This window comes from Hyla sarda, chromosome 4, assembly GCF_029499605.1.
Source record: "Hyla sarda isolate aHylSar1 chromosome 4, aHylSar1.hap1, whole genome shotgun sequence".
NCBI lineage: Eukaryota > Metazoa > Chordata > Amphibia > Anura > Hylidae > Hyla > Hyla sarda.
The window spans coordinates 174,205,593-174,660,703 of record NC_079192.1 but is presented as its reverse complement, the minus strand read 5'-3'; the positions used below and the strand labels follow the sequence as shown (position 1 = coordinate 174,660,703).

At 43.1% G+C, this 455,111-nt stretch overlaps 4 protein-coding genes and 1 long non-coding RNA gene across 12 annotated transcripts; 3 read left to right on the top strand and 2 right to left on the bottom strand.

The window, feature by feature from the left end:
• The first annotated feature begins 35,572 nt into the window (after positions 1-35,572).
• Positions 35,573-41,130, top strand: SENP8 (SUMO peptidase family member, NEDD8 specific). 4 transcript variants are annotated; one of them, XM_056569300.1, is made up of 2 exons: positions 35,573-35,717; positions 40,108-41,123. In XM_056569300.1, exon 2 carries the CDS (start codon positions 40,109-40,111, stop codon positions 40,751-40,753), a length of 645 nt encoding a protein of 214 aa, XP_056425275.1. In that variant the 5' UTR covers positions 35,573-35,717; position 40,108; the 3' UTR covers positions 40,754-41,123. The 4 variants fall into 4 exon arrangements, with proteins under 4 accessions (XP_056425275.1, XP_056425274.1, XP_056425276.1 ...); XM_056569299.1 differs by having other exon boundaries at positions 35,717-35,843; positions 40,108-41,122; XM_056569301.1 differs by lacking the exon at positions 35,573-35,717 and adding an exon at positions 35,719-35,847 and having other exon boundaries at positions 40,108-41,130.
• Positions 41,131-63,032: 21,902 nt separating this feature from the next.
• PKM (pyruvate kinase M1/2) lies at positions 63,033-95,073 on the bottom strand. 2 transcript variants are annotated; one of them, XM_056572790.1, is made up of 11 exons: positions 94,846-95,073; positions 83,213-83,375; positions 83,002-83,093; positions 82,457-82,588; positions 81,622-81,808; positions 80,195-80,465; positions 79,502-79,652; positions 79,261-79,413; positions 74,386-74,552; positions 70,074-70,255; positions 63,033-63,555 (listed from the first exon to the last, which is right to left on the bottom strand). In XM_056572790.1, exons 2-11 carry the CDS (start codon positions 83,367-83,369, stop codon positions 63,449-63,451), a joined length of 1,599 nt encoding a protein of 532 aa, XP_056428765.1. In that variant the 5' UTR covers positions 83,370-83,375; positions 94,846-95,073; the 3' UTR covers positions 63,033-63,448. The 2 variants fall into 2 exon arrangements, with proteins under 2 accessions (XP_056428765.1, XP_056428764.1); XM_056572789.1 differs by lacking the exon at positions 74,386-74,552 and adding an exon at positions 73,943-74,109 and having other exon boundaries at positions 94,846-95,056.
• On the top strand, positions 94,504-253,168 carry PARP6 (poly(ADP-ribose) polymerase family member 6). 4 transcript variants are annotated; one of them, XM_056572786.1, is made up of 24 exons: positions 94,543-94,653; positions 135,784-135,891; positions 164,171-164,300; positions 174,370-174,447; positions 192,648-192,742; positions 194,553-194,613; positions 194,774-194,864; positions 206,549-206,615; positions 206,845-206,994; positions 207,402-207,582; positions 209,104-209,157; positions 209,325-209,420; positions 209,528-209,620; positions 211,133-211,258; positions 227,941-228,006; positions 228,089-228,156; positions 228,247-228,295; positions 229,821-229,933; positions 232,947-233,019; positions 235,380-235,449; positions 238,393-238,472; positions 244,693-244,756; positions 251,180-251,264; positions 252,702-253,168. In XM_056572786.1, exons 3-24 carry the CDS (start codon positions 164,298-164,300, stop codon positions 252,802-252,804), a joined length of 1,866 nt encoding a protein of 621 aa, XP_056428761.1. In that variant the 5' UTR covers positions 94,543-94,653; positions 135,784-135,891; positions 164,171-164,297; the 3' UTR covers positions 252,805-253,168. The 4 variants fall into 4 exon arrangements, with proteins under 4 accessions (XP_056428760.1, XP_056428761.1, XP_056428759.1 ...); XM_056572785.1 differs by lacking the exon at positions 135,784-135,891 and having other exon boundaries at positions 94,504-94,653; XM_056572784.1 differs by lacking the exons at positions 94,543-94,653; positions 135,784-135,891 and adding an exon at positions 161,990-162,878.
• LOC130368719 (uncharacterized) lies at positions 175,387-335,959 on the bottom strand. Its single transcript, XR_008892547.1, has 3 exons — positions 335,849-335,959; positions 254,999-255,141; positions 175,387-175,901 (listed from the first exon to the last, which is right to left on the bottom strand). It is a non-coding gene; the product is annotated as an uncharacterized LOC130368719 (long non-coding RNA).
• A 59-nt stretch (positions 335,960-336,018) lies between these two features.
• On the top strand, positions 336,019-425,994 carry ARIH1 (ariadne RBR E3 ubiquitin protein ligase 1). Its single transcript, XM_056572791.1, has 14 exons — positions 336,019-337,188; positions 359,855-359,922; positions 367,705-367,849; positions 372,346-372,438; positions 373,265-373,320; positions 375,402-375,468; positions 381,024-381,130; positions 388,902-388,944; positions 389,082-389,153; positions 393,002-393,132; positions 396,447-396,504; positions 402,459-402,719; positions 408,697-408,809; positions 424,103-425,994. The coding sequence occupies exons 1-14, from the start codon at positions 336,898-336,900 to the stop codon at positions 424,185-424,187; spliced, it is 1,590 nt and encodes a 529-aa protein (XP_056428766.1). The 5' UTR covers positions 336,019-336,897; the 3' UTR covers positions 424,188-425,994.
• The last annotated feature ends 29,117 nt before the right edge of the window (positions 425,995-455,111 follow it).

Below are 455,111 nucleotides of genomic sequence, written 5' to 3'. Positions count from 1 at the left end.
AGTCGCATGGGCGGGGGTTCACAGTAGTTTCTCGCTGGCAGTTTGAGCTGCGGCAGAAATTTTGCCGCACCTCAAACTTGCAGCCGGATACTTACTGTAATCCTCCGCCCATGTGAGTGTACCCTGTACATTCACATTGGGGGGGGGGGGACATACAGCTGTTGCAAAACTACAACTCCCAGCATGTACGGTCTATCAGTGCATGCTGGGAGTTGTAGTTTTGCAACAGCTGGAGGCACACTGGTTGTGAAACACAGAGTTTGGTAACAAACTCAGTGTTTTGCAACCAGTGTGCCTTCAGCTGTTGCAAAAGCTACAACCCCCAGCATGTACGGACAGCGGAAGGGCATGCTGGGTCTTGTAGTTATGCAACAGCTGGAGGCATACTACTTTGGCTGGGGATGCTGGGGATTGTAGTTATGCAACAGCTGGAGACACACTGGTTTGCTACTTAACTCGGTGTGCCTTCAGCTGTTGCAAAACTACAACTCTCAGCAGTCACCGACAGCCAACGGGCATGCTGGGAGTTGTAGTTATGCAACCACCAGATGCACCACTACAACTCCCAGCATGCACTTTAGCTGATTGTGCAAGCTGGGAGTTGTAGTTACACAACAGCTGAAGGTACACTTTTCCATAGAAAGAATGTGACTCCAGCTGTTGCAAAACTACAAGTCCCAGCATGCCCATAAGGGAATGCTGGGAGTTGTGGTGGTCTGCCTCCTGCTGTTGCATAACTACAGCTCCCAGCATGCCCTTTTTGCATGCTGGGAGCTGTTGCTAAGCAACAGCAGGAGGCTGTCACTCACCTCCATCGATCCTCGCCGCACAGGTCAGTCCCTCGTCGTCTCCGCCGCCGCCGCTGCTCCTGGGGCCCCGATCCCAACAGGGGCGCCGGGGATCGGGGTCCCCAGCACCCGGGGTGCACGTCCCGCACCCGCTCACGTCCTCCGGAAGAGGGGCGGAGCGGGTTGCGGCAGTGACACCCGCAGCAGGCGCCCTGATTGGTCTTCCGGTAATCCGGCCGACGAATCAGGGCGATCGTGAGGTGGCACCAGTGCCACCTCACCCCTGCTGGCTCTGGCTGTTCAGCCAATAATTCCGATCAGCCAATAATTCCGGGTCACTGGAGACCCGATTGACCCGGAATCCGCCGCAGATCGCTGGACTGAATTGTCCAGCGATCTGCGGCCATCGCCGACATGGGGGGACATAATGATTCCCCTGGGCGATATGCCCCGATGCCTGATGAACGATTTCAGCAGGCATCGGGCACCGGCTCCGCTCCAGATGGTTGCGGGGGGCCGGTAAAACACATGACGTTCTCATACGTCATGTGTCCTTAAGGACTCGGAAATGGAGACGTATGAGAACGTCATGTGTCCTTAAGGGGTTACATTTTATATCAAGACTGGAGGCCTCCCATTATATGCAAGTTTAAAGCTCTAAATGTATATAATATATACATATATATATATATATATATATATATATATATATATATATATATATAACAATGACAATATAAAACAATTATAGAAGAGACATGGATACATGAAGGTCCGGTCTGAAATATAAAGATTTAAACATAGATTCTGAAGACCAATTTGCGGCTTTAAGTAAATTTGAAAGAGAACCTACCTCCTGATTGAATGAGTTTGGTAGAGACAGCACCTCTAGTTGAGTGTGTGCCAAATAAAGAGACATCTATGTTCGCTAAGGACATGGATTGTCTAATCCATCTAGCTAAAGTGGCGGAAGATACCGGAAGATGAGGTTTACAATATGAAATCAGAAGTTGGGGGAAGGTAGGATGGCATAAAGATTCAGTTCTGGATTCATAGGATTGAAGACAACGGACTACACAAAGTTTCTCGTTATGAGGAAAAGTGGGATAAAAGACTTGTTAATTAGTTTTGGTGTGTCTGTTAATAAAGAATAGAACTCCTTGAGGAGAATATTGTCTATGAGATATGTCTAGAGCTTTGACATCAGATACTCGTTTGATAGAAATAATGCAAAGAAGAGAAGTAAGTTTAAAGAATAAGAGTTTGAGAGATAAAGAATCATTATCTTCCCAAGAAGTGAAAAGATTAAGGAGAAGATTAACATCCCATGTGGAAATATACTTAGGTGAAGGGGGGCATCGGAAATGAATGCCTTTTAGTAGTTTACAAATAATAGGGTGTTTACCTACAGGAATGGAGTTTATAGGAGAATGATAAAACAAGATGGCAGAATGGTATAGATTCAGGGTGCGGTAAGCTTTTCCCGAATCAAAAGATGCCGATAAGCAATTTAAGATGTGAAAAATAGATGCATGAACGGGATCCAGATTCCGTTGACTGCACCAATCAGCCCAAAGTTTCCGGGCTGATCTGGAAGCCGTAAATTTCTCTTTCAAAAGAGTTTGACCTGAAATTAACCAAGCAACCAGTGGAAGTTGATGGGAAAGAATCAGAGGGTGAGGATTCCCTAAGGGGTCTAGTAATAAATTTGGATGATGAGTGAGGATCCTGGGATAGTCTATCAGTTTTCTGAGAATGTGAGGGAACCACAATTGGGATTGCTTTCCAGATGGATACTTGTAGAAGGACTCTGAGAATTAGAGCAAATGGGGGAAAAGCATGTAGGATTTGTGTTGGCCAATCTTGATGGAAAGCATCCACTCCCAGAGCATTCAAGATTGGGTCTCCAACTGAAAAATCGTGGAAGTTGGTGATTGAGACGGGAAGCAAAGAGGTCTAAATAGAGGGGTCCCCAAAGAAGATTTCTTTCTTGAAATATAAAGGGATCTAGTTTCCAGTTGCTGGAATCTGAGATATCTGGAATTCCAGTCCACTACTGTATTGGAGAGGACTGGGAGATATTCCGCTCTTAAAGTAATATTTCTGTGTAGACAAAAATGCCAAAGATTTTTGGCAATGTTGGCAAGAGCCTCTGATTTTGTTCCTCCTAAACGATTTATGTATTGGACAGCAGAAATGTTGTCCAGACGAAGAAGAATACAGCAATTTGGTGAATCTTTCGCAAAACTCTGGAGAGCAAAGAAACCTGCCAGGAGTTCTAGACAATTGATATGTAAGAGAGACTCCAAAGGGGACCATTTGCCTACTGTAGAAAGGGAACTGCATCGAGCACCCCAACTGTTCAAACTTTGCATCCGATTCCATAACCAAGTCTGGATTGGAATGAAAGATTGTTTTGCCATTCCACTCCTGAATAAGGTGAAGCCACCAAAGAAGTTATTCTTTGGCTTCTGAAGAAAGCTACATTTCGTCTGAATATAGTAATCCTTCTCTCAGATGTTGAATTTTTAAGCGTTGAAGGGCCCTGTAATGTAATGGGGCCGGAAATATCGCTTGTACAGAAGATGAGAGGCGGAATATACAAGCTATGGACTGTAAGGAAATAAAATTCTTGTTGAAGATAGAACGAATTTCTTTCCGTATGGTTTTCAGTTTTTTGGGGGGAAGGCTTAGAAGGGTTGTATGGGTATTGATGAGAAAACCCAGAAATTCCAATTCTTTGGATGGGACAAGAATGGATTTGTCGTAATTGATTAAAAAGCCCAAATGGGATATGAAGATATGCTATTTGTGGAGAACTGGCCATGATGAGGATATTGTCCAGATAAATGATCAGGCAAACTCCTCGAGAATGAAGAACAGCCACTACTGGTTTCATCAATTTGGTGAAGCACCAGGGTGCTGATGAAAGACCGAATGGAAGGCAATTGAACTGCCATTTCTTGTTGTTCCACAGGAATTGAATGAACGGTTGGTGAGAAGGATGGATGGGGACTGTTAAATAGGCATCTTTTAAATCTATTTTTACCAGCCAATCGTAAGGTATTTGAGATATAGCATTTTTTGAAGAGAATTCTGTGATCTCTTGGTTCACAAGAATCTGATCTTCCTTGGAGAAATGTATGGGATGAGGAAGATATTCTTGATAAGGAAGAGAAAGGAATTCTATTTGATAACCTTTCACTGTGTTCAGGATTCAATGATTGGACGATATTGACTCCCAATTTAGGGAAAAATGAAGGAGCCGACAGCCTACTGGAAGAAGGGAAGAATGTAGAGAAGACAGACTTACCTGTTGGTCTGGAACGAGTGAAGCCTCTTTGTCCTCTCACTCTCCAAGGATGTCCACGGTATGGAAAGAAAGGAGGGGCCTGGGCGGTGGGTGCAGGATATGAGGGTCTATCTTGGTGATAGGATCTTCTTTGTTGAGGTCTGTATTGAGGGCCTCGGCCAGGAAAACGGCCCGACTTTTTCCGGCCCTAGTGAAAACCTTACTGGAAAAAAACTTTTTTAACGATGACTGGGCTTTATCCAGAGAAGAGAAAAACCCTACATATTTAGAGATCTCTTTTATAAATTGATCTCCAAAAAGGAGAGCTTCAGTAGGTGATGGTGGTTCCGAGGAGGCTAAATGGGCTAGTTGGGGATCTAATTTCATTAGAACTACCCTTTTCCTTTCCATGCAAAAGGCGTGATTAATATTGCCAAAGGTGCACATGGTTCGTTGGGCCCAACCTCTGAAGGTGGGAACATCAATGGGATTACCAGAATTATAGGCCTCCTCAGAAAAAGCCAATATTTTTGCAATGGGTCCTAACAGGTCTAAAAATTTGTCTTGACACAGTTTGAAACTGTGGTCAATGCCCTTTTTAGGGTTTTTACCCAATTTTTTAAGATATTTTATTAATATTGGGTCCAGTTCAGGTGACTGAGCGGCATTCAGGGAAATAGTGGGTCTCGGGCATTCAGGCTTTAAATTATTACGAGTCTTGTTATCTAGACCCTTTTTAATCCAATGGTTTATGAATCTTTCTACCAAAGGAATGGGTGCCCATTCACCCGATCTGGGATGTGTAATTTGTGTGAATGAGTTAGTATATGAATACAATACTGTGGCTAGTGAGGATGAATAAAAGAAGGCAGAGGAGGGGTTAACTGTAGAGACAATAATTCGAATTTAATATAAGATATGGGATAATACACAGAGAGCAACTACTTATCTGCAGAGCAGTAAAGAAAAAGGAATTTAACCTGTTCTGCATCACCTTTATTACCTTGGGTGTTATCTGATTGGTTAATGTGTGTCAGCACCTTAGGGTGTACCTATGTCCATACAAACTTTTTTCTTCATGTGTGATAAATACTTTAACTAGTTTACTGCTATGATTTTGCAGTAAAGAAAGAATTGCATATAATGCGAAGCCTCCTGTCTTGATATAAAATCTGATTATTACTAACGGATTTTGGGTAGCACTGTACAACCCAGTGTCAGAAAGCTGGGTTTGCATCCGAGATCTTGGGTCTTCCTGTAGGACAATTACTCCAAACATACGTCAAAAAGCACCCAGAAATGGATGGCAACAAAGTGCTGGAGAGTTCTGAAGTGGCCAGCAATGAGTCCAGATGTAAATCCCATTGAACACCCGTGGAGAGATCTTAAAATTGCTGTTGGGAAAAGGAGCCCTTCCAATAAGAGAGACCTGGAGCAGTTTGCAAAGGAAGAGTGGTCCAACATTCCCGGCTGAGAGGTGTAAGAAGCTTATTGGTGGTTATAGGAAGCCACTGATTTCAGTTATTTTTTCCAAAGGGTGTGCAACCAAATATTAAGTTAAAGGTGCCAATATTTTTTAGTTTAGTTACTGCAATCCTTTTCTGTGAGAAATACTTCAGGGGTGCTAACATTTACGGCCATGACTGTATTTAACCCCTTATCGGTCTCCTGTTCACCCACACTATAACCCAGTGTATTGGGTTTAGTGTGGGTGAACAGATGACAGTTTTCCTTTAACCCTTTAAGGACACAGGGTGTATCCATACGCCCCCGTTTCCAAGTCCTTAAGGACACAGGGCGTATGGATACGCCCTGCGCATTTCCGGCCCCAGCCGCTAGCTGGAGCGGAGCCGGTGCCGGATGCCTGCTGAAATCGTTCAGCAGGCATCCCGGCATATCGCCCAGGGGGGTCATTATGTCCCTCCATGTCGGCGATTGCCACAGATCGCTGGACAATTCAGTCCAGCGATCTGCGGCGGATTCTGGGCCAATCGGGTCTCCAGTGACCCGATGACCCGGAATTACTGGCTGATCGGGGCCGTCAGAGATGGCCCCGAACAGCCATTGCCAGCAGGGGTGAGGTGGCACTGGTGCCACCTCATGATCGCCCTGATTCGTCGGCCGGTTTCCCGGCCAACCAATCGGCGCCTGCTGCGGGTGTCACTCCCGCAACCCGCTCCGCCCCTCTTCCGGAGGACGTGAGCGGGTGCAGGCAGAAGACCCCGGGTGCTGGGGACCCCGATCCCCAGCGTCCCTGTTGTGATCGGGGCCCCAGGAGCGACGGCGGCGGCATCGTGGAGCAGCAGCAGGAGGTGAGTGACAGCCTCCTGCTGTTGCTTAGCAACAGCTCCCAGCATGCAAAAAGGGCATGCTGGGAGCTGTAGTTATGCAACAGCAGGAGGCAGACCACCACAACTCCCAGCATGCCCTTATGGGCATGCTGGGACTTATAGTTTTGCAACAGCTGGAGGCACATTTTTCTATGGAAAAGTGTACCTTCAGCTGTTGTATAACTACAACTCCCAGCTTGCACAATCAGCTAAAGTGCATGCTGGGAGTTGTAGTGGTGCATCTGGTGGTTGCATAACTACAACTCCCAGCATGCCCGTTGGCTGTCGGTGACTGCTGAGAGTTGTAGTTTTGCAACAGCTGAAGGCACACTGAGTTAAGTAGCAAACCAGTGTGTCTCCAGCTGTTGCATAACTACAATCCCCAGCCAAAGTAGTATGCCTCCGGCTGTTGCATAACTACAAGACCCAGCATGCCCTTCCGCTGTCCGTACATGCTGGGGGTTGTAGCTTTTGCAACAGCTGAAGGCACACTGGTTGCAAAACACTGAGTTTGTAACCAAACTCGGTGTTTCACAACCTGTGTGCCTCCAGCTGTTGCAAAACTACAACTCCCAGCATGCACTGATAGACCGTACATGCTGGGAGTTGTAGTTTTGCAACAGCTGGATGTTTCTCCCCCCCCCCCCCAATGTGAACGTACAGGGTACACTCACATGGGCGGAGGATTACAGTAAGTATCCGGCTGCAAGTTTGAGCTGCGGCAAATTTTCTGCCGCAGCTCAAACTGCCAGCGAGAAACTACTGTGAACCCCGCCCATGCGACTGTACCCTAAAAACACTACACTACACTAACCCAAAATAAAATAAAAAGTAAAAAACACTACATATGCACATACCCCTACATAGCCCCCCTCCCCAATAAAAATGAAAAACGTCTGGTACGTCACTGTTTCCAAAACGGAGCCTCCAGCGGTTGCAAAACTACAACTCCCAGCATGCACTGATAGACCGTACATGCTGGGAGTTGTAGTTTTGCAACAGCTGGATGTCCCCCCCCCCAATGTGAACGTACAGGGTACACTCACATGGGCGGAGGATTACAGTAAGTATCCGGCTGCAAGTTTGAGCTGCGGCAAATTTTCTGCCGCAGCTCAAACTGCGAACCCCCGCCCATGTGACTGTACCCTAAAAACACTACACTACCACAAAATAAAATAAAAAGTAAAAAACACTACATATACACATACCCCTACACAGCCCCCCTCCCCTCCCCAATAAAAATGAAAAATGTCTGGTACGCCACTGTTTCCAGAACGGAGCCTCCAGCTGTTGCAAAACAACTACTCCCAGTATTGCCAGATAGCCACTGACTGTCTAGGCATGCTGGGAGTTTTACAACAGCTGGAGGCACCCTGTTTGGGAATCACTGGCGTAGAATACCCCTATGTCCACCCCTATGCAAGTCCCTAATTTAGGCCTCAAATGCGCATGGCGCTCTCCCTTTGGAGCCCTGTCGTATTTCAAGGCAACAGTTTAGGGTCACATATGGGGTATCGCCATACTCGGGAGAAATTGTGTTACAAATTTTGGGGGGTATTTTCTGTTATTACCCTTTTTAAAAATGTAAAATTTTTGGGAAAACAAGCATTTTAGGTAAAAAAAATTTTTTTTTTTTACATATACAAAAGTCATGAAACACCTGTGGGGTATAAAGGTTCATTTAACCCCTTGTTACGTTCCCCGAGGGGTCTAGTTTCCAAAATGGTATGCCATGTGTTTTTTTTTTGCTGTCCTGGCACCATAGGGGCTTCCTAAATGCGGCATGTCCCCAGAGCAAAATTTGCTTTCAAAAAGCCAAATGTGACTCCTTCTCTTCTGAGACCTGTAGTGCGCCAGCAGAACACTTTTCACCCCCATATGGGGTGTTTTCTGAATCGGGAGAAATTGGGCTTCAAATTTTGGGGGGTATTTTCTGCTATTACCCTTTTAAAAAATTTAAAAATTTTGGGAAACCAAGCATTTTAGGTAAAAAAAAATTTTTTTTTTTTACATATGCAAAAGTCGTGAAACACCTGTAGGGTATTAAGGTTCACATTACCCCTTGTTACTTTCCTCGAGGGGTCTAGTTTCCAAAATGGTATGACATGTGTTTTTTTTTGCTGTTCTGGCACCATAGGGCCTTCCTAAAGGTGACATGCCCCCCAAAAACCATTTGTCGCTCCTTCCCTTCTGAGCCCTCTACTGCGCCCGCCGAACAATTAACATAGACATATGGGTATGTCCTTACTCGAGAGAAATTGGGTTTCAAATACAAGTAAAAATTTTCTCCTTTTTACCCCTTGCAAAAATTCTAAAATTGGGTCTACAAGAACATGCGAGTGTAAAAAATGAAGATTTTGAATTTTCTCCTTCACTTTGCTGCTATTCCTGTGAAACACCTAAAGGGTTAATACACTTACTGAATGTCATTTTGAATACTTTGGGGGGTGTAGTTTTTATAATGGGGTCTTTTATGGGGTATTTCTAATATGAAGACCCTTCAAATCCACTTCAAAACTGAACTGGTCCCTGAAAAATAGGGAGTTTGAAAATTTTGTGAAAAATTTCAAAATTGCTGCTGCCAGCCCTCTGGTGTCTTCCAAAAGTAAAAACTCATAAATGTTATGATGCAAACATAAAGTAGACATATTGTATATGTGAACCCCAAAAAAAAATTATTTTGAATATCCATTTTCCTTACAAGCAGAGAGCTTCAAAGTTAGAAAAATGCTAAATTTGTGGATTTTTCACCAAGAAAGGATGCACGTTACCATAAAATTTTACCACTAAGTTAAAGTAGAATATGTCACGAAAAAACAATCTCGGAATCAGAATGATAACTAAAAGCATTCCAGAGTTATTAATGTTTAAAGTGACAGTGGTCAGATGTTCAAAAAACGCTCTGGTCCTTAAGGTGTAAAATGGCCTGGTCCTTAAGGGGTTAAGTATGCATGGGATAGTCATAAAGCTATCCTTTATATAAGATAGAGATTGGGATAAGTCTATCCTTCATATAAGATAGGGACAAGGCTATTCATAGTATTGAGAATATTGGGCAGACTAGATAAGCCAAATGGTTCTTATCTGCCAACACATTTTATGTTTCTGCTTCCATCAGTTTCCCTATTCAGTCATTGGTAACTAGTGTTGCTCGCGAATATTCGCAATTCGAATATTCTTTGCGAATATCGCATATTCGCGATTTCGCGAATATAGCGTTATATATTCGTAATTATGAATATTCGGTTTTTTTTTTGTTTTGTTCTTCACAGTACACATCACAGTGATCACCCCTCTCTGCTTCCAGCTTGTGTGGCGTAAAGAAGGCTGTAATACTACTGTGTGAGACTGGCGTGCGAAAATTCGCATATGCGAACATTCGCATATGCGAATTTTCACATGTTACTTTTTGCATACGCGAATTTTCGCATATGCGAAAATAAAACGAGAATATAACGAATATGCGAATATTCGCGAATATATGACGAATATTCGTCCATATATTCGCGAATATTCGCAAATTCGAATATGGCCTATGCCGCTCAACACTATTGGTAACCTGCCCAACATGGTCATATATTAAAGGGGTTATCCAGTAATAGAAAAACAGATTTCTTTCACAAATACTTCCTGTCTGTCTCCAGGTTGGGTGTGGTTCTGCAGCTCAGTTCCACTGAAGTGAATGGAGTCAAGTTGTAATACCACACACAACCTAGGGACAGATTTGGAGCTGTTTTTGAAAGAAATTAGCTCTTTTTTCTATTCCTGGATAACCCCTTTAAATGGGAACTGTCACCAACTTTATTTTTTGATATGTTGTAGTACTTATGTAGTACAACATATCTCTAATATACTTTTATTTTTTTTTTTCATTAAAATGGTTTAATTTACATTTAAAAACCGGCCACTAGGGGTCACCCTCCTAGTGGCTGGCTGCAGCCTGGCGTGACGTCACGCCTGAAAAAGGACTGATTTTGGAGTGGCAATCTGTCCTTTTTCATTTAGGCTGCTCTTGCTCCCTGCTTGTCAATCAGACATGCGGGAGCGAGCGCATTGGCTCCCCAGCCACTGGCTGGGAGGCCACTCCTCCTGCACCTCCCGCTGCCCCTGCACGCCCGCTGCCAGACTCTGCAGTATCTCTGAAGTATAACAGAGGGAACGGGGTATGCGGGCGGGGGGGTTTGTGATGGAGGGAACGGGGTATGCGGGCGGGCGGGGGGTTTGACAGAGGGAACGGCCTAGCGCCGCAGTGCCGCATGGCACTAACTTATAGTTTATCTACACAGGGTGCCTCCAGCTGTTTCACTACTACAACTCCCAGCATGCCCTGACAGCCAATAGATGTCAGGGCAAGCTGGGAGTTGTAGTGGTGAACAGTTGGAGGCACCCTGTGTAGATAAACTAAGGGCGGAAGTGTTGTCCCCAGCAGGCATCAGTAACGTGGTGCCTGCTGGGGAAGTCTGCCTGGTAGCGAGCACACTACCAGGCAGACAAAAAGTTATTTTTAATATAGTAAAAAGAATAATTAAAAGCAGGGAGGGGGTTAGGGATAGATTGGCAATAGGCAGGGACATAAAGTGTAGCTCCCACCATCCTATTTTTTTTTAAGGGTATGTTCACATGTACGCAGATTTGATGCGCAGGATATGATGCACAGTATTTTCTGCTGCAGATTTCAATGTAAACTAAATGACTGAGCACAGCTTCTAATCTGCAGTTACAAATCCTGCGCATCAAATCTGTGGGGAGGGGAGGCTTTTGATCACTGGACTCAAGTGTAGAAAGAGCAAGGACTATAGTCATCCTATCAGAACCTCTCAAAAGAGATTTATCAAAACCTGGGTAGAGGAAGAGTGATGCAGTTGTCCAAAGCAACCAATCTGAGTTTTTTTTGAAAGGCCTCTAAAAAATGAAAGAAGCTGTCTGATTGCTATCGGCAACTACCCCACTTTTCCTCTGCGCAGGTTTTGATAAATCTCACCCATCCACCTTAGGAATGCATGTGTTATTTATTAAATCATAGGTGATATCTGCCAAAGATGAACCTGCCATATGATAGAGGGAGAGAAGCTCTGATATATAGGTGTACATGGTTTGGAGCAGGATTTCTAAGTAAATCCTGACAGGAATCAGTGATTGACAGCCCTTCTGTACATTCACTGATGAGGGTAGAGACAGCAGGACTCTCCCTGTCTCTCCTAGGAGTCCAGTCAGGATTTTCTGCTGTCCTGAGAGCAGTATATAATAGAGGGAGAGAAGCTGAGCTATGTGGAGCAGGATTTCTAAGTAAATCCTGACAGGAATCAGTGATTGACAGCCCTTCTGTACATTCGCTGATGAGGGTAGAGGCAGCAGGACTCTCCCTGTCTTTCCTAGGAGTCCAGTCAGGATTTTCTGCTGTCCTGACAGCAGTATATAATAGAGGGAGAGAAGCTGAGCTATGTGGAGCAGGATTTCTAAGTAAATCCTGACTGGACAGTGAGAGTCCTGCTGCCTTTGCCCTTATCAGTGATTGGCAGCTTTCTCTGTATCTGTGTATGTATAGTAAGGCACTGATAAGGGCAGAGGCAGCAGGAGTCTCACTGTCTCTGCTAGGAGTCCGGTCAGGATTTACTCAGAAACTCTGCTCCCCAGCGCCCAGCTTCTATCCCTCTATCATATTCTGCTTTCAGGGCAACTAAAATCACCTGGCAGGTTCACATAACAATTTGGTGATCATAGGTTTTCCCTGCAGCTGCAAATAAATCAGCAAGTAAATACAGGAATTGTACAGGCTTTCTGCCAGTGTGCCAAGCCTGTATGATCAGCCTGTGACCTCTCCAGACCTGTCTGTGTTAGTAAATACTTGTATTCCCCATGAAATTACTATTCTAGAACAAATAGCTCGGTGGTGTACTGTTCATCAGTTATCTTTATTAGAAATTAGACTAAATAGCCAACTAGGTGTTACCAGCTAGGGGTGTGTCCCTACATTGTCTGGCACTGTGAGCTGTGATTGGACAGCAGAGGGACATGCCTTCAGCTGGTAACACCCAGTTGGCTATATAGTCATACATTTCTAATAACAATAACAGAGGAACGACACAACACAGAGCTGTAAGTAAAGTTGGTCCAGAATCAGGGACGTGCACAGGTTGACTAGAAAGGGGGCTTGAACCCCTGCCCTTTTGATGTTACTCCTAAAAGTGCCCTTGGCAGTCTGGCATCATTATGTGAACATTTATTTACATAATTCTGGGAAGTGCTCTTTAGTTACTCCTGCTCTGTAGCAAGCTACCTACTGAAGGGGTTACATGTTCAATATGACAGGTCTGTCTCTGTGGAAAACAGAAGCTTGAATAGACATTTGAACAAACTTTGCACAGATTGGGGGACATGTATCATTAGGTGTCTTTTGTAGACACAGATCTACCCCTTTACACTGCTGTCTAATTTACACTCTTGCTCAAGATTTACTAAAGTTGTGCATTTCCTTTGATAAATTTTGTGCAAATATAGAAATGCCCCCCCACCTCGCTCTACCGTGCACTCCTTCTCTACCTCACACGGTACACTGCTCACTGCTCATGGCTAAAAGTGATGGAGCAGCAGTGTGCGCCGAACAAAACTCTGCACAATAGTAAAATCATAAATCTGTATAAAGTACACAGAGGGGGAGATTCTCAAAGAATTTGGAGCCAAAAAATAAAATAAAAAATCTATTTTTGCGCGAAAAGTATCACAAGAGCTTTGTGCCGCAGTTTACACTGTTCAGGTCAGTTTTGTAAAAGTGGGCGTGTCCACGTAAATTTTCTGCAATGAGAAAGTTCAAATGGATGATTGGATCGCCCACAGCGCTGCCGCGGCGATCCAATCATCTGTAATGGTGGACGGAGGTCCCCTCACCTGCCTCTGTCCGTCTCCCGGCGTCTCCTGCTCTGGTCTGAGATCGAGCAGACCAGAGCAGAAGATCACCGATAACACCGATCAGTTCTATGCCCTATGCATAGCACTGAACAGTATTAATAATCAAATGATTGCTACAGATAGTCCCATATGGGGACATAAAAATTATAAAAAAAAGTTTAAAAATAAAAAGTAAAAAATAAGTGAAAAATCCCCTCCCTCAATAAAAATGAAAATTGTCAGTTTTTCGCATTTTACTCTCCCCCCCCCCCTATCTAAAAGTTTTATATATGCAAATGTGGTATCGATGAAAAGTACAGATGACAGCGCAAAAAATGAGCCCTCATACCACCCAATATACGGAAAAATGAAAAGGTTATAGGTGACAAAATAGGGCGATTTTAGATTACTGATTCTGTACAAAAAGTTTTAGATTTTTTTTAAGCAGTACAAAAATATAAAAGTATCTAGCCATGGGTATAATTTTAATCATATTGACCCACAGAATAAAGAACACGTCATGTTTACCATAAATTGTACAGTGTGAAAACAAAACCCTCCAAAATGTGCAAAATTGTGGTTTTCATTTACATTTCCACCCTAAAATTTTTTTGGGGGGGGTTCGCCGTACATTTTATGGTAAAATGAGAGGTTTCATTACAAAGTACAATTGGTCTCACAAAAAACAAGCCCTTATATGGATCTGTAGATGGAAATATAAAAGAGTTATGGATTTTAGAAGACGAGAAGGAAAAAAACGAAAACGCAAAAATAAAATTGGCCTGGTCCTTAAGGTGAAAATGGGCTTGGTCCTTAAGGGGTTAAAGGAGCAGGATAGGGGATAAGGGTCTGACCGCTGGGACCCACCGTGATCTTCCATACGGGGCCCCGGAACTGTCGTGGCTCTGTGCGGTTAATGTTTGAGTCGTCGACCTCATTAAGTGTATCATGATGCGGCCAACACGTCTCCTGTACGGGGAGAGCCGCTGCAGAGCCTGGGCTCCGTACTGGAGATTGCGGGGGGTCCCAGCGTTCGGACCCCCCCATAATAAGCAGCCTTGCATAAGGCTGCAGTACTCCTTTAATGTACAGTATGCCTTCTGTATGCTTCTGAGCTCCTCCTAGTGGCTTTCATCAGGCAGCCAGAATTCAATAATTTTCCTGATGGCAGAGCACAATGTACTTAAAGGGCAACTCCACTGGCCAGCGGTCAGAACATTTAGCTCCGAACAATGTGTGAGCGCTGTGGGGGTTGCAAGTCTATGGGAGGGAGCGTGGTTGAACTAAATGTTCTGAACGCTGGCCAGTGGAGTACCCCTTTAAGTCACATTTCATTATTAAAGTGGTATAACCATTTCATTAAGTGAAACAAGCGGTCACAGAGTTCATTCAGTGCAATGGCCCAGTCACTGTTTTTTCCTGGACATTGTCGACATCATTATCGCTTCCAGCCATCCTGTTGTTTAGGAAACTTTAAGGGTATGTTCACACTGAGGAATTGGGGCGGAAATCAAGCAGAAATTTTCTGCCTCAAAATATTGTTACTTTTCCACAAGAACTCACAGAGATTTCGTACGGAATTTCGCGCGGAATTGTCGCAGAGATCGCGTGGAATTCTGCGCGGAAATGCAGATTTCATGCGGAGGAGGAGTATCAAGTATTTCTATTCATAAGGCTAGGTTCAGACTACGGAATTTCCGACAGAAATTCAGTCGTAAAATTTCCGGCCGAAATTTCGCTTGCTAAAATATCTAGTGTAGTGAATGGGTTTCCGTTCACAAATTCACACTTCGGAATTTGTGAAGCGGAAAATCCGCTTAGAAAATCCGCTTAGAAATTTCCGCCTGAAGAAAGGCGGTGCTCTTTCTTCAGACGGAAATCCACGCGGAACACATTGCAGTCTATTGGAGACTGCAGTGTCCGCACGGTCCTAGCGCCGACTGATTCAGCCGGCGTTGGCCGCACTCGGAATCTCCGGGCAGAAATTTTCTGCCTGGAGATTTCGTAGTCTGAACCTAGCCTTAAAATTATTTTTTTTTTTTTCATGCGGAAATTCGGTGCCAATTCCACGTGGAAATGCTTCTGACTCAAAAAAAAAAAAAAAAAAATAACATTGATCTCTATGGGAGAATGACGCTGATTCCGCCTGAAAGAAAGAACATGTTCTTTCTTCAAGCGGAACAGACTTCCTCGTCAGAATTCTGCTTGAGGAAATTCCTCAATGTGAACTGAGGGGCAGAAATTCTGTACAACTCTATGGGGGTTTTCACTGCTGAATGATTTGGAGAGGAAAAAGCGAGCAGAATTACTCGTGGAAATTCCTCTCCAATTCCTCAGTGTGAACATACCCTAAGGGTTTATTCAGGAATAGAAAAACATTGCTAATTTATTTAAAAAAATTAAAATAGCACCACATCTCTCGGGTTGTGTGTGATATTACAACTTGGCTCTATTCACTTCAATAGAACAGAGCTGCAATACCACACACGACAGGTGTGGTGCTGTTTGTTTTAAAGAAATCAGCTCTGGTTTTCAAATCCTAAATAATCCGTTCAAGGGGAGGACCTGTTGTCACTCTGAAAAAGGTTAAGCTTAGTGCAACCTTTACATAGCTTGAGGGCTGATCACATACCTTTTTATAGCATGTCAATCATTCCCCTCCCCCATGCCTGAGAATAAGAGGGGCGGGAGCCATGATTGTATTGTGGTCTGTATTTAGTGCAGTGACTGTATCGTGTGGGGATGGGGGGGTCATGCATATTTAATATCCGAGGTCTGTGTTATCTGTGCTGGCCATGCTTTCACAAGATCCTGTCCTGTATAAATGCCCCAAACCCCTCTGATGGATTTCCTCAATCGTCAGGGACACTACAAAGCTCTATTTCTCAGAAACGGGGATCAACATGCTATGTGAGTAGCCCCCTCTAAGCTATGTAAAGATTACCAGCCACTTGTTTTTCTCAGACGTACCACTGTTCCCCTTTAAGCTGTCCCCAGTCATGTGAAAGGTGGGTAACCCTATGCAGAGAAACCAGGTGTATTATTGCTATCGCACACCAATATAGTAGTTGGTGCTCTGTGGAAGGACTGCTTCATGTATGGGTATAATATCCACTGCACGCTTCAGGTTTGATGCGATAAAGGTAGTATTTTATGTTACACTAAGTTTACATTGAGTAGTGTAGTATACAGTCATTCCAATCAAATCATTGAGCAATATTTAATGTAGAATATCCAGTAGTTCCGTACAACAGTTCAGTCTGACCTGGACCTTCAGCAAGCAGACTCTAGATGGAGCATTGCAAGAAGTTTGGGGGGTGGGGGGGTGGGGTGGATTGGCTCAGAGTCTATTTGATAAAGGTCCACACCAAAACATCATACAGAACTACTGGATATTCTGAATTAAAGAGTACCTGTCACCAAAGTATACTTTTAATATAGTGTTCCTTATGTAATTATAAGACACTTTGCTATTTACTTGCTGTTAAAATTCTTGCTGTAAAAATAATCTGATTGAAAAAACGGCCACTAGGTGGCTCTGTTCTTTTCTCTTCTGCAAGTCAAACAGTTAGTTTGGTCTCCTCCTGGCCTGGCAGTAGACCAAACTCAGGAAGTGCGTGCGGGGCATGGTGAGGCTCAGCTCTCGCAGGCTTCAGTAACGTTGCGCCTGCTGGGGAATGCCCACTTTCCTGTGCCAGGAGCTCACACATTGTGAGCAAGGGGAAAGGTATGATACAGAGATTTTTAAAACTCTGAATTTTTTTTTTAAGGGCAGGAGGGGTGTTAGGAGTAGTTAGTTTAGAAAATATGGTTTGATGACAGGTGCTCTTTAAAGATTTATTATTGATTTGATTGGGATGGACTGTATGTATGTTGTGCAGTGAAAAACTCTTCATTCTCTGTGTCAGTGGGTGTTCAAGAGGTCAGAACCTCATATTCCTAAGGATATGACATCACTTTAAGAGATGGTAATACCCCATAAATAAATATCTATCTAATGTGTACTTATAAGTTTATTACAGGACATCTGTATTGTTCACTAAAGTCATATTTATTCTAAATGAGCAAAAACCAATTGTCTGCATTGTCTGATAAAAATATGGAACTAAACAATGAACCAAGGAGGTTATTTTTTTCTTGCATTGCTATGGACTTTTATAAACTAGTAGTGTGGGGCTAAGATGGAAAAAAAAATAGCTTGCAGTTCACAAGTTGATGTAATGTGAAAGTAGTATATATCTGAGTATCACTGTTTTTATTAGTTCTAGCAAAAAGCTTGATGTGTGATGCATAACTCAACACCTACATTTTCTGGCTGCAATACTTCTGCTTGATACCGATCTTGGGCTTTTGCTATATTTTTTTGTTTCTCTTTCTTTACTTTATCTTCAATAAAAAGTATAAAATAAGAAAAATCAAAAAGGAAAAAAAAGCAAAAAACAAACAAACCATATTTCATATATCCTAAAATTCCTTCATAGAATCAATATTTTAACTCCCCCCCCAACCCCCCCTTTTACATATAAAAATAATTTATTTTCTCTCTCTCTTTTTTTTTTACTTAGGGCCTGCAGCCCTCCCCTGCCCCCCCCCCCCCCCTCTCCTCTCATCTCCAACAATCTCCTTCCCCCTATTATATTTATACCGTATTTCCTACCCTCTCCCTCCTTCAATAAGGACCATAAAGGGCAGGTCACAACTAGAGTAGGAAGAAGGAGGCTTTTGCTACATATTTTCTGTTTGCTTTGTCATGAATTCGGATATGGATTAGCTACATTCAATTGGACCAGTCCACATTTGACATCCCAATGCAGTATCCGTGTTTAAGGCTAGGTTCACGCTACGGAATTTCCGCCTGCAATTCCACTTTGAAATTGCAGGCAGAAATTCTGCTTGCTAAAATGTATAGTGTAGTGAATGGTTTTCCATTCACAAATTCACACTTCGGAATTTGTGAACGGAAAATCCGCTTGGAAATTTCCACGTGAAGAATGGCGTTGCTGTTCTTCAGGCGGAAATAATCGTGGAACACATTGCAGTCTATTGGAGATTGCAGTGTTGCGCGGTCCTAGCGTTGACTGATTCAGTCGGTGCTGGATGCACTCGGAATCTCTGGGCGTAAATTTTCTGCCTGGAGATTCCGTAGTCTGAACCTAGCCTAAAAGTGGCCTGCACTTTTCTGCAACACAGATTTCAAGTCAACATAGGAAAAAAAAAACAATAAGTCAAGGGTTTTACATGGATTCTGCATAAGGAATCAACATTACACATTTTCCTTGTGAACATAGCCTAAAGGATGCTTTCCAGTTCAATCCATCTCTGTTGACTTGGTTAAAATTACATAACAGGTACATCCAGATGCCCCATTGACTTCCCATTAACATTATCGGAAGGTAACAGAAATGTTAAAGAAAAACAACAGTGCGCAAATAACCAAATAAAATGGTGATAACAGTGTATAAATAAAAAACCAAATAAAATGGTGATAACAGTGTATAAATAAATAACAAAATAAAATGGTAATAACAGTGTATAAATAAATAACAAAATAAAATGGTAATAACAGTGTATAAACAAACAATAAATAACCAAATAGAACAGTAATAACAGTGTATAAATAATAAATTACCAAATAAAATGGTAATAACAGTGCATATATAGCCATAAAAATGGTAATAACATGGCCTGTTGTCTGTACACCCCCACCTTGTTCCTTCTGTTCACCTCCCTGTGTTGTACCCTAAGGAAACAAAATAAAGTTACGTTTGCAAGATACCTCAGGATTGGGTGTGTGCTCCGATCTCATTATCTTCTACGATATTTAGGATACCTATAGAAAATATAGGAATCCAGAGGACAGCAGATTGTTTTGTTTTTGTTTCAAACATTTCAATTTTATTGACTAGAAAACCATAACAGCTGCACTTCATGTGCATACATAGCCAATAGTAAAGAAATAATTAAAAAAAAAAAAAAAAAAAACAATAAACAGGTCATGAATCCAACAGTACTAGAAATTGATATAAACATAAGTGTATATAGGTATAAAAACTGTGGGGACATTTATAAAAGCATTTACTCAATTTTTTTTTCTTATATTTGTCTCTCAAATGTCGCATATGCGACTACACATTTTTGCAACTTTTTGCCTTCTGAGCGAGAAGAGCAAGATTTTTCATTTTAGCTTATGTAAGCAAGTTTTAAAAATTGAATTGCAGTGGTCAGAGGTTTATAACGTGCAAAAAAGTTACACACCATGAAAAAATGCCATACATTTACTCCAGCTCAACCCCGGCTTACAGATTTTTGCTTACATGAGCAAAATCTCAAAATGGAAAACAGAATGGAGGAAAAAAAAGCTGATTTGCTTACGTGTGACAAATTTATAAAGGCCGTGTCACTTGTTAATAAATTTATTGCACGTAAGCAAAACATTAAGCAAAATAAAACAACTAAAAAAAAAACATACATAAGCAACCTTTTATAAATGTCCCACATTGTGTTTTTAAAAATGTATAAATAACTCTTAGATGATAAAAGTATCATATTATTCTTTATTATATCTTATTACTGGAATAGTCTTTTATCTTTTGAAGATATTTTAGGCGCATAAATAATAATAATAACAACAACATAAAAAAAATCTCGTCACTTAATATGATGGTTGAAATGTTAGTGAGTCACAGGTAAAATGTAAAGCAATCTAGTTTAATAGATGGCATTAGCATTTACTGAATCAGCATGTGCTGTGTGTTGTGCTCATGTAAACCTCGCCGATTTCCTAATAGCTGTTTACATCTATTATTCAGCCACTAGAGAGGTAATGTGTGTGCCCAGCTCTCTGATGTTTGACTCATCATTCCTCCTCTTCTATCTTCTTCTGTGGAGATAACTTTACTATAATTATTTGCTATTACTAAGTAAACTGGAAACTACTATTAAAACTATAAATTTCTACAAAGAAATATTTTGCTGTAAAAGTAATACTCTGCCTTTGGTTCTGCATAAAATCAATATATAAAAGGACGTATAAAGCATAACTCCCTAACAGAATAATTATTGCTATTACAAATGTTCTTCTCCCTCTGGATACATTCAGATAATTTTTATATCCCGACAGTTTTCTCAGCATATACATTCTCTTGTCTAGAGTCTATTGAACGTGTTGCATGGTGACTGCAAAGTCTCGCCAAACAAGGCCTATCTTTGGCCACTGTATGCTGTTTACATGTTCTCTGCATGTTTTTTACCCATTCTCTCGGATTTCCTTCCACACACCAAAAATATACAGTACTGTCAGGCTATTTTCCCTAGTATGTGTCAGAGATCAGGTATATACTGTATATCATGCGACCCATTAGGGACAGGGACTTATCCCACAAAGCTGTGCAGAAATGGTCAAATCTTGATATGGCGATCCTGTGTATGCAACAAGAAATACATGTTTCCTATTAGTTATTCAGGATGCTTTCAGAAACAGCTCCACTGTTGTCCTCAGTTTGTGAGTGATATTGCAGCTCAGCTCTATTGAAGTGAATGGAGTTAAGATGTTATACCGCACACAACCTGACAACAGATGTGGTACTGTTTTAGGAAGAATGTGGTTATTTATGTATAATCCTAGCTAAAACCTTCAAAGAGAACCTGGCAGAGCTATTAATGGAAACCTTACTAAAGCATAGGATTGTGGAGCATCTAAAATCCCATAGATTGCAAGATGAAAAAGAACAGGACATCATGTCAAACTAATCTTATAGATGATTGGGTGACTAAAATAATAGATGGCGGAGGGCCAGTAGACATTGCATATCTAGATTTTAGTAAGGCTTTTGACACTGTCCCACATAGAAGACTTTTTAATAAAATGCACTCTTTAACCTGTTAAGGACGCAGGGCGTACAGATACGCCCTGGTACTTAAGGACTTTACCTGTACACCCGGAGTCCCGTAACCGGGGGTTAAACCGCTCTCACGAGCGGAGAATGCTTCAAACCCTGTTGGGTCCCGACTACTATCAGCTGCCAGGACCCAGGGTTAATGCCGGGCACCACCGATCAACTTTAGTTGATCGCGGCGTCTAAAATTTAAGGGAAACTATCCTGGATGCTCAGCGGAGCTGATCGGGACTATCGCGATGAAATCGTGATGTCCCGATCAGCTTACTGGATGACGGGAGGGTGCTCAACTGCCTCATCGTCGTCCGATCGGCGATCTACTGCTTCAAGCCTGCTCAGCAGGCTGGAGCAGCAGAGCGCCGATAACACTGATCAATGCTATGCTATAGCGTATTCCTCCCCTCCCTCCACCTTGACCTTTTTCCCGCTCCGTAATGAAGAGAGAGAGGCGGAGCGAGGGGAGGAATATTGATGAGCTGGCCGGTGCCGCAGACGAGCATCGCTGACATCAGAGTACCAGTAACCCCGCCTGTGCCAGTTAGCACCTAATTAGCATATACAGAAAAACGAAGATTTTTGGCCGAACGGCGGAACGGATCCGGGCACGGTAAGCATCAAACTGATCTGCTGCTGGTTAGTGCGGGGGGAGCAAGCTGACAGTTTTCCTTTAATATCTTTATTACTGATATTGCAGAAGGTCTCAATGGTAAGATATTGGTCTTTTTGCTGATGACACAAATTTGTAACAGGGTTGATGTTCCTGGAGGGATATGCTAAGTGGAAAAGGATTTAGGTAAACAAGAGGAATGGTCAGAACTCTGGCAACTAAAATGTAATGTGGATAAGTGCAAGATAATACACCTTAGGCATAAAAACCCTAGGGCAAAGTATAGACTATGTGATTTAGTCCTAACCTCAGTATCTGAGGAGAGGGATTTAGCAGTCATTATTTCAGAAGACTTAAAGGTAGGCAATGTCATAGAGCAGGAAATGCTAGCAGAATGCTTGGGTGTATAGGGGGAGGTATTAGCAGTAGAAAGTGGGAAGCGCTCATGCCACTGTACAGAGCACTGGTGAGACCTCACTTGCAGTACAGTGGACCCCGACATATTATGGCCCGACATACTATCATTTCAACATACGATGGCCTCTCAGAGGCCATCGTATGTTGAAGGCAGCATTAACATACGATGCTTCTGTGTGTTGGGGCCATCACAATAATGGCCAATCCGGCAGCACTGGATAGCCATTTAATGTGCTCCAAGTGCCCTGCTGAATGACACTTACATGTCCGACCTGTCATTTCGCCGCTACCCTGCTGCCGCTGCCCTGAGCCGTTACTCTCCGTCGCCGCTCATGTCGCCCCTTCGTCCAATAGAGGTGGTGTGACTGGCGACATGATGAGAGCGATGGAGAGCGACGGCGCAGGGCAGCGGCGACGTAGTGATACAGCAGCAGAGGAGTGTTGAACTGATGGGCCGGAGCATGCGGGAACATGAGTATGATCCATGGTACGAATCCCTCAACATACAATGGTTTCAACAAACGATGGTCCACCTGGAACCAATTACCATTGTATGTTGAGGGACCACTGTATTGTGTGCAGTACTGGAGACCGTATTTCCAAAAGGATAAAGATACTTTGGAAAGAGATCAGAGAAGAGCTACCAAACTAGTACATGGATTGCAGGATAAAATTTACCAGGAAAGGTTAAAGGACCTTAACATGTTTAGCTTGGAAGAAAGAGGAGACAGAGGGGATATGATCAAAACATTTAAATACAGGAAGGGAATACACACGGTAAAGGAGGAGAGCATATTTAAAAGAAGAAAAACTACCACAAGAGGACATCGTTTTATATTAGAGGGGCAAAGGTTTCTGCAGTATTATCAGGAAGTATTACTTTAGTGAGAGAGTAGTGGATGCATGGAATAGCCTTCCTGCAGAAGTGGTCGCTGCAAATACAGTGAAGGAGTTTAAACATGCATGGGATAAGCATAAGGCTTTCCTTCATATAAGATAGGGCCAGGGACTATTGATAGGATTCAGAATATTGGGCAGACTATATGGGCCATTATTTGCTGACACATTCTATGTTTCTATATGGTACAAAAAATGTTGCCATTTACTACTGCCATAATACCTTCATATTGTGTACACCAATAAAATACCTAGATAACGCCACCATACATTAAAATAATACATCATACATAGCTCAATAATGCACACATTTCCCAGAAAGTCCAATATGTTGGCGAGATAAAACAATACCCACATAGCACTTACAGAACTGCTTCTGAAACTTGATCTAAACAGATTTGGCACCTAAAATGGAATCCTCTGACAATTTATATGACTATGTAGACATGTTAACAATTGTATCTCTTGTTAGAGACAAGTAGGATCCTCTTCTTGCCTTCCAGAAGGAACACATGCACATGGTAACAGATCATGATACCATTAAAGGGATTCGCTAAGAGCTGCAGACACCATTGGATAGCTGTTAGGGTAAAAACCTTACCTGGAGCTGATAGTGGGTACCAATCTTATAAAATTGTCTCAGCTAAGTGTCAGGGAAACAGTGTTGTGCTGCTCAAGTACAACATCCTAGCATGCCTCCTTTCTCACTATTACCTCCTAGCCCCTCCTTTATTAACGTATAGAGCCCTTTACGTCAGTCAAGGAGTGGCTAAGAGGTGAAGACAAGTGAGCAGGCATCCCAGACTGTGGCACTTAAGCAGCTCCCTCCTGCCTACTTGACACTTGGGTGAAAAATAAGTGATTTTATAAGTTTGGCAACCACCTTCATCTCCAGGTACAGTGTACTTTCAGACTCTAACAGCTATTCAACAGTGTCGGCAGATATTAGAGCAGACAGATTCCCTTTAGAAATGTATTTGAAGCACACAAACAGATTCAGAAACATTTTCTGGATAAGAATTTTCAACTTACATTTTCCTTTCAACATAGATTTTCCCAATATATCTCAGTGGGGTTCTGAAGACCCATCCACTGCTGAAGATTATTAGTGTTGAATCCACATAAGAAATCCCCAACTTAATTAGACCTCAGTTTAAATTATATTCTAGTATCGTTAAATTGTTTTTAAATAAGACTATTTCCTCAAGATATATAATTTACTAATATTCAGGGACATTTACCAAGGTATTTAGAGCCTTTCTTTTGCTTAGTACGGGCGCACAAAAAGTCGCACGTGCACCTAAGCAATTTTTATGTGACTTTTGCGGGCAAGCCAAAAGTTGCAAACAGTCTTACCTAAGAAATTTTCAGTTGTTAACTTTGTGGTGGTTGGGAATTTATGATGTGCAAAAAAAAGTCGCAAACCTCTTAAAAAGTCTACTCCAGGTCTGACCTGGAGTGCAAAACTGCCTGTCATAAGCCTTTTTAAAAAGTCACAAAAAAGTCTCAACTGAGACTTTTATGTTTTGCTTATGTGCTCCAAATTTATCATCCCACTGTGTTAGCATGATAAACATGTAGCACATAAGCAATACTAAAGCAACAAAAAAAATACCTTCAGAACTCGCTTAATAAAGACAGCAATTGCTTAGTGTTATCACAAATTGTTCTGGTTTCAGCATGTTTTAGCTTTAGGAACCCCTGACAGGAAGTTGTGTAGTCTTCTTATTGCCATTGTGGTGTATTCTCAGCAGCTCCCTGGCTCCTCCCTCTCTCCAGAAATGATGTATCATCCTCTGCTGTCTCAGGAGTTGTGGCTGGATCTTGTCTCTGAGCTCTAGCCCTGCCCCTGAGTGATTTCATCACCTCTGCTGTGACCTGCCCCTACAGGTTAGGCCTCTTTCACACTATGAAATAGTTCTGTTTAGGAACTTCCGTCACAAGTTCCGTCACTATATCGGCAAAACCCGGCCGTTACAAAACCCCTGACGGCCGTGACTAAATCGCATTGCAGCCTATGGGGTTTTGTAACTGCCCGTTTGCACCCGTATATGCCTGTAATTCATTACGGGCGTTATACAGTGATGGGACATCGTGGCAGAAAAATTACTGCATGCAGTAATTTTTCTGCCACGATGTCCTGTCACTGTATAACGCCCGTAATGAATTACGGGCATTTACAGGTGCAAACGGGCAGTTACAAAACCCCATAGGCTGCAATGCGATTTAGTCACGGCCGTCAGGGGTTTTGTAATGGCCGGGTTTCGCCATTATGGTGACGGAACTTGTGACGGAAGTTCCTAGACGGAACTATTTCATAGTGAGAAAGAGGCCTTACATCATCATCTCACTGGGTGGGAAACTGGCAGGAGTGCTGTGAGAGAGAAGTAGGCAGAGTGGAAGGGTAGTAATGGAGAAGGAAACAATGCATTCTAGGATTTGTACTGCTCAAGCAGGATGTAGTCAGAGGACATGGTATCAGAGAGGATTACAGATGCACACAACAAATGGATTTATGGTGGTTTTACAACTGCAGAAAGCAGATAAGCAAAGCTATATGCTTCTGCAACATTTTTTTTTTTTACCTGGCATCAGAGTTCCCCTTTAGGGTCTATTCACATGTATAGTATCCTACACATATTGGATGCACAGGATTTGGAGCTACAGATTTAATGCTGCAGAGTTTAAAGGGGTATTCTGGCCAAAGACATCTTATCCCCTATCCTATTTTTTTGCATATGATACAGCAGGTAAAATAAATAAGATTTGTAATTTACTCCCTGTAAAAAAAAAAATATTTTTATCACTGTCACTTTCATGGCCTTATAAATCTGGCCACTAGGGGTCTCCCTTCTGGTCCAGACTGCATTCCATCTGCTCAAAAGCACAGACTTTGGTCTCCTGCTCGACTGTCAGAAGACCAAACTCAGGAGGTGCTGTCTGGCCATAGGCAGTAAATAGCACTTGCTCTCTGCCTGTATATAAAACAGGAAGAGGGAGTGCTGCCTATGGCCAGACAGCACTTGCTGGGGGAGATTTATCAAACCCTGAAAAAAGTTCCCCATAGCAACCAACTTGCTTCTTTCATTTGAAAGAGACCTCTGAAAAATGAAAGAAGCAATCCGATTGGTTGCTATGGGCAACTGGGCAATTTTTCCTCTGCACAGTTTTTGATAAATCTCGCTGAGTTTGATCTCCTGCCAGTCCAACAGTCCAAAGTATGTGCTTTTGAGCAGACAGAATGCAGTCTGGACCAAAAGGGAGACCCCTAGTGGCCAGATTGATAAGGCCATGAAAGTGACATAAAAATAAAAATTATTACACAGGTAGTAAATTACAAATCTTATTTATTTTACCTGCTGTATTATATGCAAAAAAATTATTTTAAAGGGGTAGTCCAGTGGTGAAATACGTGTCCCCTATCCTAAGGATAGGGGATAAGTTTGAGATTGAGATTTTTTATAGCATAGCATATGGCCATGTTATGGCATAACATTGAACAGTGAATGCAATCGAAAGATTGCATGAAAAAGTCCCATGGGGACTAAAAAATAGTGAAAATAATTTAATAAATGTAAATAAGCCCCCCTCCTCTCCAACAAAAGTTTAACTATGCCCCTTTTCTCATTTTCAAATAAAATAATGTAAATAAATAGAATCATATGTGATACTGCTGCATATGGAAATGTCAGAACTATTAAAATATTGTGTTAGATAAAATCGCACAGTGAATGGGGCATACATAAAAAAAATATCAAAGTCCAGAATTGCTCATTTTTGATTATTTCATATTTTAGAAAAAATTAATAAAAAGCAATCAAAAAGTTCCATCTAAACAAAAATGGTACCAATAAAAACTACACAGCACAAAAAATTGGCCTTTAAAGAGCCCCGTACGTGAAAAAATAAAGGTTATAGGGGTCAGTAGAGGACAATTAAAAGCTCACTCATTTTCTTACAAAAAGTTCAAAATTTTTAAGGTAGTAAAATAAAACAAAGCCAATATAAATTGGGTATCGTTGTGATTGAATGGACCTACAGAGTAAAGATAACACATCATTTTAACCATTAAGTGCACTCCCCCAAAAGTTGCAAAATACCTTTTCCCCCACATTTACCACCCAAATTTATTTTTGACCTCAACTTAGATTTTGTGGGAAAATAAATGATGATGTCATTACAAAGTACTATTGGTCCTGCATAAAACAAGTAAGAGTCATGGATTTTAAAAGGCGAAGAGGAAAAAACAAAACTCAAAAACAAAAATGTCCCAATCAAAAATGCCAAAACAACTCTACGACATTAGGGGTCAGTGTCTGGGAGTGGCGTTTTAGCAGTTAATGGCCACTGCTAATAGACAAGATCACTGGAAGCTGATCCGTTGTCACAGCTAGACCTCTGTGGCTGCTGGGACTCCAGGGATTTATTCTGATGCCATATTTGGAGTCGGGAAAGAATTTCTACCCATAGTATGAGTTTTTTTTTTGCCTTCCTCTGGATCAACTCAGTAGGGACTCATTAGGGTTATAGGATGAACTTGATGGACTCTGTTTTTTTTTTCCAACCTTATGAACTATTGTGGCAGGCTGTATCAGTAAAGCACCGATCTAAGGAATCAATGCAGTACATCTTCCAAATATAAAAAATGAACATATTTGGTATCACAGTGTTCAAAATTGTCCATATTATTAAAATATAATGTTTTGATGCTGCATGGTGAATGGCGTTAACGAAAAAGGCTAAAAAAAAAAATCCAAACCTACTAGATTTCATCGTGACCACATTCACTCATTAGATACAATTTTAACAGCACAACATTTCTATCTTAATGTCACGTAATGAGTTGTTCTGTAGCTCTAGCCTTACTATCAGCAAATTTTCCCCTCCTTTTATAGAACATTCAGGGGTATAACCAAGTCTATAGGAACATTTACTATTGTCTTTTCTGCAGTAAAAATAACTGTGATGTGAGCTGATAATACTCTAGATGCAGCATGATATCATCATATCCACAGTATTTGAAGATTACTTGACATGTGTATTCTCTACTGCTGAGCAGTAATCGTGTTTTTTATTTTTTACCAGAAATGTTTACGTAAAAGCTTAAAAGAAATATTTTAAGTATTTTGATCAACCATTTTTAGCAGTGGAAAAGTTTTCCATAAATATTGTACTCAGATGACCAAAAAGCATCAGTATTATTACTAGGTGTCAGACTGTGAAGATGTTTCTGCATATTTATAGCAACAGGCCAGTGACATTTTAACCAAGCTTCATTTTTAATTTGTCTTTTTTTTTTTGCCAAGGTTGTTAAGGAACAAAATTGCACATAGATATTTTTGCATGGTTATTTAAATACTGTTGGGGAATTCTTAGGATACACAACAGTTTCTGAATGAACCAATTATTTACAATGGTGATGTTTATGGTCATCTGAAAAATTCCAGGTTACTGGTATTAAATGGTCAGTGTCATTTCAAACAACTTCCCTTCATTTGATAACCAGTGTAATTCCCAACATATTTAAGAATTCCTTTATTACCCAAAAATTATTCTTTACGCCAGTAAAATGAAAGTCCTAATTTCTTGGCCACAAGGTGTTTCCCTTTTTTGCAATGTGCTGACACTGCATGTTGTCAAGGGTTTTCTGGCCATGTGTGTGTACACACTTGGCTAGAAGAAGCGTCCGTTGCTGACGCAAAACTAGTAGCCATTCAGTGGCGTGCCCCCGCATCTTGAGAATGGCTGCTCTCACTCCCTGGGGACGAAACCTATATTTCTTTGTTTGCTGCACTATACAAGCATGAAGCAAAGTTTCTTTCGGTGGATCTTCAGTCTGGTGAATACAATTTCTGCTGTTTCCTCTACAACTTATATAAATTACAAATCTGTTTAACCTTCTGGTACCAGTTGATTTAAAAACGTATTTTTTCCTCCGGAGTAAATTGGTGCCCTCCCAGTTAGGGAAGCCCTGCAAGACAGTTTGCTAAAGATCACTTGGACAAGCCAGAAGGCTACTGGAACAATGCTTTGTGGATGGTGACACCAAAATGGAGCTAATGTGTTTGAATGAGATGCATTATGTTTGGAAAAATGAAAAGGCTGTATTCCTGCATAAATACCTCATACCATCTCTGGAAAAGGGTGTGGTAATATTATGGTTTAGGCCTTTTTTTATGCATCTGGGTGAGCACAGCATGTCATCAATGTTAAAACAACAAATTCTGAATTATACCTACAATGGAAAATGTCAGGACATCAGTCCATGAACTAAATCCAATGAAAATGTGGGTCCAGCAGCAAAACAACAACCCCAAACACACAAGGTGTGCTAACAAAGAAGTTTTAGTTTTGGGATGGCCAAAGTCAAAGTTCTGACCTTCATTTAATAAAATGTTGTGAAACGACCTGAAACGAGCAGTTCATGGGGGGAAACCCACCGACGTAACAGAGTTGAAGTTGTTTTGTAGGCAGGAATGGGTTAACATTTCCTCCAAGCTGATGTGCAGAACTCATCAACAATTTGAAGAAAGTTTTGATGCAGTAATTGCTGCACAAGGGGGTCATACCAAACACTGAAAGCAAAGGTTCACATACTTCACCCAATCACAGATATGTGATATTGGATCTTTTTCCTCAATAAATATATAGCCAAGTGTAATAGCCTTGATTCAGTTGTTTGACTTGGTTCTGTTTTATCTTCTTTCAAGACTTGTGTGATAATGTGATGTGGTTTTAGGTCAAATTTATGCAAAAATATAGAATATTCTGAACCCACCGTGTGTATATTTTGACATTTCTGTGGGTCACTTTAGTCTGAGCATTTCCTAAGAGGTTGAGGAGAGGTGAGAATGTTCACATACTGGAGTGTCAGCTGTCATGCTTTGACTCATTTACAACACTGCCATAACCACTAATCATGCAAAACCAGGTCGTAATCCACCAAAATACTTCTGTCAGCCATCAAACCAGTCTCTTCATCAGTATTGTTTTTGTGTGTTTCAGTTTACACAGTGACTTTTATAGTGGGAACTATCACAAACTAGTAGAGAGAAGTTAGGTCATCTCAAGTAGAGAGAAGTTAGGTCATCTCTGGCAGATAGAAGTTAGGTCATCTCTGGTAGATAGAAGTTAGGTCATCTCTGAAGCTAGATTTTTCTGAAATAAAACAAATCCAAGTGGTCTAGTTTAATTTAACCCTTAAAAGATGCCTTCATCTGGACCCTCTCAGCTTTTTTATTGGATCCCTTATCTTTTTAATATTACAATACAACTTAGGGTATGGTCTACTAGATATTTTCCATTTGCTTAACCGACATATATCATTAGTTCACGCAAGTGACACTACTAGAGATGAGCGAATTTACAGTAAATTCGATTCGTCACGAACTTGTCAGCTCGGCAGTTGAAGATTTTTCTGCATAAATTAGTTCAGCTTTCAGGTGCTCCAGTGGGCTGGAAAAGGTGGATACAGTCCTAGGAGACTCTTTCCTAGGAATGTATCCACCTTTTCCAGCCCACCGGAGCACCTGAAGGCTGAACTAATTTACGCAGGATAAGTCATCAACTGCCGAGCCGAGAAGTTCGTGACGAATCGAATTTACTGTAAGTTCGCTCATCTCTAGACACTACTACTAAAAGTGGTTCCATTGTAAATAATGAAACCACCTACATGTCTAAGATGACCAAGAATATGATCTTTGAGCAAATTCATTTAGAAAATTATTTTAAGATGTTGTACTATTTTTTCTGTTTTTATTAACATAAAGTTGACAAAAATTACATTACACTAACTGCTAGGATTTATAGCCCTTTAAACCTCAGATAAAGCCTCCAAATGTATTTTGGTTGATTTTACTATAAGCTGTAATTGGATCATTACACACTTGGGAACATCTGTTCAACATCCAGACCAATATTTCTCAATAGTTCTAAAAGCAACCGCTTTGGTATTCAAATGTAATGTAGTATGAGAAAGATTGTCACACAGTGGTTAATAAAGTCTTTTGGTGTCAGTCAAACACTGCAGTTTCTCAGTTGAAGAGATGTATAGCATCTTCTACATGTCTGCCGTGGGTGGATCTCATTCATTTTGTCAGATGCTGTCCCAAAGCCTCGAACATAGTAAGAAAAGCATGTGAGGAATGTACTTTATTTTAAATTAGTACAGATTGTGGTCTATTTCAGATGAAGTATTGAAGCAGCTTTCAAGAAGAGAGGATGGGCAGAAAAACATTGCTTACTGGGATAAAAAAAAACCTGAAATAAACATAATAGTGCAGTATTTACTAATATTGTCTAATCCTTAAAGTAACATACATACATTTTTATACATCTTTAGACACTTTTGTGTAACTGTATACTACCAGTGGTTGTGTGAAGCTGCACACACCCCCTTGTCGGACAAGCAAAGCTCTGTGCAGTGAGGCTCTGTTACACACCCCTGGCTCACACAGCAGGCTGATTAACAAGCCAGAAGTCTGCACAGAGCCTTGCTTGTTCCATCAAAGTCACACAGGGAATAGCTGCAGGGACAAGACAGCCTTTTTTCATCCAAAAATATACACATTTTTTAACCAATGTATGTTACAAATATATATATATATATATATATATATATATATATATATATATATATTTATTTATTTTTTTTCCACATTATATAAAAAGTTTGTGCAAATGACAGGGCCCACTGAAGCAATTTACAATTAATGTGGGTGAAGTATACTGCACCTAATGTGGGGGAGCTATACTGCACCTAATGTGGGGAACTATACTGCACCTAATGTGGGGAACTATACTGCACCTAATGTGGGGAACTATACTGCACCTAATGTGGGGGAGCTATACTGCACCTAATGTGGGGAACTATACTGCACCTAATGTGGGGAACTATACTGCACCTAATGTGGGGAACTATACTGCACGTAATGTGGGGAACTATACTGCCAACCTAATGTGGGGAACTATACTGCACCTAATGTGGGAGAACTATACTTCCAACCTAAAGTGGGAGAACTATACTGCCAACCTAATGTGGGGAACTATACTGCACCTAATGTGGGGAACTATACTGCACCTAATGTGGGGAACTATACTGCACCTAATGTGGGGGAACTATACTGCACCTAATGTGGGGGAACTATACTGCACCTAATGTGGGGAACTATACTGCACCTAATGTGGGGGAACTATACTGCACCTAATGTGGGGGAACTATGCTGCACCTAATGTGGGGAACTATACTGCACCTAATGTGGGGAACTATACTGCCAACCTCATGTGGGGAACTATACTGCACCTATACTGCACCTAATGTGGAGAACTATACTGCACCTAATGTGGGGGAACTATACTGCACCTAATGTGGAGAACTATACAGCACCTAATGTGGGTGAACTACACTGCACCTAATGTGGGGGGGCTATACTGCACCTAATGTGGGGAACTATACTGCACCTAATGTGGGGAACTATACTGCACCTAATGTGGGGAACTATACTGCACCTAATGTGGGAGAACTATACTGCCAACCTAATGTGGGGAACTATACTGCACCTAATGTGGGGAACTATACTGCACCTAATGTGGGGGAACTATACTGCACCTAATGTGGGGATCTATACTGCACCTAATGTGGGGAACTATACTGCACCTAATGTGGGGAACTATACTGCACCTAATGTGGGGGAACTATACTGCACTTAATGTGGGGAACTATACTGCACCTAATGTGGGGAACTATACTGCACCTAATGTGGGGAGCTATACTGCACCTAATGTGGGGAACTATACTGCACCTAATGTGGAGAACTATACTGCACCTAATGTGGGAGAACTATACTTCCAACCTAAAGTGGCACCAAATAAAAACTCCTCCAAAAGACAGCAAGGTGAAATCAGGCGCTGAGACCAGGATAAAAGTTCAGGGTGTTTAATCACCCACAATGCAACGCGTTTCGCAGAAGATCCGCTTCTTCAGGCATCTGAAGAAGCGGATCTTCTGCAAAACGCAGAAGCTATACTGGAAACCTAATGTGGGGGGATAGTATACTACGGTTTTAGGTCCGGTCACAAAACTGGATACGGATCAAAAATGAGCCGACCGGAGTCACCATTTGACTCTGGTCGGCTCATTAAAGTAAATGGAGTTCAGCGCTGGTCCGGCTGGGGTACGGGGGAGCCCGGTTTGCCCCTCCCCCAGCCGGATCCGGCACCCGTAGTGTAAAACTGAGATGTGAATGCAGCCTAAGGGCGATCCCCAGCATAAAATGCATACAATGAGGGATGCCTGCAGCAAGACCACAAGTGCCACAATGGCATCCTACACCAGATAAACAGTGTGGATGTGTAACATATAGAATAATACATAAATTTAGGTGCACTACTGTGGTAGATGTAGACAGTAATATATGACTAACCCTCAAAACTGATGTTAAAATTGAGACTTTAGCCAGTATATCCTTATATACCAGGGGCCAATGGGCAATTACAGCAGCATTAGGTCCAACTCACACACTTTTTAGTAGTCAACAGCAGACTTCATTTGGTCCCTTGAAATGAACGGGCACAGCCCGGGAATGCCATGGTAGATGTGGGCATAACGTTCTGGCAGTATCCCCTGAATGTAGATGCAATGGCGTCGCTAGGGGGGGCCAGAGGGGGCCATGGCCCCCCCTAGATCAGGCCGTGCCCCCCCCTTGGGCCCCCCCCAATTTAAAAAAAATAGGGATGTCCCGATGCATTGATGGCTCCGCCCCAGCACAGGAGAGGACAGGCCGAGAGCTGACAGGTCACACAGCAGAGCGGCCACTTCATGTGAGGTGAATGATGTCCCGTGTCCTCCCTCTCTCCCCCCTGATCAGCAGTATAACCCGGGGCTGAGTAATGTGTATGATAGCAGTCCAGAGGGGTCATTTTCCCTCCTCCAGTGTCCACAGGTCACCAACAGGCCACATTATCACAACTATTTTTGGGAAAAATTGCTGCAAAAATTGTGCGCTTTTACAGCGATTTTTCGTAAATCGCGGTAAAACAGTGCAATTTTTCCATAAATTTTTCTGGTTATGTGTCCTATTGGAGACCTGTGGACACTGGAGGAGGGAAAGTGACCCCTCTGGAAGGACAACATGTGAACACATTAACCCCTCATTAACCCCTCAAGGGTACATTCACATGTACAGGATCTGCTGCATATTTTGTGCAGCTGATTTTGCAACCCATTAGCTTCAATAGGTAGCAAAATCAGCTGCAGAAAATATACAGCAGATCCTGTACGTGTGAACGTACCCTAAGGGCTCATTCAGGGGTGGATCCCCCGACAATGGACCCTACAGTGCTGCCTCCATCTGTGCCTGCTCATAACGGCAATCCGCCACTACGAGCAGACACGCTTTTGATGTGTATACTCGCCCACATCATGGCCGCTCCTCCTGCTCTCTGAGCTAGGCCGAGAGCAGCCGCGATGTGTGCGAGTATACACATGAAAGCGTGTCTGCTCGTAGCGGAGGATTGCCGGTATGAGCAGCACAGATGGAGGCAGCACTGTAGGGTCCATTGTCGGGGGATTTGCAGCGTAAAATATGCTGAGGATCCATCCGTGTAAATGAGACCTAAGGACACAAGGCGTATGTGTACGCACAGTGCCTGCTCCTACTGTGTTGTATAAATCATTAGCTAGAACCCTCGGCTAATGCCAGACATCACCAATCAGGCTGATGTCCGACATTAACCCTTTAAAGTTGATGGTAGTGTCCAAAAGTTTTAACGCCTTAAGGACCGAGCGTTTTTCCGTTTTTTCACTTTTGTTTTTTCCTCCTCACCTTTTAAAAATCATAACCCTTTCAATTTTGCACCTAAAAATCCATATGATTGCTTATTTTTTGCGCCACCAATTCTACTTTATAATGACATCAGTAATTTTACTCAAAAATCTACGGCAAAAAAATCATTGTGTGTGTATAATATATAGATATATATATATATATATATGTGTGTGTATATATATATATATATATATATATATACACATACACGCACACACGTTTTAAAATTGCCCCCCCCCCCCCACTTTTGTCACTGGCCCCCCCAAATATGAATGCTGGAGACGCCACTGTGTAGATGTAGCCTTACCACCAGAGAAATAACACTATCCTATACACAACAATCTATTACTATTCTGTGTCCATGTGGACAAGACACACAACACTCAATGCTGCCTGCAACTACATGGCCATATTTTACACGTTATTATTTCCGTGTTTTTCCCAAGTCAGAAATAACAATTTGTACCAAAAAGGAAAATAATAAACAACATAGAATGAAATAAAAAAAGAATATGACTTTTTATCTCCGACGCTCTAACCCTTAGAAGACGTCACAGCTTTCCCTACAACAAAATAAACTTTATCAAGCGCAACAATGCATTGTGGGCTTCGAAAAAATGGCAGCCAGAAACGAACGTTCTCTAGGGTCAGGAGCCGTGCGTCAGTGACGTCATCACCAGGCGACTCCTGTCTGAGCGGAAGTGACTGGTCCTTTTCGACCGTTAACCCTGTCAGTGCCGGGCGCCCTGTCTGCAGTGTAGCATGCGTGTGTGGTTTCACTGTGAGTAGCGCCTGCGAGTGTAGTGCGCAGTACTGAGCTGTTATGTGTGGCTCGTGTTACCGGTGGTGTCTACAGTTAGAGCGACTTATTTATCCATTGAAGTTGGTGAAAACATAGAATTTCTTTGTAGGTAGAGGACCTCCAGTGCAGTACTAAGGCACTCTTCTTCCTAACAGGTGGCTCTCCAGCTGCTTCAAAACTACAACATCCATAATGCGTTGACAATGGGAGTTGTAGTTTTACAGCATCTAGAGAGCCACTCATTGCTCTTTTTTACCAACCAGGGTGTCTCCAGCTGTTGCAAAACTACAACTCCCAGCATGTCCGGCTGTCCGAACATGCTGAGAGTTGTAGTTTTGCAACAGCTGGAGGCACACTGGTTGTGTAATACTGCTCTAATATACCTGACATCAGGTTAACCTATACTAAACTGCTGGTGGAGCTGAACACAACCTTGTGTTATAATCTTCCATTGCGCCATTTTTTACAAAACTTTGAGATATATATATTCTATATAAGTGAGCACCCTTGGTGCACTGGGGGGGGGGGCTTTACTTAGGTTCCGATGCACCGTTATTCCTGCCCTCCACCTTCTGTAACAAGGCCGATTCATTAAAGTGTACCTTTCATTAACAAAAACTTTTGCTATAATGTAGATAATACCATTATATGTCTATTTGTAATATTGATTACATTTTTTTAATATATTTTTGGAAGAAAAAATGCTGTCCCTGCAGCTGTTGCTATATACAAATACGGTATATAGCATAGCATTGAGCAGTGTATGCAATCCAAGGATTGCATGTAACAGTCTCCTATGGGGAGTGTAAAAACAAAAGTTAATAAATGTGAATTAACCCCTTCCCTAATAAGTTTGAATCACCCCCCCCTTTTCCCCATAAAAATAGAAACAAATTAAACATATGTGGTGTCACCGCGTGTAAATGTCTGAACTATAAAAATGTAATTTTCCTTTAACTGCATGGTCAATGGTGTATATGTAAAAAGAAAAATACCAAAGTCCAGAATTGCGTATTTTTGGTCCCTTTGTATACCCTAAAAGTATAAAAAGTGATCAAAAAGTTCCATCAAAATAAAAATTGTACCGATAAAAACTACAGATCACGGTTAAAAAAAAAAAAAAGAGCCCTCATACATCACCGGATACATAAAAATCTGAAAGTTATAGGGCTCAAAAGAGGACAATTTTAAACATGCTAATTTTTGTGCAATAAGTTATAAGTTTTTAAAAAGTCAAAATCAAACCTATATAAGTTGAATATCATTTTAATCATATGAACCTATAAAATAAATATCATTTTTACCGAAAAGTACACTGTGTAGAGTTGAAAGCCCCCAAAAATTACAAAATGGTGTTTTTTTTTTCAATTTTGCCCCCCTAAAAAAAAAAAATTATATATATAAATTATAAAAAAAAAAAAAAATTATATATATATATATATAATTTTTTTTTTTTTTTTTTTTGTTTGTTTGTTTGTTTTTGCCATTGATTTTGTGGTGAAATTATTAGAGATGAGCGAACTTACAGTAAATTCGATTCGTCACGAACTGCTCAGCTCGGCGGTCGCTGACTTTTCCTGCATAAATTAGTTTAGCTTTCCGATGCTCCGGTTGGCTGGAAAAGGTGGATGCAGTCCTAGGAAAGAGTCTTCTAGGAATGTATCCACCTTTTCCAGCCCACGGGAGCACCGGAAAGCTGAACTAATTTATGCAGGAAAAGTCAGCAACTGCAGAGCTGAGAAGTTCGTGACGAATCGAATTTACTGTAAGTTCGCTCATCTCTAGAAATTATGTCACTACAAAACAAGTCCTCATATGGGTCTGTAGGTGGGAAATTGAAAGCGTTATGATTTTTAGAAGGGGAGGAGAAAACGAAAGTGCAAAAATGAAAAATGGCCCGGTCCTCAAGAGGTTAAACTGCCTTTTGCATCCCTAAGCAATCGCCGAAAACATAGATCAATGTAATGCAGTAGCATCAGATTGATCTTTGTAAGCCATCTAATGATGACTTATGAAAGGCCCCTAGAGGAGCCAAAAAAAAGTGTTTAAAAATAAAAATAAAAAATGATATAATTGGAATTTTACTGACCCATGGAACAAAGAGAGCATGTCAGATTTACCGTATTGTGAACCCTGAAAACATGATTGCCTCTCAAAATTGCGCAATTCCATATTTTTTTAAATTTGGCCTTAAATATATATACTGGCTCCGTAATACATTATATAATTGAGTGCGCCAATTAAAAGTACAACTTGTCCCACAAAAAAAAAGAAGCCCTAATACAACTTTTGTCAGTGGAAAAATAAAAAAGTTATGGGTCTTAGAGTGAGTAGCAAAATAAAAACGCTGGCTGGATTTAAATATTCATAAGCGCTGGTCACGTGAGCGATCGTGCCTACTGAGCGCTCACGTGACCGGTGCTTATGAATATTTAAATCCAGCGGGCGGGCCCGCCTCAAAGCGCAAGTCAGCACTGGAAGAGGGGAACTTTGGAGGATCGGGGCTCCGGACTGCAGGTGGGTATAGCAGTCCGAGGCCCCGCATTGGTCTCCTCCACCCTGTGTATCGGGTTATAGTGCGGGTAAACGGGTGACCATTTTCCTTTTAAGGGTTCTTTACTCCAGTGACAGCCTGTGGGATTTTTTAAAGGAAACTTTTATGTACCGTAAATTCTTTTTTATGTAATTTTGTGCATTCCCCACTTTAACATAGTCTTCCTAGGTATCTACAGTCAGGGGTGTGGATAATTAAAAACAAAAAAACTACTTGTCCAAGGGACTAAAACGGAGCACAATCTACTTGTCCTTCATGACAATCCACTCGTCCTGGTGCACAAAATAATTTTAACCCAAAATAGGATGTAAAAAATGTCTATTAGTTTATTTAGTTTAGCATTTTTTTTTTTTTTCTCCTCTCCTTATATCAGCCATAACTCATATTTTTCCATCTACAGACCCATATGGGGGCTTGTTTTTTTTTTTGTGGGACCAATTGGACACCTTGCTTTTTTCATAACAAAAAAAAAAAGATTACCGTATTTGTGAAGTGAAATTGAAAAGAAAAATGCAATTTTGTAAATGTGGGATTTTTTTTTCCCGGCATTTACCTGGTGGTCAAACTGAGGGTGGGTCCACACTACGTTTTGTCCCATACGGGAGCGCATACGGCAGGAGGGAGCTAAAAGCTCGCGCTCCCGTATGTGACCGTATGCGCTCCCGTATGCCATTCACTTCAATGAGCCGACCGGAGTGAAACGTTCGGTCCGGTCGGCTCATTTTTGCGCCGTATGCGCTTTTACAACCGGACCTCAAACCGTGGTTGACCACAGTTTTAGGTCCGGTTGTAAAAGCGCATACGGCGCAAAAATGAGCCGACCGGACCGAACGTTTCACTCCGGTCGGCTCATTGAAGTGAATGACATACGGGAGCGCATACGGTCACATACGGGAGCGCGAGCTTTTAGCTCCCCCCTGCCGTATGCGCTCCCGTATGGGACAAAACGTAGTGTGGACCCAGCCTGACATGTTATTTTGATACTTTCTGTCAGCCTCTGATTACAGCAATACCACATTTCTTCACTTCTTTACTTTCTGTCATGTTTTACTAATAAAAAAAAATGTCTAAACCTTTTTAGATTTTTTTTTTTCAGTTGCCATTTTCTGATCCCTATGACATGATGGCTCATTTTTTGTGCCGTGATCTGTAGTTTCTTTCGGTACCATTTTGGTATTGCAAAAGAAACAGGAATGTCCAGCGCAGAACCCGGGAACGATGAATTTATTCACAAGACATAATGCAGACTCCGATACAGGTGACGCGTTTTGGCCTCACAAGAAGGCCTTAGTCATTTTGGTATTGATCAGACTTTTTTGATCACTTTGTAACTTTGGGGTATGATGTTATAAAAATGCCATTGACCCTGCAAGATATATAATGTTATGTTTTAATAGGTCAGACAATTACGCACGCGCCAGTGACAAATACTTTTATTTTTATTATGTTTACGTGTTTTTTTTATATGCAAAATAGGACAAGAAGGGTGATGTGAACTTTTAATATTAAAGGGGTTAATGTGTGTTGTTAAACTTTAGCAGATGCACGGCAGCCATGTGATGAGAGGTAAGCCCTCAGGCTACCACCACAGTGGATCGCCCTCTCATCCACAATACCACCCCCCCCAAAGGCTCTACTTGCCCGAAGCAGGGCTAAATGCATGAAAAATTCACCTGCCCAGTGCCCGGAACTGCATGTCCCGGGCAACGGGCGATAGGATTTCCACATCCCTGCACAGTGTTAGACATAGATACCATACTTATGATTAGTGTCCAAAATGTTGTTAATGCATGTACCCTTATTATGTTTCTTCAGAATGGACCAGGTGGTGCTCAGTTATGGAGATTCTCTTCTGCGCATTTCAGATGTTGCCCTTCTCGATGCCCCTCACTGGTTGAATGACAACATCATTGGCTTTATTTTTGAATTCCTGTCATCCACCTTAGCGCCATCAACAGCTGAAAGGGTTGCCCTCCTGGGTCCTGACGTGAGCCAGTTTATAAAATGTTGTGGGAACGATGCTGCAGAGTTTCTACAGCCGCTGGAGATACCCAGAAAAGACCTGGTTTTGCTGCCTGTTAATGATAATGCTGGCACTGAAGCAGGCGGTACACATTGGAGCCTTCTTGCCTATCTCCGTAGTGCCCGTCAGTTTCTTCATTATGACTCTGCGCCAGGGACTAATGCCCCACATGCCCGACTTATGGCTAGAAACCTAAGCAGTCTGCTGGCTGGAAATCCACGATACCAGGAAGAAGATGCCCCAGCGCAGCACAACAGCTACGATTGTGGCATGTATGTGGTATGTGTGGCACAAGCTCTGTGTGAACAGTATTTTCGGGGGTGCAACAATTTAAATCTGGAAAACATCACACCTCAGTATGTTACACAGAAGCGTGCCGAGTGGAAAGAAATCATCAGGGAACTTGGTAGCCATTCCAAAGCTACTTCTGGACATTGAAGAGATCCATATTTATAGAACATCCGCTTCTCAGGTCACACAGTGCAGTGAAACATTGCTTTCATATTTTCTGATCACAACTTATTTTAATATAATATTTGAGGTTGGTTTTGACTGGCAGATCTGGATTACTGATTTACCCTGGTTATGCAGTAAATGATTCCATTCTGGTATCTTCTTTATATAAAAAGTCATGCTATGTTAACATTAGAAACTCAAAGTTTTTGGGATCCATTGGGTAACCTCATGGGCCCGATCCAGCAATTAATTATTTAACTGTTCCTCCTTCAGGTGGAACAGGAAAAAAAGAAAGCTTAAAGGGGTATTCCAGGCCAAGACTTTTTTTTTTATATATCAACTGGCTCCGGAAAGTTAAACAGATTTGTAAATTACTTCTATTAAAAAATCTTAATCCTTCCAATAGTTATTAGGTTCTGAAGTTGAGTTGTTTTTTTCTGTCTAACTGCTCTCTGATGACTCACGTCCTGGGAGCTGTGCAGTTCTTATGGGGATATTCTCCCATCATGCAGAAGCTAATAACTATTGGAAGGATTAAGATTTTTTAATAGAAGTAATTTACAAATCTGTTTAACTTTCCGGAGCCAGTTGATATAATATATATATATATATATATATATATATCTATCTATATATATATATATATATCTCCAAGTTCACACAACTGTTAAAGGGGTATTCCAGGCAAAACCATATATATATATATATATATATATATATATATATATATATATATATATGGTTTTGCCTGGAATACCCCTTTAACAGTTGTGTGAACTTGGCCTTACCAAGTTAGGTAAGGCCATTTATAAATAATACAAGTGAATTTTTGACATAGCTCTATTAAATATTTACACATGTATGGCAATTGTTTTAATGACTCTTTATTTAGTAGTTGTAGTTAAAGGGGTACTCCACTGGCCAGCGTTTGGAACATTTAGTTCCGACTGCTGTGTGCGGGCTGCTGGAGTCTGCCACGCCCACTCATGGCATCACATCACGCCACGCCCCCTCAATGCAAGTCTATAGGAGGGGGCGTGGCATCTGCCACGCCCCCTCCCATAGACTTGCATTGAGGGGTCGTGGCGTGATGCCATGAGTGGGCGTGGCAGAACACCGCAGCCCGCGCGCAGCATTCAAAACTAAATGTTCCAAATGCTGGCCAGTGGAGTACCCCTTTAAGGTATTTTATAATAAAAAGACAATCTCCTCTGAAACTGAAAATCTACAGAAAACTTCAGCGCATTGTAAGTAACTGTGTGTTGTAAACCCCATTCACAATCCAGGAGAAAACTATACATGGATTTTAAAAGCCTACTCTCTTCTGCTTTGAAACGCTTGTAGAGTTCCCCCTTGCCATTACTAAGGATGGCATAGTTATGTATCTATGTGATGAAAAAAACCACAGGTATTGCTGCAATACTTTCTATTTAACTTATTCTATGAATTTGCCCTTTTGGGCGCATCATGGTTCTGGTAAAGGAATGTTGTTCCCTCAATTGAGGTGAAGGAACAAAGTAGTTCCTTGTGAGGAAACGTGAGCTTAGCTGTACTGTACTGCCTTATTGCAGTGGGAAGTTGTCATTTTGGGTCCCATGGTGGAGAACGAGCTGGCCCAGAAACTGCAGCACTGCTTGATGTAGAAGACAACCACCACCAGCAGCAAAGTGTCAGTTTAGACCAGTGTTTCTCAATCAGTGTGCCTCAGCTGTTACAACTTAGTTTTGCAACAGCTGGAGGCACGTTGGATAGGAAACACTGGTCTGTGGAAGAAAAGAAAGTCCCTACCAATGCCAGTGCCAAGCTAAACTTAAGGAAGGACCTCAATCGTGGCAATGTGGTGCAGACCAGCTGGGACCAGGTTTTCAATCTGTGCAGTCTTCCAAAAGCATATTATGATAGGCATCCCATGTCCTGCCAGCTGGGGGTACCCAGGGATTGGGGCATTAGGTGTAGATGAGCGAACTTACAGTAAATTCGATTCGTCACGAACTTCTCGGCTCGGCAGTTGATGACTTTTCCTGCATAAATTAGTTCAGCCTTCAGGTGCTCCGGTGGGCTGGAAAAGGTGGATACAGTCCTAGGAAAGAGTCTCCTAGGATTGTATCCACCTTTTCCAGCCAACGGAGCACCTGAAAGCTGAACTAATTTATGCAGGAAAAGTCATCAACTGCCGAGCCGAGAAGTTTGTGACGAATCGAATTTACTGTAAGTTTGCTCATCTCTAATTAGGTTCTAGATTCATTTGGGCGGGTGTATAATTAAGGCTATACATTATAGTCTTTCTGGCACACTACGTGTTTTGAAAAGAGGGCAACAGTAATATAGTTGGCAGTTCTATATGTCGGTCATGTGCCCCAGGCTTTCAGGCTGAGACCTCTGTGACAACCTGCACTACCAATGCCACTTTTACCCATAAAAGTCAATAAAAATGTAACTAATCATTTCCATCGACTTTTATTCAATGCAAGTGTTGGTATAGCCAAAAGTTGTAGCCAGCACTACATGTGGTGGCCTGAGTTATAACTGCATAAGATGATATAGGCTCATCAAAGACAGTTTCATGAGTGGCACATATGCCACGGCTAGTTAAAGGGGTACTGCCGGCGAATTATTTTTTTTTAATCAATTGGTGCCAGAAAGTTAAACAGATTTGTAAATTACTTCTATTTAAAAATCTTAATCTTTCCAGTACTTATCAGCTGCTGTATACTACAGAGGAATTTCTTTTCTGTCTGACCGTAGTGCTCTCTGCTGACACCTCTGTCCATGTCAGGAACTGTCCAGAGCAGGATAGGTTTTCTATGGAGGTTTGCTCCTACTCTGGACAGTTCCTGACACAGACAGAGGTGTCAGCAGAGAGCACTGTGGTCAGACTGGAAAGAGCTACACAACTTCCTCTGTTGTATACAGCAGCTGATAAGTACTGGAAGGATTAAGATTTATTAATAGAAGTAATTTACAAATCTGTTTAACTTTCTGGCACCAGTTGATTTAATTTTTTTTTTTTCCATGGACAGATCTAATAAGGTGCAAGGAAAAACTGGTCCAATCTCATAGCACCATTTATATTCTAAATGGATGGTCTGATGATACACAGTAGAGCCCTGCACGAGACTGGTTTTTCATTCCCGCTCCCAATGATTTATTTGACCAATCGCTCCTGCTAAAATGTTTGTCCAATCCCGCCCGCTTCCGCTAACATAGGAATGTACAGACACTAGGGTGCAATGCTCTGCACATACTCCTCATGTTAATTTATTTGTGGGTTGAAACTGAAATAAAAAATGCCATTTTGTAACTTTATTTTGGGGGCTTCCGTTTCTACATAGTGCACTTTATGTAGGTTTTATTTTACTTCTTAGTTATAACTACATGCACCAAAATTAGTATGCTTAAAGTGGTCCTCTTCTGACACCTATAACTTTATTTTTCCGTATACGGGGATGTATGAGGGCTAATTTTTTTGCGCCGTGGTCTGTAGTTTTTATTGGTACCATTTTTGTTTTGATGGGACTATTTTATTGCTTTTTATATTTTTTTTTATTGCATATAAAAATGTGCAATTTTGGACTTTAGTATTTTCATACGTGTACACCATCGACCGTGCAATTTAACATTATTTTTTAATAGTTCAGACATTTTACACACGCGGCGGTACCACATATGTTTAATTATTTTATTTAAAAAATGGGAAAGGATGGGGGGGGGGGTAGATTCAAGAGGTTAATGGGAAGGGGTTAATTTTATTTACACTTTTTTTTTTTTGTTATAGCTCCCATAGGGTATGCGCAGACTGCAGAGCATTGCACTCTAGGGTCTGTAGAAGACCCTAGGGTGCAATACTCTGCTGCACATACCCCCCATGTGTATAGCAGTGTGTGTGTGTATGTACATTCCTATACAGGTGGGGGTATGTGCAGAGCATTGCACCCTTGTCTGTAGTACAGCTATGGGAGAACAAAGAGGATGAAGTTAAAAAAATAAAATAAAAACAGACAGAAACAACTCTAGCCTGGAGAACCTCTCTATGCCTGCTTTAGCGCACACAGGAGTGATGTGAAAATATTAACAGCCAGCCAGGTAGAGTCTCACTGAGAATGTATTTAGACCCTAGAGGACTGTCCTGTCAGATAACAAATGCATTCTTCCTGTACAGACAAGTTACCAGTATCAATAGGGGCTAGTGTGTACACCAGTGGTTCCCAACCAGGGTGCCTCCAGGTGTTGCAAAACTACAACTCCCAGCATGCCTGGACAGCCAAAGGCTGTCCAGGCATGCTGGGAGTTGTAGTTTTGCAACATCTGGAGGCACCCTGGTTTGGAAACACTGCTGTACACAAAGGAGCCATAGATCCCTAATGAACTGAAGGTGCTGGTTTATTGGCTAATCTTTGTGCAAAGGTTCGGTTCACATTCATCAGTTTCTGTCATAAGTGCAAACCACAATGCTTTGCAGTACTAAAACCAGCTGTGACTGATGGACTCTATTGACTCGTGGTTTGCCATGCACTGCTATGGTGCCAGACATTCTGACAAGTAGAATAACACTGCATGTTGTTATATTCTTCCCATTAAATATGACAGAAGGTATGATGGAAACACACCAACACAGGTGGGCTCAGCACTAAATGCCACGGGGTGCAACCAAGTGCATCTATAATCAACATATAAACACATAAAAGAAAAAGAGGGCACACTATTTGATGCACACCCAAATAGATAAATCACATAATTGTATTTAATCATTAAACCTGAAAAAAGGACACAAAAAATTAAACTAAAAAAGGCCCACTGGCCAACACACAACAGGCTGGGACCACTCAAGGCCCCACCCAGGACACCTCCGATTGCACAGATATAATTGCACTATACCACTGGCCTAATACATATCACAGTACTAAAAATTCCTAGTAACGCATCCCTAACAATATTTTGCATACAACCTGATCCCAGGATCTATTATACAGAGAGAGCGCGCAGGAACAGTGGTACAAGATAGGTGATAATCAGGCAGGTGTCCCCCTAGACCCCACGCGTTCCGTCGCCAACTTCCTCAGGAAGAACACAATTAACAATTTTAATAAGAAAATGCATCAAAAGTGCACATAGTGTGAACTGATCCCCAACCTTGCCCCAAGCCAGAGGTGGTGTGGGAAATATAGGCAGCATTAGAAAATAATCTCAGTAGGGAAATATAAATCAAGGAATACACAAGAACATCTACATAATTATCTAATAGCTTATGCTACACTATAGAAGTTGAAAATAATAAAAAAAAATCATGCAGTGCTTCTTTAAGGCTATGTTCACGCAGACGTAAAATGTGCACATAGACGGCAATGCATTTCCTTGTGGACTACACAGAAAGAATAGACATGTCAATTTTTCTGCAGACGCTCAGATCAAAATTTATGTGGCAGAATCATCTGCTGTGGAAATTCTGCCTTGTGAACAGTGCAGCAGAATCAATGGGACTCTGCTGCATCGGAACGTCTGTGCGGACATTCTGCACAAGTTCCACCTGTAAAAATTATATATCCTAACTGTGCCATTGACATGGTACTGGAAGAATACTGTCATTGCAATCCATAGAGTACCCACAAGGTGGCGATGTGATATAGTGACAAAATGTCAAAGTAGTCCATTAGGAGCTGTTTATTTTAGGACAAAAAGTTGTTATACATGGAATGTTTGGAACTTGTAGCCTGAAAACATTTATTCTAAAACATCACATTTTGTGATTAATATGTGTCCTGGATTGCACTAAAAATAAAGTCAAACAAGCAACCAAAACAAGTCCTGAATTATTTGGAGAGCAATTTTTCCATGCTTGTGATCACTAATACATTCATACGTTCACAAATCGCCTTTTGTGCTGAAAAAGTGGACCAAATGCAAGCAGCTGAAAAATGGCTGAAAATAAGGCCCAAAAAGTCTGAACATAGCCCAAATGTGTAAAAGAATATTGAAGTGTAATACTACTAGTGGTTAGAAGGGTGGAGGAGTGTTTAAATTAGGGACTGTGGGGGAGGGAGCCTACAACATAGAGGGGGAAGATAGTGTAGATAGAGAGAGGGAGGACTTATTAATGTAGCTGGGGGTGGAGCGGAGGGAGGGGTTAGAATAGTTAATAGGGATAGGCTTCAAAGGAAGAAAAAACATATACCATTGAATTGCAGGTTGACTAATGCCAGAAGTCTGTCCAATTAAACAGAGGAACTGGAGTGGTTGATGTCTGAAGAAAATGATGACATAGTGGGTATAACAGAGACTTGGTTGGACGATAGCGGTGACTGGGCAGTCAACATACAGGGTTATATTCTATTCAGGAAGGATCGGACAAAACGGAAAGGGGAGGAGTTTGTCTTTATGTAAAGTCCAGTCTGAAGGCCGCACTGCGGGAGGATATACGGGAGGGAAACGATAATGTGGAGTCATTATGGGTAGAAATATATGGAGATTAAAAAAAAAATTCTGATAGGGGTTTTGCTATAAGCCACCAAACATAATGGAAGAGGCAGAAGATCAATTACTGAGGCAAATAAACAAAGCAGCAAATCAGAATGATGTGATAATAATGGGGGACTTTAACTATCCTGATATAAACTGGGAGACTGAGACCTGTGAATCTTATAAAGGAAACAAGTTATCTGTCCCAAATGGTGCAGGGCCCGACCAGAGTGGGCGCCCTACTAGACTTAATATTAACCATCAGACCTGACAGAGTAATTAATGTGCAGGTAAAAGGACACCTAGGAAATAGTGATCATAATATAATACATTATAGCTTGTTCTTCAATAAGGGAATTTCTCGAGGGACATGAACTTTAGGAAGGCAAAGTTTGACCAACTCAGAGAAGCCCTTAACAATATAAAATGGGATAATGTCCTCAAAAACAAGAATACTGACACTAAATGGGAGAGTTTAAAAAATATCTTAAACTCTCACTGTAAGATGTATATACCTTATGGGAATAAAAGGGTCTGGAATAAAAGAAAACCAATATGGATGAATAAACAAATTGAGGGGGCAATAAGTGACAAAATTAAAGCATTTAAACTACTAAAAGAGGACAGCGGTGAGGAAGCATTAAAAAGCTATAGAGAAAAATGTAAAATATGTAAAAAATAAATAAAAATAAATATAAAAAAAAAAGATAAAAGCCGCAAAAATGGAGAATGAAATTGCCAAAGAGAGTAAAACTAACCCCAAAATGTTCTTTAACTTTATAAATAGCAAAAAGATAAAAAATGATAGTGTGGGTGTTACGCCGAGCGCTCCGGGTCCCCGCACCTCCCCGGAGCGCTCGCAGCATCCTCGCATTTGCAGCGCCCCGGTCAGACCTGCTGACCGGGTGCGCTGCAATATCCCTCTCAGCCGGGATGCGATTCGCGATGCGGGAGGCGCCCGCTCGCGATGCGCATCCCGGCTCCCGTACCTGACTCGTTCCCCGTCTGTCTTGTCCCGGCGCGCGCGGCCCCGCTCCTTAGGGGGCGCGCGCGCGCCGGGTCTCTGCAATTTAAAGGGCCACTGCGCCACTGATTGGCGCAGCAGGCTTAATCAGTGTGTTCACATGTGCACTCCCTACTTATACCTCACTTCCCCTGCACTCCCTTGCCGGATCTTGTTGCCATTGTGCCAGTGAAAGCGTTTCCTTGTGTGTTCCTAGCCTGTGTTCCAGACCTCCTGCCGTTGCTCCTGACTATGATCCTTGCTGCCTGCCCTGACCTTCTGCTACGTCCGACCTTGCTCTTGTCTACTCCCTTGTACCGCGCCTATCTTCAGCAGTCAGAGAGGTTGAGCCGTTGCTGGTGGATACGACCTGGTTGCTACCGCCGCTGCAAGACCATCCCGCTTTGCGGCGGGCTCTGGTGAATACCAGTAGCAACTTAGAACCGGTCCACCAACACGGTCCACGCCAATCCCTCTCTGGCACAGAGGATCCACCTCCAGCCAGCCAAACCGTGACAGTAGATCCGGCCATGGATCCCGCTGAAGTCCCACTGCCAGTTGTCGCCGACCTCACCACGGTGGTCGCCCAGCAGTCGCAACAGATAGCGCAACAAGGCCACCAGCTGTCTCAACTGACCGTGATGCTACAGCAGCTATTACCTCAGCTCCAGCAACCATCTCCTCCGCCAGCTCCTGCACCTCCTCCGCAGCGAGTGGCCGCTTCCGGCCTACGATTATCCTTGCCGGATAAATTTGATGGGGACTCTAAGTTTTGCCGTGGTTTTCTTTCGCAATGTTCCCTGCACTTGGAGATGATGTTGGACCAGTTTCCTACTGAAAGGTCTAAGGTGGGTTTCATAGTCAGCCTTCTGTCTGGGAAAGCTCTGTCATGGGCCACACCGCTCTGGGACCGCAATGACTCTGTCACTGCCTCTGTACACTCCTTCTTCACGGAGATCCGAAGTGTCTTTGAGGAACCTGCCCGAGCCTCTTCTGCTGAGACTGCCCTGCTGAACCTGGTCCAGGGTAATTCTTCTGTTGGCGAGTACGCCATCCAATTCCGTACTCTTGCCTCCGAATTATCCTGGAATAATGAGGCCCTCTGCGCGACCTTTAAAAGAGGCCTATCCAGCAACATTAAAGATGTGCTGGCCGCACAAGAAATTCCTGCTAACCTACATGAACTTATTCATCTTGCCACCCGCATTGACATGCGTTTTTCCGAAAGGCGTCAGGAGCTCCGCCAGGATATGGACTTTGTTCGCACGAGGCGGTTTCTCTCCTCGGCTCCTCTCTCCTCTGGTCCTCTGCAATCCGTTCCTGTGCCTCCCGCCGTGGAGGCTATGCAAGTTGACCGGTCTCGCTTGACACTTCAAGAGAGGACACGACGCCGCATGGAGAATCTATGCCTGTACTGTGCCGGTACCGAACATTTCTTGAAAGATTGTCCTATCCGTCCTCCCCGCCTGGAAAGACGTATGCTGACTCCGCACAAAGGTGAGACAGTTCTTGATGTCAACTCTGCTTCTCCACACCTTACTGTGCCAGTGCGGATATCTTCCTCTACCTTCTCCTTCTCTGCTATGGCCTTCTTGGATTCCGGATCTGCAGGAAATTTTATTTTGGCCTCTCTCATCAAAAGGTTCAACATTCCGGTGACCAGTCTCGCCAGACCCCTCTACATCAATTCTGTTAACAACGAAAGATTGGACTGTACCGTGCGTTACCGCACGGAACCTCTCCTAATGTGCATCGGACCTCATCACGAAAAAATTGAATTTTTGGTCCTCTCCAACTGCACTTCTGAAATTCTTCTTGGATTACCGTGGCTTCAACGCCATTCCCCAACCCTTGATTGGTCCACAGGAGAAATCAAGAACTGGGGTACTTCTTGTCACAAGGACTGTCTTAAACCGGTTCCCAGTACTCCTTGCCGTGACCCTGTGGTTCCCCCTGTATCCGGTCTTCCTAAGGCTTATATGGACTATGCTGACGTTTTTTGCAAAAAGCAAGCTGAGACTTTACCTCCTCACAGGCCTTATGACTGTCCTATTGACCTCCTCCCGGGTACTACTCCACCCCGGGGCAGAATCTATCCTCTGTCTGCTCCAGAGACTCTTGCCATGTCGGAGTACATCCAGGAGAATTTAAAAAAGGGGTTTATCCGCAAGTCCTCCTCCCCTGCCGGAGCTGGATTTTTTTTTGTGTCCAAAAAAGATGGCTCCCTACGTCCTTGCATTGATTACCGCGGACTTAATAAAATCACGGTAAAAAAAACGCTACCCCTTACCTCTTATCTCGGAACTCTTTGATCGCCTACAAGGCGCCCACATCTTTACCAAATTGGACTTAAGAGGTGCTTATAATCTCATCCGCATCAGGGAGGGGGACGAATGGAAGACTGCATTTAACACCAGAGATGGACACTTTGAGTATCTGGTCATGCCCTTTGGCCTTTGCAACGCCCCTGCCGTCTTCCAAGACTTTGTTAATGAAATTTTTCGTGATCTCCTATATTCCTGTGTTGTGGTTTATCTGGACGATATTCTGATTTTTTCTGACAACTTAGAAGAACACCGCCAGCATGTCCGCATGGTTCTTCAGAGACTTCGGGACAATCAACTTTATGCCAAAATGGAGAAATGTCTCTTTGAATGTCAATCTCTTCCTTTCCTAGGATACTTGGTCTCTGGCCAGGGACTACAAATGGACCCAGATAAACTCTCTGCCGTCTTAGATTGGCCACGCCCCTCCGGACTCCGTGCTATCCAACGTTTTTTGGGGTTCGCCAATTATTACAGACAGTTTATTCCACACTTTTCCACTATTGTGGCTCCTATCGTGGCTTTAACCAAGCAAAATGCCAATCCTAAGTCCTGGTCTCCCCAAGCGGAAGACGCATTTAAACATCTCAAGTCTGCCTTTTCTTCTGCTCCCGTGCTCTCCAGACCTAACCCAGCTAAACCCTTCCTATTGGAGGTAGATGCCTCCTCAGTGGGAGCTGGAGCTGTCCTTCTACAAAAAAATTCTTCCGGGCATGCTGTGACTTGTGGTTTTTTTTCTAGGACCTTCTCCCCGGCGGAGAGAAATTACTCCATCGGGGATCGAGAACTACTGGCCATTAAATTGGCGCTTGAGGAATGGAGGCACCTGCTGGAGGGATCAAAATTTCCAGTTATCATATACACTGATCACAAGAATCTCTCCTATCTCCAGTCTGCCCAACGACTGAACCCTCGCCAGGCCAGGTGGTCGTTATTCTTTGCCCGTTTTGACTTTGAAATTCATTTTCGCCCTGCTGACAAGAACATTAGGGCCGATGCCCTCTCTCGTTCTTCTCATGCCTCTGAAGTAGAGGTCTCTCCGCAACACATCATTCCTCCTGACTGTCTGATCTCCACTTCTCCAGCCTCCATCAGGCAAACTCCTCCAGGGAAGACCTTCGTTTCTCCACGCCAGCGTCTCGGGATTCTCAAATGGGGACACTCCTCCCACCTCGCAGGCCATGCGGGCATCAAAAAATCCTTGCAACTCATCTCTCGTTTTTATTGGTGGCCGACTCTGGAGACTGATGTTGTTGATTTTGTGCGGGCCTGTACTGTCTGTGCCCGGGATAAGACTCCTCGCCAGAAGCCTGCTGGCCTCCTTCATCCTCTGCCTGTCCCCGAACAGCCTTGGTCACAGATTGGTATGGACTTTATTACGGACTTACCCTCATCCCGTGGCAACACAGTTGTTTGGGTGGTCGTTGATCGATTTTCCAAGATGGCACATTTTATTCCTCTTCCTGGTCTTCCTTCAGCGCCTCAGTTGGCAAAGCAATTTTTTGTACACATTTTTCGCCTTCACGGTTTGCCCACGCATATCGTCTCGGATAGAGGCGTCCAATTCGTGTCTAAATTCTGGAGGGCCCTCTGTAAACAGCTCAAGATCAAATTAAACTTCTCTTCTTCTTATCATCCCCAATCCAATGGGCAAGTAGAAAGAATTAATCAGGTCCTGGGTGACTATTTACGGCATTTTGTTTCCTCCCGCCAGGATGACTGGGCAGATCTTCTACCATGGGCCGAATTCTCATACAACTTCAGAGTCTCTGAATCTTCTGCTAAATCCCCATTTTTCGTGGTGTACGGCCGTCACCCTCTTCCCCCCCCTCCCTACTCCCTTGCCCTCTGGTTTGCCCGCTGTGGATGAAGTGACTCATGATCTTTCCACCATATGGAAAGAGACCCAAAATTCTCTTTTACAGGCTTCATCCCGGATGAAAAGATTTGCCGATAAGAAAAGAACTCCCCCCATTTTTGCTCCCGGAGACAAGGTATGGCTCTCCGCTAAATATGTCCGCTTTCGTGTCCCCAGTTACAAACTGGGACCACGCTATCTTGGCCCTTTCAAAGTCTTGTGCCAGATTAACCCTGTCTCTTACAAACTCCTTCTTCCTCCTTCTCTTCGTATTCCCAATGCCTTCCATGTCTCTCTCCTTAAACCACTCGTCATTAACCGCTTCTCTCCCAAACTTGTTTCCCCCACTCCTGTTTCCGGTTCTTCTGACGTCTTCTCCGTGAAGGAGATTCTGGCCTCCAAGACTGTCAGAAAGAAAACATTTTTTTGGGTGGATTGGGAAGGCTGTGGCCCAGAAGAGAGATCCTGGGAACCTGAGGACAACATTCTAGACAAAAGTCTTATCCTCAGGTTCTCAGGCTCCAAGAAGAGGGGGAGACCCAAGGGGGGGGGGTACTGTTACGCCGAGCGCTCCGGGTCCCCGCTCCTCCCCGGAGCACTCGCAGCATCCTCGCATTTGCAGCGCCCCGGTCAGACCTGCTGACCGGGTGCGCTGCAATATCCCTCTCAGCCGGGATGCGATTCGCGATGCGGGAGGCGCCCGCTCGCGATGCGCATCCCGGCTCCCGTACCTGACTCGTTCCCCGTCTGTCTTGTCCCGGCGCGCGCGGCCCCGCTCCTTAGGGCGCGCGCGCGCCGGGTCTCTGCAATTTAAAGGACCACTGCGCCACTGATTGGCGCAGCAGGCTTAATCAGTGTGTTCACCTGTGCACTCCCTACTTATACCTCACTTCCCCTGCACTCTTGTTGCCATTGTGCCAGTGAAAGCGTTTCCTTGTGTGTTCCTAGCCTGTGTTCCAGACCTCCTGCCGTTGCCCCTGCCTACGATCCTTGCTGCCTGCCCTGACCTTCTGCTACGTCCGACCTTGCTCTTGTCTACTCCCTTGTACCGCACCTATCTTCAGCAGTCAGAGAGGTTGAGCCGTTGCTGGTGGATACGACCTGGTTGCTACCGCCGCTGCAAGACCATCCCGCTTTGCGGCGGGCTCTGGTGAATACCAGTAGCAACTTAGAACCGGTCCACCAACACGGTCCACGCCAATCCCTCTCTGGCACAGAGGATCCACCTCCAGCCAGCCGAACCGTGACAGTGGGCCCTTTAAAAAATGATAAAGACATTATAAATGGGGATCAGGAAAAAGCAAATATATTATTTTGGAATATCTTGATAAAAATAAATGTATGACTCCATATCAGCATGGCTTTTATGAGGGATTGGTCCTGTCAAACTAACCTGATCAGCTTTTATGAGGAGGTGAGCTCCAGACTGGACCAGGGGGAATCGCTGGATGTCGTATATCTGGATTTTTCAAAAGCATTTGAAACGGTGCCACATAAAAGATTGGTGCATAAAATGAGAAGGATTGGGCTGGGGGAGAATGTGTGTAAGTGGGTAAGTAACTGGCTCAGTGATAGGAAACAGAGGTTAGTTATTAATGGTACTTATTCTGATTGGGTGACTGTTACTAGTGGAGTACCACAGGGGTCCTTCTTGGGTCCTGTCCTATTTAATATATTCATTAATGACCGTGTAGAGGGGTTGAATAGTAAAGTAGCAATCTTTGAGATACTAAACTCTGTAAAGCAGTAAACACAATAGAGGACAGTGCACTGTTACAAATGGATCTGGATAGGTTGGAGGTTTGAGCTGGGAACTGGCAGATGAGGTTCAACACTGATAAATGTAAGGTAATGCACATGGGGAGGAAAAATCAAGGCTGAGATTATGTATTAAATGGGAGAACACTTGGGACGACTGATGTGGAAAAGGACTTGGGAGTCTTAGTTAACAGTAAATTTAGCTGTAGTGACCAGTGTTGGGCAGCTGCTGCCAAGGCAAATAAAATAATGAGGTGCATCAATAGGGGCATAGATGCCCACGACAAGGAAATAATTCTACCACTGTACAAATCACTAGTCAGACCACACATAGAATACTGTGTACAGTACTGGGCACTAGTGTTGAGCAGCATAGGCCATATTCGAATTCGCGATATTTCGCGAATATATGGACGAATATTCGTCATATATTCGCTAAATTAGCATATTCGTAATATTCACATTATATTTTTGCATATGTGAAAATTAGCATAAACGGAAATTTGCATGTGTGAAAATTACCATATGTGAAAAATTTGCATAAATTCCCATATGCGAAAATTCGTACACCAGTCTCACACAGTAGTATTAGAGCCTTCTTTAGACCACACAAGCTGGAAGCAGAGAGGGGTGATCACTGTGATGTGTACTGTGGAAAAAAAAAAAAAAAAAACAATATTCGTAATTTCGAATATATAGTGCTATATTGGCGAATATGCGATATTCGCGAATATTATTCGCATTGCGAATATTTGCGAGCAACACTACTGGGCACCAGTGTACAAGAAAGATATAGTGGAGCTGGAGAGGGTTCAAAGACGGGCAACCAGAGTAATACGGGGAATGGGAGGACTACAGTACCCAGAAAGATTATTAGAATTGGGGTTATTTAGTTTAGAAAAAAGAAGGCTTAGGGGCGACCTAATAACTATGTATAAATATATCAGGGGGCCATACAGAGATCTCTCCCATGATCTATTTATACCCAGGACTGTATCTATAACAAGGGGGCATCCTCTACGTTTAGAGGAAAGAAGGTTTTTACACCAGCACAGACGGGGGTTCTTTACTGTAAGAGCAGTGAGAATGTGGAATTCTCTGCCTGAGGAGGTGGTCATGGTGAACTCTGTAAAAGAATTTAAAAGGGGTCTGGATGCATTTTTGGAGAATAATAACATCGCTGGTTATGTATATTAGATTTATAGGGATAGAACGTTGATCCAGGGATTTATTCTGCCATATTTGGAGTCGGGAAGGAATTTTTACCTCTAGTATGAGGGTTTTTTGCCTTTCTCTGGATCAACTCAGTAGGGACTCATTAGGGTTATAGATTGGACTCTGGTCTTTTTTCAACCTTATGAACTATGTTACTTCAATTCCCATTTACATCTGGTAGTCCCACTTCTTTTTGTCAATGACAAAGCAATGGCATTTTGGCCATAGCGACCATATGTTAGAATTGTGACTGGTGGGGGTCTGGCGGCTGAGACCCAAACTGATCGCTAGCCTGAAGGGACAGAAGCACTCCCCTGAGTGCTGTGTCTCTCAGTTTTTGAATGCCAAGTGCACAGTGTGCGGGTACTGTGAAAGTCTTTTGTGCAATCGGCTTTCCCAATAAAGCAGAGCAAAACTTTTGATAGACTGCAATATAAACCACTGCCTCCTTGTTTAGATGCTAACACAGTAATTAAAAAACCCAAACCTGTAGCTAAGGTCACTAGGAAATGATCTTTGCAGTTTGAGTCTTCTTACAAGGCCTCTGCTTATAACAACTACTGTGAATATGAGCACATGGGTGATTCTTTGGAAACTTTGGTTAGGTCACTATGGGGAACCATATGGGTACTTTCACATGTTAATCTTCTGCAGTAAAAATGTATGCATTTTTTTGTTTTTTTAAAGCGTTATAATAATGATAATAAAAAAAATTTCTGATCTGTTAGGGACTCCATGCTGAAGCCCCTTAGAAACATTAAAGGAAACCTGTCAGTGTCACCTGCACTAACCTGTCGGTACAGACAGGTAGTGCAGGTGAAACTGATGACAACAATACTTACCTGGTCCCATTCCTGTGGTTCTCTGGCTACTCTCTTTGGTATCTTCAGTTCAGCTCTAGGTATGACTTGGAGCATGGGTGGAGCTTAGAGACATCACCGCTGCTGTTTGCTAGCAGCAGGACCCAGCAGAGAATAGCAGCGGTGACATCACTAAGCTCCTCCCATGCTCCAACTTGGGCCCAGAACAGAAGATACCAAAGAGGATAGCCGGAGAACCACATGGAATGGGACCAGGTAAGTATCATCATCACCTGCACTACCTGACTGTACAGATAGGTTAGTGCAGGTGACACTGATGACAGATTTCCTTTAGATATAGCCGAATATGGCATTCTTCACTCCCACAACTCGGCGCTAAGGCTGGGTTCACACCACGGCTGGGAGGAGGGGTGGGCGTGGCTTAATCGCGGCGCCCGCACTCAGCCGTATAGGGGAACCGTATTTAATGCATGTCTATGAGCTGCCCGGAGTGAACCGCAGCCTCCGGTCGGCTGCGTTTTCGGCCGTATGCGGTTTCCCGACCGCAGGCAAAAACGTGGTTGACCTCTCTATATCTAATGGTCAGAGGGGGTCCTAGACCAGAGACCCAGGCCGATCAATACTTTTGACATTTGCCTTTCAGTATATACTAAATTTCTGATACTAATCTGTTCCCCATGTAAGATTCATATTACATGGAGGAAAACATGTTTCTTCTTAGTTTTGTTTCATGGTTTATATAATAATAATAATAAAAAACAAACGGCTGTACATCTTCCCATGTAAAAGCAGTAAAGGGCCAATTAAATGATCCAGCGATTGTTCTTGCAGCCGTTCAAAAACCATAGGCAAGCTTTGTAATAGGCTTCGTAAACAAGTGCCGATCTGCACAATGTGAAGATCAGCAAATGTCAAGCCATCTCATAGGACTAAGTAGTAATACGCATGTTTTCTAGCAATTAGGAAAATGTAGTTTCCTTTCCTCCACTGCTCCATGTTCCAGATCTGATGCGCACATTCCAATTGTAGACACTTTTAGCTGTGGCTGGGTCAGCAGGAGTACTCAGACCAGTCTGTGGCGTCTCAGTCCTATACACAGAAAGGTGTCAAAATACACACCGCATGCCATCATAGCTAGCTGTAAGTTTATCAATTTGTGCTTAGTAGTAGTTCCATGACCCGGTCTTCTTCCGTGGACCACTTTTGGTAGTTAATAACCACTGCAGACCAGGAACCCACAAGACCTCCCATTTGGAGATGCCCTTCACAGTCATGTAAATATTGGCTCCATGGGGGAATTTATCTTTAGTGGTGGAAGCTTTTTCTTTTCTATATGTAGCACAAATTTTTGTGCAGTGAGTTATTTTGCGTCTTTTTTGATACAGCAAAAAGCAAGTAGTGTAGTTTTTTTGTGTATTGTGGTATGCATTTTGCAGTGGATACTAATTAATCATGTGCGGTTTTTTGTTCAGACGCATTATTTTTTTTGCGCAAAAAAAATGCAAGCTCAGAAGGTGGAGACCAGAAAACCACTGGAAAAAGAAAAAGACAGAAACCGACTCGAGAGAGGCCTGATTTCTAAAGATCAATGACCTGAACATCTGCAGACCCAAAACCCCTGTCCCAGGGGCCCGCCGCGAGCACCCGGGAGGCAAAATTAGCTCAACTGGTGTAATCTGGATGATCAGACCACCCTCCATCTCGGGAGGACATGGACTCCGAAGGAGGAGACTGAATGTAATAACTGCCAAAAAAAAAAAAAAGGGAGCAGAACGCCCTGAAAAGGGGGCATCCCAGAACACCGGAGTGTATATACAGTCATCTACAGACAGCTGTAAATACAGGATAGCGCACAAAGACTTAACCCAAGCTGCTGCTGAGCAGTTCTGGGTTAACTCTTTCCTTGCTGGGCTCCTGTATAGGATACATGGGTACAGTATGCACCCCTGTATACTATACAGCCGGCAGAGGTAAGTAGTGATGCTCTGCACCTGTATATACTGTACATCACTCCTTACTAGGGATCGACCGATTATCGGTTTGGCCGATATTCATGATTTTGGACGTTATCAGCAATTACCTTGCCGATAATGCCCAAACACCCGCCTTAAAAATGTATTCGTACAGGTGTTTATTTGGCATTTTAACTATCCCCTGTGATTTTAAGCATGTGACTCAAGGATTTCCATTGAAGATTTGGGAGGAAAAAAGCATTAAAATACAGGCAGTGATTCATTTTTGCCACTAGAACCGTCTGACACGGTTTGCTGCCCGTCACTTGGCTTTGTTTGCAGTGTCATTATATTTTTGAAGGTTGGGCAAGTAACGCACACAGATTAGGCTATGTTTACCTACAATACAGACCATGAAGTTGCATGTATTTTGTACTCCGTAACTTTCTGCTGACTGTTTGGCTTAGTTCACACAGCAGAAAATGTGCGGAATGTCCGCATCGACACACGTGCAGACACGTTGCATATTTGAATAATCCAGCGGGCGCTAGGACCACTGGGAAATGTGCAGTCTCAGGCAGCATCGCATTTACTAGCAGAATTCGCAGAAAGAATAGACATGTCTATTCTTTCTGTGGATGCTGGAATCTGAATTTCCGCGGCAGAAACATTTGGCACGGAAATTCTGCTGTGTGAACAGTGCAACAGAATCCCTTTGAAATCAATGGGACTCTGCTGCAGCGGAATCTCCATGCGGCCATTCCCCACAAATTCCACCATGTGAACATAGCCTTAGGATACGGTCTCATTGCAATGCATGTGTACGAATCCAAGCCTATTGGCTGTGGTTAATTAACGCTGGATTTTTCAGGTTAAGGGTACGTTCACACGCGCAGATTTTTTTGTGGGTTTTCCGCTGCGTATTTTAAAGTGGGCGGGCTCTTATCGGCGGTCCGCAGCCGATTTTCCGCGGCGGAATGTACACTGCGGAAAATTCGCCACAAGCCCCAATTGAAGTCAGTAGAGACTGTGGCGGATTTTCCGCAGCGTAAATTCCGCCGCAGAAAATCTGCTGCGGACAGCCAAGAAGAGCCCGCTCACTTTAAAATACGCAGCGGAAAACCCGCTAAAAAATCTGCGCGTGTGAACGTACCCTAAACAGCAATTTTGTTGTCAAGATTGTACAGCTATTGGTCACCACATGCTTGTGTTTTGTCCACATACGCTATCTGCATCCTAAGACCATCACTCACACACAGTTTAGGCATATTTGAGCCATAAACTGCTGAAAAAACACTGTAGAAAAAAAAAAGGTAAAAAAATAAAAAATGATGTGTGAACATAGCCTTATAGTCTGACTTCTCTTTCAATTGATTCCCTTAAAGGGGTATTCCCATCTGCAAGATTACAATCTAAGTTTTAAGTCCATGTACAGTTATACCCTTTTTCCCCTCATTTTCCCGTTCTGGACTTACCTTTCTTTCACTTGTTTACAGGTGGTATTCTTGGTTACCGACCATCATGGCATGAGAGGTGGGTGGCAGGAGTGAATTGGCTCTCCTGTCCAGCCACCTTTTCTGGTTGTAAACATAATCACTGACAGCTCCAGGCACAGTACAAGCTCTCTGTAAGTGCACATAGCTCTGACATGATACTATGGGGGATAGCAAGTGACAGGGGAATAGCAGAGACAAGTATGTTTGGGGCAGGAGAAGGTAAAAGCAGTTTAGGCCAGCAGTGATGCCTGCATAAACTACCAATCTAATTTAAATTGGCACTGTCAGAGTCAAAAACTTTTTATATATGTTCTACATCTTGGCAAAACATTAACCTTTATAATATACTTCATAAGAAAATGTTATTTCCGTTTCATAGAAATCCTGGCGTTGTCCAAGCTGAAGCACAGGCATGGACAAAGTCCAGTAAGTGGGCTAGCACTCCTCTGTGCTCTCTCCTGTCCTATAAGACATGTGCTCTCCACCTGTCTGACAGCACTCCTCTGTACTAGCCCACCATCAGACAGGACTCCTCTGTGCTCTCTCCTGTCTGATGGTGGGCTAGCACAGAGGAGTGCTAGCCCACTAACTGGACTTTGTCCATGCCTATGCTTCAGCTTTGACAAAGCCATTATTTCTATAAAAAAGGAAACATTTTCTTATGAAGAAGTATATTAGAAAGGTTAAAAAGAGGTATTCCAGGAAAAAAAAAAAAAAAAGTTACAGATTTGTAAATTACTTCTATTAAAAAAAATAAATAAAAAAAAATCTTAATCCTTCCCATAGTTATCAGCTGCTGAAGTTGAGTTGTTCTTTTCTGTCTGACAGTGCTCTCTGCTGACACCTCGGCTTGTCTCAGGAAATTTACAGAGTAGGAGCAAATCCCCATAGCAAACCTCTAATGCTTCGGACAGTTCCTGAGACAAGCAGAGGTGTCAGTAAAAAAAAAAAAAAAAAAACTTTCCGGAACCAATTGATATTTTTCCCTGGAATACCCCTTTAACCCCTTAAGGACCAAGCCCATTTTAACCTTAAAGGGGTTCTCCGGTGCTTAGACATCTTATCCCCTATCCAAAGGATAGGGGATAAGATGCCCGATCGTGGGAGTCCCGCCGCTGGGGACCCCCGTGATCCTGCACGCGGCACCCTGATTGTTATCAGTCCCCGGAGAGTGTTCGCTCCGGGTCTGATTACCGCCCCGTGTGACGTCACGCCTCCACAGCCTTTAAGGACCAAGCCAATTTTATTTTTGCTTTTTCGTTTTTTCCTTCTAAAATCCATAACTCTTATATTTCCATCTACAGACCTATATAAGGGCTTGTTTTTTGCGTGACCAATTGTACTTTGTAATGAAACCTCTCATTTTACCATAAAATGTACGGCGAACCAAAAATATTTTTTTTTAGGGAGGAAATTTTTATGAAAACCACAATTTTGCACATTTTGGAGGGTTTAGTTTTTACACCGTACAATTTACAGTAAAAAGGACACTTGTTCCTTATTCTTTGGGTCAATACAATTAAAAGGATACCTACGGCAAGATACTTTTATATTTTTGAACCGCTTAAAAACAAAACAAAATATAAAACCTTTTTGTACAAAATCAGTAATCTAAAATTGCTCTATTTTGACCACCTATAACTTTTTCATTTTTCGGTATATAGGGAGGTATGAGGGCTCACTTTTTGCACCGTCATCTGTACTTTTTATCGATACCACATTTGCATATATAAAACTTTTAGATCATTTTTTATAACTTTTTTTGGAATAAAAGCAGCGTTTTTTGACTTTGTTAAATTTAAGTTTACGCTATTCACCATACGGGATCATTAACATTATATTTTGACAGTTCGGACATCTACGCACGTGGCGATACCACTTAAGTTTCTAAAAAAAAATGTTACGCTTTTTGGGGGTAAAATGGTAAAAAAACTGACAATTTTCATTTTTATTGGGGGAGGGGATTTTTTTTACTTTTTATGTCCCCTTAGGGGATTATCTAGAGCAATCATTTGATTGCTAATACTGTTCAGTGCTATGCATAGGGCTTAGCACTAATCAGTATTATCTGTCATCTTCTGCTCTGGTCTGCTCGATCTCAGACCAGAGCAGAAGACACCGGGAGATGGACGGAGGCAGGTGAGGTGAACTCCGTCCGCCATTACAGATGATCGGATCGCCCTGGCAGCGCTGCGGGCGATATGATCATCTATTTTAACATGCGCACTGCCGCAGATGCTGTGATCTGTACTGATCACAGCATCTGAGGGGTTAATGGCAGACATCCGCGAGATCGCGGATGTCTGCCATTACCGGCGGGTCCCCCGCTGCTGATAGTCGGAACCTGCAGTGTACGACGCGAACACCGCTCCGATGCTCAGTCATACACAAGATGTAAATGTACGTCCTGGTGCGCTAAGTACCGCCAAACCAGGACATACATGTATAAAATGTATAAAAAGTATAAAGTTTTTGTATCTGACAGTTCCTAGTTTTGGAGGTGGGGGAGACATTTAAATGGGCAGAGAGCTAATAGCACTGCTCTATCCTGCTCTAACAGCCAGGTGGGAAAACCTCTTTAATTTCACCAGTCCTAAAGCAAGCACACCTTGCTGTACTATTTATACCAGTGTCTCCCCAAAACGACATCTTGGCATGCTGGGAATTGAAGTTTAGCCACAGGTGGAGGCACACTGGTTGGGAAACACTGAATTATATACAGAAAAAAAAGAAAAAAAAAAAAAAAAAAAAAAAAAGAAGGAAGGGTGTACCTCCAATATGGCAACCCCCAAAAAGTAAAAAAAAAATGCAAACTAATTGGTTACATTTTAAATAACACTAACTCCCCTCTAAACACATTAATACAACTAAAATTAAATATAATAAATTTGTATTTAAGTGTTGTGCAGCTCACAGGGTCGGGAATGCGAGGTTAACTGAAGGTTCTCACCCTAAGAGAACAGAAAATATTTAATAAATAAAGAATATATGGATTCAGTCCTCAACACACCCCTATAAAAAAAAAAAAAAGAATTATAGTGTCTGGATGGGTGTCTGTGTTCTCCCAATGAAAAAGGCAAGTTTGTATGGTAAAATATAGTTTTAATCCTACAATAGCATATACTTAAATTTAAAAATAAAAAAAACACAAAAAAAGGGCGTTTCCCGCAGGGCCCTGCGGTAGCGCAATATGTTATAAAATATTTAAATGTGGAGGCGCCAATTCACAAAATACTACAGAGCGGTATTGCAGTGTTCCTGCTAGAACCATACATGTGGCTAATAGTGAACATCTAAATTCGTTTGGAGCATAAATAAATACACTTAGTAATAAATCCTATGTGACACACTTAGGACACCATGAATAAAACAAAGCAGACGTACTCAATAGCATGGTTTTATTTAACACTAAACGCAGCACATTGCTGGCAAGTTGTTGATAAGATGGGATAGAACCATTCCCATTACCACACCACAAGCTACACAGTGGCCCAAAGACGACACAAAAGGACACTTACAGCACACTGGGATATGGGACACTAGGAGAGAGAAGTGTGAGCACAAGCAGCGCTAAATCTTTTCCCTTGGAGTGCAGCACTTCTTAGAATCGACTATTACTAAAGGGAGTGTATTGAGCAGCAGAACGGTGCTATGCGCACACACACACACAGTAGTGCCTCTGTCCTATACAAAGAAATGGGCTAACTGGCTGCCAATGTGTACTTTTGTAATGGGAAAAAAAGAACATTCTAAGTGCATAAACATGAGGGGCGAGAGCTGCTGGAATATTGTAACATTTAGGAAACTGGAACCACCCTCATGGTGTTGGTGAAGCCAGAACCTGGCTGCCAGCCAGTAAGCACGATGACAGAGTCTCCGGTCTTGAAGAAACCACGGGCTTTACCTATTAAGAAAAATGATTAAACATTAAAAATAATCTTACATTGTGAGAAGTAGGTAGACTGCATTTTGCTGTTCTTGGACATCTCAATACATATATTAAGCTCTATGCACATTCCTGACATTTTTAAGACAACATGTAGCTAGATTGCATTTCCATTTTAAGCAATCTTTCTCTTAAAGTGTACCTGTCCTTTGCAAAAACTTTTTATTTAATGTAGATAATATATGTATGTATATATTTGTAATATACATGGCAATTATTTTTTTTAAATAGTTTTATATTTTTGGGTGGAAAATGCTGTCCCTGCAGCAATTACCTGTGTGTGTCTGTGAGGAGACCAAATACAGTGTGGGCGAGACAAGCAGGGTTGTCAATCAGCCTGCTCTGTGAGCCGGGGTGTGTTACAGAGCATTAGTGCACAGAGCCCTGCTTATCCGCCAACACTTCCTGCAGAGACACAGGCAACAGCTGCGGTGTCTAAAAATATACTCTTTTTGTAACCAATGTTGTGCAAATGACCAGTTAAAGGGAATCTGTCAGCTGCAATTCCCATTTCAAACTGCTGACACTAAGATAGCTGTTATCTGAAAGGTACCATGTGTTTCTGCCATATCTGTCTGTGCTTCCATGATTTACAAAAATGCTTTTATTCTCTGGTGCCAAGAGTCAATGAGGCTTTCCTGAAGGGGTTATCCAGGAAAATGGGGAAAAATGCTCAGATCAACATAGGAAATTAAAGGGGGATTACAGGGAAAAAAAATAAAAAAATAATTATTATTTTTTTTTTTTAATATACATCAACTGGCTCCAGAAAGTTAGACAGATTTGTACATTACTTCTATTAAAAAATATTAATCCTTTCAGCACTTATGAGCTTCTGAAGTTAAGGTTGTTCTTTTCTGTCCAAGTGCTCTCTGATGACACTTGTCTCGGGAAACGCCCAGTTTAGAAGCAAATCCCCATAGCAAACCTCTTCTAAACTGGGCATTTCCAGACACAGAGAGTATTTAGACAGAAAACAACAACCTTAACTTCAGAAGCTCATAAGTACTGAAAGGATTAAGATTTTTTAATAGAAGTAATTTACAAATCTGTCTAACTTTCTGGAGCCAGTTGATATATATATAAAAAAAAGTTTTCCTGGATAACCCCTTTAACCTTGCATCTATTATTCTACTGTGACCTTTTACATCTCCTGTTAGTGGCTCTAATACACCTCTTTGCCATATTTGTAAATCCATATATACTGCTTTTTTTCCTTCTTTTTATGAGATCAAGCTCAATGGTATAGCACACAGAGGACAATTCTATTCCTTCCAGCAGACCCCCACAACATTTTTCCCCAACAGAGGCCAAAATGACACACTTTTGACCTCAGTCAGGTATATGGGCATTATGCAAATGTTCAGCTTGGGCCCCTTCTCCTTGGATAACTTCTTGCCCCCTACAACAATACTGCCACAAATGGTGCCTCTAAATAGAATGCTGGCACATACTGTGCCATGAATATAATACTGCCATATACTATGCACTTGAAAATTATACCGCCACATTTTGTGCCCGATCAAAATACCGTAACTTGCGGTGCCCCGGATTTCCATGCCAACATATACTATGCTGCTGAATATAATACTGTAAAAACACTGTGCCCAAATACAATACCACCACATGTTTGAAAATGCCTGAAAAAACATGTCCTAGAGTATGCTCTATTTTAAAAAAACACAACAAACAAATGCTGAAAAAAGCACCAGCTTTGCGCAGTGGCTGCTTCAGGTTTTTTTCAGGGATATAATGGGTAGTTTTATTTTTGGACTGTCCATGATGTCTTGGTTTAGTGCCACAATAACTGAAAAAAAATGTGGCAAAATGCTTTTATCACAGCAAAACCAATGCATTGTACCATGGTTTGGAGTAGTCGTAGTAATAAGCAGGGACATCACTGTTACATCTGAATATTCTCTTAGGGGGACATCATTGTATATACACCGTTTTCGTTGTCCATTTTGCATTTTTGTTTTTTGCGTGTTTTTTTTTCACAATTTCTGATAGAGCATAACATGTGGAATTCTATGTCACTGTGTACAGTAGAGGTGATTATGCAGTGTATATCGATTAACTGCATCTTTATGTTTACATGCACAAACTTTGCAGGTCCCAATTTTATTGCGCAATTACACACCATCAAGGAGGACACGTAAAAATTAAAGGTTAGAGATTGAGTGCATGGTAAAGCAAGGGGGGGGTGTTTCTACTGGTGCGCACAATTTATCAAGGGAGTTTGCGCAAGGGTATAAATTAGAGAAGCAGTGAAAAGGGGTAGATCTGTGTCTACAATATACATATAATGATAAATGTCCCCCTTAGGGTACATTCACACAGGCAGATTTACAGAGAGTTTCAGAAAATTCACAGCAGATAACAAACGCTCAATAGGAAACTCGCTGTAAATATACCCTAAGGGCTCATTCACACAAGTGTTTTTCCTTTTGAACTCGCAGCGTGTTTCCCACTCTCCAAATCTCCGTTGTGGAAAGTTTGCCACAGACCCCATTGTAGTCAATAGGGTCTGTGATGGATTTTCAGCAGTGGAGATTCTGCTGTCGAAAATTTGCTGCGGATTACCTGCCCCTTTCAAATTTGCAGCGGGAAACATGCTGCAAGTATCAAAAGGGAATATGCTAAAGATTTTCTGTTGCAGATTCTGAGGTCAACTAGTAGCAAAATCTGCACCAAAAGACACATGTGTGAAAGGCTTTGTTCACAGTTTGTGACACCATGGTGTTTTTGCCATATTGGTACAGAGATTGTACCACAACAAAAATGCAACATGTGAACAAGGCCTAATACAGAAAAGTGAAAACAAAAGAAAGACAGCGCTCCGATGCCTGATGAAGCAGTCCTACTGTGAAACGCGTTGCATCATGGGTGAATAAACGTCAGATCCCTTTACTTGTGTGTCCAGCTCCTTGAATCCCGTCGACACGTTGGAGGTCAAGTTCTTTTGTTAATACAGAAAAGGGCTGTGTGACAGGGACAGTCTCAGTGCTACTTAGTAACATATGACTCGGACATTAAAGTGAAGGGGGTTGTAGAATAGCAGTGAGTCCTGTGATTAGACGTGTGTAGGGGGTGGGGGGGGGGGGGGTCAGCTCATATGGTCTCCATTCCCTTTATGCTCATGCATCTTCAGCAACAGGTGAATTAACCCTTACACTGCAGAGATTAGTTATATTAAGTGCAAAGAAGCAGTGAGAGGGTTAATTCTACTAGACTGCAAAGAACAATGCATCAGCATAAGAGAAAAGAAGAAAAATTAATCCCCACACATCCCTGCCAGGCCTCACTGTCTGCAGTCATGCTGCTTTGGACAACTCTCCCCCCCCCCCAGGATTTGCCTTTTCCTACGTTCCCCCTCATCAGGTGAGGGTTAAAAATAAAACAGCAGCTCCTTACTTCCCTGGATCCTCAGTGCTTGTCAGGGGAGGTGGTGCTTCCTTCAGTGAAGCTGTCTCTCTCTCTCTCTCTCCCCCTCTCACTCCTGCTTCATCATCTACTACTGCCATGAAGAGACCAAACCCCCTCCCATGCCCCTCTAGCAGTACAGAGAAGAGGGAGAAGCGATGTTGGTCTTCCTCCCTCTCTATCAGCGTCTCTTCCTAGTGGCCCTGTGAGAGATGCTAGGCAGGAGAGCTCTCTCCTTTGCAGAAAGAAAGTCCCATGGTCTCCCTCTCTTAAGGTTAGTCACATGGTCTCAGTCTCTGCAGTTGAGTCATGTGGTCTCTGGCTGAGGGAGGAGGGACAGCATCCAAAGGGAGATGCCACAACAGTCAGGCAGAACAAGGTTTTCATGAAATTTCACCATAGTAGGAATGGTGAAAAGTAATTTTTAAATTGGTTAATTGAATAATAATTAAAAAAAAAACACTAGGAGGGAAGGGACTAATAGAATAAAATTATTAACTGGAATACCCCTCTAATCCTACTTGATGAGCATTCATCTGAAAGCTGAGCCGTTTCCAAGTGTTGTTCCTGCGCTGTGCATACAAATTGTGTTCAGGTGTATTTAGAAACAGGGCTTGGCTTCTAGCTGACTGCCAATCAAGCAAGGACAGGGGTGAAAGGGAAAGCAGGGAGGCGTTCCAGCCCTTGGCACTTCAGCGGCTTGGGAACGACTGACACGAGAGAAACATTTTTCTATTCTAAGGAAGCACAGATATACCAAATACCATGTGTCGCTAACCATGTCATTTTTTTTTTTTTTTTTTTTTTACATGAACTGCAGCTGACAAATTCTTTTTAATTAAGCCCAGGATTGGGAGCCATTTATGGCTTTATATTTTGGAGCCTTTTATAATGTTCTCTCCCAGCAGTCCATTTGAATAAGACTAGATTACATGTAGGGGGAATTTATCAATACTGTACACCACTTTTTTGGCAAACAATAGTAGCAAATTTTAGCACAAGTCATGGTTTTGCACAAGCGTTTGCAACTTACAACACTAAGGATGTGGGAAGATGCATAATCCTCAACTTCCTCAAGTGAGCGATGCTCTGGACCCAGTCTTCTGGCAGAACGCGGGGGTGCTTACTTTGGGGCATGTTTATCGTGACAATGTGCTCTGTTCATTTGATCAGTTGCAATCCAGTCATGCTCTTCCCAGAAACAGTTTTTTTAAATACCTCCAGCTCCGACACGCCCTGAATGCCCAGTTCCCAATGGGGAGCCCATTGATATCAGCGTTTCCCCTCATTGGGGTTCTGAAGTCACAGGGTCCCAGGGGGCTGGTGTCCATCCTGTACACGCACCTTATTCAGGCCAAGAACTCCCGCACTCCAGTACCGGCGGTCCGGCATTGGGAATCCCATATCCCTAATTTGACTAAAGATGAATGGGAGGGCATTTTTTCCTTCCACATGTTAGTGTCCCCGGCAGCGAATAATAAACTGATCCAATTGAACATTATACACTATAGTTATATCACTCCTTTAAGGCTCCATAGAATGGGTCGTTCAAACTCCGATGCTTGTCATCGCTGTAGCGCTGCCAGGGCAGACTTTTGGCATTTGATATGGGCCTGCCCCTATATCGCAGCTTTCTGGCATGCAGTGCTCACTTTTTTAGCTACTCTGGCTCAACCTTCCCTATCTCTTGATCCTTTGATCTGCCTTTTTGGTATCTTCGATGAAGAGATATGGACACATCACGTACGTACGTTTTTGCGGGGAACTTTGTTCTTGGCCAGGAAGGCTATTGCTCTTAAATGGATGGGCCCCGGCTCTCCTACCCTGACTCAATGGAAGGCTATGGTAAATGCTACATTGCCTTTCTCACACAGTGTACAAAAATAGGAAGTGCCCGGGTAAATTTTAGTCTGTGTGGGGTGGTTGGTGTTCCTCTCCCTTGACTCAATGCTCGTACTCTGTGACCTCCTCTGGGACAATGTAAGATACATTGATGCTATGCTTGCTGTCTATTGTCTCTACTAACCTTTGTCTCTTTCCGTGTACATTTGTCGATTCTTTTTCTCTTGCATTGATGGGTTGCCTTTCGGGGTTATTTATCATGGGTTATTTGATGGTACCACTAACTAGTGATAGTATTGGTGCTCCTCGCGGGATGGTATACGATTGCTAATTTTGGCGAATGTTCGCCTTCTTGTTCTATTTTGTTTTCAGTTTACCTACCTCAGTTGGGTAGTGTTTTATGACTTCGATGTATACCATGTGATGTAACCTGGAGTATCCTGTCGCTTGCATTCTGTATCTTGATGTATGGTCTCATGACCCTTTTCTATGTACTGTAGATATGCTTCGTGTTCACTTTAATGGGCCTGTGGTCTAAAGTTATTTACTTTTCAATAAAACGAATTAAAAAAAAAAAAAAAAAAAAAAAGGATGTGGGAAGATACGCCTACCTCTCCTCACATTTACCATAGCTTATGCTTAAAACTGACAGTCCGAAATCTACTCCAGCTTACAACTGCAATAGATGCACAAAATTTGTCTTTAGCCCCTGAAAGAGGTTTTATGGGAAATTATTATTTTACAGCCTATTTTTCACTTAAAACTGGTGAATGAGACACTAGTCTTAATAAATTCCCCTCATAGTATTTGGTCTGTATTTTTAACCAAAACCTAGGAACAGGTTTAAAAACAGAGAAATTAAATTAAAAAAATACATTACAGAACGTAAATCATTGTATAGACAGATGCAGACAGCAGTCAGGAATATGACTACAATAATGTTTCAAATGCATAAAAAAAAAAAAAAAAAATATATATATTATATATATATATATATATATATATATATATATATATATATATATATATATATATATATATATATATATATATATTATAATAATATTATATATCACAATAATATTATATATCACAAACAGCTGGGGCCTGGTGCTGTTCAATATTATTATATCATTATTTTAATTATTATTATTATTAATATCCATAATATCTGCATGCACTGATCCCTTATTCACAACAACCAGTCTTACCAATGTCCATAGCAAAGTTGACTCTACGATCCACATCTTCTGCCCAGGCCTGATTTACTGGCTCCTTGTATAGTACAGGGAAGATACCACGGTACAGATGTGCTTGCCGTGCTGTTTGTCCATTACGGGTCACAGCTATAATTGGAGCACGTGGACGATACCGAGCGACCAGGTGTGCAGACCTGTAAACATATACGGGGACATTTATCATCGTTGCCTTGGTAACAGTTCTGTAGGCATTTTTTTGCTGTAGTTTTGCTTATATATGACACATTATATTATCACAGGGGGTTGATAAATTTGGCTCACATAAGCAAAAACCATTAAATCACTTTTGAATACCAATTTTTTTGATGGGGGTCGTGTTTTTTGAAAAAAAAAAATTCTTCTTTTTAAACGTGTTGTGTTTTTATTTACTTAGTATTGGAAGCCGTCTAATAGCCAGAGTCCATTGCTAAGCTGGGCTTCGCGTTGGCCATAAAAAAAATAAAATAAAATTTTTTTTAAAAAAAAGTGCCAATCCCCAATTATTACCCCCAGGACCCACTTCCACAGGGATGCCAGGAAGAGCCAGTACCAACAGGCTGGCACTCCTGTGCCTAGGCGGTAACAGGCTAGTGTTAATTAGGCTGGGGAGGGCCAGTAACAATGGTCCTCACCCACCTTGGTAACGTCAGGCTGTTGTTGCTTGGTTGGTATTTGGCTGAGAATAAAAATAGGGGGAACTCTTTTTTGCATGAATAATAAAAATAAAAAATGCATAGGGTTCCCCCGATTTTTATTTTCAGCCAAATACCAACCAAGCAGCAACAGCCTGACATTATCAGGGTGGGCAAGCACCATTCTTACTGGCCCTCCCCAGCCTAAATAACGCCAGCCTGTTACCGGCTAGGCGCGCCATTTTTGAAGCTCCAGGCCTGTTGGTACCCACTCTTTCCGGTACCCCTGTGGGTTAGCGCTAGCTGTTTTCGGGCTAATGCTAAGCACAGACTTAATAATGGACTATTTGACAGCTTCCACTACTAAGCCTGTCAATTAATATAAAATATTAACATTAAACTGGGAGGACTGGGAGTTGTAGTCATGTGATGCGGAAGCTGTGCAGGCAACTGACAAGCTTGTCACCTACCCCCCGCTGCATGACTGCAACTCCCAGCGCAGGTTGTGATGAATCTCCCCCAATGTCTTACAAAGGTGTTAGGACATTAAAGCCTCTAAAAAAGGTGGATAAGAAACTTAACTCACCTGTCCAATCTCGCACAGAAGCTCCTGTGGACACCAAAATCTCTTACATGACATTGCACCCAGTGTCCTGAGCAGTCATATGCTGTACTACCGGCATCATGGCTCCCATCAGTTAGCGGTTTTGCCAGTAGTACTGCATGTGACCGCTGAGGTCACTGATTGGCTGTAGCAGTCACATGTAGCTTGAAAGTAGACATAAATAAGGGTGCCCACCAAAGCTTCTGTGCTGGTGAGTAATGTTATTTTTTTAATGTAATTATATGAAATTCAAAAATGTGATTGTTCACATATTAACCCCTTAACGACCAAGGACGTATATTTACGTCCTTGCCGGCTCCCGCGATATAACGTGGGGTCATGCGGTGACCCCACGTCATATCGGGTCGGTCCCGGCATGTATCTGATGCCGGGACCCGGGGCTAATAGCGCGCGGCAGTGAACACGGTGCTGCGCGCTATTAACCCTTTAGATGCAGCGTTCAAAGTTGAACGCCGTGTCTAAACCGAAAGTGAAAGCTGCCCGGCTGCTCAGCGGGGCTGATCGGGACCACCGCAATGAAAATGTGGTGTCCCAATCAGCTGGGACACGAGCGGAGTTCCTCTTACCTGCCTCCGGCGTGTCCCCTCGGCGATTGATTGCTCAAGCCTGAATCTCAGGCTTGGAGCAATCGACTGCCGCTAACCCTGATCACTGCAAAGCTATGGCTTTGCAGTGAACAGGGTATAAGATCAGTGTGTGCAGTGTTATAGGTCCCTATGGGACCTATAACACTGCAAAAAAAAAAAAAGTAAACAAAAAGTTAATAAATGTGATTTAACACTTTCCTTAATAAAAGTTCAAATCACCCCCCTTTTCCCATATAAAAAAAAAAAAAAAAAACCCATGTAAATAAAAATAAATATAAACTGTGGTATCGCTGCGTGTGTAAATGTCCGAACTATAAAAGTATATCATTAAACCGCACGGTCAATGGCGTATGCGCAAAAAAAGTCCAAAATAACGTATTTTTGGTCGCTTTATATCATGAAAAAATGAATAAAAAGCGATCAAAAAGTCTGATCAATACAAAAATGGTACCGCTAAAAACTTCAGATCGCGGCGCAAAAAAATGAGCCCTCATACGCGGAAAAATAAAAAAGTTATAGGGGTCAGAAGGGGACATTTTTAAACGTATACATTTTTCTGCATGTAGTTATGATTTTTTACATAAGTACGACAAAATCCAACCTATATAAGTAGGGTATCATTTTAACCGTATGGACCTACAGAAGATTAGGTGTCATTTTTAACGAAAAATTTACTGCGTAGAAACGGACGCCCCCAAAAGTTACAAAATGGCGTTTCTTCAATTTCGTCGCACAATGTTTTTTTGTTTCGCTGTAGATTTTTGGCTAAAATGACTGATGTCACTGCAAAGTAGAATTGGTGGCACAAAAAATAAGCCATAATATGGATTTTTAGGTGCAAAATTGAAAGGGTTATGATTTTTAAAAGGTGAGGAGGAAAAAAACAAAGTGCAAAAATGGAAAACCATGTGGTCGTTAAGGGGTTAAGCCAGGTACAGATAAAGCTGTGTTTTTTTCCCTTTTACATAGAAGTTGGAAAAGTCCAGTGGGTGCTCTAAACGCAATGATTGGCATTGTTCCCTGTAAAAGCATGCATACAGACATAGCAGTCAATCACTGAAGAGTCACTGGATTCTATCCCTGAATGAACATAGATTTAAATTCATAAAAATTTCATGTTATCCCGATTTTTCCCCCCCACAAACCTGTTTATTAGAGCATTTGTCTTTTCTAGGAAGAACTCTATCCTAATTTGAATGGAATATAGCTATAGGGAGCTCATAACAGCAATAAACTGCACTAACTACCATTTCTATCATTAAATGTTCCTTAAATCTCATATGGATAATAAGCAATGCCCGTACACGAAGAAATGCCCGTTTCTATGACCCTGCTCTAGAAAGTCAAGTGCTATAAATAACCTGTAAAGAAAGGTCACAGAGTGAAGGAACCATGTAAGAAAATGTCACCTGAAATTGGAGTAGCAACTTCAGCTGTCTGAACTACTAAAAAGAAAATATCAAACCTGTCTTCTGCTCTACACTGTGGAATCTATATGTCACTCATTGTTCTTCTTTATCCCTTGTTATAAGCCTATTTGACCAATACCAATTATCTTGTTATTTTGCTTCAAATCCATTTAATATACATATAATTATTAGTATGGCCATTTGAAGGTGTTACAGGTACATATAACATGTGAGTGTCATTTTATTTTGATTGATTTTAAAGTTTTTTAAAGAATCAAAATAAATAAATGGAATTCTGTTTTGTTTTGAAAATGTAAAATGTCAGAAATCAAGTTATGTTGTACAGCCACTAGGGGCACTGTTACAAGGAAATATCCAGGTCTTACTATATTCAAGAATTATTATACAGGAAAATCCTCATGCCTATTTTATTTTGAATCCTTTAACTTCCATATATGTTCATAACAAAGTAGCAAGTAATATTACCACATTAACACTGCAGCAGTTTTTCAGTCCTTTAGCAAACTTACCTCTAGGACCTTGACCACAAAGGGAATAGTTTACAACTGTAAGTGTCCCCAACTCCTACCTGCCGGATTTGGTAAGGACGATGATTGCTCCACTACTGCACTTGAATGATGCCTCCACTGCTCCAACAGCAGTCGCTTCTGTTGGATCCTGGGTCAACGGGGATACACGTCTCAGCTCTTCAAACAGCTGTCTGTGGTAAATGGCTGCCTCCGCCTCGCGAGCGATCTAACCGCAATTGGATGGGGAAGCCGCGATTGCCAAGTGCAGGCAATAAGGGGATGGGGTTGTCATTGAATGAGTAAAAAGGAGGAAGAACAGGATGGAAGGGGAGACATTCACATCAGTCAGACTTGAATATTTTTTTTCCAGTATAAGTACCTACTTCACCTGAACTCATTCACACAACAACCACACTATTGACCTGCCTCATCTGTGGATTGGAATAGCGCAAGAAGTCGCAGCGTTAACAGCAATAAGGATAGTGCTGCAGGTGAGCCTCACCTGCCAGACTCTGTCAGAACTATCAGCGCACTTGCTAAACATTTAAAAGATGCCCCCACTGCGCCTACAGCCATCGCTTCTGCAGGGTGCCTGGAGCTAACGGTGAGACGGGAAATTTCCTCGAAGAGTTGGCGGTGGAAAACGGCAGCCTCGGCCTCCAGAGCAATCTGTGAGCCGGAGGGGAGGGAAGAAGGAAAAGGAAAGGAGAGAAAAAAGGGATACAAACCAAAAGAAAGAAAATAAAGCAGAGTGATTCTCTGCACTTTAAAACTAGAGTCAAAAGTCACAAGGTTAGAGTGGAAGAAGGAAACCCTAGGGTTAAAGAAAGAAAACTAAGAAAGTCGGAATCAGAGAAGGGACAGAACAATGGTAATAAAGATCAATCATCAGGCTGTTGTACCCAGTACAATGCAGGATATCAAGCACTACATGGAGATGCAAATGTTGACACCTGCAAATATGAAAACTTCAAATTTGACTCCAGCCTGGTGACTATAGAAAGAGTCAGCAGTAAACTTTAATACAGACAGAAGATGTAAAGCATACAGCTATGCCACTTATATAGATGCCGTCACAACATTTTCATATACGTGAAGCTACTACAGGCAAAATAGGACTGGCATATTTAAAGCATGGGAATGTAACTGAGGATATATCATTGACGATATGTATATTATACTTCTTACAAATTTTTTATGGAATTCCTAAGACTGGAAAAAAAAAAATTATAATGTCTTAATCTTTTAGTGTTACTGTCTTTGAAGACATACACAAATACTCCTGAGGACTGTGTTTTCCTGTTATTCATGCAATCAGGTAAAAATAAAATCGGACATAGAACAAAGTGAACTTATAAACAGCTCTGCACCACACTAGTGCACAGGAAACCCTTCTGTGTTTTTTCATGCATGTAATGGAGTTTTTGTAAATCATCTATACAAAGAAGGTTATTTTATAACATTTATAGGAGCCCAAACAAAAAAAAAAAAAAAAGTATTTTTTTCTTTTTTACAGACAGCTTCAAAAACACCCATGTCCCATTACACAGCCACAAAGATAAATTTTACAATTGGCCTGACTACCCCTCACTGGTGTAATATTAAAATAGTAGATTTACAGTATAGTTAACAAGATTGGCATTTATACTGTAAGGGAGTAAAAAAATTTGGAAGAAATATAATACATTCATTGGCTATTTTATCATGTCTGGGATCCTATCCATTTCTAAAACTATTACTTAATGCATGATATTACAATTTGTGCAATTAACAGACCATTACTTCTGTTCACACAGTGGCATTAAGTTTTTTCTGCATATTTCCCAAAAATAATATTTTGCAAAGTTATTAAAAAAAAATTATATATATTAGGTAGAAAGAAGTAGTAGGCTATTGTGAGACTTAAACAGATTATGTCTCCCATGCAGCACACTGCCACACTTCACCACAGCAAAAATAATCAGGAGATGTAGAATAACTGAACGCAACTGTACGTGGTATAACAAAAACTACAGTGCATTTCATATAAACCAGTAAGTGCATGCAGAGAAGTTGATGAGGTCAAAGATATATATATATATATATATATATATATATATATATATATATATATATATATATATATATATATATATATATATATATATATATATATATATATATATATATATATATATATATATATATATATATATATATATATATATATATATATATATATAATAAAAAAAAAATAAAATAAAGTGTAATCCGCTGCTCAGCGATTGGAACAAACTGTTCCGAATCCTGGAGCCAGGAGCTGGTGACTGTCACGCCCCTTCCCATAGACTTACATTGAGGGGGCAGGAGATGACGTCATGAGGAGGTGGGGCTACGACGTCACCAGCTCCCAGCGCCAGTGTTCAGAAAAGTTTGTTCCAAACACTGGGCAGCGGAGTACCCCTTTAGATATTTATTGCACAGCACTCCTGGCAGTTTAGACCATTGATGCAGCCACCTAAGGTTTACTAATGGTAGAAAGGTTTCTTTTTTTTTTGCCTATATAATGCACACTCACCCCAACCACGGCTGCAGTGTTAGGTTTCATCTAGCCATTTCATGACTGCAGCTTTGTCATGTGGCCACCACTGAAACCACCAATAAACATAGCTATATGTGTAACAGGAAGTGGTGTGTCCCGTGTCAGTTGACCATCTGTGAACTACATATCACCACCCATCAAATCTCTCCGCACCCAGTTCTGCTATATATAAGAAACCAGGATATACAGAAGGAAAGTCCATACACTGCAGAGTTACAGTTCTACATCTCATCAAATCAAAATGTCTGCCTCTATTATGAGTAGTTCCTGTAGTGTCTCCTGAGTGACAGAGTCTGGATTTGCTCTCATGTGTGTAAGAGCTACAGTAACAGGGAGGAAAGGAGACATATTGCAGCTGTATCTTCTACAGTGTAATGCTGGTGAGGGGACAGAAGCCATGTCATTGATCTATTAAAGTGCAACAATGAGACTCTGCAAAGCCAGAGACATCATGGCAAGATCTAGGCAGCATTAAGAATCTATCAGTGGGGAAAAAAAGGAACCAAGATGGCAGACAACACATGCATACCACATAGGCTATGCTGAATATATGCAAATAAATAAAATAAATAAAAACAACATTTCCTGGATTGCCTCTTCAAGCCATGCCAGAAGTACAGCCTAATAGTTTGCCTAACATTTTATACTGACAGGTAAAAATGCTTTGGAATACTACTTATCAAAAGGTTCACATCTTTTAGCTCCCTATTGGGGGGGGGGGGGGGGGGGGAACACAAAAAAGTTATGTTAATAGCATGAAATATTTGTTTATACCATACAGTTTACAGCCTTTAAAAAATGATCCAGTAGATCTGCTATTTATCAATACACAATAGTCATTGATTTGATTCCTAATTGCTTCATAATCCAATTGAAGGATATAGAAATAAAAGTACCGTATTTTTTAACCCAGGAAAATGTTCTTAAAAGTCGAGGGTTGTGTTCTACACCGGGTGTCGTCTTATAGGGCAAGTGCTGCAGTTGACCGGGATGCCAAGGGTATGGGTGGAGATAGAGCGGGGCGCCCGGGGTGTGGATAGAGAGAGGGACTCTATCCACACCCCGGGCACCCCGCTCTCTCCATCCATACCCTGGGCACCCCGGACGACTGCAGCACCCGCCCGTACATAGACATACAGCCTCCAGCCATACACTGTATATGGCTGAAGGCTATATGTCTGTGGGGGAACTATACTGCCAGCCTAATGTGGGGGGGAACTATGCTGACAACCTAGTGTGGTAGGGGAACTATGCTGCGTACTTAAGAGTACTCCAAATTTTGTTCCGAACTCTGGGTGCGGGCATTGTGACGTCGCAGAGACGCCCCTTGTGACATCACACCACGCCCCCCTCAATGCAAGTCTATGGGAGGGGGAATGTCGACCACTGCACGATACTCTGATAGTGCCCCTCCCCAGACTAGGCTCTGGATCCACCCCGAAGAGAGATCGGCGTTGTGCCCAGACAAAGAGGCATCTTTCAACTGTCAGCCCCGCCTTCGTATGTATCCTATTACTGTAACTTTCTCTGCCTCTCAGATCTCGCTCCAGTGCAGTGAAGCGGCGCTGGCACGCATGTGCGTGGTCTGAGGCAGGGTAGGCGTGAATGTGCAAGCTCTGAGAGGCGGCACAGGTGCGCATGTGCGAAATCTGACAGGCGGCGCTGGTGCGCATTTGCAAGATCAGATGGCGAAGAAGGAGGTACAGTAATGGGATACAAGGGTGGCGCATGGGGGAGATCTGAGAGGCAGAGAAGGAGGTACGGTAATAGGATACAAGGGCGGGCCAGACAGGTGAAAGATGCATGTACCGCTCTGATAGTCTTGGAGACAGGGAGGGCTGGGCAGGCAGGGAGAGCTGACCAATCCAAGCAGGCTTTGTATACAACAACCAGCCAATCATTGGTAAGGTACCGTACATCGCGGTAGAGGGGTAGTCTTATACGGCAAGTATAACCCAAACTATATTTTAACTGTAAAAGTTGGGGGTCGTCTTATACGCCAGAAAATACGGTATATAAAACTGGAAGAAATATTTTTAAAGAACTGGTGCCTCAGTATTAAGTGTAACAACCTTGATAAAACCAGTACACCAAGCTCTGTCAGCAAGCCTTCTGCCAGTGTATTTGGAACAAAAGGTTCTTTATATCAACATGTATACCTAAGAGAGGCAAAGTGGTAGAAAGAGTGCATAACTGCTTGCACACAATGATGCATTGTAATGTAATTGGTTGCCTCTGTCAGCACTTTCCCACAGTGGCTATAAAAACATGCCCGAACAGCCACCTCAGTACCAGGCACAACCAGGACAGTCCTAACCAGCAACAAGAATGCAGGGGTGGGAGGAGGAGGGGAACATCCCAGTCGGTCTGAACGAATAGATGACAGTACTGAGGTTTAAAGCTTCTGATGCATCAGCATGAAGTTATAGGTCATAGAAGAAAGATATTGTGAGAAGAGATGAAAGGGAAAAAGAGAGGTTGAACTTGCCAGCGCTCGCTTTGAGCTAGCTAAATACTAACTGCGCAAAGGTGTTAAGCAAGCAGAGTAGAGCAGCGCATGCCAAACCAACCACATCTAAGACACATACATACTTATTTCAACATACAAAACATTTATATAGCATAAATATAAACATAACATATACAGTATTGGTATCTATTATGTACACAAATAGTATATACATACATTTGTACATTAATAAAGGTTAACTATTGTAAAACGTGTGTGTTACTTCACTAGTTTGGCTAAGAAAAGTGTAGATTTACTATGTGTTCAGTCCAACAGAATAAACTTACAGCGTGCTGCATGCGTACTGCCTCCAGTGGGTAGTCTCCCTTAGCAGTTTCCCCTGAAAGCATGATACAGTCTGCCCCATCCAAGACTGCGTTGGCGACATCGCTGCCTTCAGCACGAGTTGGGCGTGGCTTTTTGATCATGCTCTCCAGCATCTGCAAAGAACATTACCAAACTTTGTAAGAGCTGTCTTATTAGCAAGGGTAACTTACAGTCAGATGACTTAACAGATTTACAATATACCTGTGTGGCACAGATCACGGGTTTACCAGCACGATTGCAGCGACCAATCATCATCTTCTGAGCAAGGAACACTTTTTCTGCTGGAATCTCAATACCTAGATCTCCACGGGCAACCATGATGCCATCACTAGCTTCTAATATTTCATCAAATCTAAAAAAGGTAGAATCTCAAATTAGCAAACAAAAAAAAAAAAATAATAATAATAATAATAATAAACAACCCTGTTCCAACCACTTTAAATGTATATTCTCATGGAAGGATGGAAATAAATGGTACACCTATATGTTTTCTTTCAGTATACATTGAAATGAAGTTTGATCACAGAGCTTAGGAAGCATATTTGAAATTAGGTCCATTACTTCACTCAAGTAAGGACCCTTTAAAATGGGCCACAAAAAACAACCACATGAGAGATATATATTATATATATGATCAACCTTCATTTAAAGAGCTTTTACATTCAATTGTGCGGCCCTACGGATTTATTATTTGCCGCACATCACCTGTTTACACAGAGTGAGTTGTGGCCAATAGCGTTTACTTCACTGGCTGCACAAAAGATTGCTCATTCACCAGCTGATAGCTGGGCCATTTTACATGGGCCAGTTGTCCTAGGAATGCTTATTTACCCAATAATCAGCCTGGGTAAAAGGGTTTTAAGTGGATATGACAAATAGAAAGATCTAGATTACCTTCGTACTCCCTCATGGTTCTCTATCTTGCTTATAATTTGGATGTTCTTTCCTTTCTCCCCCAAAACTTCTCGAACAGCCTGTACATCAGCTGCCTTGCGGATAAAGGATGCAAAGACCATATCTACTCCTTGTTCAAGTCCAAACTTAAGATCCTCGATATCCTTGGAGGAAACAGCTGGCAAGTCTACTGCAGCTCCAGGTAGGTTGACTCCCTTTTTGCTGCCAAGAGACCCTCCATTCTCTACCTCCGTCAAAACATAGTCAGAGCCTAGAAAGAAGTTAAAACGAAGTATGACTTTCAACAAACAATCACACCATTGCTCCCCATCTTCCATCATTTATACTTATTACAGCAGGTGATAAGATATTTTTTTTTCTAGATTTTATTCCCAAAAGTTTCACAAATTGCTACATACCACATTTAAAAATAAAAAAATTATTCAATTTAATATTTAGACATAGCCTTGTCTTTTTTTCACATTGTTACATTTTAAAATTTAGCATTATTATAAAGAAGCTATATTAAAAACAGCTTCACAAATAAACCTGGCTGTTTGCATTAAATAGCTGTCCAAATGTCTGCCAACAAAAATAAGACCAACAAAAATACAAACAAGGCTATGTTCACACTTCACACGGCAGAATTTCTAATATTCCCCTTGGAAATTCCTATGCAGCATCCCAATGATTTGAATGGGATTCTGCTACACTGTGCACATGGCAGAAACATTTGCCGCAGAAATCCAGAGCCCAACATTAAACAGGTTCAATGTTTCTGCAGATACCACTCGGAAATGCATTGCAGTCTATGGAGATGGCGCATTTCCGAGCAGTCCTATTGCCAAAGCATCAAGTAAATGCGTGGAGTGTCTGCCGTATTTCCCAGCGGACACCCCACAAATATTTCGGCCGTGTGAACATTGCCTAATAAGCTGATAAGAGATCATTGACTGCTATGGTAGAGTATTTTAGGCATGCTCTGTGACCTGTGCAGAGATGAAGAGGAAAAATCTGTTGTGACCATCACCTATTGTGAATTGCCTGATCCTGTCTTAGCTATACACTGGTGTCACATCTTACTATAATCCTGCCTGTATTAAGGAGGAGAATACTCTTCAAAAAACAGCGCCACACCTGTCCTCAGGTTGTGTGGTATTAGAACTCATTTCCATTAAAGTGAAGAGAGCCAAGTTGTACTACCACACAACCTGAGGACTGGTGTGGTGCTGTTTTTGGATGCAAGTAGCTGTTTTTCTAATCTAGATAACCCCTTTAAAAGTAGATGTGAATAAGCCATTGTGAACACAAGGAATTGCAGTATTTCTGGACATTATTTGACATATCTGCCATTTTCACTTGTTTTCCCCTCTGCTGGCTTCATCTGTAATTACATTTACAGAATACACAAATGACCATCCACTGACCAATCTCTTTAACAAGCAGGGAAATAAGTCCATCGTCTACATAAATCTTGCTGCCAGGCTGCACCACTTTGGTAATATTCTTGTAATCAACCCATAGAACTTTTTCATCACATTTTTCCTGGTAGGCATCGTCAAGGGTCACTTTAAGGGTTGCCCCCTTCTTTAGTTCAACTTCTGCAGTTCCACTCTACAGAAACATAACTCCAGTTAGTTAACATTCTTTTACTTTCTTCACTATCTTAAATTTTTTTGGGTTATTTGTATCATCATCAATATCATCATCATCATCATCGTCGTCATCTTAGAATGGATTGTCTCTTTCCCAGCAACATTGTAATAAGAGAACAATTGAAGGCATGGCAGCTTGTGCCCGAATTACAGAAACTGTGTCAAAGGGACATAAGCACTAAATATACACTGATCAGTAGGTGGATTTGTAGCCAATTTCTATGCATAAAATCAGTAGCAGCAAAATTAATGACATTTCCAAAGTTTCAACCACACACACTGCAAAAGAATTCTAAGCAGAAATTTACTTGCAGTGTTGTCAGATTCGCAGCAGATTTATTGTGGATTATCCCCACTGACTTCATTGGTATAGTGGAAATACATAATAAATCCATGAGTTTTGCCTCAGGAATTAAAACTGCACTGACTATTATTTTTAAATATTATTTCCTTAAATCCACAGCAAATTCTCAATATTTGGTGCAGATTTTCTGGGAAAAATTAACAGCATTTCCGTAGCATGTGGCTGAATCTTGAAACCACCTGCCTAATATTGTGTAGATCCTGTATACCCTTTTTCTGCAACAGGGGAAGTAAGAATACGTACTCCTTTGATCAGCCCGGTGCGAATTTCTGGTCCCTTAGTGTCTAATGCAACAGCCACTGGTCTGTACAGGATCGGGTTAGAAGCAAAGCTCTCTGTGGCTTCACGTACATTTGCGATTGTTCCTGCATGGTACTGTGAAAGACATTATAAATTAATAGGAGATCATTAATAAGTCATTTGGTAGATGTACAGAAATAATAAAGCAACAGGGAACCGGGTGCTGGGTAGTTATGAACAGAAAGATTTTGTGTACAAAATACTGGAATTTGATAAAGAGGACTAAAGCACACCCCAAGACACAAATGAGCTTCGCAGGTTAAGGCTGCCAGCTGGCCTTTTGCACACTGTCAAGAATGTGATTAGTTTTTTGAAATATTATGGAACACCAGTACCAACCACAACCTTCTACCCTGCTCCCCCCCCCCCCCCCACCCAAAGAAAAAAAATGTCTATTTTTATAGCAAACAGCTGCAGAGACCAGATTGAATTTCTTTAGTGACCTTCTACTGTACTGGCTGTAATATATTGATATATACAAGCCTAACCTCATGTGTCCCATGGGAAAAGTTGAGACGGGCGACGTTCATTCCAGATTTTATCATCTCTTTTAGTATTTCCACTGAGCGGGATGCTGGGCCTGAATGTTAAATAAATAAAAAAATTAAAAAAAAAGTCAAGCTGTGTGGTTTCATATTGTAAGATAAAAATTCCCACGTGACAGCTATTTTATCTTGCACAACTGATATCAAAACTTACCAATGGTGCAGATGATGCCGGTGTTACGTGCTACAATGGGCTCAGAGTCAATGTCCAGGCGGCACATGTGCTCCAAGAAGGTGTCTGCCATTGCGGCATGCAGCTGCTGAGTCTGGATAAAGGCACTACCGGCCTCTGATGCATGGGGTTTAGACATGTTGACCTGCACAGAGAGAATACCAGTATTTATCGGCGTATAACACGCACCCCCATTTTAACAGTGAAATTTAAGTTAAAAAAATTTTTTATGTAAAATAAATGACTGACTAAATGCCACATCATCCTCCCCAACTTAGTTTTCTTCTGCACCTCAGTTTGGTCCCATCTCCTCCAGTGCCAGATCATTCCTTCCCTTTTATCAGTCCCTGTGCCACATTTACCCCTCTCATTGCCACGCCCCATGTCTCATCATTTCCCCCGTCATAGACCACCACTAGCCATACAGACATTAAGCCTTTAGTGCCTCCCCCCACCATAATTTCCCTGTCTCATCATGCCCCCCCCCCCCCCCCCATCATTCCCATCCCTCATCATCCCCCCCCCCCAATCATGTTCGTCCTATGCTATTCTTCCCCTCCCTCATCATTCCCCCCCTTTCCCTGCTTTTCATAGTTTCTTTTTAACTTTCCTTACTTGGCTGCGCTTCGGCAGGCCAGGTCAGGCGGCGGGTCTTGCGGGCTGCGGTCAGTGAAGCAGATGAATGACGTCCTCTCTGTGCGGCATCAGGGACGTCACTCTTCATTTCCTGCAGAGGCCGCAAGTCAGAGTTCAGAGTGCGGCGACTGCAGGAAGTGACGTCACTGATGCCGCGCAGAGAAGCTGGGAGTGGACGTCATTCATCCGCTTCACTGACAGCAGCCCGCAAGACTTGAAAAAAAAACTATGAAAAACTATGAAAAGCAGGGAAAGGGGGGAGGTAAGGAAATTTTAAAGCAGAGCGGGGAGGAGACGCCGCTGGCCACTGATTTAAAGTGGCCGCGGCCATGCTGGTAATACTTAACAAGCAGGCGCTTTAAATCAGTGACCAGAAGATTTATCGGCCTATAACACGCAGGCAGGCTTTTTGCCTTAAATTTAAGTTTTAAAAGTGCGTGTTATACGCCAAAAAATACGGTAGTTGTTTCACTGTCAATAGAAGATCAGCATTTACTTAAATATGCAAAAACAGCCACACAAAACACATGTTGGGTAGATGGCAAGCAAACATTACATTTATTTGACACCTTTTCGCTATCCTATGTTCTTTAGGGGCTACAGTGTTTTAGGGTTTCCCCCTCTATCTCTACTTTTATTTGTAAAATCCCCAGTACAAACATGCATGGATAATGCAATATTTTTTTAATGCTTCAATAAGTTTTATGGAGAGAATGAGGCCATCAATGGCATCTACTGTAGTATGTGACATATCTGTGAATGTTCTAAAGAAAAAACTAGGCCAGATATTGTTTAGAGCCTTGCTTGAAAATGGAGCATGACTGTGCCATCATTGTTGTGTAATTTGGCGTAATTTAAGCCAATCGTTGGTCCAAGCCTAGACTAAAGAGTCTAAGATGAGTGCCAGATTTACTAACACGTTCCACTGTGATGTACACTTCACTAGCTGTTCAATTGTAAAACAGATGTGTTTGGGTCCAGTGGTGTTACACACCCTCTGTGGCATTTTTTTGCTGAACAGTGAAAAAATATTCTGAATTATTCTTTGGAGTACGTTTTTTTCTTTGGGGGGTAAGGCTAGTTTTCCCTTTGTCATTCCAATGCTTTCTTCCATATTACCACAGTCTCCGTTGTCCGCTTGAGACCACAAGACACCTTACCATCGCAATCATTTAGAAGACAAGCAACTCCTAAAGATAGATGCTCAGTGTCAGTGTTTTGATGAACGTCAACTGTTGTGTCACAAAGAATTATGGTTATAAGCAGCAAGATTGGTAAATGTAAATTCTGCCCCACCCCTGTATTTTCAGAAAGACCAGATAATGGGCACAGATATGATCATTTATTGATAGTATGACTAAAGGGGGCCCATCCAATGGGCACACCAACTGATCACAATAATAAAAAGCTGCCACTTCAGTCAGTATCAGTGCAGCAGACATAGTAACCTAGTAAAGAAATTGTGGGCTCTGGAGAAAAAATAAATAAATTCAAATGGTTCATTAGTTTTTCCTTGTGGAGAACGTGACAGATTTCTTTCTACCAGCTGGTTATCCGCAACCGCAGTCAAAAGTCTAGGTTAAAGCTAGTCTAATGTATTGATATAGGTTGTGACAGGTTCATGACTGCATCTACCATCTTTGATTAATCTGTCATTACATACATCATACAACAGTACAGTGATCCCTGAAGTTACAACATTAATCGGTTCCAGGACAAACACTATGTTGAAACCATAACTACAGAAACCTGGTAATTGGTTCTGAAGCCACCAAAATGCCATCCAAGAATAGGAAAAAGTGAGGATTAAAGAATAAGTAGATAACTAATACAGATAAAGCAAGTCCTTACATATAAAAATAAGAAAGATCTGCTGGGAGCTGTAAATCACTGTCTATGTAGAGGACAGGAGCTTCTTCAGGGTCCTGTGCAGTACACGCAATGTCCTAAAAAAGTAACATGAGCCGCCCTATCCTGGTGTCCAAAGGAGCAACTAACTGTGGCACAGGTAAAGAGTACAGAACATGTACAGGGATGTGGAATTCCTATCGCCCGACGCCCGAGACAAGCAGTTCCGGGCGCCGGGCAGATGAATTTGTCCTGCTCTTAGCCCGGCTTCGGGCAAGCAGGGCCGGACCTGACAAGTCGCCCGGACCTCTGCAGTCTGTATGGAGCGGGCTGCCGACTCCTGCCCGCTCCATACTCTGCAGCCCCCGGCTGTAAAACCTGTGTCCTCCGAAGCAGAGCAGGGGAGATGAGAAGCTGTGTATTTGTCTACTCTCCCCTGCTCTGCAGACGTGCGGGGGGAGATGAGGGGGCGTGGCTTCTTGCTCCCCGTGCAGACCTGCGTCCTCTGCCTTCACTCCCCCCAGCTGTAGCTTCGGAGAGCTGAGTAGAGAAGGCACGTCTGCACGGGGAGATGCATGCAGCGCTCTGCAGTATGTATAGAGTGGGCTTGGAATTCCTGCCCGCTCCATACTCTGCAGCCCCCGGCTGTTCTAAGTAGCCAGGGGCCGCCGCTAATAGCCAGCATGCGGGGATCGCCGCGGCTGGCTATTAACCCTTTAGATCGCCGCTGTCAATACCTCCCTGTACTGTAGGAGACGCTACCAGACAGGAATTCAGTGCATGTACTTCAGTAATACAGGGGTTTTACCAGTGAATGCCCATTCTGATTGGTCAGTTCTTCCAGCCATTGACACGTTTCGCAGATCTAGACTGTCTGTAGCATTGTATGTTGAGTCTGGTTTCAAGTTAGAATGGTCCAAAAGAGACCATTGTATATTGAAACTATTGTATGTTGAGGCCATTGTAAGTTGAGGGATCACTGTATAATATAAAGCTTATCCCCTAGCCACGTAATAGGACATAGGCATCTGGTCACAGGGGTCCGACTGCTGGGACCCCCATAATCTCCTAAACGGGACCTTGACTCTCTAAGAGAAGCACATGCTGCAGATGACACATGCTCCATTCATTTCAATGGGAGCAACGGAGATGCTCGAGTACAGAAAGCTGTCTCTTTGGCACTCCCATATAGAATTAATGGATCATGTGCTGTCTGCATCACACGCTCCTCTAAGAGCTGTGGTCCAGTTCAGGAGATTGTGGTGGGTGCCAGCAGTCTGACCACCCCGCCACCCCCACAATCAGACACATACTCTATCATGTGAATAGGGGATAAGTTGTATCTCACTGGATCACCTCTTTAACCCTCCTAGAATAGAGCACTTTCTGTGCCAGGATCTGTGTGGAGTAGAGTTGGATTTTTTTCATGAATGTGCCCAAATTCTAGCCTAGCTACAAGCTACACCCACTCTTCACTCCTCTTACTAACTGGTGTGAGTGACATAATGAGTTAACACATATACAGCACCTATCACCCTGAAGGTTAGAAGTGAGGAGGCAGGGGTGCCACCTCCTCCAATCCCCTACCACTGGTTGGTCGCAACCAACCAATAGCAGATGTTGGAAGGGGGTTTGAAAGGTTAGTTCCCCCGCTCTGCCCACCCATAGTAATCCAGGCAGAGTGGGGGGAACCAGTACAGGAGTGGCGAGCAGTGGTGTGAGTGACTAGCGGCAGAAGGCGGCGATGAGGTCAGGCAGCTATCAGCGGTGCAGGAGCACACTGTGGCCTTTCTGATGCTACAAAATTACAACTCCCAGCATGCCCAGGCATCTGTTGGCTGTCTGGGCATGCTGAGAGTTGTAGTTTTGCAGCATCTGGAGGGCCACAGTTTACTGACCCCTATGCAGTGGCCACACCTATTTTCCAACGTGTTTTAAAAAGTGGCGCAAAAAAAAATGATATATGTATTTTCAAAGGAAGACTAGCCAATTCAAGATGAGAAAGAAAAAATTTGAATACGTAATCGTTTAGCACAACGTACAGATACAGCAGTTTTTGAGAACCTCCCCAATGTGCCAAAAAACAGGTTCCAATACATAGATAAATGTGGACCATTGTCTTTAAAAACGAAGTTATGTCGGGAAATGCAGCTAAATGTGGATAGTGAGGGCAGAAGAGTCATTTTGACATGGGCATTCCTAGGCCCTTTACACATAGGCATAAAGGGACTTCCCATCATATACTGTATGTTTAATGGTTCCCTCCAACAAATGCCACATAGACTCTCTTAGAAAGAATGGAGTATGTTCTACAGGATGCAGAATAATGAAAGATACATATACCATGCAAAGTCTTTCAGTGCAGAAAACTTTGCCATCCCTTTACCACCAAGTTAACAAGTTTCTAAAATGAAAAATGTGCACAAAGATGCCTTTATACAGGGTACACTGCTCCCAAGTCATATGGCAGAAGGGAAATGCAGACTCTCTGAGATGACTACACGGCAGTGTTACCAAAGGAGTCATCTCATTGAAAATGACTGACGTCGTCTGAAAATGAATGTTCTAGCAGTCACAGACTAGTCACGCCAGATTGATCAGATTCTGGTGCTAGAAGATGCTCTGGTAAGTCCAGGCCTCCATTCATTAAGTAAGAAACTCCATGTTGGGCTAGAAACATTCAATAGACTTCATTCTCAACTAACAGACAGAAAGAAAGATTGCAGGCTGACGCAGCAGACCGAATGGTTTCCGGATACTAGCAGAAATGTGAAGGTACCTGATGCACGGCTTGCTGGTCCTCTTCTCAGGGACTGACAGTGACTCACTCGGCCCCAGCCTCTCTACGCAGCTTTATCACTCCCCTCTTGTAGGGCACGCCATCATGTAACGCCTCCCCCCTGCCTGGAAGCCCCAGATTGTACGTGCAGCTGCACACGACCACGTCACATGGACACAATGACACAGAACCCCACCGTTCTAGAGTTACCCTTTATACATGACAATGATACAGAGGTAAAGCCATAGCACGAGCTCTGACATACAGACAATACTGAGTCTACATCAGTGTTTCCCAACCAGGGTGCCTCCAGCTGTTGCAAAACTACAATTCCCAGCATGCCCGGACAGCCTTTGGCTGTCCGGGCATGCTGGGAGTTGTAGTTTTGCAACAGCTGGAGGCACCCTGGTAGGGAAACACCAGTCTACATGGTCCTCTCTCATGGATGCTCGAGCTCTTGCATACAAATTTACAATACAGACACCTACATTGTCACCTCTCTGATTCCCCTACCCCAAAACAGTTCATGAGGAATTAAAGGGGTACTCCGGTGGAAAACATTTATTTATTTTTTAAATCAACTGGTGCCAGAAAGTTAAACAGATTTGTAAATGACTTCTATTAAAAAAATCTTTACCCATCCAGTACCTTTTAGCAGCTGTATGCTACAGAGGAAATTATTTTCTTTTTTTGTCTTGTCCACAGTGCTCTCTGCTGACACCTCTGTCTGTGTCAGGAACTGTCCAGAGCAGCATAGGTTTGCTATGGGGATTTTCTCCTGCTCTGGACAGTTTATGAAACAGGCATCAGGTGTCAGCAGAGAGCACTGTGGACAAGATTTAAAAAAAAAAGAAATTAAAAAAAAGAAAAGAATTTCCTCTGTAGCATACAGCTGCTAAAAAGTACTGGAAGGGTAAAGATTTTTTAATAGAAGTCATTTACAAATCTGTTTAACTTTCTGGCACCAGTTGATTTAAGAAATAAATAAATAAATGTTTTCCACCAGAGTACCCCTTTAATTCCTCATGAACTGTTTTGGGGTAGGGGAATCAGAGAGGTGACAATAAAGGAGTCTTGTAATGTAAGACTGGACCATGTAGACCGGTGTTTCCCAACCAGGGTGCCTCCAGCTGTAGCAAAACTACAACTCCCAGCATGCCCGGACAGCCAAAGGCTGTCCAGGCATGCTGGGAATTGTAGTTTTGCAACAGCTGGAGGCACCCTGGTTGGGAAACACTGATGTAGACTCATTATTGTCTGTACGTAAGAGCACGTGCTATGGCTTTACCTCTGTATCATTGCAAGCTTACAATAGGATGAAAACAGAATACAGAAAACCTAAAGGGGGGTAATGTCCCAAAAAGAGCCTATCCACAATCCAGTGCCCTGCTGTTTCCATCAGCCCCATAGACATTAACTGGAGATGCATAGATAATAAAATTCTTATGCGACCCAGTTCAAAGTAATATTTAGTACCATTATGGTCTATTATAATGGTATATTGTCTTCTTATAATACCATTATAATGAGTCAAGTATGTAGTACAACACATACTAAAACCTACACAAACAGAATATAAACGGAAAGACAGTATCTGGTAAATTCCCATCAATGTCAGTCATTCCAGCACAAGTGGCACACTGCAGGGGGGGGGGGGGGCCCTAAAATGGCGTTTCTGAAGGATATTACTCAGCTATTCCGTTTTTTTTGCCACACACAGGAAGTATCTGACTAAGCAACGAGGATGTAAAGAATGTAGATAGAAAGTTATTACCACATAAGATACAGTGACTAATTTACAGACGGGAGATGTGGACCTATTGGTCAATTAACCCCATAGTAACGGAATCATATCACAGTAGGACATAATATAAAATATGCTTATCAGAATAGGGCATCTTTTCCTAAGGTCAGATAGAAGAGCGCACAGACCTTCAGCTGCCAAACCTTTTAACTAGAGATGAGCGAACTTACAGTAAATTCGATTCGTCACAAACTTCTCGGCTCGGCAGTTGATGTCTTTTCCTGCATAAATTAGCTCAGCTTTCAGGTGCTCCGGTCTGGAGACTCTTTCCTAGGACTGTATCCACCTTTTCCTGCCCACCAGAGCACCTGAAAGCTGAACTAATTTATGCAGGATAAGTCATCAACTGCCGAGCCGAGAAGTTTGTGACGAATTGAATTTACTGTAAGTTCGCTCATCTCTACTTTTAACCATGAAAACCTCTCAGATCCTAACACAGCATAACTACATAGAACAAATATAGCCATACATATAAAAAAAAGAGAATATACTATGGCGAGGCAAAATCATTTAAAGGATCCTGAACTAAACCCAATATACAGGTTTATAGTGCCAGTGAACCGAACAACAGCTTACCAGGATCTGTGGTCCGGTTCCAGGGATACCCATTGTATGAGCCGGCTTTGAACAATTGAGGCCAGACTCAGCATACCCATGATGGGTCCCGTCCCCATTGCACAAAGCCTGGTATTAGCAATGGAGGCTATTACAACGGGCATCTCTGGAACTGGATTGTGGAACAGGGTAAATGATACCTTGTTGTAATGCGGTTCACGCGCACTATAACCCCAGGTCAGTTGCCCTTCAATTAATCCATGTTTGCTCAATTCCCCTCTCCTTTTCTGCACTCGTATTGGAAACTGCCGCAAGAAAAAAAAATAAAATAAAACATATGCCTATACATGCAGCTTTGCCATCCTGGAGGACCAAATTTACGCTTAGGGTCTGTTCACATGTACAGTATTCTGCACAGATTTGATGCGCAGGATTTCAAGCTGTGTTCAGTCAGTTTACATTGAAATCTGCAGCAATAAATCCTGCGCATCAAATCTGCGCAGAATACTGTACATGTGAATAACCGTTAAAAGGGAACCAGGGTGTAAATCAAGGAGGTGTGAGAGGAAGGAGGAGGGGGTGACAAGAGGCCAACAAATATAATGGGGTATATATATCTCAACAGGCTCCAGAAAGTTAAACAGATTTGTAAATGACTTCCATTAAAAAAAATCTTAATCCTTTCAGTACTTATCCGGCTGCTGAAGTGGAGTTGTTCTTTTCTGTCTAAGTGCTCTCTGATGACACGTGTCTCGGGAACCGCCCAGTTTAGAAGCAAATCCCCATAGCAAACATCTTCTACTCTGTGCAGTTCCCGAGACAAGCAGAGATTTCAGCAGAGAGCACTGTTGCCAGACAGAAAAACAACTCAACTTCAGCAGCTGATTATTGAAAGGATTAAGATTTTTTTAATAGAAGTAATTTACAAAATCTGTTTAACTTTCTGGAGCCAGTTGATATAAAAAATAAAATTAAAAGTTTTTCCCTGGAATAACCCTTTAAGGGCAGTGATTCTGGGAATCTGATTCCGTTTCTAGGGTCAAAACCAGAAGTGGATTCCAAAAGGAATCGGGAATAAAAATTAAGGGCTTCCACCACTCCTTACTGCTTGACCCAATTCTGGTTTTGAAAATGAATAAAAAACACTGCCACGAAAACTGCAGTGGTGCATTTCTAAAAAAATAAAATAAATAAAAATAAAACCACAGCATGTGTGACCCCACTAGAGATGAGCGAACTTACAGTAAATTCGATTCGTCACGAACTTATCGGCTCGGCAGTTGATGACTTATCCTGCGTAAATTAGTTCAGCTTTCAGGTGCTCCCGTGGGCTGGAAAAGGTGGATACAGTCCTAAGAGAGTCTTTCCTAGGAATGTATCCACCTTTTCCAGCCCACCGGAGCACCTGAAAGCTGAACTAATTTACGCAGGATAAGTCATCAACTGCCGAGCCGAGAAGTTTGTGACGAATCGAATTTACTGTAAGTTTGCTCATCTCTAGACACCACCCTAAAGCTGCTCTCTTGTCCACTCTACCTTTTATATATCATTCCTTCTGGGAAAGTTTATGCCATTTTTACAGTCTCCATGATATGACACCGTTGCCAAATCCCCCACAGCGAACCACGCTTCATATGTAGTCTTTGGAAGACGGGGTTCTACAGACTGCACATAAGGGCACCAGAGGGTTTTGTACAGAAAGAAACCATCATCATGCCCATGCTATTATAAATACATCTTCTATGGCAGCAGTGATGGTGCCAAAGTCTTCTTGGCTCTGGATCCATTGCCATTATGATAATCTATTGATCCACCAGACACTGGCCTGGGCGGAAGCCATCAGCTATTCACTGCATGAATGACCTTCACAAGTTCACAGTGCATCTCCCTGAAGGATGCTTTATTTAGACATGCCAAAAAAAAAAAAAAAAATCCCCCTGAAATACCACTGCCGCCTCCTCGCAGCTGAGCGCTAGTGGATTGGGGATGGCCAGAAACATTACCAGAATGCGTTGTACTCTTACGTAATGTGAAGAGAGATGCAGAGGAACTTCCTTATCAGCCTCTCCCCATAGTAGACTATGGTGTTTAAGAAAACTGTTCTTTACCTTCTATTTATAAACAAAAAACTAAAACAGTATCCAATACAACAGGCATAGGCAACTGTCGGCACTGCAGATGTTTTGGACTACATCTCCCATGATGCTCTTACAGCCAAAATGCTACAAAAGCATCATGGGAGATGTAGTCCAAAACATCTGCAGTGTCAAAGGTTGCCTATGCCTGCAATACAAAAGGGGAGAATCTGATACAATAGGCATTATGCACCTGCTGCTGTGGCTCCCAACCTGTGTGCGGCCAGCTGTTGCAAAACTACAGCTCCCAGCATGCCCGGACAGCCTTCGGCTGTCCGGGCATGCTGGGAATTGTAGTTTTGCAACAGCTGGCGAGACACAGGTTGGAAAACACGAAGGCTAAATTCACACAGCTGTTGGTTCCCGTCCCGATATTCACCCGTTCAAGTAAATTAACAGAACATTAAAAAAAAAAAAAAAAAAAAAAAAAAAAACGGGTTACCAACGGATTGCAAACTGGTCTAGTAACTCCTATATTATATCCGTTTTCCACCCGTTTTAATCCGTTGATTCCTGGTTCATGCCACCTCTTCTGAGCATGCTCAGAAGAAAATAGAGGTGAAAAACGGATTGAACTTAACAGGTACAAACGGGTACATTAAAGGGTAACCCGTTTCCCATAGACTTCAATGTTAAATTTAAAAGACCCGTTTTATTGTGCATGGAACGTCTTTTGGCCGTCAAAATTAGTGGGTTAGAAACATAACTGGTGCAAACGGGTGATAAATGACTTTAAAAAAAAAAAAATCCCATTGAGATCAATGAGATCCGTTTACAGCCCTTTACAACCCGTTTGCAAAATTAGCAAACGGGTTGCATAACGGGCATTTTTTGACGGGAGCAGGCGGCTGTGTGGCTGAGCCCTAAGCCAGTGATCTTCAACCTGCGGACGTCCAGATGTTGCAAAACTACAACTTCCAGCATGCCTGGACAGCCAATGGCTGTCCGGGCATGCTGGGAGTCGTAGTTTTGCAACATCTGGAGGTCCGCAGGCTGGAGACCACTGCACTAGGCTATTGCATCATTCCCCTCCTCCTCTTTAGATTGTACGCTTTTTTTTCTCGTCTTTTTGCTTCTCTAGCTAAGACATTATCAAGATTCTAGGGAGTCCATGGTGTATTCTATCGAAACATTCCATTCCGCCCCGTCATTCTCATCATGCCAGGTAGTATAATAAAGGGGTGTGCCTGCCAACGTGCACCAAGCGGATCAGACTGTACACAGCGGGGGCCCTTATCCATGAACGACATAAAAGGGGACAGACGCAATAGACAAGCACCTGCACGTCTCCGATACCTGTTAATTACACGTTACCTGTTATAGCAAAGCATTAAAAAGGAATAAAAAAAAGGCAAGGAACAACAAGAAAGGGACATCAAGGGCAGTTACGTAATACGCACCCTGTTACATCCTGTCTATGGACCTTACTACATAAGGAACCTAAATGTATCCAGCCTGCACAGATCGGCCAATCAGAGTCCACCTTTCATCTAGGTCTTCAGGTTTAAAGATTTAAGGCGCATTCTGATTGGCTGGCAGGGCTCCTTGCATAACAAACCCCACACTAAAGGGCCACACCTCCTGCATCTCCATGGCGACCACTGATGCAGCACTCTGGAAAGGAAAGCAGCCATCTTTACAAGCCCATAACCACCCACTGTGTGAGGTAATGCAGCACTATAGACTGATGGAGATGTCGTGAAGGCGTTGACATACACATGGCAAGCACACGGTTAAAAGTATTCACACTGTAGTAGGCCAGTCACTCTTACCATGTCTGACAGAACCCTATAACGTCACGTGACTAGTGGCTAACTAAGCATTGTAGCTGCAGGCGCATAGCGGTGAGGCGTGTTACCTGTGTAGCTGGGTGTGTCGGCAATATGACTACTCGCTCCGCTCTGCTCTCTCTCCGCCGTCCGTCTGACAGTAGCCGGCAGCTTCCCAGAAGCAAGGTGATCCCTGCAGAGCCGAAGCGCGGTCCACACCTGCCGCACAGATCCTTGCGCCTCGCTCAACCCTCCTAATATCCACCCCGTTTACCCCACAGATTAATCTCAGCCGTCCAATCTTCCTATTCGTTCTATGATTAATAATCTTCTCTACGATAATTAGCAGGAACTAAACGATAAACGACGTGGAACTACTTTTCTGGGCGGAAAGATAATTGTAAGACAGCTGCAAAGAGATGACGCATTTTCTTTGCTAACCAATGAGAATACAGTAAGGTAGCATCTGCTAAGTGCGTGCTCAGAGAAGCGAAGTGCGCATGCGAAAGGCCCTTGGCTGCAGCATCCAGTTTTGTAGAGCACAGATTAGTAGGGCACGTAGGGCGCACATGATCAGGCGGTGTATAGCGGAGTGATACTGGAGAAGCTCAGCCATCAGAACCGGCAGTAATAAATCATAAATAAGGAGATTTATCATTCTGTTCAAATGTATGGCTTTTATATTTGTTTTTAACTTACTTTTGCTTACATGCAACCTATTTATCAAATAGTCACATGACTTTGATAAATAAATCACACTTAAGCAAAACCTGGCAAACCCGCTTACAAAAGCATTTTTTAAAGCAGAAAAGTTTTACCTTATGTTAATTTCCGAAGGTCTTTATCTACCCTTTATTACCAGTAGCGTTGCTAGAGAGTGACGGGAGGGGGGGGGCGTACGGCATTGGGTGACACCCTGACTGTCCTGCCTGGCACTAAATAGCTGCACTCCAACTATCCCACAACAACCCATCCACTCTCTTTCTTCAGAAATAAAAAATATTAAAATCATACTATGCCGCACCATGAGTATCCGTACTCTGGAGGCTTTTTAATGTTGAGCCTGCATTTTGTGACGTTGGTGGGCGGAGTCTTGCTGCGCTAAGGTCGGAGTTTATGTCAGGAAGGAAGACAGCGCAGCACCAACAGGCACATAAACAATAGTGAAGCCACAAAAAATGGCTCGGAACGTTACCAACCCCAAAATGTGCATGAAGCTGTATTACTATAGATGGTTTTTTTTTTTGTTTTTTTTAAGGAAAATTTTTGGTGCCACATATGGGTTATTTACGTAGTCTGTAAAAATTCTTACATAATTATTGTGTGCCTTATTCTATTTTAACACAACATTATGTGTATTTTCAACCTTAAAATTAAAGGAGTAGTCCAGTGGTGAACCCAGTGGTGAACAACTTATCCCCTATCCTAAGGATAGGGGATAAGTTTGAGATTGCGGGGGGTCTGAACCCTGGGGCCCCCTGCGATCTCCTGTGCGGAGCCCCGACAGCCCCAGCGGGAAGGGGCCGTGTCGACCTCCGCACGAAGCGGCGGCCGCTGCCTTCGGCAATCTCCGGCTCTGCCATAGAGATGTATTGAGGGGGCGTGTTGGCCGCCGCTTCGTGCGGAGGTCGACACCCGCTATCTGACCGGAGAGCCTGGCCCCCGTACAGAGAGATTGTAGGGGGCCCCAGCGGTTGGACCCCCCGCGATCTCAAACTTATCCCCTATCCTTAGTATAGGGGATACGTTTTTCACGACTGGACTACCCCTTTAATAGTTATTAGTTATATAATTATAATTTATAATTTACATTAACATGTAGTATCTTTGTTTCATGATGCAGAACAAGAACAGTTGTTAAAGTGGGTGTTAATGTCCTTTTCTGCAGACGTATGCACTTTCTATAAGCCAGGTTGGACCTGGAGTACATATGCGACTTTTAAATGGAAATGCGACTTTTTTTCTTCATAAATTGGGCCTATCGCATTTGATAAATACATGACCACCGCAAAGTAAAAAAAAATTACTACATGAGCAGATTTCAGAAATGTGCTTTGGAATAAGCAAAAATCAAAAAGTCGCAGCATGTATGGAAAAATCGCACATGCGCAAGTACATGCGGCTTTTTTACACAAAAAAAATCTACTATGGAGCTTGATAAATCTTCTTCAAGATAACTACACTATGAGGAAGATTTATCAAATCCTGTGTAGAGGAAGAGTGGTGCAGTCCCATGGCAACCAGTTTGCTTCTTTCATTTTTAAAGAAACCTGTAAAAAATTAAAGAAGTACAGTGGTCCCCCGACATATGATGGCCCCGACATAAGATCGTTTTAACATACGATGGCCTCTTAGAGGCCATCGTATGTTAAATACAGCATCAACATACGATGCTTCTTTGTGTCGGGGCTATCGAAAAAACGGCTATCCGGCGGCGCTGACTGCTTCAGCTGCCGCTGGATAGCCATTTAATATGCCCCATGTGCCCTGCTCAATGATACTCACATGTCCCCGCCGCTCCCGCCCGTCAGTTTGCCGCTTCTCTGCTTATGCATCACTATGTCGCCGCTGCCCTGTGCTGTCGCTCTCCGTCGCCGTCATCATGTCGCTGCTCACGCCACCCTGTCGTCCAATAGGGGCGGCGTGAGTGGCGCCATGATGACGGCGCAGGGCAGCGGCAACGTAGTGATACTTACATGTCCCCGGAGCTGCGGGGACATGTGAGTATCATTGAGAATCTATCTGTATGTGCCTCCATGTATAGTTACAGTGGGGATCAAAAGTTTAAGCACCCCAGGTAAAAAATTTTATTAATGTGCATAAAGAAGCCAAGGAAAGATGCAAAAATCTCTAAAAGGCATCAAATTACAGATTAGACATTCTTATAAAATGTCAACAAAAGTTAAATTTTATTTCCATAATTTACACTTTCAAAATAACAGAAAACAAAAAAATGGCATCTGCAAAAGTTTGGGCACCCTGCAGAATTTATAGCATGCACTGCCCCCTTTGCAAAACTGAGACCTGCCAGTGTCATGTATTGTTCTCAATCATCATCTGGGAACACCAGGTGATGTCAATCTCAAAGGTTTTAAATGCCCAGACTCATCTGACCTTGCCCCAACAATCAGCACCATGGGTTCTTCTAAGAAGTTGTCTAGAAACCTGAAACTGAAAATAGTTGACGCTCACAAAGCTGGAGAAGGCTATAAGTAGATAGCAAAACATTTTCAGATGTCAATATCCTCTGTTCGGAATGTAATTAAGAAATGGCAGTCATCAGGAACAGTGGAAGTTAAAGCAAGATCTGGAAGACCAAGAAAAATATCAGACAGAACAGCTCGCAGGATTGTGAAAAAAACAATTCAAAACCCATGTTTGACTGCACAATCCCTCCAGAAAGATCTGGCAGACACTGGAATTGTACACTATTCCACTATAAAGAGATACTTGTACAAATATAGTCTTCATGGAAGATTCATCAGAAGAAAACCTCTTCTACGTCCTCACCTCAAAAATCAGCGTTTGAACTTTGCAAATGAACATATAGACAAGCCTGATGCATTTTGGAAACAAGTTCTGTGGACCGATGAGGTTAAAATTGAACTTTTTGACCAGAATGAGCATGTTCCAGAAGGAACAGAATTTATTGAAAAGAACCTCTGTCCAACTTTTAAGCATGGGGGTGGATCAATCATGCTTTGGGGTTGTATTGCAGCCAGTGGCACAGGGAACATCTCACAAGTAGAAGGAAAAATGGATTCAATAACATTTCAGAAAATTTTGGATGCTAACTTGATGCCATCTGTGAAAAAGCTGAAGTTAAAGAGAGGATGGCTTCTACAAATGGATAATGATCCTAAACACACCTCGAAATCCACGGGGGATTACATCAAGAGGCGTAAACTGAAGGTTTTGCCATGGCCTTCACAATCTCCTGACCTCAACTTAATTGAAAATCTATGGATAGACCTTAAAAGAGCAGTGCGTGACAGACAGCCCAGAAATCTCAAAGAACTGGAAAACTTTTGTAAGGAAGAATGGGCAAAGATACCTCAAACAAGAATTGAAAGACTCTTGGCTGGCTACAAAAAGCGTTTACAAGCTGTGATACTTGCCAAAGGGGGCAGTACAAAATATTAACTCTGCAGGGTGCCCAAACTTTTGCAGATGCCATTTTTTTGTTTTCTGTTATTTTGAAAGTGTAAATGATGGAAATAAAATCTAACTTTTGTTGACATATTATAAGAATGTCTAATCTGTAATTTGATGCCTTTTGGAGATTTTTCCATCTTTCCTTGGCTTCTTTATGCACATTAATACAAATATTTACCTGGGGTGCCCAAACTTTTGATCCCCACTGTATACAAGTGGTCCCTCAACATACAATGGTTTCAACATACAATAGTCCACCTGGAACCAATTACCATCGTATGTCGAGGGACCACTGCAACATTTTTTCTCTACACAGATTTTGATAAACCTCCCCCATTATCCATATAGGGCACATAAGTAAAATATTTTGATGAACCGTTGCTGCACAATTTATGGGTCCCAGGATCTTCACAAAGTGTATCATCCTCACAAAACACATGCTGTGAGTGAAAGCGGTTATCATATTGTGGACCAAATCTTTGGAAAAATGTTGTTGCCTATTATTACTATACTGTCACGATGCCGGCTGGCAGGTAGTGGATCCTCTGTGCCAGAGAGGGATTGGCGTGGACCGTGCTAGTGGACCGGTTCTAAGCCACTACTGGTTTTCACCAGAGCCCGCCGCAAAGCGGGATGGTCTTGCTGCGGCGGTAGTGACCAGGTCGTATCCACTAGCAACGGCTCACCTCTCTGGCTGCTGAAGATAGGCGCGGTACAAGGGAGTAGGCAGAAGCAAGGTCGGACGTAGCAGAAGGTCGGGGCAGGCAGCAAGGATCGTAGTCAGGGGCAACGGCAGAAGGTCTGGAACACAGGCTAGGAACACACAAGGAACGCTTTCACTGGCACAATGGCAACAAGATCCGGCAAGGAAGTGCAGGGGAAGTGAGGTGATATAGGGAAGTGCACAGGTGAACACACTAATTGGAACCACTGCGCCAATCAGCGGCGCAGTGGCCCTTTAAATCGCAGAGACCCGGCGCGCGCGCGCCCTAGGGAGCGGGGCCGCGCGCGCCGGGACAGGACAGACGGAGAGCGAGTCAGGTACGGGAGCCGGGGTGCGCATCGCGAGCGGGCGCTACCCGCATCGCGAATCGCATCCCGGCTGGCAGCGGAATCGCAGCGCCCCGGGTCAGAGGATGTGACCGGAGCGCTGCACCGGGGAGAGTGAAGCGAGCGCTCCGGGGAGGAGCGGGGACCCGGAGCGCTCGGCGTAACAGTACCCCCCCCCTTGGGTCTCCCCCTCTTCTTAGAGCCTGAGAACCTGAGGAGCAGACTTTTGTCTAGGATGTTGTCCTCAGGTTCCCAGGATCTCTCTTCAGGACCACAACCCTCCCAGTCCACTAAAAAAAAAGTTTTCCCTCTGACCTTTTTGGAAGCTAAGATTTCTTTGACAGAGAAGATGTCCGAGGAGCCGGAAACAGGAGTGGGAGGAACAGATTTGGGAGAAAAACGGTTGAGGATGAGTGGTTTGAGAAGAGAGACGTGAAAGGCATTAGGGATACGAAGAGAAGGAGGAAGAAGAAGTTTATAAGAGACAGGATTAATTTGACACAAAATTTTGAAAGGACCAAGATAGCGTGGTCCCAACTTGTAGCTAGGGACACGGAAGCGGACATATTTAGCGGAGAGCCATACCTTGTCTCCAGGGGAAAAAACGGGAGGAGCTCTTCTTTTCTTATCCGCGAACTTCTTCATGCGTGATGAAGCCTGTAAGAGAGAATTTTGGGTCTCTCTCCATATGATGGAAAGGTCACGAGAAATTTCATCCACAGCGGGCAGACCAGAGGGCAAGGGAGTAGGGAGGGGGGGAAGAGGGTGACGGCCGTACACCACGAAAAATGGGGATTTGGAGGAAGATTCAGAGACCCTGAAGTTATACGAGAATTCGGCCCATGGGAGGAGATCTGCCCAGTCATCCTGGCGGGAGGAAACAAAATGTCGCAAATAATCACCCAAGATCTGGTTAATTCTTTCTACTTGTCCATTGGACTGGGGATGATATGCAGAAGAAAAATTTAATTTAATCTTGAGTTGTTTACAGAGAGCCCTCCAGAATTTAGACACGAATTGGACGCCTCTATCCGAGACAATCTGCGTAGGCAACCCGTGAAGACGAAAAATGTGTACAAAAAATTGTTTAGCCAACTGAGGCGCAGAAGGAAGACCAGGAAGAGGGATGAAATGTGCCATTTTGGAGAATCGATCAACGACCACCCAAATAACAGTGTTGCCACGGGAAGGGGGTAAATCAGTAATAAAATCCATACCAATCAGAGACCAAGGCTGTTCGGGGACAGGCAGAGGATGAAGAAAACCAGCGGGCTTCTGGCGAGGAGTCTTATCCCGGGCACAGATAGTGCAGGCTCGCACAAAGTCCACAACATCCGTCTCCAGAGTCGGCCACCAATAGAAGCGGGAGATGAGTTGCACAGATTTCTTGATGCCCGCATGACCTGCGAGATGGGAGGAGTGACCCCATTTGAGGATTCCGAGGCGTTGGCGTGGAGAAACAAAGGTCTTTCCTGGAGGAGTCTGCCTGATGGAGGCAGGAGAAGTGGAGATCAGGCAGTCAGGTGGAATGATGTGTTGCGGAGAGAGTTCAACTTCTGAGGCATCCGAGGAACGAGAGAGAGCATCGGCCCTAATGTTCTTATCGGCAGGACGAAAGTGAATCTCAAAATTAAATCGGGCAAAGAACAGAGACCACCGGGCCTGGCGAGGATTCAGCCGTTGGGCAGACTGGAGGTAGGAGAGGTTCTTGTGGTCGGTGTAGATAATAACAGGAAAACTTGATCCCTCCAGCAGATGCCTCCATTCCTCAAGTGCTAATTTAATGGCTAGAAGCTCTCGATCCCCGATGGAGTAGTTCCTCTCCGCTGGAGAGAAGGTCCTAGAGAAAAAACCACAAGTGACAGCATGCCCGGAAGAATTTTTTTGTAGAAGAACAGCTCCAGCTCCCACTGAGGAGGCATCAACCTCCAATAGGAAGGGTTTGGAAGGGTCAGGTCTGGAGAGGACGGGAGCCGAAGAAAAGGCAGACTTGAGTCGTTTAAAGGCGTCTTCTGCTTGAGGAGGCCAGGACTTGGGATCAGCATTTTTTTTGGTTAAAGCCACGATAGGAGCCACAATGGTAGAAAAATGTGGAATAAATTGCCTGTAATAATTGGCGAACCCCAAAAAGCGTTGGATAGCACGGAGTCCGGAGGGGCGTGGCCAATCTAAGACGGCAGAGAGTTTGTCTGGGTCCATCTGTAGTCCCTGGCCAGAGACCAAATATCCTAGAAAAGGAAGAGATTGGCATTCAAACAGACATTTCTCAATTTTGGCATAGAGTTGATTGTCACGAAGTCTCTGAAGAACCATACGGACATGCTGGCGGTGTTCTTCTAGATTGGCAGAAAAAATTAGGATATCGTCCAGATATACAACGACACAGGAGTATAACAGATCACGAAAAATTTCATTGACAAAGTCTTGGAAGACGGCAGGGGCGTTGCACAGGCCAAAGGGCATGACCAGATACTCAAAGTGTCCATCTCTGGTGTTAAATGCCGTTTTCCACTCATCCCCCTCTCTGATGCGGATGAGGTTATAGGCGCCTCTTAAGTCCAATTTAGTAAAGATGTGGGCACCTTGGAGGCGATCAAAGAGTTCAGAGATGAGGGGTAAGGGGTAGCGGTTCTTAACCGTGATTTTATTAAGACCGCGGTAGTCAATGCAAGGACGTAGGGAGCCATCTTTTTTGGACACAAAGAAAAATCCGGCTCCGGCAGGAGAGGAGGATTTACGGATAAAGCCCTTTTTTAGATTCTCCTGGACGTATTCAGACATGGCAAGAGTCTCTGGGGCAGAGAGAGGATAAATTCTGCCCCGGGGTGGAGTAGTGCCCGGGAGGAGGTCGATAGGACAATCATAAGGCCTGTGAGGAGGTAGAGTCTCAGCTTGTTTTTTGCAGAAAACATCCGCGAAGTCCATATAGGCCTTAGGGAGACCGGTTACTGGAGGAACCACAGAGTTACGGCAAGGGTTACTGGGAACCGGTTTTAGACAGTTCTTGGAACAAGAGGACCCCCAACTCTTGATCTCCCCAGTGGACCAATCCAGGGTTGGGGAATGAAGTTGAAGCCAGGGAAGTCCAAGGAGAATTTCCGAGGTGCAATTGGGGAGGACCAAAAGTTCAATCCTCTCGTGATGAGATCCGATGCTCATAAGAAGGGGCTCCGTGCGGAAACGTATGGTACAGTCCAATCTTTCATTATTTACACAATTGATGTAGAGGGGTCTGGCGAGACTGGTCACCGGGATGTTGAACCTGTTGACGAGAGAGGCCAAAATAAAATTTCCTGCAGATCCAGAGTCCAAGAAGGCCACAGTAGAGAAGGAGAAGGCAGAGGCAGACATCCGCACAGGCACAGTAAGACGTGGAGAAGCAGAGTAGACATCAAGGACTGTCTCACTTTTGTGCGGAGTCAGCGTACGTCTTTCCAGGCGGGGAGGACGGATAGGACAATCCCTCAGGAAGTGTTCGGTACTAGCACAGTACAGGCAGAGGTTCTCCATACGGCGTCGTGTCCTCTCTTGAGGTGTCAGGCGAGACCGGTCGACCTGCATAGCCTCCACGGCGGGAGGCACAGGAACAGATTGCAGGGGACCAGAGGAGAGAGGAGCCGAGGAGAAGAAACGCCTCGTGCGAACAGAGTCCATATCTTGGCGGAGTTCCTGACGCCTTTCGGAAAAACGCATGTCAATGCGAGTGGCTAGGTGAATAAGTTCATGTAGATTCGCAGGAATTTCTCGTGCGGCCAGAACATCTTTAACCCCTTAAGGACACATGACGTACTGGAACGTCATGTGTCCACTCCCGATCTATAACGCGGGGCCACGGCGTGGCCCCGCGTCATAGCGGGTCGGGCCCGGCCTCTAACAACGGCCGGGACCCGTGGCTAATAGCGCGCGGCATTGATCGCTGTGCCGCGCGCTATTAACCCTTTAGACGCGGCGTTCAAAGTTGAACGCCGCGTCTAAAGTGAAACCGAAAGCATCCCGGCTAGCTCAGTGGGCTGTTCGGGATAGCCGCGGTGAAATCGCGGCATCCCGAACAGCTGACAGGACAGCGGGAGGGCCCCTTCCTGCCTCCTCGCTGTCCGATCGCCGAATGACTGCTCAGTGCCTGAGATCCAGGCATGAGCAGTCATGCGGCAGAATCGTTGATCACTGGTTTCTTATGAGAAACCAGTGATCAACATAGAAGATCAGTGTGTGCAGTGTTATAGGTCCCTATGGGACCTATAACACTGCAAAAAAAAAGTGAAAAAAAAAAGTGAATAAAGATCATTTAACTCCTCCCCTATTAAAAGTTTGAATCACCCCCCTTTTCCAATAAAAAAAAAAACACAGTGTAAATAAAAATAAAAATAAACATATGTGGTATCACCGCGTGCGGAAATGTCCGAATTATAAAAATATATCATTAATTAAACCGCTCGGTCAATGGCGTGCGCGCCAAAAAATTCCAAAGTCCAAAATAGTGCATTTTTGGTCACTTTTTATATCATTTAAAAATGAATAAAAAGTGATCAATAAGTCCTATCAATGCAAAAATGGTACCGTTAAAAACTTCAGATCACGGCGCAAAAAATGAGCCCTCATACCGCCCCATACACGGAAAAATAAAAAAGTTATAGGGGTCAGAAGATGACAATTTTAAACGTATTAATTTTCCTGCATGTAGTTATGATTTTTTTCAGAAGTCCGACAAAATCAAACCTATATAAGTAGGGTATCATTTTAATCGTATGGACCTACAGAATACATATCAGGTGTCATTTTTACCGAAAAATGTACTACGTAGAAACGGAAGCCCCCAAAAGTTACAAAACAGCGTTTTTTTTTTCAATTTTGTCGCACAATGATTTTTTTTCCCGCTTCACCATAGATTTTTGGGCAAAATGACTGACGTCATTACAAAGTAGAATTGGTGGCGCAAAAAATAAGCCATCATATGGATTTTTAGGTGTAAATTTGAAAGAGTTATGATTTTTTAAAGGCAAGGAGCAAAAAACGAAAATGCAAAAACGGAAAAACCTCCGGTCCTTAAGGGGTTAATGTTGCTGGATAGGCCTTTTTTGAAGGTCGCGCAGAGGGCCTCATTATTCCAGGACAATTCTGAAGCAAGAGTACGGAATTGTACGGCATACTCGCCAACGGAAGAATTACCCTGGACCAGGTTCAACAGGGCAGTCTCAGCAGAAGAGGCTCGGGCAGGTTCCTCAAAGACACTTCGGATTTCCGAGAAGAAGGAGTGTACAGAGGCAGTGACGGGGTCATTGCGGTCCCAGAGCGGTGTGGCCCATGACAGGGCTTTTCCGGACAGAAGGCTGACTACGAAAGCCACCTTAGACCTTTCAGTGGGAAACAGGTCCGACATCATCTCCAGATGCAGGGAACATTGGGAAAGAAAGCCACGGCAAAACTTAGAGTCCCCATCAAATTTATCCGGCAAGGATAGGCGTAGCCCAGGAGCGGCCACTCGCTGCGGAGGAGGTGCAGGAGCTGGCGGAGGAGATGACTGCTGAAGCTGTGGTAGTAACTGTTGTAGCATAACGGTCAGTTGAGACAGCTGTTGGCCTTGTTGCGCTATCTGTTGTGACTGCTGGGCGACCACCGTGGTGAGGTCAGCGACAACTGGCAGAGGAACTTCAGCGGGATCCATGGCCGGATCTACTGTCACGATGCCGGCTGGCAGGTAGTGGATCCTCTGTGCCAGAGAGGGATTGGCGTGGACCGTGCTAGTGGACCGGTTCTAAGCCACTACTGGTTTTCACCAGAGCCCGCCGCAAAGCGGGATGGTCTTGCTGCGGCGGTAGTGACCAGGTCGTATCCACTAGCAACGGCTCACCTCTCTGGCTGCTGAAGATAGGCGCGGTACAAGGGAGTAGGCAGAAGCAAGGTCGGACGTAGCAGAAGGTCGGGGCAGGCAGCAAGGATCGTAGTCAGGGGCAACGGCAGAAGGTCTGGAACACAGGCTAGGAACACACAAGGAACGCTTTCACTGGCACAATGGCAACAAGATCCGGCAAGGAAGTGCAGGGGAAGTGAGGTGATATAGGGAAGTGCACAGGTGAACACACTAATTGGAACCACTGCGCCAATCAGCGGCGCAGTGGCCCTTTAAATCGCAGAGACCCGGCGCGCGCGCGCCCTAGGGAGCGGGGCCGCGCGCGCCGGGACAGGACAGACGGAGAGCGAGTCAGGTACGGGAGGCGGGGTGCGCATCGCGAGCGGGCGCTACCCGCATCGCGAATCGCATCCCGGCTGGCAGCGGAATCGCAGCGCCCCGGGTCAGAGGATGTGACCGGAGCGCTGCAGCGGGGAGAGTGAAGCGAGCGCTCCGGGGAGGAGCGGGGACCCGGAGCGCTCGGCGTAACATATACCATGCTTATGTAGCATTAGGTCATGTTCAGATGGCATATTTTTTGCGGAATGTCCATTTCCAGCAGACATTCTGCAGACAATGGGCCCCCGTAGAATATGCAGTAAGACTGCTTAAAAAAGGAACTGTCTCCATAGACGGCAATGCATTTCCTAACAGATTCCGTAGAAAGAATTGACATGTCAATTCTTTCTGCTGCAGATTTTTCTGTTTCCAAAATTCTGCAGTGTGCACAGTGCAAAAGAATACCTTTGAAAACAACAGAATTTCTATGCAGAATTTTTCTGCCAGATTCCCACCTGAAATTCCTGGAGTTTGAACAAGGCCTCAGGGTCAAATAAATTGTAGAAAAACCATCATAACCTCTTGCTATGAGAAATGCATAGGTGCCTTAGCCAGATAAGGCAAATGGCACCCAAACAACACTCAATGGGAGAGATTTATCAAAACCTGTGCAGAAGCAAAGTTGCCTAGTTGCCCATAGCAACCAATCAGCTTATTTCTTACATTCTTAACAAGGCCTCTGAAAAATGAAAGAAGCGATCTGATTGGTTGCTATGGTCAACTTGGCAACTTTGCTTCTGCACATGTTTTGATAAATCTCCCCCAATGTGCCTGACAGGCTGCTCCAGCCCTTTGGGTTATCTGACTGGTCAGTAGAATCAGATCTGCAGAATCAGAAGACTAAGGGAAAACAAATTAACTTACTAAATTCAATCTTCCCTAGCGTCCCTCAGCAGCACAAAATGGGGATTTAGCAAGAATAACCCCTAGGGAGGGCTCTCTTGCCTTGCAGAATTCAAAGCAGTCTTTGCGAAACAGGTTTCGCTAGACAAGAAAGAATCTACCCTATAGTGTTTGAGGAAAGTCAAAGGAGAACTCCAAGTCGCTGACTGACAGATAAGTTCCAATGGTACAGAATTCCGTTCAGCCCAAGAGGTAGAGATAGACCTAGTGGAGTGTGCTCTAGTGAACTCTGGCGCGACTAAGCCTCCAGAGGAATAGCATAATCGTATGCATTCGCAGATTCATCTGGAAATGGAAGGTTTAGATCCCTTAGCACCTTTCCTTGACCCTTGATACAATACAAGAAGATTTTCAGCTCTTCTGAAGGATCTAGTTCTATCTAGATACATTTTTAGACATCTCACCATATCTAGGGAAGTAAGGTCCTTCTGAGATGATACCGGCTCAGGAGAAAATTCTGGAAGAGAAATCACTTGATTAATATTTGCAAAGGAAGCGACTTTTGGTAAAAAAAAAGAAGGAAGAAATCTCAGAAGAACCTTCCCCGGTAAGAAACAGGTGTATGGTTCGGTAGACGCTAAGGCCTGAAGTTCACTGACCCTTTTTGCAGTAGTGACCGCCAGTAGTAAGGTTACTTTTAGAGTGAGGAACCTAAGTTCCACCTGCTCCAAGGGTTCAAAGGGTTGAGCACAGAGTTGTTGCAAGACCAATGCCAGATCCCATGAAGCGACAGGTTTCACAGTCCTAGGACGAATTCTAGTGATGGCTTTAATAAAAGCTTTTACTACTGGTTCTTGAATAAGACGCCTTTGAAGAGCTGCCGAGAGAACAGCTAGCTGGTATAGAGGGAGAAGAGGAATCAATCTTCTTTTCATCACACCATGTAAGGAAGATTCTTCTAATTCTGGCGTAGGTCTTGTTTGTCGCCTCACTCCTAGAGTGAGATAGTGTGTCAAGTATACGGTTCGAAAACCCTCTGGTTCTCAATAAGGACCTATCAACCTCCATGCAGTCAGGCTGAGTGTTGGGAGGTTGTGGCAGAGATGAGTGCCCCAAGACACTAGATTCTACTTGAGGGGAAGTCTCCAATAATCCCCTTTGCTCATCTGAATGAGTTGGGAGAACCAGGATCTTTTGGGCCAAAAGGAAATGATGGCTATTACCGAGGCCTGATCCTGTCTGATCTTTATTAATACCCTGGGTATCATGGAAGTTGGTGGGAAGATGTAGGCCAGTCTGAAATTCCAGGGGATCGTCATTGCATCTATCCAAGACGGTTTGTCTGCCGTATACAGGGAACAGAATCGGTCGAATCGTGTGGCCATTAAGTCGACTTCTGGAAGACCCCAGCGGTCTATGAGTTGAAGAAAAATTTTCTAATTCAGGGCCCATTCTCCGGTTATCGTTAAATCTCTGCTTAGACGATCCGCAAGGGTGCTGTGAACCCCTCTTAAATGGACTGCGGATAATCTGAGAATCCGAGCCTCTGCCCACTGAAAGATCTTTGCTACTTCTTGAAGTAATAGAGTAGATCTTGTTCCTCCTTGCTTGTTTATATAATAAACAGCCGACATGTTGTCTGATCTCACCTTGACAGCTTTCCCCTGCAGAAGGGGGTCAAAGTGCAGAAGTGCGTAGTATATTGCCCTCAACTCCTTGATGATGAATGAGAGAGGTAGTTCTTCTAGATTCCATCTGCCAGCTACTTTACTTCCCAGTAGGTGGGCTCCCCAGCCTGACCCTGAGGCGTCTGTTGTCAACAGTAACCACGGAGGTTCTATAAGAGACATTCCGTCTTGGGGAACAGCCCACCAATGTAGGGATCTGCAAGCTGTCGGAGAAATAGTGAGAAGAGTATCCAGGGAGGAAATTCTTCTGTCCCAGGCTTGAAGAATCTCTGCTTGGAGTGTTCTCATGTGCCATAGAGCCCATGGGACAGCTTCCGCTGAGGAGGATAGGAGACCTAAAAATCTTATAAGAGTCCTCAGGGATACTTTGCGATGTGTTCGAAGGAACTGATATCCCCTGGATATCCTGTCCTTTCTTGCTGGTGACAAGTAGATTGTCATGTTGTGAGAGTCCACCTGAAAACCTAAAAAGGTTAACACCCTGGAGGGTATTAGATGGGACTTCTGGAAATTTATCAGCCATCCTAAATTCTGGAGTAATGATGCTGTATAGGATTGTCTAAGAGTGACCTCCATACGGCGATCCATTGGATCCTTTAGACTTGATCCGTCATCTGACGGAATAACGGTCCTCTTGGAGATTTTAGCTATCGCAAAATCAACTTTAGGTGGATTTATCCAATCTCTGGACTTGGATTGTTAAAGAGGATATAAAGTCTTAAATCTTTTATTGAGAACAGGTGCCTACTAAGGATTAACCCATTCACTCTTCATGAGTTCTGATACTGACTCACTGACAGGAAAAAACTCTGGGTCCCTTAGATGTGGATGGGACCTCACCTTCATCAGCTGCTGCACTCTCAGATTGCCCTAATGCACCTAGGAAATTTATCTGCAGGAAAATACGTCTTTCCCTGCAGTTCTTCTTCCTCAGAAGTGGATGATCTGGTCTTATCCAGGACTCTGAATTCCTCGTCGGAATGGACAAGGATCGGGGTATCACCTTTCCTAGGTTTTTTACTGGTAGGCGGGGCAACAGTTAGGGAGTCCTTCAATTCCTTAATGGAATAAAAAAACGAAATCCTTCACCCACACAAACATATCCTGCATAGATGGTTCTTGATTTGGTGGAAGTCTGGGACGGCAGGAAGTGCAGATAGGGTAGTCATACCCATCAGGAAGCGGAACTGCACTCAAGATGTTTACGCTTGTGTGAGGATTTTCCATGGGGCTCTCTACGACCTCCAGATCTTCCGGACTCCATAGAGGACATCTAGGAAATATAAATAATGTATCTATATATAAAAAATCTATAGAAAGTATAGGAAAAAATGGACCCATAGGAAGCTTAACCTACGTTTTAGGAAAGCAATATACTCTTAGAAAGCAGTATACAGATACAGCATACACTATGCATACAGCAACAGCACACAGTACTACCACACTTATGGCTCCAAGAGAATGAGCCAAAGGAATAGGGGGAGTTAAATATCCGCAAAATTGTGCCAAAAATTAAACCATGCCCACTACCGGGTCATGGCCCAAAAACTTCTAGAGTAATCTGAGGATTATAATCCTCCTCCCGACTTATCCCTATGCTCCAGCAGAAATCCTATCTAAACTAAGAGAAAAAAAACACTCCCCAGCTTTATCACACAAATAAAGCTTAGAACGCTACAAATTTAACGCTTCCGGGGTGGCCAGAAGTGACGTGGCGCCACCCTTTGACACAAGAGAAAAAACTACAAGAAAATGGCGCCCGCAGCCCGGAGCCGCGATCCAGCCAGCAACCCCTAGAAACCGGAAGTAGGGCTACAACACGTTGGCTGGCTACAGCAAGATGGCGCCTCGCACCGGAGAAGCCGCACAGCCAAAGCAGCGTCCGAGGACTCGGTAAGTTGCGCACCTACTAGAAAAATAATGTAAGGGGAAAATATCAGAATGAAATAAAAAAACGGGGAACTACTGAAGCGACTGTGCTCACATCAGGACAGAAAAAAACTCACTGTCTTGGTGTGAGCAGGGCAGTTATATAGCCCTTAAGGGAGGTCCTTATGTTTTTTTATTTTAATTCATTAAAAAATCCCAAATCCTATTGGCTCACAGGGGTGGAGACACCCCCATATTGTGCTGCTGAGGAACGCTAGGGAAGCACACATTACCACCAAGTGACTAATACCTCCATACTCCAGTATTACTAAGTAAAAACCACTGCACATAGACCAATAACCCCCATAGAGTGCCCATTTAGTGATAGATACCATCTCTACAGGTGCCCTGCAGACCAAGTTGTTACAGTACAGTTACATGCAAATTACGTTTTCTCCGATTGGAGTCATTCATTTTCCTTTTCTTTCTCACCTGGCCACACAGGCAAATTAGGCTCCTTATTTTTGCAGGACCCTTCTCACCTCTATACAGACTTTCTATTTATACTGCCCCAAACAGCAATGATGCACGCCTTGGTATACCAGACAGTAAAAGTGAATAGGTCCCCCAGTATGTAGGTAGGTCCCTGCAGTAAGTAGTTAGCCCCCCCTCCCGTACGTCCCCCATTAGGCAGAAAGGTTCCCCATTAAAAAGTTACATCTTCCACAGCAGACAGGTAGTTCCACCATTAGGTAGGTATGTCACCTAAAGTAGGTAGGTTATTCCCCTATTAAGTAGATACATTCCCCATAGTAGTTAGGTAGTTCCCCCATTATTCAGGTGCTTCGCCCCTATGGGTAGGACCCCTCAAGTAGGTAGGTAGGCCACCCATTAGGTAGGTATGTTCTCCACCATAGTCTTAGGTTGCCCCCAAATTATATAGCTAGGGTCCCCAAGTAGGTAGAGGTTCTGCCATTGTACATTCCCCAAAGTGTCCTTCCAGGCAGTAGCCCAGATTGCCCTCATTATAATGGCAAGGACAGGGATCACCTCAACTTGTACCTTGAGAAGGTCTAGCAATACTTTTTTTTATATACAAGTGCTTATTAACCCCTTTTTACCCCCAGATTTAAATTTTAAGCTTACATATTCTTCTTCCTTGCCTTAAAAGACCTGAAACTTTTCTTTCCCACCGACATAATCATATGGGGGCTTATTTTTCCAAATAAAATATACCATACTTTTAATGGCACCTTTCATTTTACCATATAATATATTATGAAGCCAGAAAAATTTTTATTTGTGGGACAAAACTGAAAAAGAAAATGCAACTTTGCAATTTTTGGGCCAATAATTTTTCGGAGTTTTTTTCTACTGGTCAGTATGATTCCAAATGTACCAAATTTGTGTACTTTTTGTTTAAAAAAATAAATAAAAAAATATATATATATATATATAAAAAAAAAAATCTATGCATCATCTATGCAATCTTACCCCCATTACTTTTTGCTTTTCCATCTATGGAGCTGTGTGATGGCTCATTTTTGTGCTATGATCTGTAGTTTTTATCATAACCACTTTTGTACTGCTTTTTGATAACTTTTTTTCTAGTTTGTGATGTGACTTGTATTTCACTTTTTTTCCCTTATTTTCCTTTATGTTATGGTATGTCATGCGTCAAAGGGGTTAAAAGGGAACATGGCACATCTATTGAACAATATAATATTTTAGCCTCCAAATATAAACATTAACCCCTTAAGGACACATGAAGTTCTCATACGTCTCCATTTCCGAGTCCTTAAGGACACATGACGTATGAGAACGTCATGTGTTTTACCGCCCCCCCGCAACCATCTGGAGCGGAGCCGGTGCCCGATGCCTGCTGAAATCGTTCAGCAGGCATCGGGGCATATCGCCCAGGGGGGTCATGATGACCCCCCATGTCGGCGATGGCCGCAGATCGCTGGACAATTCAGTCCAGCGATCTGCGGCGGATTCCGGGTCAATCGGGTCTCCAGTGACCCGGTGACCCCGAATTATTGGCTGATCGGGGCCGTCAGAGACGGCCCCGAACAGCCAGAGCCAGCAGGGGTGAGGTGGCACTGGTGCCACCTCACGATCGCCCTGATTCGTCGGCCGGATTACCGGCCGACCAATCAGGGCGCCTGCTGCGGGTGTCACTCCCGCAACCCGCTCCGCCCCTCTTCCGGAGGACGTGAGCGGGTGCGGGACGTGCACCCCGGGAGCTGGGGACCCCGATCCCCGGCGCCCCTGTTGGGATCGGGGCCCCAGGAGCAGCGGCGGCGGCGACGACGAGGGACTGACCTGTGCGGCGAGGATCGTTGGAGGTGAGTGACAGCCTCCTGCTGTTGCTTAGCAACAGCTCCCAGCATGCAAAAAGGGCATGCTGGGATCTGTAGTTATGCAACAGCAGGAGGCAGACCACCACAACTCCCAGCATTCCCTTATGGGCATGCTGGGACTTGTAGTTTTGCAACAGCTGGAGGCACATTCTTTCTATGGAAAAGTGTACCTTCAGCTGTTGTGTAACTACAACTCCCAGCTTGCACAATCAGCTAAAGTGCATGCTGGGAGTTGTAGTGGTGCATCTGGTGGTTGCATAACTACAACTCCCAGCATGCCCGTTGGCTGTCGGTGACTGCTGAGAGTTGTAGTTTTGCAACAGCTGAAGGCACACTGAGTTAAGTAGCAAACCAGTGTGTGTCTCCAGCTGTTGCATAACTACAATCCCCAGCATCCCCAGCCAAAGTAGTATGCCTCCGGCTGTTGCATAACTACAAGACCCAGCATGCCCTTCCGCTGTCCGTACATGCTGGGGGTTGTAGCTTTTGCAACAGCTGAAGGCACACTGGTTGCAAAACACTGAGTTTGTTACCAAACTCGGTGTTTCACAACCAGTGTGCCTCCAGCTGTTGCAAAACTACAACTCCCAGCATGCACTGATAGACCGTACATGCTGGGAGTTGTAGTTTTGCAACAGCTGGATGCCCCCCCCCCCCCAATGTGAATGTACAGGGTACACTCACATGGGCGGAGGATTACAGTAAGTATCCGGCTGCAAGTTTGAGGTGCGGCAAAATTTCTGCCGCAGCTCAAACTGCCAGCGAGAAACTACTGTGAACCCCCGCCCGTGTGACTGTACCCTAAAAACACTACACTACACTAACAAACAATAAAATAAAAAGTAAAAAACACTACATATACACATACCCCTACACAGCCCCCCTCCCCAATAAAAATGAAAAACGTCTGGTACGCCACTGTTTCCAAAACGGAGCCTCCAGCGGTTGCAAAACTACAACTCCCAGCATGCACTGATAGACCGTACATGCTGGGAGTTGTAGTTTTGCAACAGCTGGATGTCCCCCCCCCCCCCAATGTGAACGTACAGGGTACACTCACATGGGCGGAGGATTACAGTAAGTATCCGGCTGCAAGTTTGAGCTGCGTCAAATTTTCTGCCGCAGCTCAAACTGCCAGCGAGAAACTACTGTGAACCCCCGCCCGTGTGACTGTACCCTAAAAACACTACACTATACTAACACAAAATAAAATAAAAAGTAAAAAACACTACATGTACACATACCCCTATACAGCCCCCCTCCCCTCCCCAATAAAAATGAAAAATGTCTGGTACGCCACTGTTTCCAAAACGGAGCCTCCAGCTGTTGCAAAACAACTACTCCCAGTATTGCCAGATAGTCTAGGCATGCTGGGAGTTTTACAACAGCTGGAGGCACCCTGTTTGGGAATCACTGGCGTAGAATACCCCTATGTCCACCCCTATGCAAGTCCCTAATTTAGGCCTCAAATGCGCATGGCGCTCTCACTTTGGAGCCCTGTCGTATTTCAAGGCAACAGTTTAGGTTCACATATGGGGTATCGCCGTACTCGGGAGAAATTGCCTAACAAATTTTGGGGGGTATTTTCTGCTATTACCCTTTTTAAAAATGTTAAATTTTTGGGAAAACAAGCATTTTAGGTAAAAAAAATATATATTTTTTTACATATGCAAAAGCCGTGAAACACCTGTAGAGTATTAAGGTTCAAACTACCCCTTGTTACGTTCCCCGAGGGGTCTAGTTTCCAAAATGGTATGCCATGTGTTTTTTTTTTGCTGTCCTGGCACCATAGGGGCTTCCTAAATGCGGCATGCCCCAGAGCAAAATTCGCTTTCAAAAAGCCAAATGTGACTCCTTCTCTTCTGAGACCTGTAGTGCGCCAGCAGAGCACTTTTCACCCCCATATGGGGTGTTTTCTGAATCGGGAGAAATTGAGCTTCAAATTTTGGGGGGTATTTTCCGCTATTACCCTTTTTAAAAATGTAAACATTTGGGGAAAACAAGCATTTTATGTAAAAAAAAATAATTTTTTTTACATATGCAAAAATCGTGAAACACCTGTAGGGCATTAAGGTTCACATTACCCCTTGTTACGTTCCCTGAGGGGTCTAGTTTCCAAAATGGTATGCCATGTGTTTTTTTTTGCTGTCCTGGCACCATAGGGGCTTCCTAAATGCGGCATGCCCCCCAAAAACCATTTGTCGCTCCTTCCCTTCTGAGCCCTCTACTGCGCCCGCTGAAAAATTAACATAGACATATGAGGTATGTGCTTACTCGAGAGAAATTGGGTTTCAAATACAAGTAGAAATTTTCTCCTTTTTACCCCTCGCAAAAATGCAAAAATTGGGTTTACAAGAACATGCGAGTGTAAAAAATGAAGATTTTGAATTTTCTCCTTCACTTTGCTGCTATTCCTGTGAAACACCTAAAGGGTTAATATACTTACTGAATGTCATTTTGAATACTTTGGGGGGTGTAGTTTTTATAATGGGGTCTTTTATGGGGTATTTCTAATATGAAGACCCTTCAAATCCACTTGAAAACTGAACTGGTCCCTGAAAAATAGTGAGTTTGAAAATTTTGTGAAAAATTTCAAAATTGCTGCTGAACTTGGAAGCCCTCTGGTGTCTTCCAAAAGTAAAAACTCATAAATTTTATGATGCAAACATAAAGTAGATATATTGTATATGTGAACCAAAAAAAAATATATCTTGAATATCCATTTTCCTTACAAGCAGAGAGCTTCAAAGTTAGAAAAATGCAAAATTTTCATTTTTTTCATCAAATTTTGGGATTTTTCACCAAGAAAGGATGCAAGTTACCATAAAATTTTACCACTAAGTTAAAGTAGAATATGTCACGAAAAAACAATCTCGGAATCAGAATGATAACTAAAAGCATCCCAGAGTTATTAATGTTTAAAGTGACAGTGGTCAGAATTGCAAAAAACGCTCCGGTCCTTAAGGTGTAAAATGGCCTGGTCCTTAAGGGGTTAAAGGGGTACTCCGGTGGAAAACTTTTTTTTTAAATGAACTGGTGCCAGAAAGTTAAACAGATTTGTAAATTACTTCTATTAAAAAATATTTATCCTTCCAGTACTTATTAGCAGCTGTATGCTACAGAGTAAAGGTACTGGAAGGATAAAGATTTTTTAATAGAAGTCATTTACAAATCTAAGTAAGTAGAGGTAGAAAAAATGGGTGGGCACTGCTAGAGAACCACTATGCAGGTGCAGCAATCAATGTGTTCGGGTGTATGGCTGGTATATGCTGCTGGACAATCACAGAGACAGTCTTTCATATATAGTAGAACGAAGATAGAAAAATGTCCGCACTCACCATGCCATATCAAATGATTCGCTTTATTGGATTCTTCAGATTTCCATAAAAAAGCATAAGACAGAAACACCCGAGTGCAGGGAGGGGGAGCAGCTCCGGGCAAGGAGACTAGGAGCGGCTGTCAGGAACAACAGCACCGTTTCTCACGCACGTTATTCACGCATCTTCCGGTTCCTGGTTCTCTGGGATACCTCACAGGTATATATTGGAGAGGGGGAGGGGAATAGTGCACCCGTCACCAATATACTAAAATCCTATAAAAGTGAAGATAATCTACTTAAGGTAAAAACAGAGATGACAGCATTGTATCTTGTGTACAAAAAATACCTATAGTTTAAAGATATTAATTAATTTTATAAAAATGAAGTCAAGTCATTTCGGTCATTTAAACCCATTGGCCCTAGAGCTTTTAATTTGATTATCCACCTAGCTTCACTTTGAATGAGTTTTAGGTGTCTATCTACACCCTGCGGTTGTATAGGAATGTGTTCTATGCCCGCAAATTTCATGCATTCTGATTTGCCTTCGTGTGCCTCTTCTATATGTGTAATTAGACGTGTTGCTCCTATTTTAGATTAAAGTGAATAGATATGTTCCCTGAATCTTGTATTTAAATTTTTTAGGTGTAGATAGACACCTAAAACTCATTCAAAGTGAAGCTAGGTATATAATCAAATTAAAAGCTCTAGGGCCAATGGGTTTAAATAACCGAAATGACTTGAGTTCATTTTTATAAAATTAATTAATATCTTTAAACTATAGGTATTTTTTGTACACAAGATACAATGCTGTCATCTCTGTTTTTACCTTAAGTAGATTATCTTCACTTTTATAGGATTTTAGTATATTGGTGACGGGTGCACTATTCCCCTCCCCCTCTCCAATATATACCTGTGAGGTATCCCAGAGAACCAGGAACCGGAAGATGCGTGAATAACGCGAAACGGTGCTGTTGTTCCTGACAGCCGCTCCTAGTCTCCTTGCCCGGAGCTGCTCCCCCTCCCTGCACTCGGGTGTTTCTGTCTTATGCTTTTTTATGGAAATCTAAAGAATCCAATAAAGCGAATCATTTGATATGGCATGGTGAGTGCAGATATTTTTCTATCTTCGTTCTACTATATCATTTACAAATCTGTTTAACTTCCTGGCACCAATTGATAAAAAAAAAAAAAAAAAATTCTACCGGAGTACCCCTTTAATACTTCTGTTTAACTGATCTTTAAAATCCTGTACTTCATTAACCAGTGTTTTAATCGGTTGCTGTCTAAGGACGAGCCGGCTAGTCCTGAGACTGCAATCGTTGTATGGCGCGGGCTCCCGACTCGAGCTACAGGGGGGCGATCCAGCCCATTGGACCACCAGGGATGGTTTAAATGTCCCTTTAGACGCCGCTGTCAACTTTGACATCAGCGATCTAAAGGGTTAATAGCTGGCCGCATGTCGGCTATTAGCAAGGGCCCCCAGCTACAGGAATCAGCTAGGGGTCGGCTGGTATGGTGCAGGCTCGAGTCGGGAGCCCGCGCTATACAACGGTGGCCGTCTCGGGATGAGCCGGCTCGTCCTTAAACAGCAACCGGTTAAACACTGGATGAGTATAAGATCCACTGCTGAGGTTGCCGGAGGGCTTACCTCACGTCCTGTGCTGGCTGCTGTGCTGTGAATTATAAAACCTGGCAGGACCAGGCTGTATCAATCAAGCGCAGAGCACACAGATCAATGTGGATCTGTGAAACCACATTGATCTGTATGAGGAATCTAATGATTCGTCCTAAAAGTCTCCTGAGGGGACTAAAAGTGTAAAAAAAAAGTTGAATAAAAAGTAAAAAAAAAAACACCCATTAACCCCTTCCTTATTAAAAGTTAAAATCAACCCCCTTTTCCCAAATTCCATATAAGAAATATGTATCCATAATAAAAATAAACATATATGGTATCGCCGCGTGCAAAAAATGTCCAAACTATAAAAATATATCATTAATTAAACTGCGTGGTCAATGGTGTATGCGCAAAAAAATTCCAAAGTCCAAAATAGCTTATTTTTGGTCACTTTTTATACCATGAAAAAAATTTATAAAAAGAGATCAAAAAGGTCAATCAATACAAAACTGGTACCAATAAAAACTTCAGATCACGGCACAAAAAATGAGCCTCATACCGCCCCGTACACTGAAAAATAAAAAAAAGTTATAGGGGTCAGAAGATGAAAATTTTAAACATATACATTTTCCTGCATGTAGTTATCATTTTTTTCTAGAAGTAAGACAAAATCAAACCTATGTAAGTAGGGCATCATTTTAATTGTATGGACCTACAGAATAAAGAGGTGTCATTTTTACTGAAAAATTTACTGCGTAGAAATGAAAGTCCCCAAAATTTACTAAATGGTGTTTTTTCTTCAATTTTGTCGCACACTGATTTTTTTGGGGTGTTTTGCCGTAGATTTTTGAGTAAAATGACTGATGTAATTACAAAGTAGAATTGGTTGCGCAAAAAATAAGCCCTTATATGTTTTTTTAGGTGGAATATTGAAAGAGTTATGATTTTTAAAAGGTAAGGCAGAAAAAAAGAAAGTGCAAAAACGAAAACACGCTTGGTCCTTAAGGGGTTAAAGTGTACTTGTTCTTTCAAAAAACCTGCATGGTTTTGTTAAATAAACCTGCTGAAAATGGGATCTTTTATGAAAATGAGCTGAACTGTGGTTCCGGAGCAGCATTCTCTTCCCAGCAAGTGCGAGCGTGGATCCCCTTCCTGGCCTGCACCTCACTCATGGCGCCACAAAGGGAGGGGGAGGCTGTGTGCACACGCACACTCAATGCATACACAGACTTCCCTTCCCCCATGCGGCGCTATGAGTCATAGGTGTGCAGGCCGGGGCGGCAAATTAAAAAAAAAAATATTTTCTTTTGTTGGCACCAGGCGTCTTTCCCTTTTTGCCAGCACCCTGCCTACAGCAGTGCGGGATATTGGGGAATTTGCAGGACCTGCAGGCATAGCGCCTGATCGCCAGCTCCCGCACGTTTTGGGGTGGGTCCCGCGGGATCCCAATCAGAATGCAGAATGTAGTACAGAGCAGCTGATAAGTACTGAAGGGATTAAGATTTTGAAATAGAGGTAATTTACAAATCTGTTTAACTTTCTGGCACCAGTTGATTTAAAAAAAAAAATTCTAGCAGGGTACCCTTTAACCCCTTAACGACGCAGGACGTATATTTACGTCCTGCGCCGGCTCCCGCGATATGAAGCGGGATCGCGCCGCGATCCCGCATCATATCGCGTCGGTCCCGGCGCTAATCAACGGCCGGGACCCGCGGCTAATACCACACATCGCTGATCGCGGAGATGTGCGGTATTAACCCTTTAGAAGCGGCGGTCAAAGCTGACCGCCGCTTCTAAAGTGAAAGTGAAAGTGACCCGGCTGCTCAGTCGGGCTGTTCGGGACCGCCGCGGTGAAATCGCGGCGTCCCGAACAGATGATCGGACACCGGGAGGGCTCTTACCTGCCTCCCCGGTGTCCGATCGACGAATGACTGCTCCGTGCCTGAGATCCAGGCAGGAGCAGTCAAGCGCCGATAATGCTGATCACAGGCGTGTTAATGCACGCCAGTGATCAGCATTAGAGATCAGTGTGTGCAGTGTTATAGGTCTCTATGGGACCTATAACACTGCAAAAAAAATGTAAAAAAAAAGTGTTAATAAAGGTCATTTAACCCCTTCCCTAATAAAAGTTTGAATCACCCCCCTTTTCCCATAAAAAAAATAAAACAGTGTAAAAAAAATAAAAAATAAACATATGTGGTATCGCCGCGTGCGTAAATGTCCGAACTATAAAAATATATCATTAATTAAGCCGTACAGTCAATGGCGTACGCGCAAAAAAATTCCAAAGTCCAAAAAAGCGTATTTTGGTCACTTTTTATATCATTAAAAAAATGAATAAAAAGTGATCAAAAAGTCCGATCAAAACAAAAATCATACCGATAAAAACTTCAGATCACGGCGCAAAAAATGAGTCCTCATACCACCCCATACGTGGAAAAATAAAAAAGTTATAGGGGTCGGAAGATGACATTTTTAAACATATAAATTTTCCTGCATGTAGTTATGATTTTTTCCAGAAGTGCGACAAAATCAAACCTATATAAGTAGGGTATCATTTTAACCGTATGGACCTACAGAATAAAGATAAGGTGTAATTTTTACCGAAATATGCACTGCGTAGAAACGAAAGCCCCCAAAAGTTACAAAATGGCGTTTTTTTTTTTATTTTGTCGCACAATGATTTTTTTTTCCGTTTCGCCGTGCATTTTTGGGTAAAATGACTAATGTCACTGCAAAGTAGAATTGGCGACGCAAAAAATAAGCCATAATATGGATTTTTAGGTGGAAAATTGAAAGGGTTATGATTTTTAAAAGGTAAGGAGTAAAAAACGAAAGTGCAAAAACGGAAAAACCCTGAGTCCTTAAGGGGTTAAATGTTGTTTTACAAGTTTTTTTTTTGCTGTCATTTTTACACAGATATTTTTTAAATGTGCATTTTTCAGGCATTTAAAACACAAACAAACAAACAAACATGAAAATGTAAAAAGTGCTAAATGTGACACCAGCCTGAAAGTTCTTTTTAGGACTAACTTTTCTCCCAACTCATATAAGAAGAAACTATTATACAATTTTGGGATATGGTTGGGATGTGATCCTAATAAACCAACAAATCTGATGCAGATCACTAATATGACTCACTGCTTAATGGGAGACCCTCTACATAGGCAGGCAAATGCTCTGTTTCTCACAGCACAACTAATTGATTAACTTAGTTTTTAATACACTGCTTTTTACAGAGTCGCAGATATTTGTCAACTCACAATTAGTGTCCCCTCATCTCCCCCTGTGTCACAGTCACTCATGTCCCCTCATCTATTTCTGAGTGTCACAGTCCTTCGTGACCCCTCATCTCCCTCATTCGTGTTCATTCATCGCCCACCTGTGTGTCACAATCATTATTGCCCCCTCATTTCCTTTGGGAATCATAGTCATCAGTGCCCACACATCTCCTCTTTGTGGTCACAGTAATTACTGTTGTCCCCCCCCATGTGTCACAGTTATTACTGTACCTTTATCTCCCCTCTTTGTGCCAGTCTATAGTGTCCCCTCATCTCCCCAGCCCGTGTGTCAGTTAATATTGTCCCCTCATTTACCCCCCACTGTGTGTCACATTCCTAAGTGTCTCAACTGTTAAAAAAATAACAAACTGTTTGTGCCTGCCTCCACCTCCATTTTCATGCTGATCCTTCTTGTGCCATGCTGGATACCGGGTGTCTTCGGTCAGTGATTGGCTGTGGCGGTCACATAACATCCACTAATCCTGCAAGGCTAGGTTCTCACACAAGTTTTTTCTGATGTTTTTTGGAAAAATGCCACTGCAGTTTTTGAGCCAAATCCAGAAGTGGTTTAAAAAGAAATGGAAAATATAATGGAATGACATACTTCTGTGGTACCCAGGTGGTGTAGTGCAGGTAGTGGTAGGAGCAGGGGGTAATAGCCCAGAGACTGATGGTAGTATAATCCCTTGTAGTGTTCGTGACGCCAGGATGTGGTTGTTTGGTGTAGGGCACCGCCGACAACCAAGCCAGAAAAGGCATATATTAAATGAGAGTCCAAAGCTGGTTTTGATGCAACTGGAACTTTACTGAAGAAGGCAGTATAACATTTCTTACAGATAGCCAAATTCCACACAGGTGACCGGGACACAGGGAACCTTTCAGGCTTGCTTGGATTTGTAGTGGTAATAATAATGATGCAGGCCATTGTGCTACTGTTATGACTTTGGTAGGGACAGTAGAGACTTGACTTATAAACATAGAAGACTTACAGATTAGAAGTGGCTGTAGACTTGTAGGCTTTGGCCTAGCTGTACTGGACTGATGTTGTACAGGACTGGTGCTTGCTTTACTGTCCAGTAAGTGAAGGGAGAAGAGAGCTAGTGTGGAGACTACAGCCCTTTATATATCAGAGGGCTGGACTAAAGCCCATTGGTAGCTGGTTGCCTGTGGTTACCTGTGCCTTAGGAAGGTCCTATACAGTTTAAACATCCCAATACTGTTTTACATAGCTTATATTCACTGTACAATACCAATAATAAACATACATAATTAACCCCGTAAAGGGGTTTTCCAGGAAAAAACTTTTTTTTATATATATCAACTGGCACCAGAAAGTTAAACAGATTTGTAAATTACTTCTATTAAAAAATCTTAATCCTTTCAGTAATTATGAGCTGCTGAAGTTGAGTTATACTTTTCTTTAGAAGCAAATTCCCATAGCAAACCTCTTCTACTCTGTAAAGTTCCCGAGACAAGCAGAGATGTCAGCAGAGAGCACTGTTGCCAGACAGAAAACAACAACTCAACTTCAGCAGCTGATAAATATTGAAAGGATGAAGATTTTTTAATAGAAGTAATTTACAAATCTGTTTAACTTTCTGGAGCCAGTTGATATAAAAAAAAAAAGTTTTTTTCCTGGAATACCCCTTTAACCCCTTAAGGACCCAGCCATTTTACACCTTAGGACCAGAGCATTTTTTGCACATCTGACCACTGTGACTTTAAACATTAATAACTCTGGAATGCTTTTATCTATCATTCTGATTCCGAGATTGTTTTTTCGTGACATATTTTACTTTAACATAGTGGTAAAATTTTGTGGTAACTTGCATCCTTTCTTGGTGAAAAATCCCCAAATTTGATGAAAAATTTGAAAATGTTGCATTTTTCTAACTTTGAAGCTCTCTGTTTGTAAGGGAAATGGATATTCCAAATAATTTTTTTTTTAATTCACATATACAATATGTCTACTTTATGTTTGCATCATAAAGTTGATATGTTTTTACTTTTGGAAGACACCAGAGGGCTTCAAAGTTCAGTAGCAATTTTCCAATTTTTCACAACATTTTCAAACTCACTATTTTTCAGGGACCAGTTCAGGTTTGAAGCAGATTTTAAGGGTCTTCATCTTAGAAATACCCCACAAATGACCCCATTATAAAAACTGCACCCCTCAAAGTATTCAAAATGACATTCAGTCAGCGTTTTACCCCCTTAGGTGTTTCACAGGAATTGCAGCAAAGTAAAGGAGAAAATTCACAATCTTCATTTTTTACACTCGCATGTTCTTGTAGACCCAATTTTTGAATTTTTACAAGGGGTAAAAGGAGAAAATTTATACTTATATTTGTAGCCCAATTTCTCTCGCGTAAGCACATACCTCATATGTCTATGTAAATTGTTCGGCAGGCGCAGTAGAGGGCTCAGAAGCGAAGGAGCGACAAGGGGATTTTGGAGAGTACGTTTTTCTGAAATGGTTTTTGGGGGGCATGTTGCATTTAGGAAGCCCCTATGGTGCCAGAACAGCAAAAGCCCCCACATGGCATACCATTTTGTAAACTAGACCCCTTGAGGAACGTAACAAGTAATTAAGTGAGCCTTAATACCCCACAGGTGTTTCACGACTTTTGCATACCGTATATACTCGAGTATAAGCCGACCCGAGTATAAGCCGAGACCCCTAATTTCAACCCAAAATCCCAGGAAAAGTTATTGACTCGAGTATAAGCTTAGGGTGGGAAATACATCATCCCCCCCTGTCATCATCCAGACCCGTCATTAACATCCTCATCATCATCACTGCCTGTCATCATGCAGACCCTCATCATCATCACCTGTCATCATCCCCTTGTCATCATCCCACACCCCCCCCCTTCATCATCCCCTTGTCATCATCCCCACCCCCTTCATCATCCCCTTGTAATCATCCCACACCCCCCCCCTTCATCATCCCCTTGTCATCATCCCCACCCCCCTTCATCATCCCACACCCCCCCTCATCATGCTCTTGTCATCATCCCACACCCCCCCTTCATCATCCTCTTGTCATCATCCCCACCCCCCCTTCATCATCCTCTTGTCATCATCCGCCTTCAGTGGTCTTCAACCTGCGGACCTCCAGAGGTTTCAAAAGTACAACTCCCAGCAAGCCCGGGCAGCCATCGGCTGTCCGGGCTTGCTGGGAGTTGTAGTTTTGAAACCTCCGGAGGTCCGCAGGTTGAAGACCACTGCGGCCTTCAACATCATCCAGCCCCCTCTCACCCCCTTTAGTTCTGTACATTACTCGCCTCCGCTCGGCGCTGGTCCGGTGCTGCAGGGCTGTCCGGTGAGTAGGTCGTCCGGTGGGATAGTGGTTCCGGGCTGCTATCTTCACTGGGGGCGCCTCTTCTACGCGCTTCGGGCCCAGAATAGAGGTGTTGCCTTGACGATGACGCAGAAGTACATTGGCAATGAACGTACCTCTGCATCGTTGTCAAGGCAACGTGACTATTCTGGGGCCGGGCCCGAAGCGCTTAGAAGAGGCCTCCCCGGTGAAAACCGGACGACCTCCTCTCTGGTCAGTCCTGCAGGACCGGACCAGCGCCGAGCGGAGGCGAGTACTGTACAGAACTAAAGGGGGTGAGAGGGGGTTGGATGATGTCGAAGGCCGCAGTGGTCTTCAACCTGCGGACCTCCGGAGGTTTCAAAACTACAACTCCCAGCAAGCCCGGACAGCCGATGGCTGCCCGGGCTTGCTGGGAGTTGTAGTTTTGAAACCTCTGGAGGTCCGCAGGTTGAAGACCACTGCGGTGGAGAGTTCACTCGAGTATAAGCCGAGGGGGGTGTTTTCAGCACGAAAAATCGTGCTGAAAAACTCGGCTTATACTCGAGTATATACGGTATGTAAAAATGTGTGTTTCCCCCCAAATTTCACATTTTTGCATGGGTAAATAGCAGAAAATACCCCCCAAAATTTGTAACCCCATCTCTTCTGAGTATGGAGGTACCCCATAAGTTGATCTGAAGTGCACTACGGGCGAACTACAATGCTCAGAAGAGAAGGAGTCATATTTGGCTTTATGAGAGCAAATTTTGCTCGGAAGCATGTCGCATTTAGGAAGCCCCTATGGTGCCAGGACAGCAAAAAATAACCTACATGGCATGCCATTTTGGAAACTAGAGCCCTTTAGGAAAGTAACAAGGAATAAAGTGAGCCTTAATACCCCACAGGGGTTTCACGACTTTTGCATATGTAAATTTTTTTTTATTTTTTTCATTAAAATGTGTGTTTCCCCCCAAATTTCACATTTTTGCAAGGGTTAATAGCAGAAAATACCCCCCAAAATTTGTAACCCCATCTCTTCTGAGTATGTAGGTACCCCATAAATTGACCTGAAGTGCACTACAGGCAAACTACAATGCTCAGAAGAGAAGGAGTAATATTTGGCTTTTTGAGAGCAAATTTTGCTCGGGGGGGGCATGTCGCATTTAGGAAGCCCCTATGGTGCCAGGACAGCAAAAAAAAAAAACACATGGCATACCATTTTGGAAACTAGAATCCTTGAGGAACATAACAAGGAATAAAGTGAGCCTTAATACCCCACAGGGGTTTCACGACTTTTGCATATGTAAAAAATGCTTTATTTTTTTTCACTAAAATGTGTTTCCCCCCAAATTTCACATTTTTGCAAGGGTTAATAGCAGAAAAGACCCCCCAAAATTTGTAACCCCATCTCTTCTGAGTATGAAGGTACCCCATAAGTGGACCTGAAGTGCACTACGGGCGAAGTACAATGCTCAGAAGAGAAGGAGTCACATTTGGCTTTTGGAGAGCAAATTTTGCTCGGGGGGCATGTCGCATTTAGGAAGCCCCTATGGTGCCAGGACAGCAAAATAACCCCCACATGGCATACCCTTTTAGACCCCTTGAGGAACATAACAAGGGGTACAGTGAGCATTTACCCCCCCCCACTGGTGTCTGTCAGATCTTTGGTACAGCGGGCTGTACAAAATTTTTAATTTGCACAGCCCACTGTTCCAAAGATCTGTCAGACACCAGTGGGGTGTAAATTCTCACTGCACCCCTCATTACATTCCGTGAGGGGTGTAGTTTCCGAAATGGGGTCACATGTAGGGTTTTTTTTTTTTTGCGTTTGTCAAAACCGCTGTAACAATCAGCCACCCCTGTGCAAATCACCTCAAATGTACATGGTGCACTCTCCCTTCTGGGCCTTGTTGTGCGCCCCCAGAGCGAATGTACAATAGAAATCATAATAATGACCTAGGGGATCCTGCAGGAGAGCCCTGTGGACTTGAGGGACTCTACCTGAGGGGACTTTAGGGACTGTACAGAACCACGTTTTGTACCGGGACACAACACTTCTCCTTCCTACTGGATCCACTTCTGACTTTGGCTCACAAACTGCATTGGCAGTTTTCCCCCCAAAAAAAAAAAAACGCCAGGAAAAACCTGTGTGGAAACCTAGCCTAACACCAGAACACCAACCGTAGGCAGAATGAGGGATCAGAAATGATAAAGCTTAGTGGCTGAGGCGACCTGGCCCCTGGGATTTGTCTAGTCCTGCTTTAACCCTTTTGCTGCTGTGGGTTGTACACGTTACACCTCTGAATTATAAAAAGAAAAAATCTGATTATAACCCCATCCACATACACTTTATGAAAGCAGATGCCTAAAGCAGCACTACCCAGCACTTTACAATCATGACAACCTTTTCTAAAAAAATAATCACTAAAGAGTGTATTAGAGAAAAAACAACTTCAAAATCATGACAGGCAAGTACACAACCTAAAGAACAACTCTAAAATCCTACCTAGTACTTTACAATCATAGCCATTCCTGTAACATTGTAACAGTGATTTACAGTGATTTACTGTTCCAGCGGCTGACTAATAAGATGACTCACACAGACTTTATTAGCCACAAGAGAAATGTGAAAAAATGTAACCAACAACATGCTCATCTCTATACGAAAAACACCAACATAGAAAAAATTGGAAGTAACAACTTCAACATATATTAAATAACTCAAAAAGTGAACATAACTTAAACATATTGGGGGAGATTTATCAAGACATGTGCAGAGGAAAAGTTGCCCAGTTGCCCCTAGCAACCAATCAGATCGCTTCTTTCATTTTGCAGAGGCCTTGTTAAAAATGAAAGAAGCGATCTGATTGGTTGCTATGGGCAACTCAGCAACTTTTCCTCTGGACAGGGTATGATAAATCTCCCCCATTAATTATATTTTTTCAAACAATAGTAGCCTGTGTTTGTGCTCTAGCTGAGAAGTGGGTTTTAAATTTTAACAACCACTTCCCTGTTTGACGAGACAGATGCCCATGGCGTAACATGTTACCGAAAATTATTTACACTATAACAATGAAATATATGAATTGCCAAGTCAGCTTAATGCACTATATGAAGGAGATTTATCAAGCTCCGAAGTAGATTTTTTTTGCGTAAAAAAAGTTGCACATACTTGCGCACGTGCGATTTTTCTATACATGCTGCGACTTTTAGATTTTTGCTCATTTCAAAGCACATTTCAGAAATCTGCTCACGTAGTAATTATTTTCTTTTTTACTTTGCAGTGGTCATGTATTTATCAAATGTGATAGTCGCTATTTATGAAGAAAAAAAGTCGCATCTCCATTTAAAAGTTGCATATGTACTCCAGGTCCAACCTGGCTTACAGAAAGTGCATACGTCTGCAGAAAAGGACATTAACACCCACTTTAACAACTGTTCTTGTTCTACATCATGAAACAAAGCTACTACATTAATGTTAATTATAGAAAAATGAATTATATAACTAATAACTCTATTAATTTTAAGGCAAAAAAAATATACACACTGCACACCTTGTCAATTTTAAGACATGTACATGCTGGCGTACTCACTAAATTTTAAAACTAATGTTGTGTTAAAATAGAATAAAGCACACAATAATTGTGTAAGAATTTTTACAGACTACGTAAATAACCCATATGTGGCACTAACATTTTTCCTTAAAAAAAACACAAACATCCATAGTAATACAGCTTCATGCACATTTTGGGGTGGGTAACGTACCTTCTGTTTTTTGTGGCTTCACTATTGTTTATGTGCCTGTTGGTGTTGCGCTGTCTTCCTTCCTGACGTAAACTCCGGCCTCAGCGCAGCGACGCAAGACTCCGCCCACCAACGTCACAAAATGCAGGCTCAAAATTAAACAAAAAAGCCTTTGGAGTACGGATATTCATAGTGTGGCATAGTATGTTTTTAATATTTTTTATTATATATTTCTGAGCAGGGTGGATGGATTGTTGTGGGATAGTTGGAGTGCAGCTATTTAGTGCCAGGCAGGCCAGACAGGGTGTCACCCGATGCGGTACGCGCCCTCCCCATCACTCTCTAGCAACTCTACTGGTAATAAAGGGTAGATAAAGAACTTCGGCTATTAACATAAGGGAAACATTTTCTGCTTTAAAAAATACTTTTGTAAGCGGGTTTCCTGGGTTTTGCTTAGGTGTGATTTATTTATCAAGGTCGTGCGACTATTTGATAAATAGGTCGCATATAAGCAAAAGTAAATTAAAAAATTGTCATATAAAAGCCATACGTTTGAAAAAAATGATAAATCTCCTTCTATAAGTTTATATGTTTTTACCATGTAAAGCTACAGCTGGCAATATGACCTCCACAATGGTATAGATATACTAGGAGTTGTTTCACCCATCATCGTATTAGATCTTACTAGTGCACACAATATTTATTTTATTATTTTGCATAGTATCAACATATTCCTCAGCACTGTACATCAGGCCTGTCCCCATTGTAGCTCACATGTTCAGTTAGAATAGATAATAACATTCAGTGACTCAGAGGCGACGCCCTTCCATTTTTTCTCCATCTGGTCTAGACTGCTATGACTTTGCACACCTATGTTTCGCCTTTCAAGAGATTCCACTGAAACATCTTTGGCTCCTCACTTTTGCAACAGATCCTCATCCTCTATACCAGTGGTCTCCAACCTGCGGACGTCCAGATGTTGCAAAACTACAACTCCCAGCATGCCCGGACAGCCGTTGTCTGTCTGGGCATGCTGGGAGTTGTAGTTTTGCAACATCTGGAGGTCCGCAGGTTGAAGACCACTGCTCTATATTAATACAAGCTGAATGATGAATTTAGATGTGCTGAATGTGCTTGCTTGATAGTCCGGCAGTAAGAGCAGGAACCAAGAGAGAGAATTTACAGACTACAGCCCTTTATATAATAGGGGGCTGTACTAAGCTCATTGGCCAGCAAACCTGTAGGTCCTGAACCCAGTGAACTCTGGGTACATCACATGACCCAGGAAGGTCCTTACCCCTTAAGGACCAGGGGTTTTTCCGTTGTTGCAGTTTTGTTTTTTCCTCCTTACCTTTAAAAAATCATAACTCTTTTAATTTTGCACCTAAAAATCTATATGATGGCTTATTTTTTGCGCCACCAATTCTACTTTGTAATGACATCAGTCATTTTACCCAAAAATTTACGGCGAAACGGAAAAAAAATCATTGTGAGACAAAATGTAAAAAAAAAAAAACACCATTTTTTTAATTTTGGGGGCTTCTGTTTCTACACCGTACAATTTTCGGTAAAAATGACACCTTCTCTTTATTCTGTAGGTTTATACGATTAAAATGATACCCTACTTTTATAGGTTTGATTTTGTCATACTTCTGAAAATCATAACTACAGGCAGGAAAATGTATACATTTAAAATTGTCATCTTCTGACCCCTATAACTTTAACATTTTTCCGCGTATGGGGTGGTATGAGGGTCATTTTTTGCGCTGTGATCTGCAGTTTTTAGCGGTACCATTTTTGTATTGATCAGACTTTTTGATCGCGTTTTATTCATTTTGTCATGATATATAAAGTGACCAAAAATACGCTATCTTGGACTTTGAAATTTTTTTTGCGCATACGCCATTGACTGTGCAGTTTAATTAACAATATATTTTTATAATTCGACCATTTCTGCACTCGGCGATACCACATATGTTTATTTTTATGTACACTTTTTTTTTTTTTTATGGGAAAAGGGGGGTGATTCAAACTTTTATTAGGGAAGGGGTTAAATGATCTTTATTCACTTTTTCCCCACTTTTTTTTGCAGTGTTATAGCTCCCATAGGAGGCTATAACACTGCACACACTGATCTTTTACATTGTTCACTGGTTTCTCATAGGAAACCATTGATCAATGATTCTGCCGCTTGACTGCTCATGCTTGGATCTCAGGCAATGAGCAGTCATTCGGCGATCGGACACCAGGAGGCAAGGTAAGGGACCCTCCTGCTGTGTCTCAGCTGTTCGGGATGCCGCGGACATTCCGAACAGCGCGGCAACGTTTTAGTTTCACTTTAGATATGGCGTTCAACTTTGCACACCGCATCTAAAGGGTTAATAGCTATTAGCCACGGGTCCCGACCCGCTACCTCTTAAGGACCAAGGACGTATTGGTACGTCCTGAGTCATCTCCCGTTCTAAAACGCAGGGCCACGGCGTGGCCCGCGTTATAGAACGGGAGAGGACTAAGGACATACCGGTACGTCCTTGGTCCTTAAGAGGTTAAACTATAGATCACATGACCTGGGAAGGTCCCATACATTTTTTTCACCTATACATTAAATAATAGACATGTAAATAAAATGATATGAGGCGACCAAGGGGCAAGCCCTGCAGTAGAGCCCTGTGGAGATGGAGAAGCTCTAGCTGAGGGGACTTAACACAAGGGACAGGACGAGGTCCTGTACCGGGACACCACACATGCGCGCAACAGACATGAGAGGCTGATTCTGTTTGTAGCAGCCTCCCATTGATCTCAATAGAAGGCTGCTGCTCAGTTCACACATTAGAAATTCTGTAGCAGAGAGCTAAACAAGTAATTTGATTCTGCTGTAAGAAGAAAATGGTTTTTAAATTAATCAGCCAGAAAAGCTCATTAGTCAATTTCTGATGCTTATTTCCACGGTAAAATTCTAGATTCGGTGTGAATTCCGGGTAACCTGGATTTTGCAATGTGCATGGGCTCTTATAATCAGTTTTGGATAACTAGCCAAATACCACCCCTGAACCACTAGTTTTGGTGGGACCAGCTAAACATCTAATGTGTATGGAAGCCCTCTCCCTGGCAGGTGATGTTGGGGTAGAGAAAGTTTGGGTATGCTGAATTTTACTTGCCTTATCCTTTTGTTCTCAGGGAGATAGACCCCTTTGACCAAGTGTATGGCTACCTTAAAGGTGTGATCCAGGAATTCAAAATCAGATCTAATTTCCTTCAAAGACCCTCCCTGTCTGTTTCCAGGTTGGGTGTGGTATTACAACTTGGCTCCATTCACTTCAATGGAACTGAGCTGCAGAACCACACCCAACCTGGAGACAGACAGGGAGCAGTCTTTCAAAGTAATTATCCCTGTTTTTCGATTCCTGGATAACCCCTTTAAGGCTAGGTTTCCACACAGGTTGTTTCTAGCATGTTTTTGGAATACTGCCACTGCAGTTTTTGAGCCAAAGTCAGAAGTGGATCCAGTAAGAAGTAGAAGTTTAAATCCTTCCTTTATATTTCCCATTCCTTTTGCATACACTTAGTCTATCACTGAAAATGTACTTTGTAGACCAATAATGAAAAGTTTGCATATACTATACTTTTCGACTTCTAAAAGAGCTTGTGCTTTCTAAAAAAAAACCAAAAAAAACTATGCAACATTTGACCTTTGTATGCAACTTTGATAAATATTTAATGCAGCCACCAAATAGCTAGGGTATAATGTAATCGATAATAGTACAACACCATAACATATATGCAAAACCATCTTCATGCTAAACCAGATTCATGGTGTGGAATCCAAGCGGAAATTCTGCAGAAATGTGAATGGGAGTGTGGACTCCTGTAGAAGTGTATTGGGCTTTCATTTAAGGAGGAATTCCTCAAGCGCAATTCCGTTTGAGGAAATTCTGACGTGTGAAATAGACCCTTAGGCTAGGTTCACACTATGGAATTTTCGCCTGCAATTCTTCTTTGACATCGCAGGCAGAAATTCTGCTTACTAAAATGTATAGTATAGTGAATGGGTTTCCGTTCACAAATTCATACTTCAGAATTTGTGAAACGGAATTTGTGAACGGAAAATCTGCTTGAAAATCTGCTCATTCTTCAGGCGGAAATACTCGCGGAACACATTGCAGTCTATTGGAGACTGCATTGTCCGCGCGGTCCTAGCGCCCACTGATTCAGATAGCGCTGGCTGCACTTGGAATCTCCGGGCGGAAATCTTCTGCCTGGAGATTCCGTAGTGTGAACCTGGCCTTAGGGTACATTCACACGTACAGGATCTGCGGCATATTTTGTGCAGCTGATTTTGCTACCCATTAACTTTGATGGGTAGCATAATCAGCTGCAGAAAATATGCAGCACAAATATGCGTCAGTTCCTGTACATGTGAATGTACCCTGAGGGTATGTTCACATGGGGGGGATTACCTGCGGAATTTCCGCAGCGTATTTGCTGCAGAAAATCCGCAGCTGATTTTGCTACCATTGACTTCAATGGGTTCGAAGGAAAATCTGCAAATCTACCTCTATTGCAGATTGTCTGCTGACCCATTGAAGTCAATGGTAGCAAAATCTGCTGGAAATTCCGCAGGTAATCCGCCCAGTATACTGTACGTGTGAATACACCCTTAGGCTAAGTTTCCACTTTTTTTTCTGGCAGTTTTTGAAAAAAATAAATAAATGCCAGAAAAAAAAAAACAAGTGTAAACTTAGCCTTAGGGTACATTCACACACACAGGAGATTTGATGCACAGGATTTGTAACTGCCAATGAGAAGCTGTGCTCAGTCATTTAGTTTACATTGAAATCTGCAGCAGAAAATCCTGTGCATCAAATCTGCGCATCAAATCTGCATACGTGTGAACCTACCCTTTGGCTAAGTTTCCACTTGGTTTTTTTTCTGGCAGTTTTTGGAAAACTGTCACTGCAGTTTTTGAGCCAAAGTCAGAAGTGGATCCATAAGGGAGGAGAAGTGTAAGTCCTTCCTTTATATGTCCTATTCCTTTTGAATACATTTCTGGCTTTGGCTCAAAAACTGCTAACGGTACGTTCACATGGGCGGATTTATTTGCAGGTTGCATATTTGAAAGGGGGCGGACTCTTCTCTGCTGTCCGCAGCAGATTTTTCGCGGTGGAATTTACGCTGGGGAAAATCCGCCGCAAGCCCCATTGAAGTCAGTAGGGTCTGTGGCAGATTTTCAGAAGTGGAAATTCCGCCGCAGACAATCTGCTGCGGACAGCCGAGAAGAGCCCGCCTCCTTTCAAGTATGCAGCGGGAAACCTGCAAATAAGTCCGCCTGTGTGATCGTACCCTTAGAGTTGAAATTTGCTATTAGCACATAGCTCCTTAAATAAAGGCAACATGTGGGAGATTTATGAAAGCTTGTGTAGAGGAGTTGCCCACAGCAAAAAATAGGATTGCTTCTCTCGTTTTTAGAGGCTTTTTTAAAATTGAAAGCTGAAATCTAAGTGGTTGATTGTGGGAACTGCTCCACTGTTTCTGTGGACAAGCTTTATTAAATCTCCCCCAATATATATGGAACACACACACACACACACACACACACACACACATATATATATATATATATATATATATATATATATGTAATGTCCCAGTACAGGACATGGTCCTGTACTACCTTTAGGCCCTGTCAAGTTGAGACCCTCAGTGACCTATAGGCTCCCCGGCATTGTCTCCCCCTGTTGTTTCCAGAATGTTGTGTATACTGCTTTAATGTATAGACAGGATCCTAATGTATAGATAGTGCGGATAAAAGGAGAAAAAAGAGAGGGAGAGGATAGTGCCTCGCGTAATTCTGTGGGACAATCCCAAGCCACGAACCCCAATGTTATTAACACTCGCCTGGGGTATATCTTGGTATGTGCATATCACCCCTCCGTTTGGGGTCAGTTAATCTCGGGCTGCAGCCTGCAGGATCCAGCCGGGTGCTCAGTTTGAGGTCGGCAAGATCTTGGAATAGGTGAAAAAAATGAAGGGATGTGTGACAAATTTGAACAAAGGGGATATCCCAGACGATTGTTGAACAAACATAAGAATAAACTTGCGGCCACCCCCCGGGTCAACCTTCTCACTAAGAAAGTAAAATCAAAGGAAGACAAAATACCTTTTGTCTCCACATACACAACTATGAGTGGAGAGATATCAAAGATTGTCAAGAAAAATTGGGACATTATTTCACGTACAACTGACATTAAAGCCTCCCCAGTCATGGCCTATAGAAAAAATCGCAGCCTGAAAGATTGTTTGGTGAGCTCGGACGTTGGTAGTTTTAGAAAGAAGGGGGAACGCACGTGGTTGGGCCCTAGGAAAGGGAATTTCCCATGCATGGAATGTAGTCACTGCAACAGTATGATCAAGGGTGATACATTTTGTCACCCTCTGACTGGACGTACATTTAAAATTAAGGACAGATATACCTGTAGATCATCATTTGTAGTTTATATGTTACAATGTCCATGTGGTTTATACTACATTGGAGAAACCATAAATGAGTGCAGGATCAAATTAAATGGACATAAATCATCGATTAGGACGGGCAGGGTTGACTTGCCCATACCGAAACACTTTAAGGAGTTTGGTCATAATATTAGCCAATTGCGTTTCCGGATTATAGATCATGTCCCTATACTATGTAGAGGAGGAGACCGGGAAAAGCTATTAAAACAAAAAGAGCTAAAATGGATTCATCTATTAAACACATTACAACCTTGTGGTCTGAACATTGATTTTAGTCTAAAGCCTTACATGTGAATAAATTTTCCTTTTCCTTTTTTTCCCTTTTTTTTCTCTTTTTTTCCTTTTCCTTTGCTTCCCTCCTATTTTTCCCTTTTTGTTTTCTTTCTTCCTCCTTCCTTCCCCCCCCCTCTTTTTTCTCCCCTTTTTTCCCCCTTCTTTTCCCATATCAACCCCCCCCTCCTTTTTTCCCCCCTCTCTTTTTTCCCCCCTCCCCTTTCTTCCCCCCTTTTCCCCCCTTCTTTCCCCCCCCCCTTCCTCCCCCCCCCCTTTCCTTCCTTTTCCTCTTTTCCTCTTTTTTCCCCCTATCTCTCTTCCTTTTTTTCCCTTTTTTTTTCCTTTTTTTTCCTTTTTTCCTTTTTCATTTTTCTTTATTCTTTTCAAAATTTTTTTTTTTTTCCCTTCTTTTCTTCCCCCCCCCTCCCCCTTTTTTCTCATTTTTTTCCTCTTTTTTTTCTTTTCCTTTTCTCTTTCTTTCTTTTTTCCTTTTCTCCTTTTTTTCCCCCTTTTTTTCCTCTTTTTGCTTCTTTTCCCCTTTTTTCTTTTTTTTCTTTTTTCTTTTGTCTTTTATCTTTCTTCCCCCCTTTTTCTTTTCTCCCCTTTTTTCTCTCCCTTTTCTTCCCTTTTCCCTTCTCTTTTTTTCTTTCCCCCCCTTTTTTTCAAATTTTTTTTTTCAATTTATTCACCTCTTGAACCGTGTAGTTCTTATTATATACATTAAATATGTGCTAGGAATGGCCATGAGTGTTTTTAACCTTCTCTTTCTTTACCTTTTATATTTTAGATCACTTATAGGATGTCACGTTGACACTATGTAAGAACAGGAGGGAGTGATTTACATGGCATCAATCAAATCGAGACAACTTTTCTTATATACTCCATGACTATTAATGTAATTTTATTATTATTACCCGCCAGCATTTTTGTATTGCATCTTTTGTATCTTTTGTACTTTTATATTGATACACACGCTGCTATGTTATTTATTTATAGATTACTACTCCCCGTACTTCACTAGGTTTAATCAGTGTTGGTAACCTGGAGCCCTATGCGCTGCGCCTTGATTTGACGCATGTGCATTGGGTTGGGGACACACGACCCGGTATTGTACCAAAAGATGAGCGTATCCCTCTGCGGCTCTTGCGCAGCCGCATTAGCAAGCGTCTGTGGTAACCATAGTGTCCGTATTACATGGGTTCACGCATGCGCATAGTAACAGTGGAACTTGCGATATGAGAGCCGCGGCAGGCGCGATCTCGCGCAGCCGCAATACATTTGTTTACAAACTTAGACACATGGAGGGACGGAACGATCGTAAGTACTGATATGACAGCTATTGATAATCAATAGAGCTAGTCTTGACTCTGATGCCATGTACACTCCCCCCTATTCATTTATTAACTATTGTATAGTCACTAGAGTGAGAATATGCACTTTATTGTAGCAGTCATTGTTTGTTGTGATGATGTCACACAAGGAGAACCAATTACCTTTAGAGGGTTGGATGGAATCATTAATCACAATGTATCACAGCTGTTTGTAAACCTATCAGAAAGCACCTTGATGTATTTAAGTTTTTCATTTTGTATGATTTGTATGCTTGACAAAGGCAGTTTGCCGAAACGTTGCACCGCTATCACATTTATGGTGTGAATAAACTTGGAAGCCTTTCCACTTGATCCTGGACCTCTGATTATTTGTGCTGTGGTGGAGATTGCATATTTATGGACTGCTGACTTGCCAGTTGGCTGACCACGTGCACTTACAGAGGGGGTCTTTGCTGGCTCTTTCGTTTGGAGTGATTACTATATATATATATATATATATGTAATGTCCCAGTACAGGACATGGTCCTGTACTACCTTTAGGCCCTGTCAAGTTGAGACCCTCAGTGACCTATAGGCTCCCCGGCATTGTCTCCCCCTGTTGTTTCCAGAATGTTGTGTATACTGCTTTAATGTATAGACAGGATCCTAATGTATAGATAGTGCGGATAAAAGGAGAAAAAAGAGAGGGAGAGGATAGTGCCTCGCGTAATTCTGTGGGACAATCCCAAGCCACGAACCCCAATGTTATTAACACTCGCCTGGGGTATATCTTGGTATGTGCATATCACCCCTCCGTTTGGGGTCAGTTAATCTCGGGCTGCAGCCTGCAGGATCCAGCCGGGTGCTCAGTTTGAGGTCGGCAAGATCTTGGAATAGGTGAAAAAAATGAAAAGGAGGTCTGCTGTTGCACTGCCTCTTAGAGATCGAGATGCAGATTCAGTCTTTTATGGTAAAAACTCTCATTTATTGGTACATACATTGAGATAACAGACATGCAAGACACGTTTCGGGGGTAAGTTCCCCCTTTTTCAATTGCAATCATAAGGTACATACAGTAGGACGCCATATAAATAGTAAAAAGGGCGCTAAGACCAGTCCAAGTACATCCCACAGGGGGGGCGTGACAAGTGAACTTATGTAACTAGTTAAAAAGATGCATATCAGGATCTCATAAAATATGATAAAATAACATACAATCAAATATAGTATAAGATTCGTTAAAGTGTCTGAAGTGTATAGGTTTATATAGTCTTTTTTTTCAATTCAAAAGAGATTTTATTGAAAACACAATAAAAACAGTACATAAAGTAGTGCAATAGGTAACTATGAGACACACAAAGGTCCAGGAGCCAGGGAAGGCCCAGAGGGACTAAAAGCTCAACAACAAAGTCATCAAAATAGGTAGTATTTCAAGCGTATATTGCGTTTCATATAGAGGAGTGAAGAAAGTAGCGAAACAAGGAGAGGAGTAGCAAGGCAAAGAAATAGGGCACCTAGGGGCACCTACAATGGGATGCAGGATTGCAAAGAAGAACAAGTCAAGAGGAAGGGCAGGGTACTAGATCACACCACTTCTATTACAAGAAAAGCGAGCAAACGCAATACCAAGGAGAGGAATACACAAGAAGGGACAAACAATAGAAGAGCGACAAGGGAAAGGAGAAGAACAAAGAGAGGAAACAGAGAAAAGGCACAAGAGGAAATCACAAGGAAGGGAAGGTCAGACCACAAACAAAGAGGAGGTGAGAACCGGCTGAGCGCACGCCAATCCATCACCCTAGCTTCCAGAAGCTATCTCAGTGTTCTTTACCTATCAGAGGAGCAAAACAGAGACCAGGGGAGCCAGACGGCTTCCACACGAGCCGCATCAGAAGGAAGGGTAGCAAACCATTCTTCAATGGTGGGGGGGTCTGGGGATTTCCATTTCCGGGGGATGATAGTCTTGGCTGCCTGAAGTAGGTGACATGCTAGGGATCGCTCATAGCTAGACTGCGCCATCTGGAACATAAACAGCAAGACGGCTTCTGGAGTATGAGGGGTAGAGACATCCAACACTTCAGAAATAACTTGGAGAACCATTCGCCAGAAGGGGGCCAGCGTGGAGCAATCCCACCATATATGCGTCATCGTTCCCACTGCAGTTCTGCATCTCCAGCAAGTCTCAGGAACTGATGCGTACCAGCGATGAAGCAGCGCTGGGACATGGTACCAATGGGACATAATTTTAAAGCAGGTTTCTTGAACCTTGGTGGCGATTACAGCCTTATGAGTCAGAAAGAAACACCTGGCCCATTCCTCTGAAGAGAATGATTTACCCAACTCTGCTTCCCAGGCGAGGCAATAAGCTGGGAAAGAGATCTGTGGGAGAGTAATAGATCATAGAGAATGGAAATGCAATTCATGGTGCAACGCAAAATGAGCAGGGAGCGAGGAGTAAAAGTGGCACAGTTGAAGATAGGCAAAAGGGGCGCCCGTTGGGAGGACGGCCTCTCCAGAAGCAGGTCATCCAGTGGTTTATACTGACGTTCAGCTGGCACATGACAAAAGCGGAGAGGAGCAGCTAAGGAGGCACCAAAAAATGCCCCCTCTGAGGAGGCTTCAGACGGGAAGTCAGGGTGATCCGTAATTGGTAGGAGGGTACCCTGGCGATCAATGAGGCCACTACCCGCCCTCGCAGAATACAGAGAGGCAAGAGTGTGGCCTGTGGAATAAGAAGTCGGGTAGGGGGCATGTTGGGCAGAGGACCAGATCCAAGGCAAGGTGGCCTGGGCTTTGGGGCAGACATCTTGGGCCAGGCGGACTCGCAGGTTAGAAGGGGAGTTGTGCGACCAGTCAAGGACACGGGCATGCACACACGCAAGAAAGTATAAACGACAATCAGGCAGACCCGCTCCTCCAGATCATTTAGATCTGGAAAGCAGGAAACGAATCAGGCGAGGCCGTGTCGAAGACCAGACGTACAACCTAAAACATTGCTGTAGGAGGCGCCAAAAAGAGACAGGGAGATGAATAGGGATGGTCTGCAGGAGATAAAGCAAACGAGGAATGAGGTTCATTTTAATGATGGCCATCCGACCAAACCAAGAGAACTCCCTCCTATTCCAGGTAGCAAGATCAGCATGAAATTGTGCCAATAGGGGAGAGAAATTGAGGGAGAACAGTTGAAAAAGGTCGGACGGCATCTTTGTCCCTAGATAAGTAATACTGCGTGGGGGCCAGGTCAGAGGGAAACTCGAACGGAGAGAAGCTTCTGTATGAGCCGGCAAGGAAACGTTGAGTGCCTCCGATTTGGAGAAGTTAATTTTAAAATTAGACCATAGGCCAAACTCCCGGAAGCGAGCCATGAGATTGGGCAACGACACAACGGGGTCTGTGAGGTAGACAAGAAGATCATCCGCAAAAGTGGAACATTTATATTCGTTGGCGCCAACGACAACCCAGTGAATATCGGGGTCCGCTCTGATGTTTGCAAGGAGGTGTTCCATCACCAGCACATACGGAAGAGGAGAGAGGGGCAGCCCTGGCGCGTGCCATTATAGATAGGGAAAGGGTTGGAGAGAGAGCCATTAATCTTCAAGCGGGCCGTCAGGGAGCAGTAAAGTGCTGTGAATTGAGGACCAAACCCAACATGTTGCAGGGTTTGTGACAGGGAGGACCAGGATATGCGATCAAATGCCTTTTCCACGTCGAGGGAAAGGACCACCATAGGGAGAGCATTAGACCTGGCGAAATGAAAAAGATCGACAGTCTTGATAGTATTGTCCCTGGCCTCCCTCCCTGGCACAAAACCCACTTGGTCTAGATGTATTAAGGAGGGAAGAATAGAATTAAGGCGAACCTCTAATAATTTGGAATAGATTTTCAAGTCAACATTCAGGAGGGAGATGGGACGGTAACTCCCGCAGGATTGGGGGTCTTTACCTGGCTTGGGGATAAGCACTACATGGGCCACCATAGAAGAAGCAGGAATGGGATTAGAAGGAGAGATTGAATTAAAGGCCCACAGCATAAAAGGGGAAAGGGAATACAGAAGGGTTTTGTAAAATTTGGCTGTGAACCCATCAGGGCCGGCACTTTTCCCACCTGGTAGGTCCTTGACCACCAGGGCCAGTTCCTCTGGGGAGAAAGGGGTCTCCAGCACCTCCATGGCCTCAGAGGAGGGGGGAGGGAATGGGGACGGCATGGGCGGTGGAGGGGTAGGAGGGTGGGGGATGCTATACAGGTCAGAAAAAAAGGCATGAAAAGCAGAAGTAATGTCCGGGGTAGAATGCACCACTGAACCCTCCTGGCCATGTATACAAGGGATATGAACTTGAGCCACCCTAGTGCGAAGCGCCCTAGCCAGCATGCGACCACTTTTATTTCCATATTCGTAAAACCGGCTCCTGCCCATCTGGAGCCAACGACCCCAGGATTCCTCTAATAAACGTTTAACCTCAAGTCTGGCTAGCTGCAATTCCCTGAGGATGGAAGGGGAAAGTGAGCGCTTGTGGGATAACTCCAGAGAAAAACCAGGTGGAGAGCATTACGAAGGGCCTGGGCCCTGGCCCGTTTAAGTCGGGAGCCATGTTTAACAAGGACACCCCGGAGAACACACTTGAGCGCCTCCCATTGGTAAAACGGAGCCGTGGTGTCAGAGGCATGATCGTCCCCAAAGGCAGAAACAGTCACGGTCAGGTCAGCCATACAGAGAGGGTCGAGAAGCAGGGATTCATTCAGCCGCCACGACCAGGCCAACCTAGTCAGGGAGGTGGAGAGCACAAAAAACTGGGGCATGATCTGACCACAGAATGTTGCCAATGGAGGAGGATCCAACCCAGGGTAAAGCAGAATGCTGGTTCAGAATATAATTCAGCCGACTGTAGGACCTGTGCGGGGAAGAGAAAAAACTGTAGTCCCTGTCTGAAGGGTGGTACAACCGCCACACATCAGTCAAGTTTAAGAGCGCAAGGGCACGCTTTACGCGTTTAATGGCAGTGTAAGACAGACTGGCCTGCCCCATAGAGTTATCTAACGTAGGGTCCAGAGTTAAATTCAGATCCCCGCAGAGGACCACAGTACCTGAGACTACAGGTAGAACCTAGTCAACCAGGTTGACTAGAAAGTCCACCTGACCCTGATTGGGCGCATAAGCATTAATAACCGTAAGAGTGGTCCCCCCTAGGGAAAGGCGTAAGATGACAAATCTTGCCAGGGGGTCCAGGGTAACATCAAGGATTTGATGAACCAGAGATTTATGGAGAGCTATAGCCACCCCCTTAGCACGCCACCGAATTATTGGCACAGAACCAAACCGGGTAGTACCTATTCTTGAGGGCAGGGGCATGACCTGACATAAAATTAGTTTCTTGGAAGCAAGCAATGTGTACCTTACGCTTGTGGAGATGATGCAGAATCTGCGTCCGTTTTGCCAGAGCATTAAGTCCCTGCTCATTAAAGGAGGCAACGTTGAGTTCCGCCGCCGAGGACATCGGAGCAGAAAGCGCACACCCAGCTGGCACCTAAGAAAAGGAGAGGGCTAAAGACAAGACACAGACACACACGGGGGGAGAAAGGGGGAAAGAAAAAGCGGGAGAGTGAGCAGAGACAAGAGAAAGAAACTACAAAAACCGCAGTAGCTCCACTACCGCAACTCAAGCTAAGAGAGATGTGGTCCAAGACCAGGGAGACGTACGTCGGGAAAGAAGCCCGGCAGTGTCTCCCCCCTACAGGGGGGAAGTAGGAAACCAGCAAGCAAGAAGGGAGCCCAAGCCCAGCACCCCTAACTGAGCCAAACAGAGCAGCCAGAATGAAGAAGAGCCGGAGCAGCAGGAGAGACATGGAAAAAAAGTAGAGACCAGAGAACCCTGGAGAGTAAGACAGAAAAACAAAAGCAGGAAGGAAGGGCATGAAGAAAAGGGGTAGGAAAAGAGAGGGGCCAAGAAAAAGGGAAGAGAGGGTAGGAGAGGACAAGAGAAAAGTCACAAGAGAACTCTCCAGGAATCAACGTGAACCTGCAAAACAAAACATCGTAAAAAGGCAGTAATAAACAACAACATTTAATAACATTAAGTGGCAGAGGGGGGCCCTGCACGGGATGGAGTAGGGACAGATTCCCAGCGGGTAACTAGCCGTGGATGGCGGGAACCTCTAGGTGGAAGTCCAGCACAGGGTTGTTTGGGGGACTTTTGAGGGGACTGCTGAATTGGCCTCTTGGGAGCTAGCGAAGTCGGGGACGGCCACTCTGGCAGGGAGAGGGAGGGAATGTCCAAGTCCTGGAGAAAACCAGTAAGGTCATCTGGAGAGCGTAGGGTGAAAATCCTGCCATCCTTCCGGACCGTAAGAGCGAACGGGAACCTCCAGCGGTAATTCAGACCCCGTTCACGCAGCACTTCCAGAAGTGGTCTGAGGACAGCACGCTGAGCCAAAGTATGGCGGGACAAGTCCGGGAAGAGCTGTACCTCGATGTCCTTGTAGAGAATTCGGCACCGAGAGCGGGCTACTCGCAGGATATCTTCTTTAATAGCATAGAAGTGTACTCGACATATGACATCCTGGGGGCGTTTGTCATCAGAATGAGGAGGGCGAAGGGCCCTGTGCGCCCTATCCAGCTCAATATGGGCATCCGCTGGCCTATCCAACAAGTCATTGAAAATCGTCAACAAAGCAGGATGCAGTTCCTCAGGGCCAACAGCTTCGGGTAAACCGTGAATGTGGATAGTGTTGCGTCTATTACGTTTGCAATGTCGTCCAAGTGTTGTTGCAAGACGAAGAGCTGGTCACCGTGTTTCTGCACTGTTTCCTGAAGAGCTTGAAGCGAGACAGCGGAAGAGTCCTGAGCAATGACAACCGTGTCCACCCTAGATGATAAGGTGGACACCTCAGAGCGTAGTTGAGCAAATTCCTGCTTGCATTCCTGCACCATTTGTTTAGCCATGAAGGAGAAGTCCTCTCTAGTAGGTAATGAAGATATTAAAGACTGAAGATCCGCCAATGTGACCGGGCGGTCGGGTGTAGTAGCAGAAGCGGGAACAACAGTAGATGCCATCCCCAGCACAGGAGAAGCAGGAGAGGACGGGTATGGAGAAGTGCGGAAAACAGGTGGTGTGACCCTCAAACTCAGTGAGGGGTCCCCAGGCATAGGGACAGCCAACTCCGGAGGGTGCAGAGGTTGGCAGCTATCTGGGGGAGGACACAGGCCTCCATCTTTAGGGGGAGATGAGGGGCATTGGGGAGGAGGATCCCAGGAGGAGCCAGATGACCACTGTGGGAAGGGGGTGCCATGGCCAGCTTAGGAGCTGAACCAGGGTACGGCACAGCATAGAAAGCTTAGAAATCTTTCAACCAGTTCTATACTCCCTGCACCATCCCCCAGATCGGATCAGACGACATTGAAGACAACCTACTCGCCTCAAACCATAAACTATTAGCGGAGTCTTTTTTTAGGGTTACTCACGGCTCTACATCCAACCCCGGAGCCACCACCATAAACAACGGTAATAGTACATCGAGCAGCACCAATCCACCCTAAAAAAGACTCAGAACGAAAAGAAAGAGAGGGAGAAGAGGTGGACGAAAAAAAGAAAAGAAACGGCATTCAACCCACTAATATAATAGACGAAAAATACAGCACTATGAAAACCCCCACTTCATCTCCACTCTGAATCAAAATCCTTGCAATGTCCATTTTACCCATGCACACTGTGACAACAATGCCGGATTCCTCGATGTTGTAATTTTGCATGATACTCAGGGTCACATCAAGACAAAAACCTTTTTAAAAGCTGTGGACGGGAACAGTTATTTATATTTCAAGAACTGCCATTTGGACAAATGGACCAAGAATATCCCTTTTGGACAATATAAGAGAATCCGCCGGAACTGCACTATGAACAAGGACTTTGAGGAACAGAGCAAAATCTTGGGCAACAGGTTCAGGGAAAAGGGGTATTCTCGATCCCTGATTAAGTACAGCAAGATAAAAGCAAGCCGCCTCAATCAGAAAACCTGCCTCCAACCCAAACTCATCAACCCAACCCATACAGCTGAAGTTAACACATACTCATACAACTTCCTAACTTTTTATTCTACTGATCACAAAAATATTAAACAGATACTCCAATCACACTGGAATATACTACTGCTGGATCAGTTTCTAAAAGACATTTTACCAACACGTCCGCAAATAACCTTTCGAAAAAAATGGTTATTAAAAAATATATTAGCACCAAGCAAACTGAATTTTTTAAAAAAAAATCCACTATATCAACCAATGCAATTACAGGCTCTTTTCAATGTTGCACCTCCAATCGCAAAGTTCAAAACACTAATGACATGTAAAACCGAATATGTCATATATTTACTGGAATGTACCTGCGGCACCCAATATGTCGGGAGAACCACACAGATGCTAAGCACGAGACTCAACAAACATCGATCAAATGTGAGAAATGGATACCAACAACACAGTGTCTCCCATCATGCCGCATTACAACATGAATGCAATTTTTCTGACTTCTCCGCACTGCCCATTGAACATATCCCTGCCGCAAGCCACCGCCGCTACACCCAGCTATGTAGAAGGGAGAATTTGGGGATTTTTAAACTTAAAACACTGAATCCGCTAGGTCTGAACGAATATATTGAGCATACAGTAAAATATTATTCATAAAGGTTGCAGATTTTCTGCCAAACGTCCACCGAATTTATAATCTATATTAGCACCTTCACATGTACAAGAAAATAATTCTAACAACACTTGGCTTAATGTCAAGGGCTGTTTCAGATGTAGCGGTAATCGTTACGGTTGTTGTGCGTTTATGAAACAAACTAAAGAATTTAATGAAACCATTGCGGGTACATCATATACCATTTCATCTTTTTGTTCCTGTGTTACCCTGCCTATTGCCGCCTGACTTCCGCCTGTGAACCTGAGCCTCCTGCCCTGACCATTTGCTACGTCTGACTACGCCTTTGCCTGATCCTCTTGTACCTTGCCTTATCTCAGCAGCCAGAGAGGTTGAGTCGCTACTGGGTGGAACAACCTGGGGGTTACTTGCCGCAGCAAGTCCATCCCGCTTTGCGGCGGGCTCTGGTGAAAACCAGTAACTCCTTAGACTCCGTTCCCCTGGTACAGCCCACGTCATCACCTCTCTGGCACAGCGGATCCACCACCAGCCTCCACTACCAGCTACCAGCCCGGATCCGGCCATGGATCCCGCTGAGGTACCTGATCCTGGGGACCTTGCAGCCTTGCTCACCGAGCAAGCATGTCAGCTACACCTGCTCCAGCAACTCCAGTCAGCTCAGCAGCAATCGCCACCACAGCCTGCTGTCGCTTCCCACTCCTGTTTCCACCTTTCCTTGCCGGACAAGTATGATGGAGACTCCAAGCTGTGCCGTGGGTTCCTGACACAATGCTCCTTGCATCTCGAGTTGATGGCAGACTTGTTCCCCTCAGAACGTGCCAAAGTGGCGTTCATAGTCAGCCTACTCTCCGGAAGACTCTGGCCTGGGCTACGCCGCTATGGGACCGCAACGATCCTGCCACTGCCAATGTTCACTCCTTCCTACGGGAATTCCGGACTGTTTTTTTTTTTCAATAAAACTTTATTTGGTTTTCATAATACAACAATGATTCCGAGAAGATCCCAGAGAGGATATATAAGTGCTGTAGGAAATAACACATACATCATATCAGCCAAAATACCGCTAACAAGGTACAGCAGAGATTACATGTTTAGCCATGACATCCCGAGTCCCTCCCACCCTCACCCTCCCCCTCCCCTTATAACATCCAACTCAACCCCAATAAACACAACAAAGCCAATGTGGGTCTCCTATTACCGACTGTCAGCTATTACCCCCGAGGGAGGAATGTCGATTAGTACAGATAATGAAAATACAAGTAAAAAATGAGTGATACATTGAGACAATATAACAATGTCATAGAGTCATAATAGTTATGGGACTGCGATCCCCAATAATCCCAGTGGCCGCCAGCTACTCAGGTCGACCCCTATCTTCCTATCCAATATCCGGACTGTTTTTGAGGAACCTGCCCGGGTTGCCTCTGCAGAGACTGCTTTATTAAACTTGTCCCAAGGAAGTTCTTCTGTGGGTGATTACGTTTCCATACGTTTCTGTACTCTGGCCTCGGAACTTTCTTGGAATAATGAGGCGCTCTGTGCTATTTTTATGAAGGGCCTGTCAAGCAACATAAAGGATGTTCTAGCCGCACGTGAGATGCCGTCCTCTCTGGGTGACCTCCATCCATTTGGCCACCAGGATTGATTTGCGTTTTGCCGAGAGACGAGAGGAACTCCGTCAGGAGAAAGGAAATGTTTGTATGAGACGCTATCCTCGTGCTGAAGGATCACCTCCTTCAGGTTGCTGATACCAAAAGGCACTTTACTAAACAATCCTTCTTTCAGAACAGGGAGAGTGCAGGTCATCTCTTGGCCACTATAATCCAGGCTCAGTCGGGACCTGCGTACATTACAGAGCTGGTGGACGGGACGGGGACCTCCATGACTGACGACAGTGACATTTTAACTTGCCTTCACTCCTATTCCAGAAACCTGTACAATAGTAGACTCTCCTCTGTCTCTTCTACTGACCTTGACGATTCTCTTGCTGCTGTCTCCCTACCCACCCTCACATCAGACCAGACTGATTTTCTGAACGCGCCCCTCACGGTTGAGGATCTGGAGCGCTCCAGTCCTTGGCTAATGAGAAGGGACCGGGGGGGGGGGGGGGGATGGCTTGCCCGGGGAGTTTTTTAAATTGCATGGGGAGGTTTTGCTCCCCCAGCTGCTGAAGGTATTTGAGAGTGCATTGGAGTCTGGGGAACTGCCCCCCTCAATGAGGGAGGCGATCATAGTTGTGCTGCCCAAACTGGGTAAGGATGCTAGGTACCCTGATTCCTATCGCCCGATATCCTTGCTGACGGCTGATGTTAAGTTGCTGGCCCATGCACTGGCAAATAGACTGACCGAGGTTGTTTCAGGTTTGATCCATCCAGATCAGTTTGGGTTTATGCCCCATAGGTCTACTTCCCATAATCTACGTAGATTACATCTCAATCTCCAGGCTGGAAGGGGGGGGGAACGCGGGAGCGGCGGTCATTTCACTCGACGCTGCGAGGGCTTTCGACAGCGTCGAGTGGGAGTTTCTTTGGGCCGTCATGCGCAGAATGGGATTTGGTTCCCAGTTTATGCGCTGGGTACAATTACTGTATTCGGGTCCTAGGGCCAGAGTGAGGGCTAATGGTCGTCTTTCGGGTTCCTTCAGCCTCGGTCGGGGGACGAGACAGGGATTCCCACTGTCTCCCTTACTCTTCGAAATAGCGATAGAGCCCTTGGCGTCCCTGTTGCGGTCCTCGGCGGATATTGAGGGTTTCCCGCGGAGTGATGGTGAGGAACGTGTCTCACTATACGCTGATGATTTATTGCTTTATACTACGAATTATGCTTCCTCCATAGATTCCATTATGTCTATCATTGCTACTTTTGGCGGATATTCAGGGTTGTCTATCAACTGGGACAAGTCTGTGGTTCTATTTCTGTCCTCCCACCTCCGGCAGTTTTGATACCTCCCACCCCACTTCAAGTGGTTTCCCGATTTAAAGACCTTGGAATTCAGGTTACGGCGCGCATTCACGATTATATCACCGACAATCTATTGCCTCTCCTTCTTCGGTTCCAGAAGAAGGTTGACGCATGGTCCCGTCTGCTTGGTACAGACATGGTCCTTGTCGGTTGTTGGGCGCTGTAACCTGATCAAGATGATACTGATGCCCCAGTTGCTTTATGTCCTTCATAATTCGCCTGTATGGATACCCGCAGAATATTTTAAACGTATTAATAGAATTTTTCGGGCTTTCATTTGGAAGAGGGGTTGTGCTGGTATTAAACTTGAGACTCTTCAGCGCAGCAAATTGGACGGGGGATTGGCTGTACCTAACCAGTATATTTACTTTTTGGCAGCATTTTAAGGGGTGGGTGGTTGCTGATGGCTGTGGTATCTCTGGTAAATTGGTGGAGTGGATTACTGGGTTCTCTCCTCCCCTAGGGGCTCTTGAGGCGGGCACGGTATGGGAAGCTGTTAAGTCGCTATTGCAGGTTCAGGGATTTACCCCATTTACTCCCCTCTGGAGGAATCCACGCCTTCCGGAAATTTTTCGGTTGGAGGGATTTACCCTGTGGAGAGCGGCTGGTGTTCAAACTCTGTTTGATGGGATGGGTGACGACTCTATTCTATCTTTTCTGGATCTGCAGACTAGGTTTGCTCTCCCACACAGGACTTTTTATCAATACTTACAATTGCGCCATGCTATAGATCAACAGAAGAGGGTGACGCCTTTGACCTTGTCTTCACATAGCCTGCTGCAGGATATGGGGAGGGTGGGTGCCCAGAGGGGTGCTATCTCTATGGCATACCGCACGCTACTTGACAAACATCTTGACGCCTTTCCTCTTAAGGTCAGGGATCATTGGGTGGGGGAGGTTGGACCCATTTCTGATGAGCAGTGGAGTGAGTTGCTGGAAACTGTACCCCTCCTATCCTTGAGTGAGCCGCTTCGTCTTTCTCAACTGTTCCTTATACATAGGGTCTACCGGACGCCAGCCTTTCTCTTTAAAATAGGTTGATCTCCTTCATATGTTCTGGGTGTGCAGAGAGTTGTAGGAGTTTTGGAGGGGCGTAGTGGCAATCATACTTAGGGCCTACTCAGTGACTATCCCCTTGACTCCTGCTGCTTGTGTGTTGGGGTGCATAGCTAGCTCTCAGGAGGATGGCAGTTCCCTCTTGGGTGTGCAGCATATCTTGTACCAGGCAAGCAAACTGATTGCATCACACTGGACGCACTCAACCCCTCCAACACAGCAGGAGTTCCTGACTAGGATGAATGCCATTATTAGACTTGAATGGGGGGTATATCTGAAGAGGAATGCCATGGCTAAGTTTGAGCGGATCCTGGGCCGTGGCTGGATACTGCGGGATTACCCTCCCAGCTCCTTCTGCGGTTATGTAGGGGCCCCATGCAGGTCTTCTCCGCCGTTGGTAACAGTTAATCTCCTTTAGGCCAGGGTTGCTCCTTTCCCATGGTCTATTATTTGGGGTCTGCTCATACATTGGTGTACCTGAGGCTCTGGATGTGCATCTGCCTCCCTCTCCTCTGTGTGGAGTAAGTCTCTCCCTTTTTCCTCCTGGTCTCTCTTTTTATTTCTCTTTTTATAGTTTGGCTTCATGGGCTTGTCTCCTTATCTGTACTGTGTATCCCGAAATGTGTTGCTATTTCTAAACTGACTGGTACCTCTGGACACTGTCCTTATTGACACCTATCTGTTGTTCCATACAATGCTTTTCTAGCTACTTATCTTGGTCGACTGGCCGGGCGGCACATCAAGAGACTGTGCCCTGCTGTTTCTGACTGCACTATTTAAGGGGATATATTCCTCTTTTTGTTTGGTTTCTGCGCATATATATTTTTTTACTCCCCCCCTTTTTTGTTTTCTTCCCTTCTTAATTCCCCCCCCTTTTTTTTTCCTTTCCTTTTTTTTTTTTATCCTCTTTTCCTTTTTCTGTGGGTCAAGTGTGCAGAAATTGATACCACTATGATATGTATAATGCTAATGTATTCTTGGGATGACTCCTTTCGCTATTGCAATTTCTTCACCTGGATGGGACGCTCTGCCGATTGTGCGTCTTCTGTAGACTGTGACTCACATGGTTGGTTTTTGTGTTGTGCTCTTGTTTGAAATGTAAATGAAATGATCTGATTTAAAAAAAAAAAGAAAGACAGCTCTCTGCGACCCTGCATCGAATATCTTGGTCTAAACAAAATCACCATTAAGAACCGATATCCCCTTCCACTCATTTCAGAGCTCTTCGATCAACTTCGAGGTGCCAAGATCTTCACCAAATTGGATCTGAGAGGTGCCTATAATTTGGTCTGAATTCGAGAGGGAGACGAGTGGAAGACTGCCTTTAACACACGGGATGGTCACTTTAAGTATTTAGTCATGCCTTTTGGCCTATGTAATGCCCCGGCCGTCTTTCAAGAATTTGTTAACCCCTTAAGGACCAGGCCATTTTACACCTTAGGACCAGAGCGTTTTTTGCACATCTGACCACTGTCACTTTAAACATTAATAACTCTGGAATGCTTTTAGTTATCAATCTGATTCCGAGATTGTTTTTTCGTGACATATTCTACTTTAACATAGTGGTAAAATTTTGTGGTAACTTGCATCCTTTCTTGGTGAAAAATCCCAAAATTTGATGAAAATTTTGAAAATTTAGCATTTTTCTAACTTTGAAGCTTTCTGCTTGTAAGGAAAATGGATATTCAAAATATTTTTTTTTTATTCACATTTCCAATATGTCTACTTTATGTTTACATCATAAAATTGCGTGTTTTTACTTTTGGAAGACACCAGAGGGCTTCAAAGTTCAGCAGCACTTTTCCAATTTTTCACAAAATTTTGAACCTCGCTTTTTTTCAGAGACCAGTTCAGATTTGAAGTGGATTTGAAGGGTCTTCCCATTAGAAATACCCCACAAATGACCCCATTATAAAAACGACACCCCCCACAGTATTCAAAATGACAATCAGTAAGTGTTTTAACCCTTTAGGTGTTTCACAGGAATAGCAGCAAAGTGAAGGAGAAAATTCACAATCTTTATTTTTTAAACTCGCATTTTCTTGTAGACCCAATTTTTGAATTTTTACAAGGGGTAAAAGGAGAAAATGTATACTTATATTTGTAGCCCAATTTCTCTCGAGTAAGCACATACCTCATATGTCTATGTAAAGTGTTCGGCGGGCGCAGTAGAGGGCTCAGAAGCGAAGGAGCGACAAGGGGATTTTGGAGAGTACGTTTTTCTGAAATGGTTTTTGGGGGGCATGTTGCATTTAGGAAGCCCCTATGGTGCCAGAACAGCAAAAATAACCCACATGGCATACCATTTTGGAAACTAGACCCCTTGGGGAACGTAACAAGGAATAAAGTGAGCCTTAATACCCCACAGGTGTTTCACGACTTTTGCATATGTAAAAAAGAAATTTAAAAAAATTTCACTAAAATGTGTGTTTCCCCCCAAATTTCACATTTTTGCAAGGGTTAATAGCAGAAAATACCCCCCAAAATTTGTAACCCCATCTCTTCTGAGTATGGAGGCACCCCATAAGTTGGAATGAAGCGCATTACGGGCGAACTACAATGCTCCGAAGAGAAGGAGTGATATTTGACTTTTTGAGAGCAAATTTTGCTCGGGGGGCATGTCGCATTTAGGAAGCCCCTATGGTGCCAGAACAGCAAAAAAAAAACACATGGCATACCATTTTGGAAACTAGACCCCTTGAGGGACGTAACAAGGAATAAAGTGAGCCTTAATACCCCACACGGGTTTCACGACTTTTGCATATGTTAAAAAAAATATTTTTTTTTCCACTAAAATGTGTGTTTCCCCTCAAATTTCACATTTTTGCAAGGGTTAATAGCAGAAAATACCCCCCAAAATTTGTAACCCCATCTCTTCTGAGTATGGAGGTACCCCATAAGTGGACCTGAAGTGCACTACGGGCGAACTACAATGCTCAGAAGAGGAGGAGCACCATTGAGCTTTTGGAAAGAGAATTCGTTTGGAATGGTAGTCAGGGGCCATGTGCATTTACAAAGCCACAAAAAGAACCCCTGGGTGGGTTAGGGATCCCACCAATATATATCACACAAACCCGGGGCCTAAGCCCAGGGCACAAATCCCTTTAAGGTGAACCCCCCAAAATAAAATATAACTTTTATTGTATTATTATATAAAATGATGACAAGTGATTAAAACCACAAATTTCACAGTTCCAGATAAGTAATGAATTCTGGGATTAACCCAGTAATTTCCTGTCTTATGGGTCTGCAGTACCCAAACAAATGGAATCTGTGAAATTGATTAAAATCTGAAATTTCAGCTTTTTAGGGATTTGTGCCCTGGGCTTAGGCCCCGGGTTTGTGTGATAGATACATTTACAAAGCCCCCCCGTGGTGCCAGAACAGTGGACCCCCCCCCACATGTGACCCCATTTTGGAAACTACACCCCTCACAGAATTTAATAAGTGGTGCAGTGAGCATTTACACCCCACTGGCGTTTGACAGATCTTTGGAACAGTGGGCTGTGCAAATGGAAAATAAAATTTTTCATTTTCACGGATCACTGTTCCAAAAATCTGTCAGACACCTGTGGGGCGTAAATGCTCACTGTACCCCTTATTACATTACATGAGGGGTGTAGTTTCCAAAATGGGGTCACATATGGGGGGGGGGGTCCATTGTTCTGGTACCATGGGGGCTTTGTAAACACAAGTGGCCTTCAATTCCGGACAAATTTTCTCTTCAAAATCCCAATGGCGCTCCTTCTCTTCTGAGCATTGTAGTGCACCCATAGAGCACTTTACATCCACATATGGGGTATGCTCTTACTCAGAAGAAATTGGGTTACAAATTTTGGGGGTCTTTTTTTTATTTTCCCTTGTGAAAATGAAAAATTTAGGGTGACACCAGCATTTTAGTGAAAATTTTTTTTTTTCATTTTCCCATCCAACTTTAATGAAAATGTGTCAAACACCTGTGGGGTGTTCAGGCTCACTATACCCCTTGTAACGTTCCGTGAGGGGTGTCATTTCCAAAATGGGGTCACATGTGGGTATTTATTTTTTGGGGTTTATGTCAGAACCGCTGTAAAATCAGCCACCCCTGTGCAAATCACCAATTTAGGCCTCAAATGTACATGGTGCGCTCACTCCTGAGCCTTGTTGTGCGTCCGCAGAGCATTTTACGCCCACATATGGGGTATCTCCGTACTCAGGAGAAATTGCGTTACAAATTTTTGGGGTCTTTTTTTCCTTTTACCTCATGTGAAAATAAAAAGTAAAGGACAACACCAGCATGTTAGTGTAAAAAAAAAATTTTTTTTTTACACTAACAGGCTGGTGTAGACCCCAACTTTTCTTTTTCATAAGGGGTAAAAGGAAAAAAAAGCCCCCAAAATTAGTAGTGCAATTTCTCCCGAGTATGGAGATACCCCATATGTGGCACTAAACTGTTTCCTTGAAATACGACAGGGCTCTGAAGTGAGAGAGCGCCATGCGCATTTGAGGACTAAATTAGGGATTGCACAGGGGTGGACATAGGGGTATTCTACGCCAGTGATTCCCAAACAGGGTGCCTCCAGCTGTTGCTAAACTCCCAGCATGCCTGGACAGTTAGTGGCTGTCCGGAAATGCTGGGAGTTGTTGTTTTGCAACAGCTGGAGGCTCTGTTTTGGAAACACTGCCGTACAATACATTTTTATTTTTTATTAGGGGGACAGTGTAAGGGGGTGTAAATGTAGTGTTTTACTTTTTATTATGTGTAAGTGTAGTGTTTTTAGGGTACGTTCACACTGGCGGGTTTACAGTGAATTTACCGCTAGGAGTTTGCGCTGCGGTGAAAAATTTGCCACAGCTCATACTTGAAGCAGAAAACTTACTGTAAACCCGCCAGTGTGAATGTACCCTGTACGTTCACATGGGGGGCAAACCTCCAGCTGTTTCAAAACTACAACTCCCAGCATGTACTGACAGACCGTGCATGCTGGGAGTTGTACTTTTGCAACAGCTGGAGGCACACTGGTTGGAAAACCTTCAGTTAGGTTCTCTTACCTAACTCAGTATTTTCCAACCAGTGTGCCTCCAGCTGTTGCAAAACTTCAACTCCCAGCATGTACTGATCGCCGAAAGGCATGCTGGGAGATGTAGTTATGCAACAGCTGGAGGGATCGCAACTACAACTCCCAGCATGCAGAGACAGCTGTTTGCTGTTTAGGCATGCTGGGAGTTGCAGTTTTGCAACATCTGGAGAGCTATAGTTTAGAGACCACTGCACAGTGGTCTCCAAACTGTGGAACTCCAGATGTTGCAAAACTACAACTCCCAGCATGCCCAGACAGCAAACTGCTGTCTGGGCATGCTGGGAGTTGTAGTTTTGCAAGATCTGGAGGTGCACAGTATAGAGATCACTTTGCAGTGGTCTCAAACTGTAGACCTCCAGCTGTTGCAAAGCTGCAACTCCCAGCAAGCCTAAACAGCTCTCTGGGCATGCTGGGAGTTGTAGTTTTGCAACATCTGGAGGGTTACAGTTTAGAGACCACTATAGTGGTCTCAGACTGTAGCCCTCCAGATGTTGCTAAATAACTCACCGGCTTCCGTTGGATCCAGGGAGCTGCGTCGCGGTCCTCTTCTTCCGCCGATCGTCGCCCGCTGCCGCCGGTGATCGTCGCCCGCTGCCGTCGCTGATGGGTAAGTGGATCTTCGGCGTCGTTCCCTGTCGGTTTCCCCGTCCTGCCCCACCTATTGTGGGTGGGCAGGACGGGGAAACCGAAAGTAAACCCCTCCGCCCCCGATCTGCTATTGGTGGTCGCGTCTAGACCACCAATAGCAGAGATAGGAGGGGTGGCAACCTCACTCCTATCGCTACAGGGGGATCGTGGGTGTCTAGGACACCCGCGATCCCCCTTCTATTCCGGGTCACCGGGTCACCATAGACCTGTATGACCCGGAATCGGCACAAATCACAAGTGTGAATTCACTTGCGATTTGCGCCGATCGCCGACATCTAATGACCCCCCTGGGCATTTGCGCGGGGTGCCTGCTGATAGATATCAGCAGTCACCCCGGTCCGATCCCTGCCCGGCGCGCGGCGGGGACCGAAATTCCCACGGGCGTACAGGTACGCCCTTGGTCCTTAAGTACCGGGGAGCAAAGGCGTACCTGTACGCCCTTGGTCCTTAAGGGGTTAATGACATTTTCAGAGACCTTCTCTACACTTGTGTGGTGGTGTATCTGGACGATATCCTCATTTATTCTCCAAACCTTGAGCAACACCGTACTCATGTTCGTCTAGTTCTGTCTCGTCTGAGAAGAAATGACCTTTATGCCAAGTTTGAGAATTGTCTCTTTGAACGATCTAGCCTGCCTTTTCTTGGTTACATCATCTCCGCACAAGGCCTACAGATGGACCCTTCTAAACTCTCAGCAGTTCTGGATTGGCCTCGTCCCACAGGTCTACGGGCCATACAGAGGTTCCTGGGTTTTGCCAATTATTACCGGCAATTTATTCCACATTACTCCACCCTGGTGGCTCCATTCGTGGCCCTGACTAAGAAAGGGGCTAATCCTAAGTCATGGACTCCTCAGGCCGAAGAGGCTTTCCGCACCCTGAAGTCCGCCTTTGCTTCTGCACCTGTCCTCGCCAGACCGGATTCCTCGAAGCCCTTCTTCTTAGAGGTGGATGCCTCCTCTGTTGGAGCCGGAGCCGTACTAACCCAGAAGTCCTTGAAGGGGAAATCCGTCACCTGTGGGTTTTTCTCCAAAACCTTCTCGCCTGCTGAGAGAAACTACTCAATCGGAGACAGAGAACTTCTTGCCATCAAGTTGGCGCTGGAAGAATGGAGACATCTCCTAGAGGGGTCTGTTTACCCTGTGAACATATTTACGGACCACAAGAATCTGTCCTATCTTCAGTCTGCTCAAAGACTTAATCCCCGCCAAGCCCGCTGGTCTCTGTTTTTCGCATCTGGTCTCTGTTTAATTTTCTTATTCATTTCAGACCGGCTGCCAAAAACATCCAGCCTGACACTCTCTCTCGCACCTCAGATGTCACCAGAGAAGAAGTGTCACCTCAGCATATCATTCCTCCCGAGCGATTGAATGTTTCTGCTCCTGCGGATTTACGTCTTCTTCCTCCGGGCAAGACCTTCGTGCCACCTCGTCTTCGTCTTAGGGTACTCAAGTGGGGACATTCTTCACTGGTGGCTGGCCATCCAGGTCTTCGGAAAACCCTACAACTGATCTCCAGAAGGTACTGGTGGCCATCTTTGGAGAGGGACGTTAAGGATTTCGTCCAGGCCTGTGCTGTGTGCTCCCGGGACAAGACACCCCGCCAGAGACCGGCAGGCCTGCTTCAGCCACTGCCAGTTCCAGAGACTCCATGGTCCACCATCGCCATGGACTTTGTCACCGATCTCCCACCTTCTCATGGCAAAACAGTTATTTGGGTGGTTGTGGACCGTTCTCCGGCACTTTGTCTCCTCTTGTCAGGATGATTGGGTAGACTTGCTCCCATGAGCTGAGTTCTCCTACAATCACAAAGAGACCTCCGCTTCTAACAAGTCTCCTTTTTTCATGGTGTATGGACGTCAACCTTTGCCGCCTCTTCCGTTGCCCACCTCCTCGGAAGTACCCGCTGTCGATAATCTCTTCTTACAGCCACTTCTCGCATGAAGACACAGGCCGATAAGAAACTTCGGGTTCCTCCAGTTTTTGTCCCAGGGGATAAAGTGTAGCTGTCTTCCAAGTACATCCGATTTAGGGTCCCAAGTTACAAATTAGGTCCCCGTTACTTGGGTCCCTACAGAATCAAGAAGAAAATGAATCCCGTGGTCTTCCTCCCTCAGAATACCTCATTCTTTTCATGTCTCCCTTCTGAAACCAGCAATCTTCAACCGTTTTTCCCCCCCAAGGACATTTCTCCCACTCCTGTGTCTGGAACTTCAGATGTGTTCTCCGTCAAGGAGATTTTGGCATCCAAAGTGGTTAGAGGGAGAAAATTCTTTCTGGTCGACTGGGAGGGCTGCGGTCCTGAAGAGAGATCTTGGGAGCCGGAGGAGAACATCCTAGACCGCGGCCTCATCCTCAAGTTCTTGTGTACCAGAAAGAGGGGGAGACCAAAGGGGGGGGGTACTGTTACGCAGAGCGCTCCGGGCCCCCTGCTGGCATCGGAGCGCTCACAGCGTGCGTCCCCAGGCAGCGCTCCGGCGTCACAGCATCTGCATCCCCGCTCTCTAGGGCGCGCATGCACCGGGATCTAAAGGACCAGTGCACAGGTGATTGGTGCCTGGTCGAAAGTGATTTATTAAGAGTTAAGCTTTGTGAGAGGGAGTGCTGTTTGGACTTAATTAGGCCTCACCTGTGCACTGCCTATAAGTACCGTCTCCTCCCACAGCCTCCTGCCGGATCTTTGTTGCCTTTGTGCCTGAGAGAAAGCATTCCTTGTTCCTGTGTTACCCTGCCTGTAGCCATTCCCGTCGCTACTAACTTCCGCCTGTGAACCTGAGTCGCCTGCCCTGACCATTTGCTACGTCTGACTATGCCTTTGCCTGATCCTCTTGTACCTTGCCTTATCTCAGCAGCCAGAGAGGTTGAGTCGCTACTGGGTGGAACGACCTGGGGGTTACTTGCCGCAGCAAGTCCATCCCGCTTTGCGGCGGGCTCTGGTGAAAACCAGTAACTCCTTAGACTCCGTTCCCCTGGTACGGCCCACGTCATCACCTCACTGGCACAGCGGATCCACCACAAGCCTCCGCTACCAGCTACCAGCCCGGATCCTGACAATGAGTCACTTATCAGCTTTAAGGGGAGACTCAGCTTCCGGCAATACATCCCAACCAAGCGAGCACGGTATGGGGTGAAGATGTATAAACTTTGTGAGAGTACCTCAGGGTACACTTGCAAGTTTATAGTGTGTGAAGGAAGAGATTCCCGTTTTTGAACCCCCAGAATGTCCCCCCACTCTGGGTGTTAGCAGGAAAATCGTTTGGGGCCTTTTGCACCCATTGCTAGATAAAGGTTACCACAGGTGGATAACTTTTACACTAGTATCCCTCTCTTCACATCCCTCGCCACCAGATCCACAGTCGCTTGTGGGACAGTCCGGAAGTATCAAAGAGGCCTTCCTTCTTATCCCCTGCAGACTCCTATCCCCCGGAGTCCCGTGCCCTTAACCATGAAAACCTGTTGCTGGTCCGGTATAAGGACAAGAGGGATATCCTTATGCTGTCCACAATTCATGGGAACGGCAGCTCATCTGTCCCTGTGCGAGGTACCGTGGGACTGGTCCTTAAGCCTGATTGTATTCTGGACTACAATCGGTATATGTGGGGGAGTTGATCTTTCTGATCAAGTCCTCAAGCCATATAATGCCATGCGCAAAACAGGGGCATGGTACAAAAAAGTCTACATGGTACAGGTTGCCATGTACAACTCTTTTGTACTGTCCCAGCAAGCTGGCAACACAGAGACATTCCTGGAGTTCCAAGAGAAAGTTCTAAAGGCCCTCATCTTTGGTGACCGCCGAAGAGCAGGTCAGAGCACTTTTGGAAGTTCGGTTCCCCGGATCGTCCCTGGCCTACACTTTCCAGGTGAGGTCCCCCACACTGAAAAGAAGGGACGATCCTGGAAAAAATACAGAGTGTGTCACAAGAGGGGAATTTGGAAGGACACCACCACTAGATGCGACACTTGCTCCAATCTTCCGGGTCTATGCATTAAGGATTGCTTCAGGGAGTATCACGCTTCCATGGAGCACTAAATTTTAATCCTTTTCCCTGATTTGAATTCCCCAGTATTGGGGGTTTGCAGTTGCCTCAAATGCGCAGCGCTCTCTTCCCAGAATGATGACTCAGAGCACAGGGTTTGGGGCAGGCATCATTTTTACTTTCGGCTATACTTTGGGTCATCATTCTGGGAATATAATTGGCATATCAGTACTAAAATAACAATTTTCATTTTCCCCATAGTACACTTCATCCATTCCTGGAAAATAAATTTAAGGAACACCCGTCTGTTCCAAATCTCCACTTCACCCCTATACACCTTCCCTATGGGGTGTACTGTTTGTAATAGACTCACATGTGGGTGTTTATTTCTTGTATTTTCCTCTGAATGTATGTAACTGTTAGGTCCGTAACAAACATCGGCCTCAAATGCGAAGAGTTCTCGGTCATGAGCTCTGTCGTATTTCCAGGCGACAATTCGGAGTCACATGTTAGTTGTTCCGAGAAAGATGAAGCAGAGCATAGGTTGAAAATTGCAATTTTAAAAAGTTACCCATCATCCATTCTTGGAAAATAAATGTAGGAAACACCTGTGCGTTCAAAATGTCCTCTTTACCCCTATACCCATTCCTCAGGGTGGGTACTTTCTGTAATGGTGTCACATGTGGGTGTTTCATTTTTGTATTTTCCTCTGAATGTATGTAACCGTCAGCTACTGATATGCCATAGGCCACAAAGGCAAACAGAGCTCTATGACTTCTGAGCCTTGTTGTGCGCCCGCCCAGCATGTTACCCCATATGTGGATGTATTTCCGTAGCCAGAAGAAAAAGCCCTCTAAACTTTGTAACCAAATTTCTCCCATTTCCCCTTGTGAAAATGTTAAAAATTAAGTAACCCCAGCATTTTCGTGCGAAAAATCTAACTTTTCACTGTTCTGAGACCTGTAGTGCGCCAGCAGAGCACTTAACGTCCACATATGGGGTGTTTTCTTAATTGTGATATATTGGGCTTCAAATCTTGGGGTCCATTTTCTCCTATTACCCCTTGTGAAAAAGAAAAATTTGGGGTAACACCATAATTTTAGTGTTAAAAATCAAATTTTTCATTTTCACGACCAACTTCAACGCAAAGTCGTCAACACCTTTGGTGTTAAGGCTCACTATACCCCTTGTTACTGTCCTTGAGGGGTGTAGTTTCCAAAATAGTATGCCATGTGTTTTTTTTTTTTGCTGTTTGGGCACCATGGGGGCTTCCTAAATGCAACATGCCCCCCCAAAAACCATTTCTGCAAAATTCTCTTTCAAAAAGCCAAATTTTGCTCCTTCTCTTCTGAGCATTGCAGTGTGCCAGCAGAGCACTTAATGTCCACATATGGGGCTTTTTCTTAATCGGGTGAAATTAGGCTTCACATTTTGGGGTCCATTTTATCCTATTACACCATGTGAAAATGAAAAATTTGGAGTAACACCATCATTTTTGTGTTAGAAATAAAAAAAATTCACTTTTACGACCCACTGTTCAAAAAACATGTGAGGTGTTAAGGCTCACTATACAACTTGTTACGTTCCTTGACGGGTGTAGTTGCCAAAATAGTATGCCATGTGTTTTTTTTGTTTAAATTTTTTTGCTGTTCTGGCACCATGGGGGCTTCCTAAATGCAACATGCCCCCCCAAAAACCCTTTCAGCAAAATTCTCTTTCAAAAAGCCAAATTTTGCTCCTGATCTTCTGAGCATTGTAGTGCGCCACCAGAGCACTTAACGTCCACATATGGGGCATTTTCTTAATGGGGAGAAATTGGGCTTTAAATTTTGTGGTCCGTTTTCTCCTATTACCCCTTGTGAAAAAGAAAGATTTGGGGTAACACCATCATTTTAGTGTTAAAAATAAAATTTTGGGGGGCTTTCTCTTCTTATACCCCTTTTAAAAATGAAAAAAAATGGGGCTACAAGAACATGTTAGTGTAAAAAATGCTAAATTTCTATGGATTTTTCACCAAGAAAGGATGCAAGTAATGACATAAATTTACCACTATGTTAAAGCAGAATATGTCACGAAAAAAAATATCGGAATCAGAATAAAAGTAAAAGCATCTCAGAGTTATTAATGCTTAAAGTGACAGTGGTCAGATGTGCAAAAATGGGCTGAGTCCCTAAGGGATTAAAGGAGAACTCCAGTACTAAACTTCTTATCCCCTATCCACAAGATAGGGTAAAAGTGTCTGATGGCAGCGGGTCTGACCGCTGGGAAAATTGAGAGGATAAGCTAAAAGTTTTTAAGTGTGGGCTGTTGCATTTCATATCTAGACTCCTTCGCTTTTGCCCCCAATATTCCCCAGAACTTCATCCCTTCATGCAACCCCCATACTCCATGTACTCCTATGCATGTAATATCTATGAATTGACAGATAATGATGGGAGATTGGGTAATGCTGCTTTATGTTTGGTACCCAACTTAGTGTTAAGCATGGCTGAACCACTGTATGCAGGATCTTTTTGTCCTCCAGTTTGACATAATAACTGGTCTGTGTCTGATTTTGTGTATACATGAATCCTTTGAAGTTTAAAGTGCTGAACAATATGTTGTTGCTATATAAAGATTATTATTATTATTATTATTAATAAAAATAAGCCCTAAGTGTAACTGCACTACTAACACTTAGTATGCAGACCAAACCTTTTCACATCACATTGGAATAAACAGAGAGGAAAAGATGCTAGAACATCACCATATAAAGAGTTTGCAGCAATACAGAGGGAACAAAAATGTTATTTAAAGGGGTACTCCGCCCCTAGATATCTTATCCCCCATTCCTTTGGATAGGGAATAAGATGTCTAGGGGCGGAGTACCCCTTTAAATAAGAATTCACGTGTTACTATTCACTAATATTGCACATCTTGTCACTGTGGTAAAATGTTTGTGTGTGCATGGGGGGGGGGGGGGGGGGGATCAATAACTTCAACATATCCTATGCGAATGTGACCCTGCCATCATAATTATTTATTTATGTTAAACAATTGATTATGATAGAGGGAAAAACATAAAATGCCAGTGAGACCTAGTTATATAGTGTATTTCTATCATGATATTGAGTTGATTTGCACTGTAATGCTGCTTTGTTTTGCTGTATTTGGAAGCTTGCAAAGGATTGCAAAAGACATTACATAATTTTATATTTATATTCTCCCTGTCAGGAATAGGCATGCTATATATATATATATATATATATATATATATATATATATATATATATATATATCTGTACCATTATTCCCTGCTGTACAGAAGCAGTCATGTGACTTGCACAGGATAATCTGCACATGCGTACACAGCTCTCAGCTGCCATCAGCACAGGAATAACAAAGGCAGGAGCAGCTGTGCCCGTGACAGCCAGAGACAACCATCATCTGAGAGAGTCAGCTATGTATTTCCAGGAACAGTAGCCCTGTGAAAGAGACCATCTTCACCTGGAAAACACACGACAAAAAAAGCTGCTCCTAAAGAAGCATCCATCCATCCATCAGAAGAGAGACATCCAGAGGCATTCTTTTGACAGCTGCCACCTGAGACAGAATTCCTGAGACGGCCATCAGCTGATAGCGACAGCTTGAGACATCCAAATATAGCCGCCACTTACGACAATTCATTTTGCTAAGACAATCATCTCTAATCCACAGCACCTGCCTGCCCTTCCCAAGCTCTGTCCCTGTCTCCCACACACCGTGACAGCAGCATCTTAAGTCCCTCAGTCATTCCCCCACCCTCAAACCTCCTATCCCCCACCCTCATTCCTCCTGTTCCCCATATCTGCTCATTCTCAATCACCCTCCTCCCCTATTTTTGTTTGTGATTGGACCTGCTCCTTTTGTCTGACAACCCGTTCTATATTTGTCTGCAACCAGTCATCACAACAACCTGCATTTACATATAATCAAGAAGGATATCTATATCTATCTATCTATTTATCTATCTATCTGTCTATATCTATCATCACTCCATTGCTTTATACTAGGCTGTTATGCTATCTGTTACATACATGTTATTATTTTCATTAATATCATCATAGATACACATATACTTATATGCACACCGTATAGTAGTGATCCAAAGACACTCATATACTTTGCATCAAACATCACTCACATACATTTAGGCCATTATTTCTGTCTCATTGTGACAGTCTGCATTGCACACAGCCAGAAGATGTAAGTATACAAAAGATCCAGTTTTTTCTGATATTTGTGCCTGGGTGTTGTATATACTGTATATGCTTGCCTTTCTCTGTTCCATGTACATATTGCAAAATGTTTACGTTAGGAAGTTAAAAGCAATACTTTATTAAGTGCATAACAACACTTTCTGTGCGATCTGTGACAATTGCCCTCATTTATCACTATTTGTTTTTTCTTTTTCATTTCCAAATAAAATTGCGAGTTTTTTTCTCTCTCATATTCTTGAATGTGATTTTTGAATATTGTGAACTTTTGGCACATCGGACACCTCTCACTTAGCAGTGAAAGATCACAGGGGAAAGAGATGCCAAAAACAGGACAGAAAATAAATTAAATGGCTCAGATTGGGAAAAAGTAGAAAGCCACGCCTACATTTTCGATAAATATCTAAAGGGGCAAGTAAAAGGGGCCATTTTGGCGCACCGAAATGCATTTTCCTATATTTTTTCAGCACTATTTATATGGAAACCCAATAGTAAATGAGGGACAATGTATCCAGTGCATGAATTCATCCATCGCATGCACCATTCTGTTTTTTCATTGTATGGGCTAGCTTTAGGCTGCGTTCACACCTGATTATTGCCTCCAATGCACAGATACGATTTCTAAAGCTCAAATCAGCTGCAATCATATCTGTGCATGGACAGGCACAGGAAAGGCACGGACGCATTCACTTCCATGACTGGCACCGACCCGATTGTAGTCAGCTAGTGACTACTATTATGTCATTTTCAGAGCGCTTTCAACTCTTATAACATGCCACGATTTTCAGTCAAAATTAAGAGTGGAATGTGTTCGGAAAATTACCCAATTGTAATCACTAGCGGGCTACGATCGGGTCTATGCCAGGCTTGTATGCCTGTGTGCAGGGGCGTAGCTATAGATCTAGCAGAGGTTGCAGTCGCACCAGGGCCCTGGTGCCTAAGGGGGCCCCAAAGCACATCTGCCCCATAAGAGACCAGTATTATAATTGCCATATAGGGGCCCTGTTGCAGATTTTGCATCGGGGCCCAGAAGCTACAAGCTACACCTCTGCCTGTGTGTATTACAGTATATAGTTGGATACAAAGTGTGTTATTCCTATTTGATTCATTTATATACCATTTTCATCATGTGGCATTCCATTATGCCTATTGCCTTTTCTTATTTGTTCTGTTGTTGCTTTTTTCTCCCTTTATTCGAGACTTGTCTCCTATTTTATGTGCACTTTCCTATTTCTGCTTGTTTAGATGTTTCCTCTAAAAGTATTTGCATTTTCTTTACAGGGAGGATTAAACATCTTACTGTGCCATCCCAGCATGCCAGTGCATGTGATGACAGCTCTGCTGCTATCGGGGGCATTGGGCCCCCAACCCTGAGGCAGTGGCTAGGTGATATACCTCCTCAACACAAATGGTAAGAATAGTAACAATGTAGGGCATTGTAGATGAAATTGCCTTGTGTTTAATCACAAGCATTCTCACCATTTTGTAGAAAACAGATTACATTTTTTTGAAGTATAAATATTGAGTTGTTTGCAGAGAAATAACCTGTAGCTCCTGAGCCCCCAGACAGTGCAAACTTGTTACAGGACCCCCAGAGTATTTAGTATCATTCACAGTAATGGTTTCCCTATCTCAAGGCCCAACGTTTATGGTTTACCCCAAGGCCAGGTTTTGACCTCAGCCTCTGAACCCCATTTAGTTATGACCCTGGTTAATTATGATTAGATTGTGATAATTAGGTAACTATGATTAGGTTCCAGCTCTGCCTGGTTGTAGAAATGTCCCTAAATACCGGAATAGTAATATGCTTATCAAGGAAAATAGATTTGAGTTAGTCACAACAGGTAGGTGGCATAACCCCAAAGAACTCCTACCTTGACAGAGACAAGGATATCAAGTAGGTAAAGAAAGAGGAGCAAAAAAAGAAAGAGGGGTTAAAGAGGGGTTAATTTGGGATGGGTAAGGAAAAAGAAAAGTGAACAAGATGGGGTTTCCAAGTCACTGAAGACTATCATTTTGAAAAAGCCTGATAATTGTAAATAAAAATACTCAGCTCATTATTGTGTTTCTCAACGAACTTGCACTTACAGTTGGGGGCTAGTTACTTTACTTATATAAAATTATATATATATATATATATATATATATATTATGTAAATACACACTTAAAAAGAGAGCAATGGTGCAACTTTCAAATGGGTTTTGTATTGGTAATATTCAGGTTTTTATTAATTCTTTAATATGCTTTTAAATGGCTGCTTGCTCTTTTGGAATGTTTGTCAATTGGGTGAGTCTTGACCATCACCCTGTGTTATCTCTATACTAGTTCCACCTTTCACTGTATATTCCTGCCTGTGATGGTAGTAAGAAGAGTGCTAAAAAGTTATCGCTATAGAACAAGAAGTGGCAGCATATTTTAAGGCCAGAGTGAATTGTCAAATTGATCTAAAATATCTTTAATATAAATACTTGATACCATTGATTATTTTTTTAATTTCACATTCTATAAATTCAAACAGTGGTCGGTGTTCTGACTGCATAGGAGCTCTTCCTTCTTCTTTTACTCCTATGTAAGAAAAGGAACATGATAATTCCTAGGACTACCACACGATAGTGTTAGTATTTACTATTTGTTTCCAAGAAAATTTATTTTTGGTGGAAGGACCTTGTATAAAGCTGAGCAGAGAAAATAATTATGCACAGTCTTCATCTATGCGATTGAAGATCTTGAAGATCCAAGATATAATTTGCATAGAAAAGTTTATTTACTTTGTAGATATTTTATTATACTTGCAATTTAATAGACAACCCCCAAGGCCACGTTCAGTCAAGTCTTGAAATGGAGAGATGAAAATATAGCATTACACGAATCAAAATCTTTTAAATACTGTACAGTGAAATGATGGGTCTGCCTTGTACTTTAAGAGGATGTGGCTATAACAGGGTTATGACAAATTTCTGCAATAAGCTTTCTATTTAGATTTTTTAGATTCATATGTCATTCCTTTTATGTAATTACTGTGTTTTGTAGAATGCAGTTCAGTAGATCTAGCTAGAACAGCAAGACATTCTGGGAGATTTAGGCACTGTAAAGATATGAATTTGCAAAGTTAATAAATAATCATTGTTAAATAAAAATGATAACATACAGTTTAATAATTTAAAGTGGTCCTGTCAGCAGGTTTTTAGAGTATAAAGTAAGAGTGTGGCTGTATAGGTCTTTTGACCTTGAATCAGTGCATCCCGGTAATTAGTTAACTGACCTCTTCAGCGCCAAGATATCAGAATTAAAAATCAAAATGCAAATAAGGCTTTTGAGTCCACTGGGCATTCCTCTTGGTAGCTAGATCCCAGCACATTTCACCCTTTAGTCACTCCCTCTGTGCGCTGGTCACCTCCTCTACCCCCTGAGTGACACCCACTAGGCTGTTCTCTAATCCCCACCCACCCCTGTAATCTAGCAGTTCAGAGGAATGCTCAATGGGCTCAAAAGCCTAATTTACATATCTTTTTAAACTCTGGAGGGGTCAATTAAAGGGGTATTCCAGGCAAAACCTTTTTTTTTATATATATCAACTGGCTCCAGAAAGTTAAACAGATTTGTAAATTATTTCTATTAAAAAATCTTAATCCTTCCAATAGCACATTCGGTTAACTTATACCAAACACAGCTTATTTCGTGCTATGTTCACACAGTGTATATTCAATCATATCTGTAGCCATAAAAAGTATGTATGTTATTCTAAATAAGTAAAGTTGTTGAATTTGCTGCATGTTAGTTCATGTTTTTTTTGTTTTTTTTTTGTCTTATGGTTAGAGTCTATTATTCTGGCTGCTATTTCTTAATTACTGCTAACTAATGAACATGCTTATTATTTTAAAAGCCTTTAGAAATTACAAATGTCTGTACAGATGGACAGTTTTCCATAGACTTTTGTACCACACATTATTTTGCAAAAATACATCTGTAATTTTAACAAAATTTTTATTTAAAAAAAAAAAAAGGTCTTGATTTACTCTGTGTGAACATTGCCTTAATGGAAAACTGTCACCCGTTCACCCACACTAAACCCAATCCACCAGGTTATAGTGTGGATGAACAGGAGACGGTGCAGGGTTTCTGACCTATACACGTACCTGAAGTCCGGCGCCTGGTCCCTCTAAAGTCTGGCTTCTTCCAGCGCTGAATTGGGCGCTGGAGGCGGTCCCGCCAGCTTGATTTGAATATTCATCAGTGCTGGTCACGTGAGTGCTCAGTAGGCACAAGCACTGACATGACCAGAGCCGATAAATATTCAAATCCAGCCGGTGAGCCAGCCTCCAGTGTGCAATTCAGTGCTGGAAGAAGCCAGACTTTAGAGGGACCAGGTGCCGGATTTCTGGTACATATATATAGGTCAGAAACCCTGCACCGGTCTCCTGTTCACCCACACTATAACCCGTTGTATCTGGTTTAGTGTGGGTGAACGGATGACAGTTTTCCTTTAAACTGGCCACCACATTCTGAAGACCAGTGATTTTATACAGCACTTATTCAACTGCATAGAAAAATGGGTGACTTTAAGGTATAAATGCAACAGAAAGCCCATTTATTTTTATATGCTTCTTAATTGCTGTACTAGGACCCCAAAGGACAAAGGGCTCCCATGGGCTAATCCATACTTTGACAGGACCCCAAAGGGCAAACAACGGTACAGAAAAATAACCTTATGAGCAAATGTTTAGCCATGAAATTGTATTGGCATGTCATGCAAAATTACTCTGTTTTTCTGCATATACAGTGATCCCTCAAGTTACAATGGCCTCAAGTTACAATAGTTTTAAACATACAATGGTCTTTCCTGAACCATTGTAACTTGAAACCGTGCTCAACATACAATACTACATGCAGTTCAGCAGGGCCGCTATCAGGGGGGTAGAACTCCTGGGGGGGGGGGGTTTATGTCTTGTGAGTCAGTGAATGAGTGTCACTCACTGACCACTGACCAACCGTACTATGTACTGTCAGTCAGTCAAACTGTCCCACTGTGCTTCATCACATACCTCCGGTAGACTACCTTGTTACATCTGCTATGCCTGATGAAGCTGCCATTGCATGACATTGCATTGCATGATGGTCCAATAAAGCTACTCCTTCAACTTACATGGTAGTTTTGATCAGCGCCGGTGAATTCCTGCCCATACCTATGAAGTGTAACGCACTCTGCTATAAAGGAATTAGAAATAAATAATAACAAATTAAAATTGGTTTGGGGGTGGGCCCTGGGGGAAGTCTCGGGCAAGCCACCGGTGGTGGAGGGGGCCCAGGCCTTGAGCTGAGTAAGGGGCCCTGAAATTTCTGATGGTAGCCTTGCAGTTCAGATCCATGGGACGTATGTGAGTGGGTATTTTACTGTTAAAACACTGAGTGCATGCATTGATTTACTAACTAATAGCATTTCTCTATAATGCAGTGCAGTACTACATGTCCTATTTTGCCCTTGTGCCAGGTTAAGAAAATCCCTTGTACACCAAATGAGGGCAGCTCTATTTTTTTTTGTCTCTGGTTCACTGCCCTCTATGTATAAAAATATTTGTAGCTTCTGGCGGCTATTTCTCACTCTTATCTAAAGAACATGCATTACCTGTATTAAATGTCTGCCTAAAAATGGTTAATCTTAATTTTTTTCTTAATATGGCACATATTTTGGGGGCGGGCTCCGAACCAATTAATAGTTTTCCATAGAGTTTTGGTTGCAAGATACAATAGTTTCAACTTACTATGGTCATTCTAGAACCAATTAATATTGTAACCTAAGCATCCACTATAAATACAGAGCTGGTGTGAATTGAGCCTTATTCACCACAAAAATAAAAAAAATACTAAACTATTGCAAAACAAGCATTATCCAATCATCTCACTCCAGGTTTCTTTAAAAAAAAAGTTACCCAGGCTATCCTCAGGATGGGCCATTAGTATCAGCTTTCTGGGGGTCAAACTCTTAGCATACCTACCAATCAGCTGTTTAACTAGCCTGTGGCACTCTGGCACATGCTGTTGCCTCTACTGCTTGCATCTGGTCTTACTGTGCTTCTACCAGGGCACACTGTACATTTTGCCACACCTGTGCTAGGTATTGCAGCTATGCCCAAGTGTGCCAGAGCACCATGGCCATTTCAATTAGCCAATTGGCTGGACCTCCTATAGTCAGTCATCTTATAATTGGCTATCAATTAGTAATTCCTTTAAGCAATTAAGAAAAATAGGAAAAAAATAACATGGGCAATGGCCATCTTACCGTACTCTGTAACATGGTCAAATGTGTTTTCTCCTTGGTAGTCTCTCTAACTCTATCATGCCTGGGCAGATTGCTTATATCCAGTAAATAGGACTAAAACTGACATGTTCTCAGGATTAGTGAGGTCCCAGTGGTCAGACCCCCATCAAGTAATGTTTTTAAACATCTTTTTTCATATGTCATTAAACTTAATTGTAAGAATACAACTTTATTTATCCAGTTTGAAATATTTCTCATTTGGTTGATTTTATGTCAAGTAAAGTGAAAATGAGAAAATTAAGCAATAATTACCAATAGTTACCAAAAGCAGGTAGCTACAAAGTGGTATTGTGTTCTGAAAAAGAAAATCAAACTATTTTTATTACCTTTCTTGTTTTTCATGGAATGGCATAATCTGTAGTTATATGTACATGTATGTATTCAACAGACACCCTTCACCCAGGGCCCCCTACAGACGCAGGCCTACTGTGCCTATAGGTAAATGTTGCCCAAGGCACACACAAGGTGGCCATAAAATTTCTGCCACTGTTTCCAATGTCCAAACCGAGTAAAGATAGCACCAGGCCCTGAGTCATAGTTTTTAATTTTATCACTTTCGCAACAGAAACATGTGGGGAGTACAGCGGGATTAATGTGGTTACTGTCCAGTGGATCTATTGTGGTGTTGCTGGGTTATCCCCCACTAATAGGACAAATCCCCTTCTAGATAAAACCCTTGAGAGAGCTATCACCTATAAATGATCTCAACAGTTGTACGGCTGATTTTTTCCTTTTATTTTGTATGATATCTTGACAGTCAAAACAATAGACCCACAGGTTTATACTATATATTTATACACTTTGGGGGAGATTTATCAAAACCTGTCCAGAGGAAAAGTTGCTGAGTTGTCCATAGCAACCAACCAGATCGCTTCTTTCATTTTTGAAAAGGCCTCTGAAAAATGAAAGACGCGATCTGATTGGTTGCTATGGGCAACTCAGCAACTTTACCTTTGGACAGGTTTTAATAAATATCCACCTTTGAGCTGATATATATTTAACTTTAACCAATTAAATGTTTATGCATGTCCTACTATTTGTGCTGTACATAAATTACACATTATTCTAGGGGATTGGTTCTTAACCAGGGGTTCGGTGAGTCAGTCCCGGGGGTTCGGCAGGGGAGGTCGCAACAGGACAGGCAATCCAAGAAATTGCTTGCGGCCCCGAGCAGAGCCGGTGTTTGCCTGTCCTGTAGCGACGGGGCAATTCCCCCCATCACTATTAACTCCCTGCGGCCCCGTGTTAAGTTTAAAAACGCAGGGCTGCCGGGACATAGCGCACGCCAGGACGTCACTGACTGTCTGCCTGCCTAATGTGGGGGGAACTGTCTGCCTGCCTAATGTGGGGGGGACTGTCTGCCTGCCTAATGTGGGGGGAACTGTCTGCCTGCTAATGTGGGGGAACACTGCCATTGTTGTGAAAATGACATGAGAGTGGCACTTGCCAAGGTAAAGCCGCGCATTTCTGAACTGGTCTCTGAAAGACAACAGCAGAAGTCACACTGATTTGCAGTAAATATTCAGTATGTTTTAGTTTTTGTGTGAAAATCATGTTTTCATGGTTTTGTTCTTTGTTCTTAATGGTGTTGTTCATTTTGTGCACCTATGCATAAATATATACTTAAATATATACCTCCTATGTTTTGAATTTGAAAAAATCATATTTTATTTTTCCGATTAAGAGGGGTTCGGTGAATGGGCATATGAAACTGGTGGGGTTCAGTACCTCCAACAAGGTTAAGAACCACTGTTCTAGTGCAATTAGTTGAAAAAACACTTTTAATTTTTTTGCACTGTCCTCATTTCATGCTAAATAACTTTTAAGCGAACTATTAGCTATAGTCTTTTTGTTTCTATGTAATATAAACTAGTACATGTTTAGTACATTTCAGAGGGACCTATTGACCATGTATGCAGTATTTTGGCATCAAAAAGTCGCACATTTTTTGCAAACTCCCACTGCTCGCAAACATTTGTGACTTTTTAGAACTTAATGCCGTGCTTGCCAAGTAGGCAAGGCTTTGTGGAAAGTGATCGGGGCCTTCTGCAAACTCCAGATTTAAAGGGGTATTTCAGGCAAAAACATTTTATCCCCTATACAAAGGATAAGGGATAAGATGTCTGATCGCGGGACCCCCCGCAATCTCCCTGCAGCACCCGCACTCTATGCGGGTGCTGAATCTCCATTTCCGGAAACCTCCGGGTTTCCGGGACTGGGGACGTGACATCACGCCCCCTCCCATAGACATGAATGGAGGGGGCGTGGCATGACGTCACATCCCCAGTCCCGGAAACCCGGAGGTTTCCGAAACTGGAGATTCAGCACCCGCATAGAATGCGGGTGCTGCAGGGAGATCGCGGGGGGTCTCAGCAGCGGGCCCCCCGCGATCAGACATCTTATCCCCTATCCTTTGGATAGGGGATAAAATGTTTTTGCCCGGAATACCCCTTTAAGAAAACTTACAACAGTGGGCTTAGTGTGCAACCCTGGTGTCCTTTCCAGGTGAACATAGCTAAAACCTACCCCATTCCTCCTCCCATTGCCTGTGCTCTCTTCGTTCACTCTATCTCTCTCTCTATTGCAAAGATGTAACTTAAAGCTGGGTCCTAATGTAAAATCTGTAACAGGGCACCCACCTGTTCTATATATATAATAGTGATCTTTTCTTAAGCGGCAGAGGGACCTTTGTGTCCTTCCACCTGTGCTCTATTGAAATCAGAAGCTACTGCTCTAATATGTGAAATGTGAACTGTGTGGACTAAGAGAACAGGAAGTTTCATAAGCATCATAAGCTTTATTATTTAGGTAGAGAAATGATGTAACCTTTACTCAGGATTTTATAGTAGAAGAGGAGACATGAGAATTCCTAAAGCAAATACTACTTAAAGGGGTATTCCAGGAATTTTTTTTTATTTGACTATGCTACAGGGACTGTAAAGTTAGTGTAGTTCATAATATAGTGTCTGTGCCTGTGTGTGACAATTTTCTCAAAATTCTTCTGTGATTTTCACCCCAATATTTATTTTTACCAGCAAACAAATAGACTGTTGTCCCGGATTTTTCCCGGCTTGCAATGCGGCCGAGACCTGACTTACTAGTCAGCTGATGACAGGGAGCCTGTCTGCTTCAATGGGTGGAGGGATCAATCTGCAACTAATGCAACAGCTGTAGGAACCCTGATTGAAAACCACAGGTCTTTTGTTTCAATGGGTGGGGTGGCTGATGTGTGAGAGGGAGGAAAATGGAATTGTGGGATTTGTAGTAAAAAAAAGTCAAACAGGAAATACAAGTTCACAAAAAGCTAGCCACAGTGTTATGGTAATCTCATGACATAGCCATTTAGCCCCAAGACAAGCGCAGATCCTTCCTAAGCAAATCCATTACTGTCTGCCAGGTACGTACTAAAATCACCTTATGGTGGATAACCCCTTTAATTTATGGACAACACTTATTAGAGGATTTAAAAAAAAGGAAATTGAAGATATTAGTTATGGCTAAATTTAATCCACTGTTTATGCCTATGGTTATACAGTAACTCACATAGATAAGTCCACCTCTCACATTTTTTAAAATATTTTATTGTATCTTTTAATGTGACCACACTATGGAAATGATGCTCAGCTACAATGTAAAGCAGTGAGTGTACAACTTGTATAACATTAATCTTATAATAATAACAATAATGATGCTGTTCCTTCAAAATAACTCAACACACAGCCATTAATGTCTAAATCTTGTCAACAAAAGTAAGTACACCCTTAAATAGAAATGTCCAAATTAGGCCCAATAAACCTTTTTCCCTTTTCGGTGTCATGTGACTCGTTAGTGTTACAAGGTGTGAATGGTAGCAGAACTTGAATTTGGTGTTATTAATATGGCACCTCATGGCAAAGAATTCTCTGAGGATCTAACTGTTGCTCTACATAAAGATGGCCTATGCTATAGGAAGAGTGCCAAGACCCTGAAACTGAGCTCCAGCATGGTGGGCAAGACCATACAGAAGTTTCACAGAACAAGTTCCACTCAGAACAGGCCTCGCCATGGTTGACCAAAGATATTCAGTGCTCATGCTCAGTGTCACATCCAGAGGTAGTTTTTGGGAAATAGATGTATGAGTGCTGCCAACATTGCTGCAGAGGTTGAAGAGGTGGGGGGAAGGTCAGCCTCTCAGTACTCAGACCATACCCCACACTCTGCATCAAATTGGTCAGCATGGATGTCGTCCCAAAATGAAGCCTTCTCTAAAGACAATGCACAAGGAAGCCTGCAAACAGTTTGCTGGAAACATGCAGACTACGGACATGGTTTTCTGGAAGCATGTCCTGTGGTCCCATGAGACCAAGATAAACTTTCCTAGTTCAGAGAAGGTCAAGTGTGTGTAGCAGCAACCAGGTGAGGAGTACAAAGACACGTGTGTATTGCCTACAATCAAGTATGGTGGTGGGGTGTCATGTTCTGGGGCTGCATGAGTGCTGCTGGCACTGGGGAGTTACAGTTCAGTGAGGGAACCATAAAATGTTAATATGTACTGTAACATAGTGAAGCAGAGAATGATCTCCTTCTTTTTGGAAATGCAGGGCAATATTCTAACATGATATCAACCTCAAACACCCCACAAAGATGACCCCTGCCTTGCTAAGGAAGCTGATTGTAAAGGTGGTGGACTGGCCAAGCACATTTCCAGACCAAACCCTATTGAGCATCTGTGGGCATCCTCAATCAGAAGGTTGGGGGAGTGCAAGGTCTTTAACATCCACCAGCTCTGTGGTTCCATCATAGAGGAGTGGAAGAAGACTCCAGTGGTAACCTGTGAAGTTCTGGTGAAGATGCTAAGGGCGGTGCTGAAAAAATAATGGTGGCCACACAAAATATTGACACCTTGGGCCCCATTTGGACATTTCCACTTCGGGGTGCACTAGCAGAGTATTGTTATATGAAAAGATATATTCAAATATTTAGAAAAATATGAGGTGGTTATTCAATTATGTCAGTATACTATGTTAGATACTGTAAAAGGTTTGTCTGTTTGTAAAACATGGCTGTGCATAGATGTTCATATAGTAGTGTTATAAATGCAGTTGCATTTGAAATTGATGGCTGTATTTGACTGCCCATGCCACTCTCCTGCATGACCAAAGCTTCTTTCTGTTATTTCCACAGGACATCAAGGGACACAACTGGGGTGAAGAGGAATCAGATGGGGAAAATGAATGTGGGGAATTCCTATATGGAGTTCAGGTAAGAGAACAATAACAGAATTTCAATATATATATATATATATATACATATATTTTTTATTTTTTTTTGTAGTATGAACAGTAAGAGCAAAGTAAAATTCCAAAAATTAATTATTAAATAGAGCTTGTTAATAGATGTATGCTGCCCTAACTAGTCAGCATGAAACACTTAGTTAGGGCTTATTCTCACTGAGAAAATTCAGCCATTCAGAATGATGCAGAATTAGCAAATATGTCCACTGCATTTTGCCGCAGACATAAGTGCTGTCTTGCACGGAAGTCCTACCCTATGTGAACAGTGACGTTGTATAATAGTGCCGGACCCACCTGTCTACGATATTATTATAAGTACTGTCCCATTGACATTAAGTGCAGTTTCGGGACTTCTCTGGCCTACTGTGCTGGAAGATGAAACACATGTAAACTTCCACCACAATCATATTCCTCAACATGTAAATTGAGCAGTAGAATTACCATTGAAATCAATAGGGTGCTGCTACAAGGCGGAAGTAAAAAAAATATCCTAGTGGATATTCCACACAGGACTCTTAGTAGTGTGAATGGGGCCTAACAAACTTCCTATAATTCTCTTTGAACGGTTGTGCCATTTCAGACTAATAATATTTTGTTACTTCGGCCATGAACGGGGCTCAGAGTTATTGTTATTGTGCAGTCTCTGACCCTGATTTACAGATCTCTCCCTATTTGCATAAAGACAGAGATCTGTCACTCAGGGCTGTGGACCCCCCTTATGACTTGTTGTGATAGGGATGCCTGTTAGTGATTCATGTCGCCTGTGGATGATGCAGCATGAAACTAGTGACAGTTTCTCTTTTTAAAGAATAAGCAAAAAAGTGTACAACCATTCTTGATACAGGTGTCCTCAGCTTATACAAGAGGCACAAAAATATTGTAATATAAATTACTTTATCTCCTTTAATATGCCCTTATTACATCATTCTTGCTGTATATAATTATAAAATTATAACTGCACATTTATTTTAATAATCTGAATATATAGGGCAGTTATAAAGTATTGCCATCTGTAAGAAAATAAAGCGACACGTTTCATAGCACCTGTGCTAGCATCAGTGGAATTGACAGCTTTCTTCTGCAGACTCCAGAAAAGCAAATTCGCTGTTATATGGTGAAACATCCATACTGCTGCAGAAGAGACTCAGGGGTCTGGGAAAATTCATTGTCAGTCCCTATGACAGTTGTAACTGCTGCCATAATAGCTTTTTCCAGAAATGGGTAAACGGCATTTTTAAACAACTTTTCACAAGATGACATTCATATGAAATAGTTGTTGACCGAACAGCTATCTCTCCCAAACTGGATTATCGATCACGTTTATTTCAGTAGGAAGAGGGAGATATGCCACTGCCATACTCATCTGATGTCACTGAAATTGGCGGCTTTACAGGTGACTGAGGGGCCCAAATGCTTCTCTGTCTGATAAGAGAGAAACATATTAATAAAGGGAAATGGCAAAGGTGTGGTGATGTTTCATGATAATTATAAATAATTTGGTAACACTATACTACTTAACAATAACTACTACTTAACTACTTAAAGTTCACTTTTAAGATATATATATATATATATATATATATCTTTGCTTTGTGTATACATGTATATTCGTTTTATTTATATATAAATACTGTATATGAACACTTAGCATACCTAAATAAAATTGCATGCATTCTACAAACTCTTTAGAAGATACATGTTGAACATAAAAAATTCCACTTTAGTGGTCTGTGCTTTTATGTATATATGTAGCGGTCAGAGGAGTAGGGGACCGCAGTGCAGGATTCAAGTACGGTACAACAGACAATGAGACTGAAGCAAAAAACGGTTTTATTAACCAACAGAGTATAATGACCGGAGAATGATGTTAACAGAAATAACAGTTTACATAGGTTTACAGCAAAGTTAACTGTACCGTGATACATAAAATGGCGCTCCCACAGAAGCACACACAGAAATAAAAGGCTACTCTGCTATATGATCCTATCTGATTCCCGCTAACCGGGACATGTTTCTACAACGTACTGTCTAAGGGAACCTGCTCTATGCCCTACCACAGGTCAGCACCGGTGCACACACACAGTTCTGTAGGCCACATGTTCTTTATCTCAGTCTCTGTGATGGTGGTTGCAGTCAGGTCTCTGGGTCTCTCCCTTGCTGTCTACAGCTGCAGTCTCTTATGCACTGGTCTGGGTTTCTTTACAGGTTGCTTATCTTTTTCTGTCACTTGGAGGTCACTGCAGCCTGGTCCCTTGCTCTGTAACTTGCTTGAGGTGTTCTCTGGTTCTCAGCTGCAGTCTGTAGCATCACAGTTCAACTCTGTCTCCTCTGGCAGGATCCTGTTGCTCAGTCCCTGGATCACACAGTCTATCTGCCCTTTCAAGGCCACTTTATCCAGACTCTTCCCTCAGCTCTGCACAGCCATAGAGAGCCGAACACCACACAGTCCCAGGGACTTCCTGCTCCTCCTCCTCTCCAGAAAGATCTCTTCTCTTAAAGCAACAACAACTGTGTCTTATTCTCACTTACAACAACAGTGACATCTTGTGGCTGAAAGATGCATGACAGCCTGTGGGACTTTCTCAATAGAAGTACAGTGTAATGGAGTTTAGTCATTCAAGGGGCTGACCCCTACATGCCTCCCCACTAAACGATGGTCGTCCTCGGCCATCCTATATAGTCCATGGGAAAGAAAGTGATTATTACAACCTCTAACAGCAGCACAACATTGTCCACAACACATACAGGTGGACCAAACAAACTGTTCAGCATTGTACCTGTTTGGTGGAACCCCTGCAGTAGACCTATTGGATCTCCGGAGGTCTTGGCTATCTGTAAGGGATTGACTCTCCACATTGGGAGCTGCCAACCTGGGCTCCTCCGCATTGCGAGCCAGTAATGATTCTGTAGCATAAGCTTCATCCCCTGTGGCCTGGGGACCTTCCACAGTGTCAGGAACAGTCCACCAGTCTTCATCATTGTTCTCTTTGGAGATTATATGTTCTGAGGACAGGAAGTGTTGTCTCCTCAGTAGGTTTGGGATCTTAAGACCGACATGGCCGTAGCATATTCCTATGTAAGATCCTTGAGGCACACTCCTCATTTTCAACCCGTACCTCGTAGACCGGGCCATTGGGATACACTCTCCTGATCACTTTGTAAGGTTGTACCTCCCAACGCTCACTCAACTTGCCTCTGGGACGTTTCTCCTGCACCAGTACCTGGTCTCCAGGTTGCAGTGGAACCTCCTGGAGATGAGTACGGTCAGTATGAGTTCTCTCTTGCAAACGCTGGCCTGCTAACTGGCGGGTGGCCTGTATGGGCTGCATGGGTGCCCTCTGTTCGGTGCTTTTGGTGAATTCACACATTCGACACTGCCGGCAGATTTCCTCAACCGTGGCCTCCAGTCGTGGACAATATACATAGCGTTGCAGCCACTGGAAGGTCTTAACTGGCCTGAAGTGAGCTCCAAATTCATGAGCCTCCTTGGCTACCTCTCGTGCCATGCTTCTGGGTATTACTACCTGCCACCTTGCCTCTATATCAGCAGGCTGCTGCCACTTGCGGTACAAAACAGCTCCATGAACTTCCAGTCTATCCCATTGGTGTAGAATGGACTTCATCTCTGCATCAAGCTCAGTCCTTTCTTCTCTGTCAGGTTTTCTTCGCTGGGACACCCAACCTTTCATCTGCCGCAGTCTGACATCTTCATCCTGTATTCGGCCCCATTCTTCATTGGTTCTTCCTAATGCCTTGGGTAGCACTCGGCCTCCCCACTTGTCTGTGCTGCAACTGCTGGAGGTGTGAACCTGTGGAAGCCTGGAGTTTCCTCCTCTTCTTTTTGTTCATCCAGATCTCCTGGTTGGATGATCACCTCCCTACCTTCAAGGTTGCGGAAGGTTCCCACAGGCAGCGTCAGTATAGTCTCCCGACCAGGGGGAAGAGTGAGGGTAGCCTTTCCCGGCACTTGGATTGTTCCCCCGGACTGGTGTACTGGGACACTCTTCTGTGTCCCACAGAACTGGTTCAACTGTTGGAAAGCTTTTTGCGTGGGTTTGTGTGGGGTGGCTTGCTTCCAATAGCCTGGTCCCCGTTTAGTGAACATGATCTGGTCCAACTCTCGTAGAATATTCATGCCCATTATCACCGGTACATCCTCCTTGAACGTCTCGGGGACCAGCAGAATGCCTTTTCTTCCCACTTCCTGTCCACTCAGCCGTACGTTCATCCACATGACTCCCGTGACCGGGATTTGCTGATGGGTCGTAGCTGTAACTTGGACCAATGTCTCTCGTTCTGGCTTAGCCAGTGCTTGGAAGTAACGATTAAAGTATGACTCAGGCATGGTCGTCACCTGTGATCCGGTATCTAACAAGCAGTTGACTGGGATTCCTTCAAATTCAGCTTGTATGACGAAACACCCTGCGACCAGGTGTTCAGAGCTGTGCTGGGTGTCTTGACTCTCCACCTCCCCCGCAGTGCGCCCCACTACTGCGGGGGGCGGGTAGTTTAACGCCAGCTCTGAGCGTTCTGATAGATCACTCTGACACTCTCTAGCGAAGTGTCCTTCTGCTCCGTACCGCCAGCACTGTGTCCCTGGACGGTAGTCTCCTCGCCTGCATGCGAGAGGCGCCCTGGCTGGCCTTGTTGGAAGATATTGAGGCACTTGGTGTGACGGTGAACTTGGGTAAGGATGCTGTGGTGTAGGAACCAGTGGGGCCATCTGATAGGGTGGTTGTTGGGCCGGATAGGCAGCCCCAGGGGAATAGCTTGACTCCATCCACCTTTCCATTAGCGTCAATTTTTCTTGTATAGCACTCAGGGAGCTTTGCAGTTCTTGTACCACTTTAACTAGGACCTCTTCCTTCCCCACAACCCCAAAGGGTGTGGCGATCTGGGTCCATATCACTCCGGAGGCATAACTTTCTTCTCTACTGCGTGCCACAGCCTCCGCCAATATTTGCCTAAAGTTCAGAGTAGGGTCCACCCTAACTCGCTCCCGCAGGACCTGTCTCAAGGGAAAGCTGAAGAGCCCCAGAATAAACTGTTCCTGCAATATCCGGTCTGCAGATCCCATGCCAGATACTCCGTCTGCCTCCTTTTTCTGTACCTCGGCCAATACTTCTTGAAGAGCCATCGCATATTGTGAGACCCCTTCATTTTCTTGCTGAACCCGGTAAAAGAATTTCACCCGGAGGTGGCCTGCACTAGCTGTTTCACCGTATATTTCTTCCAGAAATCGCACGATCTCTTGCAGAGTGCTGCATGTGGCTTCTGATTGTAGAAACACATTCTTTCGGGCCTCACCCTCCAGGGCAGCCAAAGCAATTTCTACCTGTAGCTCTGGGCTGACATTGTAAATTCTTGCAGCGCACTGTAATCTTGTCACCCAGTCTGACAGTGACATGTTCTTGCCATAAAATTTTGGCAAATTTTTCGGTCCCTATATCCTTAGTCAGCTGATATAGTCAAAATGTACAGGTTTGGACAACATTTAATCATCCACACTTTTAGCTAAAGCTGCAAGTCATTTATAGTGGCCCACATTTATCATTGTAGCAAGAAAGAAAAGGTAACACGTAGCGACTCACCACTTCTGTAGATTCTTGTTTAATAGTGCTGGTGAACATACAGCTAGCACAAAAACAACAGGAACGGGTGTGCAGGGAGGGTAAGACGTAGCGGGGGGAGCTCGAGACAATGGATCCTATTTCGCGTCCAGTGACGCTTCTTCCGGTCCTAGTGAGCCCAGGTGAGTCCATTTCTTATGCATCCTGCCCCTCTCGGGGGTGGAGCTAATGGATGCGAACAGACAATGTGAACATAAACATATACGTGAATGTAACACCTATAATGTGATCACCCAGTTAAAAAATATACATCAACCAGACCTGTCACAGGTAAGGGGACAGATCATGTCGATCATTCAGACCCAATGCGCCTAAAGCGTTGAGTCGGCTGATCCAATCAATTTCTTTTCTCATGAGAATTTTATTGCGATCTATCCCCTGTCCCTGTATTAATACCCTTTCTATGCCTGCAAACTTAATTGTATTAAGGTCATTTTTATGGACGTCTCTCATGTGTAGAATGAATTTGGGGGCTCCTTTTCCAGTTTTTAAACTATATAGATGTTCTCTGATTCGTTGGTTCAGTTGTCTTTTAGTTTTTCCTATATAGTAAAAGCCGCAGGTACACATGAGGCAATAAACCACATGTGTACTGCGGCATGAAATAAACTGTTGTACGGTAATGTGGACTCCTCCTAGTGAAAATTCTTGTTGTCCTAGATTGTATTTACAGAAGCTACAATTTTTACATAGGAAATTACCATTAGGGGCTGTTTTATGGAGCCATGTAGTGGCATCCTGTTTATTTTGCCTAGCGGACAATTTTTTGATGTATCCTCCTTGTCACGATTCGGCTTCCAGGTAGTGGATCCTCTGTGTCAGCGAGGGATTGGCGTGGACCGTGCTAGTGGACCGGTTCTAAGAGGCTACTGGTTTTCACCAGAGCCCGCCGCAAAGCGGGATGGTCTTGCTGCGGCAGTAGCAACCAGGTCGTATCCACTAGCAACGGCTCAACCTCTCTGACTGCTGAGAAGGCGTGGGACAGAAGGACTAGGCAGAGGCAAGGTCAGACGTAGCAGAAGGTCGGGGGCAGGCGGCAAGGTTCGTAGTCAGGATGGGTAGCAGAAGTTCAGGTACACAGGCTTTGGACACACTAAACGCTTTCACTGGCACAAGGCAACAAGATCCGGCAAGGGAGTGCATGGGAGGAGGTCAGATAAAGGCAGGGAGCAGGTGGAAGCCAATTAGGCTAATTGGGCCAGGCACCAATCATTGGTGCACTGGCCCTTTAAGTCTCAGAGAGCTGGCGCGCGCGCGCCCTAGAGAGCGGAGCCGCGCGCGCCAGCACATGACAGCAGGGGACCGGGACGGGTAAGTGACCTGGGATGCGATTCGCGAGCGGGCGCGTCCCGCTGTGCGAATCGCATCCCCAACGGCCAAGACAGTGCAGCGCTCCCGGTCAGCGGGACTGACCGGGGCGCTGCAGGGAGAAAGACGCCGTGAGCGCTCCGGGGAGGAGCGGGGACCCGGAGCGCTAGGCGTAACAGTACCCCCCCCTTAGGTCTCCCCTTCTCTTTGTCCGGTAACTGCCTCCCCTGGGATGAGGACACCGGGAAAGAATGGAGGGTTTCCTCAACGGCAGGCAGTACAGCAGGAGTGGGAATGGGGAGGGAGGGCAGAGGGCGAGGCCTGGCACGGGGCAGTGTGACACCAGGACGGGGGCCATGGGGAGGCACAGAGGCTTGCCTGACGGGACTGGGAGGGGGGGAGAGGCACTTCCTGTGGCAGGCAGAGTCCCAGTTCCTGATCTCCCCGGTGGTCCAATCAATGGTGGGGGAATGAAGCCGGAGCCAAGGCAGACCGAGGAGGACCTCAGAGGTACAGTTGGGGAGAATGAAGAACTCAATCCTCTCGAGGTGGGGTCCAATAGACATGAGGAGGGGTTCTGTGCGGTAACGCACGGTGCAGTCCAATCTGGCTCCGTTGACCGCGGAAATGTAGAGCGGCTTGACGAGACGGGTCACCGGGATGCTGAATTTATTAACAAACGCCTCCAAAATAAAATTTCCAGAGGCACCGGAGTCCAAGCAGGCCACGGCTGAGAGGGAGGAGTTGGCTGAAGAAGAAATCCGCACGGGCACCGTGAGACGTGGAGGAGCAGACTTGGAACCAAGAGACGCCACACCCACGTGAGCTGGGTGCGTGCGTGCGTTTCCCAGGCGTGGAGGACGGATAGGGCAATCCACCAAGAAATGCTCGGTACTGGCACAGTAAAGACAGAGATTTTCTTCTCTACGGCGATTCCTCTCTTCCTGGGTCAGGCGAGACTTATCCACTTGCATGGCCTCCTCGGCGGGAGGCCCAGGCGTAGATTGCAACGGATACTGTGGGAGAGGTGCCCAGAGATCTAAGTCTTTTTCCTGGCGGAGCTCTTGGTGTCGCTCAGAAAAACGCATGTCAATGCGGGTAGCTAGATGGATGAGTTCTTGCAGGTTGGCAGGAATCTCTCGTGCGGCCAGCACATCCTTGATGCGACTGGATAGGCCTTTTTTAAAGGTCGCGCAGAGAGCCTCATTATTCCAGGATAGTTCAGAAGCAAAAGTACGGAATTGTATGGCGTACTCGCCAACGGAAGAATTACCCTGGACCAGGTTCAACAGGGCAGTCTCGGCAGAAGAAGCTCGGGCTGGCTCCTCGAAGACACTCCGGAGTTCAGCGAAGAAGGCCTGGACTGTGGCTGTGGCAGGATCATTGCGGTCCCAGAGCGGTGTGGCCCAAGACAAGGCCTTTCCTGAAAGAAGGCTTACTACGAACGCCACCTTAGACCGTTCTGAAGGAAACAAGTCCGACAACATCTCCATATGCAGGGAACACTGAGACAAAAATCCACGGCAGAGTTTAGAGTCCCCATCAAATTTGTCCGGCAGGGACAAGCGGAGGTTAGGAGCGGCCACTCGCTGCGGAGGAGGTGCAGGAGCTGGCGGAGGAGATGGTTGCTGCTGTAGCAGAGGCAGAAGTTGCTGTAACATGGCGGTCAACTGCGACAGCTGCTGTCCTTGTTGGGCAATCTGCTGCGATTGCTGAGCGACCACCGTGGGAAGATCAGCGAGACTTGGCAGCGGCACCTCAGCGGGATCCATGGCCGGATCTACTGTCACGATTCGGCTTCCAGGTAGTGGATCCTCTGTGTCAGCGAGGGATTGGCGTGGACCGTGCTAGTGGACCGGTTCTAAGAGGCTACTGGTTTTCACCAGAGCCCGCCGCAAAGCGGGATGGTCTTGCTGCGGCAGTAGCAACCAGGTCGTATCCACTAGCAACGGCTCAACCTCTCTGACTGCTGAGAAGGCGTGGGACAGAAGGACTAGGCAGAGGCAAGGTCAGACGTAGCAGAAGGTCGGGGGCAGGCGGCAAGGTTCGTAGTCAGGATGGGTAGCAGAAGTTCAGGTACACAGGCTTTGGACACACTAAACGCTTTCACTGGCACAAGGCAACAAGATCCGGCAAGGGAGTGCATGGGAGGAGGTCAGATAAAGGCAGGGAGCAGGTGGAAGCCAATTAGGCTAATTGGGCCAGGCACCAATCATTGGTGCACTGGCCCTTTAAGTCTCAGAGAGCTGGCGCGCGCGCGCCCTAGAGAGCGGAGCCGCGCGCGCCAGCACATGACAGCAGGGGACCGGGACGGGTAAGTGACCTGGGATGCGATTCGCGAGCGGGCGCGTCCCGCTCTGCGAATCGCATCCCCAACGGCCAAGACAGTGCAGCGCTCCCGGTCAGCGGGACTGACCGGGGCGCTGCAGGGAGAAAGACGCCGTGAGCGCTCCGGGGAGGAGCGGGGACCCGGAGCGCTAGGCGTAACACTCCTATTGTGATATTACGTTTATAGGTTACTATAGGATGATTTTTAGCTATTTTTTCTAGGTCGGGATCAGCTTCGAGTATATACCAGTTTCTTTTAATGGCTTGGCTGATAAGACTATTCATGGGTGAGTTATGGAATGTGAAGACAAACCGCTGCGTCTTATTTTTTTTTGTGTTTTTTTCCTCCTAATTTCCTGTCTATTCTTACTCTCTACCTTTTCATAAGCCCTCTCTATGGTTTTTTCCGGATAGTTGCGTTCGATTAACCTTTGTTTTAACTCTTTTGCTTGTAATTGGTATCCTGTATCTTCTGAATTAATTCTCTTAAGTCGCATAAACTGACTGTATGGAATGCTGTTATGGACGTGTTTGGGGTGAGAACTGTTATAATGTAGTAATGAATTCTGCATAATATCTTTCCGATATCCTGTGGTTTTCATTCGGTTGTCTTCTATCCAAATTTTAACATCTAGGAAATCTAATGATTTGCCTCCAAACTGATATGTGAAGTACATATTTTGTTGATTTTGTTCGTTCATATATTTAACAAAATCTTGGAAGATTATTTCATCTCCGTCCCATATTATGAAGATATCATCCACGTAGCGGAGATATTTTTTAATTCTGGAAATATATGGATTGGACGTGGAAAAAATCATTTTATTTTCTAATATAGCCAAATAAATGTTAGCGTACGTGCAAGATACCGGGGTACCCATTGCGGTACCCCGGTTCTGCACGTACCAAGTGCCGTCTTGCATGAACGTATTCTGAGTCAGAACTAAATCCATACCTTTGCAGACGAAGTCTTTGAACAGGTCGGACTTATCAGAGCCGTTCAAAAAAGTCTGGAGAGCCCATATACCCGCATTGTGTGGTATGCGGGTATATAGGCTCTCCACATCAATAGATGCCAAGCGATAAGTAGATTCACAGCTGAAATCTTGCAAGATGTCCAACAGCTCATCTGTATTTTTAAGATAGGCTGGGATGCTGGGTAATAGGGGGGACAGGAGCCATTCTAAGTACGACGACAGGGCCTCGGTCGTCGACCCAATCCCCGAGACGATAGGTCGTCCCGGGGGTTGGGTCAACGACTTATGGACCTTAGGGACAATATACCATCGGGCTGGTCGTGGTATCTTGGGGATCAGGCGTTCTGCCATTTTTTCACCTATTAGTCCCTGTCGTGTGAAGCTAGTTAAGAAACCCCTAAGTTTGTTCATAATTTTGCCTGTGGGGTTCTCTTTCAATTTGGTGTATACTTCTTTATCGGATAGCTGTCTAACCACCTCTTTGTCGTGTTGGTCTTTGCTCCATATTACTATGGAGCCTCCCTTGTCGGCTTTTGACACCTTTAGATGTGTCTGTTTTGCTAACCATGTGAGTGCCTTTTTCTCTTTGGCAGTAATATTGTGTTGTTTCTCTGGATAGATCAATGCCTTGACATCTTTCATTACGGCCTTTTCAAACAGATCGATTGACCCTCCGGGGGCAACAGGGGGGTTAAATGTGGAGGGATTACCTCCTTTGAAATATTGGGGCTCATTAGAATCTATAACCTCCTTTTCATGTTGCCCACAGAGGAAGTCAAGGATCTCAGTTTCTTGTTGTGTGAACTCTGATATGGCACTATATTGGAAGCTATTCACATTACATGGGATTTCTCCCTCTTTTAATATTTCTTGATGCGTTTTTATGCTGCTGAAAAATTTGTGAATATTTATTTTTCTCAGTGCCTTATAGAGCTCAATTTCAAAATGATGGAACCTGAAGTCCTCGGTAAGTCCAAAGTTAAGTCCTTTTGACAAAGCTGATAAACAGGAGTCCGTTAATTCGGTATGTGTAAGGTTAATGACATTTTTAAACGATTTTATTTCATCCAGGAAACTGTCTTGCGTTTTTTGTTCTTGTTCCTTTGGTAAGTTCCGCTTCTTGCGTTTTCCTCTCCTGGTCGGTCTCCTAAAGGGAGGGCTGGTGATTTTTGTGGAGGTCTGGAAACATCATTCTTTTTAGTTTCGTCAGATGAGCTGCTCTCCGTCTCTGTTGTTAGGTAGTCTGTCTTGCGTTTGTTTTTATTTTTATTGCTAGCCCGTCTATATCGACTATGGGCCGGTTGTGATCTCATCCATGAGAATATCTTCCCTTCCTCAAAATCGCGTTTATCCCGGATATATTTGTCGCGTTTTTGGGCTTTAATTTCCACTTGGAGTGTAGACAATTTTTTTTCCAAATTTTTATTGAATTGGTTAAATTTTTCTTCTGTGGTCCGGGTCCTCATTTCTAACTTGGCTTTACATAGGGCTGTGGTTAGTGTTTCATAGTCTCTATTATTTTTCTCCAACACCAAGCGTTGGATATTCATAGAGTGCTTAAGGTGTTCATCTTCCCATTGTTTGATAAAGACAGGGTCGTCTAGAAATTGCGAAGGATTTTTGAACACACGTAGTCCTCTTGGGACCCGACTCGCCTCTATGTATGCTGTGAGTGACTGTATTGTCCAAAAAGTCCTTAGTTCTTTTTCAGCTAGGTTATGGATTTTACTTTCCAAGGCTTTTAAGCTGATGAGTTGTATATCATCACGGGTATTACAGGTCTGGAAAAACTCCCCCGCGTCTGCTCTCCCTGCTGTCAGGTCACACTCCATCTCCACTTCTTCAAACAGTGGGTCCACCTGATTAGTAGGTGTGGAGCCTGTCGGCGTGCTCATGGTATAACAAGGTTCGTACAAAGTCTGTAACAAGTAAATGGATAGACCTGGCACAGCTGACTGACGGCTCTCGGTACCGTGGCAAGGTGATGAGACCTATCCGTTCCTGACTGGTAGAGTGTGGTGCTAAACGTGTATAAGAAGCAAGCGTATACGTTTGTAGCAAGAAAGAAAAGGTAACACGTAGCGACTCACCACTTCTGTAGATTCTTGTTTAATAGTGCTGGTGAACATACAGCTAGCACAAAAACAACAGGAACGGGTGTGCAGGGAGGGTAAGACGTAGCGGGGGGAGCTCGAGACAATGGATCCTATTTCGCGTCCAGTGACGCTTCTTCCGGTCCTAGTGAGCCCAGGTGAGTCCATTTCTTATGCATCCTGCCCCTCTCGGGGGTGGAGCTAATGGATGCGAACAGACAATGTGAACATGAACATATACGTGAATGTAACACCTATAATGTGATCACCCAGTTAAAAAATATACATCAACCAGACCTGTCACAGGTAAGGGGACAGATCATGTCGATCATTCAGACCCAATGCGCCTAAAGCGTTGAGTCGGCTGATCCAATCAATTTCTTTTCTCATGAGAATTTTATTGCGATCTATCCCCTGTCCCTGTATTAATACCCTTTCTATGCCTGCAAACTTAATTGTATTAAGGTCATTTTTATGGACGTCTCTCATGTGTAGAATGAATTTGGGGGCTCCTTTTCCAGTTTTTAAACTATATAGATGTTCTCTGATTCGTTGGTTCAGTTGTCTTTTAGTTTTTCCTATATAGTAAAAGCCGCAGGTACACATGAGGCAATAAACCACATGTGTACTGCGGCATGAAATAAACTGTTGTACGGTAATGTGGACTCCTCCTAGTGAAAATTCTTGTTGTCCTAGATTGTATTTACAGAAGCTACAATTTTTACATAGGAAATTACCATTAGGGGCTGTTTTATGGAGCCATGTAGTGGCATCCTGTTTATTTTGCCTAGCGGACAATTTTTTGATGTATCCTCCTATTGTGATATTACGTTTATAGGTTACTATAGGATGATTTTTAGCTATTTTTTCTAGGTCGGGATCAGCTTCGAGTATATACCAGTTTCTTTTAATGGCTTGGCTGATAAGACTATTCATGGGTGAGTTATGGAATGTGAAGACAAACCGCTGCGTCTTATTTTTTTGCGTTTTTTTCCTCCTAATTTCCTGTCTATTCTTACTCTCTACCTTTTCATAAGCCCTCTCTATGGTTTTTTCCGGATAGTTGCGTTCGATTAACCTTTGTTTTAACTCTTTTGCTTGTAATTGGTATCCTGTATCTTCTGAATTAATTCTCTTAAGTCGCATAAACTGACTGTATGGAATGCTGTTATGGACGTGTTTGGGGTGAGAACTGTTATAATGTAGTAATGAATTCTGCATAATATCTTTCCGATATCCTGTGGTTTTCATTCGGTTGTCTTCTATCCAAATTTTAACATCTAGGAAATCTAATGATTTGCCTCCAAACTGATATGTGAAGTACATATTTTGTTGATTTTGTTCGTTCATATATTTAACAAAATCTTGGAAGATTATTTCATCTCCGTCCCATATTATGAAGATATCATCCACGTAGCGGAGATATTTTTTAATTCTGGAAATATATGGATTGGACGTGGAAAAAATCATTTTATTTTCTAATATAGCCAAATAAATGTTAGCGTACGTGCAAGATACCGGGGTACCCATTGCGGTACCCCGGTTCTGCACGTACCAAGTGCCGTCTTGCATGAACGTATTCTGAGTCAGAACTAAATCCATACCTTTGCAGACGAAGTCTTTGAACAGGTCGGACTTATCAGAGCCGTTCAAAAAAGTCTGGAGAGCCCATATACCCGCCAGGAGAGGAAAACGCAAGAAGCGGAACTTACCAAAGGAACAAGAACAAAAAACGCAAGACAGTTTCCTGGATGAAATAAAATCGTATAAAAATGTCATTAACCTTACACATACCGAATTAACGGACTCCTGTTTATCACCTTTGTCAAAAGGACTTAACTTTGGACTTACCGAGGACTTCAGGTTCCATCATTTTGAAATTGAGCTCTATAAGGCACTGAGAAAAATAAATATTCACAAATTTTTCAGCAGCATAAAAACGCATCAAGAAATATTAAAAGAGGGAGAAATCCCATGTAATGTGAATAGCTTCCAATATAGTGCCATATCAGAGTTCACACAACAAGAAACTGAGATCCTTGACTTCCTCTGTGGGCAACATGAAAAGGAGGTTATAGATTCTAATGAGCCCCAATATTTCAAAGGAGGTAATCCCTCCACATTTAACCCCCCTGTTGCCCCCGGAGGGTCAATCGATCTGTTTGAAAAGGCCGTAATGAAAGATGTCAAGGCATTGATCTATCCAGAGAAACAACACAATATTACTGCCAAAGAGAAAAAGGCACTCACATGGTTAGCAAAACAGACACATCTAAAGGTGTCAAAAGCCGACAAGGGAGGCTCCATAGTAATATGGAGCAAAGACCAACACGACAAAGAGGTGGTTAGACAGCTATCCGATAAAGAAGTATACACCAAATTGAAAGAGAACCCCACAGGCAAAATTATGAACAAACTTAGGGGTTTCTTAACTAGCTTCACACGACAGGGACTAATAGGTGAAAAAATGGCAGAACGCCTGATCCCCAAGATACCACGACCAGCCCGATGGTATATTGTCCCTAAGGTCCATAAGTCGTTGACCCAACCCCCGGGACGACCTATCGTCTCGGGGATTGGGTCGACGACCGAGGCCCTGTCGTCGTACTTAGAATGGCTCCTGTCCCCCCTATTACCCAGCATCCCAGCCTATCTTAAAAATACAGATGAGCTGTTGGACATCTTGCAAGATTTCAGCTGTGAATCTACTTATCGCTTGGCATCTATTGATGTGGAGAGCCTATATACCCGCATACCACACAATGCGGGTATATGGGCTCTCCAGACTTTTTTGAACGGCTCTGATAAGTCCGACCTGTTCAAAGACTTCGTCTGCAAAGGTATGGATTTAGTTCTGACTCAGAATACGTTCATGCAAGACGGCACTTGGTACGTGCAGAACCGGGGTACCGCAATGGGTACCCCGGTATCTTGCACGTACGCTAACATTTATTTGGCTATATTAGAAAATAAAATGATTTTTTCCACGTCCAATCCATATATTTCTAGAATAAAAAAATATCTCCGCTACGTGGATGATATCTTCATAATATGGGACGGAGATGAAATAATCTTCCAAGATTTTGTTAAATATATGAACGAACAAAATCAACAAAATATGTACTTCACATATCAGTTTGGAGGCAAATCATTAGATTTCCTAGATGTTAAAATTTGGATAGAAGACAACCGAATGAAAACCACAGGATATCGGAAAGATATTATGCAGAATTCATTACTACATTATAACAGTTCTCACCCCAAACACGTCCATAACAGCATTCCATACAGTCAGTTTATGCGACTTAAGAGAATTAATTCAGAAGATACAGGATACCAATTACAAGCAAAAGAGTTAAAACAAAGGTTAATCGAACGCAACTATCCGGAAAAAACCATAGAGAGGGCTTATGAAAAGGTAGAGAGTAAGAATAGACAGGAAATTAGGAGGAAAAAAACGCAAAAAAATAAGACGCAGCGGTTTGTCTTCACATTCCATAACTCACCCATGAATAGTCTTATCAGCCAAGCCATTAAAAGAAACTGGTATATACTCGAAGCTGATCCCGACCTAGAAAAAATAGCTAAAAATCATCCTATAGTAACCTATAAACGTAATATCACAATAGGAGGATACATCAAAAAATTGTCCGCTAGGCAAAATAAACAGGATGCCACTACATGGCTCCATAAAACAGCCCCTAATGGTAATTTCCTATGTAAAAATTGTAGCTTCTGTAAATACAATCTAGGACAACAAGAATTTTCACTAGGAGGAGTCCACATTACCGTACAACAGTTTATTTCATGCCGCAGTACACATGTGGTTTATTGCCTCATGTGTACCTGCGGCTTTTACTATATAGGAAAAACTAAAAGACAACTGAACCAACGAATCAGAGAACATCTATATAGTTTAAAAACTGGAAAAGGAGCCCCCAAATTCATTCTACACATGAGAGACGTCCATAAAAATGACCTTAATACAATTAAGTTTGCAGGCATAGAAAGGGTATTAATACAGGGACAGGGGATAGATCGCAATAAAATTCTCATGAGAAAAGAAATTGATTGGATCAGCCGACTCAACGCTTTAGGCGCATTGGGTCTGAATGATCGACATGATCTGTCCCCTTACCTGTGACAGGTCTGGTTGATGTATATTTTTTAACTGGGTGATCACATTATAGGTGTTACATTCACGTATATGTTTATGTTCACATTGTCTGTTCGCATCCATTAGCTCCACCCCCGAGAGGGGCAGGATGCATAAGAAATGGACTCACCTGGGCTCACTAGGACCGGAAGAAGCGTCACTGGACGCGAAATAGGATCCATTGTCTCGAGCTCCCCCCGCTACGTCTTACCCTCCCTGCACACCCGTTCCTGTTGTTTTTGTGCTAGCTGTATGTTCACCAGCACTATTAAACAAGAATCTACAGAAGTGGTGAGTCGCTACGTGTTACCTTTTCTTTCTTGCTACAAACGTATACGCTTGCTTCTTATACACGTTTAGCACCACACTCTACCAGTCAGGAACGGATAGGTCTCATCACCTTGCCACGGTACCGAGAGCCGTCAGTCAGCTGTGCCAGGTCTATCCATTTACTTGTTACAGACCACATTTATCATTGTAGGTGTAGGAGCACCAAATTTATTAAATGGTCAAAGAGCATTTGATACATTTTGTTCAGGTCACATTTTCTGAAATTTCTTTCTTCACATACACCAAAAAGCTAAGCTAAGTCTGGGCTGGTGTAGTTTTAAGGTGCGTTCACATGCTAGTAACTAGCAGCGGATTTTCCGCTGTGGGAAATCCGCTGCGAGTTACGCTACCATTGATTTAAATGAGTCCACAGACAGTCCGCAATAGTGTCAGATTTGCGGACTGTACGTGGACCCATTCAAATGAATGGTAGCGTAACACGCAGCGGATTTCCCACAGCGGAAAATCCGCTGCTAGTTACTAGCGTGTGAACGCACCCTATGAGACTTTTCAGTGGCTTTTTTTGCTCCTTTTCACAAAAAGGTGCAGTTCATAAAACCCATCCATATCATGTCTATTGCCAAAATCAGTGGATTGAAACTCAAAATCAGCAGAAATGTGTAAACCAAAAGGTGCAAAAAACCCTGCTTGCACCTTTTTTGCCCCTTTTTAGACACAAAAAACTGTCTAAAGACAATGATAAATGTGGGCCAGTATGTTTATAGCAGTATTAGTCTACTTGTCAATAAGTGTAGATCCCCTTTAACAGTTTATCTATTGTAAAGCTGTATAGGAAGGACAAGCCAAATGGGACTATATGACCTATAGATGCAACTTTCATTTGCAAATGGCATTAATGCAAGTATGTGGTCATTCTTGTCTGTTGGCTAAAATAAAGTAAATGTCCAGTTTTGCTGATATTCAGACATATTATTAATATTGATTTCTGTTAATAGGAAATGTGGGGGATTTCTGCTCAGATACCACATCTGTTACCCAGAGTTTAGCCATAAAAAAGTGCCACGTCCTCTGGAGGACCTGTCCTCTTTTACAAAGATGTGAATGTGCGCTATGTAATGCTTAATTGTCCCTGTGGTGGCACTGCAGGGAAATTTAACACTTGCTGCCAGGTTTCCTCACACATTACAGCTTATCCATGGAGGTCATTTTGTGATAAGCTTATTGTCAAAGGACCCTTTTTTTTTTGGAAAGGGAATGTCCAGAGTAGAAACCCCTTTTTTTATACAGTTGTACCCAGTGAGCAGGTAAAAGAGCTTCTTTTGGTTTTCTTTTTAGCCTACTTTTCAATTTTTTTACATTAAAAACAATTGTTTCCTTTTTGACAGGGCACATGCTGTGCTGATCTGTACAGACATCCACAGCTTGATGCAGACATAGAGGCGGTTAAAGAAATATATAGCGAAAGTGCTGTATCTGTAAGGTGAGCATATTTTTACCAATATGTTACATTATGCAAGATAATAAAGGATACAAACATATTATTCATGTAAATAATGGTGAGAAGGGCACAGGGCATCAGCTGGAGAGCAAGGAGTTTAGCTTAGAGGGTTCCAACCGAGGTCAGTTGTTTTTAAGACTCAAGGTATTTCAAAGGCATTTTCTGAACACAGTTTTGAAGGACACTTGCAAGATCTTGTGGTGATTTCTGCTCTCAAGGCTTCACTATTAATTCCTAATATAATTGACAAGGGTCTGACTACTCAAGTGTTTTACAATAGTTTGCTCTTTGCTACATGTAGACCAAAGGAATTCCATGTGCAGACATATGAGGGGAGATTTATCAAAACCTGTCCAGAGGAAAAATTGTTGAGTTGCCCATAGCAACCAATCAGATTGCTTCTTTCATTTTTGAAAAGACCTCTGAAAAGTGAAAAAAGCAATCTGATTGGTCGCTATGGGCAACTTTTCCTCTGGATAGGTTTTGATAATTCTACCACAAAGTGTAAAAGCAATGCTTCTAGGGAAGAAAATATTGTTAATACCAGTGACCCCCTTTATTTTTGCGACTTTTGCCAGCGTATATGGCTTTATGTACTGGTGAATCCAGTGGGCGTTTTGTGAGCATGGTTTTTTTAGGTGCACAGTTTACACACTGATTTTTGATGTACAATTTTTGCGAAAGTCGCACAGAGTTGTGCAATGGCCACTTTAGCCATGACCAGATCCAGGCAGCCGCATCGAGCTAACTGATAAGTGCACTCCGCATTAGCTCCATCAAAATAAGCCAGTATTTGTCAAAAGGCTAATCAAAAAGGAATTAACAAAGACCCCGCTCACACACACCAGCTTTATTAAAAGGTGCATGCACGCATCTGTATAGTCAGTATAAATAGTCATTACAACTTACACCTGCTTGAAGGCATAAATTAAACATAATTTGGCAAAGTTGGAGCCATGACCCCTGCCTGCCTACTTGCTGAACATAGCAAAAACCCTTGAAAAAGTATACATTTTTTGCCAGGTTTGCCAGAATTTTTATATTTTAACAATTAATCTGCTTGTTCTGAAGCCCCTTGTGTGGGAAAAGTTAAAGGGGTACTCTGGGAAACTAAAACCATAGCCCATTCTTTCTCTCTCACTAACCTATTTATTTGTCTAAATATAATTCGTTAGCTATATACAGCAGTTTCCACCTTTCAGCTGTCACAAGCAGGGAGTGAGAGAAATACGTCATTATCAGATCCACCTTGTCTTTGTGCAAAGCCCTCATTGAGACTAGCCCCCATCCTCCTGGAAGGCAAACAACATATGATTTCTGGCTTCACAGCCACACTTCTCCTCCCTGTGTGAGGACCTTGTCAGGAGAAAAACAGCCCAGTGTCTCCTCAGCACATAACGCTGCTCTTTTCCTGCTGTAGATCTAATCACTGACTGCTGTCATTCAGAGAATGTCATGATTTATTGCTGGGGGAAGGATAGTTTGAATGAAAAAACTTGTACAGTGTGTGCTGTTCACTGTTCTTACAACAACACAGCATGCACACAGATAGTAAACGGAATTACAAAGAGCTGCACTGACTGCTGGGAGTTGTAGTCTGGGCTGTAAGCAAAGAAAAAGAATATTCAGGAGACAACAGGGGCCATAGGATCTGGCAAAATCACATGGATAACTACAGGGCACAAAGAACAGGTATTGTGGTGGCTTTGAGGCATTTTTATTTTTATTCCACGGAGCACCCCTTTAATGTCGCTTTTGCATTTCTAGTCATGTACCACTTTTTATTTTACAGAGAATATGGGACCATAGATGATGCTGATATTGACTTGCACATAAACATTGGATTCCTGGATGTAAGTCCCTTCACTCTCTTGTTCTTGTACCTATCTAGCATTCTGAGGAAAAAATGAGAATGGCACTAAATGTGGAAAAAAGTTGTCACTTCTCATGCGCCATCACATTTATAGTATTTTTTAACCTCTTTTTACCTCCTTTCTTTGCACTCCCCTGCAGGAAGAGGTAGCCACTGCCTGGAAAGTAATCCGCACAGAGCCCATAGTCCTACGCTTGCGCTTTTCGCTCTCACAGTATCTGGATGGCCCTGGTGAGTGATTCCATATCCTTTAATGTATTGTAGTTCTTTTATTACATTTAGATTTTTGTTAATTGAGCCTACATTTGACATTTCGATAAGCATAATGTTGTACCTCTTAGAACATAAAGGCTTCCACATAATATTAGCCAAACATCAGTGTATTGGATTACTCAGAAATGTATACACTGGAGGTTATAAGAGACAGCAATAAAATATCACTTCATTTGCTAAAGTTGTCTTTATATTATTGCAATTCACTGGAGCCCAGATTCACTATGTTACTATGTCAACAGTAAATCACACAAAGTTACTTCATTAAGGGCATGACAGATGGACATAATCACCTAATATCTAGTTCTAAACAAGTTCAAAGCGTGTTGCCATGGAGATCTTCCCAATTCATGTTTTTATTTTATCATATCATTGTACATTGATTGTTCCTAGCTATTAGTTTGAAGAAATAAAACCATTTTGTACTGTTAACTGATGAGTTTTAAAGGATTCATTTTTTTTTTATTTTTTTTTTATCTCCAGTAAATTTTAAATCAAAGTTTGGAATAATGAATTCATAAGGGCTGCTCATGTTTATACTGGAAGGCAGTTTATTCCATAAAGCATCAATAATAACAGAATGCTTTGTGTTGTTTACCTATTTTTCACGGCTTCAGAATTTAGCAGCAGACCGGAAGTGAACAAAAAAAGGGGTTGTCCACCTTTATTGTTTTTCTTTATTACGAGTAGAATAAGAAATCATACACTTTTCTAAAATATAGTATATGTATTTAAAATTCAGCTTACAAACCTTTTATTTTACCATTGCAGCAACCCATAAAAAATTAAAAAAAAAAATTGTACAGCCGACAGATTAGTCCATAGTAATTCATCCCATGGACAGTCATGTGACCAACCATGGGCAGTTATGTAACCCACATATATCATATGACCCCCAATATTCAGATAACACTCACCACTTATCTAAGATGTGAAATCATAGCTTATTAATGAGCAGTACTTATAAAGTATGAGAACTAGTGTTGCTCGCGAATATTCGCAATTCAAACTTTATTTGCGAATATCGCATATTCGCGAATTCGTGAATATTCGCGAATATAGCGCTATATATTCGTAATTACGAATATTGGTTTTTTTATTTTTTTATTTTTTTCACAGTACACATCACAGTGATCATCCCTCTCTGCTTCCAGCTTATGTGGTGTAAGAAGACTCTAATACTACTGTGTGAGACTGGTGCGCGAATTTTCGCATATGCTAATTTTGGTATATGCAAATTTTCGCATATGTTAATTTTCGCACGCACGAATATTCGTATATGCAAAAATAAAACGAGAATATTACGGATATGCGAATATGCCGAATATTCATCCATATATTCGCGAATATTCGCGAATTCGAATATGGCCTATGCCGCTCAACACTAATGAGAACCTACTACTGCAGCTCAGCATCATGTCTGTCAGTGTCTCTTATATTCTTCTATTTCTCTTTCATTCATCTTTTATTGTTCTGTCTCCTCTGTGTGATTTATTCTCTTAACAATCAATTTTATTGACAACATGACAACAACACCTAGAAACAGTTGTGTATGTTAAAGGGGTACTCCACTGGAAAACATTTTCTTTTAAATCAACCGGTGCCAGAAAGTTAAACAGATTTGTAAATTATTTCTATTAAAAAATCCAAATCTTTTCAGTACTTATCAGCTGCGATATACTACAGAGGAAGTTCTTTTCTTTTTGAGTTTCCTTTCTGTCTGACAACATTTTCTCTGCTGACACCTCTGTCCATTTTAGGAGTTGTCCAGAGTAGGAGCAAATCCCCATAGCAAACCTCTCTTGCTCTGGACAGTTCCTGACATGGACAGAGGGGTCAGCAGAGAGCATGTTGTCAGACAAAAAGGAAATTCTAAAAGAAAAGAACTTCCTCTGTAGTATACATCATCGCGCGGATGTCCGCTATTAACCCCTCAGATGCCGTGATCAATGCCGGGATGCCGGCGATCCCATCATCCAGCATGGCGGCCAGAGGTCCCTTCACCTGGCTCCCGCCGTCTCCTGGGGTCTTCTGCTCTGGTCTGAGATTGGAACCCCACTGAACAAGAGAACCCCTGAGGTCTCCGAGTTGGTCCCTGCTAACTCCATGATCTCTGCTGCTCCATTTACCATCAGTGAGAGTGACAGAAATAGCCAAGTACACTACACAATCCCATTCACATATCATGGCCTTTGGAACCAATTAAGATGTTTCTAGTTTGGGCTTAACATATAATGGTTTCAACTTATTAATATTGTATGCTGATAGACCACTGATGGACCACGGTGTAAGAAACCATCTCTGGACCCGTCCTGTGCAGCCAACTATCAACCCGTCTCAAATCTCCCCTTTATCTCCAAACTCCCGCCTTATCCGCTATCTCTCCGAGAACTCTCTTCTTGACCCCTTACAGTCTGGTTTCCGCTCTCTTCACTCCACAGAAACGGCCCTAACCAAAGTCACTAACGATCTTCTGAGGGCCAAATCAAATGGCAATTTCTCTTTACTGATTCTCTTGGACCTGTCTGCGGCTTTTGACACTGTGGATCACCAATTCCTCCTCAGTAGTCTCCGCTCCATCGGTCACAAGGACTCTGCTATCGCCTGGTTTTCCTCCTATCTCTCTGGCTGCTCCTTTAGCGTCTCGTTTTCTGGCTCTACTTCTTCTCCTCTTCCCCTTGCTGTCGTGGTTCCCCAGGGATCAATCCTGGGTCCTCTACTCTTTTCACTCTACACATCCCCTATTGGAAAAACAATCAGTAGATTTGGTTTCCAGTACCATCTCTATGCTGATGACACCCAACTCTATACCTCTTCCTCCAACATCACCCCTGCACTCCTACAGAATACCAGTGACTGTCTCTCTGCCGTCTCAGACATCATGTCCTCTTTATATCTGAAACTAAATCTTTCTAAAACAGAACTTCTTGTTTTTTCTCCATCAACTGATACTGTGCCTAACCCTGACATTTCCATCTCGGTATGTGGTACTACCATAACTTCCGGGCAGCAGGCTCGCTGTCTTGAAGTTATACTTGACTCTAATCTGTCTTTCACTCCCCATATTCAGTCCCTTTCACGTTCTTGTCACCTGCATCTCAAAAACATTTCCAGAATCCGCCCGTTTCTCACTACTGAAACTGCTAAAACTCTCATTATTGCTTTGATTCACTCCCGCCTCGACTACTCTAACTCTTTACTAACAGGCCTTCCTTTCTCCAAACTCTCTCCTCTCCAGTCCATCCTTAATGCCGCAGCCAGACTCATCTTCCTCTCCAGCCGCTACACCGATGCCTCCTCCCTGTGCCAGTCACTACACTACATTATTCAGTTCAGAATACAGTCCAAAATCCTCAGTCTCACACACAAAGCTCTCCACAATGCTGCACCTCCCTACATCTCCTCTCTCATCTCTGTCTACCATCCTACACGTTCTCTCCGATCTGCTAATTATCTCTCACACTAACATCTTCTATAATCCAAACTTCTCACTCCCATCTCCAAGACTTCACTCGTGCTGCATCGGTTCTCTGGAATGCTATCCCTCAATCTCTCAGACTCAACAACAACATCCATAATTTCAAACGTAGCCTAAAAACACATCTCTTCAGACAGTGTCATATACCATGGCAAAATATGTATTCATGTTGCATTGTGATTGCTTGTCATTCATTACTGGAGGAACATGGTCTGCCAAATTTCATCGGTATGCACACTTTTAATTCCATTACACACCTATCTGCATTACTTAACATTTCAAAGAACCCCTTCTGTTTGGTCTAACTGTCAGGAACACGACAATCTGAGCGATAGCTTCCAGTGGCCAGTGGGGGGCAATTAATTCTGTTTTGATCAGGGCACCATGGAGCCTACATGTCTATCCAGCCTGGGTATAGGTGTGACTAATCCTAGCAGGGGGTTCATTAACACAGCTGCTCTATGACAGGAAAGGTAACACCATTTTAGCCAGCAAGGCACCAGCCTGGGTGTCAATAGATGAAAGAGATGTATGAAGTTGACCCAATTGGAAAATCCTATATTTTTCAATATTAAATATGGGGGTTAGGGAAGTGCGTCCCTATTATATACGGTTAGATTCTCCATGATACTACCTTTAAAATGAGTCCTCACATGATCCTTGTGTATTGATCCCTGCCCGAACTGTATGCGCTGGGTAAATCATACACAATAAGGGGGTCATGTCAGGTACCCCTAGAAAGAGGATTTGATGGAGAACCCAAATATAACAAAATGATGTGGGTGCCTGACCCATGATAACAGTTAGGGGTAATTTCCTATTCTTTGGGCATAAGGTTATCAGGAGGAAGGGGGCAGAATCTATCTCTCCTCCTTGTCCTGCCCAGGGGCTGAACATAGAGGTGTCACCTGTCCATAGCAGGATATAAAACTGCAGACCTGGGGGGGACTAGGGGCGCTTGCATGGGGGACGAGATCTAATTTTGGATGCCAGACGCCATTTCCTACCAGACCCCCATGGGATAGAACTCTAACTTTTGTAAGTAAGGACTCTATGTTTTTTCCCTTTTATTTTATTTTCTGTATGGTGAAACTTTGTCTTGTTAACATCTATTTTTATATGTACTGTGAATATTTTTCTTTCATAATAAATCATTCATTTATTAAGTATCGCCTTATGTCTGGTAAAACGGACGTACATTGTCCTTGAATAGATTAAAGTTATAGTCTTAAATTTACTTCAGCTACATTATAGATTTGGATTAATCTTTTCCCTATTTTTATATACTACTGGGGATAGTAGATTATATTTGGGAATTGTAGCATATCCAGATTGGATTGATAGCTTCCTGTCGGCTTGAAATTGACAGGTGGTGGCAGCGATATCGTTAAATTGGGGTGGTGTAAGAGGGATTATTTATCCTTATTTTCGGTCTAGTGCAGACAAATAGGGATTTTATAAATAACCCTTCCACCTGCACGTCTCGCTTCGTGACACTACACGTTCTCTCCGATCTGCTAATGATCTCACACTAACATCTTCTATAATCCGAACTTCTCACTCCCGTCTACAAGACTTCACTCGTGCTGCACCGGTTCTCTGGAATGCTATCCCTCAATCCCTCAGACTCAACAACAACATCCATAATTTCAAATGTTGCCTAAAAACACATCTCTTCAGACATGCCTATAACATTCTCTAATTGGCCTTAACCACTTAAGGACCTAGGGCGTATGGATACGCCTTGACGTCCTGGTACTTAAGGACCCAGGGCGTATCCATACGCCCGTGGGAATTTCGGTCCCCGCCGCGCGCCGGGCGGGGACCGGGCCGGGGTGACTGCTGATATCAATCAGCAGGCACCCCGTGCAAATGCCCAGGGGGGTCATCAGACCCCCCCCCCGTCGGCGATCGGCGCAAATCGCAAGTGAATTCACACTTGCGATTTGCGCCGATTCCGGGTCATACGGGTCTATTGTGACCCGGTGACCCGGAATAGAAGGGGGATCGCGGTTGTCTAAGACACCCACGATCCCCCTGTAGGCATAGGAGTGAGGTGGCAGGGTTGCCACCCCTCCTATCCCTGCTATTGGTCTGCTATTGATCGTCAGAGGCGACGACCAATAGCAGACCGGGGGCGGGGGGGTTAACTTTCGTTTTCCCCGTCCTGCCCTCCCACAATAGGCGGGGCACAACGGGGAACCGAAGGGGACCGGGCGCCGACGTCCACTTACCCGTCCGGAGGCTGCGGCGACGTTGATCGGCGGGCGACGTCACGTGCGTCTGAAGAGGACGGCTGCCGGGATCCTACGGAAGCCGGTAAGTAGATCTGGAGGGTTACAGTCTGAGACCGTGGTCTCTAACTGTAGCCCTCCAGATGTTGCAAAACTACAACTCCCAGCATGCCCAGACAGCTGTTTGGGCATGCTGGAATATGTAGTTTTGCAACAGCTGGAGGGATACAGTTTGAGACCATTATACAGTGGTCTCTAAACTATATCCCTCCAGATGTTGCAAAACTACAACTCCTAGCATGCCCACATAGCTGTTTGTTGTCTGGACATGCTGGGAGTTGTAGTTTTGCAACATCTGGAGGTCCACAGTTTGGAGATCACTGTGCTGTGGTCTAAAAACTGTAGCTCTCCAGATGTTGCAAAACTGCAATTCCCAGCATGCCCAGAAAGCAAACAGCTGTCTCGGCATGCAGGGAGTTGTAGTTGGGTACCTCCAGCTATTGCATAACTACATCTCCCAGCATGCCCTTCGGTGATTAGTACATGCTGGGAGTTGTAGTTTTGCAACAGCTGGAGGCACACTGGTTGGAAAATATTGAGTTAGGTAACAGAACCTAACTGAAGGTTTTCCAACCAGTGTGCCTCCAGCTGTTGCAAAACTACAACTCCCAGCATGCACGGTCTGTCAGTACATGCTGGGAGTTGTAGTTTTGAAACAGCTGGAGGTTTGCCCCCCCTTGTGAACGTACAGGGTACATTCACATAGGCGGGTTTACAGTAAATTTCCTGCTTCAAGTTTGGGCTGCGGCAAATTCTTTGCCGCAGTGCAAACTCCTAGCGGGAAATTCACCGTAACCTGCCAGTGTGAATGTACCCTAAAAACACTACACTACACTAACACCTAATAAAGGGTAAAACACTACATATACAGCCCTTACACTGCCCCCCCCCCCCCCCAATAAACAATTTAAAACGTCTTGTACGGCAGGGTTTCCAAAACGGAGCCTCCAGCTGTTGCAAAACAACAACTCCCAGCATTTCTGGACAGCCACTGACTGTCCAGGCATGCTGGGAGTTTAGCAACAGCTGGAGGCACCCTGTTTGGGAATCACTGGCGTAGAATACCCCTATGTCCACCCCTATGCAATCCCTAATTTAGTCCTCAAATGCGCATGGTGCTCTCTTACTTCGGAGCCCTGTCGTATTTCAAGGCAACAGTTTAGGGCCACATATGGGGTATTTCCGTACTCGGGAGAAATTACACTACAAATTTTGGGGGGCTTTTTTTCCTTTTACCGCTTGTGAAAAGGAAAAGTTGGGGGCTACACCAGCCTGTAAGTGTAAATTTTTTTTATTTTTTTACACTAACATGCTGGTGTTGCCCCATACTTTTTATTTCCACAAGCGGTAAAAGGAAAAAAAAACCCAAAATTTGTAACGCAATTTCTCCTGAGTACAGAAATACCCCAGATGTGGGCGTAAAATGCTCTGCGGGCACACAACAAGGCTCAGGAGTGAGAGTGCACCATGTACATTTGAGGCCTAAATTGGTGATTTGCACAGGGGTGGCTGATTTTACAGCGGTTCTGACAAACGCAAAAAAAAAAAAATACCCACATGTGACCCCATTTTGGAAACTACACCCCTCACCGAACGTGACAAGGGGTATAGTGAGCCTGAACACCCCACAGGTGTTTGACGAATTTTCATTAAAGTTGGATGGGAAAATGAAAAAAATTATATTTTTTCACTAAAATGCTGGTGTTACCCTAAATTTTTCATTTTCACATCCTGAAATAGGAAAAAAGCCCCCCCAAATTTGTAAACCCATCTCTTCTGAGTAAGAACATACCCCATATGTAAATTTAAAGTGCTCTGCGGGCGAACTACAATGCTCAGAAGAGAAGGAGCGCCATTGGGATTTTGTAGAGAAAATTTGTCCGGAATTGAAGGCCACATGTGTTTACAAAGCCCCCATAGTGCCAGAACAATGGACCCCCGACACATGTGACCCCATTTTGGAAACTACACCCCTCACGTAATGTAATAAGGGGTACATTGAGAATTTACGCCCCACAGATGTCTGACAGATTTTTGGAACAGTGGTCCGTAAAAATGAAAAATAAACTTTTTCATTTGCACAGCCCACTGTTCCAAAGTTCTGTGGGGTGTAAATACTCACTGCACCCCTTATTAAATTCTGTGAGGGGTGTAGTTTCCAAAATGGGGTCACATGTGGGGGGTTCCACTGTTCTGGCACCACGGGGGGCTTTGTAAACGCACATGGCCCCTGACTACCATTCCAAACTAATTCTCTTTCCAAAAGCTCAATGGCGCTCCTCCTCTTCTGAGCTTGTAGTTCGCCAGCAGAGCATTTTACGTCCTAACATGGGGTATTTCCATACTCAGAAGAAATGGGGTTACACATTTTGGGGGTCATTTTCTCCTATTACCCCTTGTAAAAATGTAAAATTTTGGGGAAAAACTGCATTTTAGTAAAAAAAAAAAAAATTTTCATTTACACATCCAACTTTAACGAAAAGTCGTCAAAAACCTGTGGGGTGTTAAGGCTCAGCGGACCCCTTGTTACGTTCCTTGAGGGGTGTAGTTTCCAAAATAGTATGCCATGTGGGTATTTTTTGCTGTTCTGGCACCACAGGGGCTTCCTAAATGCGACATGCCCCCAAAAAACCATTTCAGCAAAAGTTGCTTTCAAAAAGCCAAATGTGACTCCTTCTCTTCTGAGCATTGTAGTTTGCCCGCAAAGCATTTTACATCCTAACATGGGGTATTTCCATACTCAGAAGAGATGGGGTTACAAATTTGGGGGGGCATTTTCTCCCATTACCCTTTGTAAAAATGGTAAATTTGGGGGAAAAACTGCACTTTAGTGAAATTTGTAAACCCATCTCTTCTGAGTAAGAACATACCCCATATGTAAATTTAAAGTGCTCTGCGGGCGAACTACAATGCTCAGAAGAGAAGGAGCGCCATTGGGATTTTGTAGAGAAAATTTGTCCGGAATTGAAGGCCACATGTGTTTACAAAGCCCCCATAGTGCCAGAACAATGGACCCCCGACACATGTGACCCCATTTTGGAAACTACACCCCTCACGTAATGTAATAAGGGGTACATTGAGAATTTACGCCCCACAGATGTCTGACAGATTTTTGGAACAGTGGTCCGTAAAAATGAAAAATAAACTTTTTCATTTGCACAGCCCACTGTTCCAAAGTTCTGTGGGGTGTAAATACTCACTGCACCCCTTATTAAATTCTGTGAGGGGTGTAGTTTCCAAAATGGGGTCACATGTGGGGGGTTCCACTGTTCTGGCACCACGGGGGGCTTTGTAAACGCACATGGCCCCTGACTACCATTCCAAACTAATTCTCTTTCCAAAAGCTCAATGGCGCTCCTCCTCTTCTGAGCTTGTAGTTCGCCAGCAGAGCATTTTACGTCCTAACATGGGGTATTTCCATACTCAGAAGAAATGGGGTTACACATTTTGGGGGTCATTTTCTCCTATTACCCCTTGTAAAAATGTAAAATTTTGGGGAAAAACTGCATTTTAGTAAAAAAAAAAAAAATTTTCATTTACACATCCAACTTTAACGAAAAGTCGTCAAAAACCTGTGGGGTGTTAAGGCTCAGCGGACCCCTTGTTACGTTCCTTGAGGGGTGTAGTTTCCAAAATAGTATGCCATGTGGGTATTTTTTGCTGTTCTGGCACCACAGGGGCTTCCTAAATGCGACATGCCCCCAAAAAACCATTTCAGCAAAAGTTGCTTTCAAAAAGCCAAATGTGACTCCTTCTCTTCTGAGCATTGTAGTTTGCCCGCAAAGCATTTTACATCCTAACATGGGGTATTTCCATACTCAGAAGAGATGGGGTTACAAATTTGGGGGGGCATTTTCTCCCATTACCCTTTGTAAAAATGGTAAATTTGGGGGAAAAACTGCACTTTAGTGAAAAAAATTTTTTTTTCATTTACACATCCGACTTTAACGAAAAGTCGTCAAACACCTGTGGGGTGTTAAGGCTCACTGGACCCCTTGTTACGTGCCTTGAGGGGTCTAGTTTCCAAAATGGTATGCCATGTTGGGGTTTTCTGCTGTTCTGGCACCATAGGGGCTTCCTAAATGTGACATGCCCCCCAAAAACCATTTCAGCAAAATTCCCTCTCCAAAATCCTATTGTCGCTCCTTCCCTTCTGAGCCCTCTAGTGCACCCGCCGAACACTTGACATACACATATGAGGTATTTCCTTACTCGAGAGAAATTGGGTTACACATTTTGGGGGGATTTTTCATCTATTACCCCTTGTAAAAATTCAAAAACTGGGTCTACAAGAACATGCGAGTGTAAAAAATGAAGATTTTGAATTTTCTCCTTCACTTTGCTGCTATTCCTGTGAAACACCTAAAGGGTTAACACACTTACTGAATGTCATTTTGAATACTTTGAGGGGTGCAGTTTTTATAATGGGGTCATTTGTGGGGTATTTCTAATATGAAGGCCCTTCAAATCCACTTCAAAACTGAACTGGTCCCTGAAAAATTCCGATTTTGAAAATTTTGTGAAAAATTGGAAAATTGCTGCTGAACTTTGAAGCCCTCTGATGTCTTCCAAAAGTAAAAACACGTCAATTTTATGATGCAAACATAAAGTAGACATATTGTATATGTGAATCAATGTATAATTTATTTGGAATATCCATTTTCCTTACAAGCAGAGAGCTTCAAAGTTAAAAAAAATGCAAAATTTTCATTTTTTTCATCAAATTTTGGAATTTTTCACCAAGAAATGATGCAAGTATCGACAAAATTTTACCACTAACATAAAGTAGAATATGTCACGAAAAAACAATCTCGGAATCAGAATGAAAGGTAAAAGCATCCCAGAGTTATTAATGTTTAAAGTGACAGTGGTCAGATGTTCAAAAAATGGCCGGGTCCTTAAGGTATATTTGGGCTGGGTCCTTAAGGGGTTAACTTATCCTCAACATATCCCCACACCTCTTGTTTGAATAGTTATTGTGTAATATTATGTCTGATACTTGTCTTTCTTTGTACCCCATAATTGTAAGCGCTGCGGAATCTGTAGGCACTATATAAATAAATTAAATTAAATAAATAAATAAAAATAAGAAAAGCTGACACATTTATTTGACCAAAGAGAGTGATTTTTATGCCAAAATCTGTATATACTGTAAGGCATAAAAAACAAGGACATGACATCAGATCAGACAGGTTGCTTTTCACACAGATCGCCAGACATTTGAATAGGAACATTCATGCTGCATTCATTTGATGGATATAGCTTTGTGCAGTGTAGAGCTGTATCAAGTGTGATGGACAATATACAAGATTATAACAAATATTAAAGCGGAATTCCGGCCCTAAGACATCTGATCCCCTATCCAAAGGATAGGGGATAAGATGCCTGATCGCAGGGGTCCTGCCACTGGGGACCCTTACAATCTTTCATGCAGCACCCCGCTATTATCAGCCTCCGGAGCAAACATCTCTCCATGTGTGATGAATCACGATCATGGGGCTGGTGTATGTGATGATGCGGCTCCGCCCAATGTGACATCACGCTCCGCCCCTCAATGCAAGCCTATAGGAGGGGGCGTGACAGCCGTTATCTCCTCCAAATAGGCTGCAATGAAGGGGCGGAGCGTGACATCACGATACTCCGGCACCGTGATCGTGATTCATCAGACCCTGAGCGATGTTTGCTCCGGAGGCTGATGATAGCAGGGTGCTGCATGAAAGATTGCAAAGTACCCCTTTAAAGAATGACAGCACATTTGAAACATTTTATTCATATACCAAGTGTGTATATTTGACATAATCTTCAATCAAGACCTTCATATACTCCTTAGCCCTATTTAAATTGCTCTTTGTACCCTTTATTCCCTACAGAGCCTACCATTGATGTATTTCAACCATCAAACAGAGATGATTTTGGATTAGGAATTCAGTTAAAGAAGTAAGTATGAGGCTGAGATGAAAGGCAAAAGCATGAAAGTTTAAGGATAAACCATTGATAATATGAGTTTGATATGAATTTCTTTCATCCTTCCTCCCCATTCTAGTTTTCTCTCTTTACATTTCTTTATCCCATTTATGTTTGTTATTACACATTTTTACTTTCCAACTTATGCTCTCTGCATCCTTGATTTTTCTTCATCTGGTGAAATTTTTTTTTCTCTTTGCAGGATCTTGTCCCTCTTCTCGTCTCATCAATGGCGGTATCTCAGTAATGAAGTTTTACGTTCACAACAGGAAAGAAGGTTGCGGTGGCTTAGAGTCAGTGGTAGCATAAAAAGATTTCGGGCTGGACTAAGCATATTCTCTCCAGTACCCAAGTAAGAATTCTAAATTTCACTAATATATTTCACTAAGCAGTCTAAGAATATGACAGATTTATTAAACAGCGTTACAAGGGGCTGGGTCATATAGAAGCGCTGCTTCAACAAATTGGTGAAAATCTATTGAAATTCCCTACTTTACCTGCAGTCCTTTGCCCTACATTTTTTAAATAACTTTTTGTTAGGAAATGGACCTTCTTGTTTATCTAATTTGCCGGTTGAATGTTTATGCCAGTTGCACATACTCTATAACTCAGAAAATGAAATTAAAATGAATTATCTGAACTATTTTTTGATCTTCAAGAATGTCCATACTTGTTATAGTTAGACCATTTGTCCTTTGAATATTTCTCTATGGGTACTTTGATTGCCTCTGCCTTCCTCTCAGTGCAAATCTATTTCAGGTCTCCCAGTTTTCCTGGGGTCCAGGATTCTGCTGTCAGGAGTAGTTTGACAGGATCAGATCTTAGAAGTGGTCTTGCAGGGACAGATCTCCGTGTCCCCCGTCTCATGAATAGATCAGTCTCTTGTACTCTACGAAACCCTAAGTCAGAACTGTATGGGAGTCACACAACCACAACACAGGTAAGATATGCAACAGGCTTTATAAGGAAACCAACCTGGATATTCTACAGTTTAATTAACCAGTGATTAAATTAGAGAGAAAAAGAATGTCTGCTAGAGTATTCTTTCTATTTATAATTGCTGAGGATATACTCAAGAATCTATTATATTAGAATAATTAGTCTGATCACAGAATGAGAAGCTAGACAACATACCAGGTAAGAATTTGTATTAGTGTAATGGCAGGGTTATATGTTTGATTCCAGCCAGGTAAAAAGCTACACAAGGCTTGTGTTGATGTAAGTTAAATACTAAACATCTGGTTTAGAACTATGGCAAAAATTTACTTATCCCCTATCCACAGGAACCAGACAGTAGCCCCAACGGCCAGACCCCCCGCGATCTTAGGAAAGAACCCGCCTCAAAATTCATCTCTATGGGAGCTCAGCACTTGGGCATCATCGGCACTCCTATAGAAATGAATCCAGATGACGCACGCTCTACAGTGGGAGATCCGGGAGATCGCAGGGGGTCCCAGCGGTCAGATCAGCTACTTATCCCCTATCCTGGGGATAGGGGATCAGTTAACTTTTGTTGGAGTATTCCTTTAAATGCTTACAAAGTACATGGTATAAACTGACATTTAGTATGTCCCAGGTCGATTCCAATATGTATTGACAAATTGAATGGAAGTTAAGTCATCATCTTTTGAGAACACAGGAAAGTACACAGTACACAGAAAGTACATGGGAAAGTACGAATAAACTTTATACAAGTTAGGTAGTTACCGCTCCTAGTATACTGTATATAGCAGTGATTCCTAACTGGGGTTCCTCGGAACCTTGGTGTTCCGTGGGCTCCAGCAGGCAAATTTTTTTTAAATCCCCCCCCCCCCTGTGAATCACGGCGGCGCAGGGGTGGGGGGGGTTTCCCCAAACCAAAAAAGGTTGGGAAACACTGGTATATAATATGGACACTAGTCTATGTTATAGTATGGACATTACAGTGGAATATGAAAAACAAAAGAGGGACAATGCGCTCGTCTCTGTGCCGTTACTCCCAACCAACAGGGGGGTAAGGTGCTCACAGAAAAGAGTGTGCTCACCTGGTGATGTTATGCTGAGAGCATAACATCTATAGCCGCTTCAGGAGCCCAACTGGTGTGGGTCAATGGTCATGGTGTGCTGCCTGGATCCTCCCGTTTGGCAAAACGGTCTACGTCCAATCCTTTGGGATTGGACCTGAGGAAGAGGGGAGCGTGTCCCTTCTCAACGGGTTTTATGTTGAAAATAAAGTATGCCTTTACTTACCATCGGCTGGTGACATCCATTTCTGCCACACGAGTGAGTGCCGCAACAGGATCGTTTCTTCATTTTACCGAATGCTTCATAGTATGGACATTGGTCTATAATATAACTGCAGCTGCCTTATAATGTGTAAATATGTGCATTGTATTACCCATTGGAACCACTTGATGGTGGCTTGGGACACTGTATAGACATTCTCAATGTGCTTTAATATTAATCCGATCACTTCCTGCAGGTCAGTGGGCATTGTAAGACAGTACCTACTCTGGAGTATGGCTTTTTGGTGCAGGTGAGTTTCCAGCAGATATTATAAGCTGTCTGGAGTATTTCAAGTGTTTTATTTAGCATTTTTAGCATTTCTAACATTATAATGATGATAATTATTATTTGCTTTTCAGTACTTCTTACATTTTTCAATGTTGATTCTTTGGCCTCGTGGTTGTTTCCCTTTCATAGATAATGAAGTATGCAGAACAGCGTCTACCCACTCTGAATGAGTATTGTGTAGTGTGTGATGAACAGCATGTCTTCCAGAATGCATCTATGCTCAAGGTTGGTAAATTTTGGTCTGAAAATGTGATTATCAGATATCTTGCACAGCTTACCTTTTTGTTTTCCTATTGATCTTTTTTCTGTATCTATTATCTTATATCCTGCAGCCAGCAGTGTGTACAAGAGAGCTCTGTGTCTTCTCTTTTTACACTCTGGGAGTGATGTCTGGGGCTGCTGAAGAAGTGGCTACAGGAGCTGAGGTAAATCTAAAAACATAGTACATATTGGCCCTGATTTACTATTGTAAACCCGGCCTGTTTCTGTCTGCACCTGAAATTCTGTCTGCACCTGAAAAATCCCAACATATTTACTTAGGTTTCCACAGAACATGTGGTGGATTTGAGCCGAGGAAAACCCCACAGCTCAGAGCATGTGTAAAAAAAAAAAAAAGCAAAATGTAAAGAAAAGTGCAAAATGTACTGATATATATCAGGATAAATACTGTGGATATATATCTTGGGGGAAAAAACACAAAGAAAACTACACTCCACTCTTAGTAAATCAGGGCCATTATGTTACTCTATTGGGTTTTGGGAGGGAACAAAGAGTGCCATGAAGGCCACAGGGTAAGACAGGCCTGCACAGAATTATGAGCTAGAGAGTTCCTAATTCCCTTGCATGCACGGTCATGCTGATAGCAGCCAGGGACCCACTGGTAATGGCAGACATCTGCGATCGCGCGGATGTCTGCCATTAACCCCTCAGATGCTGTGATCAATACAGATCACGGCATCTGCAGCGCTGCAGTCACTAAAATGGATGATCAGATCGCCCGCCGCGCTGCCGCGGCGATCCGATCATCAAGAATGGCAGACGGAGGTCCCCTCACCTGCCTCCGCTGCCTTCAATGGGTCTTCTGCTCTGGTCTGAGATGGAGCAGACTAGAGCAGAAGATGACCGATAACACTGATCAGTGCTATGCCCTATGCATAGCACTGAACAGGATTAACAATCAAAGGATTGCTATAAATAGTCCCCTAAAAAAAGTAAAAAATAAAAGTAAAAAAAATGTGAAAAATCCCCTCCCCAATAATTAATAAACATATTTGGTATCGCCGTGTGCGTAAATATCCCAACTATTAAAATATGAACGTTAAAAAAAAAAAAAGTCCAAAATTGCAGCTTTTTTATAACATTTTATTCCAAATAAAATTGATAAAAAATGTATTAAAAGTTTTATATATGCAAATGTGGTATAAAAAAAAGTACAGATCATGGCGCAAAAAATTAGCTCTCATACCACCGCTTATACAGAAAAATGAAAAAGTTATAGGTCAGCAAAATAGAGAGATTTTTTAAGCTGTATAATAATAGAAAAGTATGCAATCATGGCTATCATTTTAATCGTATTGATCCACAGAATAAAGAAAACAGGTCTATTTTACCATAAAGTGTACAGCATGAAAACGAAACCTTCCAAAATTGGCAAAATTGCGGATTTCTTTTTAATTTCCCCACACAAATAGTTTTTTTTTTTTGTTGCGCCATACATTTTATGGTAAAGTGAGTGATGGCCTTACAACAGACAACTGGACGTGCAAAAAACAAGCCCTCATACTAGTCTGTGGATGAAAATATAAAAGAATTATGATTTTTTGAAGGCGAGAGGAAAAAACGAAAACATAAAAATAAAAATGTCCGAGTCCTTAAGGGTTTAAGGGGATACTACTATGAAAGTCTTCACATAAACTGTTTTTTCACTTCTACTGTAGGTTGTGGGTCTGCTGGTCGCAATGTGTCGAGCTGCACTTGAGTCACCCAGGAAGAGTATTATATTTGAGCCATACCCTTCAGTAGTGGATCCAAATGATCCTAAAACACTGGCCTTTAACCCTAAGGTGAGCAAATATTTTTTATATGGCATTTTGCATTTACAGTATAAGACTGAAATCTTGAAAATGTAATAAAATTCACATATAATGTATGAATATTGTTCAATTTCATATTTTCAGCTAATGCTAATCTATTTCCTTACTGAATATGTTAGGTCTCTATTCAGATCATAAAGAGAACAGATTGAATCCACATCTAGATAACTTACTATATGGGTGTTTTCACAAAGGGAACTATTCTGGAAAATGAAAGAGAAAAAATAACAGAAAAAATGCAGTGTATTTTTTTTTGTATGAAAAAACACTGCATCCAGATATTAACTCGAAGTTAGTAGAAAAATATAAAACATTAGACCTACAGTGCATTTTAGGTTTGGGGTTTTTGTGTCAATGGCAGATTTTCAAATACATAACATGTTATGTGCTAGATTATTGGGGCAGTTTAAAAAAAAAATAATAATTTGTGGAAAATGAGCCTCAGACTAAGTTTACACTTTTTTCTTCCACCTGCAAAAACACCAGAAAAATCAGTTTTTGCAATGTTTTTGCAGTTTTTCTGCCTTTTTTTTCTGGCATTTTCCATTTTTGTGGAAACGCCACTTTTTGACCATTTGGCAATTTCCTACTGCCTTCAGGGCACCAACCAGAGGACGCAGAGTGCCCAACAGGGCAAATTTTGGGGCCCATTTTCATGGCTAAATGTATGCCCCCCCCCCCTTTCTTCCCCGTGGCACATGCTGCATTTTATCATAGTTACTCCAATAAGAAAGAGCAGCTGGCACTGCTTAACACTTCATCCCCCAAGATCTCACAGCAAAACCTCCGGACGTTCACGGCACTGACCCCCAGTGCTCACAGTAGATACAGGACAGCTTGCCACAAATCGAATATAGACGAAAGGAGCACTGGGCACACAGGTTCCGGTCAAGCAGTTTATTTGCAGGTGGAAATGCTCAGCAACAATTGTTTCGCTACTCGCAGGTAGCTTTTTCACAGCCTAGTTGAACCAAGAATCTCCACCTCCTTACAAGGTCCCAGCAATCCGAGACAAACTTTATTAACAATGAACAAACTGGGAATCCATTTAAAACAGTGTTAGTATGTAGGATCTCACATTGTAACACATTTTATTGAAATAAATATATATCGAGATAGGTGGAAATATATATGCATCTATGCAACTAGAAGTTCTCTACTAAATTCATTACATTATATTATACTGTTCAAGTCGCTCCTCTCATTCATACTAATAGGGCCTAATGCTTCCGTTCTAAGGATCAATTCCATCTCTCTTTTCAGTAGCTCTTGGGTACGGTCACCCCCCGTTGGTAGTGGATCAACTCGTCTCAATCCACAAAAGCGCATATATTTAACATCACCCTCATGACACTGCCTCATGTGGTCTATAAGTCTTGGCGATCCGATCCCTGTTCTCAGCGAACGGGCATGTTCCCCGAAGCGCCTGAACAGGGGTCGGATCGTTTTGCCAATATAATACCGACCGCAGTCGCAGATGACTGCATATATCACAAAGCTCGTGCGACATGTAAAAAATTGATCAGTTTTAACCTCATAAGGACCCAAACAAATGAATGATGTTTTACAGAATTGGTTGCAAAAACAACAACTTCCAAATGGGGGGTTGCCCTTGGGAACCGCGCTCTGCAACCAGTTCTCATGATACGGTCTCTCCACTCTCCATTTCACTAGAGAATCTTTTAAATTTCAGCAACGTTTGAAGGATACGATTGGTCTATGACAAGCTTTTTCTGCAAAGATAGGTTCTTTCGCAATAATGTGCCAATTTTTCTGAATAACAGATTTAATAATATTAGACATTGTTCTGTGTTTAAAGGTAAATGCAAAACCCTCTCTTTTGTTTTTGCCCTGACTCCAAGAATATAATAAGTGTTCAATTTTTCTGTGCAGTGCTTTATCCCAAGCTTGTTGGATTGTTCATGGGGGGGGGGGGGGGTATCCTCGGTCTAGTAGTTTGCCACTGAGCAATTTTGCCTGTTGGTTATATGAGACTGTGTCTCGGCATAGGCGAATAAACTGCGGCGTAAGCGAATAAACTGGCCGTAAGGTAGTGATTCTTTTGTATAGTTAGGGTGAAAGATGGTCGCAGTCGGTTTCGTGTATGTTGAAGTGTTAATAGAGCCGTCCACAATGGAGACCCTAACATTCAAAAAATTAATTGTGGTTTCGCTACAATCACTGATGAAGGTCATGCTATCGTCATTGGAGTTAAGGTATTCAACAAATGCATTAAAAGTCTCCCTTGGACCCGACCATACCATAAAGACATCGTCTATAAATCTCACATATAAGCGAATATGTCTCAAATACTTATTGGATAAGGGGAATACCATCCTCTCCTCCAAATCCCCTAAGTAGATGTTTGCAAACGTTGGTGCGACTGGGGTCCCCATCGCGGTCCCCACTCGCTGACAGTGCCACTGGCCACCAAACATGAGTGCATTGTGTGAGAGGATAAAAGTAAGTGCTTGACAGATAAAGTCCCTATGGGGAGCCTCCATCTTAGTGCGACCTAACTGGCGCCTGACAGCCTCCACACCCGTATCCTGTGGGATGCGGGTGTAGAGGCTTTCCACATCCAAGGTCGCTAGCATGTAGTCCTTCTGCCACACATGCCAATCCAAATGTTGTAAAAAATCACCCGTGTCTTTTATGTAAGCCGGTAGTGTGTTCAGGACTGGGCGCAATGTCCAATCTAAATAGTGGGATAGCGCCTCTGTGACTGATTTACGGCCCGCTACAATTGGTCAGCCTGGTGGCCTCGTCAGGGATTTATGAGTTTTTGGGAGAAAATACCAGTATGGTCGTTCAGGGTGAGGTTGAATCAACCTCACCCTGAACGACCGTACTGGTATTTTCTCCCAAAAACTCATAAATCCCTTACGAGGCCACCAGGCCAACCAATTGTAGCGGGCCGTAAATCAGTCACAGAGGCGCTATCCCACTATTTAGATTGGTCATTGCGCCCAGTCCTGAACACACTACCCGCTTACATAAAAGACATGGGTAATTTTTTGCAACATTTGGATTGCCTTGTGGGGCAGGAGGACTATATGCTAGCGACCCTGGATGTGGAGAGCCTCTACACCCGCATCCCACAGGATGCGGGTGTGGAGGCTGTCAGGCGCCAGTTAGGTCGCGCTAAGATGGAGGCTCCCCATAGGGACTTTATCTGTCAAGCACTTACTTTTGTCCTCTCCCACAATGCATTCATGTTTGGTGGCCAGTGGCACTGGCAGCGGGGGCGGGAACCGCGATGGGGACCCCGGTCGCACCAACATTTGCAAACATCTACTTAGGGGATTTGGAGGAGAGGATGGTATTCTCCTTATCCAATAAGTATGTGGATGTTAGGGTCTCCATTGTGGACGACTCTATTCACACTTGAACATACACAAAACCGACTGCGACCAACTCCCTACTGCAATATACCAGCTTTCACCCTTACTAAACAAAAGAATCACTACCTTACGGCCAGTTTATTGGCTTACGCCGCATTAATAGTAACACTGTCTCATTTAACCAACAGGCAAAATTTCTCAGTGACAAACTACTAGACCGAGGATACCCCCCATCAACAATCCAACAAGCACTGCACAGAAAACGTGAACACTTATTAAATCCTAGGAGTCAGGGCAAAAACAAAAGAGATGGTTTTTCATTTACCTTTAAACACAGTACAATGTCTAATATTATTCAATCTGTTATTCAGAAAAATTGGCACATTATTTAGAAAGAACCTATCTTTGCAGAAAAAGCTTGTCATAGACCAATAGTGTCCTTCAAACGTTGCCGAAATTTAAAAGATTCTCTAGTGAAAGGGAGAGTTGAGAGACCGTGTCATGAGAACTGGTTGCAGAGCGTGGTTCCCAAGGGAAACCACCCATGTGGAAGTTGTCGTTTCTGCAACCAATTCTGTAAAACATCATTCATTCGTTTGGGTCCTTATGATGTTAAAATTGATCAGTTTTTTACATGTCGCACAAGCTTTGTGACAGTCATCTGCGACTGCGGTCGTTATTATATTGGCAAAACGATACGACCCCTGTTCAAGCGCTTTGGGGAACATGCCCATTCGCTGAGAACAGGGATCGGATCGCCAAGACTTATAGACCACATGAGGCAGTGTCATGAAGGTGATGTTAAATATATGCGCTTTTGTGGATTGAGACGAGTTGACCCGCTACCAACGGGGGTGACTGTAACCAAGAGCTACTGAAAAGAGAGACGGAATTGATCCTGAGAACGGAAGCATTAGGCCCTATTGGTATGAATGAGAGGAGCGACTTGAACAGCATAATATAATGTAAGGAATTTAGTAGAGACCTTCTAGTTGCATAGATGCATATATATTTCCACCTATCTCGATATATATTTATTTTAATAAAATGTGTTACAATGTGAGATGCTACATACTAACACTGTTTTAAATGGATTCCCAGTTTGTTCATTGTTAATAAAGTTTGTCTCGGATTGCTGGGACCTTTTAAGGAGGTGGAGATTCTTGGTTCAATTAGGCTGTGAAAAAGCTACCTGCGAGTAGCGAAACAATTGCTGCTGAGCATTTCCACCTGCAAATAAACTGCTTGACTGGAACCCGTGTGCCCAGTGCTCCTTTCGTCTATATTCTTTTATCATAATATTGGGCTCAGAAACATAAAATAATTCCTCCACTCCGGGACAACTTATGACCTTTGCAGTGACTAAATAATACCATCATACTGTAGGATATAAAAACCACTATACACCAATATCACCAATACCACAGATATACAAAGGACAAATAATTACGCCACACTGTGACCACTGCCATTACCACTAAATAATAATGCTATATTGTTATTAAATAAAAATTGCTATACAAAGACCAATATTCCCTCATACAGTGACCATATAGAAATAGATACCAGATGTACACAAGTGCTGCAAACTGTATAAGTGATTACAGTTACATCCTCACTTTTCTCTTTCTTCTTCATCTGGTCCAGACGATCATGAAGATTACTTCCGACAACAACTCATCTCCGTCGAATTTGCCAAACGCTTTAGGCTTCTAGCTACAGCAAAATCCTAACCTCTATACAGCCCCCTATATGTATTACACTGCCCCATATAATGTTAGTCCCCTCTGTTCCCCATATGGTATTAGTCACTTTAGTGTCCCTGTAGAGTTTTAGACCCCTCTTTGTCCCTGTATAGTATTAGGCCCCCATATGGTATAAAGTGTCCATATAGTATTAGGCACCAAACATTGTCCCATAGAGTATTAGGCCCCCAAACATTGCTCAATGTAGCATTAGGCCCCCAAACATTGCCCCCATAGATTATTAGGGCGCAAACATTGTCCCCCCCATAGAATAGTATGCCCCTCACACAGCTCCATGGGGGGGACAGAAAACACCACTCACCTTTCCTTTATTCCCTTGCAGCTCCTTTTACTCTGATTCTCGCTTCCTGTGCGGACAGTGTAATTCAGAGCCATTGCTGCACAGGAAACCCTGGTTGGAATGACAGGACGGAGCCACTGGCTCCTTGCTGTCATGTCTGCAGCAGCGCATGTTTAATACTCTGGCCCTGATTTACTATTGTAAACCCGACATATCTTGTTGGGATGTGCGCCAGATTCTGGTGCATTGCGTCAGAAATACTGTTTGCACCAGAATGTGCACCAGAATTTGTGCACAATTGAAAAAAAGCTGACTAACTGTCCATTTTACCGAGCAAACCCGAAAAAGGGGCGTGGCCGCTGGGAAAAGTGGTTGTGGCCCTCACATTTTTACAAAAAAACAACATATTAACTAAGGTTTCCACAGAAAATGTAGTGGATTTGAGCTGACGAAAAACCCAACAGATTAGAGCATGTGTAAAAAAGCAAAATGTAGGAAAGAGTGCAAAATGTAGGGAAACCTTAGTAAATATTGTGGTGGCCCAGTACGGGATGGTGTTTCCCCGTACTCTCCTGCCTTGGCAGGCAGTGTCACTCAGTGTCCCCAGGGCCACCTGCAGTTGTTTTCCCCCATGTAAATATGTTATGCATTTTATTGTGTTTTGTGACTTTAATAAATGTACCATGTGATTGTTACCCAGGAGGTACTAGTGACCAGCTGACCACAAAAGTGACCTATGGGCTCCCTGCTAGTCTCTCCCATATAATCCCTGGGTGGAGCTAGCTTCTTTCTCTTGTTTCTGAGGTCCAGTGCAGTCAAGTCGTCTTAGTGTGTGTGTCCAGAACATTGGAGGCCTTAAGTCAAGTCCTGCAGCCACAAGTCTAGTGCAAAGTAAGCTATTGTCACAGTCCTGTCAGACAAGTCAAGTCTTCTGTCTATCCAGCGTGGCCTGCACTAAATTCTCCTGACTACTACAAGTCCCAGCAAACCTTCGGGGTCCATGTGTCACTGGTCACCTCCGTGGGCCCTTGCTGTACTGCATAGACTGTAACAACTGTCTACCCTCAGTAAAGCTACCGTTGTCCGTAACTTGGCGTCGGTGTCTTCATTGCCCCCGTGCCTAGCCCAGGATCCTGCAGTATACCTTTGGGTGGTTAAGGCTAAACCACGCCCTGGCATCACGAACACAAGGGGTTAATGCCATCTGCATCAGGGTAACAACATCTGCCCTGCACCACACACTGAAATGTGTCCAGTATTGTCTGCAAGAATTGCATGCCTATGTGAATAAAGTTTGTGCCAGAAAGTATACAGGACTTTGTCTATGAAAAGTGATTTACTCGTGGCGCTTGTGAAATAGAGGGGGAGGTGAAGAAAAGACTGTTGTTTGCCACTGTGGAGTATAAAGAGTCGGCACCTCAAAGAGTTAATTTGGTTTGGTGTGTCCTGGGCGCGCGAGCGGTCGCAGCTCCGCCCTGTCAGTCCCCAGCGGTGATGCCTCTTCAGCACAGCAAGGAGAAACCAAAGGTTGCGGCAGCTCGCCCGGCTCCGTTGTCTTCTATCAAGCACCCGCTGCAGCATAGACTCTGCAAACAACAACTATTATCAGCAGCAAGTCTACAGGGCCGTTAGCTTTCAGAATTAACCCATTGCATGCCTCTCTTCCCCACATGTCCCCTTCAGACCAGCAGGCTGCGTAGCACCACTTGAAGGCTTTACAAGCGGAGTGGAAGTTTGCCAACAAGCAAGGGTAAATCTGCAGAGTTTGAGTACAAGACATCAGGTCAGTGACCTTGCAACCTAACACAGAGACTATCATCTGGTGTCGTGCACATCCCTTAGTCAAGAATAGAGACTATCAAGCCCTGTTGGAGCCTCTGCAACTAGAAGACCACCCTCTTGTCCAAGCTGCGAGGAGCCTTGGCACTGTTACCAATGGGAGAGTTCCAGACCGGTTAGTCAACTTGTCTGATGTTGCTACTGTGCTACCCAAACACACCCCAGTAGCCCAGTTGTATCTCATGGAGTCGAAGGACATCTTAACGGAACGTATGGTGGCCCAACAGTGTGCAGCCCAAGTGGCTGAAGGATTCAGTGCGAGTCCTCCCGAGCCCTGGGGGGCACAACTCCAAGTTGACGATGACAATACCCCAAGGGATCAAGTCAAGGGATTCATTAATGTTGCCAAAAGGTACCATGAAGCTTTTAGCACACACCCATCAGACTTCAGGCACACGTCCATGATTAAACACCAAATACTCACAGGCGTCAACCCACCTATCAAGGAAAGACACCACCCAGTCGCGCCAGGCATGTATCAGACTGTCAAGAAGATGCTTGCCGACATGAAAGAGGCAGATGTTATCCAAGAAAGTCAGAGTCCCTGGGTGGCGCCACTTGTCCTGGTCAAAAAAAAGACGTAACCTTCCGCTTTTGTGTTGACCACAGGATACTGAACAATGTCACACTTAAGGACGCTTATCCTCTTCCAAGGATCGAGGAGTCACGCACAGCCCTCGGATCTGCTGCTTATTTCTCCACCCTGGATTTAACCAGCAGATATTGGCAAGTGCCCATGGCTGTGAAAAACCGGGAGAAGACCACCTTCGTGACTCCCATGGGACTGTTCGTGTTTAAAAGTATGCCGTTTGGGCTATGTAATGCTCCTGCTATGTTCCAGCGTCTGATGGAAAGGTGCCTGGGCCATCTGAATTTTCAAAGTGTCCTATTGTACCTGGACGATGTCATAGTGTATTCCAAGTCCTACCAGGAGCATCTCAGTCATCTGTCAGATGTCTTCCAAGTCCTGATCAAGCATGGGCTGAAGATCAAGCCATCAAAGTGTCACTTGCTTAAACCTCAGGTACACTACCTGGGTCATGTTGTCAGCGTCGAGGGAGTCCAGCCCAATCCTGAAAAGGTGGAGGTTGTCGAGAACTTGCCTACCCCGCGCACGGTGAAAGATGTCAGGAGCTACCTGGGATTTGCCGGCTACTACCGTCGCTTCATTCCCCACTTCGCCCAGATTGCAGAACCCCTCACAGCTCTCTTACCGGGTACGGCGAAGGAGAACTACAATGGAAGACTACCTGTTGAATGGGCTGAAGAGCAAGAGACAGGGTTCCGAGCTCTCAAACAGCTGTTGGCAGAACCACCCATCCTGCCATATCCAGACTTCAGTCAGCCGTGGCAGCTGTATACCTATGCCAGTTTCGAAGGTCTGGGAGCCATCCTGTCCCAAGTCCAGGAAGAGCAGGAGTGGGTAGTTGCCTATGCCAGTCATTCAAATGAGAACTTCTCGCTATGGTATGGCCGTGACTGAAAAGTTCAAAGACTACTTGCCACACCATTTACTGTCTACACAGATAATAACCCATTGGCCCACCTAAACACCGCCAAGCTGGGTGCCATCGAACAAGGTTGGGCTTCAAGATTAGTCAACTATAGTTTTACCATCAAGTACAGAAGCGGCAAGTTGAATGTCAATGCCGATGTACTGTCTCGGATGACCCCCGGCAAAGAATAAATGAAGGAAGGTATGTAGAAGAGAATAAAGGGCTAGCCGACTGCCTTAATGAATACTTCTGTTCAGTTTTTACAGAAGAAAAAGAACGAAAAGGACCTCCATTAGGGAGGAAGACTAATGAATTGTTTGATGCATGTGTCTTTACAGAGGAAGAGGTTCTACATTTGCTTTCTAAAGTAAGACAAATAAGTCACAGGGGCCTGATGGGATACACCCAAAATTATTAAAAGAGCTTAGTGGGGAGCTAGCAAAACAGTTAACAGATTTATTTAACCATTCACTGGTAACAGGAGCCGTCCCGGAAGATTGGAAATTAGCTAATGTTGTGCCCATTCACAAGAAAGGTAGTAGGGAGGAATCAAGCAACTATAGGCCAGTAAGTCTCACATCAATAGTGGGGAAATTAATGGAAACCCTACTAAAGGATATTCAAATGCAAGAGATGGGAGGTGCACAGTGTTCAAACCCTTACAAGGGTAGGTGGGTGCCAGACCTCAAGCTTGACCAAGGCAAAAATGTTCCAAAATAGTAAAAAATGGAAGACGGCACTCCAGTATTGGTGTCCAAGTTCAAGAAAGGTGGTTTATTGATCCCAATACATACAAAATGATGCAACGTTTCGACCTTACAATAAGGTCTTTATAAGGTCTTGATAAAGACCTTATTGTAAGGTCGAAACGTTGCATCATTTTGTATGTATTGGGATCAATAAACCACCTTTCTTGAACTTGGACACCAATACTGGAGTGCCGTCTTCAATTTTTTACTATTTTGCTACTAAAGGATAGGATTGTGGTACATCTAAAATCTCATGGATTGCAAGATAAAGAACAAAATGGGTTTACTTTAGAGAGATCATGTCAAGCAAATCTTATAGATTTTTTTGACTGGGTGACTAAAATAATAGATGGCGGAGGGGCAGTAGACATCGCATATCTAGATTTTAGTAAGGCTTTTGACACTGTCCCACATAGAAGACTTATCAATAAACTACAGCCATTGAGCTTGGACTCCCATATTGTTGAGCGGATTAGACAGTGGCTGAATGACAGACAACAGAGGGTTGTAGTCAATGGAGTATATTCAGAGCAAGGTCTTGTTACCAGTGGGGTACCTCAGGGATCTGTACTGGGACCAATATTGTTTAATATCTTCATTAGTGATATCGCAAAAGGTCTCGATGGTAAGGTGTGTCTTTTTGCTGATGAACAAAGATATGTAACAGGGTTGATATTCCTGGAGGGATCCGCCAAATGAAAAAGAATTTAGGAAAACTAGAAGAATGGTCAGAACTCTGGCAACTGAAATTCAATGTAGATAAGTGCAAGATAATGCACCTGGGGCGTAAAAACCCTCGGGCAGAATATAGAATATTTGACACAGTCTTGACCTCAGTATCTGAGGAGAGGGATTTAGGAGTAATTATTTCAGAAGACTTAAAGGTAGGAAGACAATGTAATAGAGCAGCAGGAAATGCTAGCAGAATGCTTGGATGTATAGGGAGAGGTATAAGCAGTAGAAAGAGAGAAGTGATAATGCCGCTGTACAGAACACTGGTGAGGCCTCACTTGGAGTATTGTGCGCAGTACTGGAGGCCGCATCTCCAAAAGGATGTAGATACTCTAGAGAGAGTTCGGAGAAGAGCTACTAAACTAGTACATGGATTGCAGGATAAAACTTACCAGGAAAGGTTAAAGGACCTTAACATGTATAGCTTGGAAGAAAGAAGAGACAGTGGGGATATGATAGAGACTTTTAAATAAATAAAGGGAATCAACACGGTAAAGGAGGAGAGAATATTTAAAAGAAGAAAAACTACCACAAGAGGGAATAGTTTTAAATTAGAGGGGCAAAGGTTTAAAAGTAATATCAGGAAGTATTACTTTACTGAGAGAGTAGTGGATGCATGGAATAGCCTTCCTTCAGAAGTGGTCGCTGCAAATACAGTGAAGGAGTTTAAACATGCATGGGATAAGCATAAGGCTATCCTTCATATAAGATAGGGCCAGGGACTATTGGTAAGATTCAGATTATTGGGCAGACTAGATGGGCCAAATGTGTCTTATCTGCCAACACATTCTATGTTTCTATGTTTCTATAACCCCCTGTCGTAGACGTGTGGGAAGACATGGAGATGCCCCCATTTTATCAACGGTTCGTGAATCAAAATGTTGTGACCACCCTTGGGGATGGTGAACCAAGATCCGAAAAGGTTCAAGAAGTCCTATACACCTGGAAGACTCTTCAAGACGAAAGTCGAGTCATGAGGGATCTGTTGGAGTACCAACCCATCTACCCTGGGGCCCAGTGTGATTACGAGCTGATATGTCTGTGGCGATAGAGGAAGCCACTGTTTGTGCACAAAGGACTCTTGTATCAAAATCCTTTGGATCCGGTCTCTGGTGATCAACCTCATCAGATTCTGTTTCCCCGAATCAACGCATACCATGATCAGTTGGGACACTTTGGAGTCCAAAAGACTGAAGCTACTGTCAAGCGAAGATTCTATTGGATCGGAGTGCAGAGCAACATTGAGAAATGGTGCAGTGAATGTGCTGTCAGTAACGTCACCATGAACATGCACAAGGACGCAGGAGTACCCATCCATTCCATCTAGAGTGAAAGGCCTAACCAGTTGGTCGCGCTAGACCATGTCAAGTTGTCTCCTACCCAGTCCGGGTACACTTATGCTCTCACCATGGTGGATCACTACTCCAAATAGGTTGTTGTTGTACCGGTTAAAGATCTCACAGCCAAGAGAGCGGCCCAGATGTTCTACCCCCATTGGGTGCAAACCCTTGGGTGTCCGGAGTCTGTCCTAATAGACCATGGACTGGCCTTCGAGGCCCAAGTCTTCCAAGAGCTGTGTCAATTTCATGCCTGCAAGAAATTGTAGGGTATTAAAACCCACAAAGAAAACTACACTCCACTCTTAGTAAATCAGGGCCTCTGTGCATCTTAAAGGTTCACTCAGTGTTGAATGTTGCGGTTGCTCGGGGATTCAGGACATATGTCCTGGATCTCCTGGCAGTTCCCCCTTCACCTGCAGTCCCAGTAGCAGGGTGTGCCATGGGGCCCGCAGGTGAAGGGTCCGGTTACACAACTGCAGGGACCATGCAGCCACGCTTCCTAGCATGGCAGTTACCAGCAGGGTAGAAGTCATAGAGCCCCGCCTGGTCCCACAGAGAGTTTAGCATAGCATCACTCCTTGCTTCCGCTGGGCGTACAGTATGCAGCACTACATTGCGCAGAGCTGTATACTGTCCCTCCTCCTAGCAAGACTGAGCTGTGCCTGCAGCCCTGGTTACAGCTCAGGCTAGACAGGAGATATACATGTATATCTCTTGTTCAGCAAGAGCATACAATAAAGCAGTGATATGTATAGATCGCTGGTTTGCTATGCACGAGCCAAACAAGCAAAGAGTTAACATGCTGCTAGATGGCTGTATACTGTATACACTTACCCACCTCCATTCTGAGTCCGGCCTGTTCCTGTGTAGCTCTGCCTCTAGTGATGACGTCACGAAAGGTGGAACTACACCACAACATGACAACAGCAACAGCTGGAGGCTTCCTATTTTGGAAACACTGCCATAAAAGGTCTGTTCCCAATGGGGCTTAGCGCTAGCTAATGCTAAGCCCCAGCTTGGTAATGGACTCTGTTTATGAGATGGTTTCCACTGCTAAGACACATAAAAATAAATGTATTACAAAACACACTCGCCTATGGCCCTTGTTAACCATTTTATTGGAAAAAAAGACAAAAATGCTGATCCTCAAAACCAAAGTAGTTCTGTGCATTCACATATCTGAAACTAAAGGAAAAGAAAAACACAAAAAAATGAGTTTCTTATGTATGCAGACATCTATGCCAGCAATCTGTGGCACACAGAAAGCCAGAAATGTATTAAGAGGTGTACACCTCTTAATAACCTCTTCATAAATTTGGTGCAACATAAGTCAGTGCACTTTTAATCAAGACCAACGTAAGAAATGCTTGTGTTAACCCCTTAAAAGGAGTACTGCAGCCATAGAACACTTATCCCCTATCTGCAGGATAGGGGATAAGTGTCTGATCGCGGGGGGGTCCGACCACTGGGAACACCTGTGATCTTGTGTATGGGGCCCCGGCTCTGCCACGGCTCTCCCCATGCAGGAGGCGTGTTGGCTGGAGCATGACGCCGTGGCCGACACGCCTACTCCATGTGTCTCTATGGGAGATGGGGAGATGCAGTGTTCGTGCATCCCCACCTCTCCCAAAGAGCTGAATGGAGGGGGCATGTCTGTCAGCCTCTTAGTGAGGTCGATGACATGAGCATTAGCCGCACAGAGCCGTGGCAATTCAAGGTCTCCGTATAGGAGATTGTGGGGGTTCTTAGTGGTCGGACCCCCCACAATCAGACGCTTATCCCCTATTCTGCGGATAGAGGATAAGTGTTCTATGGCTGCAATACTCCTTTAAGGACATTGGACATAAATATACGTCCTGAAGCCGTGGTACTTAAGGCACCAGAACATACATTTACAGCAGCCATGCACTTACAGTCAAAGATGGACATTGGAGATTTTGCTGTTATCTCTCATTAACCCTTAAGTGATCACAGCATTTAAGGGCCTAACCGATCATCACCCCCACAACAATGTATTCTGATCTTGTCTGTTTGGTTTGAATGCATTCTGGGGGTCCGCGCACCTGCTCCATCTGATCTGCTAATAGAGCCTGGGCTTACAGGGTTCAGAATACAGCAATTGTAGGGTTCAGAATACAGCGATTTTTTTTTTTTTTTTTATATAAAGCTTTCTTTTAAAACCTGTACAATAATAGAAAAGCTATCCAAAAAATGGGTATTCTTTTAATCGTATTGACGCACAGAATAGAGATAACATGTTATTTTTACCGTAAAGTGCACTCCATAAAAAAACAAAACCCTCCTAAAGTCGCAAAATTGCTGCAGTTTTCTTTAAAATTTTGCCTAAAAAATAGTATTATTTGGTTGCGCTGTACATTTTATGGTAAAATAAAAGATGTCATAACAAAGTACAGTTAGACGTGCAGAAATTAAGCCCTCATATGGGTCTGTGGATGGAAAAATAAAAAAGTTATGTCTCTTAAAAGGCAAGGAGGAAAAAACGAAATCGCAAAAATAAAAACTGTGTCCTCAAGGTCATAATGGGCTGTATCCTTATGGAATTAATACATTTCTCCTAATATGTAAAAAATAAAATACCATTGTTTCCTTATGAATGTCATATGCTTTCTATATTTATCTTTAGCAGGTGTAATAGGCTACTTAGAGGACATGTCTGCATCAAACAGGATGCAGTAGTTCTGTAGCATCATTAAAGTGGACAAGAGTGTAAATAACCACAGGAATCTATTTCAAGTCTGCCAACTACTGACCTTTAACTCTGGGACGCCTGTACGGCAGCAGATGGATTACAGCTCCATCAGGCCTTTACACATGATTGTAATGGCAACTGTGGTCGTTAATCACAGAGTTCATGACCTAGCCATTCTTAATTTAACCTTGAGCTATAAGGTGACCTTACAATGTCTAAATTAAAATAATTCAAGGAATTATATAGTGCACATTCCCAACATTCTATCACTTCAATATACAAACCATCGGATTTCCAACATTTAAAACATATACTGTTTCGTGTCCCCTTTAGAAAACCTAGTTTGTACATCATACACCCCTATATTCAGTACAACATGAACTCTGTATATCAACTTGAATATGTAATATGCAGAACGTATCATATGGCAGACCACTGACTGATATTGATCTAGCTAATGTCTGGACAAAAATATAGTAGGTAATGCAATAGGATTGTCTAAATAAGCCATAAGAACCAGATTTATCAATCTGCCTGTTGTACTGTTTAAATGGAATTTGTTGTAAAAAAAAAAACTATTGTTTAAAGGGGTACTTAGCCCCTAGACATGTTATCCCCTATCAAACCTAATCAAAGCTTTCTCAGGGCTGGCACTGCAGCGTTACGGTCACACCTCACCCCCTCCATTCATGTCTATGGGAGGGGGCATGACAGCTGTGGGACCCCAGAGATAGGGGATAACATGTCTAGGGGTGGAGTACCCCTTTAAGTCAAGTTTTTATGTTAAAGGGGTACTCCGGTAGAAAATTATTATTATTTTTTTTACCAACTGGTGCAAGAAAGTTAAACAGATTTGTAACTTACTTCCATAAAAAAATCTTAATCCTTCCAGTACTTATTAGCTGCTGTATACTACAGAGAAAGTTCTTTTAGTTTTGGATATTCTTTTTTTTCTGTCCACGGTGCTCTCTGCTGACACCTCTGTCTGTATCAGGAACTCTCCGGAACAGGAGCAAATCCCCATAGCAAACCTCTTCTGCTCTGAACAGTTCCTGATACAGACAGAGGTGTCAGGAGAGAGCACTGTGGACAGAAAAAAAAGAAATCCAAAAACAAAAGAACTTTCTCTGTAATATACAGCCGCTAATAAGTACTGGAAGGATAAAGATTTTTTAATAGAAGTAATTTACAAATTTGTTTAACTTTCTGGCACCAGTTGATTAAAAAAAAATGTTTTCCACTGGAGTACCCCTTTAAGCATATTTTGCCCATAGCGACCAATCACAGCTCAGCTTTTAATATACCATATTGTATATACAATATGTATTTGGTTGCTATGAACAAAACCAGACCATAAGATTGATAAATCTGGGCTTTAGGGCTTATTTACACTTATTAGGCCTTAGTGTCTTATGGTTTCGTCCAGAAGTGGCATCGGTTATTGAGATTATTACACTTAATAATAACTGCTCCCTGTCTTTATCATTACTTGTTTATCTATAAAACAGTTTTGCATTTTATTAGAGAGGAAAGAGAAACTTGAGGGGATATGATAGAAACTAGAAGGGATATGATAGAAAGTAGAAGGGATATGATAGAAACTAGAAGGGATATGATAGAAAGTAGAAGGGATATGATAGAAACTAGAAGGGATATGATAGAAAGTAGAAGGAATATGATAGAAAATAGAGGGGACATGATGGAAACTTTTAAATACATAAAGAAAATAAACAAGGTAAAGGAGGAGAGTATATTTAAAAGAAAAAAAACACCACAAGAGGACATCGTTTTATATTAGAGGGACAAAGGTTTATGCAGTAATATCAGGAAGTATTACTTTACTGAGAGAGTAGTGAATGCATGGAATAGCCTTCCTGCAGAAGTGGTCAATGCAAATGCAGTGAAGGAGTTTAAAGGGGTACTCCATCACGCCCCCTCCCATAGGCTTGCATTGAGGGGGGTGGCGGAGTGTGACATCACATGGGGGCAGAGCCGTGTTGTCACGATACTCCGGCCCTTTGATCGTGATTCATCAGACCTGGAGCGATGTTCGGATCGGAGGCTGATGATTGCAGGGTGCTGCATGCAAGATTGCAGGGGTCCCCAGCGACGGGACCCCCGCGATCAGGCATAAGATGTCTTATGGCTGGAGTACCCCTTTTATCATGCATGGGATAGGCATAAGGCTATCCTTTATATAAGATAGAATCAAGGGCTTATTATAGTTTTCAGAATGTTGGGCAGACTAGATGGGTCGAATGGTTCTTATTTGCTGACACATTCTGTTTCTATTATTTTGTAAGTAATTATTAGCAAAGTTACATAAACCCATATGTGGGTAATATCCATACTGCAGGAATTTATGTTTTATGGTTTATGCGTTTGGTTCATTGCAGAAGAAGAACTACGAACGTCTCCAGAAAGCCTTAGACAGTGTTATGTCAATCCGGGAGATGACCCAGGTACATGAAAAAAATACATTTTGGATTTTTAGGGGAACAACTAATAGAAAAAGAGATACTAACATTGAGACATTTTTTCTAGGGATCATACCTGGAAATCAAGAAGCAGATGGACCGCCTTGATCCATTGGCTCATCCCCTTCTACAATGGTAATGCTATTTGCCTGTGTTGCTTCTAATTATACAACAACATACATTTTTTACTCTATTGCTCCAAGACAGTTATCTTTTTTGTTTCAGGATAATCTCAAGTAATAGGTCCCACATTGTAAAATTGCCCCTGAGTAGGGTGAGTACTTTATTACAATCTGTCATCTACATGAAGAAATCTTATTGTAAGTTAAGTTAATGTAGGGTAATGATTTTAGTGAGGTGTAATAGTATCTTACCCAAACTTCCAAGTTACTTTCAGCCTTAAAAAACTGTACCAATTTAGGTTGGTCAGATATTCTGGAGCATTATTTATGTATTTAAAAAAACTTAGGGTGTACTCACCTGCTGCCAGTGCCATTCTGACGGTGCCAAGCATTTCCTGCTCTGCTCTCGACATATAGGAAATGCTTGTTCAGACAATTGCTGGCTGAGGTGGGTCATCACTACGGCAAGTGATTGGTTTATCGAGCATTTATGTGTTAAGAAGACAACAGAAAGTGTTCAGTGACGGAGACTAGCACCATCACAATGGCACGACAGGGTATTGGTAGCAGGCGAGTACAAAATATATATATTTTTTTTTTATCCCAAAATGTTTTTTTTTTTGTTATCCCAAAATGTTTTCTTTGTTATCCCACCCCTCTTTTTTATTATGAAATTACTGTTCATAGACATTGGCCTTGCTCAGCCCTGCCAAATGTGTATGTTTATGGGGAGTCAGGAAAAAGGGAGAATTCAGCAAACATTTGTTTATTGTGTATGGCCACCTTCAAGCTGGGTTTACAAATAATATTTTTTCTGTAGTCTGACTAATTATACTAATCCATAGCAATTTGTTTCACCGCTCTTCACTGTCTTCATATCTACTTACTAATATCAGTAACTTAATTAGAAAATCCAATATTATGAGTCACCAATCACACTGTAATAAGCATTTACATTGAGTAACAATAGAAAATACAGCTGTTTGTTTTTTATATAAAATGTTAGTGAATTACATATATTTTGACCTATTCACTCCACCATTTAGCCTTAAAACACTTTATACATCAGTGACCATTTACATAGTTGCCCAATATGCTGTGTATTAGACTATGACATGTATTTACAGTTCATGTAGTTGACTGGTCTATTATAAACAGGACATTCTCTTTGCAAATTATTTTTAATTTTTGAAGTAGTTTGCAGTAGCCATTTTAGACCAGTAATGATGCATCGACTTTTGAAGAAATTAATAGTTGTATATACAATTGCTTACATAAAGAGATTGAAAATCTCAGACAGTAAAGCTGGTCATAAAATCAGCCAAATATTGATGATGATCTAATGTGTATGGGATCTTACAACCACCCCCCAAATAGATGTCAGGAAAAAGCATTATTGGGCATGTTGCACTTCAGCATGCCCGATCCTTTGTTCTCACAGTTTTAAAATATACAAACACCCTTAGCTCAGGTGAGTGTGAAAGTTTATAATGGAGTTGGGTCAAATATTGACACCTGCCCAATTGTTCAGCCAGCAGCTTTATATGTGTATGGCCAGTCAAAATATGTATTTATATGCATCTGTACAACTTATTTTATTTGCTGTACAACTTATACGCCTGCCTGTTGTATCTTTTTTTTGTCACATGGCTCCTCTCTTCCATAATCCCGTGGTAGCAGCTGAAGTTCATGCACACTTCACATCAGTTTTTGCTGCTCAGTAGTCCACCAGCTAAGGAAGCTCGATTCCGAACTGCCAAGAAACTCTACGGAAGCACATTCGCCTTTCAGTAAGAAATAGAGGGGATGAGAGTAAAAAGAATGTGTCATCTAGATTTCTTTTTACTGATTAGGGCTAGATATTGATTTGTATTTCTAAAGTGCATATTATGGGGCAGCCATCTTGCCTGAGCCACTTTTAACAGCATATAGAGATTTACTTTAAGGCAAGCCTCGTGACAAGTCCAGACCCTGTTCTTTGTTTTGGAAAGGCATCTAAGCTTACTCAATGCTCTGTGCTGGGGCTTATTCCTCAGGAAGGGGGGAGGGGGGGGGTTAAGCTTCTATTTTCTTATCCATATATTAGTGTTACCTTTTACTGTAATGCTGTACAGATCACTTCACAGCAGCCTCCTCCTTATTATCATAAACAGAACAGAAATCCTCAGCTTGATTTAAGGCCTAGTGGTCTAAATGCAACACATGCCCTTTAACCCCTTAAGGATCGGGGAGTTTTCCATTTTTGCATTTTCGTTTTTTGCTCCTTGCCTTTAAAAAATCATAACTCTTTCAATTTTGCACCTAAAAATCCATATGATTGCTTATTTTTTGCCCCACCAATTCTACTTTGTAATGACGTCAGTCATTTTGCCCAAAAATCTACGGTGAAACGGAAAAAAAAATCATTGTGCGACAAAATTGAAAAAAAACGCCGTTTTGTAACTTTTGGGGGCTTCTGTTTCTACGTAGTAAATTTTTCGGTAAAAATTACACCTTATCTTTATTCTGTAGGTCCATACGATTAAAATGATACCCTACTTATATAGGTTTGATTTTGTCGTACTTCTGGAAAATTTATACGTTTAAAATTGTCATCTTCTGACCCCTATAACTTTTTTATTTTTCCGCGTATGGGGCGATATGAGGGCTCATTTTTTGCGCCGTGATCGGAAGTTTTTAATGTTACCATTTTTGCATTGATAGGACTTATTGATTAATTAATGATATAAATCGATTAAATGATATAAAAAGTGACCAAAAATGCACTATTTTGGACTTTGGAATTTTTTTTGTGCGTACGCCATTGACCGAGCGGTTTAATGAACTATATATTTTTATAATTCGGACATTTCCGCACGCGGTGATACCATATATGTTTATTTTTATTTTTATTTACACTGTTTTTTTTTTATGGGAAAAGGGGGGTGATTCAAACTTTTAATAGGGAAGGGGTTAAATGATCTTTATTCACTTTTTTTTTGCAGTGTTATAGCTCCCATAGGGACCTATAACACTGCACACACTGATCTTTCACATTGATCACTGGTTTCTCATAGGAAACCAGTTATCGGTGATTCTGCCGCTTGACTGCTCATGCCTGGATCTCAGGCACTGAGCAGTCATTCGACGATCGGACAGAGAGGAGGCAGGTAGGGACCCTCCGGCTGTCCTGCAAGCTGTTCGGAATGGCGCGATTTCGCCGCGGCTATCCCGAACAGCTCACTGAGCTAACCGGCAGTTTTTACTTTCACTTTTAGCCGCGTGGCTCAGCTTTGAGCGCGCGGCTAAATGGTTAATAGCGCGCGGCGCCGCGATCGGCGCCACGCGCTATTAGCGGCGGGTCCCGGCTTCACTATGACGCTGTGTTATATCACGGGAGCAGGACCAAGGACGTACCGGTACGTCCTTGGTCCTTAAGAGGTTAAATAATGCAACACGTTACCTTTAAATATTGGATAGGTTAAAACAATGAAAGTGTGTGTATGTGTGTTTGTGTTTGTGTGTGTGTGTGTGTGTGTGTGTGTGGGGGGGGGTTAACTGGTTGTGAAAAACCCTTTTTCTATCTTTTTATTCTAGCAAGTTTGTACTTTTCAAAAGAAAAAAAACAAGTCAATTTAGCAATGTATTTTAATCTGATATTTGAGTCCAAATACTCTCCCTATGTACAAGCTTGTATGGTGGCAGGGTGTGTGGTGCAGGGGAGATGTTGTTACACAAGGGGCAGATGGCATTAACCCCTTGTATTCGTGATGCCAGGGCATGGTTTTGCCTATAACCACCCGAAGGATCCAGCATCCTGGGCTAGGTACGGGGGCAATAAAGACTCCGACACCAAGTTACAGACAACGTTAGCTTTACTGAGGGTAGACAATTGGTAAAGTCTATACAGTTCAGCCGGGGCCCAAGGAGGTGACCAGTGATGCAGAGACCTTAAGGGCTTGCTGGGACTTGTAGTAGGACTGGACAATTGAATGCAGACCACGCTGACTTGACAGATGACAGGGACTGACTTGACTTGACTCATAAAGCTGTGAATTTAGCTTACTTGAAATGATGGTGGCTGCAGGACTTGACATTGAGGTCTCCAACACTCTGGACACACACACACTAGGCACGACTGTACTGGACCCCAGCAGGAAGCAAGAGCTAAGAGAGAAGAGAGAAGCTACCTCCACCCAGGGCTTATATGGGGGAGACTAGCAGGGAGCCCATTGGTCACTCTTGGGAACACCTGGTCATTGACAACTCCTGGGTAACAATTACATGACACATCACATGGTATAGCTTTTAAAGCAACATTACATTTTATAACACTTTACATGGTAAAATATATTTACAATGGGGAAACAAGTGCAGGGGGCCTTGGGGACACTGAAGGAGGCTGCCTGACAGGACAGCAGGAGCACGGGGCAACACCTCCCGTACTGGGCCACCACACTTGTTGTTACATGCAATGCACAGAATGCCATGTACAGAGCATAGTGCCTCTATAACCTAATCCTTCAACTGTACTCTCCAGTATTACCTGTCTGCATGTAAGTATGTATTGGTAGTTTATAGCTACTGTGTAGGATATGTTTACTCCACATTTTTTTCACTGTTTCAGTATGTTTGATTTTGCTGTATAACAAAAGGTAGTCAACTATGCTATTGTGTACGACAGAAAAAACATATACGTTGAAATCGATTCTAAAAGGTTAGCTGGCATACTTTTATTCATTAGTATAAGTGTATAAAACAAATATGTTAAACAAAAACAAAAACGCGAAGTAAACATACCCTAACTGTTTTGTCTTTCTTCAGCGGCTCTCATATTGAGAACTGGCACTCTATTCTGCGGAATGGGCTGGTTAATGCATCCTACACCAAACTGCAAGTAAGATTTTCTCAAGTTTGTCATTTATAACAAAATGGTATAGCAGACTGATAGTTGGTGAGAAATAAACATATTTTTTATGACTTATAAAGAAACACTTGTGCAGGATTAATGTACATCAAGAAATTGTAACAACACGTATGTGAACTGGGTTTCAAATGTGGCCATATACCTACTCTCCAGGAGGGGTTTTTTAAGACCTGCTATTGTAAAACATATACATTGTACAGTAATGCCCATTTAACTACAAGCCCTTGGCACATAAACTAGGAAGGATGAAACTTTAAAGGGTACTCCGTTGGAAAACAGTTATCTGTGCTCTCTGCTGACACCTCTGTACATGCCAGGAACTGTCTGGAGTAGAAGCAAATCACCATAGCAAACCTCTCCTGCTCCAGACAGTTCCTGACATGGACAGAGGTGTCTGCAGAGAGCACTGTGGTCAGACAGAAAAGAAACTCAAAAAGAAAAGAACTTCCTCTGTAGTATACAGCATCTGATAAGTACTGGAAGGAATAATTTCTTTTTAAATAGAAGTAATTTACAAATCTATTTAAAGAAAAAGGAGGATAAGTGCAGCTCACAATTAATACACTAATCAGAGGTTGACTTGGGTGAGCACCTATACCCTAGGTGCAAAGGAAAAGTATTTTATAGCAAAAATATTTACCCAAAACCTCAAGGAAAGTGTATACATTTTTTAGAATTAATGAAACAGACCGTGCTTCAATTAACAGTTGTATTTATTAAAATATCACAATAATAATAAAAAATGGTAATAGTAACAAGATCCCCTCACAGGGCCCTATGGGGGGATCTAACAATGTAATAAAAATGATCTAAAATAATTTCTGATGCCACTAATAGATTATACTGTGCGTTCACTTAATAGATATTATATATATATATATATATATATATATATATATATATATATATCCGACAATAGATAATTCACTGTAAAATGATGAAGGATAACAGTTAATGTATAGCAATGTTGCAGTGCTATTTTTCAATGAAGATAGAAATATGAAACAATGTTGCAATATTGTCCTCTAATAAAGGAAATATAGCAGAGTTGCGGTATCCTCTGAACAAACAGTGTTGTTAGTCCCAGCAGAATATATAAAGAATAGATAAAAGTTTGTAGGCTGTTTGCGCTGATAGTTGTCTGCGCTGGCAAGCGCTGACTATGGTTATGGAAGTTAAATGTTGCCGGTGGTGATGGCAGCTGGTCCGGACTGCCCTGGACCTGTTGTAAAAGCCGCCCGTCTGTATGCACAGGATTTAAACAGCGCTCTCGATGTAAAAGTAATGCGCTCACCGGTATTCTGATGGAAATCAGTCCACGTTTGTGCCGGGTCTGATGGAAGACTGTAAACCGGTTCACCGACACGCTGCAGCGCCTCAGCCTCGTGAATTCAGCGTGTGACGTCACTGGAAGCTCTGCTGGAGCAAAGGCCTCACTGGAATAGAGATGGAGCAGGGGCCGTGGATATTGTCAACCGCATATGGATCGTCTGAGAGGTATGATAAGGTACAACTGCAAATGCCGGATTAGATGTTGGTACAACAACCGCACATGTAGGTGGCATCAATCACTGTTTGTTCAGAGGATACCGCAACTCTGCTATATTTCCTTTATTAGAGGACAATATTGCAACATTGTTTCATATTTCTATCTTCATTGAAAACAGCTCTGCAACATTGCTATACATTAACTGTTATCCTTCATCATTTAACAGTGAATTATCTATTGTTGGATATTTATATATGATATCTATTAAGTGAACGCACAGTATAATCTATTAGTGGCATCAGAAATTATTTTAGATAATTTTTATTACATTGTTAGATCCCCCCATAGGGCCCTGTGAGGGGATCTTGTTACTATTACCATTTTTTATTATTATTGTGATATTTTAATAAATACAACTGTTAATTGAAGCACGGTCTGTTTCATTAATTCTAAAAAATGTATACACTTTCCTTGAGGTTTTGGGTAAATATTTTTGCTATAAAATAATTTACAAATCTGTTTAACTTTCTGGCAGCCGTTCGTTTAAAATAAAAATAGTTTTCCACCAGAGTACCCCTTTAATCACATTGATGTGGCAATGAAAAAAGTAAAATAATAAAACATTAAACAATTTTACCCCTAGCAGCAAGTGATGAATCATGGTTATCTACCATAGTTCAGTTACATAATGCGAGGAAATAGTTGACTGCTATTGTGTTATCTATTTAGATCTTGCAGCCATTATAACAATATTAAATAGTCCTTTATTAAATATTCAAGAACTTATGACTTTTAGCTGATAAGTTACATGCTGTTCTCTAAGCTCACATTATATTTACAGTTGCATGGAGCAGCATATGGGAAAGGGATATACCTCAGTCCCATCTCCAGTATTTCATTTGGATACTCAGGTAAGTATTAGGAGGGACACCAGGTATGTAACCTAAAAATATATTACTATGCATTCTAAAAGCTTTCAGACTCCTTCACTTGTTTCACATTTTGTTATGTTGACATAAGTATTCAGACCCTTTGCTATGACACTTGAAATTTAGCTCAGGTGTCCTCCCATTTCTCCTGATCATCTTTGAGATGTTTCTGCACATCGATTGGAAAATGTAGTTGATCGGACATACTTTTAAAAAACACGGCCCTGTCTATACAAATGACAATGTATATCAGAGCACAAACCAAGCCATAAGTAGGAAAGAACTGCCTGTAGAGCTCAGAGACAGGATTGTGTGGAGTCACTGATTAGGAGAAGGGTACAATAAAATTATGCTGCCCTAAAAGTTCTCAAGGGCACAAGAGCCTCCATAATTCTTACTGGGTAACATAGGTGACCAAGACCGAATGGTCATTTTTGGCTGAGCTCCAAAGATCTTCCAGAAGGTCAACCTCCACTACAGCACTATACCAATCTGGGCTTTATGGCAGAGGGGCCAGAAAGAAGCCTTTCAGTCAGTGAGGCTCTTTGCAGCTGTCAATCAAGCCCAGTGCAGAGAAACACTTCCTGTGTTTGGTCTCCTGCCATTACAAGCAGGAGACCAAAATGTGATATTTTGACCAGACAGAATGTGTTCTGGCCATGAAGGGAGACCCCTGGTGGCCAGAAGTATACAGCAGAAAAACATAAAACATTTTTTTTATGAAAGCCAAATACAAAAGTTATTTATTTGGCATAAGGAGTCAAATATAAAAAATCATGTTTAATGACAGTGCCCATTTAATGTTTTGCCAAGATTTACAACATATAAAAAGTTTTTGAATTTGACAGTGCCCATTTAAATTTAACCAATTTTTATTAATATATTTTGTACTTCAGATTAACTGTTTAGTTTTCATATCACCTATCAACAAAACAATAATGCTAAGAACTCAGCCAAGTCAACAAATGAGTAGCTCAGGGACACCTTTGTGAATGCCCTTTTGTGGCTCAGTCAGAGCCCTGACTTTAATCCAGTCAAACATCTCTGGAGAGACCTAAAAATGGCTTCCACTGATGGTTCTCAACCAGCCTGAGAGAATGTGCAGAGAAGAATGGCAGCAAATCCCTAATTACTGGTGTGCAAACCTTGTGGCCGGAGAATACAGATGCTTGCCGATGACAACACACACCTTATACCATTAAAGATAACAGAATGCTTAAATAAAAAAATGGATTATTAACAAAACCTAAAACATACAATGCATTTTGAAGGGGCAACCCCTTTCTTCATCAGGTCCATCTGGATTTTCTTCACACTTCTCTGCCAAAGGTGCTTCAACTAAGTACTGAGTAAAAAGTCTAAGTAATTTGGCATTGCACAATGAGTACAACACCAGAATGCACCTTACAAGTACATATGTGAGAGCATAAAGAAAATCCAGTTGTACCGGAGAATACAGATGCTTGCCGATGCCAACACGTACCTTATACCATTAAAGATAACAGAATGCCTAAAATAAAAAATGAATTATTAACAAAACATAAAACATACAATGCATTTTGAAAGGGCAACCCCTTTCTTCATCAGGTCAATCTGGATTTTCGTCACACTCCTCTGCAATGTGTAGGTGTGGCTCTCCCAGTCACATACAAACATGTATTACTATGTATATGTGTGGATAGATGAATTGTTATGGGGCCGGTCCCAAGGTTTTTAATTAGCACCCAGCACTTTATACTAAGTCCCATTATATGGCCAGTGCGCATTTATCAGCCACTGACGTCCCCCGTTTGTGGTGCGCGTCATCCGGAGCCCCGGTCAGGTCAGCTGTTCAGGTCACCTGACGCAGAACCAGGAAGTGGTGGAGAAGCGGCAGAGCCGAGTTCCGTGCACCGATGAGAGGCCAGGGAGCGTGCAGGTGATAATTATTGCAATTATTGCGTTGGTTTATTGTTCATATATATATATATGTCACATCTTGCTGTGAGGACACCCCCCCCCCCCCCCAGACAAAGGCTTTGATCCCGAAACGCTGCGTTGGGGTGTTGTCCCCTCAGAGTGTCCTGGAGCATAGACTAGACTAAGTATGTTGTGTACTACTGATGTTGCTTTGTCTTGTAGTCCTTTGGGAAACCTGACTATATTTTGTACATGTTTAAACTGATTTGTATTGCTGTTTTACATATCATGTCTTGTTAGCTCCTATAAGGACCTGAGGGGTCACCCTTTTTTTTTTTTTCTTTTTTCCCCTCCATCTGGGTGGAAGTCCTCTATTTTATATTACATGTTTTTTGTGTATCACCAATAAAGATTCTTTCTATTTTTCTACTAATGACTCCACCATTTTTTGTAAGTATTGTATGTTATGGGAGTTCATAGTAATAGCACACATTTTTTATTAAGTAGGTTTACTTTTTCTGAGGGTTTTTCAACTCATTTTTTTGTGAGATTAGCATTTATGCATATTGACACCTACTTGTTATCATTGTCTGTAGTTTGGAACATTGCCTAAATAGTGAACAAAATTCCTAATTATGATATGTGCCCTGTCATTACTGCCTAGATATCTGGCTGAAATACTGTTAGGTATTATTTAATAAATCATTCAGCCTTGTTGAATAACAGCTTACCTGAGGTAAGATTTCTAAGATTTCAGTGTTAACTTTGTCATTATGGGGTATTGAGTGCAAAATGATGAGAAAACTTTTAATTTTTTTATTTTAGCACAAGGCCACAACATAACAAAATGTGAAAACAGTAAAAGGGTCTGAAAATGTTTTGAATGCACTGTGTAAACATAACAGATTTGTTTTGTAAATAAAATGGTCTCAAATTTGTGGACACTGTCTGCACACAACCTGGACTAGGGAGCAAGAATATTACTTGGTCTATTTCTGTAATCATTTTCGCTTTGTTTCTTTGCAGGTATGGGGAAGGGGCAACATCGGATGCCATCAAAGGACGAGCTGGTACAGAGATATAATCGGATGAACACTATTCCTCAGGTAAGCTGTTATTCAACAAGGCTAAATGATCTATTAAAGAATATCTAACAGGTGCCGATTTCAGCCAGATATCCAGGCAATAATGACATGGCACATATCATAATTAAGTATTTTGTTCACTATGCAGGCAATGCTCCATGTTTGTATGTGACTGGGGGAGCCACACCTACACTTTGCAGGGGAGTGTGATGAAAATCCAGATGGACCTGATGAAGAAAGGGGTTGCCCTTTCGAAATGCATTGTGTGTTTTAGCTTTTGTTAATACCGTATATACTCGAGTATAAGCCGAGTTTTTCAGCACGATTTTTCGTGCTGAAAACACCCCCCTCGGCTTATACTCGAGTGAACTCTCCACCCGCAGTGGTCTTCAACCTGCGGACCTCCAGAGGTTTCAAAACTACAACTCCCAGCAAGCCCGGGCAGCCATCGGCTGTCCGGGCTTGCTGGGAGTTGTAGTTTTGAAACCTCCGGAGGTCCGCAGGTTGAAGACCACTGCGGCCTTCGACATCATTCAGCCCCCTCTTACCCCCTTTAGTTCTGTACAGTACTCACCTCCGCTCGGCGCTGGTCCGGTGCCGCAGGACTGTCCGGAGAGGAGGTGGTCCGGTGGGATAGCGGTTCCGGGCTGCTATCTTCACCGGGGAGGCCTCTTCTAAGCGCTTCGGGCCCGGCCCCAGAATAGTCACGTTGCCTTGACAACGACGCAGAGGTACGTTCATTGCCAACGTACTTCTGCGTCATCGTCCAGGCAACGCCTCTATTCTGGGCGCGAAGCGCGGAGAAGAGGCGCCCCCAGTGAAGATAGCAGCCCGGAACCACTATCCCACCGGACCACCTCCTCACCGGACAGTCCTGCAGGACCGGACCAGCGCCGAGCGGAGGTGAGTACTGTACAGAACTAAAAGGGGGTGAGAGGGGGCTGGATGATGTCGAAGGCCGCAGTGGTCTTCAACCTGCGGACCTCCGGAGGTTTCAAAACTACAACTCCCAGCAAGCCCGGACAGCCGATGGCTGCCCGGGCTTGCTGGGAGTTGTAGTTTTGAAACCTCTGGAGGTCCGCAGGTTGAAGACCACTGCGGGCGGATGATGTCAAGAGGATGATGAAGGGGGGGGGTGTGGGATGATGAAGGGGGTGTGTAGGATGATGAAGGGGGGTGTGTGGGATGATGACAAGGGGATGATGAAGGGGGGGTGTGGAATGATTACAAGGGGATGATGAAGGGGGTGGGGATGATGACAAGGGGATGATGAAGGGGGGTGGGGATGATGAAGGGGGGTGTGTGGGATGATGATGAAGGGGGGTGGGGATGATGACAAGGGGATGATGAAGGGGGGGTGTGGGATGATGACAAGGGGATAATGACAGGTGATGATGATGAGGGTCTGGATGATGACAGGCGGTGATGATGATGAGGATGTTAATGACGGGGGTCTGGATGATGACAGGGGGGGATGATGTATTTCCCACCCTAGGCTTATACTCGAGTCAATAACTTTTCCTGGGATTTTGGGTTGAAATTAGGGGTCTCGGCTTATACTCGGGTCGGCTTATACTCGAGTATATACGGTAATCAATTTTTTATTTTAAGCATTCTGTTATCTTTATTGGTATAAGGTGGGTGTTGGCATCGGCAAGCATCTGTATTCTCCGGTACATCTGGATTTTCTTTATGCTCTCGCATATGTACTTGTAAGGTGCATTCTGGTGTTGTGCTCACAGTGCAATGCCAAAAGGTGGGCATAATATATAAAAAGTGTTACTATAGGGTCTGAAGGAGTGAATAGCACATACAGCACCATTCTGTTTTCCTTCTCTTTTTCCCTATGTCCCTAAAACCTATACATTGAACTCCAGTGGATACTTGAGTAGCATCCTAGGAATATGACTAGAAGAGTCTTACTAAGTTTTAATTAGGCGAGCACACTAGTCCTTGACCCTTGCATTACCTTCTGGTTTGAACCGGGGAACAGGTCATGACCCTTCTTACAGAAATGCCTTAATATAGACTGACAAGAGGATCCCTCCAAGGAACAGCACAGGAATCAAACCAGCACTCACAGACTTCAATTGCAAAATGTTCTTTATTTCCCGGCATGCAACGCGTTTCACTGGATAACCAGCTTCATCAGACATGCCTGATGAAGCTGGTTATCCAGCGAAACGCGTTGCATGCCGGGAAATAAAGAACATTTTGCAATTGAAGTCTGTGAGCACCGGTTTGATTCCTGTGCTGTTCCTTGGAGGGATCCTCTTGTGAGTGCTTTACCTGTGTTGCCAGGAACGGCTGCCTAACTTAACCCATTGAGGATTAACTTCCAGCCTACACCATAGTTGTACTTGGTCGTAGTACAACTCACTTCGGTGAGCAGTTTTGCTTCTAAACATTATATTGCATTTAACGTTATCACACTAGGAGGAGCGCTTTCCCTCTTGTCTTTTGTTAATATAGACTGGCTACTCATGCACTTTCATGTGTGGCACACTGTTTTAATAACATTTGAATGTTTGAAAGAATACACTTTGGCTTTTAACAAAAAACTAGGCAGAGGTTAGAACCACCAACATTTCAAATCCAGCCCTATCTATTTTCATATAGGGTATGAATTATTTATTGCTATAGTGATTATGTGTAATGAAGATGTACTACTTAAAGGGACTCTGTCATCAAAAATGACCTATTGTTTAAATCAAGTTTTTCTGTTAACCATATTTTTAAAGATTTTTTTGGTGATGGCTATTCTAATTTTTTCTTGTACATGTATCTATCTATATTTTTTAATAATCCCAAAACCTTGCATTTCCCATTTTGGCCACTAGGCATAAAACTAAGCTGAGATTTTCTGTTCTGTATAGCTCATTGTCCAGTAATGTCTTTCTTCCCATGAGAGACAGGATAACAGTAAAAGGTGACACCAGTAGAGAGATAACTTTGGATCCTCCAATATTTACAGCAGAGATCAGCATCCCCCTCCCTTTAGAATGACCTCTGAAATGGTCAGCGAGAGTGCCCAGTAGCATCTCCAATTCATTTAATTGGACAGGTCCTGTCTATTGTTGTCTATGGTCCATGGGTCCTGCAGTAAGGTATATCTCTAAATACCATTAAAAAGAGCCCCAAACCCAACCCCCTGGTTGCTTCATTCAATTGTTTTTATCTTCCTGTAAATAACATTGTTTTGACTACCAACTTCCCTTCTTACTTGATCCACTGACATAATTTACTCTGTTCAGCTTTTAAGGCGTTAAATTCCTTAATGTAAACACTTGAAATCCGCCCAGAAATCCGTTGTGTCCAGGAGTAATAGGCAGTCCCACATTATACACAATGACCAAGTAGGATTTATGATTAATAGACAAGCAAATGATGGGGTCAGGAAAATAATTGATTTAATTCACTGGTCAAACAAAAATAAACATCCATCCATATATTTATCATTAGATGCAGAGAAAGCTTTCGATAGGATCCACTGGACTTATGCGTCTAAAGCAATGAAATCATTCGGCTTTCCTGATGAAATTATAAAATCCGTCTTTGCCCTATACAGCAACCCGAGCGCCTCAGTCCTGGTCAATGGCATTCTTTCAGTCCCTTTTCAGATAACAAATGGAACTAGGCAAGGTTGCCCCCTATCTCCATTATTATTCCTTATCTCATTAGAACCATTAGCAAAAATGATAAGAGACAATCTTTCCATCAAAGGCATCCCTATATCTAAAGAGAGCCAGAAAATAGGATTATTCGCAGAAGACATAATCTTATCTCTATCTGAACCTCTCACTTCTCTCCCGATAGTACAAAATATTCTACACAGATTCGGCGAACTCACATATTACAAAGTCAATGAACCTAAATCTAATATTTTAAGCATTCATATTGACCCACCCACCAAAGAGCAATTAATGAGACGCTTCTTATACCAATGGGACCCACCGAAAATGAAATATTTAGGCATAATCTTAAACAAAAACATTTCGTGCATGGTGAAAACAAATTTCTCCACCCTAAAGTCAGATCTCCAATCCTCTCTAGATAAATATACGAAAGGTGAATGGAGTTGGATGGGTCGTTCCATCATATACAAAATGTTTATTATGCCCAGGGTTTTATATGTTATGCGATCCCTTCCAGTTTACGTGCCAGCCAACATACTAAACAGTCTTAATAAACAAATGACATCATTTATATGGGGTCAATCTAAACCCAGAGTTTCCCTAGTGGAATTACAAAAATCTTTTAAACATGGAGGAATGGGACTACCCAATTACCATGCCTATTATAAATCTATTATTATCAGGCAATCCCTGGAATGGCTAATACCCCTAGAACAACAGAAACCATGGGTTAAGCTTGAATCAAATATTACTAAAATAGAGAACTGGAGCACTACCCTATTAAATAAATCACGCTTCCAATTACTTAATAGACCTAGAATTCCCCCAACCCTCTCAATAGCGGGAAAAATTGAGGGTACCATGGACTCCCCAATACCACTCCAATCTCTCCAGCTCTTTCTCCCTAAACTGAACATACTACATTGGGAGGATCTGGGCATTAAATACATCTCTGATGTACTTCGGAACAACAAAATGCTATCATTTGATGAATTACAGTCAAACTACAAAATACCCGAATCCGATAAAAAATATTACAACATTCTACAGAAGCACTTGCAAAAATTCCCTGAATCCTATTCTACGCTCCCAAAAAGCCTCCATACTTGGTTCCTTGATCCTGTAAAGGAGAAAGAAAAGGGACTTAAAAACTTTTATTCCTATTTTAATGAAGACCAATGGTTAAACAAAAATTCGGGGATGGTACGATGGGAATCCGACTTGGGACAATCCTTCTCTGAATCTAAATGGCTGAGTACATCCTTAAAGATAAAAAAAAGCAACGGTATGTGCTAATTTATGGGAACATCATTGCAAGTTTGTCAATAGATGGTACTACACACCTAAAAAAATATCTTTGATTTTTCCTCACCTGTCGCCACTATGTTGGAGGGATTGTGGGGAACAAGGCTCCCTAAAACATATCTTCCTCACTTGTCGGGCCATAGTTACCTTTGTTTCAGAAGTAAAAAGTATGATTTTGAAATTGATCCCTCATTGCTCACAACCTAAAGATGAATTACTTCTATTACTTCTGGGTCTGGAAGATCTTCCAAAAAACATACAAACTCCGATTGTACACATATGTTTGTCATATAAAATGTTACTAGCCTCCAAATGGAAATCAAAAGAGATTCCACACATTAACGAATTAATAAATACACTGCTATCTCATTATAACTATGAGCTAATACTTTTTGGTCAAAAGGGAAAAAGAGATGAGTGTACGGCCTCATGGGAATCGTGGATTAAGCTTTATAAACCCCCATAGACCCTTACTATCTAAACTAAGTAATGATACAATTTAGCTTACTACACACAAAAGAGCGGTTCTTCGAGTGTATAAGACGGCTGACCCTTGTGACACCTCGATTCTGAATTCTACCAAATACCAGACAACTGCCTGATGCAGCAATTTTGATTGATTTTGTAGAAGTTATGGAGACTCACTATTTAATTGTTTTATTGTTTTCCTTCTTATTGTTATTATCTTGCTCTCAAATTTCAATTAAGGTCCCTTTGGACCTGATAGATCCTTTGTGAATATGCATAACACTGTTTGGATGAACAATTATGCTCCACCAGTCAAGGTTATTATGCATGTTCATATGTAAACTCTGACACATCTGATGTCATAATATGTTATATGTTACATTTCTTATGTTTATAAAATTCAATAAAAACATTGTGAAACAACAGGAGTAATAGGCAGCTGCTCTCAGGACTGAGACCTGATGCGATCTAAACTATTGACATGTTTGAAAATTGTCTGGCAATTTTTATCATGGCAAGTATATATAGTCTTTGCACAAGGCTCTGTACAGTAATCTGTATGAAAAGCAACTATTTCCATGCTTTATGCAAGTGGCTTTCTCTCTGTCAAACAAGCTTTTCAACAGTTTTCAATAGCAACAAGCAGAGCTCTAAATTACTACAAGCTAAATAATACAAGATTTAACTCGACATTCATGCATGACAAGTGATGAAAAGGAGGTATAATATTTAGTATTAAAGTAGTTACTCAACTTTTAATGTAGAACATAGCTAGATGTAAACTAGAACCATTAACTATTCTGTCATTTTCTTTCTTTCCTCTTATCTATTAGACTCGATGTCTCCAGTCTCGTTTCTTGCAGAGTCGGAATCTCAATTGTATTGCACTGTGTGAAGGTAGTAAATTACCTATATTTACCAATAGTGTTTTTTTTATTCTGAAAGTACATATGCAATCCATCAACCTAGTGGAGCATACATTAAACCATTTACAAAAATGTTTCTTCTACCAATAATTCTTTTAGCTTTTAACTCTTTTGGGCCTTGTCTTCCATCAGGATTCATGCCTCCAAGGCACAGATATGTCATCTGCAACATCTCAAAATCGGCTTCTGATGTAGAAAACAGAATGTTAGAAATCTTTACTTATTTTTTTTTCAAAGTTAGAACTAAAATAATATTGCATACCCTAAGGCTAAGTTTCAACTTGGCGTTTTTTTGCCTTAGAGAGGAAATTGCTTTTTTGGTCCCCTTGACGTTTTTTCAAAATTTGTTGGGTAGCAAAAAAAAATAAAAATAGGGATTCAGTAGTGATGGCAAAAAATGTATTGAACGAAATTTATATTTTTTATAACAACATTTTTATTAATTTTTAAACAGGGATCAATTTATGTGGGCGGGTAGGGCACTAAAAATGTAGCCAACAATAATAAAAATGGAGTGTGTTTTTAACTTATTTTTTTCTTTTTTTTTATATATATTTTTTAGGTAGTACTACTACTCCCAGCATGGGACACACTGTTCCATGATGGGAGTAGTAGTTCCTATAAAAAAAGACAGATCGCCCTAGGTGATTTAATTGAGTTGAAGTCAGGGCTCTGGCTGGGCCACTCAATGACATTCACAGAGTTGTCCCTAAGCTACTCTTATGTTGTTTTGGCTGTGTGTGCTTAGGTTCTTTGGAAGGTGAACCTTTGGCCCTGTCTCAGATCCTGAGCATTCTGGAACTTTGTTTTCTTAAGAATATCTCTGTACTTTGCTTCATTCAGCTTTTCTTCAACCCAGACAGGTCTTCCTTTCACAGGCAGTGAAAATCACTCCCACAGCATGATCCTGCCATCGACATGCTTCACTGAAGAAATGTTATTGGGCAGGTCATCAGCAGTGCCTGTTTTCCTCCAGACATGCCACTTGGAATTGAGGCTGAAAAGTTCACACTTGGTTTTATCACAATAGAGAATCTTGTTTCTCTCCATCTGAGAGTCCTTTAGGAGTTTTTTTTTTTTGTTTTTTTTTTTAGCAAACTCCAGGTAGCTTTCACATGTCATTTATTGAGGAGAGGTTTATTTCTAGCCACTCTGCCATAAAACCCAGATAAGCAGAATGCTGCAGTGATGGTTGAAATTCTTGAAGTTTCTCTGATCTGCAGACAGGATCTTTGGAACTCAGAGTGACCATTGGGTTCTTGGTCACTTCTCTTACCAAGGCCCTTAGTTCCTTAGTTTGGTGGGGCGGCAGCTCTAGGAAGATACTTTCTTCTTTCATTTATAAATTATGGAGGCTACTGTGCTCTTTGGAACTTTCAGTGCAGCAGAAATTTTACCCATCTCCAGAGCTGTGTCTCAACACAATCTTGTCTCTGAGCTCTACAGGCACTTCCATCTTCCTAATGGCTTTTTTTTTTTTGCCTGATACATATTGTCAGCTGGGTGACCTTATATAGTCAGGTGGGTGTCCTTCCAAATGATGTCCAATCAATTGAATTTACTAAATTTGCACACTAGGATGGCTAGTTTTTCAACTTTTTTTCTCTGATTGAGTCCTAAGGCTTTTTTTTTTCCGCCCATTAACGCCCGAACATCCGTTGTAACGGAGCCAAACGGGAGGCATAACGGGCACAGAGGATCCCATTCACTTGAATGTGATTCTCTAACGTCCGTTATTTGCGCCCGTTATTCCAACGGAAATAGCAGGAGAAAAAGATGTCCCTAGCACAATTTTTTCTCCCGCTATCTTCCAACAGACCCACTACTGACCGGCAGTAGCGGGAACTTTCTATAGTGTGATAGTATCCTTAGCTGGGATAATCCAGATGTAACCATCACAGTCTCTTGTGTGTTGCAACGTGTTTCAAACAAACGAACAACTTATAGACAATAAATAAAACAATGCCAGGGTAGTCTTTGACTAAATACCCATGCCATAAAGTGGCAGTGAAGAGGATTGTAAAACTTGTGACAGAGATGTCTGCAAGAATATGTGGTCAAGAGGCACATCATGGCCAAATTCTATCTACTCTCTTATCCAGACAGGCCTTGCCCAAAATTTTACAATACGGGCAAAGAATGATTTTCAGCACAATTCAAGACACATTTCCCATGTAAAACACGAAGTAGTGGAGACAGAAGCTATTGTCCGATCCAAACCAAATTTAGCTTGAGAGTTGCATTTTTTTTTAGCTTGGTATTAGGATTTGGTCATAAAAAAAAAAGGGAAAAAACACACATTCAATGTGTAGAAACATCTCAGGGAGGATCAAGATATATTGGAGGCCTCCAGAGATAAATCTCAAGTATCATAACAAAAAGTCTGAATACTTTTGTCCTTACAAAATTTAGTTTTTCTTTTTAATACATTTGTAGAAAATTATATTATTTTGCTTTCACATTCTCTGGGGGTACTGAGTGCAGAATAATTAGGGGAAATGATGGGAAATACCTAAATGTAATTTACCTGAAATGTGATGTAATTGAATGAAAATAAACACAGAGGCCCAGATGTATATCTGTATTTATCTGTATGTCTGATTTCTGTCTAAGAAAGATAATATCCAATCAGAGTTCAGCTTTCATTTCTCAAATTTCTCTGGTAAAATGAAAGATAAACTGTAATTGGTTGCTATCTGTCTTAGACAAAAATCAGACACATTTTGATATGCTGTAGAGACATATCTAAAGTTTTGGTCATTTGGGGTCTGAGTGTGTTTGATCAGGAAAACCCGCCAGGAGACGTGCACACTTGTATTTGCGGCTCTGTGTCATGTGACAGAAACAGTCCCATTATGAACGTCTATGGGACCATCTCTGTCACATAGGCACAGAATGGGGAGAAAAGCACACAGCAGCAAGCCTCTTCCCTAGCATGTTCTAGTGATCTGTTGGAGTCTGAACAGTCAGACTTTGACCGATAAAACATTTCATATGTTTTTATGACATATCAAGAGTTTTTGTCACACATACCGGTTTAGTATTAATGTGTGGTGAGTTCTTAGCTTCTTCTGCTGCATTTAAAAATCTAGGCATTTTCACTACCACTTTACACAATTTTACAGTTATCACTGCAGCAAAGTATACCCTACGTGGGAAATGCTCTCTAAGACTGGGTTCACACATAGTATTTTGGTCAATATTTGCTCAGTATTTTTAGCCCAAACCAGGAGTGGGTCCAAAACAGAAATATATGCAAATCTTTCATTTAGCGTTGTTCTCTATGTCAATTTCACCGGTGGAAAACTTTTTTTTTTAAATCAACAGTACTTCATAGCTGCTGAATACTACAGAGGAAATGCTTTTCTTTTTGGAACACAGTGCTCTCTGCTGACATCATGACCACAGTGCTCTCTGCTGACATCTCTGTCCATTTTTGGAACTGTCCAGAGCAGCATATGTTTACTATGGGGATTTTCTCCTATCTGGAGAGTTCTTAAAATGGACAGAGATGTCAGCAGAGAGCACCGTGGTCATGATGTCAGCAGAGAGCTCTGTGTTCCAAAAAGAAAATAATTTCCTCTGTAGTATTCAGCAGCTAATAAGTACTGGAAGGATTAAGATTTACAAATCTGTTTAACTTTCTGGCACCAGTTGATAAAAAAAAAAAAAAAAAGTTTTCCAATTCATATCCTGTCTTCCCAGGATATTTTCTGCTTAGAATAAGTGACATGTCACTTATTTGCACATAATTGGAACATGAAACCAAAAAATATGCAACACAGTTCACAGTGCATATTCTAATTGAAAATAATGGAACATGCATTAAAAGGATAGTCTGTGCTTATTAGGTAGCATAATATGCATAAAAAGATACTGTGGGCCACTGTAGGGTATTAGAGTGACTTGTCTCATTTAAACATCAGATACTTAATTTGATTTGTGCTTTTTTGTTGATATGCATACTATCATTATGCCCAGATCCATTGCGCTTGCTGATGTGCATGAGACCTAAACCTAAATTTTCTACTTTTGAATACCATATTATACAACTCTATAAAGGTCATAAATTGTGTGCTGATTCATTTCTAAATAAATGTTTATAAAAGCTAGGACTTTCCTGGACTTTTTCCTTTCTGATACAGAGCTCCAAATCCCCTACTAAGCAATATACACTGGGGCAAAAAAGTATTTAGTCAGCCACCAATTTTGCAAGTCCTCCCACTTAAAAAGATGAGCGAGGCCTGTAATTTTCATCATAGGTATACCTCAACTATGAGAGACATAATGAGAAAAAAAATTTCATAAAATCACATTGTCTGATTTTTAAAGAATTGCAAATTATGGTGGAAAATAAGTATTTGCTAAATAAGCAAAATTTCTGGCTCTCACAGACCTGTAACTTCTTCTTTAAGAGTCTCCTCTGTCCTCCACTCGTTACCTGTATAAATGGCACCTGATTGAACTTGTTATCAGTATAAAAGACACCTGTCCACAACCTCAAACAGTCACACTCCAAACTCCGCTATGGCCAAGACCAAAGAGCTGTCGAAGGACACCAGAAACAAAACTGTAGACCTGCCCCAGGCTGGAAAGACTGAATCTGCAATAGCAAAGCAGCTTAGTGTGAAGAAATAAACAATTATTAGAAAATGAAAGACATACAAGACCACTGATAATCTCCCTCAATCTGAGGCTCCACGCAAGATCTTATCCTGTGGTGTCAAAATGATCACAAGAACAGTAAGCAAAAATCCCAGAATGACCTGCAGAGAGCTGAGACCAAAGTAACAAAGGTTACCATCAGTAACGCACTACGCCACCAGGGGCTCAAATGATGCAGTCAAGTTTACTAGAGAGCATTTGGATGATCCAGAAGAGTATTGGGAGAATTTCATATGGTCAGATGAAACCAAAGTAGAACTTTTTGGTAAAAACTCAACTCGTCGTGTTTGGAGGAGAAAGAATGCTGAATTGCATCCAAAGAACACCATACCTACTGTGAAACATGGGGGTGGAAACATCATGCTTTGGGGCTGTTTTTCTGACAAGGGACCAGGATGACTGATCCGTGTGAAGGAAAGAATGAATGGGGTCATGTATCGTGAGATTTTGAGTGAAAACCTCCGTCCTTCAGAAAGGGCATTGAAAATGAAAAGTGTCTGGGTCTTTCAGCATGACAAGGATGCCAAACACACCGCCTGGGCAATGAAGGAGTGGCTTCATAAGAAGCATTTCAAGGTTCTGGAGTGGCCTAGCCAGTCTCCAGATCTCAACCCCATAGAAAACCTTTGGAGGCAGTTGAAAGTCCATGTTGCCAGCGTCAGCCTCAAAAATATCACTGCTCTAGAGGAGATTTGCATGGAGGAATGGGCCAAAATACCAACAACAGTGTGTTGAAAACCTTGTGAAGACTTACAGAAAATGTTCGACTTCTGTCATTGCCAACAAAGGGTATATAACAAAGTATTGAGATGAACTTTTGTTATTGACCAAATACTTATTTTCCACCATAATTTGCAAATAAATTCTTAAAAAATTAGACAATGTGATTCTATGGATTTTTTTTCTTAGGTCTTTCATATGATGAAAATTACAGGCCTCTCCCATCTTTTTAAGTGGGAGAAATTGCACAATTGGTGCCTGACTAAATACTTTTTACCCCACGGTAGCTAAATGAACTGAACACTCCCCATTAAAAAAATAAACTTTGACCTACCGCCGCCCCCTCAGTACCATAGAAGTCCCATTCCACCCTTCAATACAGTCTTCTTCCTGTTTCTTGGGGTCAATACGTAACACTGCCACTCAGCTACCTGCCTCGGCTGGTGATAGGCTGAGCGGCAGTGTCATATATCGAGTTCTGTGTTGACCCTCATAAGCAAGAAGAACACCAGGGCCAGAGGACAGGTTCGTGATTCCAGCGGCTTGCAAGTAAAGTTTTATGGGTTTTAATGCCAGTGTAATAAAGTTTACTGCAAGACTGTAATAAACTGTGAGCGTATGATACTTTATTGGCTTAACTGCATACACACCTCGAGCACACCCTCTCAGCCCAGCTTAGGGAGGGAGTGTAGCGTAGGGGTGGCCTAGTCAGTGTAATGAGCCTAATTTTAGACATTGGTAATTTTAGACAGCGGAGGGAGGCAGACTTGCATTAAACATTAGGCAGCATGGATGGAGCAGGCGAATGGATCATACTGACAGCAGAGGAAAGGAGACTGATTCATCCGCCTGCTCCATCTGGGTTGCTTAATACGACTTGCTGTGAACTTTAGGACACCGGTATTCTGGGGAGGATTTATTTATATATATTTTTTTAAGTATTAAATGAGACAACTACTTTAAGTTGTACAAAGTTCACTAACCATAAATAATTTGTTTCTACACTTAGTAATAACATCTAAAGACCTACAGAAGCATGGAAATATTTGGGTGTGCCCAGTGTCTGATCATGTCTGCACACGCTTCTTTTTTGTGTAAGTACTGTATAATGCAATGTCTTCCAAAATTGCAAAAGGGAGTGAAAGTGGTAGAAATGAAGCTACAATCTGTGAAGCCATGGAAAGAAGTATTTGTGGGATATTTTCTATTAAGTTTTCTATTAAGTTGTAACTTGAAGTATAGTTTACTTCATTGTCTATTGTTGCAGATACTGCATGCAGGAGTATTGCTTTATGATATGCAAAAGCAGGCCATTAAATGGACAAAATAATAATACTCCTCTGTTGGTGTCACGTATGGGCAGGGAAGAAGTGCAGCCCTGATCTTACCCACTCCCTCTGACCCTGCCTTTTTGCCTATCCGCCCTAAACAGCGGATCGACATCCATGGTGACAGTCCCTTCCTAGACAAGTGATGGGAGTCACCGTCAACGAAAAACAGACACAGGTCAGGAGAATGTCAGGAAGCATACAAACTAACAGAAATAAAATTAAACACACACAATTAGTCAAAGTCCACTTGCCAAATCAATAACAGGATATCTCGAAGTACCAATACGCTAACACCAGAGAAAGTTACCAGGTTTACCAGGTAAACAGGAAAAACAGGGTAAAAATGCTAGCTACTGGAGGAACTCTTTCGCAGGCGAAGTCTGACACCACACTGTAGGTTTATGTAGCCAGCCAGATGTATTCAGCAAGGTCAGCTGACCAACCAGAAAGCTAGGCGTAGCCCAGCAACCAAAATAAACATAAGAAGCCTAGGAAAGAATAACCCTATGGGTTCTGACAGTTGGCATAAAAGCCATAGTTAAATGGTCACTCTCATTAAAACAATTTTTTTCTATTGCACTCCTTGTAAATAAAAAAATATTTCTTATATACTTTGTTTAAAAAAATGAAGTTTTCTATGTTTTATTTGCCCTTAAAAAAAGCTCAAGAGCACATTTTCCCCCATCTCATACACAGACTTTGGACCGAAGCCCAAACACAGGAAGTGCAGCCTGGAGTGCTGAGGGGGGGGCGGGTTGTCCAACCAACAGCATATGGCAGTTAAGTGTGAGAGGTGCTATGATTGGATGAGGCTGGACAACACACCCCTCAGCACTCCAGGCTGCACTTTCTGTGTTTGGACTTCGCTCCAAAGTCTGTGGTTGAGATGGGGGAAAATGTGCTCTTGAGCTTTTTTAAGCACAAATAAAACATAGAATTTCATTTTTTTTAAACAAAGTATATTACAAACTTTTTTTTCATTTATCTATCATAAGGAGTGCAAAAGCAAAAATTAGTTTTAATGAAAGTGACCATTTAATACTTCATACTTGATAGCACTAGCCTATGCACCTTTGTAGGTTAATATATTTTCTTTATAATCTTTATTAAATGTTATGCCCTTGCCCCAAGTTCTTGTATTGCCTGCATTAGCAGTTGTGAATTATTATGTCTTCTGTGAAAATCTATGTATTATTAAAGGTATGAAGATGGCCAAGTCGGAGATGCCAACATCAACACTCAGGACCCCAAAATCCAAAAGGAGATAATGCGAGTGATTGGGACACAAGTGTACAGTGGATGAGGGATAATATCCTCAGGATTACAATCAAAACAGAGGGGAACAGTCCTCTCTGGGACCAAGAACATGGGGCAATCTGTGACCTGCTTCTCATATGGAAGAATGAGGGTCCTCTCAGTGACTGAGCAGACCCTTTCTAATGTGGAGATGAGGGTCTTGCAATGATCAGGCTCTCCAGGCAACAGTAAGATATCATTCCACGTGGAGATATCATAGCCCTGGGACAATTCTGACATATATTGACTTTGCCCTGTGTCAGCACTACCCACTTTCCATACTTTACCCCCTACTCTGAATATTTCTCATTTACAACTCTTTGTTTAACAAAAAAAGAAAATGTTAAAAAATAATAAATTTGCCGGTTTTATTTCAGTGTTGTTCTTGTTTTTTGTTCAGTTTTTTTTTTTTAAATAAAAATTCTACCATTTACATATGGTGGTCAGTCTGGCAAATCAAGTTATTAGTGTTGAGCGGCATAGGCCATATTCGAATTCGCGAATATTCGCGAATATATGGACGAATATTCGTCATATTCGCGAATATTCGCATATTCGTAATAGTCTCGTTTTATTTTCGCAAATGCGAATATTCGCGCATGCGAAAATTAACATATACGAAAATTTGTATATACAAAAATTAACATATGCGAAAATTAGCATATGCAAATTTTCGCATATGCGAAAATTCGCACACCAGTCTCACACAGTAGTTTTAGAGCCTTCTTTACACCACACAAGCTGGAAACAGAGAGGGATGATCACTGTGATGTGTACTGTGAAAAAAAAAAAATAATAAAAAAAAAAAAAAAAATATTCGTAATTACGAATATATAGCGCTATATTCGCGAATATTCGCGAATTCACGAATATGCGATATTCGCGAATAAAATTCGAACTGCGAATATTCGCGAGCAACACTATTTACAACTCCCTTGACTACTGATGTTAGGAATAAGAATTATCGGCCTGTTTGTCGGTTAATCTCTTCACATATCTTTATCAGAGCTCTTTATCAGGCATCCAATGCGTAGACCTATACTTAAAGGGGTTCTCCAAAGGATAGGGGATAAGATGCCTGATCGCGGGAGTCCCGCCGCTGGGGACGCCCGTGATCATGCACGCGGCACCCCGTTTGTAATCAGTCCCCGGAGCGTGTTCGCTCCGGGTCTGATTATGGGCGACTACAGGGCCGGCGGCGTGTGACGTCACGCCTCCGCCCCTGTGTGACGTCACGCTCCGGGGACTGATTACAAACGGGGTGCCGCGTGCATGATCACGGGCATCCCCAGCTGCGGGACTCCCGCGATCAGGTATCTTATCCCCTATCCTTTGGATAGGGGATAAGATGTGGAAGCACCGGAGAACCCCTTTAAACACTAAGAGGGAGATTTATCAAAACCTGTCCAGAGAAAAAGTTGCCCAGTTGCCCATAGCAACCAATCAGATCGCTTCTTTCATTTTTAACAAGGCCTCTGCAAAATGAAAGAAGCGATCTGATTGGTTGCTATGGGCAACTGGGCAACTTTTCCTTTGCACAGGTTTTGCTAAATCTCCCCCTAAGGCCAACATTTATCATTGTCTTTAGACTGTTTTTTGTGTCTAGAAAAGGAGCAGAAATGGCACAATCAGGATTTATTTGCGCCTTTTGGTTTACACATTTCTGCTGATTTTGAGTTGCAATCCCCTGATTTTGGCAATACACATGATATGGAAGGGTTTTAATCAACTGCGCCTTTTCACAAAAAGGCGCAAATCCACTGAAGAGTCTCTAAAACTACACCAGCCCAGACTTAGATTAGCTTTTTGGTGTATGTGAAGAGAGAAATTTCAGAAAATGTGACCTGCACAAAACTTATCAAATGCTCTGCTACCTTTTAATAAATTTGGTGTTCCTACACATTACCAGAACACAAAAAAAAAGGTGTAGAAAAATACTTCACTTACACCGACAATGATAAATGCCGACCTAAAAGTCTGACTGCCTGTATTCACCACTAACTTTGGAGTATATTGCATACATTGAATTCAATACAAAATCAGTATGCAGTAAGCTCCATAACTCCACCTTGTGGTAGCTGTAGGCTTATAATTATAGTCTGTTTTATTTGACATTTTTTTATAGCAGAATTTGGACCTAAAAACAACAAGGTTAACATTTACGTTAAAGGGAAACTGACAGCAGGGTCCCTTGCATTAACCTGATAGGGTGAAAATCGGAGAAACCTTTCAGGAGAAACCCATCTTGTTGCTAATGTGGTCATTTCTTCTTATGTGCAGTGGAGGCGAGCTACTCCCGTATGTGCAATGCTTTATCCTGCCTATTTCAGCAACAGCCACGCCCCTGGAAGATGCAACAAGATAAATAAGATCAATATCTCCGGAACGGCTGCACCAACTGGCATGTTTCAGACTGCCGTGGTCCTTACTGTGGTCCTTAATAAATGGAAGATGAAATTTACACACTGTACTCCTCCCCTAATCTGATATACATAAAGTAGCACTACAAAAACACAAACAATAATAAAAATATGTTGAATATTAGAAGGTTGAATATTAGAAGGTTAGTATCAGGATGTGCTATAAATGTCTGATAGATGCACGTACTACTACTGTGACCTATTTTGAGATTAAGGACTCCCTCACACCCTCCGCTTGCTTGCAGCTACAAAGGATTTGTGTGGAAAACTAAACAGGTTGTTTTATGCAGTTTACATACAGTAACTCCCAGCATGGTTAATGGGACTTGCATGAACAGCATAACATCACAAGCTTTACAGTTTTTGTAACACAGCACTTTGCTGTTTACCCCACTCCTGTTAATATCGTGGGAGTCTGTAAATTTTGTAAAAAAAAATTTAAAAAAAGCAGCATACCTGTTATCAACTTTCTGACCACCTTCGGTGGACAGAACCAAGTCAATACCCCTATGAAGACACAGCCAGCAGCCCTGTTTTTTGCATAGATGTTTTGTAAGGTTTTGATACAACCTTATTTCCTTGTCTATACAGGGCAACTGCTACCTTTGAGTCAACAAAGGAACACCTATCGTTTAAAGGAGTACACCAGCAAAAGTTAGCTTATCCCCTATATACAGGTTAGGGGATAAGTAGCTGATCACCGGGGGGTCCCACCACTGGGGCTCCCCCGCGATCACCAGGACAGCACCCCGGCTCTCTCACCGAGGAGCCTGTGTCGTCTACTGATAGATGGCACGCACTCCGTTCATTTCTATGGGAGCGCCAATTATGCCCGAGTGCTGTATTTGGGTCTTTTCGGCATTGCCATTGAAATTAATGGAGTGCGTTCCGTCTGCAGCACATGTTCCTCACAGAGCGCCGTTTCTTGTCCCAGAGACTGCGGGGGGCCCCAGTGGTCGGACTACCCATGATCAGTTACTTATCCCCTATCCTGTGGAACTACTATATGGGGCAAAGAGAGGGCCTGACTCCCACATGGGGGCACAGATAGGGGATGACTGCCATATGGCTCACAGAGGGGGCCTAACTGCCACATGGGGGCATAGAGGGGCCTTACCACTATATATGAGCATAGAGAGGGCCTAATACTATGCGGGGCACAGAGGGAGCCTAAAACTATTTGATACACAGAGGGGGCTTAACTACTAAATAAGGGCACATAGAGGGCCAACTGGTATATGGGGGCACAGAGGGGGCCCAGCTGCTATGAGTGGGCACAGAGGGGGCCTAGCTGCTATATGTGGGCACAGAGGGGGCCTTAGTGCTATATGGGGGACTATTACTATGTGAGGCAATACTGATGGGAAGTTTGTAAAGAGGTGAGGATGGTGTTAAAGGGAGGAGTTTTAAATGCTTGTCTGGCAGATTCTGCAGAGACAAGTCTTGGCCCATTCTTAATAAAGCCCAGGACAGATGAAGTACAGTAAAGGTGAACAATTTATCAAAGAAGCTGTAATTCACTTAGAGAAGAAGTTACCTGTGAGTCATTGGATGTAACTGTAATAATTTATATGGTCTGCAGAGTCTGTGTAGTGTTGGTATCTACCTTTATACAGTATGGTCCCTGTATGGGGGAAATATTGGTCTTTGCATAGTGGATTTTCTTTATTAGCAGTATGGGGGTATTAGTCATTATGTGGTGGTAGTGGTCATGGTGTGGTGGTTTTATTTGTCCCTTGTATACCTTTTATTGGTAATATAGGTCTCAGTATACAGGATTTGGTCAGTAACAGTATGGTGGTAATATGTATGGTGATAATATTCCTCCTGGTATACTTGTATTATTGTGACTATCGATCTCAGTATTGATGATTTGGATAGTAACAGTATGATGGTAAAATATATGGTTATACTATTACTCCTTGTATACTGGTATTATTGATCATATTGGTCTTAGTATTCAGGATTTGGTCAGTAACAGTATGATAGTAATATGTATGGTGATAATATTTACTCCTTGTATACTGGTATTATTGTGATATTGATACAGGATTTGATTAGTAACAGTATGGTGTTAATAGTTCCTTTCCTCCTTATAATCTATTGTTAATGGTAATTGTATACAGTATTGAAAATTGACTCACATATACACAAAGTAAAATGGCTCCATTATAGTGAAAAAATAGTGGCAGTTTATATTCCACGCTTCAGTTCTACCCTAGGACAGTTTTCAAACATTGCCACCATTTTCACTATCATGGAATATTGCACTATTTCACTTTTTGAATCTATGGACTGTGATTAAGTCTTGGACGCTGGCACAATGACTCAATGAGAAATGCATACCTGACTCACAGCATTGCGTCATTGTGCCAGCCAAAGGCGGCCTTGGTGTTTTAGCTTTTTGTCCAGCCCATTTAACAAAGGAAATCTGTAAACTTTCCTGACATGTTTTTGTGAATACTGTACATCTTATGAAATAGCCTTTCTAGAACATCTTTTCTTAGAATTCTAAATTGTGCATTCCTCTGTTATTTCCAGAGGTATTACCTAAGAAATGTCACAACACAGAATTCTAAATATTGTGCAGAATTATCTAATGAGGAATACAAATATCTACTAAAATAGACAAGTCAGCAGAGCCGTCAGGCACTCTATATATATCTAGTGACTTACAGGTGAGGTGTTCTCTAATTGTAGACATTCTGCTTCCTTTGTATCTCCATCCAGCTTAAAGGCATTACCCCCTGGGAAATATATATATTTTTTTAAATCAACTGGGGGCAGAAAGTTAGACAGATTTGTAAATTACTTCTATTGAAAAATGTTAATCCTTCCTGTACTTATCAGCTGCTCGATGCTCCACAGGAAGATCTTTTTTTTTTTTTTTTATTTACTTTCTGTCAGACCACAGTGCTCTCTGATGACACCTCTGTCCATTTTGGGAACTGTCGGGAGCAGGATAGGTTTGCTATGGGAATTTGCTCCTACTCTGGACAGTTCCTAAAATGGACAGAGGTGTTAGCGGAGAGTACTGTGGTCAGACAGAAAGGAAATTCAAAAAGAAAAGAACTTTCTCTGGAACATACAGCAGCTGTTAAGTACTGGAAGGGTTAAGATTTTTTAAATAGAAGTCATTTACAAATCTGTTTAGCTTTCTGGCACCAGTTGATTAAAAAAAAAAATGTTTTCCAGTGGAGTACCCCTTTAATTTAATGGTCTGCTCTGGGGACAGAATTCAGAAGTCTAGTCTGATCTTTAGTTGGTCTAGGGTCTGAGGAATCAAAGGGGAACGGGTCTGTGTTTGCAGTAAGGTAACTGGTCAGGTCTTTTGTCCCAAATTTATTTGGTTTGGGGTTTCAATAAATGTATATATTAAAAGTTCTAGGATAAAAATTTGTGTTGCTATAGAGGCTGGGTATGGTTGCAGAGGAAAGGGATTGGGCATGACTGCAGAGGCTGAGGTGTTCCAGCAGAGAACTCTGCAGTCATAACATCTTTAACTCATCATAGCAATTTAACCCCTTCATGACCCAGCCCATTTTCACCTTCATGACCTGGGCATTTTTTGAAAATCTGACCACTGTCACTTTAAACATTAATAACTTTGGAATGCTTTTACTTATCATTCTGATTCCGAGATTGTTTTTTCGTGACATATTCTACTTTATGTTATTGGTAAAATTTCACTGATATTTGCATCCTTTCTTGGTAAAAAATCAAAAAATGTCATGAAAATTTTGAAAATTTAGCATTTTTCTAATTTTGAAAGTCTCTGCTTGAAAGGAAAATGGATATTCCAAATAAATTACATATTGATTCACATATACAATATGTCTACTTTATGATTGCATAAAAAAAATGACAAGTTTTTACTTTTGGAAGACACCAGAGGGCTTAAAAGTCCCACAGCAATTTTCCAATTTTTCTCAAGATTTTAAAAATCGTAATTTTTCAGGGCCCAGTTCAGGTTGGAAGTGGATTTTAAGGGTCTTCATATTAGAAATACCCCATAAATGACCCCATTATAAAAACTGCACCCCCCAAAGTATTCAAAATGACATTCAGTAAGTGTTTTAACCCTTTAGGTGTTTCACAGGAATAGCAGCAAAGTGAAGGAGAAAATTCTAAATCTTCATTTTTTACATTCGCATTTTCTTGTAGACCCAATTTTTGAATTTTTACAAGGGGTAAAAGGAGAGAAATCACCCTAAAATTGGTAACCCAATTTCTCTTGAGTAAGGAAATACCTCATATGCGTATGTCAAGTGTTCGGCGGGCGCAGTAGAGGGCTCAGAAGGGAAGGAGCGACAATGGGATTTTGGAGAGTGAGTTTTTCTGAAAGGGTTTTTGGGGGGCATGTCCCATTTAGGAAGCCCCTATGGTGCCAGAACAGTGGACCCCCCCCACATGTGACCCCATTTTGGAAACTATACCCCTCATGGAATTTAATAAGGGGTGCAGTGAGCATTTACACCCCACTGGCGTTTGACAGATATTTGAAACAGTGGACTGTGCAAATCAAAAATTTTATTTTTCATTTTCACAGACCACTGTTCCAAAAAATCTGTCATACACCAGTGGGGTGTAAATGCTCACTGCACCCCTTATTAAATTCCGTGAGGGGTGTAGTTTCCAAAATGGGGTCACATATGGATATTTATTGTTTTGCGTTTGTCAGAACTGCTGTAACAATCAGCCACCCCTGTGCAAATCGCCTCAAATGTACATGGCGCACTCTCCCTTCTGGGCCTTGTTGTGCGCCCCCAGAGCACTTTGCACCACATATGGGGTATCTCCGTACTCGGGAGAAATTGTATTACAAATTTTGGGGGTCTTTTTTCCCTTTTACCTCTTGTGAAAATGAAAAGTATAGGGCAACACCAGCATGTCAGTGTAAAAAAATTATTTTTTTACACTAACATGCTGGTGTAGACCCCAAATTCACCTTTTCATAAGGGGTTAAAGAAGAAAAAGCCCCCCAAAATTTGTAAGGCAATTTCTCTCGAGTACGGCGATACCCCATATGTGTCCCAAAACTGTTGCCCTGAAATACGACAGGGCTCCAAAGTGAGAGAGCACCATGCGCACTTGAGGCCTGAATTAGGGATTTGCATAGGGGTATTCTATGCCAATGACTCCCAAACAGGGTGCCTCCAGCTGTTGCAAAACTCCCAGCATGCCTGGACAGTCAATGGCTGTCCGGCAATACTGGGAGTTATTATTTTGCAACAGCTGGAGGCTCCGTTTTGGAAACAGTAGCGTACCAGACGTTTTTCATTTTTTTGGGGGAGGGGGGCTGTGTAGAGGTATGTGTATATGTAGTGTTTTTTACTTTTTATTTTAGGTTAGTGTTAGTGTAGTGTAGTGTTTTTAGGGTACAGTCACATGGGCAGAGGTTCACAGCAACTTTGCCGCTGGAAGTTTGAGCTGCAGCGCAAAATTTGCGCCATCTCAAACTTGCAGCACTCACTGTAAACCTCCGCCCATGTGAGTGTACCCTGTACATTCACATTGGGGGGGGGGGGGGCAAACATCCAGCTGTTGCAAACTCCGAGCATGCCCTTTGGCTGTCCGTGCATGCTGGGAGTTGTAGTAGTTTTGCAACAGCTGGAGGAACGCTGGTTTGGAAACACTAAGTTAAGTAATAAACTTTCAAGTGTTTTGCAACCAAACTTAGTGTTTCCAAACCAGTGTGCCTCCAGCTGTTGCAAAACTACAACTCCCAGCATGCATGGTCTGTCAGTGCATGCTGGGAGTTATAGTTTTGCAACAATTGCAACAGCTGGAGGCACTGAGGTAGGAAACGGACAATGTTTCCCAACTAGTGTGCCTCCAGTTGTTGCAAAACTACAACTCCCAGCATGCCCGGACTGCCCAGGCATGCTGGAAGTTGTAGTTCGGCAATATCTGAAGGATCAAACGTTGCCGAACTACAACTTCCAGCATGCTTGGGCAGTCTGGGCATGCTGGGAGTTGTAGTTTTGCAACATCTGGAGGTCCACAGTTTGGAGACCACTGTATAATGGTCTCCAATCTGTGCTCTTCCAGATGTTAGAGAACTACAACTCCCAGCATGCCTGGACAGACTGAGCATGCTGAGATTTGTAGTTTTGCAACATCTGGAAGAGCACAGATTGGAGACCATTATACAGTGGTCTCCAAACTGTGGACCTCCAGATGTTGCAAAACTACAACTCCCAGCATGCCCAGAAAGCCAAAGGCTGTCTGGGCATGCTGGGAGTTGCAGTTTTGAAACTCTCAGAGGCAGCAGTGAGATCGCTTTACGGCGATCTCACTACTGCCAATGAAGATGCCGCACTGCTGCCGGAAACTCACCTCCGGGACGCAGCGCAGCCAGGACCGCATGGAGGACGCCGGGACCGCCGGGACCGCTCGGGACACCGCTCGGGACACCGCTCGGACGGGTAAGGGATGGGTCAGGGACACTTAGCAGAGCGGTGTGTGTCCCGATCCCCGCGCTGCTAAGTATTTTCATAGCGAAACGCTGCTATCAGCTAGTCAGATTTGACCAGCTGATAGCAGCGATCGCTGGGGGGGGGGTGGGGGATGAAACCCCCCGTGGTCGCATGATAAGATGGCTGGCTATCAGTGATAGCCACCATCTTACCGGGCGCTGCGGGATGCCGCGAGTAGCGGCAGTAATGTTCATGACGTACCTGTATGTCATGGGTCGGGAACACCTTACCACCCATGACGTACAGGTATGTCATAGGTCGGGAAGGGGTTAAAGGGGTACGCCCATGGAAAACTTTTTTTTTTAAATCAACTGGTGACAGAAAGTTAAACAGATTTGTTAATTGCTTCTATTAATAAATCTTAATTCTTCCAGTACTTTTTAGGGGCTATATACTACAGAGGAAATGCTTATCTTTTTAGAATTCTCTCATGTCATGACCACAGTGCTCTCTGCTGACCTCTGCTGTCCATTTTAGAAACTGTCCAGAGCAGGAGAAAATCCCCATAGCAAACATATGCTGCTCTGGACAGTTCCTTAAATGGACAGCAGTGGTCAGCAGAGAGCACTGTGGTCATGACATGAGAGAAATCTAAAAATTAAAGCATTTCCTTTGTACTATATAGCCCCTAAAATGTACTGGAAGGATTAAGATTTTTTTAATAGAAGTAATTTACAAATCTGTTTAACTTTCTGGCACCAGTTGATTTAAAAAAAAAGTTTTCCACGGAAGTACCCCTTTAACTCCTTGGGGACGAAGGGTGTATGCATACGCCCTCGTGTCCCGTCACTTAAGGACAGAGGGCGTATCCATATGCCCTCTGCATTTCCGATCACCGCCGCTCGCCAGGTGGTGATCGGACCGGGATGACTGCTGATTTTTATCAGCAGGGATCCCGTGTCAATGCCTAGGCGGGGTTCTGAGCCCCCCCCCCCATGTCAGCAATCTCGACAAATCGCTGGTCAATTCAGACCAGCGTTTTGCCCGCGATCCGGGCCCGGAAAATAAGAATGATCGGAGCTGTCAGAGACAGCTCCAACCATCATAAAGGTTAGGAGCTAGGTGGCAGTGTTGCCACCCCCTCCTATCCTCTGCCATTGGTCAGCCTGGCTGACAACCAATGGCAGGATGGGGGCGGGGGGGGTTAGAGTTAATTTCCTCCGCTCTGGCCACCGATCGAAGTAGGGGCAGAACGGGGGGGAACACAGGCGGCGGGGGGGGGGCATGGCCTGCTCACCCGGACTGGCGGAGTCTGCATCCCGGAGCAGCGGCAGCAGCAGGAGGAGCGGCGGCCGGAAAATGCGGCGGAGAAGGCTGCAGTGACGATCGCGGTAAGTGATCTTCTCTGTAGCCTTCTAAAAGCTGATAAACTAAGACTCCCAGCATGCCCAGGCAGCTTAGGCTGTCTGGGCATGCTGGGAGTTGTAGTTTTGCAACATCTGAAGTGGCACAGTTTGGAGACCACTATACGGTGATCTCTAAACTGTAGCCCTCCAGATGTTGCAAAACTACAATTACCAGCATTGCCAGACAGTCAGGGATGCTGGGCATGTAGTTCTGCAATATCTGGCCCTTCATATGTTGCAGAACTACAACTCCCAGCATGCCTAGACAGTCTGGGCATGCTTGTAGTTGTAGTTTTGCAACATCTGGAGGGCTACAGTTTGGAGACCACTACTTAGCGGTCTCCAAACTGTTCTTCCCCAGTTGTTGCATAACTACAACTCCTAGCATGCCCAGACTGTCCAGGCATGCTGGGAGTTGTAGTTCTGCAACATCTGAAGGGCCAGATATTGCAGAACTACACGCCCAGCATCCCTGACTGTCTGGCCATGCTGGGAATTGTAGTTTTCCAACAGCTGTAGGCACACTGATTGGAAACACTGAGCTAGAGTCTGTTTCCTAACTCAGTGGTTCCCCACCAGTGTGCCTAGAGCTAAAACTACAACTTCCAGCATGTACGGTCTGCCAGTGCATTCTGGGAGTTGTCATTTTGCCACAGCTGAAGGCTTGGGGCGCCCCCCCCCCCCCATGTGAATGTACAGGGTACATTCACATGGGCGGGTTTACAGTGGGTTTCCTTCTACAAGTTTGAGCTGCGGCCAATTTTCCGCCGCAGCTCAAACTCCGAGCGGAAAACTTACTGTGAACCCCCGCCTGTGTGAATGTACCCTAAAAACACTACACTACACTAACAAATAATAAACAAATTTGTTAAACACTACATATAAATAAATAAAACACTACATTTACACCCCTTACACGTCCCCCCCCCCCCCCCCTCAATAAAAATGAAAAACGTCTCATACGGCAGTGTTTCCTAAAGGGAGCCTCCAGCTGTTGCAAAACCACAACTCCCAGTATTGCCGGACAGCCATAGACTGTCCTGGCAGTCAGGGAGTCTTGCAACTGCTGGACGCACCCTGTTTGGGAAACACTGCTGTAGGGTTTTACTGTAGGTAACCGGGTTCACCCCTATTGCAAATTCCTTATTTAGGCCTCAAATGTGCATGGTGCTATCTCACTTCAGAGCCCTGTTGTATTTCAAGGCAACAGTGTAGGGCCACATATGGGGTATTTCCGTACTCGGGAGAAATTGCACTACAAATTTTGGGGCGATTTTTCTCCTTTTACCCCTTATGAAAAGGTAATGTTGGGGGCCACACCAGCATGTTAGTGTAAAAAAAATAAAAAAAATTTACACTAACATGCTGGTGTTGCCCCATACTTTTCTTTTTCACAAGAGGTAAAATGAGAAAATGACCCCCAAAATTTGTAACACAATTTCTTCTAAGTACGGAAATACCCCATATGTGTACGTTAAATGCGGATGAACTACATGGTTCAGAAGTGAGAGAGCGCCATGTACATTTGAGGCCTAAATTGGTTATTTGCACAGGGGTGGCTGATTACCGTTACAGCGGTTCTGACATGAACAAAAAAAAAAAACACCCACATGTGACCCCATTTTGGAAACTACACCCCTCACGGAACGTAACAAGGGGTATAGTGAGCCTTAACACCCTTCAGGTCTTTGACAAATTTTCGTTAAAGTTGGACATGAAAATAAAAAAAATAAAAAAATTTCCCTGAAATGCTGGCGTTACCCCAATTTTTTCATTTTCACAAGGGGTAATAGGAAAAAAGTCCCCCAAAATTTGTAACCCCATTTCTTCTGAGTATATAAATACCCCATATGTGGAAGTTAAGTGCTCTGCAGGCGAACTACAATGCTCAGAAGAGAAGGAGCACCATAGGGCTTTTTGAGAGAGAATTAGGCTGGAATTGAAGGCTATGTGTGTTTACAAAGCCCTCATGGTGCCAGAAGAGTGGACCCCCTCCACATGTGATCCCATTTTGGAAACTACACCCCACTACAGTGAGCATTTACGCCCCACAGGTGTCTGACAGATTTTTTGAACAGTCATCTGTAAAAATGAAAAATGTAATTTTTCATTTGCACAGCCCACTGTTCCAAAGATCTGGCAAATGCCAGTGGGGTATAAATGCACCCCTTATTAAGTTCTGTGAGGGGTGTAATTTCCAAAATAGTATGCCATGTTTTTTTTTACTGTTCTTTCATCATGGGGGCTTCCTAAATGCGACATGCCCCCAAAAAACATTTCAGCAAAATTCGCTCTCCAAAAGCCCAATGTTGCTCCTTCCCTTCTGAGCCCTCTAGTGCACCCACAGAGCACTTCTTTACATACACATATGAGGTATTTCCTTACTCGAGAGAAATGGGGTTACAAATTTTGTGGGGCATTTCTCCTATTACTCCTTGTGAAAAGGAAAAGTTTTGGGTAACACCAGCATTTCAGTGTTAAAAATCTAATTTTTCATTTTCACGTCCCACTTTAACGAAAGTTCGTCAATTACCTGTGGGGTGTTAAGGCTTACTGTACCCCTTTTTACGTGCCTTGAGGGGTGTAGTTTCCAAAATAGTAAGCCATGTGGGTATTTTGTGCTGTTCTGGCACCATAGGGGATTCCTAAATGCCACATGCCCCCCAAAAACCATTTCAGCAAAATTTGCTTTCCAAAAGCCAAATGTGACTCCTTCTCTTCTAAGCATTGTAGTTCGCCTGCAGAGCATTTTTTGCCCTAACATGGGGTATTTCCATACTCAGAAGAGATGGGGTTACAAATTTTGGGGGGCATTTTCTCCCATTACCATTACCCTTTGTAAAAATGGTAGATTTGGGGGGGAAAAAACTGCACTTTAGTGAAAAAAAAATTTCCATGTACATATCCGACTTTAACGAAAAGTCGTCAAACACCTGTGGGGTGTTAAGGCTCACTGGACCCCTTGTTACATGTCTTGAGGGGTGTAGTTTCCAAAATAGTATGCCATGTGTTTTTTTTATTTTTTTTATTTTTTTTTGCTGTTCTGGCACCATAGGGGCTTCCTAAATGTGACATGCCCCCCAAAAACCATTTCAGAAAAACTCACTCTCCAAAATCCCATTGTCGCTCCTTCCCTTCTGAGCCCTCTACTGCGCCCTCCAAACACTTGACATACACATATGAGGTATTTCCTTACTCGAGAGAGATTGGGTTACAAATTTTGGGGGGCTTTTTCTCTTATTACCCCTTGTAAAAATTGAAAAACTGGGTCTACTAGAACATGCGAGTGTAAAAAATGAAGATTTTGAATTTTCTCCTTCACTTTGCTGCTATTCCTGTGAAACACCTAAAGGGTTAACAAACTTTCTGAATTTCATTTTGAATATTTTTAGGGGTGCTATAATGAGGTCATTTATGGAGTATTTCTAATATGAAGGCCCTTCAAATCCACTTCAAAACTGAACTGATCCCTGAAAAATTCCGATTTAGAAAATTTTGTGAAAAATTGGAAAATTGCTGCTGAACTTTGAAGCCCTCTGATGTCATCCAAAAGTTAAAAAAACATTGTCAACTTTATGATGCAAACATAAAGTAGACATATTGTATTTGTGAATCAATATATCATTTATTTGGAATGTCTGTTTTCCTTACAAGCAGAGAGCTTCAAAGTTAGAAAAATGCTAAATTTTCTATTTTTTCATAAAATTTTTGAATTTTTCACCAAGAAATTATGCAAGTATTGACAAAAATTTACCACTAACATAAAGTAGAATATGTCACAAAAAAACAGTCTCGGAATCAGAATGAAAAGTAAAAGCATCCCAGAGTTATTAATGCTTAAAGTGACAGAGGTCAGAATTGCAAAAAATGCTCCCGCCCCTAGGGTTATAATGGGCTCCCTCCCCAAGGAGTTAAGTAAATTAAGACCCCAGGATATCTGTTTCTGTCAGTTCTATCGACTGTAGATGAACAGGCATTGTGTAAAAACCCAACGAGAGTGGATTTGCTGTGTTACTGGTTTGACTTAGGAACAAACTTGGGAGCAGAGTCTAAGTATCCTCTAGGTTTTCACCCTTCAACCCACTCCAGGATGTGGAAACTGAAATTCTGCTATTCTGATACCAGATCACTGCCCCAAGCGATATAGGTAACAGCTGGCCAGGCAGCCCCAATGCCAGGCACCAGGGATACAGGCAAAGGTGAGGCTCGTGCAACGGGTCAACAGCCTGGTGGTAATAGCAAGAGATAAAGCACAATCCAGTGTTCAACAGTCAGTAGCAGAAAGTACTGTACCTCCAATAGGTGGTGCTGGTCAGCAGCAAGAGATTTAGCCCAGCGAGGGTTAAGCAGCCTAACGGTGCAGATATAGCAGAGGTGAAGATGCTCTAGTAGCAGCAGGATGAATAGCAGGCTAGTTACATGCCCAGATTAAGTGTCAACAGTCTGGGTCATTCACAGTAGGGTACACAAGGATCCCACAGAGGAAACATCAGGTATAGAGGCACATGTAATATGCAGAACAGGAGATCAGAAACATTACCTGTGGCAGCAGAGAGAAGGCAGGGGCCGGGCTCCTTACATGACACTGTGCTCAGCATTCTCCTTACATGCTCCCTAAACCTTGTATTAAGAGAGCGTTTTGTACTACCTATGTAGAACAGACCGCATGGGCAAATCATTGCATTTACTACCCATTAGGTTCTACATGTAATTACATTTCTAATGTGGATTTCTTCACCACCTATATTTGCAATTTTGCCCGGTTTTAAATTTGGACACCATATACATGAACCACATTTATGATTACTTATGGGGCTGGTTCTAGACAGCCAGTCCATATTCTTTGGTTTTGACTGAAAATTGCTACTGGTAACGACGTCTTTCAAATTTTTACAGCGTCTGAATGCTATTAATGGTCTTTCATGCACGAATTTGCTAAGCTCAGTGTCATTTTTTATTATTGCATAAGAAAAAAGAAAAAACTCCAAGAAATGGCGCTATCCCATATAAAGTAAAAAGTGACTGGGAAATTTAATGCAGCCGTACTTTATTTAAAAGACACTCAGCAGGTACATCCATGAGCAAAACACGTTTCAGGTATAACCTGAAACCCTTTTTCAATTACAGATGTCCGCGTTTTGCTCATGGATGTACCTGCTGAGTGTCTTTTAACCCCTTATGGACCAGGCCATTTTATACCTTAAGGACCGAAGCGTTTTTTGCAATTCTGACCACTGTCACTTTAAACATTAATTACTCTGGAATGCTTTTAGTTATCATTCTGATTCCGAGATTGTTTTTTCGTGACATATTCTACTTTAACTTAGTGGTAAAATTTTATGGTAACTTGCATCCTTTCTTGGTGAAAAATCCCCAAATTTGATGAAAAAAATGAAAATTTAGCATTTTTCTAACTTTGAAGCTCTCTGCTTGTAAGGAAAATGGATATTCAAAAAATATTTTTTTTGGGTTCACATATACAATATGTCTACTTTATGTTTGCATCATAAAATTTATGAGTTTTTACTTTTGGAAGACACCAGAGGGCTTCAAAGTTCAGTAGCAATTTTGAAATTTTTCACAAAATTTTCAAACTCACTATTTTTCAGGGACCAGTTCAGTTTTGAAGTGGATTTGAAGGGTCTTCATATTAGAAATACCCCATAAAAGACCCCATTATCAAAACTACACCCCCTAAAGTATTCAAAAAAACATTCAGTAAGTGTATTAACCCTTTAGGTGTTTCACAGGAATAGCAGCAAAGTGAAGGAGAAAATTCTAAATCTTCATTTTTTACACTCGCATGTTCTTGTAGACCCAATTTTTGAATTTTTGCAAGGGATAAAAAGGAGAAAATTTTTACTTGTATTTGAAACCCAATTTCTCTCGAGTAAGCACATACCTCATATGTCTATGTTAATTGTTCGGTGGGCGCAGTAGAGGGCTCAGAAGGGAAGGAGCGACAAATGGTTTTTGGGGGGCATGCCGCATTTAGGAAGCCCCTATGGTGCCAGGACAGCAAAAAAAAAAACACATGGCATACCATTTTGGAAACTAGACCCCTCAGGGAACGTAACAAGGGGTAAAGTGAACCTTAATACCCCACAGGTGATTCACGACTTTTGCATATGTAAAAAAAATATATATTTTTTTTACCTAAAATGCTTGGTTTCCCAAAAATTTTACATTTTTAAAAAGGGTAATAGCAGAAAATACCCCCCAAAATTTGAAGCCCAATTTCTCCTGATACAGAAAACACCTCGCATGGGGGTGAAAAGTGCTCTGCTGGTGCACTACAGGTCTCAGAAGAGAAGGAAAAGTGGTGGATAAAATCCAGGAAAACAGGAATTACCATACGGCGCTTTTACTCCTTGGACAGATGCAGGCAACAGTCCATATGACAGGTTAGTTCTTTATTGTGCAACTTCAAGTTTCGAGCTCAACTTCAAGTTTCGAGCTCGTGCTGAGCTCTTCGTCAGGCATATGATCAATAACATTAAAAACAGGTGATTTAAAAGCCCGGGGAAGGAACATCTTCCGGGTCACCAGGTCATTACAATCAATTAATTCAATTCAATACCATGTTTAAACTTAATAGAATTTCACAAATATCAATGTACATGTGAAACATAGGTTAAACTTGATTACATGTGTACGGCAGATCTTAAAAAAGGAGGCTTTAAAAACACTATATGGCGCTGCTACCTCCGTATAGTGTTTTTAAAGCCTCCTTTTTTAAGATCTGCCGTACACATGTAATCAAGTTTAACCTATGTTTCACATGTACATTGATATTTGTGAAATTCTATTAAGTTTAAACATGGTATTGAATTGAATTAATTGATTGTAATGACCTGGTGACCCGGAAGATGTTCCTTCCCCGGGCTTTTAAATCACCTGTTTTTAATGTTATTGATCATATGCCTGACGAAGAGCTCAGCACGAGCTCGAAACTTGAAGTTGAGCTCGAAACTTGAAGTTGCACAATAAAGAACTAACCTGTCATATGGACTGTTGCCTGCATCTGTCCAAGGAGTAAAAGCGCCGTATGGTAATTCCTGTTTTCCTGGATTTTATCCACCACTTTTCATTGCCCATCCAGCGACCGAGAGGAACCTGGAAAGGAAACCGTGGCTGCTGACCTCCATTTCTTCCTGCAAGTCTATATGCCTGCTGAGGTGTTGTGCTCTTAGCACAACACGATGTGGTAAGCCTTCAATTTTTGTGCACATTGAAGCCACTCTGCTATACCGTCCACACTAGGAGCGCACCTTGTTGTTTTTTGTCTTTTTCACATTCAGAAGAGAAGGAGTCACATTTGGCTTTTTGAAAGCAAATTTTGCTCTGGGGGCATGCCGCATTTAGGAAGCCCCTATGGTGCCAGAACAGCAAAAAAAAAACACATGGCATACAATTTTGGAAACTAGACCCCTCAGGGAACGTAACAAGGGGTAACGTGAACCTTAATGCCCTACAGGTGTTTCACAACTTTTACATATGTAAAAAAAAAAATAATTTTTTACCTAAAATGCTTGTTTTCCCAAAATGTTTACATTTTTAAAAAAGGGTAATAGCGGAAAATACCCCCCAAAATTTGAAGCCCAATTTCTCCTGATTCAGAAAACACCCCATATGGGGGTGAAAAGTGCTCTGCTGGCGGACTACAGGTCTCAGAAGGGAAGGAGTAACATTTGGCTTTTTGAAAGCAAATTTTGCTCTGGGGGCATGCCGCATTTAGGAAGCCCCTATGGTGCCAGAACAGCAAAAAAAACACATGGCATACCATTTTGGAAACTAGACCCCTCGGGGAACGTAACAAGGGGTAATGTGAACCTTAATACCCTACAGGTGTTTCACGACTTTTGCATATGTAAAAAAATATATATTTTTTTTACCTAAAATGCTTGGTTTCCCAAAATTTTTACAATTTTAAAAAGGGTAATAGCAGAAAATACCCCCCAAAATTTGAAGCCCAATTTCTCCCGATTCAGAAAACACCCCATATGGGTGTGAAAAGTGCTCTGCTGGCGCACTACAGGTCTCAGAAGAGAAGGAGTCACATTTGGCTTTTTGAAAGCGAATTTTGCTCTGGGGGCATGCCGCATTTAGGAAGCCCCTATGGTGCCAGGACAGCAAAAAAAAAACACATGGCATACCATTTTGGAAACTAGACCCCTCGGGGAACGTAACAAGGGGTAATTTGAACCTTAATACCCTACAGGTGTTTCACGACTTTTGCATATGTAAAAAAATATATATTTTTTTTACCTAAAATGCTTGTTTTCCCAAAAATTTTACATTTTTTAAAAGGGTAATAGCAGAAAATACCCCCCAAAATTTGAAGCCCAATTTCTCCCGAGTACGGCGATACCCCATATGTGGCCCTAAACTGTTGCCTTGAAATACGACAGGGCTCCAAAGTGAGAGCGCCATGCGCATTTGAGGCCTAAATTAGGGACTTGCATAGGGGTGGACATAGGGGTATTCTACGCCAGTGATTCCCAAACAGGGTGCCTCCAGCTGTTGTAAAACTCCCAGCATGCCTGGACAGTCAACGGCTATCTGGCAATACTGGGAGTAGTTTTTTTGCAACAGCTGGAGGCTCCGTTTTGGAAACAGTGGCGTACCAGACGTTTTTCATTTTTATTGGGGAGGGGGGTTGTATAGGGGTATGTGTATATGTAGTGTTTTTTCTTTTTATTTTATTTTGTGTTAGTGTCGTGTAGTGTTTTTAGGGTACAGTCGCACGGGCGGGGGTTCACAGTAGTTTCTCGCTGGCAGTTTGAGCTACGGCAGAAAATTTGACGCAGCTCAAACTTGCAGCCGGATACTTACTGTAATCCTCCGCCCATGTGAGTGTACCCTGTACGTTCACATTGGGGGGGGGAACATCCAGCTGTTGCAAAACTACAACTCCCAGCATGTACGGTCTATCAGTGCATGCTGGGAGTTGTAGTTTTGCAACCGCTGGAGGCTCCGTTTTGGAAACAGTGGCGTACCAGACGTTTTTCATTTTTATTGGGGAGGGGAGGGGGGCTGTGTAGGGGTATGTGTATATGTAGTGTTTTTTACTTTTTATTTTATTGTGTGTTAGTGTAGTGTAGTGTTTTTAGGGTACAGTCACACGGGCGGGGGGTTCACAGTAGTTTCTCGCTGCCAGTTTGAGCTGCGGCAGAAATTTTGCCGCACCTCAAACTTGCAGCCGGATACTAACTGTAATCCTCCGCCCATGTGAGTGTACCCTGTACGTTCACATTGGGGGGGGAACATCCAGCTGTTGCAAAACTACAACTCCCAGCATGTACGGTCTATCAGTGCATGCTGGGAGTTGTAGTTTTGCAACAGCTGGAGGCACACTGGTTGTGAAACACCGAGTTTGGTAACAAACTCAGTGTTTTGCAACCAGTGTGCCTTCAGCTGTTGCAAAAGCTACAACCCCCAGCATGTACGGACAGCGGAAGGGCATGCTGGGTGTTGTAGTTATGCAACAGCTGGAGGCATACTACTTTGGCTGGGGATGCTGGGGATTGTAGTTATGCAACAGCTGGAGACACACTGGTTTACTACTTAACTCAGTGTGCCTTCAGCTGTTGCAAAACTACAACTCTCAGCAGTCACCGACAGCCAACGGGCATGCTGGGAGTTGTAGTTATGCAACCACCAGATGCACCACTACAACTCCCAGCATGCACTTTAGCTGATTGTGCAAGCTGGGAGTTGTAGTTACACAACAGCTGAAGGTACACTTTTCCATAGAAAGAATGTGCCTCCAGCTGTTGCAAAACTACAAGTCCCAGCATGCCCATAAAGGCATGCTGGGAGTTGTGGTGGTCTGCCTCCTGCTGTTGCATAACTACAGCTCCCAGCATGCCCTTTTTGCATGCTGGGAGCTGTTGCTAAGCAACAGCAGGAGGCTGTCACTCACCTCCAACGATCCTCGCCGCACAGGTCAGTCCCTCGTCGTCTCCGCCGCCGCCACTGCTCCTGGGGCCCCGATCCCAACAGGGGCGCCGGGGATCGGGGTCCCCAGCACCCGGGGTGCACGTCCCGCACCCACTCACGTCCTCCGGAAGAGGGGCGGAGCGGGTTGCGGGAGTGACACCCGCAGCAGGCGCCCTGATTGGTCGGCCGGTAATCCGGCCGACGAATCAGGGCGATCGTGAGGTGGCACCAGTGCCACCTCACCCCTGCTGGCTCTGGCTGTTCGGGGCCGTCTCTGACGGCCCCGATCAGCCAATAATTCCGGGTCACCGGGTCACTGGAGACCCGATTGACCCGGAATCCGCCGCAGATCGCTGGACTGAATTGTCCAGCAATCTGCGGTCATCGCCGACATGGGGGGTCATAATGACCCCCCTGGGCGATATGCCCCGATGCCTGCTGAACGATTTCAGCAGGCATCGGGGACCGGCTCCGCTCCAGATGGTTGCGGGGGGCCGGTAAAACACATGACGTTCTCATACGTCATGTGTCCTTAAGGACTCGGAAATGGAGACGTATGAGAACGTCATGTGTCCTTAAGGGGTTAAATAAAGTACGGCTGCATTAAATTTACCAGTCACTTTTTACTTTACATGGGATAGCGCCATTCCTTGGAGTTTTTTTTTCCTTTTTTCTTATGCACTTTTAACACTGGAACCGCTGCCACGGCTCCCGGTCAAGCTCCCACGGCCAGCAATCCCAGGAATACCCCATTATAGGGGTGATATGCCTATTGTATAATTCCACCAGGTGAGAGTCCTTTACCCAGAAGCCCACCTATTACCTCCTGTACCCTCAGGATTACACGAGGAGCTGTCCTTACTCTTTTTCTTTTCTACCCTTCTCTCTATATTTTTAATTAATGACCAGTTTTTGTTGATCACTAGTGTTGCTCGCGAATATTCGCAATTCGAATATTATTCGCGAATATCGCATATTCGCGAATTCACGAATTTCGCGAATATAGCGCTATATATTCTTAATTACGAATATTCGTATTTTTTTTTTGTTTTTTTTTGTTTTTTTTTCTTCACAGTACACATCACAGTGATCATCCCTCTCTGCTTCCAGCTTGTGTGGTGTAAAGAAGGCTGTAATACTACTGTGTGAGACTGGCGTGCGAAAATACGCATATGCGAAAATTAGCATATGCTAATTTACGCATATGCGAATTTTCGCGTATGCTAATTTTTGCATGCTAGTATTCGCATATGGTAATTTTTCGCATATGCGAAAATAAAACGAGAATATAACGAATGTGCGAATATTCGCGAATATATGACGAATATTCGTCCATATATTCGCGAATATTCGCGAATTCGAATATGGCCTATGCCGCTCAACACTATTGATCACTGCTCTAATTGTCTTTTCCAGGGGGCAAAATTTGAATGAAAAAGAGAAACCAGGTGGGACCAGACCCCACGTCCTCCTCTTTCCTCCTTTTCTTATACAGGAGATCTCTCCTGTCTTGCGAGAACACTCGATTGAATGCTTTGTTCAGAATTTTTTCCGGGTGCCTCTAGTCTCTTCTTCAGATCTACAGCTTGGGCAAGGAACATTTCATCTGTACTGTTAATGCGTCGTAAGCGCAAAAATTGCCCATATGGTAATGAACTTTTTACATATTCTGGGTGATAGCTGGAGAAATGAAGAAAAGAGTTCGAGGCTGTGGGTTTTCTTAAATCAGAAGTACATAGGCTGCCATCTTTAACTTCTACCAGGACGTCTAAGACTTCTATTTGTTTTTAATCTGTTTTGTAGGTAAACCTCAAGTTCATATCATTGTTTGTGTTCAGAAAATTAACAAAATCCCTGAAGTCCTTCGAGGTACCATCCCAAGCGATGAAAACATCATCAACAAACCTGAGATAGCACCTGACAGACTTCAGGAATGGGTTGTTATCTGTAAATATATACCTGCTTTCGAATGTGGCTACATATAGATTCGCAAAAGTACAGGCCACAGGGGTGCCCATGGCCACACCCCCAATTTGTCTGTACCACACGTCATCAAATTGAAACGCATTATTTTCCAGTACAAAAGAGAGAGTTTCACAGATGAAATGTGTGGTATTATGTGTTTTGTTAGAGTGAAGTAGTACTTCACATATACAATCAACTCCTAACTGTTGCGATATGCTAGTATAAAGGCTTTCTATATCTGTAGAAGCCAGGATCATGTTGTCTGACCATGTGAGGAATTAATTTGTGTCCTTGACCAGCGATGGCACTTCTTGTAAAACATATCTAATTGAGACCAATATATGGAGGGTAGAATTTGACCACTAACTCATAGACTACCAAAAGGCAGCCCAAAAAAACTTTTTTTTCCCCATATATCAAAAAAGTGTGAGATTAAAAGTGCAATCTTTATTATATTAGGTTCGCACTTAATAGTGTTTTAAAATATGGAGCACCATATCGTCCTACTTCTTTAAATATGTATATATAAATTGACCATCCGGTCTGATGGATTGAATACACACTGAAGCGGAGATGAGGTGCCTGCAGAACACCAGCATTCATCGCTATGTAGGACAAAGGAACTCAAAGTTAAAAGCTTAACATGGCCCCCCTCGACATGTTTCACTGCCTCAGCAGCGTTATCAAGAGGTAAGTGGGCACTGAGTTAAAAAACGCCATGCAGGGGGTTTTAATACCTCCCATCATGATGTCAAAGGATGTCAGGGTTCACACATTATCAATTCTCCACCAATGCCTCTCCTGCATTGAGGATTGGCACTTCAATCAACCAATCCATGTCTCTGCATTGGATCCGCCAATCTCCTGTCTAGGTTCCTTGCGCCCAATCACAGGTAAGTATCCCTGACTGGCATGTGTATCGGCGAATCCCTGTGAGATCGTTTGCCGATGACGTGCTGCGCTATGTTCTCATGCGCGAAGTGATAGAACGGTGGAGCCGGAGTCCGCCTCATCTGCGCGTGCTCCATTCTCCGACTGCATTGGTAGACTTCCGGTTGCGCACCTCAACCTGCACCAAAACTTAGGAATCCACATGGATTCGCCGATACACATGCCAGTCAGGGATACTTACCTGTGATTGGGAGCAAGGAACCTAGACAGGAGATTGGCGGATCCAATGCAGAGACATGGATTGGTTGATTGGAGTGCCAATCCTCAGTGCAGGAGAGGCATTGGTGGAGAATTGATAATGTGTGAACCCTGACATCCTGTGACATCATGATGGGAGGTATTAAAATCCCATGCATGGCGTTTTTTAACTCAGTGCCCACTTACCTCTTGATAACGCTGCTGAGGCAGTGAAACATGTGGAGGGGGGCCATGTTAAGCTTTTAACTTCCAGTTTCTTTGTCCTACATAGCGATGAATGCTGGTGTTCTGCAGGCACCTCGTCTTCACTTCAGTGTGTATTCAATCCATCAGACCGGATGGTCAATTTATATATATATTTAAAGAAGTAGGACGATATGGTGCTCCATATTTTAAAACACTATTAAGTGCGAACCTAATATAATAAAGATTGCACTTTTAATCTCACACTTTTTTGATATATGGGGAAAAAAAGGTTTTTTGGGCTGCCTTTTGGTAGTCTATGAGTTAGTGGTCAAATTAAACCCTCCATATATTGGTCTCAATTAGATATGTTTCCCCGTTTTTTTTGGTCAAATCCCAACTTTTCGAGACCGTGCCTTTAAGGCTTGTCTATATTATGGCAGGATTTCTTTCCACTAAATTAAATCCAGATATTTTTCTGGCACAAGCCCAACATGTGTTTTCAGCCAATGAATTACCATTGAACCAGATTGATATACAATCAGCTTTTCGTAATCTGCAAAAAACCTACAAAAAATACATCCGTTCTTGGTGGGAGATAGCGAGCCTAGAGACCTATCTCCAACAGAAGATAGTGTATAGGGGTGTACGAATTAACATCTTGCCCAATTCACATCAGGAGGATAAGAAGTTCATACAAGGGTGGCAACAACTCCTGACCGAGAATTCATTACGTATGCCGGATTATCTATTAACATACGAGAAAAAGGCTTTCATCGTTGTTGGTGCCCAGTTGGAGAGTCAGATTGAAGAGATACAAGCCTTCAAAAGTAATCCTGAATTCACTAATTTGTAAGAAAGGTTACAAAAACACATTTTGATACTGGTCAAATCTACATCAAAAGACCACAAGGTAATTACACCAACCAATATACAGACATTTCGGAGTCTGAGATATCCGAATCTGACGATACCTCAAACGTACCAACACGAGTATTCAATCAGACAACGAAACTTAAATACAAAAACAAACGTAGAAATCCTAACAGACGCCCCTTTCATAAGGGTGCCACAGCATATGCTCAGGGACCTACCCAGGGTAACTACCCTGCGAGCCAGTTCCACAGTGTAGGAACCCACCCCCAATCAACATGCCATTCCGGAATGATACAAAGAAATTCAGAAGGGATAAATGTGATGGGAACTCATCCTCAATCCACATGTTATCTCGGTACAACTCAAAGAAATCCAGAAGGGACAAATATGATGAGAGTTTCTCCCTCCATGCCTGCCTTTTCCTCCTCTACTCATTTTGCGCCTTTGGCCCAACAGCCAGTGATGACCACAGCTGCTCCAATAATGACCACTGGAACAGTGAATCTACCAACACCAGCGACTTTTTTAGGTGGAGGAGTCCAATTTCGAGACCGGGAGAAATGGGTTTACCCCTCCCAGTCGAGATAGGAAGGGATGAAATGCAAGTAATTAACTTGTCTTCTTATAAATTAACATCTTCCCAAACTGACATTTTAAAGAAAGGTCTATCATATGTTCCAACACCTTCTTTTGACTCCTTTACCTGGATAAAGGACATAAACCTTTTTGCCAGAAAGTTAGCACTCCACAAGATGCATAAGAATAGAGAATTCAACCTGTCTTCAAATATGGAGCGCGAAGAAAGGGCTATAATGGACCTTGTAGATCTTTTAGAGGAAAATGACACAGGAGTTAGGAGGATGGATCCACCCTTCTCTGATCTAAGACCAAAGTCCAGGATTACACCACCCCTTAGCCAATATGGGAATATTCAAACTTTTGTGGCTATGGTCACGAATGACCTAGGAAAAATCAAAAATTATAGTAGATCACGGAATTTCACAATGGCTGAGTTTAAGGCTCTGAAAGAATTGGAGCAAAATGAGCAAATTATTATAAAACCCTCTGATAAAGGAGGAAATGTTGTAATCATGAATAAGAATGACTACAAGAATATGGTATTGAGACTAATAAAGGATCTTTCTATCTACAAAAAATTGGATAGCAATCCCACTGAGATGTATGTGATGGAGCTGAAAACCATCTTGACAGAGGCCAAGACAAATTGTTTGATAACAGAGGATGAATTCCGGGTTATGTTTAACCCCAAACCAACCATAGCAACTCTATACGCACTACCTAAGGTGCATAAGCAGAAAACCCCTATCCCTGGACGACCCATCGTCTCAGGGAATGAGAATCTGACAGAGGGGATAAGTTTGTACATGGATCAGATTTTGGCCCCCTTTGTGGTGGCTCTTCCTTCGTACATTAAAGACAAAGGAGATGCTGTCACTCGACTCCAGGAAATGTCTTTTTCGCCCCAAACATTTATAGCAAGCCTTGATGTTGAGGCGCTATATACTAACATAAAACATGAACTAGGTTTGGAGGCAGTTCGACACTTTCTATCCACAAGAGGCACACAATACACCAGTCACAATGAGTTTGTATTTTGTTTACTTCATTTTCTTCTTACTCACAATTATTTTTTGTTTGATGGTCACTTTTATTTGCAATGCAAAGGCACCGCTATGGGCACTGCTTGTGCACCTAATTTTGCAAATCTCTTCTTAGGGTGGTGGGAAGACACAATTGTTTTTTCGGACACTTTACATAAATATACTAGTCACATTTTATTTTGGGGTAGATTTATTGATGATATTTTGTTATTTTGGGACGGCACCATCACTTTATTTCAGGAGTTTGTTATGATACTTAATCACAATGACATAGGTATGCACTTTACTCACGAAATACATGAAAACACTCCCTGGACTCGAGTGGTAGTATCCATACAAGGATATTTAGGAAACCGACGTCCACCAATAGTTTCCTACAATGGAGGAGTCATCACCCTGTAGCCCTAAAGAGAGGCATTCCAGTCGGGCAATATCTGCGGGCGAAACGGAATTGCTCATCAAATGAAGCCTTCTTGGCAGAGAGCAAATTGCTGTATCAGAGATTCATTTCCCGAGGATATCCAAAAAAGGTCCTACATAGGGCTTTCGCTAGAGCCGGGGACACACCGAGAAATGAATTACATACCACCAATAAAAGATCTGAGACAGCATCAAGACAAAAAATTGTGAGATGCATAGGGACCTTTGATCAGAGCAATCGCCGGGTAATGGACGTCTTGCAGAAATATTGGCCCATTCTGTTGGCAGATTGCGATCTAAGAGAAGTACTTACCGACTATCCATCAATTACATATAGACGAGGGAGGAACATTAGAGAACATCTAGTCAAAAGCCACTTTTCTGACCCTGTGGGGGAAACGTGGCTGAGGTCAACTATTATTGGTTCATATCCATGTGGAAATTGTTCTGTCAGACAGTCCCCAAAACAAAGGATTTCATCAATCCTATTGATGGACGGAGATATGTGATAAGGGAATTCATCAATTGTCAAACCACTGGTATTGTCTACATTGCACAATGTGGATGTCCTATGATCTACATAGGAAAAACTATCCAGCAGTTCAGAAGAAGGATTTCCCAGCACATAAGCACGATACGGACTAGAGCAGATACACCTCTAGCAAGACATTTTTGGTCTCATCATGGGGGCGATTGGTCCTGTTTGAGATTTTTTGGCTTGGCCACACCACGCTTGGGACCAAGACGTGGTAATCTGGATAAGAAGCTTCTACAGGAAGAAGCTAAGTGGATTTATAGACTGAAATCTATGTCTCCTTTGGGCTTGAATGAAGGATTTACTTTCAGCCCATTTATTTAATCAAGTTAACCTGCCTCAAAAATATTTTTCATATCTTTCACAATTTGAAATTATGGTACTTTATGTACCAGTCACGTTAGTGTCGTACTTAAGCCTTATGTGGGTGTCACAGAGATTAAGGGCAGTTCAGGACACACAATCCTAATTATCAATCCCTCCTCCTCTCCCAGCCTCCATGGGAAGTGTGATGACTTCTTATTTTTCCAATCAATAATTTAGTCCTATTGTGTTCCTAATTTCTTCCCCTTCCCCCTTTTTTCCCCTCCCCCCTCGTTTACCCCCAACCCCCCCCCCCTTTCTTTCCCCCCCTGTCCCCTTTTAAGTTTGGGCAATTAGAGTTCCATTGGCATGAATTTATATTCATCCATATAGATGATATAGGGAAAAGTTTTCTTCACCCCTCAAATAAATAAATAATATTTGCTCTCATTGTCCACTCTACTCAATGTTTATAGTAGATTATAAGAATGAGACTACAATTGATGTTTTTTTCTTTTACTTTTATTATGTACAACAATATATTATAATATAGCTCAATGCAATTGAGTCTGTATCATCACCCTCTATTCAAAGTCCTTACCATTCAATTGACATGAGTCCTCACTAAATTGTCTACGTTTTTGCGCATCTCTCCTGGCGCATCCGAAGGATTTCTAAGTTTTGGCGCAGGTTGAGGTGTGCAACCGGAAGTTTACCAATGCCGTCGGAGAACTGAGCACGCGCAGATGAGGCGGACTCCGGCTCCACCATTCTATCACTTCGCGCATGAGAACATAGCGCAGCACGTCATCGGATACCAATCTCACAGGGATTCGCCGATACACATGCCAGTCAGGGATACTTACCTGTGATTGGGCGCAAGGAACCTAGACAGGAGATTGGCGGATCCAATGCAGAGACATGGATTGGTTGATTGGAGTGCCAATCCTCAATGCAGGAGAGGCATTGGTGGAGAATTGATAATGTGTGAACCCTGACATCCTGTGACATCATGATGGGAGGTATTAAAACCCCCTGCATGGCGTTTAACTCAGTGCCCACTTACCTCTTGATAACGCTGCTGAGGCAGTGAAACATGTCGAGGGCCATGTTAAGCTTTTAACTTCGAGTTCCTTTGTCCTACATAGCGATGAATTCTGGTGTTCTGCAGGCACCTTGTCTTCGCTTCAGTGTGTATTCAATCCATCAGACCGGATGGTCAATTTATATATATATATATTTAAAGAAGTAGGACGATATGGTGCTCCATATTTTAAAACACTATTAAGTGCGAACCTAATATAATAAAGATTGCACTTTTAATCTCAAACTTTTTTGATATATGGGGAAAAAAAGTTTTTTTTGGGCTGCCTTTTGATAGTATATGAGTTAGTGGTCACTTCTTGTAAAAGGGATCACAGCAGCCATTCCAAATACTTTGAAAGAGGCTCTATGACAGAGCCCCTCCTCGAGACAATAGGTCTCCCGGGGGAGGGGCCATCAAGGTTTATGCACCTTTGGCAAGAAGTACCATCGCGGGTAGGACGGATGTGTGGGGATCAGTTTCTCTGCTCTCTTCCTGGAAATAATGCTGTTTTCCACATTTTTCCTAAGAAGGGATTGAAGGTTAGATTTGATTCTAGGAATAGGATTATCCTGCAGTCTCTGGTATGTGAGCGGATCACTTAGTTGGTGCAATGCTTTTTTTGAGTAGTACTCACTTGGCATTTCGACAACATTGCCGCCTTTGTCGGATCTTTTGATCACGATATCCTTTATTCTTTTAAGGCGGTCTAATGCTGATCTCTCCCCATACCCGAGATTTCAAGGATCCTTTTCATACACCAGTGACTTAACTTCCTGTAGTACTTTATTGTGGAAGATATCAAAATTGCTGCCAGGGGTTACTTGGGGGCAAAAAGATGACTTTATGCCTCTTATAAAGGGGTTCTCCGCTGCCCTGCCTTCCGGAGCTCCGCTCACTCCAGAAGTTTATTACTCCGAACGCTGTGTGCGGGCTTCCGTGTTCGAGGCCACCCCCTCGTGGCATCACGCCCGCCCCCTCCAGACGTCATGCCCGCCCCCTCAATGAAAGTCTATGGGAAGGGGGCATGACAGCGGTTGCACCCCCTTCCCATAGACTTTCGTTGAGGGGGCGGATGTGACATTACGAGGGGGCGGGCATGACGTCACGAGGGGGAGGCCTCGAACACGGAAACCCGCACACAGCGTTCGGAGTAATAAACTTCCGGACGCTGCAAGTGGAGCTCCGGAAGGCAGGGCAGCGGAGAACCCCTTTAATTTCCTCTAGCAGCATATATTCACTGTCAGTATGATATTTCTTTATTAGCATAGATTTTTTTTCAAATTTAACTTTCTAATAGATTTAAATAAGTCCACTTCAAAGTCAACTATATCAAATTCCTCTGTTAGACAGAAATTGAGGCCTCTTGACAAAAGAGACATTGGCCCAGATTTATCAAACTGTGCGAGAGAAAAAGTGGAGGGAACTTTCCACAACAACCAATCACAGCTCAGCTAACAAGCTCTGGTAAAGTGAAACCTGAGCTGTGATTGGTTGTTATGGGAAAATCACTCCACTTTTTCTCTCACACAGCTTGATAAATCTAGGCCATTGTGTCCTGATCCAATATTTTATCAGTGAGGTTGATGACGGCACAAGTGTCTATTTGCTGGTTCAGTTGTGTCAGGTTACTTTCTTCTTCCTTTGTAGGTTTCTTTTTGGTCTTGCTGAATCTTCCTCTCTTCTTTCTTCTTGATCCCCTTCGGGTTTTCCTCCTAAAGGGTCAAAAGGGTCAAAACTGGCTTTCTTTTTGTTCAGGTTTTTGCTGGTCGTGTCTCCATCATGAACTAAATAGAGCCATTGTCTGACCTTTTTTGCACCTCAGTCTTGCTGGAATCGAATTCGGTCATCCAGTAATATGTTGTCTTTCATTTCTGGTTGTTACCGCGAGCACGTCTGGGACGTTGTCGTCTCACACCCCCTGGAGGAAATGCTTTGTTTGCATCATAATCAAGTTTATCTCGAATAAACCTATCTTTCTTTTTATCTTTAATAATAGATTGAAGTGCTAAAAAAAAATTCAAAAAAATTTTTGAGAACTGTTTTGCCTCTCATTAATTCTTCAGCTATTTTTGAGTATTCCTGTTCATTTTTGTCAATGACCGCTCTCAGCATTTGTAAAGAGTACTCTTGATGTATTGCCTTCCAGGTTTGTACAAACTCTGGATCATCAGTGAACTGTTATAGTTCTTTACAGTTTCTTAATCCTCTTAGGACTCTTTCACACTCGTTATACGATCTCAGGGAGCTGACAGTCCAAGAGAGACGCATCTCTTTTTCATCCAGAGACATAACTTTATATTTCAGGTTTTTCACGCTTATAACTTGGAGCATGTCTTTGATGTTACCTTAGTTTAAAAAGTTGCTGACGTCCCACCTCATCAACAGGCACATTGGGTATGCTGCTTGATGAATCATCTGATTCCATTATCCACGAGTAGATTTCGTTGATGTGATGCGGGGTGTGCTCTGACTATTTACAAAGAATTCTGTTTCGAGCAATGTTGATGTAACAAGCTGGATGTGGATCCTCTACCTGTGTGGCTGATGACTCGGACCGTATCGGGGAGCGGAGTCTAAGGTGCCGCTGGTCTTCACCAGAGCTCACCACAAGGCAGGATGGGCTTTCTGCGGCAGGCGACACCCAGGTCGCGACCCCCGACATGGCTCGACAACACAGGTTACTGGGTAAGGTAACGAAGGAGGAAGCAGTAGCGTAGTCAGCATAGCAGAAGGTCAAGGCAGGTGGCAAAGGTTTGTAGTAAAAAAACATAGCAGGAAGGTCTGGATGCATGGGTATGGCAAAACAGGCAATAGGGAACCCTTTCTCTCAGGCAAAAGGCACTGAAGATCCGGCAGGAAAGTGTGGAGGTGCAACAACTTATTATGGGGTGTCAGGTGTATTCACTGATTATGGGCATACTGGCCCTTTATATTTCAGAGCTCCGGGGAGAGCTGAGAGGGAGAGAGCTGCAGGAGTGGGACGTGGTGAGTGACAGGCCGGGATTCGCATGCGGGCGCGTCCCGTGATGCGAATCCCAGCCCTGCCGGCGGTCGGGGACAGAGTAACACTGCACTCACGGCCAGTGCTTGCGGCCAGAGTGCAGTGTGTAACACTACCCCCCCCCCCCCCCTTTGGTCTCCCCCTCCTTTTACGGCTCAAGAACCTTTTGAGAAGATCCTGATCTAGGATGTTATCCTGTGTTTCCCAAGACCTCTCCTCAGGTCCGAACCCCTCCCTATCTACAAGAAAGAAATGTTTTCCTCTGATGAGTTTGGAACCCATAATTTCCTTGACAGAATAAACATCAGAGGTACCCGAGATGGGAGTAGGAGATACGTCTTTTTTAGAGAAGCGGTTATAGATGACGGGTTTCAAGAGGGAGACGTGAAAAGAATTTGGCATCCGAAGGGAGGAAGGCAGATGAAGAGAATAAGCCACTGGATTTAAGCGTTTCTTGACTTTGAAAGGACCTAAATAGCGTGGAATGAGTATTCAGGAGGAGGACGCCTTTTCTTGTCCGCTTGAAATTTCATACGGGTCATGGCACGAAGGAGAGAGAGAAGAGTCTTCTTACAGATGGAGGTGAAGTTCCATACAAGTTCATCAGCCATAGAGACACCGGACGGAGAAGACAAGGGCAAAGGTGGACGAGGATGAAGTCCATAGACTACAAAGAAGGGTGAAGTTCCTGTGGATTCGGTATCCCTATGGCTGTAAGAAAACTCTGCCCAGGGTAGTAGATTTTTTTAACTGTAATTTTATTCAGTCCTCGGTAGTCGATGCAAGGATGCAACGACCCATCTATTTTTTCTATGAAGAAGAACCCAGCTCCGGCAGTAAAAGAGGATCTCCTGATGAATACCTTCTGAAGGTTCTCTTGGATGTAGGTTGACATGGCCTGAGTTTCAGGAACAGACAAGGGGTACATTCGTCCCCTGGGAGGTGTGGTGCCAGCCAGTAAATCAATGGGACAATCGTAAGGACGATGTGAAGGCAAGACTTCAGCTTGCTTTTCACTGTAGACATCAGCAAAGTCCTGGATGAAAGAAGGTAAACTGGGCAGAGAACTAGACGAAGATTTCAACTTGATCACACGTATATGAATACAGTGGTTGTTGCAGTACGGGCCCCAGCGAAGAACTTCTCCAGTTTCCAATCAAGCTGCGGAGCATGGAGTTGTAACCATGGCAGGCCAAGCAAGAGAGGAGAAGTACAATGTGGGAGAACATAGAAAGACAAGTTCTCCCACATGTTTTTTTTTCTGGCTGATTTTGGAAAACTGCCACTGCAGTTTTTGAGCAAAAGTCAGAAGTGGATCCATAAGGGAGGAAGTATAAGTACTTCCTTTATATGTCTTTTTCCTTTTGAATTCACTTCTGGCTTTGGCTCAAAAACTGCAGTGGCAGTTTTCCAAAAATTGTCAGAGAAAAAAACAAGTGGAAACTTAGCCTATGGGAGACTCCGACATGCATAGACAATGGTTCTGTGCGATATAGCACGGTGCAGTCCTGTCTTTCTCCATTGAGAAATCAAGCAGTCGGCGCTTCTCCCCCTAGATCACCCTGGCAACGGCAAATTCTATACTCACACAGGTAAGTTGCCGATGTTATGCAAATTGTGCAGTTCCCCTTGTGCTGGGGGTACTGACCAATTGTCCAAATAAAGTAAGCAGAAATAAATACCAGATCTTTCTGTCCTGGGGAGCAATATTCGATACCATAGTAGTGGGCCTATTTTATATTGGCTATTGGGTTCATTTTCTTCTTATTTACACCACTGTCACCTGTTATTGCATTATTGGTCACAAAATGTCAAGCTCCAGCTGTCTCTAATGCAGTGATCGTTCATCATATAGACCTTTCATATATGCTCCTGCAATTAATATGAATAAATTCTTCTTGCTAGTGAAGTCATTGTCAGTTCCGCATTTGAAATGATCTGTGTATTAGTAACTGGATCATCTTCCAGTGGGGTGGTCACCACTAGGCCACTTGTTTTATCATCACAAGCCCATTGGGATTAGCGCCACTATACTTTCTCCAGCCCCCTTTTTGAAACTTGAGTTATCTTACTGAGTTCAGAAGATCCCTTTTGGGTAGAAACAGGTTCCTTTTAGGTGTCTTCGAAGAGCTGTAAAATATGTCTTGTTTACTATAATTATATGCTGACATCTAGTGGCTATCTGTGTTATAGGCTATAGTAAGCATGTTAAGTGGGAATTTTTACAGGGCAGGGGCATCTCTTTATAAAACAGTATACAGAAGGATCAGCACTTTATGTGTCATCAACCTGAAATCTGTGAAGTATGAAAAAAAAATTATCCACAACGAATTATTGCCTTTTTTTTTTGCATTTTTTAAGGTATAGAGTGTGACCAAAAATACGAAATTCTGGACTATGGTATTTTTTATGTGTACACCATTGACAGTGTGGTTTAATTAACATATTTTTATAGTTTGGACATTTACGCACGCTTCGGTACCACTTATGTTTATATTGTTTACATATTTTGTTTAATGGGAAAGGGGGGGGGTTAAATCACATTTACTAACAATTTTTTGTTACTTTCTTTTACACTATTTTTTGCATGCAATCCTTAGATTGCATACTCTGAACAATGCCATGGCATAGCATAGCACTGATCAGTGTTATGGGCGCTCGACTGCTCCAGCCTACTATGCCGATCAGATGGCGAGGAGGTAGGTAAGGGCCCTGTTCGGGATGCCGCGGTGACCCCAAACCGCTCACTGAGCTAGCCGGGATAACTTTTCCCCCCGTTTTAGACACCACGATCAACTTTGATTGCGGCATCTAACGGGTTAATACCGGACATCAGCCCGATCGGCGATGTCCAGCATTAGCTGCGAGTATGAAATTCAAATAACAGGAATGGGCAATAGACATAAATATACGTCCATTGTCCTTAAGGGGTAAAGATAAAGGAAGTGGATTATACAAGTTTCAAAATTGTGGTTTGTGAATATTCTTTTAGTAAGGACCCAGCAAAGTGAGGCTATGTTCACACAAAAGAATTTCAATGCAGAATACAGAGGAAAAAGTCAGCTGGGAAATTCTGCTACAAAGAGTTAACATTGTGGTGAATGGAATTTCAGCTGTTCCATTTACATGGCAAATTTTCTGCCATAGAATTTCCACTGCAGAATTTCTGCATGCCGAATACTGCAAAAACATTGAACCTGTCATAAATTTTTGCAGAATTCCTCAGCAGAGTCCATTGAAGTGTTGAGCAAAAGAAATTCTGCATAAATTCAAGACAAATCCCATGCCCATTTGCAAGCAATCTCCAAAACTACAAAAAATCAGCTGCCAATTTGGCAGAAAGGAATCTGAGCAGAAGCACAGATATACCACTGTGATATACCAACATAGCCTTATTTGACTCCTGGTAGGCTTATTGACAAAGTGGTGACCATTTTGTGTTACTCCTGGTACTGCCAGGTGATAATCTTTGTCTCCATGGCTTACCATAAGTATCAACAATATGAGGATACTGTATATGAGATATAGAAATTAAATAGGTTGTTCCATAAAAACCGGCAGTTTCCAAATGCCTACAAAGACATATGCTTAGTCAACATTCTTCACAACCTAGAGTTAATTCTCCTCTGAGCTCCATGGCTGAAGGCCTATCATGAACTACCAACCTGGCTGATCACAGCATGAAAGCTACTCATCCTTCTAGCTGGGTACTGTCAACCCCACTCTACCCCTTATCCCAACACTGAATAGAGAACATAGAACACCTCTTCAGTGTTGAAGAGAGCATGAGAAATTACAGTAAAAGGAAAAAACGTATTTGGTCCCCTGCTGACTTTGGTCGTTTGTCTACTGACAAAGAAATGATCAGTTTATAATTAGAACGGTAAGTTTATTTAACCCCTTAAGGACTCACGGTTTTTCCGTTTTTGCACTTTTGTTTTTTCCTCCTTACCTTTTAAAAATCATAACCCTTTCAATTTTCCACCTAAAAATCCCTATTATGGCTTATTTTTTGCGTCACCAATTTTACTCTGCAGTGACATCAGTCATTTTACCCAAAAATTCACTACGAAACGGAAAAAAAAAATCATTGTGCGACAAAAATCGAAGAAAAAACTCAATTTTGTAACTTTTGGGGGCTTCCGTTTCTACGCAGTGCATATTTCTGTAAAAATGACACCTTATCATTATTCTGTAGGTCCATACGGTTAAAATGATACCCTACTTATATAGGTTTGATTTTGTCGTACTTCTGGAAAAAATCATAACTACATGCAGGAAAATGTATGGAGCATCAATCGGACACCGAGGAGGCAGGTAAGGGCCCTCCTGGTGTCCTGCAAGCTGTTCGGGATGCCGCGATTTCACCGCGGCGGTCCCGAACAGCCCGACTGACTAGCCGGGATACTTTCACTTTCGCTTTAGAAGCGGCGGTCAGCTTTGACCGCCGCTTCTAAAGGGTTAATACCGCACATCGCCGCGATCGGCGATGTGTGGTATTAGCCGCGGGTCCCGGCCGTTGATGAGCGCCGGGACCGCCGCGATGTGATGCGGGGGCGCAGTGCGACCCCGCTTCATATCGCGGGAGCCGGCGCAGGACGTAAATATACGTCCTGCGTCGTTAAAGGGTTAAATAGTGAGAGGCAGAATAACAACAGAAGAAATCCGGAAAAAAAGCATTTTAACCCCTTAAGGACTCAGGGTTTTTCAGTTTTTGCACTTTCGTTTTTTCCTCCTTACCTTTTAAAAATCATAACCCTTTCAATTTTCCACCTAAAAATCCATTTAATAGCTTATTTTTTGCGTTGCCAATTCTACTTTGCAGTGACATTAGTCATTTTACCCAAAAATGCACGTCAAAACGGAAAACAAAATCCTTGTGCGGTAAAACGAAGAAAAAACGCCATTTTGTAAATTTTGGGGGCTTCCGTTTCTACGCAGTGCATATTTCGGTAAAACTTACACCTTATCATTATTCTGTAGGTCCATACGGTTAAAATGATACCCTACTTATATAGGTTTGATTTTGTCGCACTTCTGGAAAAAATCATAACTACATGCAGGAAAATGTATACGTTTAAAAATGTCATCTTCTGACCCCTATAACTTTTTTATTTTTGCACGTACAGGGCGGTATGAGGACTCATTTTTTGCGCCGTCATCTGAAGTTTTTATCGGTATGATTTTTGTTTTGATCGGACTTTTTGATCACTTTTTATTCATTTTTTAATGGAATTTTTTTGCGCGTACGCCATTGACCATGCGGTTTAATTAATGATATATTTTTATAGTTTGGACATTTACGCACGTAGCGATACCACATATGTTTATTTTTTATTTTTTTTCCCGTTTTATTTTTTTATGGGAAAAGGGGGGTGATTCAAACTTTTATTAGGGAAGGGGTTAAATGACCTTTATTAACACCTTTTTTTTTACTTTTTTTTTGCAGTGTTATAGGTCTCATTGGGACCTATAATACTGCACACACTGATCTCCTATGCTGATCACTGGTGTGTATTAACACGCCTGTGATCAGTGTTATCGGCGCTTGACTGCTCCTCCCTGGATCTCAGGCACGGAGCAGTCATTCGCCGATCGGACACCGAGGAGGCAGGTAGGGGCCCTCCCGGTGTCCTGTAAGCTGTTCGGGACGCCGCGATTTCACCGCGGCGGTCCCGAACAGCCCGACTGAGCAGCCGGGTCACTTTCACTTTCACTTTAGAAGCGGCGGTCAGCTTTGACAGCCGCTTCTAAAGGGTTAATACCGCACTGGCTTCTGGCTTTGGCAAAAAAAACATCTGAAAAAAAATTGTATGGAAACCTAGTCTAATGCCCACACTGAACAATTTAGCCAGACTTATTTATAGTACTTGAGATGTAAAGGTTCTGGTTTCTCTGTGGGGGACAAGATGTGGCTTATTACAAAAAATTCCTTCTAGTAAACAGACTCCAAGATTCACCAGTTTGTATGACATTTCTGAAATTATTGTTTTGTTCCATCTGAAATTACTCATCTTTCAAGATACATAGGGCCTTCATTGGGGTTTCATATAAATTTACATAAAAATGTATAGTGAAATTAATTTTACTTCATTTAATATTGTTTTGTTCTGTATTTTCCCTGTTGTTTCACCCTGTTCATTATTTGCAGCTATTTTTCCAAAAATGTGGGCGTGGTTTTACATTTTTTCTCAATCCAAGTGATTTATGAAATTGTTCACCCTGTTTTTGGCTGCGATGTTTCACTTTTAACAGTGAGGTTAAATAAATGCAAACTGCCAAAGTTTCACATGTATAAACACATTTATGCATATGAGATGAAAATGAATAACATTTCATTATGAAAAAGAGAAAATAAAAAGGGGAAACATGAGGCCCATAATGCCTTAATACAATACATCTCTGCTCAAAAAGTACTTGCTTTCTATTGCTGAGTCCAGCTCTAGGGCTAACTGGAGTATAAGGTTTCCAAAATATTGGATTCAGAAGTCTCTTTATAGTATCTTCACTGAAGGCTATGGCCTAGAGGAAAGGTCCTGAGTTCCAGCCAGGTCTATTAATGCTGACAGTTTAAGTAAAAAGGTTTCACAAGCAGGTCCCTGGTATAGGTCCCTGGTATACCTGGGTTTAGTGCCCCCCCTCCCCATAGGAAAGGGGGGGTTTACTGTGATGTACCTACCTAACCGTGGTCCAGTAGTATCCGTGGCTCAATAGCTTCTGCGGAAACATCCCTCAGTTGCCATGTCTACCAGGCTCACAGCTAGTGGGGCTGCCTAGCCTATTGTGGAGCAGGGACACCAGATCAATCACGCTTGGCACCAGCATGCCATTCTCCTTGAATCCCAGGATATTTAAACAGGTGTTTGTTGGCCATAGACACCTGTGATTGCTATTACTTAGTGCCTCAATCATGTTTTAATGCATCTTTGTTGCATCTGGTCCTGAGTGTTGGGTGTTTTTTAATTAAGCTGTATATTTATTCAAAGAACATTTTTCAAATACAAGAAATATGGTCAAAGAACAACATCTCTAGCTACTAATAGGCCAATAGAGGCAGAAATATGACAGGAAACAGCAAATAAAATGAGCAATAAACGTAATAGTAACACCCAATGGGGAAACAGCCAAGAGAAGGCAAAAAAAAGTACCCCAAAAGAAGGCACACAGACAAACCAAACAGACAGGACAAAAAAGACAAGGAGGATGACAACAAATGAGAGGTAAAAAGGAGGAAAAGGAGGGGTATAAGGACAAATTAAGGGGAACAATGATCAGTGAACTGGTCCCAAGGATCCCAAATAGACACAAACAGAGGCACAGTATTATTCAGGGTGGCAGTAAGGGACACAAGGAACCGGATCTCACAAACACGAGCCAATAAGTTAGAACTAGAGGGAGGAGTAGTGTTCTTCCAACATTTCGCGATCAGTGTCTTAGCAGCTAGGACAATATGCATACAGAGCTTGAATTGCTTTTTAGATAGGGCCCTGTGGGACAGGTGTAGTAGATAGACCAGAGGATCAAGGGGAAAATCGACAGCAAAGACATCCCTAACTAACCCCTTAACCATCTTCCAGAAACCCAGGATGAGGGGGCAGGACCAGAAAATGTGAAAAGCTGACCCTATCCCCATCCCACAAGGCCAACAGTATGGAGGGATTGACAGGCTCAATCTATGTAGCAGCTCTGGAGTATGATACCAACCCATCAGGAGTTAATATTAAGTCTCTTTGTATGCCGTACATATAGAGGCTTTAGAGGCCCTCTTCTTCCACTGCGATAAGGAAATTTGGGCATTCAGAACCTCCTCCCAACGGTGCACATACTTATGTGACAGAGCCATCCCAGCAACAGGGCAGTTAAGAACAGCATAAATATCAGAAAGCAGGCCCTTAGCCATAGCAGTTCAAAGCTTGTGGGCAGGGAAACCACTGTCTAGCCCGTTCGGAGGAGGGAAGGGCGTTCCTAGACACTAACTGATCAAAGGACAAAAGGGAGAGGGTGAGAGGGTCTGCCACATCAGCATAACAGAACAAACCCCTGGATCCCCAGTGCCGAACCATACCAGAGGTCAAACCAACTCCATCCATCTGCTATACACATGATAAGAAGACCACGCCACCGGAGGTGGTGGAGGTGGACCGCCAAATACTATTTGGTCACATCTGGGACAGCTACACCCCTGCAGATCTATGCGCCATCATAACTGACATGGGCAAGCGTTGTCGCATGGCATCCCAAATTAAGCGACTGCAGGGAATGGAGAGCGCAATATGGCTGAAAAACGCAATATACTAAGATTGACATTTCTCCATCAATGCTCTAATGGTTAAGAGGAAACCCAGATATTTAAAAGCCAAGAGAGACTATTTAAAAGGAGTAGTCAGCCTAGAGAAGAGAGGAAAGAGACACAGAAAGATTAAGAGGCATCGCCTCAGTCTTACAGAGATTCACCTTATAGCCAGAGACCACCCCATAGGATTGCAAGACCATGTAAAGATTAGGAAGAGATGTCAAGGGAGGGGTCAAAGTAAGAAGAACAGCATCCGCACACCCGAGATATCCGGGTCTCCCTGGATCAAAGCAGCCAAAGGCTCAATACGAAGAGCAAAAATCAGGGGAGACAGCGGGCATCCCTGCCAAGTGCCATTGAAAAGAGGAAAGCTAGAGGAGGTCACATAAGAAAGCTTGATAGAAGCAGTAGGACAGGAGTAGAGGCCCTGCAGCACAGTCAAAAACCCTCCCGTGTTCCCAAACTTCTGAAGGGTAGCGAATATAAAGGGCCAGCCTGGCCCATCAAAGGCCTTTTCCGCATAGAGGCTAAGCACCAAGCCCTGCTCCGAGCGACGACTGACCAAGTCTATCAGACCCACCACTCTCCTAGAGTTGTCTGCCCCTGACGATCTGGGATAAAGCCCAGCTGGTCCTTGTGGATAAGGGAGGGAAGAAAATAGCACCAGTGATTAGCCAGAACTTTGGCAAATAGCTTTAAATCAGAGTTAAGGAGAGCGATAGACCGGTAGCTCAAACAATCATGAAGATCCTTATCTGGCTTAGGAATAAGAGTGATCAAAGAGTGTAAAAATGACTGCAGGATCCCACCCCCATCCATGAATGAGTTAAAAAGGGAGACAAGTTTAGGGAGAAGCTGAGAAGCAAACGTCTTAAAGTAGAGATAAGTGAACCCGTCCGGTGCAGGGGAGCACCCCGAAGAAAGGGACTTAAAGGGGTATTCCAGGATTTTTTTTTTTATTTGACTATGCTACAGGGGCTGTAAAGTTAGTGTAGTTCATAGTATAGTGTATGTACCTGTGTGTGACGCTTTTCTCACAATTCTTCTGTGATTTTCACCCCAATATTTATTTTTAATAGCATACAAAATTACTGTTGTCTCAGATTTTTTCCAGTTGCAATGCAGCCGAGACCTGACATCACTAGTCAGCTGATGACAGGGAGCCTGTCTGCTTCAATGGGTGGAGCTATCGCTTGGTGGGAGAGATCAACAGCAACTAATGCAGCAGTTGTAGGCACTCTGATTGAAAACCACAGGTCTTTTGAATGGATGCAGCTCATTTATGTTTCAATGGGTGGGGTGGCTGATGTGTGGGAGGGAGGAAAATGAAATGATGGGATTTGTAATCAAAAAAGGAAAACTAAAACAGGAAATACCAGTTCACAAAAAGCTAGCCACAGGCAATCTCACAACATAGCCATTTAGCCCCAAGCGCAGATCCTTCCTAAGCATGTCCATTAATGTCTGCCAGGTACGTACTAAAATTAACGTATGGTGGATAACCCCTTTAACTACCTCCTGAAACTCCTGCAAGGAGCATCCAAGGTGGTTCTATCAGTAGCTGTCAGGGACGGGAGGTCACAGGCCGACAAAAAGGAGCATAAAACACGATTACCTTCTCTCCCAGGTCAGTTGGGAGCTGAGAGTGGAGAGAATAAAGTTTGGAATAGTAATCTAGAAACTTGGCAAAGAGAAGGTAGTCCAGTGCAGTAGCTCAGTTGCAGAAGAGATCTTTTATAGAACAGCAAAACACATGGATATGAGCAAACAGTGACGCATTTCGATTGTTTCAGCGATCTTAATCGTACTGACACAGGTTCAAAGTCTTGGGTTGCTCTCCACTATTGAGCCGCAGGGTCCATTATACCTTTTTCTCCCTTGATATCCATGTATATATTCTTCGTTCCCTTCATACTCACTTTCCCCTTTGCCATATACTCATTTATATGTTTCCTATTCCCCTAATGGCTCACACAATTTTGAGCTATTTTTGATCCTATATTGTTTTTCTTTGTTGTTGGTTGGTTTTCATCGTTGTAATTTTTCCTATCTGATATATACACTCGCAAATTTCTCCAATCAAATGTATAACGGGGATGAACATCCTGAATATTGCTCATGATTAGTGCCATATCAATATATTATTATTGATATTATTATTTTTAGTATTTATTTTTTGGGGACTATATTTTTCTTTGTTCCATGGCACATCCATGTATCATATTCAGTCTGTGTTTTAGTAAAATACTCTGGTTTTAGTTTCTATATTCTTCCTGAGGATATTTTAAATGGATCATTTGAAGACTTTTTATTGCTGTAACATATGATTCTTATCCATAATGTATGTTGTCCTAATAAGAATATATGTGATTTTTACTGTGCTAGCTTATATATGTACGGATCTTCTTGTAATGGAGTTGTGCTCATTGTGGGGGAGTATCTCACCATGTCCTATATGATTGCACTACACCTGTGCAGGTGGTTCCCTCCCTTATAAAAGCAACCTAAGACTTACGACCAAAACGTGTCACTTTGTGTTCTTATCCATGTGTTTTGCTGTTATATAAATAAAAGATCTTCTGCAGCAGAGCTACTGCGCTGGACTACCTTTTCTTTGCCAAGTATTCGAAGTGTGGTGCACACTGGTCTGTGACGCAGGAGGCAAACGGGGGAGAGCTGGACTTTTGTGTTTGCACAGAGCTGGACTTTTGTGGGCGGAGTGTGAAGTCACTTGGGGGCGGAGGCATGACGTCACACGCCGCCGGCCCTGCAGTCGCCCGTAATCAGACCCGGAGCGAAACACTCCGGGGACTGATTACAAACGGGGTGCCGCGTGCATGATCACGGGCGTCCCCAGCTGCGGGACTCCCGCAATCAGGCATCTTATCCCCTATCCTTTGGAATAGTATGTGGAGAAACAGATGATCCCAAGGGGCCACAGGATCAAAAAATTCCCCACAACTGTCTTCTCGGAGTGGCAGTTACTACTCACAGACTCTTCGATGCGCTTTATCCAACCTATAATTAAACACGAGAAAAAGGCCTTAAAAGAAGACAGTGAAAAGATCCAAATTCTGCAGACCTATACAACAAAGTATAAGGATCCTGCCTCCTTTGCTCAGATGAACTCTAAAATTAAATGGGCACTGTCACCAACTTTATTTTTTGATATGTTGTAGTACTTATGTACTACAACATATCTCTAATATACTTTTATTATTTTTTTTTTTCATTAAAAAGGTTTAATTTACATTTAAAAACCGGCCACTGAAAAAGGACTGATTTTGGAGTGGCAATCAGTCCTTTTTCAGTTAGGCTGCACTCGCTCCCTGCCTATCAATCAGACAGGCGGGAGCGAGCGCATTGGCTCCCCAGCCACTGGCTGGGAGGCCACTCCTCCCGCACATCGCTGCCGCCGCTGTCCCTGCGCATACACTGCCGGACTCTGCAGTAACTGCAAGTGTAATGAGGGAACAGGGTATGCGAGGCGGAGGGGGGGGGGGAGGAGGGAACGGGCTAGTGCCGTAGCAGGGGGGGGAACGGGCTAGCAAAAAAAAATAAAAAATAGGACGGTGGGATCTACCCTTTAAAGGACAATATTGCAAAAATGGAGGCTGCCATTACTAATATTAAACAGAATACATTTTTAAGAGACCTGCAGGATTACCAGAATAATATGGTGTTCCAGTGGCCACAATTTGAATCCAAGGGGAATACCCCAGGTTCAAATTCTAAGAAGCAACAAGGGACGGAGACGCAACAAGTCCAAAGATGCTGTGTAAGCTTTAACTCACTGGAATTGGAATCCTGGGAGTCGACGCCTGGTCCTGCTGATCCATCTACGATTACTGCTCCTTCCACTGCTGTGGCGGCCTCATCACCGATTCCTGTATCTGCGAAGTCCGGGCGAAAGAAGACGACTAGAGATGACTGAACTTAGAAAAACTTGATTCGGACGATTCAATGAATTTTCCTCAAAAAATTTTTTAAGTTAAAATTTATTTGCGGCGAATCTATATTAAAAACAGCTATTTCTAGCCTACAGAGTTCCAGCCTCAATAGGGATGTAGAACACTTTGCTTTGTTCTAACACGCATATGGAGTGTGCTGAGGAGAGTGAAATAATACTGTTATTCAGTATGGCATGCATATTACAGGCATCGCTATTAGAATCACTGCCGCAGAGCGGCACAATGACAGAGCCTGGAAGTGGCATCAGTATGAGGAGACCATATAGTGCAGGGGTTGGCAACCCCTGGCAAGCGTGCCACTCATGGCATGTAGGGTGCATTTGAGCGGCATGCGATAGAGTGCCGACCTGCAGGTAGTCCCAGGACACTGTCACTTTAAGCGGTTGCTGAAAGATCCGGCCAGGGACGGAAGATGTATCCCTCATTCAAAGCTCCCCCATAAGTGTGTCATTCACAGCTCCCCCATAAGTGTGTCATTCACAGCTCCCCCATAAGTGTGTTATCTAAGGTACCCCCATAACAGTGTGTGATTTGCATATCCCACAAAAGGTGTATCATCTTAAGATCCCCCATAAATGCGTCATTCAGAGATCCCCCCATAAGTGTGTCATCCAAAGGTCCCCCTATGTATCATCTACATTTCCCAATAACAGTAATCTACAGATTATGCATGGCAGTGATTCTGGGGTCTGATTCTGGGGTTTACATTTTGCAGGGCGGTGATACTGGGATCTGATTCTGGGGTCTGTATTATGGTGGGGTCTGATTCTGGGGTCTGTATTATGTAGAGCAGTGATACTGGGGTCTGATTCTAGGGTTTGTTTTATGGTGGGGTCTGAATTAAAATGCTTATCCATGCTAAACAAATACTTTTGGCTGTTGTGGGCAAACCCCTCTCTTTGCATTGTCCTCACTGTAAGTTCCTTACAGCAGGGACAATATATTGGAAACATTCAGAAAAAAAACACCCTGTGACAAGCCACATCCTCACAAACCCCACCCACAGTAAGCCACACCCATAATAAAGCCATACTCATATTTCCGGCACACCAAGTTACTTCAAAGATTTTTTTTTGGCACAGCACTACCAAAAGGTTGCCTATCCCTGATATAGTGGCTGAATGACACAGCGTGGAGGTGTTGGCAGTATGAGGAGACCATATAGTGGCTGAATGACACAGCCTGGAGCTGGCAGCAGCATGAGTAGACACTAGGGCTTCACAATCCCTAAGTTTAAAAGATTAATTTTGAAATTTAAATTGAAGATTTATGGTAGCTAGTGCTACCATAAAATGTTTTAGGCCCAGGCCAAGCAGCATCAGTAAACCATATATTGGCTGATACACACAGCCTGGAGGTGGCTGAATCATGAGGAGACCCTATAGTGGCTGAATGGCACAGCCTAGAGGTGGCATAAGCATGAGGAGACTATATAGTGGCTGAAAGGCACAGCCTGGAGTTGGCAGAAGCATGAGGAGACCATTGAAATTTAAGAGTTTTAAAAGTAAATTTAAGATTTTGAAATTGAAATGGAGGATTTTGAAATTGAAATTTTAACTCGCAATTTTTAGTGTCCCGGGCCCCAACATGTGGGTTCTAAGGACCAAATATAACAAGGAGTCACATGTCACATGGCAGCACAATGACAGAGCCTGGAGGTGGCATCAGTATGAGGAGACCATATAGTGGCTGAATGACTGCCTGGAGTTTGTGGCAGCATGGGGAGTCCATATATAGTATCTGAATGGCACAGCCTGGAGTTGGCAGCAGCATGAGTCGACACTAGGGCTTCACAATCCATAAGATTAAAATATGAATTTTTTCATTTAAATTGAATATTTATGGTAGCTAGCATTAACATTTTTAGGTCTAGGCCCAGCAGCATCAGTAAATGTCTGAATGGCATAGCCTGGAGGTGGCTGAAGCATGAGGAGAGACCATATAGCGGCTGAATGACTGCCTGGATTTTGTGGCAGCATGAGGAGACCATATAGTGTCTGAATGGCACAGCCTGGAGTTGGCAGAAGCATGAGGAGACCATTGAAATTTAAGATTTTGAAATTTAAATTTTAACTAACACTCCCAAGTTTTAGTGTCCCAGGCTCGGTGTGTGAGTACAAAGGACCAAATCTAACAAGGAGTCACATTTTACATGGCGGCATAATGACAAAGCCTGGAGATTCTGGGGTCTGTATTTTGGTGGAATCTGATTCTGGGGTCTGTATTATGGTGGGGACCGATTCTGGGGTCTGTATTATGGTGGGGACAGATTCTGGGGTCTGTATTATGGTGGGTGGTGATTCTGGGGTCTGTATTATGGTGGATGGTGATTCTGGGGTCTGTATATGGTGGGTGGTGATTCTGGGGTCTGTATTATGGTGGGAGGTGATTCTGGGGTTTGTATTATGGTGAAGTCTGATTCTGGGGTCTGTATTATAGTGGGTGGTGATTCTGGGGTCTGTATTATGGTGGGTGGTGATTCTGGGGTCTGTATTATGGTGAGGTCTGATTCTGGGGTCTGTATTATGGTGGGGTTGACTCTGAGGACTGTATTATGTAGGGGGGGGGGTCTTTAGTATACAGGTCTGAGTTAAAATGGTTGTTCTCACTGTAAGGTCCTTACAGGGAGAACAATATATAGGGACAATTCTGGGAAAAAAAACACCCTGTGACAAGCCACACCCACAACAAGCCACACCCATATTGCTGGCACACCAAGCAACTTTGAAATTTTGAAGTCTGCCTACCCCTGGTCTAGAACAGCAGCAGGTGTGTAGTATTGGCTGTCCTTTCACTGTATATAGGCCCTTGACAGATTAACAGGTACAAAATAGTACACTACTTAGATGTACGTATGTGGTATGCACGTATGAGGGCAGAAAAATGTGCTACAGTATGCTTAAAAATACGTATTTTAGTAAAACACCAGCCGGTAATTACTTATGCCTGGACTTTTACAGTATATAGGCCCTTGACAGATTAACAGGTACAAAATAAGTGTCACCACTTAGATGTAGGTATGTGGTATGCACTTATGAGGGCAGAAACATGCGCTACAGTATGCTTAAAAAAAATGTGCCCATAACAATAGCAGTACACAGACACAGTCACTGTGTACTAATCCCAAAATTGCAAAAAGACTCTCTCTCAAATACTATTAGGAATGGACTAGTTGTTGTGGAACAAAGACACAGATTTGCCCCAAAAAATTATTTTTCCCTCCTCTGAAAACCTTTCTGCCGCTGAGGCAACACACAGCTCTCTGTCCCTCTCTGTAATACAATGCTGTTCACAGTGACTGAGGGGTTAATCGCTGCAGTAAGAATTAATTTCTGTGCAAAAACGCAGTGCTCTGTGTCCAACAGAAGGCTGAGGTGAAACGCTGCTGCAAAAAGCTTTTCTGTGTAACACATACACAGCAATGTAGAACAAAAAAAAAAAAGGGGAGAAATCTCAGCTCACCTGGGGCATGCACGGCTACCTCCAGACGTATGTAGAAAAAAGTAGAAAAACGCAAGCACGGCTGAATATTCAGCCGTGCTGGCGTTTTTCTACTTTTTTCTACACACACAGCAATGTTTGTCCTATCTCTCTGCAGTGTAATGAATGAAATGACGAGCCGGACAATGGCTGGCGAATATACAGGGCTGTGACATCACAGGGGTGACTGTCTGCTAATAGGCTGCATCCTGCATGTGATTCAGGGTCATCCGCCTACCTGCCTTCCCACCACCCGTGTCCTCCCCGCATACCAGTCCGGATACTGACAGTAGATGCGGCCATGGATCCCAGTGAGGTCCCGCTGCCCAGTGTTGCTGACCTAACCTCCGTGGTCGCCCAGCAATCACAGCAGATCGTGCTACAAGGACAGCAGTTGACTCAGTTGACCACTATGCTGCAACAGCTTCTGCCGCAACAACAGCAACCATCTCCTCCGCCAGCTCCTGCATCTCCTCCGCAGCGAGTGGCTGCTCCCAGCTTCCGCCTGTCTCTACCAGACAAGTTTGATGGGGACTCTAAACAGTGCCGTTCCCTGCACCTGGAGATGATGTCAGACCAATTCCCTACTGCACGGTCTAAGGTGGCGTTCGTGGTCAGCATGCTGTCTGGAAAGGCCTTGTCATGGGCCACACCGCTTTGGGACCGCAACGATCCTGCCACTGCTTCAATCCAGTCCTTCTTCTCAGAAGTACGTAGTGTCTTTGAAGAGCCAGCCCGGGCTTCCTCAGCCGAGACTGCTTTGTTGAATCTTGTCCAAGGGAGTTCTTCTGTGGGCGAATACGCCATCCAGTTCCGCACCCTCGCCTCTGAGCTATCTTGGAATAATGAGGCCCTATGCGCGACCTTCAAGAAAGGCTTATCCAGTCACATCAAAGATGTCCTGGCCGCAAGCGAAATTCCTGCTAACCTGTCTGAACTCATCCATTTGGCCACCCGCATCGACATGCGTTTCACGGAAAGACGACAGGAGCTTCGTCAGGAAAAGGATCTTGTTCGCACCAGGTGGTTTCCCTCCCAGGCTCCTCTCTTCCAACATCCTTTGCAATCTGTTCCTGTGTCTCCTGCCGAGGAGGCTATGCAAGTGGATTGGTCTTGCCTGACCCAACAAGAGAGGACTCGCCGTAGGAATGAAAACCTGTGCCTATACTGTGCAAGCACCGAACATTTCCTGAAAGACTGTCCTATTCATCCTCCGCGTTTGAGAAACGCACCCACTCACCTAGTTAACGTAGGAGAGTCGTTGCTAGGTGTAAATTCTTCCTCTCCACAATTGACTTTACCTGTGCGGATTGCTATACCCGCTAATGGTACTTCCTTCTCCGCTGTGGCCTTCTTGGACTCGGGTTCAGCAGGAAGTTTCATTGAAGCCTCCCTAGTCAACAGATTCAACATTCCAGTTACCCGTCTTGTCAAACCTCTCTTCATTTCATCCGTTAATGGAGAGAGACTGGTCTGCACCGTGCGTTACCGCACTCAACCGCTACTCATGAGTGTTGGAGTTCACCACCATGAACATGAATTTTTTGTGCTACCCAACTGCACTTCTGAAATTCTTCTGGGCTTGCCCTGGCTCCAACGTCATTTGCCTAGCCTCGACTGGGTCACCGGGGACATTAAGAGTTGGGGGATCTCCTTGCCACAAGCGATGTCTTCACCCAGTTTCTTCCTGCCAGGTCTCCATGGCTATTCCATTGCCAGGTCTTCCTAAGGCCTATCAGGACTTATTTTTCTTTGTCGCAAAAAAAGATGGATCTCTCCGCCCTTGTATTGATTACCGCGGTCTCAATAAAATTACCGTAAAAAATCGCTATCCTCTGCCTCTCATTTCCGAACTCTTCGACCGACTGTGAGGTGCTAAGATTTTCACCAAACTAGATCTAAGGGGCGCATATAACCTCATCCGTATTCGAGCAGGCGATGAATGGAAGACCGCCTTCAATACCAGAGATGGTCACTTTGAATACCTAGTCATGCCCTTTGGTCAATGCAACGCTCCAGCAGTCTTTCAGGACTGTTAATGAGATTTTTGGGGATATGCTGTACTCCTGTGTGGTGGTCTATCTTGACGACATCCTCATTTTTTCCTCCAACCTTGAGGAACATCGCCTTCATGTTCGTCAAGTGCTCCAGCGACTACGCCAAAATCAACTTTATGCCAAAATTGAGAAGTGTCTATTCGAACGCAGCAGTCTTCCCTTCTTGGGATACATTGTGTCCGGACATGGTCTTCTAATGGACCCTGATAAACTTTCTGCGGTAATGGATTGGCCTCGTCCCACTGGCCTGCGAGCAATCCAAAGATTTCTCGGATTTGCTAATTATTATTGTCAATTCATTCCCCACTTCTCCACCATCTCCACTTCTCCTATTGTAGCACTGACTAAGAAAAATGCTATTCCGAAATCCTGGCCGCCACAGGCGGAGGAAGCCTTTAACCACCATCTCCTCTGCTCCAGTCTTGTCCAGACCAGATCCTCAGAAGCCCTTCTTCCTCGAGGTTGACGCCTCCTCTGTTGGAGCCGGAGCTGTTCTCCTACAAAAATCCCCTAAAGGAAAAAATGTCACTTCCGGATTTTTCTCCAAAACCTTTTCTCCTCCAGAAAAAAATTATTCCATCGGAGACCGTGAACTATTGGCGATTAAGTTGGCCCCTGAGGAGTGGAGACATCTTCTGGAAGGATCCCTTCACCTCATCACCATCTATACAGATCACAAAAATCTGTCTTATCTCCAATCCGTCCAGCGGCTAAATCCTCGCCAGGCTAGGTGGTCGTTGTTTTTTGCCCGTTTCAACTTTCAGATCCATTTTCGTCCCACAGACAAGAATGTCAGAGCTGATGCTCTATCTCGTACCACCGATGCCTCTGAAGCCGAGACCCTTCCTCAGCACATCATTCCCCCTGAGTGTCTGATCTCTTCTGCTCCGGCTTCTCTGGTATCTGTCCCTCCAGGAAAGACTTCTGTCCCTCCCCGTCTTCGCCTCCAGATCCTCAAATGGGGCCATTCCTCCCTTCTGGCTGGTCACGCTGGAATAAAAAAGACTTTACAGTTGATTGCCAGACACTATTGGTGGTCCTCCTTGAAAAAGGATGTGACCGATTTCGTACGAGCCTGTACAGTATGTGCACGTGACAAGACCCCTCGTCAGAAACCTTCAGGTCTTCTCCATCCGCTGCCGGTGCCTGAACAGCCTTGGTCCCACATAGCCATGGACTTCATCACTGATCTTCCTGTATCCCATGGCAACACCGTCATCTGGGTGGTCGTTGATCGTTTTTCCAAAATGGCTCACTTTATTCCGCTTCCAGGCCTTCCTTCTGCGCCACAGTTGGCGAAGCAATTTTTTCTGCAGATCTTTCGTCTTCACGGGCTTCCTACGCATATCGTCTCGGATAGAGGCGTTCAATTTGTGTCTAAATTTTGGAGAGCTCTCTGTAATCAATTAAAGATCAAATTAAATTTCTCGTCCTCCTACCACCCGCAGTCCAATGGACAAGTGGAGAGAGTGAACCAGATCCTTGGTGACTACCTGTGACATTTTGTTTCCTCCCACCAAGATGATTGGGTCGACCTGTTACCCTGGGCTGAATTCTCGTACAGTTTCAAAAACTCTGAGTCATCCGCCAAGTCTCCGTTCTTTGTGGTGTACGGCCGTCAACCGCTTCCTCCCCTCCCCATCCCCACTTCATCTGGAGTTCCTGCCGTAGATGAATTGACCCTGGACTTCTCCACTATCTGGAAAGAGACTCAAAAGTCGCTCTCACTGGCCTCTTCTCGCGTGAAGAAACATGCAGATAAGAAGAGAAGAACTCCTCCTGTCTTTGCCCCTGGTGACAAAGTGTGGCTCTCTGCCAAATATATTCGGTTTCGTGTCCCTAGCTACAAGCTGGGTCCTCGTTACCTCGGGCCATTTAGAGTCAAAAGTCAAATCAACCCAGCTCCATCTTCCTTCTTCTCTTCGTATTCCTAACTCCTTTCATGTATCCCTTCTCAAACCTCTCATTCTTAAACCGCTTTTCCCCCAAGGTCACCGTTCCTGCTCCTGTCACTGGGTCCTCTGACATCTTCTCGGTAAAAGAAATCCTCGCTTCCAAGGTCGTCAGAGGTAAAAAAAAAATTCTTGTTCACTGGGAGAATTGTGACCCCGAAGAGAGGTCTTGGGAGCCCGAGGACAATATCCTCGACAAGGAGCTCATCCATAGGTTCCTGGGCTCCAAAAAGAGGGGGAGACCCAAGGGGGGGGGGATACTGTCACGCATACAGGGGCACGCCGCGAGCGCTCCGGGAAGCAGCGGGACCGCTGACCACGAGCGCTGCTTCCATGTCTCCGGAGGGGACGCGATCCGAGGTATGGGAAGGTATGCCTTGTGCCCTGAGAAAGCGTATGTGTGTTCCATTGCCTGTGTATCCAGACCCTTGCCCCTGACTACGAACCGTTGCTGCCTGCCCAGACCTTCTGCTATGTCCGACCTTGCTCTTGCCTTGTCCTTGTGTACCGCGCCTGTCTCAGCTGTCAGTGAGGTTGAGTCGCTATCGGGTGGAACAACCTGGGGGTTACCTGCCGCTGCAAGTCCATCCCGCTTTGCGGTGGGCTCTGGTGAAAACCAGTAACCCCTTAGATTCCGTTCCCCTGGTACGGCCCACGCCCTCACCTCACTGACACAGAGGATCCACCACCTGTGTCCTCCCCGCATACCAGTCCGGATCCTGACAATTGGTGTGTTATCCAAGGGCCTTTTTTCACCCACATGTCGTTTTGACTTTTTCCACACTATATTGGATGTTAATAAGTTTATTCGTAATATCACTGTCCATAAGCACTTTTTTGTGTCCACTAATGATTGTACTGATTCTGTCAATATATCTTCATTTCAGCATGATTTATCTAATGTCATTTTGGGGTCGTCAGATGTGGGTGATCAAATTGTAGAAGCTCATGTTAATGGGGGGCATTCTATGTTTAACGACTTAGTCGTCCTGTCTAATTTACAGCAACTTGCTTTGAATACATCTAATGAAGGTGCAAAACCCTCTTTTTGTACTGGCAACCCAATTTTTATCATGTTGTTTCTAGGACTTCGGTCCTAGACCAGTTTCAAGAACTGGTGGAACGTGAGCTTCTGGACTTACATAGGAGGGTGGCAAATGGCACGACGGGATTGAGCCAAAATGTAACACAACAAGAACGTGGAGCCTTAAACAAACTCGGCAAATCGGACGACTTAGTCGTCCGACAGGCCGACAAAGGTGGCGCAATAGTTATCCTCGACAAAGGCCTGTATAGAAAATTAAATGTGAATATGCTTAGTGACAGGGATACAGGTCTCTGTTAAGAGATCCAACTCCCATATTCAAAAAACATCTTAAGACCTTGGTGGACCTTGGGGTAGAAGGGGGTCACTTTACTTTGAAGGAAGCTGAATATATTTATGTACAACATCCATGACCCTCATATTCCATTCTTTGCCCAAGGTCCACAAAGAGGTCTTTCCGCCTCCTATGCGGCTCATTGTAGCAGGCATCTCCTACAAAAATGAGCGCCTGTGTGCATGGGTCGATTCCCTACATTAAGGATACTGGTCATGTCCTATCCATGTTTGAAACCATCACATGGCAGAGGGATTGGGTTTGGCTAACGGCCGATGTTACATTTCTATATTCAGTGATTCCTCACGATCAGGCGGCTGCGGCTCTCACCTGGTTCCTCCACACATATTCGGGCTACTCCTGTGCTCTGCAGGAATTCATTGTTGAGGTGGTGGGTTATTTGCTTACACATAATTTTTTTTATGTTTGACAACAATTTCTTCCTGCAGACCACCGGAGCATCCATGGGGCAAAGTTCTCCCCCTCTCTCGCTAACATCTATGTGTGTTGGTGGGAGAGGGGGGTCTCTCTTCTCCCCAGACAATCAATTTGCACCCTATGGTATGGCTGCTACATCGACGACCTCCTCTTTATATGGGTGTTCGATGTAGCGGCCATCAAGGATTTTGCCCTATACTTCAATTCCAACGAAGAAAATCTACGATTTACGGTTTCATCAGGCTCGTCAGAGGTATAATTTCTGGATTTAACATTACAGGGATGCACTGACACTGGCAAGATTTTGACCAATACCTTTCGGAAACCAAGTGCAGTAAATTCCATCCTCCATGCAGTATCATATCATCCCCCCCACGTGGTGAAAAATCTTCCCATGGGGGAGATGATTCGAGTGAGGCGTAACTGCATGCTGGATGTAGATTTTGATAGAGAGGCGGAAGACATAGGCATATGTTTATTAAACAGGGGACATAAGAGATGGCACATTGAAAATGCCAAGAATATAGCGAGGTCAAAAAACCGACACGACCTGGTTCTCTCAAATAAGCCTTCCAATTGTTAGGATTCGGCAGGCTGGAGGTGGATCCTCTGTGTCAGAGAGGGATTGGCGTGGACCGTACCGGTGGACCGGTTCTAAGTTGCTACTGGTATTCACCAGAGCCCGCCGCAAAGCGGGATGGTCTTGCTGCGGCGGTAGCAACCAGGTCGTATCCACCGGTAACGGCTCAACCTCTCTGACTGCTGAGACAGGCGCGGTACAAAAGGACAAGGCAAGAGCAAGGTCGGACATAGCAGAAGGTCAGGGCAGGCAGCAAGGGTCGTAGTCAGGCGCAACAGCAGAAGGTCTGGAACACAGGCTTGGGACATACACAAAATGCTTTCTCTGGCACAAGGCAACAAGATCCGGCAATACTGGGAAGGGGAAGTGAGGTTATATAGGCGTGGAGCAGGTGGAAGCTAATTAGACTAATTGGGCCAGACACCAATCATTGGTGCACTGGCCCTTTAAATCTTAGAGAGCTGGCGCGCGCGCGCCCTAGAGAGCAGAGCCGCGTGCGCCAGAACGTGACCGCCGGGGTCTGGGACAGGCAAGTAGCTTAGAGGGTGAAGCTTGTCACGGGGCAGAGTGTTACCAGGAAGGGGGCTAAGAGGAGCAGATGTGAGGCATTGTTTGTGACAAGCAGGACCCCAATTCTTGATCTCCCCGGTGGTCCAGTCAAGGGTGGGAGAATGACGTTGGAGCCATGGCAGACTAAGGAGGACTTCAGAGGTGCAGTTGGGCAGAACAAAAAATTCAATTTTCTCGTGATGCAGTCCAATGCTCATAAGCAGGGGTTCTGTGCGGTAACGCACAGTGCAGTCCAATTTCACTCCGTTGACCGAAGAAATGTAGAGCTGCTTGACGAGACGGGTCACTTGGATGCAGAACCTATTAACAAAAGAGGCCAGAATAAAATTTCCAGCAGAACCAGAGTCCAAGAAGGCCACCGCTGAGAAGGAGGAGTTGGCAGAAGGAGCAATCCCACGGGCACAGTGAGACGTGGAGAAGCAGAATTCACACCAAGGGACGCCACTCCCATTTGAACAGGGTGCGTGCGTTTCCCAGACGCGGAGGACGAATAGGGCAGTCCACTAGGAAATGTTCAGTACTAGCGCAGTACAGGCATAAGTTTTTATCTCTGCGACGAGACCTCTCTTCATGGGTCAGGTGAGACCGATCCACTTGCATAGCCTCCTCGGCAGGAGGCACAGGGGTAGATTGCAAAGGATACTGGGAGAGAGGTGCCCAGAGATCAAGGTCCTTTTCCTGGCGGAGCCCCTGGTGTCTTTCAGAAAAACGCTTGTCGATGCGGGTGGCCAAAAGTATAAGTTCAGACAGGTTAGCTGGAATTTCTTGTGCGGCCAGTACATCTTTGATGTTGCTGGATAAGCCTTTCTTGAAGGTCGCGCAGAGGGCCTCATTGTTCCAGGCTAGCTCTGAGGCAAGGGTACGAAACTGGATGGCGTATTCGCCTACGAAAGAAGTTCCTTGGACTAGGTTCAGCAAAGCAGTCTCGGCAGAGGAGGCCCGGGCTGGCTCCTCGAAGACACTACGGACTTCAGCGAAGAAGGACTGGACTGTGGCTGTGGCAGGATCATTGCGGTCCCAGAGCGGTGTGGCCCAAGACAAGGCCTTTCCAGACAGAAGACTAACTACAAAAGCCATCTTAGACCGTTCTGTAGGAAATTGGTCCGACTACATCTCCAAATGTAGGGAACATTGAGACAGGAAACCACGGCAGAGATTAGAGTCCCCATCAAATTTGTCCGGCAGAGACAAGCGGAGGCTAGGAGCAGCCACTCGCTGCGGAGGAGGTGCAGGAGCTGGCGGAGGAGATGGTTGCTGCTGTAGCAGTGGCAGAAGTTGCTGTAGCATGGCTGTCAACTGCAAAAGCTGCTGTCCTTGTTGGGCGATTTGTTGGGATTGCTGGGCGACCACCGTGGGTAGGTCAGCGAGACTTGGCAGCGGCACCTCAGCGGGATCCATGGCCGGATCTACTGTCTGGAACACAGGCTTGGGACATACACAAAACGCTTTCTCTGGCACAAGGCAACAAGATCCGGCAATACTGGGAAGGGGAAGTGAGGTTATATAGGCGTGGAGCAGGTGGAAGCTAATTAGACTAATTGGGCCAGGCACCAATCATTGGTGCACTGGCCCTTTAAATCTTAGAGAGCTGGCACGCGCGCGCCCTAGAGAGCGGAGCCGCGCACGCCAGAACGTGACAGCCGGGGACCGGGACAGGCAAGTAGCTTGGGATGCGATTCGCGCTATGCGAATCGCATCCCCGTCGGCAGTGTCAGTGCAGTGCTCCCGGTCAGCGGGTCTGACCGGGGCGCTGCAGAGAGGAGAACGCCGCGAGCGCTCTGGGGAGGAGCAGGGACCCGGAGCGCTCGGCGTAACACCAATAAATGGAACCAAGGTGTCCAACAACCCATCACTTTTGTTACGCAGTATAGTGCTGATTATAAAGCCGTTAGTGACATCATTCACAAGGTTATGCCTCTCATTACCAGTGATCCCAACTTTAACCCCTTAAGGACCAGGCCCATTTTGGCCTTAAGGACCAGAGCGTTTTTTGCACATCTGACCATTGTCACTTTAAGCATTAATAACTCTGGGATGCTTTTACCTTTCATTCTGATTCCGAAATTGTTTTTTCGTGACATATTCTACTTTATGTTAGTGGTAAAATTTCATTGATACTTGCATCATTTCTTGGTGTAAAATTCCAAAATTTTATGAAAAAAATGAAAATGTTGCATTTTTATAACTTTGAAGCTCTCTGCTTATCAGGAAAATAGACATTCCAAATAAATTATATATTGACTCACATATACAATATGTCTACTTTATGATTACATCATAAAGTTGACATGTTTTTACTTTTGGAAGACATCAGAGGGCTTCAAAGTACAGCAGCAATTTTCCACAAAATTTTCTAAATCAGAATTTTTCAGGGACCAGTTCAGTTTTGAAGTGGATTTGAAGGGCCTTCATATTAGAAATACCAAATAAATTACCCCATTATAAAAACTGCACCACTCAAAGTATTCAAAATGACATTCAGTAAGTGTGTTAACCCTTTAGGTGTTTCACAGGAATAGCAGCAAAGTGAAGGAGAAAATTCAAAATCTTCGTTTTTTTACACTCGCATGTTCTTGTAAATCCAGTTTTTGAATTTTTACAAGGGGTAAAAGGAGAGAATTCTTCCTAAAATGTGTAACCCAATTTCTCTCAAGTAAGGAAATACCTCATATGTGTAGGTCAAGTGTTCTGCGGGCGCAGTAGAGGGCTCAGAAGGGAAGGAGCGACACTGGGATTTTGGAAAGTGAGTTTTTCTGAAATGGTTTTTGGGGGGCATGTCACATTTAGGAAGCCCCTGTGGTGCCAGGATAGCAAAAAAAAAAAAGAAACACATGGCATACTATTTTGGAAACTACACCCCCTTAAGGAACATAACAAGGGGTACAGTGAGCCTTAACACCCCACAGGTGTTTGACGACTTTTCGTTAAATTTGGATGTGTAAATAAAAAAAAAATTTCACTAAAAATGCTGCTTTCCCCCCCAAATTTTACATTTTTACAAGGGGTAATAGTAGAATACGCCCCCCAAAAATTTGTAACCCCATCTCTTCTGAGTATGGAAATACCTCATGTGTGGACGTCAAGTGCACTGCGGGCGCACTACAATGCTCAGAAGAGAAGGAGTCACATTTGGTTTTTGGAAAGCAAATTTAGCTGAAATGGTTTTTGGGGGGCATGTCCCATTTAGGAAGCCCCTATGGTGGAAGGACAGAAAAAAAAACCTCACATGGCATACTATTTTGGAAACTACACCCCTCAAGGAATGTAACAAGGGGTCAGTGAGCCTTAACACCCCACAAGTGTTTGACGACTTTTCGTTAAAGTTGGATGTGTAAATGAAAAAAAAAATTTCACTAAAATGCTGCTTTTCCCCCAAATTTTACATTTTTTACAAGGGGTAATAAGAGTAAATGACCCCCAAAAATTTGTAACCCCCTTTCTTCTGAGTATGGAAATACCCCATGTGTGGACGTCAAGTGCTCTGCTGGCGCACTACAATGCTCAGAAGAGAAGGAGCCCCATTGATCTTTCAGAGAGTGAATTTGTTTGGAATGTGAGTCAGGGGCCATGTGTGTTTACAAAGCCCCCCGTAGTGCCAGAACACTGGACCCCCCCCCCCCCCCCCACATGTGACCCCATTTTGGAAACCACACCCCTCACAGAATTTAATAAGGGGTGCAGTGAGTATTTACACCCCACTGGCGTTTTACAGATCTTGGGAATAGTGGGCTGTGCAAATGAAAAATTTAATTTTTCATTTTCACGGACGACTGTTCAAAAAATCTATCAGACACCTGTGGGGCGCATATGCTCACTGTACCCCTTATTACATTACGTGAGGGGTGTAGTTTCCAAAATGGGGTCACATGTGGGGGGGGAGATCCATTGTTCTGGCACTATGGGGGCTTCGTAAACACACATGGCCTTCAATTTCAGACACAGTCTCTCTCCAAAATCCCAATGGCAGTCCCAATCTTCTGAGCATTGTAGTGCACCCGCAGAGCATTTTAAATCCACATATGGGGTATGTTCTCACTCAGAAGAAATGGGGTTACAAATTTTGCGGGGCTTTTTTCCTATTTTCCCTTGTGAAAATGAAAAATTTAGGGTAACACCAGCATTTTAGTGAAAACATTTTTTTTTTCATTTTCCCATCCAACTTTAATGAAAATTCTTCAAACACCTGTGGGGTGTTAAGGCTCACTATACCCCTTGTTACTTTCCGTGAGGGGTGCAGTTTCCAAACTGGGGTCACATGTGGTTATTTATATTTTTGCGTTTATGTCAGAACCGCTGTAAAATCAGCCACCCCATGTGCAAATCACCAATTTAGGCCTCAAATGTACATAGTGCGCTCTCACTTCTGAGCCTTGTTGTGCGTCCGCAGAGCATTTAACGCCCACATATGGGGTATTTACGTACTCAGGAGAAATTGCATTACAAATTTTGGAGGTTTTTTTTTTTTTTTTTTTTTTTGCTTTTACCGCTTGTGAAAATATAAAGTATGGGGCAACATCAGCATGTTAGTGTAAAAATGTTAATTTTTTTACACTAACAGGCTGGTTTAGACCCCAACTTTTCCTCTTCATAAGGGGTAAAAAGTAGAAAAAGCCCCCCAAAATTTGTAGTGCAATTTCTCCCGAGTATGGAAATACCCCATATGTGGCCCTAAACTGTTTCCTTGAAATATGACAGGGCTCTGAAGTGAGCGAGCGCCATGTGCATTTGAGGATTACATTAGGGATTGCATAGGGGTGGACATAGGGGTATTCTGCACCAGTGATTCCTAAACAGGGTGCCTGCAGCTGTTGCTAAACTTCCAGCATGCCTGGACTGTCAGTGGCTGTCCGGAAATGCTGGGAGTTGTTGTTTTGCAACAGCTGGAGGCTCCGTTTTGGAAACACTGCCGTACGATACGTTTTTCATTTTTATTGGGGGGGGGACGGGACAGTGTAAGGGGGTGTATATGTAGTGTTTTACCCTTTATTATGTGTTAGTGTAGTGTTGTGTAGTGTTTTTAGGGTACATTCGCACTGGCGGGTTAAGGTGAGTATCCCGGTAGGAGTTTGCGCTGCGGCAAAAAATTTGCCGCAGCACAAACTTGAAGCAGGAAACTTACTGTAAACCTGCCCGTGCGAAGGTACCCTGTACATTCACATGGGGGGGGGGGGGGGGGGGCAAACCTCCAGCTGTTTCAAAACTACAACTCCCAGCATGTACTGACAGACCGTGCATGCTGGGAGTTGTGCTTTTGCAACAGCTGGAGGCACACTGGTTGGAAAACCTTCAGTTAGGTTTGGTTACCTAACTCAGTATTTTCCAACCAGTGTGCCTCCACCTGTTGCAAAACTACAACTCCCAGCATGTACTGATCGCTGAAGGGCATGCTGGGAGATGTAGTTATGCAACAGCTGGAGGTACGCAACTACCTGAGACAGCTGTTTGGGCATGCTGGGATTTGCAGTATCTGGAGGGCTATAGTTTAGAGACCACTGCACAGTGATCTCATAACTGTGGCACTCCAGATGTTGCAAAACCACAAATTGCAGAATGCACAGACAGCAAACAGCTGTGTGGGAATGCTAGGAGTTGTAGTTTTGCAAGATCTAGAGTGCCATATTTTAGAGATCACTGCAAAGTGATCTCCAAACTGTAGCCCTCCAGCTGTTGCAAAACTACAACTCCCAGCATGCCCAAACAGCTGTCTGGGCATGCTGGGAGTTGTAGTTTTGCAACATCTGGAGGGCTATAGTATAGAGAACACTGTATAGTGGTCTCAGACTGTAGCCCTCCAGATGTTGCTAGGCAACTCACCGGCTTCCGTAGGATCCAGGGAGCCGCATAGCCGTCCTCTTCTGCCACCACTGATCGCTGCCATCGCCGTTGGGAAAGTGGACTTCACCCCCGGTCCTCTGTTGTTTCCCCATTCTGCCCCGCCTATTGTGGGTGGGCAGGACAGGGAAAGCAAAAGTTAACCCCCCTCCCCTGCCCCCGATCTGCTATTGGTCGTCGCGTCTTGACGCCCAATAGCAGGGATAGGAGGGGTAAAACCCCTGCCACCTCACTCCTATCTCTTCAGGGGGATCGTGGGTGTCTTAGACAACCGCGATCCCCCTTATATTCCGGGTCACCATAGACCGGTATGACCCGGAATAGGTGCAAATCGCAAGTGTGAATTCAGTTTGATGACCCCCCTGGGCATTTGCCGATATCAGCAGGCATCCTGGTCCGATCCCCGCGGGGGGGGACCGAAATTCCCCATGACGTACGCGTACGTCCTTGGTCCTTAACAGGTTTAACCTGTTTTCAAGGAGGGATACATGGTTTAGAAATGTGGGCTCATTTTAATGTGGTCACAGTCGATGCGTATGTTGCAACATTATGTGGGTATCAAATGAATTGTTTCCTCCACGGGGGGAGACGTGTACAAAATCAACCAGTATATGAACTGCAATACCTCATTTGTTGTATAACTGGTGACGTGCAGTGATTGTAATGTACTTTATGTGGACTGTACGACCTGCCCACTAAAAACAAGAATTAGAAAACATGTATCTGATGTTAAACATTTCAATTCCCGGCACGTCTCCATGGTTAGTCAACACTGCGCTGAGAGGAATGATGGACAGGGAGGTGTTTTGGATCATGCGGCTCGATAGCAGATTCCCAGCAGGATTAAATAAAAGACAAGATGTCACACTCCACTATTGAGCTGCATGGTCCATTATATATTTTTCTCCCTTAATATCCATGTATATATTCTTTGTTCCCTCCATACTCACTTTCCTCTTTGCCATATACTCATTTATGTTTCCTATTCCCCTAATGGCTGTCATATTTTTTGGCTATTTTTGATCCTATATTATTTTTCTTTGTTGTTGGTTGTTTTTCCTCTCTGATATATACCATCGCATATTTTTCTAATTATGTCCTAATAAGAATGTGATTTTTACAGTACTAGCTTATATATGTACGGATTTTCTTGTAATGGAGTTGTGCTCATTGTGGGGGAGTGTCTCACCATGGGTGATTGTACTACACCTGTGCAGGTGGTTCCTTCCCCTAGACCCAAGACTTTGAACCTGTGTTAGTACAATTAAGATCGCCGAGACGATCAAAAAACGTCACTGTGTGTTCTTATCCATGTGTTTTGCTATTCTATAAATAAAAGATTGCTTCTACAACAGAACTACTGAGCTGGACTACCAGCGCTTTGCCAAGTATTCGTAGTCTGGTCCGTGACGTGGGAGGCAAAAGGGGGCTAGTTGGACTTATGTGATTGCACAGTAATCTAGAAAGAAACGAGAGATATCGTCTGGGTGATAGTGAAGAGTAACAGGAGAGTTCTTGAGAGCCAAGGGAGACAGGGCAGCAGCACGGTCACGGAGCCGACGAGCCAGCATGGTATGGGCCTTATTACCACGCTCGTAAAACCGCTGTTTAGCATAAATGGTATGGCGCTCCACCTTATGAACAACTAAAGCCCGCAAATGAGCCTGGGCCGCCACTAGCTTCTGCAGGACCAAAAGGGAGGGCGAGGATAGCAACAATGCCTCCAATCTACGAATCTCCGCCTTGAGATCCCAGGAGTGAGCCAAGGCATCCTTCTTGAGGCGGATCCCAGAGCCGACACCGAGCCTACATTAGTAGTGAAGTACTCTGAAATACAGGCCTGGATCGCCAGTGACACCACCTGAGGGTGGCAGAGCAAGGCAGGAAACAAGCAATAACCGGCCCCTGGTCCGACCAAGAGATCGGCTCCATGGAGGTCCCTGACAGCATATGAACCATCATCAGGTTTCCGATGCAGGTATGGGACTGGTGGGGGTGGGAGAAAAATCCATCAGGTGGTTAATACGCCAGAGGTCATATAAGGAGGACAAGAAAATAAGAAATTGGAAAAGTTGGGCAAGACGCAACTGGGGCGGAGATGGAGGGTTAGCCAATAAAGAATGGTAATCTAACGAGGGAGAAAAAATTAAGTTAAAATCCCCACCCAGGAGCCAAGCAGATGGAGGACATTTTTTTAAGCCTTGCAAAGACGCTGTGCAAGAACGGTATCTGAGAGGAATTAGGGGCATAAACATTACAAAAGGAGGAGGGCTTACCTTCCAGGGAACCCTCGACTATCACAAAACGCCCCCTCCCGAACTAAATAAGAGGAGGTAACCTTAACTGGGCAGGAGCGAGAGATGAGAATGGCAACCCCCGCTGTCTTTCTATCAGAAACAGCAGAAAAAGTTAAAGGATAAAAGATGCTTGAGAAACTGGTGCCCGTATGATCGAAGTGGGTTTCCTGGAGAAAGGCTACATCAGCCTTCAGAGAGGACAACTCCCATTGCACTAAGCATCGCTTAGATGGGGAGTTCAAACCCTTCAAGTCCAAAGAAACACATGGGACCATGATGGGGAACTGAAATGTGGAAAAGAGTCAATGTAAAGAAGCACTTACCCTGACTCTCAAAGGAGACCCCAGAACGCAGGGTGGAATCATAAAAAGCAACAGGTCCACAGGAGAGATCCAGTCCCAGAAAGCCTAGAGAAGCAAAGAAAAAAGAAGGGGGAGGGGGGGGAGGGCAAGGGGAGACACAAGACAAAAAAGAAGACAAATGACAAAACAGAAAGCAAAGGGGAAAAGGAAGAGGCAGGGGACAGAACTAAGACAACAGAGAACGACTGACCCGAAGACCAAAGAGGAGGCCCAAAGGAAAAGAACCAAACATACCAGACAAAGTCTGCAGGTACAGAGAAAAAGACGAACCAACGGACAGAGCCTCAAGGGGGAGATTAGAGAACGACAACAAGAGGGAGGAACAGTCAGCACACCATTCCAGCCCCACGGGGCTAAATCAGAAGCAAGTAAAAGATACATAGCCACTGAATAACATAATGAATAGCAAAAACAACAACCCATCGTAGGGGAGAACCAGTAGCAAAAGAAATATGTAAGGCCCCCCAAGAAGAGGAGCGGCGCACAAGCAACCCAGCTAAGTCCAAACACAGCAGATACGAAGCATCTTCAGGATTGCTGTTGCAGAATACCACATCATCATTTGTGCACCGGCTGCCAAACTGGAGGGGGGGGGGAGGAAGGCCCCAATCCACCATGGGAGGGACAGGGATATCCAACGAGGAATAAAAGGCCTCAAGATTCGAGAAAGACTTCAGCACAGCAGAGCGTCCATCCCTACAAGCTTGCAAGGCAAAAGGGAAAGTTCCATCTATAGGAGGCCTGGTGATCCAGGACAAATCTTGGTAAAGCTGGATGGGTGCACCATCAAACTCAAAATTCTTGATGTTGCAGGCCTTCCCCATGATAGCCTCCTTCTGTTGGAAGTCAGTGACACAGCAAATTACGTCTCTTGGGGACCCCGTTAAGTACTTAGGGCGGAGGGCCCAGTGGGCTCTATTCAACTTGATCCTGTGAGATGAAGGCTTACCAAGGATGAGATGGCTTCCAGAGTGACCTGCAGGTCCTCATCCCGAGTAGCCTCAGAAGGCCACGGACACAGATGGTATGCCTCCTCCCACGATTGTCCATGATTATGGAGGTCCGAGAGGAAAGCAGACTGCAAAGAAATAGTAGCGTGCAGTTGAGAAATGTAGGCTCTAGTGGAGTCATGGGCATCCTCTAGTCCCTTGACCCGGTCAGAAACGTGCTGCAGGTTCTGCCAGACCTGTGTCCTTAACTTCTGAAACCAGGGAGCGAAAGTCCTCCTTATTGGGAATCTGGTAGAGTAGATGGCTCCAATCCTGAGGAGCAAGAGAGGGGGCAGGAACACCAGAACAGTCCAGTTCAGCTCAGAGAGAGCGTCCCATGGCGGACCCTCAGACCCGCGGTTTATGGTCCCAGCCCACAGGGGCGCAGGGAAAACCTTTTGCAAGGTAAAGAGAGGCTGGGGCCAACAGGAAGGAGGCTGCAGTGAGGATGATGTAGCCATAGGCGTGAGATGGGAATGAGGGCCGCAGCCAGCCCAGGTGTAACATGCAGGGTGAGGGATAACAGTCCCAAGGGAGATGGAAAATTCACTGCAGGACCAGGAGGGGGGGGGGGGATGTCCCAAAAGTGCAGATGCAGGAGACACTGACCTATATGCAGGAAGAGATGGGGATCCGGCTGTCTTCCCTATTCCACTGTCAGAGGCCTTCATGTGCCTGGGGAGGCCGGCAGGGTGAGAGACAGCGTCCAGGCAGGAGGAGAGGGGGATGCCTCACCAGAGGACTGAGCGCAGCGGCTGGAGCTGGCGGCAGGGGCAGAGACACTGCCCAGAGCTCTGGTGCAGAAGAAGCCCGCGGGGGGTGAGTAGGAGGTCCGGTACTCACGGCAGGGATCGGCACAGGAGCAGCACTGCAGGACCGTGTGGCGAGTCCCTGTGAGGGATCTGCAATGGCAGTTTGGGAGGAGGAGAGGGAGGTAGGCCCCAGCAGGCGAAGATATCGGGATATGCCAGTGGGAGGTTCGGGTGGCGCCTCAGCAGCAGAGGAACGCTTCCGGGAGAGCTTGGAAGTTCTCCCCATCGGGTGGGGGCGGCAAGTCATTGGCCGGGGAATAAGCAGAAATTCCGCATGGAGCAGAGCCACTACACGTCCATCTCCATCGGCAAATCATCATTTTTGTCCATGCCAGCTTCATTTTTGAGTTTTCCAAAATTATTCTGTTGAACCACAATTCAAAAGCAGTGTTTGAATTTCATCAATTTACAGTAAGTGTTTATTATTTTTGTTATTTTATCTTATTTCAAGGAGCTTTTAGAGGGTTTTCTATCTTTAATGGAAGGGTAACTATGTCTTTAGGTGGCCAGGCACACAAAACAGGAAAGGACAACCCCACAAAGACAACAAGTGGAGACAGAAACAAATATAAAGGGGAGAACACAAACATAATGTAGGGGGAGGGGTTAAGTTTATCCCTCCTTGCAGTTCAACTAGTATTCACTTTTGGCTGTTATAGAATGTATTGAAGTAATTATGGTGTCATTGTCAAGAGGCAGAATGCAAGGCATGGGAGGAACATCGTACAATACTTTTACGTTGTGCTCCATTCCATGTAATGTCAGTTCTTTTTTCGTGTGTGCCAAACGAACCCTGAATGGGTCGGAGCACAAAGGACAGAGCGGGGTCCTGTTAACTTTAAATGGGGTCAGACAGGTATCCATCAGTTGCCAGTTATTTTAGTGGAGAAAAAATTACTGCTTGCAGTATTTTTTTCTTCCCTAAAGTCCTGAAATTTAGATGAACTGAGCGACTGAGCTCCTCACAATGAAGCACACCCCTGATGTGAACGTGGCTATAGCAGGACAAAATTTTGCCACTCTGGGTTACAATTAAAAGACGGAGTAAACAGTTATAATTAGAGAAGAAACTAGCAGGTTTTGGTGAATATTTTGATTCCCGTTCTCCCAATCAGAACGCAGCGGGACATCACTGTGACTTGTGATTGGCTGAGTGAGCCATGCATTTGTCCAGGAAGGATAGGGGATAAGTGTGTGATAAATTCAATTCCCTGGACTACCCCTATAAAGGGATTGTGTCGTCAGAGAATTAACTATTGTTTTTATTGTTTAAATCAAGTTTTTATGTTAACCATATTTTTAAATTTTTGGTGATTTCTTTTTCTAATTTGCCATTTTGCCTATATTATAATGCTGAAATCCTATAACTATAATGCTGAAATCCTTGCAGTTTTCATTCTGGCCACTAAGCCTACTATTAGGCACAGACTTCCTGTTCCGTACCGATCACTTTCATCAGGGCTACAGTGAAAGATGACATCAATATCTAGACAAGACACCATTCACAATAGCTAAAGCTCACAGCTCAGTCCCCTCTGTAGAATCACCTCTGCACATGTCACAGAGCTTGCCCAGAAACATCTCCCATTCACCTGAATAGGGTCTATGTTAGACTATTGTGTCTATGTCATGGTGCTTTTTGGAGAAAAGTCTGCAAAACCTTTTGGTTGGACCATCCAGCTGCCTAATGTGTATTGGAGTGTGACAACTTTTCCCAGTCAGATGATGCAGTTAAAATCCAAGATGCTATATCTTTTTGTTCTCAGGGAGATACACTGCCACCAGAATAGTATGACAGCGGCCTTCCCCTCCTCTGTCTATTCAGAACACATTGAGGATTCAGGATTGAGAGAACTTTTGAAGATATTTGAACCCATAAGACTGTATATAATTGTAGTGCACCCCTAGCTGTGAGGAGTATTAGGTCTACACTGTACTCATTTTATGATTGTTGTTGTTTGATAAGTAAGAAAACTGTAGGGGGAGATTTATCAATACCAGTGCAGAGGAAAAGTTGCTGAGTTGCCCATAGCAACCAATCAGATTTCTTCTTTCATTTTGCAGAGGCCTTGTTAAAAATGAAAGAAGAAATCTGATTGGTTGCCATGGGCAACTGGGAAACTTTTTCTTTGCTTAGGCTTTGATAAATCTCCCCCGTGATGCCCAAAAAGGTTGTGAAACTCTCTTTTCTTCCATTTGAAACAATAAAGCTTCCAAAATGCATAGTTAGCTTTTTGTCGTGTGACTCCTGAGTCAGTTGAATGGGTGGAGATTAGACAATTTTCCATTCATCTACTCTGCCAGTTCTACTGCATTCCCACATGCTCATGCACCACAAGTGAAAAGAAAAAAGGGGATAAAAAAAAGCAAACAACAAACTCTAACATATACTGTACCTATTATACAACTTCTATACCTAACTTATCACATTTTTAAACAGCACACACAGTAGAATTCCAGACTGGATCTGAAAATTGCAGAAATGTTAATTATTCACACAGTAAAAATAATAAGTTTCATACACTATTTATTCATTTACAGTATTTAAAAAAGCTGTAATAGTATTTGTATTTTTAAGTGCATTTATTCATTAGAATTAATAAATCAGTTCTTGTTCTAAAATAAAAAATGAGAGTGCTTCGTAGAGCAGTGTATATATATATATATATATATATATATATATATATATATATATATGTGTGTGTGTGTGTGTGTGTGTGTGTGTGTGTGTGTGTGTGTGTGTGTGTGTGTGAATTCACCTAGAGAAAAAAAAATGTATACTTACAACCTGTTAGTTTTTTAAATTATGCTGAGAAGCAAATAGATTTAAATATAAATGGTGGAGGTGTGGCTATGTTTCTCTATTTGTGTTTGTCACGAACCGGCAGGGCTGGTAGTGGATCCTCCAGACCAGAGAGGCGATGGCACGGGCCGTACCAGGGGAACAGAGTCTAAGGGACTACTGGTCTTCACCAGGGCCCGCAGCAAAGCGGTATGGACTTGCTGCGGCAGGTAGTCCCCAGGTCGTTCCCCCAATAACGGCTCAACCTCTCTGGCAGCTGATATAGCGAAGAACACAGGGAGCAGGCAAAGGCGTAGTCGGACGTAGCAGAGATCAGAGCAGGCGGCAAGGGTTCACAGGCGAGAATACGGTAGCAACGGGTTCGGCAACTGGCAAGGCAACTATCACAGAAGGGAACGCTTTCTCAGAGGCACAAGGCACAAAGATCCGGCAAGGGCAGGAAGGGGCAAGTGCCTTTTATTGGGAAGGACACAGTGGGAGGTGAGGAACCAGCGTACCAATTACCGGTGCGCTGGCCCTTTAAATTTACTGAAGCCGGCTTGCGCGCGCCCTAGAGAGCAGGGCCGCGCGTGCCGGGATGCAGGAGTGCAGAGAGCCGTGCGAGAAGCAGGTAAGCTGAACAGGGACGCGGCGCGTGAGCGGGGACCAGCCGCCACGCCAGCCGCGTCTCTGCCACTGTGGGACCAGTGCTCCCGGTCAGTGCGTCTGACCGAGAGACGCCGGGACGGAGGATTTGCGGCAGCTGGCGCTCCGGTCCGGAGTTGATGACCGGAGCGGTCGCTGTGACAGTGTTTTATATTTGTAGTCTCTCCCTTCTTCCATGGCCAGCACTCCACTCCACCAATTCGGCCCAGGCGTTTTTAATTAGCAGGAGACTGCATAAGGGTTTCCTCCTTACATTCTCCCAGCCCTCTGGCAGGGAGCACATGGTAAGTGTTCACACTACCAGGGGCTTGGTCGGGCAGCAGTGGGGCTGCCTGGCCATTGGGTCGTACCCCTCATGGGCATGGTGTCTCGGTGGCAGTGGTCGCCACCCGTTGCTATGCCAGTGTTAGGTTAGGGACCCACTCTGACTAGATGGCCTTGACGTGGCAAGTGGGCTTGTACTTTTTGATCAAAATGTATACTAATAACCTGTTGGTTTTTTAAATTATGCTGAGAAGCAAGTAGATCAAAATACAAATGGTGGATGTGCGGCTAGGTTTCTATATTTGTGTTTGTGTGTATGTATGTATATATATATATATATATATATATATATATATATATATATATATATATATATATATATATATACATACACACACACACACACACACACACACACACACACACACATACACGGCCACATTACCGTAGTCCCCTGGTTCCCCTCCCAATTATTGAGGTCCCATTTGAATGGATCTGGTAGGTCCATTGCCAAAATCCGCTAGGGGGCACCAACACATCCTTGTAGTCCTGGACTATGTAAATAGGTATCCCAAGGCGTTGCCTCTGCGACACACCTCGGCTAAACTCATAGCTAAGGAGCTAATGGAGATGTTTTCCCGAGTGGGTTTACCTAAAGAGGTGTTGACTGACCAGGGTACCCCGTTTATGTCTAAAGTAATGAAAGAGCTCAGTAAGCTACTGCAGTTCGGAGTTTTAGCCCGGGAGATTGGGTTCGGGTACCAACGGTCGATAGTAAGTTCCTGGCCATTTCGGAAGAAGTGCAACAAATGTTAAAATTAGATGTCATCGAAGAATCGAAAAGTGAGTGGGCTAGTCCGATAGTCTTAATCCCCAAACCAGATGGTACATTATGGTCCTGTAATGATTTTTGGAAACTTAATGAAGTTTCTAAGTTTGATGCTTATTCCATGCCCCGAGTTGATGAGCTTATTGAGAAGCTGGGACAAGCCAGGTTCTTTTCTGTTTTGAAACTCACAAAAGGGTACTGGCAGGTGCCCTTAATTGAGGCTGCCAAAGAGAAAACCGCATTTGTCACACCTGAAGGCCTGTTTTAATACAAGGTGTTACCATTTGGTCTACATGGTGCTCCCGCTAAGTTCCAAAGGCTAATGGACATTGTTCTCCGTCCACATCATCGGTATGCTTCAGCTTACCTAGACGATATCGTCATTCACAGCACAGACTGGGAAAGTCATCTACCAAAATTGCAGGCAGTTGTAGACTCCCTCAGGAAAGCTGGGTTAACTGCTAACCCCCAAAAATTTGCAATTGGGTGGGAAGAGACCAAATACCTGGGGTATGTCATTGGGCGTGGAGTTGTCAAACCCCAGATAAACAAAGTAGAGGCCATTCGGAATTGGCCAGGACCTGTCACTACCCGACAAGTGAAGTAGTTTCTGGGGATGGTGGGTTATTATATGAGGTTTATCCCCCACTTCGCCACAGTAGCTGCACCATTAACAGACCTCCTGAAGGGACGCAAGTTGGTAATGGTGCGTTGGAATGAACAGGCAGAGCAGGCTTTATCAGCTTTGAAGTCGGCCCTATGCGGGTCTCCGGTTTTGGTGACACCCGACTTCAAGAAGGAGTTCGTAGTACAGTCGGATGCTTCTGAGGTAGGTCTCGGTGCTGTACTCTCACAAGAAGTCAACGGGGAGGAGCATCCCGTTGTCTTTCTCAGCCACAAACTTACCCTGGGCGAGACCAGGTATAGTATAGTGAAGAGATGCCCTGTCACGGGTCCATTGTTGTGCAATTGTTCACCCCCTCGGGCTTAAAGAAAGGGGGGAGGTATGTGAAAAGGTGAAGGGTATGGTGGTAGATGGCCGCTATGTGTCAGCAAGGCTCCTGGCTTTGGTGAAGAGCAGGAATTATTCAGTGTCTGTACTGCGATGCAGTCTGACACTAAGACTATAGTATGGCTGGAAGGCCAATCCAGGACAGCTCTTACTGGGAATGACTAAGTGCAGGGTGGGGGTCATTCCCCACAATCCAGGCCGGCTTTTGTTGGCCTTAAAGCTAGGCTGCCTCACCAGCTGAGGAGGATTTGCTAGTTGCAGCTCACAGTGGCAGAGAAAGCTGTGTGTGGAGTTCTTCCCTATGGTTGTTGGACAGCCTAGATGGAGGCTTGGAAAAGTCTTGCTTAGTGCCGCATGGCACGATCTCAAGTGTGAACAAACACCAAGGAAATACAGATGGACTTTTGTTATGTTTTCCTTTGTTCTGCGTTTCAAATCCAGCGTACCTTTCAAATCCAACCAATTTTTTTTAATCTACCGTATCACTCAGTACCTAATCTTGACCATGAACATCTATTTTTTTTATGTGTCTAGCACCTTTATTTATTTTTATTATACTTTTAATTTAGCTCTCTAGTCTGAATTCCTCTCAAAGGGAGGGCGGCATGGCCTCACCGTGCAGCTCTCCACCCCCTCCCTCAGTATGCTGTCTGCTCACATCTCCCCTAGCATTAGCAAAACTACAACTCCCAGCTTGTCCTCACTGACAGTAGCGGGACACAAGCTGACAGTGGGAGGATTTTTCCTCCAAGCAGGCAGGGGGGCAGTTCTTTGACTGGCTTTTTCAGTATGAAATACTGAACATTTTCTAATGAAAGCAATTGGTTTTGCATTCTTTACATCATATCAAACGTTTTTGTATCTGACAGTGCCCATTTAAAGACTGTTTTGCTGTATGCTGAGTGGAAATAAAACACTGGACTTTGATTTTAAAACGCTGTCTCCTTACCTCTATACTGCAAACCGTATATATATATATATATATATATATATATATATACACACACACACAGTTGGGAAAAAAAGTATTTAGTCAGCCACCCACTGTGCATGTTCTCCTACTTAAAAAGATGAGAGGCCTGTAATTTTCATCATAGCTACACCTCAACTATGAGAGACAGACAGGGGGGGGGGAGAATACAGGAAATCACATTGTAGGATTTCTAATGAATTAACCTTTTAAAGGGGTACTCCATCGCTAAGATGGGATAAGATGCCTGATTGCGGGGGTCCCGCCACTGGGTACCCCCGTGAACTTTCACGCAGCAACCGATTACCATCAGCCCTCAGAGCATGTTCGCTCCGGGTCTGATGACTGCCGATCACGGGGCCGGAGTATTGTGACATCACGGCTCCGCCCCCTCCCATAGGCTTGCATTGACCCCCCAGTAGAGTAGCGTCAGAGTACCCCTTTAAGGATGCTGTACGCCCTGCGCCCAGTCCTGGTATAAAACGTGGGGTCACGCCGTCATACCGGGTCGGTCCCAGCGGCTACTGACCGCTGGGACCCTGAGCTAACAGTGTGCGGCACCGATCGCTGTGTCGCGCGCTATTAATCCTTTAGACACAGCGTTCAAAATTGATCGCCGCGTCTAAAATGAAAGTAAAAGCTTCCCGGCAGCTCAGTTGGGCTGATCGGGACCATGTCCCGATCAGCTAGAAAGCAAGCGGAGGTCCCCTCACCTCCGATCGGCGATTGATTGCTCCAAGCCTGAGAAATCGACCGCCGATTACACTGATCTTTGCCGTGTCAATGCACAGCAATGATCTTTTCCCTTAAAAAAAATAAATAAACTGTGTAAATAAAAATAAATATATGTGGTATCGCCGCGGAAATGTCCGATCTATAAAAATATATAATTAATTAAGCCGCACGATCAATGATGTACGCGCAAAGAAATTCCAAAGTCCAAAATAGCGTATTTTAGGTCACTTTTTATATCATGAAAACATTTTATAAAAAGCGATCAAAAAGTCCGATCAATAAAGAAATGGTATCGATGAAATCTTCAGATCACGGCGCAAAAAATGACCCCACCCCATATGTAGTAGAATAAAAAAGTTATAGGGGTCAGAAGATGACAATTTTAAACGTATACATTTTCCTGCATGTAGTTATGATTTTTTTTTAGAAGAAATACAAAATCAAATCTATATAAGTAGGGTATCATTTTAACTGTATGGACCTACAGAATAAAGATAGGAGGTCAATTTTACCGAAAAATGCACTGCGTAGAAATGGAAGCCCCCAAAAGTTACAAAATTTCATTTTTCCTTCAATTTTGTCACACAATGAATTTTTTTTCCGCTTCGCCAATGATATTTTGGTAAAATGACTAATGTCACTGCAAAGTAGAATTGGTGGTATAAAAAATAAGCCATAATATGGAATTTTAGGAGCAAAATTTTAAGCGTTCTTATTCTTAGAAGGTGATGAGGAAAAAATGAAAATGCAGTAAGTCTCAAGTCTATGTCTGCTGTCACTGAAACTAGTCAAGTCCTGCACAAAGTCAAGTCTAATTACAAGTCAAGTTTATTACAAGTATATTGGTCCAGCAGGCTGCGAGGTCCTCTGGGTCTTGGCCACCTCTCTGGGAATTCTGGCCTTAGCTGTTAAGATAATTACACCTTTCTTCTACTCAGTAAAGCCTCCGTTTAACCATAACTGGTTGTGGACTAATTTCACTGCTAGCAATTGGAAAAGCGGAGAATCTGGGCATGTGTTGTTCCCGAAACCGAAAACCACACTGGCATCACAAACACTAGGGGTTAATACCATCCAGCCCCCGGGGTTAATACCATATGATCCCACCAACCTACAGTGCTACACTCGCGGCCCCGCCATTCATCTGGTGGTGCACTACAGAACTGAGATATATTTTATATTTCAAAATCATAAAGGGGTACTCCTGTGGGAAAAAAAAAATTCTTATCAACTGGTGGCAGAAAGTTAAAGAGGTACTCCACCCTTAGACATCTTATCCCCTATCCAAAGGATAGGGGATAAGATGTCTGATGGTGGGGGTCCCACCGCTGGGGAACTCCCACAATCTTTCATGCAGCACCTGCTTGTTATCAGTTGCACGGAGCGAAGATCGCTCCGTGTTGATGACTTGCGATTCAGGGGCCGGAGTATCGTAACATCATGGCCCCGCCCCCTCAATGCAAATCTATGGGAGGGGGCGTGGCAGCCATTGAAGGGACGGGGCGTGTGCATTGAAGGGATGGGGCATGACGTCACAAGGGGGCGGTGCCATGGCATCACGATACTCCGACCCCTGTATTGTAAGTCATCAGCACGGAGTGATCTTCGCTCCGTGTAGCTGATGACAAGCTAGTGCTGCTGGAGAGATTGCTACGGTCCCCATCGGTGGGACCCCTTGCGATCAAACATCTTATCCCCTATCCTTTGGATAGGGGATAAGATGTCTAGAGGCGGAGTACCCCTTTAACCCCTTAAGGACCCAGCCATTTTACACCTTAGGACCCGGCCATTTTTTGCACATCTGACCACTGTCATTTTAAACATTAATTACTCTGGAATGCTTTTAGTTATCATTCTGATTACGAGATAGTTTTTTCGTGACATATTCTACTTTAACATAGTGGTAAAAATTTTTGGTAACTTGCATCCTTTCTTGGTGAAAAATCCCAAAATTTGATGAAAAATTTGAAAATTTTGCATTTTTCTAACTTTGAAGCTCTCTGCTTGTAAGGAAAATGGATATTCCAAATACTTTTTTTTTTATTCACATATACAATATGTCCATTTTAGGTTTGCATCATAAAATTGACAAGTTTTTACTTTTGGAAGACACCAGAGGGCTTCAAAGTTCAGCAGCAATTTTCCAATTTTTCGCAAAATTTCCTAAATCATAATTTTTCAGGGACCAGTTCAGGTTTGAAGTGGATTTGAAGGGTCTTAAATCTTAGAAATACCCCACAAATGACCCCATTATAAAAACTGCACCCCCCAAAGTATTCAAAATGACATTGTCAGCATTTTTACCCTTTAGGTGTTTCACAGGAATAGCAGCAAAGTGAAGGAGAAAATTCACAATCTTCATTTTTTACACTCGCATGTTCTTGTAGACCCAATTTTTGAATTTTTACAAGGGGTAAAAGGAGAAAATGTATACTTATATTTGTAGCCCAATTTCTCTCGAGTAAGCACATACCTCATATGTCTATGTAAAGTGTTCGGCGGGCGCAGTAGAGGGCTCAGAAGTGAAGGAGCGACAAGGGGATTTTGGAGAGTACGTTTTTCTGAAATGGTTTTTGGGGGGCATGTTGCATTTAGGAAGCCCCTATGGTGCCAGAACAGGAAAAAAAAAACACATGGCATACCATTTTGGAAACTAGACCCCTTGAGGAACGTAACAAGGTATAAAGTGAGCCTTAATACCCCACAGGTGTTTCACGACTTTTGCATATGTAAAACATTTTTTACAAAATTTCACTAAAATGTGTGTTTCCCCCCAAATTTCTAATTTTTGCAAGGGTTAATAGCAGAAAATCCCCCCCAAAATTTGTAACCCCATCTATTCTGAGTATGGAGGTACCCCATAAGTTGACCTGAAGTGCACTACGGGCGAACTACAATGCTCAGAAGAGAAGGAGTCATATTTGGCTTTTTGAGAGCAAATTTTGCTCGGGGGGCATGTCGCATTTAGGAAGCCCCTATGGTGCCAGGACAGCAAAATAACCCCCACATGGCATACCATTTTGGAAACTAGACCCCTTGAGGAACGTAACAAGGGGTACAGTGAGCATTTACCCCCCACTGGTGTCTGTCAGATCTTTGGAACAGTGGGCTGTACAAATTTGTCAAAACAGCTGTAACAATCAGCCACCCCTGTGCAAATCACCTCAAATGTACATGGTGCACTCTCCCTTCTGGGCCTTGTTGTGCGCCCCCAGAGCACTTTGCGCCCACATATGGGGTATCTCCGTAGTCGGGAGAAATTGCATTACAAATTTTGGGGGGCTTTTTTTCCCTTTTACCTCTTGTTAAAATGAAAAGTATAGGGCAACACCAGCATGTTAGTGTAAAAAATGTATTTTTTTACACCAACATGCTGGTGTAGACCCCAACTTCACCTTTTTATAAGGGGTGAAAGGAGAAAAAGCCCCCCAAAATTTGTTAGGCAATTTCTCCCGAGTACGGCGATACCCCATATGTGGCCCTAAACTGCTGCCTTGAAATACGAAAGGGCTCCAAAGTGAGAGTGCCATGCGCATTTGAGGATTGAATTAGGGATTTGCATAGGGGTGGATATAGGGGTATTCTACGCCAGTGATTCCCAAACAGGGTGCCTCCAGCTGTTGCAAAACTCCCAGCATGCTTGGACAGTCAACGGCTGTCCGGCAATAATGGGAGTTGTTGTTTTGAAACAGCTGGAGGCTCCATTTTGAAAACAGTGGCGTACCAGACGTTTTTCCTTTTTATTGGGGAGGGGTGTTTACTTTTTATTTTGTGTTAGTGTAGTGTAGTGTAGTGTAGTGTTTTTAGGGTACAGTCACACGGGCGGGGGATTACAGCGAGTTTACCGCTGCGAGTTTGAGCTGCCACGCAAAATTTGCTGCATTGCAAACTTGCAGCCTGATACTCACTGTAAGCCCCTGCCCATGTGAATGTACCCTGTACATTCAGGGGGAGGGGGGGGGGGGGGGGGGGAAATCTCCAGCTGTTGCAAAACTACAACTCCCAGCATGCACAGTCTATCAGAGCATGCTGGTAGTTATAGTTTTGCAACAGCTGGAGGCACACGGGTTGGGAAACAGTGGGTTAGGAAACAGACAATGTTTCCCAACCAGTGTGCCTCCAGTTGTTGCAAAACCACTACTCCCAAACATTCTCAGGCATGCTGGAAGTAGTAGTTCGGCAACATCTTTAGAGCCAGATGTTGCCGAACTACAACTCCCAGCATGCTTGGAGTTGTAGTTTTGCAACATCTGGAGGACTACAGTTTGCAGACCACTAATACAGTGGTTCCCAATCTGTGCCCTTCCAGATGTTGCAAAACTACAACTCCCAGTATGCCAAAACTGTCCAGGCATGCTGGGAGTTGTAGTTCTGCAACATCAGTAAGGGCATGCTGAGGATGTGTAGTTTTGCAACATCTGGAAGGGCACAGTGGTCCCAAAATTGTGGACCTCCAGATGTTGCAAAACTGCAACTCCCAGCATGCCCAGATGCCAAGGGCTGTCTGGGCATGCTGGGAGTTGTAGTATACGGGGTCCTAATACAGCAATGCATGTCGCTTTACGGCGACGTGCATTGCTGTAAAGGGCCCGACCGCGGCTGAAGATCCACTCACCTGTCGCCGCCGTCTTAATCGCCGGGATCCGGGTCTTCAGGGACGAGGTAAGTACCGGGGCCGGGCCCCAGCACTCCACAGTCCCCCGCCACGTCCTCCGGTCTTCCTCCTGTCCTCTCCGGACTTCCAGGGGTCGGGCAGGGTGGGAGGAAGTAACCGCCCCCCCCCCCCCCCCCCTGCGATTGGTCGGTTAGCTCGCTCCTAGCCTCCAGCATGGTCCTGGCCGTCTGTGACAACCGGGATCATGCAAAATTACCGGGCGGTCGGGTCCCAGAGACCCGATTAGCCCGGTATCGCCGCAGATCGCAGGGGCGATTTCCCTCGCGATTTGCGACGATCGCCGATATGGGGGGCCTACATGGCCCCCCTCGGTGTTTGCCCTGGATCCCTGCTGAAGGATTTCAGCAGGGATCCGCTTCCGATCTCCGCAGGGTGAGCGGCGGAGACCAGGAAAAGACCATGACGTATGCATACGTCATGGGTCCTTAAGACCCAGGGTGTGATGACGTATGCATACGTCATGGGTCCTTAAGGGGTTAAACAGATTTGTATATTACTGCTATTTAAAAATCGTATCCCTTCCAGTACTTATCAGCTGCTGTATGCTACAGAGGAAGTTGTATAGATCTTTTCTGACTGACCAGAGTGCTCTCTGCTGACACCTCTGTCGATGTCAGGAACTGTCCAGAGCAGGAGAGGTTTGCTATGGGGATTTTCACCTATTCTGGACAGTTTCTAACATGCACAGAAGTGTCAGCAGAGAGCACTGTGGTCAGACAGAAAAAATTACACAACTTCCTCTGTAGCATACAGCATCTGATAAGTACTGGAAGGATTAAGAAGTAATTTACAAATCTGTTTAACTTTCTGGCACCAGTTGATTTAAAAAATAAATTTAAAAAAAAATACGTTTTCCACCCCTTTAAGCCTTACAGTACTTATGTGCTGCTGTATACTACAGAGAAAGTTGTGTAGTTATTTCAGTCTTATCACAGTGCTCTCTGCTCACACCTCTGTCTGTGTCAGAAGCTGTCCAGAGTAGGAGCAAATCCCCATAGCAAACCTCTCCTGCCCTGTACAGCTCCTGACACGGACAGAGGTGTCAGCAGAGAGCACTGTGGTCAGACTGGAAAGAACTACACAACTTTCTCTGTAGTATATCTGTAGTATACAGCAGCTGATAAGTACTGGAATGCTAAAGATTTTTACATTTAAGTAACTTAAGCACCAGTTGATGTGAAAACATTTGTACTCCTTTAAGGAATAGTTCCCTGGCACAAGTTCCCTCTGCTGAGGAAATGAATAAGATCAAATGGTCTGATAAAGCAAGCTGAGGAAATGTGGGGGATAGTTAACATGGTTAATATGACTTTTTATTCTCCTAGGAAAAGTTTTGCTGCAGCCTGTAAATATGTTATTATTGAATAAGGGAGTTGTAACCAGCTTTGTTTCCTTATTATGTGAGTGGTCGTACTGATTTGTCACTGTGTCAGATTTTACCATAGAGATAAATAGGTCTAAACTGATGCAGTAAGCAAAATTATATGTATTTTAAATGTACAAGCATTTCTAAAAATGTATGCACGGTTAGAGATATATACACATATATACAGCAGGAAAAATTTGTATTGAACACGTCAGCATTTTTCTCGCTAAATATATGTTTCCAAAAGGTGGTATTGACGTGACATTGAAATGACACAGGGAAAAAAGTATTGAATACATGAAGATAGGGAGGTGAAAAAAGGCATGGAAAGCCAAGACAACAACTGAAATCTATTAGTAATTAAAAAGAAGACCAGAACCTTGTCAGTGCAAATTATTATTAGCTGGTTCAGTCCCAACTGATGGCTTACAAAATGGTCTCATTGCCAAGGTGTCACACAAGACACATCTCATGTCTCAAGACCTTTACAATCTAATTGTTACAGAACATAAAAATGGTGTTGGATACAGGTGCATTTCGAAGCACTATTGGGGCCATAATATGGAAGTGAAAAATCATTTCATCATAAGGCTGGAATTCCACGTAGGTTTATTTTTATTTTTCTGTGAAAAAACACAGTGGACAGATGTTAGCTGCAAAATGCCATATCCATAGGGAACTGCAAAATGCCATATCCACTTGCTGTTTGGCATTTTTTTTCTTTTAATCCTTTTGGTGTTTTTTTTATTAAATTTTGGGCTCCCTGGCAGTTTCTGAAAAACGACCTCATGTTGAGACTTTGGCGTTTTTTTGGGGGAAAATCTTTGCTTTTTTTTTTTCCATAAAAGCCATGTGGGTTTTAACATTGGCGTTTTTTGGTCATTTTTTGACATTAGCAAAGTTAGTTTTTTTTAAATTAAATTTCGTAGGTTCTGAAATTTTTTTTTTTTTAATAAAAAAAAGAAAATGCAGTAGGGATAGAAAAAATTGTAGGGAACGAAATTTATATTTTTAAAGAGAAAAATGTATGTAATGTTTTTTTTATCAGGGACCAATTTATGTGAGCAGGCAGGGACATACAGGCAAAGTTACTGTACTGGACCCATTTTTGGCGCAAGTTACACTTCAATGAAGGTGGTGTGAAGAAAACACTGAATCAGCAAAATACTGTACATGATTAGCAGAAAAACATCTTAAATTTAATTAATTGTGCGACAAATTAGTAATTACAGCGGGAAATTATGCAACCGTAGATTCCCATAAAAAAACACTGGTAATCGAAAATTCCCCTAGTTCGCTGCACTCATATGTTACTCGTTGTTTAAGGCTAATGATGCTTTACATTACGACGGAAATTTTTCATTTGGAGACAATTTTTGCGCAATGTGAAACCTGCTGCGCAAGTGTGTGGTTTTCCCAGTTGCTGTTTAAAATATTTTATGTTGTGCAAGTCACTATATAAATCTGCACAAATTACATGAAGCCCCTGGATAGTACACAAAAGGGTAAAAAGCTCATATACATTCCTACGCTGAATGGTCACTGGAGTACAGCTGCGCAAAAATATTTTTTTTGCGTAAGTGATAAATTCAGCACACCAACCAGTGCATCTGCTCAAAACGCCTTCTGGAAGCGGGCAAACAAAATGGGAAAGACTATGGGAGACGATCAGCTGCATAGATGGACACAGTGTATATTTCCAAAACAAAAATGGTGCCTGTATCCTGCACAATGACAACCACAGCAATCACCTTAACCCCTTAAGGACTCAGGGTTTTTCCGTTTTTGCACTTTCGTTTTTTCCTCCTTACCTTTTAAAAATCATAACCCTTTAAATTTTCCACCTAAAAATCCATATTATGGCTTATTTTTTTGCGTCACCAATTCTACTTTGCAGTGACATTAGTCATTTTACCCAAAAATTCACGGCGAAACGGAAAGAAAATATAATTGTGCGACAAAATCGAAGAAAAAACACCATTTTGTAACTTTTGGGGGCTTCCGTTTCTACGCAGTGCATATTTCTGTAAAAATGACACCTTATTATTCTGTAGGTCCATACGATTAAAATGATACCCTACTTATATAGGTTTGATTTTGTCGCACTTCTGGAAAAAATCATAACTACATGCAGGAAAATTTATACGTTTAAAAATGTCCTCTTCTGACCCCTATAACTTTTTTATTTTTCCACGTACAGGGCGGTATGAGTTTTTTTTGCTCCGTGATCTTAAGTTTTTATCGGTACGATTTTTGTTTTGATCAGACTTTTTGATCACTTTTTATTCATTTTTTTATCGTATAAAAAGTGACCAAAATACGCTTTTTTGGACTTTGGAATTTTCTTTTACGTGTACGCCATTGACCGTGCGGTTTAATTAACGATATATTTGTATAGTTCGGACATTTACGCACACGGCGATACCACATATGTTTATTTTTATTTACACGGTTTCATTTTTTTTATGGGAAAAGGGGGGTGATTCAAACTTTTATTAGGGAAGGGGTTAAATGATCTTTATTAACACTTTTTTTTTATTTTTTTACAGTGTTATAGGTCCCATAGGGACCTATAACACTGCACATACTGATCTCTTACACAGATCACTGGCGTGTATTAACACGCCTGTGATCAGCGTCATCGGCGCTTGACTGCTCCTGCCTGGATCTCAGGCACGGAGCAGTCATTCGTCGATCGGACACTGAGGAGGCAGGTAGGGTCCCTCCCGGTGTCCTGTAAGCTGTTTGGGATGCCGCAATTTCACTGCGGCGGTCCCGAACAGCCCGACTGACTAGCCGGGATACTTTCACTTTAGAAGCGGCGATACTTTGACCGCCGCTTCTAAAGGGTTAATACCGCACATTGCCGCGATCGGCGATGTGTGGTATTAGCCGCGGGTCCCGGCCGTTGACGAGTGCCGGGACCGACGCGATGTGATGCTTCATATCGCGGGAGCCGGCGCAGGACGTAAATATACGTCCTGCGTCGTTAAGGGGTTAAAGGGGTACTCTGGTGGATAAAAAAAATAAAAAAAGTTATCAGCTGGTGCCAGAAAGTTAAACAGATTTGTAAATTACTTCTATTAAAAAAATCTTACTCCTTTCAGTACTTATTAGCTGCTGAATACTACAGAGGAAATTCTTTTCTTTTTGGAACATCGAGCTCTCTGCTGACATCATGACCACAGTGCTCTCTGCTGACATCTCTGTCCATTTTAAGAACTCTCCAGAGTAGGAGAAAATCCCCAAAGCAAACATATGCTGCTCTGGACAGTTCCTAAAATGGACAAAGATGTCAGCATAGAGCACTGTGCTCGTGATGTCAGCAGAGAGCTCTGTGTTCCAAAAAGAAAAGAATTTCCTCTGTAGTATTCAGCAGCTAATAAGTACTGGAAGGAATAAGATTTTTCAATAGAAGTAATTTACAAATCTGTTTAACTTTCTGGCACCAGTTGATTTAAGAAAAAAAAGTTTTCTGCCGGAGTAGCCCTTTAACGACGCAGGACGTATATTTACGCCCTGCGCTGGCTCCCGCGATATGAAGCATCGGTCCCGGCGAGCGCGTCGGTCCGGGCGCTCATCAACGGCCGGGACCCGCGGCTAATACCACACATCGATGATTGCGGAAATGTGCGGTATTAACCCTTTAGAAGCGGCGGTCAAAGCTGACCGCCGCTTCTACAGTGAAAGTGAAACTATCCTGGCTAGTCAGTCGGGCTGTTCGGGACCGCCGCGGTGAAATCGCGGCGTCCCGAACAGCTTACAGGACACCGGGAGGGCTCTTACCTGCCTCCTCAGTGTCCGATCGACGAATGACTGCTCCGTGCCTGAGATCCAGGCAGGAGCAGTCAAGCGCCGATAACACTGATCACAGGCGTGTTAATACACGCCAGTGATCAGCATGAGAGATCAGTGTGTGTGCAGTGTTATAGTTCCCTATGGGAGCTATAACACTGCAAAAAAAAGTTTTAAAAAAAAGTGTTAATAAAGGTCATTTAACCCCTTCCCTAATAAAAGTTTGCATCACCCCCCTGTTCCCATAAAAAAAATAAAACAGTGTAGATAAAAAAATAAAACAAACATATGTGGTATCGCCGCGTGCGTAAATGTTCGAATTATAGAAATATATCATTAATTAAACCGCACGGTCGACGGCGTACGCGCAAATAAATTCCAAAGTCCAAAAAAGCGTATTTTTGGTCACTTTTTATACAATAAAAAAAATGAATAAAAAGTGATCAAAAAGTCCGATCAAAACAAAAATTGTACCAATAAAAACTTCAGATCACGGTGCAAAAAATTAGTCCACATACCGCCCTGTACATGGAAAAATAAAAAAGTTACAGGGGTCAGAAGATGACATTTTTAAACATAAATTTTCCTGCATGTAGTTATGATTTTTTCCAGAAGTCCGACAAAATCAAACCTATATAAGTAGGGTATCATTTTAACCGTATGGACCTACAGAATAAAGATAAGGTGTAATTTTTACTGAAATATGCACTGCGTAGAAACGGAAGCCCCCAAAAGTTACAAAGTGGCGTTTTTTTCTTCGATTTTTTCGCACAATGATTTTTTTTCCGTTTCGCCGTGAATTTTTGGGTAAAATGACTAATGTCACTGCAAAGTAGAATTGGTGATGCAAAAAATAAGCCATAATATGGATTTTTAGGTGGAAAATTGAAAGGGTTATGATTTTTAAAAGGTAAGGAGGAAAAAAACAAAAGTGCAAAAAAACTGAAAAACCCTGAGTCCTTAAGGGGTTAAGCCATAGTTTGTTTTGAGACCAGGGTTATAGCTTGCCCAGTGTCTACAGCAATGCTTTCCAACCAGGGTGCAACCAGCTGTTGCAAAACTACAACTCCCAGCATGCCCGGACAGCCTTTGGCTGTCCGGGCATGCTGGGAGTTGTAGTTTTGCAACAAATAAGGGCACACCAGTTGGGAAACACTGGGCAAGAACCTAGGTCTCCAAACAGTGGACATCCAGCTGTTGCAAAACTACATCTCCCAGCATGCCAGTTTAGAATCATCTGGAGGTCTTCAGTTTGGAGACCTAGGGGGGAGATTTATCAATTCATGTGTAGAGGAAGAGTGGTGCAGTTGCCCATGGCAACCATTCAGATTACTTATTTTTCACCAGTCACTTTAAAAATGAAAGAAGCAATTTGATTGGTTGCCTTGGGCAACTGTACCACTCTTCCTCTATACAGGATTTGATAAATTTCCCCCCTAGGCATGTCTCCAAACTGAGCAACTATAGCTGTTGCAAAACTATTACTCCCAGCTTGCCCGCATGCTGGGAGTTGTAGTTTTGCAACAGCTGGAGGTCCACAGTAGGGAGATTACCGGCCTAGAACATACTCTTCACCAGTCACACTACTGACATGTACTGGGATGACTTTTACCCCACCTTCATCTACCACTGCCACCACCAATATGGCTCCCCAATCGCCCACTCTGCCACACACAGGTCTTTCTTTCCACACCCAAGATGGCGGACTGACTTCGCCGGAAACTCGACGCCGTCGCTCAGGTGGTGATGCGCTAACGTGCCCGTGCGTGACGCTACCGCCCCTTTGTTGGCTCAGCGACTGGAGCTGCACGGTGTCTCCAGGAGACCGGAACCGGGGGAGGGGGGGTTGTCCGTTAGTCGGCGGCTGAGAACCCCTGCCGCGGCGCGGCGTCTGGGCTCGGAGGAGGAGCGGACTGTTCACCCCGGGGGCGCGCACTCACCGGAACGGGAGCGCGCATTGGGAAGGGGCGGCGATAGAGGGGCCTGAGGCCTGTGTGCCTCAGACATACCGGAGACCCCGTGTGTGTTAGGCTGAAGGTCCGGTGAAGCAGGCCCTTATAGAGGAGACGCGCCTTATATAGGAGCCGGGCGCAGCAGTTCGTGTGGAGCCGGTGACTCATTCATAGTTGTGTCGGGCGGTGCAGTCCCTACACTGGCTGGGTGCTCTATGTGGGACAGCAGCCACATGTAGTGCTAATACTGCGGGTAGTGCTGGCAGCTCGTTGGCTCTGTCTCCAGGTGGTGTCACCAGCCCATGCCCGTGTAGAGGTGGGCACCAGTCCTCTAGATAGCTGAGTGATATATATGTCTCCAGTAGTGATGTGACTGCTATCCTATACACAGTGAAAGTGACACTGACTTAAAGATGATCTTTGTGACATATCTGTCCTGCCTATCTTTACAGTAACAGACTACAGTCCTACCTGATCCTCTCACCTCCATGACTATTGAAGGGCCTTACTGACACATTACACTATATACACTGACCCTGATATACAGAGCAGACAGGATTGCTCACATTCAGGGTGGGTGAAGGAGCTGCTTCGGATCCGTTCCTTTAGAGAATTTTGTTTGTTTTTGACGGGACTCTGAGGAGCCGTAGACTTTGTAGCTAATACCCCATATTGGTTTGTAGTTGTGTTTATCTTGTCCCAACAACTGGGAACATGGACTCAGACGAAGGCTACAATTATGAGTTTGACGAAGACGAAGAGTGCAGCGAAGACAGTGCCGCCGATGACCACGAAGACGAGCTAGAGCTGGGAGATGTGGAGCTGGTGGAAGCTGGACTTGGTGGATCTGAAAGAGCAGGGATATGCGGGGAAGGAGGCGGAGGTGTTCTTGGACCTGGTCCTGGTGGCGAGGAAGATGATGACTACAGATATGAGGTCCTCACTGCTGAGCAGATCCTACAGCACATGGTGGAATGCATCCGTGAAGTGAATGAAGTCATCCAGGTATATTATGTGGCATGGAAATGACTTTAGTGGTTATCTGAGATTTGGCTGTCCTGAGACATAAGATTTCTATATATATGGCTGGGAACGCATTAAAAATAAAAAGTCATACTCACCTCCCATGCAGCTGCAACTCTGACTTCTGGTCCTAGCTCATTACAGCTGTTTTATGGTTCTTTGACCCATAGTCCCTGCAGGAACTGCCTGCTAAGCCAATCCCTAACTGAGGCGGGACACCGCTGTGGCCAGTGATTGGCTAATAGGCAGTTCCTGCTGAGACAACTCATCACAGGAAGTAGTAGTAAGGAGTGGGACCAGGAGGCATCAGAATGGTAGCTGTGGGGGGGACAGGGGAGAGTATGACTTTATTTTTTTAAAGAATAAAAATAAAAGCACACATCCTCAGCTGTTTTTTTTTTTTTTTTTTTTTTAGGTTATGTCACCAGACAACCCTTAAATAATATCTGACGTGAGAAATATTAAACATACGGCTGAGCTGATGCTGCGAGTAATGCACGTAGAAATACATTACTAGCGCCTACGGCTCTGTTCACACTAAAGTGTTGTGGATTCCACCAGAGGTTCTGCTATCTTTGGCTGTAAGAATATTGCCATCTGCTGTGATAGATATGGCTGAACCCTGATCCAGCATAGCGGTCATTGCTTTGTTCTGCATACAAGCCGAGACACTTCATGTGAACAGTGATTAACTTTTTGGATTTCTGTGTTGATGTCTATAAAAGTTATGTGAATAGGCTCCTTAAGTGGTCTGACACATATTTATACTAAGTCAGGGATGCACAACCTGGTGGTAGGCTACAATTCTTGGGGCCGCTTATAGGTTTTAAGTGGTGTATTCCTATCTCAACTTAGTTAAATTGTAGGGCACATAAAGATGTTTTTATAAATACTTTTATTTTGCAAACTCGCCTCCCCCTTCTGATATTCCCTCCAGCTCCTTTCCTCACCTTGTTCATAGCTTGTTTTATTGTAGAAAATGAGTTGTCAACTAGGGGAGAAAAGGAGCAGGAATGTCAGGAGAGAAATTAGCTAAATTAATTTATTTGCAAAAACATTTAACATGTGACCTGTATACACATTTAAATGATAGTATGGTTGTACCCCTTTAAACTATTTTGCACACTGCTTTGCTAAGCAGTACAAGATTTCCATTTTGCAGGATTTCTTACTGTTAATGGGATGTATTACACTTCTTGTCAGCAGTCAGTTCATCCTACTTGAAAGTGAGGTCTTCAAAATATCATTCACGTTTTCATCAGTTAGGGTTGATCATTGCTTGTTTTTGTTCATTTATAATGGAAAAGGTTTGTTCAAATATGTAGGTACTCCTGATAGGGCTGGGCGGTATGACCAAATGTGTGTATCACGGTATTTTTTAAACTTTTGGTGGTTCCACGGTATATAACGGTATTTATTAGCCCCCCCCCCCCCATATTAATTATCAGCCCACATCCCCATCAGGGTACTACTCACATATGTCACCCGCATGCGCTGCCCTCCTCATCGTGTTTGTCGCGGCCGCCGGCGCTGGCACTCTATACTGTGCGGTAGCCCTATGCCCGGGTTGCAAAAGGTAAACAAAATAAACTTTAACGCTCCTATGTCGGCCTTACGCTGGGGACGGGAACGTCGGAGAGCTCACTTTCCCCTGGTGGAGAGCCGTCAGCCTATCACCGGCCGCAGCAATGTTCCGCCTCGGCCAGTGATAGGCTGAGCCCACTGATGGCTGTCCGACGTTCCCGTCCACAGGAAACAAGTGAGGCCGGTACCGGACTAACGGGAGGTGAGTTAAAGTTTATTTTGTTTATTTTTTGCAGCACGGGTATAGGTATACCGCACAGTATAGAGCAGTGGTCTTCAACCTGCGGACCTCCAGATGTTGCAAAACTACAACTCCCAGCATGCCCGGACAGCCACCGGCTGTCCGGGCATGCTTGGAGTTGTAGTTTTGCAACATCTGGAGGTCCGCAGGTTGGAGACCGCTGGTATAGAGTGTCAGCGCCGGCGGCCGCAACAAACAGGACAAGGAGGGCAGCGCATGCAGGTGACATGTGAGTATTTACCCCAATGGGGACAGCGCTGGGCTGGGCTAATAATTAATTGGGGGGCAGAACAACACTCGCTGGTCACATAGGATTAGTTCCTCGATGTGGGGACAGCGCAGATTCATTCATTCCCGAAGGGGAGGGGCCAAACCAGTATTGCGGTGTGGGTTAAAATTCATATCGTGCAGCACAAAAATTTCGGTATTCGGAATGAACCGGTATACCGCCCAGCCCTAACTGAATATGCTGAAAACCTGTAAAGAACCATCTCGCACATGATTGCTCTACTGTATGGTTTCACTCACTGAATGGTTGTGCTAACTGTCCGTACAGGCATATAGCTGCGCTCACTGACCGCACTGCCGTATGGTTTTGCTAACTGTCCGTACAGGCATATAGCTGCACTCACTGACCGCACTGCCGTATGGTTGTGCTAACTGTCCGTACAGGCATATAGCTGCGCTCACTGACCGCACTGCCGTATGGTTGTGCTAACTGTCCCTACAGGCATATAGCTGCACTCACTGACCGCACTGCCGTATGGTTGTGCTAACTGTCCGTACAGGCATATAGCTGCACTCACTGACCGCACTGCCGTATGGTTGTGCTAACTGTCCCTACAGGCATATAGCTGCGCTCACTGACCGCACTGCCGTATGGTTGTGCTAACTGTCCCTACAGGCATATAGCTGCACTCACTGACCGCACTGCCGTATGGTTGTGCTAACTGTCCGTACAGGCATATAGCTGCACTCACTGACCGCACTGCCGTATGGTTGTGCTAACTGTCCGTACAGGCATATAGCTGCGCTCACTGACCGCACTGCCGTATGGTTGTGCTAACTGTCCCTACAGGCATATAGCTGCGCTCACTGACCGCACTGCCGTATGGTTGTGCTAACTGTCCGTACAGGCATATAGCTGCGCTCACTGACCGCACTGCCGTATGGTTGTGCTAACTGTCCCTACAGGCATATAGCTGCACTCACTGACCGCACTGCCGTATGGTTGTGCTAACTGTCCGTACAGGCATATAGCTGCACTCACTGACCGCACTAACGTATGGTTGTGCTAACTGTCCCTACAGGCATATAGCTGCACTCACTGACCGCACTGCCGTATGGTTGTGCTAACTGTCCCTACAGGCATATAGCTGCACTCACTGACCGCACTGCCGTATGGTTGTGCTAACTGTCCGTACAGGCATATAGCTGCACTCACTGACCGCACTGCCGTATGGTTGTGCTAACTGTCCCTACAGGCATATAGCTGCGCTCACTGACCGCACTGCCGTATGGTTGTGCTAACTGTCCCTACAGGCATATAGCTGCACTCACTGACCGCACTGCCGTATGGTTGTGCTAACTGTCCGTACAGGCATATAGCTGCACTCACTGACCGCACTGCCGTATGGTTGTGCTAACTGTCCGTACAGGCATATAGCTGCGCTCACTGACCGCACTGCCGTATGGTTGTGCTAACTGTCCCTACAGGCATATAGCTGCGCTCACTGACCGCACTGCCGTATGGTTGTGCTAACTGTCCGTACAGGCATATAGCTGCACTCACTGACCGCACTGCCGTATGGTTGTGCTAACTGTCCCTACAGGCATATAGCTGCACTCACTGACCGCACTGCCGTATGGTTGTGCTAACTGTCCCTACAGGCATATAGCTGCGCTCACTGACCGCACTGCCGTATGGTTTTGCTAACTGTCCGTACAGGCATATAGCTGCACTCACTGACCGCACTAACGTATGGTTGTGCTAACTGTCCCTACAGGCATATAGCTGCACTCACTGACCGCACTGCCGTATGGTTTTGCTAACTGTCCCTACAGGCATATAGCTGCGCTCACTGACCGCACTGCCGTATGGTTGTGCTAACTGTCCGTACAGGCATATAGCTGCGCTCCCTGACCGCACTGCCGTATGGTTGTGCTAACTGTCCGTACAGGCATATAGCTGCGCTCACTGACCGCACTGCCGTATGGTTGTGCTAACTGTCCCTACAGGCATATAGCTGCGCTCACTGACCGCACTGCCGTATGGTTGTGCTAACTGTCCCTACAGGCATATAGCTGCACTCACTGACCGCACTGCCGTATGGTTGTGCTAACTGTCCGTACAGGCATATAGCTGCGCTCACTGACCGCACTGCCGTATGGTTTTGCTAACTGTCCGTACAGGCATATAGCTGCACTCACTGACCGCACTGCCGTATGGTTGTGCTAACTGTCCGTACAGGCATATAGCTGCACTCACTGACCGCACTGCCGTATGGTTGTGCTAACTGTCCCTACAGGCATATAGCTGTGCTCACTGACCGCACTGCCGTATGGTTGTGCTAACTGTCCGTACAGGCATATAGCTGCGCTCACTGACCGCACTGCCGTATGGTTGTGCTAACTCTCCCTACAGGCATATAGCTGCACTCACTGACCGCACCGCCTTATGGCGGTGCTCACTGGCAGCAATGCTGTGTTGGCTGAGATTTATCAATCTATGTGAGATGAAAAATTGTCTGGTTTTGTCCATAACGACCAATCGCAGCTCAGCTTTCGCTTTACCAGAGCTGTTATTGGTTGCTGTGGGCAAAACAACTCCAGTGTTTCTGTCACACAGATTAAGTCTATGATGAAGTACCCAGTCTCTGTAAGTTAGTCTGACAATGTTAAAGTTGTTAAACTATCATGACCAGCTCATATGTCCGCACTTGGGGTCTACTGTCTTCAGTTATGTCATCGGGATCACTTTGCTGTGGCACTACATGCCTGCACATCATGCCACCCGCAGGATTCTTTGTGGCCCGTGATCATAGTTCTGTGATGTCAAGAACGGTCCTAAGAGACAAAACAAATGGAATTCCATTTAACCCCTTAAGGACGCAGGACGTAAATGTACGTCCTGGTGAGGTGGTACTTAACGCACCAGGACGTACATTTACGTCCTGAGCATAACCGCGGGCATCGGAGCGATGTCCGTGTCATGCGCGGCTGATCCCGGCTGCTGATCGCAGCCAGGGACCCGCCGGCAATGGCCGACGCCCGCGATCTCGCGGGCGTCCGCCATTAACCCCTCAGGTGCCGGGATCAATACAGATCCCGGCATCTGCAGCAGTTCGCGATTAAAATGAACGATCGGATCGCCCACAGCGCTGCTGCGGGGATCCGATCATTCATAACGCCGCACGGAGGTCCCCTCTCCTTCCTCCGTGCGGCTCCCGGCGTCTCCTGCTCTGGTCTGTGATCGAGCAGACCAGATCAGAAGATGACCGAAAACACTGATCTGTTCTATGTCCTATACATAGAACAGATCAGTATTAGCAATCATGGTATTGCTATGAATAGTCCCCTATGGGGACTATTCAAGTGTAAAAAAAAATGTAAAAGTAAAAGTAAAAAAAAAGTGAAAAATCCCCTCCCCCAATAAAAAAGTAAAACGTCCGTTTTTTCCTATTTTACCCCCAAAAAGCGTAAAAAACATTTTTTATAGACATATTTGGTATCGCCGCGAGCGTAAATGTCCGAACTATTAAAATAAAATGTTAATGATCCCGTACGGTGAACGGCGTGAACGAAAAAAAATTTAAAAAGTCCAAAATTCCTACTTTTTTAATACATTTTATTAAAAAAAAAATTATAAAAAATGTATTAAAAGTTTTTTATATGCAAATGTGGTATCAAAAAAAAGTACAGATCATGGCGCAAAAAATGAGCCCCCATACCGCCGCTTATACGGAAAAATAAAAAAGTTATAGGTCATCAAAATAAAGGGATTATAAACGTACTAATTTGGTTAAAAAGTTTGTGATTTTTTTTTAAGCGCAACAATAATATAAAAGTATATAATAATGGGTATCATTTTAATCGTATTGACCCTCAGAATAAAGAACACATGTCATTTTAACCAGAAATTGTACGGCGTGAAAACAAAACCTTCCAAAATTAGCAAAATTGCGTTTTTCGTTTTAATTTCCCCACAAAAATAGTGTTTTTTGGTTGCGCCATACATTTTATGATATAATGAGTGATGTCATTACAAAGGACAACTGGTCGCGCAAAAAACAAGCCCTCATACTAGTCTGTGGATGAAAATATAAAAGAGTTATGATTTTTAGAAGGCGAGGAGGAAAAAATGAAAACGTAAAAATTAAATTGTCTAAGTCCTTAAGGCCAAAATGGGCTGAGTCCTTAAGGGGTTAAGAATGGGATAGAAAATAGATGAATCAATTTTAATAAGACATGGCAACAATAGGATTACTGGGAAAATTTGGGATCCACTTAGAGGGTTGGGGGGCATACAGTCAATTACTTTTCTTATCCTTTGTTCTTTACTGTCCTCTTATTTAATCTTTACCCTTATTTCTCCACACATTCAGAGGGAGATTTATCAAAACCAGTGCAGAGGAAAATTTGCCCAGTTGCCCATAGCAACCAATCAGGTCGCTTCTTTCACTTTCAACAACTTTGCAGAAAAATTAAAGAAGTGATCTTATTGGTTGCTATGGGCAACTGGGCAACTTTTTCTTTGCACAGGTTTTGATAAATCTCCCCCTCAATCTCTACCATTTTCTCTCTTCTCACTATTTGTCTTATACTTCCTATTGCTTATTTCTTGGTTTTAATTCAAGGTTAGGTGACAACCCTTAGGATACCTAGGCCATAATGTGGTTGGCAATATATACTGTGTCAAATCATTGAGTCCTAGTTAAAGGGGTACTCCGGTGAAAACCTTTTTTCTTTTAAATCAACTGGTGGCAGAAAGTTAAACATATTTGTAAATTACTTCTATTAAAAAATCTTAATCCTTCCTGTACTTATTAGCTGCTGAATACTACAGAGGAAATTCTTTTCTTTTTGGAATGCTCTCTGATGACATCACGAGCACAGTTCTCTCTGCTGACGTTATTATAATAATAACACTTTATTTATTGTTGTCCTTAGTGGGATTTGAACCCAAATCCCAGCACTGCAAGGCAGCAGTGCTAACCACTGAGCCACCATGCTGCCCTTAGCATACATCTGCTATGCATGGTTGCTAAAATGGACAGAGATGTCAGCAGAGAGCACTGTGCTCGTGATGTCATCAGTGTTCCAAAAAGAAAGGAATTTCCTCTGTAGCATTCAGCAGCTAATAAGTACTGGAAGGATTAAGATTTTTTAATAGAAGTAATTTACAAATATGTTTAACTTTCTCCCACCAGTTGATTTAAAAGAAAAAAGGTTTTCACCGGAGTACCCCTTTAATCCATGTTGTTATAGAATTATATACTATGTTAGACTACTAGAACTATCATACTACCTCCTGCTATATTTTCCTTAAGTGGAACAATCTTGTAATATTATTGCTATGCATGTAGACTTTTCAAGGCATGTTTTCTCTCCGGTTTGATTCTTATACAGAATAAATGTATTCAGCATCCACCCTTGGGGGTCAGATACAGAACCTTATCTCACCTCTTTTAGTTATATGTTTGTACTTGTACCAATGGTTTTCTTTTTCTGCTATGTATATGTTGCAATGTGAAAAATGTTTATAAATACACAGTTATGTAAAAAAAAATGATCCTAGTCTAGTGACTAGGACTTTCCTTGACATCCATTCTTAGGGTATTATGTTGCTGCGGCAGACCAGGTAGCGAGGATACAGACAGAGATGACCAATGACATGGTGAGCAGCTGCTGAGAGACATCTGCATGACTGCACACCTGGTTCCCAGATCATCATTAAAAGAAGGATTTCTCTAAAATGTTGCACCATTTTGGAGTGAATAGTTGTGTAGAGAGTGTGCCGTGCTTCTCTCATGGCTCAGATGCTTTGAAAGGGTTGACAGGTTCACCTTAGAGGAGCTGTCCAGATTTCAAAACCCATTTTAGTTATAGAGTTTCTCCTAGACTGGAGTACCTGTCCTGCATTACATTGATTTAAATGTGAGCTGGTAATGTGTAATTTTCCCTGCGGTTGCGCTGCAGGGAATTTGAACACTTGCTGCTAGGTTTCCAAGCCTAGAGGTTCCAGGAGTGAGGACACTTTATGATCAGCCTAATGTTAAAGGGGTACTCCGGTGGAAAACGTTTTTATTTATTTATTTAGTTTAAATCAACTGGTGCCAGAAAGTTAAACAGATTCGTAAATTACTTCTATTAAAAAATCTTAATCCTTCTAGTACTTATTAGCTGCTGAATACTACAGAGGAAATTCTTTTCTTTTTCGAACACAGAGCTCTCTGCTGACATCATGAGCTCAGTGCTCTCTGCTGACATCTCTGTCCATTTTAGGAACTGTCCAGAGCAGCATATGTTTGCTATGGGGATTTTCCTCTACTCTGGACAGTTCTTAAAATGGACAGCAGATGTCAGCAGAGTAGAAGAAAATCCACCGCAGTACCCCTTTAACCAAGTAGGGATTGCCCAATGCAAGGAAGCCTAGGCCTATTGCATGGTGTGAACTTAGTTATATATCATGGAATCCAGCTATTGCCTAAGGAGAAACTAACAGACTGTTCACCCAAACTAATCCCAATATATTGGGTTATAGTGCAGGTGAACAGCTTTAAAAACAGGTAGGCCGGGCAGGGAATATGGAGGCGGCAGGGGAGCCCGGTGAGCAGGCTCTCTGCCTCCATTGCGTGCAGCAGCACAGTAGTAATAACTCTACAACTACTCCAAAGATTAAAGTAAGTGACAACTGTTTTTAGAGCTCTTCACCGGCACAATATCCCTGTATATTGTGTTTAGTAAACAGGCTGTTTCTCTTTAATATACTTTTTTTTTTTCTAAATCATCCCCTTCCAGCTAGAGCACAGAGCATTGGCAGATAATTCGGAATTTATTGTGGGTTCTCTCCGTCTATTGGTATACATAGGTTACTCCTTGAAATTTTCTTTTCTTTTAACCGCTTATGTAAAGTTAAAGCACTTACTAGTGCATATTTTAATATTGCATGATCCTGAGTTAAAAATACTTGTAGCCACATATAAACAACATGTGGCTGACAGGGCTGTTTGCTCTATGGCACAGCTTAGTGCACTCCTGTAAACATTATTAGGGAACTTCTGAGCTAGCCATACACATTAGATATGTGTTGGCTTAGCCAAAGACTTGTTCACCATCTAATCTGGACGGGGTCATGTTGGATTTTAGCTGTCTGATACTTTTGTTCTCATGGATATAAAATGTTGGTAGAGTTGTTTGGCTGGGGCTTTCTTCCTTCTCCCTGTTCACTCTGTGTGGTGGAATTGCGAGAGTTAGCTGAATGAGAGTTTCTTGAGATCACATGTAGCATATTTTCAGTGTCTTTTGCACACAGATTTTCTGTGCAAAAAAACAAACATATGTCAGAAAAAGCTGTAGGTTTGTGGATTTTTGAATCTGTTAGGCTAGGTTCAGACTACGGAATTTCCGCCTGCAATTCCGCTTTGAAATTGCAGGCGGAAATTCCGCTTGCTAAAATGTATAGTGTAGTGAATGGGTTTCCGTCCACAAATTCACACTTCGGAATTTGTGAACGGAAAATCTGTTTGGAAATTTCCGCCTGAAGAAAGGGGTTGCTCTTTCTTCAGGCGGAAATCCGCTCTGAACATATTGGAGACTGCAGTGTCCGCACGGTCCTAGCGCCAACTGATTCAGTCAGCGCTGGCCGCACTCGGAATCTCCGGGCGGAAATTTTCTGCCCGGAGATTCCGTAGTGTGAACCTAGCCTAAATCTGAAGTGTTGCTGGGTTTTCTGTGGAAATGCAGCAAGTGGAAAATCTCCAAGTGTGGATATTTAAAGGGAACCCTATCAGTTTTTTCATGTTGGCTAGACCAAGGGCAACATGAGACAAATACAGGCTCCTTCTTCAATCTATGGCTTCTTTCACACTGCCGTTGTGACACAGCAGTGCAACGCGTGTTAGGGAACCAGGGAAGAATAGCCAGAGAAATATTTCTCCGGCTACAACTGTTTAAAAAAAAAAAAAAAACAACAACGGCACCCGACGGACCCCATAATAGTAAATGGGATCTGTCGGGACCCATTGTGCCCTGTTCGGATAACTGACGTTAAACGCAAAAAAAAAAAAAAGGGGCGTATGATGTACTCGGAACGCTGCAGTATTTCAGAGAAATAATAGTTTTAAATGTGACCTCGAATGTAGTAACTAGTTATCTGGGAGGTCCCAGATGGGCCCCTCTCTGTTTTGTGTTTAGTAAGAGATTTTGGTGCAGAAATAAAGATTTTCTGCTGTAGATAATCGTAGCTATTCATGTTTCATGTGGTCATATACTTTTACATAGTGCTGGGCGGGATACCGGTTTATACCGAATACCGAAAATTGTTGTCCTGCACGATATACATTTTTCCCATACCACAATACCAGTTGGGCCCCTCCCGCTCGGAAATTATCAACCCAGCGCTGCGTTGTCCTCACATCAGGGAACTAATCATATGTGACCCACGAGCGCTGTTCTGCTTCAACAACCCCCCCCCCAAATAATTATTAGCCCAGCGCTGCGCTGTTCCCATCGGGGAATTTATCACATGTCACCCGCAAGCGCTGCCCTTCTCGTCCTCCTGTCTGTTGCGGGCCGCAGGCACTGGAACTCTGTACTGTACGCTGTATCCCTATGCTGCCAAAAGATAAAATAAACTTTAACTCACTTTCCCCTGGTGGAGAGCCGTCAGCCTATCACCGGCCGCAGCGATGTTCCGCCTTTGCCGGTGATAGGTTGAGCGCTCAACCTATCACCGGCCGAGGCAGAACATCGCTGCGGCCGGTGATAGGCTGACGGCTCTCTGACGTTCCCATCCCCAGGGAGCAGGTGAGGCTGATACCGGACCAATGGAAGTTGAGTTAAAGTTTATTTTGTTTATCTTTTGCACCCCGGGCATAGGGATACAGTGTACAGTACAGAGTTCCAGCCAGCGCAGGCGGCCCGCAACAAACAGAAGGATGAGGAAGGCAGCGCTTGCGGGTGATATGTGATTGGCTCCCCGATGGGGACAGCGCAGCGCTGGGTTGATAATTAATTGGGGGGGGGGGGTAGTTGAAGCCGAACAGCGCTCGCGGGTCACATGATTTGGGGGGGAGAAATACTGTTATATACAGTGGAACCACCATAAGTTACAAAAATACTGTGATACACATTTTTGGTCATACCGCCCAGCTCTACTTTTACATACTATACCTCTAATTACAAAGCTATAAATTAATGGGGTTCTCCACCATAAGGTGATTTTAGTATGTACCTGGCAGGCAGTAATGGACATGCTTAGCAAGGATCTGGCTTGTCTTGGGGCTAAATGGCTATGTTGTGAGGTTACCATCATACTGTGGCTAGCTGTTTGTGAACTGGTATTTCCTGTTTGACTTTTCTTTTTTTGCCTACAAATCCCACAATTCAATTTTCCTTCCTCCCACACATCAGTCGCCCCACCCATTGAAACATAAATGAGCTGCATCCATTCAAATCAGTGTGGTTTTCAATTAGCATGCCTACAGCTGTTGCAGATTGATCTCTCTCCCACCAAGTGATCCCTCCACCCATTGAAGCAGACAGGCTCCCTGTCATCAGCTGACTAGTGAGTCAGGTCTCGGCCGCATTGCAAGCTGGGAAAAATCCGAGACAACAGTCATTTTGTATGCTGGTAAAAATTAATATTGAGGTGAAAATCACAGAAGAATTGTGAGAAAACAGTCACACACAGGTACAGACACTATATTATGAACTTTACAGCCCCTGTAGCATAGTCAAATAAAAAAAAATCCTGGAATACCCCTTTAAGTGCTCTTAGTTGTGATATCATGTCGTGGAGAAGGGCAATCCCTTAAAATGCAAATCAGAATAAAGAAGTGAATGATAAAATCTATAATTTTTTAGCTTGATGGCATTAGCATCCTTAGTTGGTATTTGACTGTGTGGAAGGAGGAATGTTTAGCATGATATCAGTTACAGTGACACTGGATGAATAAACACATTAAGATGCAGTTGTGTGACTTGGAGCTTATTATCTGGATAATTTCCATGTCAAGCAAATGATTCACTGACTGTACATTGTCCCTCTGTCTGTGCCCTCTTCTGGTATGAGTGACCGGTATATTTATGTGAGTGACATGACTATTTATGAAACATTCTGTAAATTCTTTGTGCATAATAATCTCTGAGTAAAACAGGGTATTACTTTGGCTGTAGTATTGTGCTTTAAGGTCTTTTTCACATCACATTAGAGATCTGTTCTCCTATACATTCTTTTTAGCAACTAATCAGATTGCTTCTTTCATTTTGCAGAGACCTTGTTAAAAATGAAAGAAGCAATCCGATTGGTTGCTATGGGCAACTGGACAACTTTTTTCTCTGGACAGGTTTTGATAAATCTTCCCCTAGATCTTTTTTTTAGGCCTACTGAAAATAGGAAAATATTCCTTACATTGCCTCATGTATTTCCTGTGCCCAATGCAATAAACCCATCCTCACTGTGACCAAAGGAGATCAGATCTCCGAGTGACCAAATACAGTCATAGGGGGAGATTTATCAAAACCTGTGCAGAGGAAAACTTGCCCATAGCAACCAATCAGCTTGCTTCTTTCATTTTCATGAAGGCCTGTGAAAAATGAAAGAAGCGATCTGATTGGTTGCTATGGGCAATTGGACAACTTTTCCTCTGGACAGATTTTGATAAATCTCCCCCATAGTTCCTGTATGGTTTCTAATTTTCTAATTTTGCTTTGAATAAAATATTTTAGTAGAAATTTTCCTTCAACATAAAAAAGGACTACCTACTGTAGGTTCTTCATCACATGACACAATACCACAGTTTATGTACTTTATTATGTAATGCAGGTTTATTTATTTATTTATTTTTTTTACTTTGAGCTGAATTTTATCGTAATTTTATCTCTAAAAGAGATTTGCCTGAGTTTGAGTTCATTTTAATAAGAAGAGAGAAATATAAAGCAGCCAGATATTTCTAATAGCTGCTTATCTCCTGCTGAGTAGTTGTGTTGCCATCCAGCATGTTCAGTCCCTTTTTTACCCAACGTTTCTCTTTGAGAGACAGTTTGCATCCATTCACATTACCTTTTTGGCCAATCCTGCCGAAATCTATGGAGTAGGATGAAATTCATTTTATGCATCATCAGGATTGGACTATCAAATTGACAACCCAACCATGTGCTGTGGTAGGCAACTAAACTAAAGAGGTTATCCACCATAAAGGGAATTTTAGTACGTACCTGTCAGACAGTTATGGACATGTTGAGGAAGGATCTGTGCTTGTCTTGGAGATAAATGACTGTGTTCTAAGTTCACTGTTACCATTGCTGGTATCTTTTTGTGAGAAAGCCGTCATACACAGGTACAGACACTTTATTATGAACTAAACTAACTTTACAGCCCCTGTAGCACAGTCAAATAAAATGCCCCTCTAGTGGTTTCCCTGTCAGTAGAAGCCAAAACAAGACAAGGTTCATATTGACTTCTGTGTTCCCGAATGTAGAAGAACAATGCTAGGGTTCCATGTGGTGTTATTGACGTCACTGGAATTCGCTTTGTACAGAGGGCTTCAAGGCATGTATATAAAAAATGTGATCGGTGTCCTCTTTACATTTATGTATACAGATCATTGCTAACAGTTGTGTAACAGACTGTTACCCTTAAATAACTTATAAGAACAGTCTGGATATAAAAACTGTAGGGAGCACACACGTCATGCATTCCCTCTTAACCTGAACCCCAGCAGTGTAAAATGAACAAACACATTGTAGAAATAAAAATTAAAAAGTGACACAAGGAAAAGACAATGACAAATATGTTAAAATAAAAACACACAAAAATCCAAGCAGCATTCTCCTTCCCTGCCAATCCAGTAAAGATGCCCTGGTGGCTGCCAGACAGTTTTTATTTACAGGCTCATACTAACCGTGTGGAATGTGACGGCTGCTTCAGACTCTGTCTGGTACGTCACCACCAGCAGCCTGTAAATAGAGTAATGGGCAGCAACTGGAGCTTCTGCGTTGGATTTAACCCCTTAACGACGCCGGACGTAAATGTACGTCCTGGTGAGCTGTACTTAACGCACCAGGATGTACGTTTACATCCTATACATAACCGCGAATATTGGAGCGATGCTCGGGTCATGCGCGGCAGGTCCTGGCTGCTGTTAGCAGCCAGGGATCCGCCGTAATGGTGGACATCCGCAATCGTGTGGATGCCCGCCATCAACCCCTCAGATGTCGTGATCAATACAGATCACGGCATCTGCAGCATTGCGGACACTAAAATGGATGATCGGATCGTCCACAGCACTGCCGCAGCGATCCGATCATCCAGCATGGCAGCCGGAGGTCCCTCACCTGCCTCCGCTGCCTTCCACGGGTCTTCTGCTCTGGTCTGCGATCGAGCAGACCAGAACAGAAGATGACCGATAATACTGATCAGTGCTATGTCCTATGCATAGCACTGAACAGTATTAGCAATCGAATGATTGCTGTAAAAATAAGTTTAAAAACCCCCCTCCCCCAATAAAAATGTAACTTGTCCCATTTTCCCTATTTCACCCCCAAAAAATGTAAAAAAAACAAAAAACACATTTATATACATATTTGGTATCGCCGGGTGCGTAAATATCCCAACTATTAAAATAAAATGTTAGTGATACCGTACGGTGAACGGCGTGTATGCAAAAAGAAAAAAATTAAGTCCAAAATAGCTGCTTTTTAATATTTTATTCCTAAAAAATTCATAAAAAATGTATTAAAAGCTTTAGATAAGCAAATATGGTATCAATAAAAAGTACAGATCTCGAGGCAAAAAAATGAGCCCTTATACCGCCGCTTATACGAAAAAATGTTAGTTATAGGACTTCAAAATAGGGGGATTTTAAACATACTAATTTGGTTAAACAGTTTGCAATTTTTTTAAAGCACAACAGTAATAAAAAAGCATGTTATCATGGGTATTATTTTAATCGTATTGACCCAAAGAATAAAGAACATATGTCATTTTTACTGTAAATTGTACGGCATGAAAACGAAACCTTCCAGAATTTGCAAATTTGCGGTTTTCTTTTTAATTTCTCCACACAAATAGTATTTTTTTGGTTGCGCCATACATTTTATGGTAACGTGAGTGATGGTATTACAATGGGCAACTGTTCATGAAAAAAACAAGCCCTCATAATAGTCTGTGGATAAAAATATAAAAGTTTATGATTTTTTTTAAGGCGAGGAGGAAAAAACAAAAAAGTAAAAATAAAATTGTCTGAGTCCTAAGGGGTTAAGGACATTTGCCTGTATTTTCTTTTTGAACGATCGGACAAAAGGGAGAAAGTCTTCCCTTCCAAAAGTTTGCACCACTTTGTACTGTATACTTCTGTTGTGACACATGCTTTTTGCAATGTGGGGGTACTTTTTGCAGGGTTTTGCGCTTATTTTGTGACACACTGATCAGAATGTTCAGAATGCCAGCTGTGCTAGGTTGCGGGCGGCCATGGTCGTCACGTCCCCTCCATTAATTCCTATGGGAGATGTATGATGGGGGCATGTCTGCTGTGGTCGCTTGTAATCCGGCACGGAATGGAGTTCGCTCCATGCATGCAGATAATTGGGGTTCCAGGCCCCTAGATCACACATCTTATCAGACCAGATAGACCTCCTGTGATCAGACACCTTTGGATAAGGGATAAGACTAATGCCTTCTAGGTCAAGACAGACTCTTTAACATCCAGGCTGTTGGATGAAGATTTGTGAGGCCCTGAAAGCCCTTACTGGGTGCTGGAACAAAAAATTTTTCAGTTGGGGGAAAGGTCCACTTAAAGGGTTTACAGGAAGCAAAACTATTCTCTTTTTGGCCGATAAATGTGCAATAAAAATCACTTTTGCGCTGCAGCAGCCAGGTGAACACACGCTGATCTCTGTGAGCAGTGGATATTACAAAGATATCCTGTTGTGGGCACCTATAAAAAAAAATAATCAAATTGTAGAATGGAGAACTGGCACTACTGACAGTACAGTCCTTAGCAAATCCCAATGTAGATAATGCAGAATGTGACAGGAACAAACATGTGGCAGTGCAAAACACCCAAGAGCAGCATACAGTTCCAATATAACAATGTTGAAGGAAAGAATAGGCTGCACTCACCACATTAATTCTCTTCCGTGCTTTATTCCAATAAAATCATGGGGTACATTCAGGGTGTGTTCATAGAGAGCGACATATGTTTTGCGCTGTTTAGCACATCCTCTGATGAGCCAGAGGATGTGCTAAACAGCGCAAACATATGTCGCTCTCTATGAACGCACCCCCCTGAATGTACCCCATGATTTTATTGGAATAAAGCACGGAAGAGAATTAATGTGGTGAGTGCAGCCTATTCTTTCCTTCAACATTAACCTATAAAATAAAAATAAAAAAAAAAATAACTTTGCAACTTAAATATGTTCTATACAATGGGTTTGTAAATGTTCCAATCACTCTTACAGAAATGTATGGAATAGATTTCTTTCTATTGCAGAAATGTTTTGCTGTTGAGACCTGAACTGGTCTGGCCTGTAATATCCATAAAAAGCTTTTATGGTAACTTGGGACTCTCCTGTATTTAGTATGTCAATCGTTATGTAGATAAATATCAGTCAACTAATAAAATGTCAACCTGTAAGGTAAAGGTATGCATTTTTTTTAACGTGTCCTTATGGATGGAAATGCTTTTAGATGAAGCTTTTTCTTTATTGCCCCTTTAGAGCAAACAGGTTAATTCCTGGGCCTCGGCACAAGCTTCTTATGTGTGACAAAGAAGCTAATCACTCGTCCCTGTCTCAGTACCTGCCCCTAATGTCTGGATATTTATTCATCCTGTAGCCGGTTTAATAAGCTTTTATAACCATCTCCTTACAGAAATGTCCCAGTGACAATGTTTTACAGTGGAATTAAATAGTCTTCACTTAACAGTATACTTGGCTTACTCCATAAGAAGCAAATCAGTAAACCAAGAAGTCCATGATTTTGTTAGACGAGTCCATACCATATAGGACATTGTGGACATCATGTTTATTCTGTTTGTTGGAGGTGCTCTCTGACACATGCTTTCAACATATAACCCACAATGCAAACTAAAGTAGACTGTTTAGAATACATTTTTGTAAGGTAAACAAATAATATCTATAACAAAATATAGTCTGCTGTTTTTTTTGTTTTTTTTTTGTATAAAAAGGAGCAATGCCAACCCATACCACTTTAATGGGGATCTCCATCAGGTCAGTGAGTGCTTTATAACTGCATTTGGTGTATGCTCGGGGCGCTTTCCCTGCGTACACACGCTATATGCATTTTCATTCTAGGTGAACACTGTACTATTTGGGATTGAACAGTTTACATGGATTTTTACATACTGTACCTGTAAAATGGTTAGGTACTGCATTAATAGTCCCTGCTTGTGTCAAGTGTCTGAGTTGTGTACACCATGTCCTTGAAACCGGAGAGCCTGTAGGGAAGGAAGATCTCCTAATGCTACTTAATAGTTGGGTTAACCTCTCCACTGCCAGATGTGGAAGCTGTCGGATATGGAATATGTTCTCAATGAAGTGTCAGTGATGTATTTGTTATACAGATATATGAATATATCTGTATGTGATCTAAACCTGTGGATTTCACTGCATGTGTGAAAAGGTTGTTTCCCGGTTTGCACCCTCCTCCCCCAAGTATCTACAACAGAAATCTGAGGCTGAAACTTTTATTTACTATGTATGTGCAAGTGGATCCACTCATGGACTAGCTATAGCTAGCTGACATTTAAAATGGGGCTAATCTATGGCTTTTCTGTTTACAATCCCAACACCATGTCCATAGGTGTTTTAGGATGATGCAAGAAATTAAAGCTAGCCATAAATGGACCAACCATTTTGCAGCATTTGCCAATTTCTGTAAAAGCTTGGTAGGAGTCACTCAGATTTGTCAGTATCTCTGTAACTACTGTCTCAGGCTAGCTTTTAAAAGGTTAAAGACATTGGTACTTTTCATTGGATGGCCTGTAAAGTCCATGGACATTAAGTTAGGGCTCATTAACATTAACGTCAATCCCCGTTAATTCATGCCTGTTCTCGCATCCGTTCAAGCCTTTTGCAAACTGCTGTAAATAGATCTCATTCATGTCAATGGGATTTTTTTGACTGTCCAATGGGATTTTCTTTTTCAGTCCTTTGTCAGCCGTTTGCACTTGTTTTGTTCCTATTCCATTATTTTCAGCGGAGAAAAAAATGTTGCATGCAGTATTTATTTTTTCTCCACCAAAAATTATGGATTAGAAACAGATATATGAAATTTTACATCAAAGTCTATGGCAAACTGATCAGCCTGTAATGTAATCCATTTGGGTCAGTTTTTTCCCATCCGTTTTTGATCCGTTATTACTTTTGAGCATGCTCAGAAGAGGTGTGAGCCACCAATAAGGGATACAAACTGTTTAAAAACTGATGCAACAGGATTCCGCTTAATGGCATCCCTCTGCATCTGTTTGTTAGTATGGTCCTTTTAGCAGCAATGACGGGAGAAAAATGGGACAGGAGAGAACAGCCATGTGAACCTAGCCTTACATTTTTTAAGATATGGGGGGGGGGGGGATTTGTACACCTATGAGTGTGTGGAAAGGATCACCAAATATTTTTTAAACAACTCTTAGTTTTATCACTATCCAATGACTATTAACGCTGCACATTTCTTATCAGTGCACACTTATGTGATCTAGGTTACTAGCTAAATATGGAAGGCGCTGATAAAGCTATTTTGCAGCATAAAATTTGAACTATATGCTTACTGTATGTGTGCAAAGCATCCATATTACATACTTTAGTCAGTGCAGCCAGAAATGTGCCTACCCTCCTTATTTAAGGTATATTTTTTCCCATTCTGTTGGTTTCTGTATACAAGCTTTTTTTGGTGTGGTGTGTGCTGTAAGCCAGTCTGATATCTTCCCCTTACCTGGTGAGGATTGATCTGGCTGTATTCTCCTCCTTTGAATGTGGATTTGGTGTTGAAGTTTTCCCCAACAAATCCAACCTGTGTGAACTCACTTTGAGAAGGCTGGATGCAAGGTACTCCAGGCTGCTGGAAGTTTGGAAGATGCCACATTCCTCTGTAGTTTTAAATAGTTGCCTGTAGTAGAATAGAGAGAGATTCTGAGACCTTTAGGCTAGGTTCAGACTATGGAATCTCCGGGCAGAAAATTTCCACCCGGGTATTCCGACTGAATCAGTCGGCGCTAAGACCGCACGGACAATGCAGTCTCCAATAGACTGCAATGTGTTCTGCAAGTATTTCCGCCTGAAGAATGAGCAACGCCATTCTTCAGGCGGAAATTTCCAAGCGAATTTTGCGTTCACAAATTCCACTTCACAATTTCCGAAGTGTGAATTTGTTGACGGAAACCAATTCACTACACTATACATTTTAGCAAACGGAATTTCTGCCTGCAATTTCAAAGCGGAATTGCAGGTGGAAATTCCGTAGTGTGAACCTAGCCTTATGGTCCTTTTTATTCTGTATTGGTCAGGGAAAATAAACAGCTTTGCTCTATGCAGCAATAAAGTACAGTTCTATGGGGTTTTACATAACCTCTTCACATGCAACACAAAAAGTGGCACCATATTATAGGCATTTTAGGCTGCTTTCATGCTATAAAAATACTTCTGTTTTAAATGCCGTCATAAAAATCTTGAAAATCGGCCATTAAATGGCCGTTAGAAAATCCCATTATAGACTATGGGATTTTTCTAATAGCCGATTTAACCCGTTATTAACAATAATTAATAATAGTGCATGCACTATTTCTACCGTTACTATTTCTTCCGTTCATTCGCCCGTCACAAAATAACGGCCGTTATTAATAAAGGGTTAAAACGGCTATTAGAAAAATCCCATAGACTATAATGGGATTTTCTAACTGCCTATTTTCAAGATTTTTATGACGGGCGTTTATAACGGAAGTATTTTTATAGTGTGAAAGCAGCCTAAGATGTTTGCCATGGATTGCACCTAATACTAGGGGTGTGAATCGCCAAGAATTTGGCGATTCGATTCGAATCGCGATACCAGTGTGGCGATTCGATATATCGCGATACCGTCTAGGTGACGATACATCGCGATATATCGCCCACCTGGGAGCATTCATAGATCCCAATAGACGCCGCTGTCAGCTTTGACAGCGGCGATCTAGTACTCCGGTGCTGCAAAATAAAATAAAACACACTTTCTCTTACCTGCCAACGAGCCCCCGGAGCTCCGGTACAGGTGTTCGGTCCCCGGGCTGTATTCTTCTTACTTCCTGTTAGTCCGGCGCGTCACATGGAGCTTCAGCCTATCACCAGCGGAGGCGGGACATCGCTGCGGCTGGTGATAGGCTGAAGCTCCATGTGACGTGCCGGACTAACAGGAAGTAAGAAGAATACAGCCCGGGGACCCAACACCTGTACCGGAGCTCCGCGGGCTCGTTGGCAGGTAAGAAAAGTGCGTTTTATTAAAAATTCCACATCCCTAAAAGAATCGATTCAAAAATATTTTGAATCGATTCTGTATCGGCAAATGAAAAATCGCGATTATCGCGAGAATCGATTTTTTTCTTACATCCCTACCTAATACAAGGATTTAGTTGCTGATTTTGGTGCAGGTTTCCTGTCCTCAGTAGTTCTGCAACATTTGTTATGCTGTGTATGAGTAGATGGTTGTGAGCACAAATCGAGAGATTAATCAAAACCTGTCAAGAGGAAAAGTTGCTGAGTTGCCCACAGCAACCAATCAGATCACTTCTTACATTTTTGAAAAGTCCTGTGAAAAATGAAAGAAACGATCTGATTGGTTGTTATGGTTAACTCAGCAGCTTTTCCTCTGCACAGGTTTTGATAAATCTCCCCCATTATGTGTCCACATAATATAAATGAAAGTTTCATTTTCTTTGATCTATACTATTACCCTGGAGAAGATAAATGAAAGTTTCATTTTCTTTGATCTATACTATTACCCTGGAGAGCATAAGTGTTTCTGTAGTATGCTCCTATTTTGTAGTGCTGTATGTCGCTAATACCTCTTACTTAATGCGGGTTCACGTAACGGAATCTCCAGAAAAAAATTCCGTCAGGAGATCCTCAGTACTTTCGGCAGATCCGCTCAGAAATGCATTGCCGTCTATTGCCATTATACATATAATGGTAATATCTACATTATATAAAAAGTTTTACTAACCACAGGTACACTTTAAAAATCACATCTGATGTTACTGAAATCTGCTGCAGCTTTGTTGTGCAAATCTCCGCATGGAAAATACACAGTAAATCCGCCTAGTGTGCAGCGTAGTTTGTGCATTTATTCACTCTTTTAATAAACCCTGTAAGGACATTTATGCTTTCCTGGCATACACACTAAGCAAAGAAAAAAAGCACAGTACCAACTCAACCTAAGGGTGTATTAATATACAGCATATTTTTTAATAGAAATTTCAGAGACTGGAAATGGATTCTGATAATCTAAAGTGTTTTTTTTGCAGCAAACATATTGACTGCTCCAAGTCCTCTTCAGATGACTGAAACATTCATGGACATTTCTGCAATAAATCTTGTGTGTGTGGATATATCCTAACACAGTACTATTATACAGCTATGCTAATAATAAGTGGAAGCTGAACTCCGACCCAGTGATGTGAAGAATATTCTACAGAAGCTGAATATGTAAAATCATCTTAAAGGGGTTATCCACCATAAGGTGATTTTAGTATGTACCTGGCAGACAGCAATGGACATGTTTAGGAAGGATCTGTGCTTGTCTTGTGGCTAAACGGCTATGTTGTGAGATTACCATAAACACTGTGGCTATCTTTTTGTGAACTGTGGGTATTTCTTGTTGGATTTCGTTTTGAAACTAAAAGTCCCATAGTTTTAAGTGTGAGGTCACTTTCCTCCCTCCCACATGTTAGCCACCCCACCCATTGAAACACAAATGAGTTGCATTCCATTCAAAAGACCAGTGTTTTCTAACCAGGGGCCTACAGCTGTTGCAAAATGATCTCCCTCTCCCACCCCGCTGTTGCACCACACATTGAAACAGGACAGGCTCCCTCTGATCACCTGACTAGTGATGTCAGGTGTCGACACACTGCAACCTGTGAAATCCCGAGACCTGAGTAATTTTGTATGCAGTTAAAAATAAATATTGGGGGCGAAAATCACAGAAGAATTGTGAAAAAACCGTCATACGCAGGTACAGACACTACATTATGACCTACATTAACTTTACAGCCCCTGTAGCATAGTAAAAAAATAAATAAATCCTGGAATACCCCTTTAAGTGAAGTGAAAGCCTCTGACTGTTCTCATCAGGTAAGCCCAGCACTCTTTTATCTTAAACCCAAAAGTGAAACTCCATTCATGCCATACAGATCCTCACAGCTTTAGACTGACGTTTTCTTCCCATGCAGCGTCACCATTTTTGTCTCAAGATTTGTTTGTGAGAATGCACTCTTTAGCATAGAAAATAGGAGAAAGGCAAGTGTGACGAGGGATGTACCAATTTGTGAATATAGTTAGTTGCAACTAAGGGAATCTAAGTGACTTTTATTCTATTTTGTATTAAACCCATAGAATCCAGCTACCATTACAAGAATACTCCTGAGTCATTTCAACTGGGACAAGGAGAAGCTAATGGAGAGGTGAGTCTTTTACTGTGCAAAAATCATGGAAGTTTGTTTCCCATCAAACTGCTATTAAATTCTAAATGCAGGAAAACAAGACGCTTGTTTGTTCTTTTAAGAAACATTTTTTAAAATAAGGATTTAGAAACTGTGAACAGTCAATCCACTGTGCATGGTGTTTGGGTAATACCATGTCGAGTTTTAACAGTCTCCCTTATGAACTTGAATGCAGATGAAGCACTACTGCTATAAACAGACTGTCTTTTGTATACTAGGTAACAAAATAGGCCCATACTGCATAACTAGTGTTAAATGTGCAGCTCTAAGGGAACTCTCTGTACGCCTTTAGCAATAAATATTTGTGTAAAAACAGTGTATAAAAAAAAAATTAGATTTCAATATTAATACCCATCTCTCCTCTCAAGTCACTAACATGCTGATAGGACTGAGTAGGACCTCCTATGTTTTTCTGTGGCCATCTTAACTAACTTTTACGTTCATTTCCACCCCCTAAAAGTTGAACTTCTTTCTTTAAAAATCAGTTTCTTTAAATCTGAATTTCGGATATTAAAATCTGATGAGCCTTCTTTTACTAATTGATACTCCTGGGTGTTCAGACAGTTGTGGCTTCCGTTTCTACACAGTACATTTTTTGGTAAAAATTATACCTTATCTTTATTCTGTAGGTCCACATGCTTAAAATTATAACCTACTTACATAGGTTTGATTTTGTCTTTCTTCTGGAAAAAAATCAGAACTAAATGCACGAAAATTAATACGTTTAAAATTGTCATATTCTGACCCCGATAACTTTTTTTTATATTTCTGCATACAGGGTGGTGTGAGGGCTCATTTTTTGCGCCATGATCTGAAGTTTTTATGGGTACCTTTTTTGTTTTGATCAAACTTTTGATTGCTTTTTATAAATTTTTATATGGTATAAAAAGTGACCAAAAATACGCTATTTTGGTTTAGGAATTTTTTTGAGCGTACGCCATTGACCGTGTGGATTAATTAACAATATATTTTTATAGTTCGGACATTTCTGCACACGGCGATACCACATATGTTTTTATGTACACAGTTTTTTTTTTAATAGGAAAAGGGGGGTGATACTTTTATTAGGGAAGGGGTTAAATCATCTTTATTAACTTTTTTTTCTTTTTCACTTTTTTTTTTTTTTTTGCAATGTTATAGCCCCCATAGGGGACTATAACATGCAATACATTGATTCAATACACTGATCAATGCCATTGTATTGCATTGATTAGTGTTATCTGTGGTCGATTGCTCAAGCCTAGATTTCAGGCTTGGAGCAATCAATCGCAGATCGGACACGCATGAGGCAGGTGAGGCCTCCCTCCTGATGAGTCATAGCTGATCAGGACATCGCATTTTCACCGCGATGGTCCCGATCAGCCTGACTGAGCTGCCAGGAAGCTTTCACTTTAGACGTGGCGATCACCTTTGATCGCCACATCTAAAGAGTTAATGCTGGACATCTTCCTGAACAACGATGTCCAGCATTAGCCACGGGTCCTGGCTGCTTAGCAGCCGGGACCGTTCAAGTTTTGCGGCAAGGGGTCGAAGGAGTACTCCAGTGGAATTTTCTATTTTTCGTCTGCGTCTGGGTTGCAAAAAGTTAAATAACAAACTTTAACTTACCTTCCACTGCTCCCCCAGTGCGTCAATATCGATCTTCTGTCTTCTGGGCCAGACACGTCACACTGAGCTCAGCTTATCCCCGGCTGCAGCGGTGTCCTTGAGCACAATTCCATGAAACGAGCCTGGTCCCCGCCTTCTCCCTGCTTTCCCTCCCGTTACATGACTGCAGCAAGCAATAAGCGGAGTACAGTGTGGCACATGGAGCCCCAGGATGTGGAAGAAGACCGGGCCCTGAAGACAGAAGGGCAATATCGGCACACAAGGGGATAGCCTGTGTTATTTCTAACATGTGTTAAATCGCTTAATTTGACAAAAACTAGTCCTTACCCCAAAAAAGCCAGATCTAAAGTCTTGGCCACTAGGGATCTCCTTTCTATGCAATCTGCTGTCCACTGCCTGTTGTCGGGGAAGTCACACAGACAGAAAGTAGGGTTGTGGTTTGCTGCTGCTATTTGAAGCAGAGGGAGAAAGCCTGGACTATGGGGGGAGATTTATCAAAACCTGTGTGGAGGAAAAATTGACCAGTTGCCCATAGCAACCAATCCAATTGCTTCTTTAATTTTCCAGATGCCTTGTTAGAAATGAAAGAATGGGCAACTGGTCATCTTTTCTCTCTCCACAGCTTTTTATAAATCTCCATATATGTGCTTGCAAGCTGATTCAGGCTAAATACACAAAGGTAAATCAATGCTTCCCTCTCATCTCTGACCAACCCAAGGATCAGGGCAGTTGTCCCTTGTGTAAATATCAGTGCACCAACTGCAGCATATGCCCACAGTGTAATCTCCTCTTACCTTTAGCTTATCAGCAGCTTGTGTAACTGCTTTATTGGTGTCACTCTCTTTTGTATTAATGCTCACACAGCACCATGCAAACCTAGTAACCCCTTCTGCCGGTCACATATTATCTGTAGTACTGTGCTACATAATTTTGTTCTGTGCACTATGGGGGGGGTGCACTCTCTAGCACTATGGGGGGTGGGGGAAATGTATCATTGTCTGTGTAAATAAAGTTATTTTTATTCCCTTTTGGCTGCACATATGTTGTGGGTAATTTTCCCACATCTATCAAATCGGTTCACATTCTTCATAAATAGCAAAGTTGCTTAGATTTTGACAGATTTGTAAATGGGGTTTGGGCTGGTGTTCACACAAATATTTAATTGTTTTCTAGAATGAGTATAAATGAATTGCACAAAAATTAACAACTTATTAACACCTTGTGCAAAATTGTGAATCTTTTTACCCCCAAAAAATTGTAAAACCAATGAAAAATTCACCTCCTATGTCTTGGCATAGCAGTAAGGAGTGTTGTACTGTTATTGTCTAGACAACTAATTGAGGAAGAACCTGCATGTGTTTACTACTGGCAAATCTCAGCCCTGGTCCTGCCTCCCTCAAATAAGGGGAATGGGAGGACTACAGTATCCAGAAAGATGATCAGAATTGGGGTTATTTAGTTAAGAAAAAGAAGGCTTAGGGGCGACTTAATAACTGTGAATAAATATGTCAGGGGGCAGTAGGGAGATTTCTCCCATGATCTATTCATACCCAGGACTATATCTATAACAAGGGGGCATCCTCTACATATACAGGGTGTGCCATTTATATGGATACACCTTAATAAAATGGGAATGGTTGGTGATATTAACTTCCTATTTGTGGCACATTAGTATATGTGAGGGGGGGGGGAACTTTTCAAGATGGGTGGTGACCATGGCGCCCATTTTGAAGTCGGACATTTTGAATCCAACTTTTGTTTTTTTCAAAAGGAAGAGGGTCATGTGACACATCAAACTTATTGGGAATTTCACAAGAAAAACAATGATGTGCTTGGTTTTAACGTAACTTTATTCTTTCATGAGTTATTTACAAGTTTCTGACCACTTATAAAATGTGTTCAATGTGCTGCCCATTGTGTTGGATTGTCAATGCAACCCTCTTCTCCCACTCTTCACACACTGATAGCAAAACCGCAGGAGAAATGCTAGCACAGGCTTCCAGTATCCGTATACACTGCTATATACTACTATATACACCGCAGGAGAAATGTTAGCACAGGCTTCCAGTATCCGTAGTTTCAGGTGCTGCAGAATGAGCAAAACAAAAATTGGAACAGGACCCTCAGTTTACGCAGAAGATTTTGTTCAGTGATGAGGCAAACTTTTATGTCAATGGTGAAGTTAACAAACAAAACCACCGCTATTGGTCTGACACTAACCCACATTGGATAGATCCCTCCAAGACTGTTGGAACACAAAAATTGATGGTATGGTGTGGTATATGGGGTACAAAGATAGTGGGGCCATTCTTCATCAATGGAAACCTCAAGGCCACTGGATATGCGAAATTGCTACATGATGATGCAGGGGTGTGGAAATTTAAAAAAAAAAACTACTTGTCCAAGGGACTAAAGCAGAAGACAATCTACTTGTCCCTCAAGAAAATCCACTTGTCCTGGTAGATGAAATAATTTCAACCAAAATAGTACGATTCACCCCACTAGACCACCAGGGATGGATATAAGATCCCTTTAGACACTGCTGTTAACTTAGACAACGGTTATCTAATGGTTTAATAGCGGCCATGGTGATCGCAGTATGCCAGGCTATTAGCGGAGGGAGAGCTGTAGCTAGCCCCCCCCCATCTGACCCCTATAACTCCAATTTTTCCATATACAGGGATGTATGAGGGAAATCTTATGTGCCGTGATATGTAGTTTTTAATGGAACCATTTATCAGAACTTTTATAAGGAAAGGGGCTTATTCACATATATACGCACTTTTTAAAATATTTTAATCACTATTTTTCAGTCTTCATAGGAACTTGTATATGGAGTCTTTTGATTGGAAACCACTGAACAACGCTGTGTTACTGGGGGGGGGGGGGGGTTGTAGTTTTGGTTTGTGTCAGCTGCAGAGCCATAGGCTGTGTCAAGGAATACTGGGAATTGCAGTTAGTAACTACAACTCCCAGCATGCCCTGATACAGCCTATGGCTCTGCAGCTGACCCGAACCAAAACTACAACTCCCAGCATGTTGCACTTTATAGTTCTACAGTTTAGGTTATGGTGCAACATGCTGGGAGTTGTAGTTTTGGTTCGGGCGTGTTTGTGTACATCTGTGGGGCTCTTGGTTGGTGGGTGAGTATGAAGGGGGCGGGATTCTGGGGGTGCAATTCAGTGCGGGTGGCCAGAAGCCACTAAAAATAAATAGAAAAAATTAGCACAACTGGCAGCAGCACTTCTCAGTCCGCCCCTGTACAAAACATACATGCATACACATATACATACACCCGTCGCTGCCCCATCATACATTACATACACATACACACACACACATCATACACACATCACACACAGACAGACATCATACACACATCACACATACACTCAAACCATACATATACACCATACATATGCACACATCATACATTACATACACATACATCATACACACATCATATATACACAGACATCATACACACATCATATATACACAAACATCATACACACATCATATATACACAGACATCATATACACATCATATATACACAAACATCATACACACCTCATATATACACAGACATCATACATACCTCATATATACACAGACATCATACACACATCATATATACACAGACATCATACACACATCATATATACACAGACATCATACACACATACACACACATCATACACACATACACAGACATCATACACACATCATATATACACAGACATCATACACACATCATATATACACAGACATCATACACACATCATATATACACAGACATCATACACACATCATATATACACAGACATCATACACATATCATATACACACAGACATCATACACACATCATATATACACAGACATCATACACACATCATATATACACAGACATCATACACACCTCATATATACACAGACATCATACACACCTCATATATACACAGACATCATACACACCTCATATATACACAGACATCATACACACCTCATATATACACAGACATCATACACACCTCATATATACACAGACATCATACACACCTCATATATACACAGACATCATACCCACATCATATATACACAGACATCATACACACATACACAGACATCATACACACATCATATATACACAGACATCATATGCACATCATATATACACAGACATCATACGCACATCATATATACACAGACATCATACGCACATCATATATACACAGACATCATACGCACATCATATATACACAGACATCATACGCACATCATATATACACAGACATCATACGCACATCATATATACACAGACATTATACACACATCATATATACACAGACATCATACACACCTCATATATACACAGACATCATACACACCTCATATATACACAGACATCATACACACAGACACCATACATATGCACACATCATACATACACCCACCGCTGATACACCCCCCCCCCAATCATACATTACATACATATACAACCACCCTTCCCACTGTCTACATGCTCGTCCTCCTCACCTGAGCTTCACACCCCCCGCTCTACATTACACAAGAAGCAGGGGGAGAGCGAGGACGTACACAGCTCAGTACACAGCTCCTCCCCTCCCCCACACACAGCTCCATCCCCTCCCCCTGCTCTGTCTCCACAGGACCTAATCTACCACGGAGAGGCTGCAAGTTTGCACAGGGAAAACACAGAGCAGGTGGGGGAGAGAGGAGAGGACTCACTGCACGGGGCTGTGAAGGAGACATAGACTGCACTGCAGTGGGGAAGTCGGTCTGTCCCTGCTTGTCCGATACAGGGCTAAATCTATAAACAATTCACTTGCCCGGCGCTCCAAAACTACTTGTCCAGGGCGTCGGGCTATAGGATTTCCACATCCCTGATGATGTGTTTCCCTCTTTATGCACTGAAACTGGCACGTCCCCTGAGTTTTTCCAGCAAGATGGTGCACCACCACATTATGGGTGTCAGGTCTGAGCATTCCTAGATGAACAGTTTCCTGGAAAGTGGATTGGTCGTCGTGGGCCAGTTGAATGGCCCCCAAGGTCTCCTGATCTGACCCCCTTAGACTTTTATCTTTGGGGTCATCTGAAGGCAATTGTCTATGCTGTGAAGATATGAGATGTGCAGCACCTGAAACTACGGATACTGGAAGCCTGTGCTAGCATTTCTCCTGCTGTGTTGCTATCAGTGTGTGAAGAGTGGGAGAAGAGGGTTGCATTGACAATCCAACACAATGGGCAGCGCATTGAACACATTTTATGTGGTCAGAAACTTGTAAATAACTACTGAAAGAAAAAAGTTACGTTAAAACCAAGCATATCATTGTTTTTCTTGTGAAATTCCCAATGAGTTTGATGTGTCACATGACCCTCTTCCTATTGAAAAAACTAAAGTTGGATTCAAAATGGCCGACTTCAAAATGGCCGCCATGGTCACCACCCATCTTGAAAAGTTTCCCCCCCCTCACATATACTAATGTGCCACAAACAGGAAGTTAATATCACCAACCATTCCCATTTTATTAAGGTGTATCCATATAAATGGCCCACCCTGTAGAATACACCAGCACACTTTGGGTTTCTTCACTGTGCGAGCAGTGAGACTATGGAACTCAATGGTCATGATCAACTCAATAAGAGTTTAAAAGGGACCTGTGTGCATTTCTGGAGAATAATAATATCACAGGTTATGTATACTAGATTTATAGGGACAGAACAGTGATCCAGGGATTTATTCTGACTGCCATATTTGGAGTTGGGAAGGAATTTTTCACCTACATGGGGCAATTGGTATCAGCTTCATAAGGGTTTTTTGCCTTTTGAATGAAACAGTAGGGACACAATAGGGATATAGGTTGATTGACTCTTTTTTTCTCAACCTTTTGAACTATGTTACTATGTTAACATCATGTAGGGGACAACAACTGTGGGAACCCTGAAATTAACTTGTCACCACTTTGAAGGGTTAGTCTATTTATTAATTTTTTTTAACATTTGAAACAGGTACGATTTAAAGTTCTTTTGTATCTTGTTTAGATATATTTTAAAGGTTTTTGCTTTCTAGTGTCAGTCTCAGTTTATAACAAATTGTTTTGTTTTGCTTGCATAGGTATTTTGATGGCAACCTGGAGAAACTCTTCTCAGAATGTCATGTTATAAACCCAAGTAAGAAGTCTCGGACACGACAGATGAACACACGTTCCTCTGCCCAAGATATGCCCTGTCAAATCTGCTACTTGAATTACCCAAATTCAGTAAGTGGTTTTATAATTATCATCTTATGGAGTCCTAGATACCACTTTAAATGGTTTCAATATCTGTATGTTCATGTCTAATCACTTTTTGGTGTCTGTGTTGCAAGTGAAATATCTACAGCAAAATGTGGTAATTATTAAGGATATTATACCTTCTGTGGGCCACCTATAAACCTCTTAGAATATTTACAGTTTGTAAATTGAAGTTTCTTACCTAGTATTAAAAGATTAGTGCACTGTGCTGTTTTTAGCTTAATTCATTTGCAGGCTGTACACTTCATACGTTTGAATTTAAGGCATAATAGAAGAAGATGAGCCTTACTGCAGCACCGGGTAAGGTTTTGTGACCGGACATAAAACCGTAGTATACTATGGTTTTAGGTCCGGTCAGGAAACCTCGTACGGGTTAAAAATGAGCCGACCGGAGTCACCGTTTGACTCCGGTTGTATCATTAAAGTAAATGGAGTTCATCGCTGATCCCCTGGGGTAGGGGGGGAGCCTGGTTTGCCCCTCCCTCAGCCAGATCCGGCACCAGAAATGTAAAAGCAAAGTGTGAATGCAGCCTTACTCTAAGTGACAAGTACTGTGATTACAGCAGCATCTGTAGTTTATTTATTTCTGCTGCTGCACTCAGATATGTCCCTAGTGTGCTGTGCAGCAAAACCACATGCATGTTAGCCTGAGTTGCTGTTTTACATTGTGGTTTTTCTTTTTTTTTTTTTTTTGTCTCAAAATGGCTGCAGTTTTGATGCATGTGATTGGCTGCACTGCAGACTACCGCTGCTTGAGAACCAGCCTTAGAGGGTACAGGGCAGTCTAAAAACAGGCAGCTGTAGTTTGTTTGCAGAAATAGTGATGTGGCCGAATATACACTGTAGTTGTAACATAGCAGACTTTGATAACTTCTCTCCAAAAGAGAAGTATGCAGCACAAACACCTAAGCTTTGAAATAAAAGGCTGTACCAGAGTACAGAGAATTTTTCATTATACACTGGGGGGTTACTTTAAATAGAATATTTCAACATGTAATTTATATTCCTTTCATGTTCGTTATTAATTTAATTCATATTATATATGAAACAAGAAGTGGGTGGGCACTGCTAGACAACCACTATGCAGACATCACAATCAATTCTCACGAGTGTGTGGCTGGGTATGATGCTGGACATTTACAGGAGGCAGTCCTGAATAAACAATAGCAAAGAGAAGGAAAATATGTCCGCACTCACCATGCCGTAACCACGAATATGCTTTATTGAAGTCTTCAGAATTCCATATAAAAGCAGTATCAAAAACACCCGAGTGCAGGGAGGGGGAGCTGCTCCAGGCAAGGAGACTAGGAGCGGCTGTCAGGAACAGCGACCATAATCAGACCCGGAGCGAACACGCTCCGGGGACTGTTTACAAACGGGGTGCCGCGTGCATGATCACGGGGGTCCCCAGCTGCGGGACTCCTGCGATCAGGCATCTTATCCCCTATCCTTTGGATAGGGGATAAGATGTCTAAGCACCGGAGTACCCCTTTAATGTTTTGCCAAGATGTACAAGATATAAAAAGTTTTTGTATCTGACAGTGCCCATTTAATTAGGGTCTTTTATTAGATGACCAAAATATACCACCTGACACACTCCAGAGATCCTTTCCTATAACTGGATGTGATAAAGAAAAATGACTTGTCACTTCTTTTTACCATGGTTCAGTGTTGAGGATCCTGTCATTGTCTCAGAGAGAGCCATAGCGCTTAATGCAGGTGCTCTTGCCACTGAACTTAGCAGTCCCCTGAGAACTCTGGCTCTCACCTTCGGAGACAGCCAATCTCCACATTGTGTTATTTAAGTGGCCTAATATGGTCCTAACTTAGGAAGAAGTTCATAACATTGAGTGTTTTATAACCAAAAATTCCTAATAGGGTGGTATTTAAAAGACAAAAGTCAGCATTTGGGCATGGGCATTTGGGACATTGTAGTGTTGGGATTCTTCCCATTAAGAAGTAACTCTGGAAAACAATAAATGCTCGGCATGCTATTTTTATAGCCATTTTCCAATACAATATTGCTCATAAGTATTTCTGATTAAAGTAAAATGTGTTTATTTCTTTTGCTGTCAGCTCTGGTATGCAATATATTTGTCTTGCATAATCCAGAGGTGAAACTTTGCTTAGTTGATTTGCTAATTTTTTTTTTTTTTTTTAAACAAGCATGTAATCTCGTAGGAGAAGTGGATTAAAGAGTACCTGTCATCAAACCATAGTTTCTAAACTAACTCAGATTATATTCCCTAATTACTCCTAACACCCCTGCTGACCTTAAAAAATAAATGTCAGAGCTTTAAAAAGTTCTGTATCATAGCTTTCCCTTGCTCACATTGTGTGAGCTCCTGGCAGGAGAAAGTGGACGTTCCCCAGACATCACTGAAGCTTGCGAGAGCTGGGCCTCACCATGCTCCGCACCCACTTCTGGAGTTTGGACTTCTGCAAGCACGGGTGGAGTCCAAACTAACAGTTTGACTTGTGCAGAGAACAGAACAGAGCCACCTGGCCATTTTTTCAATCACATTATTAATCTAATATATATATATATATATATATATATATATATATATATATATATATATATATATAAAACTCAGTGTGTGTGTGTGTATGTATGTTCCAGCATTACGTCCAAACGGCTAAAGATATTAACATGAAACTTTTCACACATGTTACTTATATGTCAACAACAAACATAGGATATGTAATTTAACCCTTACCCCTATTTGCCAGTTTTTTTTTTTTTAAAGTCTTATACAAGTCTATGGGAAATATGTTAGTGCATAACTTCCAAACGGCTGGAGATATTTCGATAATCCTTGGTCACATGTTATTTGTATGTCCACTTAAAATATAGGATAGTTAATTTAACCCTTAACTATCCCCATTTGTGAGGGTCGGGGGATGAGGATGGGACATAAGGACGGGTTAGGAGGTCGGGGATAGGAGGTCGGTATATGACAACAATATAGGAGGATGGAATATGAAGTCAAAAGCTTCCTCCTTTGTTGATTTTCCTCCCGAACAAAGATTAGAAAGGAAAAACCGGGCAACGCCGGGTACTCAGCTAAACTAAATGTGTGTATGTTCCAGCATCACATCCAAACGCCTAAAGAAATTAACATGAAACTTGGCACACATGTTACATATATGTCAACAACAAACATAGGATAGGTGATTTAACCCTTACTCACCACCATTTGCCAGGGTTGGGGTTTTTATTTAAAGTCCCATACAAGTCTATGTGAAATATGTTACTGCATAACTTCCAAATGGCTGGAGATATTTCGATAATACTTGGTCACATGTTACTTATATGTCCACTTAAAATATAGGACAGTTAATTTAACCCTTAATTACCCCCATTTGTGAGGGTTGGGGTTTTTGTTTAAAGCCCCATGCAAATCAATGGGAAATGTATGTTCCCACATAACTTCCGTACGGCTGGAGATAGTTCAATAATCCATGGTACACATATTACTTATATGTCAAATAAAAATATGATAGTTAAATTAACCCTTACTTACACCCTTATATAAAAGATGGGTTTTTGTTTCAAGTCCCATGCAAGTATATGGGACTTCCAGTTCCTTACTCCACAAGCTCTGCTCTGCATCTCCTGGGGAATGTGTCAATCTGGCTTGCAAGCCACACCCAATCTCTCAAAGACACACCCACATTTTAAGCCCCACCCCTTTTATTGCCTACCCTTTTTGTGCATCGGTCTGGCTTGCAAATCACACCCAGTCCCACAAAGCCACGCCCCCTTCTATTTTCAGCTTACAATATTTTAATCACAAATCACTCCCACCTGAGGACAGGATGTGAGGTCGGGATATGACAACAATATATGAGGACGGGATATGAAGTCAAAAGCTTCCTCCTTTGTTGATTTTCCTCACCAACAAGGATTAGGAAGGAAAAACCTGGCAACGACGGGTACTCAGCTAGTAACATATAAAGGTTGAGAATTTTAACAGCAAGTAAATAGCAAAGTGTCTTATAATTACATAAGGAAAATTTGTATTAAAAGTTTAGTTTGGTGACAGGTACTCTTTAAAGCATATAGGTTCAGGAAATGTAAATGTATGTAAAAAAAAAAAGTAGGGTGCTTTTGCATTTATTTTATGAAAATGTATGGTATGCATGATGAAAGTGGTGTGAAAGCAACTTTACTCTTTATAAATCTATTATGACTGGATCATACAAACCCAAAGTTTAAAAGTTTAGCAAGTAGCTAATGACTATTCAGGAATTATACTGGGAATTTGGGACAATTATGGTAACTCCTGTCTTCTGTAGAATTCAGTATATATAATCATTGTGCTTTGAAGCTTCATGTTTAGTGACATTTGTTTCTAAAAAGTAATTCTAGGTGTGATTGCTGTCTACCACTCTGTACATATTATACAATTCTCTTCCAAGTGTGTTTAAACCATCCTCTCTCCTTGTATTTCCTACAGTATTTCACAGGTCTTGAGTGTGGTCACAAGTTCTGCATGCAGTGTTGGGGTGAATATTTAACCACCAAAATCATAGAAGAAGGAATGGGACAGGTAATAGCTCTGAGTGGATTTCATGTTTATGTGGAAAGTACTACCCATTTGTGTTCTGATCTTTCATTACTTTAGTGGAAAAACTATTTTAGGCTATTCACATCACAATTTTGCCGTACTGTTTTAGGGTCTATTCACACGTACAGTATTCTGCGCATTAAAATCTGCAGCGGAAAATCCTGTGCATCAAATCTGTGCAGAATACTGTACGTGTGAATAGACCATTAATCAGTTTTTGGTTTAAAAAACGTATCCCTCAAACTGACAAAATGGTATGCAATCTTGTGCTCAATACAGTTTCCAGTGACTACAATATTTTAAAAACCGTATATTGTGTTTGTAAAGGACACAAAACCCATTGCAAACAGAAAAACAGGACTCAGTCATTAACTGCGATTTTGTGCATGGCAAAAAAACAAACACACAAAACTGTAGAACGGTGTTTCCCAACCAGGGTACCTCCAGCTTTTGCAAAACTACAACTCCCAGCATGCACGGACAGCCTTTGGCTGTCCGGGCATGCTGGGAGTTATAGTTTTGCAACAGCTGGAGGAACCCTGGTTGGGAAACACTGCTGTACAAGTACAAAAACGTACACAACCAGATACATCTTGTTGTGTACGTTTTTGTATGGGAGGTTATTGTATACAATGTGCTGTACAGTTTTATACGATTTTTAAATACAAAACTGTACATAGGAACCGTATAACAAATTTGTAAAATGAATGCACCCTTACAATATTTTTGGTCCCGAAAGCGTTTCTTACACAGCCTGACTGTTCAGTTATCTGAATTTTACATTTACATATATATATTTTTTCTTTAGACCATCTCCTGCCCAGCTCATGGATGCGATATTTTAGTTGATGACAATACAGTAATGTAAGTGGTGAGCTAATACATAATATATTATCTGTATTTAACATTGTTTTGTTGCCTTTTTCATGACAATTATATATGTTCCAAGATATTATATAAGCCTCTTGTTCTCTTTCTATATAAAAATATAGAGGAAGATTTATGAAAACTTGTGCAGAGGAAAAGTTGATTAGTTGCCCAAAGCAACCAATCAGATTATTATTATTATTTTTTTTTTTTAAAGGCCTCTGTAAAATAAGTACCGTATTTATCGGAGTATACCACGCACCGGCCTATAACACGCACCCTCATTTTACCAAGGATATTTGGGTAAAAAAAGTTTTTTACCCAAATATCCTTGGTAAAAATGAGGGTGCGTGTGTGTGCATGCGTATACCCCGATACACCACCAGGAAAGGCAGGCGGAGAGAGGCCATCGCTGCCCACTTCTCTCCCCCTGCCTTTCCTGGGGTCTAGAGCCCTGCTGCCGCCGCTTCTCTCCTGCTGGCTATCTGCGCCGCTGCCCGTTCTCTCCCCCTGACTGTCGGTGCCGGCGCCGATAGCCAGGGGGAGAGAAGGGGCAGCGGCACCCATTGCCGGCGCTGCTGCCCCGTTGTCTCCCCGATCCCCGGTTGTATAATTACCTGTTGCCGGGGTCAGGTCCGCGCGGCTTCAGGCCTCCGGTGTGCATCCCATGCGTCGTTGCTATGCACTGCACGGCGCGGCGCAATGACGAGTGATGCACACCGGAGGCCTGAAGCAGCGCGGACCGGGCAACAGGTAATTATACAACCGGGGATGGGGGAGGCAACGGGGCAGCGGCCCCGATAGCCAGGGGGAGAGAAGGGCCGGCAGCAGGGCTCTAGACCCCAGGACAGGCAGGGGCAAAGAAGCCGGCAGCGACAGCAGGTCTCTGCACCTGCAAAGCCGCTGCAGTTCATTGATTTAAAGTACCCACTTTAAATCATTGAACTGCAGCGGCTTACCGGCGTATAACACGCAGGCAAACTGCGTATAACGCGTGTTATACACCGATAAATACGGTAACAATCTGGTTTCCGTAGGTTTTGATAAATCTCCCCCAATGTTTCTATAATAATATGACCAATAAGTTGACCCTCATTTGTATGCTGTAAAACCTTTCAGGCCTTAGAACTGGTCTCCAGATTTCCTACTAAGATTGTAGGTGTTGTTCCCTATGTCTCAATATATAGCAGGTAACCTTTGTAAATATTTAACAAGAAATTCCATTTTGTTTGTTAATGTTTACAGTGTAATCCTTTTATGAATTTTATGATTTTGCTGTGTGTTAATAGTTAAAGGGATATTCCCATAGATAAAGCAAGGATTTACCATCACTGTATGATGGGGTAGATATGTCCTCCATGACCACCATGATTGACATAATTAAGAGGACACAATGCTAATTTTTACACTGTGACACTGTTTTCCTAACACAGTGGTGCTCCTGGTCTCCTGGCTGTGCAGAGAAGTGCAGCCTGGCCTATTCAAGAGGTTTTTTTTGTTCAGACTCCACCCAGCTATGTTTTTTTGTTCTGATTCCACCCAGCTGGGGCATGGTATAGTCTTTTAGGACATGCCCTCTTTCCACCCATGTCACACCTCTTACCCAGTAGACATTTCCCTGTTCTTTTTGACGAATACAGCAAAATAAATGTCTTCTTTGCTGTGTGTCAACGTTTTGTTGTGTGTGGAGCCAAAATTCTGACACATCAAGTAAATGTGGGCTACCTTGTTGAGGTGTATTTCTTTTTTTTAATAGTTGGTATGTATCAAACAAACATAAACATTCCTGTAACATCATGCAGGCATTGGCCATTTTTCCCATATTGGAGCTTTGTGATGGCACTCTTTTTTTTTTTCGGGATGAGCTGTGGATATTGATACTGGTTTGGGTAGATGGAAACTGATGTTTTTTTTTGGTAACTTCACTTCCCAAAAACATAAACTTAAAAGTGATCATAAATTCCTAATTTTTTTTTTCTCAGGGTAGAGTGTCAAAAGTGGTTTTTACTTTCTCACCACTTGATACGACATTATCTACAAGTAATCCCTCTAATGAATTGCTCTCTTGTTTCCTTCAGGCGTTTAATCACAGATTCAAAAGTGAAGTTAAAGTATCAGCATTTAATAACTAATAGCTTTGTAGAGGTAAGTGGTTAACCATCTATATGTTTGAGTGTCTTATCCTGGGGACTAGTCACTAGTGTTAAAATCAAAAACCTGTAAGCCCGCCTGTCTTGAATTCCAAACTTTGACGTTTCTTTGTAATTCCTCCTTGAAATGTATGAATACATTTACAACTGAGGGTTAACGTTCCATTTGTAAGTTGGCCGTGTCCCTACACTGTCAGTCTGTATTGAAAGACTGTGAAGGGACACCACCCTATTGACAAGTGCTATGGCAACACAATGTTTGTCTGAGAATACCTGAATTTTATCTTAAAGAACATGACACGCAGCTCTTGGCTAAGGCTAGGACTTTACATCTAGCAATTTGCAGCCTAAGAAAGTAAACACACATCACAAAAATGTGGATGTATTGAAACAAAAGGGATAGAAAGTATTAGAACTTTTCCATTGATGCAGTGGAAAAATTATTTATAGAAAACCTTCATTTTTGTATGTGCTTTCATGTAAGATTGGTATTTTAAAAACTCTATATGAACATATACACCTTAGTTACTAAACATTGTGGGGGAGATTTATAAAAGCCTGCTGAGAGGAAAAGTTGCCCAGTTGCCCATAGCAACCAATCAGCTTGCTTCTTTCATTCTTAACAAGGCCTCTGCAAAATGAAAGAAGCAATCTGATTGGTTGCTATGGGCAACTGGGCAACTTTTCCTTTGCACTGTTGTTGATAAATCTCCCCCTGTGTATGTAAATTATGCATAAGGCTATGTTCACTATTTTCCCGTCGTTGCTACTAAACGGCCCATACTAACAAACTGATGCAAACAGATGCCATTAAGTGGCCTTCCGTTGCATCAGTTTTTAAACAGTTTGTATCCTTTATTGGTGGCTCACACTTCTTCTGAGCATGCTCAGAAGTAATAACTAATCAAAAACGGATTTGAAAAAAGGGATGCAAACGGAAGACATTACAGGCTCATCCGCTTATTATGGACTTCAATGTTAACCCCTTAACGACGCAGGACGTATATTTACGTCCTGCGCCGGCTCCCGTGATACGAAGCGGGATCACGCCGCGATCCTGCATCATATCACGTCGGTCCCGGCGCTCATCAACGGCCGGGACACACGGCTAATACCACACATCGCCGATCGCGGCGATGTGCGGTATTAACCCTTTAGAAGCGGCGGTCAAAGCTGAAAGTGAAACTGAAAGTGACCCGGCTGCTCAGTTGGGCTGTTCGGGACCGCCGCGGGGAAATCGCGGTGTCCCGAACAGCTGATCGGACACCGGGAGGGCCCTTACCTGCCTCCTCGGTGTCCGATCGACGAATGACTGCTCCGTGCCCGAGATCCAGGCAGGAGCAGTCAAGCGCCGATAATGCTGATCACAGGCGTGTTAATACACGCCAGTGATCAGCATAGGAGATCAGTGTGTGCAGTGTTATAGGTCCATATGGGACCTATAACACTGCAAAAAAAAAGTTAAAAAAAAGTGTTAATAAAGGTAATTTAACCCCTTCCCTAATAAAAGTTTGAATCACCCCCCTTTTCCCATAAAAAAATAAAACAGTGTAAAAAAAATAAAATAAACATATGTGGTATCGCCGCGTGCGTAAATGTCCGAACTATAAAAATATATAATTAATTAAACCGCACGGTCAATGGCGTACGCACAAAAAAATTCCAAAGTCCAAAAAAGCGTATTTTGGTCACTTTTTATACCATTAAAAAAATGAATAAAAAGTGATCAAAAAGTCTGATCAAAACAAAAATCATACCGATAAAAACTTCAGATCACGGCGCAAAAAATGAGTCCTCATACCGCCCTGTACGTAGAAAAATAAAAAAGTTATAGGGGTCAGAAGATGACATTTTTAAACGTATAAATTTTCCTGCATGTAATTATGATTTTTTTCCAGAAGTGCGACAAAATCAAACCTATATAAGTAGGGTATCATTTTAACCGTATGGACCTACAGAATAATGATAAGGTGTCATTTTTACCGAAATATGCACTGCGTAGAAACGGAAGCCCCCAAAACTTATAAAATGGCGGGTTTTTTTCGATTTTGTCGCACAATGATTTTTTTTCCTTTTCGCCATGCATTTTTGGGTAAAATGACTGTCACTGCAAAGTAGAATTGTCTACGCAAAAAATAAGCCATAATATGGATTTTTGGGTGGAAAATTGAAAGGGTTATGATTTTTAAAAGGTAAGGAGGAAAAAACGAAAGTGCAAAAACGGAAAAACCCTGAGTCCTTAAGGGGTTAAATGTAATATATCTGTTATTTTTAACCGAGAAAAAAATACTGCATGCAACGTCTTTTCTCTGCTAAAAATAACGGAATAGGTACCAAAGAGTGCAAATGGGTGATGAAGGACTGTAACGGGCAACTCAGCAACGGGTTTTACCTAATTAATTTTACCACAAAATCGAAAGGTAAAACAAAAAAATGATTTTACCCACCATTTTGAAACTTTTGGGGGCTTCTGTTTCTTCGAAGTCAACATGTTATCTTTATTCGGTAGGTCCATACAATTAAAATGATACCCAACTTAGTTTAATTTTACTATACATTTTAATAGAAATTTAACTTTTTGCACAAAGATTAGTATGCTTAAAACTGTCCTTTTCTGACCCCTATACAGTCTTGGCTGTAAATGTTGGCACCCCTGAATTTTTTGGAAGAAAATGAAGTATTTCTCACAGTAAAGGATTGCAGTAACACATGTTTTGCTATACACATGTTTATTCCCTTTGTGTGTATTGGAACTAAACCAAGAAAGGGAGGGAAAAAATGCAAACTCCAAAAATGTTCTGGACAAAATTATTGCCACCCTAAACTTAATATTTGGTTGCACACCCTTTGGAAAAAATAACTGAAATCAGTCACTTCCCATAACCATCAATAAGCTTCTTACACCTCTCAGCCAATAGGGAGCGAAGATGCAGGCAAGAAACTGGAAGCTTTTACCGTAATTACAAGCTTCCAGTTTCTTGCCTGCATCTTCGCTCCCTATTGTCTTCACTCTCATCCAGTTGGCGTGGGAAGCCGCTGCAGTCGATTATACCCTATTGCTATTTCGAGCGTTGTGCATTTCCAGCACAACTTGACCAGGAGAGCAAGTTTCCTACAAGATCTTTATCACTCTGGTATCACCATTGATTCCACACAGGGAGCGCTCCATGTCTGTTCTGTTTACACCTCTCAGCCGGAATGTTGGACCACTCTTCCTTTGCAAACTGCTCCAGGTCTCTCTTATTGGAAGGGCGCCTTTTCCCAAAAGCAATTTTAAGATCTCTCCACAGGTGTTCAATGGGATTTAGATCTGGACTCATTGCTCCAGCGCTTTGTTGCCATCCATTTCTGGGTGCTTTTTGATGTATGTTTGGGGTCATTGTCCTGCAGGAAGACCCAAGATCTCGGATGCAAACCCAGCTTTCTGACACTGGGCTGTACAGTGTGACCCATAATCTGTTGGTAATCCTCAGATTTCATGATGCCTTGCACACATTCAAGGGACCCAGTGCCAGAGGCCGCAAAATAACCCCAAAACATCATTGAACCTCCACCATATTTCACTGTAGGTACTGTGTTCTTTTCTTTGTAGGCCTCATTCCGTTTTCGGTAAACAGTCGAATGATGTGCTTTACCAAAAAGCTCTATCTTGGTCTCATCTGTCCACAAGACGTTTTCCCAGAAGGATTTTGGCTCACTCAAGTTCATTTTGGCAAAATGTAATCTTGCTTTTTTATGTCTCTCTGTCAGCAGTTGGGTCCACCTTGGTCTCCTGCCATAGCATTTTGTTTCATTTAAATGTCAACGGATAGTTCACGCTGACACTGATGCTCCCTGAGCCTGCAGGACAGCTTGAACATCTTGTTTGGGGCTGCTTAGCCACCATCCGGACTATCCTGCGTTGACACCTTTCATAAATTTTTCTCTTCCGTACACGCCCAGGGAGATTAGCTACAGTGCCATGGGTTGCAAACTTCTTGATAATGTTGCGCACTGTGGACAAAGGCAAATCTAGATCTCTGGAGATGGACTTGTAACCTCAGACAGTTCTCTTCTCCTCTTTCTGTTGTCCTCTTTCTGTGTGTGGCACACACAGACACACAATGCAAAGACTAAGTGAACTTCTCTCCTTTTAATCTGCTTTCAGGTGTGATTTTTTTATATTGCCCACACTTGCCCCAGGTGAGTTTAAAGGAGAATCACATGCTTGAAACAATCTTATTTTTCCACAATTTTGAATGGGTGCCAATAATTTTGTCCAGCCCATTTTTGGAGTTTGGTGTGACATTATGTCCAATTTGCTTTTTTTCCTCCCTTTTTTGGTTTAGTTCCAATACACACAAAGGGAATAAACGTGTATAGCAAAACATGTTACTGCAATCCTTTTCTGGGAGAAATACTTCAGGGGTGCCAACATTTACAGCCATGACTGTAACTCTTTAATTTTTCTGTATATGGTAGATGTATGAGGGCTCATTTTTTGTGTTTTGATCTGTATTTTTTTTATGCCATTTTTATTTTGATGGGACTTTTTTAATCGCTTTTATTATTTTTTCTGCTATTTGAAGTTTTTTTTTTTTTCCATTATTTTTTTTTTTTTGTCCCCATAGGGAACTGCTACTTGCAATCTTTAGATTGCATACTCTAAACAATGCTGCTCCATAGAACAGCATTGATCAGTGTTATCGACGCTCCCTTGCTTCAGGCAGCCACTGCTTCCTGAGACATTGGACCGCCGATTAGATGGCGAGGAAAAAGGTAAGAGGCCTCCCGCCGTCTTCTCAGCTGATCAGGACTGTACTGTAAATACACGAGAGTTCTTTGCTGCTTTTTTATTTCACACTAGTATTATATGAGCGTCAATGTAAGAAGGCTTCATGTGTATAATGTATAAGCAAGAAGAGGCTAGCAGCAGGGGCAGGTATAAAACCAGCTTTCTGTGTAGTGACCTTGCCACAAGCTGGCTGTGTTTATGGAATGAGAGACTCAGATTAACACTTTGCAAGCAGATGCAGCATCTTCCTCTAGCAAATCAACACCTTTATAAGCAGCTGTGTCCAGTTCCTTTTGCCGGACTACATAATACAATGGGAAATCTTCCATTGTATTCCATAGACTAGGGACTCAATAAAATGTAAAATAGGCAAATGTATTTGCTCCACGCAAATCCTGGTTGGATCTGACCATAATACTTTACTATTCAGATACTTTATAGAATTTGTCCCTTCCCTTCGTAGTTAATACTTTCCAGTGGATCTCACCAAAACTTTGATGTCTCTGCTAGAATCAGAGTACAAACCATTTCCCTGTAATACAGCGGGAAATTTGCTGATATGTATTACTGTCATTTCTTGTGTTTTTCTTAGAACCAATAGGGCCCTCTTTAAGTATGGCATAAATATTCTTGAATTTATAAAATGCACTTCTATAGAAGTATATATGCATCATTTATGCTGTTTCAGTAGTTCTAAATGTGATGCATCATGGCATTACATAATTTTCTTTATTGCTTTATTATTTTACTTAAAATTTTTTATTTCTTCTTTGTAGTGTAACAGACTACTGAAGTGGTGCCCTGCCCCAGACTGTCATCATGTTGTTAAAGTTCAGTATCCAGATGCCAAGCCTGTGCGTTGCAAATGTGGCCGTCAGTTCTGGTGAGACACTAGCGCAAGAACTGATATGTTAAGTTTACCTCTTTGTTTCCAACAGTACATTGGAAACAGCTAAATGCCCTCACTTGGCTATTTTATATAAACAGCTGAATTAGCATACAGTGGATAGAAGTCCTCCCCTCCAGCTTATAATGTTTGGGGCCTCTTTTTTTTTTTTTGCAAAAGTGATGTCCCAGAGGTCTAACTACCCCAACTGGTACTTTTTAGATCTATCAAACTGGTGTTGATCATAACTATGTTTTCCTGTATAAATTCTTCTTACATTAGTTTTGATAGATCTTCCCTATGGTATCTTTTAGGATAGCAACACTTATTGCCACCCATCAGACCAAGGTGCAACAGAAAAGAAACTGAGACATGTGTTCTGTGTTCTCCTGCAAAATGTTGTGGCTTAAAGGAGTACTGCAGCCTAATACAACTTATCCCCTATCTGAACACTGGGACCCCCGCGATCTCCTGTACGGGTCCCCAACTCTGCCAGGGCTCTCCCCGTGCAGGTGGCATGTCGGCTGCAGCATAATGCCATGCCCAACACGCCCCCTTCGTGTATATCTGTGAGAGATATGGCTGCAGTACTCCTTCAAATGATTGTTAAAGTGGTCAATGGTATCAAAAAGGAATGGATCAAAGTCCACCCACTACCGTGGATTCGGATGCACTGATGACCATCCCTAGCGTGAGGCCCTCGCTGTGCCCGTGTGTCCAGCTTTGTCTGCTCGTAGCAGCAATCCTCCACTATGAGTAGACACATAAGGATTTGCATGCGCAGTTTACTCACAGACATCATGGTCTGTGCGTAAATTGCGCACCCTTGCGTCTCTCAGATCCCAGTGTGTCTGTTCGTTGTGGCAGATTGCTGCTATGAGCAGACAATGCAGGACACAGCAGGAGGCTCACTCTAGGGACAGTCTTCAGCACATCTGCAGTGTCAAATACGCTGTGGATGTGCTACCTTACCCTTAGGGTGCATTTACACAGATATTTCTGTAACTCAAAAACAGCACAATAAGTAGCTGATCGCAGGGGGACGGGACCTTGCGCTCCACGAGGAGCGCGTGCTACAGCCGGCACATGCTCCATTAATTTCTATGGGAGCGGTGGTGGTTGGACCCCGCGCGATCAGCTACCTATCCCCTATACCCTGAGGATAGGGGTTAAGTACATTTTCACTGGAGTACTCCTTTAATGTTCATGTGTTTCTTTCAGCTAAACAGCAGTTTTTTTTGCTTGCATTGTGCCCAGATAGGTGTCAATAATTGTGTTTATCCTAGATCAAATGTTTTGGTGTATTTGATATGTAACCTGTTGTTTCTCTGAAGTCAGCAGACCTGTTTTGTTATTGCCCATGATACATTTCCAGCCATTCTTCTTTGCCTGAAGACTAAAGATTCTAAGCATTTCTCTTTTAATTTTGCTAACCTTGTTTGTTTTACTAACATATAGAACCCCAAGGCAGAATAATGCATGTGGGCAACTTAATACCATCTGCCGATCACTGCTCAAAGAGATCAAATTAAAGTGGTGCACAGTGCAACAACATACAGTTTGCATTGGGCAGATGTAGCAAACTGAAGAATAGCTGTGAGGCCTAGGAAGACACTTATGTCAGAAAATAATCATATAAGAAGACGGTTTATGAAGAAAGCAATACTTTTGTGATTTGCTACTAAGAAGCTCATCACGAATGGAGGATCATTTCTGTTCCTCTGGTGTTGGCACAATGATGCTTTAGCTCTGTTTATTCATGTTAAGGGGTATTTATCAGAGCACTATGTCTAAAAGTTTTCCAGAAATATATTTCTCAATATCTCTAAACGTATAACAATTCATTGCAGCTGACAAAAATGTTTGTCTGGCATGTGCTGAACTGGTATGTGTTGTAATTCTTATTTTTTTTCCCTGTATTGAATGTGTGTCAATGGAGCTGCTGTCAAATCTGTGCACTGCTGAGTTATTCATTTGCAATGGGACTGCTTAATATACCCTGACTATCTAAAATTGTTTAAGCTGCTCACAGCTGAGAAGTCTAGGAAAGCAGTGTTCTAAACAGCCAGGGCTGCGGAATGAAATGTTGTAGCAGTATAGCTGCTGCAAATGTGTTTAGTTTACAGACCATTGCCTAGGCTAGTAGGCTACATACTACTTACTGTATCCACTTCTCAGCTGAGTGCAGGACTATACAGTGACCCTTTAAGTTACAAATGGCTTTTCCTGGATCAACTTGAAATCCTACTTGACATACAATTCCAGAAACAGTCTTTCTGACTCATGTAAATGGATGGAAGGTCCGACTAATCACTAGTAAAACTCATAACTGTATTATCAGGGGTGTGGAAATTTAATAAAAGACTACTTGTCCGAGGGACTAAAACGGAGCAAAAATCTACTTATCCCTCATGACGATCCACGTTTCCTGGTGCACAAAATAATTTTAACCAAAATAGTCTGTAAAAAAGGTCTTTATTAGTTTTAGTTTTTGATCTTTAGTTTTTTCCTCCTCGCCCTATAACAGTCATAACTCCTATTTTTCAATCTACAGACCCATATGAGACCAAGTGTACTTTGTAATGACACCTTTTTATTTTTCTATAACCTATTCTCCGTAACACAGAAAAAATTATTTTTGAGGTGAAATTGAAAATTTGAGGTTTTTACTTTTTTACACCATTCACCTTGTTGTCTGACTTACCTGGTATTTTTATATTTTATTTTGTCCTGATTACAGCAATACCAATTTCTCGTTCGGCTCCATTGGGGGACACAGGAACTGTGGGTATATCTTGCTGCCACTAGGAGGCTGCCACTAGGCATTAACAAAAAAGAAGTATGCTCCTCCCGGCAGGATATACCCCACCCACTGACTCTGAGCTAATCAGTTTTTAGCTTAGTGTCCTAGGAGGCAGACGCAGGTCTGGAGCTCTCTTAGAGTTTAGATTTTTCTCTCCTATGTTGTTTTTTCTAGGTTGGGGTGACAGGAGCATGGGGCTGCTTGATTTCCCCCAACCCCCCCCCCCCCCCCCAATTTGCAAAGGAAGACCACGGTCCATAGTGTATGGACCGTTAACCCTTCCTCGCCACCGACCAGCACCTTCAGGATGTACCTTGGGTCCGGGTCACCTATTGCCTCTGCTCGCCCGGCTTCTTGAAGCCTGGTATGATGCAGCTGGCACCTGGCTGATCGAAGACTTCAGGGGTGAGTATATGGGACATCTTCTTAGGTAAGTATGCTGTCCCCTCTAACCCTGACCTCTAATAAGGGCTTGTGGTCGCTCTGCAGCTGCATGCTGCTCCTGTGGCCTCTCTCTTACCTGGGACAGCCTGTGAAAGTCTTTTATTTTACAGCTGGGCAGTATGAAGGGGCTCTCTCTCTGAGCCCTACTGCCGTCGCCGCTGCCTTTATAGTTGTGCCTTTGCGTCTGCTCTCTGCTGACCGTGGACCTTCTATTTATTCCTGGCTGCCGACTTCTCTCATCCGGAGTCCGCTGCCATGCTCCCTACTTTCCCACAAGCTGAGGCATGGGTAGCTGGAGTCGCGGCCGGCCATAAATGTAGCCCGCGGCTTCGGCCTGGTCTTCCCCGCGCGTTACAGGCGCTTCCAATCTCCTGCTAGCGCACGCATGAGAAGTCAATCTCAGCCTCTCCTGCTCTGGTACCCGCTGCAGGGGTCACCAGTCTCCTCCCTCTGATTCTTTAGCCTATCGGAGGCCCTGGAGCTCCCGTGGGGGGGGGGGGGGTCATATGCTCTGCAACTGAGCGCGCTCCGGTGTATCGGCGATTCACTTCACGGCATGTCTCACCGCATTTTGTCGCATCTAGCTAGGCTGTTGCTTCAAGCTACTCCTGTGGCCACAGACTGCTCCTGCTGAGGCTTCTCCTGTTGCTGCAAGCTGCTCCTGTTGCTGCAAGCTGCTCCTGTTGCTGCAAGCCTTCTTTGCCTGAGTTCTGCTCCCTGCAAGACTACTGCGACTTCAGGACACAGGAACCTGGGTGAGCTTGTTCCTTTTCTTTTGTCTCTGGGATAGCTGACTTATCTGTTTTGCAATGTCCGTACCCAGCTCTGAACCCTCTAACAGACTGGCGGTCTCTGCTTTGGTCACTTACTATGCTTGCACGGGATGTAAAGTTAAGTTGCCAAGTGGTTCGGCCGAGTCTCCCTGTCCTTCCTCCTCAGCCTCACGTCACAATCCCCTCGCCCAGGATAGCCCCATGGTGCGCGTGGTCTCTGACCTTCCTCCGGTTAGGGTGTCTTCACGATCTCAAACCTGGATGTAGTCAGCGATGTACGGGTTTACCTCGCGACCACCTCTTCTTTTAGACGTTCTGATTCGCTGTTCGTAATTCCTGAAGGCCGACGCAAGGGCTCAGTCGGCCATTTCAGAGGCCTATCGTTCTCACGGGAAGATTCCCCCTTCCGGTTACGGCTCACTCCACTCGCTCTGTTGGGGCCTTTTGGGCGGTCTTCAACAGGGCCTCAGCCCTACAGGTGTGTAAGGCGGCCACTTGGTCTTCCTTGCACACGTTCACCAAGTTTTACCAGGTGCACACTTCTGCGTCAGCTGACGCCAGTTTGGGCCGTAAGCTGCTGCAGGCGGCGGTGGCATTGCCATACGCCTGAATTCTGGTGGGTCTTGTTTTCCCACCCCGGTAACTGCTTTGGTACGTCCCACGGTTCCTGTGTCCCCCAATGGAGCCGAACGAGAAAAAGAAATTTTTTAGACATATCGTAAAATCTTTCTCGGAGGATCCATTGGGGGACACAGCTCCCACCCTGTTGGTTCTTAGTTTGTTGACCTGAGGGTCGGTTGCCTGTCAGTGAGTTGGTTAATTTGCTTTTGCCTGGGCTTTCCTTGGACTATTATGGTATTTTCGGTTCCTCCTTCTGCTTTGGGACTAAAACTGGTTAGCTCAGAGTCAGTGGGTGGGGTATATCCTGCCGGGAGGAGCAGACTTCTTTTTTTGTATAGTGTCAGCCTCCTAGTGGCAGCAAGATATACCAACGGTTCCTGTGTCCCCCAATGGATCCTCCGAGAAAGAGATTTTACGGTAAATCAAAAAAACTTTTTAATTTTTTATTTTTTTTGTCTCCGCCATGTTTTACTGATTTGCAATTCTAAACTTTTAGAAATAAATTTTTTTTAATTGCCATTTTCTGACCCCTATTTCATTTGTATTTTTCCACTTATTGGGCTGTATGAGGGAAAAAAAATTACGCCGTAATCTGCTGTTATTATCAGTACAACTTTAATATTGATCTGACTTTTTAATCGCTTTTTACTTTATTTTTTTCTGGATATGATGTTATAAAAACACATTTCTGTAGTTTGGTATTTTTTTTTATGTTAATGCCATTGACCGTACGGGATATGTAATGTTATATTTTAATAGTTGGGACAATTATGCATGCGCCAATCCCAAATACATTTATTTTTGTTTTCATGTTTTTTGTATGGGAAAAGGGGGGTGATGTGAACTTTTAACCAACCCAAATAAACCTGTACGCTCCCTGAAAGACCAGGTCTGTTTTTTTCAAATCGGGGATGTCTGTCTTTATTAGAGAATAACTCTGGTAACGTTTTGCCAATCACGATAATTCTGACATTGTTTTTTTTGTCACAAGTTGTCCTTCATGTACATAGTAAAAGTAAGCCGATATAATTTGTAGTTTTTTTTTTTACAATGCAAAAAAATCCTGAAATGTAAAGAAAATTACGATTTTTTTGCTATTTTAACACTAATAGGTTGCATATATTTATACATACTGACCAAATAGTTTATGAAATTTATACTTTAGATGTCTACTTTATTTCGACAGCACTTTTTTTATTTTATTTAATATTTTAAATTAATTAGAAGCCTAACAATTTAACTTGAAATTTTGAAAATGTAAAAAGTACATCTTTTTTTTTATGTGCTATGCAAGGTTTGCAGAAATTTGAAGGTAGTAGAACATAGGAACACCCCCCCCCCCCAAATGACCCCATTTTGAAAACTAGACCCCTCAAGGTATTCGCTAGGGGGTACAGTGAGTAACACCATAGTTAGTATAAAAAATTCGAAATTAGCATTTTTTTCACAAATGCATAATTTGTGGGACATATTTTTTGTACATCACTTCTGATATTGCAAGAAATGCACCCTATATTTTATTAAGCTACTCAGCCCGTGTTTGGAAATACCCCCGCTTAGGCCATATTTGGTTCCTTGGCCGCGTGGTAGGACCCAGAAGGAGAGGAGCGCCATTTGGCTTTCAGGGCATCATTTTAGGCCGAATGGATTATAGGGCGCACTTCATGCCTGCAAAGGGTTTTAGCTGCCAGAACCATACAGAACCCCCACAAGTGACCCCATTTTGGAAACTACACGACCTAAAGTATTCATCTAGACCAAAAGTCAGTGCTTTGAGTCCTTATTGTGTGGCTGGAATGGATACAAAGTCAGTGAGTAACACCATAGTTAGTATTAAAAAATCGAAATTAGCATTTTTTTCACAAATGCATTATTTGTGGGACATATTTTTTGTAAATTGCATCTGAAAAGTAGAAAATGCGCCCCATATTTTATTGCGCTGTTCGTCCCGTGTTCGGTAATACCCCCGCTTAGACCATATTTGGTTGCATGGCCACATGGTGGGACCCAAAAGGAGAGGAGCCCCATTTGGCTTTCAGGATATCATTATACAAATTATAGGCCGCACTTCAACTTGCAAAGGGGATAGGGGATAAGATGCCAGAGGCGGAGTACCCCTTTAAGGGGTTAATGTGAAAGGGGTAATTTGTTTTTTTAACTTTTATAAAACTAATTTTTTCTTCTTTTTTTACTCTTTTATTAGTCCTTTTAGGGGACGTTTAGGAGGAATCATTCGATTCCTCATACAGATCAATGCAATACTATTGAACTCCATTGATCTGCGTGATCTGTGCTCATTTGATTGAGTCTGCTCTAGACAGGTGCAATCGAATACAAATCCACAGGGCAGCCATGGATGCAGCAGTAAGTCCTCCGGTTACCTCCACAGTGGATCGCGATTGCACTACGGGGGGGTCCACCCTACTAGACCACCAGGGACTCTGACAGATGGCAATCTAAAGGGTTAATAGCCGCATGCTGGCTATTGGCGGCACCCAGCTACTGAAATCAGCTGGGGGCCGCCGGGTATGGAGCGGGCGCGAGTCAGGAGCCCTCTCTATACATCCTGAGCACCACCGGGTTGTCTGGCCGGCTCTTCTAACCCGAAGCAGGGCTAAATGTCAGAGAAATTCATGTGCCCGGTGCACTGCATGTCCCGGGCATCGGCCGATAGAAATTCCACATCCCTGAATTGCTGTCTAGTAGTACTATACTGCTCTCTACCCGAGCTAGAACTAGCTGCACTTTTGGACACCAGATGGCTTCATATTTTATCTGTAACACACAATGTGTACTGTAAAGGACCCTGAAGAAGCACCTATCCTTTATGTATAAAGTGATTTAAAGCAACTAGCAGCTATTTTTGACATATCTTTGTATACAGCTATTGTATTCGAATATTTGACCAATTACTATTAGCTAAAAATCTTCAGTAGCTTTTTATTAACCGTTCAAGTAACAGTGTTACCATGTGCACATTCTGCAAATAATTTGCTCAACACTGTGCAAGGCTTTTTGTGTATATAACTTTATAAATGCAGTTTCCACAGTATTGTCATTTACATTTTTGTTCTAGTAGTTGTCAGTTCATTTGTCCTTTTTTTTAAATTTAATTTTTTTATTACAGCTTCAATTGTGGAGAGAATTGGCATGATCCTGTTAAATGTAAGGTAAGTTTATTTGGTATACTCATTGTTGAAATTACATTGCCCAATCCGGTTGCTGCTGTACATGATATAGCAGTATTACAGTAAAAGGTGCAAATATTAAGATGTATGGTAATTCAAAGTGATTTGTTTATTTTTAGTGGCTGAAAAAATGGATTAAGAAGTGTGATGATGACAGTGAGACATCAAATTGGATTGCAGCTAACACAAAGGTAAGAATCCAAATTAACTTTATTGGTGCAAACCTACTGTTTGAAAATTCTGCTGTTTAGTAGTGATGGGCAAACTAGCATTCCTCAGACCGTGAACACTATGTATTAAAGGGGTTGTTCAGGGAAAATAAACATTTCCTACATGGCTGTGGTAAAATAAAATTATATACAAGCTATGCTCACTTAGACTAGGTTCACATCGGCGTTTGGAGCTCCAGTCACTGATTTAGTTATAATGACTGGACTTTATCGGAGAAAAAGAACCCTGCATGTCAGTGTTTTTTCTCTGCTTAAATCATGTATAATAACAGGCATCTAATGGAACCACGAAACACCCCATTCAAAGTGAATAGGACCTGTCGGGTTCCATTGATGTCCGGTGTCTCAACCTACTTTCCAGCCCTGTTATCAGCACAGGAATTGTGCTGTTGGTCCAATCAGTGGCCGTACCATTGTCCTGTCTTATTGATTGCCTCAGGGTGGAAGTTCCTATGGGTTAAGGAAGTCACAGGAACAAACAAGGAGGAAGCGGTGATCAGCGAGGGACTAAAGCATTAGCGCAGCAAGTGCAGGAATTAAGTAGGTGAATATTGCTTGTTTATTTTTTAAGTACCGTATTTATCGGCGTATAACACGCACTTTTTAGGCAAAAATTTTTAGCCTAAAGTCTGTGTGCGTGTTATACGCCGATACACCCCTAGGAAAGGCAGGGGGAGAGAGGCCGTCGCTGCCCGCTTCTCTCCCCCTGCCTTTCCTGGGGTCTAGAGCGCTGCTGTCGGCCCTTTTCACCCCCTGGTTATCGGCGCCGCTGCCCGTTCTGTCCCCCTGACTATCGGTGCCGGCGCCGATAGCCAGGGAGAGAGAAGCGGCGCCGACAGCCAGGGGGAGAGAAGCGGCAGCGGCACCCATTGCCGGCGCCGCTGCCCCGTTGCCTTCCCCCATCCCCGGTGGCATAATTACCTGAGTCGGGTCCGCGCTGCTCCAGGCCTCCGTCGTGCGTCCCCGGCGTCATTGCTATGCGCTGAACGGCGCGGCGCATGACGTCAGAGCGCCGCGCCGTGCATAGCAATGACGCCGGGGACGCACGACGGAGGCCTGGAGCAGCGCGGACCCGACTCAGGTAATTATGCCACCGGGGATGGGGGGAGGCAACGGGGCAACGGCGCCGGCAATGGGTGCCGCTGCCCCTTCTCTCCCCCTGGCTGTCGGCGCCGCTTCTCTCCCCCTGGCTATCGGCGCCGGCAATGGGGCGCCGGTACCGATAGTCAGGTGGGACAGAACGGGCAGCGGCGCCGATAACCAGGGGGTGAAAAGGGCCGACAGCAGCGCTCTAGACCCCAGGAAAGGCAGGGGGAGAGAAGTGGGCAGCGACGGCCTCTCTCCCCCTGCCTTTCCTGGGGGTATATCGGGGTATACACGCGCACACACGTACCCTCATTTTATCATGGATATTTGGGTAAAAAACTTTTTTTACCCAAATATCCTTGGTAAAATGAGGGTGCGTGTTATAGGCCGGTGCGTGGTATACCCTGATAAATACGGTATTTATTTCTAACTTTTATGTTTTTTGCAACACAATACAGAAATAGAAGAAAGACCCACCACCCACAAAATCATATGCAAATGTTAAGTAGCACGGCACCCTTGAAGTAGACATTCAAGGAGGTCCACCCCCAGCTGACAACAAGACACTAAACAGAGACACAGACAGCACACACGCTCACACACATTCCCAGAGTAACCCCAACTTCCTTGACCAGGATAAAGACAACCCGCCTACCCAGGACTCGTTCTGATGGGACAACCAACTCTCCTATCATCAGCCAGGGCATCCAGACTTTGTCAAACTTCTTGGGGCATTTATGACTAGTGTACAATGTCGTGTACAACGGTACATATTTGTTAACTAAGTTGAACCACGGTGCAATTGGGGGAAGGGGAAGTATCCTTCCAGGCCATAATTAGCACTTTCTGAGCACAGAACAATAGAAACCTAATAAGTAGCCTATGAGAGCCCGATTCTAAGTCATTAATAACACCCAACAGACAAACAGGGGAAAACACATAGGGGAATGACAAGTTGTTCGTCAAGAACTGCAGCACCTTCCTCCAGAAGGGTTCCGCACAAGAGCAACTCCACATAGCATGTATAAGAGTGCCCATATCCGCATGACACCGAAAACAAGCATCTGAAGAAGACGCCAATACGGTATAACCTAACCGGAGTGTAATATAAACGAAGGATGAGCCGAACCTGAAAAAGCAGATCCCTAGCACTAACCACCATAGGGTAGTAGGTCTTCCTGATCAACCGTCAAATCAGGAAGATCCTCTGCCCATGTTACAAAAGCCAACTCAAAAGGATCTGGACCCACCGACTGCAGTAATGCATAAGACTTAGTCAAAGGTTTAGTGAGGTCAGCGGTACCCAGAAGCAACTCCACTTCAGAAAAGGCCGGGGTCACGTCAATAAAGCTAAACTGCGCCACCACCGCATGTCTCCACTGGAAGTACCTAAACTAAGCACTCCGAGGGAGATGGAAGCAGTAACACATTTCTTAGAATGAATGGAAAGCAGGAAACTCCCCAAACAAGTGCATGGCAAATTTCACAATAGCGCTCCAAGACCCAACAGCCTCCAACTCCTGTAGGTGCTCAAAATGAGGATTCCCCCACAAGGGTGACCTGGGAGACATTACCGGTAGTGGAAAGCGTCTAGAAACAAACAACCACACCTCAGCCACAGTTCTAATTGGGATCAACAACCTAGAAGTAGGGGTATACCTGTACAGGGTATTAGTCAATGTTTCATATGAACCCATGAGAGCTCCCGTCAGAGCAGTAGATGCGATTGCCTGATCCAGGTCCATCCACCAGGCAGCATACACCAGTTGAGAAGCTAGAAAATAATTGTGCATGTTAGGAGCAGCTAAGCCACCCCTCAGTTTGGATGCCTGGAGCAGCGCCTGACCTAGTCGTGGAGGTTTGTCCTGCCAATAGAAGGACCTTAACGCGCCACTCAGCCTCATAAAGAATCTCTTAGGGGGTAGTACTGGAGAAAGATGAAAGAAATATAAAAATTTAGGAAGATAAATCATTTTAAATATATTAATCCTGCCAGCCAGGGACAGGAGTAGAGGGGACCAGGCGTGTAGTTTAGCTATCACAGACAACAACACTGGATCCAAATTCAACCTTACATGGTCCTTCACACAAGCAGAATTGTTTATTATTTTAATGCCACTTGGCCATACAGAATTACTGTTACAGAGTTACTGTTATTTGAACATCAGTTGGTGCCTCAGTGTTGAAACCCCACAGATTGTACATATAGGGGGAGATTTATCAAAACCTGTGCAGAGGTACAGTTGCCCATAGCAACCAATCAGATTGCGTCTTTGATTTTTCAGAGGCCTCTTTAAAAATGAAAGAAGCAAGCTGATTGGTTGCTATTGGCAACTGGGTAACTTTTCATCTGCACAGGTTTTGATAAATCTCCCCCATAGTCGGGTGAAGCAGGCTCAGCTTCTCTTCTTGATACGTCCCCACCTGACATATGCCATACATGTTTATTATATTTTGGGGTTAACCCCACTACTTTGTTTTTGCTGCATGCATTTAGACAGAGAGAATTGCTGATGGAAATATTACTATTATATTACTATATTTATTAAGATTGTTGGGTCTTTGAAATCCTTACTCTTTAGGGTTTTTGTTTTATATTCTGTCAGATTTACTGACATCACTTTTTAATAGTTTTTGGTATACCCTCATTGGCAAAATATTTCCAAATTTTACAGTCTTCAATTTTTTACTTTTTGTTTTACTTTTTGTTTCCTCTACACTAGGAGTGTCCCAAATGTCATGTTACCATAGAGAAAGATGGAGGCTGTAATCACATGGTGTGTCGGAACCAAAATTGCAAGGCTGAATTCTGCTGGGTGTGTCTGGGTCCATGGGAGCCCCATGGATCAGCTTGGTAAGGGTTATTGATGTTTGAAGCTTTGACAAAATGTGTATGTCATTTTGTATGTGTGGAGAATATAGTTAGTTTTGTGAATTCGGGTAGAAAAGCAGACATGGTGCACATCTACAATCTTGTATAATGATCTGATTGCTTCTCAGCATAATATCAAAAACTAACAGGTTGTTAGTATACATTTTTGATCAAAAAGTACAAGCCCACTCGCCACGTCAAGGCCACCTATCCAGAGTGGGTCCCTAACGTCCCTAGCATAAAATGGCGCAACACCGGGCGGCGACCACCACCGCCGCGACGCCAATGCCCACAGGGGGGAACGACCCACTGGCAGAGCAGCCCCAATGCCACTCAAACCAGTCTATGAGCCGCACCCCCCCGCAGACACGGCGCCACGGCAGCAACGGACACCGCACAGCACCACACCAGTGTGAACAGGGATGTAATAGCTCACTTACCATACTCTCCCAGTCAGACTGGGAGGCAGCTAGGAAAGAAATGGCCCATGTGCAGCTAACTACTGCTTATATAGGATTGGGCTGAGGGGGTGGGGAAGAGTGCAGCACATGTTAAAACAAAGAAAAAGGAGGGGATAAAATCACAGTGTGAATTCGGGTAGAAAAGCAGACATGGTGCACATCTACAATCTTGTATAATGATCTGATTGCTTCTCAGCATAATATCAAAAACGAACAGGTTGTTAGTATACATTTTTGATCAAAAAGTACAAGCCCACTCGCCACGTCAAGGCCACCTATCCAGAGTGGGTCCCTAACGTCCCTAGCATAAAATGGCGCAGCACCGGGTGGCGACCACCACCGCCGCGACGCCAATGCCCACAGGGGGGAACGACCCACTGGCAGAGCAGCCCCAATGCCACTCAAACCAGTCTATGAGCCGCACCCCCCCGCAGACACGGCGCCACGGCAGCAACGGACACCGCACAGCACCACACCAGTGTGAACAGGGATGTAATAGCTCACTTACCATACTCTCCCAGTCAGACTGGGAGGCAGCTAGGAAAGAAATGGCCCATGTGCAGCTAACTACTGCTTATATAGGATTGGGCTGAGGGGGTGGGGAAGAGTGCAGCACATGTTAAAACAAAGAAAAAGGAGGGGATAGAATCACAGTGTGAATTCGGGTAGAAAAGCAGACATGGTGCACATCTACAATCTTGTATAATGATCTGATTGCTTCTCAGCATTATATCAAAAACGAACAGGTTGTTAGTATACATTTTTGATCAAAAAGTACAAGCCCACTCGCCACGTCAAGGCCACCTATCCAGAGTGGGTCCCTAACGTCCCTAGCATAAAATGGCGCAGCACCGGGCGGCGACCACCACCACCGCCGCGACGCCAATGCCCACAGGGGGGAACGACCCACTGGCAGAGCAGCCCCAATGCCTCTCAAACCAGTCTATGAGCCGCACCCCCCCGCAGACACGGCGCCACGGCAGCAACGGACACCGCACAGCACCACACCAGTGTGAACAGGGATGTAATAGCTCACTTACCATACTCTCCCAGTCAGACTGGGAGGCAGCTAGGAAAGAAATGGCCCATGTGCAGCTAACTACTGCTTATATAGGATTGGGCTGAGGGGGTGGGGAAGAGTGCAGCACATGTTAAAACACTCTTCCCCACCCCCTCAGCCCAACCCTATATAAGCAGTAGTTAGCTGCACATGGGCCATTTCTTTCCTAGCTGCCTCCCAGTCTGACTGGGAGAGTATGGTAAGTGAGCTATTACATCCCTGTTCACACTGGTGTGGTGCTGTGCGGTGTCCGTTGCTGCCGTGGCGCCGTGTCTGCGGGGGGGTGCGGCTCATAGACTGGTTTGAGTGGCATTGGGGCTGCTCTGCCAGTGGGTCGTTCCCCCCTGTGGGCATTGGTGTCGCGGCGGTGGTGGTCGCCGCCCAGTGCTACGCCATTTTATGCTAGGGACGTTAGGGACCCACTCTAAACAGGTGGCCTTGACGTGGCGAGTGGGCTTGTACTTTTTGATCAAAAATGTATACTAACAACCTGTTAGTTTTTGATATTATGCTGAGAAGCAATCAGATCATTATACAAGATTGTAGATGTGCACCATGTCTGTTTTTCTACCCGAATTCACATAGTTAGTTTTGTGTTGTTATAGATAATCAGATCATTTTCTGACAAGTTAGTTTGAGGAAGACTAAATTGTTTCTACATTTTCAACATTTTTACCAATTTCATAAGCTTTTATTGATAGGCAGGATATACTGGTCACTTTGTATAGAAACTTTACACATTTAAACATTTAAGGTATTCAAGAAGCACTCTGGGATTTGCTTATATAGTGCAGCATAGAATCATGTAGAGGTTCTTGTGAATGCCTTGTGCTTACCTGATTTAGCTGGCATTGCAATGAGAGGGGGTGTATTGTAATTATTGCAATTGCTCTAATGAGGCCAATTTATCACCTGACTAGACTCCAGTAACCCGCTGTGCCATTTTATACTATATGCAGTTTTAATGGGTTTTCCTTATTCAAGTTGCATTTTATTAGAGAAATATTGCAATGAGGCGGAAGTAATTTGACCCATAAATACAGTTGAGGTGTTTTATGAAAATTTCACATGTTTTTACTGCATTTTGGTGGTGTCTGCTGCGGTAAAATTGTACCTTTTTGATGATATTTTGGTAAAAACACTGCAAAAACAGAAAAAAAAACTCAACAAGAAATCAAGTGTGTGAACACAGCCTCAGGGAAGATGAATTTCTACTATATATCCTGATCCCATAGAGATAGCAGCAGTTTACAGATCTGGGTGGAAAGGGGTCTGTGAACCTCCAGAAGGGAATTTGGTAGGTTGTGATGTCATCCTATAGCTTACAGGAAGTCAGCTGACCCAGGACTGACAAACTGACACATTGGGGTAGGTATCAATCAGATTGCTTATTTTATTTTTTCAGAGCCTTTAAAAAAATAAATAAATAAATAAAAAAAAGAGATATATGCGATCTGCGTGGTTGCTTTGGGCAACTGGTTGATTTTTTTTTCTTTTTTCTTCTGTACATGTTTTGATAACTCTCTCCCCCCCCCCCCCATTAAGCCTTGAATATTGTGAGTTATACTGTGATCACAAGACCAAGGTAGAGTAATAAAAAAAATAGATGTAGCTATGCAGGAGAAAATGGCTGCTGTACAACTAGTGATGGAGTGTGCGCATAATATGGGCAAAAAGGCCAAAAAAAAATGCAGTGCTTCTTTTAGTTCTCTTCTATGTCAGAGGCTCCTGTTAGTTTTTACTATATAGTTTAATGACTGTATCAAATATTACAGGTATAATTGTAATCGCTACAATGAAGATGATGCAAAAGCTGCCCGAGATGCACAAGAGGTAAGCACACAAAAGTGGAAAAGTTAGTTTATGGAATATTTTGGAGTTTTCACTATTTACATTTCCTGAAAAAAACTTCAGTTCCCCAAAGTGCTTAATTTTGCAAGTGGGAGGGTTTTGGACTAGGCAGTTTCCTTTTTTTGGCTGCAATTTGTATACTTTCTCTGGTTCTAATGAAGCAAACATAGATTAATACAGGGCTTATGTTACAGTTACAGTTACAGTGCATAGTGAAAGTATTCGGCCCCCTTGAACTTTTCGACCTTTTGCCACATTTCAGGCTTCAAACATAAAGATATAAAACTGTAATTTTTTGTGAAGAATCAACAACAAGTGGGACACAATCATGAAGTGGAACGAAATTTATTGGATATTTCAAACTTGGTTAACAAATAAAAAACTGAAAAATTGGGCGTGCAAAATTATTCAGCCCCTTTACTTTCAGTGCAGCAAACTCTCTCCAGAAGTTCAGTGAGGATCTCTGAATGATTCAATTTTGACCTAAATGACGAATGATGATAAATAGAATCCACCTGTGTGTAATCAAGTCTCCGTATAAATGCAACAGCACTGTGATAGTCTCAGAGGTCCGTTTAAAGGGCAGAGAGCATCATGAAGAACATGGAACACACCAGGCAGGTCCGAGATACTGTTGTGGAGAAGTTTAAAGCCGGATTTGGATACAAAAGAATTACCCAAGCTTTAAACATCCCAAGGAGCACTGTGCAAGCGATATTATTGAAATGGAAGGAGTATCAGACCACTGCAAATCTACGAAGACCTGGCCGTCCCTCTAAACTTTCAGCTCATACAAGGAGAAGACTGATCAGAGATGCAGCCAAGAGGCCCATGATCACTCTGGATGAACTGCAGAGATCTACAGCTCAGGTGGGAGACTCTGTCCATAGGACAACAATCAGTCTTATACTGCACAAATCTGGCCTTTGTGGAAAAGTGGCAAGAAGAAAGCCATTTCTTAAAGATATCCATAAAAAGTGTTATTTAAAGTTTGCCACAAGCCACCTGGGAAACACACCAAACATGTGGAAGAAGGTGATCTGGTCAGATGAAACCAAAATCGAACTTTTTGGCAACAATGCAAAACGTTATGTTTGGCGTAAAAGCAACACAGCTCATCACCCTGAACACACCATCCCCACTGTCAAACATGATGGTGGCAGCATCATGGTTTGGGCCTGCTTTTCTTCAGCAGGGACAGGGAAGATGGTTAAAATTGATGGTAAGATGGAGCCAAATACAGGACCATTCTGGAAGAAAACCTGATGGAGTCTGCAAAAGACCTGAGACTGGGACGGAGATTTGTCTTCCAACAAGACAATGATCCAAAACATAAATCAAAATCTACAATGGAATGGTTCACAAATAAACATATCCAGGTGTTAGAATGGCCAAGTCAAAGTCCAGACCTGAATCCAATCGAGAATCTGTGGAAAGAACTGAAAACTGCTGTTCACAAACGCTCTCCATCCAACCTCACTGAGCTCGAGCTGTTTTGCAAGGAGGAATGGGCAAAAAATTCAGTCTCTCGATGTGCAAAACTGATAGAGACATACCCCAAGCGACTTACAGCTGTAATCGCAGCAAAAGGTGGCGCTACAAAGTATTAACTTAAAGGAGTACTCTGGTGCAGACTACTGCTCCGTCCTGCCCGGGCTGCAAAATAAACCATCACTCACCTTCCTGGCTTCTCGCGGAGCGCCACTACAGCTGATCGGTCCTCCGGTCCATCTTCTTCATAATTCCGTGTGAACGAAGCGTCACATGGCGCTCAGCCTATCGCCGGCCGCCACGATGTTCTGCCTCGGCCCATAATAGGCTGAGCGCCATGTGACGCTTCGTTCACACGGAAGTATGAAGAAGATGGATCGGAGGACCAATCAGCTGTAGTTGCGCTCCGCGAGAACCCAGGAAGGTGAGTGATGGTTTACAGTGACCCCCCGACATACGATGGCCCCGACATATGATCAAATCGACATACGATGGCCTCTCAGAGGCCATCGCATGTCGATGTCAGCGTTAGCATCGACATACGATGCTCTTTTATGTCGGGGCCATCGCATTAAGTGCTTAAGCTGCTGCTGGATAGCAGCTTAATGTTCCCTGTGTGGTGCGGTAAGTATTACTTACCCCTCCACGATGCTCCGGGGTGCCCTTTGGGTCCAGCGCTGGTCCTCCGGTGTCTTCTTGACCTTCTCCGGTGACGTCAATACGAAGCTGCGCACGCCGTCCCGTCATCCAATAGGAACGGCGTACGCAGCGACGTAATGACGTCGGTACGTAGGCCCAGTAAGGCCTTGCGGAAGACAGTGGAGGACCGGAGAAGACAGCGGAGGACCGGAGAAGACCAGGAGAGCCCAGCAGAGGCCCGGGGACACCATCGGGAGCGGCGGGAACACCATCGGGAGCGGCGGGACGCGGTCCGGAGTGGCGGGGACAGGGGAGTATGACTTTACTTTTTTACATTGCACGAATCCCTCAACATACGATGGATTCGACAAACGATGGCTCGTTTGGAACGAATTACCATCGTATGTTGAGGGACCACTGTATTTTCATTTTTTTTTGCAGCCCGGACAGGACGGAGCAGGAGTAGTCTGCACCAGAGTACTCCTTTAAGGGGGCTGAATAATTTTGCACACCCAATTTTTCAGTTTTTTATTTGTTAAAAAAGTTTGAAATATCCAATAAATTTCGTTCCACTTCATAATTGTGTCCCACTTGTTGTTTCTTCACAAAAATTACAGTTTTATATCTTTATGTTTGAAGCTTGAAATGTGGAAAAAGGTCGAAAAGTTCAAGGGGGCCGAATACTTTCACTATTCCCTATATAAAAAAGTGACCAATTTTTTTAAGATTGCTGTAAGGGAGGGAAGATTTCCCCTTTTCTTATTGTAGTTTTTGTTATAAAGAATAATTCTGTCCATAGCATATGTGCATGTTGGAGGATATTGTAAGTTTTGTTAGGCCTTTTTATATTGGCCCTACAGCAGTAAGTTAGCTTTGTTGTCTTCCTGTGTGTAACTGTATAAAGAGGCTTGTTCAAATTGTAATATAGGAGTCCTCCACTCAGACTGTTATTGGGCTCCCTTTTATACAACAAGGTTTAAAAGGGTACTCCAGTGGAAATTTTTTTTCTTAAATCAACTGGTGCCAGAAAGTTACACAGATTTGTAAATTACAAATGTATCTGTAAGCATACGTGACACTAGCGCTATGGATGGAGTGTGACTGTGTGCCCACTGCTGCTAATCCTATATGTGCACGTCCCTGTATCCCTCACAGTGGGGTAAAAATATGGAATAAAGTAAAATAGGTAGTGCTGCAAAGCGACTTACTAAAAAACTCAGAGTAATAAATACATCATTAAAATGAATAAATAAATAACTATTAAATGGTTTAAAGTGCTGTGTGCGCTGTTAAAAATGGTGTATCGTTATTATAGTTGTGCCAGTATATCTATATGGTTGCGGTTATGATTGCGGTTCTTTCATAATATCGTTATTTATTCGAGTAGTACCTGGTAAGTATAGTTCCCCAGAAGTACTGAGAGATGAGCCCAATATGACTGGTGGAGTACAAGGGGTGGCGGGAGACTGCCCCGGCCGGTGGCGTCTCTACCGTTCAGACCCCAGCAAGAAGTCCGCCCGTGTGTTCCTGGCGGTCAAGAGTGACGTCACTACAGGTACCTGTGTTGTCCAAAATTCCTTCCGACGCGTTTTGAAAGCATAAACAGCTTCCTTCGTCTGGGATGGTGTGTCTTGAATTCCGTCACCCTTTTATGTCCTTCCGCCGGGATTCTAGTTGTTAACCCGTGCACTGCTGGTATTTCTCAGGGAATGTTGGTTGGTTTTTTTCCTAATTTTTTCCATTAATTTTTTCCTTTCTCTTTAAAGGGAACCAATCATCAGCTTTTACCCTATATAATGCTTGGCAGAGCATTATATAGGGTAAAATTGTTGTCCTCACCATCCCCAGGGGACGCTCCTGCCTCCAGGGATGGGGAAGATATGAAGTTATAAACTAGTCGCCGCCGTAAGTAGTCACCTGGGCGGGGAGCTCTTCTCACCTACTCCCGTTCTTCGGCCGGGAGCGACGCCCCCTCCGCTTGATTGATGGGCCGCGTCATTGTTCCTCTCACTGAACAGACGGAGCAGAGTGATGACGCTGCCCATCAATCAAGCGGAGGGGGCGTTGCTCCCGGCCGATGAACGGGAGTAGGTAAGAAGAGCTCCCCGCCCAGGTGACTACTTACAGCGGCGGTGGTGACTAGTTTATAACTTTATATCTTCACCATCCCTGGGGGCAGGAGCATCCCCCAGGAATGGTGAAAATAAAGATTTTACCCTATATAACGCTTTGCCAAGCGTTATATAGGGTAAAATCTGATGATTGGTTCCCTTTAAGTATCTGTATTAGCTTGGCTATATGAAAGTTTTTGTGCTGTTGTGGACTGATTTTCTCTATAAGAATCCAAAAAACTTCCAGTTCCACATTCAGACCATGGGGAATCAATGTGTCCAGATTGAATATCCATGTCCAATGTGGGACAATTTTTTCAATCCCCAAAAAAGTGGATCCTACTGCTGATTTGTTGTGTCCTTAACATGTAATGATAGAGGATGTCCCTCAAAACCCCTGTTTATATTGTATATGTGTTCTCCCAAATGAGTGGAAAGGTGCCTTTTTGTTCTCCCTATGTACATTTTACCGCACTGGCACTTCAAACCATATATTATTCATTTTGTTCTGCAGTTGATGTGACTCATTATTTTATTTTCCACATTTCCATTTTTTACCGAAAAAATGGGTGTGCGTCTTTCCACGGATCTGCATTGTTTGCAGGGGAAAAAAAACATTTCCGAGGAAGTACATTTATCAGGTACTACTCAAATAAAGAACGATATTATGAAAGAACTGCAACCATATAGATATACTGGCACAGCTATAATAACGATACACCATTGTTTACAGCGCACACCAGCACTTACACCATTTACTAGTTATTTATTCATTCATTTTAACCACGTATTTATTACTATTTGAGTATTTAGTAAGTCCCTTGCAGCACTACCTATTTTACTTATTTATTCCAGATTTGTAAATTACTTCAATTTAAAAATCTTAATCCTCCCAGTACTTATCAGCTGCTGTATGCTACAGAGGAAGTTCTTCTCTTTTGGAATTTCTTTTCTGTCTGACAACAGTGCTCTCTGCTGATACCTCTGTTCATGTCAGGAACTGTCCAGAGTAGGAGCAAATCCCCATAGCAAACCCCTCCTGCTCTGGACAGTTCCTGACATGGACAGAGGTGTCAGCAGAGAGCACTGTGGTCAGTCATAAAATAAATACAAAAAGAAAACAACTTCTTGTGGAGCACACAGCTCATAAGCTCATAAGTACGGGAAGGATTAAGATTTTTAAATAGAAGTAATTTATGAATCTGTTTAACTTTCTGGCACCAGTTGATATTCATTTATTTTTAAACTAAAGAATATTTCTTATGGGTGAATAAAGCTCTACTTGAGAAAGGCAGGATACTGGACCAGGTCTAGTACCATCCTTCGAATTATGCAGTATCAGGATTGGTTGATGTGAAGGGAGTAGGAAGGACTCTGTGCCGGTATAGTAAAGCAAAGGATATTGCATAGTACATAGGGGAAACAAGGGTGGAGTATGACAAATTGTTCCTGGAGAAGAGCTGTGGAATTTATCTAATGGACATACATTTATCTAATGAACCTACTAATGAAAAATGAAAAGTCTCTAACAGCAATAAGGAGGGGCAATTAGGTTGGTCTTATGGATACTGCATAAGTGTGTTGTCTTTTTTTTTTTTTCCTTATTTGGCCTGGAATATTTGCAGTGTTCAATATGATTTTGCATGCCTTAATTTAAGAGAGAGCTCATCATTGTACTGTATTCCACTGGCACAGCGATCCAGAGCAGCCTTACAAAGATATCTGTTCTACTGCAACCGATACATGAACCACATGCAGAGTTTGCGATTTGAGCACAAGCTATATGCCCAAGTCAAGCAGAAGATGGAGGAGATGCAGCAACATAACATGTCATGGATTGAAGTACAGTTTTTGAAAAAGGCTGTGGACGTGCTTTGCCAATGCCGCTCCACACTCATGTACACTTATGTCTTCGCGTTCTACCTCAAGAAGAACAACCAGTCAATTATCTTTGAGGTATGTTTTAGTACATGTGTTTTGTGCATATTGCTGTTGTAAACGCTACAAATACTCAGTTTTGGCTTACAAATACCCATTCAAAACACTGATCCAAATGTGTCTCAGAGGATATAGAAAGGGGGTGCTTGTCGAGGCAATCAGTGGATGTTGGCACAGAACCTGCAGGTAAGGATTCACATCTAACTGTTGCCTTAGCAGCCAGCACACCCTACTTCTTCTCCACAAGTCTCTCACTTTCAATTTTAAACGGTAGTGATAAAGCTGGTTTTTGTATGATATGATTTTGGGGGGGAAAAAATGAATTAATTTTAACCCCCTAAGGACTGAGCCTTTTTTCACCTTAAGGACTGGGCCCTTTTTTGCAATTCTGACCACTGTCACTTTATGCATTAATAACTCTGGGATGCTTTTACCGATTATTCTGATTCCGAGATTGTTTTTCCGTGACACATTCTACTTAACATAGCGGTAAATTTTAGTTTGACCTATTTTTACTTTTTGAAGACATTAGAGGGCTTCAAAGTATAGCAGCAATTTTCATAATTTTCATGAAAATTTCGAAATCTGAATTTTTCAGGGACCAGTTAAGTTTGAACTGGATTTGAGGGGCCTTTCTGTGAGAAATACCCCATAAATGACCCCAATATAGAAACTAAACCCCTCAAAGTTTTCAAAATGACATTCAAAACGTGTGTTAACCCTTTAGGTGTTTCACAAGAATTGCAGCAAAGTGGAGGAGAAAAATAAAAATCTGCGTTTTTTACACTAACATGTAGTCCCATTGTTTAATTTTTAAGAGTGGTAAAAGGAGATAAAGCCCCCCAAAATGTGTAGCCCAATTTCTCTCGAGTATGTAAATACCTCATATGTTGACATAAAGTGCTCTGTGGGCTCACAACATGACTCAAGAGGGAAAGAGCAACTGTAGGATTTTTGAAAACGAATTTTGCTGTCAAGTTGCATTTAGGATGCCCCCATGGTGCCAGAACAGCAAAAAGAAAAAAAAAACTACACCCCTCAAGGAACGTAACAAGGGGTATAGTGAGTCTTAACACCTCGCAGGTGTTTGACGACTTTGCGTTGAAGTTGGACGCGAAAATGGAAAATTCGATTTTTAACACTAAAATGATGGTGTTACCCCAATTTTTTCTTTTTCACAAGGGATAATAGCAGAAAATGGACCCCAAAATTTGTAGCCCAATTTATCCTGATTAAGAAAATGCCCCATATGTGGACGTTAAGTTCTCTGCTGGCGCACTACAGTGCTCAGAAGAGAACGAGCATAAATTGGCTTTTTGAAATTGAATTTTGCTGAAATGGTCTTAGGGGGGCATGTTTCATTTAGAAAGTCCCCAGGGTGCCACAACATCAAAAATCCCCCCACATGGCATACTATTTTGGAAACTACACCCCTCAAGGAACGTAACAAATGGTATAGTGAACCTTAACACCTCGCAGGTGTTTGACGACTTTGCGTTGAAGTTGGACGTGAAAATGGAAAATTATATTTTTAACACTAAAATGATGGTGTTACTCCAAATTTTTCATTTTCACATGGTGTAATAGGAGAAAATGAACCCCACAATTTGAAGCCCAATTTTTCCAGGTTAAGAAAACGCCCCGTATGTATGTACAGGTCTCAGAAGAGAAGGAGCGCCATTGGACTTTTGGAGAGAGAATTTTGCTGGAATTGAAGTCGGGTGTCATGTACATTTACAAACCTCCCATGATGCCAGAACAGCAGAAACCCCCACATGTGACCCCATTTTGGAAACTACACCCCTAACAGAATGTAATAAGGGGTGCAGGGTGCATTTACACCCCACTGGCGTTTGACAGATCTTTGGAACAGTGGGCTGTGCAAATGAAAAATTAAATTTTTCATTTTCACGGACCATTGTTAAAAAAAAATCTGTCAAACACCTGTGGGGTGTAAATGCTCACTGTACCCCTTATTACATTCCGTGAGGGGTGTAGTTTCCAAAATGGGGTCACATGTGGGGGGAGTCCACTGTTCTGGCACTATGGGGGCTTTGTAAACACACATGGCCTTCAATTCCAGACACATTCTCTCTCCAAAAGCCCAATGGCCCTCCTTCTCTTCTGAGCATTGTAGTTTCCCCGCAGAGCACTTTACTTCCACACATGAGGTATTTATAAACTCAGAAAAATTGAGTTACAAATTTTGGGGGGCTTTTTTTCCTATTACCCCTTGTGAAAATGAAAAATTTGGGATAACACCAGCATTTTAGTGAAGAAAAGAAAAATTTTAATTTTCACTAGAGATGAGCGAACTTACAGTAAATTCGATTCGTCACGAACGTCTCAGCTCGGCAGTTGATGACTTATCCTGCATAAATTAGTTCAGCTTTCAGGTGCTCCCGTGGGCTGGAAAAGGTGGATACTGTCCTAGGAGACTCTTTCCTAGGACTGTATCCACCTTTTCCAGCCCACCGGAGCACCTGAAAGCTGAACTAATTTATTTAGGATAAGTCATCAACTGCCGAGCCGAGAAATTTGTGCCGAATCTAATTTACTGTAAGTTCGCTCATCTCTAAATTTTCACATCCAACTTTTAACGAAAATTTGTGAAACACCGGTTGGTGTTCAGGCTCACTATACCCCTTGTTACGTTCCGTGAGGGGTGAAGTTTCCAAAATGGGGTCACATGTGGGTATTTATTTTTTTGTGTTTAACTCAGAACCGCTGTAAAATCAGCCACCCCTATGCAAATCACCAATTTAGGCCTCAAATGTACATAGTGCGCTCTCAATCTGAGCCTTGTTGTGCGTCCACAGAACATTTTACGCCCACATACTGGGTATTTCTTTACTCAGGAGAAATTGCGTTATTTTTGGGATCTTTTTTCCTTCTTGTGAAAATGAAAACTATGGGCCAACACCAGCATGTAAGTGTAAATTGTTTGTTTTTTTTTTTTTTTTTTTTTTCTTTACACCAACAGGCTGGTGTAGACCCCAACTTTTCATAGGGGGAAAAAGGAGAAAAAGCCCCCCAAAGTTTGTTGGGCAATTTTTCCCGAGTACGAAAATACCCCATATATGGCCCTAAACTGTTTCCTTGAAATACGACAGGGCTCCGAAGTGAGAGAGCGCCATGTGCATTTGAGGCCTAAATTCGATATCTGCATAGGGACGGACCCAGATGCAAGAGTTAGACTTGCCTCGGATACCAAAATTACCCTACGGTAGTGTTTCCCAAACAGAGCGCCTACAGCTGTTGCAAAACTCCCAGCATGCCTGGACAGTCAATGGCTGTCCGGCAATACTGGAAGTTGTTGTTTTGCAACAGCTGGGGGCTCCGTTTTAGAAACCGTGCCGTACCAGAGGTTTCTCATTTTTATTGGGGGAGGGGAGGGGGGTGTAACTGTGTAAGGGTATGTGTATATGTAGAGTTTTACCCTTTATTTTGTGTAGTGTAGTGTTTTAAGGGTACATTCAGACTGCCGGGGGATTACAGCGAGTTTCCCGCTGGGAGTTTGAGCTGCAGCGGAAAATTTCCTGCATCTCTGACTTGCAGCGAGAGACTAACTGTAAACCCCCGCCCGTGTGAATGTACCCTGTACATTCACATTGGGGGGGGCAAAGCTCCAGCTGTTGAAAAACTACAGCTCCCAGCATGCCCTTTGGCTGTCTGTGCATGCTGAGGGTTGTGGTTATGCAACATCTGGAGGCACACTGGTTGCAAAACACTGAGTTAGGTTGGGAAACATTCTGTTTCCTAACTCAGTGTTTCCCAACCAGTGTTCCTCCAGCTGTTGCAAAACTACAACTCCCAGCATGCATGGTCTGTCAGTGCATGCTGTGAGTTATAGTTTTGCAACAGCTGGAGGCACACTGGTTGGGAAACATTGTCTGTTTCCTAACTCAGTGTGCCTCCATTTGTTGCAAAACTACAGCTCCCAGCATGCCCAGACTGCCGATGGGCATGCGTGGAGTTGTAGTTTTGCAAAATCTGGAAGAGCACAGTTTGGAGACCACTATACAGTGGTGCCCAAACGGTAGCGCTCCAGATGTTGCAAAACTACAAGTCCAAGCATGCCCAGACTGCCCAGGCATGCTGGGAGTTGTAGTTCTGTAACATCTGTCCCTTCAGATGTTGCAGTACTATACCTCCCAGCATGCCTGGACAGTCTCAGCATGCTGGGAGTTGTAGTTTTGCAACATCTGGAGGTCTATAGCTTAGAGACCACTGTATAGTGGTCTCCAAACTGTGCTCTTCCAGATCTTGCAAAACTAGAACTCCCAGCATGCTGGATCTCAGGACCCCCCAGGCATTTGCACGGGATGCCTACTGAATGCCCGCCGTCCTTAAGGTTAACCCCTTTACTCAACAGCCTGTTTTGACCTTAATAACCAAGGCAAATTTTCAAAATCTGACATGCGTCCACTTATTTGGTAATAACTTTGGAACGCTTTCAAATTTTTTTGTGACATATTGTACTTTACATTAGTGGTAAATTTTGATTGATATATTTAGAATTTTCAGGGACCAGTTCAGTTCTGAAGTGGAATTGCGGGGCCTTGTATGTTACCCCCATAAATCTCCCCATTTTGTAAAGTGCACCCTTTAAAGCAGTCAGTATTAAAGAAGCTTATTAACCCTTTATGCATTTCACAGAAATAAAAGCAAAGTGGAAGCAGAATTAAAAAAATTTTTTTTTTTTTTTTTTTTTTTTGTAGGTAAATAAAGAAATAAAACTTAAGATATATTCCCCGAATTCTGACATACTTAGAAATATCCTATATGTGGCCTTTGTGCGCTGTGTGTCTCTCACACAGGCCTCAGACATGAAGGCATGCTGTGTGGATTTTGGGGCATCCTTTTTGTTTAGGATATTTTGTTGGCATCATATAAAATTACAGGGGCCTTGGGGTGCAAAAATATTTTTGGGAGACAAGATGACTCTTTCATTGGTACCATTCTGGGGTACATGTGACACTGATCGTTTTTCTTTTTTTTTTTATGAGGTTGTATACATATTAAAACTATTCTGCGGTTGTTTTTTATTTTAATTTTTTAGGTAGTTCATCGTGAGGTATAAATGGCATGTTAACGTTACACTGCAGGTTGATACGATTACGGCGATACCAAATTTATATACTTTTTTTCTGCCATAACTATTATGGCATAACTATAACTCATGTTTGTAAGTCGCCGCATTCTGTGAGCTGTAACTTTTATTTTTTCACTGACGAAATTGTGTGTACACTTTTTTTTCTGCATGACAATTTAATGTATTTGGGGGGGGGGGCTATTTTTGCAGGTGTATTATACACATATATAATGTTATTTTATTTTTCACTTTTTTTATTTTTCAAATTTTTTCCACTTTTTTTCCACTTTTTTTTTCCTTTTTTCACACTTTTAATTTTTTAAATTTTTTTATATTATACACATGATTTAATGGAGTACACATCTGTGCTATTGGTCTGTCTGTACTGACATGATCACCGGCCGGGGACCGCTGTGATTGGTCCCTGGCCAGCTTCAGGGATGCTCTGCTGTTCAGCACAGTGGAGCTCAATAAACTGTGGCGCTGTGACAGTTTATTCTCATCAGGTACATGTACATGGTGATGCGGGAAATCATCCCTAATCACTACGTACATGTACCTGATTTTGCGGGAAGGGGTTATAGCGAACTTTTTCTCATTTGTTCAATATTTACTTTTTTATATATAAACCTTACTCATCTACTCTAATATTCTATGTAATAAATGTTATAGTTTTAGGTACATATAATATTTATTCTGTAGCGATGCTATCCTGCACTAGTCGTTAGAGCTGAATGCTGACACTGAGGAGACGCTGCAGAACTAGGTGTACCTCCTTTAGTCTGGACTGTAGGGGCACTCTATTATTCAATAAGGCAATTGTAGCTTAACACAGTGTTTTTTGATATATTGTCAAACATTTTGAGCTGAGTTTTAATATTTAGTATTTTAACTTTGTAGAATAATCAGGCAGATTTAGAAAATGCAACAGAAGTTCTGTCTGGATATCTGGAAAGGGATATTTCACAGGATTCCCTTCAAGACATTAAGCAAAAAGTACAAGATAAGTACAGGTGAGAATCTTTTGAAATTTTGACCTTTAGTGCATGTGTTTTTTTTTCTTTTAATAGTTTGTTTATGTGAAGCACGATTGTAGTTTCATTTCAGAAAATATTTGAGATTTCATATTTACAGTATCTTACATGAGTGCATGTGAAAACACTGAAGAATATATTTTAATTTGTCAACACTGAAGAAATGACACTTTGCTACAATGTAAAGTAGTGAGTGCACAGCCAGTATGTGTTTGTGGTTGCGTCCCCTCAAAATAACTCTCAAATAATAGATCCCAAGGATCAACGACCCAAGTGAGGGGTGGACTTAACATACGTTATTTATACTGCAACTCATCCTAATAGGACTGAGTAAAAAGGTCCACTTGTTATCCCTCACTGTAATTTAATAAAACGTAACTTTTATTTAGATAAATTATAATAGTGAGCTGGATTACTGTTGTCCAGCAGGACGAATACACTGAAAATTACATGGCACACCTGCAGTGTGTGCCGATAAACAGTGCTGATGCTGTAATTAAAATTCCTCACAAAGTCCCCCCTAACATGTTTTGTCACAGTTGTGACATCCTCAGAGGTTAATGGGGCAATGACAGTGAGACACGCCACATTGGGGGTTTATATAACCTCCCTCATTAAAGGAGTAGTCCAGTGGTGACTCAGTGGTGAGCAACTTATCCCCTATCCTAAGGATAGGGGATAAGTTGCAGATCGCGGGGGGTCCGACCGCTGGGGCCCCCTGCGATCTCCTGTACGGAGCCTCGACAGCCCGCGGGAAGGGGGCGTGTCGACCGCCGCACGAGGCGGCGGCCGACACGCCCCCTCAATACAACTCTATGGCAGAGTCGAAGCGCTGCCTTCGGCATTCTCCGGCGATGCCATTGAGATGTATTGAGGGGGCGTGTCGGCTGCCGCCTCGTGCGGGGGTCGACACCCGCTATCTGGGCAGAAAGCCGGGGCCCCGTACAGAGAGATCGCAGGGGGCCCCAGCGGTACGACCCCCCGCGATCTCAAACTTATCCCCTATCCTTAGGATAGGGGACAAGTTTTTCACCACTGGACTACCCCTTTAACAACTGTACTTTAATATTATAATTTATCTCCATAGGTAGGTATATAGACGGAGACAAATTATGAATGTTTAATTACAAAAGGGGAAGTAAGGTTTTCAGTATCCACTAGTCTTTATGGGTAAGTATTTATTGTATTTTAGATGACCATGTGTTAAAAAGGGGAATTCATACAGGACTAGAATAAATTGAAATAAAATCAACATAAATGTTATCTTCACCCTATTGTTACTTTGAGTCTCATTGTTGTATATTCCTAATCCATAAAAAGGAAGGAGTAGTTTTGACCTCTCCTCATCCTTACAGAGTGGCCTTTTGTAAATGTCAATGGTAGGACTCAGCTCATTCATTAAAAAATCTAAATTATATTAATTTGTGTCATACACTGGTAGTTCATAATACAACATATTCTATAAGAAAGCTGAGAAAGTGAAACACTCGTTCAAACCAACCGGACTTCTAGACTTCAATTTATAAATCCAAAAGGCTTCTTCCTTTAATAATTTCCGATTCAGGTTTCAACGTCTTGGACCTAAATTGCATTTTTGGATGCCCCAAAATTTGAGCAACATCGCATTTCCCCCATGGAAATCTCTAACATGTCTCGATAAGGGAGTGTCCATGGAGGTATTGATGGTACTAACGTGTTTAGATACCCTTCTCCGCAACTGCTGGATCGTTTTTTCCCATGTAAAGTTTTAGACATGGAATTGCATGGGCATTGGGCGCCACAGACTACCCCAGTTGTCTGACGGTTTATAAATGTTTTAATGCTATACTTCTTTTTATCCACAGGGTTGACAAATTCCTTCATTCTTGGCATGAACTTGCAAAAAGTAAATCAACCACAGGGATAGGACCCCGTGGTGGGTGATCTCAACCAGGTTTGTGTATTTGTTTCTGAAAAGAAACTATGCCGATACACTTCACGATCTGGTTTGACTTCTTAATAATTGGCTACGTGGTGTAGCTCTAGCTTTCGCATAGGCTTTATGGAACCATATTTAGGTTATCCACGATTCAAGAATCTTGTATATAATTTTTCACATTCTTTCTGAAAGGCTTCTTCATTTGAACAGTTTTTTATCCTGCAGGTATTGTCCTATTGGTATCCCTCTTTTAAGAGGGAGCTGGTGATGGTTTTTCCAATGTAGTAAACTTTTTGTTGATGTTTCTTTTCTATGGATGTTAATATGCACAGTTCCATCCAAGTCTAGTGATATTTCCAAGTCCCAAAAATTTATAGTGTTGAATTTCTGACGTGAATTTAATTCCTATATCATCCTACAAAAAAAAAGGGCACTCACCACTCTGCTGATAATTTCTCCTTTATTCAGTGGATCGTGAACATCAGTGCAGTAAGATGCTCGACAGGGGTGTGTTCCGGGGCTACGGTCCGTTTCTCACGATAGTTGCGCTTCAACAGGCCTGAGTGCCCTGCGTCTTTTCTTTTTTTGGAGGAAGCTACATTTTGTTACTTGTCACATAACCGCAGTGAGCACAACCGAAAACTGAGTTTATGGGATCTGCTTGAAGGTGAGCGTCACATATGTTTAAAGGACTAGTGCTTGAGCCGGGCAGTCCCGGGTATCTCTAGTGATTGGATCATTCCCAAAAAATCACATATGTTTAAAGGACTAGTGCTTGAGCCGGGCAGTCCCGGGTATCTCTAGTGATTGGATCATCCCAAAAAATCAAAATGTCATCAGTAAATCTACCCCAAAACAAAATGTGACCCCTGAACACAGAAAACTCAGAAAAAACAATAGTGTTCTCCCACCACCCAAGAAATAAATTAGCGTTATTTGGTGCCTTTAATTTGATAATATTTTCGATCAAAAAGAAAAAAATTGTGTGTGAGAGCAAAACGTATAATTGTAATAAAAAAAAATGATTGTGCCAATGATATTGTGTTCCCCTGGTGCTCAAAAAGTGACTTGTTGCCTGTATCCCTAAATCATGAGTGATATTCGTGTATAAAGAATCAACATCTAGACTTGCAATAAGCGTAGTTACAGGAAAGGTCAACTCTTGTAATTTGGTTACGACATCTTTAGTGTCGCACAGGTATGATGGCAGACTTGTTACAAACTGTATAAGAAAGTGATCAATATATAAGCTAACTCCCTGGGTGATATTGTCATTTCCCAATATAATTGGGCGATTAGGTAGGGGTGGGATTGTATAAAACCTTAAATTCATCCTTGGAGATTTTCCTATCCTTGGTGAAGGAAAATATAGATTTTATTAAAGACAAAACCCGAGTATTATGCTTTAAAACTTCATTTTACTGATCAGCAGCAAAAGCAAAAAATACATATTTTAGATTACAGAAAGAAAAAAACTTTGAGTACATAAGAATAGTGCAACCTAACATGTTTCTATGGTATTAACCAATCATAGAACAGTCTATAATATATAATTGACAGTTGCTATCAAATCCTCCTTCTTCTTTGCTGTGAAGTATAACCTTTCGGAATAACAGGAAACAGTTCCAAATTTCTTGGAGAAGAACTAGATGAAAATCAATTGTAGAAACCATAACTCTTCAGTGAAAGAATGTAGAAAGAAGATGAAGACATCTTGGTAGATAATGGTCTCTAACAGCTGTAAAAATAAAGACATAAAGAAAAAAACACATTATAGGGATGGGAAATAAGGGGGGGGGGATAATACTCATGTTTTGTCTTTAATAAAATCTATAGTTTCCTTCACCAAGGATAGGAAAATCTCCAATTTTATAACAAGACAAAACGCTCATATTATGCTATTTTAAAGCTGAGCATAAATAAGTAAAGTAATACAATAATATAATGAAATATAAAATCAATGTAATAAGACCATAGAAACATGGGAATCAGGTTTACAATAGAAAGTTTTGAAAGCAGAATCAGAGGACCAATTAGCTGCTTTAATAATGTCTGATAGAGAAGCTCCTGATTGGAATAATTTTGTCGAGACAGCTCCTCTGGTAGAGCGGGCGGTAAATTTGGAAATATCGATGCTAGCCAATTCCATATATTGTTTAACCCAACAGGCTAAAGTGGAAGATGAAACCGGATTATGAGGTTTACAAAATGAGATGAGTAATTGAGAAGAAGGAAGTCTCAGAGATTCAGTTCTAAATTCATAAGAACGTAAACAACGTACAACACAAAGTTTAGGGTGGTAAGGAAAGGCTGGATAAAAGACCGAATGTAGATTAGTTTTGGTACGTCTATAGACAGTAAAAAGGACGCCTTGAGGGGAGTATTGTCGTCTGGAGATATCAAGAGCTCGAACATCTTAAACACGTTTAACAGAAATAAGACAAAGGAGAACCGTAAGCTTAAAAGTAAGACATTTGAGAGATAATGAATCATTGTCATCCCAGGATGTAAAAAGATCTAGAAGAACATTTACATCCCAAGTGGAATTATATTTGGGTAAAGGAGGACGTCGAAATCTAATGCCCCATAGAAGTTTGCAAACTAGGGGATGTTTGCTAACGGGAATGGAATCAAAAGGAGGATGTCTGGAAGAAATGGCAGAACAATATAAATGAATCGTTCGATAAGCTTTACCAGCATCGAAAGATGTAAGATGTCAGATATAGATGCTTGTAAGGGATCCAGATCCCATTGAGAGCACCAATGAAGCCATAGTTTCCAGGCTGATCTGTAAGCAGATCTGGTACCTGGAGCCCAAGCGTCTGATAAGAGTTCTCTAGTTGAGATAGAAAATGGTGAGATAGGTCTGGAAGACCGGAGATCAACCAAGCAATTAGAGGCATTTGGTTCGTTGTGATTAAAGGATGAAAGTTCCCTAGAGGATCCTGGAGAAGATCCGGAATAGTAGGAAGTATGCAAGGAAAATCTATGAGTTGATGAAGAATTTGAGGAAACCACGATTGAGTTGTCCACCATGGAGTGATGAGAACTAGTGTGGATTTCCGAATAGTTGTTTGAAGAAGTAAGCGAGGAATAAGATTGAATGGAGGGAAAGCGTAAAGGGTTTTCGGAGGCCAAAATTGGAGGAAAGCATCTACGCCCAGAGCTTCTGGGTCTGGTCTCCAACTGAAGAACTGTGAAATTTGGCGGTTCAAACGAGAAGCGAACATGTCTAGATGTAGTGGACCCCATAGTTGATCGATATGCTGAAATACATGAGGATGAAGTCTCCAGTCGCTGAAGTCTGTTAGAAAACGGGAGTTCCAATCTGCTATTGTGTTGGAAATTCCCGGAAGGTATTCCACTTTCAGTGTGATATGTCTCTCCAGACAAAAATGCCAGAAATCTTTGGCAATTTCTGCAAGGGTTTTGGAGGTCGTTCCTCCCAGATGATTTATGTATTGGACAGCCGAAATGTTGTCCATGCGTAAAAGGATACAGCAATGGGAGGAATCTTTGGCAAAACTCTTGAGTGCAAAGGAGCCGGCCAAAAGCCCCAAGCAATTGATGTGGAGGAGAGATTCCGATGGAGACCATTTCCCTCCAGTAGAAAGAGCCGCAACATGCACCCCATCCCAATAGATTCGCATCTGATTCTATGACAATGTCCGGATTCGGATGGAAGATTGTTTTTCCATTCCAAGATTGAATGTGTGTGAGCCACCAATGAAGTTCCTCTTTTGCATCCGAGGAAAGACTAACTTCGTCTGAGTAACCTAGGCCTATTCTGAGATGACAGATTTTTAAGCGTTGAAGAGCCCGATAATGAAGAGGGGCTGGAAAAATTGCTTTAATGGATGCTGAAAGAAGGCCCACAATCCGAGCAATGGATCTGAGAGATATAAGATCCTTGCGAAGAATTTGACGAATCTCTTTCCGGATGGTTTTCAAACGTCTGGGAGGTAGACTCAAAGTGGTTGACCGAGTATCGATCAAAAAATCTAGAAATTCTAACTCCTAAGATGGTAGAACAGATTTTTTGTGATTGATTAGAAAACCTAAACTTTCCAGAAGAAAGTCCAGTTCATGTGATGAAGGAGAGACTCTGTTTGAGCCATGATGAGGATGTCGTCGAGGTATATGATAAGGGGCGGATGACAGGCCGAAAGGAAGGCAAGTGAATTGCCATTTCTGATTTTTCCATAGACACTGGAGAAAAATCTGGAAGGAAGGATGAATTGGAATTGTCAGATATGCATCCTTCAAATCTATCTTTACTAACCAGTCGTCTTTTAGAAGCAAATCTCTTAAGAGATGAATACCTTCCATTTTGAAGTTTCTGTAGACCACTAAGTTGTTTAGGACTTTCAGATTTATTACAGGTCTGTGACCCCCGTCTATCTTTTTTTTACCAGAAAGAGGTTGCTGATGAAACCTGGTGAGTTGATCGGAACTGGAATGATGGCCTGTTTTGAAATTAATTTTTATTTCCGAATCTATTAAGGTTTGGTCTGGCATAGAAAATTTTATGGGATGAGGATGGCAATATTGAACAGGGGGAGAAGTGATTTCTATTTGGTAACCTGACACAACATTTAGTATCCATGAGTCTGCAGTAATCATACTCCAGTTTTTCAAAAAATGAATGAGTCTTCCGCCCAATGGAATGTTCAGGGAAGAGTGAGGGGGACTAACCTGATGATGGTCTGGAACGTGGCATGCCCCGTTGAACTCTGGTGTGCCATGGTCTGGATCGATAAGGGAAGAAGGGAGTCTAGTATGGAGAGTAAGGAGACCACTGCCTGCGTCCCAGCTGATCGGAACATCGTGATTTTATCGCGATGTCCCGATCAGCCCGACTGAGCTGCCGGGAAGCATTTACTTTCGTTTTCAGATGCAGCGATCAACTTTGATCGACGCGTCTGAAGGGTTAACAGCGCGCGGCACAACGATCGGTGCCGTACGCTATTAGCCCAGGGTGTGAAGACTGCACCGCTGCCGTACGCTATTAGCCCAGGGTGTGAAGACTACGCGCTGCACCGCATATGTGCCGAAAAATAGAGACCGTGAGTACCCCGCTGAGCGGTTTTCACCCCTATCCCTAGCCTTGCCTCCCCTATAGTAGGATCAATTGGCTGAATGGGATTTTCTCTTGCATTTTTTCCTTTTAGGTAATCTGACATGCCCATGGAAGGCTGTGAGTAAATGCATAAAATATGGGGAGGATTTTCGTTTGCAGGAACGAGTACTATGAAGTGTATATACAATATGTGTATCTTTCTTCTTCTCCTCTATAGGTTCCTGTGGTCTCGCGGCTGAATCATATATCCATCTGGCTGGGTTTTTCATTAAGATTTAAAAAGGCATGCCTGATACCATGGGCTGCCATCCCCCCTGGATATATTATGATTGAGTAGTAATTTTCACATGTAACACCAAATTCTTGGACTGAACATAAGTGTGTGGCTTTTCTGCACTATAGCACCACACTAGTTCGGCCACTACATAAGCTTTACCCCTGATGACGTCACTATAATGTGACAGAAACGCGTTGGGCATCCTTATGTTGAGGTGTATAATTCTTGATACTATTCTGTTGAGTTGTCCATGATGAGGCTGGATTTTTAGCTCCCGGATAACTATTGTTCACTATTGATATCCATGGAAGGACTGCTATAGCCTTCTTTTGAATATATTCGGCCATTTTTTAGACTTTGGTCTACACACTTGGTTACACTTGGTTTTGTTATTTGATTTTTTATCTATAATCAGTAAAAGCTAAGTTTTAGTTTCTCCCCTTTCTTGCCTCATTACTAGTGCAAGATCTGTCTTTTCACTAATTTCTTTGGGAGTTTTGTTCACATTATTATTTTGGTCCTTACTGCTGGACCCATTATTGTAAAAGCAGCCATTAATAATAGCCCAGGGTGTGACCCCGTTTTTCACACCGGGACCGGGCTTAAGGGCGCCCTGAGTACTTAAGAGGTTAAATTTAGAATTTTTGTCAGATGACATAAAAGGTCCATAAGTTTGTCCTGACAATTCCGAAAGGCACGGTCAACCCCTTTTTTTGTTTTTTTTTGCCTGATTTCATAAGGAATTTTATGAGAATAGGATCCAGTTCGGGTGTGAGAGAAGAATTATGGGGAAGGGTAGGCCGAGGGCACTCGGCTTTTAGTTTGTTTCGGGTGGATTTATCTAGGCTCTTTTGAACCCTAGCATACATGAATTTTTCCACCTTAGAATCAGGAATCCATTCACCTGATCGAGGGTGGCGGATTAAAACAGGATCAAAAATTTCAGAATCTGAATTTTCTGAATATACTTCCTGAACTTCAGGGTCATTGTGCACTTCTCCACTTTCATTGGATGAACTTGCGTTCCTCATCATCAGAAGATGGTTCTCTAAAATAATCAGGTTTTGCCCGGTGTACGGATATCTTAGCCCTTTTTGTATGGATCTCCTCTTGGGCAGAGGGTAGGGTGTGTTTTAGGTATAACACAATCAGTATGATCGGTGTCCGATCATTTCTTATGAGAAGTATCCTGGCGAACCTTTTTAATGTGATGAGATCTGAAGTATGGTGTCTTTTACAGACAGCTTTTTTAGGCATTTGATGGCCTTTGGCTAGTTGGGATACAGAATTGACAGGAGACCAATATTGTTCTGTGGGAGTGGATGGTCCTGCCTAATTAGGGTTAATTGGAACATGGTGAGAGAGTGCCATAGAAATTGATTTATTAAAGCTATCTTGTAGCATAGATACAGCGGATTGAACCGCAGATTGGAATGATTTTGCAACCGATTGATCAACCAGATTTTGTATGTGATCCTGGTTGGCGGTGTCAGAAGTCAGAGATGAGGTATGAGCATCTCTATTAGGAGCTCTATTGTATTCAGACATATTTGATGAGGTGCAATACAATGAATATCTATATATAATTTAAGAAACAATTGAAGAGGTAATAATAGATCTGAAATAATTTTAAATACAGATCTATTAAAATTAATAGGTTATTAAAACAGTGGGAGCACAATGGATCTGAGGTAAAATAAATGACAACTGTTATAATGAATAAAAATCGCCACAAGGTGGCAGTACAGGTTAATAAATCGAGCAACTAATGCTAGAAATAGGAAATTAGCTGAAAAGATTATAATTTAGTAAAATTTCACCACAAGATGTTAAGGGGCGGTAGGGAGTAGTGTATATTAGATCTTTCCTCACAGACGCTTCGGAGAGAGTGAGAGGAATATACTGCGTCACAAGACAGGTGATCACCACTCTGTAACGTGAGGATCTCGCGAGATGCCAACTGTCAGCGCTCGGAGAAGAAAAAGAAGATGGCGGCGATGACGCAGTAAAGAAAAGACTGAGAAACCGGAGGGAGAAGAAAGAAGATTCCGGAGCCTGAACGGAGGGTCGGAATACAAAGAATGAACGTAGGTAAGTAAAATACAGTATCGGAGACCATATAACACATGAAATGGAGTTGAACAATTAAGGAGGATATAAGAAGGATTAAATAATAGGCTGAAATAGAGGGGAAAAATGGGAAATTGTAATAAGAAAAAGGGGGTTATAATGAAAAAACAATATGGGTATATAGGAATAGGGAAAAACGTGTATAGAGAAACAAAGGTGTGTATGTATGTGTATATATATATGTGTGTGTATATATAGATAAAATAATCGGAAAATGAAAATAAAGTTATTATTTTAATAAGAATTAATAAATATCAAAATATAATGTAAATAAATTTAAATAAAATTATAAAGAAATACTATATGTGAAAATAATGAAAAAATCTTTTGATACAGCAATTAAATAACACAATACTTTTCTGCTGAGCAGCAAAAGGAGGATTTGATAGCAACTGTCAATTATATATTATAGACTGTTCTATGATTGGTTAATACCATAACAACATGTTAGGTTGAGCTATTCTTGTGTACTCAACGTTTTTTCTTTCTGTAATATCTAATATACGTATTTTTTGCTTTTGCTGCTGATCAGTAAAATGAAGTTTTAAAGCATAATATGAGCGTTTTGTCTTGTTATAAAATTAATTCTTCATCCTTCGCTGTTGTGAGTATTATTCTCAATTCCTTATTGAATTCCTCCACTGGATTCTTAGGAAGAATTGTATAAGTGCATCTATCCTCTAGTAGTGTCATTACCGTCGTCTTATAATCTCCTTTGCCCATAAGGATGATATTTCCTCCCTTGTCTGCTGGTTTGCAGACAAGGGAGTCATTGTTCACCAGTTCTTCTAAGGCTTTCTTTTCTTCTACTGAGATGTTAGTGTCTCATGTCAGGCTGTATTTTGGAGACTTCTTGGCACGCCATATTGGCAAATGTGTCAATATTTGGAAATTGAGACAGACTTGGTGTCGTGGTGGATCTGGGACATAAGTTGGAAAAGGGTGGACTCATTACAACCCCCTCTTCATTCTCCCTTTCTAGATTCTCTAAAATCTGAATGGCATTCCTTTCTCTTTGATGCATGCTAGCGATCAAAAAGTCTAAGCAATTTAAAAATGGTACCGATAAAAACTTCAGATCATGGCGCACAAAATTTGCCCTCATACCGGCCCGTACTCGGGAAAAATAAGTTATAGGGGTCAGAAGATAACAATTTTAAACATATACATTTTCCTGCATGTGGTTATGATTTTTTTTTTTTGGGAAGTAATACAAAATCAAACATATATAAGTAGGGTATCATTTTAACCGTATGGACCTTCAGAATAAAGATAGGATGTAATTTTTACCGGAAAATGCAATGCGTAGAAATGAAAGCCCCCAAAATTTACAAAATTGCATTTTTTTTCTTCGATTTTGTCACACAATGAATTTTTTTTCCGCTTCGATGTGGATATTTTGGTAAAATGACTAATGTCACTGCAAAGTAGACTTGGTGGCGCAAAATATAAGCCATAATATGGAATTTTAGGTGCAAAATTGAAAGCGTCATGATTTTTAGAAGGTGATGAGGAAAAAGTGAAAAATGCAAAAATGGAAAAACCCTGAGTTCTTAATGGGTTAAAAGAGGGATACCAATAGGATAAAACCTGCAGGCTAAAAGAAACTGTTCAAATGAAGAAACCTTTCAGAAAGAATGTGAAGAATTATATACAAGACTCTTGAATTGTGGATACCCTAAAAAATGGCTTCATAAAGCTTATGCGAGAGCTAGAGCTACGCCACGTAGCCAATTATTAAGAAGTCAAACAAGGTCGGGAAGTGGGACTCAAAAAGTCATCCGGTGTATTGGAACTTATGATTCCAATAACAAACAAGTCTTAAAGATTGGCCACTCCTTACCAGTGATGCGGACCTCAAAGAAGTGTTACCGAATAGACCAGCCATTACATTCCATCGAGTACCTAAGGAATTTCTGGTACATAGTTTCTTTTCAGAAACATATGCACAAACCTGGTTGAGATCACCCACCACGGGGTCATATCCCTATGGTGGATGTACTTTTTGCAAGTTCATGCCAAGAATGAAGGAATTTGTCAACCCCGTGGATAAAAAGAAGTATAGCATTAAAACATTTATAAACTGTCAGACAACTGAGGTAGTCTATGTGGCCCAATGCCCATGTCCAAAACTTTACATGGGAAAAACGATCCAGCAGTTGTGAAGGATATCTAAACACGTTAGTACCATCAATACCCACATGGACACTACCTTGTTGAGACATGTTAGAGATTTCCATGGGGGCAATGCTGTATTGCTCAAATTTTGGGGCATCCAAAAATGCAATTTAGGTCCAAGACGTGGAAACCTGAATCGGAAATTATTAGAGGAAGAAGCCTTTTGGATTTATAAATTGAAGTCTAGAAGTTTGGTTGGTTTGAACGAGGGTTTCACCTTCTCAGCTTTCTTATAGAATGTGTTGTATTATGAACTACCAGTGTATGACACAAATTAATATAATTTAGATTTTTTTAATGAGCTGAGCCCTGCCATTGACATCTAAAAAAGGCCACTCTGTAAGGATGAGGAGGTCAAAACTACTCCTTCCTTTTTATGGATTAGGAATATACAACAATGAGACTCAAAGTAACAATAGGGTGAAGATAACATTTATGTTGATTTTATTTGTTTATTCTGGTCTTGTATGAATTCCACTTTTTACCACATGGTCATATAAAATACAATAAATACTTACCCATAAAGACTAGTGGATATTAAAAACCTTACTTCCCCTTTTGTAATTAAACATTCATAATTTGTCTCCGTCTTTATACCTACCTATGGAGATAAATTATAATATTAAAGTACAGTGAATATTGACACAGAATACCTCTCAATCATCCTTAAATTACAAGTTCGTTGTTGCACTATGATTGAGCTCAAAGTTTTCCCGCATGTGTGGCAAGTCGGGCATGCGCGGAGCCTCTCTGTATATACAAACGAGGAAAGTGGATCGCGCATGCGTGAAAAACACGCAGGTGCAATAGAACATTGCGATAGCACTTTGTTTACAAAGGCGGGAACATGCACACAAAAAAGCAGGCGCAGAATGAGAAACTAGGAGGATCGACCGCGTACATCGGGACCTGTGTGAATGACTGAGTTCCGGTGAGTGGTGAAAAGGTGGAGGAATCCTCATTTAGAAATGGTGATTGACAGGTGTGAGGAGGAATTAGGGAATGGGTTTTAACTCAAATGGGAGACAGTTCCTTGATTGGTTAACCCAACGGATCTTAGCATAGGTTTAAAAGCCTGTCTATAAACAAAGCAAGTGGTGAGTGGTTGGAATCTGAAGGAGTGGCCATGATGTTAATGAGGGGAGGTTATATAAACCTCCTATGTGGTGTGTCTCACTGTCATTGCCTCATTAACCTCTGAGGACGTCACACCTGTGAAGAAACATGTTAGGGGGGGCTTTGTGAGGAATTTTAATTACAGCAACAGCACTGTTTATCGGCACACACTGCAGGTGTGCCGTGTAATTTTCAGCGTATTCGTCCTGCTGGACAACAGAATATAACAGTGATCTAGTGCAGATGATGCTGGGTTTTTAATTCACTCACTATTATAATTTATCTGTATAAAAAATTAACCCTCAAAATAACTCTGCACACTTCCATTAATGTGTAAACCTTGGCAACAGAAGTGAGTACACCCCTGTCCAAATGGAGCCCAAAATGTCAATATTTTGTGTGGCCACCATTATTTTTAAACACTGCCTTAAGCCTGTTGGGCATGGCGTATACCAGAGCTTCACAGGTTGCCACTGAAGTCTTCTTCCACTCCTCTGTGATGACATCATGGACATGGAGCTGGTGGATGTTAGAAACTTTGCGCTCCCTCCAACTTCCATTTTCAAGATGCCCTACAGATGCTCAATAGGGTTTAGATCTGTAGAAATGTTTGGCCAGTCCATCACCTTTATCCTCAGCTTCATTAGCATGGCAGTGGTCTTCCTGGTGTGTGTTGGGTTTGTTATCATGTTAGAATACTTCCTTGCTGCGCAGTCTCCGAAGTGAGGTATGTCACAGTACATGTTGGCATTTATGGTTCCCTCAATGAACCGTAGCTCCCCAGTGCCAGCAGTCCCAGACCATGAAACGCCCACTGCCATTATTGACTATAGGCAAGATACGAGTGTCTTGTCTTTGTACTCCTTACCTGGTTGCCGCCACACCATCTGACTTAGTTTATCTTGAACCACAAGACATAGGGCCAGTAATCCATGTCCTGTTTGTGGTCTATTTAGTGCATCATCTTTAGAAGAGGCTTCCTTCTGGGACAACAGCTATGCAGACCACTTTGATGCAGTGTGCAGCATATGGTCTGAGAACTGAAAGGCTGCCCTCTTCAACCTCTGCAGCAATCATATGTCTATTTTCCAAAGACCACCTCTGGAAACTATGCTGAGCACATGCACTCAACTTCTTTGGTCGAAAACTGCTTGTACTGAGTGGAATTGGTCATGTAAAACCGCTGTATAATCTTGCCCACCCTGCTGCAGCTCAGTTTCAGGGTCTTGGCAATTTTATAGTCTAGGCCAGTGTTTCCCAAACAGGGTGCCTCCAGATGTTGCAAAACTACAACTCCCATCATGCCTGGACAGCCTTTGGTAACCTTTGGCTGTCCAGGCATTCTGGGAGTTGTAGTTTTGCAACACCTGAAGGCAGCCTGGTTGGGAAACATTTGTCTAGGCCATCTTAATGTTTGTTTTATAGAGAGTTCTTTGCTGGGAGGTACCATGTTAAACTTCCAGTGACCAACGTAAGAGTGTGTGAGAGTGATAACCAAATTTAAGACACCTGATCCCGATTCACACCTAGAACTTAAAGGGGTACTCTGGCCCTGAGACATCTTATCCCCTGTCTTATCCCCTATCCAAAGGACGACCAGGTGGCGACCACGGGGCCGGAGTATCGTGACGTCACGACTCCGCCCCCATGTGCCATCACCCCCCGCTATGCAAGTGTATGGGAGGGGGCGTCACGCCCCCTCCCATAGACTTGCATAGTGGGGGGTGACATCACACTCCGGCTGAGTCGTGACATCACAACACTCCGGCCCCCGTTGTCTCCACCTGGCTGTTTGTGAGCTGGCACTGTGGCTTGCTGCTCAAACAGGTGGGTGGCGGATACAAGATTGCTGGGGTCCCCAGCGGTGAGACCTCTTATCCCCTATCCTTTGTATAGGGTATAAGATGTCTCAGGGCCGGAGCACCCCTTTAACACTGAGTCACATGACACTGAAGAGGGAAAATGGCTAATAGAGCCCAATTCGGACATTTCCACATAGGGATGTTCTCACTTTTGTTGCCAAGGCTTAGACATTTATGGCTGTTGTTATTTTGTGGGGACACAACATTAATCACTGTTATACAGGCTGTGCACTACTTTACATTATAGCAGAGTGTCCTTTCTTCAGTGTAATAAAATATGTACAAAAATGTGAGGGGTGTACTCACTTATGTGAGATACTGGGGGGGTTTATTTAGCCAAGCAATTAGACCCCCACCAATAAAAACATTTGGTTAGTAATAAGATCATATTTAGTATCTGACTCTAATCAGATGAACAAAATTTAGGATGTATCAGTGGATATTGAGGAGCAAATACTTCTGCTTAAAGAACTTTGTTAAAGCTGTTCTTCCATCCAGTGATGGCTAACAATACACATTCAGATAGAAGCTAAGAGCTCAATCTATAGCAGTAGACACAGCAAAAAGCCCTAATAGATCATTTTTATCAGCAAATCTTAAGGGCTTTCATATTACTACAGGAATCTTGTCTATTGCTGTTTGATTTATTAGTTGTGTCAGTAGATCTTTTCATTGTAACCTAGCCTGTTTTTTTTTTCTTCCTTCCCTTAGATACTGCGAGAGTAGGAGGCGGGTTCTGCTTCTTCATGTGCACGAAGGTTATGAAAAGGACTTGTGGGAATATATTGAGGACTGAGCCGTCTCCACAGACCAACCTCTGTTGCCACCTGACACTAGATTTCAAATCCCATTAAATGCATCTCTGCCCCAAGAGGCTGGTCCCCGCACATTCAGCCGTTTCCTTTTCAATTTCTTGCTCTCATCTCTTCCGCTCCTACCAGATTTTTCCCCCTCCTTTTTTTTTGTTAACAGAAAGTTTAAGTAAATTATATTGTAATAATAAAAAGAAAGCAGTTAGCAGAGGCAGTGGTTTGACAGTATTGTAGGCTTATTTAACCCCTTGGCAAACAGTGACTGGGAAAGCACTGATCTGCATGTAAAATTGTTTGATAAGGCGTTGCTAGTTACTTTGAGCACCAAGGGGTTAAAATGTGTGCAGCACCTCAGCTATTTGCAAATGCTTTCTCCTAACTTTGGCTTTCCATGATCAGGCTGATTTCCCTTCTACTACCCCCTCAAGAGAGTTTCCCTTCATTCTTTATACCATCTTGCGAGCCTCGTTTCTTATGTCTCCCCTGTTAAATCAGTCTGCTTCTCTGCCAGTTCTCCCCCTTTTCTCTGTTTCCTTTTTATCTTCAGACTGCCCCTCAGCACCTTTTCTATTCCTGGGTTGGAGCTGAACTGCTTTGAAAAGTTGAAAAAATAGAAGAAAAAATAAAAAAAATAGCTTTGTACATGACTTTTAAAAACAAAACAAGATTAAACTGAACAGAAGACAGCAGTATTTTTCAACCTTGTAAATAGTGCATCTGCATGAGAAGGGTTGAGGTGGGACGCATGGTGTTTGCATCATGTTTAAGAACAAAACAGGAAAAAAATATTTATTCTTTCTTGAAGATCATAAGTCCTGGCTGTGCTGTTTATTCTTGGGATCTTTTTGACTGGGCAATGTGTCTACACAGTCCAAAAAGATCTTCCCAGTTGCCACAATTACCACTTCATAGAGAATGTCTGTTGCGTACACTGCATTAAATCTGGCTGTGCTGGCTGAAATAACATTTCCAGGGAGGCACTGTATGGGATTGAGATTGGATGCCTCTAGATATTAGGACTCCATTGACTATTTTACTTGAAGTGATTTAAATGAGAATGAGTGGAGGGACATTGTGCTTGAATTGGACATAACATTCTGGCAGTTTGTCTCTGTACTGAGTATTTTTGCTAATGTGTTGCTACAGAGTGCCTGCAGAATTCTGAGAGTTGACCGTAAGTGAGCATTGTACAGCAGGCGAACATAATTATTTTTGCCTCTGATATTACAGCAAACAATACATTTGAACAGGAAGAATCAAACACAAAAGGGTTAACTATACTAAGAATACATTTTGTTAAATGTGTTATACAACTGTTGGTGAAAGTTTTCTTTCAAGAGCTGCTCACATAATGTTTATTAAATTTGGTGAGACCAAATGATGAAAGTGAAAACTTTGTTCCCCCTTCCCACAGTATTATGCATTGGGTGTTTCTGGATGACCAGAGAAACTGTGTAGACAATATAATGGCACCTGAATGACATAATGAAGAAGATCAGTGGATTACTGCTTGATATCATCTTGTCAGAAACCCATCTTCAACTGTCACACCACACTCATCCGCAAGCAATATATTAGTAGAACTGCTTTTTTTCATATTTTAGGTGCATTAGAAGTGTACTTAAAGGGAAAATTAGAAATATCAAAATTTTTGGCTTTAAAAAAAGACAAATTTGTTTTACCAATTATAGGTGGTTTTGACATTGGCACCAATTTTAAGGGATTATTATATTTCTCTTGCTTTTGTTATTAGACTAAATTGAATGTATAAAGGTTTTTCCAGTCTTTAAATATGATGTGAAAATGGTTTACCTGAAGTAAGATTTATCATTTAATAACGTACTCTCTGTAGCTGCAATGCCTCTGTAAGCCATTCTCATATGCAGTCACATGACCATGCGCCTGGTGTTTATCTCCCCGCTCAGTAGTACTAGACATAATAGATAACATGCCTTAATCCCCACTACTCTGTGGCACCTCCCCTTCCTATATCTGGAGGGATTGTGTTTCACATTCCTCACAGCAGGTAATTCTGTGAAGACCGTGCACAGTAAAACTATTGAGCCAGAATTTTTGTGTAATTTGCAAGACAAGACTCTCACATGACATGTGTCACAATTATGATTTTCAAGACTTTTAAACACTTGTGCCCCATGTCTGTCTAGAGGTGTGGCCTTGGTAAAAGGTTGTATGGCTTATGTTGTGACCAAAAATGTCCCAGAATTCTGGCACAAGATTTTGGTGCAGTTTAAGTCAACTTAGAGTACTTCACACTGAGAAAATTTCTTTGCTGAATTTCCTCAGTGGATTTGAGATGTTCAAAATGGTCTGAAATTGCTGCTTATGTCTGCGGCAAATTATCCATTGTTCCATTGACAACTTGTTGTCTATTCTTCCCATTGAACTTCTCTTGCAGCTTCTGCCGGAAGATTGAACATGGAATCAAAGTCCTTGCCGGAAGTTTAGTAGTAAAACTTCCAAAATGTGAACTGAGCAGCAGAATTCTCATTGGAATCAATGGGAGGCTGCTGCAAGGATTCTTTGTAGTGTGAACATCTAATCTTGACTAGACAGTCTGGGAACAGATTTTTCAGATAACATGAACCCCTGTGATAAATCTGGAGTATGTCTAGTATAAGTTTACACAGTCTCTGAATTAGACAGTCCTAATAAATCTGGGCCATTGAGTAAATACAGCAGTCCACACACGTAATAGAGGGATATGTAGGAAGCTGTAAATAGAGGCAGTGTCTGGGAAGGGAGAGAAGTCATAATTTCATGTACAGCACCCTTATGAAAATAAAAATTACCTCTGTGCTATGGTGGCATCATCTGGAGAGAAATATATTTAGGTGCATTTTGTAAAATAGTGCAGCACCATGGCTTAACAGCAGGAAATAAATGCAGTTTTGTTGTAGGTATACCACGCTTGCAATATTCCTAATTACCGCAATCTGGAATACTATAACTAACATATCCCTTTGAGTTTACAGCAGTTCAAAAGTTATACTGTGCCTCGAATCATTATTGACAGCATCAGCGTGTGTAGGGACATGTTCAAATTAATGTATTCATTTATTTTTGGGGGAATAATGCAATGTACAGTTTTAGCATTATGGTCCACAATTGTATTTTATCAATGTATTAACTAAAACATCAGGAGAGCTAACTGGCACTTTTTAACAATTATAGTTATATTGCTGTTCTCTGCAGCAGTGTCACTTCTTAATGTTGCTATTATATATTTTTTTTACTAAAGTACAAACACAATGCACAATTATTTTTCTGGTTAATATAGTATATACAATTGAAAACCGTATTGCTTTTCAGAGGCTTAAATTAATGTTTGCATCTCAATCCTTTTAATATGTCAACATGTAGTAAGTTTTCTTATATAAAGCATATTGACATTTTTAAGAGAATCTGACAGCTGGTGTCAATAGTTTTATTTATTTTGGGCTACTGCACTCATTGGAGGAAGGGAGCTGGCTCGCCAAGCTCCCCTGCCTCATCTGTATTCCACCCGCGGCTCGCCCCAGTATTATTTAATTTCTTCACTCTTACGATGGGAGTGAGCCGGGGGCGGAATATAGACGAGGCCTGCTCCCCGCTTCCAATGTGCGCTGAAGCGCAATATAAATAAAAATATTAACCCCTTAAGGACCAGGGGGTTTTCCGTTTTTGCACTTCCTCCTACCTTTAAAAAAATCATAACTCATTCAATTTTGCACCTAAAAATCCATATTATGGCTTATTTTTGCGCCACCAATTCTACTTTGTAATGATATCAGTCATTTTACCCCAAAATCTACAACAAAACGGGAAAAAAAATCATTGTGCGACAAAATTTAAGAAAAAAACAAATTTTTTAACTTTTGGGGGCTTCCGTTTCTACGCAGTAAATTTTTCGGTAAAAATGACACCTTATCTTTATTCTGTAGGTCCTTACAATTAAAATGATACCCTACTTACATAGGTTTGATTTTGTCGTACTTCTGGAAAAAAATCATAACTACATGCAGGAAAATGTATACATTTAAAATTGTCATCTTCTGACCCCTATAACTTTTTTATTTTTCCACGTACGGAGCGGTATGAGGGCTCATTTTTTGCGGTACCATTTTTGTATTGATCAAACTTTTTGATCGCTTTTTATAGATCTGTAGTTAAAATTAAATTAAAAGTGTTATAGCTATTAGAAGGTCCTTAAAGGGTTAAAGAAGCAATTGGTTGCTAGGGGCAGCTGCTAAAATGTTCCTCTTCACAGGTTTTGATGTCTCCACTTTGGTCTGTACTTAATAAAGCGCAACTGTCATGAGTTTTTAGCCCCCCCAGACTACTACAATGTTGTTACAGATGTCCATAACATGAGTGCAACCATACCTTTATGGGTTTTACTCCTTCTTTTATAACTTATAAAATACATTTATTAAGGTATTAGGTCTGGCACAGTCGGATAGGCGTGGTTTGTGGTTCGCAAAGCCCCGCCGCCGCCACGCCTATCCTCTCCTTTCAGCTCTGGGATCGCTTTGTAGTAAGATGCAGCACATGCGCCCCTCCCTTCCTCTAGTACTGCACCTGCGCAGTGAACACATAGGCACCAGGAGCGAGCACTCACTCTGTCAATATAGGGCAGTGGCGCGTGCACATCAGGAGGGGAGCATGCGCTGTGTATGAGCTGTGTCCTGCTACACAGCGATCCCAGCGCTGAAAGGAGAGGATAGGCGTGGCGGGGCTTAGCGAACCCTAAGCCACGCCTATCTGACTGCCAGACCGCTGAATACATGTATTTTATAAGTTATAAAAGGAGGAGGAAAACCCATAAAGGTATGGTTACACTCATGTTATGGACATCTGTAACAACATTGTAGTAGTCTGGAGGGCTAAAATCTCATGACAGTTGTGCTTTAACTAAATTTGACAAAGTAAACTTGTCCGCAGTTACTTTTTCTACATGGGACATACATTGGAACCATATTTTCTCAGGTAAGTGCAGTGAGCTTCACGCAAAAAAAACGAGTGAAGACCTTAGCATCATCAATAGAAAAAAGTTAAGTACTTTGCTTTTTTTATCCCACACTGAAAAGAGATACAACTGGACTGGTCTCTAGAAAAAAAACAGTAGTTGTCTCAGAGGTTTTACTGTATTTACATTCAAGGGGTTTTCCAGCGGAAGTTTATTTTTTATTTAAACTTTTCCCACTTTTGGGTACGTTCACATGTGTATAATTCTGCTGCTGCAGCAGCTTCTGCTGCCATCCTAAGGGTACGTTCACACGAGCAGACCCACCGCGCATTTTACGCTGCACATCCGCCACTGAAGGACCGCTGCATGGTGGCTTTACATGTGCCTGCTCGGAGCGGCAATACGCGGCTATGAACAGACACTGTGATGTGCGAGTTGCCTCGCATGCGTGGTTTACTCTCACACATCGCGGCCGTTCCCCCTGCTCCATAAGCTAGGCTGATGCCGCGATGTGAGAGTATACTGCGCATGCGTGCTGCGCCTCTCACATCGCAGTGTCTGCTCGTAGCAGCGTATTGCTGCACCGAGCAGGCACATGTAAAGCCACCATGGGTCCTTCAGCGGTGGTTCTGCAGCGTAACATACGCTGTGGGTCCGCTCGTGTAAATGTACCCTAAGGGGAAGATTTATCAAAATCTGTCCAGAGGAAAAGTTGCTTATAGCAACCAATCAGATCGCTTCTTTCATTTTCCAGAGGCCTTTTCAAATATGAAAGAAGCAATCTGATGGGCAACTCGGCAACGTTTCCTCTGGACAGGTTTTGATAAATCTCCCCCTAACAGTATATGAAAAAAAAAAATCCTTCCTCGAGTGCTCTAGCGGTGCCCCTCGTGACCTGCTCCAGTCCCTGGCTGCCTACCTCTTCCTCTCAAAAATGGTGACATTGGGGCCCTGAATGTCACACTGATGTCCCGCCTCGGACAGTGATTGTCGGAGCAGCAGTGTGACCATCTTGGCCAGCATCACTTCAGGCCCAGGCATCATGATTTCTGAGAGCAAGAGAACCGCAGCTAGAGACCAGAGCGGGACATCAGATGCACCGCTGGTGTGCTCAAAGTACGTAAAAAGATTTGTGGGAAAAGTTGTAACTACCCCCTCCCACTAAATAACCCCTTTAATTGTGTGCATATTGCATCGTCTAAGGTGGGCCTTTGGCAGATTTAGGCTAAGTTTCTACTTGTTTTTTTGTCCTGAGTTTTTTTGGTTTGAAAAAAATGCCAATTGCATTTTTGGCCCCTTTGGCATTTTTTATTTTTTTTGTTGCGTACCAAAAAAAATGCAGTAGTGATGGGGGGAAAAATGTATTTAACCCCTTAAGGACCAAGCATTTTTCTGTTTTTACACTTTCGTTTTTTCCTCCTCACCTTTTAAAAATCATAACCCTTTCAATTTTGCACCTAAAAATCCATATGAGGGCTTATTTTTTGCGCCACCAATTCTACTTTGGAATGACATGAGTCATTTTACACAAACATCTATGGCGAAACGGAAAAAAAAATCATTGTGCGACAAAATTGAAGAAAAAACACCATTTTGTAAATTTTGGGGGCTTCTGTTTCTAGGCAGTACATTTTTCGGTAAAAATTACACCTTATAATTATTCTGTAGGTTCATATGGTTAAAATGATACCCTACTTATATAGGTTTGATTTTGTCATACTTCTGGAAAAAATCATAACTACATGCAGGAAAATTTATACATTTAAAATTGTCCTTTTCTGACCCCTATAACTTTTTTATTTTTCCACGTACAGGGCGGTTTGAGGGCTCATTTTTGCGCCGTGATCTGAAGTTTTAATCGGTACTATTTTTATTTTGATTGGACTTCTTGATCGCTTTTTATTCCTTTTTTTATGGTATGAAAAGTGACCAAAAATACGCTATTTTGGATTTTGGAATTTTTTTGCGTGTACGCCATTGACCGTGCGGTTTAATTAATGATATATTTTTATAGTTCAGACATTTACGCACGCGGCGATACCACATATGTTCATTTTTATTATGGTTACATATTTTTAATATGGAATTTGGGAAAAGGGGGGTGATTTAAACTTTTAATAAAGAAGGGGTTAATGTGTGTGTTTTTAAACTTTTTTTAAACTTTTTTTTTTACACTTTTAGTCCCCTTAGGGGACTTTTAGGAGGAATCATTTGATTCCTCATACAGATGAATGGGATTGCATACAATCCCATTCATCTGTGTGCTCTGCGCTCGATTGATAAAGCCTGGCCCTGCCAGGCTTTATCATTCAGAGAGCCGGAGCCGACACAGGAGGAGAGGTAAGCCCTCAGGCTACCTCAGTAGTGGATCGCTCCCCCGTGATCGCGCTGCGGGGGAGCGATCCACCCCACTGGACCACCAGGGACTGTATACAGGCACCTTTAGACGCCGCTGTCAACTTTGACAGCGGCGATCTAAAGGGTTAATAGCCGGCCGCGGCGATCGCCGCATGTTGGCTATTAACGCCGGCCCCCAGCTACAGGAATCAGCTGGGGGCTGGCCGGTATGACGCGGGCTCGAGTCCGGAGCCCGCGTCATACCCCGGTAACGGCCATTGGACGAGTATAGACGTCCATGGTCGTTATCGGGTTAAGGAAATTTATATTTCTCTATCGGCTGCATTGGGGGACACAGACCGTGGGTGTATGCTGCTGTCTCTAGGAGGTGTGACACTATAGTAATAAAAAAAGTCAGCTCCTCCCAGCAGGATATACCCGCCTTCAGGCTCTGAGCTAATCAGTTTAAGCTTAGTGTCTGAAGGAGGTGGACATGGTCTGGATTTCTCCATACCAAGTCTTCTGATTTTTTGTTTTCCTAGTATAGGGACGTGTTGGTTTTTTATTCCTTTTTCTTTCACTTTTTAGGTGGGGACTCAGGGACTCTGGTTCCCTGTTTCCCCATTGCGAGTAAGGGGGCACAGACATTCCGTATATGCGCTGTACCCCCCCCCCCCCCCCCCCCCCGCCTACGGTCAGTGCCTGGGTTGGTACCTCATGGGTCCGGGTCCCCCTATTTCCTTGCTCGCCTCGCTCGCGCATAGCAGCCAGGCGTGATGCAGGTAACTAAAGCTGACTGATGACTTCACTGAAGACTCCATTAGGTAAGTTCTTCTGACTGAGGTAAGTCCTTCCCCCCCCCCCCTTTTTCTCCACAGGTACGGACTGGCAACCTCTAGAGACCCCCTGTTTTGGCCCACCTTCAGGCTATAGAGCTGGCTTATACAGCGGCTGCACTTTTATTCTGGGGGAGCAGTGGCACCTGAGGGGGCATATAATATCTGGGGCACTTCACTTTGTGTGTGTTTGGGACTACGTTCACAGCTCCTTATATGCGGCTGTCAGCCGCGGCGCTGTTACGGGCCGGCTTGCTTTCACTTTGCCGGCAGGGCCTTCTACACGGCTGACAGCCGCGGCGCTGCTACGAGCCGGGCACTTCAGCTCCGGCTTACTTTCACTTTCTCCGGCAGTCTCTGCTGGCGCCATGACAGTTCTTCTCGGCCGGTCTATAGCTCCACCCACAGGGCTGGGAGCTCTCAGAGGCGCGGAGCAGCCTCCAATCAGCGCCATGGGCGCGATTTTCAGTGATAAGGGGTCAGTTAGTTAGTGCCTTGCTTCAGGCACGCCCCTCTCTTCCTATTGGCTGGCCTGTTCCTTCACTCTAGTTGCATGGAGCAAGTTCTCCTCACTGCAGCTCATAGGGGACACAGACTAGGGTAAGAACGTTCCTGTCTTTTTCCTACATTATGTCCGTACCCAGAGCTGTTCCTCCCTCTAAACAGAAACCTGGAACTTCAGTGTCTTATTTTGTCTGTAAGCACTGTAATACCAAGATGGCTGGCTCTGCTGAGCCCACTTGCCCTGCCTGCTCCACTGCTCCCCCAGACCCCCTGATGCCCTTTCGGTCCCGGTGGGTTCAGCCGCTCCACCAGCCTGGGTTTCTTCCCTGACCCAGTATATGGCTGACTTGACCCCGGTCTCCTGTTCGGTGGCTGAGGCCTCCCGGGAACATGTGTCCACCTTGAAGGGGTCTTCCCTGCGCAGTACCTCTGAGAGGGCCCGCTCCTCGTCTCCACATACTTCACGCTCTCACAAGCGTACTAGGGTGCCTCGTCTTGATCTTTTCCATTGAGTCTTCAGATAGACGTGAGCATTCCCCTCGTGGGTCCCCCCCCCCCGTCATCTGGGCACAAACGTCGCTCCTCAAGAGGACGTTCTCGGAGTCGCCGCTCTGCCACACAAGAGCCGCGTACCCGGTCAGGGTCTGCCTCTACTCATTCACATTCCCCTGGTGAACTGGTGGACGAGGCTTCCGAGCCGGCATCTGACTCAGAGGACCGCTCGGACTCAATTGCAACGGTGAACTCATTGGTGACAGCCATAAGAGACACCTTTCACTTAAAGGACCCAGGATCTTCGGATGTCAATCCAGGAGTATCCTTTCATCGTGCTAAGCCAGCACCTCAAAGGTTCAGCTCTCATGCTGACTTAGACGACATTCTGGAATCTGCATGGAAACATCCAGACAAGAGGTTCCCGGGAATCAAGACAATTCAAGAACGTTATTCATTTGACAAGGACTTTGTCGCTAAGGTGATTTCCCCTCCCTCAGTGGATCCACCAATCTCCCAGATCTCTAAGGCGACTACACTGCCTCTGGCAGATGCCACTGCCTTCAAGGATCCCACGGACAAGAAGGTAGAATCCTTAGCAAAGTTTGCTTCTGAAGCAGCTGGCTCTTCTCTTCTTCCCATCTTCGCCTCGACATGGGTGTCCAAGGCCCTGTCGGAGTGGAGCCAAAAGCTCCATCAGGATATCTTAGCGGGTTCTCCCTCAGAGGATCTATCTGCTCTGGCTCTCCAATGCTCTAAAGCTGGGGACTTTCTGTGCGCAGCTTCCATACAGTCAGCCCGTTGTTCTGCCTTTGCTGTGGGTCACCTAGCGGCTCTACGCCGCTCTATGTGGCTTAAAGCTTGGAATGCGGATGCCGCTTCCAAAAGGTCTCTCACTGAGCTTCTCTTTACGGGTGCCCGTCTTTTTGGCAAACGCCTTGATGAGATTATCTCTGAGGCAACGGGAGGTAAGAGTTCCTTGTTACCTCAAAATAAGGCTCGCCCTACTTCCCAAAGGAAGTCCTTTTCCTTTCGAACCTCTGGCTCCAGTAAAGGATCCGGGCAGGCGCCCTCGCGGGACATGAAGGCTCCCTCATTCCGGGCCCGCCCGTCTTGGAAGTCGGACTCCAACCGGTTCGGCCGTTTTGTGCCCAAATCGGGCAACCGCAAACCCACTTCTGCATGAAGTGAGGCCCCCACCCACGGTTTCTTCTCGGGTGGGAGGACGTCTCTTGCTTTTTCGAGACATCTGGACCTCTCACATTCAGGACTCTTGGGTCGGGGACGTGGTGTCCAACGGTTACCGAATCGAATTCGCCTCCCTTCCGAGGGATAGCTTTTTTCGATCCTGGGCCCCCCTGGTCTCCTCCTCTGGCAAAGCAATTTCGAGCGGCTCTCCAGTCTCTGCTTCTCCAGGGGGTTATCATTCCCGTTCCTCCAGGGGAACGGTTTCGGGATTTCTATTCAAATCTTTTTGTGGTCCCCAAGAAGGACGGTTCTGTGCGACCAATCCTAGACCTAAAGCGTCTCAACCGTCACCTTCTCATCCGCCACTTCCGAATGGAATCTCTCCATTCGGTGGTGGCGTCCCTGGAACAAGGGGAGTTCCATTCCTCGGTGGACATCAAGGATGCCTACCTCCATGTGCCAATATTTCCGGGACATCATCCGTACCTCCACTTTGCGGTCCCGGAGGGGCACTTTCAATTTGTAGCCCTCCCCTTCGGTCTAGCCACGGCTCCTCGGGTCTTTACAAAGATCCTTGCGCCAGTGATGGGCCTGTTACGGTCGAGGGGAATCTCGGTGAAACCCTATCTGGACAACCTTCTCATCAAGATTCCAACCAGAACCCAGACTTTGGAGAATCTGGACATCACTCTCCACACTCTGACTCATTTTGGGTGGATGATCAACTGGGACAAGTCAGTCCTCCGTCCTACCCAGTCTCTAACCTTCCTGGGACTTCGATTCGACACGGCCTCTGCCCGAATTTGTCTTCCGCCAGACAAACGTCTGGCGCTTCGGTCGGGGGTCCGCTCCCTTAGCACCCAGGTCTCAGTCTCCATCCGCACTTGTATTGAAGTCCTGGGTCGGATGGTGGCAACTATGGAGACCGTACCCTTTGCCCAGTTTCATTACCGCCCCCTTCATCTGGCGATTCTCTCTCGATGGAACAGGTCTCCTCTGTCCCTCGATAGTCAGTCAGATTGTTCTCCCTCACAGGGTCCGTCAGTCTCTGCTCTGGTGGCTCCGCTCCCCCCTTCTCCAAGGGCAGTCTTTTCTTCCCCTTCACTGGCAGGTTGTTACAACCGATGCCAGCCTGTCGGGCTGGGGCAGAGTGTTCAGGGATTGGACGGTTCAGGGACTCTGGTCTCCCCAGGAGACCCTTCTTCCGATAAACATATTGGAATTATGGGCGATTCTTCTTTGCCTTCTTCATTGGGAGTCCCGTCTTCAGTCCCATCCTGTCCGCGTTCAGTCGGACAACGCCACGGCCGTGGCGTCCATAAATCGACAGGGCAGCACTCGCAGCTCGGCAGCCATGGCCGAGGTGACCAAGATTCTCACCTTGGCGGAGAGCAAGGTTCCGGCCATGTCGGTCATTCACATTCCGGGAGTGCTCAACTGGGAAGCGGACTTCCTCAGTCGGTCCTCACCCGACCCCGGCGAGTGGTCTCTACATCCGGAGGTCTTCGCGCAGATCTGCGACCTCTGGGGCACTCCGGACGTGGACCTCTTCGTGTCCCAGCACAATCTGAAGATCCTTCCTTTTGTGTCCAAGTCCTGGGACCCTCAGACTCTGGCTGTGGACGCCCTAGTGATTCCTTGGGCGGGGTTTGCCCTACCATATCTGTTCCCTCCTCTTCCGCTCCTTCCCAGGGTGCTGAGGAAGCTCAAGGCAGAGGACGTCCCCGCCATTCTGGTAGCTCCAGATTGGCCCCGAAGGTCGTGGTACGGTAACGTAGTCAGGCTCCTGGACGATGCTCCACTGCGCCTTCTGCTCCGCCCGGACCTACTCTCTCAGGGTCGTCTTTGTCACCTCAATTTACAGTCGCTGAATTTGATGGCGTGGCGGTTGAGACCGCGGTTTTGAGGGCCCGCGGCTTCTCTTCCCAAGTCATTCACACCATGCTCAAGGCTCGTAAGCCTGGTCGTCTTTGCACACTTTCTTGAGGTTTTACTGAGTTCATACTTTCACATCAGCTGATGCTAGACTGGGTCGTAAAGTGTTGCAGGCGGCAGTGGATCGGCCATCTGCCTGACTGCTTATCTGCCCACCCAAGGGACGGCTTTGGTACGTCCCACGGTCTGTGTCCCCCAATGGAGCCGATAGAGAAAAGGAGATTTTTGTTTACTTACCATAAAATCTCTTTCTCGAAGGATCCATTGGGGGGACACAGCTCCCGCCCTTTTTGGGATTTTCCTTTTGGTTCTTGGTTTTGGGTTTTTCTTTGACCTGTTGGTCTCCTCCTATTGCTCAGGAATTTAAACTGATTAGCTCAGAGCCTGAAGGCGGGTATATCCTGCTGGGAGGAGCCGACTTTTTTTTATTACCACAGTGTCACACCTCCTAGAGACAGCAGCATACACCCACGGTCTGTGTCCCCCAATGGATCCTTCGAGAGAGAGATATTTTACGGTAAGTAAACAAAAATCTCCTTTTTTTTATAACGAAATTTAAATTAATTTTTAATAGTGTGTGTGTTTCACTTTTTTTTTCTCTTTTTTGATATTTTTTAGGTAGTACTACTACTCCCAGCATGGAATACACTGTTCCATGATGGGATTAGTAGTACCTATACTAATAGACATATAGCGGCTCTATACAGCACTGGCATCTCTGCACTATACTCCAGCCTGTGATGTGAATAGAACATCACTCATTCATATTTTCTGCCCAGAGTGGGGATTGGCCGGATGGTCGCAGCCAATCACAGCTCTCAGAGGGAAATATGAATGAGTGATGTTCTATTCACATCACTGGCATCTCTGCACTATACTCCAGCCAGTGATGTGAAGAGAACATCACTCATTCATATTTTCTGCCCAGAGTGGGGATTGGCCGGATGGTCGCAGCCAATCACAGCTCTCAGAGGGAAATATGAATGAGTGATGTTCTATTCACATCACTGGCCGGAGTATAGTGCAGAGATGCGAGTGCTGTATAGAGCCTCTCTGCAATAGAAAGGACGATCAGGAGTGATGTCAGGAGTGATACCCACTGTAGGTACTACTTCTCCCATCATGGAGCACACTCTGTTCCATGTTGGGAGCTGTAGTACCTACAGTTAAGGAAAGATCACAGTGGATGTAACTTCTGACACCCGCTGTGATCCTCCTGTATAATGTATAGATGCGGACGGCCTCTCTTCTATGGTCCCCTGCACTGACTTATACATACACCTATTAATATTTCCTATAGAGAGTTGTGATTGGCTGGAACAATCTGGCCAATCACAGCTCTCTGCGGGAAATATGAATAGGTGTATATGTACAGCTATATATAATATGTTACCTTGTGCATGAAATAGCTTTGTTATGTTACAGGGCAAAAAAAGAAAAGGTTAAAGCTGGTAACTTAACTGTTTTTGGCCATTATATTACTTGTATATGGCATTTGTTATAAGATTTCTGCTTGCAGGCTTCTTTCCTAGTTTTCAGTTGTCCCTGTGTTTTTGAGCGACGCCTAGATTCTAATGGTTCCCATACACTACACACATTCACAGCTTCTGCACTTATGTGTTTTTATAGCACACAATAAGGGGGAGACTGACACAGTTGCCCATAGCAACCAGAATACTTTCATTTTTAAAAAGTGCTACCCAGGTTTTGATAAATCTCCACCTAAAAGCAGCATAAAGAGCTTGTGTAGTCTATTTTCAGTCTTTGTCTCTGCTCCCTGAAATATCTCCCATATCACTCCTTACCCCTCCACTTTCTATAGACATGTATTTGCAGTATGTAATTTAATCTAGGTAATATATTCTCTTGTAAATACAGGATGGAATTGAGCTGACTTTCAGAGTAAATGAAAGTGTAGTGGAGGGGATTATGAGAAAATCTTGATAAAAGGAGAGACAAAACGCTTTTTATATAAATATAAACCAGATAGATTTTGTGCAATTTGTTGAAATTATGGTGACCATTCACCACTTTTATATTTTAAATAGAACATAGCAGATGAATAGCTGAATTTTGTGTGCAGAGTTCTGACATGCACTTATTGGCAAAAGAAAACATACACAAGTACAACTTTTACACAGTACACTATAGTGATGTGGGGGAGAAGGGATTTCTGGGGCACTGGCTTTGCAAGGTGCATATTACAATCAGAGGGCAAACATGTTACCCCCTCCCCCTGGGGGCATCTTAAGCACTACAGAAGGACCACAGATTCAACTCTGGCTGCTGCCAGCACTTCCCTGCTGTCCTTATACAGATCTAGTCTTGTTAGGAAAGAGTTAAAAACTGAATATTTTTGCACCATTTTTATTATTTATTGCTAAATGTCAAATTAGAAATTTGCTAAAAACACTTAAAAATTCATACTATTGTTCTGCTGTAGAATCTGTGAAACTTCTTCACATAGTTGCCTTTCCTGCTGCTTCTTACATAGGATGGACTGCATACGGCTCCTAGCTGTATTGGCCTTTGTTTTTCCACTTTAAATAACTTTTATTGAGTTGTATAACCGTTGTACAAAACAGCAAATAAATGTAGTTGCTTCATACCATCCATCCATTAACATACATTTCAGATAGAAGATGCATCTATCAAAAGGACACCTAATAGACTGGCATAAAGCAAGGTACCAAACAAAATGTTTACAATTGAGTATAAAAATACAAAATTGTGGAAGCATGAAGTCATGAAAGTGGCTGCTTATATGCATAAACCATCCAATTGGTTCAGGGGGAAAATAGTAAACGCTAGAACGGATAAACATACATACACAATCGCATGAAGAGGTACCCTGTTCAAAGCAATGACATATGCAGGAGAACTTGGATCTCAAGGGGGCTGCCTTATCACTTGAGCCCCTATCAATAAGAGGTCACTTTGAGTGCCTTCAATGCTTCCAACCACCCTGACTCCCCCTTGAGATCATTTCTTGTCCTAAGGACATGAAATGCATACATTTAAAAAGAACAAATAGCTGAGCAAGCTCATAGGGGGAGATTTATCAAAACCTGTCCAGATGAGATCCCTTCTTTTATTTTTGCAAATGTCTTGTTAAAAATGAATCTAGCGAGCTGATTGGTTGCTATGGGGCAACTTTTCCTTAGCACAAGTTTCGATAAATCTTCCCCATAATTCATAAAACAAGTATTCTTTGGTTTCTGAGTATGGCAACAAGTACGTCTTGTAGAGTTAAAAGGGGAATGGGGGGAAGAAAGATTGCAAATGCCTCCCAAGACTTCAAGTATTTTTTTTTCCTAGATAATGGAATATGGGGTAGAGATAGAATGTATAGAGGAGGCTAGTAAAGAGTCAAATGTATTGGGAGGTACCTCCTTAGAGAGATTTGCTAATTTTGAGTATATTGTAAAAACTTGCCCTCAATTCAGAGAGAACTTATCCTGAGTTTCAGAGAAAGATAGCCTAGGTTCACTAGAATGATACAGGTCTTTCAACGCCCTGATTCCTGTCTGCTTCCATGAGTCAGTTTGTTGCCATGACTAATCCAAAAGTTTGGGTTTTGTCATCGTGGTAAATATGTACAGCATGACAATTTATATTGTTTTTACAATAATATCCACACTATGATAATATCCCTCAGTAAAACAGACTGTTTAAAATCAAGTGGAAGAGAAAAGAATGTCATATGCACAAGAGACATTCACTTCCCCAGGTGAGCTGAGTATCCAGAAGAATGTTATAATAATAACTGGTGGCACAATTTCCGTCTTAGAGGGGTAGTCCAGGGAACCCATAGCCCATCCATTCCCTCTAGCCAACCTCTTTATTTCTCTAAACATAATTCCTTAGCTATATAGAGCAGTTTTCCCTCTTTCAGCTGTCACTTACATGCAGGCAGTGAGATAAAGACGTCATTGTCAGATCCCCCTTGTCTTTGTGCAAACCTCTCACTAAGAGGAGCCCCAACCCTCCGGGAAGACAAACACCACATGGTTTCTCTAAGGGTCTGGCTTCACAACCACTCCTCCCCTCAGTGTGTGAGGATCTTGCTGGCAGAAAAACAGCCCAGTGTCTCCTTTGAAGATTCTCAGTCACAACTCTGCACATAATGCTGCTCTTTGCCTGCCGTAGATCTAATCACTGCTGGCATTCAGAGCATAACATGATTTATTGCTGGGGGGGGTGCGTTTGGACATTTATGCACGCGGCGGTACCACATGATTATTTTTATACTGTATTACATTATTTTATTTAAAAAATGGGAAATGGGGGTGATTTAAAATGGGGAAGGGGTTAATGAACTTATATTTAATATTTTTTTTTTATAGGGGGCTGCAACATGCAATCTTCTGATTGCATACACTGATTAGGGATATGCCATTGCAATGAACTGATCAGTGTAACCAGCGATCCGCTGCTCTAGCCTGCTGAGCAGGCATGCAGCAGTAGATCGCAGATCGGACAAAGGAGAGCCAGGTGAGGACCCTCCCGTCATCCGGTTAGCTGATCAGTACATTGCGATTTTGTCGAGATAGTCCCGATCAGATCCTTTGAGCTGCCAGGATTCTATTGCTTTCATTTTAGACGACGTGATCAACTTTGATCGCGGCGTCTAAAGGCTAAATGCCGGGCATCAGACTGTATCCACCTTTTCCAGTTTATTTTGGCAAAATGATAGCAAAACAGTGTGACAAAAGTACTGGGATGCATCCCAGAGCAAACTGGAGATTAGAAATATATAGTAACAGTGAAACAACAACAGGTCAGGCATACAACAGATGTCACCAATACCAGGGTAGGCTCAGGGCAGCTAACCAATAAATCAAAAAACAATGAGGCAAGGTCAATATACGGAAAGTGTGTGAGTAATGAATATCAGGACAATAGGACGATGTCAGCCAGGGATCCCAGAGCACAGAAAAATCGCTCCTTAGAGTCATCTCTCATTTCAGACAGCATGATCAGATTAACCCTAGCTATCACTCTGTCTATGGACAGTGAATTCTGCTTCCAGTTGTTAGCAATATGAATTCAAGCTGCCAATAACACAAAATTAATCAGTTTGAAAACCCTGTTGGGCATTTTAGGGGGACAAGCACTGAGGAGGCAGAAAGTAGGTTTAACCCCTTAAGGATCAGGGGTTTTTCCACTCAAATTTTTTCCTCCTTACCTTTAAAAAATCATAACTCTTTCAATTTTGCACCTAGAAATCCATATAATGGCTTATTTTTTGCGCCACCAATTCTACTTTGTAATAACATCAGTCATTTTACCCAAAAATTTACGCTGAAAGGGAAAAAAAATCATTGTGCGACAAAATTGAAGAAAATACACAATTTTGTAAATTTTGGGGGCTTCCGTTTCTACGCAGTACATTTTTCGGTAAAAATGACACCTTATCTTTATTCTGTAGGTCCATACAATTAAAATGATACCCTGCTTATATAGGTTTGGTTTTGTCGTACTTCTGGAAAAAATCATAACTACATGCAGGAAAATGTATACGATTAAAATTGTCATATTCTGACCATTTTTTTGTCATATTTTTGCGTATGGTGTGGTATGAGGGCTCATTTTTTGTGCCGTGATCTGAAGTTTTTAGAGGTACCATTTTTGTATTGATGGGACTTTTTGATCGCTTTTTATTCATTTTTTTCATATAAAAAGTGACCAAAAATCCGCTATTTTGGATTTGGAATTTTTTAGCGCGTACGCCATTGACCGTGTGGCTTAAATAATGATACAATTTGGACATTTCCGCATGCGGTGATACCACATATGTTTTTATTTTTATTTACCCTTTTTTTGGGGGGGGGGGAAAGGGGGTGATTCAGACTTTAATAAGTTTTTTATTTCCCCTTTTTTTTTCAATGTTATAGCCCCCATAGGGGGCTATAACACTGCACGCACTGATCTTTTACAGTGATCAATGGTTTCTCAAAGGACTCTTGACTGCTCATGCCTGGATCTCAGCACTGAGCAGTCATTCGGCAATCGGACACAAGGAGGCAGGTAAGGGGGCCACGTGTCTTACAGCTGTCCGGATTGCCGCGGTGGTCCCGAACAGCCCCCTGAGCTAGCTGGGGGTAGTTTAGTTTCACTTTAGATGCGGCGATCAACTTTGAATGCTGTGTCTATAGGGTTAATAGCATGCGGCACCGCGATCAGCACCCGCTATGACGGCCTTGCGTTATAGAAAGGGAATGGACTCGGCGTACAGGTACGCCCTTGGTCCTTAACAGGTTAAGAAGACAAGCATGGGATGAGATGTCCCTCAACACAGTCAAGACAGAGGCCCAGAAAGTTCCAACTATGGGGCAGCTCCACCAAATATAATGCATGGTGCCCAGGTGGCCACATCCTCTAAAGCAATATGGAGAAGTGGAGGGGAAAACTGCGTGGAGTCATGTGGGCACATAGTATGTCCTGTGTAGGATTTTCAGGGACGTTTCCATTAGGCTAGGGTTCCACTTGTTTTTTTTTTACAAAAACGCAATTAAAAACGCCCATTTTGCCGCATGGCGTTATTTTTGTGAAAAAACGCTGCGGACAGATGTTAGCTGCAAGTCAATAGTAAACTGCAAACTGCCAAATCCGGCGTTTTTTTTATCCTTTTGGCGTTTTTGGGCTCCTTGGCAGTTTTTAAAAAACGACCTCTTGTCGAGACTTTGGCGTTTTTTCGGGAAAATCTTGGCGTTTTTCTCCCATAGAAGTCTAAGGGAGTGAAAAAACGCCATGTGGGTTTTAACTTTGGCCTTTTTCAGGCTGTTTTTATTCTCTTTTGGACTTAAGCGATCCAAAAAAGAGATTGAGATACCTTTTTTATTCAAATTTCGTAGGGTACCATTAAAAAATAATAATAAAAAAGATACAGTAGTGATGGAAAAAATTGTATTTAACGAAATGTATCTTTTTATAACAAAATTTTAATAAATTTTTAAACAGGGATCAATTTATGTGAGTGGGTAGGGCACTAAAAATGTAGCCGACAATAATAAAAATGTAGTGTGTGTGTGTTTTTGACTTTTTTATATTTTTTACATTTTTTAGGTAGTACTACTACTCCCAGTATGGAACACACTGTTCCATGATAGAAGTAGTAGTTACTTGTACTAATTGAAAGATCGCTGAGGTTCGTTGCGATCCTCCTGTATAATGTATACATGCGGCAGCCGCTCTTCTATGGGCCCCTACACTGCCGTATATATACACATATTCATATTTCCCACAGAGAGCTGTGATTGGTCAGATGGTTCCAGCCAATCACAACTCTGGGATGTAGGAATATGTGTATATATACGGCAGTGCAGGGGCCATAGAAGAGCGGCCACTGCATCCATACATTATACAGGAGCATCACAGCGGGTGTCAGGAGGAGTGACACTCCCTGCGATCTGTCTATTAATGCAGGTACTACAGCTCCCAGCAGAGTGCCCTCCATGTTGGGAGTAGTAGTACCTGCAGTAAGGGACAGATCACAGCGTATGTCACGCCTCCTGACACCCGCTGCGATCCTCCTGAAGTGACTGTTGGGATCAGCTGTTCTGAAGGCTACAGAGCGGAGAACAGCTGATCCTGAGCAGTATATATACATCGTATATCTACTGCCCCAGCAAGAACTTACAGTGAGCCTGCAATGTGTATACAGTATACACATTGCTGGTTCACTTAACCCCTTGCTGAACTGTGCGCTAAGCCAGCCCAGCAAGGAAAGAGTTAACTTACACTGCTGGACAGTGTAGGTTAACCCTTTGGGCGGTATACACTGTATACAGCTATCTATAGATAGCTGTATATAGTGTATACAGAAGATGGATAAGTCCCCTTACCTCTGTCCAGTCCCCGCATGTCAGTGTAGCTCCGCCCCTAGTGATGATGTAATTAGGGGCGGAGCTACAGACGAGATCCAGGCTGGTAAGTCTGAAGCTCTGTTCACATTGTCCGTTTTGGATAATGAGAACAGACCCTTCTGCCAGTGTCTACCCAGACAGGGAGACTCCAGCTGTTGCTAAACTACAACTCCCAGCATGCCCAGACAGCCAAAGGCTGACTGGGCATGCTGGGAGTTGTAGTTTTGCACCAATTGGAGGCTCACTGTTTAGGTAGACATTGCATTATGGGCACTCTCCCCTGCAGAGAGCGCAAATAATGTCCTAACCCATTTCTTTGTGTTTTTTTTTTCTTCTCGTTTCAGATCCTTGTATGCAGAGGATTACGACGGATTCGAAGGATTACGATGGATGAATTAGATTTTTTATATTTTAATAAAATGGTTAACGAGGGCTGTGGGGGAGTGTTTTTTAAAATAAAATAATTTTTCCAATGTGTTGTGTCTTTTTTTAATTGAATATTCACGCTTAGTTATGGAAGCTGTCTAATAGACGGAATCCATTACTAAATCATGGCTTAGCATTAGCCCCAAAAACAGCTGACGCTAACCCCCAATTATTACCCTGGTACCCACCGCCACAGGGGTGCCGGGAAGAGCCGGTACCAACAGGCCCGGAGCATCAAAAATGGCTCTCCTGGGCCTAGGCGGTAACAGGCTGGTGTTATTTAGGCTGGGGAGGGCCAGTAAAATGGTCCTTGCCCACCCTGGTAACGTCAGGCTGTTGCTGCTCGGTTGGTATTGTGCTTATACTGAAAATAGGGGGAACCCTATGCGTTTTTTTATTTTTATTTATGAAAAAAAACAAACGCATAGGGTTCCCTGTATATTCAGTATCAGCAAGATACCAACAAAGCAGCAACAGCCTGACATTACCAGGGTGGGCGAGGACCATTGTTACTGGCCCTCCCCAGCCTAAATAACGCCAGCCTGTTACCGCCTAGGTCCAGGAGCACCACTTTTTATGCTCCAGGCCTGTTGATACCAGCTCTTCCCGGCACCCCTGTGGCGGTGGGTACTGGGGTAATAAATGGGGGTTAGCGCCAGCTGTTTTTGGGGCTAACGCTAAGCCCCAGCTTAGTAATGGATTCCATCTATTAGACAGCCTCCATTTCTAAGCGTGAATATTCAATTAAAAAAAGACACAACACATTGGAAAAATTATTTTATTTAAAAAAACACTCCCCCACAGCCCTCGTTAACCATTTTATTAAAATGAAAAAAAATAAAGTTCATCCGTCGTAATCCATCGAATCTGTCGTAATCCTCTGCATACACGGATCTGAAACGAGAAGAAAAAAAATACAAAAAAAATACGTTAGGACATTTTTTGCGCTCTCTGCAGGGGAGAGCGCCCTTAATGCAATGTCTACCTAAACAGTGAGCCTCCAATTGGTGCAAAACCAGGGCTCAAGTCCTGCAGAAACTCATGGGAACGGAGTTCCTGCATTTTTTCCACAGCAGGAATGCAGTTCCTATTCGTAGGAGTCCTGCAGGACCAGCCCTTAAAGGGATACTCCGTCCAAAGGATAGGGGATAAGATGTCTGATTGCAGGGTTCCCACCACTGGGGACCCCCGTGATCTCAGCTGCGGCACCCCAGACATTCGGTGTGCAGAGCGAACTTCGCTCGCTGCCGAATGGCTGGCGAAGGGGGGGGGGGCAGAGGCTCCTGACATCACTGCCATGCCCACTCAATGCAAGTCTATGGGAGGGCTGTGTGACTGCCATCATGCCCCATCCCATAGACTTGCATTGAGGGGCTGGGTGCAGCAGGGAGAATGTGGGAGTCTCCAGCGGCGGGACCCCCATGATCAGACATCTTATCCCCTATCCTTTGAATAAGGGATAAGATGTCTAGTGGTGGAGTATCCCTTTTAGTGAAAATCTTGGGTGAGTTCCCACACTTTTTTTTTCCCCGGGACTTGACCCCTGTGCAAAACTACAACTCCCAGCATGCCCAGACAGCCTTTGGCTGTCTGGGCATGCTGGGAGTTGTACTTTAGCAACAGCTGGAGTCTCCCTGTCTGGGTAGACACTGGCAGAAGGGTCTGTTCACATTATCCAATTAGGACAATGTTAACATAGCCTTATACCCTTGCCAGCCTGGATCGCGTCTGCAGCTCCGCCCCCTAATGACGTCATCACTAGGGGGCGGAGCTACACGGATCGGCGGTGACAGAAACGAGGGAAGTAAGTGGACCTCCTGTTCTGTATACACTATATACAGCTATCTATAGTTAGCTGTATATTCTGTATACCGTCAAAGAGGCTATAGGAGCAGGGAGTCCTGTCAGTCTGGTGACAGGATTCCCGGCTCCTGTATAGTATACACGGGTACACTATGCACCCCTGTATGCTATACGGCCGGGGGAGGTGAGTAGTGATGCTGTACATCACTCCTCATCTCCTTAGACACTGTGGACCGGGCGCTCAGCATCCAACCCATAGAGTGGTACCCGAAAGGCAGTGAGAAAACTGACACAGGGGACAAATTTGGCTTTTTCCACACACCGGGGAAAACACCAGAAAAACTGCCAAAACTCAGGAAAAACCTGTGGCAGTTTTTCTGGTGTTTTTGCTGGCGTTTTTTTAGGTGTACAAAAAAAAAACCAAGTGGAAACCTAGCCTTAATGAAACCTGAGAGCTGCCCTTACTAAGAGTTTCACAACACTCTTGCCACTGTAAGGGGGAAAGCGTGGTGCGGAAATCAGATTCCCACTATAACATAAAAGGCAACTTACAATCAGGTGGTGGGGAATTAAGGAGGCAATAAAGAATGGAGAGGAGGCCCTGGCACTCTGGAGAATAGAGAGTCAAAGACTCATAACAGGACAGGGAGATGTCCTGGGTAGGGGAGGTTAAGGAAGATAAGAAGGAAAATACCTGACGTTCTCAGAAGTTCCGAGCCCGGAGGAGTGAATCATTGAGAGAAAGCCTCCACTGTCAACAACCACTTGTTAGAAATAAAATCATAAAGTCTATACAATTTGTGTGCCTCCCACAGTGGTTCAGTCCTGGTAAAAATAAAGTATTACAGTACAGCAGAGTGAGAGGGGAGGCTCTTGACTGGAGGGAGAACTTGAACCGGATCATTCGCCATAAAGAAAGAGAATAGAAAGTGAGTAAGGCAGAGGAGGGAACCAGATGAGTAACGGGAGGAAGGGACCAGAAAATATCTGAGGGAGAGTGAGGGGATAGCAGAGCAGATTCAAGTTGGACCCAGAGAGGGGTGCAAGAAGAAGCATGAAATAAGGTAAGTTGAGAAAGCCAAGCTGCATAATTATATGGAGAGAAGTCAGGGACTAAGAGGCCACCTAGGCGTTTGTGGAAATGCATGATTCTACGGGGAATGTGAGCAGGTTTAAGCCTCCAAATAAATTGGAAGACATCTCGCTGTAGGGAGTTAAAGGGATATTCCAGGAATTTTTTTTATTTGACTATGCTACAGGGGCTGTAAAGTTAGTGTAGTTCATAATATAGTGTCTGTACCTGTGTGCAACGGTTTTCTCACAATGCTTCTGTGATTTTCACCCCACTATTTATTTTTACCAGCATACAAAATGACTGTTGTCTTGGATTTTTCCCAGCTTGCAATGAGGCGGAGACCTGACTCACTAGTCAGCTGATGACAGGGAGCCTGTCTGCTTCAATGGGTGGAGGGATCAATCTGAAACTAATGCAACAGCTGGAGGCACCCTGATTGAAAACCACAGGTCTTTTGTTTCAATGGGTTGGGTGGCTGATGGTTGAGAGGGAGGAAAATGGCATTGTGGGATTTGTAGTCAAAAAAACATAAGTCAAACAGGCAATACAAGTTCGCAAAAAGCTAGCCACAGTGTTATGGTAATTTTACAACATAGCCATTTAGCCCCAAAGACAAGCGCAGATCCTTTCTAAGCATGTCCTTTACTGTCTGGCAGGTATGCACTAAAATCACCTTATGGTGGATAACCCCTTTAAGGTCTGAGGATGGGACAAAAGAGATATAAAAGACGGGGCAGTATCACCATCTTGACCGCGTGGACCTGGCCCACCCAGGAGAGATGAAGGAAATCCCATTTGCGAAGATCAGCACGGCTAGACTGGAAAAGTTTGGGGTAATTGGCAGAGTATAGAGAGGGAATAGAGGGGGTAAGAGTGATCCCTAGATAGGAAAGCTTAGAGGTAGAGGCCCGAAAACCAAAGTTGAGGTTGATTAATTTCTGAGTGTGTGTAGGAATCCCACAATAAATGGTTTCAAACATAGAGTTGTTGACCCTCAGTCCCATCATAGATGAGAACTCCGACAGAATGCGGAACAAATTTGGAAGGGAAACCAATGGTTTTGTCAAGGTTAACAGCAGGTCGTCGGCAAATAGGCTAAGCTTATATTCAAAAATTAAAAGCATAAGTAGATCAGCTAACCCACTCTTCATAGATCGCACACCACCGAGATATAAGTCCTGGAGCACGGATGCAGGGAGCCGCCACTCCCTGTAGACAATGAAGAAAAAATCAAGGAAAAAATCCAGCTCCTGGTGAAAGACAGAAATCCTAAAACTTAACTTTTATTCGTGCACATTAAAAAGGAGAATGCCACGGCAGGTGGCAAGTGACATGTCACTCTAAAATCAGGAGTAAACCCCGACGCATTTCGAGCTGTTGCTCTTAGTCATGGCCATGACTAAGAGCAACAGCTCGAAACGCGACGGCGTTTACTCCTGATTTTAGAGTGACACGTCACTTGCCACCTGCCGTGGCATTCTCCTTTTTAATGTGCTCGAATAAAAGTTAAGTTTTAGGATTTCTGTCTTTCACCAGGAGCTGGATTTTTTCCTTGATTTTTTCTTCATAAGCTTATATTCAGTCTGACCAATGAGAGGACCTGTAACATCCGGACAGTCCCAGAGGAGAGTCGCCAGGGGCTCCATCTCTAAAGCAAAGAGAGCTGGTGAAAGAGGACATCCCTGGTGAGTCCCCCATTTAGATTGGTTTTGGTAGGGAGCTTCAAGTATGCAGAGGGCTGAGAGTACAACAAGCGAAGCAGATGGACAGAAGGGCCAGAAAAACCCATGCTAGATAAGACACCAAAGAGATAAGACCAAGAAACGCTGTCGAAAGCCTTTTCTATATCAAGGGCTAGGATCATGATGGCGGAGGGGGGGAGGAGGTGGTACACCATTGCATAACATTCAGCACTTTCCGGACATTGCCTGGTGCTTGACGAGCAGGGATAAACCACACCTGGTCGGCGTAGATGAGGCGGGGGAGGAGAGAATTAAGTCTACCTGCCAGGATAGAGGTAAGAATCTTGGTGTCCAGATTAATGAGAGAGACGGGTCTATAGTTGGGGGTCCTTGTTAGGTTTGGGTATAACTGTAATAAGGGCATCTAAATATTCTGTGGGTAGAGAAGGGGTGAAAAGAGACGATTACATAATGTCATGAGGTGGGGTAGAAGAAGGTGGGAGAACTTTTTATAGTATTAAGCAGACAGCCCATCCAGGCCCAGGGCCTTACCCAACTTGAGGTGGGAGAGGGTGGTAGAGACTTCATCAGCAGTAACAGGCACATTAAGAACATTATAGTCAGAAGGAGAGAGGGAGGGAGGGAAAAGAGACGAGCAGAAAAATCTGGCAAATGAGCCGGTTCACCATAAAGGCAGGAGTAGAACTCATGGAAGGCCGTATATATACGGTGTGGGTGAGAGGAGCAAAGACCCGGCCGTAGCTGAACCCTATGCACACGGTTAATAGTCTGCTGTTGCCTCAGCTGCCTAGCTAGAAGTTTATCAGGTTTAGTCGCAAAGCGATAGTAAGTCCAGCGCGCATAGCCTTCTCTACTCTGAGACAGCACAGCATCTGGCTGCAGCCAGGTGTCCTGCAGAGACTTAAAAAGATAAAGAGAGGGGGCCCTCTGTTGAACAATGGACATTCTAGTGAGTTTATGCTCCAAGGTTGCTAAATGTCACGGTCTTTTTTGAGACCGGAGGCGAAAGCAATAATTCACCCCCTAATGTAGGCCTTGTGGGCAGACCACACCCAAACCGGATCATCAGGTGTGGCATTAATAGCAAAATAGGTGAATATGTTCTCCGTCAGTTGGGCTTTAATCCTAGGGTTAGTAAGCAGAGATTCGTTCGAATGCCATTTAAATGGCGTGGATGGCCTGCCCACAAGATCCAACTCCTCTAGGACCATACATTATCATGATCCGACCACGTGGATAGGGTGTGTCGTGCATATTATAGGTGCGGGAGGGTGGAGGTGTTAGTCAGAATCCAGTCAATATGTGAATAGTGGCCATGGGAAGGGGAATAGTAAGAGTAACTAGGGGCAGACCCGTTATGTTCCCTCCAAGTATCGGCTAGAGAAAGGGTGCAGAAAAGATTCAATGTAGTACGTTATTGGGAACCAGTCCTTCTAAAAATGGTTGTGTTAGAACAATCCAGCTTCCCATTTACAGGGGTACTCCGCCCATGGCATCTTATCCCCTATCCAAAGGATAGGGGATAAGATGTAAGATCGCCGCGGTCCCGCTGCTGGGGACCCGGGGATCGCCACTGCGGCACCCCGCCATCATTACTGCACAGATCGAGTTCGCTCTGTGCGTAATGACAGGCGATACAGTGTCCGGAGCAGCGTGATGTCATGGCTCCGCCCCTCATGACATCATGGCCCGTCCCCTTAATGCAAGTCTATGGCAGGGGGCGTGGCGACCACCACGCCCCCTCCCATAGATTTGTATTGACAGGGCGGGCCGTGACGTAACGATGCTCTGGCCCCTGTATTGCCCGTCATTACGTGCAGAGCGATCTCGCTCTGCGCAGTAATGATAGCGGGGTGCTGCAGCAGCGATCCCCGGGGTCCCCAGCAGCGGGACCCCGGCGATCTGACATCTTATCCCCTATCCTTTGGATAGGGGATAAGATGTCTAGGGGCGGAGTACCCCTTTAAAACAAAATTAAAGTCGCCCGCCCAGAGGAGAAAAACATATGTAAGGGAGGAAAGTCTGTCGCACATTACACACATAAAAAAAAAGAAACTGGGACAGAGGTCGGGGAATATGCATTCTCTAGGCAGACCATCTTACCATATAGGGAACCCTGCAAAATAAGGAAACGACCCACCAGGTCTTCCGTAACCTGGTGAACCTCTAGTGGCAGAGAGTTATGGAGACATATCAGGACCCCCCCCCCCATTTAAAATAAATAGTATATTAGTATTGGGGCCAGGGGCGGACTGACCAGCTGGGTAAAGAGCCCGCTGCAGCTGCAGGGATGAAGGTACCTGATGATGGTTCCGCCCCCAGCACAGGAGAGGACGGGGCCAAGAGCTGACAGGCCTCCGGGACACAGAGCAGCTTCATGTGAGGTGGGTGATGCCTTGTGTCCTCCCTCTCTCCCCCCTGATCAGCAGTATAACCCGGGGCTGGGTCATGTGTATAGTAGCAGTCCAGTGGGGTCACTTTCCCTCCTCCAGTGTCCACAGGTCACATTATCAGAACAATTTTTGGGAAAAATCGCGGCAAAATTGCGAATTTTTACCGCGAGTTTTCGTAAATCGCGGTAAAGCCGCGCAATTTTTCCATACATTTTTCTGGTTATGTGACCTGTGGACACTGGAAGAGGGAAAGTGACCCCTCTGGAAGGACAACATGTGAACACACTGCTAGTTTATCATTAAACCCCATTAAATCACATGTACAGGATCAGCTGCATATTTTTGCTGCATATTTTATGCAGCTGATTTTGCAACCCATTAGCTTCAATAGGTAGCAAAATCAGCTGCAGAAAATATACAGCAGATCCTGTACGTGTGAACGTACCCTAAGGGCTCATTCAGGGGTGGATCCCCCGACAATGGACCCTACAGTGCTGCCTCCATCTGTGCCTGCTCATAACGGCAATCCTCCACTACGAGCAGACACGCTTTGATGTGTATACTCGCCCACATCATGGCCGCTCCTGCTTCCTGAGCTAGGCCGAGAGCAGCCGCGATGTGTGCGAGTATACACATCAAAGGGTGTCTGCTCGTAGCAGAGGATTGCCGTTATGAGCAGCACAGATGGAGGCAGCACTGTAGGGTCCATTGTCGGGGGATCCGCAGCTTAAAATATGTTGGGGATCCATCCGTGTAAATGAGACCTAAGGACACAAGGCGTATGTGTACGCTCAGTGCCTGCTCCCACTGTGTTGTATAAATCATTAGCTAGAACCCTCAGCTAATGCCAGACATCACCAATCAGACATGTCCGACATTAACACTTTAAATGCCGCTATCAAAGTTGATGGTAGTGTCCAAAAGTTTTAACGCCTTAAGGACCGAGCGTTTTTCTGTTTTTGCACTTTAGTTTTTTCCTCACCTTTTAAAAATCATAACCCTTTCAATTTTGCACCTAAAAATCCATATGATGGCTTATTTTTTGCGCCACCAATTCTACTTTGTAGTGACATAAGTCATTTTACCCAAAAATCTATGGCAAAAACGAAAAAAAAATAATAGTGCGACAAGAATGTATGAAGATTACATTTTTAAATTAAACATGTTCTGCACAGTGTGTATTTATTTATTTATTTATGATATATATAATGTATATAGACCCGGATCCCGACGGCGGCGGTGGCAACAGGTGAGTTGATCTTCGGCGGCGGCGCGGGACCTTTGCAGCAGTCTAGACCGCCGTAAAGCGATCTGGACTGCTCCATCTGGTCCCCTTACACTACAACTCCCAGCATGCCCAGACAGCCCTTGGCGTCTGGGCATGCTGGGAGTTGCAGTTTTGCAACATCTGGAGGTCCACAGTTTGGAGACCACTGTGCCCTTCCAGATGTTGCAAAACTACACATCCTCAGCATGCCCTTACTGTCCAGGCATGCTGGGAGTTGTAGTTCTGTAACATCTGACCCTTCAGATGTTGCAGAACTACAACTCCCTGCATGCCTGGACAGTTTTGGCATACTGGGAGTTGTAGTTTTGCAACATCTGGAAGGGCACAGATTGGGAACCACTGTATTAGTGGTCTGCAAACTGTAGTCCTCCAGATGTTGCAAAACTACAACTCCAAGCATGCTGAGAGTTGTAGTTCGGCAACATCTGGCTCTAAAGATGCTGCCGAACTACTACTTCCAGCATGCCTAAGAATGTTTGGGAGTAGTGGTTTTGCAACAACTGGAGGCACACTGGTTGGGAAACATTGTCTGTTTCCCAACCCGTGTGCCTCCAGCTGTTGCAAAACTATAACTACCAGCATGCACTGATAGACTGTGCATGCTGGGAGTTGTAGTTTTGCAACAGCTGGAGGTCCCCCCCCCCCCCCCCCCCCCCCCCCCTGTGAATGTACAGAGTACATTCACATGGGCAGGGGCTTACAGTGAGTTTGCCGTTGACTGTCCAAGCATGCTGGGAGTTTTGCAACAGCTGGAGGCACCCTGTTTGGGAATCACTGGCGTAGAATACCCCTATATCCACCCCTATGCAAATCCCTAATTCAGGCCTCAAATGCGCATGGCGCTCTCTCACTTTGGAGCCCTGTCGTATTTCAAGGCAACAGTTTAGGGCCACATATGGGGTATCGCCGTACTCGGGAGAAATTGCCTAATAAATTTTGGGGGGCTTTTTCTCCTTTCAACCCTTATGAAAAGGTGAAGTTGGGGTCTTCACCAGCATGTTAGTGTGAAAAAATAAATTGTTTACACTAACATGCTGGTGTTGCCCTATACTTTTCATTTTGACAAGAGGTAAAAGGGGAAAAAAGCCCCCCAAAATTTGTAATGCAATTTCTTCCGACCACGGAGATACCCCATATGTGGGCGCAAAGTGCTCTGGGGGCGCACAACAAGGCCCAGAAGGGAGAGTGCACCATAAACCCTAAAGGGTTAAAACACTGACTGAATGTCATTTTGAATACTTTGGGGGGGGGGGGGGGGGGTGCAGTTTTTATAATGGGGTCATTTATGGGGTATTTCTAAGATGAAGACCCTTCAAATCCACTTCAAACCTGAACTGGTCCCTGAAAAATTGTGATTTGGGAAATTTTGTGAAAAATCGGAAAATTGCTGCTGACCGTTGAAGCCCTCTGGTGTCTTCCAAAAGTAAAAACTCGTCACTTTTATGATGCAAACATAAAGTAGACATATTGTATATGTGAACCAATATATCATTTATTTTGAATATCCATTTTCCTTACAAGCAGAGAGCTTCAAAGTTAGAAAAATGCTAAATTTTACCACTATGTTAAAGTAGAATATGTCACGAAAAAACAATCTCGGAATCAGAATGATAACTAAAAGCATTCCAGAGTTATTAATTTATTTATTAATGTTTAAAGTGACAGTGGTCAGATGTGCAAAAAATGGCCGTGTCCTAAGGTGTAAAATGGCCTGGTCCTTAAGGGGTTAAAGGACATCTGTAGTGCTATAAAACTTATAAGTTATAGATCGCGGGGGTCCGAGCGCTGGGACCCCCGGGATCTCCTGGACGGGGCTGCGGCAGTATGCTGGAAAGGGGGCGTTCCATCCCCGCATGACGCGGTGGCCAACACGCCCCCTCCATGTACCTCATAGAGATACATGGAGGGGGCGTGTCTGCCGTGGCCTCGTCTAGGAGATCCGGGGGGGCCCCCAGCGCTCGGACCCCCGCGATCTATAACTTATGCTCTATCCTTTGGATAGGGGATAAGCTATGTTGCGCTGGAGTACTCCTTTAATGTGAACTGTACTATTCATAGAAATGGGATCGGTTCTACAGTAGTTTTCCCTCTGAT

Coding starts and splice junctions, on each gene's coding strand:
- ARIH1 (XM_056572791.1), top strand. CDS start 336,898: ATGGACTCAGACGAAGGCTACAATTATGAGTTTGACGAAGACGAAGAG. Junction 359,923..367,704: donor AAGGAGAAGCTAATGGAGAG/GTGAGTCTTTTA, acceptor TTGCTTGCATAG/GTATTTTGATGGCAACCTGG. Junction 389,154..393,001: donor GGATTGCAGCTAACACAAAG/GTAAGAATCCAA, acceptor CCTCTACACTAG/GAGTGTCCCAAATGTCATGT.
- SENP8 (XM_056569298.1), top strand. CDS start 35,760: ATGTGTGGCTCGTGTTACCGGTGGTGTCTACAGTTAGAGCGACTTATT. Junction 35,819..40,107: donor CGACTTATTTATCCATTGAA/GTTGGTGAAAAC, acceptor ATGTTTCTTCAG/AATGGACCAGGTGGTGCTCA.
- PARP6 (XM_056572785.1), top strand. Junction 206,995..207,401: donor ATATTCTCTCCAGTACCCAA/GTAAGAATTCTA, acceptor AATCTATTTCAG/GTCTCCCAGTTTTCCTGGGG. Junction 233,020..235,379: donor CATCCTACACCAAACTGCAA/GTAAGATTTTCT, acceptor TTATATTTACAG/TTGCATGGAGCAGCATATGG.
- PKM (XM_056572790.1), bottom strand. CDS start 83,369: ATGTCTAAACCCCATGCATCAGAGGCCGGTAGTGCCTTTATCCAGACT. Junction 82,589..83,001: donor TTTCCCATGGGACACATGAG/GTTAGGCTTGTA, acceptor TGTCTTTCACAG/TACCATGCAGGAACAATCGC. Junction 79,653..80,194: donor AACCATGAGGGAGTACGAAG/GTAATCTAGATC, acceptor TACCTTTTTTAG/ATTTGATGAAATATTAGAAG.